Source organism: Sarcophilus harrisii, chromosome 1, assembly GCF_902635505.1.
Source record: "Sarcophilus harrisii chromosome 1, mSarHar1.11, whole genome shotgun sequence".
NCBI lineage: Eukaryota > Metazoa > Chordata > Mammalia > Dasyuromorphia > Dasyuridae > Sarcophilus > Sarcophilus harrisii.
In genome coordinates this window covers 409,563,140-410,139,855 of record NC_045426.1, presented here as the reverse complement: position 1 = coordinate 410,139,855, position 576,716 = coordinate 409,563,140, and the positions used below count along the sequence as shown (strand labels likewise).

General features: G+C 32.2%; 1 protein-coding gene across 1 annotated transcript; it reads left to right on the top strand.

Annotated features, from left to right (window-relative positions):
• Window positions 1–112,880: 112,880 nt before the first annotated feature.
• Window positions 112,881–538,000, top strand: CDH18 (cadherin 18). Its single transcript, XM_003759639.2, has 11 exons — window positions 112,881–113,871; window positions 211,173–211,467; window positions 252,607–252,726; window positions 362,788–362,955; window positions 386,085–386,272; window positions 396,981–397,234; window positions 424,060–424,196; window positions 434,687–434,808; window positions 448,983–449,100; window positions 517,133–517,384; window positions 537,237–538,000. The coding sequence occupies exons 1-11, from the start codon at window positions 113,644–113,646 to the stop codon at window positions 537,725–537,727; spliced, it is 2,373 nt and encodes a 790-aa protein (XP_003759687.1). The 5' UTR covers window positions 112,881–113,643; the 3' UTR covers window positions 537,728–538,000.
• The last annotated feature ends 38,716 nt before the right edge of the window (window positions 538,001–576,716 follow it).

The window sequence follows — 576,716 nt, the reverse complement described above, 5'->3', positions numbered from 1 at the left end:
TATCTTATATATATATATGTGTGTGTGTTTACATATTTGATCAAAACAGGTTTTGACTCTAAATCCTGTGATCTACAAACTTTCTATGAATTCTAACAATCTAACATAAACATTTATCATAATTGTTAGTATGATAATTGTTTTGCTATGTGTAAATCAGATTACTTGGAGGAGTACTTAAACAATTTCAGGTACCAGTCACTATGGCTACTGCAGGTACATTTAATGTCCTATTGATAAGCTACTTGCTTGTACAACTTTGCCTTTCTTTAGACCCTCTAGAGGTTAAGGTTTTGCTTTTCTAAGCCTTTCCAAATAAAATAATTTCATCTCTTCCTACCCCTACAATGCATTACTTCCAGTTTCCTGATTTTTTTCTTTAACAAAAAAGGAATTTTGAGAAAGTAGAGATATCAGATATTTTGGCAATTTAATTTATAAGATCTAGCATATGATGACTCTCTCTTCAGCAGCTCCAATACCAAGACTAACTTTATTAGGAAAATATGTCTTTCATGATGAAAGGAGAAAAATTTTTCTTTTTTTCCCCTTCATCACTATCTTACACTAAGTAATATATCATAGCTTGGAATTTTTGTCAGTCATCAGCAATATTATTAATTTGTAATGACATAAAGAGAAAGTTAATATTTGAGAAAAGAACCAAGCTTTTAAAGCTTAACTACTTTACAAATAGCTAATCAGGGTCAAATGGAAGTAGGGAGTCAGAAGGGGAAAGTGATTAATAGACATGGCTTCTTCCTGGTGAAGAAAAATGGGGGAGAGAATAGATAGCACTACTGAATCAGGTTGGATTAGTAGGAAAGATTCAGAATGACCCATAAGTCCTGATTAAAACATCTTCATTGTCTGATGGCCAGAATCATGGTGCAATTTCTTCATTAGTTTTGATGACTCCTATTAAGTACAAATTCATGATGGTTTCTGATGCCTTCTATTTCTATCTTTTCTTCCCAAAAGACTTTTACAGATGGAAGTCAAGCACAAATTTTGGAAACATTGCATAAATCAGTTTCCCTACCACAGAGTATTCCCCTCCCCCAAAACTTCAGTGACTAAACCCCGTTGATAAATTCAGAGATTACGTCAATAAAAATACTATTTAAAATGAACTATTAATTAAGTCAGAGGTAAGTGAAATAATGTCCACATTAAATCTGCTCCAGAAATAGTTTCTTAATATATAAGTAGAAAAATATAAATAAATACTTATTGGAAAAAATAGAATTGCAAACTAATAGTAACCATATAAAAGACTATTTCAAATCAGTAAATGAGAAATTCACATCAAAATCATCTTATACTTAATCAATGTCTTTCAAAATATACATTGTTTGTATATATGCATATATTTACACAGTTATACATGATGCATAATGAAACATGCCACCAAACTCTTGACAGAGATGATTTATTCAATGTGCAGAATGAGTATAGTATAAAGATAGAGACAGATGTAGTGAGGCATGATCAGTATGGGAATTTGTTTTGTACAGGTATTTTGTTTTTGCTTTGGAAGTATGGGGAGGGAAAAGAGAGGGAAGTTCAAATGGAGAGGATTTTCATGAAAAGGAAATAATGTTGGATTTAAAGAAAAACACATTTCAAAAAGACTTGGTGTTAGAAGTCATTGAAAGTTGAACACACTAATATATTGGAGGTAGAACTTTGAAATATTTCAACTATTAAGGAAAGAAGTTTGGAATTATGTTAAATAAGTTATTAAAGTACCCATATCTTTTGACACAGATTCCATCACTCTGCATATAGGCCAATGTCAATCAATGATTTAAAAAAATGAAAGAAAGGTTTCTTCTATATAAGCATATTATGTAAAAACAGCTTTTGTAACAGCAAAGAAATGGAAACAAAGCAGTTGCCTATCAATTGTAGGATGGCTGAGTATGTGTGTGTGTTTGTGTGTGTGTGTGTGTGTGAATAAATATATATATGAAAAAATATGAACTGATGAAAAGTGAAGTAAGCAGAACCAGCAAAACAATATATGCAAAGAAAATAAGTTTAATTGGGAAGAACAGTAGAATCTATACATTGTAAAATTATAAAGCTTTAACTTGATCTTGAAGAAGAGTTATATAAGGTGATTCCTCTCATACATTTTTTTGTTGTTGTTGCAGAACTGAGTGTGGAACATGTAATATATTATCAATTTTTTTATACTTTGATAGTTTTATAATTTCCTCCCTTTATTATTTATAATACAAACAGCTTTATGGAAAGGAGTTGGAAAGTAGAAAAATAAGAAATGTAAATAATGTAAAAACAATATATGAATAAGATTATATTTAAAAATTTTTAAGTTAAATCTGGTCTTGGGTTTTTCTCTTTCTCTCTGGTGTCTATATATTAATTATTTTAAAAGATCTTCATTGTCTGCATACCCCTGCCAACTCCCTTACCAAAAAAGACAATTCAACACAGCAAATACTTATTAAGTATCCACTATATAGAAAGCATTACATCCCTAATAAAGGTAATCTAATACAAGGTAAATTGAAGTACTACCATGATTAGAAAAGATGGCAGGAAAAAGTAAAAGTATGTCAGTTATTCTCAATGCAGCTTTTCTGTCACATCTTATGTTCAGTTATGTATATGTGTTCTACTTTGTTTAGTTTTTCTTTATAATGTATCTTGTAAATCAGTAAGAGCTGAAATCTGCTCTACATTTAGAGTTAGATACAAGAAAATACCATTTAGAGTGAAACACAAGTATTCCCATAATCTCAGAGAAGGTATGGGTTAAAAAGACATTTAACTTAAAGAGAAGAGAGGGCATAGTTCAAAGCAAGAGTGTTTAGGGAGTCCCTGGGGTGATGCTTTCTATTATCACTATATGTTAGAGACTACAAAAAGTTGAGAAGCAACTGGGGTTAAAAAAACAATTTACCATTTCATATAAAAGATGTCCTTTACAACCTTGCTTTGTTATTTTATTTCACGTACAGCACATCCTTGGAACATTCAGAATGAATACTGCATCATTGCAAATAATGCTTTAAAAATAAATTTCTACCTTCTATTAATACCATTGTTTGCTTCTATAAGTGAGAATAATCTCTGTGACTTGGAAAACTATTGCACACCAATAACCAATTGGATAAATGGAAAAGATTTTGACTATATGCCAAATTGTCACTAATATAGGGAACTAAGACTAGGCATTTGTGTTCAAAATAGTTTTGGGGATCCCTCCCTAAAATCTGTTCCTGAGTTGATAACTTATGTTTTATTACTTTTAAGTGTTACTAAATATAGTGGCAAAACAGTTAGTACTGAATGGGGATTAGGGGATGACAGGTGGGTTAGAATGATGAATAGTGACTGGGGTAGATCAAGATTTCAGTATTTCTTCAACTGAAAAGTATATGTAAGATCATGAGTACCTCTGGTCTTCTATAAATGGAAGGGGAAAAGGAAAAATATATTATGGTATTTTAAATATATGCATTTGCAACCTGACACTGTTAATGTAGGCAAGGCTTTAGTAATAAGTTATGTTTAATCCATAATAATTATTTTAAATAGTAAATTGTCCATTTGCAACCCTGGTGTGGTTGTAAATCCCAAGGAATACTTACTACTAGGTTATACTTGGCTAAAACTTATTGTGCTTGATTAGAAAAAAATAATAAGTAGTGTCCATTAGGATTTGGATTTAAAAATACAGAGAAATATAGCTGAAGAAGGAATGGAAATAATACATTCTGAAGCAACATTTGAAAGCCAGGGTAAAAAAAAAAAAAAGGTTAATAAAAGGGTCTTTATTGCAGAAGAAATAATATCATTATCATGAAATAAGCCAGTCAAGAAATAGTGCAGTATTTATTACATCAGCTAAGAATTAAGAAAAGATAGAGGTGATGGAGCCAGTGTCCAGAGGTAAAGAGTAGATTTTTCCAAAGAAGAGGAATAGAATAATATGCAAGCCCTGAGACCCAAAATGGGGAGGTCATTGTTGGGACTTTGATAAAGAAGTGGGTGGAGACAGAGGAATCTATATCAACAACATCAGGTCTTGGGGAAGTCATCCAAGAAAATGTCTAGAAGGATTTTAGACAGATGCCCATCTATGACTATCTATGACAATTATTTTTTTCCATGGGAGGATTGAGTCTGAAATAAAGTCTGAGACAACAGAATTTCTAGACAAACACAACAAAACAGCAAAAACTTAAATAAAAGCCAGCATAAAACCTGACAAGAGTTAAAAGTAAATCTAATTCCCTAAGTTTAAACAATATGTCTACAATTGATCTTTATGAAACATTGCAATTCAAAATTTTATATCCTGTTTAAAAACAAAAACAATATTTAAACTTATTTTATCTTCTGTGACTAAAAAAATCCCCTTTTTAAACATCTAAGAGATCATTAGACAATTTATCAGGGTTCTGGGAGGGAGGGAAAAAAAAAAAAAAAACTTTGTTCTCTGCTTGGACCCTTGAGAATAGATGAATACAGTGGCAGATAGAAGCTAGTAAATACTACTGCTAGTAATCCAGGTGCCAAATTGACTTGCCAAAAATAAAGGAATAACAAAATAAGGAGATGAAAGGTGTAAGTGAGGCGGGAAGGAAGCAAAGAGTGAACTGGGGATTAAGAGAACAGGAGATCTGGTCATAGAGCTTTACTTTTAAGACTTTATCCTAAGAACACTGGGTGATAAGATCCTTAGCATTGCTGCTAGAAATGAAATCCTAATATTCTAGCTGTTACCAAAAACAGCTGATTTCAAACTTGAATAAAAGCTTTTAAAACAGCAAATAAGACAAATTTGATTTTAATATATTCTTTGTGATTTAATAAGATTGTTATAGTTTCTATGATTGCTTTGTGTCCTTTATATTCCTTACTTGCTTTGTAGAAACAAAAGAAGAAAGAAAAATTCAGTTTTGTTTATACAACGGTTAAAAAAAAAAACATGGAGTAGGGAAATTGTTGGAGTATTGGCAATTTCCTTTTTCTTCATAAATATAATGATATTTATATCTCTGTTTTTGTTCTGTAGTACATTCTAGGAATAAAGAACAATGAGTTTAAATTTCTAATATTAAATACTGGGGAAAGAGATAGTTTCATTTTAAATATTTTTAAATAAGTTATTTTAAATAACTTTTCATCATGTTTTTAATTTGTCAAGTGAGAGAGGTGGTGATTTTTATTTTCCTTTTCATTTGTTTTTATCCTGCTAAATAAAAAGGTTTTAAGTATACTCTAAATGCACAACTGCCAAAATCATCAAAGCTTTAGTGAAAACAATTTTGTTAATAGTCTTTTCTATCAAGAGATGGTCTAAAGCAGGTGACCCTGCTAGGAATTTATTTTAAGACTTTTCAGTAGGATGGAAGATCAGACTGTAGCTATAATTTTACTTTGCATTGACTGTCAGTTGGAAATATATAGGAAAAGATGTTCTATTCACAGAATTCTCCATAAAAGGCCTAAAAATTACATATTTCAACATATTCAACTGACAACCCATGCTTTATTTCACATAAAAATGGTGCACTGAAGAGAAATAAACTATGAAACTCATTTTATAGAGAACAATTTTTTAAACCAGGATATAATTCATAGTGATAAAGTGGAAAATAAAAATATGATTTAAATAATTACTTAATGATTGCATATGATAATGAGATGTTATAATAATAAATAACAGAATGAGTTTTAATTAGTTAAGTGTATTTCAGTAAACTGCTTTGCCCTTGTTTTAATGTACTTCCTGTTCAGAAAGTTCTTTTCTATCTAGAAATAGAACTGAGATAAATTATATAGTAAATGTGTGTACCCTACCTATTTTTCCTCAGAATGTACACATATATTAAATGTTAAGAAGCTATGTTAAAATTTTCTCACACTTGGTTTATTTTAACATCTACATCCTATCTGTACTATGTTCTTTGGCAAAATGTGTATTGAGGATTTTTTTATTTTTGTTTTGGTTTGGTTTGTAATAGTACTTTGCTATCTAGGGTGTAATGAGAATAGAATGAAATATTATTTGAAAAATGCTTAACAAAGTGTTTAGTAGAGTAGGCACATAGTCAACATTTTTTCCCTTCCTTCATTCCTTCTGATGTTTGGAAAATATGCTTCCAACAGAATATCACTGTGATGGTTACCCACTTTGCCTCATTCATTATATAGCCTTAATCATTGAATGAGCAATTCCTTCAGTAAAAATGAGAGTTGTTAAATACCTTAGCTTGAAAGAGGCAGGTTTTACCACTGCATTGAGGGCCATCTCTAGTTGTATTGATCTTCCTTCCTTCCCTCCTTCCTTCCTTCCTTCCTTCCTTCCTTTTTTGCTTTCTTTTTTCCTATCTTGGGGTCTACAGGCTATATTCTTTCCTTAAGGATTATACAAAGCACTCTGACTTTCATTGATTGGCCAATAGAAGTCCCTAGGCCAAGCACACTTGGTCTTTGTTTTGGCCCTGATTGCCTCAGAGTTAATGTCAACAGAAGTTGTTTTGGCCAGAAATTTCCCTTTCAACTTGATACCCCATCTTGCAGAGCCCTCCCTCCCTCAAATCTTTTTTTTTTTTTTTTTTTTTATTTAATAGCCTTTTATTTACAGGTTATATGCATGGGTAACTTTACACCATTAACAAGTGCCAAACCACTTGTTCCAATTTTTCACCTCTTACCCCCCACCCCCTCCCCTAGATGTCAGGATGACCAGTAGATGTTAAATACATTAAAATATAAATTAGATACAAAATAAGTATACATGACCAAAACATTATTTTGCTGTACAAAAAGAATCAGACTGAAATATTGTACAATTAGCTTGTGAAGGAAATAAAAAATGCAGGTGAGCATAAATAGGGATTAAATTCAATGCAATGGTTTTAGTCATCTCCCAGAGTTCTTTCTATGGGTATAGCTGGTTCAGTTCATTACTGCTCCATTGGAAATGATTTGGTTGATCTCGTTGTGAGGATGACCAGGTCCATCGAACTGGTCATCTATAGTATTTTGTTGAAGTATATAATGATCTCCTGGTCCTGCTCATTTCACTCAGCATCAGTTCATGAAGTCTCTCAGGCCTTTCTGAAATCATCCTGTTCGTCATTTCTTACAGAAGAGTAATATTCCATAATATTCATATAACAAATTTATTCACCATTCTCCAACTGATGGACATCCATTCGTTTCAGTTTCTACCACTACAAAACCCACAAACATTCGTGCACAACAGGTCCTTTCCTTCTTAAATCTCTTTGGGATATAAGCCCAGTAGTAACACTGCTAGATCAAAGGGTATGCACAGTGTGATTCTTTTTTAGCACAACCCAAACATTGAAAATGGTTCTTCGTTCCCTCCACCAACAATCATCAATGTCCCAGTTTTCCTGCATCCCTCAACAATCATCATTATTTTTTTCCGCATTTAGAATCGACAGGTGTTTAGTTAAATCTTAGAGTTGTCTTAATTTGCATTTCTTTGATTAATAATGACTTGGAGCATCTTTTCATATGACTAGAAATGTTTAATTTCTTCATCTGAGAATTGTCTTTCATATCCTTTGACCATTTTCCAATTGGAGAATGGCTTTTTTTATAAATTAGAGTTAATTCTTATATATTTTGGAAATAGGCCTTTATCAGAACCTTTGACTGTAAAAAAATATTTCCCAGTTTATTGCTTCCTTCTAATCTTGTCTGCATTTTTTTTTTACAAAAACTTTTCAGTTTGGTAATTTAAATTTTCTATTTTTGATCAAATATCCTGTTCTCTTTGGTCATAAAGTCCTTCCCCTTCCCGGTCTGGGAGGTAAACTATCCGTTCCTCTATTATTAAAATTTCTTCTTTATCCTGGTCGAAACCCATTTTGACCTTATCTTTGTATGGTGTTGGGATGGATCAACCCTAGTTTCTGCCATATTAGTTTCAATTTCCCAAAATTTTTATCAAACAGTAAGTTCTTATCCCAAAAGTGGGGGTCTTTTTTGTCAAAGACAGGTTACTATATTTGTTTGATTTTTTATCCCTTGAACCTAACCTATTCTAATGATCAACTAATCTATTCTTTGAATCCAAATGGTTTTGGTAACTGCTGCTCTATAATATAGTTTTAGATCTGGTACAATGAGGCTACCTTCATTTGATTTTTTTTTTCATTAATTCCTTGAAATTTTGACCTTTTGTTTTCAATGAATTTTGTTGTTATTTTTCTAGGTCATTAAAATAGTTTTTGGGAATCTGATTGGATAGCGCAAATAAATGATGGTGTAGGTAATATTTTATCTTTATTATTTTGGTCGCCATCCAAGAGCATTTTATATTTTTCAATTGGTTTGATAACCGTGTGAAAAGTGGTCTGAATTTTGCTCATAAAAGTTTCATTTTCCCTTGGCGATAGATTCCTAAATATTTTATATTATCAGTAGTTACTTTAAATGAAATTTCTTTTGAACTCTATTTGGATTTTTTTAGTGAATATAAGAATGTGATGACTTATGTGGGTTTCTTTTTATAACCAGCAACTTTGTAAAGTTGTGGATTACTATAACTTTTGGCAGAATCTCTGGGGGTTCTCTAATTATACCATCATGTTCGGGCGTGATAATTTGTTTCCTCATTGCCTATTCTTATTCCTTTAATCTCTTTCTCAGCTCTTATTGCCAAATAGCATTTCTAATAAATATTAAATTAAGGGTGATGGGAACCTTGTTTCCCCAGGTCTTATAAATGGTTTTTTTCCATTACATATATCACTGATGGTTTTAAATAATGCTGCTGATTATTTTAAGGAAAATCCATTTATTCCTTACTCTCTTTTTTTTTTTTTTTTTAAATTTAATATTTTTATTTACAGGATATATACATGGGTAACTTTAAGCATTAACAATTCCAAACCTCTTGTTCAATTTTTCACCTCTTACCCCCCTCCCAAATGGCAGGATGCCGTAGATTAAATATATTAAAAATAACTTGATACATAATAAGTATAATGCCAAAACATTATTTTGTGTACAAAAGAATCCTCTGTTTTGTACAATTCGTGACGGAAATCAAAATGCGGTGTATAAATAAGGGTTAGAAATTCAATGTAATGGTTTTTATCTCCCAGGTTCTTTTTCTGGGTATGCTGATTCAGTTCATTACTGCTCCATTAGAAATGATTTGGTTGATCTTTTGTGAGGATGGTCTGATCCATCAGAACGGTCCCATCTATATTGTTGTTGAAGATATAATGATCTCCTGGTCCTCTCATTTCCCCAAAATCAGTTCTGTAAGTCTCCAGGCCTTTCTGAAATCATCCTGTTGGTCATTTACAAACAGTAATATTCCATAATTTTTCATATACCACAAATTCAGCCATTCTCCAAATGATGGACATCCATTCGTTTCCAGTTTCAGCACTACAAAAGGGCTGCCAAAACTTTCGTGCAATACATCCCTTTCCTTCTTTTAATCTCTTTGGGATATAACCAGTAGTAACACTTGGGATCAAAGGGTAGACAGTTTGTCTTTTAATGTTCCAACTCTCTCCAAAATGGTTGGATTTTCACAACTCCACCAACAATGAATCAATGCCCAGTTTTCCCCCCCTCCAAAACATCATTATTTTTCCTGTCATCTTAGCCAATCAAGGGGTGTTACTTTTAAGTTGTCTTAATTTGCATTTCTCGATTAATAATGACTTGGGTCTTTTCATATGACTAGAAATAGTTTCAATTTCTTCATCTGAGGTTGTCTGTTCATATCCGACCATTTTCCAATTGGAGAATGGCTTGATTTTTATAAATTAATTAATTTTTATATTTTGGAAATGGGCCTTTATCAGAACCTTTGACTGTAAAATTTTCCCTAGTTTATTCTTCCCTTCTAATCTTTGTCTACATTGTCTTGTTTGTACAAAAAACTTTTCAGTTTGGGATAATCAAAATTTTCTTTTTTGTGATCAAAATATCCCTAGTTCTGCTTGGTCAAAGACCTTCCCCTTCCAAGGTCTGAGATGCATCCTATGTTCCTCTAATTTTTAAGTTTCCCTTTTCCGGTCATGAACCCATTTTACCTATTTGGTGTAAGCGTTAAGTATGGATCAATGCCTGTTTCTTCTAATGTTTCAATTTTCCCAAATTTTTATCAAACGTAAGTTCTTATCCCAAAAGCGGGTCTTTGGGTTTGTCAAAAGACTAGGTTGCTATTTTGTTGACTGTTTACCCCCAACCTCTCATTCCATGATCAACTAATTATTCTTTACCAATACCAAATAGTTTTGGTAATCTGCTCTATAATAAATTTTAGATCTGGTCATCCACCATATTTATTTTTTTTTAATTCCCTTGAAATTCTTGACCTTTTTTTTCCATATGAACTTTGTTTTTTTTTTCTAGGTCATTAAAATAGTTTTTGAATCTGATTGGTATTAAATAAATAGATTGTTTGGTAATATTGTCATCTTTATTATATTTTCCCCATCCAAGGCATTTAATATTTTTTCAATTGGTTAGATCAGACTTAATTTGTGGAAAAGGGTTTAATTTTGCTCATAAAGTTTCTGATTTTCCCTTGGCGAAGGTTTAAATTTTTATATTATCAGTGGTTACTGGAATTTCTTTGTAAATTGACTGTTGGTTTTGTTAGTGATATATAAGAATCTTGACATTGGGTTTTTTTATAACCAAACTTTCTAAATTGTGGATTATTTCAAAACTTTTGGCAAATCTCTGGGGGTTCTCTAATTATACCTTCATTCGTCGGAAGAATGATAATTTGGTTTCCTCATTGCCTATTCTTATTCCAATCTCTTTCTCGCCTTTGAAATGCATTTCTAATAAATATTAAATGTAACGGTGTTATGGGCAACCTTGTTTCCCCAGATCTTATTGGGAATGGTTGGGGTTTGTCTCCATTACATATGATGCTTACAGGTTTTAAATGGCGTATTATTTTAAGGAAAAGTCATTTATTCCTATACTCTCAAGTGTTTTTAATAGGAATGGATGTTGGATTTTTATCAAAGTTTTCTGCATCTATTGAGATGATATATGGTTTTTTAATTTGGTTATTAACATGGCCAATTATTTGATAGTTTTCCTAATTTGAACCACCCTATTCCTGGTATAAAATCCACTTGATTATAGTGTATTATCCTGGAATGATTTTCTGTAGTCTTTTGCAATATCTTATTTAAGTTTGCATCAATATTTTAAGGAGATTGGTCTATAATTTTCTTTTCTGTTTTAAACCCACCTGGTTTAGGTATCATAATGTCGTTATGAAGGAATTTGGTGGACTCTTCATTCCCATTTTATCAAATAATTTATAGGATTGGGGCCAATTGTTCTTTAAATGTTTTTTAAATTAACATTAAACCATCTGGTCCTGGGGTTTTTTTCTTGGGATTGTTTAATTGTCTGTTCTATTTCTTTTCTGAAATGGGACTATTCAACAATTTACTTCCTCCTTGTTAATCTGGGAAGTCTATATTTTTGGGGTATCATCCATTTCCTTAGGTTATCAAATTTATTGGCATAAAGTTGACAAAATAACTCCTTTATTATTTCTCTAATTTCCTCTTCATTGGTGGAAAGTTCTCCTTTTCAATTTTAAGACTACTAATTTCATTTTTCCTCCCTCCTTTTTTCTAATCAGATTTACCAAAGGCTTATCATTTTATTGGCTTTTCATAGAACCAACCTTATTTTATTAATCAGTTCAATAGTTTTTTTTTTTACTTTCAATATTTTTAATTTTAAATTTCAAATTTTTTATTGGGGGTTTAAATTTGGTCTTTTTTAGTTTTTTATTACCCAATTCTTAATCTTTTTTTCTCTGTTTTATTCAATAACCTCTAAGGATATAAAATTCCCTCTTATTACCCTTTGGTATCCCAAATTTTGGTATGACATTCATTTTCATTATGTTGGGTGAAATTATTAATTGTATCTATAATTTTTTTAAAAACATTCTTTAAGATAGTTTTTAGTTTCAATTATTTTTTGGTATTTTAACTTTTTGGAATTATTTTTATTGCATATGTTCGAAAAGAAAGATTTATATTTCCTTTCTTCATTAATTTTTAGATCTTTATTTCCCAATATTTGGTAATTTTTGAATTTCCATGTGTGGGAAAATTATTCCTTTCTATTCCATTAATTTCCCAAACTATACCCATTTTTTTAATATTTCTTTTACTTCTTTAATTTCTTTTCTTATTTTTTTTGTGGTTTGATTGTTAATTTGAGATCAAGGTTTTCCTATTACAGTTTTTTGTTGTTCATTTTTCTGAACTTTAACTTTCCTTTAAGGAATTATCCTTTCCCTTGGTCAAATATTTAATTTGATTTGTTCGTTGTTTATTACCCTTTGGGGAGTTTCCCCATTCTTTTATTGATCAATTTTTGTTTTACTTGATCTAGAGGAATTTACCCTCTTTTTTATCCCTAACATAATAATGTTCCCACTTTACCTTTATTTAGATCTCCTTCTTTTGGGTTTTCTTTAAACCATATTTTTCTTTTTCCTTCTTCTCCCCCTTTTTATGGGGGAGTTCTTACATTCAATTTACTTGGGAATTATAAATCTGTATTTCTCCTCCTAATCCCCAATTATGTTTTTTTTTCTTGTCCCCCCAACCCTCTTTTCCCCTTTTTAAAAATAATTCCCCATTTATTCCTCCCCCTTTTTATAATCCCTCCCTTCCCCTTTGATCTTTTTTTTCCACCCTTTATTATTTTTCTTTTCCTTTCCTTCCCCGTTTTTAAGACAGGAAATTTTTTCCTAAAACAAATGAATTATTTTTCTTTAGCCAACTCTTGGAGAAAATTCACAAGATTCTCCCCCAAATTCCCTCAAATATGATAAGTTTTTCCCCTTGGGAGGGGCCCTTTTTTATCCCTCTTTTATTTTTATATTTTTCCTTTATTTTTTTATTTATATCTAAAATCAAATTTCTGTTTTTTTGTTTCCCAAAAGAAATCTTTCAAGGTTATTTTTCGTTTTTTCTGCTCTCTTTGAGTTTTTAATAAATTTGTTTTACCTTTTTTTTTCCAGAAACAATAAAATCATTTGTTTCATTAAAGTCCTTTTTTCCCGGAAGAAAATGTCATTTTCTGGGTAGTTTATTCTTGGCTTTGATCCCAAGTTCTTTTTGCTTTTGAATTAATTCCAGGCCCTTTTCTCCTTTGATAGGCAAGATTTTGATTTTTTGTGGATTATTTAAATTTTTTTTTTTTTTTTTTTTTCTTAAAATTTTTTCCTTAATCTTGTTTAATTTCCACAAATTCCTTTTTTTTTTTTATTTTTCAAAATTCAAATCCTTTCAATGAATTCCTTTATTCATTACATCTCTTTCCTTTGATTTTCTTTAAAATTACATTTTTTTCATCTGTTTTCAAAATCCATAATTTGATTTACTTCCCTGAAATTTTTTCAATTGTTGTTTTGAAGAGATAATTATGGTTTTTAGTTTGTATTTTTGTTTTTTGCTTGGATTCTTTCGTCTAATAATGGGTTATTTGTTAGTTCTAATTTTTAAAAGAATTATTTTTTCATTTGTTTTTTTATTTTTCCCTGAATGTCAAAATTTTTAAATAGTTTGGTCTGTGGAATTTTTTTCCATTTCATAATTTTTTTTAGGAATTACTTTTAATTAAGATTACTTGAAGTTCTTTTGTTTTTCCAATTACAACACTTTTTTGGATTCTTTTTCTTTCCACCACAAATTAAGTAATTCTTTATTTTTCCAAAACTTATTTCCTAGATTTTCATTTTTTCCAATTAAAAATTTTGGCATTTGGCCCCTCAAAATCAACTTTTGATCCTTCCTATTATTTGATTTAAGAAGAAAGGAAAAAAAATTTTGTTTAAGATGAGAAACCGGGCTTTTTAATGCTGGATCTTTTCAGTCTTGAAAGCCTTCAAACATGGACCCAGTTATTTAATTAGAACTCTGGGCTGAATCAAATAAGAAGAATGTGAGGGGGGGAATGTAAAACTTTATACTTAGATCAAATCAGAGATTTTAAGTAAAGACTGAAGGCACCTGATCAAAAATAAATAAATAAATAGTACATATGGAAAAAAATACCAGTTTGGTGGAATGAATGCCCAATATGAAACAAAGAATGAAAAGTCTAAAGGTAATACCATAAAGGAATACATTATTAAATAAAGTATATTATCCTGGAAAGTATATGCCTTGTTATACTCTGCCCATATCAAACAACACTGTAATTATTAGGATCATTTCTTAGTGCCATACTTGAACAATGATAAAGATAAATTCAAGAATATCTGCAGAAAGGAGACTGATCCTAAAGGGTGTTAAGAACATGCTAGATGAGGATCAATTGGAAAAATTAGGAGCATTTGGCAGGAGAAAGTCAAGACTTTATAGTCCTTCTCTTAAAATATTTGAAGTCTTCTAGAGGAGGGAATTAATTTGTTTTGTTTGAACTTGAAGGGCAGCAACTTGACATCATAAATGGAAGTTGCAGAGGATCACAAAATGGTCAGAGTACCTGGAAAACAACGAACCAAACAAAACTTTATGGCATACTTATTGAGAAGTAGAATAATCTACTTGTTTAAAAGTAATGAATCATTAATTCTTCACTGAGACATTGGATGAGCACTTGAGAGCTATGTTTTAGAGGACATTTTTTTTCAAGTATGAGTAAGTCTAGATTGTGATCTTAAGGTCCCTTTAACGTTAGAACATCCTGTGATCGTTCTACCATAAGTCTAAATTCAAGGAAAAATTAATTACTTTAAAGTTGGTTATGAGGTAATGAGATGATACCTATATATTTTTTTTATTTCCATTATTTTTTATTATAGCTTTTTTATTTACAAGATATATGCATGGGTAATTTTTCAGCATTTTCAGCTTAAGTTAAATACAATATATGTATACATGTCCAAACAGTTATTTTGTACAAAAAGAATCAAACTTTGAAATAATGTACAATTAGACTGTGAAGGAAATCAAAAATGCAGGCAGACAAAAATAGAGGGATTGGGAATTCTATGTAGTGGTTCTTAGTCATCTCCCAGAATTCTTTTGCTGGGTGTAGCTGGTTCAATTCATTACTGCTCTGTTGGAACTGATTTGGTTCATCTCGTTGCTGAAGAGGGCCACATCCATTAGAATTGATCATCATATAGTATTATTGTTGAAGTATATAATGATCTCCTGGATACCTGTATTTTTTAATGGTTGCATATTTTTTCATAAAACAATACTCCAGTAATTGCTTTACCTTATTATCTCCATTCTTTCCTATGCTTTGCTCTACAAAGGTTTTTTTATACTGCCACCTAATTAATACATATTTTTATTTACTAATGATATTCAAAAAATGGTATTTTAATTTTCTGTGGGGTGGGGATGGGATAGAAAATAAAATTTTGATAGAAAAATGCATGAAACTGAATGCCTTAAGAAGATAAGACTATTTCTTCTCTAGTGAATTCTTGGAACTTTTAAGGTAGGAAAGATGTCTAAGGATTAGAGTGGTATTTCTGGGTGGTATCCAAACCATTTAGTTACAGTTATCAACTTTTACATTTACAAGGAAAGATCTGTCTATATGGGTTGTATTTTAATTACACTATTAAGTTAATTCAAGAAAGCAATCCCCAAAGCTAGAATGGTGGACCAGAACTTCTGGATCACTCTTCCAAGACACCAATAGCAAGAAAACTTTGATAGAATTTATATGATATCACTTCTTTTTTACCTGGTCATATTCTAAAATCCCTTCAGTATCCTGGGGCTATCATCCAGCTTAATTACATCCCACTATATTATGTTTTATCTATTTAAGTGTCAAGTAGCTGAGGTAATTTCCAACTCAGGTAGGTCCTTCTAACTCCAGGGCCTGTGCTTTATCCATTATACTACATTCCTGCCCCAGTGCCCAGAATTCTTTCCACATAACTGCATTGTCTTTCTATAATGGGAATAGTGCTGTGTTATCATTAAATCTGAATTCTAAACCTGGTTCCATTAGTTTTACTCTCTGGGCCTTCTTATTTCTTTTCTTAAAATAAGGGCTTTTACATGCTGGTAAATAAGTTCCTCTCTAGCTAAATATCTTAAGAGTCTATTCTTTTTAAAAGCTGCATATATGCCACAGTAGGTAGGTCATCCAACTATACCAGTCTATAAATGAAAGTTTCATATCAATGATGAAGAGTATCTCTTATAAGGGATGAAGCCTGAGCGGGTCTGAGAGCACTAGCCTGAGAAAATGTGGTGGAACTACAAAAAAGTTTCAAGGACTTCCTTTGAAAGGAAAAGTGCAAGGAAATGGGAAGCTGGGGTTGCTAAAGAGATTGTAATTGAGAATTTTAGCATCTGTGGTCCAGGACTGGCATCCACAAGCTGTCGTCAAACTAGAAATCTACTGTGCTTATTAGGAATTAGATGTCAGTGTAAAACAGACCAAATACAGAAATCTTAAAGGAAAAAGCTGTGTGATATGACAATGATTTCTTTTTTAAAACAGTATTTTATTTTCACAATTACATGTAAAGATAGTTTCCAACATTCAGTTTGGTAAGATTTTCTGTTATAATGGTTTCTTCCTTCATATCTCAGCCCCTGATTTAAAAAGAAAATACCTTCACTCTATTAAGTAAATATTTCCTGAATCACTTTTTTTTTCATATGATTGGAATGCAAGAGCACAGTTTATATATTGACATAAAAGTGGTGATTATAGTCAGAGATTTTGGCATTTTAAAAATTTTAGACACAATATAGAGAAACAAGAAAAACAGAGATCAAATTAAAGATTATATGCATATTTCCTTTGTCCTTGAAGTCAGGCTTAGTTTCTTCTCTCCCTTTGTGAGATCACGACTAAGCAGACTACCAAGCAGAATTAAATTGTTGTCAGTTATGTTTGACTCTCTATGATGCCATTTTGGATTTTCTTGAAAGAGGTTACTAGAGTAGTTTGCTATTTCCTTTTCTCCTTCATTTTACAAGGTTAAGTGCCCAGGGTCATATAGCTAGAAAGTATCTGAGATCAGATTTGAACAGTGGAAAAGAAGTCTTCCTGATTCCAGACATATTGTACTACCTACTGTGCCACCTAGTTGCTCTCAAACCCTACAGCAGGTTCTTAATAATTGTTTGTGAATGGATCTATCTATATATATCTATATCTATAGGTAGATAGATAGATCCATTCCCAAACAATATATATGTGTGTGTGTTACACACATTTGTGTATGTGTATGTAGAAACATATATATAAATCTATATATACACATATGTATGTGACAAGAAGCTATAAATAATAAAAAATATTATAGAAACAAATTAATCTGATCTAATGGGAGGGAAAATTGAGTCAAACTGTCAACTTCTTGTATAGACAAAATATTAAAGTACTAATAAAATGTTTAAAATGAGGCAATTTTAGTACTTTTTAATATTTACTATGCACGCCTAAACATTTAACTTATTAGAGTGGGTTAAATGCTACAGGGGCATGGAATCATAGGTTCCTTGCTAGAAGGAACTTCAGTGGAAATTACTAATCCTGGAGTTAGCAAAAAACAGGTTCAAATCCTATATCTTAAATTAATTACTTTTCTTCCCTCAGATAAGTTGCTTAACCTCTTTAGCCCAAGTATCTTCATCTATAAAAATGAATTGCAGAGGCAATTAACAGAGTAGAATTTCTAACCATGGTCTTTCTCTCTCTGTCTCTGTCTTTGTGTGTGTGTCTCTCTCTCTTTCTTCTTCTTCTTCTTCTTCTTCTTCTTCTTCTTCTTCTTCTTCTTCTCTCTCTCTCTCTCTTTCTCTCTCTCTCACACACACACACAAAGTATCACCAATCTAGTCCAACTTGTTACATCCATTCAAATGATATTTTTTCCTTTCTAAATCAGATTTTTGAAAGTGAAGATCAAAGCTATTATTCTTTATTTTTACTTTTTGATTTTCAAAATATATACACAGATGTTTTTCAACATTCACACTTGTAAAATCTCTTATTCCAAAATTTCCCCCTTCTACCCCCTCTCCTTGATCACAAATAATCCAATATATGTTAAACATATTCTGTTCTTCCATACATATTTCCACAATTATCATCCTGCACAAGAAAAATCAGGAATCAAAAAGGGAAAAATGAGAAAGAAAACAAAAAGCAAGCAAACAAATACAAAAAAGGTGAAAACATTATGTTGTGAACCACATTCAATCTCCACAGTTCTCCTGCTGTATGCAGATGTCTCCCTCTATCACAAGTCTATTGGAATTGACCTGAATCATCTACCTTATTGTTGAAAACAACCATGTCCATCAGAAGTGATCATTGCATAATCTTCTTATTGATGGGTACCATGTTCTCTTAGCATCAGTTCATGTAAGTCTCTCCAGGCTTTTCTGAAATCATCCTGCTGATCCTTTTTTATAGAACAATAATATTCCATAACATTCATATATCATGATTTTTTTAGCCATTTTCCAACTGATGGGCATTCACTCAGTTTCTAGTTTCTTGCCACTATAAAAAGGGCTGATAAAAACATTTTTGCTCATGTAGGTCTTTTCCCCTCCTTTATGATCTCTTTGGGATATAGGCCCAGTACAGACTCTGTTAGATCAAAGAGTATTAACGGTTTGATAACCCTTTGGGTACAGTTCTATATGTATTGTGTCCCAGTTTTCCTACATCCTCTCCCACTTTAATCAATATCTTTTCCCATCATCTTAGACAATCTGAGAGATATGTGATAGTACCTCAGAGCTGTCTTTATTTGCATTTCTCTAAACAATAGTGATATAGAGCATATTTTCATATGATTAGAAATTGTTTTTAATATCTTCATCTGAAAATTGTCTCTTCATATCATTTGACCATTTATCAATTGGAGAATCGCCTATATTCTTATAAATTTGAATCAAATCTCTCTATTTTAGAAATGAGGGCTTTATCAGAACCCTTGGATATGAAAATGTTCTCTTAAAACTTTCTGCTTCCCTTCTAATCTTGTATGCATTGGTTTTGTTTATACAAACCCTTTTTAACTTAATATAATCAAAATTATCCATTTTGAATTTCATAATATACTCTAGTTGTTTGGCCACAAATTCCTTCTTCACAGATCTGAGAAGTAGACTATCTTTTGTTCTTCTAATTTTCTTTTGACTTCACTCTTTATGTCTAAATCATGAACGCATTTTGACCTAATCTTGGTATTGGGTGTTAGTTGTTGTTCAGCGTCTAGTTACTGCCATACCATTTTCCAATATTCCCAGAAATTTTTGTCAAATAGTGAGAAAATTCCAGAAGTTGGGGTCTTTGGATTTATCAAATACTGGATCACTATAGTTATTGACTATTGTGTCTTGTGAACCTAACCTATTCCATTAATCAACTATTCTATTTCTTAGCTAATACCAGATGGTTTTGATGACTACTGTAAAGCTATTATTCTTTTAAAAAATCTAAGGATAAAATTATGGTATTTAAAAGACTTATTATTTTAATCTTTGATAATAGTTTACAGTGCTAATGATTTCAGGATACAAGTATGCCAAAAGTTTCAAAAGTGTGATCTTACCATAATCAGAGAAAAATGTAGAAAGAACTAGCAATGCTAAATATTTCAACTAAATATTTCAATGAGATTTTGATGGATTTATGATCTAATTCATGACATTGCTGCCTCAAATATATGTATTATAACCTAATTCTTTCCTTCCTGAAGTACAATTGCACATTTCCAATGGCAAATTTTCCACAATGAGTCTCTGATAAATATGTTCATTTTCTTGATAATGTGTAAATAATATATGTCTACTGCCCGTAAGTTGTGCCTCACTGTCAATATACAATAAACATTTCTTCTTTTCTAGTTATATGGGTCTTTAATGATAATATTATTACCAAATCACTCACATAATTCCTAGCTGTTAATATATTGTATCCTACTTTGGGCCACCTAATACTTCCCTATTGCCATTTGGTGACACTGAACTTTATTATTTGGAGACACTAATACAGAATGGAAACATTTTCCATTCTGTAAACTATATCTATACAATACTTAGCTTAGACACTGTGCTAAATAGTGTACATACAGAAAAAAATATTAAATCATATTCTGCCCTTAATGAGCTTAAAATTGAATGAACGAAACATTATAACATATATACAGAACTGGTAAAAGGTGAGCAAAGAGGAAAAAGTTCTAGCAGCCGAGGAGATGAAGGAAGACCATCTGGAGAAAGTGTCATTTAAATGAGTCTTGGAAGAAATCAGTAATTCTAAAAAGAGATAAAGGAAAAAAAAATAAGGTATAGGGAATAGCCAGTAGGCATGGTAATGGTGGCAGATGGAGTATAATATGAGAGGAAAATCAAAGAAGCCAAAATAACTGGATTATATAATGTATGAAGGCAATAAAGTATAAGAAGACTGGAAAGGTAGGAAGGGATCATGACATGATGAACCTTACATGCCAAATAAAAGACTTTATTTTTGATTCTGGAGCTAAAAGTTAACAACTAAAAGATTTTTTTTCCCCATTTAGCATATCTAAGATATATATGCTATTGGATTCACTAGGCTGTCACACATCCAACTGTGAATCATAACTTGGACACTATATTATTATGAACTTTATAGATATAAAATAATCTCTTCCGTATGTGAAGAATAAAAGAAGATAGAAAATTGAATAGACAAAAATCACAAATCTCCCTTTTGTATAGCTTTTCAAATACCAGATGATAATTTTCACATGGTAATTTAATACTGTCCAGCTTTTATAAATGTATTTCTGACTTTCCTTCTACTTTCTTTTTTATAGTGCTTGTTTCTAAATTTTTTTTCACTTTTGATCTTATTGTCCATTCCCCCTTCACCAAAAAGCAAAACCAAAAAAGAAAGGCCTCATGTATAACAAATAAATACAATCGTACTTGACATTTTAGAAAAAAAGACCTGTGTGATCTCCCTCCCAAACAGACATTTCTACAGTTCTCACTGTCTTAGAAATAATAATAATAATGTCAACAACAATTATCAGCAAATTATAACAAATATGACAGTTGTTCTCAGATATAAATTAAAATTAAGATTATAACAATAAAAATGCTTTAAAGTTGGTAGCATACATACTTGAGCAATGAGGTAAGGCATATTTAATATAAAAACAAAATGAAATGTGTGTAATATTTAAACTTCAAGAAAAAAAGTCATTTTTTTAATTGCACATGAGATTACTAATTATAATTAGTTGATGTTTTTGTAGAGTATGGAGCTGGAAAGCTAGTATCTGATCATTTGTGCTCTCTTCTATTTGCTTTTTAGAAGCTGGTCTGAAGTGAATCCCTTTTGGGGGAAAGGAGCAGTTTAGAATGTGATCTTTTCTTTTTGTTTCTTTTTAAATTAATATTAATTTTCTTTTTAATCCACATTTTTAGTTTTTCTCTCCTTCCCCGATAATGTCTGTTGAACAAAAAGAGAAAAAAAATAAAATTCTCATAACAAATATGCAAAGCAAATCCACATAATATTCATGCCCCAAACTATATGCCTAATTCTGCATTTTCATTTGGTTTTCTCTGTCAAGCAATAAGTAGCCTGCTTCATCTTTCTTTGTCCAAAATTATCATTTCATTGAACAAAATTCCCAAGTAATTAAAGATTTTTTCATTATAATGTTATTGATACTGTTGTTCTGCTTACTCAGTTCTATCAGTTCATCCACATCTTACCAGTTTTCCCTGAAATTTTCCATTTTATCATTTCTTTATAATGCTGTCAAATCTCATCAAGCTATATATGTTTATATATACCTTTAACTACTGCCTAAATAGTTGCTGCTCCTTGATTTTCAGGCTTCCTTCCTTCTTCCCTCCCTCCCTCCTTTCTTCCCTCTCTCAAACCCCCCTCTGCCTCTCCCACTCCCTTTCCCTCTCTCTTTTCCTCTCCCTCTGTTTCTCCCTCTGCTTCTCCTTCCCTTCCCTCCTTCCCTCCCCCCCCCTCTCTTTCTCTCTCTTTCTCCTACCATGAAAAAACTTCAATATTTTTAGGGAGAGGGAGTAAAAATGGGTCCTTGCACACATACACACAGTTTGTTTAATATTTTTTACCTTTTGTTAATTTGAGTTCCAAATTCTCTTCCTCCCTCTTGTTCCTCTACCACCCATTGGAAGGACATTTTTTTTACATGTAAAATTATATAAAACATATTTCCATGTTAGCCATGTGGTAGAAAATAATTACAAAAATCAAGAAACAAAGAGAAAAAAAGTATACTTCATTATGCATTGGGAGCTCATCAGTTGTCTCTCTAGAGGTAGGTAGTCTAATTCATTATGAGTTCTTTGGAACTGTCTTGAATTGTTCAGAGTATCTGAGTCCTACACAATTCATCATCATTATAATATTGCTGTTACTTTGTATCATTTTTCCCTCTAGTTCTTCTAACTTTTATTTGAATCAGTTCATATAAGTCTTCCAGCTATTTCCTGAAAACATCCTATTTGTCATTTCTTATAGTATAATAATATCCTATCACATTTTTATTCTATAGCTTGTACAAGTACTCACCAATTGATAGGCATCCCTTCAGTTTCAAATTATTTGCCAACAAAACGAACTCTGCTATGAAGATATTTTTTTCACATAGGTCTTTTCCTCCCCTTTCTTTGTTCTCCTGAGGATGGCAAACCGAAAAATAAAATATGTTCTTTTTAAAAGTTACTAATGACTTTTGTGTCTTAGAGTACAACAATTTAAAAACATTAATGGCATCTACTTTAAATTCTGTGATTTTAACACATTTAAAAATTAGTGAAACAGTACTCATTCTAATATACTGATGCTATATCATTAGCATTCCATTCCATTAAGGCATTGATTTGAGATGTCATTTTTGATTTTGTATTTATTTTTTTCGTTTTTAGTAGCGAAGTGATGCTAATGCATTCTATTTCTCTTTGGAAATGTAATTCCATATCTGAGTTTGCATTTTGAACAATGCCACTTATATAGTAATAAATTGTATTAAAATTAATGTGGTTTATCATAAATTGTTTTTAAAATTAATCTGCTTCTTGTAACAGCCATCTTCTACTGAGTTAATTGAGAACAAATCCTTAAATATATATATATTAAAAAAAAAACTCTCCCTACATAACTTCATAGACCAGCACAGTTCCATGCTACTTATATCCAAAAGTATATTTCTTTAGGTATTTTAAGGGCACCATCTCTTCACTTAATCAGTGAGTGATATGCTTCATCTTTATTATTTTGATTTGTGAATTGTTGTGTTGATCAGAGTTTAAAAGTCTTATATAGTTATTTTTCTCTAGAATTCTATTATCATGATATAAATTGGTCTCTCAATTTTCCTCGCTTTGTTCTACATCACTTAAGAGATGGCATATTTCATTATTTCTTATGTCACAATAATATTTGCTTACTTTATATGCCACAATTAGTTCAGTTACTTGCCAATAGGAAGAGGCTTCCTCCATTTTCAATTTTCTAATTCATAATTTCCACTGTCCATGAAAAGAACTATTATAAATGTTTTTGTAATTAGAGGTTTTTTTCTTCTTTATTTGAATTTTTTTGGTGGTATAGACCAAAACTTCTTAAACTATTCATTTCAGGGCCATATAGGGTCACAACTGAATTTGGTGGGCCATGAAAATGTTTTATTATCAGATTTGTTTATATACATATTTTATATATCTATATACCCAGGGTCACATAAAAGTTTTTTGAATAAAAGGTGGTCAAGAGTCAGAGTTTAAGAAACTCTCATGTAGTCTCAGGAGAAGACATATAACATCAACGTATATATTTTGTAAAATCACTTTTAAGCATATGCAAAATGAGAAAAGAAAAATAAAACATTGTCATGTGTACAACAGAACCTGAGAAGATTCAATATAAAACAATAGATTTCCCTTTCCAGGAGACTTATTTAGTAATTTCTATACATTGTTTTCAAATTTTTGTGGCTTTTCTTTGCTTTTTTGTAGGTTTTCTTTTGTTTTCTGCTGTGCCCTTTTTGTTTTATTTTCCCCTCCCTCAACCAATTCCATGCTACAATAAAGCACACAAACACCACATGCATGTATATATACATATATAAACATATTATAATACACATTTACACACATATATGTAAGGCCATACTATGCTTATTTCTATTTGTCATCTGCTTCTCAGAAGGTAGATAGTATTTTCCTTTGTAAATTCAAGTCTTTCCATGTTTTTTTCTAAATCAAGAAGCTCATCAAAATGTATACATGCTTTAATAATTTTCTGGGCAGAGTTCCAAATTGTTTGTAGACTCTAGAGTAATTTACAGTTCCACCTACAGTGAATTAATATGTCTGTTTTCCTCCAATCCCTTCAATATTTGTCACATTATTTTTTTTTGGGGGGGGGTGGGAAGGGGAAGATAAAACGGGGATTATCTTTCACAAATTATCTTTGCCAATCTAGCAAGGTTGAAGTAGAACTTCTGAATAAATTTTAATTTCTCTTACTATGAGTAATTGGAGAATTTAAACATTTTGATTATTGAAAATTTGCATTTCTTCCTTTTAAAACTGTTTTTAAAAATATTCTTTAATTGACTCTAATTTATAAGAAATCAAGCCATTCTCCAATTGATAAATGGTCAAAAAATATGAACAGACAATTCTCAGATGAAGAAGTTGAAACTATTTCTAGCCATAGGAAAAGATGCTCCAAGTCATTATTAATCAGAGAAATGCAAATTAAGACAACTCTGAGATATCACTGCACACCTGTCAGATTGGCTAGAATGACAGGGAAAGTTAATGTGCAATGTTGGAGGGGATGTGGGAAAGCATGGACACTAATACATTGTTGGTGGAATTGTGAATACATCCAGCCATTCTGGAGAGCAATTTGGAACTATGTCCAAAATGTTATCAAACTGCATGCTCTTTGATCCAGCAGTGTTTCTACTGGGTTTATATCCTAAAGTAATCTTAAAGAAGCGAAAGGAACCTGTATGTGCATGAATGTTTCTGGCAAGTCTCTTTGTAGTGGCCAGAAACTGGAAACTGAGTGGATGCCCATCAATTGGAGAATGGCTGAATAAATTGTGGTATATGAATATTATGGAATATTATTGTTCACTAAGAAATAACCAGCAGGAGGAGTTCAGAAAGGCCTGGAGAGAGTTACATGAACTGATGCTGAGTGAAATGAGCAGGACCAGAAGATCATTATATACTTCAACAACAATACTATATGATGATCAATTCTGATGGATGTGGCCATCTTCAGTAATGAGATGAACCAAATCATTTCCAATAGGGCAGTAATGAACTGAACCAGCTACACCCAGTGAAAACCGGGAGTATGACTGTGAACCATTACATAGAATTCCCAATCCCTCTATTTTTGTCCACCTGCATTTTTGATTTCCTTCACAGACTAATAGTACACCATTTCAAACGCCAATTCTTTTTGTACAGCAAAATAACTGTTAGGACATATATGCTTTAATATACTTAACATGTATTGGTCAACCTGCCATCGGGGGGAGGGGATAGGGGAAAGGAGGGGAAAAATTGGAACAAAAGGTTTGGCAATTGTCAATGCTGTAAAATTATGCATGCATATAACTTGTAAATAAAAAGCTATAATTAAAAAATATTTTTTAATCTGATATGTCTTGGGAAATGGCTCTTATTCCTATAAATTTGAATTAGTCCCCTGAATATCTTATATATATATAATCTCTATTAGAAAACCTATGCAAAGCATTTTCCCCTTTACTAATTCAAATTATATTTTTGTGAGAACTATTTTTTTAATTTTATGGAATCAAGATTTTTTTTTACATCTTCTGTTATCTCTTTCACAGCCATGAAATCTTCCCTTATGTATAAATAAGAAAATTAATTTCTTCTATAGACTTTTTAGTGAATTATGATGTTATCTTTTTATTTATAAATCATATTTATTTGTAGTTTACACTACTTGATGTACATGATGTCCATAATATGATTTCTGCCTAATTGTATTTCAATTTACCCAGCAGATTTTGTCAAATAACAGTAATTGTTTTTCTCTCTCTCTTCCCTATTACATTTCTTTTCTGGAGATATAATCATCATTACCAATTTAAAATAATTGGTTTGCTTTTTTAGATTAGCTCCCCCCTCCCCATGAGGAATCTTCCTGACACTCATACAAAGGATTGGTTCTTTACTCTAATTTAAATATTTTTATTAACTCTACCTAACTTGGAGCCTCTTCAATAAAGTTTATGACATTTTAAATGAGTCATATAAGGTAAAAGAAGCTATCAAAGTATATTTAGGTAATTGTTACTGGACAGAAATGGTAAAGAAAAGTAAAGGAAAGGTAGATTTGTTTTGGAACTTCTTTGATTCTTTAAACAGGTAAGTTCAAGAAGTTTCATTAGAGAATCTTCTGTTCTAGTTAATTCATAAGTGCCCAAATTCCCCCAGTCTCTCTTTTCTCTGAACAACCTCCCTTCTTTTTAATTTTCTTAAAGATCATCTTTCTATTTCTTTTCTTTCTTTCTTTTGTTTTTTTTTAAACCTTTAATCCTGTGATGTCTGTTCTTTCCAGGAAAAAAAAAAAGTTTGCTAAGTTTTAGGCAAAATGGTAGACACTCTTTTACTCAAAAATGGTGATAGCCCCAAATTGCTTTGAGGGCCAAGTGGGAAGATATCTCCCACTAAATCAAAAGATCCAAGATAAGAGGTACTCTATTACATTTATGATTTAGAACATCATTTTTCATTTGGCTACTGATAATTTGGATTCTTACTTTTAAGAAAGACAACAGTCATTCTTCATTTATTTGGTTTTTTTCCCAATGTTAGTAAAGCAGGTTGTTGCAAAAGGATGCACCATCCTGGCAACTGAAGCAATCAGAACAATACTATCTGAAAAAGACAAGAGTTATTATCTCCCAGGAGTCTTTCTTCCATTAATGCTCTTTGTCAGCTTCTTCCATAGCAACATAAAACAATTTTGGTGACCATGTATCGACTCGGTTTATTCTTCATTTGAGAAGAATGAAATTGTCTTTGTATTATATCTTTTATAAACATTTTATTTTACCAAGCACAATGGCACTTTATTATTAGGGAATTCTTATTGTGGCATTTTTGCTTGACTGAATCCAATGCATTCTGATAGGCAACTAGTATTAAGCATGGTAGCATTTCACGTTCTTTATGCTTTTCTTCATTCAAGTGTGTTCAGATAAATATGCAGTTTGTGGAATATCATTTGTGGAAGATTACCTATTGCTATGTCATATCTTTATCATATAAACTTTAAAGGTAGAAAATTGACTAATGAAGGAGAATAGTTTTTAAAATATATATAACCTAATATTAAATCATACATAAGATGCCTGAAAGGAAAATCCATAAAATGTTCATATCAATTTTTAAAAATTTTATTATCATTTCTTTAGCAATATTTTCATAAAATACTTTTCTTTTTGAATTGATACAAAAGGTTACCTTGTAATAACTTATTATTCTGATTAATCATCTGAGGATGCAAATAACCCTCAGTTCTCAATCCTTTACCAGAATAATATAACATTAGCAAGTCTTAACCGGATGGAAAAAAATTTATATCCAGACCTGGCTACAAACTATTTTTCATCCAAGTACCAGCCTACCTTAGTTTGTAGGGACTCATCACCAGAACACTGCCAACTATGTGTTTTGTTTTTTATTGTTTGGTTTTTGCTTGCTTTGTTTTTTTAACCGTCGCAACTTGTAAGCATTAACAAGTATACTTTTTAAAAGGATACAATATGCTAAATGAAAGGAGCTTACACATTGATAAAATCTTACAAACTTGAAGTCTAAAATAAAAATATAAATAGGTTACATTGTTTTTCTTCTTTATAATTATTGCAAAGTTTAAGGTACTAAGATAAAATATTATCAAGTATAGTAAGATGGCTCCATACTACCAACAAAATTCCAATGGAATTCAGCTCTTTGATAATTCAGGAGTGTCTTTCTTCAATGCTTTATGTCTAACTTTTAGCTTCATCTACAGATGCATCACTAAAAGACTTATTGAGATCATTATATGCATATAACAAGAGTCAGAATGTGTCTCTAAGTATATGTTGAAGTATGTGACTTGTTTCTATATTTAAATGAAATCCAATGGAGCAAATTAAGCATACACAAAACCAAGCTGATGAATTAAGCCACATCATGCTGCTTTTTCAAGTTACAATGGGGAGCAAATAAATAAATATTTAAATATAAAAAAATGTAAAAGAAATGCTAATTTTATAATCATTTTCAATAAGTTATACATTTTTATGGTGCATGTCCTTAATTAAAAAGCCAGAATCAAAGGTAGCAAGATCTTTAGAGTGCCAGACAAGGGGGAAAAATGATATTCACAATAGATGATCATCCTGAAAGAACTTAGGGAAAAGGTTTAGCTAAAGTCTCAATAAGAACTACTGACTTCATAGTTTAGTCACTAACTGGAACAAGGATTTATCAAGTTTTAAAATGAGTTTTCATTTTTCTACAATACATTTAAAATCAAAATCCTAAATGTTCTTTTTAAACAATTAGATTTTGAGAGCATGCTTTCTGAATTTATCTGAATAGATAGATAGATAAGTAGATAGGTAGTGATAGAGATATATTTCTTCAAACTTCTTTTTCCTTCTCTATTGTTAATATGCAAAATGCTTCATTATTTATGTGAGATATGTATCAAAAGGGGTCAATATATAAAGTGAATTTTCATTTCTCTCAGAGTGTTTATCTAAAATGTGCATTTGAATTAACCAATCTGATTACCAGGACTGTCTATCAAATTCTTATACTTATTTTAAAATATATTTGGCAGTATTTTATATATGTTTCTGAAATGGAGTGTTTATTAATTGTGCCTTCTCATAACTTACATATTCATGCATAATTGTTAAACATCTAATATTTATATTATCCCACTTAAAAAAAAAAGTATCCCTGCAATATTCACTCCCCAAATCCCACCCTAACTTCCTTCCTTTATGCTCTACCCTACCTACAGGTGGAGCATATGGTAAAGATTTTCCTTCAGTTGATTGAGGCATAGCTATTTTTCATTCTTCATTTTTGAAGAAGACCCATACTATCACTGGTGATGTCTTGTGAAGTGGATTTAAGTGAGGCAGAATTGCACAAAATTATTAGCCTCGCTCTTCCAGAGTCATCAAAATCCAATGGCAGGACATAAGTCAGTATAGTTGGTTATGTCCCAGGATGCATTTCTAACCCTCCATAGGGATCCATATTTCAGATGGTCATGAAACTAATTGTTCTCATCCTCGCTGTCCAACAATGGAAATCTTCATATAACTCAACAGGTGGAAGGCACTAGCATATAGATATAGTAATATTACCACCTCCTTAAAATGAAGAAGCTGAGCTCAAGAGAGATTTAAAGCTGGAAATCTATTCAAGATATTTTTACATGATATGAAAAATTAACTAAATATTTAAGTTGACAAGAGTAATACTATATCAAAGGCTATCATCATAAATCATATTCCCACTTCAGACATAGAATTCTATTACTATAGTTTGGAATAGGCTTGAGAGCTCATTATGCAGGTGAATAACTAGACTCTGTAGGTAAGATGATTGATATACATGTTTATTTTCTTGGGCACATGCCAATTTAAAAATGTTTTTAATGTCTTTATGCCTAGTGTTTCTAGAAATGAATAAATGAAAGGATAATACATATGGCTACAATTAGATCATCAAATTGATTCAATAGGATAAAAAATTGAAAAGTCAAATGCTCTATAATTTATATTCTAAGAATGATAAGCATCATTTTTGTACTGTAAAGATAGCACACTATTAATGTGTCATACAAAGAATTGTGAATATATTGGTTCTTATTCCAACTCTGTTACTTCCTAACTGTGTGTATATGGATAAACAATTAAATTTCTTGATCTTCAGCTTAAGCATCTTATTTAAAAAGTTTTAATGATATTCACAGTATATATCTTACATGATAATTGTGAGTAGGGCATCATAAATAATAAAATACAATATAAATGTGAACTGTTACTACTATAATTATTTCCCAAGATATTCCTAAGCTAATACTGATAATGAAAGTGCTTACTATGTGTGAAGTACTTTGATAAGTGTTTTATAATTATCTTATAAATATTTTTACATTCTACAGATAGGAAAACTGATGCAAACAGAGGTAAACTGATTTGTCCAGAATCACACATTTAGTAAGTATCCAAGTTCAGATTTGAATTCAAATCTTCCTGACTCCAAATGCTTCAACAAAATGGAGAAGTTTCTGATATGCTAATATTTAATCATTTAATAAGCATTTATTAAGCATATAATATGCTAATAAGTGTCTGAAGACAAGGAAGGTGAGTCATCCTTACCCCAAGCCTGGCACTCTATCTACTCTGTTACCTAGATGTCCAAGAAAGTATTCACACAAATATAATCATTTTATATGTATATGTTTATATTTACATATATTTATATATGTAGGGGGTTGGAGATGTAGATGTATATGCAAATAATATGACATCTAGGTATCCCCATGTATATGTATTTATCCCTCTTTATTAATCTATTTTTTTTTCATATTAATACAGGGGGTTATATAGCATACTCAGATGCCATTGTGGCTTTATAGATGTGTGGCGATTTTCAAGTCCCTTTGGATCTTTTGAAATCATGTAGTCTTTGTTAGATTGCCAGTGGTGATTCTCTACTTAATCAGATGGCATTATTCTTTAGAGATGATATACAGCAGTGGCATTTGGGGGATGCTTTACATGATTTGAAATGTTTTCTTTCTTTCTGATAAGCCTTTTCTGGATACTACTAATTAGACATTAATTCTTCCTGATATACCATACTGTGAAATTTTCTCCTATCACTTTTTATGATTTATGAAAAATTCTGAACCATTATATTCCAATTCTTTCTAATGCTTAACACTTTTAAATCCTATAGTCATTAATTTTATATATTTTGTATAATGTATGTGTTACATATATAATTATATATACATATACACACATACAATATTTTCTTGAATTTATTTGTTTATTCTTTCTTCCTTTTATAGATTTTTTAATTGTTAAAATTTGAATGTGATTTAGACATTATTTAAATCAATACTTTTTTTTTTTTTTTTAATAAATGAAGTAACTAAAGCCCAGTGGTGGTGATTAGCCCAATGCCATGAGAGTGCACAGAGATCCTGATAGCAGAGAAAATATACTTTCTATCATACTTCCTGATTAATTCATCCATCCATTCATTTAGCAAATGTTCAGAAGTGTGATAGATGCTTGAATTAGCAAGGTAAATCCCTCTAATGAATTTACAATCTTATGTGGGAAATAAGAAAAGGGCCCAAATAGGAATAATATAAATTAAAGTGCTATAAGTGCATGGAAGAGGAAAACAACTTTTAAAAGGACTCTGGGTAGTTCCAGAAGAGAAAAATCTCTTTTAGCTTGCATGAGAATGCAAATTTGAAAGATAAGTAGGATTTTAATAGGTGGGAATGCATTCTAGTCTAGTCATGAACTTGTGTGAATGAAATTGCAGAAGTGAGATAAATTGTGATAAAAATGGGAAATGGAAAGTAATCCAGTTTAATGTGAATGTGTTATTATTCACATGTAGAAAGTACTGAAAGATAAAGTTGGAAAAGTAGGTTAGAGCTAGATTATAGGGAGCCTGGAATATCAGGATCACCAAGTGTGAATTTTATACAGTAGGCCTAGGGAGATAATTGAAGGATTTGACACAGGGAAGTGATGTAAATAAAACTTTGTTAGAAAGATTACTCTGATAAAATTATGTAAAAGGTACTGAAACTAAGAGAAACCAAAGATACAAAAACCAGTTAGAAAGTTAGTTCAATGGATCATTTAAGTCAGTACATGAGAAGAGCTACAGTTTGTAGCCTAAACGTTCAGTCATTGGTAGACTTGCTTGTAGCAGATTCTCATTAGTAACCAAAGTCACTAATAAGATAACTATCTCAGGCCAATTCATTTGATGCCTTGAACTCCAAGTTCTCCTGCTAGTTTGGGTCTTAAAGATCCTAATTAGTAAAAATACCTGTTTCTTAAGAGTACCTGATCTTCCAACAAGAAAAAGATATAACCCTATCTTTCTTGAAACAGCACCTAAGGTTCTCACATTCTCACAGGTGAAGCAGTTGAGATAAAATACAGTCATTGCAGATGTGGTAATTAATAATAATAATAATAGTAAACAGTAACATTTATATGGCTTTCTAAGGTTTGTAAAGTGTTTATGTGTTATTTCATTTGAGCCTCATAACAACCCTAGGAGATAGATAGGGGATATTATTTTTCCCATTTTAAAGATGAGGAAAGTGAGGCAAAAAAAGTCAAATAACTTGCCAAAGGTCAAACAAGTAGTAAGTAAGTAGGACAGGTTTTGAACATATCTTCTGAGTCCAGAACTCTATGCATTGTTCCATTTAGCTCCCTGCTAAAATACAGAGTCCTGACAGAGTCAATGTAGTAAAATGAATTTTACTAAACCAAATTATATATTCAAAGCTATCTGAATTAAATCATCAAACATATTTATCAGTATTGGAAAAAAATAATAGTAATTCATTTGAAAGAACAAAAATTCAGGAATATAAAAGGAAATAATAAAAAAGAAAAGGAAAGGAAAGAGGTTTAGCAGTACCAGATCACAATCTGGACCTGGATCAAAGAGGTGTTTTAAAAAGTCAGACATTCATTTCACTCTCAGAAAGTGATTGTCATGCTATTCACATTTTGTATTGGAAAAGATGCACTGTAGTCATGAGCTCTCTTTCCTATTTCCCTCTGTGTTTCTTTTGTGTAGTTCTCGCTACTAAGTTTATATAATGTATTTATTTCCCACCAGTATCTGCATGTGGTCCACAATTGGGCCTTTTATTGCTTTGGAACTGTGGCAGAGAAAGGCAAATATGAATATATCTAAGTCCTGATGAAATATTCTGAAGATTTGGCTTAAGGCTCACATATCTGATCATCCGTGACGGATCTCAGTTTCCTGTCATCTGGAAAGATTGTCCACTGGATGACATTTTAGAGAAAGGAGTTTCTGAAGCATCTTTCTATGGGTCTCTTAACTAAAGTGGTAGCAGTGAGAATCAGCAGAAAGTAATTAGGTATAAAATATAATGAAGAAAATAAATTTACAGAATGTGGCATGATATATTCTTTGTCCCCGACTAACATGTGACATTTAAACTTCTTGGCTTCCTTTTATATAGCTCAAAAATGCCTTTTTTTTCACAAGATTTCCTTGTATGTTCTGATGTGTGTGTCTGTGTGTGTGTGTGTACACAGACATATACATATATACACATACATATATACACATAAATACATATACATATATATGTCTTCCTGATTAAAATCTGAACTCCCTCAGACAGGGATTGTATTGTTATTCTTATTGAAATTGTTATCGTTGAAATATCAACCCAATTCTGAGATAGTTTTGAGAAGGTACAGCCCTGTGTTGTGACTATATAGCAGCTAAGGGAAAATACTTTGAATTGGCCAAAAGATATGAGCATAATAGGGGATACTGATACGAAAGATATAATTAAGTTTGTTGTAGAAATATAAGGGAAGAGAGAAAGAGAGACAGAAACAGAAAAACAGAGAGAGAAAGAGAGAAAGGGAGAGAAAGACAAAGACAAAGTTAGAGATACAAAGACAAAAAATTACAGAAAGATTGGAGACTAAAAATCATACTCCTAGAGCAAATATATCTGAGGGATGTCAGATGAATACAACTCTATTTCTTTCGGAGACAGGAGAGACTGTCTATGGTCTCCAATGGTCCTAGATCACTTTCCCTTCTCTTACTCTTCCTCTTCCCCTCCATCTAAGCTAAAGCTGCTGCCAGTGCACACGTAAATCCTGTTCCTAATTTCTGCAAAAAAAAAAAAAAAAAAATGAGGTACATTTCAGATTTTATCATGCATGAAACCCACAAGTCATAAAATGTATTAAGATAGCACATATATATGTACATACTTACACTTTCAATCCACACTGTAACAGTGCTTGATACACAGTATGAGCTAATTAATTGCTTACTGATTAATTGACATATATCTTCTTGAACAATTGGAATGAAGCACTGGCTGTATGTTTTGTTTTTGCCTAATTTAATGACTATACACATAGTAAACACTTAATAAATGTTTGTTGAATTAAATTGTGGCATAATACCGAGGAAAGATCAATGAATTTGGAATCCAAACACTTGTGTTCAAATTCTACCTGCACAAACATGTGAGTCTGGACAATTCCCTTAAGTTTCCTTATTGTAAAATAAAGTATCTGCAAAATAAAGTCCTTACAACTCTTAAATCTTTGATCCTCTCATTGATTCCAGCCATATATTATAATTCTGCCCATCAAGGATCAAGAACTCACCTCAATTAGATTACTTAGTCCTCTCAATACACCCTCTTCATTTCTACCTTTCTTATATTTCCCTGTATGACTGGGATTTTCTCACCACTGACCTCATAAATTCCTAACCTTTCTTCTAAATTTTATGCCAACTAGCATCTCAAAAAAAGGTCTTTTATTTGCCTGTCAGCTTTTCCCTTTTGCCTTCACACTGCATTAGGTTTGAACTTCTGAAATATAATTATTACATTTTGTTTTGTTTTATAGTTATCTAAGTATTGTATTATGAGGGATGGACTAGACTATGCATTATCAAAATTTTGTCTATCTCTGGGTACTTTGAATGAATTAGCCATTGAATAAGCAATGATTCCTTAAACCCTTTCCATCCCCCAAGCATTATTCTAGGATGTGAGATATGGAATGTTGCTAAGAAGTAAATTTTAAAAAATATCTTGGAGCATAAATTGTAGTGGAACCAATCATTATAACTTAGCAAGATTCTCTAGCAGCATTGAACAGTTACAGAGTACAAGTCAAAAAATCAAATCATCAGGGTCACCCAGGGCTGGGGATTAGTAGAATAAGGACAGTAGAACAGGAAGAGAATAAAAAAGGACCAGGAATTTAATCCTAATCTTGCTATGTGATGCTTATGTTTTCCTGAAGATCTCTTGGGTCTTATTTCTACATCTTTAAAAGAAGTTGTTTAAAAGCAAGCAAACAAATAAAATGATAACAAAAATCCACACACATGGACCTTAATGAGACGTTCTCTAAAATTCTTTTTGACTATAAAATCTATTATTTATATAACCTAGAAAATAGAAGGGATTCCTCATAGGGTGTTAATTCTCCATAACAGGAATGAAAGACACTTTCCTCATAAAATAAAGAGATGATAGGATAGGAAAAAAATATTTAATGGAAAATGCAGTAAAATCAATTAAAATTCCCAGGATGTTTTGATTAAAGTTTTACTTTTTACTAAACTCAACTCTCCCAAGTGATTTCCCCACCACCTTTTATGACTCACCATTATTGTTGTTTTTCTTTGGTATAATGATATCTTAGGACTTCTACCTAATAAATATTTTATATTTGTATATATATATATATATATATATATATATATATATATATATATATATTTCTATTTATATATACATATTTATTTATATTTGTATATATAGTTTATATTTGTTCAAATCAGCAAATGTTCTTCTAGTCAAGTCATACTCCTGCCAGAGTTGATCTTGTATTCCAAGACTTTTGTTTCACTTCTATTTCTAATGAATGTTTTGGGCCCCTCAGATCCTGTTTTGAATTTTGAGCTCACCAAAATGGACTCACTTACCTGCTCATATACATGTCAAATGGTCTTTCTCTATAAACTGTTTACTTCCTAACATACAGGTATCCTTATGCTCTCTATAAAACATAACTCTACATAACATAATTTCACACAGACTTGTGTGAAATTTCTTCTTTCTGCTTCACTCTCTATCAAATATTCTAATACATTTCTTTCTAAAACATCTTCATATTTCAGGATTGTTATCACAACCAACACCTCTGAGGCCCTTTCTAGTTCTGAATCAATCATTCCATTAGCAAGAATCTATTGAACATATGAGGACATCATGTGCAGTGTCTTAAATTGAATATATTGTTTGTGATTCCTCTTCTATCTAAATCAATTGACTATTTTTCTGAATCCTCATCCTCCTTCACCTCTATGTAGTCTTTGACACTATTGATCACTCTCTCTTCTTTTGTAATGTCTTCTCTAGATTTTTGGGACACCAATCTTTCCTGATGCCCCCTCCCTTCCTATGTGACCATTCTTTGTCTATTTCCTTTGTTGGGTCCTCTTCCAAATCATGTCCTCAAATTGTGGATGTACCTCAGAGTTCTCTCTCAATATCCTTCTTCAGTTGGTGATCTTATCAACTCCCTTAAATGTAATTATCATGATTATGCTAATGATTCTCAAATCTACCCTCATACCCCAATACTTTGGCTGATCTCTCATGTCCAACTGTCTTTCCAACATTTCAAAATGTACATTCAGTTGACATCTTAAACTCCTTATGTCCAAAATAGAACTCATCTTTTTCTTTAGTTCCATTCCCACTTTTCCCTTTACTGTACAGAATAAAACCATCAGTGAGTGAGTCCAGAATCCCTCAGGCTCACAACCTGGGAGTCATCTTGGATTTCTCAGTCTATTCTACCTTCTGCGTCCAAGCTGTATCACCTTTGTTTCTTTCCTTATCCTCTCCTCTGACACTATCACTACCTCTCTCCTGCCAGTGGGTTTGCCTGCTTTAAGTCTCTCCTCACTCCATTCCATCCTCCATTCAGCCATGAAAGTGATTTTCCTAAATCTCAAATACAGTCATGTCACACACACCTACTCAACAAGATTCAATGGGTTCCTATTGTCTCCAGAAAATAATAAAAATTTCTCTGACATTCAAGCTTTATATAAATTAGTCCCCACATAGCATTCCAATCTGCTTATATCTTACTTCTTGATCCATTCTTTTCAAGTAGTGACAATTTTCAATGAAGTAGATATTTCATTTCTACTCTAGGCATTTTCTCTGCCACCTCCATGGCTAGAACATTCCCTACCATGCCTCTTCCCCATCCGCTATTCTCTGCACTCATATTGTTTAACTCCCAATTAAAAACTAAAAATCCTATCTTCTACATGTATCTATATAGCTTTCTTTGTGTGTGTGTGTGTGTGTGTGTGTGTGTGTGTATAAAATGATATAATGATAATAATGATATAATAATAATGATATAAGACTCTTAACAGCAGAGATCTTAAGGACATTTAAAAAACACTATTATTATTTAATTTAATCTCTTCAATATTGTTAAATGTACTCTACACATAAAAATATGTACTTTTTAAAAATTTTACCCCGAAATTATAGCTGTGATATTGTATATGACCTTTGATTCCAAAAAATTTTTTGCATGACATTATCATATGTTTAGAATTAATGAGACAAGACAATTCAGGAATCTCAGATTTCTACAAAGGATTGTTTTCTAAGTATCTATTTGTTAAATCAGTTATTTTCAACCTGAAATGTATGTTTCCAGAGGAACAAAGATATGTATCATGATCAGATTTGTGGTTCAGTGTCCAAAAGATCATAGGATACATGTCATTGTTCTTCTGTCATGTCTGACTCTTTGTGATGTCATATGAGATTTTACTGAAAATGATACTGAAGTGGTTTGTGATTTCCTTCTCCTGTGGATTAAGGTAAACAGAGGTTATGTGACTTCCCCATCATTACATAACTAGTGAGAATGTGAGATGTTAAGAAAAGACCCCTTAGGCTAAAGGGATCCTTAATAAAATAAGGACTGATCACATATTACAAAGCATTCATTGTCTGAGAAGAGGCTTATAGGAAAAAGAAGATTTTATAAGAGAACAGAGAAATAGAGAATTCTCAGCTGCTAAAAAGAGTGGAAAAGGAATTAGATAATATCATTTCTAGAGGCTTTAAGTCAAAGAGCAGTGGTTACAGTGTGAAAGATGTCTGTAGACAGAATAAGCAGGATATTTAGAAAGCCCCAAGAAAGGTTTTGAATTTACAGATGATGCTCAAGGTTGCCTTTGGGCTGTTTGGTTTCTGTCAGTCTTATGCACCTCCAAATTCATGTGGTATCTACTCACTGGTATACCAAACATCTCTAAGTCCTAGAAATCCTTCTAATTCATTGGTTGTTACATAACTTCATTGTCCTGCTCTCCTGTAAAGAAGGAAAGTTGTACATATAGGATAGTCTTTATAGAGTCCATGTTCAGAGACCAGATTAGAACTAAGGTCTTTCTGACTCCAGTCCTAGCACTCTATTTCCTGAACAGCCCAACTGCCCAGTGTGATGTGCATAGTAGGTCTTTAATATTTTGGTAAATTAAACTGAATTGAATTGTATACTTAAAATATTGATTAGTAGAATCTTAGGTTTTTAGAGATGGATAAAGCCTTAGAGATTAGTTTATCTCATTCATTTTACATAGAGTAAAGCTGAAACTCAGAGGCAAAATAACATTAATTCTCATTAGTAGCAGAGTTAGGGCTCTATCACTCTGTCTTCATAACAATCTTAGAAAACATAATGATTATATGTAGGTAGGCAGATAGATAGATAGAGATGGATAGATAGATAGATGATATTTCTATGTGGAAGATGTATTCAGTGATTTAATTTAAAAAAACAAACTAGGAAATGGGTTCCTCCTAAAGAAAAGAAAGAAAAGATTGCCTCAACTCTGATCCATTAGGGATAAGTACTCAAGCAGGTGCAACTATTGTGGTGATAGTAGTAGAAGAAAACAAAAGGATGCTGCAGGGGAGAGAAAAGATTTCATTTAGTGAAACTTATTTGGTGCAAACTTATTTGGGGCAAAGTTCCTCACATTGATTTAAGGAAATATAGAGTAACTTGTTGGACCTAGGCCAATTCCTTAGTAGTGAGTTGGAAGGGATGATATGTAGTTGAATCCTTGACTTATATATGATCCATCTCTAGTATGGTCAACATTTGTTCATTTTGCCTTCCAGTTGTCTTGAACTGAACTACAGCACAATCTTGTTTTGAAACTTTGTAAGGATATTTTACTGCTAGAAAGAATGAGGCATGAAGTAAAAATTGCAGCTAAAAGGAAAGTTGTAAAATTCTAACTCTCAAAATCCACTCAGTAGAAATTGTCTTTAGTGTTAACTGAAAGGTAAAGAAATATTGCTCAAGCAGCTTATCTTTAGCTTTTTTGTTCTTGTTTGTATCTTTATTTGAAAGTCCCACCTAACTTTCTTTTTCCTTCTAGGAAGGAAATTTTGAAATTGGTCCTGAGCTTCTATTGTTTTTGTTAAGAGAGCCTCCATCTTTGTCTTCCCCAATCCCCATACCATCTTGGTAGACTGAGAGGATCAGAGTATATTTTTGGATAAACAAAGTCAAATTAATCTATACTTTTAAAGGAAGACACAAGGACCTTTCTTTCACTAGGCTTTTCTGGATAATTTTCAAGGGGATTAAAGAAAAGGCACTGGGTTAAGAAACAAGGTAAGAACCCTTGAGCTGAGACCTTGAGAAAGAATCTGGAAAATGCTACTGAGTATTGTGAAAGAGTGAAGGGAGAAGAGTAACTAAAATGCAATTTATTTACGTTCTCTTTTTCCTAACTCTTTCACTCATCAACACCCATCCAAGGGAAATATTCCACTGGATTTCAGAGAGAAAGCTGAGTGCTAGCTTAAGGATAAACAGCATTTGCTATGTTAAAATGAAAAGGAGAAGGGGAAAGGCAAGAAATTTCAAGAATTTACATAAGAAAGAAGAAAAAGGGAATTAGTCACTAGACAGTTTTTTTTTTTTTTTTAATAAAGAACTTGTGCATTTCAAAGGGTATTTTAAAGTCAGAACTGCCTGTGTGAACAAATATGTTATGCTTTGTCCTTTCTAAAACTTAAACAAGATTCTAATCTTTATGTACTCTCAAATATTTCATTTAGAAAATGAAAATGAAACTAATTAAAATAGAATTAGACTAAAAATCATGAAAACCCAGAAGAAACAAGAGACTTTACTTTTAAAAAATTTCCTCATGACTACATGCAATTGTTTCTATTTCCTCTTCTATTTTCAGGTTTGGAAAATGAGTTGAGTCAGATTTTTTTATGCTTTGTACTTGGGGAAAAATGAATTCTAAAAATGATAGGTGAAACACTTTTTTTTTCTCTTCTTCTAAGCAAGTTCATTTCACCTTAATCCATAAAGTATTCCTTTGTTCTTTGTCAAAATTTATGGGGGTAGATACTCTGTGCTTGGCTGTATCTATGCAAATAAGCATCTAGTTTGCATGGAAATTTCAACAAAGCAAATTTATAAATGAAAGTAAATTATGTGTGTTTGGGGCAATTGCACCTACCCAAACTGACTACTTAGGAGTAACTCCAAATGATGTACAGAAAGAATTTACTAGAATCTCAAGAAGTGGGCTGTCTTGGTCTGTGGGCCCAAAAGGATAGCAAGGATACTGACAGGAGGAGAGTCATTCACTTGAAAATGCTTACAACTTTTATATATTTCAGATAAAGAACCCCCCCAAATCCCACCCTCTATAGGTTGTGATTGGTTACATAAACCTTTATCTCCCTATTTGGTCAGTGGAATGCAGTGGAAAAGGTGATATACAGCTTCGGCCACTTAATTCCTTCTTTGGACAATGGAATGCAGTCCAGGTCTCATCTAAAATCATGTGACTGGGGCCTATAGGCCTGATCTACTTTAGTTAACAGTCTCTAATCAATATGTGCTTAATCTGTAAGTTCTTCACCTTTCCACACATGTGGCTTGTTTAATATTGTACAAGTTAAGACTGAAGACTACCTGTTGGTGAATTTTTCAGTAGTTAGCCATTTCCCTTTCCACATTATTTTACAAATGAGGAAACTAAATCACACAGGACAAAAGTGACTTGCACAGTGTCACACAGGTAATAAATACATAAGATGAGATTTGAACTCAGGTCTTCTTGACTCCAGGTCCAAAACATTATCCTTGGTGTCATCCAGCCACAAATGTATATGTGTATATGCATTTGTTTATATCTTATTTGTAGATAGTTGTTTTTATGTGATTTTTCCCATTAAATTCTGAGTTTCTTTCAAGAGTAGGAATTATTCTTTGACTTTATTTATATTTCTAGAACTTAGCATTATGCCAGGCACATAATGCACAGTTAATAAATATTTGTTGACTTGACTTGACTTAAGATACAGTTTGAACTAAATGGGTTCTGTTCCAGCTCCAAAATGCTTGGGACTCTGGATATTTCTTGAATAATACAATAACTTATATTATATCATTTTTAAATTAAATTTTCTGGGGATAAATGGAACTTGTTTCCCCCATGACTTTCAAGTTGGGAGAGTAGATAATGCATGCCATATATAAAATGTGTGTATGATCCATTTTTTAACACAATAAAATTTAATTTAGCAGGTTTCTAAACTGATAAACTCACATACTTAAAGGAAAACAGTTAAAATAATGATATGGTTAAGTAACATTACAATTATGAAAAAACATGTCTTTGGAGTGCAATGTGTTGGGTTATGGAGGAAAAAAAAACACTTGTAATCAGAATATTGTGTTTTACTTATTGACCATCTATCAACTTTTTTTTCAGATTTAAATTGAATACACAAAGATTTTCTGCACACAACATTCTTTAGCTATCTTCAAATCAACAAATGTACCCAAAACAAAACTTGCACCTTTCTAGACTAGCTTCCTTATTAGGAAAGATTACATTGCATTATTCTTTTTAAATGCTTCCAAATTGTTATTGTTTAGTTATATACTCTTAGCAACCTAAAAAATTAACAAAGAAAAAAATGATAACTCTAAACCAAAAGTGTACTTCAAAAAGGTGATTCTGCTACTAATACACATTCTTCCTTAGCAAATTAATACATTTCTTTTTATTTCACTTTAATTATTTACTTTGCAAGTGACAATTTGTGAATTTACTGGTAAAAGGAATGCCTATGGAGGGAACACTTTCCCTTAATCTAGATAAATACTTTTTCTGCAATCTAGATTATGAATTTGTTGTGGTACAGAAAGGTCCTATAACTTTCTCATCTTCAGAAAACAAACTGAATATCAGAAGCAGTATAAGATTACAGTTTTTTTATTTGTTGGTTGGTTTTCTGAATTCCAAATCAGAAGCTCTAACCACTGAGCCATGTTGCTTCTTTTTTAAAATACTGAATTATGAAAATTAGCACAAGCTCTGGCATGTATCCTACTTCCTATATAATTTTGATAGTAAAGTCAAGAATTTTAAATGTCTTAATAATTTAGACAAGGTTCTCACAGACATTAATTCTTTATTTTCCTTTTTTAAAAAATAATTTCTTTGTGAAGAGATTTATTATTATCATTATTATTATCATAGTATTTATTGGTTTTCATTCAGTCTCCATAGTTCTTTCTCTGGATGCTCATGGCATTTTCTGTCCAAAGTCTATTGCGATGGCTTTGAATTACTGAACTACTGTTCTTGCTGTTATTGTTTACAGTATATATCTAGTTTTGCTTGTTTTGCTCAGCATCAGTTCATGAAAATTTTTCCAGGCAGGCCTTTGTAAAATCAACTTGTTCATCATTTTTATAGAAGAATAATATTTCATTATCTTTAGTACCACAACTTAATCAACCATTCCCCAATGGATGGGCATCTATTCGTTTTTCATTGTAAACAAGAGTTCAAGAAGGTTGAGTCAGTTGTTCAAGATCACAATTGTTATAAGAGACAAAGATGGGACTTGAGTTGATGGTCCCTTTTTTTGCAAATAACTTTATTCTTGAATAACTATATAATTTCATTAATTCTTGGTTTATAGACTATAGAACTCATAGACTGAAATATCTAGTTTTCTTCTAGAATAGAAATATGTTCTGAGTTTTCTTGGGACATATATTTCAAATAGTGAAAGTTCTTCAAAATCAGTAAATTACAAAACTGATTTTTCCTTTGTTATTTAGTCTCAGGCCCCAACCTTATCATTTGTTTATTTAATTGATTGGTTATTTTCTTACTAGGTGACATTAGTGCATGATAATGATCTTGAAGCTTGGCATTTATCTATTACTTTCTTCAACAAACATTTGTAAAGGAATTAAAATATCTATGGTTCTTAGCTAAGATCTTTGAGAGTTACAAGGATGATTACTAATGATTACTCATCTGTATATCACTTTTAAATTTTACAAACTCAAACTAGCTGCTTGAAATTTTAGGATAGCAGAAAGTATAACAGACTTTTGAATCAGGAAGATTTGAATTCAAATCTCTCCTTCCTAACATTTATGACAATGGACATATCCTTTAACCTCTTATTCTTCAGATTTTTCATGGATATAATGAAGGATTGGAATTTCATGGCCTCTAAGATCTCTTTCAGGTTTAGCACTTTAAAGGCAGGTAGTAGATGAATATTCTTATTCCCACTGTAATATGCAATCTCTCTCCTCAAGGAGCTTTTAAACTAGTTAGAAAAGCAAGGACATACAAAACATCATAATTTGACAGTTATATAAAAAAAAAACCTCCTTTGATTTTCTATAATTTTGTTAATATATGTCTGGCTTTTGTTATTTCCATGGAGTTCTTTTTATATATGTGTTAGCATTCCTTATAAAATCACAAAAGTAGTATGTTATTTAGCAAAGCTTTTTTCTTTGTTTTGTTATACTTAAGGCTTTCATCTGAGTAAAATAGAATAGGGAAAAAAGTAAGAGTAAAGTTATAATGGCAGATTGTTGTAATATGGTGATATTCCAATAATTGAAGAAAAACAATGATATTGTTTTACTATTGAATATAAAAAACAAGACATGGATATCTTCAGAGTTTTTTTTTCCAGGTTTAATGGTCATTTTGTATTCTTTTCTTTGAGTACTGATTAAGCTAAAGCTTATCCTTTGTTTAAAAAAAAACAAACTAAAAATGGATAAATTCCTGATTCCAGCAATACAACATTGAAAAATTATGGAAGGAAGATTATGTATACCTATATATTTTTGAAAAAGAAAGGGTGAAAGGAACACTTTGCATTTCCTCTGTGTAATGATTCATTTTGTTATAGCTATTTTTCTATGCCAGAAACTCAGTTTTATCTTTTACAACACAAAGGGAAAAAATATCTTAAAAATTACCTTTATTTTTCATGACTGGTTTGAATCATGCAGCTTTCTTAAGTGATTTATTTCTATCTAGGCTCTGCTTAATACCCTCTCTAGCTTACAAAACTTGAAATGTGGAATAACAAAATACCCTTTTTGGATAATAACACAATAATAATAGTATTAATAACAATAACAAGAATATATTTAGTTAGCATTTAAGGCTTAAGAAATCTTCTTCCTCTCACCTTCTCAAAGATTTCTCCCCCAACAATCATAAGAAATAATGCAATTATATTTATCCCAATTTTACAGATGAGAAAACTTAAGTAAGATTGATTTATCTAAAGTCAATATAACTAATAAGTGCAAAGAATAAGTGATTCAAACTAGATTTTCTGAATCCAGTATACTTTCCACAGTCCCATTTGTCTATTGATTTTGTTTTGTTTAGTCATTCAAACATGTCTGACTCTTCATGACCTCATTTGGGATTTTCTTGGCAGAGATACTAGAAGTTGTTTTTGATTTTCTTCTCCAGTTCATTTTACAGATGAGGAAGAAGCAAACAGGGTTAAGTGACTTGCGTGGTTCACACATCTAATAAGAATCTGAGGCTGAATTTGAGCTCAGGAAGATCAGTCTTTACTCCCTTTACTATGCTGCCCAGTCTATTCATTTACTGCAAGGCAAGTAATACAAAATCCATTAATAGAAAAGAAATGATTCTACTAGTAATGTAATACATTTCCTCTTTCATATTTAATTTCCTAGGATAGCATAAGAACATTAGCTACATAAAGGGATGATCCTATTTTTTTTTCTTTTTGTATATACTATTAGAGAGATAGGTTATCCAAGATATTTCTAATATTTCTTCTTTTTTTTAAGACAAAAAAACAACAATACATTTTGTTATATCTTATTTTCTATATTGTACAGTGATTAATAAATTGAGATACCGTGATCTGTTTAGCCATTCCTCACTAAATGAGTAACTTGCTTCTAGTTCTTTTTTTTTTTCCTTACTAAAAGTGCTGCTATGAATGCATTGCCATATGGGAAGCAAAATCATGGAATTATAGAATGTGAGAGTTAGAATGGATTTTAGAAATCATCTAGAAAACCCCCAAATTAAAGGATTCTCCATGACAATACATGGTACAATTGTTTGTTCAATTGTAAAGGAGTGATCTTAAGGTGACATGTACCTAATGTGGGGTCTCTAGGTCATAGGATATGGATATTTTAGTCAGTTTCTTAGTATAATTCCAAACTGCTTTTCCAAGTGGTCAATATATTCAGTGCTTCCTACATGCTAGATACTGTGATGCACTTAGTATACAAAAACAAAAAGGAAATATTTCCTTCTCTCAAGAACCTTATATTCTATTGGGAGAAATATTAAGTATATATATAACAATATATGAACAAGTAAAAGAGACATTCTAGGTCAAATAACTAATACTATTAATTAGAACTTTTCATTGATCTTCATGAACTCTCAAACCTCTAAAATAATTATTAATTATAAGAGATAAAACAATTTCTTATGTCTCCATGGTTCGGGACATAAAAGAGCCCAAACAAGGGTAAAATCTCAGTGAATTAACAGCACAAAAGATTAAACTATGGCCCCTAAATTGAGCTCACTCAGTAACCACTTCTTCACCACCATTAGATTCCTAGCAACAGGGTTACATAAGCCAGATAACCCACTTATAACAGAATGTAACTCAATGCCCCAGCTCCTCTACTTTTTCCCTCTTCACAGACCCAAGGGGCAGAAATTTGTTCAAGTTGCAATAGCTGCCACAAGAACACTTAGACAGAAAGTGAAAGAAACAAAGGGAACTGGGGCAGGGCATGTATTTATGTGGCATTCTACTAAGACTGAGAGAAGAGTCCAGCTTTCAGCTGAGGGCAGTTCTGCCCTACCAGAAATCATTTGGGACAGGGATTAAGGCAGAGAAACAATGAATTGCCCAATATAGGAGTAAATGAGATGGTTTGAAATCTAACTTCCAGAAAAACCATCATCAAAGGGGAAGAAACAATTTAGAAAAATAATTAATGAAGCCTAAAGTTAGCAGGGATCTCAGGGAGAAAAAACTCAGCTAAAGACCTTAAGCATTTGCATAAACTAACATAGAAGATATTAAAAGCCAAAAGGAAATGGCTTTCAGGTAAGGCAAAAGAATTCTAGCATATATGAATAAGTATTTCAAAAGAAAATAAATCAACTTGATAAGGCAGAGGATAATATGTGTTCTCAAGAAATCATGGGAATACAGCTGGTTATCCTTGAATGATTTATAAGAGAAATTTGAAAGATAAAAGCAGGCTATATAGATATACATGTGAAACACAAATAGCAAGCAACAATGTTGATTCAAAATAGCAAGTCTCATCCAAAGAAACAAAAGATAAGATAATTCTCCAGGAATATAAATATATGTCAGGGAATAACAAGCTTGAAGAAAATATTTTTAAAAAATAAATGATAGAAATAATGATGTCCATGCTAGCAAAACATATTAATTTTGAAGAAAGGATGTGTAGATTCTACTTTCTTACCAGTCTAGTCAAACTGGTCCTTTTGATTTATTTCAAATGTGACTCTCCAAATCTCATGGTAAAGGGAGTGATGGTTGGTAAAATTGTTGTGAACCAGGTGGCAAATGTCCTTAAAACCAAAGAAAAGAGTTTATATATGATTCTAGAAATAATGAAACTACTTGAGTATGTCGAGTGAAAAAATGACATGATCATAGCTTTGCTTTAAGAAAACTGGTTATATTTTTTATTTTGTTGTTTTATTTTTTCATGTTGTACATGTATATTAACTTTTTAAATACATACTTCTTTTTTTGTTAAACCTTTTTATTTACAAAACACATGTATGGGTAATTTTTCAACAATGACTCTCGTGAAACTTTGTGTTCCAAATTTTTCCCTACTTTCCTCCATTCCTTCTGATGGTAATCCAATACATGTTGAATATGTTAAAATATATGTTAAACTAATGTTAAACTATATATATATATATATATATATATATATATATACATACATACATACACACGCATTTATACAGTTATCTTGCTTCACAAGAAAAATTGGATCAAGAAGGAAAAAAAAAACTGAGAAAGAAAACAAAATGCAAGCAAACAACTGAAAGAGTCCGAATGCTGTGTTGTGTTCCACACTCAGTTCCCACAGCCTCTTTCTGGGTGTAGATGGCTCTCTTCATCACAAGATTATTGGAACTGATCTGAATCATCTCACTACTGGAAAGAGCCACATCCATCAGAATAATCTATCATATAATCGTGTTGTTGCAATGTACAATAATCTCCTGGTTCTGCTCCTATCACTTAGCATCAGTTTATGTAAGTCACTTCAGGACTCTCTAAAATCATCCTGCTAATCATTTCTCATAGAACAATAACATTGCTAACATTCGTATACCATAACTTATTCAGCCATTCTCCTGTTGATGGGCATCCACTCAGTTTACAGTTTCTTGTCACTACAAAAAGCACTGCCACAAATCTTTTTGCACATGTATCCCTTTCTCTCTATTAAGATCTCTCTGGAATATAAACCCAATAGAAACACTGCTGGAATAAAAGGGTTTGCACAATTTGATAACTTTTTTGAGTATAGTTCTAAAGTGCTCTCCAGAATGGCTGGATCCATTAACAATTCCAACAATGAAATACACATTTTTACTGATGTCTTTTGTGTTGATTGTCACAAAATATTGCTGTTATGATGTACAATATATTTCTGGTTCTTCTTGTTTTGCTCATTATCAGTTCGTAAATATTAGCTTCTTCATCATTTTTTATAGAACAATATTTTATTACCTTCATAAACCACAACTTATTCAGTCATCCCCCAACTGATCAACATTTACTCATTTTCTACTTCTTTATTACCACAAAAAGAGCTTCTATAAATATTTTTACACATGTGGGTTTTTTCCCCTCTTTTTTTTTTATTTTATTATTTATTTATTTATTTTTTTAGGAAGATTTTTTTTTTTTATTTAATAGCCTTTTATTTACAGGATATATACATGGGTAACTTTACAGCATTAACAATTGCCAAACCTCTTGTTCCAATTTTTCACCTCTTATCCCCCCACCCTCTACCCTAGATGGCAGAATGACCAGTAGATGTTAAATATATTAAAATATCAATTAGATACACAATAAGTATACATGACCAAAACGTTATTTTGCTGTACAAAAAGAATCAGACTCTGAAATATTGTACAATTAGCTTGTGAAGGAAATAAAAAATGCAGGTGGGCATAAATATAGGGATTGGGAATTCAGTGTAATGGTTTTTAGTCATCTCCCAGAGTTCTTTTTCTGGGCATAGCTAGTTCAGTTCATTACTGCTCCATTAGAAATGATTTGGTTGATCTCGTTGCTGAGGATGGCCAGGTCCATCAGAACTGGTCATCATATAGTATTGTTGTTGAAGTATATAATGATCTCCTGGTCCTACTCATTTCACTCAGCATCAGTTCGTGTAAGTCTCTCCAGACCTTTCTGAAATTATCCTGTTGGTCATTTCTTACAGAACAGTAATATTCCATAATATTCATATACCACAATTTATTCAGCCATTCTCCAACTGATGGACATCCATTCAGTTTCCAGTTTTTAGCCACTACAAAAAGGGCTGCCACAAACATTCGTGCACATACAGGTCCCTTTCCCTTCTTTATAATCTCTTTGGGATATAATCCCAGCAGTAACACTGCTGGATCAAAGGGTATGCATAGTTTGATAACTTTTTGAGCATAGTTCCAAACTACTCTCCAAAATGGTTGGATTCGTTCACAACTCCACCAACAATGCATCAATGTCCCAGTTTTCCCGCATCCCCTCCAACAATCATCATTATTTTTTCCTGTCATCTTAGCCAATCTGACAGGTGTGTAGTGGTATCTTAGAGTTGTCTTAATTTGCATTTCTCTGATTAATAATGACTTGGAGCATCTTTTCATATGACTAGAAATAGTTTCAATTTCTTCATCTGAGAATTGTCTGTTCATATCCTTTGACCATTTTTCAATTGGAGAATGGCTTGATTTTTCCCCTCTTTTAACATTTCCTTGGTATACAGACCCATTAATGGCACTACTGGGTCAGAAGGTATACACAGTTTTGTAGTGACAAAGGTCATCTTTGTTTCATCCCTGATCTTATTGTCAATGTGTATGGCTTCTCTCCATTACAAGTAACACTTGCCATTGGTTTTAGATACATACTGCTTATTATTTTAACGAAAACTCATTTTATCCCTATGCATTCTGGTTTTTTTTTTTAATAGGAACAGATGCTGTATTCTGTTAAAAGCTTTCTCAGTCTTTATTGAGATTATCATAATATTTCAGTGGGTTTAGTTGTTGATATGGCCAATTATGGCAATAGTGCTACTATTCCAGGGATAAATCTTACTCGATTATAGTGTATTCATGACCAAGCTGATAAGATGCTGTAACATCCTTGCTAATATTTTATTTAAATTTTTTGCATCAATATTCATTAGGGAGATTGGTCTGTACTTTCCTTCTCTATTTTGCCTCTTTATAGTTTAAGTATCAGTACCATATTTGCATCATAAAAGGAATTTGGCAGAATACTTTCTTTAGGTATTTTCTCCAATAGTTTACATGGTATTGGAATTAATTGTTGTTGTTGTTGTTTTTTTTTTGTTTTGTTTTTTTTGTTTTTTTAATGTGTGGTAGAATTAACTTGTAAATCCATCTGGCCCTGGACATTTTTTTTTTTTAGGAAGTTCATTGATAGCCTGTTCAATTTCTTTTTTCTAAAATGGATCTATTTAAGTAATTCATTTTCTCTTCTGTTAATCTAGGGGATTTTTATTCCTGTAAATATTTACCCATTTTAGTTAGATTGTCAGACTTACTGGCATACAGTTGGGCAAAATAGCTCCTAATTACTGGTTTTTTTTTTTTTTTTTAATTTGTGCTAAGGTCACCTTTTTTCATTTCTGATGCTGGTGTTTTTTTTTCTGTCCTTTTTCTAATCATATTAACCAATGACTTATCATTTTTTTTTCCCATAAAGCCAACTCTTAGTTTTAATACTTAGTTCAATAGTTTTCTTAATTTCAATTATATTAACTTCTTCTTTGAGTTTCAGAATTTCTAATTTAGTATTCAATTGGGGTTTTTTAATTTGTTCTTTTTCTAGCTTTTGACATTGCTTGCCTAATTCATTGATCTCCTTTTTCCTCGATTTTATTCATCTTACTATTTAGAGATATAAAATTTCCCCTAAGAACTGCTTTTGGCTGCATCCCACAGGTTTTGGTGTATTGTCTCCTTGTCATTCTCTTGGACAAACATATGGATAGTTTCTGTGATTTCTTGTTTGACCCACTTTAGAAACAGATTATTTAATTTCCAGTTGGTTTTTAGTCTATCTTTCTCTGTTCCTTTATTGAATATGATTTTTTATTACATTGTGATCTGAAAAGCAAGCATTTACTATTTCTACCTTTTTGCATTTGATTGTGAGGAATTTTTTGCCTTCATGATCAAATATTTGTAGGTGTTGTGCATCGATGGCATATTTCTTTCTGTCCCTATTCAATTTTATCCAGATATCTTTCTTATTTAGATTTTCAAGAATTCTATTAGCCTCCCTAGTTCCTTTCTTGTTTATTTTGTGCTTGATTTTTCTTATTCTAACAGGGAAAGGTTGAATTCCCCCCTTAATACAGCTTTAGTTTCTATTTCTTTTTGTAACTGGCTTAATATCTTCTCTAAAAATTTTCATGTTCTACCATGTAGTACATATACATTTACTATGACTCTTGCTTTATTGTTTATGATAGCCTTTAACAAGATGTACTTTCCTGCCTTAATTTTTAAAATTCTCTTTTTAATTTTGCTTTATCTGAGATTAGCATAGCTATCCCTGTTTTATTTTATTTTTTTACTTCATCTGAAGCATAATATATTCTGCTCCAGCTTTTTATTTTTACTCTGTATACATCTCTCTGTTTCAATTATATTTCTTGTAAAAAACATATTGTAGGATTCTGTTTTTTAATCCATTCTGCTATTTTCCTCTTTTTTCTGGGAGAGTTCATCTCATTCACATTCACGGTTATTATTACCAGCTTTGTATTTCCCCCATCTTATATTCTGTCTTTCCAGACAGAGTTCCTGTCTTTCCTATCCCTTTTTAGTGATGTTTTGTTTTTGACCCACACTACCCACTACCTGTCCACCTTCTATCATCCCTTTCCCCCTTCACTTATCCCTTTCTCCTAGTGTTTCTGTTTTCCCTTCTATCCAGCCCTTTCCTTTCCTTTTCTTTTTTTTTCCTACTTTTTTATGAAATAAGATAAATTTCTATGCCCAATTGAATGATTAAGTTACTCCCTCTTTGAACCAAAATTGATGTTTAAGCTTCAGACAATGTTCAACCCCCTCCTTTCTTCCCTTTATTGTAATAGATCTTTTGTGCCTCTTCATGTGATCTAATTTATGCCATTATGCCTCCCCTTTCCTCTTCATTTATTGCAGTTTTTTTTTTGTCTTTTACACCCTTACACCAAAGACACCTTATTTTCTTTTTTGATACCATCTTATCAGAGTCCCTTCACAACCTCCATCCATGTGATACCCCCTTTAACTGCCTCAATAACAGATACAATTCTCAAGAATTACATATATCATTTTTCCATGTAGGGGTGTAAACAGTTTAGCTTTTAAATAATATATATTTTCTCCTGTTTACCTTTCTATGGTTCTCTTGAGTCCTGTATTTGAAGGCCAAATTTTCTGTTTAAAACCAGAAAATTATTTTTTTTTTCAACATAAATGATTGAAAGTCTCTTACTTCATTGAAGATCCATCTTCTCTCATGAAAGATAATGCTCAATCTTGTTGCATAGTTCATTCTTGGTTGTAATCCCAGGGCCTTTTCCTTCAGAAATAGGGCATTCCAAGTCCTCCACTCCGTTATGGTAAACATATGTAATCCTGTGTTATTCTGACTGTTACACCTTAATATTTTTTTTTTTTCCTGGCAGTTTATATATTTTTTTCCTTGAGATAATAGATCTAGAGTTTTGCAACAGTGTTGCTTAGGGTTTTCCTCATGGTTTCTCTTTCTGGAGTTGATCATTGAATTCATTTTTTTTTCCTTTTTTAAGCTGAATTTTATTTTGATTTCTTTTTTTTTCTTTTGTTAAAGCTTTTTATTTTTTTAAAACATATGTGTTGACAATTATTCAACATTAGCCCTTGCAAAACTTTGTGTTCCAATTACCCCCCCACTTCCTCTACTCCTCCCCTAGATGGCAAGTAGTCTAATATGTCTTGAACATGGTAGAAATATGTTTATTCCAATATATTCATACATATTTATACAATTATTGTGGCACAAAAAAATCAAATTAATCAGAAAAAGAAATGAGAAGCAAAATAAAATGCAAGCAAACAACAACAAAAAAGAGTGAAAATGCTATGTTGTGAGCCAAACTCTGTTCCCACAGTCCTCTCTTTGGATGTATATGGTGCTTTTCATCACTAAACAATTAGAACTAGTTCATCAATGAATTTTTTAGATGAGTATTTCCCACTCTGGTTGTACTATATCTTGGTGATTTTCCTTGATGATCTTTTGAAGAATGCTATCCAGCTTCTTCTTCTTCTTCTTCTTCTTCTTCTTCTTCTTCTTCTTCTTCTTCTTCTTCTTCTTCTTCTTCTTCTTCTTTTTTTTTTTTTCAGGACCTTCGGGTAAATCAATAATTTTAAAATTATTTTTCCTGGATCTATTTTCTAGCTTTTCTGATTCTTAATGTCTCATAGACTCATTATCGTCTATTTGCCCCATTTTGGTTTATAATGTGTGATTTTCTTCAATTAGTTTTTGTATCTCTTTTTCCATTTGCTTAATTCTTCTTTTGAAGGTATTGTTTCTTCAGTGGATTTTTTTTTAATTTGGTCAATTGTATTTTTAAAAGAATTGCCTTTCTTTTCCAAGCTATTGACTCTCTTTTGCATACTTCTCATTTTTTTTCTCATTTTTTTCTTCTACCATTCTTATTTGCCTTTTTAAAGTCTTTTATAAGTACTTCCAAGTAGGCTTTTTTGGCTTGAAATTAATTCATATCACTCTTTGAGATTTACTCTTTGGACATTTTGAATTGGTGTTTTGATTATTCCTGTCCCCATTTCTTTGTTCAAGGTTCTTTTCTGTTTCTTGCTCATTTTTTGCCTTTTCTTTCTCTCTCTCTCTCTCTCTCTCTCTCTCTCTCTTTACTTTTATGGTTGAGCTCTGCTCCTCGGATAAAGGAGACAACTTTCATATGGAGCTTTGAGCTTTGGCTGTGAGCACAGGGGTCCCTTGTGTTTGGTCTTTTGCTCCCAGCAGGGGACATATTTACCTGCTTTTTTTTCCAGGAAATTATCATGTTTCTCAAAATTTGCTTTCTGAGCTGATGCTGTCGGCTGGCCCATTGGTTTGCTTCACTACCAAGCCAAGACTGAAATTCTTAGTTACTGATCTGCTGTATTTAAGACCCTCTCACTGGCTTTCCAGACTCCGTGTGAGCTGGGCTGAATATTTCTTTCACTTCAGTGAGACTTTTTTGAAGTCCTTTCCATCTGTCTTGAGCTGGAGAATAGTTTCATTCCATCAGATTATTCTGAGGCTTGCTTTTATGTGATTTTGGGGGGAAACTGGGAGAACTTGAGCAGCTTCCTGGTTTCACTCCACCATTTTGGCTCCTCCTCCAGAAGTCAGGAAAATAATTTTTAGCAGATGTGTGGATATTGACTTGAATCAATAGAGACTGCTAAGACTATGAAGCCACATTAAAAAAAAAAATATTTCAGTGATCCAGGCAAGAGATGAATATGACCTGAATTTGAATGCTAGGTGTGTGAATAGACACATAATGGCAAAATATACGTCAAAATGATAAAATATGAAAGGATTAAATCCTGGAAAAACTCTAATGGGTTCTCTTTTGGATGTGTTGAGTTTGAGATCACTGTGTGTAACCTCAATAGTGTTTTACTATAATCCTTCAAGCAATGGCTTTTTTTTCTATTTTTTTTTTTTGGTATGAAGTAAAATTGCTGATTGATTTGTATTTGAATGATCATTAATAAATTAGAGCAATCTTTCATATGATTTTTCATTTATTTATTTTTAACACATTTTTTAAAATTTTGAGTTCCAATTATTTTCCTTTTCTATGCATGACTCTTCATTGAGAAGATAAGCAATTTGATATACATTATATGTATGCAATTATGCAAAATATATTTCCATGTTGTTGTTGTCATTGGTCCTTTGGTTTTCATTATGTGAATAGATTGAGCTATTATTGTTAGCTCTTTTTTTTTTCTTGAAATAATTGGGGTTAAGTGACTTGCCCAGGGTCACTTGTTAATGTCTGAGATCAAATTTGAACTCAGGTCCTCCTGACTTCAGGGCTGGTGCTCTATCCACTGTGCCACCTAGTTGTCCCAACTTGTATAGATTTTGAAGTATATTCAAATCCTCCCCCACTGTTGTGCTGGAATTATCTAGTCTTACTGCCCCCATTTTGTACTTAACAAAGCTTTGTTGTTGTTGTTCTTGATATTGTTGTTTTAAACAAGAATAGAAGTTTGTGTTCATCTTTATTAAATTTCATCTCATCAGTTTTGGCCCAACTTTTTTAATCTAAAAATATGTGTGTATGTATGTATGTATATAACTTCTGTCCTTTACATTTCTACATTTTATAATTTTGATATGTGTGCCAGTTCTTCCCTCATCTAAATCTTTGATAAACATGTTGAAGAGGCAATATGCAACATGCAAGAGGCAATTCCTTAGTAACCTCATACCACATTTATAGAATATTCCATAGAGTAATAATAGTCTTTTCAATCAGTTCTTAACTCACCTAAGTATAGTACTACCCATCTAGTTTATGTCTCTTCATATTTTTGACAAGGATAGCAGAACATTTTGCTCAATTTTTTTTTTGAAATGAAGGTAAATTAAATGAACAACTTTTCCATGCAATTTCAATCTATATATCCTGTCAAAAATCAAAATGGAATTAGTCTGTTTGACTAAGTCATGCTTATGTGTTTGTGATTAGGGATCCTATTTCTAAATATTCCCAAAGCATCCTTTCATAAAAATATTCCATAATATTTTTGGGAAATAAAACTAAACATTGTTCAATAGTATATAGACTGTAGTCTGTATGTTTTTGAAAATATGGATTTATAAAAATAATCTTACATAAATTTTATCCATCAAAATCTTTCAAAGATAACCAACAGTGATAACTAGTTATTCTTAGCTTAACTGTTTGAACTCATTGTGAGCCACTATGTGTTCTTTTAATACATTCATTTTTTCCCTTAGGTAATTGCTATTCATGATATTCATGGAATGAAAAATAAAGTATAACTTCAGTAACCTGTACTTGGAATAACAAGATCCAGTACTATTAGAAAATAAAAATTGAAGAGGGATATATTTGTATGTATAATATACATATATGTGCACTTATACACATTCCATACATAGGTGTGTGATATAGAGACACATAAATCTACAAATAGATAATATGTGCACACATTATACATGTACATGCATATATGTATATATTCACATATATGAATGAATATACATATCTCTCTTCATTACATATGCAATATAAAAAATCATGAATGTAATATAAATATAAACATGCATATGCATAGTAACATGCACATGTTTTAATATATGAATTATCTAAAATCATAGACTTTATCTTTCAAGAAAATTACTTTAAATACTAAAAGTAGAATCATTTAATGGTATTTTAAATCATCCTTCTCTTTCAATAGTTTTGGCTAAGGTACATATGTAGAACCAACTGCTTTGAAATGAAAGTGCTCAGAAAAATGTCAAGAGATCAATTTGATGTAATCAGAACTCTGGACGTAAGCATTGTAGAACGATGAACAGTAAATTATTGAAGTGCCTCAATTTGAAGAGTACATTAAATAGCATTTAATTATATCTGTGCAAAACATAAAAAAATGTAAATCATCATCGAAAACATCTAAAATTAGAATGAACAAGATGAGAGAAAAATTTCTAAATTCACAGAGATATACTTAGAAGCTTAAAACTATGAAAATAAAGTATATATCAAGTCTTGATTATCAGAAGACAGGTTATTTTTATTGTGATATGTCCATAACAAATCTGAATCTCACATTATTTTAAACACCTACTCTTAATCTTGATATGTCAAATAAGACTAGCTTACTCTAGTTTTGTATGAATTATATAGCCTAGTAGAGAAAAAAATCAAATACTAGAACATTTTATTATCATTGCTTCTCTGGAAAGACATTTTGAGAAAGAAAGGGATTAGATGCATCCTTTTTGTCATTCTGCAAACTGATGCTATTTATCAAAGTGAATAGGAAAAGAAATAAAGGAAAGGAACTTTGAATCATTAAGCAAGAAAAGTCAGACTCACTATTTGTGAATTAATTACAAGTTAATATAATAGAATCCATTCGTGAAGTATAGTGCCAAAGTAAAGATAGTGACAAATCTTGCTGTGTTCTAGTCTTTGGTAGAGTCTGCCTAGAGTGTGTTATATATATCTTACCATCTCATTTAAGGAAGAAAGTTGATAACTTGGACAATGCTCAGGATACTATGACAATTAGAGTTTGTGCCATTAAATGATCAGTTAAAGAAGTGAGGGTATCTAACTGACTACAGAGAATATGCATATATGCATGTATATGTGTATCTACATTTATAATATAAACTGAGGAGGGGAATAAGTATTTATATGACTTCTACAATATTACACTTATGTGCCAGGCACTGTTGTAACTACTTCCCAAATATCATCTCTATTGATCCCAAATGTAAACCTATGAAGTAGATGCTATTATTATTCCCATTTTATAGTTGAGAAAATTAAGGGAACGGGGTTAAATTACTTGCCCAGATTTATACAGGTAGTGTATTTGAACTCATCCTCCTCATTCTAATGCCCACTGCTCTATCCACTGCAAGGTGGAAATAAACATCTAAATAATTAGAATTCTCTCAAAGAGGCTAGAGGTATGTTCAAAGTAATGAGATACTTATCCTTTGATGTCTCCAGGCAAAGAATGGATACCTCATTGAGGAACATGCTTTAAGGACTGTTTTGTTTGGATCTCTGTAAAGTGACTCTCTCTAGTCCTTTCCAACTCTGAGACACTGATTCTGTGAAAATAGAAACACAATTTAATGAACCAAATTTTCCTAGTACATATATTTTCATTTATAAGCTGTATAAACTATTTTGGGACACTATACTTATGTTTTGCTCATTTAATGTACTGACAGGCACATTTGCAAACTTGAAAAGAAGGCATGCAGTCTTCATAAGTGATTAACATCTACCCTGGGAATGCAGTGTACACAAAATTAATCCAGCCATGGAATATAGTTTTTAAAACATTGGTGCTGATTGTTCAAATGGAAATTTTAATGTGAAACAACTATGATGAACAAAAATGTGTTTTTGAAACCCTGGATACTTGAATCATTTTATTAAATTAATATGTTTTTTAAAATGATGCAATTTAAATGTTATGCCTATTTGTTTGTTATTCACATTAATTTGTATCTGGAGAGCAATTTGGAAGTATGCCCAAAGGGCTATAAAACTGCAAACTCTTTGATCAAGCAGTATTTCTACTGACTCTATATCCCAAAGAGACCATAAAAGAAGGGAAAGGACCCACAGGTGCAAAAATGTTTGTTAGAGCCCTTTTTTGTATTAAAAAAATAGGAGGAAATTGAATGTATGTCCGTCAGTTGGGGAATGCTGAATAAATTATGGTATATGAATGTAATGGAATATTATTGTTCTATATGGAATGATGAACAGGCTGATTTCAGAAAAGCTTGCAGAAAGACTTATATGAACTAATGCTTAGTGAAGTGAGCAGAATCACAAGAAAATTATACACCATAATAACATCATTATGCAATGGTCAACTTTGATTCAAGGCAATTCTGATAAATTTGTGATGAAAAATGCTATCCACAATGCAGAGAAGGAATTATGGAGATTCAATATGGATCAAAGCATAGTATATTAACCTTTTCTTGTTTGTTTGCTTATTATTTTTTGCTTTCTCCTCTTTTTTTTCTCTTTTGATCTGATTTTTTGTGAGTAGCATTACTAATATGGAATTAACTTTAGAAAAGTTGCAAAAAATATCAGATTGCTTTCTGTCTTGGGAAGGGAAAATGAGAAGTCTTGAGGAGGAAAGGGAGAAAAATTTGGAACACAAGGTTTTGCAAAAAGGTAATTGTTAAAAACTATCCTTGCATGTATTTGGAAAAATAAATTACTGTTAAAATGCAGGGGGAAAGGGAGAAGAAAGTACAAAACTTAGAAAATACTGTTTTTTAAAATTCAGTTCAAAAGTTATCTTGGCACTATATAAACAGATTATCTAGCCAAACATCAACCAGAAATTTGTAGACATGAGAGAAAATGGCATAGTCTTTAATGTGAAGATAAGAACAAAGAAACCAAATACCAAATGTAAGAAAATAGAATTGTATAGATTTGCTAGTCTTTTTAAAGAGAGTTGTTGTTCAGTGGTTTCATTCATACCTGACCTTTTGTGATCCCCTTTGGAGTTTTCTCGGCAAGTATGTTATAGTGGTTTGTCATTTTCTCCCCCCATTATTTTATAGATAAGGAAACTGAGACAACCAGATTAATTGAATTGCCCAGGTCATCCAACTAGTAAGTGTCTATAGCTGAATTGGTTGAGATATTCCTGACTCTGGGTTACAACTGTATTCATTGTGCCACCCAGCAGCCACTCTAAAAGCCTAATCATATTTATAACCACATACCAACATTATTTTTTGTAATTATAACTAACTCTACTTTCCATTTTTAAAGTGATCATCTTCAGTCAGGGTTAATCTAGATCAAAGAATGAAGAGAATTCTGCTTTCCCTTCCCAAATTCCATCCCTCTCAACCAGAACCCTCCCCGAATATCCTAAAAATCTTAAATTATTTCTGATGTTTAAGACATCATGACATAATGGCTAAAGTATCTCTGGTTTGGTCCTGCCTCTTGCTTTTATCCATGAGGTGTCCCAAATAAAACTATTTATAGATAGCTAGTAGGTATTGGTCTATGTTAGTAGAAATTTCCACAGTTAGAACTCCCTGTACCAATAGAGAAAGAATAAACAGAGGAAAAGATAGGTGCCTTCTAAGGTACTCATTCTCCTGATATAATTTTATGGAAATTTGCTTGATTTACTTTATGAATATAGTCCAAATATATATAATCTTAGTTATAATAAATATATCTTCTAATTTCAAACAAATGAAAGTATATCAAAGAAACTGAAAATTTTTTGGAGAGTCAACAAAATTTACATAAAGTGAATGAAAAATCACAGTAGTAAAGACTGAAGAAAGTTGATAGCTGGTTCAACACTGTGTATGTATATTATTTTAGAATAATTAAAATATAATGGGATTTTATAATCTTTCAGTTCTCTAAAGTTCTTTACAATTATTTTTAATATTTCCATTTATCTAGGTTAGATGTTTTCAACAATACTAAAGCTAGAAATTCCTCAGGATTGGTTATTCTATTCTAAAACTATTTCTATATTTTTTATACACTAAGAGATCTAAAAAGTCTAAAATATAAATATTAAAACAAATAACTAGTTATTAACTTCTCATCCTCATATTTTGGGTACCCTTCAAAATGATACTACCAAGAGTTTAAGAAAGAAGGAAAATTTTCTTATTTATCTGATTTTGATGTTTTGTTCCTTCATTTTGATTTTTGCACCATAGTCATTTCCAATAATTCTACCTCATCAATGATTCTGTCAATAAACATTTATTAAATTTATTATGTGCAAAGCACAAAGTTAAGCACTGATGAAACAAAGCATATGATAACCATTTAACATAATTTTTATTCATTTATACAAAGAATGGCAAAAACAAACAAAAACAATTGGCTCCTCTTAAGTAGCTCACAATTGAATGAAAAAAGTAACATAAACACACCTAAGTGTATAGAAAATGTTTGTAAAATATAAAAAGGAGAGGAGGTCCTAGGCTCTAGGGAAACTGCTAAACTCTCCTGTTTAAAAGGTGGTATCTGAGTTGAGTTTTTAAAGAAACAAGGAAACTAAGAAAAGTTTAGAAGGCAAAGTATTTCAAACATAATGCATATTCTGTGTAAAGGCATGTAGAAAGGAAATAAAGTATCATTTTGCAGGAAATACAAGTAGGTCAGTGTTGTTGGATTGCAGTGTGAATAAAAATGTAAAGAAGACTTGGGTCATAAAAAATTTTTAAATGATAATCAGCTTGTATTTATTAAGTACCTTCTATGTCAAGCACTTTGCTAAGTTTTAGAAATATAAATAAAAAGGGGGGAAGCAAACAAGAAAATTATTCTTGCTTTTCACCAGTTTGATGTACAATGGAGAGACAATGCAGTTATAACTATATACAAGCAAGATAAACACAGGGCAAAGTAAAAAAAATCCAAGAGGGAAGTCACTAAAGTCAAGAAGTCTGGAAAAGATTTTATTTAGAAAGTGAAACTTGAAGGAAACCAAGAAAGCTAAGAGAAGAAAATGAGGAAGGAGAGAATTTCAGGTGTGTATGTGTGGAACAGTCAATAAAAATGCTGTCATAAAATGGAGTGTTTTTGTGAGGAACAGTTTAGGAGACTAATCAATAATGCATGGTCAATAATACATGAAAATGACTAAGGTATAAGAAAATAGAAATCTAGGAAAGAATAATTAGATTCTGAAGGTCTTTAAAGCCAAAATAGAGAGTTTTGCACTCCTAGAGGTAATAAAGAGCCAGTGGAGCTTATTGAAGCTCATTGGCCATGTTAAAATTGTCATTTTAAGAACATCGATTTGATGCCTGAATGGAAGGTGAATGGGACTGGGGAGAGACTTGAGTCAGTGAGACCAAATAGTAGGTTATGGAAATAGTCCAAGGTTGAGGTAATGAGGGGCGGAGCCAAGATGGCAGAGAAGGCACACGAAACTTTCTAAGCTCTTCTCTTACCCTCTTTATCAATATTATATCGAACGTCAAAAATAGTCTTGACTGCTACAATTCGTAAAGATAAGAAGTAGAACAACTCACCAGCCGAAGAAAATCTGCAGTCTCGCCAAAAAAGGTTGGTTCTGGGGCCAGGGGGGAGATCAGCACAGAATGGGAGAGAAATTAGGTTCCGAGGAGAGCCTCAAATGGAAAGTGAAAGCACAGATCTCAGCACAAGCTCGCAGCCCCAACCCCCAGTACAGGGCTTTTCCTTGGGGCAGCTGTGATCCTGCACGGCAGGAGGACACAGCCCGGGTTAGCTTCCAATCTGCGCAGTGGGGGGCTCGGCTTGGGGCCATAGAGCTTTCCCAGGGCCAATGTGCATCAGGAAGAGATGGTGGGCAGAGTTTGTGGTGGTCTGCGGTCTGCGGTCAGCTGCTAATACTCACAGTCCCACAAGAGGCTCCGGCCTGGGGCAGTGACACTTTCACCCCTTAGTCTCTAGCCTAGGGCAATCGCTAACCCACACAGCCCAACTGGGCACTTCTATAGCTCAGCCAGTGCTGAATCCACTTCCTGTTGGGGGAAGGGAAAACTCTCACTCAGAGCACTCCCATATCTTGGAGCCAGAAACCGGTTTAGATCTCTCCTGTTCTGCAAAGGAAGCTGGTAACGCCCTTGCCTAGGAGATATACCCTAAAGGCTTTAAAACATGAATAAAAAGATGAAAAGAAGGATCGACAGCTTCTATGCAGAAAAAGAGCAGGTCAGCAAACCTGAAGAGACCTCAAATAGCAAAAATGCATCAGACTATCCTCCTTTACATGATGCTCTCATAGAAGAGACCATTAAAAGTCTCAAAAGAGAATTAGAAGATAAATGGGGAAAGGAAAGAGAAGCCTTAAGAGAGCAACAACTTCCTGAAATACAAATTGCAAAAAGTAAAAAAATCTCAGGAAAGTAAGAATTGTGAAATGGAAAAAATAAAGAATTCACTAGAAAGTAGGATTTGTGAATTGGAAAAGACAAAGAACTCGCAAGAAAGTAGGACCTGTGAATTGGAAAAGACAAAGACCCCTCAAGAAAGTAGGATCTGTGAATTGGAAAAAGAAAATAATTCACTAAAAAAAAAAAAAAAAAATTAGTGAAATGGAAAAAAATTCCACAGACCAAAACAATAATTTAAAAACTCAATTGGAATATAATAAAGAAATAAAAAATAATAAGAAAAAATTTTTTAAAAAATTAGAATTAACAAATAGAAACAATGTTCATTGAAAAAGAATCAGTCAAGCAAAACAAAAAAATGACAAATGAAAACCAAATACATTAAAAAAGACAGACTTGGAAAATAGATCTGGAGAGATAATCTGAGGATTATTGGTCTTCTGAAAACTATAAATGAAAAAAAAGAGCCTAGATACTATTTTGCAAGAAATCACAAAGAGAACTGCCCAGATGTAATAGAATCAGAAGGTAAAAGATTAAAAAAATTCACGAAATTTCTGAAAAAACCCTAAAAAAAAAAACCGGAATATTTCCAAATTTCGAACTATCAGATTAAGGAAAAAATTTTACAACAGCCAAAAAAAAAAAAAAAAACCAATTTAAATTTGAGGTGCCACAATAAGGATTACCCAAGATCAGGCTGCTCCTTAAAACCCAAGGGCCTGGAATCTGATATTCCAAAAGGCAAAAGAACTTGATGAACCAAGAATAAATCCCAGCTTTGAGATTTTCTTCCAGGAAGAAGATGGAATTTAATGAATCAAATGAACATTTGTTTTAGAAAACCAAACTAAAACAAAATCTGATTCCAACCATAGAACCCAAGAGATGAAAAGGTAAAATAACCTTTGAGAATTGTATTTCTTTGTGAATATAAAAACAATACATGATAATTTGATTTTAATATAAATAAAAAAGGGAAGGAGATTGGAAAAGGATGATAGAAAAGGTGGGAAGGAGGGAAAAAAGAGGGAAACCACATCCCAGAAGAGGCAAAGGAAACTTATCATATATGAGGGAATTTGGGGGGGGAAATTGTGTGAATCTTCCTCCACGAGTTCCAAAAAAAAATAATTGACATTTGTTTTTAGAAAAAATTCTCTGCCCATTAAAAAAACGGGGAGAGGAAAAGGGAAAAGAAAAGGAATGGGAAGGAAGGGGAAAAGACTAAAGGGGGAGGAGATTATAAAGAGGGTAAGCATCATGATACAAGAGGGGTCATGTTTAAAAGGGGAAAGAGGTTTGGGGAGGCAAGAATAAGTAAACAAATCTGGGGTTTTAGGATGGCAGGAAATACAGATTTAGTAATTTTAACCAAATGGAATGGGATGAACCCCCATAAAGAGGGGAAGGATAGCAGACTGGATCAAAAAGTCAAACCCTCAATAGTTGTTTAAAGAAACACAAAAAGCAGAGAGATAAATAGAGAAAGGTAAAAGGCGAGCAAAACTATTATGCTTCAGGTGAAGCAAAAAAGGGTAGTCCTTATCTCAAATCAAGAAAGCAAAAATTGATCTGATAAAAGAGATAAGAAGGAAATACATCCTGCTAAAGGGTAGCATAAAAAGAAGTGATATCAATATTAAACAATATGACCAAGTAGTATGGATCCAACTTCCTAAAGGAAAGTTAAGAGGCAAGAAGAAAAGACAACAAACAATAGGGGAGATCTCAACTTTTCCTTGAATTAGAAAACAAACCACAAAACAAATAAAAAGAAATTAAAGAAGAAATAGAATATTGAAAATTAGTATGTTAGATCTTGAGAAAATTGAATGGAGATAGAAAGGAATATATTTCTTCTCAGAGCATGGAACCAATTCAAAATTGACCATATTTAGACATAAAGACCTCAAAATTAAATGCAAGAAAGCAGAAATAATAAATGTTTTTTTCAGATCATAAAATAAAACTACATTCTACAAAAAGTTAGGGGAAAAGACCAAAAAGTAATTGAAACTAAAAATTCATCTTAAAGAATGATTGGGTGAAGAGAAATTATAGATAAATTAATAATTTACCCAAGATAATGAAATGATGAGACGTCATACCAAAATTTGTGGATGCACAAAGTGGTAATAAGAGGGAATTTTATATCCTCAGAGGTTATTGAATAAAAACAGAGAAAGAAAAGATTAATGAATTGGGGTAACCAAAAACTAAAAAAGACCAAATTTAAAACCCTAATCAAATATTAAATTGGAAATTTAAAATTAAAAGGAGAAATTAAAAATTGAAAGTAAAACTATTGAACTAATTAATAAAACAAGAGTTGGTTCATGAAAAGCCAATAAAAAGGTGTTTTGGTAAATCTGATTAAAAAAGGAGGGAGGAAAATGAAATTATAGTCTTAAAAATGAAAAAGGAAACTTTCCACCAATGAAGAGGAAATTAGAGAAATAATAAGGAGTTATTTTGTAAATTAACAATAAATTTGATAACCAATGAAATGGATGCCTACCTCCAAAAATATAGACTTCCCAGATAAAGAAGGAAGTAAATTGTTTGAATAGTCCCATTTCAGAAAAAGAAATAGAAAGGAAAAACAACCCCAAGAAAAAAATCCCCAGACCAGATGGATTTATTGAATTTACCAAACATTTAAAGAAAACCCCAATGCTATATAAATTATTTGAAAAATAGGAATGAAGGATCCCATTAAAGTCCTTCTATGAAACAGACATGGTATGATACCTAAACCAGGTAGGTTGGAAAACAAGAAAGAAAATTATAGACCAATTTCTCTAATGAAATTGATGCTAAAACTTAAATAAGATATTAGCAAAAGACTAGAAAATCATCTCCAGGATAATACACTATGATCAAGTAGGTTTTTATACCAGGAATGCAGGGTGGTCAATATTAGAAAAACTATCAATTAATTGGCAATGTTAATAACCAAATTAACTAAAACCATATGATCATCTAATAGATGAAAAAGATTTGATAAAATCCAACATCCATTCCTATTAAAAAACACTTGAGAGTAGAGGAAAAATGGACTTTTCCTTAAAATAATCAGCAGCATCTATTTAAAACCATCAGTAAGCATCATATGTAATGGAAAACAAACTGCAACCATTCCCAATAAGATCTGAGGAAAAAGGGCCCACTATCCCGTTACTATTTAATATTGTATTAGAAACGCAGCTTTGGAAAAGAGTGAGAAAGAGATTGGGGGAATAAGAAAGGCAATGAGGAAACCAAATTATCACCTTTGCCAACACATGATGGTATATTTAGAGAACCCCAGAGATTCTATAAAAAAGTTATTAGAAATAATCCACAATTTAGAAAGTTGTTTTAAAATAAACCCCACATAAGTCATCAGCATTCTTATATATCACTAACAAAAATCCAACAGTCAGAGTTACAAAGAGAAATTTCTTTAAAGTAACTATGATAATATAAAATATTTAGGAATCTATTTCCAAGGAAAACAGAAACTTTATGAGCAAAATTACAACCACTTTTTCCAAAATTAAGTCGATCTAACCAATTGAAAATATTTGCCTTGATAGGGCAAAATATAATAAAAATGACAATATTATTTAAACTAATCATTTATTTAGGGCATACCAATCAGATCCCAAAAACTATTTTAATGACCTAGAAAAAATAAAAAAAAATTATATGGAAAACAAAAGATCAAGAATTTCAAGGGAATTAATGAAAAAAAAAATCAAATGAAGGTTTACTGTACCAGATCTAAAAATTATATTATAGAGCAGCAGTTACCAAAACATTTGGATTGGCTAAGGGAATAGATTAGATGATCATGGAATAGGTTAGGTTCAGGGATAAAACAGTAACAAATATAGCAACCTAGTCTTTGATAAACCCGACCCCCAGCTTTTGGGATAAGAACTTACTGTTTGATAAAATTTTGGGGAACATTGAAACTAATAGGCAGAAGCTAGGCATTGATCCAACTTAACAGACACCAAGATAAGGTCAAATGGGTTCAGACCAAGATAAAGAATGAAATTAAAAAATTAGAGGAACACAGGATAGTTTTTCAGAACTGTGGAAGAGGAATCTTATGACCAAAGAGAACTAAGACTTACTGATCACAAAATAGAAAATTTTATTATACCAAACTGGTTTTTGTACAAACAAAACAATGCAGACAAGATTAGAAGGGAAGTAAACTGGGAAAATATTTTACAGTCAAAGGTTCTGATAAAGGCCTATTTCCAAAATATATAAGAATTAACTTTAATTTATAAAAATCGCCATTTCCAATTGAAAATGGGTCGGATATGGAGACACCGATGAAGAAATTGAAACATTTCTAGTCATAAGAAAAGAGTCCAATTCAATATTAATAAGAGAAATGCAAATTAAAAACTCTAAGATACCACTACACACCGTCAATTCTAAGATGAGAGGAAAAATAATGATGATTGTTGGAGGGGATGGGAAAACTGGGACATTGACGCATTGTTGGTGGAGGGAAGGAATCCAACCATTTTGGAGAGGTTTGGAACTATGCTCAAAAAGTTATCAAACTGTGTATACCCTTGATCCAGCAGTGTTACTACAGGATCATATCCCAAAAGATTATAAAGAAGGGAAAGGGACTTATTGACGTGTTTGTAGCCCTTTGTAGTAGAGAAAGGGAAACTGAATGGATTCCATATTGGGAAATCTGAATAAATTGTGGTATATGAATATTATGGAATATTACTGTTCTGTAAGAAATGACCAACACCATGATTTCAGAAAGGCCTGGGAGACTTAAAAACTGATTCTAGGAAATGAGCAGGACCAGGAGATCATTATATACTTAACAACAATATATATGATGAGAGTTCTGATGGACCAAGGATCCTCAGCAACGAGATCAACCAAACATTTCCAATGGAGCAGAATGAACTGAACTATATCCCAGAAAAGAACCTGGAGATGACTAAAGATTGCATTGAATTCCCAATCCCAAAGCCCCACCCGCTTTTTATTTCCTTCCCGCCAATTGTACAATATTTCAGAGTCTGATTCTTTTTGTACTGCAAAATAACGTTTTGGTCCTGTGTACTTATTGTGTATCTAATTTATATTTTAATGTACTTAACATCTACTGGTCATCCTGCCATCTAGGGGAGAGGGTGGGGGGTAAGAGGTGAAAAATTGGAACAAGAGGTTTGGCAATTGTTAATGCTGTAAAGTTACCCATGCATATATCCAGTACATAAAAGGCTATTAAATAAAAAAAAAATTGAAAAAAAATGGTTGAGGTAATGAGTGCCTGCACAAGAGTGATGGTCCTATCAAAGGAGAGAAATGGGTATATTTTGAAAAGTTATGAAGTTAGAAATGTCAAGGTTTGTCATTGATTATATGTAGGAAGTCAAAGATGGTGAATAGTTGAAGATGACTCTTAGGTAGGATGCCTACGTGACAGGCAGGATGGTGGTACCTTTCAACAGGAATAAAAAGGAAGAAGAAATGATTTTTTTGGTGGGAAAAGATGATTGAGAGTCAGATTCTATGAAATAACTCCTTCAAGATATCTGAAGGCAATTGGAGATGCAAGACTGAAATTCAATAAGGAAGATAGGGCTGGAGAAGGATATATGAGAATCATTAATATAGATGATAACAATATACAGGAGTTGATGCCATTACCACTTGAAATAATATAGCAGAAGAGTCCAATGGAACCCCAATGTTAGCAAGTTTGGCCCTAGATACATGAACAGCAGATGAACCTATAAAAGGTCAATAAGATTGAGAGGTAGAAAGAAAAACAGGCAATGTTTTATAGAAAAGGAGAAGAGAGTGATTTATAGTTTCAAAGGAGGCAAAGTAGTCATGGAAGAGGAAGTTTAAGACAGATATGATAATAAAGAGAAATCTTATAGAGTGTTATTTCAGTTAAATAAGTCCTAAAACTTGACTGAAAGGTTTCAAAGAGAGTGATAAGTGAAGATAGTCATAACAGCATGCTATTTCAAGGAGTTGAATGAAAAGTTAGAAATATATGAGAAGATACATAGAGGGGATGGATCAAATTAAGAGTTTGAAGATTAAAGAGAACACACAATTTTCATTGATAGAGTATATCTCGTCTATGTACACTTGCTCTGATTAACTACCTCTTCTATTCTCTTTATTACTTTATCTTCTGTATATACTCATTTAGTACTGTTATGATTATCATATGTGGCAGCTCTTCAATTCTTAATGGTAAAAAATTATTTTTAGGAAAAATTTCAAATCACTTGTAGTTTTCCTTCTGTGGTCATTTGGATGTCTTGGCTTAATAAAGTCATCCACTAAACTTTTAGTACTGTGGCTTTCTTTTATAGTACATCTCTGATTCATACTTCTTCATCTTTTTTCTAACTATGTGGGCTGTTTTAATCTGCTACGATGATGCATTTAAATTATTTTTTAAACTTATACATGAAATTTATTATTATAATTAATGTTGGCATCTTTTGCTGCAACTTTTCTTTTTAACTTTTTGTTCATCTCACAATCCTTTAATATCATTCTCTAGTTACCCATATATTATTATCTATTATCACTTCTTCTGATTCAGGCCGAACCTCTAGAAGTATTTTTAATCTCCCCTAATCGTTTTATTCAGATAGTCCAGAAAGCATTCCATTTTTCTTGATAACTTTCAATGTTTCACTTTCCCTTGGGCCATTATAGGGTGCTTAGAAATACTCCTAAGTTTCCCTTATTTAAAACAAATCAAAGACAAAACAACATTAACAACAACAGCAAAAAATTATCATCACCACCCCTCAAACTGTGATCTTACTATTTTTTAAAAAATTATAATTACTCTTCTCATTCATTAACATTGTGTAGTCTAGCTTTGGGATATTATCATTCCACTGCTGCCAGCACTGTGCTCTTAACTGTAAAATATAATGGTGTTTTCTCAGTTATCAAATTGTTTATTTCTTTATACCACTTAATACTACTTAGTACCTCTTCTGAGGTATTCTTTCCTCTATGTTTTCAGGAAAACCTAATTATTTTGGTAATACCATCAATCCTCCCTAGCACTCTCCCCCCCAAAAATATCATGTTTTGTTTTGTTTTTCATGAAGTACTCTAAAAACTTAATATATTTATAATAGTGTCATTTTCCTCCCAGATTTAACAACCAAATAATCAAACTCAAAATAATTCTCCAAGGACTTAAAAAAGTTATCTCACATTCGTTAAAAAAGAACATATATTATTAGGAATAGACAACATAATTAGAACTAAATATTTGATTTTTTTCAAATCAAACTAAAGAATTCATAGATTTTCTACTAGGTCTGTTAGCACTAAATTAGGTACTTTGTGGGACACCAAAAAACTTTAGATGACTTGATTGTTTGATAGGGAGATTGTCAAGGAGATAGCAATATCAGCAGTTGCCTGCTAAGGTCCATTTCAAACTCTTAAGCTTCTATGATCCTACCATAGGACAAGTCTTAGGACTTGTTACAGCAAGAAAAAAAAGGATCAAACCAATATACCTTTTATTTCTAGCAATTATAACTCTTTATTGAATATAGATCAGTGGGAAATTGAATGAGTAACATGAAAAGATGTGAAAGCAAGTATGATTAGCATGTTGGTTTACCTGTCAGAAGCATGAAGGATGTGGAGAAGAGAGGAGGATTTTCTGGAAGATCAAAATAAGTCTCTCTCAAAGGAATCAGTTGCACTGAGCTGAATGAAAAAAAAATGGGGCTTTTCTTTATACTAACTGGTGGGCTAGGTTCATAGATTTGCATGAAGACTCCTGGCATGAAAAAAAAAGAAAGCCCTCGAACTAAAGGAAACACTCAAATTTGCTTATTATTTAAAAGTTATTTAATATTTTCCCCTTACATTCAAAACATTTTTTTTCCATTTCTTTTTAATATTTTTGAGTTCTGGGTTTTTACTCATCCCTAATCACAATTAAGAAATCATTTTGTGAAATGATTAAAAAACATTTGTGTAAAAGTCGAATTGTGAAAGAAAATATAGATCTCCCACACTAATGAAAATAAAAAGCCTCGAGAAAAAATAAGGTAAAAAATAAAGAGATAGAGTAATAAAAATGTTTTGATCTATATTCAGATTTTATTAGTTCTTTCTCTGGATATGGATAGGATTTTTCATCATAACTCTTTCAGAGTAGGTGTGGATGATTGTACTACTGACAATAATAAAATCATTTACAGTTGGTCATCCCAGAACATTGCTATTACTTTTTAAATTTTTTATTATTATACCTTTTTATTTACAAAACATATGCATGGGTAATTTTTCAACAATGACCTTTGCAAAACCTCCTGTTCCAACTTATCCCCTCCTTCCCTGCACCCCCTCCCCTAAATGGCAGATAGGCTAATACATGTTAAATATGTTAAAGTATATGTTAAATCCAATATGTGTATATATATACTACTATATATATATATATACTACATATACTATATAAATATGTATATATATATATATATATATATATATATATATATATATATTTGTGTAGTTATCTTGAAGCATAAGAAAAATCGAATCTAGAAAGAAAGAAAAAAAACCTGAGAAGGAAAACAAAAATGCAAACAAATAACAGAAATAGTGGAAATGCTATATTGTGATCCACACTCATTTCCCATAGTTCTTTCTCTGGGTGTAGTTGATTCTCTTCTTTACTGAACAATTGGAACTGGTTTGAATCATCTCATTGTTGAAGAGATCCATGTCCATCAGAGTTGATCATTGTATAATCTTGTTGTTGCCATGTATAATGATCTCCTGGTTCTGATTATTTCATTTAGCATCAATGTAAGTCTCCCCAAGCCTCTGTGAAATCATCCTGCTGTTCATTTCTTACAGCACAATATTATTCCATGACATTCATATACCATAATTTATTCAGCCATTCTCCAATTGATGAGCATCAATTCAATTTCCAGTTTCTAGCCACTACAAAAAGGACTGCAACAAATATTTTTGCACATGTGGGTCCCTTTCCCTTCTTTAAAATCTCTTTGGGATATAAGCCCAGTAATAATACTGCTAGATCAAAGGTTTGATGACTTTTTAAGCATAGTTCCAAATTGCTCTTCAGTTTCAAATTGCTGGATCTGTTCACAATTCCACCAACAGTGTATCAGTGTCCCACTTTTCCCACAAAATCTCCAACATTCATCATTAACTTTTCCTGTTATCTTAGCCAATCTGAGAGGTATGTAGTGGTATCTCAAAGTTATCTTAATTTGCATTTCTCTGATCAATAATGATTTGGAGCACCTTTTCATATGATTAGAACTAGTTTCAATTTCCTTATCTGAAAATTGTCTGTTCATATTCTTTGACCATTTATCATTTGGAGAATGTAATGGGCCAGATCTCTGAAGAAATGTACTTCAAACAAGGATTCTTACAGCAAGGTATTAAGTCAGTGTAATTGATAATACTGTGGTTGTCTAGTTTAGCATGATGATTAATAGTTCTCTAGTTTAGTATGATTGATTTAATCTTACAACAAATAATGGTTCCCTATTGGTATAATGATTCGTTTAAACTCAGTATACTGCATATAAACATACAAACTGGGACAAAGTCAACCAGAAACAGACTTGGAAAGAGCTTGGAAACAGATTCAGAGAAGACAGAGGGCTGGGGACTGGAGCACAAGCTCTCACACTGAGAAAGACTTCAAAACAGAGAACACTATGGTGGTCCTCCTGCCTCCCACACAGAAACCAACACATTCTGGAGGATCTACAGAAAGCTAGCCTGGACCCCAGGCCAGGAGAAAAAACTGTGAAGGAGACAATAAAAATTTCTGGACTTTATCTCTGGCTATTCTTTTGGTGATTACTCTGTTGAAATGAAGGCTAGTCCAGACACCTCCAGAAACCAACCAGAACACTACAGGAGAATGATGTAATTTCTTATAAATTTGAGTAAATTCTCTATATATTTTGGAAATGAGGTCTTTATCAGAATCTTTGAATTTAAAAATGTTTTTCCAGTTTATTGCTTCCCTTCTAATCTTGTCTGCATTAGTTTGGTTTGTACAAAATCTTTTTAACTTAATATAATCAAAATTTTCTATTTTGTGATCAATAATGATTTCTAGTTCTTTTTTGGTCACAAATCCTTCCTTCTCCATAGGTATGAGAGGTAAACTATGCCATGTTCTTAAAATTTATTTATAATCTCTTTCTTTATGTCTGGATCATGAACCCATTTTAGCCTTATCTTGGTATATTGAGTTACGTATAAGTCAAAGTCTAGCTTCTGCCATACTATTTTCCAATTTTCCCAGCAGTTTTTGTCAAATAGTGAATTTTTATCCCAAAAGCTGGGGTCTTTGGGTGTGTCAGACATGAGATTGCTAAAGTGATTGACTGTTTCGTCCTGTGAACCTAACCTATTCCACTGATTAGTTAGTCTATTTCTTAACCAGTAATAAATGGTTTTGATGACTGCTGCTTTATAATATAGTTTTAGATGTGGTACAGCTAGGCCACCTTCATTTGATTTTTTTTCATTAGTTCCCTTGAAATTCTTGACTTTTTTCTTCCAGATGAATTTTGTTGTTATCTTTTCTAGGTCAGTAAAATAGGTTCTTGGGAATTTGATTGGTATAGCACAAAATAAATTAGTATAGGTAGTATTATCATCTTTATTATATTTGCTTGATGCACCTAAGAGCATTTCATATTTTTTTCTAGTTGTTTAGATCTGACTTTATTTGTCTGGAAAATGTTTTGTAGTTTTGTTCATAAAGTTCCTGACTTTCCTTTGGCAGATAGATTCCCAAATATTTTCTACTATCAACAGTTATTTTAAATGGAATTTCTCTTTATATCTCTTGTTGAATTTTGTTCGTGATGTATAAAAATGCTGATGATTTTTTGTGGATTTATTTTGTATCCTGCAACTTTGCTAAAGTTGTAGATTATTTCTAATAGATTTTTAATAGATTTTCTGGGATTCTTTAGGTATACCATCATATCATCTGCAAAGAGTGATAATTTGGTTTCCTCATTACCTACTCTAAATCGTTTAATCTGTTTTTTATCTCTTATTGCTAAAGCTAGCATTTCTAATACAATATTGAATAGTTAATGGTGATAATGGGCAATTTTGTTTCACTCTTCATCTTGCTGGGAATGGTTCCAGTTTATCCCGATAACATGTGATGCTTACTGCTGGTTTTAAATAGATGCTACTGACTGTTTTAAGAAAAGTCCATTTATTCCTATACTCTCTAGTGTTTTTAATAGGAATGGCTGTTGGATTTTTCAAATGCTTTTATGAAATCCATTGAGATGACCATATGATTTTTGTTATTTTGGTCATTGATATAGTCAATTATGCTAATAGTTTTTCCAATATTGAACCACCCTGGATTCCTAGTATAAATCCTACTTTGTCATGGTGTATTATCCTAGGGATAATTTTCTGTAATCGCTTTGCTAATATTTTATTTATGATTTTTGTATCAATATTCATTAAGGAGATTGGTCTATAATTTTCTATCTCTGTTTTCAACCTACTTGGTTTAGGTATCAGTACCATGTCTGTGTCATAAAAGGAATTTGGAAGAATTCCTTCATTCCATATTTTTTCAAATAATTCATATATTATTATATATAATAGTATACACATATCATATATGTATTATAGATAGTATTGGACTTAATTGTTCTTTAAATGTTTGGTAGAATTTACATGCAAGTCCATCTGATCCTGGGTTTTTTTTTTCTTAGGGAGTTGATTAATATCTTGTGTCCCATCTAAAATGGGACTATGTAAGCATGTTACTTCCTCCTCTGTTAATCTGGGCAACTTATATTTTGTAGATATTCATCTATTTCACTTAGATTATCAAATTTATTGGCATAAAGTTGGGCAAAATAACTCTTAATTAATGCTCTAATTTCCTCTTCATTAGTGGAAAGTTCTCCCTTTTCACGTTTAAGATTAACAATTTGATTTTCCTGTTTCTTTTTTTAATCAAATTTACTAAAAGTTTATTTACTTTGTTGGTTTTTGTCATAGAACCAACTCTTAGTTTTATTTATTAATTCATTAGTTTTTTTTTTTTACTTTCAGTTTTATTACTCTATACATTTTGTTTTTAGAATTTCAAGTTTAGTATTTGATTGTCATTCTCTTGGATGAAATTATTAATTGTGTCTATGATTTGCTGTTTCACCCATTCTTTCTTTAGGATGCAATTATTTAGTTTTGTATGACTTTTTGATCTATTTTCCCCTGGCTTTTTATTGAATGTAGTTTTTATTATATTGCAATCTGAAAAAAATGCATTTTCTATTTCTGCTTTTTTTGCATTTAATTTTGAGGTCTTTATGTCCTAATGCATGGTCAATTTTTGTTTAGCTTCCATGAACTGCTGAGAAGAAAATGTACTCCTTTTTGTCTCCATTCAGTTTTCTCCAAATATCTATCATACCTAACTTTTCTAGTGTTAACTTCTTTCTTATTTATTTTGTGATTTGATTTATCTAGTTCTGAGAGTGCAAGGTTGAGATCTTCCACTTATAGTTTTCCTATCTATTTATTCTTGCAGCTCTCTTAACTTCTCCTTTAAGAATTTACATGCTATACCACTTGGTGCATATATGTTTAGTATTGATAATGCTTCATTATCTATGGTACCCTTTAGCAAGATATAATTTCCTTCCCCATCTCTTTTAATTAGATCAAATTTTGCTTTTGCTTGATCTGAGATCAGGATAGATACCCATACTTTTTTTTTTACTTCAGCCTTTTACTTTCACTTTGTATGTATCATTATGCTTTAAATGTGTTTCTTGTAAATAACATATTGTAGGATTCTGGCTTTTATACCCACTATGCTATCCACCTCTACTTTATGGAAGAGTTCACTCCATTCATATTTATGGTTAAAACTACTAAGTCTGTATTTCCTGCCATCTTATCCCCAAATTACACTTTTCTCTTTCCTTTCCCTTTTATCCCCCTCCCCAGTATTTAACTTAGAATCACCACTTACCTCAAGCAGCCCTTGCCCTTTAGAATTCCTCTCCTTTAGAGTCCCTCCCCCTTTCATATACCTTTCTTCTACTATTTTTGTATTCCCTTCTATTTGGCTTACTCTTTCCCTTTTGCTTTTTCCCTCCCATTTTTCAATGAGATGAGAGAAGTTTCTCTGTAAACCAGACCAGATTTTTGAGCCAAATCTAATGAGAATAAGATTCATACAGTGTTCATCCCCCTCTCTTCTTTCCCTCAGATACAATAGATTTCCTTTGCCTTTTCGTGAGATATAATTTCCTTCTTTTTACCTTCACTTTTCCCTTTTTCTCTAGTTTCTTTTTTATATTATGATAGTAAAATCAAATTATAATTTACTCTCTCTGTATAGCCATAACAAAAATACCATTCTCAAGAGTTCTTTTTACCTTTTTATGCTTCTCTTGAGTCTTATATTTGGAGGTCAAACTTTTTGTTTAGCTCTGGTCTTTTCATCAGAAGTAAATGGAATTCATCTGTTTCTTCCCTGGAAGAAAATGCTCAGTTTAGATGGGTAGTTTATTATTGGCTGCATTCCAAGTTCCTTTGCCTTTCAGAATATTAGATTCCAGACCCTTCTTCAATCCTTTAATGTGGAAGCTGCTAGATCCTGAGTGATCCTTATTGTGGCACCTTGGTATTTGAATTTTTTTTTATTCTGGCTGCTTGTAATATTTGTTCCTTGTTCTGATAGTTCTGAAATTTAGCCACAATATTCCTTGGAGTTTTAATTTTGAGGTCTCTTTCAGGAGGTGACCAATGAGTTTTTTCAATGGCAATTTACTTTCTGAATCTATGACATCTGGGCAATTCTCGTTGATGACCTCCTGAAAAATAGTGTCTAGGCTCTTTTTTCTTTTTTCATCATGATTTTCAGGGAGTCTAATAATCCTTAGATTATCTCTCCCAGCTCTATTTTCCAGGTCTGTTGTTTTCCCAAGTAGATATTTAACATTTTTTCCCCATTTTTTCATTTTTTTTTGTTTTGTTTTGTTTGTTCCCTCTTTCTATATATACTCCTTCTAACACCACAATAATGAGAAGATTCTAATGAGTTTAAAATATCATCTTCCCATATAGGAATATGAACAGATAAACCTTTTATTTATCACTTTCCTGATTACTTCCTTATGCTTTTCCAGAGTCCTATATTTGAAAATCAGATTTGCCATTCAGCTATGATTTTTCATCATGAATGCTTGAAAATCCTATGTTTCATTGAATGACCATCTTTCCTTTCAAGGATTATGCTCAATTTTCCTGGGTAGCTTAGTTCTATTTATAATAATACCTCCACTGCTCTTCAGAATATCAGATTCCAGGTCCTTCAATCCTTTAATGTGGAAGTTGCTAGATCCTAAGTAATTCTTATTGTGTCTCCTCGGTATTTGAACTATTTTTTTCTGGCTACTTGTAATATTTTTTCCTTCTTCTGATAGTTCTGAAATTTAGCCATGATATTCCTTGGAGTTTTTATTTGGGAATCTCTTTCAGGAGGTGATTGGTGTATTCTTTCAATTTCTATTTTACCTTCTGATTCCAAAATGTTAGGGTGGTTTGATAATTTCTTGAAAGATGATGTCCAGTGTCTTTTTTTGATAATGATTTCCAGAGCAATAATTTTTAAAATATCTCACATGAATGTATTCTCCATGTTAGTTTTTTTTTTCCAATAAGATACATCATATCTTTTCTATTTTTTCATTTTTTGGTTTTGTTTCATTGTATCTTGATTTCTCATAGTCATTACTTCTATTTGCTCAGTTCTATTTTTAAATGAATTATTTTCCTCAGTGAGCTTTTGTACCTCCCTTTTTAAATGGCCAATTTTGCTTTTTAAGATATTCTTCTCATTAGTTTTTGCATTTCCTTTTGCAACTCTCTGAATTTTTGGTCTATTAAATTTATTTATTTTTTTAATATACATTGCTTTATAAATCATGTTAGGACAGAAAAATCAGAGCAAAAGAGAAAGACCATGGGAGAGAAGAAAAAAGAAGTGAACATAGCATATACTGATTTACATTTAATCTCCTTAGTTCTTTTTCTGGATGTAGATAGTATTTTTTGTACAAAGTCTATGGGGATTGCTTTGGATCATTGAACCACTAAGAATTACCAATTCTTTCATAGTTGATCATCACACATTCTTGCTGTTGTTGTTGGCAATGTACTCCTGGTTCAGTTTGCTTTGCTCAGAATCAATTTATATAAATCTTTCCAGGCCTTGCTAAAATCAGATTGTTCATAATTTTTAATAGAACAATAGCATTCCATTACTTTTACATACAACAATTTGTTCAGCAGTTCTTCAACTGATGGGCATCTACACATTTTCCAATTCTTTGCTACCACAAAAAGAGCTGCTACAAACATTTTTTGCACATGTGAGTCCTTTTATCTCTGTTATGATTTCCTTGGGATATAGATCAAGCAATGGCACTGCTAAGTCAAAAGGTATGCACAGTTCTATAGCCTTTGGGGCATAGTTCCAAATTGCTCTCCAGAATGGTTATATCATTTCAGAACTCCAACAACGGTATATTAGTATCCCAGTTTTCCCACATTCTTTTCAACATTTATCATTATCTTTTTTCCTATCTGAGAGGTATGAGATGGTACTCAGAGTTGTTTTAATTTGTATTTCTTTAATTAATAGTAATTTGAGCATTTTTTTCATATAATTAAGGATGACTTTAATTTTGTCATCTGAAAAATGTTCATATCCTTTGACCATTTAGCAAATGAAGAATGAATTGTATTCTTATATATTTGACATGGTTCTTTACATATTTTAGAAATGAGATCTTTATCAGAAACATTGGATATAAACATATTTTCCCAATTTTGTACTTGTCTTTTAATCTTGGTTCTGTTGGTTTTGTTTGTGCAAATGCTTTGTAATTTAATTTGATCAAAGTTGTCTATTTTGCCCTTGTAATGTTATCTTTTTTGATCATAAATTTTTTCCTTCTCCAAAGATCAGATATGTAAATTATCCCTTGTTCTCCTAATTTGCGTACAGTGGCTTCTTTTAGGCCCAAATCTTGTAACTTATCCCTTGTTCTCCTAATTTGTATACAGTGGCTTCTTTTAGGCCCAAATCTTGTACCAATTTTGACCTTATTTTTGGTATGGAGTGTGAGATGTAAGTCTATGCCAAGTTTCTGACACGCTGTTTTCCAGTTTGTCCAGCAATTTCTGCCAAAAAGTGAGTTCTTATTCCAGAATCTGGAGTTTGGAAGATTATCAAATATTGGATTTATATAGACCTTGATTATTGTGTTTTGTGTATCAAACGTATTCCACTGATTCACCACTCTTTCTTAGCCAGTACCAAATGATTTTATATATATACATATATATATATATATATATATATATATATATATATATTATATATATAAAATAGGTTTAGGTTTGGTACTGGTAATCCATTATTTTTTGTATTTTTAAAAAATTAATTCCCTTGCTATTCTTGACCTTTTGTTCTTCCAGATAAATTTTGTTATTATTTTATCTAGTTCCATAAAATACATTTTTGGCAGTTTTGTATAGCACTGAAAAAGTAGAACAATTAAGGCAGAATTGTCATTTTTATCATATTACCTTGGCATACCCATTGAGCAACTGATATTTTTCTAATTGTTTAGGTCTGACTTTACTTGTATAAGAAGTATTTTGTAATTGTTTTTATATAGTTTGGGGATTTTTCCTAGCAGGTAGACCCCCAGTATCTTATTTTGTCTACAGTAATTTTAAATGGAATTTCTGTTTCTGTTGCTTGTTGATGGGCTTTGTCAGTAATATACAAAAGTGCTTATTTGTGTGGGTTTATTTTATATCCTGCAACTTTGCTAACGTTGTGAATAGTTTCTAGTAAGTTTTTGGATGATTTTCCAGGATTCTTTAAGTATATCATTATATCATTTGCAAAGAGTAATAGTATAATTTTCTTATTGCCTTTTCTAATTCCTTTAATTATTTTTTTTTCTGATTGCTAAAGCCAACATTTCTAGTACAGTGCTGAATAACAGTGGTGATAATGAGCATCCTTGTTTCACCCCTGATCTTATTGGAAGTTCATGCAGTTTTTCTCCATTATAAATAATGATGGCTGTAGGTTTTAGACTGATTCTGCTTATTATTTCAAGGAAAGCTCCCTTTATCCTTATGCTATCTACTGCTTTTTAAAATAGAAATGGATGCTGTATTTTGTCAAAAGCTTTTCTGCATCTATTAACATTATTACATAATTTATGTTGGTTTCATTGTTTATATAGTCTAAATGGTAATAGTTTTCCTGATATTGAGCCAACCCTGCATTCCTGCTATAAATCTCACTTGATCACAATGTGTTATCCTGAGGATAAGCTACTATAATTTCTTTGCTAATGTTATTTAAAATTTTTTGCATCAATATTCATTGAGGAGATTGATATGTAATTTTCTTTCTCTATTTTGACCCTTCTTGGTTTAGGTATCTATGCTGTATTTGTGTTATAGAAGGTATTTGACATTAGTCTTTCTTTACATATTTTTGCAAATAGTTTACATGGTATTGGAATTAATTGTTTTTGGGCCTTTAATGAATAGCATTTTATTGCATCATGATATGAAAAGGAAGCATTTGTTATTTCTGCCTTTCTGCATTTGATCATGAGGTTTTTATGTCCCAATACGTGGCCAATTTTTGTGTAGGTGCAGTGTATTGCTGAGAAAATGGTGTATTCATTTCTGTCCCTATTCAATTTTCTTCAGAGATCTTTCATATCTACATTTTCTAGGATTCTATTAATCTCCCTAGATCCTTTCTTGTTTATTTTGTAGTCAAATTATGTTATTGTTAGAGGGGAAAGTTAAGATCACCCAATAGTATAGTTTTGCTGTCTATTCCTTCCTTTGACTTGCTCAAAATCGTCTTCACCAATTTGGTGCTCTAACACTTGTTGAATACATGTTTGGTATCTTTGCTACTTTATTGCTTTCAGTACCCTTTATCAAGGGTACTTATCTTTCTTTCTTATATCTTTTAATAAGTTCTCTTTTTACTCTTGCTTTATCTGGTATGAGAATTGCTACCCCCAATTATTTTTTTTTTATTTCATCTGAAGCATAATAAATTCTTTTCCAGTCTTTTATCTTTACTTTATATATATCTATTTGTGTCAAATGTGTTACTTATAAACAACATATTGTAGAATTCTGTTTTTTAATCCACTCTGATGTACACTTCGGTTTTATGGAAGTGTTCATCCATTAACATTCAAAGTTATGATTATCAACTCTGTATTTCCCTCCATCCTATTTTCTTCCCTCCATATACTTTTGTTCTCTTTTCTACTCTGTCCTTAGTTGTTTTCATTTTTTATCCTTCCCACCCACTATCTTATGTCATATCACTTCTCCCACTTTGTCAGTTTTTTTTAAACCAGTCATCACACTGCCTTATCTTCTATCACCCCTTTTCCCTATCTCTTGCCTTTTATCCTTAGTGTTCTACCCTTCATTCTGTTCTGTCACTTCCTTTTTTCTCTCTCTTTATCCTCCTATTTCTTTATAGGGCTGGGCAAATTTCTATACCCAGCTGAATGATTAAGTTATTCCCTCTTAGAGCCAAAAGAGATGAGATCAAGCTTCAGACAATGTTCATCCAACTCCTTTGTTTCCTTCCATTATAATAGGTCAGTTGGGTTTCTTCATTTGAAATAATCATTCAATTATACCTCCTCTTTCTCTTTTTCCAATACAGACTTTTATTCACTCCTTAATGTCCTTTTGTTTGATATCACTATATCAGAGTCCATTCACAACCATGCCCCCAGTACATGTGATGACTCCCTCTGTCTGCCCCAGTAACAGACACAGTTCTCAAGAGTTACAAATATCATTTTCCTATCAATGGATGTACACAATTTAACTGTTAAATAATATATATTTCCCCCATTTACCTTTACTTCTCTTTTGTCCTGTGTTTGTAGATTAAATTTTTTATTTAGTTCTCAATTAGTTATCAATAGAAATGATTGAAGGTCTCTTACTTCATTTCTGTTCCATTCCCATACCGGAAATATGATGCAAAGTCTTGTTGGATTGTTAATTCTTGATTATAATCCTAGATTCTTTGCTTTCTACAATATGGTATTCTAGACTCTACTACACTTTATTGTATAGGTTGCAAGATTCTGAGTATTCCTGACTGATGCTCCCTGATATTTGAATTATTTTTGTCTGGCAGCTTACAGTATTTTTTCCCCTTAAGATTATAGTTTTGGAGTTTTGCAATGATGTTCCTTGATGTTTTCTTTGTTGGATCTCTTTCTGAAGGTGATTGATGGATTCTTTCAATGAGTATTTCCCCCTCTGTTTCTACAATATTGGGGCTGTTTTTCTTAATGATCTCTTGAAGAATGCTATCCAGGCTTTTTTGTTTTGTTGTCTTCAGGTAAGGTAATAATTTTTAAATTGTCTCATCTGGATCTATTTTCCAAGTTGGCTGTTTTTCCAATGAGGTATTTCACATTTTCTTCCATTTTTCATTCGTTTTGGTTTGTTTGATTGATTCTTGCTGTCTAACAGAGTAATTAGTTTCCATTTACCCTGTTCTAGTTTTTAATGTTATTTTCTTCAGTTAGCTTTTGTAAATTTTCCATTTGTTTAATTCTATTTTTTATGTAATTATTTTCTCATGCACACCTCTCATTTCCTTTCTCATTTTTTTTTCCTTCTACCTCTCTTTTTTTTGCCTTTTAAAATCTTTCATGAGTATTTCCAACAAACTCTTTGGACTTGAGAACAATAAACCCTCAAATTTGTTGACAGGAATCTTTTAATTTTCTTTTTTCTAGTTGGATCTTGATTAATTTTGGAGTAATGTTTTTCATTTGACCAATTCTAAAGAAGTGAGAGTATCCCCAGGGGCAAAGTAGACATAGTAATCATGGGAATCATTCTTAGTCTTTCTTCTTTGTCTAAAGAAGATCCTAATTCAAGTGCTAATATTGTTCTTCAGCCCCAAAATCCCAGAACCCTTCTTACTATAATCCAAACATCCCCTATGAGAACCTTCTGATTGAGTAAGAATTTCATCAAACTCTGCCTTATATTCACCAGAAGCTATAGTAGAAGTTAAAGTTGACAAAACTTGTGGAATTTCATCTTCAGTTTTCATAAAATAAAACAAACAACAAACAGTTAAAAAACAAAACAAAACAAAACAAAAAAAAAACTTACACTTAATCTTTCCAGATCTCACTGATGCTATCTCCTCCCTGAAATTTATGTTTAACTTAAATACTCTTATACATGTACAATCTCCTTAGATAGAACATAAAATCTTTCTATTATGTGTTGATTAATTTTGGATTATTATGTAATTTGAATTAATTATGTAGGAACAGGTAATTTTTGCCTTTACATTTCCAGTGCTTTGTAAATGGTATGTACTTGCAAAATTCTTGATTAATAGGCTGAGCACCTTCATTATGATAGCAGAAGAGAGTAAGGAACAAATAAATTATATTTCATAGCACTAATAAGCAAAACATGATTTGAAACTGAGTGAATATAGGGATAAAAAATGTAATAATCAAAGTCAATACTGAGGGTTATTGGAACAATGATAGTATTGTAGTAAAGTCAGGAACTTGGGAAGGAGGAGATTATGTGAAATAGTTTAGGAAAGTGAGAATAATTTTATGTATTTATGTTGTAGATTGAAAAAACATTTTTAATATTCTTCTCCATGGATAAAAATGAGGTAATTAGTATAAATTGCTTTAACTTTTGAGATTCTATGTACCTTTCTATGAATCTTTATGGTCAGGACATTTTTTCCTAGATTGTGTGACCTTAGGCAATTCAGTTAACCCTCTGGAGCCTACAATGGAGATGAGAGGAGTAAACTAAATAATCTCTATCATCTTTTGCAACTCCGAAATTCTATTATTATATAATATTTTGAATAAAAAAAATTAAAGGAAAGGATAAAATTCATGCACAATGAAATAAAGAGAAATGAGAAATCAACATACACAATGACATTAATGGAAATGAAATAAAACACGATTAAATGTTGTCTAATTCTGATTATTATGGTAAGCCATAGGAAAGGATTGTAAAAAATTATTGTTCTTCCCTTCATAGGAGGCTCTGAATTTGAAATATTGAATACACTGCCATATATAGTAGATGTGCTCATTGTTTTTGCTGAACTACTCATCCTTAATCTTTGATAAATGGAGAGTTCTTAACATTAATATAAATTAAGAAAAAATAAAGCACATAGAATTTCTAAAGAATTGTAATTGTTCTCCCTGCACCCCTTGTATGAAGGTTTTACCATACTTTGTTTATTTATTCAATATTTCAATATTTAAAAGTATCTGAACTCACTGATTATAGGTACTTTTCCTAATGTTACAAATTGTGACATAACTTTGTCTTCTAATTTTGAGACAGTGTATTTGTTTCCCTGTTGTTCTTTTTTTCACTCTCAAAGAGGACCAATGACATCACAATGTCTTGACTTGCACATGAATTGGATATAAGTAAAAAAAAAATTAGAGCAGAACTGCACAAATGTGTCAGTCTCACTCTTTCTTCCAGAGTTTTTTGTTCTATCTTATCCTGAAAGGGGAAGGGGCACATCTAATCAATGAGCTGGTAAACATCCTCTGGGATCATTAATGTCTTAATTAGTATGGAACTGGTATCATCTAATTGTTATTCCTCATGTTCTTTACATGATCATCCTAGATCTTTTTGGTGTATATAACTTGTAAAAGTCCAATTGTTATTTAAGCACTAGTAAGTTTCTATTATCTTTTATATGATGAGGAAAACTAACTCTTTTTTTTAAAGATTATGATAATGACAGTCAAATATTCAGCAAGCACATATTTTGTGCCAGGCATTATGCTAGCACTTGATTAAAAGTTATTGTTATAAATTATAAAACAAAGGGAAAAAAACATCCCTTAAAGAGCTTGCATCTTAATAAAGGAGTTAACAACAAATAGCCAAACACATATATGATTCATAGAGAATAAAAGGAAAGTATCCTTTAAGAGAAAGATTCAAGTATCTGAGGGGAAAAATAAGTTTTACAGAGATTGAGCTGAGTCTTGATAAAAGTTTGGGATGGCAAGAAGCAAAGGTAGGAGAGACAGCCTTCCAGGCATGAAGAATGGAATGTAAGCCAATATTGATTGACTCAATAATGCATCAGAGGAAATCAAGTGTGAAGAATGAAAAAGTAGGAAGAAGCCAGATTGCAAAGAGTCTTAAACACCAAAGGCTTTCATTGATTCAGTTTCATCTAGTGCTTTACATCAGTATTTTGGGATGACACAACTTTTGTTTTGTTTTGTTTTGATTTGGATGCTTTTTTGTTTTGTTTGAGTTATCAACATGTGATTCAATAATCAAAGTGTTAATTTTTGGTTAATACAAAATATTTATGAAGTGATACCTAAAATAGGTAATGGCATTTTTAAGTGTCACCATTTCAGGTAAGTCATTTACTCACAGGGAATATCTGACATTGTTCATGGCAAATTATTTTTTGAGTGTGTAGCTGATAGCTCTTTCCTGGGTTCTGTTCTTTTCTGACCTCTCTCTCCTCTCTCCTCTCTTTTTCTTTTCTCCTCCTCCTCCTTTTTTTCCTCCTCCTCCTCTTTTTTTTTTGTCCTCCTCCTCTTCCTCCTTCTTGTCCTCTTTCTCCTCTTCTTCCTCCTTCTTCTTTCTCTCCCCCTCTGTTCTGTTAATTTAAGAACAGGTTCGGAATGATCCTTTGAATAACCTTTTTTAACTCAATTAAAGTGAAAATAAAATTATAACTCAGTTAAAGTGGACATAAAGTTTAATTACACAATACACGGAATAGATTGCCTACAATAACAACCAATACAGCAAATAATGCTTAAAAGACAAAGAATAAGGAAAACTATAGCTAAGATAGGAGAGAGAGAGAGAGAGAGAGAGAGAGAGAGAGAGAGAGAGAGAGAGTGTACATCACTGATCTAGGAGCATGGCTGGGGGCCCTGTTGCAGCTCGATTGGGAGAAGTGTTAGTCCCAGGCGGAATAATCTCCCCATGGGTGAAGCCCAAATGAGGAATAAACCCGGACTGATTTTATAGGAAAAAAGGGCTTACCCGCTTATCTATAGAAATGCAAGTATAGGAGAGGAAAATGCCAGATGGGCTTCCAAGATATGACTTGATAAATGTAGATGTCAGGGAGGGGGCCAACCCTCCCGGACACCTATTGTGTCCCAAAGAGTGGCTAGTTCCTGGGATTGTAGAGGTGAAGCTAAACACATGTGGCATATTCCTGGTCTTATAGGGTTAAGGAAAGGCTAAGTTCTCATGGAGAGTCACGTTCTTGAAATGATTTGAAATGAACTTAATAATAAGAAGGCATTTCTTATTCACCCTCTCTCCTCAGAAGTTCACTGATGTAATGATCATCTCTATGCTCATGACTCTCACATCTATATATTCAACCCTGATCTTCCTCCTGCATTCAAGTTCCATATTACCAGATGCCTATTGGATATTTTAATTAAATATTCTATAAATCCCCCAAATTCAAGGTAGTCAAAATAAATTTATTTGTCTTTTTCACAAAATTCAACTGTATTCCTAATGTTCTGATTTTGTTGAGCACATCTACATTTTAATAGCCACATAAGTTTAAACGTTGGTGTCACACTTAACTCTTTGTTCTTACTCCAAACACCTCCAGTCCCATAACTAATTAGATTGTTGATTCTACCTGTATAACACCTTCATTCTCTCTCCATTTTTTCTCTTTGCACAGTCACAGTCCTATTTTTACCATCATATTTTCTTTTACCTATACTATTGAAACAAACTTCTAATAAATCCTCTGCCTCTAGTCTCTCTTCTTTTAAACATATTCTTCATTGGGGTAAGTTGATGGTACAGAAGATAGAGGTCCAGGCCAAGTCAGGAAACTTTTTTCAAATCCAACCTCAGGTACCTTTAGTAGCTGTGTGAGACCCTGGGATAGTCACTTAGCCCCGTTTATCTTAGTTTCCTTATCTAAAAATGAGTTTAAGAAGAAAATGACAACCAGTAACTCTGCCAAGAAAGCCCCAAATAATATAATGAAAAGTTGTTCAACAAGATTACAGTACATGAATGGTTTTCAAAATGACATCTCTTCATAAAAAGGGAAAAGGACTTATGTGTGCAGAAAATGTTTGTAGCAGCCCTTCTTGCAGTAGCAAGAAGCTAGAAAGTGAGTGGCTCTCCATCAGTTGGGGAATGGCTGAATAAGTTAAGATATATCAATGTTATGGAATATTATTGTTCTGTAAGAAATGATCAGCAAGATGATTTCAGAAAGCCTTGGAGAAACTTACAGGGATAGATGCTGAATGAAGTGAGTAAAACGAGGAGACCATTGTACATGGCAACAACAAGATTATACAATGACCAATTTTGACAGACGTAGTTGTTTTCAACAGCAAGGTGATTCAGTCCATTTACAATGGTGTTGTGATGAAGAGAGCCATCTGCATCCAGAGAGAGGACTATGAGAGCTTAGGGTGGATCACAACATAGCATTTTCACTTTTTTTTTGTTGTTGTTGTCGGTTTGCATTTTGTTTTCTTTCTCGTTTTTTTCCTTTTCGATCTGATTTTTCTTGTGCAGCATAATTGTAGAAATACATTTTGAAGAACTGCACATGTTTAGTATATTGGTTTACTTGCTGAAGGAAAAAACTTGGAACACGAGATTTTGCAGAGGTGAATGTTGAAAATTATTTATGCATATGTTTTGAAAATAAATGGTATTAATAAAAAAGAAAACAAAGTGAAGATGCATTGTAACATTAAAATTAATACTTTAAAACATGGGTATGAAATTGGCACTACCACCTCCAAAAGATAGTGTCTTCTAATTGCCCTTAAAATAAAACACATATTCTTTCTCTTTAGAACTTAAATGTTTTTACCTCATCTCTAATCTATTCTAGAGCACATTTAATCTTCAAGCAATGACATTCTAGCCTTGTTGATAGTTTTATTTCATATACAAGATTGTCCATGTCCCATGACTGTATGTTTACAGAGCTGTTCTTTAAACCTGAAATATATCATCTTCCTTGATCTTCTTAGAATCCTTTGCTTTCTCAATAATGAAATTGTTCTATATTTCCTTGGAGTATATTTTTTACTTTTTATATGTCTAGTTGTATATCAAATTTGCTCCTTTGGAGCAAATAAGTAAAACAATAATAACAACCATCACTACAACCACAAAAACAACATCAAAAAGTATGTTGTATCTTTCACCCCTTATAAAACTAAGACAAAAACTGTAGTACCAGAGATTTTATTTTTTTAAGAATTTTCAGGAAAATCTTAAAGATATTTTTGGAAATTTTTAATTAGCAGAGATGTTTTTCTTGCTAAGTTGTATTTGTCAATCAAATATATCAATTTTTGCATCAATGTTTATAATGAGAAAAGCATCATTTTGTTAGAACTGTGGTTTGCCTTTAAAATACTTATTTTAAGCTAAGATGCCTTTTTGAAATCTTTCATGATTAATGTTCACCAAAAATATTCAACTCATTAAAAGTACTGCTAATGAAGGGAACTAAAGTGAATCTGTATTTTTATAAATATTCTTTCTTCTTCTATATTAATTACATTACTATTGCCTAGATTCTCAAGTAGTTCTAAGTCAGGAATGTTGTTTTTCTTACTTATTACAAATGTTTGAACTTAAAACTACGGAAGTAATTCAAGCATTGTGAAAATCATATCTATAAGAATTATTTGAGTAAAGATATTTTCCATTTTCCAGTTTCCCATGAAACAGGAATTTTGAAACATTCATTTTCAAAAGAAGACTCAATATATTAAGAAGCTTAAGGTATAAATGAACCCAAATCTCATGTCTATGCCAGCCTTTATAAAATTGTAAAGTTAAGAATCAACTTACTGTCTGGAAAATAGTAAAATAAATTTCTTTTCTTGTATTGGTTGTTGGTAGCTAAAGAGGGAAGGAGTATGAAGAGTGAATGCTTTTAATATCAGTGATATAATAGAAGGTAGCTATGGCTATCAGTCTTATAAATTTGCATAAAAGTCATGCTTGAAATTTAGTTTATTAATAAATTATTCCCTACTGTTATCAACATGATTCATTATTATAAACATCTTACTTGTTTGATAGATTGAAAAATAAAAGGCATTCTATTCATTGTTTGAAAATTTAATGTATTATTCACTTGTTATAATACAGCTTATATTGTATTTTCTAGCATATGACAATAAGAGAATGAAGTAGGTATAATGTAGTTTTTACATAATTTCATAATTCATTTGAAATAATAAAATAAGATACATGTACTTGACCCTGATCCTGTTTCTTGGGTAGGCTGCAGTTAGCTCTTATAAACTATCTAAGTATAAATCATCATATCATCTGCAAAAGAGTGATAGTTTTCTTTCCTCATTGTCTATTCTAATTCCTTTAATTTTTCTTACTATTTATTGTTAAAACCAACATTTGTAGTACAATGTTGAACAATAGTGATGATAATGGGCATCCATGCTTCACCTCTGATCTTTTGGGGAATGCATCCAGATTGACTCCATTTCAAATAACATCTGCTCTTGGTTTTAGAGGGATACTGCTTATTATTTTAAGGAAATCACCCTTTAACTCTTTATTCTCTAGTGTTTTTTATAGGAATGGGTACTGAATTTTGAAAAGAATACTTTTTCCGCATCTATTGAGATTATCATATGATTTCTGTTGGCATTATTATTTATATGGACAATTATGCTAATAGTTTTCCTGATACTGAATCAGCCCTGCATTCCTAGTATAAATCCTACCTGGTTGTAGTGTATTATCCTGCTGTTAAGGATCTCTTTGTTAATATTTTATTTAAATTTTTTTGCATCAAGATTGCCCACTATCACCATTATTATTCAAAATTGTATTAGAAAGCTAGCCTCAGCAATGAGTCAATAAAAAGATTAAAGGAATTAGAGTAGGTAATGAGGAAACCAAACTATCACTCTTTGCAGATGATATGATGCTATACTTAGAAAACCCCAAAGATTCTACTAAAAAGCTATCAGAAATAATTCATAACTTTAGCAAAGTTGCAGGATACAAAATAAATCCCCATAAATCCTCAGCATTTTTATACATCACCAACAAAATCCAACAGCAAGAGATACAAAGAGAAATTCCATTCAAAATAACTGTTGGTAGCATAAAATATTTGCGAATCTAACTACCAAAGGAAAGTCAGGAATTATATGAGCAAAATTACAAAAAACTCTCCACACAAATAAAGTCTGATTTAAATAATTAGAAAAATATTAAGTGCTCTTGGATAGGCTGAGCAAATATAATAAAGATGATAATTCTCCCTAAACTAATCTATTTATTTAGTGCTATACCAATCAGACTCCCAAGAAAATATTTTAATGATCTAGAAAAAATAACAACAAAATTCATATGGAAGAATAAAAGGTCAAAAATCTCAAGGGAATTAATGAAAAAAAAATCAAATGAAGGGGGCCTAGTTGTACCTGATCTAAAACTATATTATAAAGTAGCAGTCACCAAAACCATAGAAAATTTTGATTATATCAAATTAAAAAAACCTTTGTATAAACAAAACTAAAACAAACAAGATTAGAAGGAAGCAGCAAACTGGGAAAACATTTTCACAGCTAAAGATTCTGATAAAGGCCTCATTTCCAAAATATATAGAGAATTGACTCTAATTTATAAGAAATCAAACCATTATCCAATTGATAAATGGTCAAAGGATATGAACAGACAATTTTCAGATGATGAAATTGAAACTATTTCCACTCATTTGAAAGAGTGTTCCAAATCACTATTGATCAGCGAAATGCAAATTAAGACAACTCTGAGATACTACTACACACCTGTCAGATTGGCTAAGATGACAGGAAAAAATAATGACGAATGTTGGAGGGGATGTGGGAAAACTGGGACACTGATGCATTGTTGGTGGAGTTGTGAATGAATCTAACCATTCTGGAGAACAATGTGGAATTATGCCCAAAAAGTTATCAAACTGTGCATACCTTTTGATCCAGCAGTGATACTACTGGGCTTATAACCCAAAGAGATACTAAAGAAGGGAAAGGGACTTGTATGTGCCAAAATGTTTGCGGCAGCCCTCTTTGTCGTGGCTAGAAACTCAAAAATGAATGGATGTCCATAAATTGGAGAATGGTTGGATAAATTGTGGTATATGAATGTTATGGAATATTATTGTTCTTTAAAAATGACCAGCAGGATGAATACAGAGAAGCTTGGAGAGACTTACATGAACTGCTGCTAAGTGAAATGAGCAGAACCAGGAGATCATTATATACTTCAACAACAATACTGTATGAGGATATATTCTGACAGAAGTGGATTTCTTTGATAAAGAGAAGATCTAATTTGGTTTCAATTGATCAATGATAGACAGAAGCAGTTACACCCAAAGAAAGGACACTAGGAAATGAATGTAAACTGTTTGCATTTTTGTTTTTCTTCCTGGGTTATTTTGACTTTCTGAATCCAATTCTTTCTGTGCAACAAGTAAACTGTTCTGTTCTGCACACACATATTGTATCTAGGATATACTGTGACATATTTAACATGTATAGGACTGCTTGCCATCTGGGGAAGGGGGTGGAGGGAAGGAGGGATAAAGTTGAAACAGAAGTGAGTACAAGGGATAATGTTGTAAAGAAATTTTTTTTCAAAATAAAAAACACACAAAAAGAAAAAAAAAGAAAATTTTTGCATCAGTATTTATTAGGGAGATTGTTCTGTAATTTCCTTTCTCTGTGTTTGCTCTTCCTGGGTAAGGTGTCAATAATACATTTGTATCTTAGAAGGATTCTGGCAATGCTCCTTCTTTACCTATTTTTCCAAATAGTTTGCATACATATTGGATTTATTTTTTCTTTAAATATTTGGTAGAATTCACTTGTGAATCCATCTGTCCCTGGAAAATTTTTTGTTAGGGAATTCATCATTCACTTATTCAATTTTTTTCTAAAATGGGATTATTTTTAAAATGTTATTTTCTTCTCCCTTTAATCTGGACAATTATATATTTCTAAATATTCATCCATTTCAGTTAGATTGTTAGACATGCTGCCATAGAGTTGGGCAAAATAGCTCCTAATTTTTGCTTTAATTCTTTTTCATTGGTGGTAAGTTCATCCTTTTCATTTTTGATCCTGTTGATTTTTTTTTCTAATCAAATTACCCAAATGTTTATCAGTTTTATTTTTATTCATGAAACAAGCTCTTAATTTTATTTATTAGTTCAATAGTTTGCTTAATTTTAGTTGCATTAATTTCTCCTTTAAGTTTCAGAATTTCTAATTTGGTATTTAATTGGGGGTTTTAATTTGTCCTTTTTCTAGTGTTTTTATTGCATGCTCAATTCATTTATGTCCTTTTTCTCTATTTTATTGGTGGAGCTATTTAGATATATAAAATTTCCTCTAAGAATTGCTTTGGCTGCATCCCATAGATTTTGGTATGTTTTCTTATTATTGTCATTCTCTTAGATGACATTGTGGATTGTTTCTGTGATTTATTGTTTGACCCACTCATTTTATAGTATTAGATTATTTAATTGCCAATTAGGTTTTAGTCTATATTTCCCTGGCCCTTTTTTGAATATAATTTTTATTGCATTGTCATCAAAAAAGGAATTTTATATCCTAAAATATGATCAATTTTTTGTAGGTGTCATGTACTGCTGAGAAAATGATATATTCTTTTCTTCCCAATTCAGTTTTCTCCAGAAGTCTGTCATCTCTAGATTTTCTAGGATTCTATTAACCTCCCTAGTTTCCTTCTTGTTTATTTTGTAGTTAGATTTTTCTGACTCTGAGAGATGAAGGTTGAGGTCCCTCACTAATATAGTTTTGCTGTGTTTTTCTTCCTTTAATTGGCTTACACACTTCTCTATAAATTTTCCTACTCTACCACTTAGTGCATACACATTTAGTATCTTTAATAATTGATTTTTATGGTACTGTTTATCAAGATACACTTTCCTTCCTTATCTCTTTTAATGAGATTTCTTTTCACTTTTGCTTTCTCAGAATTACTAATTCTACTTTTTTTTTTCACTTCAGCTGAAGCAAAATTAAATCATTTCCAGTCTTTTACTCTGTATATGTCTTTCTGTGTCAAATGTGTTTCTTGTAAATAACATATTAAGAATTGTCTTTCTTAATCCACTGTGCTAGTTGCTTCTGTTTTATGGGAAAATCCATCCCGTTAACTTTCACAGTTATGATTATCAACTCTGTATTTCCCTTCAACCTATTTTCTCCCCTCTATATATTTTTGTTCTCTTTCTACCCTTTCCTCAGTGCTGTTTTTTTTTTCTCACCCAAAAAGCTACCTTATCTTCTATTACCCCTCCCCACAATCTCAGTACTGTTATTTCCCACCCACTAACTTTTCTCCTATCACTTCTCCCCCCTTACCTCAGTAGTGATTTTTAATACACTAATCCCACTATCTTAGCTTCTATCACCCCTTCTACCCTTCTCTAACTTTTCCCCCTAGTTTTTCTGCTCTACCTGCTCTCTGCCCTTCCATTTTTTTTACTTTCTCCTCCTGCTTTTTCATAGGGTTAGTTAAATTTCTATACCCAACTAAATGATTATCATTCCCTCTTAGAGTCAAAACTGATGAGATCAAGCTTCAGACAATGCTCATCTCCCTCCTTATTTTCCCTTATTGTAATAGGTCCTTTGAGCTGAAGCTTCATGTGAAGTAATTGTCCCACTATATCTTCCCTTTCCTCTTTGTTCCAGTTCAGACCTTTTTCTCTTCTTATTGTCTTTTTCTTTGAAGTCATCATATCAGAGGCCATTCACAACCACACTCTTAGTCCATGATGCCCCCCTCTGTCTCTCCCAGTGTCAGTTACAGCTTACAAGTGTTACAGATATTATTTCCCTATCTAGGGATATAAACAGTTTAACCTTTAAACAATATATATTTTCCCAGCCTGTTTTCCCAGAGTTTGCCTTCTAAGCTGGGACTGAAAGCTGCCTCAATGATTTGTTCCTCTACTGAGCCAGGACTGAGGATCTTAGTTGCTGATTTGCTGAATACCCTTTTCACCACAGTGAGACTGATTTTTCTTGAAGTTTTTCCAGCCTATATTGAGCAAGAACATGGTTTCATTCTATCAGACTCATTCAGAGGCTTGGTTCCTTGTGCTTTTCTAGGAAAACTCAGCATAGCTTACTTTAACAAGATAAAGGATTAGCTGGTGGGTTTAGTTTGAGGAAGATCTGAATTCACCTTCCCTCTACTTTTGATCTATGCTGGCTATGCAACTTTAACAAGTCACTCAATCTTTTATTAATCCAGGCAACCCTCTTTAAGTTTATAAATGACAGAAAGGCGGTAGATCTACATATTCAGAAATTTAAGCTCCCTAAGCAAGTAGTTTCACAGATCCATATCAAAATATTCAAGGCATGGATAATGCCTACACACATAATGCATAGTTTCAGACTTTATAGAAAGCATAGAGAAAGTAGAGTCAAAAACACCAGAATTAAATTATTGCCTTAGATATTTACTAGTGGGTGAGCCCAGACAAATTATTTAACCACTTTCAACCTCAGTTTCCTGATCTGTAGAATGGAAATAGAAATAATACCTAATGTGCAGGATGATAGCATTAAATGAGATAACTTTTATAAAACACTTTGCAAACTTTAAAATACCATATGAGTACTAGGTATCATTACTATTATTTTTATTATTATTGCTGTTATTAATGAAGTTTCTAGAACAGCATAATATCATGTGAAGATGATTGGATTCAAAGTCCAAATTCTGAATTCTAATTCTGTTTCTTGACACTAGCTATGTGACTATCCTTTTAAGCAAGTTTGTTGACTTCCCTGAGCCTTAGTTTCTTCATCATGAAAATAAAGAAAATAATATTTATATTATTTACTTAATATATTTCACATGAAGCACTATATATGTGTGTGTGTATGTGTGTAATTATTACAATTTACAAGGCAAATATTTAACATTTTATTTATTTTTCAGCTAATTTATGATTCTATTGATGTAGGTTCAGTAGTGCTTGGTACTATGATCCATTTAGGTATATACTCTCATAAATCAAACATAGGGAAAGAACAAACTATACTGGGTAGGATGTCTATGATTTGGATTAATGATGAAAGGCATTTTGGAGGGAATCAGTTTTAAGATAAGCATTTCCAGGAGAATTTCCTTTACTGTGTGAGTCATTTCCAAATTAACTCTCTATATAGACAGAACACAGGCTTGTTAAGGAAAAAAAGTAAAAGCTAATCAATAAGCAAGAATGTATTAAACATTTATGATGTGCAAGGTCCTATGCTAAACCCTGGGAATGCTGAGAAAAGAGAAAAGCAATAACTGATTGATTGGTCGATTTGTATGAGATACCTGCAAAGATGATGAAAAGTAACCTTAGAAACAAATGTGCTAGCAATTGGAAGGGATCAGAAAAGAAAGTGAAACTGGAGCTAAGGCTTGAAGTAAATCAAGGATTCAAAGAGAATGAGGAAAGGGGAGGAAGAACAATGAAAAGAAAAAATGTTATGCAATTAAAAACTCTTCCTACCTGGTTTATTAAATGAAATTGTTGCTGCTGAAAAATAAAGACCCTAAATGGACACCAAAACTAATTTAAACCATTTAAAAATACTATGATAAAGTAGAACTCTAAAGAGCAGAGAAAATATATGAAGTAACAAATGACAATCAGAGAGAGGTGGTAACCAAAAGTACCACCAATTTAGAAAAGCAATTTGTTAATAAGATCATAAGTTGAAGAATGGTGGAAAATTGTTATCATTGTTACTTTATAAACCAATGAAAAACAGTAAGGGAAAATGATTTTAAGGAAAGGTTGGTAAAACTTGCAATGAAGCAAAATAATGGAGGGAATTTAAGGATGAAAATGGTGAAGACAAGAAGAGAAATAAAAAGTGGAAAATATCTATTAATATTTTTATTACAAACTAATTTTCTTATTATTGAAAATAGAAATTACAAAATAGAGTCAGCACATTGGAACTCTAACACTAGAGATCCAAATGAATAAAGATGTGGAAATAGCAATATCTAAGAAAAAGGGATTGAACTAAGGATTTTTTTAAGTGCTTATTATGTGCTTGACACTATATTGAGATCTTTTATACAAATTATCTCATTTGACCTTCAAAAACAGTTTTGTAAAGTATGTACAATTAAAACTCACCATTTTGCAATTGAGAAAATTGAAGCAGAGTTTAAGTGACTTACCAGGCTAGTAAATTCCAGAGGTCAGATTTTAACTCAAGTGTTTTCTGATCACAGGATCAGAACACTGTCTTTTGTAATATTTCATTGCTTCTTACAAGAGAAAGCCATTGAGAATACTAAGTGATTAATTCTCAGGTATTTGAAAGAAGGAAGATGTCCAAGACAAGAAGGACAGATTGAGATAATTATGAAGATGAAGATCAGTCAGTATCTATCCACATTCCTCCTTTCCCATCTGCATGAAGTTTGTATAAGAATAATCTATATAACTATCAATCAAGGTATAAAACAAGAAAGGAGGGACTGTTGAACAGAATATAATAGAAGAGAATAAATATTTCTTATTATACAGTTGAGTAAAATATATAGGGGAATCCAAACTCCCAAACTTATTGTTTATTTACTACAAAATAATTGTTGATTTGATTATAGCAAATGGCTACCTTAAATCTTTTACCCCAAAATAAAAATTATTCTCATGGTTATGCAAAAATTATTGATGATTCCTTTAAACAATAAATAAATTCATTTTTGATTCAATAAGATTTTAAACTAGATCAAAATATGCTCTTGAGCTTAATCACAGGAGATTTCTAGCCCAGATAAACATGCTAAGTTTCTCTATAAAGTTGTTTGCATTGGACATAAAGTATACAATCAGTGGACATAGAGGAATTTGGTAGAGGGAAGTTTTTGCTGAGTAAATATAAAGTGCAGTTTTTGAAGATTTAAAGTCTAAAATGTCTCTGAAGCATCCCATTTAATATGTTCAGTTGATAGTTTTTATGTAGAGTAGACTTCGTGTGACTCAGGGTAAATTTATATTTAAGTCATCTGCCTAGAGGTAACAATTGAACTCATGCCAACTGATGAGATGATCCTAAGACAAAGTGTAGGGAAAAAGTAGTGTCAAGGGTAAATGTTTGGGGTATGCACAGAATAAAGAGGAAGTTCAATAAGTTTGCCTAGATCTTTAGATATGCATATTTAGGTAAACAGATGTGTTTAAAAAATTTTCTTTAAATAGATGACATGTGCTTATTTTAAGGAGTGGAGGGAGTCAATTTCATCCAAAGTGTTATGTTTTTAAATATAGGAATGGAGGGGAAGGAAGAACATTCTTTCATCTTTTCCTTATTCCACTAGATTTTATGCATTGCCATGTGCATAGTAGAACATATAAGAGGAATAAAAATATGTAACAATAAATTTTCATTTCAAGAAAAAAAAATAAAACTACATTTTGTTGTCCATTGCTTTTTTTAATGGGCAACTTACTATAAATACAAAGGACACTTCTGTTTTCTGTATATATGACAGTGTCCCTATAAAGATGTGTTAAACCTTAGAATACCATTTTAAAGAGCTATGATTTTCCTTATATTTTCACCAAGAATGCTGTCGATTTTTCTTTCCTAATATATCTCATATATGTCTCCTTTTCTCTACTACAACAAACACTACCCTAGTTCATCACCACTAGAAGTAAACTATTAAAATATTAAATAATAAATATTAAAAATCTTTTTTTTTTATTTTCTTTGCCTCTGCCTTCTCCAATCATGTTCCAAGTAATTCTCAATTTGATATTCCAAAATCCAGGATTTGATCATGTTCTCATCCTGCTCAAGAAAACCCAATTACTCCTTCTCCCTAGAGGTAAAATTCCTGAATTTTGAAGATTTGCATTTTAAAATCAGATCAACTTCCACCTGTTTTCAAGGCTTATTTCATGTCATTTCCTTTCATGTGCTTTACTTTCTACCAACTTGAGCTTCTTGCTGTTCTGCAGCTTTTTTTTTTTTTTATATTTGCTTAGGTTTTTCCTACAAATAGAATTCATTCTAACCCACCTTTTCCTCACAGAAACAACATTACAAATATAAATCTAGAGGAAAACTTAGAGACTATTTATTTAGTCCAACCATCTCCCCTTCTCCCTAATTTCCTTCTGAGATCTGGTCAAGTTTTACTTCCTCCAGTTGACCTATGCAACTGATGATATTCTTTTCTAAATTATTGCTTTATATATTTTATACTTAAATGTGTATTTACCCATTGTCTTCAACAACAGAAAATAGACACCTTAAAGGTAGGACTTTTTCAGTTTTTGCCTTCTATCCACAGCACCTGGCACAGAGTAGGTACCTGTTAGAAACCTGTTAGACACTAGTAACTAGGAGTTACTAGAATAGATTATTCCAATAGTAATATTCAAGAGATGAAAAAGTGGGCAATGTATTGATCAATGACTATTGATATTTTCTTATTCACCAATTTTCATAATACTACTCATGATAATTGATAATGTTCAGACTAATCCTGTCTTTCATATAAGATGAAAGTAAAACCTTTAAAGTTAAGCTCTTTCCAAGATATGTGATGAATAGTGAGTTCTAACCCTAATAGTTTGAATTTTTGGGTTTGTCAAACACAAGTTTACTGTGATGATTTATTTCTGAATATTGTGTGCCACTGAGCAATCACTCTATTTTTTAGCTAGTACCACAATGTTTTGGTGTGTGTGCTTTTTAGTAAGTTTGGGGTTTGGTACTTTGCTTTCTTCCTTCACTTTAAAGAATGATCTCTTTGATATTCTTGATTTTGTTTCTCCAGAAGAATCTTATTATTTTCTTTTAGCTCTATAAAATAGTTTTTGCATATATTTTGAGAACAAAAAGCTATTATTTTTAAAAAGCAATAGTTTTTAGGATCTTTATTAGTTTGACATCAATAAGTAAATTAATTTAAGTAGTTATGTGATTTAGAAATTATTTTTATTTATTATTAAAGTAGTCTTGTTATTTACTATATTAGTTTAACCTATCCATGGCTAATTATTTTCTCCATTTGTTTAGATATTTTTTTGAAAACTAATTTATAATTATGTTCATATATTTACCATGTGTATATTAGCAATGGGTATGCACTTATGTAACTGTATCTATTTTTAGTAACAAATTTGCTCTGACTTTCAAAATGAGGTTTAAATAAAAAAAATAGCTATCTTTTTTTTTTTATTTTAGGAAGAACCTTCATACATTATCATGTAATACTTCCACTGATATTAGAACATACATATTGACTTTTTTATTGTACAAGTAGCAAAGAATTTGGGTGACAATATTCCCATTCAGTTGCTATTCACACACCTCATTATGAGGCATATGATTGGACTTAAACTTAGTTCATTTAATTCAACAATCATTTACACAGTTCATACTGTGTATACATTATCATATTAGTTTGAGAATGGGCAGTGACACGAAGCTTATAGGAAATCTAGTTTTTCCCCATAGAATTTGTACTGTATTAGAATAAAGTAATTCAAACTATTTTAGACAGTGTTAGTCACTCTATGATTATTTTCTCACAAAAGCTAATCTTATAAAAAAACCTCCTGGTTTATGCTTTTAAAACACAGAAAGCACAAAATGTATTTAAATTCCTAAATATTAGAGTTCAGCATTATTGCCATTTATTCTGTTTGTCACCTTTATTGTCTCTTCATTTTCCTGTGCCTTATTTTCCTGAACTATAAAATTGGGATAATAGATTATGGCTTCTATACCTAACAAGGCAGTTGTGCGTATCAAGTAAGATAGACATAAATGAGGTCCTATGGATATCCTGAAATATTCAGGTAATACAAGCAATATATTGATTTTGACTCTGACCTTGATTTTGATCTCAAGGAACTTTAAATCTAGACTAGGATAGAAGATCTGAGATATTTAAATAACAAAATCTAAGTTGTGGAATAAATGTCATTTGTATTGGATGTACTTATATATAGTATACAATTGCAATGAATGTAATAAAAACATACATATTAGGTTTACTTAGATTTTTCAATTAAAAAACTTCCTTTCCTACCCTCTCTACCCTGTCACATACTCTTATCATTATTGTGTCCCTCCCTATACCTTCTTTACTTAAACTATAAAATACAAGATTATGTTAAGTAATTAATTTTCCTTTCATCTATTTTGCATAGCACATTATGCAATGATCATGTCACAATTTCATTTACAATATAGTTGCAAATGATCATTGTGAAATCTGAAACCAGGCAGAATTTTATCATTTCTTCTTAATAATCTCTATGGTAACTGAGTTTATTTTTCCTCTGCTTTTTTTTTTAATATAAAAAATTAAATCTATATTTTCCAACAGGCCTTCTGAAACAAAGGGAATAAAAGCAAACATAGCTCCTTGAATACTTTAAGAAATATAAACTTATATCAATTAATCAGGCTGCCACAGTAAATATAGTAATGAGATATATTATTTAATCCCATAGTTTTAGTTTCTATTTTGGTTTTCTAAATTGATGTTAATTTGCTGAATTATTTCCTGATCCTAAATTTAATGAATGAAATGCATTGATTGAATAGTTATGATATGCCAAATATCATGCTAGGAACTGGGGATTAAAAATAGAAAAAGGAATAGAATTATATGCTTATGGACCTCATAGTTTAGTCAATATATAGATGAACATTCAGCTGCAAGCCTGGTAGAAAGGCCTAGAATACCAAGCATTCAGCAAAAGATCAGAAAGCAAGGTCCTTGGATTATGGAAACAGTAAGTCAAATGAATGTCCTCAGATTTTGCAGTGCTGTAAGTGTAACAGCAGGTCATATGGTAAGTCCCCAAATTCCTCCATTTTATGGGAAGAAATCAAAATTGAGAACTCTGGCACAATACCTCATTCGTAGGAGACACTTAATAAATGTTTGGTGATTTATTAGTTGATTGCTTAACATCAATATCATGGTACCATTTGAGCAGGTAAGAAGTTTAGAAGTAAAACCTGGTAGGGTAAAGGATTAAACAGGTAATCAAGGAGAAGAGTATACCCCTAATAAGAGGTCTTCCTATATTGTACCCTTAAGGAATATAATGAATTATGGCAGTCAGATTGTATATGTCTTAGTCAATTCCAAATACACAGTTGGTGTTATAAAGATTGGAACTGGCCATGTGAAGATGAAAAGGGACTCTGGGATTCTGATTAGTCATTGGAGATTTTGAAAGAAATCAAGTGTGAAGCACAACTGAAATGCACTTCACACTTTTTTCAAATTTATATATTTTCAGGAGTAACTTCTCCCTTCTTATATAAATAAAATTCATAAGAATATGTAATTTTGGATTAATAGCATATTGGAATAAAACCAAACTTTATATGGTGCTGGTGCTGCATAGCAACAATATCAAAAGAGTCAATTTCTAGAAACCTAAGTACAGTTGCCAATGTGAAAGGTTTCAGGTTCTTTTCCCAATGTAGTTGTTGTCAGCCTACACAATGCAAATATTCATAAAATTATTTAACAGGTTTTTGTACCATATATAGCTAAGTGAGAAAGCACATTCTCTTTGTCATTAGAAACTTCATTGCTAATGAATACTTGGGTTCAACAGTTGAATAGCACCCTTCATTTCCTTTGAAAACCAAAGAAAATCTTAACTGATAACATGATTTTTCTGACAAATTGTAACTTTACTTGTTGCTCAACCCTTTTGCTATTGTTTTCAGCCTGACAAGCTTTTAAGAGAAAAGCAAGAAATCCTATTAGTAGGACTTCACACCATAATTGCAAGTTCCCCCCTCAGAAAATCTTTATAATTAATATTACAGAAAGAAAAGGAATTTTAAAGAGTAATAATGATATGTTTATACATAAGTATAATAGTGTAATGGTTTTAGTACTAGGTGAGTCAAAAAAATTTTCAAGTTTATCATCAAATGATCCTCCCTCTTAGCAGAGAACTTCATGTAGTATTTACTTGGGGAAAAAAAGGCAACTTGTGAAAAGGTTGATCTCAGTTTCTTAATTCAAAACTTCTCAACATCATTCCTTCTCTTTTCCTCTTCTTTTTTCCAGGCTCAGAAGATAAAGTGATCCTTCTTACCAAATCTGATCCTTCTTCTTTTGCACTTGAGCCTCTCTGCTCATAACCATTATTAATTGATCTTTCAAACATCCTTTCCTTAGTCCTAATTTTCAACTATTATTTTTCTGTTGCCTTCAAACATATCAAAATATTTCCTGTTCTTAAAAACAAAGCAAAACAAAAGCTTTCATTTGACTCTCATCTTTGATGTACCCTATATTGTATACGCTTTCCTTTATTAATGATGGTCTTATATTTCTTCTCTCATCTGCAGATAAACTACTGGAAAAAAATTTTGTTAAACATATATATATATATATATATATATATATATGAACACATATGTATGCAAATTTTATATTGTTGTTTAGTGATTTTCAGTCATTTCTGACTCTTTATGGCACCAACTGAGATTTTCTTAGCAAGGATGCTGGAGTGGTTTACCATTTCCTTCTACATCTGATGTAGATGAGGAAACTGAGGTAAACAGGTTTAAATGACTTGCCCTAGATTATACAAGTAGAAAGTTAGTAAGATTTAAACAGGAAAATGAGTCTCCCCAATTCTAGGTTGGGTTCTCTATCCACTTCAATACCTAGCTGCCCTTTCTCATCTTTAAAATGCAAATAATTATAGCACTTACATCACAAGGTTGTTGTGTGGAACAAATGAGTTAAGATGTGCAAAGTGTTTGCAAACCTTAAATACTTATATAAATGTTAGGTGTTTTGTTATTGTAAACAGTTTCTCATTTCACACTATTGGAAAAAAAAAAAAAGTATTACTACTAATACTGTTTCTGCCCTGTGGGCTCAAGTTAGCCACAAACGATTTTATTTTATTTTAACATTATTCTTTATTCAAACCATATTTGAGAGACAGACAGGCAGACAGATAGATCTAAAATTCATTCACATTAAACTATAAATGAATAATAATGATAAATTATTCAGGTGCATTTTAGTCATCAAAATTTTGTAATAGGTCTTTCCAATGTCCTGGAAATCACATTACATAGGATGTCATTCAGGCATAAAAGAACTATTCAGGTATATTGATAAGGGGAACAATGTCCTTTGACTCATTCCCCTAACAGGGTAGCTAGAATAAATAGTAATCATAATAAAAAATAATATTTATATAGTAGTTACTATGAACTAATCACTGTCTTAAATGTTTTACAGATTTTGTCTGACTTGATCCTACCAACAATATTGGAATGTACTATTATTATTCTCATTTTATAGTTGAAAAAAAATTGAGACAGAGATTAAGTGACTTGCATATGTAGCTGTTAGCAAATGACTAATTCCAAATTTGAATCCAGATCTTCCTTATTGCAGTCCAAATATTCTATATCTACTATGCCACCCAGTTGCCAAAGTTAAAATTAATAAATAAACTTCTTTCATGGTTCTAACTGTGAAGTGTAATATGAATTTATTTTTGAGGATGGATTCAATTTGATTATGATAATTTCTTAAGGATTATAATAAAATAAGAAAATTGTGAAGACCGCGTATTTTTAAATCAGCAGGAGTCAGGAATTCAGGTTAGGGGAAAATCGTCAGTCTTTATTCTCAGTGAAGAAGGATCGGAGGTGGAAGAGAATTGGCGATAGCAATGTGTGCAGCTGAGTCAAGAAGCTAGCTAGACCAGCAGCTAGGAGAATCGAACCCAGGCCCAATCTCTCCCAGCTTCTCTTCCTGTCTCTCTCTGCCTCCACCCACCAAAATCATCATTTCCTATACAACACATCAGGACTTGCACAGAGAATGGGCGGGGGCCATTCTTTATCCTATCATGTATATTAATAGAGTATAGTCCAATTACTACTTAGCCTCATGTACTTGGGACCTCAGTGCATCAACTCAAACCTCAGCCCATTACAGAAAATTATATTAAATGATGTTTTGCTATTATTGTTAGTGCTTTTTCAGTCATTCCACTGCCAATAAAAACTTAATAAAATTATTAGGGAAATAATATAGTAAAATAAAGATAAATCATATTTAATTTCACATTTTGTGAATTTTACAATCTCTGAAGGCCAAATACATGTAAAAATGAGAGACATAGAATCCATAGCTATAGGGAGAACTGAGATAAGCATTTAATAATAAAATCTTCAGGTATCAGTTCTTTCTTTTTGGAGGATGGTGAGAAAATGATCTTTCCCTGTGTCCTAAAGATTAGGGCTTCTAAAGCCAGTTTAATATTATAAAGTTATTTTAATTCCATGATATTCTTTGGATGCAGTTCATTGCTCTGAATTTTGTGGGCTAGAAGAGTGATGGAGTTGTTGACAGAAATTGAACCACTGAGGAGACCTGTGTCACAAATGAGAAAATAAACACATTTTATTTTGAGTCAGTAGTCATGATTGTTGAAATAGAAATATAGTATGTGAGCAAAGGTAAAAGATCAGAATTAAAAATAATAACATTGTATACTTAAAGCTAAATAGAAACACAAGATGTCATGTGATCCAATGTCCTCATTTTCCAGATAATGAACCTGAAGCCCACAAGGGTTAAATGATTTGCCCTACTTAAAACAAAATAGAATTTGAATGTATGTCCCTCATTCCAAATGTACCAGTGTTTTTAATTCATGAATATTTGAAAATGATTAATATAGAGGAATCATTCAATTGACATCTACAGGACTTGATGTATTGATATTAACAATTTTATGCAATTATATAGACATGAAGTGATAAGAGCTTACAATAGGGGATGTTGTTGACTATTTGGGTAGAAGGAAGGTATATCTAGAAGAGATGTGACAAGACTTGTAAGTAGGAAAGATAAGTCATTCTCTGACATAGGTGGCTGAAGACAAAAGCAAGTGAACACCTGCAGATAGGAGCAAAGCAATAGGAATCCACAATTTATAGAGCTCTCATTCTTGAGAATGGAAAGCAAAATTCAGTTTGTAACTAGAAGTTATATTTTGTGCCATAGAAAGACCATCAGTATTGGAAGACCAGAGAAACTCACTGGCTAATCAATGTATGAAACAAAGCATAACCAGTCAAATTTATCCATTAACATCAAAACATTTCATTCTTATCTTGCAACTATATATTCATTAAAATAATGTGTTGGCATGAATACAGCTTACCATCCAAAATTCTTTACAAGAGATCTCTCTGTAAAAGAAAATGTGGTGATTCTTATTTGTATAATGCAACATTAAGGAAGAGAATGGAAGATTTCTGGCACTGAAATCTAAAGATTTTCTCTCTTGATTTGGAATGATGGCAACAGATGTGATCAGTGGAAAATATCTGCAAGGATATTTCCTATTGTGTTATCATTAAGGGAATGACTTGTAGAGATAGAAAATTGGAAGGATCACAACTAAATTAAATGTTGTAACATAGAGACACATAAAAAGAAAGAGAAGACATCAGGAGGTTTGAAAACAAACTCGGATCATGCAAGCTTGAGAGAAAATCTCTCTCTCTCTCTCTCTCTCTCTCTCTCTCACACACACACACACACACACACACACACACACACATTCTCTCTTCTCTTTCTCTCATCTATCTACCTACTTATCTATCTATATCTAAATCCAAAACGAAGTATGGAAACTAAGATCAAATGTACTATACATAAAAATAATTCATGTTCTTAAATTAAGAGTTTCTATTCCCTTTCCCTTTCCATTTTCATTAGGATCATAAATAGCATAAAGAATTTTAAGATTTACAAAACACTTATCCTAGTTAGTGCTTTACTCATGTATAACTTTAAATTTGATATAATCCTTTATATATATTTGTTGCTGAGTCTGATTCTTTGTGAATTTATTTGGAGTTTTCTCGATAGAAATACTGGAATAGTTTGCAATTTGTTTTTTTATTTTGTATTGCAAATGATAAAACTTAGAGTAACAAGGTTAAGTAACTTTCCCAATATTGCACAACTAGTAAGTGCCTGAGGCCAGATTTGAACTCAGGAAGATGAGTCTTTCAGCTAGCCCCTGAATTTTATTCATTTCATTCCCTAGTTGCCCATGACCATTAGTGACATAAAATAAGGCTTGCACAACACTAATCCTAGTTGGTATTTACTCATATAGTAATTTAGCTTGTCATAATTTTTACACATATGGTACAGTAATCCTCTGAGTTAGATGCTGTTATGAGCTTCATTTTATAGATGAAGAAATTGAAGTTGACAGAGGTGATACGACACATTCACTTAGTTCCAAAATCACACAGCCACAAGTATCGCAAACAGTATTTGCACTCAAATCTTCTTGACTCCACATCCAATATTATTCACTATGCCATCTAGCTGGATTTTGTTGTTTTTTTGTATGTATAATTTCACTAGATCCCCATAACAATCTATTCAATCATATATGAAAGTTCAGGATAATGCTTGACTTTTCCTTTTAGTACCATTAATTGTATTTAAGGGATATCAGAATTGAAGCACAGAGAAGTGTCTTGACCTCATAAACTCACTCTGTCTCTCTTTCTCTGACTCTCTTTCTCTCTGTCTGTCTGTCTGTCTGTCTCTTTCTTTCTGTCTTTGTCTCTGTCTCTGTCTATCTGTCTGTCTGTCTGTCTCTCTCTCACACACACATACACACACACACACACATATACACACACACACACACACACACACACCTCAATTAATTAATGGTAGGATCCTTTTACAGGTCTTCCTGACTCCAGGCTTAAGTAGTTTTCCCAGCCTTCATACCACAAAACTCATGCATTTTTTCCTGACTTTCACTCTGAAAATGATTATTGCAAATGGGTGTGTTTGCTAAGAACAAAACATTTCTCTAAGAATTCCCTTCAACTCCTGTTCATTTCTTTAGTAATAATTTCTAAAAAATAAAAACCAGTAAAGTTTATACATTTGAATTCAATTCTACCATATCCCAAGAGATTGTTGTTGTTTAGGATTATATGATTTAACATTAGTATCACCTGGTATGCAATGTTTTGTATATTTTATTATATGTCCTTCCATAGAGCAAAATTTACAACTCATCAAAATGTGTGAGAACAGGGATTCTGTATTCATAAACAAATATATGTAGAGAAGAATAACTTTACTGGGTCCTGAGAGACCATACAAGGACATCATTATGGAGGAAAATAAACTTGTTACTCTTTACTGTAGTCAAGATGTCATTTTCTTCACTTCCTTCTCATAAATAATTCTTTGTTAAACATCTTAATCTAAAGGGCAAGGATGTTAACTTTATTCAAAAATCACACCCAAGTGGGTGAAAGTCTTAGGATAACAACACCTTTTATATATTAGGTGACACTGTTTATATAAAACAAGACAAATAAAGAAAGTCTTGGAAATCAGCATATTAATATATTGTTGGCTATCATATGACAGATATGCCAGAGTTGCATGCTTTTAAGAACATCGCTAGTTATTCAAATTATTAAGAAAAATGAGTGTAGTACTTTATAGAGTAAACTGAAAATAACTTTTAAAACCATCTAGTCTATTTTTTTTTATGGTATAGATAAGGAAAGTAAGGCCCAGTAAGCATAAAGTCACACAGTTAAATAATGGTAAGACCAGAGTAAGAGACACTAAACCCAATTATTTTTTCTATTATAAAATTTAATTAAATGTGTTTGACCTTCAAGAAAAGAAATATGTCAAAAATATCTATGCTTTACTAAGAAAGTTTGTTCATGTTTATTTTTGTCTACCTCTTCCTCAGAGCATTTGGCTATGACTTTTATAAACTTACTAGTCACTAAAGAATTCTGCTATTACTAAAAATAATTGTTAATAAGTGCTGACCTCTCTCCATGAATACGGTGAAAATCTTTCAGTATTGTTTTTTTCCTATGTGAGAAATAATCAAGAATATTTTCTTATCATTATTTCAGAGTTGGGATTAAAATCTGGGGAAGGTAGAACATTAACAAGATTGTGGAGAATGGAGTGAGGAGGAAAATCTGTCTTCCTGCATTATTCACTGTTTTCCTTGTCCCAGTCTAAGTATCACAGGAGCTGGACAGAAAATCTTAGGATAAATGCAGAGAAAATGTGTTTTTAATTCTCAAAAACACTTAAGGGCTCATTTTATCTACAATATGGTAATGTGAACTTCCTCATTCTGGCATTTCAGACAGTAGTATAACTAGATTATAATTATTATATAGATAATTAATGGAAAACTAAATATTTGTTTTGTACTAGAACCATATGATTTTCGATACAGAATGGGGAGACTTCTTAACACCTTTAGATTTGCTGTAGGTATGCCTCTTTGGCTGAAATGCCTGGAAATGAGTCAACTTTTATAGTGTGATAAAGTAGCAACACATGGCATGTAAAACAATATACATATGCGCATCTAGGCAAGAATTTCCATTTGCTTGCCAGTTGTCTTCACCTGAATGTCTCAGTAGCATCACAATTTAACATTTCCACATGTGATTCACAATCACTTTTTTCTCTAATCTTCTCTTTTATCTGAATTTCTTATTTCATTATCCTCCCAGTCAACTGTACTTCTAAACTCAGGGTAATCCTTGATTCTTCCATCTGCTTACTTCCTCCCCCAACTCCTATGTCCAAATACTTGCCAAATCCTGTTCTTTCTGTCTTCACAGAATCTCTTATATATTCCTCTTCTCTTTAATTTAATTACTTGCCATATGCTTCAAAAAGTTCAGTTCTCATCCCATCTCCCCATGACCATTTTCTGTCCTTACACTGTTGTTCCACTCCTTCCTCCCCTCTCTCCCCCAAACCCCAATCAAGATCTCCAGAGACTAGGTGTCACTCATAATACAGAGTCAAAGTTGCTCTTTCTTAACTGCCACTTTCAGCATATTGTTTTCACCATCTATTAGAATATAAGATTCCTGAGGACATTTGTTTTATTTTTGTATTTATATTTGCAAACACTTAGTACTGGTCTTGACTAGTACTTAAAACTTAAGAAAGGATTTTTCATTTGTTCATGTTGTAATGACCTAATAATTGTTCCCCTTGTTTCTAAATTGATCTAGCTTCTATTTAGTTTCCCAAAAAAATATATTCCTAAATAACAAATATGGTCACTTCATTTTTCTATTAAAAACCTTTGAGATCTCCCTATATCTGTGATAACAGACACTTTCCTCATTTCTAATTTTTCTTTCTTTTAGAATACTTATGCCCTTTTAAGTCTTAGCTCCTAAATCATACCTTCAATGAAATTTTCCCTTATCATCATATGTTTTATCACTCTTTTCCTCCTCAAATTGTATTTATCTGTAAACATGTTTACTCTGATTTTCCAGCTACAGAAAATAAGCTCTTAAGGTTTAGGATTTATTTTTGTTTTTTATTCTTCTCAATGACCCCATGTACTTTCTTTAATATGGTAATATAGCTAATGCATATTGTAATTTGAGTTGTTTTTAAACATTGAAAGGGTTTGCAAGGAAAATTAACTCAATGAGCATTTATTAATCACCTACTATATGCCAAGATTGCACTAAACACTGGGAATATATCTATGTTTGTATGTGTGCGTATATCCCACAATCCCTGCTCTCAAAGATTAAGGGGAGAGAACATGCAAACAATTATGCACAAACAGTTCAAATGAAGATTTGAAATAGCTCAAATTTATTAAACACTTTATAATTAGCAAATAATTTCTTTCTAACAAGTCTGTGAAGTAGATAGGATATAAATATTATTATATTTTACCCCATTTCTCAAAAAAAGAAAGAAGAAGAAACAAAATCAAAGATATTAAGTTATGTGCAAATCATATTTTTAGTCAGTGACATTGTTCAGACACATCTTGGTTTACAGATTTTAGGTTCAGTGCTTTTTAAAAACTACATTAGATTTCCTTTTCTGCCCCTTTCCTGTACTTTCCTTCTAGTCAACACCTTATCCTCCTTCCTGCATTAAAACAATGATTCACATATATATGTATTTCAAGGTTTACAATTTTTTTTCCTTAAAAAGCAATTCTGTGAGATAAGTAACACAAATGTAATTTCTCCTCAAATTATTCCTATTTTTGGAAATGAAGAAATTGAGGCTTAGGTTGTCACATGACTATGGTCACAAATCTAGTAAATATTATAGATAACATTGGAAATCAGAACTTTTGATTCCAAAGCCATGTCTCTTTCCACTATATCATACTACTCTTGTCAGATATACTTGACAGTACAAAATATGGAAATTGTGAAAAATTAACTTTTGGTCAAAATATATTATTTGAGAGCCAAATACTCCTGTGGCATCTTAGACTAATTTTCTGACATTTACATTTCAGTTCCATTTGATTTATTTATTTATGTATTTATTTATTTTTTGTGGAATAACATAAGACATCCATTATTTCAATAATCACCTTTCTTTAGTCTGCCAGTCTTCATAAATGTATACATATACATGTATATGTGAAACACAATGTTGCAAAGAATATTGCTAATTATTATCAAATTGTATCCCTTTACATATGATAAAATGATGATTCACAATAAAAGTAAAAAAGGGGAATGCTTTTCATGATTAAAAAAGCTTATATATAATTTACACTTACCTCAAATAACAAATCCATAAAATAAGCAAAATTTTAAGCAGTAACTATGATCAACATGCATTTCTATATTGTTATTTAATTACACTACATAGTAATTAAAGTCCTAGGATTTTTGAAATACCCTCTTAAGTTATCTCTTTCACATTTTTACTTTCTCCATCACCATTTTCATATATTGAGTGTTGGTATAATAATTTAAAGGGGAATTTTGGGGAATTTTGCAAAAGTCATAGACAAGATGTAAAAAACAACACATGACACAGAAAAAGCTTAGTATTCAAAAGTACATAAGATACATGGAAAGTATTATACAATCTCAACATATTTTATCATTTAATACTATAATAATTGAGACTTCTCTGATACAACAGGAAGGCCAAACATTTTTTATGTGGATTTTTCCGTATCACTAACCCCATGATGTAGAATATAGAATGATATTTATTTTTGCTTTGACACATCCATAAGTATATGAATTGGCTGCATAAATGCTACTAAAATGATAACCTTGGGGAGTAAAATAAAGCAAAACATTTTCCCTGCCTCAAGGAGTTCATGGTATAATGGAAGAGACAATACATGAAATACATCCAAACTAGGATAAATACAGGATAGACAGAATAGGTACTGGAATTAAAAACAAAGTTTTTTTGGTAGAAGTTTAGATTTTAATTAGTCTTGAAAGGACTTAGGGAGGCAAGGTGATGGAGATGGTGGAGAGAATTTCAGATCTGGATGACAGTGAAAATTTTTAGATTTGAGAGTTGGAGTATCTTGTGTAAAGAACTGCAAGGAGACTTAGTGTTACTAGATCGCAGTCCTATATCTATATCTATCTATCTATCTATGTTGTTGTGGAGGTGACAGATTAAAATATAAGAAGTATGGGCACATAGTAGAGGGGCAGGATATGTAGAGCTTTAAATGCCAAAGAGAACTTTTTTTTTCATTTTTAAAGCTTTTTATTTGCAAAACATATGCATAGTTTACAACATTTACTATTGCAAAATGTTGTGTTCCATTTTTTTTTTTCTGTCTCCTTTCCCCTTACTCTCTGTCCTAGATGGCAATTAATGCAATATATGTTAAAGTGCAATTCTTCTATACATATTTTCATAATTATCATGCTGAACAAGAAAAATCAGATCAAAAAGGGAAAAAATGAGAAAGAAAACAAAATGCAAGTTAACAATAACAAAAAATAAAAACATTTTATTGTGATCCACATTCAGTCCCCACAGTCCTATTTCTAGGTGCATATGGACCTCTCTATCACAAAATCATTGGAATTGGCCTGAATCACCTAACTGTTGAAAACTGCTATGTCCATCAGAATTGATCATTGTGTAATCTTCTTTTTGCTATATATAACATTCTCTTGGTTCTATTCACTTCACTTAGCATCAAGAACAATTTATTTTTCATTCTGATTTTTCTTAAATCTTAACAAGTTAGAGCAAAGACTTAATGTTTCTTGTTTTCAATTATTATTTTAATCACAATAGACCTAGGAACTTTTTTCCCGGTACACTTGAATATAATCATTATCTATTCATTTCAGCTTTCAGTATTGTTTTATTTTATTTACCCATCTACAATTAAGATAAAATTGGAATTCTGTAGTCTTTTCTAGCTAAAGTCTACTGACTCAGGCACATAAGGACAGCTACTTTGTTTTTATTTTTCATGTCCAGAAAAGTAAAAAAATCAGTGATGAAGGAAGAGTTTCAAGATGAATGGATTACTTCAGTCCCAGAATTCAATGATACTCAATCTGAGATGTAAAATTGGTTTGAAGGAGTCGATGCCATCTGCACACAAACAGCAGCTTTCTACTGAACATTGAAGTAGTTAGCCTGCTATTGAAGAATAGGATCATATCTCTAACTGCTCAGACTACTGAATGGATAACAACTAACTGATTGGTATTAAGTTTTGCCCTAAGGGCTTATGAAATATACTGATGTGATAAATTCATAAAATATACTGAAGAAAAATGTTTATTGCTACCATCACCTCCAGCAACAAACACATACACTCATGAAGAGCATTTAATTGGTAGTTGGTGTGTCTAGTCTACATCAAACACATGTTGAGAATTTTGAGTGTGAATTATTTCAATCAGTTAATATAACCAAGAACTTTTCTTTGTACATATAAAAGATTTTAGATGATTTAGAGATTAAGGAATTTTAAAGACCTTTTTCAAGTGATAGTTTATGGATTAGCACAGACAAAAATATAGCAAAGAAATGAAATGACATCAATGATATGGTCTTTAAAAATAAACAAACAGACCTAAACTATCCAACCAAACAATAAACACAAATGAAAACAAAACTATTTTTTGGTGTTAAAATTTTGGCAGATAAATTCTTGTAGATCAAGCCATATGTCTAATTGTATCTTTATTTGTATAGATATAGCATCTGATTTTTTTCCCCTTCCCTTACATTTGATTTTATAAACTTCAATTGATGTGAGAAAAATTTTGATGATCAGGGAAGATATTAATAATGAATGGTAGACTTGTCAGGGAATAAGATTTTATTAAGTAGTACTTAATCACTTTAAGTGATTCACATAAGTGAAACACATTAAGTAGTGCTTATCACAAAAGATAACCTTCAACTTTTGTTAACATACATGTAAATGCCTGCATATGTGCAGATAGTTTATTCTTAATTATTTGTTGGTTGATATAGTTAACTTAAACAGTGTTAATATATAACATAAGGAATGTCTGAATACATGGAAAATTATGTTTATGATATGTATATATAAAGGCCTAGAGAAAACAATAGTTTTATTTTACAACTATATATACTTTTAACACCATCAACATTATGTCCATATATTAAAATATTCCCTATACTGGTATTATCTTATTTCAATTATACAAGTCAAAGGTAACTGGATTCACTGCTGACCCATATACATGCATGCACAGAAGTGATTAACCTTCCAAAAGGATTGAAATAATATTTGGATAAGAAAAGAACACAATCTGTGTTTAGGCCAGTAACTTAAATGATCTTTTTAATGATGTAAATAACTTTTCTTTCTCTTTTTTTATTAGGTAGAAAATGGTCAAATGTGGATATCCACTGTGAAGACTTGGAATCAGACACATAACTTCATTTAAAAATATATCAATTCAGGATGTAAATATGGTTTGACTTTTCCCCAATGGGTAGTTAAACCATGGACAAGCTAAAAAAACTCATTTTGGACTGTTTTTCCAAACGAGTCTTTGCCTTCCTTCTTCAGTGCCCAGTAAGGGATTATAGTTGTTAAAGGAAAGAAAGAAAATCCTTGAACTGGAAAGTTATCCTACAATGAGAATTACGAGTACATCTTGCATCTGTCCAGTCCTAGTTTGTCTCTGTTTTGTGCAGAGGTGTTATGGAGCTGCTCACCACAACTCCATTAAGGTGACCAGGAATCAAACCAAACACATAGAAGGTGAAACAGAAGTCCACCATCGCCCCAAACGTGGATGGGTATGGAACCAATTCTTCGTTTTAGAAGAACATATGGGACCAGATCCTCAATATGTGGGAAAAGTAAGTCGCTGAAGCTTTAGGTGGGCAAAAAAATGGCTGTGATGAGGGGAGTGGGTAAAGGAAAATGAATTAAGAGACGTATTTTTTGGATACATAATGCTGCCAAGTCAGTAGGGGAAAAGACTAGACACAATGGGTCATTGTTCATAACATCTTATCCTGACAAAAACTGTCTTATGAAATATTTCTTGTTTTTTTTTTTTTTTGTTGTTGTTGTTCTTCCCTATATAAACCAATAGATGTGTTTTTGAACTCATAATTTTATGATTACAGGAATAATACTCAGATTTATATTTTATTAGAGGAACTTTCTATTTTTACATAAATTATACTTGTTTATTACATTTTTCCCTTCCTAAATCACTCACTAGCTACCAATAGTTATCTAATATATTTAATAATATTTGAAATTAGACTTATTTAGAGCTAGCAAATCTGAATTCATAAGAAAAGGGAATTATATATTTTTTAGTATTTTATGTTTCTGCAGAGAGTATTCTATGATTGTACTTGTGTGTACTATCCCAGTGATAGGGTGGTATTTAAAATCCTAATGCATTATGTATTTTAAAATAATGAAGTTGTGGAAGAACAAACTTCAGATTTTGTTTTGCCGTCTCAAAGGAATACAATTCAATAATTAGGTAATTTTCCTTTCTTTAAAGCAGTGTTTACTTTTAGTACAAAGTAAGTAGAGTATAGTAATACATAAAAAGAGATACTTGAAATGGAGACATAAATTCTGGTACAGTAGAAAAAAATTAATTATCATCAGGAGATCTGTGTTGGTAGTCAGTCTCTAAATAATAGGAAAACAAAACAACAAACCCTTGTGATTTATATGAAATAATTTAATCTCTACCTGTGAACTGTGCACTCTAATCCTTCCCCAATTCCCCCCCACCAGTTATGAAAAAAGGTATCAGGTGTTTTGTAAAAGTATAAAATGTTTTCATTATTATTTTGGAATTTACACATTTGATACTTTAGGACCCCCAAACAGCATCAGGACTATGTTTTTCAGTACAAAGATGCATACGTGTGGAACAGGAAGGATACTGAATGGGGAAGGTTATCTCAGCATCATTCCTATATCTTTATTCACTTAGTATTCCAAGTATTTCCCAGAAAAAAAAAATTCTAGGATTAGAGTTATAATTGGCAATGTTTACACTTAGGAGATAATCACTTGAGAAGAGACTAACCCTCTGAGGGTGGCAGATTCACCACAATACTTCTAGGCCACTGTTGGAAAGGCATATTGAGGTGGAAAAGAACAGGATGAAGCAGCTGCATAAATGTTGAACGGACATATGAACCTTGATATAAAGGTAGGGGAAAAAACATATCAACTCCCCCTTTAATTTATTATTCTTACTGTTATTGAATACTAGATCATGATAAAGTCATCAATTTATGAAATTCTTTCCCAATCCCTAACTCTAATGATTTCTAAATTTTAATTAGTTATCAATCCTATACATATATATGCATATATATGTAACTTGATTTTCCTTTTTTTTTTCTTTTTTGCTTCCCCTAATCATATTGTGAAATTCTTGAGAACAAAAATTGTCTTTTGCCTTTCTTATTATCATCAGCACTTAGCATAGTTCCTGACACATAGTAGGTATACTAAATAAATATTTATTAATTTATGGATTAAAGCTGGAAAAGACTTTAAAGACCATCTAGTATGCAATGTTCTCATTTTACAGTTGAGGAAATTGAGAACCAGAGATGCTAAATGGTCTCCTCAAGGAAGATATTGTGATTCTAAATCAAGTATTCTGAGCTCAGGTGTATCTGTATTAGAAAAAGACATCAAGTGCCTCTAGCTCCCATCTGACTTTCAGTGCCCTGGAATAATACTGATATGATCTTTCCCTGGTTATTCTGACTGGGATTTCGGTGAAGCTATATTCATTATTGCATAGTGTGTGAAAATAAAAACTAAAATGATAACTTATGCAATCATAAAATCTTGGAATTTTAAGGAGCTTCTGAAATCATAAATGGTTGATATGTATTTAAGCAACAGCTAGCATTTATACAAGGCTTTAAAGTTTCCCAAATGTCTAGTAAACAATATTTCATTTAGTCTTCACAATAAGTCTTGGAAGTTAATGATGTTATCCCCATTTTACATTTGTGAAAACTGAAACAGACTGAAATTGAATGACTTGCCTAGGATCACATAGTGTTTAAGGCTAGATTTCAACTCAGGTCTTCCTGGCCACTGGTGCAGCATTCTATCCACTCTACTAGTTATCTCCTCCTATGTCTTAGACAGCTTCAAAAACTAACTGTCTTTTCTAGAAAACATCCAGTAATAGGGAAGTCACTAATTTGTTGGAAACCTTACAAAGTGTTAAGTCATTAGAATTGATAGACAATAATTATCTAATTTAGCATGGTTCAGTATGATTGATTTGATCCTATGAGGAGATGTTATGGGTCAGAACTTGAAACAAGGTACTAAGTGGAATTGATGGAAGCAATGCTTGTGTGCTTGGATTTGCACCTTTAAGAGTTTACACATTAGAGGTCACACATTGGAGTTCACAAGTATGGTAGATACACAAAGTTAACTTTGTAACTTTGTGAATTCACACCTCCCAAATTCCTACTCTCGGAGGAAGAGTCAACCTTTTATACCGAGCATAAATAGAGCTTCAGTAAGTGAGGCAGTTCAAAAGAAGCCACGAGTCAAGAGTTGAGCTAGAGCCATAAGTCACTTTGGAAGATTGACAGAGTGAGAGTCAGTTCGGAAGATTGCTAGGAGTTGGAGTTGAGCCTGAGGTGACAAAGGACAAGCTGCAAAAGCTCTTGGAACCAAGCAGAAAGATAGGCCTCTAAGAAAGCTATCTGTGCCCAAGGAAAGAGATAAGACTTGGAAGGAGAAAATAAATGTTTGCATTTTATCAGCTGGCTGTATTTGGGATGATTATTACTCTGACCTGAAACTAAGGCTGCCTCCAGAAAGCCTCCCCAAGAAACCTGCTCCCAGAGTGAACCATCATATAGAAAAAAGAACACCACACTAATTTACAAGTCAAAGTAAATTGGCCTTATCTCTATTTAATAGAAAGTGTTCTCCTATGCTTTGTCAAAATCTCTCTGAAACTTAGTTCTTCCCACTGGGCCCAAGCATTACAAATCTGATCCTTACCTTCCATTATTACATTCTTTGAATTATTTGAAAATGGCTATTGTGTCACCATCTAAGTACTTTATATTCTAAGCTCAGCTTCCCCACTTCTTTCAGATAGACTTCAAAAGACATGTTCTTGAATTCCTTCAACCATCCTATTAACCTTCCTCTAGATTTACCACAATCTTTCAGTCTTTCTAACTTAAGTGTGATATTTATAAATGAAGATAATAATCCAGATGAGGTCTGACCAAGGCAGAATGCAAAATGATTGTTGCATCACTTGCCTTCTACACTGTTTTCTACTTAATGTAGTTTAATTGCACTCTTTACCTTTAAGATTTTGATTCATATTACTCATACAGAAATTTCCAAGTTTGTGACCTGTTTATTCCTTTCTTTGTTTATCACATAGACTATTTATTGCCTGGCTCTGTTGCTTGCTTTCAGTATGTTGAGCTACTGAGATTTTGAACCCAGAACCATAAGTTGTCATTGTTCTTTATTAAATTTCAACTTTGTTTTATGAGTTATTTTCATTCCAGAAGTGAATCAAAAAAATTACATTGCATTTGAGGTAGCCCATTAGGCTAACCTGTCAAGATTCTTGGATATTCATTTAATCACTTCACCTCTTAAATATGTTTCCTTTCCAATGTTCTATTCACACTAACCCTCTTTAGGTAAGTGTTCCATCTATGTTGCACAGTTGTAAGAAATAGATTTTATTTGGAAAACAAGGGCTTTAAAGAAAATCCTGGTACATACTATCTATATATGCATCGGGGCCCATTTTTCTTATCTGTTAAAAATTGGAGGTGAGATGTCTCTCCTACTTTTGAATCCTACAATCATCCAAGAAAATAATGAATAGGTGAAAAACCCTTGTTTATTTTATTATAATAAATATCTTCCATATTGACATCAAACCATTAAACAGAGTAATAACTACAATAATAACAGAATAATAGCCATTAGGTTACTCAAATTCTTTTCTTTTCTTTTTTTTTTTTTCATGGATTTTTGTGTTCCAAAGTAGAGACATCTAAATCTAATGTCCTTATCTTAAATCTAAATTTTAAAATCTAAAGTTTTATCAAAAAGACTTCTCAATAACATGCCAACAAGTGAACCAGAATAGAAACACCATGTTTTCTCTCAGTTCCATCTTAAATAGACCCCTTAGATAATATTCAAAAAGGCATGGGAGAAAAGATATATGTTCTTTTAAAAGATATCAGATTAAAGTAGGAAAGGATTCTAGAGACCATTTAGGCCAGCACATCCATTTTACAAATAAGAAAACTGAGGAAGAGAGAACTAAATTGAATTGTTTAAGGTTGCACAGGTATTAAGCAGGCATAACCAGGAATTGAATTTAAGTTATACTTTGGGATATATTCCCTGTGCTAATCTTTTCTCACACTGAAATAATTTACAAACAATATAACAATGTTCAACATTACTGTTTCATATCAAAGTATGAATAATGGAGTAAAAAAAAAGGGAAAATGAAAAAAATTTGATTTTCCTTCTCCATTTATGTTTATATAGGTGTTTGAAATTCTCAAAAATATTTAATCTTCAAGAAAGTATCTTTTTCCCCACTAAAAAGCTTATCATGAAGACAATGGCAATTGAATAATAATTCATAATAATTTTATAGTTTACTAAAAAAGAGTGAAGTACTGTCCTCTATAGCAGATTATTAAATATAATGACAAATACATCATTGAAGAACTCCTTCATTTGAAATAAAATATTTTAAGTAAGTGACTACCTATAATAATTTTGAGAACTTTATCATTTTCTAAGTCCTCAATTAGAAATTTACATACTATATGATTACATTTGCCTGAACTATTGATTAAAGTCTTAAGCTTTGATATTCTATATAGGTGACAATCTCTTTTTCTGCCTTTACTATTTTTCTTGACCTTCTACTAGTTAGCAGCTGACTTTATGATTAGAGAGTTTGTTTTGTTGATATTGGTCAATAGATTTTGTCATTACAAAGTTGAGTATGCATCCCTGCAGTTAGGATATTAAGTATATTTTATAAATACAAAGATAAGTAAAATGATGAGCAGCCAATAGATTATTTTCAAAACTTGGCAGCCAAATCTGATCAAATATGCAGTCTAGCACACAGGGATATCATGGATTTGTAGCACTGCTGGAAGACTTTGCAAATAATTGAGGGATTAGAACAAAGAAAAAAATGAGAGCACAGTTGCCAGATGACCATAAAGATTTCCTTTGTTTTCAAAGGACATAGCCATATTCAAAATTCAATAAGCAATTAACATTTTACCTTAAATAGAATTTTAACTAATTGGTCTTATATAATTTAAAATTTAAATTATATATAACACATTATTAGCATGAACGCTAGTGCAGCATAGCTAACATATTATTAATAATAATCTAGACAAAAATCCATTAGTGTGCTATAAATATCCCTTTATAATTTTCATTTGAGGAATCACTTGCCATCCTTACACAAATATAGTACATCTGTGCCACTGGACTCTTTGATCACACTCTCTTTAGAATTCCTCCATCTTCTTCTCCATCCCAAAAGATTGTTTTTAAAACTCTACCCATTCTTTAAATTTAAAGGCCACCTCTTTCAAGAAAGGTTCCACTATGACAAATCCACTTGGAAATATCTCTTCTCTCTCCATAAAACAGAAGTGAATAGCAGAGTGGATTTTAAAATTAGAATATTACAATATGTTGTTTACAAGAAACACATTTGACACAGAGAGCATACAGAATCAAGGTAAAAGGCTAGAAAAGAATTTATTATCCTTCAGCTGAAGTAAAAAAGCAGGGGTGGCGATTCTGATCTCAGATGAATAAAGTAAAAATAGATCTAATTAAAAGTGATAAGGAAGGAAAGTACATGTTGATAAAGGGTACTGTAAACAATGAAGTAGCAATGATATTAAATATATATGCACCAAATGCACACAAATTCCTAGAGAATATATTAAGCCAATTACAGGAAGAAATAGACAGCAAAACTACATTAGTGGGGGACTCAACCTTTTCATCTCAGAATCAAACAGATCTAACCAGAAAATAAACACAAAACCAACAAAGGAGGTTAATAGGCTCCTTGATAGCCTAGATATGGTAAACTTCAGGAGAAAACTGAACAGAGACAGAAAAGAACACATCTTTTTTCTCAACTGTACACGGGTTCCACATAAAAATTGACCATATATTAAGGCATAAAACCTCATAATCAAATACAGAAAGCTTTCTTTTCAGATTACAATGCAATAAAATTATATTCAATAAAGAGGCAGGAAAATTTAGACTAACAACCAATTGGAAATTAAGTAATCTAATTCTAAAAAACTTAGTAGGACAAACAACAAATTACAGAAACAATACATAATTTTATCCAAGAAAATGACAACAATGAGAAACATACCAAAACTTATGGGATGAAGCCAAAACCCCAATTAAATAGCAAATTAGAAATTCTGAAACTCAAAGGAGAGATTAAAATTGAAACTAAGAAAACTAGTGAACTAATTAATAAAACTCAGAATTGGTTTTATAAAACAACGACAACAACAACAACAACAAGTAGACAAACATTTGGCTGATTTGATTAGAAAAAGGAAATAAAAAAAAAAAAAGCACCAGCATCAAAAATGAAAAAAAAAAGGTGAACTTACTACCAATGAAAAAGAAATTAAAGCAAAACTTAGGAGTTATTTTACCCAACTGTATGGCAGGAAATTTGACAATATAACTGAAAATGTCTCCCCTTTCTACTAATTTTGCTTCTTGTGTTTATTTTATAATCCTGCCTTACCTTGTTTTATACTGGTTTAGGAAAACTTTTTTTTGGTCAGCTGATTTGTACTTTTATTTATCCAATGGTGTGTGATTTATGACTACCAAAATGCTTCCTAAAATTATTCCATTATTTATATTAAGACTGATTTATGAAATAAAATGAAATTATTAACAAAGTAATAATGTATTCTTTTAATATATATGTATGGCATAACATACACATAAATTCTCAATTTTGAAATTGATTTATTTCTCATAAATTTGAATATTCTCTTCAGTGGCATATATTATAATCTATACATGTCTACTGGTGTTGATGTTTTTCTATAAGATCACTATTCAACATCCTTGAGGCCTTCCTTGATTTCTCTTATCTTTTTAATGTCATCTTTTTAATCCAATTCTTCAGAAGGTCTCCCCATTGGTTATATATTTCTCTCAATACCCACCATGTACCATCCCATTGCTTTCTGTGTGAATACATATATCTGTTTTTTATTCTTCATCAACTATCATAATGTAACAACATCAGTAGAATGTGGGGCCTTAAAGTAAGGATATTTCTTTTTTCAGGAGGGTTATGTTTATTAAAGGAATTTTTCTATTTTCTGAAGAAAATAAGATTCACTTTCTTCCATGTAACTGTGGATCCAGCTCAAATTCTAACAGAAAAAAAAATATTGTTTGTTATAGGAGACATATATATCTGTGAGGAAGAAGAAGAATATTAGAGATAATTGTGATGTTTTAAAGATATTAGGGATAATTGTGATTTTGTATAAACAGATGACATCAATAAAAATTTATATTTTGTACAAATAAATTCCCCCCCCAAAAATTTAAAAGCTTCCAATAGAGAGTTCAGGACTCAGAGTCCTGGTAACATGTAGTTGAACATGTTTGCTTTCTATGTATCCCTACAGGAAAGTAAACTTATAGGCCCCTGGAAGACCAATGTCTTCCAGACTGCCAAATCTGTCTCCTATTACTGACCAAGTCCCCATAGCTGTCTAAGCCTAAGCCACTCTTGTAAATATGTGACCTATTAATGATGCTACCCCTTCCTCCTCAGCTACACCTAACAAAGACTCAGAAATGAAAATCTTTGTCTTCAAAATCCTTGTCACTGTCAAATGCTTCAACCTGAGAAATAGTTATGATTTTATTGGCATTGGTAATATGATTATGATATCAAATGACACTAAAGAAGGTGTACTATCCAGGACCTTTCCATCTTACTAGGACCTGAAATCTCTACGAGTTATATTCCCCTATTTGAATGTTAGTTGCTTGATAGCAAGGACCTTCTTGTTGCTGCAGTTGTTAGTGTTTTTAGTTTTGGTGTTGTGTTTCCCCAGCACTTAAAACAACAACAACAACAAAATCTTTGCACATAGTAAATACGTATTCATCCATGTCTTCAGTCAATCAGTTAATAAACATATATTTAGCACTTATTATGTGTCAAGCTCTGTGCTAAATGCTGATCATACAAAAAGTCTTCAAGGAACTTAAATGCTTTTTGGCTTTTTTTGTTTGTTTGTTTTTATTTATTTATTTTTTATTTAATAGCCTTTTATTTACAGGTTATATGTATGGGTAACTTTACAGCATTAACAATTGCCAAACCTCTTGTTCCAATTTTTCCCCTCCTACCCCCTACCCCCTCCCCCAGATGGCAGGATGATCAGTAGATGTTAAATATATTAAAATATAAATTAGATACACAATAAGTATATATGACCAAACCATTATTTTGCTGTACAAAAAGAATCAGACTCTGAAATATTGTACAATTAGCCTGTGAAGGAAATCAAAAATGCAGGTAGGCAAAAATATAGGGATTGGGAATTCAATGTATTGGTTTTTAGTCATCTCCCAGAATTCATTCGCTGGGTATAGCTGGTTCAGTTCATTACTGCTCCATTGGAACTGATTTGGTTGATCTCATTGCTGAGGATGGCCAGGTCCATCGGAATTGGTCATCATATAGTATTGTTGTTGAAGTATATAATGATCTCTTGGCCCTGCTCATTTCACACAGCATCAGTTTGTGTCTCTCCAGGCCTTTCTGAAATCATCCTATTGGTCATTTCTTACAGGACAATAATATTCCATAATATTCATATACCACAATTTATTCAGCCATTCTCCAATTGATGGACATCCACTCAGTTTCCAGTTTCTGGCCATTACAAAGAGGGCTGCCACAAACATTCATGCACATACAGGTCCCTTTCCCTTCTTTATGATCTCTTTCGGATATAAGCTGAGTTGTAACACTGCTGGATCAAAGGGTATTCACAGTTTGATAACTTTTGGGGCATAGTTCCAAATTGCTCTCCAGAATGGTTGGATGTATTCACAGTTCCACCAACAATGTATTAGTGTCCCTGTTTTGCCACATCCCTTCCAACATTCCATATTATATTTTCCCTGTCATTCTAGCCAGTCTGACAGGTGTGTAGTGGTATCTCAGAGTTGTCTTAATTTGCATTTCTCTGATTAATAATGACTTGGAGCATCTTTTCATATGGTTAGAAATAGTTTCAATTTCTTCATCTAAGAATTGTCTATTCATATCCTTTGACCATTTATCAATTGGAGAATGGTTTGATTTCTTATAAATTAGAGTCAATTCTCTACATATTTTGGAAATGAGGCCTTTATCAGAACCTTTCACTGTAAAAATATTTTCCCAGTTTATTGCTTACCTTCTAATCTTGTCTACATTAGTTTTGTTTGTACAAAAACTTTTCAGTTTGGTATAGTCAAAATTTTCTGTTTGTGATCAGTAATGATCTCTAGTTCTTCTTTGGTCATAAATTCCTTCCTCTTCCACAGGTCTGAGACATAAACTATCCTATGGAACTTAAATGTTTAATGAGTAAACAAAACCCAAAAATGGAAACTGGGGGTTGAGAGAGACAGTACTAAAATATAGAAGGGGAATTAATTGAGAGTTCCAAAGAACTCTAAAAGTAGGACATTCTTTGATTCATTCATTGATTCATTCATTCATTCTCCTCTTCTCACTTGTACTCATCCAATATATCCAATAAGCTGCCAAACTTTATCATTTCTACATCCACAACATTTCTCATATATGTCATTCTCTCTTCACTGATGCATCTGATGAGGTGCAAATGATGAGGTTAGTGGTTGAGAATTGGAGTGGGAATCCCCTCTGGTAGGCGCAGGTCCTATGTGAAAGAATTCACAAACCCAAAAAGTCTAAGTGGCAAAAGAGATTTATTGTTGTCATTGAGAAGCCAGCTTTGCTAAGAAGACAGACTTCTTAGTAGGTATGGTCCTGTCAGGGAAATAACAAAGGTTATCTCCACAGTGGGCAAGAGTCCTGGCAGGCAGCTTTGCCAAGAAGAGAGCTTCCTTGGCAAACATAATCCTGTTTCGGACTTCTGAAAAAATTTGGGGTTCAGAGTTGTCTTTTATTAGCCTTCTGAGGCTTGGAGCTTCAATGTTGTCAATGTCCAGGGCTTAGATATCTAATAGAAAAGAGATCACTTATCTTAGGAGTTTGAGCTATTGGGAATGGTTCCACACAAATTTTCAACTCAATAGAGGGTGCAACTAGTCCCCTGCCAAGATTTCAAACTAAATGAAACCACTTAATTGGAGTTGTCTGGGAAAGGGGGATAGCTTGAGATCCTAAATCACCCTTCTTTTACAGATTAAAGGGGTCAAAGTCTCAGGGTTCACCCCATCACATCCATCATACTAATTTAGGTTCTTTACACCTCTAGCTTATTAAAGCTCAGTCTCTCTAATTATTCTTCACATAATGGACAAAATGATTTTTCTAAAGAGCAGGTCTGATTATGTCCACCCTTACTCAATAAAAGCCTTTGACTGGCTACTAAATTTAGAATCAAATATAAATTCCTTTATTTTACATTTAAAGCTCTTTAAAACTTGATTCCGTTTTGTCTTTTCAGTCTTCTTACACATTACTTCCTTCTTCATATTCTACTTTCTAGCCATAGTGGCCTGCTAGCTGTTCCTCACATACTGTGCTCTATTTCATGTCTCTGCACTTTTTCTAATAACTGTCACAAATATCTGAACAGCTTTCTCTGCTCTCTTCTGCTCCCTAAGAAATGGCTTCCTTCAGTGTGTTTTCCTTGTTTACATTTCATTGTAAGGATGCTGGTTCAAAAAGAATGAATTTACCTTAGTTTACATTATAATGGCCAGGTATAAGGAATAATAATAGTAAAGTGAAGTGTTCAACATAATAAGCCATAAAACTAGCTTCTCAGTGATATCTTGGAACTAATGAGTTACAGTGGTGAAATTCCTAAACAGCCACCTGGTTTTCTCTCACATTTCACATCACAACTTCCTCCGCCCACACACACCTCTTTTTTGTTAACTCCCTTTTGGTACTTAGCCTGCTATTAAAAACATCACAAAAATAAAATCTTTGCCTCTTGATTTATAGATGGGTTTGAGGCTACAAATTATTGTGAAATATCTTGTGACATATACCTGGAATGCCAATATTATGGGGAATCATCCCCTGCACCCCATTAGGACTTAGTGTTTTGCTCATTATTTAGATTTAATAATATTATGGAGAATTTTTTTCAAATGGAGAGTAAATTGAAAAGCATACACATAGGTATTTATACATGAGGGTATTGTATGTGTATATAAACACATGTATATTAGTATTATATGTATGCATGTAATAAATGTATACACATACATGTGTAAATATATACATATACATAGTATGTATACATATATATGTGTAGTACACTATATAGATATAGACAGATAGCTCTAGCTCAATTTCTATTTCAAGATGGACAGCCAATTATTTAACATTAACCAGCACACTCCTGGGTATAAAACAGAGTTCTATATGAGATCTGAAGGAGATAATTATTCACTTTGGAAAGTAAAGGAGAGGGACACAGCTTTTACAAAATTATCACATTTGATCTTCACAAAAATAAGTGCTATTGTGGTCATGATTCTTCATTCAACTAGACAGAGGAAAATAGACATTATGTGACTTCCACAGAATCATCCAATAAGTAAGTGCCTGAGGACAGATTTAAACTTAGGTCTTCTACACTCCAGGCAGGAACTCTAGGGAAAATTATATTGAAGAACTGTACAAGAGCAGGAATGAAATGAAATATTTTGGAAGTAGGGAACAACAAAACACTACACTTAGATGCAGGAAATCTTCCACTATACACAAGTAGAGTTGGAAAAAAGTATAATTTAACTGAAGTAGAGAATGTGTAGAAAAGAAAGTGAGAATTTTAATATCAGGTCCCACAAAATCATGATTGACTTTGCATGCTAAAAAAAGGAGATTATTCCTTACTTGGGAAGTAATAAGTAGCCATTGTAAATTTTAGGGGAGACTGTTGGCATGAATAGATCTATGCAAAGAAACATTTTAAATATTTTAAATCTATTGCAATTTGACTAATGATGAGTAGACTAACCAAAGTACATCTTCATTACAGATAATTGTGAGAAGTTTAGTGCTTGAGAAGCTTATTTCAATTATTTTGAATTAGAGAACAACAATTGAACTAGTTTCTACTGTAGTGGAGATTTATTTATTTTTTTATTCACAAGATCTTAGAATTTAGATTTGGAAGAGGTCTTAGAGAATGCTTAGTCTACTCTCTATCTCTCAGCAAAAGAGGAAAACTCCGAATGAAAAGTATTAATGATTTTGTATGGTCCTGAGTAGTGCTCTGAATTTTAACTTTCTTTTCTGCCAATTGGTAGGTTTTGCAAATATGATATCCTTGGTTTGTTCTATACAACTAGTGAAATGTGAAGGAATTATCTTTCCAAGAAAGTAAAACTGTGAAGATTTAACAGATAATATTAAGACAGAATCAATGATTCTGACAAAATTTATCTAAAGGATTTATTTTTAATATAAGAAAAAAATATTGGTATACAAATGTAAACATTATGAAGATTATTGACATCGAAATTCTGAATTATATCTACCCATCTTTATAAACAACTGTGAGACTGTGAATTTATAATTTCAGCAATAAATCCTGATAATTTTAAATGTATATAAAGAGGTTTGCTAAATAGTTTAAATTCATTTTTGTGGTGGACTTAATCTCTTCCCCTGTCAGGAAGAAGCCCAAAGGGCTATTATCAGACATCACCAATTCTTAGACTATCCTGTTTGTATAAAGTGATTGTGAGGAAAAAAAAAAAAAAAACTCTTTATTAACCTCCATTGTCCATCCCCCAACCTCCAAATCTTTAACAATCTTTTGGGATATTTATTAGCACATCTTCAGACAGATCTGCAATTTGATCTGTTTGCTATTCCACCTGGGTCCTCTTTAATCATACCTCTGAACACTTCCTTTCCTTCTTGATCCCTGCCTCTGAGCTCCTACCTTTACTTCTCTGGTTTCCTGTGAGAAATTCCCAAGGATGTATTTCCCCCATAAAAGAACTGCTTTTATGATGATTTTTGCCAAGTTCTTTTCAGTACTAAGGCCACTATGAGGTGTTATCTTTCTCTGCCTCATTAATGGCACCTGTTATTCTTATTTATACTAGCTAGCTCTGATTAGTCTGCTAAATTTCTGCATGGCTCTAACCTGCCAGTTAATGGAGTACTCCCACTTCATGGAGTATTTCCTTTCTCCTGGTTAACCTTTTTTCCTAAATAAACCTGTCTTTTGCCAAAGAGAATTGCATTGTGAATTTGCCACATGTTTATTTTGAAGTAGGAATTGCTACACCCACATCATCATCTCATTTGACCTTTACAACAACCATTTGGTGGAAGATTTTACCAACATTATTATTTCTATTTTACGGTAGAAGAAACTAAGTGTCAGGGGCATTTAGTGACCTCCTGCACGCCCACATAATTGTTTTAAATTAGTTTGTATCAGAATAAGAACCCAGTATTTCTCCTGACAACAGGGACTATGTGGTTTCGTTTGTTTGTTTTTCACATATGAACTACCACTGCCTTCTTCTCTCTCTTTTTCTTTTCCTAATTTGTCATTTTTCTTAGAATAATATTGCTTAGAATTTATTATTGCATGGAATAATACAGACTGATTAATTTAAACTATATTTTAAAATTATATTCAATTTTTAGGAAAAAACAACATCCTCAGTGGAATTTGGATTTCATATTGTATATTCTGGATATATCAGTAAAGAATCTATTTAAATCTACAGATAAAATATGTGCTTAATGCTTAGGCTACACTTTAAAGTTATTTTGATGTTAAGTGATTTTATGTTGAGAATATTTAAATATATGTAATTGGTTATAATTAAAATAAAGAGATACATTTAAAATAATGAGCTATTAAAAGCAAAGCATCTGGAAATATATTTTATATGCATTTCAAGTTATAATTACTTGTTATTACATAGATCTTGCTTTCTATAATAATAATTTTAAAAGCCTGTAAGAGAACTATACCTTTTCTCCTGGATTATTTTACTGTCCAATTCCACATTTTGTTTAGGAGGTGAAATCAATGTGTTGGATGAGGTCTAGTTGGGGTTCAATTGGTTATTTATGTCTGAATCTCACTACAAAATGGATTTTAGTGTTAATCTAATTGAGCAGAGTCTTGCCCATATGGTTCTACTTTGCCTTTTGGTTTTGATTTCTTATAATAGCATGAAATAGGAAGGTTCTTTTCATTGAGATACCTTCATCTCCTTTATTTCTCAATGTGGTGTTCTCTGTTTTGTGTTCTCTGGCTCAGCAATTGTCTGCCAGGAAAAGATTTGCAAGTGATTTGAAAACTTAATCATAGATTTGCAAATTTGATATTATTTGTATATCCACGCCATTTCATTTCTTTTTGTCACAGCAATATGAGCCTTCATTATAACATATAGACTTTCAAATTACACAGATGAGTTAAAGAGAGGGGAAAAAAATAGTAATTCATTTCTATTGAAATGTTAATTTAAAATTTTAAAAATGTCAATTCTGTGAGTTTTTCTTTCCCATAATGATTTTAGGTAGTAGATTTTAACTTGTTTACAATATTACTTTTTTTTTTTTTGAGGTGGTTAGTATATTTCTGAGTTAAGGTGGGGGAGAACTTGAAAGTTAACTGGTCCAATTTTATAGAAGAGGAAATTTAGGCTCAGTGAAATGAAATAACTTATCCAAGATCAGAAACCTGGTTTGTAGCAGAGCCGGATTTAAAACCCAGGTCTTTTAACTACTGGTCTAGTGAATTTTTAATTAAATATTGCCTATAAAATATTTTATTTTCAGAATGTGAACTATTTCAATTTTTGAGTGTTTTCTCATTATTTTAGATTCAGGCCAGAATAGAGTATTTTGAGACTTATTTTTATTTGAAGAATGATATTTTCAAATCAAATAAATATCTGCAATTTTAAGGCGGTATTGAGTTGTAGGGAAAAAAAGAAGGGGAAGGGCCATGCTTTGCAGAAAAAAAAAAATATGACAGTTCTGGTATCAACATGAGATGATGAACTAAAAATTAGATGCACAGCTAAAAAAGGTCCCAGCTGTCATCTTATATTTTCAAGATGAAAATTCTTTGAACTTTCTATCTTAGTCTCTTTAAAAAATGAAGACTGTGTATATCACACTTGACATCTGTGTTTGTGAAAGTAACAATGTGATGACAGGATGCCATGTACCATTAAAACTGACATGTAGCCATGTTGATTTAGCAATTTCTAAATAATAATCAGGGAACTAAATTTTTCTAAAAAATATGTTAAACTTTCTTCTTCCCTTTAAATTCAAGAAATGGGTACTCCTATTCATTGATTAACGGAAAAGTTAATTTTTTATTATCTGATACTGTCAATCAATTCTCCATGGAGTTGTCTTTTAAAATCAAGTATGTTGATTTTTAGCTATGCTTTCTGACCACACATTGCTCAGGTCCAGGTGGACCTATGAATATTTCTAATGATCTTAATAGAATCTAATAAGTTTAGAAAGAGTCAACATATGTTGATATTGATGGAATTCAAATGACTACTTGATTGTTCAGAGATCAACTACATCTAAACTGCTTAACACACATTTGCAGCTTTGTTTATATAACATTTACAGTCATTCTCCCACAACTGTACATTTATACACTTCTGTGCTCTGTCTCATGTTTATAAAAGTTCCTTGTATTTTCTTCCTCACATTAATTAATGACAGAATAACTCATGTTCTGAAACAAAAAAATTACCTCTGTTTAGCTTAGAGACTGACACTGTTGGAAATCAAGGGAAGCTTCTCAACACCACAGAACTCTTTATAAAATAAGTAACTTTGAAAAAAAAAGAGTCCAAAAATTGTCCTATAGTTTCTTAATTACATTTTATATGAGAATTATTTGGGGCAGCATTCTCAGAGGAATTGATTCACATTGCATAACCTTGACACTTTTTTTTTTTCCATTTTATATTCTAAAAGCTACTCTTAGTAGTAAGGGGTAAACTTGTGACCTCTATTGTCCTAAGACGTGCAAAAATCTGACTGAATCATAGCTCTCTGATGACCTTTAATAATCTAGACTCCTTATACAGTCTTCTCCAATCTTTTACAATTTATTATCACTCCTCCTGTCTTATTCAATGACACTGGCTTCTTTGTTCTTTTTCAAACATTTTACTCCATCAATCAACTCCAGACATTTTCATTGACTGTCTCTGATGAATGTAATGTTTTCTCTCCTTATTTCCATCTCTTGCTCTCCTGACTTTTTTTTTTTAAATCCCAAATAAAACTTCACCTTTTATTAGAAGTATTTCTTAACACTCTGTTAATTATTTTCCTATTTATCCTGTTTGGACTTTATTTGTATATAATTATATGTTGTCTCTCCCATTAGATAATGCTCTTGAGGTCAGTCACAGCCTTTGTCTTTCTTTGAATTTCCAACATTAAGCACAGTGACCAGCATATCATACATGCTTCATAAGTGTTTATTGAATGATTGATGGGTCAATTATTTCCTACTTAACACTATAAATAAACATTAAAATTATGGTGATCTCTGGAGAAAAGGCTCATTCTCCATTGCAAATTACAAATAAATGATAATGGAAAATGAATGATGACCAAGTAGAAACAACTAAAGGAAAAAGATCAATTAATTCTATGATACTGGGCATGTTATTTAATTCTTTGACATTTGGTTTACTTACACAAAAAGTATATAACTTGATTAACCAGTGTTCCTTTCAGCTCCAAATATCTCCTTTTCTTTGCTTTGACTATGAGCCAAAAACAGATAGCAAAATCAAAATCTTAACAACTTGGAAAATAGTTTTTTTTCCCTAAAAAGCTAGGATTTAGTGACTAGATTTGTCTCTTTGTTTTGGTTTTGTTTTGATTTGTTTGCTTTTTTTGAAGTATACTCATCCTATAGAAAAGAATACTTAAGAGAAAACTTGAATTATTCTCTCTTTTTTTGAATTATTGCTTTTCATCCAATATATAGGGTGACTTAATTGGACCACACCTGACATACGGAGTAGAACATTTAATTTGAAAATATTTCCTAGAGTACATTGAAATATTTTCAATGATTACTTAGATATTTTTTCCAAATAGGAAATATAAAGAAAGAAAAATTATTATATATCTTACCCAATGAAATATTATTCGAATCTCTTTTCCTCTTTTTCTGAATGTCTTTTTTTCCTGTTAATCACCTCTTATGTTCCCTAGAAAGCCCAACAGTAACATATTTTTTAAATATTTTGAAAATATCTTTAAATTTTTGCCTTTAGTTCAAATTGAAATTAATTTTTAAAAAAAATCTGCTGAATCTCATGTTTAGGAAAGTACCTAGTTAGACTTATTTAATAAATCAAACTCCTTCCTGGCTAAAGGAAAAGAAAGACTGATCAAAAATTTCAGCCACAGCCCTCTTTGTAGTGGCTAGAAACTGGAAACTGAGTGGATGCCCATCAGTTGGAGAATAGCTGAATAAATTGTGGTATATGAATATTATGGAATATTATTGTTCTGTAAGAAATGACCAGCAGGATTCAGAAACGCCTGGAGAGACTTACACGAACTGATGCTGAGTGAAACGAGCAGGACTAGGAAATCATTATATACTTCAACAACAATACTATATGATGACCGGTTCTGATGGACCTGGCCATCCTCAGCAAGGAGATCAACCAAATCATTTCCAATGGAGCAGTAATGAACTGAACCAGCTATGCCCAGAGAAAGAACTCTGGGAGATGACTAAAAACCATTACAGTGAATTCCCAATCCCTATATTCATGCCCACCTGCATTTTTGATTTCCTTCACAAGCTAATTGTACAGCAAAATAACAGTTTGGTCATGTATACTTATTGTGTATCTAATTTATATATTAATATATTTAACATCTACTGGTCATCCTGCCATCTTGGGGAGGGGGTGCAGGGTAAGAGGTGAAAAATTGGAACAAGAGGTCTGGCAATTGTTAATGCTATAAAGTTACCCATACATATAACCTGTAAGTAAAAAGTTATTAAATAAAAAAAGAGAGAGAGAGAAATCTGATAGCATAACCAAAAAAACAAACAAACAAACAAACAAACAAAAACATATTTCAGCCACGAACTAGATGTTACAAATCCTTCTAAATCTATGTCTGGTCACTGGGTTCAGGGTTCCTTTCAGATTTCTCCATTCTATTTAATTAATATAAAAAAAATTACTATCATAACCATTCAAATTGTGATTTATCTTGTGTTCTTCAGTGCCTAGGCAAATGCCTGGCACACACTATATGATTATGAAATAAAATTGAACTGAATGACTTTAATCTCTTTCACTGTACACAATTCTTCTCTCTTGTCAGGTCTCTGAAGCAGACAGCATCAGCATAATTATCTCCATTTAGCAGAAGAAGGGTGGGATAACTGAGACTTAGAAAATGGGAAATCACTTTTCTAATAAAATGAAATATCCAACCAAACCAAAATATTGAATCTGGATTTTGACTTGGTTGAAATAAAAATGTTAATTTTATCATGTTTTAGGCATAAGTTCATAGCTACATACATATATATATGCAATTTACTATTATTATAAATCTAAACATATCTACTTTAGAGCATTGTCCATATTGATAGTTTCCATTCTTCCTATTAGAAATGGATAAATTTGTGTTAGATAATTTGAAGTAATATTTATAGAAATTTCTAACAATAAAAAAGTCATTTTATATTAAAATATATTTTGGTAATAAACATGCTATTCCATACAGTAGAAAAATAGTTATTTATCTCCTAAATCTACTTGTTTCCTTCCTCATATACTCTCCACAATGACTGAAAGGGTTTGCTTACAATTATTCATTTTATAATCCTTTCTGCAGAAAAAAGAAGATGCTTCACTCAGGTGGGTCATAAGTTCAATTACTTCAGAAATAGGAAGGAAATGATGCTTCACAAAGGACACTTTCCTATATATTTTTTTTAAATTAAGAAGCACTTATTGTTTTTCTCCTTCCTTTGTCCTCTTACCATCAAAGAGAAAAACAAATCTTTATAACAAACATAGAAAGTGAAACAAAACAAGTTCCTTATAGGCTGTATACAAATCTATGTATTTTTTTTTTTTTTTTTTTTTTTTTTTTATGAGCACTTCCAAGAAGCCTCTTTGGGCATGAGATCAATTTATATCACTCTAGAAGACTTTTTCTGTGGACATACTATTGTTGTCTGAGTAGAATTACCAGAAGAATGACCATCAGGAGATGAATTTTTTGGCTATGGTAGTAATGAAAAACACTCATATATGATCCTTACTTTTGAGTAATCATCTTCCATGTCAGCAATTATAGTTGTGCAATAACAGAAAGGGATTGAATGGTTGGTAAAAATCATGCAGTTCCTAGATGGCTGCAAATGTTAATTTAATTGCTTGAACTCAATATATAATCTTTGTTTATGGAATGTGTGTGTGTATGTGTATGTATGTGTGTGTGCATGTGTGCATATGTGAGAGTTTGTGTGTGAGAGAAAGAGACAGAGAGAGAGAGACAGACAGACAGAAAGAGAGAGAGAGGCAGAGGGAGAAGGACAAGGAGTGAGAGGGAGGAGGAGAGAGGGAGAGGAAGGAAGAGAGAAAGAGATATGGTCATACCTGTTCTTTAGGAAAATAGCTGAGTAGCTAATTTTGATAGCTGAGTGGACAATGGAGTGGAATAGGAAAGGACATGTGGCAGGGAAATCAAGCAGCAGATAATTTGTTTTAGCTTTTTTTTTTTCAAAATACATGCACAGACAGTTTTCAACATTTACCACTGCAAAACCCCGTCTTCCAGTTTTTTTCTTCTTCTTTTCCTTCTCTTCTTCCTTAGACAGCAAGTACTTCAATATTTGATATGTGAATGTTTTCTATGTTTCCGCAATTATTATGTTGCACAAGAAAAATCAGATCAAAAGGGGGGAAAAGGAGAAAGAAAATAAAAAGCAAACAACAACACAAAAGGTGAAAATACTATGTTGTGATAAACGTTCAGTCCCCGCAGTCTCCTTTCTGGATGAAGATGGCTCTCTCAATCACAAGATTATTGGAGCTGCCCTCAGTCACCTCATTGTTGAAAAGAACCATGTGTATTAGAATTTATCATAGAGTAATTTTGTTGTTTCTATGTACAATATTTTCTTGGTTCTACTCACTTTACTTGGCAACTGTTCATATTTGTCTCTCCAGACCTTTCTGAAATCATCCTGCTGATCATTTCTTATGGAACAATAACATTCCATAACATTCCTATCTCATAACTTATTCAGCCACTTTCCAAACTGATCCACTCAGTTTCCAGTACCTTGTCAGTACAAAAAGGGCTGTTACAAACAATTTTGAACATATGGGTCCTTTTCTTTTTTTTTAATGATCTTTTTGGGATATAGACCCAGTAGAGACTGCTGGATCAAAGACTATGCATAGTCTGATGATCCTTTGGGTATAGTTCCACATTGTTTTCCACAATGGTTGGATCAGTTCACAACTCCACCAACAGCATTAGTGTCGAAATTTCCCCACATCTCTTCTAACATTTATCATTATCTTTTCTTATCATCTTAGCCAAATTGAGAGATTTATAGTGGTACCTATTGCTTTGATTTTCATTTCTGTTATCAATACTGATTTTTTTTATATGATTAGATATGGTCTCAATTTCTTCATCTGAAAATGATCTTTGCATATCCTTTGACCATTTATCAGTTGGAGAATGGCTTGTATTCTTATAAATTTGAGTCAATTCTATATATGTTTTAGAAATTAGGCCTTTATTAGAATCATTGAATGTAAATTTCCTCCCCCCTACTTATCTACTTCCCTTCTAACATTGTCTGCAATGGTTTTGTTTGTCCAAAAACTACTTAATTTAATGTAATCAGAATTATCCATTTTAAATTTCAAATTTTACTCTAGTTCTTTGGTGACAAATTCCATCCTTCACAGATCTGAGAGTTAGAAAATCCTTTGTTCCTCTAATTTGCTTATAATATCACTTAATGTCCAAATCATGAACACATTTTGACCTTATCTTGATAGAGGGTTTTAAGTAGTGGTCAATGCCTAATTTCTCCTGTATTATTTTCTTATTTTCCCAACAATTTTTTTGTCAAATAGTGAGTTCTTAACCCAGAAGTAAGAGTTTTTAGCTATATAAAACACTAGACTACTATAGTCATCCACTATTGTGGCTTCTGAACCTAACCAATTCTACTGATTCACTACTGTATTTCTTAGTACCACAAAGTTTTGATGACTACTGCTTAATAATATAGTTTTAGGTCTTGTATACCTAGGCCACCTCATTCTCATTTTTTTCATTAATTCTTTCCAAATTCTTGAGGTTTTGGTTTTTCAAGTGAACTTTATTCTTTTTTAATAGCTTAATAAAGTAATTTCTTGGTAGTTTCACTGAATGGCAATGAATAAGTAGATTAATTTAGGAAGAATTTTCATTTTTATTATATTAGATCCACTTATCTATGAGCACTTGATATTCTTCCAATTGTTTGGATCTGACTTTGTGTAGAAAGTGTTTTCCTATTTCTTTTTTATTTTTTCTGAAATGGGACTGTTTAAGTAATTTATTTCCTCCTCCATTAATCTGGGAAATCTATATTTTTGTAAGTGTTCATTCATTTCACTTAAATTATTAGATTTATTGGCATACAGTCATAAAAAAATAGCTCATAATTATTGCTCTACTTCATTGGTGGAAAGTTCACTCTTTTTATTTTTGATTTTAACAATTTGATTTTCTTCTTTCCTTTTTTAAATCAAATTGACTAAAGTTTATTTATTTTGTTGATTTTTTTTCATAGAACCAATTCTTAGTTTTGTTTCTTAGTTCAATACTTTTGTTACTTTCAATTTTATTAATCTCTCCTGTTATTTTCAGAATTTCAAATTTGGCATTTAATTGGCAATTTTAAATTTATTCTTATTCTAGATTTTTTAGTTGCATGCCCAATTCTTTCCTCTATTTTATTCAAGTAAACATCTAAAGATATAAAGTTTCCCCTAAGAACTGCATTCCATAAATTTTCATGTATTGTCCCAACATTGTCCTTCTCTTAGATAAAATTATCAATAGTGTCTATGATTTTTTTGTTTTATTCACTCATTGTTTAGGATTAGATTAATTTCCAATTAATTTAAGGTATATTTTCCTCTTGCTCTTTATTATATGTAATTTCTATTGCATTGTCATCTGAACAAGATGCATTTACTATTTCTGCCTTTCTACATTTGATTTTGAAGTATTTATGCCCTACTACATCATCAATTTTTGTGTAGGTTTCATGTTACTGCAGAGAAAAATAATACATTCCTTTCTATCCCCATTCACTTTTCTCCAAAGATCTATTGTGCCTTTTTTAAAAGTCAATTTAATTCCTGAATGTCTATCTTATTTATTTTATGGTTTGATTATCTGGTTCTGAGAGACCAAGATTGAGATTCCCCACTAATATAGTTATGCTGTCTATTTCTTCTTTCAGCTCTCTTAACTCGAAGTTTAAATGCTATACCACTTATGTTTGTATTGATATTACTTCATTATCTATGATACCCTTTAGCAAGATGTAATTTCCTACTTTATCTCTTTTAATTAAATCTAATTTTGCTTTTGCTTGATCTGAGATCAGGAGTGTTATCCCTGTTTTTTGTTTTGTTTTGTTTTGTTTTACTTCAGCTGAAGCACAATAGATTCTGCTCCAGCACAATGTTTGTTTACTCTGTATGTATCACTCTGCTTTAAATGTGCTTCTTGTACAAAGCATATTGTAGGTTCTGGCTTTTTATCCCATCTGCTATCCACTTCTGTATTATGGGAGATTTCATCTCATTCACATCCATAATTAAAATTACTAACTCTGTATTTTCCATCATCTTAATTTTCCAATTTATACTTTTCTCTTCCCTTTCCCCCTTTCCTCCTTTCCTTCCTTCTCTGTGTTTTACTTCTGATTACCACCTCAAACAGCCCCTCCCCTACTTTCCTATAGGGTGTTTATATATCAAACAAATATGTCTGATAGTTTCTCTTTTAGCTACATCAGATGAAATAAAGTTTATATAATACTTATCCTAATCCCTTCTTTCCCTGAATTGTAATGAATCCCTTAACCTCTTCATGTGATGAAATCTACCCCATTTTACCTTCCCTTTCCTCTTTTGCAGTACAATTCCTCTTCTCCCTCTATTTTCTTTTGTGTATCTTCAGAATAAAGTCAAATTATACCTACATCCTCTAAGTATACTTCTAATAAAGATATAGTTCTCAAGAGTTAAATATATCATCCATTCATATAGGTAAAAATTTTAACCTTTAATAAATATAGCTTTTTTTCTTCCTTTTTATCTTTTCATGCTTCTCCTAACTTATGTATTTGAAGATCAAATTTTATTTTTATATCTGGTCTTTTTATCAAAAATAAATGAAAATCCTCTATTTCATTGAATATCCATCTTTCCCCTTAAAGCTTAATTTTTCTGGATAGTTTTTTCTTGGCTGCAGTCCAAACTCCTTTTCACTCTGGAATATTTTATTCCAGGTCCTTTGATCCTTTAAAATGTAAGTTCCTAGGTCCTGAGTAATCCTGAAAGTGGTTCTTTGGTATTTGAATTCTTTCTTTCTGGCTGCTTGCAATATTTTCTCTTCAACCTGATAATTCTGAAATTTACCTACAATATTCCTTGGAGTTTTTTCAATTAGTATTTTCCCCTTGGTTCTAGGACATCTGGGCAGTTTTCCTTGATTTCTGAAAAATGATATCTATGTTCTTTTTTTCATTATGGTTTTCTGGTAGGCCAATGATTTTTAGATTGTCTCTTCTGGATCTATATTCCAGGCCATTTGTTTTTCCAATGAGGTATTTTACATTTTGTTCTATTTTTTTCTTTCTTTTCTTTTCTTTTCTTTTTTTTTTTTTTTTTGGTTTTGTTTGATTGATTCTTGAAGTCTCATTGAGTCATTCATGTCATTCACTTCCATTTGTTCAATTCTAATTTTTAGTGAATTATCTTTTTCAGTTAGCTTTCTTACTTCTTTTTACATTTGGCCAACTAAACTTTTGAATTGTTTTTTTTTAATTGGGAATTTTTTTTTCCATTTCACCAATTCTACTTTTAGGAAGTTGTTTTCTTTTTTCCATTTTGTCAATTCTGTTTTTCAAGAAGTTGTTTTTTTTTTTTTTTTAACATTTCTCCAAATATATTTTTTAAAAGTTTTCTTCAGATATTTTTTGTTTCCTTTATTAAACTCTCCTGCAAAGCTCTTAGATTCTTTCCTCATTTTTCTTGCAACTCTCTTTTAAGATTCATTTTTAATTCTTTCAAGAGAACCTTTTTATCAGCCTTTGAAGCTTCATTTGGAGATATTTTCTTTTAATATCCTAAGAGAATGAGGTCTGTTCTTCCTTGTCTTCATAATGGTTATCTATGGTAAGAGCTCTTTTTGCTTCTTTGTTCATTTTTTAAAAAGTTGAGGTATGCTCTTAGGGCAAAGGATAGATTGTCTCAAGCTTCCTCTGTATTTGAGAATGACTTTCCTAACAGCTCTGGGGCTGTTGCTGCTGGCTTCCTTGCCATGGTGGGTGGGTGTGGCTAGGTCCTTCAGTATGCTGAGATTTGAGGGGCTCCTGTTTTCTTTCTGTAGATACTTTAGAGTCTCACAGCGAGTCTGCTGATTCACTGGTTTCTGAACCAGGACAGAGTAGCCTAATAAAGGACCTTCCAGTAGATTCCTCTGGTGCCTGGAGGCCTCTCCACCCTGAGTCCCTGCACTAAGTTGTCTTTTTCTACCAGAAGCCTTTTCCAATTTCCTCTTAATTCTGGTATCTTCATTTTGTTGGTTATGTTCTGCTTATCCCGTATATAGCTTGTATTTACATGTGTTCTCCACCATAACAGTGTGGACTCCTCAAGGGCTAGAACTGTATTTTACTTCAATATGTTCAAAGATTAGCACAGTGTTTGGTTCATAACAAGTAACTAAAAATATTTATTGACTGATAGTGTCAATGAATAGATGAGAAAGGTGTATATGTGAGAGATATTAAAAAGGTAAAATCAAAAGCCCTTGACAACACCTTCTACAAGGGAGATGAGAAAGATTAAGAAATCAAAGATGACATCTAAGATGTGAACCTAGTGTCTAAGAAAATGATATTTTCCTCTATAGTGATAGGGAAGTTAGAAAGATAAGTGTGTTTTGGAGGAAAAAAAAGTTTTGGACATTTTTAATACACATTGCTTTATATTTCATGTTGAGAGAGAAAAATCAAAAAAGAAGAAAAAACCATTGGAGAGGGAAAGAAAACAAACGAACAGAAAGAAGTGAGCATAGCATGTATAGATTTACATTCAATCTCCATAGTTCCTTTACTGGAAGCATATGGCATTTTCTACCCAAAATTTATTGGATTGCTTTGGATAATTGAATCATTGAGAGGAACCAAGTCTTTCAAAGCTGATCAACACATTCTCACTGTTAGTTTGTACAATGTGTTCCTGGTTCTGCTTGTTTCATTCCGTATCAAATCATATAGATCTTTCCAGGCCTTTCTAAAATCATCTTTTTGATCATTTTTATAGAACAATAATATTCTATTACCTCAACATACCACAACTTGTTCAGCCATTACCCAGTTGAAGGGAATCTTCTCATTTTTCAATTTTTTGTTATCAGAAACAGAGCTGCTATAAGCAGTTTTGCACATGCAGATTATTTTACATCTTTTATGATTTCTGGGCATACATAATCTAGTAGTGATACCCATTGGGTATTCACAGTTTTGTTAGCCCTTTGGGCATGCTTCCAGATTGCTCTCTAGAATAGCTGTATCATTTCACATTTCCACCAACAATGCATTAATGTCCTAGTTTTCACATGTGCTATCCAACATTTATCATTATCTTTTCCTGTCATCTTAATCAATCTGAGAGGTGTGAGGTAATACCTCAGATTTGTTTTAATATGCAGTTCTATAATCAACAGTGATTTAGAGCATTTTTATTTGACTACAGATAGCTTCAATTTTCGTCTAAAATTTTCTATTCATATCCTTTGAACATTTGAATTTGACACATTTCTTTATATATTTTAAAATGAGACCTTTATCAGAAGCACTGTCAAAATTTTTCCCAGCTTTGTGCTTCCATTTTAATCTTATTTGTATTGGTTTTGTTATTGTAAAACCTTTTTAATTTATTATAATCAAAAGTTGTTCATTTTACTTTCTATAACTAATGTTCTCTAGTTGTTCTTTGGTTATAAATTCCTCAATTTTCCAAAGATCTGATAGACAAATTGCACCTTGCTCTCCTAATTTGCTTATGATTTCATTCATAAAACCTAAATCATGTAACCTATTTTGATCTTATTTTGGTATGAGATGTGAGGATATAGATTTATGCTTAGTTTCTGAAATATTATTTTCCAGTTTTCTCAACAATTTTTCTTGTTCCAGAAACTGTAGTTTAGGCATTTGTTAAATATTAGATTACTATAGGCCTTGATTATTGTCATGAGTATCTAATCTATTCCATTGATCTACCACTCTATCTTTTTCTTAGTACCAAATGTTTTTGATGACTGCTTCTTTATTATATAGTTTTAAATCTAGTACTACTAAGCCATAAAATTTTGCATTATTTTTCATTAATTCCCCTGATATTCTTGTCCTTTTGTTTTTCCAGATGGATTTTGTTATTATTTAGATATTTTTCTTGGATTTTCTAAATCATATCTTCTGAAAAAGTGATAGTTTTATTTGCTCACTGCCTATTCTAATCCCTTATTTTTTTTTCTGTTCTTATTGCTAAAGCCAGCAGTTGCAGTTAAATTTTGAATAAAAATGTTGATAATGGGCACCCTTGTTGCACCCTTGACCTTACTGAGCCAGCTTCTCTCCATTACAAATAAGTCTTGCTGTTGCTTTTAGATACTGCTTAGTATTTTATGGAAAGCACCATTTATCCCAGTGTTCTTTAAAGTTTTTTTTAATAGGAATGGATACTATATTTTATCAAATGCTTTTTCTGCATCTATTAAGATTATTAAAATGTGATTTCTGTTGATTTTTATTATGGATATGGTTAATGATGATAATAGTTTTCCTGATATTGAACTATCCCTTCATTCCTGTGAAGTGAGAGGAAAACAACTAGAGGCACTTATTATTAGTGACTTTCTCATGGAGTTTGACTGAAATAGAGAAAAAGAGATTTGGGATGAAAACCAGTTAGGATAGATAGTTTTTTTTTGTTTTTTTTTTTTAATAATGAAACAGTCAGCAGACAAGAAAAGATAAGTCAGAAAATGAGGTTGATAAGAGAATTAACTTGCCAGTAAAGTTGGATAGAATGGATCACTTGTATAGTTGGTGAGAAGTGATATCTCATTATGTGAACCAAATGTGAATGAAAATAAAATGGCAGAATGCATGTAGGCAACATGATATGGGAGATGAAGAAAAGAGGGATTTCTCATAAGGTTTACTATCTTTCCAGAGAAATATAAGTTAATGCTCTCTGCTAAAATACTGGTTCCTAGATTACCTACTGACTAAAAGTAAAGAATCCTTAAATAACTAATTTAAAACTATTAAAAAGGAGTGATTGTTGCATGCTAAATTTTGAGTCATCTATAGAGGATAGAGAAATGGTCTTAGTGAAGAAAAATTATGTTCAATTTTCTCCTCTGATCTTGTGTAATTTGGAGCCAATTTATTTAACTTCTCAGAAACCCACGTAATTCTATGCTAGAAATTTGTTTATTTAATCTTATTGTTGGTTTTTATTTGTTTGCTTTTTTGATAATTACTACTTCTCCATTAAGCTTTCTTGTTATCAAGTATAAGTAAAACAATTAATTCAGAGACTGCATTTGAAACTTCATCCCACATTGCTCATCCATGTTATTCCATTTTTAAAGTTTTTTTTTAAATTTTCTTAAAGTCTATTTTCTGTTCCAAACCGTCACTAAAAATACAGAAAAGTAAAACAATGTTTTTTGTCTTTATCTATGTATATGTATATAGGTTTGTATATGTGTGTGTTTGTGTGTGTGTGTATATATATATACATATATATATATAATTACATACATACTATGTATGTATATTTGATGTGCATATAAATGATGGATACACATACAAATACACATACTTACACACACACATCTTAAGTCCATCATTTCTCTTTCTCAAATTGCTATTGTTTCTCTAGAATCAAGGATGGTAACTGTCCTTATAGTGTTATAATGGTGTAAATTGTTCTCTTGCTCATTTCAGATCTCATCAGGTTTTATAAGTCTTCAGATTTGTCCTTTTCTTTAATAACATTGATGTTATTATATAAATTGCCCCTTTGGATTTGTTTGTTCCACTCTGAATCAGTTAATAAAATCTATTTCTGATAGCCCAATAGTATTCCATAATATTGAAAAATTCAAATGTATTTAACCATTCCTCAAATACTGGGTATCCTTTCAGTTTCCAATATTTGCTACTGTTTAAAAGAGCTGTTTTAAGTATTTTGTGCATGTTGCACATATTTGTACTTTCAAGATTTCTTTTTTTTTTTATTTTTTTTTTTGGTCATTAGCCCAATTGTTAGTAAAATTGGGTCAATGGACATAAACTTTTTATTAATTTTAGTAAAGTTATGATTCCCAAATAAAGATATGTATACTCCTCCCTATGTCCATTCAATAATTGACAGAAATATATTATATCTAAATTCATCAAATGTTATTCAAGTCCTTAATTATGTGTTCTGTTGTTGTAATTATTCTTGGATTTATCTAAGATTAATAGGACTAGAAGTTTCAGAAGAGTTGTCTATCTGCATAAGTTGAGGGAATTTCCTTATCTGATTATCCCTACACAGTTGAAATCAGAAAACTGATCTCTTCAACACTTTCATAGCCTTATTCAGAAAGAGAATAATAAAGAAAGGAAGGAAGGAAGAAGAAAGAAGGAGGGAAGGAAGGGAAGAGTAAGGAAAAGGAGGAGGGAAGGAAGGAGAGAGAGGGATTCCATTTTATAGAAACAATATGGTAAAGTGAATACAAGTCTGACCCTGGAGTCAGAAAGTCCTGTGTCACTAGAGGCAAGTCACCTATCTTCTTAGTGACTTAGACAATTCATAGATGGACTTAGTTTCATCACATCAGTTAAAGGAATTCTGTGTTGGAAATTTCCCACATCAATGTAATTCTACAAACCAAAGAAAAATTTAAAAATTGATTAATTTTATCCAAAAATGTATTTCTACTTTGATATCTACTTACAATATTTATTTATATGACCACCGTTAAGATTATTAAATTATTGGGTTGCCTATATTCCCCCAAGGCTTCCTTTTAGCTTGTTGGTGACATAGATTACATGGTAGCTGATTCTAATAAACTGGAAATAATTTGAATATAGATCTGGTGAGAGATGATGGGTCAAAAACACCAACCCTACTAAATTTGTGCTTATTCCAGATTAGCCACAGAATGATACGTCAGTTACTAAGGAGTAAAAGAGGTGCAGTCTTCTTTGAAAGAAGGGGTTTGCACAAAAGGGAATCACATATATTCTGAAGTAAGATCCTGAATATTCAGTGAATTTCATTATCCTCTAAAAATGATTTTATTCAGCAATGGCCAAATTGTCTTTATTCTGGGGGTTGAGAATTACAAAGTTAAATTTTTCTGCTCTCTATATCCTGTTTTATGTAGAATTTACCATTTATGCACATGGAAATATATTCAGTTTTGACTGGTATACCATACAGTGAGTAACTAGGTATGTTATTTCCTATTTAAAATGCAACTATGAACAAAATAAATTATAGAGAAGCAATAATATACAGCAATCAAATTTTAAAACAAATAAACATAAACCAGCAAGTAGCATTGTTTTCTGTTCTATCCTGTGAAATGCTGATAGTCTCGTCTAAAGGATAAAGAAATAATTTCATTTGTTTCTCTTCTGTTTTCAGGAAAATCCATTGTTAGTGGTTGATTCTACACATAGTATAGGTTTAAGACATTTCCTCTTTGTTTATGTGCAATGACATTTCACGCAAATTTTTTTCTACGTTTTTATTTTATTTCAGTTTCTCCTTTTACTTTCCCCTGAGGCAAGCAACCCATTTTAAAGTTAAGATCATAGAGATTCAGAATGAGAACCAGAGTTATAATGAGAATTCCTCAAGTAACTAGGTCACTTTCTTTCCTTTATGAACACACACATAGCTCAGAAAAGGGTGAGACTGTTATTTATCATCTTGTAGAAAACAAAAAGGATTGATTCATGAGCTTGTTCTGGAACATCTTGTCTTTTCTGTAATTGCTTGTTCAGTTCATTAGATACATTGCACGCATGATTTCTTTCAATTGTTATATCAAAATGATGTGAAGAACTAAGAAGTGTATCCACTGTATTCAAGACTATATAAGCCATTTTAAATTGCTATAAGAAAAAGCCAAATAGGTTAAAAAAAAAAAAAAGATATAAACGTGGCAGTAAAATTTCATTTGAAAATGCATTTCCTCCTTACATGAATGTAACTTGAAAAGATTATAATAGAATTCTAGGGATGTGGTTGTCATTACCATCAATGGCTACTAGGCTTATCAATGCCTTTCTAAACAATTAGTTATGAAAGAACCAAGTAATCTCTAATCACAACAGCAATTATTAGCCTTAACAACATGAAGCAAATATTTATATTCTTTCATGTGTGGGGGGAAGTTGGCTAGGGCATCAATATTTAATTGCAGCTATGGGGAACTGTAAAGATTTCTGATGAGTAGTTAAATTGTACATAAATTGTTTTCATCTGTAATCTTGACAATAGCTGATTCTCAGTGTCTATCATAAACATTTAAAAGTTTTTGGGGAAATTATTTTTCTTCTTTTGCACAAATATCTAAAAATGCTTAAAGATTTGTGTTAATATTTAAAATATTTAAGGAAAATACCTAAAGAAAACTAACATAAATCAATGAAATGAGCATTACATAGGTTTGTCAGATTCAGTTAAAATCACCACACTCTAATAGTAGCAATAATGTATTATTAAATATTCTTATAACTGATGCTTAATAATTAATATCATATACCTTCTAAAATAGTTAGCATTTATCATGTAATAAGCCCTAGGCTTATGCAATGGACCTTTACTAGATTTGCATGGCCTTGGAGAGAATTAAGTAATTAATTAATTAATTCAAAATTAGTGGTGACTAAAATTTCTTAATGAAAGAATTTTCACTGATAGCTTATTTCATTCATTTATATTGATTACTTTTTATTGTTGTTGTTATTGTTGTTGAACTTATTAAATTTTGATCCATTTCTCCAAAACAGAATGAAATGGATTATTTGTGAATTGTAAAGTACTTATAAAATAATAATTATTTCTTTTTATTTTTAAATAGCTTTTTATTTTCAAAATATATTCAAAAATAGTTTTCAACTTTCATTGCTGCAAAACCCTGTATTCCAATTTTTCTCCCTCCCTTCCTTCACTCTTCCCATGCTGCACAAGAAAAATCAGATGAAAAAGAAAAAAATGAGAAAGAAAACAAAAAGTAAACAGACAACAACAAAAAAAGTTGCCATCCACATTTAATCCCTACAGAGCTCCTTCTGAATGCAGATGCCTCTTTCCATCACAAGTCTATTGGAACTGGCTTGAATCATCTCTTTGTTGAAAAGAGTCATATCCATCAGAATTAACTATTGCATAATCTTGATGTTGTTGTGTACAGTGTTCTCTTGGCTGTACTCAATTCATTTAGCATCAGTTTATATGAGTCTCTCCATGCTTTTTTGAAATTATCCTGTTGATCTTTTTTCCTAAAACAATATTTCATAACAGACTGATTATTTCACTAAATAATCAATAAATATTTATTAATTTTCTTTTACTATATTACAAGTACTCTACTAGACTCTGGAGATACAGGTTCAAAGAATGAAGCAGAGATTTACTTGAAGCAGAGAAGTAGAGATTTACTTGAACAGTTTACATTGTATGTGGAAGATGACAAGTACATATTAAATATATAAAACATAAATATTAAATGAATAAATACAATCACGTGCAAAATAGTTAAATTCAAGCAATTCTGCAGGAAGAATGCTAGTAATTGGGGCATCAGGAAAGATTTCATTTCAATTTACATAAGATCATACTTGAATAGCATCTTAAAGGAAAATAATAATTTTATGTGATTGGGCTAAGGAAGGCATACATTCTAGGCAGGTGAGACAATCAAGACAAAAACATATACTAACATGTGTGAAGACCTGTCAATCTAAGCCATTGCACCAGTTAACAAAATGCCTAGAATCAACATCTATAAAGGATGGAAAGATAAACTGGGGATAGATAGCAAGATTTTATAAATTAAACAGAGTTTTTTATCTTGGAAGAAATGGGAAGCCCCTGGAATTTATTGAATAGGAAATTACATGATCAGATTTTTATTTTAGGGAGTTTGCTTTGGTTACATAATGTAGGATAGAATGGTGAGGTAAGAAACTTGAGACACTTAAACTATTTAGGTGTTGTTCAGAAACTGGACATCTGACTCTGTGATCCCATTTTGGGTTCTCTTGTCAGAAATATTGAAGGGGTTTGTTATTTTCTTCTCCAGTTCATTTTATACATGAGGAAACTGAGGCAAATGAGATTAAGTAATTTGCCTATGGTCACAGATTTGAATTCAGAAAGATGAATCACCTTAACTCCACACTCAGCATTGTACCTACTGTACACATAGTGGCCCTGACCAGTTAGAAGGTTCTTGAAATAATTTAATTGGATGGTGGTGAATTTAGAATGGGAACAGTCAGTGGAAAAAAAGGGACTATGTACAAGTTGTAGAAGCATAAATGACAAGATGTATCAACGGACTGAATATGTGTAGTGAGAGAGTGAAGAGCCCGGGGAAAATGACAAGAATATGAATTAGAAGGATAATCGTGCCTAAAAGAAATAGGGAAGCTTAGAAGAAAAGGAAGATTTAAAGAGAAAGGGGGAGGTATGAGTTCAGACTGAGACATGTTAACTTTGAGGTGTCCTGGGACATTCAGCTGAAGATATTTTACCAATATAAAACTGGTAAATACAGAACTAAGGTTAAAAAATTGAAAGACTAGAGCTGAATAGAAATATCTATAAATCATCCATATGGAGATGATAATTAAAATTATGATATAGTTACCAGAAAGTGACTATGGAAGATGAGGAGAAGAGCCTGGGATGGAAGGGTTTGGAATACCTCTTGCTGAGAGTATGATATGGATGATAAATTGACAAAAGAGAAGAGAAGAGAGATTGTTAAAAAAAAAAAAAATCCAGAAAGGATTATCCAGAAGGAGAGAGGTCATTGAGAGTGAAAAATGAGGCAGAGAAATCAGAACAATGAAGGCAAAGAAAAGATCCATGGATTTGGCAATTAAGAGATTCATGGTAATTTTGAAGAGGGCAGCTGAGGGATGAGATAAGAAGCCAGATTATGACTGACTAAGCATTTTAGCTGAGAATGTGGAAAATCTTTATACCTTATGTTTTCATAACATCAAAGTCAACAAATAATTTAGTGGTTTAGAAAAGTAATAAAGCACATTGTTTCTCTTGCATTAAACATAATGGTAGGGTAAATGTAATTTGCTACTCCCTGTGGTGCATATGGAGCAAGTAAATTACTGTAATATGTTTTGCTTTTTCAATTGGTAAAGAGAAGTTGCATGCTACACGTATTCTAGAGCAATTCTATATTCACATTTCTGCTGTGTCTCTGTAGTTATTTATCACATGCAGTTGTTGTATATAGTAATACTTTCATGTCGATTTACTTTGCATATGTCATAAGAAATTAACAAGATTTTTATCCATTATTTTATAAGAAAGAAATGACAAATAAAATTTCAGATTAAAAGATTTTGATATTTGGAATCTTAAGGTTTATTTTTAGGGAAAATTGAAGAGTTTCTGAAAGAATCCATAAAAATTCAATAGCCAATCATCCACATGGAATAACTTACCTAATAATTATTCTATTAAAGTTATGGGCATGCACTGTATGACCATTTAAGGTTTCTTCCAGATCCATGAGCCAATGATTCTATAATTCTCACATCATGTTAACATACAATGGAATATGATTCACCATAAAATTTTACCATATATACTTAAATAATAATTTCTGATGGGGGGAATTTGGGAGTATTAGTGGTTGATACTCAAAAAGAATATTTAATAGTAAAAATGTGAGGGGTGGATGTTCAGTCTTCAAAATTAATCATAAAAAAAACTAATAGCTTTCATACTTAGTCTGACATTGAATTATCCTATTTACTGATTTAAATAACTCATTGTTCAATTCGTCATTCTCCTGGATTTATTCCAATTTAATTCATGTGCAGTCTTAAAAGAAACATCTCACTGACTTTATTGAATGTTTATCTTTATGTCCATTGACTAATTGCATGGTATGTGCACAATATAACATAAAATTTAATTTTAGGAGTTTAGAGCTAGGAGAAGCCTTAGAAATAACTAACTGCAACTTGCTCATTTTACTCATTTTACCAATTTCCTAAATAAATATTAGGGTAAGGTGGCATTAAATTAAGGTTATATATCCATAAATTTTTTAGATTTCGTGCAAAATGAAATTTTATCTCCTTATCCTTTCTGACTAGAATTTCCTTTTCAACTGTGTGGGGTCCAAATGACTGGGCAGCCGCAATGACAACCTGATGATACTTTATCTTTCAGGATTGCTCTGAAGCAACAAATGTTCAATCCTCCGGAAGTCTAAAAAGTAACCTGCAAGTAAATCCAATAGTCTCCTTATATGTTTTTGCCTGCAGCAAAAGATATGCTTATAATCTTCCTTAACTTCAGTCTGACTTTGAAAGCTGAAAGACCAAACCTACTTGGGAGGGAACCATGCTTTAATAAAAGTAAAAATATTATCATCATTTGGAACTTAAGAAAACAAAGCAAAATAGCATTTTACTACCACTAATAAACTCTAATCCTTTTCTCCAACTCTGGATATACTGTCACTTTGCTTTAAAGGAGAGTCAGTAAAAAGGGAGAAGAAAAATCATAACATTAATAAATTTTAAATTAAAATCAAGAACTTCTTCTAGAATAAAGAGAAGAGAATAACATAAGTAAAATACTAGGAAATTGATTTAGAAGAGTTTGATGAAGGGTAGAAGGAATTGACCACTTTGAGTTTGCAGCTCATTTTCAGAATTTAGGAAGTAGCCTGGTAGCCTCCAAAGGGAGGGAAATACTTTATATATAAAGCATTTATTTAGATAAATGTAAAGTAATAATTAATGAAGAATCCAGTTAAAAATATCAAGGTCCAGTCTTTGGCAAATGGGAAAGGAAAGAACACGCGTATTCAATTCCATTTCTGGAAGCTCAGGCATGTACCAAGGGTGTTAGGTGATGAGGTCTATCTAAAAAAAATTAGGAACCTTGATATTAGTGTCTGACCATCTGAATGTGAGAAAGGTCATGAAAGTCTATTCTGTAAACTTGTAACCTCCTTTTTATGACAAAAGCCAAACCCTAGATGCTTTAATATTTTTGTCTAAGGAATTTCTACTAAGAAACTTTGATGTCTGGATAAGTTACTGTATTATTTACTTTTCTATTTCAGTAAGTCTCATTCACGCTTCACTTCACTCTCTATTTCCAGATAATTTTCTCTATAGCTTTCTCAAAAATTTCCCTTAAGGGGATCTTTCCCCCAAACAATCATGGAATCTTATTCAAGTCATTTCTGCTGTATTTCTTGAAATGGGTCAGTCTGTCTAATATCAAGTGTTCCACCATCACAGCGAGTTTTACAAGAATGTTTCAGTCACCAATATTGAAGTATTTCCATCTGTTAGAAAATAAACTGCTTGAGGTCAAAGATGATTTTTTTTTTTTTTTTTTTTTTTTTGTATTTCAAATGCCAGGTAATAACATAAAACTTTGCACATATAAAAACTTTTAAATATTAACTTTCTTCATTTTAGGGATTTTATGTTTTGCAAGATATATATGTCTTGATATCTATGTGATTAAAACAAGACTTCAAAGCACTTTAAACATGAAATAAATGTGTTTTAGGGAGGTTTCATATAAGAATGTTGTAGTTGGATGAAACATTAGAAATCATGATGAGTACTCTCATTTTTAAAGCCATCCTTTCCCCCCTATTGTAAGATCTGAGTTAGCTCCCTGGAGGCCTCAGACTCAGCCGGAGTCAGGATAAGCAAAAATCCTTAGTCTTTAAGGGGTGAAATGAAGGAGATGGACAAAACTGTCACAAACTCTCTACAATCTCCCTTCTCATTGTCCTCCTCCAAAGTGATTCTGGCTCATTTCACTCTACCCCCTAATCCCTCCTTACAATTCTCTTAACTGCAAGCATTGAGCTAGCATTAACTGTGAGAAGAGAAATTCCAAACATGCTGATAAAGTTATTGTCCAATAGGTAATTAACTTCAAGTACTTGGTTGTCTGATTCAAGTGCACCTATTCAGAGTTTCAGCCCTTTACATCCTATGATTGTATGCATTTTTTTCTTCCCTGAAAACAACATTCATTTATGTTATCTTACAAGTCTTCGCAGAATTGCAATCTATTTCCATTCCATTTCCATAACTTCCTTCTTTCACCAAAAACAAAAGTAATTTTCACAACCTTTATATTTTCTTAATCTGCCCTTTAATTAAGCATCCTATAGAATAATGATTTTTATTGGATTCCCTAGTTAGTCTTTAAGCTTTTTAAGAGCATATCTTGTGTTGTACCTGCCTTTGTATACTAGACTTACATTAAGTAACGTTATTTATATAATTTTCTGAATGATAAGATAGACAAGTCATGTTTCCTTACCCACCCCCATAACACCCTTAGCATATTGGACTTGGTATGTAGCTAAAGATGATGATGATGACAAATGTAAAAATATAAATGCTGTAGAACCCCATTTGGACTTAAATGAAGAAGGAAGGAAGGGAAAAAGGGAGGGAGGAAGAAAGGGAGAGAGGCAGGGAAGAAGGAATAAAAGGAGGGAGGAAGGAAGGAAGAAATGAAGGAAGAGAAGGAGAGAAGGCAAGGAAGGGAGGACTATAGCATATCTGGTAAAAACAAATACTCAAGAAAATTCAGATTTAAGAAAAAATAAAGATCTAAGTCAAAGCTTCTAGAAACCCCTAGAATCCACTTTTTCTCTACTCGGTAAACTATAGTGGCTCTCTGTCACCTCCAAAATCAAGTATAAAACCTGTATTTGTTATTCAAAGCCCTTCATAGTTTAGTCCCCTCTACATTTGTAGCTTCTTAAACATTAGTCCCTGCCCCACAGTTTTTTAGCCACTGACTTGTTCTGGGAAACCATCACTCCTTTAACTTTCTTTGGCTGTCCTCATCCCTGGAATTTTTATGCCTCTTATATTGTACCTACTGACTTTCCTAACTTTCTTCAAATCCCATCTAATGATCTAAAGGATTCTACAAGAAGTCTTTCCTAACTTCTTTTCTCTTAATTATTTACTCCTCTTTTAATTATTTTTTTTCTTTTTTTAGATTTTTCCTAATTAATATTACTAGCACTTAGCACAGAGTAGACACTTCATAAATGTTTATTGACTGACTAAAAGAGTGAAGAACAAGAGCCCAGGAGAACACATTAGAGATTAGTCCAGTTCATCAGAGCCCAGGGCAGGGAGGGCAACAGCACAAATTTGTAGCCAGTTTAATCAGTTTACCTAACATTTTTCCATATGCAAAAGAGAGCTCAGGGTCACAGCAGAAGTTTTCCTGAGAGAAGGTTGTGATTGTTTTGGATTTCTTTGGTGAAATTAAAAAGAGAAAGGCTTTCTCCTCTCAAAGATGAAAGTGTGACTGTTAGTATCTTCATGAGATCATAGGATCACTCTCACAAATTCTGATGATTATTCAACTAATTTCCAAAGGACAGCTTGAAGGCATTAACCTATTTACATCTCTTTATCTGGGCAGGAGTGGTAGCTTTCTATTAGTACTTCCTCAAGACTTGTAGAATCACCTTATATATTGCCAGTGCCACCATTGAAATCACTGTTTTCAAATGGCCTGAGTTGAAATTTGTAAAAATCCTTCTAGATGACATATTCTACTCTCGTTTTGTATTATGTCTTAATATTATGGCTTACAATATCTACAATGTGAGCCAAAGAACATGTTGGCCCAGGGAAACTGCTCTTCTACTCTCTGGACTTGCTTATCAGATGGAATGACAAAAATATATATTTGTTGGGGCTTACAATTGAGTCAAAGCCCAGAACACTGGAATTAGGCCAAAGGTAAGCTTCTGGGGACAGTTAATGGACCATGAGCTGTAACTTGTTTGAAAATCAACCATTAAAATAATATAAACAATTTATGATATTTTTCCAGATGTTTATGTGAGTCTCAAAACAATGTTTTCCTAAAGAATTGAAGGTCTGTATTATATGTTCAATCAAGTGTTACCAGCCTCTGCCACACGCAGTCTACACCCTTTCTAAAGAATTTTCTAAGGATTCACTTTAGTTTCTCTCTCAAGTATTTTTTTTTAACAACTGTTAAAGATATTTGATTCATTTTAAAAAGGGGGAGAAGTTCAAGCAGAGAATGATGGGAGAAATGGCATAGGGCATAAGTAGGGACATTTTTTAAAGTAACCTGTTTAAAATAGTTTATAGAAATCATTGTTGTTGTTGAGTCTTTTTCTTCATTTGTATCTGACTTTCCATAACGGGGTTTTCTTGGTAAAGACACTGAAATAGCTTATAATTTCCTTCTTCTGTTCATTTATACATGAGGAAACTGAGGCAAATAGTTTTAAATACTGTACCTAGGATGGCACAGATAGTAAGTATCTGAGATCAGATTTTAATTCTAGAAAATGAGTTTCCGGACTCCAGTTCTAGCATTCTATCAATGGTCATAAAAGTCTTTCTCAAATTTTTAATAATTTTAGACAGTTTTCAGTTTAAATTTGAAAGTTAAACTATTCAAAGTAACAATCAGTCCTTTAGTTATTTAATAAAAGTTAACAATTAAAAAAAAAGTTTAAAAATTTTATGCAGAACTCTAATCTTTTTTTTTAATTTATGATTTAGTCAACCTGAAATTCCAATACCTTTTTTTAATGGTAATATTAATGAAATCTCTTATAAAAATTATATTGGTATTACTAGTATGTTTCATAATTATATTAAAATATTTTAGTAAAATTGTAATCTTGTTTTAAAAATATCTAATGGAGCTTTTAAAGTCATTTTTTTTAGCATATGTAGCTATTCTTTGCCTGCTCTAGAGTTTAGCACAGGGAAATGAGATGTGCATGGGAATATTTTGTTTTCAGTCTTCTAAGGTTTTTTAAAATTAATAAAAACAGTAGCAACAACAACAAATTTGCTCCTCAACTTATTTCTATTTTCCAGTCTGTCATTCATTAGCCAATTGGGAAGAAAGTACTATACTGTTATGAAAGAACATAAGGAAGATGTGAAATAATCAAAGTTTTTTTTTTTTTTTTTTTTTTTTTTTTTTTTTAACAGTGAAATCATCTATTTAGAGAAAAATACATTTGGAGCATTTGAATAATTCCAAAAATTACTAATTCTATTGTTCTGTTGTTATTGTTATTTTAATCTATAATATTTGTATGCTATCATTATAATGAGGCTGTTTCCTTGCTTCATTTTTTCCTTGCTGATTTTTCAATATAGAAAAATAAATTTCATATACCATCTAACTCTAAGATATAAAATTTGACAGTATTGCAATTAAAATCTATAATCTTAACAAGAAAAGACATAATACCAGGGGCTGTCTGACTGTTGATGACTTTTTTGTTGTTTGTATTGGAAATGGAAGATACTGAGAGATGATTGTGAATTTATAAATTTATTTATAAATGATTACAAATTTATAACCTCATCAAGTAAAGGTTTAGTCAGTTCTTAATCAAATCGAAATATGATGGGAAAGACCAGAATCAGAAAATATCACTTTTTTTTTCAAAGCCATATACTTAACTAATTGGAATGCTTATAAAGAAGAGTCCATTTAAACATTTGCAGAGAGATTTGTTTACTATAGAAAATGTCCATATTATATAAAAGATGAATCCACATTATTAGTTTAGATGTAGCGAGTATTCTAAAATGTGTATAGTAGGAGTGTACTCTTATGAGTTTGAATTCACAGTCAAAAGCAAGAGACAGACACAAAGAGATAGAGAAAAAGACAGAAAGAGAGACAGAGAAAACCGTGTGTGTGTGTGTGTGTGTGTGTGTGTGTGTGTGTGAGAGAGAGAGAGAGAGAAAGAGAGAGAAAGAGAAAGAGAGAGACAGAGACAGAGACAGAGACAGAGACAGAGACAGAGAGACAGAGACAGAAAAGAACAATGAAGATGATGCAGGACAATTTTATAGAATGTTTTAAAAAGTGTAGAAAAAGACTAGTTAGAGGAAGTTATTGGATTGGGAAATGTAATGTTGAGTCAAGAGGAGATAAGAGAACAAGTAGAAAGACATAAAGAAAAGGACACATTTTAGGAAATGTAGCCTAAAGATGACATATGTAACAAAATTACTAAATAAGCAGAATTTCAAAAAGCACACTGACATTAGTGTTGCAATTATATTTATGCATATGCATATGATTAGAATGGAGGGAAAGAAAATGGGAGAAGAAAAAAACAATTAAGAAATAAATATTGAAATAAAATGGCCTCAACTGTAGAAATTAGAGTGTATACTGCTGGAAGCTAGGTGGTACAGTGCATTGAGTCCTGAACCTGGAGTCAGTAAGAATCATTTTTCTGTATTCAAAATTGGCGTCAGATACTTACAACCTCTTTTTCTCAGTTTCCTCACCTATAAAATGAACTGAAGAAGGAAATGACTAACCACTCTAATATTTTTGCCAAGACGACCCCAATAGGATCACAAAGAGTTGGACACAACTAAACAACAATGATTAGGGCAATGTCTTTGAGAACAGTGATTCATGGAATATGTAAGAAATATTTATGTTTAGAAGCAATAGAATTTTATAAAGGTTTGAAAAGAAAAAAAAAAAGAAAAGACAAAACCAAAAGTAACACAGATTTAATGTCATTAGATTAGGTGAATACTTTTGCCACAGATGTAAATGGAGTTCATTCATGATAAAATATATCCTGGGACTAACTATAATATCATAAGCCCTGAGGACTGCAGTGACCATGCAAGTAATAGTGGTAACAATTATAATAATAATAATAGTAAGAGGAATAATTTTAAAAGAATGTTACAAAATCAATCTTAAAATACTGAGTCCACAAAATTAAGTTTAATTCAAGTTTATCTAACAATTTTTCACCTATAACAATCCATTTACTTCACAATGTGAAGTGTAATACATAAGTGTGGGGATATTTTATTTTCTCATATTTATATTGTTCAAAGAGAATAAAAAATTAAATTATTTAAAATAATTTAATCCTTATTAATAGTTTAAAAATGTATTTAAAGATGATGTTACTAATCCACTATCAGGAGGATTGATTTTTTTTTAAAGATAAAAATGGGTGCATAATTTATTTTCTTAAATTTATTTATTCATTAATATTTCCCAGTTACATTCAACATTTTAAAACATTTGTTAACATTTGTTTTTAACATTTTTGCATTTTAAGTTTTCTCTCTTATCCCCACCCACAGTTAAGAAACCGCACGAGATGTTATACAAAACATTTCCATAAAAGTCAAGTTGTGAAAGAAAACATAAATCTTTCACGCTAATGAAAATAATCCTCAAGAAAAATTAATTTAAAAAGAAAGAGAAAGAAATAAAGAATATTTCAACCTGTATTCAGACACAATCAGTTCATTATGGTATGTATAGGATTTTTCATCAGAGTAATGGTGGATGATTGTACTACTGAAAATAACAGTCTGTAATAGCTGGTCATACCAGAACATTGCTTATACTTTGCACATAGTATATTTCACTTTGTTCATGTAGGACTTTCCAAGTGTTTTTTTTTTCTTTTTTTTTTTTTCCTGAGGACATTCTGCTCTATCACAAACACACATCACAATTTACTAAGCCATCTCCCAATTGCTGGGCATCCCCTCCATTTCTAATTTTTTTTTTGTCCTGGGAAGAGAGTTGCTATAAATATTTTTTATACATTTAGGTCATTTACCAATAAAGATTTGGAAAATCTCTTTTGGTATTGGTGCCTAGTAATAGTGTTGGTAGGTCAAAGGTTATGCATGAATTTGCAGCCCTTTGGGCACAGATCATATCTTTTAACCATTTTTCAGTTATAGGAAGGCTCTTTTTTTTTTATACATTTGACTCAGTTCTATGTTTGAGAAATGAGGCCTTATTAGAGAAACTTGTTTCAATTTTTTTTTTTACAATTAATCGTGTTAATTGTATTTAACCCATTTATTCTCTCACCTTTCAACCTGTCCTTTCTCAAAAGTATTTTGCTACTGAGCACTCCCTCCTCCAAAATGTTCTTTCTTTTATCAATTCCCCACTTCCCATATTCCATTCTCCTTCTATTTTCCTTCAGGGTAGAATATATATTTTTATACCCCAATTGAGCATGTATGTTATTTCCTGTTTGACCCATTTCTGTTAAGAGTAAGGTACTCTCAAACACCCTCTCCTTCTCCTCTATTCTTTCACTCTAAAAGCTTCTCTTTTTCATGTGGCAGATAATTTGCACCATTCCACATCTCCCTTTCCCTTTCTCTCTGTACAGTCTTCTCTCATCCTTTAATTTCATTATTTAAAAAATAGATATTATCCCATATACAACTGATTGATTCCCCTCTCTCTCCTGGGAAGAAGATTTTTGTGAGTAATAGCATGCATTTGAAAAAGGGTAGGCTGGAATTACAGGTGTGGTATCTGGTCAGTGAATAGATCAAGGCTAAGTGGCCAACAGAGAACCTGAGATCCCTGTGAGAGCCTCATTAGTGCTGTGTTCTAACCCAAATGAGCTGACCAAAAATTTATACTTTTACATAAGTCAACTTGCTATAAAGATTGTAGAATTAGCCCTGTCCTTACTTCCCTAAATCTAAATGAAATGGAAAACAATGTCTTAAATAGCATTGTATTTTCTTTGTGAAATAAAATGTTCAGTCTACATTTGCATTCTGATCTCATGTTCCTAGCCAGGTTGCTGCACAGATAAATGGCTCATGTGGATTTAAGGACAGTATTAAATTCACATAAGGCTGATGCTTCTTGGCTCTCTGGTTAGTCTGATACAATTATAACAAATCCTTCTTTTCAATGCTTTTCTTCAGATCTCCTCTTTTTGGATAGATAAGATAGTTTATATTTGGCAGTTGGACTATAGAAAATTAAGAAGTGTTCTAAAGAAAAGTTGTGTTGATTTGTTTGTTTCAATGTGAAAAACAAAGTTATTTTAAGCTTTTTTAAAGAATGTTCTTCTGCTAAATTCACCCTAATTGCTGATACTTCTGTGAGAACATATTTGTGCACATTTTTAACAAATGTGACTAGTAATTCATATCATCTTAAAATGGCATTTTTTGTTCAGTTTTTTTTTCTAAACCCCACAGCCATTTCCCACAACCGTGATATCCACTGAACTCTCCTCTATAAAAAAGTAAAACATCAAAATGTGGACAAAATAACAATGTCTGAAAACATATGTAATATTCTATCCTGAGGGTGTTCCCATTGCTATCAAGAAGAGTAAAGAAGAATAAATTTTGTCATTATATGTTGACTAGAATAAAGAGTACTTCACTCCATATGAAGTTACTAAATAATTATCAAAGTTTTTTTTGTTTAAATTTAAGACATTGCAATGTGAATCATTAGAAATCACAGGACTTAAGATTTATATTTTAAAAATTGGACTCTCTTTTCCCAAATGTCCATTAAGTTTTTTTGTACCTAGACTCTGCAGCAAATATAGGTAAAATGATTGAGGAGGTGAATGTAGTCTCCTGGGTTCTAACCAAAATCTAGTACATTATTCATTTACAACATTTGAAATATTAATAAATAATAAAGTAAATGCTAATTTCCTGACCTTGATCATGTACTCTACATTTCTTTCATGTAGCAGGTACTAACTGTGAAATCAGAATCAACTTTATTATACTTGCTGTGTTAACTATGTGTGTGTGTGTGTGTGTGTGTGTATTATACCATATGACCAGTATTTCTCCTTAATATATGGTTTGCTCAAGATAAATAATCAGAACACTAATCAACAGAAATATATCTTACCATTTCATGCAAAGACTCTTTCATAAATTTAGAACATATTGGAGATATCTATTTGTTCTCCTAATTCAATTTTTATAATTAAAAAATTTCAGAGAAGAATCTTATATTTTTAATACCTTTCTATTAGTTATGTAATGATAAAGATGTGGTCAACCATAAAATATTATTTGTGAAAAAATTATGATAACCAATGCCAAAAATGATTAAAATATATGCTCATTTACAAAAAGGAGAAATGTAGGTGAAATATTATAAAGAGTATCACTTCATTAGTAAAAAGAAATTGCAAAGGCAAAGCAAATCTCTAGTAAGTTTGATGAAATATTCAGTAGAATTCAAGAGAATTTAAATGTGACACTGAGAAGTCCATAAAAAAGCAAAAAATAAAAACAATAAATATTTTTGAAACTATTTTTTCTAATAGCAACAATGGCATTATTATATTTCTACTCCAAAATTAATGTTCCTGATATAACAAATAATGAGAAAGAAATGGCACTATGTAAAATAAAATTGAGAAGATACTGGAAGGATGAAATGTAGATAGGAATGCTATGCTGGAACCAGTTGTTTTAAGAGACTTCAAGAGACCTGAAATGTTTGAGGAAAAATAAAATCAGTGAGCCTTATATATTTAAATTTGTTAAAATAATAAAAATATTTACTTAAGAATGTGTGTACTTGCTCTGGTAGGGACAAATCATAAAGCAAAAGTGCAATCAATTAAGCTGGAACACAGAGTTACAAATGAACTAATAACTGAACTCTTTGTCTTAATGATGAAGCTGGGAGTCATTGGTTAAGTACTGGACTGGTACAATAGAGAAATCATTGAAATGAATGAAGAGACTTATATGCCAGGCCCTAATGCTGCCACTTGATGGCTGTGTAACTATGAAAAAAATTGTTTAAACTCCCTGGGTTTCATTTCTTTGTGGCTAACTTCAGGGGATTGGATTAATTTTCTTAAATATTCCTCTCATATTTAAAATGTCTAGGATATGTTTTTTTTTAAGCTTTGAAATAGAAAATAACTATGTAAATACAGCAATTAGATCATATGTTTCATTTTGTTGGCAAAAGGAACACCCAAATGAATAAATCCCATGTGATATTGATACTATAATCTTCAGAGAATGTTCTAGGATATAGGGAGGTTAAATCATTTGTCCAACAAATATTATGAATCAGAGGCAGAATGTGAACCCAGGCCAATTTTCTATACACAAAGTCATGTTGTCTTTTACTCAAAGTTTGTTTTAATTACCAATTACTAAAGATAAGAAAAATGTTATGGAAAGACAATTGAATTAAAGGTTTTGAGACCTGAGTTGCAGTCATATTACTAGTGGTAATTTATACATTTATATAATTATTAACAAGTTGTTTAATCTTTGAGGGCCATATTTTTCTTATATGTAAACTAAGGAGAAAAAGAATATGATCTCCAATGATTCTTCCAACTCTGTAGTTCTATTTGAACTTGAGAAATCTTTTTCTCATCCTCATATGTGGGTGGTTTGAGAGAGGGGAAAGTAAATACTGAAAATTCTGTCTAAGCATAATTTTATTTTTTCATTTAGGAAAACATGTTTTTCTACCTTATATCTCAATTAAGACCCCCTAGAAAACGATAAATAAAAAAAATTAAACAGATATTTATAATCTAGCAAAAGAATATATAAAATATGTATAATAATAAATGTTTTTTTTATTTTAATCAGCCTGCCCTTCATTTCTTATAGAACAAAAATATTTCATTACATCAATATGATCATAACTTATTCATGCATTCCTCAGCTGATGGATATCTATTGAATTTCCAGTTGCCACTACAAAATGTTGCTACAAATATTTTTGCACATGTAGATCCTTTTCTCTCTTTTATGATCTCTTTGGGACGGAGATCTGCACTTCCAAATTGGTTTCGGGAATGATTCGATCATTTCAAAACTCAAACAATGCATTGGTGTCCCATTTCCCCATATTCACACATTGTACTTGCTAACAAGAATATTATGTGATGATTTAGTATGATGGACTTGGCTCTTCTCAACAATTTGGTGATTCAAGGCAGCCAATGAACATGGGATGAAAAATGTCATCTGCACTCAGAGAAATAACTTTGAAGACTTGGAGGGAGAGGGATTCTGAGTTATCTCCCAGAGTGCTCTCTGGCCCTAAGGGAGGTGTGAATTTGGATATCTCTTTCTAAACTCTGAACTCTCCCAAACGTGTGAACTCCATTGAGTACTTAGATACTTATGAGCTCTCTAAAGGAGTGAACACAAGCATCGTTTCTATCAGTTGTACTTAGTACCTTGTTCCAAGTTCTGGCCCAAAATATCTCCTTCTAAGATCAAATCAATCATATTGAACCATGCTAAATTAGATAATTATTGTTTCTATCAACTCTAATAGCTTAACAGTTTACAAAGATTCCAACAAAGACTGAATGTGGATCAAAACATAGGATTTTCACCTTTTTTTTTCTTTTTCATATTTTTTTCTCTTTTGGTCTGATTTATCTTGCATATGACAAATATGGAAATACATTTAATAGAATTACACACATTTAGTCTATATCAGATTGCTTGTTGTAGAGATGGAGAAAAATTTGGAACACAAAATCTTATGAAAATATGTGTTTAAAACTATCTTTAAAAGTATTTGGGAAAAAAAATACTACTGATTTTTTAATTAGCATATTTCTAAACAAATAGAGCATATTTCTTAATAGATTTGGCTTTACATTTAGTCATAAAGGAAGCTAGGTGATCCTGTAGAAAGAACACTGAGCCTGGAATCAGAAATACATGAGTTGAAATTCAGCATCAGACATTTATTAAATATTTGACCCTGGACAGGCCTTTTAATCTCTCTCTGTCTTAGATTACATAACTTTAAAATATCGGTAATAACATCTGACTCCCAAAGATGTTATGAGACTCAAATGAAGTGATATTTGTAAAGTACTTAGTACAGTGCTGATATATGATAGGTCCTTAATAACTACTTCATTTAAGTTACTAATTTAATTACTGAAAATTCAGACTATTGGAACTCATGCTAATTTTCTAACATTTTATTGATAATGAACAAATTGATAACCAAATTTTCAGAAATAGTCTATAGTTTTGTTTAAAAATAGAAACATTAGAATTTGAAGTTACTTAAGTTTAAACCTTTTGTATATAAAACAATGTACAATGTTCAATCTATCTATATGAATTGGGCCATTTGGTGGGGAGAATTTTCCAAGAAATAAGATAGTAAATAAAAAGCTGGTGATTGATATGGCTAAGACACCAACATTTTTCAATTAACAAACCAAATAAAGTTTTCAATGAACTGAATTACTTTGATATTTTATTGTTTTCTTAAAAAAAAAATGCCCATGGTTCAAAGGAAAATGACTTAAAAGCCTAAATATTTTCTCAAGCATTGAATATAATTTTCCAAATAATCATTGGTCAAATAAAAATAATTATTAATAAGCTATTATTCAAACACTAGCTTCAGTGATTATAGAGCATGCTAATGACCTCAAGATTTTATGGGAATATCATCATCCTTGGAAATCTGAAAATGGTGTAATTTATCTGTATTACTATATGTAACTATTCTTTCCTCAATACTATTTTATTTATCCAAATACATGTAAAGATAGTTTTCAAAATACATTTTTTAAGGTTTTGTGTGACAAATTTTTTCTCTCTCCCTTACCTTCACCCTCCTAATACGTCAAGTAATATCATGTAATTTAAACATGTGTGATCCTTTTAAATATATTTCTAAGTTTGTCATGTTTTGTACGAAAATGCAGAAAAAATGGGGGGAAATTTTTAAAAAATTTATTAGAAAAAAAAGCAAACAAAAAAATTAAAATACTATGATTCAATCTCATAGTTTTCTCTGGATAAGGATGGCATTTTCCATCCCAAGTCTGCAGGAATTGTTTTGGATCACTACATTGCTGAAAAGAGATAAATCTATCAGTTGGTTGTCACATAATCTTGCTGTGACGGTGTACAATGTTCTTCTGGTATTGCTCACTGAACTCAATATTAATTCATGTAAGTCTTTCCTGAAATCAGCCTACTCATCATTTTTTTTTAAGAACAGTAATATTCCATTATATCCATATACTGTAACTTATTCAGCCATTCCCCAACTGATGGTCAATGAATGAATTTTCAGATCCAATCATTTTTGCAATGTGAGTCCTATTACTCTTGTGTAGGTAGATAAATAGTTCAATAGATTGGTGGATTGGTAGATATAGATATATATTTATACAAATAGATATCTCTATGTAGATAAATTAGATAAATAGATCCTTCTATTTGAATAAATTTCTTTTGCCATGAGATCCATCTAATCTCAGTATTCCAATTGGAAGAATTATGTTTCAAGTAGAAAAAATTATAAAGCTGAAAAATATTCCTCACCATTTGCTTCCTCTCTGCTTTACTCTCATAGAAATAAAAACAATAATAATGCTTTATATTGCACTTAAATGTTTTGAAACATTTTCAATTCTATCATTTTTAAAGATCATCTTTTTTTCTTTCATGCAACTTTAGCTTCTCAATTTCTAATGGCTTCTTTCCATCTGGCAGAAAACACGTTCAACTTTCCAAAATGTTATAGTACCTGAAAATGCCTTTCCTTATACAATCAACCCCAGCAGAAGTAAGCTTTTTTCACTGATAATCTTAATTAAGAAGACAGATTATTTGCCTCTACTTCCTCACAATTATTATATTATAATGCTATTATAATATTGCTATTAAAGCAAAACAGTATGATCAAAATTGTCAGATTCAGTGGTTGCTACTTTGTCTTCACCTTTTTTGAACAAGTTTATAGAATCTAACACTATGGAACACTTTACTATATGTTCTCTCTATTCTTAGCTTAACAAATGTTTCATTGCATTCTCCCAATTGCCCTCCCAATTCTCTCTTTTTTATCCTTTTATAAAATCCCTTAAAGCTTCCTTTTCTTCCTAACCCTTCCTAACATGATTATCTCCAAAGTTTTGTCCTTGAGCCTTCTTTCTGCTCTCTAGCAGTTTAGTAATAATTAAATTCCTAGAGCATTCAAAGAACTTGGGAAGGGTGGGAGGATAAAAAATTTAAATTATTATTTGCCTTCATGCAACCTAATAGAAAACAATATCTTATAAATTACGTGATCTTGTTTAATAAGTACATTAGATATTTGGAAAATAGGTTACTGTTTGAAATGTGATTCTTTATGAAGGGAAGCCTTTTTGTCATTAAAAAAAAAACCCTTCAGAATATTGTTTTCATGTTTTTCTGTATAGCTCTTCTGATATTTCATGCTGAATGGTCTCATTCAGTTTCTGCTAAACTGCAAAGGCTACAAATATGCAGTAACAATGTGCAACTATTTCCTTAAAGCAAAATTAAATAAATTACTGCTGAGAGGCTGGCTCATCAGAAATAGATTGTCTCCAGCTAATCGATTTCTTGGACAAAATAATGTATAAACCTGTCTCCTAGAGTATACTGGTTGTAGAATCTGCACTGCTACTATTATTGTGATTATGAGAGAACAGACCCCCAAATCTGAAAGAGTTTAAAAAGAAATTGATTAATTACTTTGATGGAGAGAATGAGTTAAAAATGACATTTAGCTCCCTTTCATTCGAACTTTACATGATTTATTTTAGATAGGATTTTGACAAGAGATTACATATGAACACACAGTTAAGCAATCTTGCTGGAAGGGCAACTTGAAAACAAGGTAGATTGAGATTGACCTACAACATTCAATAAAATTTGGGCAAAGTCAAAACATAAGGGAGACCCAAAGCACATGTGTAGATAGACCCCCTCAAAAAAAAAAAAAGGAATGTGGAGACCCCAAACAAGAATCCTGTGGATTGATTTAGGACCTGGGAAAACCCAAAATTCCTTGTAGCTATCTTCAATATTTCTGGAAAGTGCTGAAATCAAGGGAACATTCTGGGTTCAAACAATCTTTAGTTGTTTTTTATAAAGCATATAATTAACTAATTAATTATAATTTATAAAGCATTTTCATCATCATCATCACTTCTAGCATTTATATAATGCTTTCAAATTTGTGAAAGATGTACATATACTACGTCACTTTTATCATTATAACTAATATTTGAAGTGTATAAGATAATTATCTCCATTTTATAGATGTGAAAACTAAAATACAGACACATAACTTGTTCTTTTCAGAGTTACACAGCTAATAAATGTTTGAGGCTGGTTTTGAACTGAGCTCTTTCTATCTCTAGGATTAGTATTCTGTCCACTTTAGTATCTAGCATCATGAGGAAAACTTCTCTGGCAGTTTTACAATACCAATATATTTTTTTAAATGTTAGTATTCTGTAAATTCATTCAGTTGACATTTATAGAATCCCCACTTTTTGTCAAATTATGACTCATTCTGTGATAAATATTGATATTCTGTTTCATTATGAACTGTGAACTGTGTTATAACTTTTAGGGCCATAAACTTCTCTGTTTCTTAGTGTATCATCTTCACTGCATAATACATAGAAATTTTTGGGTTCAGGATACAATAGTCATTTTGAGACATATGAAGTTACCCTCCTTCCCCAAATATAAAAAGATGAAGTTGTGGCAATTATTTACCTTGCCGATAAAATATTGCCTCTCCAATGCTGTGTATATGTTACTTGTCTCATTAAATGAGATGTAGTTTAGAAACTGTTCTGTTTAATGGTGAAATAGCTCTGCTATTATTACAAAAATAATTTTTCTATGACTTAGAATTGTGCTTAAAATGCCTGAAAGTCTAAAATACTTTGAAATTTGCTTAGATGAATTTAATTTTACAAAAGGCACCATAAAATACTTACACAGAAGATGTGATCAATGTAAATTTAACAGGTTAGGTAGGAAAGGGGAAAAAATGCATGCAGATTTATTAATAGAAGGAAATGTTTCCTTCCCACTGTTACCTTTCTGTTGTATTCTCAATCTTTCTTTGTCTTCTATTTATCATATACACATCATATATATCCACAGCATGAAATAAAATGTTTGTGTATTAAAACAGAAAAGAATATAACTTATCTTCTGTCTACATATTAGTACTAATAACTAAAGGTCCTATTTTAACAAAAGAGAATAAATTCACATGAAATCAGCTGAAGTAATCCCCAAGCTGATAATCCTATACAGAAGCATACAAAATACCTAAACTATGCTAGAAGAATAGGTTCCTTTATTATATTTCAGTATAGAACTTTGTTCCTAGGACACCTGGTTCTCCTTAGTATAAAAGCTGAACAGCCAAGTGGCACTGATTCATTTTTGCCATTGTTGAAGTGTAAAATAGATGAAGACAACTTTTCTTCCAGCAGTCACAACAACAACAACAACAAATGACAGCTCTAATTTTAGTTTATAGGAATCAAAAACTAGATAGATATCTATATCTCTCTCTAAATCTACATTTCTTTTCCTGACCTCCATTCCCAAATTCCACACTGCATTTGCAATTGCCTCTGGGCCATTCTCACTTAATTGTCCCACTGCTACTTTAAAATAATCATTTATAGAACCAAATACATTATCATTTTCTCAAATGAATTCAATTTTTCTATCTCCATTAATAAACAATAATAAAATACATAAATTAAGTTCTTACATTATATAAAACATTTTGCTACGCAATGATGATACATGTAGAGTATAAAGACAATTCCAATTCCAATTCTTGAGGACTTCCCATCCAATAATCCAATAAGGGAGTGACAAACACATAAGGAGTTTCAGCTATTAAGCATAAAGACGTACAGAACTTCAGAGCAAGGCTTCTTAAACTTTTTCCATTTATGACCCATTTTTATCTTAGAACTGTTTATGTGACCCCCCGGTATATAGGTATATAAAATAGATATGCAATTCAAACATTTACTAATAGCAAAAATCATAGTTTCATGACCCCAATATCGTTATGAGATCAAATGTGGTCACAAACCACAGCTTAAAAAGCTTTTCCTTTAAGTATAGCATCAAAGAAGAATATAATGTATGTTTTACATTATTTCCATTGATCAAACCACATCTTTTTAGAATATTGAACTGTGTGACAAAACTAAGGACTTTGGTGGTTAGAAATTCCTTTTCCTGATCTTCATCAATTTTAGCTACTAAGGCTGCTACATTGTCAGAGGAAGGAGATAAGTGCCATCTCTGTAAGGATAATTGTTCTCTATGTGTACCATTAGTGTCCAGATGAAACTAGGCTTGATGACTTTAGGGATGCTGAAATTCCTATGGCTCTTGGTTCCAAATTCTTGGACTGTGTCAGAATCTGGAAAAAAAAAAAAATTGTTGTCAAAGTAATGGCAAAGGTGTGACTTAAAGTTTCTTAAAATTTTTATCGGTGACTTAAATAAAAACTTGAAATAAATAGTATCCTTGTCAGACTTAACATCAACAAATCAGGAGCTGTCTTTTTAGATCGTTTAATTAATCTATTAACAACTAGAATTCTTATCAAAAGACTAGTTACTCCATAAAATTTTATTTGATAGAATTGATCCATTGATACTGTTCTTTTCTGGTTAATCTGAATTTTACTTAATTTCAAGAACCAGGTTGTCTCATTATCATCATGCATTCACTTTTAACATGAACCTCAGTTTTCTCATCTTTAAAACAAGCAGATTGGGCTATTTTATTTCCATTATTGTAATGTCCAGGCTAGTTCTCTGGAGGACCTCAGGATCAGTCAGAATCAGGATCAGTCAAAGTCCTTGGTCTTTAGGAGGAGAAGCCATATGGCTCCTCAAAGATGAATCCTGGATGCTGGAGTCTAGAGCCTAAAATCTTCCCTGCTAAGCATGCTGTGGCAGAGAGACTCTGACTTCCTCAGCCCTCCAATCCTTCCCATTACCTCACCACAACACATTCAGCAGGCGCCAATTATGAGGAGAGCCATCACATCACCATATCATCTAAATATATGTTTATAGAACCATTATCTCACATTGAGTATGTACTTAGTCTTATGTACTCTGCTGTCTCTGTAATCCTTCCAGCCCTCTACACATGATGGTTTTGGGGACTGAAATCTTTAAAAGAAAACTGCTCTGAATTCCATTGTGTCTTTATCTCTATCACCTATTGATACCTAATCATATAATAATTTGCATAATTATTTAAGCACTGTTTCCTGGTCTTAAAATACAAATCACTGTAACTTCTTAAAGGAATACATTGCACAGACCTAGTACAAAAAATCAATTAAATTAATAAATACTTAGTAAAGAAATAAATGAATAAATAAAAATGGGATTATTTTAGTGGTATAGTGAAAAGAGAACCTGAGTTGAAATCCAGTCTCAGATATTTACCATGTATGTGACATTGTCACTTGCCATTCTGCGCTTCAGTTTCCTCATTTGTAAAATGAGGATAATAATAGGGCCTATCTCCTAGGATTATTTTGATAATAAAATAAAATAATCCAACTAAAATATTTTTCAAACTTTGAAGCAGTATCTAAATGCTAACTATTATTGTTCATTTGCATTTGAGCAAAGAATTTGAAACTGTGGTAGAAAATTTCATTTGTTTTCCTCCTCTAGACACTAATTTTTTTTTTCATTTGAAATCATAAATGAGTTATTATAAAGTTACAGTTATTACTTTGGAAAATCTGCATGTTACAACTGCAGCTAGAATGGTGAACTTGGGTTCAGGAAAACTTGGCCTTGATTTCCAATTTAATACTAAATGTGACCATGAGTCATCAATTAACTTCTGAATTCTCAGTTTTCTCTTCTATAAAAGGGATATAGATGACTACTTTTCTTCATGGGTTAATTATGACAATCAAATGAGATGATAGACATATTTTTGTTGTTGTTTAATTGTCAGTTGTGGATGAATTTTCTCAACCCTGTGGACCATAGCATGCCAATACTGGCCAAGGGGATTTTCTTTCAAAGATGCTGAGTGATTTCCATTTTTTTTTTTCCTCCAGTGGATTACTGCAAATAGAAGTTAGGTGATTTACCCACACATTGATTGAGCCTCTGAGACCTGATATGAGTTTAGTTATTTGTGATTCTAGGTTCAACATTCTATTCACTGAGCCCTCTGTTTTCAAAGTGCTTTATAAATCTCTTGTGCTGTAAAACATAAATTATTGTTGTTGTTGTTGTTATTGTTGTTGTGGTTGCCTCATAGTCATATACTCTTTTCTATTATACTTTAGCACACTATTGTCATTTCCCAATCTTCTCCAAAGCATAGGAGGGAGGAAAAGTGGACTTTAAATGACTGCATTTTACAGAAACAGCTGTTGTTCCTACACTTCATTCTAAATACCATTTCTATTGTGAGCTCCTAGTTGATTACGATCCAATTATTTCTTCTATCTAGGAAAGCTTGAACACCAGATGGGGACAGTTTTAGTTGATAGTGTTGCTCTCCACTCCTCCACACACAAATTTATGTGAGAATATTTTTTCTCTTTCATTCTTTTGAACCTGTTGCCAGAATCACAGACTTATCACATAACATAATGATTATCTTGGGGCATTTATTACAAAAATCTTGACATTCATCACAGGAACTGTTGTACTTGAATTTCATAACAAAAAGAAAAGATTTACTAGGTGAACTGGATGATCTTTGAAGGTCTTAGATTATAACATACATCTTAAGGGATGCTACAGAGGTTTTGTTATAAACACTGAGACTCATTTGAGAAGAGTTTCTGGAAGCTATTTCTCTTTTAAACAAAAGAAGTGCATACAAAAGTAGAATGAATTAGAAACTATATATTACAATAGAATTTCTCGATAAGTCTTTCAAAATCTTCACTGTATAGATTGTTGACTTATCTGTTACCAAATTAAAAATGTTGATAATGATATTATCTGACTCAAACACTAATAAAGCAAAAAAAAAAAAAAAGGAAGAAAAGGAAGAAAAGGAAAAAAAAAAATCAAGTACCAGAAATATACCTTATATATTCTATTCCTGATTAATTGAATAAAAGAAGCACTTATTTGGAGCCAAGAAGACCTGAATTCTAATCTTGTATCAAACTTACTGAACTGTGTGATCAACTTCTTTCAGCCCATGTCCTCTTTAAAACAAAGATAATAAAAGCAGAATCTATATTACAGGATTGTTAAGAAATTTATTTATTTATTTATAATTATATATATATATATATATTTATAATATAATTATTTATAATTATTTATTTATTTTAATAGTTATTTATTTATAATTATTTATATTATATATTTATAATATTTTTATTTATAATTATTTTTTATAATTATTTATAATTATAATTAATTATAGGATTATATGTTGTTTATAATTAAATCAGAAATGATTTATATAAAGCACTTAAAAATCTTTGTATAACTAAACCAATAATGATTGTAAGATTACAACAACAAAATTGGTTAAAATCAAGATGAATAATAATTCATGATAATATTAATATCATGAGTTTTTAATGCAATATTTGGGTGAAAATATGGTAGCTCGAGATTTCTACAATGCAACATTGTTTCTCTCTGCAGGATAGATTTATGCCACAGGGTTTGAATTCATCTAGAAGTAGTCCTGAATTTAGGAGAATAGCCAAAAAATGGCTTGTGCTTATGCTACCAGTTGGAGAGCAGAACTCTGACAAAGGACTGACATTCCTAGCCCTGGACTAGAAAAGATCCTTTTCTCCTAAGTGGCTCCCATTGAGACCTTATGGCATAAAAAAGGGATACGAAGCCAATAAATATACTAGGTGACCACAGGTGTTGATGAGAAATAATAAATGCATTCTTTATATAAATAAATTTAAGAAAACATGAGGGAGGTTGTGGTAGCTGCATGAGGCCTAGCCATTGTTCTTTTGACAGCTTACTTTTCTCCTAGCTTCTGCTTTTACAAGAGCCAAAAAGAACCTGAAATAAAACACACGTAGTCATAGACACTCCATAGCTTGCTCATTCAAATGGACATCATCTGTCATATGCACTTACTGAAAGGAATTGAAGATGCAATATATAGCAGTGGTTGTTTGGGCTTGATACCTTTTCAATTTATTCCTTCTGGAAATGCCCTTCCATTCCCCCCAAAACCATAATTAAGAAACAATAACAAAACCAAAGCTCTTCTTTCTCTTTTCCTCTCTGCCTTCCTTTTACCCTGCTTCCTTCATAGGCTATAAAATTGGGGATTATTCACATTCCATTCCCACTACTGATTATCCCAGAGTTTTAGACTCTTTGAATTCCTTTATCTAGGCTCTCTTTAAACAACCTGGTGTTCACACACACACACACACACACACACACACACACTCACCATATGGACAGTCAATTTCTGCAATTCACAATAGCTTGGAATTACAGAATTCAAGAGATCCATTAGCTTTAGCCTTCTAATTATCTGAGATTATAGGTCTGTAATACCATGCCCAGCCATGGTATCAGATTTCAAGGAATCACAAAATTTCAGAATTAGAGGGTTCCTTTTAGCCATTTTCATTTAACTTATACCTGAAAAGTATTCCCTTCACAACAGCAAATATAACTGGTTATTCAAATTCTGTTTAAATAGTCTCAATGAGAGGGTCTTTCCATGACTCTTTTAGGTAGCAGCATTCCACTTTTGCACAAATGCAATTGTTAAAATAAAGGAAGTGAGAAAGACATAATCAAAAGTGGAAGAACTTCACTGAAAAGTAAGAGGGAAAGCTTTTCATATACAGAAAATGAAATAAATAATCTAATTGTTTATAGAAAGATCACTTAGAAAATGAATGCAGTCATAGATTGTCTATAGTTACTCATTTATGTTATATTCTCAAAGGAAAAAGGAGGTAGAAAAAAGTTAAATTGAATATAATAAGCCTGAGTTAATGAGTGGGAAAAAAGGAGGGATTTTTGAATAACAAAGAATTTCTTCAAAAGCTTAAAGGTTTTGTCTTGGATGAAAGAGCTAAAGAAAGCTCTATACCTACCCTCTGTCCTACCTTCAACTCCGTCTAGCCAGTGACTGAAGGTGGGAAAAAAATACTTCGAGGATATCCAGGGAAGACTGAGCTCAGAAGACAAGCAAATAAGACTGACCTGTAAAGTCCATTCTATGAATATACAGTACAATTGACTCGTCTAGCCAGGAAGCAACTACCCAATAAGAGTATCCCACCTAGTCCAATCTAGAATCAGCAGATCTTTTATCTCCTCAACCTGAATCAGCCACACTATTTAAAAGGAGCAATCTAGTACAGGGATACTGTGCCTTATAAAATGCAGCTAGGAATTCTCTTATGGCATTAATCTAGAGTCTTTTATTTTATTATAGAACTTACAAATTAGTATTTCAAATTTCCATTATGTTCAAGATAATTCCTTAGTGGCACAAAATGGGGCTAATGATTTCAAAGATAGACTTATTTTTGGGGGGAAAAAATAAACAACAATAGCAACAAAATCAATTTTTTTCTAGCTATGTTCTAGTATGAAGATTTTAAAGTTCCATTGGGGCATATTTCAAAACACATACACATGTACATATATATGTATATATGTTTAATATGTATATATGAATATGCTCTGTATATATGTGTATATGAATTATGTTAACTATAATATATAAATGCATAATGAAAATGTATGAGTATAATATAGTACACATATGTATCAAGGGAGTACTTCTCTCCCAGAACTCAGCTACCTACATTTGCCCATCAGGGCTCCAGAATACTCCCAGAATACCAAAAAATAGAAGTTAATTTTTTTTCACTACTTTCATTAATATTATCATTTCTAAGCTGTGCTGTTTTGGTTCCTGCCATCACAAGAAGCATGTGACTAGGAACGTTTTTTAATATAATCACTTCACATTAACTTCAATCAGTTTTAACAGTTATTTTACTCAAGAATAGAAAAACAAAATGTATAACTTCCCCCCCCTCCTCCCCACCAAATCTCTGGGTCTACTCTTCTTTTTTTTTTTTTTTTTTTTTTTTTTTTTTTTTTTTTTTTAATTACCTCCACCTCTGGACATAGCAAGAAAGACTTGAATTCTTATCTAGACACTTAATAGAGGTGTGAATCAGGGCAAGTCATTTAATCTCTGTTAGCCTTAGTTTCCTTATCTGTTAAATAAAATAATAATATCTATATCTTAAGTTTGTTTTAAGGATAGATAATAGCAGATAGTATGAAAAGTACTTTAGAAGCCTTGAAAAGTTTAATGTAGCTATTATTGTTAAGTTTAGATACTATCATCCTCTCAGTCAACCAGACTCCAAAACTAAGTCTTATCCTTGATTTTTCATTCTCATCACCCATATCCAATCTTTTGCCAAGACCTCATGATTTCATGTTTTTAGCATCTCTCAAATTTATTCAATTTTCTCTGATAATACCACTACTCTGGTTACAAATATTCAACACCACATTTCTGGACTATGGTCTACCTGATAAAAGTCCTCTCTGCTTATCTGTCAAAAGAATTGTCCTAAAGTAGAATCTGATCATGTCACTTACCAACTCAATAAACTTTGGTGACTCCTTATATGTGGTAAATTCAGACTGATGAAACTCAGTATGAGTAGAACCAGGAAAACATTGTACACAGTAAGAGCAACTTTGTATAAGGATCAATTATTGAAGAATGAATTTAGGTAGATGCCCATAAGATTTGGTCCTAGGAAGTTCTCTCTGGCTTTGGGTGGTTCAAACCAGGAAACAAGTGCTGGGAGTTGAAAGAATGGTATAATTTGCCTTTTCTCAAGGCAAAAAATCTATGCTGGAAATCTGATTAAATAACATTATTCCTCTTGCCTGAAAAGGGGTAGTAAACTGCTTTTAATGAAATAGTATTTCTTTTCTTCCAAAATAGTAGGAGACAAAGTAGGAGCCCTGGTATATCTCTACTGGCTATAAACACGACATCACCCTCACCTTCATTTGATATATCCACCTTATTAAATATTGATTGATACCTCTCCAGTTTTTCATTACAAATTTTCTTGCATGGCTTTCATTTCTTTCCCCAATTTCCCTTCTATCTCTCCTACTTGATTTGTAAAACACTTTTTTGATTTCTTCTTCTTCTGGGGCTTGAGACCATTTCATATTTTTAGCTCACACTTCAAAGGTTTTTTTTTTTTTTTTTGATATTGTCTTCTTTTGATTTATACATACACACACACACACACACACACACACACACACACTTTTTTTTTTTATTTGTTTGTTTCCTGTTGCCATAGTATCTTTATCTGCTTAGGGCTTTTTTTTTTCACTCATTTTTTAAAAGATAACCTCTGCTTCTGAAATACAGGATCCACTGTCTCTAGCTCCTTGCATGGGAGTCCTGGGATCTGATCACTGTCCTTCAGTGCTGGAACCTCTAAGGCTGGAAATTGCCCATTACCCTGTGGTTGCCTGGATTTGTTACATCTGTTATGCCCTAGGTTCTGAGGCTGGCACTTTGCTAATGCTCTGTGGCTGCAGATCTAACAATGGCTCTACTAAGCTGGGACTGTAGAGTCTTGGTTACTGATATGTACTGTGGTTAATAGTCTCACATTGTCTTGCCTAATTATTGCTTGCTCTATACTGAGTGCCCCTTTTACCCAAGTGAGACATAACTTTCCTGAAGTCTTCCTAAGTTATATGAGGCTGTAAAACCAACATTGTCGACTGAATGATCTTGGAAGATAGGAATGAATTCAAAGGTTCTAACCTAAGCTAATCTTCTTCCCACTATACTAACTTTTTATAAAGCATTTTAAAGTTCCTGAATCACTGATAATATTAGTCAAACAAATAATATTTCTTGATTTGATATGTTTGTTTTAGTGAAGATGAAAGAAAAGATTATAATAATGAGGAAGTAAGAATAATGACCTCTGGAAGTGAAGGGATAATATTCTTTTATTTAAAAAATAAAACCTAAACATGAAAATAAGATAAAAGTTATAATAAAATTATAAATTTTGTCAAACTGTGATCTTTTCTTCCTATGATAAAGAAAAGATTTTTTTTTATTTCCCCTCCCCTAACTTTTTGTCTTCTCTTTTCACATCTACCATTCAATGGGGACTGAGTCTCATTAGAATAATTAATTGGTATATTATACACTAAAGTATTTCAGGAAAAAAAAATTTAAATTGAGAAAATATTGTCTTTAATCAACACTTTCCAGCTATAAGCTAAATTATCTTATTTAAAAATCAGTAGAATCTAACCTAATGTAAAACTGAAAAACAACTAATCAAAGCAGTGAATTGAAATTTATTCAACAAACACTTTGATTTATAGTATTTATTTTTAGAGAAGCCACATGCTATTTAAAAGATATTATTTTTATCCATTTATTCAATAAAGATTCTAAGGTGTTTCTTTTCAACATTATATAACTAATTCTCATGAATTAAAGACAGTTCTGTGTACTTTTGTTATATATAATTTATCTGCTAAATAATTGGAGTATTAGAAAACTTATCTGGTTCAAATAAGATGAACCTATTTATATTGAGATTACATGTGCCAAAGCCAAGTAAAAACAAAAAGAAACAAAGAGCAAGTAACAACAACAATAAAAATAACTTAAGTTTAGCAGTTTGTCTGTTTCAGAAGGAAAATGAGGGAAATAGAAATGTTACTATAGGATTGGTGAGCCAGTTGAGGTTAAAAAAATTCAGTCATTCTCTTAATTAAAAAGTAGTTAAAAATTATTATTATATACTATGCTATGGTATGCACATAGCATACCATATAAATGATTTTTAAAATTCTATTAATCATGAATATTTGGTGAGTGTATATCACTTTATAATATTAATTCATCTATAGCCTTAATATGATTATGATTATGATATGCTATGAGTCTTTGGGAGACTTAGTAATTTTAGAATATTCATTTTTAATGAAAAAATGGTTCTATTTAACTGTACTTTTATGTCATTCACTCAGGTGGTTACTCAGGACACCAAACCGTGAGATAGTATTTATAATTACAGTTTATTTTTTTTTTTTTCCCTCTGAGGCAATTGAGGTTAAGTGACTTGCCCAGGGACCACAGCTGGAAGTGTTAAGTGTTTGAGGTCAGATTTGAACTCAGGTCCTCCTACTTCAGGGCTGGTATTCTATTCACTGTGCCACCTAGCTGCCCCTATAATTACATTATTTTAAAGAATGATCATACTAAAATACGATAATTATTTTTGTTTCCAATAGCATTTCTCCTAACCAAATAATTGTACATTAATACACTCTATGGATACTAAATATAAACTATTTTAAAATTATAGTGAAATTATAAAATATAATTAAGGATACAAAAGCAAGTACAAAATTGAAGAAAAACATGTTTAAAAAAAAAAAAAAAAAGAGAGGAGGCAGAGCCAAGATGGTTAAGTAAAGTGATATACTCACCAGAGCTCTTCCCTCAAAGCCTCCAAAGCCTCTAAGAAAAACAAAAATTGTCCTCAAGCCATGGAAGAACTGAAAAGGGATTTCGAAAATCAAGTAAGAGACACAGAGAAAACTTGAGAAGAGAAATGAAAGTGTGCAAAAGAAAGTACAAGAAACCAATGAGAAGAATGACTTAAGAAAAATTGGTCAAATGGAAAAGGAGATACAAAACCTCACTGAGGAAAACGATTTCTTAAAAATTAGAATTGAACAAATGGATGCTAATGACTTTAACAAAACCAAAAGGAAGAAAAATAGAAAGCAATGCAAAATATCTCATTGGAAAAACAAGTGACCAGGAAAATAGATCCAGGAGAGATGATTTTAAAATTATTGGTTTACTTGAAAACTAAGATTTTTTAAAAGATCCTAGACATTGTTTTTCAAGAATTTGTTAAGAAAAACTATCCTGATATTTTAGAACAAGTGGATAAATTAGGAATTGAAAGGATTCACCAATCACCTCATGAAAGAGATTCCAAGATGAAAACTCCCAAGAACATGACAATCAAGTCCAGAACTCTCCAGTCAGGGTGAAAAGTGAAGGAATATGGCAGGGGGGAGAAAAAAAAAAAAAAAAAACAATTGAAATATAGTGGAGCCATAGTCAAGATAACACTGGATTTAGCAGGTTCTACATTAAAGAAAGGAACAAGGTGAACTTACCACCAATGAAAAAATATTAAACAATAATTAGGAGCTATTTTGCCCAACTTTATGGTAGCAAATCTGACATCTAACTGGAATGGATGAATATTTACAAAATGTAAATTCCCAAATTAACAGGAGAGGAAATAAACTACTTAAATAGTCCCATTATAGAAAAAGACATTGAACAAGCCATTAGTGAACTTCCTAAGAATAAATTACAGGGCCAGATGAATTCACAAGTGAATTCTACCAAACATTTAAAGAACAATTAATTTCAATATTATATAAACTATTTGCAAACATAGGTAAAGAAGTCCTGCCAAATTTCTTCTATGACACAAATATGGTACTGATACCTAAAGCAGAAAGAGCCAAGAGAGAGAAAGAAAATTACAGACCAATCTCCCTAATGAATATTGATACACAAATTTCAAATAAACTATTAGCAAAGAGATTACAGCAGTTTATCAGCACTATAGTACATTATAACTAAGTGGGATTTATACTGGTAATGTAGGGCTGATTCAGCATCAGGAAAATGATTGACATAATCATATCAACAACAAAACCGACAGGAATCATATGATTATCTCAATAAATAAAGGAAAAGCTTTTGACAAAATACAGCAACCATTCCTGTTAAAAAAAAAAATACTAGAAAGCAAAGAAATAAAGGATCTTCCCTTCAAATAACATTAGCAGTATCTATCTAAAACCAACAGTAAGCATTATTTGTAATGGAGAGAAGCTGGAAGCATTTCCACTAAGATCAGAGGTGAAACAGGATGCCCATTATTGCCACTAGTATTCAATATTGTACTATAAATGTTGGCTTAGCAATAAGAAAAGGAATAAAAAAGAAATTAAAGGAATTAGAATAGGCAATGAGGAGATAAAATTATTACTCTTTGCATTTCATATACTTAGAGAATCCTAGAAAATCATCCTAAATGCTACTCAAAACAAGGGTTTCAACAAAGTTGCAAGATATAAAATAAACCAATGAAAACCATCAGCATTTCTATATATTACTGACAAAGTCCATCAGAAAGAAATAGAAAGAAAAATTCCATTTAAAATAACTGCAGATAAAATAAAATACTTAAGTGCCTACCTCCCAAGAGAAACCCAGGAAATATATGAACACAATTACAAAACACTTCTCACACAAATAAAGTCAGATCCAAAAATTTGGGAAAATATCATTTGTCCATGGGGAGACCAAGCTAACATAATAAAAATGACAATTTTGCATAAAATGGTCTACTTGTTTAGTGCCATATCAATCAAACTGCCAAAATATTTTATTGCAAGAACAAAAAGTCAAGAATAACAAGAGAATTAATTTAAAAAATATGAAGGATGGTAGCTTAGCAGTACCAGATTTAAAATATGTTATAAAACAGCAGTCATCAAAACCATTTGGTACTGGCTAAGAAAGAGAGTGATGGATCAGTGTAATAGGTTAGATATACACAACACAATAATCAAGGCCTATAGTAACCTTGTATTTGATAAACCCCCAAACTCCATCTTCAGGGTTAAGAATTCACTATTTGACAAAAATTGCTGGGAAAACTGGAAAATAGCATTTCAGAAATTCTGCATAAATGTACATACCAAAATAAGCTCAAAATGTATACACAATTTGTACATAAATAGTGATATCATAAACAAAGGAGAGCAAAAGATAATTTACCTATAAGATCTTTGGAGAAGGAAGGAATTTATGACCAAAGAAGGAGAACTAGAGAACATTATGAAAGGCAAAATGAACAACTCTGATTACATTAAATTTAAAAAGTTTTTGCACAAAATCAATAGAAACAAGATTAAAAGATGTGCAAAGCTAGAAAAAAATCAGTCATTGTTTTTGATACAGCTTTCATTTCTAAAATACATAAAGAACTATTTCAAATTTATAAGAATATAAATAATTCCCAAACTAATAAAAGGACAGAGGTTATGAATAAATAATTTCCAGATGATGAAATTAAAGCCATCTATAGTCAGATTAAAAAATATTCTAAGTCACGATTGATTAGAGAAATGCAAATTCAAACAACTCTGAGGTACCAACTCACATCTCTCAGATTGGTTAAGAAAACAGAAGATAATGATAAATGTTGGAGGGAATATGGGAAAACTGGGACACTCATGAGTTGTGAAATGATTCGGCCATTCTGGAGAACAATTTGGAACTATGCCTGAAGGGCTATAACACTGTGCATGCCCTTTGATCCAGCAGTACCACTACTGGGTCTGTATCCCAAGGAAATTATAAAGGCGGGAAAAGGATTCACATGTGTAAAAATGTTTGTAGCAGCTTTTTTGTGTGTTTACAAAGAATTGGAAAATGAATAGATGCCCATCAATTGTGGAATGGCTGAACAATTGTGGTCTATTAAGATAATGAAATATCATTGTTCTATAAAAAGAAAAAGACAAACAAGCTGATTTTAGAAAGGCCTGAAAAGATTTATACCAACTGATAATGAGTGAAATAGCAAATCCAGAAATATGTTGTACACAATAACAGCAAGAATGTGCAATCATCAACTATGAAATACTTGGTTCTCTATGAAAGAGTGGTTCAGTGATCCAACACAATCCCAATAGATTTTGGATAGAAAATGTTATCTGCATCCAGAAACAAACTATGAAAACTGAATGTAAATCAACACATATTATGTTCACTTCTTTTTTTCTGTTTTTTTCTCTCCCCCATAATTTTTTTTTCTTTTGTTCTGATTTTTCTTTCCCAAAATGATTCATAAGGCAATGTGTACTTAAAATTAGCTAATTAATTTTTTAAAATAAAAATTTCCTTTTTATATCTTTTGACTATTTATCCATTGGGAATGACTTGTATTCTTGTAAGTTTGAGTCAGCTCTCTCTATATTTTAGAAATGAAGCCTTTATTAGAAACACTGGCTATAAAAATTGTTTTGCAAACCTGCTTCCCTCTAATCTTGGTTGTGTTGTTGTTGTTTGTGCAAAAACTTTTTTTAATTGAATGCAATAAAATTTATTCATTTTGCAAGGAAAATAAAATCATGAGGAACTTAAAGTTTATATGTTTACATGTCTACATGGGAAGATATTATTTGTAACTCATGAAATTTTTCATTGTTAGGATACTTAACATATAAATAGAAGACAGACTATGATTTGAATATAAAGAAATAATATGTAAAAATTAAAATTAAAGGATGAGAGAGGAATGTATTGGGAGAAAGGGGTAAGGACACATAGAATGATACAAATTACTTACCATAAAAGAGGCAAGAAAAAGCTCTCAAAATAGAGGGGAACAAAGAAAGGAGAGGAAGTGACTAAATCTTACTCTCCTCAGAAATGTCTCAAAAAGAAATAACTTATTACTCAATAAGGGTATCAAAATTTACCATATTCTGCAGGGAAGTAGGAGGTGAAGTGAGTACAAGAGGTGGGAAGAGTGATGATAGAAGAGAGGACCTGTTGAGGGAAGAGGTGCTCATATGCAAAACACCATTGAGGAGAAACAGGATGAAAGAAGAGAGAGAATAAAATAAACAGGGGAGAATATAGCTAGCAATAGTAATTATAAAAAGAATTTTGAAGCAAGGCCTCTTTTTTTCAAATATATAAGTAACTGAGCAAAAATTATAATAAAGAAGGGCTATTATCCAATCAATAAATGATCAAAATACATGAACTATGCCCAAAGGGCTATAAAAGAATATATATCCTTTGACCTAAAATATCACTAGTAGGTATGAATCTCAAAAGAGATCAAAAAAAAAAAAAAGAAAGAAAAGAAAAGAAAAAGTACCTATATGTACAAAAATATTGACAGCAATTTTTTTCTCAGGACAAAGAATTGGAAGTTGAGGGGATGCCCATCAATTGAAGAATGACTGATTAAACGATGGTATGAAATTATGATGAGATATTATTGGAAATTAGAACAAGAGTCTCTCAGAAAATCCTGGAAAGTTCTCCTAAACTCAAGAAAAGTGAAATATATGGTGTAGAAAGTAATAGCAATGTTGTGAGATGATTGATCATAAGTGACTTTGCTATTCTCAGATACAATGATATTCTGAAGAACTTATGATGGAAAATGCTATCTATATCCAGAGAAAGAACTGCTTGTATCTGAGTACAGACAGAAGCATACTTTTTTTCTTTATTTTTCTTGAGGGTTATTTTATTGAGGTGAGAGGAAATCTATGTTTTCTTCCAGAATAAGAGTTTTATGGAAATTTTTGCATAATTTCATATAGACCTTCTCATTGGGGGTGGGAGTAAAAGAGAATCTAAAACTCAAAGTTTTACAAACAAATAAAAAATGTTTCAATTGTAATTGGGGAAAATAAGAATATTAAAGATAAAAAGATATAATAAAAAAAGAAAAAGAAGGAATGATTTGATGAATTTCCATTTATAAGCAAAAGATCATGGAAAGTTATTGCTAACTTTCAAATAAATGATGAACTTTGTAGGGGAGGGGATGAGTAGACACAGGGAACTAAGCTGTAATATTTTCTTATGTTTTTTATCAGATTTGTTATCCAAGAGATATAAGTGCTTAAGACATATAGTATTAAGTGAGTCAGTCTAATTTGGGAAATTCAAAATAAGCTTTAGGTGGAAAGGGGACCTGCGGGGACACAAACCAAAAACTAGGTGGAATATAAGAATTAATCTCAACTGAGACCTCCTTTTTACATGGTAACCATTCTATTGATCATTAATCTATTCTTTTTGATAATATCATTTTCCACGTAATAATCCTGATTGTCAAAGGGATCATGTTTCACTGAAAATATTGGGGACATTCCCTAAGGTTTCTCCATTTTCCTCACTTTACATTATCATACTTCTCCCTATTACTATTACGAATACTACTACCCCTTCATTCTAGTCTCAAATGAGAAGATGGCCCTTCACCTGATCAAAGTCAACCTCTCTATGTACACTATTGATCCTAATTATTTTCCCATGTATCATTCTGAATGATCCCCATTCTTTTTCTGATTTTCATTTAACTCCCATTCTAGTCTTTGCATTCTGACTTCTACACCATTCAGTGGAAAGATCCCCCTTCCCAAGTTAATAATAATCCCTTTATATTTACTTATTTCCTCTCTATTAAAATGTAAATATTATATTAATAGTAAGTTCTTTCTAATTCCTCAAATACACTTACTTTTACAGATTTTTCTTAGTTCTTACATTGATGTTTTGAAGTACCTATTTAGTTTTTCCTCAGAAATGCCTGAAAGTCCTTTATTATATTAAAGACCATTGTGTCCACTTGTTAGAGTATGGTCAGCTTTATAGCACATTATTCTTGGTTTTATGTCTATGTTTTTTTATTTGGATTTTTGTTTTAAAGGATCTTTTTGTTTGGGTCAAGCTGATCTTGACTATAGTTTCTTGGTATTGAATTAGTTTCTGAACACATGTAGTATTTTTCCTTTGATTTGGGATTTCTGGATTTTGGCCAAAACATTCCTGGGATGTTCCCTTTGTGATTTCTTTTAGAAATTGATACATGGATTCTTTCTATTTGCAATTTGCCCTATTCTTAAAATAGTTATTAGGTCTTTATGTATTTTTGAAGTTATGGTTTTTATGTAGATCAATGATTCTGAAATTGTGATTACTTGGTCTATTTTTCCCCAGACAGTTGTTTTTGATATTAAATATATTACATTTTACTTTTTCCCAAAAATTTTATTTTTTCCAATATTTTTTCTAGTGAAACCATTATCTTTGGTTTATTTTAGTTTTTAGGCAATACATTTCATGACATTTATCACATTTAAAGTTTATTAGAATTTTTAATGAAATGTAACATATTGGAAAGAACAATGGAAGGAAAAAAAAAGGCAGTTTGACCAATTCTTTGTCACTCCCTTATTGAAAAATATACTGAGATGATTTGCCTTATCCTTCTTTATCTTATCTTAGAGATGAGGAAACTGGGGAATTAAGGGTTAAATCTTCCTGATTCCAGCTCTAGCATTCTATCTGCAGCATTACTTAGGTGTCTCAGAATGAAAAGAGACCTGAGTTCAAAACATTTACTTTTCTGTGACTCAGTTTTCTCATCTATAAAGTAGAAAAATGAAAAATTTTACTACTCTTCCTGCTGAGGTGTGGTATACAGTGCTTTATAGAATATTTGAGGGCCACTTACCAACCATTTGTAGTAATCATTTGTTTTCTAGTAATCAATTTAACCAAATGACCTCAAATCATTTCTAACTTTTTCTATTTGTAATTTCTTTGGGTCTACCATTAGACTATGAGATGCTTGATGACAAGAACTCTATTCTGCACTTTCTTTATATCCTCATTATTTAGCATAGCTCCTAATATATAGAAATAACTTATTAAATACTTGCTATTGTTGTTGTTATTGATAATGATGATAATCCTGTTGAAATATACAGATATAGATCTAAATATGCAGAGAGCAGTGCACTGGATGGTGTAGATATTAAAACCTATAAAACATTATTTGATTTTTATTGAAATGGCACAGAATTGGTTAACTTGGATATCTAAATTCATCTCTTTATTATTTTAACTAGGTTCCTTAAATTTGTATATGCAAATTTTAACTTAGTGAAGCTATGCATTCAAACTAACATTTGCAGCACAACTCATTCAGAAGTTGGAAACTGAAAGCAAATTAATTATTTAACTAACTATTTTATTGGATTCATAGAGTAAAATGTTTCATATCACAGCATAAGAAAGACATTTTACTTTTTACTTCCTCTACATGTTATATATTTAATAAACATTATAGATAGAAAATACATTATCATCATCATGAAGGCAAACTGTTACTAAAATGTCAAAATTGAAGCCAGTTGAATCAATCAATAAAGATGCCATTTTAGATGTACCATTTTGATATTGTTTCAGGGATGGTATTTTTAATGGTCTAAGTGTAGATTTTTGTAAATAACTTCATCTATAAATATTTATCCAAATTGAAATAAATGAAAGAAAGTAAATTTATTTTTTTTGTAGGTAAGGACAAGTTTTAATAAATTAGACCATGCCATTCATCTTAAACTAAAAATAAGAAAATCAAGACTTCCAAGTCATGTTACATAATCCTTTGTTCCTTTCTATATTTACAAATCTTTATAAAGAAAATAGTGATAGTAAATACATTAGTAACAAAGTGCTTAAATACATACATGTAATATATGTGTACATATATGTAGATACATATGTGTATTTTTTTGAGATCACTGCCCAAAACAATCTTTTCCTGTTTACATCATCATTTCCTAAGTGGTGAAAAAGGGAAAAAAGGAACAAAGTCAGATGTTCATGGACAACTATATTTAACCATATATTATATTTCTATGAATCAATTGTTTTCCAAATCTAATGCATTATTTGGCCTCAAATTATTCATCTTGTTTTATCCCATTGTCCTGCATGTTTCATATTAATTAGAGGATCCAGTTTTAAATTTCACCTCTGACACCTGTGAGAACTACTGCTAGATATATAATTTATCTAGGTCTTGGTTACCGTATCTACACTTATACTTCCAGCTATGAATGTATGACTCCATAATTCTATATTGCATTTAACAGGCAAGCAGAAGCCTTTAATAGGTGCCTGTCCAAGAGGTATTATATTAATATAGCCACTAAGAAAACATATATATATATATATATATATATATATATATATATATGTATAATAGATGATGGCATCTTTTCCATTTAATAAAATTTTAACCGTTTACTTTTATTTTAAAATTAAATTTTATTTTATTTTTATTTTCAAGTTCTCTCCCAGGAATTTCCTTTCTTAACCAATCAGAAAACAAGAGAAATAAAACTCATTACAAATATGTAGATGAAGTCAAACAAAGAATATTCTTATATTAAACATATTTGAATCTTCAAACCTAAATATTTAGGGCAGAATTAATATTTTTTCCAAAACCAGTCTTTTGCATTCACCCATTTCTATGCATATCCTCTCATTCTCCCATATAGTAACCTTGGATCCATTTTTTACTCTTTCTTCTGCCTTGGCCTCTATATAAGGTTTAGGGTGTGATCAAATAAGACTAGAACTTCTGCTGTGAGGGCTGCTGAGGAATTTTCAGGATTGCTTTGTGACTCCAAATTACTCCAAGAAACTGTAGCACAGTGTCCACCAGTAAACTATTTAAGCAGGCTAAACTGGAGTGGAGGGTAATTTAAGGGTCTTTCAGTTAGTTAAAGGAGTGTCTATCCCAAGCTTCTGAAGACTTTCCCTGAGGATTGGGTAGATGAGAACAGCTTGTTCCAATGACCATTATCACAGCTGAAACAGACACTGTGGAACACTTAGAGATTGTTTAGACATTAAATATGCCATGATCATTCTCTGCATCTTGAGCCATCACTAGTCATCTTTATTTTGTCCTACTACTGGACTGTGATGACTCTAGAAGAGAGAGTGAGGTCAATGACTTTGTGCATCTGTACTTCACTTAAGTACAATTTGTGCAGAAATCAAAAGACACCACCCTTGCTGTTTTACCATTTTTACCTATTTTGTGATGACAGGCAAGTGAGAAAGCACTAGGTGCTCATATACAGGAATCTGTAGTCACAAACCTGAATACAGAAGGCAGACCCCACAAAAGTTTGTCTTTTCTCTGGAAGTAGCGGTGGGATTTGACAGCCCCTGAGTTCCTGAGCAACCATTTAATGACTGCACTATGCACTTCCTGGTGTGAGAAAAGGGCTAGAAGTGATGCCCTAAAAATTTTCTATTTATTCAGTCCTGGCCTGAATAACAGAAGGTGAGAATCTTATGTGGTCAACACACACACACACACACACACACACACACACAAATTTCTGTAAAGATAATTCTATTCATACCATTGGTAAATGAAATGTGCGCATACTTGTTGAAAGCACAAAATTTAGTGGATCTGAAAGATTAGCAGCTCTTGTAAGAAGAAAACTCAACAAGTATTACATCCATATAGCAGCCCTGAGTGAAATAAAGAAGGCAAATGAAGACTAGCTCATTAAAGTTGAAGTTGAATACAAGTTTTTTTTTTTTTTTTTGTTGTTGTTGTTTTGTTTTGTTTTGTTTTTCTGGAATGGCACCTTTGAAGGGAAAGCTGGTGTAAATTTTTTACAGTCAAAAGTAATCTAGTCAGCAAGTTTGTATGCCTATCAAAAGGAATGAATGATAGGTCATGACAATGAGAATGCTACTTGCAAGAAAACACCATTCCACCATCATCAGTGTCTATGTGCCCAGAAAAAAAAAAAAGAATGATCTCTGATGAGGTGAAAGAAAAATTTTATGAAGACACAGAAATCTTTGCCATAAATGGGCCCAAAGAGGACAAGTATAAAATTATTTAATGCTAGAAGATTCTCAGATTACTAGGCCTGAGGTGAGTCCTTGGGAGAAATGGAGTTGGAAACAGTAATAGCAATAGTCACTTACTAATGAAGATTTGTGCATGTCATGACTTTCTTGTCATCAATATTGGCTTCCATGTATCTAAAAGCAATAAAACTTCATGGATATATCCTAGCAGTAAACACTGATATTTAAAAGATTATGTGATTGTAAGGAGAAGAACAAGAAATGAGAGTGACAAAGGTAATGTGGGATATAGGATACTGGACTGATCATAGACTTATTATCTCAATGATAAACATATAAATTCAATAAAAGTGATGGCTCCCAAAAAATAACCTCCAGAAGAATTATTATCAGCAGATCAGAGAATTGGAATGGGAACAGTTTGTTGCTAATTTGAAAGGAGAGTTTAGCCAACACAGCTGACAAAGTTGAAGGGAAAATTGAACCAATATTTATCTGGCAATAATGGAAAAGAACAGGAGTAGGCAACTTTAAGACATTTAGTATGTAGCACAACATTTGCTCATCTGGTTCAGAGTACTTGCAAACATCAAAGCTGGTTTACAAAATGATGGAGAAATTCGGGACTTGCTAGTCTAAAAAAGAAGAAACTCACAGGGCTGCAGGATTATTGGTTCATTAAAAAGATAGGTGAAAACCAGTTTTATGCTGAGAGTAACAATCCAAAATACTTTTACCATGCCCTGAAGCTTATTAATGAGCCAAAGTGCTATGGTGCATCTCAACTGCTCAGTGCCAATGAAGTCATTGATCAGTAATATGAACGTGATCCTAGCAATATGTACTAAACACTTCCATAACATTTTCAATAGACAATTTTCAATAGAAATTATTTTCAATAATTTAATTAATTCTGTAGCCATTGATTGAAATTTTCCAGATTATATGTAAGGAGATAATTGCCCCACAAGTTTTCAAGGATGATTTTCATTGTTGATCTCCCTAAAGGTAAAGGAAATTGATTGTCTTGTGATATTCACAGGTAGTCTCTTTCTTATTCATTGCTGATAAGATTGTAGCCAAAGTTCTCATTAAAAGAATCATCTTTCACTTGGTAAGTTTGGCTTCAGAAAAGAGAAAGAACAGTCAATTTGGTGTTTGCTGCTGTACAACTCCAGGAGAAATTTCAGAAGCCCAAATAGAGGGCTTTATGCAATGCTAGTAAATCTGACCAAGACTTCTATCGGTTGTTAGGTCTTATGGAGAATTACATCAAAATTTGGTGGCAATGTTGTTCAAGTGCCAAATATATACTTGCCAAAAAGACTATGTTATGGGGAACTCAGCATAGGGCAAGTGCTCATATAGTAGTCAGAAAAAGTGATACAAGAACACTCTCAAGGTCTCTTTTATTTAAAAAATATATTTTAATAATATATATTATTTTCTAATTACATGTAAAGATGGTTTTTAACATCCATTTTTGTAACATTTTGAGTTCCAAATCTCCTTCCTTTCCTTACCTTCTCTCTCTTCAAGGCAGCAAGCAATATGATAAAGGTTATAGATGTATAATCATGATTTTAATATATTTTTATTGAATTATGCTGGGAAAGATAAATCAGAACAAAATAAGAAAACCATGAGAGAAAAAAAAAAAAAAGGTAAAATGTATGTTTCAATTCAAATACAGTCTCCATAGATTTTTCTCTGCGTGCAGATGTTGAAATTTGAACAGTCTATTGAAATTTTGGACAATGTATTGCTGATAAGAATTAGGTCTATCATAATTTATCATCACATAATTTTGCTGTTACTGTGTATAATGTTTTGTTCACTTTATTCATCATCAGTTCATGTAAGTCTTTCCAGGGTTTTCTGAAATCAGATGGTTCATCATTTTTTATAGAAAAATAAAATTCCTTTACATCAATATGCCATAACTTATTTATCCATTCCCCAATTGATTGGCTTCCACTCATTTTCAAATTCTTTGCTACCACAAAAAGAACTGCTATAAACACTTTTGCAAATGTGAAACTTTTCCTCTTTCATGATATTTTTTGGGAAACAGATTCAGTAGTGGCACTCCTAGATCAAAAGGTATACACAGTTTTATAGCTTTTTATGCATAGTTCCAAATTGCACTACAAACTGGCTGGATCTGTGGATCAGTTCATAATTCATTAACTATGCATTAAGTGTCCCTGTTTTAAGTCTTCCTGACTCCAGGCCTATTGTCTATCTAGTATAGTACCTAGTTTGCTTATGTTATATTATTAGTCCCCCTATCTTATGAGGGAAGAGACATTGCAAGAAATTAATTGAAATACTAAATCATGTTAACCAGAAAATTGGAAAGGCAGGATTTGGTTTTGAAGAAAAGAAGGAAGGAAAGGAGAGAGAGAAGGAGGGAGGGAACGTGGAAGGGAGAAAGAAAAATACATGGTTTTAAACTTACAATGTTATTGTAATCCCTTTGATAAAACTTCCCTTTCCTCTTATTGAGAAGGAAAAGATTTAAGTTCAGTAACTGAATCTATAATATAATTAATTTACCCTATTCTTTTTTTTTTCTTGGAAGAAATTATTCATTTTTCTCCTTCACAAATGCAAATATACAGAATGTCTTGATGTTTCTTAATGTTATTTATAAATAAAACAATAAGTACAGAAAAGTCCTAAAATTTTGCTTCCTATTGATTTTTTAAAAAATAACAATTATTTTAACCTTTTTTTCCCTACTAGAGTTCCATTTATTTGTCAATTTATTGTAACCTTATTTTGTGGTTGAATAAAGAGACATATCAATAGTGCTTTAAAAAAAAAACCACTTCTGAGATATTAGCAGCAGAACAATTAGAAATAATAGTTAACACAAAAGTTCTTTTATATATAGTGAGAAACTAAAAATCGGACCCATTTTTGCTTTTTCATGTTTAGAGAACAGAATACCTGTTGAATCAAGTTTAGCTAATCATTTTACAGTGAATGAAAAGGCGTTCTGGAAAATGGGCTTTTTGAGTTTAATATATGGGACCACATTGAGCATTCCTATCATTCTGTCTCTGACAGACTGGGAAATATTTCTTATTAAACTGCATTTTTAGAGTATAGGTTGTAGGGAAACATGGGCAGCAAGGACACCATAACATATATGTTTTTATTTTTGATTTCACTGAAACATTTGTGAATTTCAGTTTCCTATATAAAAAACAGATATCTAAATTTATAGATTGATTTAGAGCAGTTATGAGGCACTATCCAAAGAGTAAGAATATCAATGTTTTCTATTGCCACAGTGTCTGCTGCTACTGTTATTTAGAGCTAACCAGAACTTCTTGACCAAAATCAGATTTTAAAAAAGTATTTCCCTACCATCATTTCCTGGTTTTAACCATCTTGAAAAAATAGAATATTAACCTCAGAAAGTGGTGCACCATAGAATGAAAACACTAAATTTATATAGATTTACTCATGTTTTCTCATGTAGTTTGAGGTTTCTGGTGTGAACTCGTGAGGCAAATTGACTTTCCTATAGCAATAGGTTTTCACTTAATTCTGTTGAAGAAAGAGTTGATCAAGGAATGCTAAATAAGAGGGTTTTGGGTTTTTTTTGTTATACATATGTGATGATTACATTTTCTGTTTTCTCTTCTCCTTTTTTCTCCTCTTTTCTCTCTCTCTCTCTCTCTCTTTTTTTTTTTTTTTTTTTTTTTTTTGCCTTTATTTAGTCAGATAACTTAACTTGGCAGCATTATAGGATCAAATACATCAGAATTTTTTTTCCGGGATGGTTTAAGACATAAGGATATCTTCCCTTCAGCACCACACACACACATACAGACATGAACACATACATACACATCCTTAAAATATTTTAAAAGATAATATGAAAGGCTACGAATGAGATCAGGCTTGTTTTGCTTCATTTGTAGTTGGCCTTGGTGCAGGGTTTGAGAACAAGACACATAACAACAGATGGGTATTTATAGAGAGGTGGATTTTAATTTAAAAGAAGAAATGCCTTTAAAAGAAAGTAGAAAAGTCTGCATTAGGAGGCACTGAATTCCCTCATCTTATGAGTTCTTCAATTAAACAGTTTAATGAACTATTTCTAAACTATTAAAGAGGGAATTCCTCATTCAAGTATGGATTAGATTACTTGAAATTCAGCACTGGAAAGAGCAACTGGATTTGAAATCAAAGGAAAAGAAGTTTAAATCACAGTACTTTCACTTAATAAATGTGAAAAAAATTAGCCACACTGAGCTTTAGTTTCCTTGGTTTACAGAAAAATAAAATTTTAGAAATTAGACTAGATGACTTGCTAAGATCTGTCTAGCTCTCTAGATCAGTGATTCTAACATCTTTGATGTATTTCAGGTATAAAATTCAATGCTCTATGATTTTTGTTGTTGTTGTTGTTTCTATCTCCTCCCAAAGATTTCTTCCCATTAGGTTTTTACCATGCTTCCTTATTCCACAATATCATAAATCACTTTAAAAAACTTTGTCAAGATGTTTGTTTTATAGTGCAAAGATAAACACAAATATCTGAGGTGAAATTACATTTATTTTATGTACAATATATGATTAACCACTTTCTTAGTTTGTGAGGTATGAATAATTTGTGAGGTATAAAAGGACAGGAATTTGTGCCTAAGACAGATATGGATAGCTAATACAGTAACCTAATATCATTACTTTACTTGTGATAATCAATATTCCTATGTTTACATTAGTATTATTGCTTTTTGCTGCGTACCTCAATGTTTTTTAGATGACAAGATAATGCATTCAACAAATATGTATCACTGCCCTTAAGAATATAATTTCATTTAGAAAATAACATATATACCAAAATATAGTCAATATAAATGTAAATCAATAATATAAGATAGTACTAGAATATATTCACTTGGTAGTCACTGTAATCAAAGAAAAGATAGCCCAAATTAACTATATCAAAATAAGTAGGCATAATGATCAATGGGAGGTAGTTAGGTAGAACAACAGGCCCAGAGTTAAGAAGATCTGAATTCAAGTTCAGTCTTATACTGAGTAGTTCTGTGACTCTAGACAAGTCACTTAAATTCTTCCTTATCTATAAAATGGGATAACAATTGTGCCTACTTTCCAGGGTTGTAGCACAAATCAAATAATGTGACATTATAAAAGTACTTTGCAAACTTCAAAGTGCCTAAATGCTAAATTTACTAGGACAAGATTGTTCTCTAACTGTGTTGATTAGTTTGTAGATCATTGTAATTGATTGACCCTTCTGTACTGTTATTATTGTACTACAATATAGGCCTTAAAAGGATAAGAATCATGGATTTAGAATCTGGTCTTTTTAACAACAATAGCAGCTTACTCCATAGCTTGCACACACACACACACACACACACACACACACATACACACAAAAGTTACTTAGTTGACTGCTGTATAAAAGTGCCATTCTGACTCTGTATTTTTAAAAATTCATTTATTATTTTATTTTTGCCTAGTCACATATACAAACAAATTTTAACATTAATTTTAAAACTTTGATTTCCAGAAAAATTTTTCCCTCCCTCTCCACAGTTCCTCAGTGAGAAAGAAAGCAATTCAATATAGTTCATATATATGTAGTGATGCAAAATATTTCCATAATATTCATTGTGTGAAAGAAAACAAAGACCAAAAAAAAAAAAAATGCCCAATAACAATAAGGCAAATACAAAAACTCAAAATAAATAAATAAATAAAAATAAATAAACTTCAATCTGCATTCAGACACCATCAGTTCTTTCTCTGAGTATGGATAGTATTTTTTATCATAAATTCTTCAGAATTATTTTGGATGACTGTATTGTTGAGAAAAGTTATGACATTTACAATTGATCATCTTAAAATGTTGCTGTTTCTTTGTACATGATATATTTCACTTCATATCAGCACATGAATATCTTTCCTGGATCTTTCTGAGAGCATTCTACTCATCATTTCTTACAGCATAATAGTATTCCATCATAATTACTTATTAGTGATTCTCTAATTGATAGGCATCCCCTTATTCTCCAATCATTACCACTAGAACAGAACTGCTTTTTTAAAGCATATAAGTCCTTTTCCTTTAAAAAAAAAAATTCTTTGGAGATACAGACCTAGTACTGGAGATGCTACTTCAAAGGGTATGTATGGTTTTATAACACTTTGATGATACTTTCAAATTGCTCAAAAGAAAGTCGAATCAGTTCACAATATCTTAATGTTTCATTTTCTCCACATTCTCTCCAATATTTGTTATTTTTATTTCCTGTTCTATAAATCAAACTAATAGGCATGAAGTAGTATGTCAGAATTGTTTAAACTGCATTTCTCCAAACAATAGTGAGTTAGAGTACTTTTTCATATATAGAAAACTGATAAATCATCTGTTAAATGTCACATCGTTTGATCACTTATCAATTGAGGAATGACTCTTATTTTCATAAATAAAATTCAATTCTCTATATGGTTCATAAAGAAAATCTTTATCAAAGAAAGTTTCTTAATTTTTTTTTTACTCTTGTGAACTGTATTCTGCTCTGTTTATTCTATTCTCTCTTTCTTTTTACCCTGTACTTCCTCAAGAGTCTTTTACTTTTGGCTAATTCCCTCCCCTTCTTTTTAAAATTTATTTTTAATACACATAACTTAATGAATCATAATGGGAGAGAAAAATCAGAGAAAAAAGGAAAAAAAAAACATGGAAGAGATTAAAAAAAAAGAAAGAAGTGAACATAGCATGTCTTGATTTACGTTCAATCTTCATAGTACTTTTTCTGCCTGAAGGTGGCATTTTCTCTCCAAGTCTATTGAGATTGCTGTAGATCACTGAGAAGAACAAAGTCCTTCATAGTTTATCATCACACATTCTTGTTGTTATTGTGTACAATGCATCCCTAGGTTCTGCTTGTTTCCCTCAGCATCAATTTGTGTAAATCTTTCCAGGGCTTTCTAAAATCATCTTACTTATAATTTTTATAAAACAATAATATCCCATTATCTTGATATACCATGACTTGTTCAGCCATTCCCCAATTGATGGGCATCATTTCATCTTCCAATTATTTGCTACCACAAAAAGAGCTGCAACAAACCATGTGGGTCCTATTCCCTCTTTCATGATTTCCTTGGGATAAAGGTGTGATGACTGCTTTAGCACCCTGGATACTTTAAAATCACCCGGAATCAGGATAAGCAAAAGTCCTTGATTTTTATTCTTCTTGATTTATATCGAAGGGAGAGGAGAGAATGTGGACACAGGAATCTCCTCTTTCTTCTACCCCAGGAGTCACCCCCGCTTGTCCTACTCCATTCTTTTTCCCTCCTCCCAATCTCTTTATACACCAACAGATCAAGCCAGCACAGAATGGTGGGGTGGGCCATTTTCCAAGCAAATGCTAATAGAGTATTATCCAATTGGTAATTAGCTTTAAGTGCTTCCTTGTCCAAACCTCAGTTCATGAACTCAAGAGTTTCAGCCCTTTACATAAAGGTACAATAATGGCACTGCTGAGTCAAATGGTATGCACAGTTTTATAGCTTTTTGTATATAGTTCCAAATTATTCTCCAAAATGGTTGAGTCAATTCACAATTCCACCAACATTGGAACATTAGTGTCCCAATTTTCCCACATCTTCTCCAATACTGATCATTATTTTATTCTGTCATCTTAGCCAATATGAGAGGTATGAGGTATTACCTCTGAATTGTTTAATTTGCATTTCTCTATTCAATAGTGATTTATAGCATTTTTTATACTATAGATGGCTTTAATTTTATCATCTGAAAACTTCATACTCTTGGGCCATTTATCAATTGGGAAATGAGTTGTATCCTTATAAATTTGATGCAGTACTTAGTGTATTGTAAAAATGAGATTTAATCATAAATACTGACTGTAATGATTTATTCCCAGCTTTGTACATTCATTTTATTCTTGGTTTTGTTGGTTTGTTTGTTAAAAAAAAACTTTAATTTAATATAATCAAAGTTATCTATAATATTCTCTAGTTCTTCTTTGTTCAGAGATTCCTCCCTTCTCCAAAGGTCTGATAGATCAATTATTTCTTGCTCTCCTAATTGGTTTATAGTATTATCTTTTATACGCAAATCATATGCCATTTTAACCTTATTTTGTTATGGTTATATATATATATATATATATATATATATATATATATATAAGATACAGGTCTATGCCAAGTTTCCAGCATAGTATTTTAAAGTTTTCTCAGCAATATTTGTCAAAAAGTGAATTCTTATTCCAAAGTTGAAGTTTGGGGGGTTATCAAATAATTGATTACTATAGGCCATGATTATTATGTCATGTGTATCAATCTATACCACTGATTCACCACGTTCTTTCTTAGCCCATAGCAAATGACTGCTTTTTCATAGTTTTAGGTTTGGCACTGCTAAACCACCATCTTTTGTATTTTTTTTTTCATTAATTCCCTTGATATTCTTGATATTCTTGAACTTTTGTCCTTGAAGATGAATTTTTTATCATTTTTTGTAACTGTATAAAATAATTTTTTGGCAGTTTGATTGGTATGACACTGAATACTGAGACTAATTTAGGCAAAACTGTCATTTTTATTATGTTAGCTCTGCCTACCCATGAACAATTGATATTTTTTCCAATTGTTTAGATCTGACTTAATTTATGTGAGAAATGTTTTTTAATTGTGTTTATGTAGTTCTTAGGTTTGTCTTGGCAGGTAGACTCCCAAATATTTTATTGTGTCTAAAGTAATTTTAAATGGAATTTCTCTTTCTATTGCTTGCTGATGGGCTTTATATAGAAATATGTAGAAATGCTGATGATTTGTGGAGGTTTATTTTATATCCTGAAACTTTGCTAAAGCTTTTAATTGCTTTGAGTAGGTTTGGGATGATTTTCTAGGATTCTTTAAGTACATCTCTGTATCATCTACAAAGAGTTATAGTTTTATTTTCTCATTGCCTATTGTAATTCCTTTTTTTTTTCTTTTCTATTCCTAAAGTCAATATTTCTAGTACAATGCTGAACAATAGTGTAATAATAGACATCCTTGTTTCACCCCTGATCTTACTGGAAATGTGCCCAGCTTCTTTCTATTATAAATAATATTTGCTGTTGGTTTTAGATAGATTCTGCTTATTATTTCATAGGAAATTCCTTTTATCCCTATGCTCTTTGGTTATTTTAGTAGGAATAAGTGCTATATTTTTCAAAAGCTTTTTCTGCATCTGTTGAGATTATCATATGATTTCCATTGATTTTATTATTGATATGGTCAATTATAATAACATCAGTTTCCTGATATTGAACCAGCCCTGCATTCTTGGAATAAGGTGTGGGTTATTTCTGTTTTTTAGTTGATTCTCTAGAGTTCTCTAAGTATATCATCATATCATCTGCAAAGAGGGATAATTTGGTTTCCTCATTACCTGCTCTAATTCCTTTAATCTCTTTTTCTTCTCTAATTGTCAAAACTAGCATTTCTAATACAATATTAAATAGTAATGATGATAGTGGGCAACCTTGTTCACTCCGATTTTGCTGGGAATGGTTCCAGTTTATCTCCATTATATATGATGTTTGCTGATGGTTTAAATAGATGCTACTTACTGTTTTAAGGAAAAGTTCATTTATTCCTATACTCTCTAGTGTTTTCATTAGGAATGGGTATTGGATTTTATCAATTGTTTTTTCTGCATCTATTTAGATAATCATGTTTTTTGTTAATTTGGTTATTGATATAGTCAATTATACTAATAGGTTTCCTAATATTGAACCAGCCCTGAATTTCTGGTATAAATCCTACTTGATCGTGGTGTATTATTCTGGGATGATTTTCTGTAATCTCTTTGTTAATATTTTATTTAAGATTTTTATATCAATATTCATTAGGGAGATTTGTCTATAATTTTCTTTATCTGTTTTCATTCTATCTGCTTTAGGTATCAGTACCATGTCTGTGTCATAAAAATAATTTGGTAGGACTCCTCCATTCCCTTTTTTTTCAAACAGTTTATATAGTATTGGAGTTAATTGTTCTTTAAATGTTTCGTAGAATTAAGATGTAAATCCATCATGTCCTGGGGATTTTTTCTTAGGAAGTTGATTAATAGCTTGTTCTGTTTATTTTTCTAAATTGGAACTTTTTAAGTAATTTATTTCCTCTTCTGTTAATCTGTGAAATATATAGTTTTGTAGGCATTCATCCATTTCACTTTGGTTTTCAAATTTATTGGCATAAAGTTGGGCAAAGTAACGCCTAATAATTTCCTCTTCATTGTTGGATAGTTCTCCCTTTTCATTTTTGAGGCTCACAATTTGATTTTCCTCTTTCTTTCTTCTAATCAAATTAACTAAAAGTTTGTCTATTTTTTTGGGGTTTTTCCATAAAACCAATTCTTAGTTTTATTTATTAATTCAATAGCTTTTTTTTAGTTTCAATTTTATTTCTCTCCTTTTACTTTTAGAATTTCAAGTTTGGTATTTGATTGGAGGTTTCTAATTTGTTCTTCCTTTAGCTTTTTTAGGTGTAAGCCCTTTTTAGGTGTAAGCTCTTTTTCTATTTTATGCAAGTAGGCATCTAAAGACATAGTTTCCTCCTATTCCCACTTTGGTTGCATCCCACAGATTTTGGTATGTTATATCATTATTGTCAGTCTCTTGGATGTAATTATTGATTGTTTCCATGATTTGCTGTTTCACTCATTCATTCTTTAGGATGAGATGATTTAGTTTCCAATTTCTTTTTGGTCTATTTTCCCCTGTCCTTTTACTGAATGTAATTTTAATTGCATCATGATCTGAAAAAAAATGCATTTACTATTTCTATAATTCTGCATTTGATTTTGAGGTTTTTATGTCCTAATATATGGTCAATTTTTGTATAGGGTCCATGAATTGCCATTCAAATTTCTCCAAAGATCTATCATATGTAGCTTTTCTAGTATTCTATTTACCTCTTTAACTTCATTCTTATTTATTTTGTATTTTGATTTATCTAGTTCTGAGAACAAGGTGATCTTCCACTATTTTAGTTTTGCTGTCTATTTCTTCTTGGAACTCTCTTAACTTCTCCTTTAGGAATTTAGATGCTATACCACTTGGTGCATAAATGTTTAATATTGCTATTGCTTCATTATCTATGGTATCCTTTAGCAAGATATAGTTTTCTTCCTTATCTCTTTTAATTAGATCAATTTCTGCATTTGCTTGATCTGAGATCAAGATGGCTACTCCTGTTTTCTTACTTCACCTGAAGCATAATAAATTCTGCTCCAGTCTTTACCTTTACTCTGTATATATTGCTCTGCTTTAAATTTATTTCTTGTAAACAACATATTGTAGTATCCTGGCTTTTAATCTAGTCTGCTATCCACTTATGTTTTATGGGAGAGTTCACCCCATTCACATTTACAGTTAAAACTACTAATTCTTTGCTTCCTGCCATTTTATTAATCCCATATTATACTTTTCTGTTTCCTTTTCCTCTTCCCCTTTTCCCCAGTATTTTACTTATGAGCACTACTTGCCTCAAGCAGTCATTCCCCTTTAGAGACCTTCCCCTTTTCTTATATCGTTTCCCTACTATTTTTGTTTTCCCTTCTATTTATCCTACCTCTTCCCTTTTTGCCTTTCCTCTCCCACTTTTCTATATAGTGAGCTATGTTTCTCAGTGCAATCAAATATGTCTAATATTCTTTCTTTGAGCCAAATCTGATGAGAGTAAGGTTCACACAATATTCATCAGCTTCTCTTCTTTTCCTCAGTTATAATAAGTTTTCCTTGCCTCTTCCCAAGATGTAATTTCCCTCATTTAACTTCTACTTTCCCCTTTTTTTTCTTTACAGTCCCCTTTCTATCTCTAGTTTCTTTTTTATATTATAACAGTAAAATCAGGTTATACATGTATTCTCTATGTATACCCATAACAAAAATAGTTCTCAAGAGTTTTATTTTCCTTTTTACCTTCTTATGCTTCTCTTGAGTTCTGTATTTGGAGTCATATTTTTTGTTTAGTTCTGGTCTTTTCATGAAAAACAAATGGAATTCACCAATTTCATTGAATGTCCATCTTTTCCCCTGAAAGAAAATGTTCAGTTTATCAGGGTAATTTATTCTTGGTTGCATTCCAAGTTCCTTCTCCTTTCATAATATCAGATTCTAGGCCCTTTGATTCTTTAAAGTGTAAGCTGCTAGGTCCTGAGTAATTCTTATTCTGGCTCCTCAATATTTGAATTGTTTCTTTTTGGCTGCTTGTAATATTTTTTTTTCTTCATCTGATAGTTCTGAAATACCCATGAATAGCTCTCTTTCAGGAGGTGTTCAGTAAATTCTTCCACTGGTCATTTTACCTTTTGATTCTAACATATCTGGGCAGTTCTCTTTGATTATTTCCTGAAAAATAGTGTCTAGGCTCTTTTTTTCATCATGGATTTCAGGGAGTCCAATAATCCTCAGATTGTCTCTCCTAGATCTTTTTTCCATGTCATTTTTTTTCCCAGTTAGGTATTTTACATTTTTTTTTTTTGGTTTTGCTTGACTCATTCTTATTGTCTCATTGAGTCATTCATTTCCATTTTTTCAGTTCTTAGTTTAGTGAATTTTTTTCATTTATTTTTTTACTTATTTTTGTATTTGTCCAATTGGATTTTTAAATGAGTTGTTTTGTTCTATGGAATTTTTTTTTCCATTTTACAAATTCTGTTTCTTAAGGAGTTATTTTCTTTTTCTGTTTCACAAATTCTGTTTTTCTGGGAGTTCATTTCTTTTTCCATTTTATCAAATTTATCTTTTAATGAGTTATCTGCCTTTTCCAAACCCTCTTGCAAAGTTTCCATTTCCTTTCCCATTTTTCTACTAGCCCTCTTTTAAGATACTTTAAAATTCCTTCTAGGAAAGCCTTGTGTGATGAGGATCTGGTTATATCACCTTCTGGGGCTTCATCTGGAGACAATTTGCCTTTAGTCTCCTCAGGCTTTGAAATCTGTTCTTCTCTTTCATCATAAAAGCTTTCTATCATCAGAGTTCCCTTTACTTTTTTACCCATTTTTTTTTAAGTTAAGATCTGCTTTTAGGGCATGGAAGGTTTTCCAAGCTTCCCCTACAAGCAATGGCTTCCTCTATAAGCAATCCTGGCTGCACTGAGTCAGTGCTGACTCATTCTTGATGTTGGGTGTGTGTGGCCAGATCCAGTGAGATTCTGGCGTTTTGTGTTTACTATTGATACTGTTTGTCTTAGATGTTTTCTAACTTCTCTGCTACTCTACTGCCTTGTAACCAAGGCAGAGTGGCCAATATTGCTGTAGGTTCCTCCACATTGCCGTGGGAATATGAGTTGTCTGTACTGGTATTTGTATTTACCTTCTTGTTCTTGCCTGCTTCCCTCTTGTTTCCAATTGAAACAGACCTTTTCTGGCAATCTTCAAAATTCTCTTCTGCTGGTAATTTCTTGCACTCCCAATATTCTTGCTTTTGCTGGTCCAAAGCTAATTCAGAAGTTGGATTTACTAATTAGTCTGAGGGTTATGGGAGAAAGTCAGAAAGAAATGTATCTAGTCTCTGCCATCTTGGTTTTGCCCCCAGAAGAGTTTTGTGTTTTTATACACACCACACCTGACCCTGTATTTTTTAAGGAAATTCCAGTGGATAACAACTTCTTAAAAATCCTATCAAGGTAGAAAGCCTTGTGAGCACTGACTAGGTCACTAACTCTGAGCCACTATGTACACTAAGTACTATGATGATCAGAAAAAACAGATTAACCAAATAATTGTTTTACTTATGCAACTCAAGGAACAGAAATACAAAATGATTTCAGTTCTCTGTGGCTTGCTCTTCAACTTTTGTAATAACTGTGCAAATATTGTGGGGAAAGTTTGACAGTGTTACTTAGAACTTTTTAAAAATCTACCTATAGACTATTGGTGCTTCAAATGTGATATCTTTTTCCAGTGACTAATGATTTAATACACTAAAGCAGAAACTTAATCCATATACACAATCATGAGCAATCTCATTATCAAAGAAGCTGGAATGTTGAAAGAATAGGAAGATAAAGGAAGTGTAAGCCAGTAAAATGGGAGATGGTCTAGTCATGTAGTGACAGACAGCAAGGGAGAACCTTCTTATTGTATTGGTGACTTCAGTATTCTGGCAGATATGAAGGCCTTCTAGAGGAATCCAACGTCTGTGGAATATTAACGGAAAGAGAAGGACATAAATCACACAGCATGGATGGATGTCAAACTCCATTTTTGGAAGAAATGTTTATATCAAGGGAATACATGTAAATGTTTTTTACATTAAGTCCATAATTTACCTTAAAAATTCCTTGAATTGATTTGTTCTTCTTGCTTTATCTATTTCTTCAAATAAATGCAGATAACATCACTTTTCTTTTAAAATGCTATTTTTTTTGGTCTCTCCCTTCCTCCAATACCTAAAATTTTAGGAAAGGTTTTTTTGAGGATATGGATTAGTGAGAGATTATTTAAAGTATATCTTGAAAAATAACTATTTCTGATCAACTTTTTCATTTATAATTCTCTGAATCCATTAAAAAAAATCTACTCTACTTTACTACTGTTGATTTTCTCCTGCTCCTTGTAAGCAGAGATAAATATTAATAGGGTTGCTCACACTGCCTATTTAACCCTACTTCTGATTGATAGGTCAAATAATCTTCTGGCCACTCAAGTCAGAATTTGCAAATGTTTCTTCTAAAGTTTAAGTAGCATGTTCTAAACTCCGAGTTGGTCAATGAAAAAGTTAGAAGAGAGGCCAGTGACTTACAGAGGGTTTTTGAAAAATTGCTTACTCTCTTTTACTTTGGTGTTATCAGTCACCAAAAGAAAAGCAGCTACACAATTCAAAAACCCCATTGAAGATGATATATTTTTTAAAAGTTCCCTTTATTTAATTTGCTTGGTTCCTTCTCATTTAAACAGTTACAATGCAGTGAAAGTATAAGACATTCAAAAATATATTTTCAAGGTTTGTTAACACAATCTGGTCCATTTTCTCTATGCTTTCAATACTAAGGCAACTATTTACTTCCACTCAAGCAATAGCTACTTCACTAATTTACAACTAACATTTATCAGACCTTGCTATTTGTTTATCCTAAAATGGGTTATTCCTATCAGAATTTCATGAATATTGCAACTTGTTTTTATCATTCTGCTGGTGAAAACTGAAGAAAAAAAATCACAATTAAAGTTGATTTCTACTCCATAAAATTATTTATTTCTCATTTTATGTTTTTTTTCTGTTCTCAAGTATCTTTTAAAATATATGAATTTCAGAATAAATTTTAAAAACTCTCTTTCCCTAATGAGAAATTTATTTGATATATTCATCATTTAAAAAAAGTCAATGTCTAGCAAATGGACATGTCTTTCTGCTCTTTCTGGAAAACAGTCTGTTCTCTTAGAATTTGAGGTGGGACAGAGAACTATCCTTCTGGTTTGTTCTGCTACTGAGCCAGGAGAGAAGTTATTAGTTGCTCTTCTGCTGTGATTAAGACCCTCTTACTGGCTTCCCAGACTGTCTGAACTGGACTGAAAATCCCTTTTGCCCCAGTGAGACTGACCTTTTTTAAGTTTTTCCAATCTATCTTGATGGAGAGTGATTTCATTCCAAAATTCTCTGTACAGAATCTTAAATCTAAGTGATTTCTTAAGTGAAATTAAGTGATCTTAAGTGATTTTTAAAAATCTTAAATATAAATACATACCATGAGCCAAAAAGATAAAAATAAAATGTGACATGTTGAAGTAAATCCTTAAGTGAGAAGGGTAAAGAAAGTTGGATAATGTTTTGATTCACTTAATCAATTTATGTTCTTAGCCTCACACCAATTCAATTGAAGTAGTCTGTATCTATTCAGACACAATCAAATTATAAAATTGTTTTATTTATCATTTATCCATTGGTACATAGATGGATATTAATTTTAAAGACAGGGGAATATTTGTTTGGAAATGTTTTTTTTTTTTTTAATCTCTCATTCCATCACATTATTGTGAAGAATTCCTAAATTGTAGAAATTAAAATTTCTAAACATAGGCAAGTTGTAAATTGTCTATTATTTATAGTCTTTTTTTTAAATAGCCTTTTATTTACAGGTTATATGTATGGGTAAGTTTGCAGCATTGACAATTGCCAAACCTCTTGTTCCAATTTTTCCCCTCCTTTCTCCCACTCCCACCCCCAGATGGCAGGATGACCAGTAGATGTTAAATATGTTAAAATATAAATTAGGTACACAATAAGTATACATGACAACCGTTATTTTGCTGTACAAAAAGAATTGGACTCTGAAATATTGTATAATTAGCCTGTGAAGGAAATCAAAAATGCAGGTGGGCAAAAATATAGGAATTGGGAATTCAATGTAATGGTTTTTAGTCATCTCCCAGAATTCTTTCACTGAGCGTAGCTGGTTCAGTTCATTACTGCTCCATTGGAAATGATTTGGTTGATCTCATTGCTGAGGATGGCCAGATCCATCAGAATTGGTCATCATATAGTATTGTTGTTGAAGTATATAATGATCTCTTGGCCCTGCTCATTTCACTCAGCATCAGTTCGTGTAAGCGTCTCCAGGCCTTTCTGAAATCATCCTGTTGGTCATTTCTTGCAGAACAATAATATTCCATAATATTCATATACCACAATTTATTCATCCATTCTGCAATTGATGGGCATCCACTCAGTTTCCAGTTTCTGGCCACTATAAAGAGGTTTGCCACAAACATTCGTGCACACACAGGTTCCTTTCCCTTCTTTATGATCTCTTTGGGATAAAACCCAGTAGTAACACTGCTGGATCAAAGGGTATGTACAGTTTGATAACTTTTTGAGCATAGTTCCAAATTGCTCTCCAGAATGGTTGGATGTATTCACAGTTCCAGCAACAATGTATTATTAGTGTCCCTGTTTCCCCACATCCCTTCCAACATTCCGTATTATCTTTCCCTGTCATTCTAGCCAGTCTGGCAGGTGTGTAGTGATATCTCAGAGTTATCTTAATTTGCATTTCTCTGATTAATAATGACTTGGAGCATCTTTTCATATGGCTATTAATAGTCTCAATTTCTTCATCTGAGAATTGTCTGTTCATATCCTTTGACCATTTATCAATTGGAGAATGGCTTGATTTCTTATAAATTAGAGTCAATTCTCTATATATTTTGGAAATGAGGCCTTGATCAGAAGCTTTGACTAAAAATATTTTCCCAGTTTATTTCTTCCCTTCTAATCTTGTCTGCATTAGTTTAGTTTAGACAAAAACTTTTCAGTTCAGTATAGTTAAAATTTTCTATTTTGTGATCAATAATGATCTCTAGTTCTTCTTTGGTCATAAATTCCTTCCTCTTCCAAAGGTCTAAGAGGTAAACTATCCTGTGTTCCTCTAATTTACTGATAATCTCATTCTTTATGCCTAGGTCATGAACCCATTTTGACCTTATCTTAGTGTATGGTATTAAGTGTGGATCAATGCCTATTTCCTGCCATATTAGTTTCCAATTTTCCCAGCAATTTTTGTCAAACATAAATTCTTATCCCAAAACTGGGGTCTTTGGGTTTTCAAAGACTGGGTTGCTAAGGGACTGTTTTGTCCCTTGAACCAACCTATTCCACTGATCAACTAATCTATTCCTTAGCCAATACCAAATGGTTTGGTAACTGTGCCATAATATAATTTTGATCTGGTACAGCTTAAACCTTCATTTGATTTTTTTTTCATTAATTCCCCTTGAAATTCTTGACCTTTTGTTTTTTCCATATGAATTTTGGTTATTTTTTAGTTCTTAAAAATATTTTTTTAGCTATTGGTATAGCCTTAAATGATTAGTTTAGGTATTTTCATCTTTATTATTTTGTCACCCTATCCAAGAGCATTTAATATTTTCAATTGGTTAGATCAGATTTAATTTGTGTGGTTTGTAATTTTGCTCATGTTTCTGATTTTCCTTGGATAGATTCCTGTATTTTGTACTATCAGTAGTAACTTTAAATAAATTTATTTGTAATCCGACTGTCCTTTTTGTTAGTGATATAAGAATGTGATATTTTGTGGGTTTTTTTGCCTAACTTTGTAAAGTTTGGATTATTTTAATATTTTTTATAGAACTTGGGGTTCTCTAAGTATACCATATCATCAGCAAGGTGATAATTTGGTTTCCTCATTGCCTACTCTCTTCCTTTAACTCCTTCCATTTTTATTGCCAAAGCTAGCATTTCTAATATAATATTGAATAGTAGCAGGATAAAGGGGAGTCTTTTTCCCTCCTGATCTTATTGGAATGGTTGCAGTTTGTCTCATTATATATGCTTACTGATGGTTTTAAATAGTGCTGGTTATTTTAGGAAAATCCATTTTTCCTTGAAGTGTTTTAATAGAATGGATTTGGTTTATCAAATGTTTCATCTAAGGATGATCATATGGTTTTTTTAATTTGGTTTTAATGGGATTATATTGATATTTTCCTAATATTGAACCACCCCTATTTGTATAAATCCTATTTGATCATAATGTATTACCTGGGTGATTTTCTGTAGTCTTTTGCTAATATTTTATTTAAGATTTTAGCATCAATATTCATTAGGCAGTTGGTCTTAATTTTCTTTTGTTTTCAACCTACCTGGTTTAGTATCATACCGTCTTGTCATAAAAAGGAATTTGGTAGGACTCCTTCATTCCCTATTTTATCAAAAATTTTATAGCATTAGGGCCAATTGTTTTAAGTGTTTGCGGAATTCCATGTAAATCCATCTGGTCCGGGGTTTTTTTGGAATTGATTAATAGCTTTTCTATTTCTTTTTCTGAAATGGGACTATTCAAGCAATTACTTCCTCCTCTGTTAATCTGGGAAGTCTTATTTTGGAGGTAGGCATCCATTTCATTAGGTTATCAAATTTATTGGCAAAAGTTGGGCAAAATAACTCCTTATTATTTCTCTAATTTCCCTTCATTGGTGGAAAGTTTCCCTTTTCATTTTAAAATTTTTTCATTTTCCTCCCTCCTTTTTCTAATCGGTTTACCAAAGGCTTATCTATTTATTGGCTTTTCATGAACCAACTTTTGTTTATTAATTGTTAATAGTTTTTTATCAATATTATTCATTTCTCCTTTTAATTTTAAATTTCAAATTTAGTATTTGATTGGGGGTTTTTAATTTGGTCTTTTTTTAGTTTTTTTTGTTTAAAGCCCAATTTTAATCTTCTTTTTTTTTGTTTTATTACTGTCTCTAAGGATATAAAATTCCCTCTTATTATTTGGCTGATCCCACAAATTTTTTTGATGTCTCATCATTGTCATTATCTTGGTGAAATAATTAATTGTATCTATAATTTGTGTTTCACCTCATTCTTTAAGATGGATTGTTTGTTTCCAATTACTTTTGGTCTTTTACCCTAACTTTTTTTGAATTAGTTTTTTATTGCCGTGATCTGAAAAAAGCATTTCCATTTCTGCCTTCTTGCATTTAATTTTGGGTCTTTGTGTTAATTTTTCAATTTTTAGGTTTAAAGGGGAAGAAAGTATATTCCTTTCTTTCCTTCAAATTTTCCCAGATTTAAATTACCTAATTTTTCATTTTTTTACCCTTTAATTTCCTTATTTGTTTTGTGGTTTGTTTGTCAATTTAAGTGCAAGGTTTGGATCTCCCATATTACAGTTTTGTTGTTTTTTTCTTTAACTCTCTTTCTTTCCTTTAGGAAGTTGGTTCTATACCATTAGTGCATATTTTAGTATTGATTTGCTTCGTTGTCTCCACCCTTTAGGGTGTTTTTCCTTATCTCTTTTAATTGGATCAATTTTTTTTTTGTTTGATCTGAGACAGGGATGGCTACCCCTTTTTGACTTACCGAAGCATTAGATTCTCCCAGCCTTTTTCTTTCCTATAAGTTTCCCTCTTTTTGTTTTTTAAACAACATATTGGGGGTTCGACTTTTGATCCAGTCTGCCTGCCTCCTCTTTTAGGGGTTCATCCCATTCACATTTGTTAAATTACTAATTCTGTTTCCTGCCATCCTAATATCCCCAGATTTGGGCACTTTTCTTAACACCCCTTTTTAAACTTATTCCCCAAAAGCGTCACCCTCTTTAGAATCCTTTCCAACCTTTCCCCCTTTCTTGTCCCTTCCTTTACCTTTTTTCTTTTCCTTTTCCTCTTTTTTAATGAGACGGGAGAAAATTTTTCTAAAAAAAGTATGTCAATTTTTTTCTTTTGAGAACCTGATGAGGTAAGATTCACACAATGTTCCTCCCCTCTCTAAATTCCCCTCAGATAGTCTTTCCTTTCCTTTCCCATGGAATGTTGTTTCCTTCTTTTTATCCCCCCTTCCCATCTTTTCTGCCATCATCCTTTTCCATATCTACTTCCTTTTTTTTATATCAGTAAAATCAAATTATACATGTAGTTTTTTTTTTTTTTTTTTTTTTTGTATATCCACAACAGAAATACAATTCTCAAGAATTCCTTTTACTTTTTCTGCATCTCTTGAGTCCTATGGTTGGAGATCAAATTTTTTGTTTAGTTCTGGTTTTTTCCTTAGAAACAAATGGAATTCATTTGTTTCATTAAATGTCCATCTTCTTCCCTAGAAGAAAATGCTCAGCTTAGCTGGGTAGTTTATTCTTGGCTGCATTCCAACTTCTTTTGCCTTTTGGAATATCAGATTCCAGGCCCTTCAGTCCTTTAATGTGGAGGCAGCCAGATCTTGGGTGAGCCTTATTGTGGCACCTCGGTATTTAAATTGTTTTTTTCTGGATGCTTGTAAAATTTTTTCCTTAATCTGACAGTTCTGAAATTTGGCCACAATATTTCTTGGGGTTTTTATTTCAGGGTCTTTTTCAGAAGGTGTTTGATAAATTCTTTCAATGCCTATTTTACCTTCTGATTCTATTACATCTGGGCAGTTCTCTTTGATGATTTCTTGTAAAATAGTATCTAGGCTCTTTTTTTCATCATAATTTTTGGAAAGTCCAATAATCGTCAGATTATCTCTCCTAGATCTATTTTCCAAGTCTATTGTTTTTGCAAGTAGATAATTCATGGTTTTTCCAGTTTGTCATTTTTTTGGTTTTGTTTGAGCTGCCTCAATGAATCATTAGTTTCTAATTTGTTCAGTTCTGATTTTTAATGAATTATTTTCTTCATTAGCTTTTTTTTACTTTTTTCTGTGTATGTCCAATTGAGTTTTTAAATGAATTGATTTGCTCTATGGAATTTTTTTCCATTTCACTATTTTTTTTTTTAGTGAATTATTTTATTTTTCCAGTTCACAGATCCTACTTTCTTGCAAGTTCTTTGTCTTTTCCAGTTCACAAGTCTTACGTTCCAGAGATTTTTTTTATTTTTTCCAATTCACAAATTTTGTTTCCCTGCACTTCCTGGGAATTTTTTATCTTTTCCAATTCATATTTCACAAAGTTGTTGCTCTCTTGTAAAGCTTCTCTTTCCTTTCTCCATTTTTCTTTTAACTCTCTTTTGAGATTTTTAATGGTCTCTTCTATGAGAGCATTATGTAAAAGGGGGCAGTAACATTCCCCTTCAGGGTATTGTCTGGTGCCTGTTTGCTATTAGTCTCTTCAGGTTTGCAGACCTGCTCTTTTTCTCTATAGAAGCTGTCTATAATTCTTTTCATTGTTTTATTCATTTTTTAAAGCCTTCAGGGTATGCCTTCTAGGCAAGGGGGTTACCTGCTTCCCCTGCAGATCAGGGAGAGATGTAAACCAGCTTCTGGCTCGGAGGTATGGGAGTGCTCTGAGTGAGAGTTTCCCCTTTCCCCAACTGGAGGTGGATTTAGCACTGGCTGAGCTATTGAAGTGCCCAGTTGAGCTGTGTGCTTTAGCAACTGCCCTAAGGCTATAGACTAAGCAGTGAAAGTGTCACTGCCCCAGATGAGAGCCCCTTGTGGGGCTATGGGTATTAGCAGCTGACCAGCAGATAGCCCAGGTCTACGGGAAGTCTCTGCCCAGACTCAAATAGCCCTGCAAAAGCTCTATTGCCTCAAGCTGACCCTCCCTCCTGTGCAGATTAAAGGCTAACCTGGGCTGTGCCCTCCTGCCTTGCAGATTTGCAACTGCCCCAAGGAAAAGCCCCGTAATGAGGGTTGGGGCTGGGAGCTTGTGCTGAGATCTGTGCTCTCACTTCCTGTTTGGGACTCTGCTAGAGCCTTAGTTGTCTCCCTGCTTGTGCTGATCTCCCCTCCCCTCCCCCCAGCCCCAAGGTCAAACCTTTTTTTGGTGAGACTTCAAATTTTCTTTAACTGGTGAGTTGTTATACTTCTAATCTTTATGAATTGTAGCAGTCAAGAATATTTTTGAGGCTCGATATAATATTGATAAAGAGGGTAAGAGAAGAGCTTAGAAAGTTGCGTGTGCTTTCTCTGCCATCTTGCCTCTGCCAATTTATAGCCTTGAAAGGTTCCTTTGGATGCCATAATAAGCAGTGCCTTCTGATTTTTTTTTTTTTTTTTTTAACAATTAACATATATTTGAAATAGAAGGAATAGATAGAAGCCAGAAATAAAAGTCTTCCAAAATAAAAGCATTTTTGAATGCTTCTTTCTGATCAGGAACAGAAATTAAATAATGCTAGAAATACAACACAAGCAAAGAGAAAGATCAAAGAGCTTGTTTTCCACTGGGATAAAATGGATCTTAAAAGTGGAGCAGCAGCATATGGGAAGATCAAAAAAAAAAAAATTCTCTCCAGAGACTTTCTTTTAGTAGTTTTTTAGAACTCCAAGGATTACCCTGTATCTACTATAATATTCTGTCTTTCTAAGGATATATACAAAAACACAAAACATTTCTAATGAAAATATATCTTTAATTGAAAATCGATCGATTTATTTTGATTGCATATGATTGCAAATTCTTTCAATGCCTATTTTACCTTCTGATTCTATTACATCTGGGCAGTTCTCTTTGATGATTTCTTGTAAAATAGTATCTAGGCTCTTTTTTTCATCATAATTTTCGGAAAGTCCAATAATCCTCAAATTATCTCTCTTAGATCTATTTTCCAAATCTATTGTCTTTGCAAGTAGATAATTCATGGTTTTTTCCAGTTTGTCATTTTTTTTGGTTTTGCTTGAGTTGTCTCGATGAATCATTAGTTTCTAATTTGTTCAGTTCTGATTTTTAATGAATTATTTTCTTCATTAGCTTTTTTTACTTCTTTCTGTATATGTCCAATTTAGATTTTAAATGAATTGTTTTGCTCTATGGAATTTTTTTCCATTTCACTATTTTTTTTTAATGAATTATTTTATTTTTCCAATTCACATATCCTACTTTCTTGCAAGTTCTTTGTCTTTTCCAATTCACAAGTCTCACTTGCCAGAGATTTTTTTTTATTTTTTCCAATTCACAAATTTTGTTTCCCTGCACTTCCTGGGAATTTTTTATCTTTTCCAATTCATATTTCACAAAGTTGTTGCTCTCTTGTAAAGCTTCTCTTTCCTTTCTCCATTTTTCTTTTAACTCTCTTTTGAGATTTTTAATGGTCTCTTCTATTTAAATTCTGATTGCATTCCTTTCCTCTCTCTACCACCAGACATGGGGCTTATTTCTTATCTGTTTTGTTTTCTGTTTTCTGCCAGGACATATACGACCTTATGAAAAAATGATAGACAATTTAGCTGCTGCTGGATTCATCTTAAAGAATATGGTCTTACCCCAAAAGCAAGTTGAACTCTAAATTGAATGCTCAGGGACTTTTCCTGCCTTTGTCTTCATCCACTTTACCTTAGATATTTAACTCAAGTTATATCTGCTGATTTAGAAGTAATAGGACTTTTGCTTAGACCAAGGATGGCAAACACTTGACAATCCACTCAAATAATCTATGCCCAATTTTTATAAACTGACAAAATTTTCAAGATTTTTTTAAGATTAAAAAAAAATTCCAGTTTTTCATCTGTAAGGAATGAGTCTTGGCTATGTCCCATGTATAACTTTTTTCTGAGAACATGAGAATGCACTTGCAGTTATCTAATGGAATGTCAGGAAGCATGAGAAGGGAAGGTCACTCTTCCTGTACATTGATTAAGGTTGCATTTATTGCTGACCTGTGTTTGCCTTGAAAATCTGGCTAGGTCTCTTACTAAAATATAATGATCATAAGTAATGAATGAATATTCTTCTTGGTGGGTACCTTGAGATGGTGCATCCTGCACCAGAAAGGCAGCTTTCATTTCAAGAGTCACATATCAAATCAGAATACTTTGTGCCTATGAAAATCCCTTAGAGTGTCTGGACCTGTTGAATGTGAATTCTGAACCTAAATTAACCTTATACTTTTTAAGAACATCATTGGAGAAAACCAGAACTTTTGCAGCTATTGATAATAAGAGAAAAGTTTGTAGTTATTAAAGTTCTATTTTGTGTTATGTTTTTTCCTGATTGTAAGGTTGAAATAGTTTGGAGATATAGCAGAATCACAAAAATGTAGTATATTATGTCTCCAAGAAAGGAATTACATAGTGTAATACTAGCTCAATTGTGTGGTTAATTTCTGGTCTTGAAACTTTATATTGCAAGGATACATTTTTTAAATAAATTAATAATAATATATTGATCTCATAAACATATACTGAGTATAAAATTATTTGACCAAATAATCTGTGAAATAAAAAATTTAAAGGGTCTATTCACCACTGAATTTCTTAAACAATAACTGAGTTTCTTGCAAAATTATATCACAAATCAGCTTTACCAAAGTCATGGCACCATGGAAAATCAAAATTGAAGCATTTTCGCAACGAAGCATTTTCGCAACAAAGTAATAAAATTATAATCTATATATAAATATTGTAATATAAGAATATAATGATATCAATACATATTACATTGTATCCTATCTTTTGCAGCTACACTCCAATTCTGACAAAGGTGATGGATCAGTCAAATATATTCTTACTGGAGAAGGAGCTGGGACAATATTTATCATTGATGACACCACAGGAGACATTCATTCAACCAAAAGTCTAGATCGAGAGCAGAAGACCCATTATGTTCTACATGCCCAAGCTATTGATAGATGGACAAATAAACCTCTTGAACCTGAATCTGAATTTATTATCAAAGTACAAGACATCAATGACAATGCACCCAAATTTACTGATGGACCATATATTGTAACTGTGCCAGAAATGTCTGATATGGGTAAGAAAAATAATTTTGTATTTCTTTATTAACACATCCAGTAAAACCTACTTAAGACCACAAATGTTGTTTTTTTTTTTTTTTAATTGGAATACAGGGTTATAAGGAAACAATCATTTATGTTAGAAGTAAAAACTCAAATTCATTTTTAAAATGTACACCTGAATCTTTCTAAGAAGTATTATGAGCAATAGTACATCAAGTGTACTGACAGGATACTTTCTAAATGAACTCCAGAGTCTTCATGAGTAAATAGAAATTTTGTTGCAGAAAAATTGTCTCAAATTTTCTATTACCTACATAGTTAAATGTCTGAATGTGTGAATCATGTGTGTAAAATGTAGAGAACACAGTATAAGAAGAAGAAAAATGTTTCCTTTTATTATTTTTAATAAGCTGATAGTGTAAAAAAGAGAAATCTACCTAACTGAAACTTACATATTAATCATTTATTATTTATGTTTTTATTTGACTGTTAATAGAGTGATATTATAGTTTAAGATAAAAGTCTCTTGAGAGAAATAGTAACTAAGGTTATATTGAAATGTTAGAATACTAGCAATATTCTACTAAAATAGGTTTTGAGCAAATCTAGCCCAGATTCTGTAGCCAAACAAAAGTCCATATTAATAATAATTCATATTTGCCTAGAAATTTAAGGTTTATCAAGTATTTTTCTTACAAAAACTATATGATTTAGATAATAGAAATTTTCACACTGCAAATACTAAGAGGTTAGGCTTCTTGTCTTTAGTCTTGTGATTTTAGTATATGTTTGAGATGGGATTCATAAATACAAGTTCAAGCCTCTATTCATTGTACAAAGATAAATATGTTTTTTTGTTGTTGTTTTTGTTTTTGTTTTTCAATCAATTTCCAATTGTCTCTGACTCTTCATTACCCCATCTGAAGCTTTCTTGACCAAGATACAGAAATAATTTATCATTTCATTCCAGATCATTTTATAGTTGGTAAAACTGAAACAAACAAGGGTAAATGTCTTGTCCAAAGTCACAAAGCTAGAGTCTGAAGCCAGATTTGAAATCAGGAAAATGAGCTTTCCTGAAGCCAGACTTGGCAGTTGTTCCACCTAAATGCCCATTATCTATGGAGGTGAACACCAAAGAGATCTATGGATTAGCATAAAAATCCCATTCTTCACTGAAAATAATGAAGATGCATGGAAAAAAATAAGATATTGTTCTAGTCCTAGAGGAAAATGACTAATGGTCTAGGAGCAAATCACTCAATCAATAACTATTTATTATATCTTTACTATATATCAGGCACTACACTTTGCTATATAAAGACAAGGAATGAAATATTCCTTGTTGGCAAAGATTTTACATTCTATGGGGATAGTATCTATGTGTGAATGTACAGAAACACATATAATTACAAGATATTGGTATAAAGGGCCAATTCTAACAGCTGAAAAGATCTAAAAAAATCTAAAAAAAACAAACAAACAAACAAACAAAAAACACTTTATATAGAAGAAAACACCAGGATTCAGGAATAGGAAGGTAAAATAGAGTCTTAACAAATGGAACATAAGATAGGTAATATAGAAACACTGTAGTAGCGACTCCATACCATGCCTTAAACCAAAACTACTCTGATTCTCATTGATTATTCCCTAATGTGTTCAGGTCAAGCCCCATTTTGTCATTGTTGGGGTCCTGAATAACCCAGATTGAATGTAAATAGTAATCATTTCTGCTTTGGCCAGAAACCCTGAGGGTCTTTCCCTCCTAGATTTATTTATTTAATTAGTTTTTTTTTTTTTTTTTTTGGACTAGGTGAAAGAGGAGATTCTTTGCCTCAGTTACTATCTACCTTTAATTACTGAATAGGTGCAGCCTCAATCAAACTAGTTTCAAAAGATCAAGGTCATCCTTTGCTTTCAGGACCATCTCCTGATCTATTCCTGGACACGGACTCAAAGTGTATCTGGAGGGGAAAGTGAGGCAGATGACTTTGCATAGACCTTCCTCACTTAAATTCATTTCCTTTACATGCCATGGCATAATCACTGTGGTGTCATGGTCTTCCTGAAGACATGAAGGATAAACAAGAAAAACTCCCCTTATTTATTTCTTTAAATACAGGAATTCTCATCCTAAACCAATTTCTTCATTCTTGAACAGTCAGTTGTCCAACTGTTAGCAATTTGTCCTGCTGAAGCAGGTTGGGCTCCCTTTAAGAAACTGTATTCCCTTTTAATCTGTGATCCCTTTCAGATTCTCAGTCTCTCCTGGGGAAGGCATATCCTCCCCAGATCTTTCCAGGATGCCAGAGCCTTTGATTCAATTAGAAAGCCTGGTCAAAGAGTACCCCTTTCAAGTGTTGTCAATTCCAATAGAAGATTCAGGCTGTCCCAGCCCCTACCTGGTCTGACCAGCTAAGGTTATCCCAACTCACCACCTAGTCTGATCTGCTCCTATTGTCCTCGCCCCACCAAGATAACCAAAATAACAGCTTCCCTCAAACAAGGTCTTTGCAGATGGACTAAGCAATTTGCTAGGACCATTCTGCCCACTGAGAAAGCATTCTCAGTGCCAAAACTCCATTTCCCACTAGCCTGCCACTGCAGAAGTCAGTCTCTTGGTAAACTGATTTGTATCCAACAATAAGCTTTCATTGTGCAGCTAATAATTCAGGAATGAGTGAATTTTTTCACTGTAAATCTGCAGCCGATTTAAAGGGGATTCATAAGAACTCTTATTACTACTAACCTCTTGACCACCAGGAATTGAGACCACTCAAACAGCATCACTACTAACTGATATTTATAGGTTCAGTGATTAACCACCTTGTCAACTTTTGTTTGTTATTATAGTAAATATAATCAAAGTAAAATAGGGCAAAATCCATGACAAATCTGATTTGATGATGAAATGTTTCATAGGTCTGTGAGAGGCAAAATAGCGCAGTGAATTTGGAATCATGTAATTTTATTTCAAATTTAGCTGATCTCTAATGCTTATTAACTACATGATTAACACTGGACATTTTTTCTCTTACAACCTCAGTTTCTTCATTTGTAAAAATAGTCATAATAATAGCATCTACTTCCCAGGGTGATTGGGAGGATAAAATGAAATAATATTTTCAAAGCTTAAAACATTATATGAATGTTATATATTATTACTTTAATTACATTTCCTTTGCAGATAAGTAGGATCAGTACTATAATCTAGATCAGACTTAAATAGACCCAAGTTAGGGTTATTTAAAACCCTATCTAAACTTGTAAGTATATATAGCCTCCTTTGTAAAGACTGTATGATCCAAAGGGGCAGAGAGCCAAACAGAACATTAGAGTAACTTCTTTAGAGCTGAACAGTCTAGGTTTCTCAAATTTTTACTTAATTTAATAAAGAGTTTAATAATGAATTTATATAATCACATTTCCTTTCCTGTTAATGAATCATTCATATAGGAAATCCTTTTGTTTTCAAGCTGAACATAAAGATTTAAAGCCATATTTAGTTCTGACATTTTGTTGAACAGATCAACTTCTGTTTAAAATTAAGTAATAATTTTGCAAAGATTTGCTTTAACAAGGTATTTACAGAATATTTGGCAATATATATTTTTTTCCAAATGGTTATATCAGAGATTTTTCCTGTGACAGAAAAGTGAACTTTATTATGTTTCTCTTTAAAGCAATAAGTTTACATAAGATATAGTTTTAAAATAATAAACAATTTACTTTGTTATGGTAACAAATGTGAATTCATTTATCTGTTTATTATCTGCATCCATATCTTTCTTGATATTAAATAATGGCTCTTTAGCTTAGAACCAAAATTATCTTTACCTAAGGTTTGAGTGTAAGGATTCATCAGGATTTTGATTACTTTCTTATCATTTTTAAAAGATCACTTTGTCTATAGTTCTCAGTCTTAAATATAAAGCCTCTTAGATTTAAATTCTATTTGCTTACATAAAGAAAAGAATGGAACTAATAATGATTCTATATTTCTTAACTTTCATCTTATAATTCCCCTGCCTCCTTTAAGTGTCAGTTCACATTCCACTTTCTGTATGAGGCCTTTCTTGTTTTTCCCAGTTGCTAATACATTCCCCTCTTGATTAAATTAAATCAATGACTAGCATTTACATAGCATTTACACTATGCTCCTCACTTTACAGGCATGATTTAATTTGATCCTCACAACAATTTTGGGAAGTGAGTGCTTTTAGCACCCCCATTTTATAGTTTAGGTAACTAAATCAAACAAGTTAAGTAACTTGCCTCCAGGGACACTTAGCCAAAGTTTTTGAGGCTGGATTTAAACTAAGGTCTTCTTGAATTTAGACCAAACATTCAATCCACTGAGCCACAAGCTGCCTAAATTAGCTTTTACAAATTTAACCGAAATTTATTAAGTCCCTACCATTTATCAGAAATGGTATTTATTTCACCTTATTCACCTTTATTATTTCACCTTATTCTCCAGACATTCTTGGGAGTTAGGTGCAAAGTAAAGCAGACATTAGTCAAGTGACTTACAGGGTTACAGTGTAGCTAGTTAATGTTTGAGGAGACATTTGACACCACCTGTAACCTATGCACCTCTAGTTTAATCTTTCTTTTCTTCCTTCCTTCCTTCCTTCCTTCCTTCCTTCCTTCCTTCCTTCCTTCCTTCCTTCCTTCCTTCCTTCCTTCCTTCTTTCCTTCCTTCCTTTTTTCTTTCTTTTTCTTTCTTTTCTCTTTTTTGCTTCTTTTCTATCTGCATACAAATAATGTAACTATACATATATTCATGTATATGTATACATTTGTGTGTGTATATATATCTATATCTATATCTATAAGAAATTTAATTCATTGACATTTATACCCCTCACACAATGAAAAATTAAAATGTGAACTCTTTGAAGACTGGAGCTGGGTTTTTTTAATCTTTTTATTTTTATTTTATTTGTATCTCTAGTACTTATCGTGATGTCTGGCCTATAGAAAGCACAAAATAAAGGCTTATTAACTGACTGACTGTTCAGTACAGAATGTTTACGATCTTTTAAGGTACATGAGAGTAGAAAAGGAAAGCAAAAACAGAAAAGTGAATTTATTAAACATACTTTTTAAATGTGATTATTTTTCATATATTTAATTGAGACAATTCCATTTTATATATCATCCATAGGAAATTGTTTTGTATTCTTATGGGGAATAAGTCAATCAAAATGAGAAAGAACATGAGTAATTTATTCTAATAGATCTTTAAAGTAGAATGAATAATAAAAAAATATACTGTTCAAATTATTTCAGGGACTCCAAATTAGTATCTGGTAGAAGTTCTTTAGACTAAAGTGGCTAAACTCCCAGGTCTGCCAACTGCACAGCTAAAAAGTGCAGCCTGAATCAGATTATAATATAATTGGGAAGTATTTAACAAAATATAGAAAAATATTAAAAAAAAAGCCATAAAATAGTATTACCTTAAAAAAATAAATAGATATGTTAATACAGGAATCCAACTGTAAATTGCATTTGAAACCACTGCTTTAACCATATCTATAAGATGTAATAAGTGCCAAACTAATCATTCAAAAAATCTCTACCATTCATGCCACTGTGAAGTTTATAGATTCCTTTGGCAAGAGGCTTTTTTTTTTAATAAAATGATAGGGCAGCATTTGTTTGACTTAATAACTTAATCTTCCCTAGACAAAGAAGCTTGATCTGTATGACTTCGTTAAAATAAAGTTTTAGAGGCAGAGCCAACCTGAAAGAGAAAAGGGAAGGTCTCTCTAAGTTCTCCACTGAACCCTTCCCAATTCCTCCATAGAATGCTTCACAAGTTCTCTAGTGACAGAACCACAAAAGGACAGAATGAAACAATTTTCTAGTGAAAGATAACAGAAATTCAGTAGGAATTGATTATGGTACCATGGTAATAGTGGAACACAATACAGCACAGTCTGCACCAATATAGAACAGACCCAGAAAACCAGGAGCAGGTCTTAGAAACAACTGTCAGTTGCATTAGTGACAGTTTCTGTACCTCTCAGTACACAGATAGTAAGGAGATGTAGCAAGTGATCAGAAAGAGATTGTAAAGATCTTTTATCGGTACCAGTTGCAGGATTCTGTTGCATTGTCTACACTTGAATCTAGTTCTCAGTATTATGCAAGAAAAAGCACCAGGACATCAAAGTTTGTGATCACGGGGAATTTGGATTTCTGGTCACAGTTCCAAGGTAGTAAAGAGCTATTGTGGTCACCCACAGGCTAGGACAGTAATAAACAAATCTCTTCCTAGATCATACCATCTCAGAAGATCTGAAACCTTACAGGTATAAAAATACTTTGAAAAATAGTTACACAAAACCCTGAAACTTGAGAAGAAACCCTCTTCAATACAGAAGCTCAATTTAATGTAGAGTTAAAAGACAAGAAGTAGGCTGGAAAAGAGCAAAACTGAATGGGGAAAAGATTATTACTATATAATTTTACAGTGATGATAGGGAAGATAAAAACACAAACTTCTAAGTCAAAACTCCTATATCCAAAGCCTTAAAGAAGAAAATAATTCCTTAACAGTTAGAATTGGACAAATGCCAGCTAATGACTTTAAGATACATGAAGAAATAATTAAAAAGTGAAAGAATGGGAAAAAGTAGAAGACTCTATATAGATATATTTTTTTGTAAAGTAGCTCACCTGGAAAATAGATCTAGGAAAGAGGATTTAAGAATTGGACTGCCTGAAATCTATCATGATAAAAGAAAGGAAGAAAGAAAAAAAAAAGGAGAAAAAAAGAAAAAGGACATAAACATCATCTTTAAAACACTTTCAAGGGAAACTCACCAAGCAGCAAAAATAAGCAATTCAAATATAATATAACTACATTCAGGATAATACAAGATTTAACAGTTTCTAAATTAAAAAGATTGTAAGTTTTGAAATATAATATTTTGAAGGGTATTCTGGAGGGCAACAGAGCTAGGATTAAAACTAAGATTCAACTACCTAGCAAAATTTGATACAATCTTTCAAAGGGGAAAATAAATATTCAATGAAATAGAGGACTTTCAAACTATCTTGATGAAAATCCAGCGTTGAATAGAAACTTTGACTTTCAAAATACAAACAAATAAAATAAAATAAAAAGGTAAACAGGCAAGAGAAATCATATGCAATTTAATAAGGTTAAACTGTTTTCATTCCTATTGGAAAAATGATATTTGTAAAATACACTGTGAGAAGGGCAAAGAGAAACACAATGTGTAATAAATTATTGTATATAAAAGAGGCCCCAAAGAGATTTTACACAGAGGGGAAGATGGGACAAAGATGGAGAGGGGTAGGGGAAAGAGCATGTGAACCTTACTCTCAATGGAATCATCTCTAAGAAGGATTTGAAAAATAAGAAAGGAAGAAGATAAAATGAGGATGGAGGGGGATAAGATGGGAGGCTGATAGAAGGAAGGGCAGATTGGGGAATATAAAAGTTAGAAGCAAACCCTTTTTGATAATGGTCAGGGTAAAAGTAAAGTGAGCTTAGGATAAATGGGGAAAATAAAATGTAGGAAATATATATTTGGCAATCATTACTGGGGGAAATTTACAGCGAGTTTCTCTGATAAAGACCTTATTTCTCAAAAGAGAGTCAAATTGATCACAATAAGAGCCATTCTTAATTAATAAATGGTCAATGGACATGAACAGGCAGTTTTCAGACAAAGTAATAAATTGATAATCATAAAAGAATACTCTAAGTCACTACTGATGAGAGAAATACAAATTAAAACAACTGAACTACTACCACACACGTATCAGATTAGCTAATATGACAGAAAAGAAGAAAGATGACAATTATTTGAGAAGATGTGGGGAAAATTAAAATAACTAATGTATTGTTGATGAAGATGTATACTGATTCAACCATTATGGAGAGAAAATTTGAAATATGCCTAAAGATTATAAAAACTATTGGTACTCTTTCAGCAAGCTATACCACTACCAGATCTGTATTTTAAAAGACATATTTTTAAAAAGGCAAAGAACCTATATGCACAAAAATATTTTTGCAACTAGTTTTAGTGGCAACAAATATTTGGAAATTGAGAGGCTGTCCATTAACTAAGAAATGGCTGTCTATATTATTTTATATATATATGGTTGTGATAAAATACTATTGTGCTATAAGAATTGATGAGCAGAATGCTCTCAGAAAAAGAAAAAAAAACAAACAAACCTGGAAAGACTTACATGAATCTATACCAAGTGAAATGAACATAAACAGGAGCACATTGTAAACAGTAATTGCAATACTGAATAGTCATTGACTGTGAATAACAGCTATTCTTGACAATACAATGATCCAACACAATTCTAGAAGATTTATGTTGAAACGTGCTATCTATCTCTGCAGAAAGAACTTAGGGAGCCTGAATGCAGATCAATACTTTTTTAAAAAATTTTTCTTACCTTTTATCTGTATTTTCTTTCACAGAATGAGTTACATAGAAATGCATTTCACGTGACTACACATGGATAACTTATGTCAAACTTCTTGCCTTCTCAGTGGGGAAAGGGGAAACAGGGAGAATTTAGAATTAAATTTAAAAAAATAAAGTTGTTCTATTAATTGGGGAAAATAAAATGTTAAATTCAAAATAAAATTAGGTTTTTTTATGTTCTTTTAACATTTATTTTTTTAAATGATATCTAGTTTTATATCACTTTTATTTCTGAGTCTCTCTCCCCATCCCTACAGAGTTAACTATCCTTTTTGTTAAGTTTTAAAAGGTAAGAGAAAAATGAGGAAAATTAATGAATATACAAACTACATCTTCATTAAATGCAATGTCCCACCTATAATATCTTGTTTTTTAGAGAAACAAAATATAAAAATAAGAAAGAGAAGTATATTTTCTTATTTTTAGGGGCTGTTTTGCCATTACAATTATGATATTCAATATTGTTCTATCTTTGTATTCTTCTGTCTTTAATCTTCATTGCTTCTTATGATATAGAAAGATTCCATTGCATTCAGGGGCATAGTTTGATTAGCTATCCCAAAATTGATGAGTTTCTCCTTTGTTTCCAGGTCTTTGTTACCACAAAAATGTTGCTATGAATATTTTGTTGCATATGAGAAATTTTTAAAATTTTTTATTAGGTTTAATTTAACTTTAGGATTCAATGATTATTATTTTAGTAAATTCATTTGAAAGAAATGACCCAAATACTGAGTTTGAAATATAATCTCATCAATATGAGAATTCCCTCTGTAGATTCAGATTGTAACCCATCTATGTCTGATCATGCTATATGATTTTGTCCATGTTCTTCTAAAAGTTCATCTTAAGGGATTGAATCAACAAAATTCCTCACTTTCTATTGATAAAATGTGATTGTCCATTGTTCTTTTGAAATCTTAAAAATAAAAATTAAAAAAAAAACTATAGTATTCTATGACTTTTAGTGATACATTAGTAAAATGTTAATATAAAATGATAGGTCCTTCCTTCATAGAAATATTTGGGTTAGTTTAAAATGTTTTGTAATTTCCTGTAATCTTTCCATCCAATTTTCCAGCTCCTGTTTATATACTAGTGTAGGAAAACAACAGTATTTTATCAGTCTTTGTCCTTGCTGACCTCTTTGCAACCTTTTAAAACACAGATTCTTTTCTTCTCTTAAATACTCTTTTTTTTTTTCAAGGTTTTCTTGACACCAATTATTCCTGATTCTTTTGCCAATCTGACCACACCTTGGTTCAGTCTTTGGTGGATATTTGCCAGATCATACTCACTAACCATGAATATTTCACATAGATCATCCCTAGGCCCTGGTTTCTTTTGCTCTGTACTACTCTACTTGGTGATTTTAACAGTTACCATGTATTCCATTATTGTCTTTATGTTCATGATTTTTTAATCTACTTATCTAGCTCTAAACCCTTCAGTGATCTGGTCATACATTTCCAACTGCTTATCAGCCATTTCAAAGTGGATGTCTTTAATTCAGTGTGTCCAAATTGAATTGCCCATAATCAGTGCTGTCAAGCTTTCTTTTTTAATAACTGTGTAATATGCTTTCTTCTCTCTCTTGACACTGCTACTACATGATACAGGCTCTCATCACCTCACATCTATATTATCAGCACAGTCAACTGTTTGGTCTCGTGGTCACAAGTCTCTCTATTCTCTACTGCATCCTCAACTTAGCTATCAAAGTAATCTTCCTAAAGTGCAGGTCTGATCTACCATGTCACTTCCTTAATCAATAAACTTGAGTGGCTTTGAATTATGACCAGGATCAAATAGAAAATTATTTATTTGGCTCAAATTTGCTGTCTTCTTCCTTATTTTTGATCTCCTTACACCTTATACTTCCTCCCCCAAAATATTCTATGATGTTTTGAAATTGCCTTTCTTGCTATTTGTCAAACAAGATAGTCCATATCCATATACTGGACCTGTTTACTATTTCCTGGCTCATTCTGACTCTCTCTAACTCTCAATTTTTACCCCACCTTTTTTAGAATCCTTTCCTTGATTATTCTTAATTCTATTTCTTTCCTTTTGTTGATTATTGTTATTTTATCCAAAATGTACTATTTACATATAATTGTTTGCATTTTTCTCTTTTATTAGATTGCAAGCTCCTTCAGAGCAGAGATTATTACCTTTGTATATTCAGCACTTAGCAGAGTGCCTAGTACTTCTAGATACTTAATATATTTTTCTTATTGGCTACAGGTATAAATTCAACTTTATGATATAATCTTTAAACATTTTTCATGTACTTTATTTAATGCTATATAAATAATTAAAATTATTTTGAGTGACTATGGGTATCCCTTAGAAGACTCTAAATGCATGTGGGTTTAGTGTTTTGTTTTGTTGTGAATCCATGAGACAATGTCAAATTGTTTGAGAAACTACTACACACACACACACACACACACACACACACATACATATTCACATTGCTATTATATTCCTTCACTTGATAGAAATGGAGCAGAGTGCTCAAATATGATTGGAAAGAGAATGTACATGAATTAACATATATGTATAGTCATGTACATATATGTATATATGTGCATATATATTAAGCATAAGATATCTGAGCCTTTAATTCTACTCTTCCCTTTCTCCAGCACAACTGTATTGATTTTTTTTTATATTATTTTATTGGGGATATCATTAATTTCTTTAGTTACCATCCAAATTCTACCTGTCTAGATTGAAATTTTCATTTGTATCACGTAAAAAGTCTTAGTAGTTACTAAAGATGAGAGTATTTCTTAAAATCCCTTATTACATAATTTTACTAATTCTCTTTTGTTACTTGGTTGAAAATAAAACTCACTCTATTACTTATATCTCACATGAAACATTGTTCTATAAACAAAGCTCACAGATAATTCTATTTCATCTCATTTCAACAGGGACTATTAAGAATGTCATATCTACATTGTTCTTATATGCTTTTATTATTAAAAATGGATAAATATCTGAAATGTCTCTGAATGTAAGAGTAAATATTGATACATTTACATAATATTTATATTAAAAAGAAAAAAATAGAAACATTATTGGAGAGTTTCTGGAAAGATTTATATAAACATATATATATATATATATATATATATATAGTGCATCTATTTCTGTATTTGTATTGTGTTTCTATTTATATCTAGCATCTATCTACCTACCTACCTACCTATCTATCTATTTATCTATCTATCTATAATGCCCAATTGTTAGGTATGAATAGTTCCAAATGTTCTGGGAAAATGTATGGAATTATGTAAAAAAAGTCACAAAACTATTTAACTTTTACTTTGCCATCACACAACTAGAATAAACTCCATTAAGAGTGTGGCTAATAAAATAGTCAGAGCAGCATTTTCCTTGGTAACAAGAAAAAAAAAAAAAAAACACAACCAAGGAAGAAAAAAGTAAAGGGAGAGAGAGAGGGAGGAAGAAAGAAAGGGAGGGAAGAAAGAAGACAGGAAGGGAAGAAAGAAGGAAAACAGGAAGGCAGAAAATAAGTAAGGAAGGAGGAGGAAGGGAAAGAAAGGAAGGAAGGAAGGAAGAAAGGCAGGCAGGCAGACAGGAAGGGAGGGAGGCAAGAAGGAAGGAAAGGAGGGAGGGAGGCAGGAAGGAAGAAAGGGAGGGAGGGAAGAATGGAAGGAGGAAGGGAGGAAGGAAGGGAGGGAAGAAAAAAGGGAGGGAGGGAGGCAGGAAGACAGGGAGGAAGGAAGGAAGGGAGAGAGGGAGGCAGGAAGGCAGGCAGGAAGGAAGAAAGACAGGAAGGAAGGAAAGAAGGGAGAGCGGAAGGGAGGGAAGGAGGTAGGAAAGGAGTGAGGGAGGAAGAAAGGAAGAGAGGGAGGGAGAGAGGTAGGAAAGGAGGGAGGCAGGAAAAGAGGGAGGCAGGAAGGAAGGAAGGAAGAAAGGCAGGAAGGAAGGCAGGCAGGAAGGAAGGAAAGAGAGGAGGGAGAAAGGGATGGAGGGAGGAACAGACAGAGGGAGGGAGGGAGGGAGAGAGGGAAGAAAGGAAGAAGATAAATTATTGTTAAGATAAATTATTTGTCCACAATGATACAGCAAGTATTTGAGGCTGCATATGAATTTAAGTCTTCTTGACTCCAGGCTCAGTGCTTTATCTTTTGTGCCATCAAACTGCAACTTATCATGTTAGAAAAACAATAGAACTTAGTAGACAGAGTAGGCCTTGAAATTATTAACACGAGTTCCAGTCTTAACTTTTACTTATCATCATTGTGTGACCCTGGACAAATAACTAAATCCACTACCATAATTTAAGTAATTTTTTTAAGATTATAAATTGCAGAAAATGTGCAGACCTATATTAGTAAAGGGAGTTTCTTTACATGAGACTTTCCTAAACCAGTGAAATATCAGGTCACTTTCTTTAACATTTATGTAAATGAAAACCATATGAATATTCTGCTGAATTTAGAGTGTTTACAAAGACCTATCTTGGTTCTAGAATATATAAACACATTTCCCTTCACTTGGTATAGTAGTAGGGGACCATTCTTGCAGAATATTATATAAGCTATAAGATGTGGTCATTTTGTCAGTTGGGGTATGCTCAACCCTTTTTTCATTACATGGTAAGATCTTAAATGGGAGAGGGAGTGAAATTTTTAAATGATGGTTCTATTATTATAGATATATTGCATGATAACAATAAAACTTAGAAAAAAACTAAAAATAGAATAGAAAATAGAAACTGGCAATGATACAGCATATATTTTAGAATTTAACAGGTCTGTTGTTTTTAAATTAGTATAGTCATTGATTTTCCTTCCTAAATATAGGCTTTGTATTTAGTCTACATTGCCCCTAGACTTGGTGACTTCTGATAGGAACCACATTGCAGTTTTCTCTCTTCTATCCATGAAAAGAGAAGCTAGAAACAAATACTGTTTTTAAAATATTATTTTTAAATCATAGGATATAATCTAGTTCTGTTTTGATCTTCTCATGAGCTTTCCATGTATCCTTTTTTTCTGGAAAACTACCATATGAAAATATATGATAAGTAAGCTTTCTTATTATTTCAATTTAAGTAACGATAGAATAATATACAAAATATCATGTTAATAACCTACTAGTTCCAAAGCATTTATGTGCTCTGAAAGAGTAAATGATTTATTTTTTCATATATACATTCATATATAGTTCATATATATTTACAAATGTGAAATTAAATAGAAGTTTAAAAGAAATTTTATTGGAGGATAAAGTGAGTCAAGAACATTGTTTACTTGAATAAATACAATTAATTCTTTTAGCTTAATTTATTAAAATATTTGAGATTATTATCTAAAAAGCTACTCCAAAACAGAAATTGGTTTATTTATGCCAGCTGCTTCTTTCATTTCTCATAATTCCATAATAGTTTTTTTAAAATCATTCTCTTCTATAGCAAATATTACTTTCTATACTTTTTATTCACTACCTAGGCCTAGGAGAGATTATGTAATAATATATCTGCCCTCTTGAACTAAGCTTATTGCCCATAGTATGGAGAGGAAGGATAATTTTCAGACCTTTTATTATTTTAAATTAATTTTGTTATCTAAAATTTTAAGTAGAAATTCAATAAGTCCTCTGACCTTCTGTCTTTTATTTCTTATTCTTTGACATAATTCAGCTACTTAAGCTGCTTATAAGCCTAAATTTCTTTCCTTCCTTTTTATCATCATGGATGACATCCAATTGAATTGTCTAATTGCACTTAATATACAAATCTCTGACAAATTCCTTTAAGGACATGATTTCTTTCTGTCATTCTAAATTCACTCACCAACATTAAATTTATTTATCACATTTTAAAAAATGATACCTAAATAGGTTTCTTAAGTGTGTGAAGTACAATATAAAGAAATGATAGGAAGGTAACTAGCAATAAATGTGGGAGGATTCAAATGTCTTGTATATTTTGTAAATATTTTTAGTAGAAGATATGGTCAGATCTGTGTTTTAAGACATTTGACAATTAGTCTGAGGATGAACTAAGAAGAATCTCAAAGTAAGACAATCAAAACCAATGTGAAAGTCCAATAGATAGTTGATAAGCATTTGAACAAACTAGAAAAAATGATGTATGTGAGTTATTGATGTGATCATAAATTACTAAGATTTGTCAACTGACAAGATATTGGAAATTAGGCAAAGAATATAGTTAGACTTAAATTATCTAAGCTAGAATGTGCAGAGATAGTTGAGGAACAAAAAACAACAGTAGGATTCTTAGAACTCTCTATCCCACTTTTGCAACCATCACAAATACAGAAAAGATGGCTTCACAGAATAGAAGCTAATTTTATAACCTTTTTTGTGGATGGGTGGAGGTTCATGGTTTGACGTAGACAAATAATTCATGACATGATTGTAAAGCAGCTATTGATGTGCCTTTTTATTTCTATGATTAATTTAATTCAATTCCATTCCTAGAACCATTACTGAAATCTATCCCAGCTTGAAATAAACTGCTAGTGCTTATTCTCTACTGGCATAGACTCCATAATGATTTTTTTAAAAGACAAAGAAGAAAGGAAAAGCATCTAAAATTAGAGAGTAGAAGGAAGTTCTAAAGGGAACACAGAAAAGAAGGACATGTTATAGCTATTGTGTTAAATTTAATTTATATAAAAGTTTAATAGTTTTTGCATAAAATTCTTTTTCTGTTCTTTATATATGGATTTGTATGTTTTGTTGTTTTTTGTCAAATTTACTATAAAAGTAAATTTTAAAAATTATACATGCACATATGTATTCCTAAATGATCTATGGTAGTATGTTACTACCACTCAATTCTGTGTCCAGCTCATTTCATATTTTCCATTAAATCCATCCATCCATTTTTCTATGCATCTATCTATCTATCTTACTAGTAATAGAGGTTATATCTATGGTGCATATATGTGTGTATCTTTGGGTTTATGACTTTTAGTGACTTTTCCAAGATCACACAGGAAATATTTGAATATTTGCCATTCTGATTTTAAGGCCAATCTTCTAAAGTCTAGACTAATTATTTTATCTCTCATTTTACATGTATATATATTTGTACACATACACATATATACATACAGAAGAGAAAGAGAATGACCAACTTGAAAATCTGTCTGACCAGGTATTTGCTAGACTAACAATGGAATGTGGATGTGTGTGTATATAAACATTTTGATATTTAAAATCTTAGAGAAGTCCTTGGGGCACATATCAGGTGATTTGTCTATAACTATATGTCTAGTATGGGTCATCTGCAAGAAGACTTAAGATCACAACTCCCTGACTCTGTTTTTATTTTTTTACATATTATGGTCCACTGCCTCTCAAACTTTATTTACTTAAATGTACATTCTTCAAGTGTGATAGATGTACATAATGTATTGTCCCTGCAAAGTTGAATAGATTCCTCAGAAAATCAATAAGAAAAACTTATTTTTGATGCTTATTGTTAAAATTGGGCACTATACAGATTGTATTTTTCTTGAGAAATTGCAAATGTTGAAAAATCCAGACGTGATTAATTCATTTTAGGAGATTTGGTAAGAAAACTCATTCTACCTAGATATATCAACAACTCTTCTATAATGTAGAATCTTGAAGAGTTGTAAGCACTTAATGATTAAATGACTTGTTCAGGGTCATATAGTCAAATAAGAGGTTTAGGATTTGAACCTGACTTAGATTACCTTCAAATCAATTATCTATCATTCCATATTTAATATAATAAGAATAATACTTCAGATCTATGTGTATGAGATATTATGTGAAGCAATATAATCCTATCTCAAAGTCTGAAAATCCTTGTTCTAGCATAACATTTCTGCCTGCAGGACAGAATAGTGGAAAGAAGAAAATAATTGATTTGGTGTAACAAGTTATAAAAATAAAATTTGAGATTTGGTATTTATGTAACTTTGCCAAATCATTTCATCTCCCTAAGTGTTAGTGTTTCTTATGATCATCTGAAAATGGCCACTGATTTATATAAACTATGGATCTAAGTCATTCCTTAATCTCAGTATTGACATCTTATCTGTCAGCCAACAGGGTCATAAGGAAGACGACCCAGTACATAAAGAATAGACATGGATGTACAGGATCAGAACAGGCTATCTAGGGACAATCTAATAACAAGCAAAATAGTTTTTGAAGATAGGTACATGCTAATTCAACAAAGATTAAGTGCAAGTGACAAGTGAAGGCAATCAGTATTACTTAAAATATAGCAATTAAAATGTATAGCATATTTAAGAAAAAGTTTGTTAATTTTATATAGGATGAACCAGGTAGGAACACTACGGAGTTATGGGAATCACATGCAATAATAGTTTTAATGTGTGTATATATGCAAGAAATAAAGTGCTATTATCGTTGATAACCTATTTCAAAACAAGATAAAGGGTTGTAATTCAGAATAATTTGACTCTTGTTTGATTATCATTTTCCAAACTATAGTTGTGTAATAACTGACTGGATTTAATGAACATAAGCCAAATGGAAAGCTGTACTTATGTACTTTTAAATATTAAACAACTTACAAATTATTTAAATGTTAAACTACATGTGAGTACAATGATGTCCCCCATCATTCTTGGAGTGTTGTAGTATATAAGTGAAGAAAAAACTCACATTTTGCATCTTGATACTGTACAATCAAATACAAGTCTAGAGGATAGGTAGGTGGATTGCAGTCAAAATCTTAGTTCCCAGCAAAGAATCTCCCAGTGAAGATCAACTAGGAAAGGCTTCTCAGTGGTTCAGTGATCTAAAGCAATCTAATAGACTTTGGCCAGAAAATGCCATCTGCATCCTGAAAAAGAACTAAGCAAACTGAATGTAAATCAACACATGCTATGTTCATTTCTGTTTTCTGTTTTTTTTTTTTTTTAATTTCTCCCATGCTTTTTCCTTTTTTCTCTCCCAACATGATTAATAAATAATGTGTGTTAAAAATAAATAAATTTACTAAAGACAAGAAAAAGAAAAACTTAGTTCAATGTATAATGATCAACTGTGAACGACTTGGCTCTTCTCAGTGGTTCAATGATACAAGGTAATACCAATAGATTTTTGATAGAAAATGTCATCTGCATCAGAAAAAGAACTATGTAAATTGAATATAAAAGAAAACCTGAGTCCAAATTCTTCCTCAAACAATTATTAATTGTGTGACCTTGGGAAAGTCATTTAAACTTTTTTCTAAATCAGTTTTCTCTTCTATAAAATGGGCAAAATGATAGCACCCACCTCCCAAGGTTGATGTGATATAAAATGAGATATGTGTAAGGTACTTTGAAAACTTCAAAGAAATATGTAAAGTCTACCTATTTATTTTTATTTTCCAGTGCATAAAACCAAAGAGAGTCATTTCAGTTTAATTTTCAAAACACTAGCATTAAGTTTTACCAGGCTTTTTATAAGTCTATAAAACAAACTGTTTGGGGATAGTTGAGAAATAATAAAACTCACCTATGACAAAATTCTATGATTAGAAAGTTGTTCATAGTAGTCAAACTAGGCTAAACTTTAAACATGATGTGTTGGGTACAAAATAGTGATAATTGAGGTGAGATGATATATCTAATATTACAGCTGAATTAATATTATGTAGCACTTAGTAAAACCATAGCATAGTATTGAGAAAAAACATATCAATATGCCATGTATGTGTAATCTTATAGCTTGTGATTCTTAAAAAAATATTGTGAATTTCATAGACAGGTATAGTTCAGTTTTCTCCATATTCTTTGGCCTATCTTCTATAATAATGGTACTTTACATTTTTCAAGTTAATAGTGTTGTATAAACATAATCTCATTACAATGCTAAGGCTCCAAAGGTTGACCTAATTTATGTTGTGAGGATATACACACTAAACCATTGATATGTATTATTTTTGTTTGAGTATTATCACTATCAGTTTTTTTAAGTATATATATATATATATATATATATATATATATAAACACATGTACACAACAAACATGGAGCTGGGAGGGTATGGTGGCACATATCTTTAATTCCTGTTATTTGAGAATTTTAGGTTGGTGAATCACTTGGGTTTGGGATTAAGTTGCAGTGTGATAAACCAAATAGGTGTCTACAGTAAATCTGGCACTAATGTAACTAAGTTCCCTGAGAGTTTGGAATATCAGGCTGCCCAAATATATATAGTTGGGAAATGATAGAGATAAAATTTACAATGCCAGTTAGAACTGAGACCAGACTTATGGATGGGCTATCACACTTACAACATGAATAAGAGAGGGAGAGAGTTAAAAAAGAAAAGAGAAAAAAAACATAGGGGAGGAGAGGAAAGGGCAAGAGAGAAAAGGAGAGGAGACAAGAGAAAATGAAAAAAAAATGAAATTACTGTCAGTATAATGAATTTAACAAAAATTGTAATATCTATATTATGTAACATAATGTTTATATTTATTTATAAAGAAATTATTTTAAATAATGATGGGACTATGGAAAGATGGCAGAAAACTCTAAACTCTCCAGATTTCCCACACAAACAAAACAAAATTAAGCCTCAGGGATAACTTAGACAATGAAAAACAAGTAAGACTTGGGGCATGATAAGGAATCCTTCAGTGAAAACCAGAGAAGACCAGAAGAAAGACCCCAGGCAGGAGGATTAACTAGTGTGAAGTGTAAACACTTCCAATTTAGCTCTCCTGAAAAGTCCAGCAGGGAGCCCTGGGGCTACCTGGATTCCAAGGAAGCCTCACTGCAAACCACAAGAACCTTTTACTTATCAGAAAATCTGGGGAGACTGGTGTCTGAGCCCATCTATGACACTGATTTCCCACCCTAGGTAAGACATAGCACAGCCAGTGAGTGCAGAAGCTCTGGGGCAGGGATGCTGCTGGCGGCTGGCTGCTGGCACTTGCAGGAGGCTGGAATTCTTGCTTTTGAGATCAAGGTCAGAAGGTTGAACTGAAATGATGCCAAATAGTATTATATTACATAATGGGGTCCCATACTAATACCAGAGGTGATTATACTATTAAGGTTTTATTTTAAAATACATGATCAGGAAAAGGAGAAAGAATCCAACAAGAGAAAGTTACTATGAAAATAAGGAAAATCATGCTTCACTTTCAGAGGAGGAGAGTGATTTAAAATCAAACAAATAAACAATAAAACAAACAACAAAATCTTCCCCAAAAGAATTTATAGGACTCAAAAAAGACTTTAAAAATCAAATTATGTAAACTAAGGAAAAACCAAAATAAAAAAATGAACAATCCAAGGAAAACAAGAAGATTATGAAAAGAAAGTCAACCAATTAGAAAAGGTGATCAAAAATTTTTAAAGCAGAAGAATACTCTTTAAAATTAATATTAGCATCAGCCCTGAAGTCAGTAGGACTTAAGTTCAAATTTGGTCTCAGACACTTAACACTTCCTAGTTGTAGGACCCTGGACAAGTCACTTAACCCCAATTGCCTCAGCAAAAATTAATAAATAAATAATGAAATTAATATTGGGGAAGGAAAAGCCAAGGAAGTTACAAGAGACCAAGAAACAATAAAACACAATATAAATAATGGGAAGAAAAAAGAGAATGGGAAACATCTTATTTAAAAAATATAAAAACAACACAACAGATCAAAATGAGAAAAAATAAGAATAATGGTACTACCTGAAAGATATTACAACAAAAAATCATCTTGTCACAATAATACAAGAAATAAAACTGAAAGTGATAAAACAAAAGGAAAAAGAAAAAAAAAATCCACCAATCACCACCAGAAAGACATAGTATGAGGAAAACATAATGAAATATCAATGCTAAATTTTGAAGCTCCTAGATCAAAGAGAAAATTTTGTCAGCAATGACAGCAACAACAACCAAAAATAATCAAATATTAGGAACTACAATTTATCAACAGCTACAATAAAAGACTGTAGGTCCTTCAATAGCATATATAAACAAAAAGAAATAGGATTAAGGGCAAAATTGTTATATTCAGCAAAATTAATATTGTGTTGAATAGGGGGAAAATGGGCATTCAAGTGTCAGATTTTCACAATTTTGTTGCATACCCACCTGAACTCAATAGAAAACATATGAAGCAATTTCAAAGACTAATTTCAAGGACTCAGTAAGGACAAACTGTTTATGTTTTATACATGCAAATGTAAACCATATGTCTATAATTGACATTAGTAACTGATCAGTCTAAAAGAAGGGTTGGGATAGAACTGGGTATATGTGATGTTAAAAAGTAAAACCATTTATGAAAAGGCAATAATTGTAATTATATTATACAATTGGATGCAAGAGCAAGAACCAACACAGAGGAATTAGATGGAAGAGGAGAGTTGGTAGTTCTGAAAACCTACTTGCATTGGGCATGGGTTGAAGAGGGAATAAACATATATCCATGTATATATTAATATGTGATTTGTAACCTGTTTATATATGTATCCATATAGATATATATGATACATATATGCACACATATATACATACACATATTTGTATGTGTGTTTGTGTAAATCAATATTAGTAGGATAAAGTATATAGAATAATGGAAAAGGGATAAAGAAAGAGAGAAAGGGTAGGAAGAGAAGATAAAGTAGTGGAGGTTAAGTAATTGCAAGTTAAGTTAACAGGTGGAAATAAAGTAGAAGTGTTAGGATAAGGAGGAGAATTTTTTTTTTAAAGCAGGGGTAGTAATCATCAATCTTAGACAAAGAAACTTAAAAAAAGATTCAATCAAGAGAGAAATCTACATTATATGTCAGTGATATCAAAAAATAATAGTAAAAGCATATGAATATTAAAGTATGAGTTTATATTTCAAGAAGTTTTGTCTAATTAAACCTAGATAAAAGAATAAGAAAAAAAGATTTCTAAAAAGATGAAAGAAAAATTTTTTTTAAAAAAGAAAAAAATTTGCTTCATTCTTAAACATCACCACATTGTCACATTATCAAGCCTTTGTTTTTGTTTTTGTTTTGTTTTATATTAATTTTGGTCTTTGCTTTCTTTTTATTTTTATTTTATTTTATTTTATTTTTTTATTTAATGGCCTTTTATTTACAGGTTATATATACGGGTAATTTTACAGCATTAACAATTGCCAAACCTCTTGTTCCAATTTTTCACTTCTTACCCCTCACCCCTTCCCCCAGATGGCAGGATGACCAGTAGATGTTAAATATATTAAAATATAAATTAGATACACAATAAGTATACATTGGTCTTTGCTTTCAAGGTTAATAGTTTAACTATATAGAGACAACTAATTTAGGAATTATTTCTACTCACATTATTATATATGCTATATACATATCTACATATATATATTAATGAATGACATCTTTTGTCTTAAATTGTACTAAAGTTATTTTATTTGTGTTTTTTTTTAATGCTTGTCATATTCAACATATCCTGATTGCTTTCTCAAAGAATTTATAAGCTATAGGCATGAAGCTTCTCTATAATCTCTGAGTCTTTGACATCTTCCATTCCATGTTCTAGTTCATGTTAGTCAATATATATCTTGCTACTTTTAACCTTTCCTATCTTCACCAAGAATAAAAATTTATTTTATTTAATTCACAATGTCTTATCCTGTTCTTTAAATATTTTCTCTACTTCTCCAGATGCCATAGTAGATGTTGACATATAAATTACAGTTATTTGAATGGTGGTATTTTTGCTAATGCCTACCTTAAGTATTATAATGCAAATCTCATGAGATGATGTTTCTTGTTGCTTTTGTGACCATGATAAAACCAACACTTATTTTATTTGCTACTCTGAGAAGCAACTATAAGCTATGCCTTTATTTTGCTATAACCTCCTTCTGCCTCCCAGCTTAGTTTATCACAAGAATTTCAATATAATATTTCAAAAATTAAAGGTTACAAAGTATAGCAGTCACAACAATCCTGTTAATTAAGAATATAGATATACATATATACATACATACTTTTACTTGAAAAGAGAAACACAAATAATTATTGCAAAAGCTGTGTTTATGCAAATAAGTATGTATACAATTTTCATTCATATGTATTTACCTATATATAAACATATAGACAACGCATGTATATACACAACTATGAACAAAATACATACATATATACACAAAGCTAGATATACACACATACATACACAGATAATAATTTCATTGGCATCTATATTTATATATTTAATATTTACCTGCAAATAATTTGATAATTTATTGACATTCTATTTCATATTCTATCCTCTGCCACCATTACTGCAGAAATATTAGGGAACAGAGAATTGGAGTTCATTCTACATTTATCTGTCTTTATATATTTATATTTAATTACATATATGTTATATTTAAGTAGAAATATACTTATATTTGGTTCTCTATTTCATGGATTGTCATAATTTAAACAACAATAACAACAACAAAACAATATTTTCACTGACAGGCTACTGGTGATATTTTCCTTTGTTGAACTGTTCTTCAGAAAGTATTAAGAACTTTGAATTTTCTTCAAGCCTTTGAAATAGAGACTCACACATGGAGATAACACTATAGTCACACCCTTAGTATGTATCAGAGTTGGGGCTTGAGCTCAGATCTTTTGATTTCAAGTCCAACATCCTTAATCATATTGCTGGAAATATTTTAAATTCAATATTATAGAAGAAAAAATGCTAGTGGTATTAAGTATTGCTCCCTGGGAATGATAGACTCAAGAATTTCAACAGGCACATGAATTTTCTAATACTAAAAACTGTCCAGAGTTGAAAAATGGTCCTCAAGATACTCTTTATCCTTTTGACTTGTCAGAGATAAAAGAAGACAATAGAGAATCTGTTTCTCAGGAAGATTTAACCTATGCTGCTGTGCTGAATAATTAAAGGTTGCTGAATGAAAAGCAGCTCCACATTCTCATAAAACTAATTTCTTGTCCCAATGTAACACAGGGATTCTATCCTTTTAGATTTAGTAGAATGTTAGTTGCCTGTCGCCATTTCCTCTCTCTTTTCTTGCCTACTACAACCTTATTATCAAATGAAAAAATATCCTAAAAACACTTAATACAATAAAGCCTGGACCATAGTAGGTGCTTAATACATGCGAAGTTTTCTTGTGGTTCCCCTTATAATTGGCTTGATTGCTAGTTCCCTAGTCAAGATAGTACTGTTATTATTCAGCTCAATTATCATGGATTAAATGACCCAGCATTGTACACTAAAACAGCTTTCTTTGCCAATGGCCAGATCATCACAGCTATGCACTCAGCTCCACAGCACTTATTTTTGGTAGTGTAAGTTTGGTAATTACTTCTATGCAATGGAGATAGGAGTCTGTCTTACCTGTCAGTATTATAGATGTGCCAAAGTTATCCTTCTCACTGAGATCACTCAATAGTCCATTTAATATTTTCACCAAAACATGTGGGTCATCTGTCACAACTGTGAAAAGAAACTATTATATTTGTTTAATCATTCCCCCTTCCCTTGTATTTAGATGAGAATCAAATGGTAAGAAAAAATAAATACAATATACTTTCACTTGGGGAATAGTATGAAGGCAGCAATAGGAATAAACAACACACAAGATAAAAATTAGTTTAAGTTAAAAGTTATACTTTATAAAATAAGCTTTTTTGAACTCTTCTTGAAAAAAGCATAGTAAAATTAAATCTTTTGAGTATTACTGTAGTATAGATTCAAAAACTTTATCAAATTATATAGCAACTAGAGCCCAGGTATTATTGCTTGTGTATAAAATTAGTGAACTCCAGTGCAGGATGAAATTAAAGTTATATCTTGTTGGTGATTGCTTCTTCACAGTCTTAGAAATCTTTTGAAATTAAGCCCCAAGGATATCAGATAGGTAAATAGCCTCAGCCTCTATTAATATTCAACCCTTTTTCTACTAATGTTCTTGTTCAACATTGATTTATTTGAGATTTTAACAATGCATACATCCAGACTCATAATCTCTATGGGTTGTTTGCTTTGTATTAAATTATCTCATTAAATATCTCAAATTTGTTTTTACAGACTACTACAAAAATCCATTATTTTTGCTTTTCAGTGATATAATTTTACAAAATTTGAGGTGTTAAGACAATGAAAATCACCAGTCTTTTTTCTCCCTCCCTCCTTTACTTCCCTCTTCCTTCATACAGTAAAGAAACAGATACAGCTCATATATGTACAATCAATTTTTAACATATTTCCATGAGTCATGTTGGGAAAGAAAAATTAGAACAAAAAGGAAAACACACAACAACATCAACAACAACAAAAATGTGGAAAATAGTATGCTTTGATCCACATTCATTTTCTATGGCTTCTCCCCTGGATCACAATGGTACCTTTCAGCCATCTATTGAAAGTATTTTGGATTATTGTATTGCTAAGAAGAGCTAAGTCAATTATAGTTGATCATCATATACAGTCTTGATGTTACTGTGTACAATGTTTCCCTGGTTCTGCTCACTTCACTCAAAATCAGTTCATGTAAATCTTTTCATGCTTTTCTGAAATCTGACTGTTCATCATTTATTATAGAACAATAGCATTCCATTGTATCCATATACCATAACATATTCAATCATTTCCCAATTGATGGGATCCACTCCATTTTGAATTTTTGCCACCACAAAGAAGTGCTATAATTTTTTTGCACATGCGAGTTCTTATCCATCTTTATGATCTCTTTGGGATATAGACTTTGTAGTAAAAAAATTATATAACCCTTTGGGCATATCTCCGAAATTATCTCCAGAATGACTGGATCAATTCACAATTCCACCAACAGTGCATTAATGTTCCCATTTCCCCACATACCCTATTTATCATTAACTTTTCCTGTCATCTTAGCCAATCTGATAGATGTAAAATTGTATCTCAGAGGAGTTTTAATTTGCATTTCCTTACCAATAATAATTTAAAGCATTCGTTTTCACATAATTGTAGATGGCTTTAATTTCTTCATCTGAAAAGTATCTGTTTATATCCTTTAACCATTTATGAGTTGGAAAATGACATATTCTGGGGCAGCTAGGTGGCACAGTGGATAGAGCATCAGCCCTGAAGTTGGACAGACCTGAGTTCAAAGCTGGTCTCAGAGATTTAACACTTCCTAGCTGTGTGACCCTGGGCAAGTCACTTTAACCCCAATTGCCTCAGGGGGAAAAATAAAAAAATGACATATTCTTATAAATTTTTCTCAGTTCTCTAGATATTTTAGAAATAAGGCCTTTATCAGAAACACTTATAAAAGTGCTTTCTACTTCCCTTTTAATCTTGCCTCTATTAGTTTTATTTTTGAAAAAATCTTTTAACAATGTGATCAAAATTATTTTGCATTTTATAATGCTGTCTAGTACGTGTTTGGTCATATATTGCTTCCTTCTCCAAAAATCTAACAGGCACATTATCCTTTTCTCATCTAATTTGCTTATAGTATTACCTTTTTATGTATAAATTATGAATTCATTTTGATCTCATCTTGGTATAAGGCATGAAATATTGTTTTGTGGCTAGTTTCTGCCACACTATTTTCTAATTTTCCTAACCATATTTGTCAAATACTGAGTTCTTATCCTAGCAACTAGAATCTAATACTAAATTACTATTAGTCATTGACTATTGTATCTTGTGGACCTAAAATTTTCCATTGATCCACCAATTCTCTTAGCCAGTACAAAATAAGTTTGATGACTGCCACTTTATAATTCAGTTTTAAATCTGGTAGAGCCAAGTTGCTGTCCTTTACATCCCCCCCTCAATTATTTCCTTTGATAATATTAACATTTAGTTTTTTCCAGATAAATACTGGTTATTATTTTTTCTAGTTCTATAAAATAATTTTTGGCAGTTTGATTGATATGGCACTGAATAAGTAGATTGATTTAAACAGAATTGTTATTTTTATTATATTAGGTTGGCCTACCCATGAGCAATTGATGTTTTTTCCAATTGTTTAGATCTGACTTTTTGTGCTAAAAGCATTTGCAATAGTGTTTGTATGGTTCTTGGATTTCTTAAACAAAAAAAAAAACTTTATAATATTAAAATTATAAAGGTAAAATATCAGAATTATTTTTATACATTTTTTAAAAGTTTTCTTTAACAAGCTTACAATTAAATACAAGAAGATGATTAAAATTTCCTTTTGGACACTTGGACTTAAATACATATAATTATCCCTAGAGAAATTATAGTCCTTTTAAAATAATAGTTTTTTTATTTTCAAAATAAATGCAAAAATAGTTTTCAATATCCACCCTTGCAAAACTTTATGTTCCAAACTTTTTTCCCTCTCTTCTTTCTACCTCTCTCCCCTAGATAGCAAGTAATCCAATATAAATTAAACATGTGCAGAAATTATAGTCTTCATTTAAATATTGTTCCTTTTAAAGAGTATAATTTTCTTTCAGGTTAGAGATTTGCAAAACTAATCCATTAGACAATGATTCTTTTCTCTATTATTCTATACTGAAACAATTAACTGCCTCTTCAAAGGTGAGGATACTATAGGATAAGTTTGTATAAGCTAACAAAATAGCCTTTCCTTAGCCATTAATAGTATAAAGGGCATAATTATTTTGTTTTCCCAAAGGAATACAAACATATGCACATATGCCCACCATACATGCATACACATGAATATGTGTTTGTGTAAACTCTGCTTACTTAGCATATTATTTTTTGAACTATAAAATTTAGATCACGGTTTAAAGAAACACAAACATCTAGATATATTACTACTTTTATTCTAAATATCAAGACTTATAAATCACTGCTTAATCCATTTTTAATTTTACTTTAAGAAATACCTTTAAATTTACTTCCTTGTCATCTTTATGCAATAGGAAAAAAAGCAAACAAACAAGCAAATAATTTTCTTCTTTGGTCTCTGCAGAGTTTCCTGAGGATGTGATATTTGGATTATAGAGTAACTTTAATATTTAACTATTCACTTGAAATTTATTTGAATAGAGGTGTCAATTCCACCTCTCTCTTAGAATTCTTACTTATATCTGGAATTTTTTGCTTGAAGTTTTTTGTTGTTATTACTTAATCTGATTGTTTTTTATGAAGGGTAGCTGACTTTATGATGATATGAGAGGGCCTTAAGTCAATCGGTCTTCTTTGTATTTATTGTCCCATTATCTCTTCCTTTACAGATGTAAAATAGAAAAGAAATGAAAGATCAGACTATGAAATTTTTAACATTCTTTATAAAACCTTATCATGGTCTCTTTCTAATAATGAAAAGGTTTCCTTGGCAACAGTGCTTGTGCTTGTGATTCACTGAATTCCCATACTTGTTCATGGTGGATACCTAATTTGTGTTGAAAAGAACATAAATTTGGTCTTGCCATTTACAGTCTGTTCCCTGAAAGAGATCTATTATTAATTTTAAAAGATATTTTCACCCCTCACTCTGAACATTTTCAAACATATATGGAATAGTTGTTGTTTGTTAAAAAATTTTGCAGGCTTACAGTATATGATTAAAACATTCTGGGCATATACAGTCAGACTATACTAGATTAAGGTATGCATAGACTTTTCCCATAGAAAGGAAAGAAAACATTCTTTAGCTTACTACATTTCCTTTGGAAGTATATTCTGGGCAGCTATTATGACCAATAGAATAGATAGATTCCATGTTTTCCAAAATTTGCATTAGACTATATAGGCTTGAACATTTTTTTATTTGTTGTCTAAATTATTAGAATTGCAAGTTCAATGCAGTTAATGACTACTTTTTGCAAAACCTGAATTTAATTAACACAATTAAATATTACAAAATTTTATTTAGTTCAAATTATAAAATAATACCAGTTTATCCTTTCTACAAATCAAAATTTAATTAATATGATGCGAGTTACCTGAGAGTTTTAACATAAAACCACATTGTCAGCTGATACTTCCCTCTCATTGCATAAAGATGTAATATGCATGTAGATGTAATAATATCCTACCATTTTACTAATAGTTATGTTATATTTTAAAAGCCTTTAAGCAAAGAGGCAGAAAGGAAGAGTATTTAAGATGGAAAAAAAACTTTGAATTCAGAAAAGAAAAGGCTTTTCTAATTTTATTGTTCAATTCCAATATTTAGGAATTAGAGGATTAGATCTACCTTTATTTCTCCAAATCTCTCATAAGAAAGGATTTTTAAAAGAAAAGATAGAGATAAAGGAAGTAAAACTTTAATGTAGGCATTAAAATTTGATACTTACATAAAATTTTTACAGTTTGGGGATTCTAAAAGGGTGTAAACAAAAGAGCCTTTTCTCCTGAGATATAAATGTGTTATTAATAATTTTACAATATTGAGTTTTAATGTGAGTTTTAAAAATGCCTTCTTTTATTTATCTTCTTGTAATCATTGTGTAGATTATTTTCTTGCTTCTGACTATTTCTCTTTATATTGATTTGTATGACTTTTTTGTGTGTTTTTCTGTATTAATAATATTTGTCATTACTTGTTTCCATTCATATACCACAAGGTGTTTTTGCTGTTATTGTTGTCATTCTTCAATTAATGAACATCTTTGTTTCAAAGGCCTTAAAAAGCATAAAACATACTGTGAAAAATACACTATTCTCTCTGCTGCCTTTCTTTTTCTCACCATCCTTCTTGAGATTATATGCCTAACACTAGAATCTCTGTGTCACAGAGTATGTATATTTTAATTATTTTATGTATACATTTCAAATATGGGTCCAGAATAGTTACAACAATGTTCAGCTCAATCCACAATCCATTAGTATACCCATATTTTCACCACCCATCCAATATTCATTATCCCCAATCTTTGTCATTCCCTCCCTCTTTTGTTGGATAATAGATGAAATCTAAAAGCTATTGCTGTCATTGTTGAATTTATATTTCTCTTATTGTTAGTGACTTAGGACATTTTTTAAATGTTCTAAACTTAGTATGCCTGTCTTCAATAAGAATATCAAGAATATAATTTCGCTTTTTTTGGATAACTCCAAATTATCATTATTAATATCATTGATTTGATCCAGTTGCATATAATCAATATTTATTATTTCTGCAAAGCTATATAATCATAGTTTTAACTGTCACTATTTTTGAATTAAATAATTTCTAAAGAGGTATAAAATAATGTTTCTCACTTATTAAATTTCAGAAAGAATGGAATTTTGTCAAAGGCCTACTGGCAGAAATAATTATTATATACCCATGATTTTTAAAAAATAGTACCTTAATTTTTCTATGTGTCTAAAGAGTTATTCTACCACACTGTCAGTCATTTGTCCCTGATCTAGCATTATTTCTGGGACAACTTTGAAAACTGTATTGTGTTCGAAAACCTAAGTTTATCAGTCCTCTAAGATCTTGATTTCATCTTGACAAAAAATAAGTATCAACTGATACAAAGATACTATGTATGAAATTTTTAGTAAAATAATTTTGTACTTAGGTAGCCAGCATACATGAACTAATAGGGTAAAAGAGTTTCTATGTATGTGACAAAATCCTAAAAAAGCATTGGTATCTATCTAATAATGCAGAAGTATTGATTTCATGAAACTACTAAAACTGAAGCTAAGGACTTCTATCATTGATAGAATTCTAAAGTCACAATTGAAGTGTACTTTAATTGAATAGATCTCCTAATTCTCAAGAGTATTTGTCTGTTAAATTTGAGTATTCCATTAATCAAAATTGGTCAAAAATTCACAATGGTGTTATAATTTTGTACTTTTACATGAATAATGATAATTAAATATGATTTTGGACTTTTTATTACTATTTATATTGTTTTAAAAGTTTTGCTTTATCACTATTGTCAAAAATGATCTCCACAAGTCACAAAAATATGAACAAACCTTGTCTAATTTTTGTTCAAAATGAATCAGGTGTTCTAAAAATCATAATTCTAGAATCATAGTGATGAAAGACATATCAATGATTTCATCTTCTATTAAAAACTCCTGCCTGGATATGGATGTCTTTTAAAGCATCCTGGACAACTCATCATTATACTTGTAATGTGAAGAACCTTCTCCTTCCTTAGGCCACTCATTCTACTTATGAGTAGTCCTAATTATTATAAAGTTTTCCATCCAATAATTTCAGTATCTATCTCTCTGAATCTCTATGCTTTGTTTTTAGTTATGCCCCCTAGTTTTAAATGGAATGAATTTAATCATTTTTAAAAACAATTATTAATCACTTTCATTTTGAAATTACATTAATTTCTCCCTCTATTTCTCTTCTCAGAAGGCTATTTCATGCAACAGAATATTTTTGATGAAAAATTAGAAGAATAAGAGGGGTAATCAATATATGCAATCATTTTAAACATATTTCCATCTTAGTCATGTTGTAAAAGAAAAATCACAATAAAAGGGACAAACCATGAGAAAGAAAAATAAAAACAACAAAAGTGAAAAACAGTATATTTGATTTGCATTCAGTCTCTACATTTTTTTCCTTTGAATGTAGAAGTAATTTTCCATCATAAGTCTGTTGGAATTATCTTGAATCACTGTTTTACTAAAAAGAATTAAGTCTATCATAACTGATCATCACACAATTTTGCTGTTACCATGTATAGTGTTCTCCTAGTTCTGCTTATTTGACTCAGCATCAGTTCATTTGCCTGCATATTATTTCTTGTAGAACAATAGTATTCCATTACACCACAATTTATTAACCTTTCCCCAACTGATGGACATTAGGGAAAAAAAAAACAATAACAAATATAACATTAAGTAATGAAATTTGGTGAGGAATAGGCACTTGAATGGGGAAGAGCTTTGGAAAGAATCTGAGAAGTGAACAGTGCAGATGAACTAAAACTACGGAGTCTAAAATAAGAGAAAAATAGAAAATGCAAAACAATGAAATGGAAGAAAACAGAAACCTTACAAACATTTACTTCAAATATGAATAGATTAAACTCCTCAGTAAAGTAAATTGGAGGGAAAAACTGGATAAGGGGAAAAAACTCAACAGTTTGCTATGCACAAGATTAAAAATGAAGTAGAAATTCTGCCACTTTATGTGAAACTTTTTAGTGATACTATTCAAATGCTGGCTATGTCAAACTTTGGATCATATATATATATATATATATATATATATATATATATGGCATAACTAAAATATATATATATATTTATTCCTCTGGATGCCAAAGGTAGGGGGATTGGAGTCCTGGCAATGTTTGTTTCTCCTTTCTTTTTCTTGAATGGATCTCATTTCCCAGGGCACTCAGGGCCCTAGTTCCACTTTCCCTTTGAAATAATGTCTTACTTCTCATTAATTCTAAACCAGATTACTCCAACAATTTATTGGATGGATAGGGCCACTCTTGCTGCTTGGAAGAACAACAAGTCAAGTCACTGGAACCATTACAGTAAGGGAGAAGACAACCAGACTTTCCCATAGTCTGTTAGTACTCTTGCTAGCTAAGTATTTACCATTCGCTTTGCTTCCCCATCTGTGCAACTACCAGGCACTGCCATTTAAACTCCCACAATGAGAATGTGAGCCACTTGAAAACCTTTTGTATATGTCTCCTCAGTACTTAGTTTAGTGCTAGCATATAGCAAGTACTTTGTTAATGATTTTTTTTATTTATTTATTCACCAATTCACCCAAAACCAGAAAATGTTAATCAGTCTATGATTTTTAGAGAACTGCTACTTATTAAAGTAAAGATATTTATAGATGGATTTTGAATGAGGACTATTTTTGTGAGTTAAAGGAGTTTAAAATGAGACCTGATACTTCTCCCAGAAACTTACATTCCTACATTTGCAGTAATAGCCTTTCCATATGAATGATTATGGATGAAATTAGCATAGATTTAATTTGGTCCTTCCTGCATCTTTTCCTAAAAAAAACTCTTATCTTCCTAAGGATATTTATGCCCCAAAGTCAAATTTCTTCCCCAAACAATAGATTGTTAACTTCCTCCCTCATTCTACTATTGGAGGAAAACTCAAACCATCATGTTTTGATTCCCCTGATCCTCTGTGACCAACTCTTCCTTACCAATTAATTGCCTTACCTGGAAGCTTGTAACCTCTCCCTTACCTCCTCCCATTTCTGGAACCATAATCTTTGATCAGGTCAGCTCTATCATTGAGTGTCCCCATTCACTGTCATAGTAATTTTCTGTATTAAAATATCCTACTATATTAAAGAATCATCAGACTATATATGTGCTATTTTCCCTCTGTGGAGAATTGGGACAACATTTGCTTTTGTATTTGAGTCTTCAGCTTTCTCAGCACATATTATTAAGAAAGTTCTTAATAAGTTATTTTTAATTCAGTCTTTCACCATAGAGTGGGAAAAAGAGAAAGTATTTGCAAGACTTATGGGTTCAAAAATAAGTTGGTGGGTGATGGAAAGGACAGAACCCTGGGTCTAAAGTTAGGAAAACTTGAATTCAAATCCAGCCTCAGAAACATTTACTACTTGTGTGATCCTGGGGAAGTCACTTAACTTTTTTTTTTTTTTCAGTTTCCTCAACCATAAAATAGTGTTAACAATAAAATCTACTTCATAGGGTTTGTGTGAGGAACAATTGAGATAATATGCTTGGCATATAGGAAGTACTTAATAAGTGCCCTCCTTTTTTTTTTTTTTTTTTTTTTTTTACTTACAAATCAAATTCATTTAATATCATTTATAGCTAGCAAAAGATGAGAGAGATGTTTTGGTCCTACAAATTTGTGTTCAGATTGACATGTTAATCCCTAAGATATCTCCCAAACTTCCTTTTTTTCTTTAGGCAGTCTTATTTCTGACATGGCTTAGGGATACTTCCTTGCTTTGCAGTAATTGATGGGGGGAGGAGGAGAATATTATTTATTGTCTTTCCTAACCTAAGTTATTGAGATCTCTGAATATTTATAACTAGTTTAATATAATGGAAAGCCTTATCTATGATCCCCAAGCTTGCTACTTTTTGACTCAGTTTGATAATTATTCATGATGTTACAATTATGGAGGCAAAAGTCTTGCCTTATTTTAGGAAAGTAAGCCTGAAGATATTATATTAGGGCATGGTTAGTGCTAAGAAATTTTCTCTAATTTTTTTCACTCTTATCAGATAGAGGATGATGGAATATTTTTGTAAATCCTTTAGATAACAGTTTTTATAGCTTCTCCCCCCCCTCCTTGGAATTCTACATATACATGTTAACATATTATATTAAAAAGGAAGGGAAAAGTATCAGTATAAAAAGACTTTGCCTTGGAAAAAAAGGCCTCAGTTATTAGTATAGCCATGCATCAATGTGTGTGTATCCATTCTTTAGAATGCAATATTAATTCATTTATATTTATAAAGGCAAGTTACAAATTGCAATAATAACACAAACCTATCCTTATATTTCTCATTAGAAGGGTCATAGCAACCATAAACCATATGGTCACTATCATGGTTGTGATATTTTAATGGATCAAAAAACATTTTATTCTCTAATTCTTGCAGTCAGTACATAGCAGATATTTGCCTAGTAAATCTAAGAAAACATGATTAATGGGGATCTATTTCATTAGAGCCAAGGCATAAGTGTCCTACTCACTGGGAAAACTAGGATGTCTCCAACAGTCTGCAGTGTTACAGTAAAGTCTAAATAAATGAAGATGTCATAAGCATGTGTGAGTATAGGCTCCTGATACTATGCTACTTTTCCATTTATCATTCAGTATTTTTAGTATTTTAGTATTTCTCTGACTGCTTCCTGGAATGGCTGCTTATTGGCTAAGTTGATTAGGAATTTCATTGCTTATTTTCTGCTTTATCATCCCTACCCCAATTTTAGATTTTAGGTCAATCCAGGGTTAGTTAGAATGCCCTCTAATCACTGTTTTTTCTTTCAGTCTTGATCCTGTGTTTTTCTTATGAATCCTAGGAATTTCCATACTCATTTAGGTTTTTGTCATTATTGTCTTCACTCAGGTCATCTGATCTTTGATTATTTATTTCTTCTGGCTTGAACATTATAGGTAGCATTCATATATGACAGAAGAATCTCAAGTTATTAAAGAGCATATAGATATGCCACTATACATAAGAAATACAGGTAAAAATAAAGTCATATGACAAATGAAAGTGATGGTCTGGAATGAAATGAATTTTGCTTCTGTAATTTCAAAAAAAAAAGTACATGTGCAAAGATGATTTCTGGTAAGTGTTGAAATAAATTAGTAAACGTAAGTACTATTAAGTCACAATAGACAATGGATTACATAGATATGCAACAAATGGCATAAATGTAGTTAAATGAAATGAATTACAAGAAGGCACATTAAGTAATACAACTGTAGGAGACATATTTCTTTCTCAGAGCTAGTCAAATATGACAGTAAAAAGTTTAGTTTCATTTATTTTTTTAAGGAAATCATAATGTTGGACACTTAGAAAAAAGTTGTTCTTGAAAGACTTATGGAATCTTCTTGACAAAACTACTATAGAACATGCATATTTATTAGCATCAAATGGATCTTTAGAAAATTTAATGAATTAGAAAACAATAAATTAAGCTAAATATAGCATAAATCAATAAAAATAATAATTCTAAGATACACAAATAAGATATATACCTAAATATAAAACATTATTTAGAATTACATTAAGCATTGTACTTTTGAATCTGTAAGTATTGTTAAATCATGTCATCCTGGGCAAACCATTTTTTTAAATATAACTTTTTATTGACAGTACACATGCATGGGTAATTTTTTTTACAGCATTATCCCTTTCACTCACTTCTGTTCCATTTTTTCCTTTCCTGCCCTCCACTCACTCCCCTAGATGTCAGGTAGTCTTATACATGTTAAATGTGTTATAGTATATCCTAGATACAATATGTGTGTGCAGAACTGAATAGTTCTTTTGTTGCACCGGAAGAATTGGATTTAGAAGGTAAAAATAACCTGGGAAGAAAAACAAAAATGCAAACAGTTTACACTTGTTTCCCAGTGTTCCTTCTCTGGTTGTAGCTGATTCTGTCCATCATTGATCAATTTGAACTGAATTAGATCTTCTCTTTGTTGAAGAAATCCACTTCCATCAGAATACATCCTCATGCAGTATCGTTGTTGAAGTATATTATATAATGATCTCCAGGTTCTGCTCATTTCACTCAGCATCAGTTCATGTAAGTCTTTCCAAGCCTCTCTGTAATCATCCTGCTGGTCATTTCTTACAGAACAATAATATTCCATAACATTCATATATCACAATTTACCCAACCATTCCAGTTTCTAGGCACTAAAAAAAGGGCTGCCACAAACATTTTGGCACATGCAGGTCCCTTTCCCTTCTTTAATATCTCTTTGGGATATAAGTCCAGTAGTAACACTGATGGATCAAAGGGTATGCACAGTTTGATAACTTTTGGACATAATTCCAGATTGCTCTCCAGAATGTTTGTATTCATTCACAACTCCACCAACAATGCATCAGTGTCCCAGTTTTCTCGCATCCCCTCCAACATTCCTCATTATTTTTTTCCTGTCATCTTAGCCAATCTGACAGGTGTGTAGTGGTATCTCAGAGTTGTCTTAATTTTCATTTCTCTGATCAATAGTGATTTGGAACACTCTTTCATATGAGTGGAAATAGTTTCAATTTCATCATCTGAAAATTGTCTGTTCATATCCTTTGATCATTTATCAATTGGAGAATGGCTTAATTTCTTATAAATTAGAGTCAATTCTCTATTTATTTTGGAAATGAGGCCTTTATCAGAACTTTTAACTATAAAAATGGTTTCCAAGTTTGTTGCTTCCCTTCTAATATTGTTTACATTAGTTTTGTTTGTACGAAGGCTTTTTAATTTGATGTAATCAAAATTTTCTATTTTGTGATCAATAATGATCTCTAGTTCATCTTTGGTCACAAATTCTTTCCTCCTCCACAAGTCTGAGAGGTAAACTATCCTATGTTCCTCTAATTTATTTATGATCTCATTCTTTATGCCTAAATCATGGACCCATTTTGATCCTATCTTAGTATATGGTATTAAGTGTAGGTCTATGCCTAATTTCTGCCATACTAATTTCCAGTTATGCCAGCAGTTTTTGTCAAATAATGAATTCTTATCCAAAAATCGGGCTCTTTGGGTTTGTCAAACACTAGATTGCTATGGTTATTGACTATTTTGTCCTGTGAAGCTAATCTATTCCACTGACCAACTAATCTATTTCTTAGCCAATACCAAATGGTTTTGGTGACTGCTGCTTTATAATATAGTTTTAGATCAGGTACAGCTAGGCCACCTTCATTTGCTTTTTTTCATTGTTCCCTTGAAAGTCTTGACCTTTTGTTCTTCGATATGAATTTTGCTGTTATTTTTTCTAAGTCATTAAAGTAGTTTCTTGCGAGTCTGATTGGTATAGCACTAAATAAATAGATTAGTTTAGGGAGTATTGTCATCTTTATTATATTTGCTCGGCCTATCCAAGAGCACTTAAAATAACTTCCTCTGTTAATCTGAACAAGCTATATGTTTGAAGGTATTCTTCCATTTCATTTAAGTTATCTAATTATTGGCATAAAGTTGGGCAAAGTAACTCCTAATTATTGTTCTAATTTCGTCTTCATTAATGGAGAGTTCTTACTTTTCATTTTTAAGACTAACAATTTGATTTTCCTCTTTCCTTTTTTAAATTAGTTTTACCAAGGATTTGTCTATTTTGTTGTTTTTTTTTTTCATAGAACCAACTCTTAGTTTTATTAATTAATTCAATAGTTTTTTTTTTACTTTCAATTTTATTAATCTCTCCTTTTATTTTTAGAATTTCAAGTTTAGTGTTTGACTGGGGGGTTTTAATTTGTTCCTTTTCAAGCTTTTTTAGTTACAACTGGGCAAATCATTTTAATACTCTAAGTCAGGTTATCTCAGAGGGTATCTAAATTTCCTCCACGTTCTAAATTTATGATCCTTTATATGGTCCCTTCAGATTTTCTCAAAAAAAAAAATTTAAGGTTATTTATGTCAAGTAAATTAGTCAATTAACAAGTAGCTGTAGTGTGCAAGATGATAGGGTTATACAGAAACATAAAAACAAATAGTCCTTGAAATCAAAGAGATTATCTTCCAGTAATAGAGACAATATATAAATATACTGAAGATGCATGCACTTAAAACACACAGACACAAAACTAGGCAGGCTGCTTGAAGGAGAAAGACACTATTTAAACTGGTAGAGAGGGAGGGAATATTTTTTAAAAATTAAAAGTCTCAGGCAGAATGTGGCATTTTTTGAATTGAGTCTTAAGAGAAGATGAGGGGAAAAAGTTTATTCCAATCATTAAATAGAGTCAATGAAAAATCATAGAGATGCCACATTTATAGAATATCAGAAATGCCACTTTGATTAGACAAAAGAGTATGTGAAGGGAAATGAGATGCAATAAAGTAGAAAATATAAGATAGATACAAGAAATATTGGAGTAGTATAGTTTGTAAGGTTTAAATGAAGAACAAAGAATTTTTTATTTGATCTTAAAGGTAAAACAATAATACAAGAATTTACAAAGTAATAGAGAAATATGGTTCAACATAAGAAACTCACTTTGGCAACTGTGTGGAAGGAATATGGATTTGAGGGACAGGAGATTCTTGAATCAGGGACGCCAATTAGGATGCTATCATGATATTCTATACAAAAGATAATGGTGCTATGTGAGTGAAGTAAAGGAATATCATTCAAGAAATAATATGCAAATAGGAATAACAATATTTTGCTATTGATTGGAAATGTAAGATGTAAACAAGGAGTCAAGAAATTACAGAATCAAACCTTTGCACTAGAAACATCTAAGTTCCCTTGAATGAAATACAAAAATTTAGAAAACAGTATGTTTAGGGGAAAATAATAAATTCTGGTTTGGACACAATAAGATTGAATTATCTATGATAAACCTAGCTTAACAATATTCAGCAAGCAGTTGATGATGCTGATTTTAAGCTCAAAAGAGAACCTAAAACTGAATATAGATATCTGGTGTTGGGATGGGAATCATCTGCATAAAGATTAAAATTAAATCCATGGAGAATTAAGATGTAAAAAACTTATTATTGAGTTTAAGTCTAAGTTTGTCTAAGTTTAATGTATTTAATGTGTTTTCCTATAATAAAATGGAGAATTGCAAATAAGCTAAATTTATTTCATACTAAACAATTCAGAACTTGATTTGGGTTAAGCATAAGACCAATGTTTCAGATTCTGCCAATCTTTCCCCTACAACTCTTAACTCTCACAACAGAGTTGAGTTTTTAAATCAAAAGCTATTAGTGAAAGATCTGCGTTAAATATCTCATAGAAAATTTTATTTTCTACTCTGAAGCTATAGTTGTCTTCCATGACACACAAAAGACATCAAAGATGGTGACATAGACAAATAGATAGTCAGTTGATATGGAGGTGATATTGAAGCAAAGGAAGTAAATGAATGAATGAGAGATGTGCATTATTCATTGGCCTTACATACATATATCTCTTATTTGCTAATTCCTTGACTTTGATAATTCTACTTTTTTTTCTCTTGGAATGTTCTCTTCTTTGCCCTGCTTTTATTTCCTGTTAAATTCTCTCTCTCTCTCTCTCTCTCTCTCTCTCTCTCTCTCTCTCTCTCTCTCTCTCTCTATCTCTATCTCTTTCTCTCTTTCTCTTTTTAAAGCATGGACCAAACAAATGCTACTTATTCTAGGAAGATTTTTTCTGAATATTCCCCATCCTATTTCTCCAATCCACTTAATAAGTTGATAATTCTTTTCTACCTTTAAAATGCATGCAGGATCTTATATCTCTTAAATGATGTGTTAAATACTATTCTGTAATGTCATTATTTGTGCTTCAGTCATTATTGGCCCCAACCAACTGAGTTTTAGATTTTAAATTCCAGGAATATGTCTTTTATAAATTTTTTTGTCAATGTTAGCATAGTGCTCTGGACAACTTAGGGGGAAAAAATGTTTGTTTAATTGAATGGATTCCCTGAGACAAATGAAATTCTTTTTTTTTTTTTTTTTAAACTCATCTGTCATCTTTTATTATCCACATTTCATTTTCTCTCTGTATTTTTATACAATTATGGATCATCAAATCTTGACTATAATAGTATCATATGCTACTTAACTGAGAATCTTTCCCCCTCCACCCCTTCTTTTGCCTTAAAAGTATTTGGAATAAATATCATTATGAAATCATATTTTAGGTGAGAAAAATTTGGCCTATCATCTCTTTAGTATGAGATGATCCACTCTTTCAATCTCTAGTAATTCTATAATTTTATTTTATTATTGAAAATATTGCAACTAATGAAATGATAATAATGTGGCATTATGGATTCTCAGGATCAGAAAGACATGTTCAAATCCCATTTTTTTACACATATTGTGTCTGTGATGCTTGGCATACCACTGGCCTTCTCAATACCCCAAGTGAATTCTCTGTGATTTTTAAAGAACAAATGTCAATTGATTGAGAATTTCCTCACCAGGAAGGAGTTCCCTAATCTAATGAAATCTCATATTGTATTCCTGAGCCTTCCTAGCTGACAAGAAAAAAAAAAAAAATAAAGAATGTATTACTTGTAGCTGTGTCTTATATATAATCCCCAAGCAATTGTTTTTTAGATTAGGACAATTGAGAGACTGATAGAATTTCAGAATTAGAAAGACCTTAAGGTCATTGAATCCATTCTGTACCTGAACAGGAATCCCTATAAAAACATCCCTGGCAATTGATTGTCTGCCTTCTAGTCATTCAGGCTTTCACATTCTAGTTATGGAAAACCCATTACTTATAGAAATAGCCTATTCTATTTTTGATGGCTCTAATTGTTAGAAATTTTTTCTTAAATAAAACCAAGATATGTTGTTGTTTAATAAATAAATCTTGTAATTTAGGCATTATAACATTTTTTTCTATCATATTGATGCTTCTTTACTAAAGTTATCTAATTCTCTTGGCAGCTAGTGAGAAAAGAAAAATAATAAATGACCAGATATCATCATCTTTTGAAGTATTATTATTTTTTAAAGTATTGAATCATAATGCTGACAGATGTTTCATTTTCTTTATTAGTTGATGAAATGCACACCCAAGTTAGTATATAGAAAGAATTTGACCTTCAATATAAATAAACTTTATTATTGATTGCTTTTAATAATTAGTTTTAATATGATTAAAAGAAATTACAAATGCTAAAGAAAATAAAAATAGACTGTGCTTGGACAGAATTCCCTTTGACTTTTCATTCTGAATACTATGGTGGCTCTCTTTTAAGTTTTAAAGTTTAATAAGTTTGACAATTATGCCTAAATGTTCTTCAGTTGTTTGAATTATATAACTGGACTAATTTTAGGTAACTCATAGATTTTTCGTTAGCCATGGGATTATGCCTAACGGGGCATATTCTAAAAGGAAAAAAGCTTTTGAGAAAAACATGTATGTGTTTCTTAGTATTTAATTATGACTCTCTAGAGATAACATGTATTTGTAGAAAGAGATTGTAACACATCTTATATAGATGCATATGATATATATTTATTTTTTTAAAATATTCTATTTCATACTATTGTCAACTAAACTTTATTTTCTTGAATTTCCAGGTACTTCTGTTCTACAGGTGACAGCTACAGATGCAGATGACCCAACCTATGGAAATAGTGCTAGGGTGGTGTATAGTATTCTTCAAGGACAGCCATATTTCTCTGTTGATCCCAAAACAGGTTAGTCCTCTATCTTCATTATATCCTTTGATTTGGATTAGAAAGAAATGCATTTCTCTTCTTTGAAACCTTCTCCTCTATTGAGCATAATAAGCTGAGCATCTTGTTTTTAGACATCCATCAAAAAATAATGTTTCATTTTACCATGATTTTGATTACTTAAGACACTCAACTCCGTAGTAAACTTTATTTTCAGCACTAATATGTTTATTCCTAGATAAATTTATTTATCTATCCTAAGGCCAGAGAAAATCAAAATGCCACAAAATACTACTGGCATGATTTTAAATGAGTTTTCTGTGTTACAAAATGAATTTTAACTATGATATGAATCTTTAAATTGAACAGGAATTTTTTCCATATTTAATATCAGGTTATTACTACCAAAGAAGATGGAGATTTTGTTAGATGCATCATTGCTAATAAGGTTTCAGTTATGAGAAAAGTCAAATTTTCATATGTGTATACATGTATATATGTATATAATCTGAATATATGTATAAACATATACATGTATGTACACGATATAGCTATGTCAATGTTTATATAGAAGCTCAAATCACTTAAGTGAGAACTTAGTTGTTAATAATAATTTAATTTCTCCAATAAAATAGTTTTTACATATATATTTCATGGTTAAAACAAATTGACTTTACTGAATAAATGGGGAGGGGGAGGTAATCTCATAAAGTAAAGATGAGGTTAGTGAATCAAAAGCAGGAAGCTATCCATAAATTTATTACAGAAGATAGGATTCTCTATAACTTCTTTCCCATCTTGCCCCAGTCAATAAATCAATATTACTAATAATTCTTCCTTACATTTGCATAGTATTTTGTGGTTTTAAAAAACACACATAATCCCATTTTATAAAATTGTAGAAATCTGTGACTGAGAAGGATCTTAGTCAACTAGTCTAATCCTCTCATTTAATAGTTCATTAAACTAAAGCTCAATGAGGATAAATCTATTGCCCAATATAAAATGTTGTTGTAGTGGAGATAGGATGAGAAGCCACAGCTCATAATTATCAATCCAGTTGTTTGTTTGTTTGTTTGCTTTAGATAGCATTAGAGCAACTGTGAAATAAGAAAAAAAAAGATATTACTACCTTTACACTTTTATGAAAATAAATTTAGGGAGATTATAACTTCTTAAGGATATATAACCAGTAATAACAATGTGGTATATATTCCAGGAATTCTAACTATTTTAAGACTGTAAACTGGGTATGGAGAACAACTTGTTTACTTATATAAACAAAAATGAAAATAAGTAAATTAAATGTAATATAAACTCTTTTTTTCCTCCAAATGTCCTTTAAAAATAATATGAGAAATAGTTTCTCATCAGCATCAACCAAAAATAAAATGAGATTAAGGGAAGCTAGGAAGCTTCCCCCTCCCCCTTTTTGCAAGGACAGTGTGTTATAAGCTGTTGTTTATTCCAAGCACCTGGGACATTTCCTCATATAATTCATGTTTCATATATGCATACAATTATTGTTGCAGTCAAGGAAATTTCAAAGAGGAAAATGCTTCTTAAAAATTATATCATGCCAAATGTAAGTTGTGATCTAACTTTTAGATTTATAATAGCTTTTAAAAAGAGATAGCTATTAATGATTAATATATTTTAACTTGTTTTATGAATAGCAGCTATGATTTAGACAATCTAGGAAATATGATGGAGTAGGACAGAAAACCCTAAACTCTCCATATTCTTCCACAAACAAAACAAAATTGCACCACAGGGCCAACATGAACAGCTTAAAATAAAATACAACACAGTAGAACAAGGGTCCTCCTGGGACTATTGGAAAAGACTTGAAGAAAAACCGCCAGGACTGAGCTTTGATGTGTATGAAGTGTGAACATCTCCAGGTTATCTCTGCAGACACAGAAAGTAAGGAGCACTTGCTGTGTACTGAAGTTACCTCAGCTAAACAATAGGAACTTTTGCCTCCAGCACAGTGTAGGGAATTGAAGACTGACTATCTGATGACTGAGGGAACATCTACTAATTAGGAATATCAGGCCCAGTTGTGCTTCTTGGATGTGACTCTGGGTAAGTAGGAACCATCACATAGGAAGTGCAGAATCAGTAGAGCAGAGAGGCTTCTGGCTGCAGGCACTTACAGGATAGTAGAGTTTGGAGTTCCAGGAGAGAGGAGAGAACTGAAATGAAGGTAGAGGTACCATTCTCCTCACCCCAGGATAGAGGTAGTTATATTAATCAATTCTTATTTTTAAAATAAGCAGACAAAGGAGAAAGTACTCAACCATAAAAAGTTACTATGGGAATATGGCAGACCATGGTTCATCTTCAGAGGAGGACATCAAAGTTAAAAAATGTCACTCCTATGCCAAAAACAACATTAAATAACTATCTGCACAGAAATAATTTATAAAAAAAACTCATAAAAAACTTTAAAAACCAAATAGAAGAGAATGTGGAAAAAAAAAGATGAAGAAGAAAAAACACAAGAATAATTGGACTACTTGAAAAAGAACCTTGATACAATAATAAGAGAAAAAAAAAATCAAAGAAAATTGTCCTGAAGTGATAGCATATAAGGGAAAAGAAAAATAGGAAAAATCCACCAATAACCACCTCAAAGAGATCCTACAAAAGGAAAATACATAGGAACATTACTGCTAAATTTCAAAATCCCCAGATCAAAGAGAAAATTTTACAATAACAAATAAAAATGCAAATATGCTTATGCTACAATAAGAATTGTGCAGGATTTATCAGCAGCTACAATAAAAGACTGCAAGGCCTGGAACATCATATATCAACAATCAAAAGAACTAGGTCTGCAGACAAGAATATCATATCAGAATAAAGTGGGAGGGAACATGTGAGAAGAGAAGATATGAATGGGGGGGGGCTGAAGTAATAGTAAAGCAAGTTACAGAGTAGAATTAAATGAAGAGTTAGGAGGGATAGAAAATAAGAGACATACACAAACACATAACAAGGTTAAGGGGTAGAATTTATTAGAAAATAAAAGTAGAATTAGTGATCATTGATCTCAGAAAAAGTCTAACTTAAAAATTAAATCATGACAGAAATATACATTATATGTCAGCCATATTAATATTGCTTTATATTGATGTCATTATTAAAATTTATATATATATATATATATGTATGTATGTGTATACACATATATTGTGTATATATGTGGGGGGGTATTTATGTGTATATGTATGTATGTGTACATAAGTATGTCCTTGTTTATCTGTGGTCTGCTTGACATTCCAAGGCAGGGATGTGAAAAGTTCACAACAAAGAATAAAAGAATACAAGGAAGCAAAGAAAAGAAGGGTCATGAATATAAAATATCTTCTTTTTTTATATGTGCTTTTTTTAAAACAGAAATTTATTGTTACATATTTTGAAACTTCCTTGATGTTCTGTTGGGCACATGACAATCTTGTGTATTTTGTTTTTCCTTTTTCTGTTTTTCTTTTTCTATTTTTTATTAGTTTGTAATTAATTTTAAATAAATACAAATCAAAAGAAATGAAAACTTAGCAAAGGAGAAAACAAAACAAAACTTCAAGCAGCAATAATAGAGGCTTCACCTGGTCTGCAATAAATCTCTTTAAGCAAGCATATATGTACCAGAGGCTTAAAATACAATAAAAATTGAAATATGGACATGGTCTACTTCCTTGAATATTAAGAGAAACATACACAAATTTAATCTTTGATTTTCTTTATGCAAAGGACAATTTCAAAGTCAATATTTTATATAAATACATTTTTCTTCAATTATAATGTATTAAAAGACCCAGACTTAACATTCTGCATCATGCATGCACATGCAAGCATACACAAGCATATATACATACACATACACACACAATCACAACCTTTTTTTTTTTAACTAAGAGAACTGAAGCATCTCTATTGGTAATTATACAATATCAATAAAAAAAGTAGGCTAGTCTCAGATCAATCCATAGCAGGGGGTCTACTAAATACACATAAGTAAGGAAATTTTATACAATGCACTGAGATGTATTGGCACTAATATGATCTTTATAGCATTAAGCATTTCAACTGTAGAGATTTTTTTTTTTTAAGACAAGTTAGCCTCTGTTCAAATTCTATCCACTAACTATATCCATGTCTCTCCTGAAAAAAAAAAAAAAAAAAAAAAAAAAAACAGAACAAAACCAAAAATAAACAATAAACATTAAGAGCTACTTTAATGAAAGCCATGCTGATTTTCTTGATATGCTGTTATTTTAAAGCAGTAATGTTTTCATATTATTGAAATAAAAAAAGCAGAAGGCATATGATTATTGGTGTATATCTTATGATATTTGTTGATATGGAAGGTTTGTTTTTTTTGTTTTTTTAACTAAGGATATGGGGCTGTGAACTTTTTTTTATTTATATCTTGTTAACTGTTTTTTTAATGTGACTATTTACTTTTGAATTTCCATGTATTTAAAAATGTTATTCTATAGAATATTACTTTGTTCAGATTTAGACATCTTTTTTTAAGTCAGTTGGACAATATTCCTATTAAATCTGTGTTTAAAATAAATGCATTAAAAGAACAGAATCGAAAAGGCTGAAGAACAGAAAGTAAAACCAGATTTTTATAACCTAATTCCAAGGCACAGTGCAGGGCTGATTGAGAAAATTGCTTGAAACTAAATGAGTAATTCCAGTTTGAGAAGCAATTGAAGGTTTATGATTTTGTACCAAGCAAGGAGTAGGTTCAAAAGCAAACAATAGCTATGTGTCTGTTACCTCAAAAATGATGTGGTTCCTTTTTTTGCCTCCAGCCCAATCTGTAGCCTGCAGTAGAATAACTGGCATAGAAATCCCAATCTAAATGTGAACCTATAATTCTTTTGCTCTGAACTAATAAACTTTGCAGATTGTTTATACTTATTGAGTCCAGCCAAAGTCTATTAGACTTTCCAACTAGGTACAAGCTCATAAGATTTTTGTGTGGACCCCAAATTCCATAACAGACAGCTTAAATCTAGTGGGCAAAAATCAGACAACATTATTAATTAAATCACTTTGTAATGACTGAAATGTTTCAAATACCCATCTTAAGTTATCCTTGAGATCCTAGAGTAAAACAGTACTCAGTACTCCAGAAAGTAGTAGGATCAGCCTAGACATTCCTTCCTGGAATTTGGAGAGTCCAACCCCAAAATAAAGCATAAAATGAGGAAATATGCTGGAAGCAAACAACAAAAATTATCCAACATGAAAAGTTATTATTGAAAGGACTATGTAGATGTTAGGAGTAAAAGGGAAGCAATGTGGCTGAGCTCCTACCCACAATACTTTCTGACAAATCTAAATTCATCAGACTGAATAGTTATAAAGAGATTTAAAAATAAAAGTTATGGCAGTCCAGGTTGACATGAAAAACCAGATAAACAAGTAGAAAATAGGAACACAATTTTAGTAAAACCTTATGGTGCATGCATTTCAGGGCCCAGGGAAGATATGTACACCAGTATAAAAGGAGATCCTCCATTGGTCCTGAGATACCTCCAGACCCCAATGGAGCACTGGGATGGGTGTAATGCCAACTTGTCCATTATCCAGCCCCAAGCCTCAGATCCAGTAAAAAATGAGAATAGGATTTGGTCACAGCATAGAGAGACTCTGGACAGTGTAATTAAGAAAGGAAGAAATTAAGAAACCAGAAACAATATCAACTGTATACCTTTCTTCATTCATCTAATCCAGCCTGTAGAGAAATGATGAACTGATAGGTCCACCAAGAATGAATCATTAAGCTGTGCTTTCCTACATATATCAAGCAAATGTTTTGTATTTTTGTTTGTTTTGTTTCTTTTTTTTTTATCACTTTTGCTGATCTGATTGGTGATGTGCAACAACAGGTTGTTTTAACCTTTATTGATCTTATTTTGATATGTAAAGGACCACATTCTAGAATTGTTGTTACTTTTTTTTTTATTCCTTAAATATATATTCATATCTTTTGACTACTTATTGTTTAGGAAATGGCTCTTGTTCTTACATATTCATTAATTATTTATTGTTCAGACATGGATTTTACTGCATTGTCATTTCTAAGTTTGAGATTCTATACTTTCTCTATGCTTGACAAAAATTTTGTAGTACTCAAGGGCTGTGAAACTAAGAGGATATGGTTTTATCTTTCATTAGGTTAATAAAGAGTTAGTTGAATTACTTCAACAACTTAATAGAAATATGAATCTGATTGAAAATTCCCTCACCATGACAACCGACAAGTCTTGTCATAATTGCAATAGATGAACATTTATTTATATGTTATTTATATTATAGCTGGTATATAATACAATTATTAATGATTTTTAGATATAAATGAGTCAGTCAACACATTGTGTTTATTTTTTCAGATTATATGTCTTAATTTTGCATAAAACATTTTGTTCACTTTGTCTATTTTCATCTAATAATTATATTTTATTTTATAATTATTTTATTTATTTATTGCTGAGGCAATTGGGGTTAAGTGACTTGCCCAGGATCACACAGCTAGGAAGTGTTAAGTCTCTGAGGCCAGATTTAAACTCAGATCCTCCTGACTTAAGTGCTCTCTATCCACTCTACCACCTAGCTACCCCCAATAATCATATTTTAAAAGCAACTTTGATAAATCTTAAAAATTAATTAATTAAATTAATTAAAAATTAATCAATGTATAGAAATGATTTCTGTGTAATGTACAGTCTTTGAGAGTTTCTTATACATTGTGAATTAATTGTTCAAGCCTACAAAATCAGTGCATGATTGAGGCTGAACTTGAACCCATTTCCTTCCATCTCTTTCCTTTAGATATACTTTATTGCTTCATATATAACCATTTGTGTGTTCATATGTTTCTTTTTCTGTACATATTAGTTTTACTTACATGTAATGCAACTAATTTGAATATTTATGTAGAACATATGTCTTTGGATTTTGCGGTATGTAAAAAGGAAGGGCCTTGGTTTTATGGAATTGATTTTAGTAATTAAAAGACCTAGACAATTTCCAAAAGAAAAAAAGAAATAACTTTTTCCTTTTATTCAATATTTGTATCCAGTAGTAACATTGATTCAACATATAAAATGTGTGGATTTTTGTGAAAATGTCAACAGATAAGCAGCACAGCCACTTGTGACTCTTAATGAAGGTAGGAAGGATTAAAATATAAAAACAAGTGATTAGAGCTAATAACAACAACAACAACTTATGGTTAGATCAAAGAAGGTTGAAGAAAGTTGAGAGAATTCAGCAAATTGGTCTGATTCCTCAGAATTCAGATGTTCAGAATGTGCCAAGGATACCAAGAAAGTCTAAGGATAACAAAAAGGATTTTGATTTCTTTTGTTTGTCATTATGTCTGTTGTTGCAATTGTCTTTAGATTTATTGCAGGAATACCCTTTGATCCAGCAGTGTTACTACTGGGATTATATCCCAAAGAGATTATAAAGAAGGGAAAGGGACCTGTATGTGCACGAATGTTTGTGGCAGCCCTTTTTGTAGTGGCTAAAAACTGGAAACTGAATGGATGTCCATCAGTTGGAGAATGGTTGAATAAATTGTGGTATATGAAAATTATGGAATATTACTGTTCTGTAAGAAATGACCAACAGGATAATTTCAGAAAGGCCTGGAGAGACTTACATGAACTGATGCTGAGTGAAATGAGCAGGACCAGGAGATCATTATATACTTCAACAACAATATTATATGATGACCTTCTGATGGATCAGGCCATCCTCAGCAATGAGATCAACCAAATCATTTCTAATGGAGCAGTAATGAACTGAACTAGCTATGCCTAGAAAAAGAACTCTGGGAGATGACTAAAAACCATTACATTGAATTCCCAATCCCTATATTTATGCACACCTGCATTTTTGATTTCCTTCACAAGCTAATTGTACAATATTTCAGAGTCTGATTCTTTTTCTACAGCAAAATAACGTTTTGGTCATGTATACTTATTGTGTATCTAATTTATATTTTAATATATTTAACATCTACTGGTCATCCTGCCATCTAGGGGAGGGGGTGAGGGGGGTTAAGAGGTGAAATATTGGAACAAGAGGTTTGGCAATTGTTAATCCTGTAAAGTTACCCATGTATATATCCTGTAAATAAAAGGCTATTAAATAAAAAAAAATAAAATTAAAAAAAAAGATTTATTGCAGGAAAGAGTAGGAAAAAAAGAATAGGATTGATGGACATAAATCTGTCAAAAAGATGATTACTTTCAACAGAGAGTTTTGAAAGGAGACAGGGAACACACTGGGAAGAGGGATGAGATTACTAAAGTCAAACTCCACTTATATCACAATGTTTCCTAAGAGTATTTGTGCACTGAGGAGAAAAGAGAAGGCATTTTTTAACCTGCAAAAGAGTTCCCCAGTGGCTCTTTTCTCTATTCTTTAGTGTAAGGAGGCCCAGTGGAGATCAATCTGATAAATAAACTTTGATTTTACTTCATTTATATTATGGAATGGGAACTTGTAGAAAGAATAGTCAAACTTTCACTTAAAGTATTTTTGAAAAAGCATGTCCCTAATTTGTACAATAGATTTCTTATCTTTATTTTGTTCAATTTTTGTGATGACTTTAGCTAGTGATTTTCTGGTAAGAAAATGTTTTTTTTTTGAAGGAATAAAATTTCTACTATTGTAAATTATGATTGAAATCTATTCATAGTATTTTTTCCTTCCATTCCTTTATCATGCATCACAAACTGCCCAATTATAGAAGCATTGAAGGTATTGTGAGGTAACGCATTTACACATTTTAGAAATTGTATATTGCTTTTGGTAGGTTTTAATATGGCAGGAAATCTTTATATCTGTCAGTATATGTTTGTAAACATGTATAATTACATATTAAAATAATACGTAGTTATATATATATATTTTAATTCACTTAGAATGGGAGCTAATATATTGTAACTAATTAGTAATACAAAGTGTTAAACTCCTTTTTCCTTGTGAACTACATAATGTCCGTCATTGCATAAGAAATGCTTAAGTACTTAGTATGCTTCAAGCATTTTTTTAAAAATAATAGAAAAAATAAGAAAAATGTAGCCCCAAATCAACCTCTCCCCAAAAACACAAATTTCTTTTTAATTTTTTTATTAAAGCTTTTTATTTTCAAAACATATGCATATGGATATGCATATCCATGCATATGGATAATTTTCAACATTCACCCTTACAAAACCTTGTGTTCCAAATTTTTTCACTCCTTTTCTTCCACTGCCTCCCCTAGATGGCAGTTCTTCTATACATATTTCCACAATTATGTTGCAACAAGAAAAATCAAATCCAAAAGGGGAAAAAAATGATAAAGAAAACAAAATGCAAGCAAAAAGAATGAAAATACTATGTTGTGATAGACACACAGTCCCCACAGTCCTCTCTCTGGGTGCAGATGATTCTCTTTATCAAAATCTATTGGAATTGACCTGAATCATCTCATTTTTGAAAAGAATCACATCCATCAGATGGTAAATATACCATCATATCATCTACAAAGAGTCATGATTTGGTTTCCTCATTACCTACTGCAATTCCTTTAATTACTTTTTTCTTCTCTTACTAAAACTAACATTTATAACATTATTGCCATGTACAGTAACCTCCTGGTTCTGTTCATTTCATTTAGCATCAGTTCATGTAAGTCTCTCCGGTCCTCACTTAAATCATTCTGCTAATTCTTTCTTACAGAACAATAACATTCTATAACATTCATATGCCATAATTTATTCAGCCATTCTCCAAATGATAGACACTCATTAAGTTTCCAGTTTTTTGCCACTACAAAATGGGCTGCCACAAACATTTTTGCACATATGGGTGGGTCCCCTTTCCCTCCTTTAAGGTCTCTTTGGGATACAAGCCCAGTAGAAACACAGCTGGATCAAAGGGTATGCACAGTTAGATAGGTCTTTAGGAACAATTTGAAATTGCTATCCAGATGGTCTAATCTATTCACAACTATACCAACAATGTATTAATGCCCCAGATTTCCCATATTCCCTATAACATTTGTCATTATCTTTTCCTGTCATCTTAGCCAATCTGAGAGGTATGTAGTGATACCTCAGAGTTGTCTTAATTTTTATTTCTTTGATCAATAGTAATTTGGAGCATTTTTTCCTATGGCTAGAAATAGTTTCAAATTCTTCATCTAAAAATTGTCTATTTTCACTTGAAACAAAAATTCACTGTATCACTTGTGGAATGGTTTGAATTCTTATAAAATTTAGTCAGTATTCTATATTTTAGAAATTAGGCCTTTATCAGAACCCTTGAATGAAAGAATTTTCCCCCCAGTGTATTGCTTCTCTTCTAATCTTTTCTGTATTGGTTTTGTTTGTTACAAAACCTTTTTAATTTAATATAATCAAAATGATCTATTTTGCATTCAATAATATACTCCAGTTCTTCTTTGGCCACAAATTCCTCCCTTCTCTATAGATCTGAGAGTTAAACTATTCTTTGTTCTTCAAATTTCCTCATAATATCATTCTTTATGTCTAAATCATGAACCCATTATCTTGGTATAGGATGTTAGGTATGTGCTAATGCCTAATTTCTGCTAGTTTTCACTTTTTCCAGCAGTTTGTGTCAAATAGTGAGTTCTTATCCCCAAACCCAGGGTCTTTGGTTTTTTAAACACTAGATTACTATAGTCACTGATTATTTTTTTCCTGTGAACTGAACCTATTCTACTGATCAACTACTCTTTCTTAGCCAGTACCAAATGGTTTTGATGATTGCTGCTTTATAATATAGTTTTAAGTCTGGCACAGCTAGGCCACCTTCATTTTCATTTTTTTTTTCATTAATTCCCTTGTGAATCTTGATTTTTTTCTCTTTCAAATAAATTTTGTTACTATTTTTTTCTAGTTCTATGATATAATTTCTTTGGAGTTTGATTGGTATGGCACTGAATAGGTAGATTAATTTAGGGAGCATTATCATTTTTGTTATATTAGCTGGGACTACCCATCAATGCTTGATATTTTTTCCAATTGATTAGATCTGAATATTTGTGTGGAAAGTGTTTTGTAATTGTATTCATATAGTTACTTAGTTTGCATTGTCAGATAGACTTCCAAATATTTTATATTATCTATAGTTATTTTAAATAGAATTTTTCTTTGTATCTCTTGCTGCTGGAATTTGTTGGTAATTTATAAAAATACTAATGATTTATGTTGATTTATTTTGTATCCTGCAAGTTTGCTAATGTTGTGAATTGTTTCTAGTAGTGTTGTAGTTGATTCTCTAGGATTCTCTAAATATACCATCATATCATCTACAAAGAGTGATGATTTAGTTTCCTCATTGCCTACTGCAATTCCTTTAATTTCTTTTTCTTTTCTTACTAAAACTAACATTTATAGTCCAATATTAATCGTAATGGTGATAGTGCGCAGCCTTGTTTCACCCCTGATCTTAATGAGAATGGTTCTAGTTTGTCCCCATTTTATATGATACTTGCTGATGGTTTTAAATAGATGCTACTGATCATTTTAAGGAAAACTTCATTTATTTTTATACTCTTTAGTGTTTTTAACATGAATGGGTTTTGGATTTTGTCCAATGCAAATTTTGTCTGCATTTATTGAGATAATAATATGATTTTTATTAATTTGGTTATTGAAATGGTCAATTATGCTAATAGTTTTTCTAATATTGAACCAGCCTATTTGATCATGGTGTATTATCCTGCGGATAACATACTGCTATCTTTTTTCCTAATATTTTATTTAAGATTTTTGTATCAATATTTATTAGGGAAATCAGTCTATAATTTTCTTTCTCTGTTTTGACCCTGCCTAGTTTAGGCATCACTACTATGCCTTAAAAACACAAATTTTTTTGTAATTTTCTCAGTAATTCATTATACAGTTTCTTTCTTGAACAGTCCCAAAAGCTAGAATTTATTTCTTTACAAGCAGATGATTCTACTTTTTTATTAAAAATTGAAAATATTCGGCTCCTTCCTCATATTGTGCCAAAATCTGCCTCCCTGCAACTTTGAGCCATTGTTCTTTTGTATTTAATAGCATCTTAAATAATTTAATACCAGGATGTTTCCATTATCTTCTTATTCTATCTACTCAAATATTTTAAAAAACCAATCAACTAATATTTATTAAGCATGTGTCAGGCAGTGAGTTTCATGGACAAAACTTTAACATCACAAAACAATATTCACTCTCAAAGATGTTACATTTTTGTTTAATTATGTCTCAGCTAATTGTGATTTAAGCACCCTTTCCTGACTATCCTTTTCTGGATACACTGCGTTTATTAGTGCCCACCATGAAATTTAATTCAATATTTTAGATGTGTTCTTACAGGACTAAAGATAGTTAGAGCTGTTACCTCTACACATATTATTTCAGTTAGTGCAAATAAGATTATTTTGCTTCTTTGGTTCATGCATTACACTAAGTTCTTTCAGTTTTATTTTATTTTTTATTTGAACTATTTTCTAACTACCTTCTTCCCAGTCTTTTTATTTGGAATTTAATGATCTTTTTTTAATTTGAAATTAAGATTTTAAAATTATCTTTCATAAATTTCATCCCATTAAATTCCATTCATCTCTTCAGGCTTTCTTAGATCTTTCTGGTTTCTTACTGAGTTTCAAATAGATTCATAAATCAGATGTTAGTTATATGCTTTTGAGGAATATCATTCCACTGATTTTAAAAGACTCTTCACTGCTAACATTTTTTCCCATTTTTCTTTATAGTGATTTAAATTTTTTTTTTAAGTTAAGAATTAAAATTATTTTCAGCACATCTGTAGAATAAATGAGATTTTCAACTTTAGAATTATCAAACATGGGATACAGAGCTGGAGTAAACTTTAGAGGTTATTTATACCAATATCCTGTTTTACGTATGTGGAAACTGAAGCAGAGAAGCTAAATGATTTCTCCAAATTTCCACACAAAAGAAGTTGTAGTCAGATTTGAACTCAGGTTCTCTGCTCAGAAATTTAATGTTCTTTTTAATATTGTTCAAATTTTGATTTACTTGTACTAGAAAGACTCAATACAAAATAACAAAAGGCATACACACAAAAATCAATAAAATAATAGCAAAAAATAATACATACTATATATGGAATATTCTTTCAGCATATAAGCAAAAGGACTGTAGGAATGCCAAAAGCATAAAGAATTAAGATTTTAGAAACACTGATTAGTTATGAGTTCAAGACTAAGACTAAAACATTAGTTAATGAGAGATGGAATTTGCAGAGAGAGGGAAAAAAAATCTTACCCTTAGGCACGGGACCCTTAAGCAGTCTGGGAATTACAGATAAGAGAGAGCTATAAATAGAGGGAAAATGTCTTCATTTGATATTTTGAGAAAGGTCACAGGAACTCCTTCTGACAGTTTTGCTTGGATTCAGGAATTTAGTTTTAAACTATGTTCCTTAAGTTTCATATCAAGGAACTTCCCTGAATTTACTTCACCCTGAATGGTTTACCCTTAAAGGAACATAATCAGATTTACTACTGGAAGAACACTTGATTTAATGTGTTTACATGGCATTATTTTTCTTTAAATACTAAAACATAAAAGAGGTGCACATATTTTGTAGTAAAATTGTTGACTGCTGATTTCTAGGGGTATAAAAGCAATATATAGAAAGCCTAGGTAGTGCGGTATTAGCAGCTAGAGGACTAATCTTTCACTTAGGAAAGTGTATCATCATAAGTCAGTTATTTCACCTGTCATTGAACCAGACAACTCTCTAACACTGTAAATTATCAATACCAACGGATATTAATGACTTTCTTACAACAGAAGCACCAGGAAGTCACATAAGCTTGCTCCAAGCAGTTAAATGGTGTAAACTCAATTATGTGGCAGTTATAGAAAGAGGAATTATGTGAGCTGAGAGGAATTCCTGGATTCCAGCTTCTTGGAGGACTATTGAGAGCTCCTTAACCTTTGCTTAGCTAAGTAGCTGGAGATTAAAGCAATATTACTGATGTGGGAAAGATTCCAATCTTTGATTCCCAACCCCCACTAGTTAATGTAAATTACCCTTTGACTCACAAATCCTGGTCCCTTTGAATTCCAATAGAAGATCGGGACCTGTCCCAGCCCCACCCAGATCTGAGCCAACTTTGGGGCTACACCCCAAAGCCCCTAGAGCTAAGTCTCTGACTTAAAAGGGCCACACTGGGAACCCCTCTTTGCAGAAATTCCAAACATGGCAGCCATGTGAAGACCCTCTGTCCACTGGACCCTCTGTCCAGTGCCCTCATTATCTCTACCTTCACCTATCTCCTACTTCTAAACTCAGTAATAAACCTCTTTTATTAATCTAGCTCTCTGAGTCAATAAATGCTTTTATTGGGAATTCCACGCCGCTACTAGACCTCATTTACCACCGTATCCTTGCGCCAAATCCAAGGGGGTTGCAGGGGAACTCTGTTTGACTCCCTGTACCCCAAACCTGCCACTAGACCTAACTAAACCTTGATTTCATTTAGGTACCCCAAATCTAGACCTCAACATGTGGTCTACACCTCAACATTATTATTATTATTATTATTATTATTTTAAGAAAAGGAATCTAGATTTTGCTTTCTACTACTACTTTGGAAAGTGAGGGTAAATTGGAAAAAGGCCTATTTAGCTGTTTCAATTGCAATTGCTTTTTTGGAGAATTCTAAGTCTGTGTGTGTGTGTGTGTGAGAGAGAGAGAGAGAGAGAGAGAGAGAGAGAGAGAGAGAGAGAGAGAGAGAGAGAGAGAGAGAGAGAGAGAGATAGAGACAGAGTCAGAGAGACAGAGTCAGAGACAGAGATTGGAGACAGAAGAAGAGAGATGTGATTTTGTTAGGTCTTTGTTAGCTAGATGAGTGTTGACTGGAGAGAGCCTGAATCCAAGCTACTAACTGAGGCAAGAAGGGAGGGGCACTGATAGAATTATCTCTTTAAGTGGGTGTTTTGTTTTTTAGTAGGCTTTTTTAAATTTTTATTTATTTATTTATCTTGCACTGACAAACTCCAGGATTACTGAATTCAGAGGTCCAGGTTATGATGTCAACCCCCAGTTATTTTTCTCCTATAAAAAAATTTATTGGTAGCTTAATCCCCAGCTAAACTCTTATTTTTAAAGGAATTTATTCCCCTGAGGATTCATTTGAAACAACCCGACTTTATGGCAACAACTTCATTAAGAATTGCTCAAACTCCCTTTGGATAAAGTATAAGCCTATAAATTCATTTGAGACTTCTCATGACACTAGCCTAAAACCCCATACAAACTCCATCTATTCCATCATTTGGTCTATATGGAGGAAGTCTTGAAACTTTTATATAGATATTTATATCAATATCTATATAAAGACAGAGACAGAAAGATAGAGAAACAGAGACAGAGAGAGACAGAGTCCATCTACATTGGATATATAGAAAGTCAAGGAAGGAAGGAAGGAAGGAAAAAAGAGAGGGAGTGGAGTAAATTAAGAGAAGTTCCTTGATATAAAACTTAAGAGTGAAAGGTGACTTACTGGAATGTTGGACTACTTAGTATCCAGTAGTAAGTTTGTTTTCCTAGGGGTGAAGGGAATCAAGAGAATTTTAGTGTTCTAACATTTAGAATTAATGCTTCAAACTTATTTTCCACATGATTAGATCCAAAATACAGAGTGATATTATGAGTCTGGAGAACTAGAGAACTATCGGGGAAAATATAATTTATTAGAAAAGGAAGAGAATGTGTGGGTTATTTGGGGAAGGTTTTAATGTATTTTTTTCCCTGTGCTCCTATGATTTGAATTTCCTGTATCTTCTGTGGAATGAAATAAAGGTTACTCTGTGTCCAATATATGCAGTTACTTTAAATGCTTGTTTAGGTTCTAGGGGAAGCTTTTAGCCATATTTATAGAATATAATTTTTAGCTCTTATAGCTTCATCTTTTTTTTTTTTTCTCTCACCAGTATCATTTGTGTGCATGATTATCCCATTTTTCTTGGGCTGAATTTATATATGTCTCAGGACCTCTTTATCCTTTTTATGATTTGAAATTCTAGAACACTTGTTAGATCATGCTGATTATTTATCACAAAATTCTTGTTCTTTTCTGTTATGATGAAATAGACCAGAATGAAACAGTATTGCCTTAAGGTTGTGCCCCTTCTAATTCAACAATAATATCCTACTTATTAGTCAAAACTAAATCTAGAAGAGTAGCTTTTTTAAAAAAAAATCTTTTGAATAATAACAACTTTTAACAATTCTTATGTTTATACTGCTTTTAGTTTTACAAAGCATTTCCCTTTCAATAATTATCTGTGAAGATATAAATATTATTTTTCTCTCAAATACATAAAAAATTGAGGTTGAGTACTTAAGTAATTTGTCTCTGGTGATACAATTAAGTGTTAGAACTGGTAAATGAAGTTGTCTCCTGACTTCAGATTTGCTTTACTATAACTATATCACTGACTTGTAAATGATAATAAGGTAAGAGGCACCTAAAAAAGATCAGGATCTTTTAGTCAGGATGAATATTAACCAATCAAGGCACAAAAAATGTTGAAGTTATGGAATAATAGATTACTTAAAACCTATGGAAACATTTAAGTTTTGGTGCCTGGGTGGAAGATTCTAGTTCCAGCTTCCATGAAATTAAATTTGGCTAAATATCCATCCACCAAATGTCATATTATTGTTTAAAAAAATGTGTTTTTAAGTAATAAGGAAGGCTCAAATAGACATTTATCTTTCAAATTCCCATTACTTTATTGTTGTTCATTGTTTTTCCAATACTGTCTAATTCTTTGTAAACTCATATTTCATTTTCTCGGCAAAGAAGGGGTTTGCCATTTCCTTCTGAAGCTCATTTTATCAAAGAGGCAAACAGGAATAAATGACCTGCCTGGGGTAACACAGCTAGTAAGTATCTGAAGCTAGATTTGAACTTGGGAAACAGAATCTTCCCAGACTCTAGGTTTATTACTTTATTCACTATGCCCCATTTTCTTAAACTATGGTTGGGGCCCCATATGGGATCTCATAATTGAAGGTGGGGATTGAGAAATTATAATTTATTGTTAGTAAATGTTTAATTAGTATACCTATTTTATATACCTGGAATCATATGAAAATTTCTTGGGTGAAAAGGTTAGAACTGAAAAAACTTTAATAAGCCCTATAGTATGTCATTTAACTGTTCTCCCCTTACTATAAGAGGTGGATATTGACCCAAAGGATGTTTTAAAATAGACACGTAAGTATTCACTCTTACCAATAATATCACAGAAATCAAAATCTGTATTCTTGGAATAAGGAGGTACTTGCACTGATAAGACCACATACTATTCTCTGAGAACCTCTTTTTGCCTTTTGCATTTGACAGCACCTACTCTAATTCCCTTTCAACATATGTTATTTCACATTCTTCAAAATCTAAATTCCCCTCTCACAGAGCTATTTTTGCTTTCAAAAAAAGTGACTATATTCTAAGTTGGCCAAATTTGTATTATTTTATTGGCTTTACTTAATGATTTTCTGATATAAAAGAATTTCATAGGCAATATTGTAAATACCTCCTGTTTTACTCTCCTTATACTTGATTAACTTCTGTGAAAAAAAATTCAAATTGATTCTTACATACTAACCAAAATAAATAGTAGTGCAACAATTTTTAAACATTAGTGATTTTTTTTTTTGTTTCATTTTGTGAAAAGAAAAAATGAAGCTGGTAAAATATTTCAGGGAGAGTCACAACAACATACTCCCAATCTATAGTAATTAAAAATATATAATTATTTCCATCAAATTAAATTTAAATGGAAATCAAAGACTAACAGTAAAAAATTCACATTCCTATGTAATTTCCTCCCAGAGATTACAAAGACTCCTTTTTAGGAAGCTTATTATTAGTTAGTAAACATACATTAACATTTTTAGGCAAAATATTTTTAAAATAAATTTTATTAATTTTTATATTACATAAACTTCTTACCTCTTCCCACTCCCACTTTCACCCAAAATGCCTTATAAGGAACTTTTTTTTTTTTTTAAGGAGAGAAAATATAAGCATCTCAGCAAAAGAAATCATATTAATCAAGTTCAACAATATATGCAGTATTCCATTTCAAAAAAAAAACTGAAAAAGGTTAGAATTTTAATTTTAATTTTATTTTAATAGTATATTATTATTAGGATTACAGATAAAGATGGTTTTCATTGTTCATTTTTGTAAGATTTTAATTCCTTTTTTCCCCCTCCCTCTCTTACTTCCCTCCTCCCCATGCAAGCAAGCAATTTGATGTAGGCTGTATGTACACATTCTTTTCCAATTCATTTCCATATGAGTCATGTAGGGAAAGAAAAATTAGAACAAAAGAAAAAAAATTATAAGAAAGAAAAGAAAAAGAATAAAAATAATATACTTTGATCCACATTCAGTCTCTATAGTTCTCTTATTGGATACAGATGGCATTTTCTATCCAAAGTTTATTGGAATTACCTTGATTCACTGAATTGCTGAGAAGTGGCAAGTCTATCATAGTTGATCATCACATAATCTTGCTGTTGCTATATACAAAGTTTTCTTGGTTCTGCTTCCTTCACTTAGCATCAATTCATACAATTTTTTCAGGCTTTTCTGAAATCAGCATGTTCATCATTTCTTATATAATAATAGTATTCCATTCCTTTTATATTCCATAACTTATTTATATTTATTATGCCCACAATAATGGGCATCCACTCATTTTCCAACTCTTTACCATCACAAAAAGAGCTGTTACACACAACTTTACACATGTGTATCCTTTTCCCTCTTTTATGACCTCTTTGCATGCAGAGCCAAGAGTGACAATGCTGGATTAAAGGGTATGCCCACTTTGGGCATAATTCCAAATTGCTCTCCTAAATGGCTGGATCAGTTCACTATTCCACTGATAATTCATTAGTGTCCCAGTTTTCTCACATCCTCTCAAGAATTTTATTTTTGATTCAGTAGAGGAGAGAAACAGAAAAAAGGTGTGGCTTTAAAGTTTCTCTAATATTGGAAGCAGTTCAGACTACAGCATGAAGTTGACTGGCAAGAATATAGACAATTAGACACTTTACACAAAAAGGGAATTTTTCAGGGAAGCTTGGTTGAGATGTGTAGCAGCAGGGAAGTACAAACATTTAAGAAAATATAAGCAGAATCAAAACATATGTTATTAAGTAATTTTGAATGAATCCCAAATGAGAACGGGGTGAGGTCTAAACATTCTCTTTAAAAAACAAAGAAACAAACCTTTAATACAAAATAGGAAAAAAGAAACAAAATGTAAAAAGAAAAATAAAAGGGGGGGAGGGGGAATAAAACAACCTTGTCATGTACACACCAAAATATGAGAGGATTCAACAAATGTAACAATAAATTTCCATTTCAAGAAGGTATATGTAATGATAGAACACAGTCAGAACTGTCCATCTTTTTTTTTTTTTGTTTCCTTGCAGGTTTTCTTTTGTTCTCTTCTGCGTACTTTTTATGTTATTCTTTTTTTCCCCCCTTTTATTCTATTTTTCTGTCATTCATGAATTAATGATTTTTTCATTTATTTTAACTCCTTTAATTTTCTTGCTGAGGAAAAATAAAATTCTAGCATCTATACACGGTAACTCTAGGGTCAAGATACACACTTTACATTGGTCTTTAGACTTCATTTATGTTGTTTCCATTACTACTTCTGAGTTTGAGGGTGGGAAGTTTATATCATTTATTACTTTTCCTCCAAATGTAAAGTTCTCCATAACTTTAGGTGAATCAATTACTTATCTACTACAATAAGCTTTAAGGGGGGAGGAGGAGAGGGAAAGGTCATTCTCATGAGCTCTAGTAAAGATTTTCTTCTTTTTTTTTTTTTTTTGAAAATTAGGTCCTTTCATTATCTCTCTATTGAAATGGTTCATTTGAATTCATCATTAGACACATTTTAGCCAAAAACAAACAAAAAATCTTCTGTAGAATTTTTTTTTTATTTCTCAGGATGAAATTATCCATAATGATCAAAGAATTTATTTCAGGGAATATAATTCCTTTGCACTTTATTCCCCATATTGTCATAAAAATAAAGTTTAGCTGCATAGCTTTTTTTTTTATTCAAGTGATTCATGAGTAGAATTCTTAATTAAGACAGATGATATAAAAATTCAAGAACATCTTTAGTATCAATTAGATGTATAAAATAGATTTGTTCCAATCTAAAAATGTATTCTATTAGAAAAAAACTAGAAAAAAAAATGAAATGATCACTTTATATAAATTAAACATGTCTCTAGCAAATAAACATTGGATAATTTCTAAAGAATTTCTTTTTAATTTATAAAAAATAATACTGACCCAAATTCTTCACTAAGCTAGTTAGTAATGTAAGCACAAATAAAATTCCAATCAATTAATCACACAGATACACACACAAATCTTCTTATCACATTGTTGAAAGACAATCTAAATGACAAAATAGAAATATGCAAGTTTTATTTCTACCCTCCCCCATCCCTGAAATGTTTAAATCCTTTGAAAACAATAATGAGACAGGCAGTCAAGTAGCACATTTATTACATGACAGAAATTGTGTCACTAGCTTCAACCAGTTGTGGCATCAGTAATTTTAAGCTGGTATTTCTGTAATATTTCTGATTTGGTGTTTTTAAGGTTATTTTAGTTATTATAAATTTCTTGAAATCTGCCTATTTAAGAATATTCTATTTCTTGGAATTTTAAAAAAATGGTTGTTGAAATTTCCTCACTTGATTTTGAATGAGTCAAATCAAATAGGAAGATTCATCTTCATTTCTTGGCATCTTATATTAGGGAAAACTTCATTAATTTGAGCACATCCAAGAAAACATGACCCAACTAAGAAGGGTTCTCAATATTTTTATTGTAAACCACTTGAAGGAAAAAGCAAGATTCAACCTGGAGAAGAAAGACTTAGTAGGTCTTTGAGAATAGGATCATTATCTTTAAAACAGAGAAGAGAAGAATCAGACAGGTAAGAATAGCACCTATTTCTCACCTTTTCCTATTGGGGAAATCAAATAAGAAAACATTTGCAAAGTACATAACCCAATAACTGCCAAATAGTAAGCTAAATAAATACCTATTTTTCCTTCTCTCTCCTTTTATCCCTACCTCTTTTTTTCATCCCCTCCCTTCCTCCATCCATTCTTCCCTACTGTCCTTCTTTCCTTCCTTCCACTCTTAAATCCACATTTTCTCTAATGAAGTGATTCTTGTCTCTTTCATAGGACTAGCACAAGATACTCCATATACAAATTAAAGCATTTTCACTTGCTGTCCCAACATGCCAAAAATGTTCTTTCTCTTTCTGGCTCTTTTGATTTTCTTTAAGTCTTACTTAAAATCTCATCTTTTCACAGAAACTTTTTCTAATTTTGCTTAATTTTAGTATATTTCCTGTATTGAATGTTTTTAATTTACCTCCATATAGTTTGTATATAGTTGTTTGGATTTTTTTTCCCCATTGGATTGTAAACCCCTGGAAATGGTGGAGTGGGTTTATCTTCTCATGTAATCCTGGCATCAATCATAGTACCTTGTATTTAGTAGACTTTAATAAATGTTCATTGATCTACAGATTAAATTACAGTGAAGAGGGAAAAATCAAAAGTAAGTGAGATTGTAATGCCAAAAGAAACTGAGCAAGACAGAGATTAGAGACTAATTCAATAATTTATTAGATGGAGAGAAATACTGGGACCAATGGATCCCAGGGCTAGACGAGACTATCATCTCAAAGAGTCTAGCCCTGAGTATCGGGACAGCAAGCCTTTTATGACATAATGCAGAGACCTAGGTGGAGATAGCCTCATAGATGGAGGTTACTGATAATCTAATGACAATAAGGAATGTCTATAACACCTTTATCTCAACCATTAAGAGGGGATGGTCATAACCTTAAGGCAGAATACGAAATAGGACAAATGAAGGAACTGGTCACCCCATTAAAAGTGACCTTTGGCATTACATTCCCTCCTTTTTCTCTTGGAACTATTCAAATCTTTGAATTACCTTCCTCTAGAAGGCCTTAGCACTATAATTTGAACAACTCTATGTGAAGTAAATCAAAATAAAGCTAGACCAATGCAAGGACAAGTCTCCCCCTGATAACCCCAGAATTAATCAGCAATACACAAAGTTCCTTATTTCAATTATTTCTGACAATCAATTGTCAGATCCTCTGCAGTTGGGGAGCATATGGACAGCTGTGGTCATTTGTGCATGACTCGGCCTCTGCTTATGGAGAACAGCAGGCTCAAGGCAGTTGTGTTGCCCATTCAGAGGGCCGGCTCCAGGAGAGAAGGGAGAGGCTTGGAGTAGTCCCACCTGTCCCGCCCAGAGGAACAAACTGGGCTGCTAGTAGAATGCAGATTTCTGAGCAGATTATGCAGTTAGACCAAGGCAGGCAACCCCAAACTTTTTAGAGGCCTCAATATCAACAAGGTCCTGTTAAGTATGCTGAACTACTAATTAAGGATCTGGGGTAACAGGAGTGGAGAAACAGCTCAGAGAGACTGCTAGTTCCAAGATAGGTATCCAATTTCTGGTTGTTTCTAAAAAATAATCCCAAAAACTGAGTCTGCCAGAGCAATTCCAACAGAATAAAGGATTTCCAAGTTAAAGCACAACCAGCAAATCGTAGTCTAGTAAATTTAAGCAAGGAGTAAAGGATTTCCAATTAAATCTGAACTAGCAAGATACCTTTCCCAACTTCCAATTAAATCTGAACTAGCAAGGTACTAGTTTTCCCAATTTCCTATTTCTTCTCCTCCCCCCCTTTTTTTTTGGGGGGGAAAGGAATTATCAAATGACCATCCCACATACAAATCATACACATATGCATATACATTACAGACTAAAAGTCCCTCAAACATAATAGCAATAGTTACGCAAGTTTAACAATTTCCATTCCAAATCTTAAACACACAATAATACAGTGAAAATTTTAACAACTCAACCACTTCCCCACTCCCCCCCAACAGTCCAAATTACATCAGGAAAAGTGGGCATGGCCAATGGCTGTCATTTGCTTCTTCAAGCTGGACAGGGACCATGCTAAAGATGATGCTCAGTCCACGAGGGGGATGGGTCTATAGTATGGCAAGCTGACAAACAAAGGTTTGATCTAGGTCCCAGAAGCAAGTCAATATATCTGCAATTTGACCAGATCTAGAAATAAAAACAAATCTAACAAAGAAAAGTTAGAACAGTCTGACATAGAAAGACCAGTCCACAAGGACTGCTACAAGATGTGGCTTCTCATTAGTTAAAAATCTTAAAAAAACTTGAATATCCAGACACAATATCTGGTAACCAATAGATGACCAGACTAAATACTTATTTGCTCAAGTATTTAGGATATAGTGATTACACATAACCAGATTGGAAACAGCAAGATATGACATAATTGAATTAACAATTTCTTATTGACCATTATAGAAATCAGTTACAGGAGGAAAAAATGCAGTGACATATTACAAACCCAAGATATTTTACAAAACAGATATTTACCATAACCTTATCAGTTTGCTGCTTTTAAAATGTCTGGAACAGTTTAGAGGAAGGGGGGAGAATAGAATTCCATGTGACTACCCTTCCCCCAACTCCACAAGGGTGGGGAGCGAAATGACTCCAGGCTAACTAAATGGCTCCTATAGCTGAAGTAGCAGTAGTGGGGGGCGAGTTTAAATCTTTTACAAAAGATCCCTACCCCACCCAACATGTAAAGTAGCAGAAATCAGTGGGTGGGTGGGGGAATCCCATAAAACCTACATGTCCAGCAGAGCTGGATTTAAAGCGTATAATCCATTTCTATCTCATTTCAAATAATAAAATAGAGTTTCTCTCCTTCTGGCCCCATGTGGCCATTATTCCCAATGGACTTCTCCTAAGCCCAGCTTGGCCAGGGATGAAGCTTTTAGATAAGTCCTTGTTACATACTTAAGGTAAAATTAGAAGCACATGACCTCTTTCAGGCAGGTTAACAGAACTTCTTTAACAAGCTATTGTTCCTTTAAGATCTTATACTTAAGGAAAACCAATTCATTTCCCAAATTTAGAATAATCTTTAAATTCCTAATCAAATATTTTCACCAGCTGGAGGTCAGTATTGAAATAACAAATTCCCAAATTTGATCGTTGTTCTTAAATTTAACAGAGCTCTTAAATTACCGAAACAAACAAACAAATTACAAACAATTTCACAAAAATCACATAGAACACAGAGCACAACTAGACTGTCTAATAACATACAAGACATACAGAATACTGATCACACTTAGACCGCACAATTACAACATTCAGTAGGACACTAATATTAAAGCCAAACCAAATGGCGTTTTTAAAACCCCCAGTCTTTGTAGATAGCCCCCCTGAGCATGCAAAAGCGGGAGGGGCCGGCATTATTCTAACTAACACAGGATGACCCAAACAGGGAAACTGAGTCCCATTTTCAAATGTATATACTTCCCACTCGATGGAAGAAGTGGGAGGACCTCTCTTAGAAATGCAAAGGACGGGCTATATATTTTATAGTCTCTGGAAAAGAATTGGACAGAAAGAGTTTCCTCAAGCAAAGCATCTGCTCCAGGAAAAGAGTTTTGAGGTGGTGGAGTGTCTAGATTGCAGACAAGTAAAAACTTAGTTTTCCCAACCTTTGCAGCCTTTTTTAGAGCCGCAGCAATTCCTAAAGAATTGTGCCAGAGCTCCCAAGAGCTCCAAACAATGACTGCAGTCTTGATGACTGCAGTGTCCACCACAAGATATGGAAAGAAAAAGTCTTTTACCTTGTCCAAAATTCCATCACACTCTAGTAGCGACCCCCTGCGTCCAGTAGGCCACTCATCAACCAAGCAAAAGGCACTCCCAAAAAGGGCACCTCAAGTGACCCCACGTCCGGTTATTCACTAATCAACCAAACCAATCGGTACCCCAAGAAAAGGGCACCCCAAAAGTGAACCCGGTGAATCCGGTTATTCATCAACAAAACCAAGCAAACAAAACCACATGGTACCCCAAAAGGTACCCAGACAAACTTACTCTCCTGTGGCCGAAATGGGGTTGTCTACCATCAGGCTATTGTGGCTTGAAAACTGCTCTCTTTCCCAGAGGCTCTGGAAAGAAAACCAGAAGGCCCGACCTCTCCAGACCAAGAGTTCAGATTCACAGCCACCATGCCCAAAGCAAAGAACTGAAAGTCTCTTATCTCTAATCCTGCTCATTTTCTAATTATCTCGGTGGGACCTCCAAATGTAATGCCAAAAGAAACTGAGCAAGACAGAGATTAGAGAACAATTCAATAGTTTATTAAATGGAGAGAAATACTGGGACCATGGATCCAGGGCTAGAGGAGACTATCATCTCAAAGAGTCTAGCCCCGAGTTTTGGGACAGCAAGCCTTTTATAGAATAATAAGAACAATGACATAATGCAGAGACCTAGGTGGGGATAGCCTCATAGATGGAGGTTACCAATATTCTAATGACATTAAGGAATGTCTATAACACCTTTATCTTTAACCATTAAGATGGGACGGTCATAACCTTAAGGCAGAATATGAAATAGGACAAATGGAGGAACTGGTCACTCCATTAAAAGTGACCTTTGGCATTACAGAATTAATTGGCTAAAGAGGAGTCAGTTCATGATAATTTAAGAGTTGGAAGCACATATAGTCTATATTTCTAGATGATGTCAGTATTCTATTTCTTGGGTTTTTATGTTTTGTTTTTCCCAACAGAAATATGACATAGCCTCTGGGCTTGCTCACCTAAACTTTACTCCCATGGTAGCTGCAACTAATTTCAGGGTTTTAGTGGCAAACATTTTGGTGTCAATTTCTACAACATCGCATTTTGAGCCTCTACCAATATGTTTCCCTTTACTTTTCAGTCATTAGGCTCATTTCTTTAAAAAAACAAACAAACAAAAAATGAACTTATAGAACAATTAGATGGCACAATGGATAAAGGAACAGCCCTGGAGTCAGGAGAACCCAAGTTCAAATCAGACCTCAGGAATTTAACACTTTCTAGTTGTGTGACCCTGGGCAAATCACTTAATCTCATTTGACTCTGGGGGGGGGGGAGGGGGGGGAAATGAACTTATTACAATGACACTATGAGGACAAAAGTTATATTACATTACATTTTCCCCAACATCAGGGGAAAACTTTACCAAAAATGCAGAATTCATGAAATGTGAGTAGGGATAGGTATCAACATAAATATGATATTCTGAAATAAATGTTGAGAACACATGATCAAGATAACTTATAACTCTGTAATTGCAGCAACTTGATGACCTTTATATATCTAGAAGGTTTTTATAGTGTTCTTTACAGTGCCATGGGTGCTCGGTGAGTTTCTCTATTTCTCAGCTACTTTTATCCCTCATAAAGCATGATATATTGATAGGATGGACAAATCTGCTTCTACATGAAAGAGGTCATTCAGTGATTGTGTTTGTTTCAAAATAGGTTTCGATGTTGCTATACTAGATTGAAAACTTATTCTGCCATTAGGTAGAACATATCAAAAAGTCCAGGATGGAAAACTTTGCTCCTAGGAATCTACTGCAAGAAAGTGTTAGGCAGACCACTACTTCTGGGCTGCAACTGCTATTCTGGAATAGACAGATTCTTTGGATTTCTAAGAGCACAGTGTCTCTTTTGAATGAATAATTCTGAATGAATCACTTTTTGAAGGTCACTTAATATTTTTCTTTATTTTCAAACATTGGCTTATTAAGGGTTATTGCTTAAGCTGGGTGCATTATTGCATTCTTTTCAGTTTGACTTCTATAGTGCTTATTCAAATAGGAAAATAACCCTTCATTTAGAATGGGCAGAAGTCTTTGAGTTCATTAGAGTCTTAGCTCCAAGATACTTTGACTTTTCCAGACAAGAGATCAAGATATGGGAAAGATCTTGTTTCTCCTGACTCACAATTTTTCTTGTCTCAAAAAACCTCTGCTCAGAAAGTCATTCCACATTGTTTTAAGGTTTTGTTGTTCTTTTGGGGATTAGAGGATTAGTCATGTCTGACTCTGCATGACTCCAATTGAAGTTTTCTTAGCAAAGATACCAGAATGATTTGCAAGTTTCTTCTCCAGCCCATTTTATAGATGAAGAAACTGATAAATGAGGTTGTGACTTGCTCAGAGGTCATACAGCTACCGTCTGAGGTCAGATTTGCACTCAGGTCTTCCTGACTCCAGGTCTGGTAATCTATCCACTGTCTCACCTAGTGGCCCTATTCTTTTAGAATGATCACTTCTAATTCAGCCAATTTTACATTATACACTATTTTAGGGATTTTCTGTAGATGAATGGCTAGGCACAAAATAATATTCTAACCTAATCTTTAGGGGCAATTTCATTGATTTGATTGACTTCATGCAGAATTGAGTTATTAAAGCTTTATGTTTTTTCTAGGGATGGGGAATGTCTTTTCTATTTTGTGGTCTTATCCTTCATTTCCCCCCCCCCCCAGAATTTATTATTATTATTATTATTGTTATTTTTAGAGACTTCAGATCTTCAGCTTTGGCTTTATTACTTCTAGCCAATTTAGAAATTCTTATAGCAGAGGTTTTTAACTTGGATCCCAAAACTTGTGTGTCCATTGATTTATATGTGTATATTCATATACTACATATAAATATTTATTATGTGTTGTTAATGATTTTATATGTATAGTCTTACATACATATAAGAAAAAGGTGATTGAATTCTAATAAGGTAAACTCTTATATGAAGTTTAATATGAATAAATATAAATGCAAATTCTAATATGTGGATGAAAATAAAATCTATAAAATTGAAGGGGTAGTATGATCAGATAACAATTTAACAAAAAAAAAAGATCTGGAAGTTTTAGTTGACTAAAAATTCAACACCCATATATGTGTGAATATATATATATGTATATATATTTATGTTTATATATATGTATATGATATGCATATATATGTATGTATTTTTATGTGTATATACATAATAATTGCATGCTAATATAATTAGTTTTATTTATATTTTTGTTGTATTTTATGAATTAATAATATGATTCTGAGAAGAGGTGCAAAAGGATCCATGACACATAAACAAATTAATAGCTCTAGTCCCAAAGCATTTTTGTCTTGAAGTCCCATCTTTCCCTAATTCTTAAAAGCTGAAAAAGCTTCTAGAGAACTACTGTGTTTAGTAGAATCTAAAGCTATAAGAAGTTATTTCACTACAGGATTATCTAATCACTCATACCCAACTGTTTTTCACTGGATAAAGTATTTTTGTTTGTTTGTTTTCCAGAATGGGATTTAAATGCTTTTGGCTTCTGGAATTATAATTTAGAAAACATTTTTTTTTTAATTTTGTGAAAATGTTATAAATAATAATTGGACAAAATTGAAATGATAACATTAGTACTATGCTTCAAGTATTTTGTATGATAGATTTGTAGTCTGTCCTAAAGATCTACTCTAGCTACTATTTAAAGTTTTGCGTATAAAATAAAATACTTTACATTCCATACTTGATTCAAGTAAGGTTTTAGGATATAATCAATTCAGAAATTGAATACTATATAATTATTATCATATAATTATCATAGTATATATGAAAATACATTTAAAAATTTAAAAGTGCCTTACACACATTATTTCATTTTATTCTCATAATTGCTTTAAGTAGTTTTATCCTGATTTTAAAGGTGGAGAAACTGAAACCTCAATAAAGACCAGATATAAAGCCTCATTATGTGTTGAAGTAACATTTCTTTTTTGAAGAATGTGCAAGCAGAGTCCTATATTTTCCAGTAAAGCTTGCTTTTTCAATTGCTTATCAGTTGTTTTTGGCACTGACATACTTAAGTTTAAAGAAGCTTTTCATTTAGTTGAGAGCAGGGTAATTATTTTTTAGTCCAAACAGCTCTGGAAGACCATCCATTAAGGCTTTTAAATTTATTAGAAGCAATAAAACCCACAAAAACAAAAATCACAGATCCTTGAAGAATAATGATAATCTCATAAAATGTTAGAGCTGAAAAGGATATTTTTTAATAACAGAAAAATATATTCCTATAAATATAAACATATGAATTATATTGAAATTATAATTTATCAACAAAATAACCAGTTTCTAGTTAGTGCAAAAGATGAATTTTCAAATGTTCAACTTTTTAAAATTTTAACTGAATATTTCTAATGATTTAAGACAAGTTACTATGTTTTATATCATTTTAATTTTAAAAAGTATGAATTAGAATTCATTTAACCATGTAATTTCTTAAGGAAATCCATTGTTCACTAATATTGTTGTAATATACATATGCATGTCTGTGTTTAAATATGTGTACTTTGTAATTTTTGATATTAGGAGACAAAGAAACAATTATTTACACCATCCAAATCTCCAATTCAAGAGAGGATTTTTTAAAAATTAGTTTGTGTTTCCATTTGAAAATTTGTTTTAGAATTGGTTTTCTACAATTCATTCTTTTTTCCTACAAAGACCACATTGTATCTATTTGGATGTGTACATGCATGAGTAAGTACATGGAAAAGAAAGAGCATTGGTTCTGTAGAATATCCATATTCCATGACTGCTAGCTAGTGGTAGTTTATGCTAGCTTTATAATCTTAGACAGACATCTGGTCTTTAATTTCCATATGTGTAAAATGAAAGTTTCAGACTAGATGATTTCTGATGTCACTTGTACCTCTCAATATATGATGCTGTGATCAAAGAGATCCAGGATTACAATAATGCCATGTCCAATATACTTTTTAATCATTTTGTTTTTAAATATACTTGCTCATAGCAGTTACACTTTTCAATTCTGTGCCCCTAGACTGTAGAACCATGTATCCTATTCTTTCTTATTCTCTTTTCAGAGAAGCAGCAAATATGTCATATTTATTTTGTTAGATTTGCCATCTCTTCATTTGATGAAGGATTGTTTACATTTTGATATGCTTAATTTTCTCCCTTTTCCTTTCTATAAATAAAATATATCATAAAGAAAAATTAACAAAAATGTTTCAGTGAAATAACTCATGAAAAATTGTTTTATTGATTTATTGTTTTTTTCCCAACTTCTTCATTTGACATTGAATAGATAACTAGCTCAGTCAGTCTTGAAATTATAAAAAAAGCCTGGAAAAGGATCAGAACCATAACATTTCTAAATCATAAGCATCTGGGCCTATAGTTAAGCTCAGGCTTTTCCCCTCACATCTTCCAGAATTGCTATAACAAACAGATCACAAAAAAGTGAATAGCTCTATTGAGAAACTAGGATGGCTATTTAATATTTCACAAAGTTATGGACTTTTATTCATTAGCAAATAATTAACTTTGTAATCACATTTAACCTAGCTTGCTCTCCAGTTTTCATTTCCCAAGAGTTCTTGGCAGTCTAATGGGTAGGTTAAATAAACCAAAAATAGGAAACAGATGGAAAGGAGAACTAAACTAGATTATCACATAGCTCTTTGATGACTTGAATTGGATTTCCTTTAAGAAAAAAAAAAAGACAGAAAAGAAAAGAAAGAGGGAAAGAAAGAAAAAGAAAAAACAAAAGAAAAATAAATGAAAAAATCATTGCTGATTGGGAATAAATTGTTACTTGTGTCTGCTTGAATTGGAATTGCAGATGGGCATTACTGAAGAAAATTATTACTTTAATTACATTCAAAAGAATGTGTGTTTTGAGGAAAATCATTTATGAAAATGTTGAATTCTTGTTATTGTTTATAATAATAGATCCCTCACTCCAAATGCCCACATGTATAAACAAAACCTGCCCAGCAGATGAAGAACAAATGTGGCCATTAAATCTTACTGCCAATCCTGGAGTCTATTTTTTAATCTCATTTCTGTTATTTATTTGAATGGTGCACATCCTTTGAAAGAAAAATCATTTTGTATCATTTTTTTTATGTTTGTAATACTTTTCCACTTAGATATATTTTCTTAAGAAACTGTCTTCCAAACCTAAGTAATTCTTAAAGCTCATTATTCTCAGCTAGCCATATGCTTCTTCCCATCTCCCCCAACACCACCTTTCTCAGAACTCTAATGGATGTGTTCTGAGTAGGGCTTCCCTACTTAATTCAAAGGGATCTGTGAATAGATCATCCCTACCAACCACAGAGTATGGAGGGTGTTAAACCAAATAAAAATGGCACCCACTGATTGTGTGTCCAGTCCTCATTAGTAAATTGAGAGTCTGAATCTCTAACATGAAATCTAATCTAACATGAAAACATAAATAATGAGAACAGAGAAAAGAAATTGATAAGATGAGATTTTTAGAAAAGAAGGATTTACCTTTTGTATTAAGTCCAAAAAGTATTGAAATGGTATTTGAAAATATGAAGAGAATTACAGAACACTGAGCATTTTATATCAATGTAGGTATATGAATTATTATTATGTCTTTTCAGTTTTCCTTTTGAATTGGCAAGTATGAAAAGTCTTTGCACACTCTGCTTACCCCTTATCTCCCCCTCCCCTGACCCAAAACTCTTCTCAAATTCTTGTCTCTGGTGAATTCATGTAAACTTTAAACAATGGCTCAAGCTGTTAACCAGCTACATGATTTTCTAGGATAGTTAAAAAATTGATAAAAATGTGTGACATGGTAACAAACTCAGTTACACTAAGCAATAGTGTTCAGGAGGGCTTTCTGCTCAGTATATATTCCAGAGAACATTCCAGCCTTGTTTAATTAAATTCTATATTAATGTTATAGAATGCTATTCTCCCTATCTAGAGGTCTCTGAATTGGTCTTTGTTGAGATTTTAGTATTCTATCTTTATTCTTTTATAATAGATTCTGCAGTTCAAAATGGCTCATCTACTAATAATGACTCGTCTTATAGGAAATTATATCTTTTGAAGACATTCATCTTTTTCTCAAATACTTGTGATTATATAATTTCATTCTCTATCAAAGTAAAACCTTGAAAATTTCATAATTCTACAGATGTGTCACCTTTTTACTATTTGTATTAAACTGACATAAGATGTGTATATATTAATGAATCAACTGTTATTTATTCAGTCAATGTTTTGTTGAGTTGAAACCATATCCAGGTAACAATAATTTATACAACAAAAAGGAAAATCACACATGAAATATGCCTTGTGCAACTTTATAAATAAATTAATAAATATATTTTACAGATATACTATGTTCCAGGCACTAATAACTAACACTTATATAGGGCTTTCAATATGTTAGTTATTTCAATTGATCTGCACAACAACCCTATTAGATAGATACTTTTATTGTACATTTCTATTTTATTGATGAGAAGATGAAAAATGAAAGATGTTTATGGCCTACTCTGAATTCACACAACTAATGAAAGTTTGAGGTTACATGATTCCAAGTCCAACTTTCTAATTTTTTTTTTCCATCTCAAATGTCTAGTACTAGGAATATAAAGCCAAAAATAAAAAGAAAAAAAGAAAATTAATTATATCTGGTCATAATAAACATTCAATAAAAGGAAAGTTTATGTATATATAAATATAATTAAATATAGATCAAGGGAAATACGAGGTAATAGGGTAGAGCAGACATTGAGACTGAAGGGATAAGGAAAGTTTACTTATAAAAGGTGAAAAGTGAGAAGTATACTAAAGTTAATTCTGTAGATTATTTCAATTTTTTAAAAAATTTATGAAATAAAACAAGAATTTTCATAACATAGTAAAATAAAAAAAGATAATTACAATAAAAAAGATGATTGCACATGGAATTGCAAATATACTCTGCTCAACTTGCTGTTATTTTCAAATATAAATCAAAAGTAAAACTTTTTTCTTCCTTCTCTTCCTCCTATCCTAGAGATAGCCATCTTATACACACACACATACACACCATATATATATATATATATATATATATATATATATACACACATATATATAGATACATATATTTATATACCTACATATACATACATACACGTATATAATGTTATTATTAGTATCCTTTAAATGCTTGTATTTATCAGTTCTTTTTTTCTAAATGCAGATAGTATATTTCTTCATATTTATTTTATACTTAATTTGGGTATTTATAATCAAAATAACTTATTCATTTAAAGCTGCTTTAAAAAAATATTCCTGTTACCATATATAATATTCTCTTGGCTCTGCTCCTTTTGTTCATTATTTCATGAAAATTTTCCAATCTTTTTCCTAAAATCATTGAGCTCAGTATATCAGTATAGCACAGTAGTATTTCTTCACAATCTTATAATTAGTTCAGTCATTTCCCAATTCATAAACATCACAACAATTTCCAATTTTTTGCCACAATAACATTTTAGAGCATAAAAGTTCTGTTCCTCTTTCCCTAATTATTTTTTGGAAATAGACTAAGAACTGATATTTCTGAGTCAAAGGGTACAGGCAGTTTAATATATTTTGGGACAAACCTCCAGGGTACTCTCCAAAATAGTTGGATTAGTTCACAAAATTTCATCAAGAATAAATTAGTGTCTTAATTTTTCCACATCTCCTCTAATATTTTGCATTTCCCTTCTATCATTTTAGCCTGTCTGGTAGGTACAAGACTATATCTCAAGGTTATTTTAATTTGGATTTCTCTAATCAATAATGATTTAAAGCATTTTTCATGTGATTATATTGTTCTGATTTCTGAATTGGAAAACTTCTTCATACTCTTTGACCATTTATTGAATGGATAATGATGCATATTTTTATAGAATTGACAAAATTCTTTATATATTTTAAATATGACACCTTTATCTTATAAATTGTTTATATCCCCCCCACCCAACCAAATTTTCGGTTTTCCTTCTTCTGATCTTGGCTATATTTGTTTTATTTGTACAAAAACTTCAAAATTTAATGTAATCAAAATTATTCATTTTATATCTAACTTTGTTCTCTAGCTCTTGATTATTAATAAAATTGCCCACCTATCTATACATCTGATAAGCAATATTCTCAATGTTCTTCTGATTTTCTTGGTGAAATATCTATTTATGTATAGGCCATATAGGTATTTTAACATTATCTTGGTAAATGCTTTAAGATATTATCTAATTCCATTTTCTGCCATACTACTTTCTCTTTAACCCAGATGAGAGTTAAGTTCCAATATTACCATTTATCCATCATCACCTGTCCATCTTTACTAGTTCTTCCTTTCTATATCTCATTTTCTTGAAATAATTTCTTTTTAAAATCTTTTCCTAATAAGTTTTTTTTAATAATCCCCTGATCATATAATAAAGGTGAAAATAAGAAGGAAGTATCTTCTAGACATGGTGTACAGTCTGGACAAAGGTCCATAAACAGGTGATAGAATGTCATATATAAAGAACTGTCACAACTTTTTTTTTAATTCACTGTAGCAGGAGCTAATGTCTTTTGCATCATTATTTTTCTTTCTTCCATTCTTATTGCATCTGAATATTCCTCTTTGTATATTTGTAAGTGTATAAGTTTTTTATTCATTTCTAAACTGTAAATACTGATAAAAAGTAATATTTTATTATTTTTCCATGCTTGATTCATAACAGGTAATCTTGTACTAGTAAGTATTCAATAAATATTAATTGAATGGAAAACTGAATCTATGGAAGTATACAGAGTAATTGTTCTTTTTAATAAATGTAAGTTAATATCTTTTTCTTTTTTATTCATATATTTGTAGCATTCAAAAAATTGTAATAGTTTTCCCCAATTATAATTTTAAATAATAGATTTTATTTTAAAAACTTTTGCAATGACAGTTTTCAAACCTTGTATTTGAAAATTTTCTCCCTCCCTTCTCCACACTTCCTCCCCTAAACAGCAAGTAATACAATATATATATATTAAGCAAGTGCAATTTCTACTATATATATTTCCACATTTATCATGCTGCAAAGGAAAAAAAGATCAAAAAAGAAAAAAATGAGAAAAAAAAGCAAGCAAACAACAACAAAAAAATTGGTGAAAATACTATGTATGTTGTGATTCACATTCAATCCCCAGAGTCCTCTTTTTGGATATAGATGGCTCTCTCTATCACAAGTCTATTGGAATTGACCTATATTACCTTGTTGTTGAAAACAGCTATGTCCATCAGAGTTGGTCATCACATTATCTTCTTGTTGCTTTTATAATGTTCTCTTGGTTCTATTCACTTCACTTAGCATCAGTTTATGTAATTCTCTCCAGACCTCTCTGAAATCATCCTGCTGATCATTTCTTATAAAACAATTTCTTATTACATTCATATACCATAACCTATTTGGCCATTCCACAACTTATGAGCATCAACTCAATTTCCAGTTTCTTGCCACTACAAAAAGGGGTGCTACAAACATTTTGCACATTTTTCCCTTTTTTATGATCTCTTTGGAATACAGACTCAGTAGAGACACTGCTGGGTCAAAGGGTAAGCAGAGTTTGATAGTGCTTTGAACATATTTCCAAATTACTTCAGAATGATTGAATCCGCTCACAATTTCACCAACAATGCATTAGTGTCCTACTTTTCCCACATGCCCTCCAACATTTATCTAGAAATGGTTTTAATTTCTTCATTTGAAAATTGTCTGCTCATATCCTTCGACCATTTATCAATTGAAGAATGGATTGAATTCTTATAAACTTGAGTTAATTTTCTAGAAAGTAATCTTTGATACTGACAGTAATGATGTCAGTAAAAGGATGTGAAAACATTGTTATGAGAGAAGAGTTTTCTAAGCATTAGGATTATCCTAAGCCTCTCTAGATTTAAAACTCTGCTATAAGCATAAGTCTACACAGTCACAAATCTTTTAGCCTATGAATAATGTCTCTGACTAAATTTGGATTTCCGTGAATAAATTACAGCAGGAAGTACAGCTGGCAATGATGTCTCCTTCCTGCCTAAATGTACTTGTTCATATTATGGAGGCCAGACTCGTCAAGTAACTACATATAAAAAGCATTATCAGCAGCAGCAGCAGCAGCAGCAGCAGCATCTTCATAAATACAAGAAGAGAAAAGACTGAATAGACAGCAGTTATTCTGAAAGGGATTTTGGAATTTTCTTATATTAAAAGCTTAATATGAGTAAGCTAATATTATCTTGGACTTCATTAAGAATAACATAGTTTTTTTGGGGAATAGAGAAGTGATGTTTCTGCTTTACTTTCCTCTTAGATGTCATCTGGAATATTTTTGTTCAGTTCTGGGTATCACATTATAGGGAAGACATTTAATAAGCAGCTGAGCATCTAGAAAAGGGCAACAAGAATGAAGGATCCTAGAGTTCATAACAAATGAGGATAATTTGAAGAAACTTAAAAAAAGAAGAGTAAGGGGGTGGAGAGGGGAGAAAGGATGTCATTTATATCTTCAATTATTTGAAAAGATGTCTTGTAGAAAAGGAATTGAAATTGTTCCTTTTGGTCTTGAAGGGCAGAAAATGGAGACGAACAGAGCAATTACCCAGAAATAAATTTAGGTTTTATGCTATTAACAACTGAGGTTACTAAAAGCAGAATGAACTGCTTTGAGAGGTGGAGAGTTCCCATTCATAGGAAGTGTTCTAGCTGAGACTAAATGAACATGTACTCTTTCTAATAATGATTCCTTTATATATGGGTAGATTAGATGGCTGGGCTGCTGAATATCCACCCGAGGAATCAGTGGGTGGTAAGAAAATGGAGGTAGTGATAAATAGTTCCCTTACAATTATCACATTCTGTGATTCTAACCTATAAAAACTTGCATTTCAAAAGGAATTTTAAACCTGTAGTCTATGAACTTCATATATCTGTCTTTCTATCTACACACACATACATTTAAGATTTTAAAATGATTGTTTTTCTTTGTGATCTTATGTATTTTGTTTTAATTGTTTAAAAATATTATTCTGGTAAAGGGTCCAGAGGTTTCAGTAGAATGCCAAAAGAGCCTGTGACGTTAAAAATGAAAAAGACAGAGAGAAAGATATAGAGGGGGTAGAGAGAGAGATAGAGATAGAGAAAGAAGGAAGGAAGGAAGGAAGGAAGGAAGGAAGGAAGGAAGGAAGGAAGGAAGGAAGGAAGGAAGGAAGGAAAGAAAGATCTGTTCTCTTAAGAAAAACCTCAGATATACCTGAGTGTGGGGAAAGGCTGGAACCTAGTAACCCTATTCTACCTTAAAAAAAACACCTTTTGAAATTTATAATGAATCTATTGATATCTAGCTAGGGTTTTTTCAGCTGCTTCCTGAAGCTTTCTTTAACTCAAAATGTAACTGAAACTCAGCACAAATTCAAAGTGACATATTCAAGTGGTTGCTAAACCTCTGACAGCATCCAGAGTGCAGTTGAACTCACACTTCACCTTTTCGAAGTACTTTTAGCAATCTCCCTTGGGCCAGCTATATTATGAGAAATGTCATTACAAAGGCCACTGGCCTAATCCAGTAACAGTGTAAAAGATTGCTCTGTCATAAAGATAGTAACAAAATGCTTCTATGATCAACAGGTGTCAGCTTAGTTGGCACTGAAAAGCAGAAGTATTTTTATGCTAATAAGTACTGCTTTATTTTACTGCTAGATAGACTGTATGAGTATAATTATTTGGAAAGATAATGAAAAGTTTTCAAGACAGTATGGCTGCTATTTAGTAATCCAAGCTCATTCTATAAAGAGCCTCACTAATGACTATATTGTAAGAACATAAGAATTAGCATTTTAAGCATTTATCTTCCTTAATTTGTAATACCAAGGAAGTAATTATAAGAAGAGGAATCTATCTTTTCTAACATCAGTTTCAAGTTTGACCTCGAAAAAAGTATTTAAATTCTGCCTAACCTACATGTGGTGTTTTGTTGTTATTGTTGCTACTGTTGTTTAATTGTTCAGTTCTATTCAACTCTTTGTGACCATATGAACCACAGTGTACAAGATGTTTTATTGGCAAAGATATAGGAAATGCAAAAGATATAGGATATAGTGTCTTGGTCAATGAACAGCCAGGATGTCAGCATCATTGAATTGAAGGGAATAAAGCATAAGAAGACTAGAAAGGTAGATTTGTGCTAGATTATTAAAGGATTTGAATGCTTAACAGAGTATATTATAATTGCTTCCTAGAAGCAAAAGGAAGCCTCTGAAGGTTGATGAGTAGAAGTGTAATATGAGGAGATCTACATGTTGGGAAATTAATTTTATTGGATGAATGGGAATTGTTGTGGAGAGAGATGAAGCAGGAAGACTCACAAGCTGTCATATCTATCTATATAAAATTTACTTTATTTTTTAATTTATACATCTACATTTTAACATGTTATTTCCATATGTCATGCTGGAAGAAAAAAATCAGAACAAAAGGGGAAAATCAGAAGAAAATACAGAAGAAAAAAAAAGCAAAAATAGTATGCTGTGATGTGTATTCAGTCTCTATAATTCTCTTTCTGGATTCAGATGGCATTTTCCATCCAAAGTTTATTGGAATTTCCTTGGATCACTGAATACTGAGAAGAGCCAAGTCTATCATAGTTGAACATCACCCAATCCTGTTGTTGCTGTGTACAATGTTTTCCTGATTCTGCTTGTTTCACCCCACAAACTGTCTTATTGCAAAAATCCAAGTATGAGGAAATAAAGACCTGCACTAAAATGGTTGACTGTGTCATAGGAGAGGAGGGGGTTTATTTGAAACATCTTGCAAACGTAAAATCAATAAGCCCTAGCAAAAGATAGATAGAGGGTGAGGGAATAGTGACAGATAGTGAAGAATACAGGATAACTCCTAGGTTGTGAGCCTGAGAAGGTAGGATGTGGGGACGATTTCAGAGAAAAGGCAGAAAAAAAAATGTTGATTTTTGTTTTGGACGTATTTAAATTAAGAACATTCAGTTCAAGATGTCTGAAAGGTAGTTGAAGATGCAAAACTAGTAATTTTAGTAAAAATTTAGTAAAAATTTGCTATTTAATATAGGCTAAGGTGTTGATGTTAAATATTCCACACTGCTTCCCAAGTTTTGCAGTAGTTTTCTTTATCAAATAATTAGTTATTTCACAAGTAATTTATTTCTCTACTTTATAAAACACTAGATTATCAAGTCTATCATTTTCCATTGATCTGCTTATTTGTTGTTTTTGTTAAAAATACCAAATGTTTCTGATGTCTTTTGTTTCATAATATATTTTGAGGTCTAGAAGTATTATTCAGCCATTATTTCCTTTGATATTCTAGATATCTGATTTTTCTAGATGAATTATCTTATTAATTTTATTGAGTCCTTTTATTTAAGCATCAAAAATGTAAATTGATTTTGTTATGGTCAGTTTGCTTCTATTGCCAGGGACCAAACATGACCACTGTATATTTCTCTAGTTATTTTAATTGCATGTATTCTGGGGCTAACTTTAAACTTTCCAATGGGTCATTACTCAGGGGAAAAAAAGGAAAAAATCCAGAAAACTTGTAACTAATAGGACATTATATGAATGTATTCCTCAATCCTAGGACCTTTTGTTATGCATATGATTTATAAAAATCTCCCTTATTTTTCTCAGGGAAACATGGAAAATCATTTCAATCCTCATTTAACTTTATCTGCCCCTAAAATTAATTATAATTTAGCATGTTTTAGAAAACTAGGATTCAAATCTTATTCTTATAATATACTAGTCTATGATAATGAATGAGTCATGGAAACTCTCAATATCTCAGACAAGTTTGCAATACTCAAAACCATAGATTTATAGAAGTGGAGAAAGTTTCCACACTTAAGAATTTTCTGCATTAATGAAGCCAAACTATCTTTATCATTTATATGCTTTCAAAATTACAAAGAGGCCAATGGAAAATAAAAAGTCAAATTATAGTTGCTGGGAGAAAAAAGGAGCCATTTTCTCATGAAAGCTTATTTTCTTTGGTTATAATGTGTCATTATTTAAAAGGTTCCAAATATGCTTATTAGCAATACCAGGGGAAATATTTTTTGAAAGCATTAATTTTGTAAGCATTAATGCATTGAGTACATCATTATAATATCAAAAATCTACTAAAAAACCTGAACTTTAGAATAATTGCTAATTTCTCTGGGATTTAGAAGACTTTTTGTATTCTAGTATTCAACTGTTTTGAAAAAAAAAAAACTGAGATATTTGATTCCATTATTATTCATTTCCTTTTCCTAATCTATTTCTTATAATTTTAATCTCCCTTCTTAAACCAACAGTAACATTTTATGACTTATTTCACCAGTTATTTTGCCCTTTACTATATTTTAGGTGCAATAGAATTTATATACTTTCCTGGAGATTTTAATTTACCTCATTTTTCTGACAGTCCCCTCAACCCCCATCTCCCCACATAGACTTCATCAGATGGTTTCCTTATACCATTCTGGCCTAAGAAGAGAAAATATAGCTTATTATTTATTAATGTATGGCAGAAAGATGAACAAAAAGAGGAAATAATATGGCCATGTGGTTTACCACTCAGCAGTTTTATGCATTACTTAGGAAAAGTAGTATGGATTGCTAAAGAAAGGTAATAAAAATGACATTTCAGCTATTTAGCTAAACAGGATGTGGAGTCCTAGGTTACTAAGTCTACCTCCACCCCCCCCCAAAAAAAAGATAATTTAGATTATATGCTTATGACTGTATTGCCAGTAATTTTTCTATTTTTGAAAGAAAAGTATGAATGCCAGAAGCACCATTCTTTTTGGTGATATTTTCCTGCATTATGCATAGTAAAAAGCAATTCTTTATTAATAGGCTCAAAATACATGCATTACTTCATTAATGATACTAATCACATGGACAGCATATGCTGCCTTATAATAAATATTAGTCCTCTTAATTTCAATGATGTATATTTGCCTGTTAAGATCCAAACTAGTCACAGCTTCCAGTTTTCATAAATACATGGAACTGTATTTTACTGCATAGTTTTATTTATCAATGTTCCAAGAACTTTGCTAGGTACTAGGGATATAAATACGAAAAATAAATAAATGAACAAAGATATGAGATGATCTCTGCTCTTGAAGAGCTATTAATTAGTCTATGGGCAGTGGTCAGTGGCATGTGGTTGAATAACATATATAAAAAATGGAGAATGAATGGAAAATGAATACAAGAAATATAGGAAGATACTGGACATTTGATGGATCTGGAGAGACTTTAGGATGAAAATACTCAAATTATGTCTTAGATAAAGAATTTAATTTTATTAAGCAAGGATAAGAATGGTGATATTTCCACACTGGCTATTCTGATTCCTTTAATTTCTTTTTTTCTTCTTTTCTTGTTGCTATAGTGAACATCTACAGTATAATATTAGATTATGGTAGTAGCAATTTGCATTCTTATTTTACCCCTGAACTTAACTAGGAATGAATGCAGTTTAATCATGTTAGAAATAATGTTTGTTGTTAGATACTCCTTATAATTTTAAGGAAAACTCGATTTATTTCAATGTTCTCTGTTATTTCTATTTTCATATGAATGCGTGCTTTTCTAGCATGTATTAAGATAATGAAATGACTTCTGTTGGTTTAGCTATTGATATGGTCAATTACATTGATAGTTTCCCCAATATTTAACGAACACTACCTGTATAAATCCCCAACTATTCATAGTATATAAATGTTGTGATAGAGTCCTGTAATTGCTTTTGTATTGTTTTGTTCAAAATTTTGAATCAATATTCATGAAAGAAATTGCCTATTATTTACTTTTTCTGCTCTTCCTACTTTAGGCATCAGAGTCATATCAGTATCATAAAAGAAGTTGAGTTAGACTCCTCCTTTGGCTTTTTCCAAATAGTTTACATAGTATTGGAATTAACTGTTCTTTAAAGGTTTGGAAAATTCACTTGTGAACCCATCTGGCCCTCGAGATATTTTCAGAGGCAGTCCATTAATAGCTTTTTCAGTTTCTTTTTCTAAACTAAAATTATTAAGCATTTTATTTCCTGATCTGTTAATCTAGGAATTTCATAGTTATATAAATATTCAATTATTTCCCTCAGACTTTCAGACTTATTAGCAAATAACTGAACAAAAGATCTCCAATTGACTCCTTTAATGTCTCCATTGGATATGATTTCACCTTTTATATTTGACAATACATATCAAATTAATCAGTGACTGATCCATTTACTTAAGAAATAATTTTGATTCTTAATTTGTTCATTTTCAATTGTTTTTTTTGCTGCATAAACAATTTATTAATTTGCTCTTTTGACCCCCATTTTGTTAATGTAAGAAGAAGAATAAATTTTACCTCTATGTATTGCTTTGATTGCATCCTATAAATTTTAAGGAGTTGTCTTATGGTTGTTATTTTCTTTAATGAAATTATCCATTTTTTTCTATTATTTCTTTTTGACGCACTTCTTTAGAATTAAATTATTTAGTTTCCAATTATTTTTAATCTATTTTCCCACTAGCATTTGTTGGATGTAATTTATTTTGTAGTATAATGCAAATGATTACATGTAATATTTCTGCCTTTCTACATTTGATTTTGAGAATTTTATGCCTCAATAACTACTCAAGTTTTTCATATAGGTACCATGTGCTGCTGAAAAAAGGTATATTTCTTTCTATTCTCATGAAGCTTCATCCAAAGCTATGTCACATCTAAATTTTTAAACATCTTATTTAACTCCTTAGTTCTTGTTGGGTTTTTTTTTTTTTGTTGTTTGTTTGTTTATTTTTGGTTGGATTTATCTAGTTCTGAGAAGGGACAGTTGAGGTTCCCTCACTAGTACATTAGTATAACTTTGCTATTTCTTAATACACTTAACTTTATAGTCCTTTAGTTATAGTTCCAAATTCCTCTACAGAATGATTGAATCAGTTCACAACTCCAATAACAATGCATTAATATATTATTTTTGCCATGTTCCTTCTGCTATTTGTCATTTTCCTTTTTCTGTCAAACTAGTCAATCCAATAGATACAAAGTAGAATTATTTAATTTGCATATTTGTAAATAATAGTGAGTTGGAGCATTCTTTTTCTGTACTGCTATAGCTAGCTTTGATTATGGTATACACACACATACATAAATACATACACACACATATATAAATTTAACACAATCTTTTTATATGTTTGAGAAATGAAGTCTTTGTTAGAGAAACTTCACTCAAAATATTTTCAGTTACTTTTGCAATGGTTTCTTCTATCCTATCCTGCCCTCATTTATTTTATTTTCTCTCTTTTCACTATTTCCCTTCTCTAAAGTATTTTGCTTTTGACCACCCCTCTTCCAAAATTCCCTCCCTTCTATTACTTCACCATTCCTTTTTTTTTTTTTTAATCCCCTTTATGATCTACTTTTCTTTTGGATAAGATGATACATTTCTGTACCCAATTGAATTAAATGTCTATCTTTGTACTAATTCTGAAAAAAAAAAGTAAGATTCACTCACTCTTGTTTATCTCCTTTCTCTTTTCCTCCATTGTAAAAACTTTTTCATTTCTCTTTTAGGCATAATTTACCCCATTCTACTTCTCACTTTCTCTTTCCTCTAGCACATTCTTCTCTTATTCCTTAATTTTATTGTTTTAGATATTATACTTTCATATTCAACTCACACCTGTGCCCTGTCTAAATATTCTCCTTCTAATTTCCCTAATAATTAGAAAGTCAATTTTTTTCACCCCTGTTTTTTTCATCAAGCATGCCTGATAGTTTTCTGTTCATTGAATAGCTACTTTTCCTCCTGAAAAATTATACTCATTTTTGCTAGGCAGGTGATTTTTTTATTGCAATCTAAGCTCCTTTGCCCTCTTGAATATTATATCTGAAACTCTCTGATCTCTACATATAGAAGTTATTAAATCTTGTGTTATTCTAACTGTGGTTCCATGATACTTGAAGTGTTTCTTTCTGATGGCTTATAATATTTTCTTCTTGATCTGGGAGTTTCAGAATTTGTCTATAATATTACTAGAACTTTTAAATTTGTAGATCCCTTTCAAAAGGTGGATTATTTCCATTTTTATTTTATCCTCTATTTCTCCAGAATTTGACTATAATATTCCAGGGACTTTTTATTTGTAAATCCATTTAGAAGGTGATTATGTATTCTGAACTCTTTTAGGTAGTCCAATAAATTTTAAATCATCACTCCTGCATCTATTTTCCATATTATTTGTTTTTCTAAGGAAATATTTTACACTTTCACTATTTTCATATTTGTTTTTGTATTATTGTTTTTTAGTTTCTCATAAAATCATTGGCTTCCATTTATTCAATTATAATTTTTAAGGATTTTTTTTCACTGAACTTTTGTATATCCTTTTTAAATTTGGCCAATTCTACTTTTTTATGTAGTCTTTTTTTTTTCCTTCAGTGAATTTTTGTGCCTCTCTTTCCATTTCCCAATTCTGCCTTGCAAAACAGAATTTTTTTGGTACCCCTTTTATGCTTTTGCCTAGTTTGTTTTTGATATTATTTTTTCAGTGTGTATATATACATGTGTGTCTGTGTTTTCCTTACCAAATCATTGACTCCTTTTTTTGATGATTTTCTTGCATCAATATCATTTCTATTCCTAATTTGTCCTCCACTTTTCTTGAATTTCACAATAATTTCAGCTCTCCATTGGCTTTAAACCAATTCATATTTTTCTTGAAGGCTTTGTAGAATGTAGGATCTTAGACTCTATTTTTTTCTCTCTGTATATTTTGATCTTCCACTGTCATCATAGTATCTTTTTATAGTCAATCAATTTTTTTCTGTTTTTTTTTCCTCATTTTCACAGTGTATTACTTGTCTTTTAAATCATTTTTATAGAAGGACTCTACTTCCAGAGTAAAGGGTCCACTGTTTCAAATTTGAGGGATTTTCTGCAGCTATTTTCAGAGTTACTTCTGTCAGTTTTTAGCTCTTCCAAGGTGGTATGCCCTAAGGAGAAGTGTTAATTATTCTCCTGGCTTGTGCTCTGGTCTCTGAGAGACTATATGCACTCCTTTCTATCATTGAAGTATACGAAGAGTTCTTCTTGTACTGTGCCCCAAGATCTGATGTGTTAGTGCTCTTCTTTACATCTATGGACTAAGGACTCTGAAAGCAGCCACTGCTGTGACTGAATTAATAGATCCCAAGGTCTGTTCCTGGTTTGCTGGGGCTGGGGCTGTGCTGATGAAGTGTTTGGTGGACTGTGCTCCACTCTCACCCAAGTGTGACAGATCTTTCTTGCTTATCTTCTAAATTTTCTCTGGATCTGTGGTCTGAGAGGTCTGGAATCTCCCTCTGTTGACACTGATTGAGCTGCTTTAAGGCTTATTCCTGGTCTGTGCTGGTCTGGCCTAAGTTGGATTTACTCCACTCTCATCTTGGTACAATAGAAATTTCCTGCCAACCTTTTAAGTTGTCTTGAGTCAGAAAATTGTTTCACTCCCTGTGTGAGTTCTACCATGATAGAACTTGTTTAGCATCATTGTTTCAATGCATTTGGATTCTGTTGGATTATTTCAATACCTAGTTTGCTCTTGGGTTCCAAGTTATCATGGCACTTTTTCTTTTTTTTTCTTTTCTTTTTTTATTATAGTTTTTTATTTACAAGATATATGCGTGGGTAATTTTCATCACTGACAATTGCAAAACCTTTTGTTCCAAATTTTCCCCTTCTTCCCTCTACTCTTTCCCCCAGATGGCAGGTAGACCAATACATGTTAAATATGTTAAAGTATGTGTTAAATACAATATATGTATGCATGTCCATACAGTTATTTTGCTGTATAAAAAGAATTGGACTGTGAAATAGTGTACAATTAACCTATGAAGGAAATAAAAAATGCAGGCAGACAAAAATAGAGGGATTGGGACTTCTATATAGTGGTTCATACTCATTTCCCAGAGTTCTTTTGCTGGGTGTAGTTGGTTCAATTCATTACTCCTCTATTGGAACTGATTTGGTTCATCTTATTGTTGAAGAGTGCCACGTCCATCAGAATTGATCATCATATCATATTGTTGTTGAAGTATATAATAATCTCCTGGTCCTGCTCATTTCACTCAGCATCAGTTCATGTAAGTCTCTCCAGGCCTTTCTGAAATCATCTTGCTGGTCATTTCTTACAGAACAATAATATTCTATAATATTCATATACCACAATTTATTCAGCCATTCTCCAACTGATGGGCATCCACTCAGTTTCCAGTTTCTGGCCACTACAAAGAGGGCTGCATGACAGTTTTTCTTGATAATTTCTTGACAGATACTGTCCAGCTTCTCCTTTTGATTATGGCTTTTACATAATCTAATAATTCTGATTTTTCTCTACTGGATCTATTTTCTTAGATGAGGGGCTTTTCAAATGAACTTTTTTGTTTTATATTTTCTTTTTTTTTTCATTTTTTAAATTTGCTTGATTGGTTTTTGATATTTCAATTTGTAGTCATTAACTTTCACTTTCCCAATTTTCACTTTTAAGGAGTTATTTTTCTAACTTCCTAAGCTTTTCTATTTGACTGACTGTTCTTTAAAAGGAGTTTTCTTCAGTGGATTTTTGTATCTCCTTTTCTATTTGGTCAAATCTATTTTTTTAATCAGTTATTTTCTTTTTCCAAGCTGTGGATTCTTTTTTCATAACTCTCTTGTATCTCTTTCATTTTGATTCTCATTTTTTTCTTCTATCTCTTCTATATAATTGTTAAGCTCCTTTATGAGCTCTTCCATGAGTTCTATCTGGTACTGAGATTACTTCCCACTTTTCTTAAGGACTTTAGGACCAAAACCCATTAGTGTTTTGATGTTATTGTCTTCTGAGTTTGTATCTTTATTTTCCTTGCCATCATAATAATGTTCAATGGTCAGATTTCATTTTTGTGGCTGTTGGTTTTTTTCCTCATCTGTTTTGGACTTTTTCCTTTCTTTTAAATTTGAACTTTGTTCCGGGGGTGGAAGGGACACTATTTCAGGATTCTTGTGCCAGGTCTTGCAGCCCTGATGGTTCATCTGGTGCTGTACTGATAGTGCCATGAGGCCCAAGTGGGACCGTCAATTGTGATGCTGCACTTAGGAGGTTTGGAGGATGACTGGTGCTATTGGAGGCTCTAAGAATATGGAAGCTTGCTTTTTGCTGAGCCAGGGCCTGAAGTTCATGTCTGGCATGTTCTGAGGCTGATGGGATATTTCTACATTTCCTCAGGGACACCCTGAAGTACAAAGTGACCTGATCATTGGAGGTTATTTGCTTTTTCAGGACCAAGCTGAAGTACATGAAAGTACTCTGAGCTGGATTCTGACTGTTTCTTTGGAGATGCTGAGGCACATGTGGAAGCATAGTGACATTTGCCTGCTCCACTACATTAGGTCTCAGGATCCTCAATGGATTTGTTGAGGTGAGACTTGCTGCTGGTTTGCTGGGATGCTTCCTGTCCTGGACTGCACTACTTTTTTACTTAAATAAGAAAGAACTTTCCTGATAATTTTCCAATTTTCTTGGTCTAAAAGATTGTTTCAACCCATTTTTTGCTGTTTTTGGTATTCCAGGATTTATTTTGAAAGCACTATTTTATGCTTCTTTGCATATGAATATGGGAGAGGTATAGAGATTCACTGCTTTCTTTGCCATTTTGGCTGCCAGAAGTCTCCTACATACATACACACATGAATATGTGTACATGTATGCATACATATACCCATATATATATTTATGTAAAATCTTTATTTTCTTACCTAATAGGAGATAACTGGATTCGCCTGTCTACTTTTGAATTTTTTCTACCATGATTTTGCTTTTTTTGAAGCATATGAAGAAAATTCAATTTATTTTTAAATTTAGAGAAAATTTTAATTAAGCAAATGATGTTTTACTAATTTAAAAAGCTTGACTTTATGCATACCTTTATATGGAACACATTTTGAGAAATTCAGGTTTAAATAATTTAAACTTACTATAAAAATCTAGGTAAATTACAAATTAATAGTATTTTAATAGAAAGTGGGAGAGGTAAGGATGGGACAAAGGGAATTTCACAGAGCATTGTGGCTTTCAACCTATGTCTAAATCTGAAGGCATTGTTTTATTTACCATTTAATAACATTTTTAATTTTTTGCCATGAAATGTTGTGATTTTAGTTTTTCCACTGAATATTACACTTTACCTTTCTTCATTTTCTTCTTGTTACTATTCTATTCCATTGCCTTCCATATCGACTTCATTTTCCACTACTCTATATCATGCTCTACCTGCTTTCTATATTATCAGTCTTGTATAAGTCCTTAATGCATAATTCCCACCCCTACATTTTTCTTCCTTTCTTTAAGTATTATTTCCTTTATATACATCTATTCAAATCCTATTCATCTTCAAATTTCACACAATGGCCTCAAATCCTCATTGTATGAAGCCTTACTATTCTACTGCATCCCTTTTTAATTGAACTTTCCTGAATACTCATTACATTTATGATCAGTAATAATTGCCTAGCATTACTATGTATTGATAATAACCATTTTATATGTGTTAGTTTTATTTTCCTAATTAGGTTGTAAATGTTTTAAAGTCAGACCAGCCATTGTTTTTGTAAACATTACTATGTCTGCAGTAATGCTGAACACAAAATAGATGCTCCATAAACGCTTGTGAATTGATAGATTAGAAAAACAACCCCTTTTTGCCAAATTTATGATGACATTATAGATAATATGATTGCATTTCCTGGCATGTATATAGTCTTCCTGCAAAAGAAATCCTAGAAATATTTACATTTGAAATAGAATATTATTTTAAGTGGCTTCAGAATCTTCATAGATGTTCAAAATCACTGCATTTTAAGTTATTGCTCTTTTAAAAAAGAACAGGGTTCAAATCTTTCCTTTTCCAAACATAAACTGTGTGATCTTTAGGAAGTTTCTTAAACTTTCAGTGCTCTATTGATGGAGGAAGTTTCCCCACCACAAAGAAATCATAAATTAGAGTCCCTAATATCACTTCTCACTAAATTATGTATTTTTAGTTGTACGAACACTTTAAGACAAATGGGAAATAAAAGGATAATATTTTTGTGTTATTATTTCATTGCTTCTTAGTGTGCAGGTTTTTTTGTGATGTCACAGTACCATGGAATAGCCTGGATTTTCATCTAATTAAGCAATTAAGTGAATAAATAAATAGATATCAAAAGATCAAATAATATAGATTAATTTGAATTTCTATAATTTAGAAATTTAATAATTGGAATTTCTATAAAGAAAGGATTATTAGGAAAATATACATTATGAATTAAAGGACAATTGCAGGATTAAAAGTGCTAGAGAAACCAAGTTAATTTCAAGTAGCATCAAATAATTTAAAACTAATATTCTTATATACATAAAGCAATTGATACACTATTTAAAGATCATAATTATTCATTTGTTAAAATCCTTAAAATATGTACTTTGCAGTATATGTTATATGTTATGTCATTTATTTTGTGAGTTTAAAGTCAATTGAATCATATTTCTTCCTAAATAGTTTATTTAATTCTGATAAATCTTGGTAAATATTCTGAAGTGGTAAGCTTTAGATGTGCCATTTTCTAATTGGTACCCAGTGAGTATTGCTCTATGAAGCAATAGTAACAGACACATCATATAGTGCTGAGTTTTCTGCCAAGTTGTCATCCTGTGAGTTGTTGGAATTACTAGTTTTTTTTTTCCATGATCAGCATTTCCATTTTTGGAAGAATACATTTGATAGGAGGGTAAATACCATCAAATTTGCTTAATATTTGTTTTCCAGAGTTGATGGAGAAATGAAAAGTTTTTTTTTTTTGTATTCTTCTATAAAGATCAAAATTAAGTTATACACCCACGATTTTAAAATTGTACTATGTTTGTTGCTATGATTATTTCCTGAGTTTTTCCCATTTCCTTTGACATGACCAGGATACAGTTTAGTTGACATAGAGGAAATAATTTCTATACTGCCCCTAGGGGGGCAGAGTTTGAAAGAGGAGAATAACAGAGGGGTTTCAAATACAGATTATAAGTCTATGAGATACATGAATAGTTACTGAAAATCAAGAACTTAAATAGCTGATCAAAATATTTGAACCAAGAAAATAGTAGCACATTAGCTCCAAAAAAAGTCACAACAATCCTTCAAGCTTAGCAATTCTGTAAATTGAAGAAATTTATTCAAATAGTCAATTCTCAGAGTAAATTATCCAAGCAGAAAGCATTTTCAATATTCCAGCTCATTGGATCTCTTGGGAGAGCTATAACTGTGAATTTTGTACAAGCATAAGGATGAAGAGCTTTTGGTTCACTGCCCCACATGCTGGCACATTGCTCCAGAGAGGAGCTAGAGAATTTTCCTTTAAAGATTAAAGCAGGCACATAACTTTATGAAAACTATTTCTTTCTTTGATCTGGGAAGATGAGTTCTCCAAGGTGAAGGGAACCCACACTGATGATTTTAAAGTTGTTTTGTGTACTAGTCCAGTTATGGAATAATGATCTCTTTGAAATCTATAATTGTGTGTGTGTGTGTGTGTGTGTGTGTGCATGTGCATATGCATGCATTTGTGTGATAAGATTAAGTATATCATTTTAAAGAATAATATCAGTGTCCTTATCTATCACCCCAAAATATTCTCTGGGACATTGATTTCCAAGTCCTACGCCTTTTGTAAATCATAGGATGTTTTTTTCTTTTAACTCACATAACATCAGCACCAAATAAATAATCTAAAGGCATGTGTTAAACCTTGAGATTCATTGCATATAAACTGAAAGCCTAGATTATAATCTATCTTTGAAACAAAACAAAATATGGGCCTTTTTATACCTATTTTAATTATTCAGAGACTTTTATTTTCCCTCAGCTATATTTTAGTTGAAAGTTACTGGGTAAACAATTCAAGTGTTTAAAACATTTTACTGTTTATTAATGCTACCTTTGAACCAATTATTTGGTTCGATATTATTTACCAACCTCTAGATCACTCTGTATTCATGATAATCTTCTAACACTCCAACACATTTGCAATGACTTGTACTCTACCCCACAGGACAAAACCCAGTATGGTCACAACTTAAGCCTTGATGAAAATGGATACTACTTCTCAAATAGCTTTGTCTAGAAGATAAACTTATTATCATGAAGAGTCTCAAATAAAATTAGAAAGATGGGGAAGCTAGATGGCATAATAGCTAGAATATCTAAGGTAGAGTCAGGAAGGCTAATTTTCTTGAGTTCACATCTGGTCTCAGACAGCTATTATCTCTGAGATTGGGCAGGACATTTACTTTTATTTGCCTCAGTTTCACCATAAATTGGGGATGGAAATGTCAAACCTCTCTAGTATCTTTGCCAAGAGAACTCCAAACTGAATCACAAAGAGTCACACATGAATGAAAAAGTCACTGAAAAACAGCAAAAACTGGAAAGGTAGCTGGGATCCAGATTATGTGGAGATCTTGAATGCCAGACTAAGTAGTTTTATTTATTCTACAAGCATCAGGAAACCTCTAACAGTTTTGGAGCAGAAGAGAATTAAGGCAAATGCTATTGTTATATATCATGACAGAGTTGAAAGAGTGCTAGATTTGTATTAAAAGAATGTAGATCTACATCACTTCTCTGGCATTTAATAATGTGCAATATAGGACAGTTAATCAATAAACTTTTATTAAGTACTTTCTGTGTACCAGGCACTGTGCTACTTTTGGAAGTAGGAAGAACAAAATAAAAATGTCCTTAATGGCAAGGGGTTGACATTTTATTCTAGATTCACTTAGCCTTTCAATTCAATTCAATTTCCTCATTTGTAAAATGCAGGTACTGGTCCAAATGATAAGCATGCACCTTTCACTTCTAAATCCATAGCCTATGTTCTTTCTCCTACAAGATTAACCAATCCTTCTCAGTCTTGTTGTTGTTGTTGTTGTTGTTTCATCTTAATCCCTGTTATATCTGCTAAATAGATATTACCACCATTTCTTCTTTGCCTATGTTATTTCCTGTTTGGTGAACTCATCAGCTCCAAAAGATTCAATTATCATTTCTATGCTGATGATTCTCAAATCTATATTTATTTAGTTCTAAACCCATCTCAATCTCACATTGAACATTGAACATCTCAAATAGAATGTTTTAATCTCAAAACACCCAAAATTTATTTATTTTTCCTCTAAAACTCTTCATAGCCCAAATTCTCCAATTACTATTACTAATACTCCAATTACTCAATCATCCTATTTACTCTGTCCCAATATCTAGGTGTCTCATTCCCTCTTATCTTTCTCATTATTCAGTCCATTGGATATACAGTTAAGTATTGTCAATTTTACCTTCAAAACATTTCTTATATATTTTTATTTCTCTCTTTTTTTTAAATGTTTTTACATAAATTTGCTCTTTCTCCAATTATATGTAAAACAATTTTAACATTCATTTTAAAAATTGAATACCAAATTTTCTCCCTCCCTCCCCTTTCCATTTCTTTTTCTTTTAAATTGTTTTATTTTTCAGGTTATACATATATATTACTTTTTTTGAATACACATTTCTTTATGAATCATTTTGGGAGAGCAAAATCAAAACAAAAGGTAAAAACTACAGGAGAGGAAAAAACAAACAAACAAAAAGAAATAAATCACCATCTCTAAACATTTCATTGAATGGACTACATAAAATTTATTTTTTTTTCTGATTATTTTATGTAAGATATATGTTTGCACAAACCAAAGGTGAGTAGGGAATTTTGAACCCAGTTTGTAGAGGACTTCTAAATAATCATAGAATTAAAAAATAATAAAATAAGCTTTTATTCTACTGTAATTCCATTATAGTCATGTAGACGTTTTCTGGGTATTGAAGATTTTAAATCATATCTATTGTTTGATATTTGGAGAAAATTGTATAAGTAATTTTCTGAGAGTTTGGTCAATTAAATTTCTTCATTTGGTAAATATGGACTAGCATAAATCTGCTCAAAATTAAGATTATCATTGGCTTATGGAAACCATAGAAAATATTTTGAGCTAAATATTCTGATAGTAATTATAGCTTAATTATATCAATTGTCTTTAGTAAAGAGAGACCCTGTCTTTACTTAATCTACTTTTAGAATATTACATCCTAAATTTAAAATCTAAGTACATTGCTTCCTTGCATCTATGTGGAGCAACTTTTGTAGAAATTGCTTGTGAGTATATTTCATACCTAGAATTTTAATAACTGGCTACCTTATCCTAGGGAGACATTTAAAATCAGATTTGGTATATTCTTATAATAAAGAATATCCCTTCCCTTGAGTTCTGTATCATATACAGAAACAATCACTTTTCTTCCAACATATCTAAGTGGAGGTAGCAATTGCCTTTTGGGATACCCTGTATAATATATTTCAAACAACATGTTAGCACTTTCTAAAGATGACAGAATGCATGAATTGATTTTGCTATTCAGTGACACCAGGATAAGTGATTCTCTCAATCACATAGTGTAGCTCTGGGACTTGTTTTCACTTTCATCTGCACTTTGAAAGGTTTATATCAAATGTGTATGAGGTTATCTTAGGCAAAATCTCCCTTGTGACACATGATTAGCTAATGAATTCAGTTGCCTCTATCTTAATGTAATTAACTCACTGAATTGTAAAGTAGAAACAAGGAATGTAAAACCAAAAAAAAAAAAAAAAAAAAAAGGACAATTAAAATTTTAAAAGTAGGATTCAAGAATGAACAAAAATGCAAATATTTTAATATACACAGAGAAATCATTTTATTCTTTCATCCACCCATTTAATAAATGTCCATTGAGCTTAGTTTATGTTTAAAATAGTATGCTAGTTACAATGGTGGATATCATGATATGGTTTTTGCCCTCAATAGATTTATAGTCTATTTAGAGAAAATTCACATAAAAATAAATACAATAGAGTATGTCAGTACTTTATTCTATTGATGCTATAACAGAATTATGAGGCCTGAGAGTCTTTTTTAACTATATCACTGCCTTCAGGGAAGACCATATCTAAAGTATCTCTGAGAAATAATACATGTGATAATAAAAATATTCAAGATTTTTTGATTAACAATGTTCTTTGACATTTAATATGATGTTTTAGCCTCATAAATTAACACACAAACACACAAACACAAACACAAATGGTGACAAGGGAAGGGACCTTTACTCCAGAAAATTATAAATGTGGTGACTGGGATTATGCAAAAAGACAGTGACAAAACTCATTTAGAAAATTGGGAGACTTGATTTTATCATGGCTCATGATTGTAGAAGTGGAGGGTAGTGATGAAGAGAGTAAATGGACAAGAAAGATTTTAAAGCAGTGAAAAAGGTGGTGATTAAAAAGGTTTTGAGATGAATAGTGTCTGAGTAATTTAGTCATTTTAATTGTAAGGCCTGCAAGGGCTTAAAAAAAAATGACCATTTAGCTATCTGTATTATACTAAAGATAACCACAGCTATGGGCTCATAGTTTATATACCTTTCAAAGAGTCTTTGTTCCAGAGGTACATCAGTCAACTCTGGATACAATGGGAGGCTAGCTATATTAAAATGAGGGACCAAAAATGACATGACATCTTTAGCCATACTACTAGTCTTGGGCTATTTAGAAAAAAGGATTTGTTTCCACAGAAACTTAACTGAATAGAATTCACTTGAGATTAGAGATTCCTTGTAGAGTTGGATTGGGTCAGATAGCTGAGAAGTTAATTCAAACTCATTGTCAATAATGATTTTCAAGAGATTGAATTTCTTACTTTTTAATGTCAGGACTTTAAAGGAATCAGAAAACTCTGCATCTTCTCAGATTATTAGTTATTAATAGTCATTTCTGTCAAGAAGATGATGAGAGAATAGAGAATAAAGGAAAGAAAGTTTATGATTTTCGTGAAGGAATATTTTGGGAAAAGCAGCAATCAACCAATTAGGAACTAAGAAGGCTCTGTGGAAATTCTTCTAAAGCAGTTGTGTCAAAATCAAATGGAATGGTGCCAATGGGTGTAATATTCTCTGTTGAGGTTTTCTTGGGGTTTCTGGAGGAAACCTTCGTTTCAGTTGAGTAATCACCACAAGTGCAGCCAGGAGTTAAAGTCCAAATCCTTTATTGTCTCTTTCCAAGTCTTATTTCCTTCACTTGGGGCTTGGCTAGTTTTTTCTGGAGGCCTTCCCCATCTTGGTTTCAGTGGAGAAAGGAAGGACAGCCTGCCACTACTTCTCTGGTCTTTGCTCATTCTGATTCTGGCTGAGCTTGTCTGAGCTTATGTGGTCTCTTATCACAGGTGTGAATCTTGTAGAACTATAGTAAGTACTAAGTACATGTACTGAACTAGAGAATTATTAAGCACCATGCTAAATAACCATTGTCTCTATCAATTCCACTTACTTGGCACCTTGTTTTAAGTTCTGGTCCATAACAAGGGAGCACATATTTTATTTCAATTTTATTTTAATTTGGTTTGCTTTACCCTCAGAAGTGTTGGAGACATTGTTTTGACATTTCTAAGTGATATTCTTTAATTTGAGGGATAAGTAGTTGTAAAATTTATATAATATTATAAGCTTTTCAAAGTGTTGTATATTAACTCATTTTATTCTCACAATAATCCTGTGAATTACCTGTTATTATAAGCCACATTTTTCATGAGGAAAAATAAACAAGAACAGATGGGGGCTTGTGCAGGATCACATATCTAATAAATATCTGAGGCAGAATTCTAACTCATCTTCTTAGATACAAGTTCAGTATTCCTCCACAAATATGTCTAAGGATGGGTCTTTACTCAGGAGGATCTAAAAAAGTCTATATCATCAAATGAGTGTATCTAAACTATTAAAAAATGTGTACTACTCTGTGTGTCAGGTTATAAATACATTCAGTAAAAATGTAATAATATGAAACTATAAAAGATTGAAATGATTTTCCTTCTAAAGAAGCAAGTTTGGTAAGATAGAATTGTGAACATATTTCCTTCTGTTATTCATTATAACTAGACTGAAAAGAAATGGAATATAAAATTTGAGAATTTATACTAAGAATGTTTTAATAAAACTCAGTTCATATATGAAATTAAATATATGAATTCCTAACATAATGTTGTTATCATTTTTTAATGACCTAGATAAACTGACATGACTATAACCACTTCAAAGATCAGAAAGAAGGAAAAAACAATTAAAATTTCCATATCTTCAGTCTTTAATTTCTTTTTTTTTTTTACATGACCAAACTGTTATTTTGCTGTACAAAAAGAATCGGACTCTGAAATATTGTACAATTAGCCTGTGAAGGAAATAAAAAAAATGCAGATGGGCAAAAATATAGGGATTGGGAATTCAATGTAATGGTTTTTAGTCATTTCCCAGAATTCTTTCACTGGGCATAGCTGGTTCAGTTCATTACTGCTCCATTGGAACTGATTTGGTTGATCTCATTGCTGAGGATGGCCAGGTCCATCAGAATTGGTCATCATATAGTATTATTGTTGAAGTATATAATGATCTCTTGGCCCTGATCGTTTCACTCAGCATCAGTTGATGTAAGTCTCTCCAGGCCTTTCTGAAATCATCCTGTTGGTCATTTCTTACAGAAAATAATATTCCATAATATTCATATGCCACAATTTATTCAGCCATTCTCCAATTGATGGGCATCCACTTAGTTTCCAGTTTCTGGCCACTACAAAGAGAGTTGCCACAAACATTCGTGCACATACAGGTCCCTTTTCCTTCTTTATGATGTCTTTGGGATATAATCAATCTCTAATTTCTTTACATTTTCAGTTCCCCTGGGTTTAGTTATCTCTATGCAAGATGAATTAGATCAATGTATCTAAGACTAGCATCTCTTCTAGGCTATAGGTGATATCACCTATTGGCTATTGGCCATTTAAAGAGAATATTCTGGAGACATCTCAAACTCAGTATGTTTAAATCTCTCTTTTGTCTCTCCCTCTTCTACTTTCCCTATTTCTTTCAAAAGCATCATTTTCCAGTCTTCCAAGTTTTAGTATTATCTTTGACAATTCATTCTCCTTAATGTATGATATTCAAACAAATGCCACATCATTCCATTTCTACCTCCACATTACCTCTCATATCCAAAACCTCTCTCCATATATACAGTTACTACATTAGCTCAGATCTTGATCATTTATTGTTTCATTATTACATTTCCCATTTAATTGGTCTTCTATTTCTTTTCTCTCCCCATCAAATCCATCCTACATAATGTTACCAAAGTGATCTTCCTTAAGTGTGCATCTATCATGCCCCTTCCTTACTCAATAAACTCCATTTACCTTCACATTGCATCTTAACTAAGATATAAATGCCTCTTTTATTTTTAAATCTCTTTGTACTAGAATTCCAACCTGACTTTTCAGCCTTATTAATTATCATTCCCTTTCCTCACGACTCATATTTTGTTTTGTTCTATATTTTTCTTATGTGACACTCCATCTTCTATTGCTATATATTTGGACTAGCTTTTTACCATGATAAGACTGTGCTTTTTCCTTATTTTCACCTAATAAAATTTCTATCTTCTTTCAATATGCAATTCAATAATTGTTTCAATCCCTAAAGGCATATACTGTCAGAAAATATTGCCATGCATTTTTCCATGAAGACTTTAGTGATCTTTACAACTGTCAGTGTCTCCCTTCCCAAACTACCTTATGTTTAACTATTTTTTTATTTTAATCAATTCTTTTTACATTTATTCCAAATATACTTAAGATAGTCATATTTGTATTTGTTTCCCCAATTAGAATATATGTTTCTTATCCCTGATGTCTATCACAGTACCTGGTACATAGTAATTGCTGTCACATGTTTGTGGGTTTATTGATAAGCATCATCACCACCATCAACAATCAATCATCATTTTTGTACTCACGTTTACAATCAATGGAGCTCAGAGAGAAAACTACCTTGAGACTCATTAATATTCTTCTTTTATTTTATTTTTTAATGGAATGCTATACAGGTGTATTGAGTAACACTATCAGGATTTAAGAATGTCCCCTGTATATTCATTGAAAGTGTCTTTGTAGCAACATAGTGACCTACAGTACCATGGGGATGATATATACTTTATCCTTTTCCCTTTTGATTTCTTCCACTTGCTTTCTAAATGAAAAGGTTTATTTTTGCTTATATTGTGTTTTGTTTTCTTATGCTTGTTGTGTTTGTTTCATATAGCTTGGAAATTATGAGTATTTGTTTTATTTAATTCTTTCTCAATTTTTAAAAATGGAACTTGTCTTCTCTGGGTGATACTGAGCAATAGGCTTGTCTATCATAATTTTCCAATTCCAGAAGAGATTTCTTTGTTGAATTCTCAAGGACAAATTGGGGAATATATTTGAAATAAAGGAATTTGTTATTTCAACCTTCTATGATTTACACAATCTTCGTTGTTCAATATATTCAGAATCTTTTAAGATAAACTTTTTGTAATTTTTGGTAGCAATGATCTGGTACTGAATACTCTAAAAACTCTCCATATTTATTTATTTATTTGTTTGTTTATTAATTCTTTTGCTAAAACAATCTATAGGATTCAGTTTTTATTCAGTACTTCAGTTCAGCTCAAGTTTTTGCAAAGACAGTTTAGGGGTGATGAGTAGTTTATGTGTGTAGAACATTGAATATATATATATATACATATATATATATGTATGTGTGTGTGTGTGTGTGTGATATATACATGAACATATGTACTAAGATATTTTCCATTGTATTCACTAGTTTTGCTATCACCTTAACTTGTATATAGAAATTACAGTGATATAACTGCCCTTTACAAATTATATTTTTTTATGCTATCTTAAGATTCTGAAGGTTCATGTGTTATTGCTCATGTGAGGGGGGAAAAAACACTTTCTGGGAAAATTTTTTCCTCTAATATTTCATAAATGAATTTTGCAGCATTGTTGATTAAAAAGCCCATCATATTTTATTAATGAAATGGATTATATTATTCAAACATTTTCATTCATGACAAAGCATAATGTTTTTGAAATATATTTACATTTCAAATTATGAAGCACCACAAGGAGAAATGATGCATTTTAGCATGAAATTGGCATAAAAGACTAAGAAATACAACTTGAGAACACATAAATTTGTTTCTTTTAAACTTTGCCACTGTCTAATGCAGAATAATATTTGTGCTGCAAATAAGTTTAAAATATCATAATAGCAAATAAATGAACATTTTAGTATCCATTATGTTCCAGATCTTGTGTTAAGCATGAGAAATACAAAGAAAGGTGAAAGATATTTTTTTCCTTCTAGAAAACCTTATTTTTTGTTGATTATAAACATTTTTTACCACCAAAGAAAATGAACTTTATCCCTATATTTCTATTATTTTCTGGTTCTGGACAGACCAGAGAAAAATGCATTAGTGCAATGGCTAATGGATTATTTTATTCTCTCCAAAACTGTTTCTTAGTAATAGCTTATTTTCTTCAAGCCTTGGAATTATAGATTTATGCTTATATTTATAACTTAATTATGTTTGTTATGAATTTTAATTAATAATAAAATTGCTTTCAAATATCTAAATGCCCTTGATCAAATATCATATGTTGAGGAAGCTTTCATGTAACCAGATTTTGTAGGATCATAGTTTTAGAGTTAGAAGGAATTTCAGAAATTATGTATTCCAAACTTATTGTTTTACTCAATGAGGAAACTGATCTCCAAAGAACTTAAGTTACTTTTTTCAAGTTCACTTAGGTGACAAGAAGTAGAGAAAAAATTGGGGCCTTAGTCCTCTAGCTTGTGTTCTTCTCTGTATTCTGATTGTCAGCATCTATATCAGTAAACAATTTTCCACTGATTTAAATACGGAATTCATTCCTTAACTCTAGCCTGAAGCCCCAGTCTTGGCCATCACTGAGATATTTGTCAAATTCATCCTAGCATGACCATGTAAAATAAGACAACTTGCTCACCATTATCCATTACCATTCCAGTTCTACTACTATATTTAGCTCGACAGGAATGCAGTAGAGATTTAAAGCTAGGAAAAGGAAAACAAAATAGCAATAATGAAATTTATTTTATTCTTTATTTACAGTTGACTCAAGGTCAGTTTTGAGAGAATGAACCTAATTTGAGGATTCAAAATTATCCATATGTGTGTGTGTGTGTGTGTGTGTGTGTGTATTAATGATAAGCAGAAATAAGGTATAATGGACATAGAGCTGTTTGTGGAGTTCTGGAAGCTGATGTGCATTCTCTTCCTACCCCTGACATGTACTGGCAGTGTGATCTTAATCTTGAAAACGATGAGTTGAAGAATTCAGTAAAGAGAGGTTTCTCTTAGGGATATTCTCTGCTCCAATGAAATCACAAAGTCTGGACCAAAATAGACAAACAAAACTGTAATATAATTTTAACAAATTATTCAGTTCCATAGGAACTTTGAATGATTTATTTCAATTTTAATTCCAGAATAAAGCAAGTTAGGAAGTGATATAATATTTGTCCTATCTGGTTCTCTATATGACACTTTGACTATTCTGATTTCTTATAAAGACATCTTGATTGCTCAGTTTAATGAATATTTTTAGGTTCATGTTTTGTTCAGGGCATCATTTTTTTTTTTTTTTTTTTTTTTTTTTTTTTTTTGCTGAGGCAATTGGGGTTAAGTGACTTGCCCAGGGTCACACAGCTAAGAAGTGTTAAGTGTCTGAAGCCAAATTTGAACTCAGTTTCTCCTGACTTCAGTCAGGGAATAGATTTTTAAGAAGAAAAAAATAAAAGACCAGACAATGAAAAAGGAAATGAAAGGGAAAGGGAAATGAAAAAAGGGAAGAGGAAGATTGAGAAAGTGGACAGACTAGGGAATGGAAGGGAACCAGAAGGGATAGGAGGGGAGGAAGGGAAATGGAAGGAACAAACAAGTTGAAATATTGTCTTGCCCAGCATTTCCTAGAATTGATATAGAAACTAGTGTAATCCTAAAGGTCAGGAAAACATTAGGGAGAAGTTGCATGGGTATAACACATAGGAGACAGCATGCTCAAATTCAGAGTGGAGAAATGAACATGGTGATGAAAGGATTAAAAAGTGAAAAAAGATTCATGCTACCTAGTGTCACAACAAGTTGAAGAAGAAATCTTCATGATGCACACTATCATGCTTTTGTGGTTACATAACTTTTAATTATTCCGAGTTTTCTCTTTCCTTCCTCCCCCATCCACCTGCTGCGTAAATATATGCATTGAGCAATAGATTTATGCTTTCCTAGGCACTTAAAGAGAGCAATGCTAGAAATAATTTTTGTTGAGCTTCCTATGGTGCTTACTTTTACTTTAAAAAGAAAGCATGTGGAAAGTGAGCTCATTTTATATGTATTTTCCATAGATTTATAGAAAATCTGTTCGCATATTGGAGACAGGAAGCCTCCTTCTTTATTTATAGGTCAAGACAAGTGAGTTGAAGATAGCCATGCAGGATTCTGTTTCATATTGCTTTTCAAGCAACATCTATATTTGAAGATTTAAGGAATTATCTAGGGGGTAAGAAGTAATTCACTATGAGGCTTGATTTAGCCTTTATAGAATAAAAGCTACCTGTGCTAGCAGAATAATGACCACAACTCCACCACCCAAGAACCATAGAACTTTACACAAAAGAATGTACCCCTTCTTAGCAAGCTTGAAATGATATATTGAAACCATCTATAATTTTCCATCTGAAATAGAAAATAAAACATTTTTTTTAAAAACTTCACTCTCTTTTCTCCCACTACCCCTTGTCAAATAGAAGGAGAATTAGCATAAAGGAAAGCTAGGCAGTGATTAGTAGAAATGACATTTCTGTTTTATTTTATTCATTATTTACATGACTTCTTTAAAAAAGATAGATACCAAGAATAAAAATGTTGTTTAGAATGGTATTAGGTTCTGAGTTCTGAGAAGTCAGTGAATGTAGAAGCAAACATGTGAAAATAGACAGATGCTTGACAGAATATAGACTTTAACAAAGATATTGAGCCTGGAGGAAATATGGTGCCTTAGAAAAGTAAAAATTAAATTATTTTTAATTCAACTAATCTAATTTCTTCAAAACTGACTTCTGGAGACCCCAAACAATTTGCTTGAAGGCACATAACTAGTTTTAGACAAAGCTAGGATCATCACTCCAAAGATCCTTGCACTGTTTATAGTTGTGTCTTTAGTTATCTGTGTGTCTCAGTGCTTCTATATCTCTCATCAATGGCCCATATCTTTTCAGGTTCAGCACTTTTTAGACATTCCTGCAAGGGATCTCTGCAAGGTTCACTGTTTATGTAAAAGCATGGTTATACTAGCCGGTACAGATTGAGGTTGTTGGAGCTAGTAGTTTTAATTAGAAAAAAATTTTTAAAAAAATCATATCAAATGCAGCCTCAGGTACTTTTTCTTAAATTACTTTTCTGGCTTTACCTCCCAAGACCTCGAAGTGATTACACATACACACACACACACACACACACACACACACACACACACATATTCAGATTTTTGTTATTAATAAAAATAAAGCCCTCTGAGGCAAACATTTATTTTTTCTTTTACTAAAAGTAGGACTACAGCAAATAGTAGTCTTTTGCCAACTCTACCAAAACTCCCATCTACTTCTTTACTTCAGTTAGCTTTTGTCTGGACTGGGGAAATGCAAAATTATAATGATCATGGAATTTACATTTGCTTTGAAAATCTGCCACCCCCTATTGTAGTCCAACTCTTTTGGAATTCCAACTCCAGCCCTCATCTTAGTCACATTGTTATAACTAGTTCCTATTTATCAGTGTCAAATAGTGTTATCAATTATATTTTTTAATAAATAATCCAAATCTAACAACCATCTCTCAGGCTGAAACCAGGTTCAGCTGACCTCAGAAATAGCCTGAGTTAGTAGACTGACTCTGCTGATAACTGATAACTGAAGATGGTCCTGTTCAGAGGCCTCTGCACCAAAGGACCAGTTTCACTAATTATAATCTGGTTTAAGCATCATTTTACAGAGAATAGAACTGCAACAGAGAGTATAATGTGCAAGACCTTGCTTTTCACATTAGTTTTATATTTAACATTTTTGTGTGACATTATAGAAATTATTTGGCTTCTATGACCTCAGCTTTATGGACCTCAGCTTTTTCCTCTCTAAAATGAGGAGATTTAACTAAAAGATCACCAAGGTCTTTTTCAGCTCTGAAATTCTACCTTTCTGTGCCTTCCTTGATAAGAATATAAGGTTTGACCTTTTATAGAATATTTATATATTAATTTGAAATTTGTAAAGACATTAAAAAAGGCTTTAGCACTATAATGAATAAAATATAATAATAAAATGACAGAAATTGGATTTGCTATTTAAACATAAGTAGTTTTGCCAGGTCTCTTTCAAACTATGTAGTATGCAGCCTGTTTACTATGGAAGCATTAACTTGAAGTTCTTATAGAGGAACATTAGAAATTTCAGCTTTTATAAGCTTTCTATTCACATTAAAGAAACAGAGCCAAGATGGTGGAGTAATAAAGACAGTGATTTAAAGGAACTTCCAAACTCCTTTAAAATTTTTATTTTAATACATTTTAAATAATGACTCTAAATAAATTATAGAGCAGCAGAACTCACCAAAAAATGAAGTGAATCAATTTTCCAGCCCAAGACAACTTTGAAGGTCAGCAGAAAAGGTCTTTTACACCAGGGTGAGGGTGGAGTACAGTCCTGTTCAGTTCATGTTAACTCATACTAGGCCCTAGCAAACCAAGAACAGACCTTGGGAAAACTGAATCAGTAGCAGCAATGACAATTTCCATGCACAGAAACAAAAATGAACTTAGAGGGTCAGCAGGAAAGTTCTGACATAGCTGGGTGAGACTGGACAACAGTCCAGCAGAGACTGCAGCAGCACAACCCGAGCCCCAGCTAACCAGGATCAGGCTTTGTGATATACTGATTCAGCCACAGCAGCTGCTTTTAGAACTCAGCCTACAGATGGTAAGGAGGTTGAACAACTACTCAGAAATAGATTACAAGGTCTTTTTGCTAGCATTAAGGAAGAACTCTATTGCTTGGGTCCCAATCCAAGTGTTAGATGGCAGTTCCAGGGTGAGGAGAAGCTCTAGTACACTGGAGCTTGGGCCACAGTAAAGGCAGGACTGTTCTCCCAGTTCCAAGTCAAAAAAAGAGTACTTGTGATCACTCACAGATCAGAGCAGAAGCCAGGAAAGTAGATAACACTTCTTAGATCACACAAGGTTTTAGGAATTGAAAATTTACTTGAAGTATCTCTGAAAAAAATTGCACAAAATCCCTGAAGTTTGAGACAGTGGACTCTTCCTGGAAGGAGAAAAAGAGTTTAGCAATGATTTAAAACTTAAGTAGTAGGCTGGGGAAATTATCAAACAGAAAAAAAATTAATTCTGGACATGGAAAGTTACTATAATGATAAGGAAGATCAAAACACAAACTCAAGAAATTAACAAAGATAAAATTTATATTTCCAAAATCTCCAGGAAAAATATGATTTGATTTCTGGCAATGAAAGAGTTCAAAAATGACTTTAAAAATCAAGTAAGAGGGCAAGAGAAGAAAATTGGGATGAGAAATGAGAGTGATGAAAGAAAATCATGAAAAAATAGAGTGAACATCTTGGTGAAGGAGATACATACACACAGACAAACACACACACACACACAAAATACTGAAGAAAATAAGGCAAAACACAGTCTAGGCAAAATGGTAAAGGAAGTACAAAAAAAATAAGGAAAAGAGTGTCTTGAAAAGCAGAATTGGTCAAATGGAAAGAGAGATACACATATTCAGTGCAGGAGGGAAAAAATAGTCTTTAAAAAGTAGAAGTGAATATAACACTATTGTGCTGTAAGAAATAAAGAAACATGGGAAAGTTTAAAAAAAATAAAATAAAAATAAAAAGTAGAAGTGGACAAAAGGAAAAGGAAGTACCAAAGCTCATCAAGGAAAATAATTTCTTGAAAATTAGAATACAGTGCATGAATGTTTGTGGCAGCCCTCTTTGTAGTGGCTAGAAACTGGAAACTGAGTGGATGCCCATCAATTGGAGAATGGCTGAATAAATTGTGGTATATGAATATTATGGAATATTATTGTTCTGTAAGAAATGACCAACAGGATGATTTCAGAAAGGCCTGGAGAGACTTACATCAACTGATGCTGAGTGAAACGATCAGGGCCAAGAGATCATTATATACTTCAACAATAATACTATATGATGACCAATTCTGATGGACCTGGCCATCCTCAGCAATGAGATCAACCAAATCAGTTCCAATGGAGCAGTAATGAACTGAACCAGCTACGCCCAGAGAAAGAACTCTGGAAGATGACTAAAAACCATTATATTGAATTCCCAATCCCTATATTTTTGTCCACCTGCATTTTTTATTTCCTTCACAGGCTAATTGTACAATATTTCAGAGTCCAGTTCTTTTTGTACAGCAAAATAACTGGCCATGTATACTTATTGTGTATCTAATTTATATTTTAATATATTTAACATCTACTGGTCATCCTGCCATCTGGGGGAGAGGGTAGGGGGAAAAAGGGGAAAAATTGGAACAAGAGGTTTGGAAGTTGTCAATGCTGTAAAGTTACCAATACATATAACCTATAAATAAAAGGATATTAAATAAATTAAAAAAAGAAATAATAAAAAAAAGAAAATTAGAATACAGCAAATGGAAAGTAATGACTCTATAAGAAATATAATGGGACAATTAGTTCCCATGAAGAGGTACAAAAGTTCTATTACTATCCAGGGAAAGAAGGGAGGGAATTGAGTATTGTCTGAAGCTTGATCCCATCAGTTTTGGATGTAAGAGGGAATAACTTAATCATTCAGTTAGGGATATAAATTTTCCTAACACTATAAAAAAGTAGGAGGAGAAAGAGAAAAGAAAAGGGAGGGACAGGATAGAAGGAAAAACACAAACACTAGAGGAAAAGGTAAGAGAAGGGGGAGAAGGATTGATATAAAATAAGGTACTGAGTGGAGTGGATTAACAAGACACTACTAAGAAAAGGAGGAGGAGTGATAGGAGATAAGGCAGTGGGTAGGGTGGATAATAAAAATGCATGACTAAGGACAGGGTGGAAAGAGAGAACAGAAGAATATAAAGGGGAAAAAATAGAATGCAAGGAAATATAGAGCTGGTAATCATAACTGTGAATGTGAACGGGATGAATTCTCCCATAAAAGGGAAGGAAACCACAGAGTAGAATAAAAACAGAATCCTACACTATGTTGTTTATAAGAAACACATCTGACACACAGAGATGCATACAGAGTAAAGGTAAAAGGCTGGAATATAATTTGTTATGCTTCAACTAAAGTAAGAAAAAAAAAAGCAGGGGTAGCAATTCTGATCTCAGATGAAGGAAAAGTAAATAATAATATTATTAAAATTAAAATAATATTAAAAGAGATAAAGGGTACCATAAATAATAAAGTCAGCAATGACACTGAGTGTGCATGTAGCAAGTGATAGAGCAGACAAACTCCTAGAGAAGATTTTAAGCCAGTTACAGGAAGATATAGCAAAACTATTCTAGTGGGGGATTTCAGCCTTCCCTTCCCATAATCAGACAACTCTAACCAAACAATAAACAAGAAAGAAACTAGGGAGGTTAATAGGATCCTAGAAAACCTAGATATGATAGACCTCTGGAGAAAACTGAATAGAGACTAAAAGGAAAACACCTTTTTTCATGGGAATACATAGCACCTACAAAAAAATTCACCATATATTATATCAGGGTATAAAATCCTCAGAATACAATGCAGAAACCAAAAATAGTCAATGTTTCCTTCAGACAACAATGGAATAAAAATCATATTCAATAAATGGCCAAGGAAAGATAGACTAAAAGCCTATTGAAATTAAATAATCTTATTCTAATGAATGAGGTGGGTCAAACAACAAATCATAGAAACAATCCATAATTTCATGGAAGAGAATGACAATAATGAGACAACATACCAAAATTCATGAGATGCAGCCAAAGCAGATTTTAGGGCAAGGTATGTGAATAAAATAAAAAAAGAAATTAATAAATTAGTTTTACAATTAAAAAAGTTGAAAAAAAAAACAAATTAAATACCCAATTAAATATCCAATTAGAAATTAGATTTAAAAAATAGAAAAAATAAAACTGTTGAACTGCTAAATAAAACTGAGTTAACTTTATGAAAAAAAACAACAAAATAGAAAAACCTTTGGTTAATCTGATCAGAAAAAGAAAAAAAAACAAATCAACATAATCAAAACCAAAAAAAGATGAACTTAACACTAATGAAAAAGAAATTAATGCAATAATTAGGAGATATTTTGCCTAACTGTATGACAGTAAATCTGACAATTTAAGTGAAATGGATGAATATTTACAAATATATGAATTGCCTATGTTAACAGAAGAGGAAATAACTTCCTTAAATAGTCCCATTTTAGAAAAATAAATTGGAAAAGTCATTAATAAACTTCCTAAGAAAAAAATCTTCAGGACCAGATGGATTTAAAAGTGAATTCTACAAAACATTTAAAGAACAATTAATTTCAATATTATGTAAATTATTTGCAAAAATAGGTAAAGAAGAATTATTGCTAAATTTCTTCTATGACACCAAATATGGCACAGATTCTTAAATCAGGAAGAGCCAAAACAGAAAGACAATTACAGATCAATCATCCTGATGAATATTGATGCAAACATTTTAAATAAAATATTGGCAAAGAGATTACTGCAATTTATCAGCAGGATAATACACTATGACCAAGTGGCATTCATAACAGAAATGCACGGTTGGTTCAGTATCAGGAAAACTATTACCATAATTGACCATATCAATAAGAAAACCAAGAGAAATCATATGATAATCTCAATAGATACAGAAAAAGCTTTTGACAAAATATAGCACCCAATTTCTATTAAAAAATATTAGAGAACAGAGGTATGAATGGAACTTTCCTTAAAATAATAAGCAGTATATATCTAAACCCTACAGCAAATATTATTTTTAATGGAGAGAAGCTGGATGCATTCCCAATAAGATCATTGATGAAACAAGGGTATCCATTATTAGCAGTATTATTCAGTATTGTACTGGAAATGTTGGCTTTAGCAAAAAGAAAGGAAAAAGAAATTAAAGGATTTAGAACAGGCAATAAGGAAGGAAACTATGACTCTTTGCAGATTATGTGATGATAGAGAATCCTAGAAAGTTATCCAAAAACCTACTGGAAACAATTCACAGCTTTATTTGCAAGATATAAATTAAATTCACACAAATCATCAGCATGTCTATATATTACTGACAAAACTCAGCAAGAAATAGAAAAAGAAATTACATTTAAAATTGATGTACACAAAATAAAATATTTGAGGATCTGCCTGCCAAGACAAAACCAAGAAGTATAAGAATACAATTACAAACATTTCTCACACAAATTGTTTCATGTAAACAATTGGGAAAATATCAGTTGTTCCTCTGTAGGCCAAGTTAATATAATAAAAATGACAATTCTGACTAAATTGGTCTATTTCTTTAGTGTCATGCCAAAGAAACTGCCAAAAAATTTTTAAAACACTAGAAAAAATAATAACAAAATTCATCTGAAAGACTAAAAGGTCAAAAATATATTTTTTAAATTTTATTTTATTTTTTAAAAATAATTATAACTTTTTATTGACAAAACCCATGCCTGGGTAATTTTTTACAACATTATCCCTTTCACTCACTTCTGTTCCAACTTTTCCCCTCCATCCTTCCACCCCCTTCCCCAGATGGCAAGCAGTCCTATACATGTTAAATATGTCACAGTATATCCTAGATACAATATATGTGTGCAGAACAGAACAGTTCTCTTGTTGCACAAGGGGAATTGGATTCAAAAGGTTAAAATAACTCGGGAAGAAAAACAAAAATGCAAATAGTTTACATTCATTTCCCAATGTTCTTTCTTTGAGTGTAGCTATTTCTGTCCATCATTGATCAATTGGAACTGAACTGGATATTCTCGTTTTTGAAGAAATTCACTTCCATCAGAATACATCCTCATACATTATCATTGTTGAAGTATATAATTCTCTCCTGCTTCTGCTCATTTCACTTAGCATCAGTTCATGTCAGTCTCTCCAAGCCTCTCTTTATTCATCTTGCTGGTCATCTTACAGAACAATAATATTCTATAACATTCATATACCACAATTTATCTAACCATTCTCCAATTGATGGGCATCCATTCATTTTCCAATTTCTAGGCACTACAAAAAGGGCTGCCACAAACATTTTGGCACATACAGGTCCCTTTCCCTTCTTTAGTATCTCTTTGGGGTATACGCCCAGTAGTAACACTGCTGGATCAAAGGGTATACAAAGTTTGATAACTTTTGGGGCATAATTCCAGATTGTTCTCCAGAATCGTTGGATTCGTTCACAATTCCACCAACAATGCATCAGTGTCCCAGTTTTCTTGCATCCCCTCCAACATTCGTCATTATTTTTTTCCTGTCATCTTAGCCAATCTGACAGGTGTGTAGTGGTATCTCAGAGTTGTCTTAATTTGCATTTCTCTGATCAATAGTGATTTGGAACACCCTTTCATATGAGTGGAAATAGTTTCAATTTCATTATCTGAAAATTGCCTGTTCATATCCTTTGATCATTTATCAATTGGAGAATGACTTGATTTCTTATAAATTAGAGTCAACTCTCTATATATTTTGGAAATGAGGCCTTTATCAGAACCTTTAACTGTGAAAATGTTTTCCCAATTTGTTGCTTCCCTTCTAATCTTGTTTGCATTAGTTTTGTTTGTACAAAGGCTTTTTAATTTGATATAATCAAAATTTTCTATTTTGTGATCAATAATGATCTCTAGTTCATCTTTGGTCACAAATTTCTTCCTCCTCCACAAGTCTGAGAGGTAAATTATCCTATGTTCCTCTAATTTATTTATAATCTCCTTCTTTATGCCTAAATCATGAACCCATTTTGATCTTATCTTGGTATACAGTGTTAAGTGTGGGTCCATGCCTATTTTCTGCCATACTAATTTCCAGTTTTCCCAGCAGTTTTTGTCCAATAATGAATTCTTATCCCAAAAGTTAGGTTCTTTGGGTTTGTCAAACACTAGATTGCTATAGTTGACTATTTTGTCTTGTGAACCTAACCTATTCCACTGATCAACTAATCTATTTCTTAGCCAATACCAAATGTTTTTGGTGACTGCTGCTTTATAATATAGTTTTAGATCAGGTACAGCTAGGCCACCTTCATTTCATTTTTTTTTTTTTTTATTAATTCCCTTGAGATTCTCGATCTTTTGTTCTTCCATATGAATTTTGTTGTCATTTTTTCTACATCATTAAAATATTTTCTTGGGAGTCTGATTGGTATAGCACTAAATAAATAGATTAGTTTAGGGAGTATTGTCATCTTTATTATATTCACTCAGCCTATCCAAGAGCACTTAATATTTTTCCAATTATTTAAATCTGACTTTATTTGCGTGGAAAGTGTTTTGTAATTTTGCTCATATAATTCCTGACTTTTCTTTGGTAGATAAATTCCCAAATATTTTATGCTATCGACAGTTATTTTGAATGGAATTTCTCTTTGTATCACTTGCTGTTGGATTTTGTTGGTGATGTATAAAAATGCTGAGGATTTATGGGGATTTATTTTGTATCCTGCAATTTTGCTAAAGTTATGAATTATTTCTAATAGCTTTTTAGTAGAGCCTCTGGGTTTCTCTAAGTATACCATCATATCATCTGCAAAGAGGGATAGTTTGGTTTCCTCATTATCTAATTTAATGCCTTTAATCTCTTTCTTAGCTCTTATTGCCGAGGCTAGCATTTCTAATGCAATATTGAATAATAATGGTGATAGTAGGCAACCTTGCTTCATTCCAGATCTTACTGGGAAAGGTTCCAGTTTTTCCCCATTGCATATGATGTTTACTGATTATTTTAAATATGTGCTCCTGACTGTATTAAGAAAAGTAAAGGTCAAAAATATTAAGGAAATTAATGAAAAATACAAATAAATATGATTTAGCAGTACAGAACCTAAAACTGTATTGTAAAGTAGATGTCATCAAAACCATTTGGCTAAGAAAAAGAGTGGTGAATCAGCTGAATAGATAAGATGCATACAACGCAATAATGAAGACTTATAGCAATCCAATATTTGATAAAACCCCAAACTCCAGTTTCTGTGTAGTTTGACAAAAATTGTTCTGAAAACTGTAAAATATGTCTGAAACTTGTCATAGATAGATATCTCATGTCACATACCAAAATAGGGTCATAATGGAATCATGATTTGGGCATATAGGATGACACCATAAAGATATTAGGAAAACAAGGGATAATTTTTCTATCAGATCTTTAGAGAAGAGAGGAATTTATGATCAAAGAAGACCTAGAGAACATTATGAAAGGTAAAATGGACAACTTTGATTAGATTAAATTAAAAAGATTTTGTACAAACAAAACTAACAGCAACAAGATTAAAAAGAAAATGCTAAGCTGAGAAAGAATTTTCATAGCTAGTATTTCTGGTAAAGTGTCATTTTTAAAATATATAAAACATTGTGTCAGATTTTTAAGAATAGAGGTCATTACCCAATTGATAAATGATCAAAGCATATGAATTTTCATACGAGAATTTTCAGATGAGAAAATTAAAGCCATTTATAATTATATTTAAAAATGCACTAAATCACTATTGATTAGAGAAATGTAAATTAAAACAACTCTGAGATACCCCCTCATACCTCTCATATTGGCTAAGATGACAGGAAAATATAATGATAAATGTTGGAGAGGATGTGGGAAAATTGGAACTCTTAAGGTATTGTGTGGAGCTGTGAAATGATGCAAACATTCTGGAGAGCAATCTGGAAGTATGCTCAATGGGCTATCAAACTGCATACCCTTTGACTCAGCAGTGCCCTTAACGGATCTGTATCCCAAGGAAATCATAAAGGAGGGGAAAAGACTCACATGTGCAAAAAAGTTTTTAGCAGTGCTTTTTTTGGTAGCAAAGAATTTGAACATGAGTAGATGCCCATCCACTAGGGTATGTCTGAATAAGTTGTATCATATGAAGTTAATGGAATAATATTATTCTATAAAAATGATGAACAAGCTTATTTTAGAATGGCTTGGAAAGATATACATGTATTGATGCTGAGCAAAACAAGCAGAACCAAGAATGTATTGTATACAGTAATTGCAAAGTTGTGCAATAATCAACTATGAAATATTTGGTCCTTCTCAGTGATTCTGTGATTCAAAGCAGTCTTTATAAACTTTGGATAGAAAATGCCATCTGCATCCAGAAAAATAAATATGGAGACTGAATATAATTCAACACATGCTATGTTCACTTCTTTTATTCTGTTTTTTTTTTTAATCTCTCCCATGGATTTTCCCTTTTGCTCTGATTTTTCTCTCCCAACCTGAGTCATAAAAATTGTACTAAACAACTACTAATTGAAGAAATACAAATTAAAAGAATTCTGAAGTAGTACCAAGTAGGACATAAAAGAAAATTGACAAAAAAATGGGGAAAACAAGACATTACTGCATTTTTGATGGAGTTGTGAACTGATTTCACAGTGAAACTTAGAACTATGCTCAAAGTGCTATAGAGGCAAATATGCCCTTTGATCTAGCAATTCTATTGCTAGCTCTATATTTCAAAAAAAGTTATTTTTTAAAAGAAAAAAAAGGATATATATTTAGAAAAATATTTATAGCAGCTCTTTTAGTGAGACAAGGGATTGTAAATTGAGGGGAGGATTCTCTTCAATTTGGAAATGGTTGAACAAATTGTTGTAATTATAATGGAATATTATTATGCTATAAGAAATGATAGGCAGGGTGTTCTCAGAGAAACTTGTAAATTTTTCTACGTGTTGATGCAAAGTGAAATAACTTCTATACAAAGTAAGATGATCAGTTATAGATGGTTTATCTATTCTCAGCAATAAAATGATCAAAGACAATTCTGAAGATCTCATAAAAATGCTATCGGTAACCACAGAAAACTGATAATAAGTATTGTTTGAAGCTTATTTTTTTTAACTTTATTTTGTCTTGAAGTTTTTGTATTTGTATTTGTTTTGTTTTGTTTTTGTTTGCTTTGGGGGCATTACTACATATCTATAAGCTGAGTCAAATTGTTTGCCTTCTCATGGGTAGAAAGGGAGAGAATTCTGAACTCAACATTTTAAAATCAACATAAATATTTTTTTACATATAACTGAAGAATAATAAAATACAAAAGACAAAAATACCAAAAAAAGAAGCTTTATATTAGTAAAGTTTCAGATATAGCATTTTCTATTACAAGTTTCCGTAGTTAAATTTGATTTTATTAGTAATAACCTCCCTGTCACCAAAAAAATAACAACAAAAGACAAAAAAAAAAAAACCCAATCCTAAACATGATTTCATTTATTTCAGTGGATTTTAATACTACTTTCCATAAATACTCTCCACAGAATGAAAGACCAAATTAGATTCCATGTCTGAAAAGACTTCTCTTATATCAGTGGCTCAATAGGACTTGTTCTACAGATCCCCCAACTTTTTGTTAAATGAATGAATGAATGGGGAGAATATTTATTAATAGCTTTTTCTTTCACCAAACACTGATGTTATAGCTGTCAAAAGCAACATAGTCACTACTTAAAAGAAACTTACACCTTAATTCAGTAAGCTATAAGGCAAATGTCAAGACCCAGTAACCCTTAGGTTACATAAGCATTTCAAATATCAAGGGGTTTCAGGGCCTTGATCAAAATCAAGAATGTTCCATTTTGCCTGGAGAAATAAGAAATAAGGACTCCCACCTCATTCATCCAAGCTTTTTGAGCAATTAAATCTCCCAATGGGTTTTAGAATGGTCTGGAATGGGGAAAAACAACACAGAGAGAAAACTGGAAAAGAGGAAGAGCTAAAACATATATATATATATATATATATATATATATATATGTATATGGAGCTCAAGATTCTCCAGCATATACATTATGGTTTTAGTGAATTCACTGCAGAGGTGGGGATAGCTAGATACTGTAACGGATAAAGTGCTTGGTTTGAATAAGAAGACATCTTTCTGAGTTCCTAGCCTTAGATACTTACTAGCTGGGTTACCTTGATGAAGTCACTTAATCCAGTTTACCTTAGTTTCTCAAGTGTAAAATAAAGTGGAGAATATAATGGCAAACCAATTTAGTATCTTTGTCCAGAAAACCCCAAGAGAGTTTAAAAAAAAAAAAAAAAAGTATTGGACAGGAGTGAGATTCCTGAAGAGCAACAAAAAGTACAAAAGGAGATTTAGGGTAGAATGTGGGAAAAGATGTTACTGGTTTATAAAATACACAGAATCATGTCTAAATAGAAGAAATGAATCATTGTGTCTAAATAGAAAAAAAATCATTTTTGTATTTGTTTATTTCAGGAAGAAAGTTCAGAGACACTTGACAGAGCAAGTATCAAATACAAACTCAAAAAGTGACATTGATATTTAAATAAAAGCAATTTTACACATCTGACTTGGCTTGGGGACTAGTAACACAAAGAGTATATTAATGATAAAAATCCATGCCAAACTAGAAGAAAGTAATAAAGGCAGGCAGTTTTTATCAGTACCAATCAACATACTTATATGATTATACACATGGAAACTATATTATTTTAATATTCTATATTGTTTATACAACTTATTTTTCTATTATGTTTTGACTCTTTCCAGAGCTTTAATTCACTTTCAGAGGAAATGATGATGGTTTGGCTGTAAATACTACTTGACAATTGGCACTGAGAGTAAGCACAAAAACTTCTCATTTTGATAAGATTAGCACTGGTTTGTAAATATACTCTCAGAGTTTCAGTTTTACAAATCAGTCTCATTATCTTATAGTCAAACATGATTTGCCCATCTTTCCAAAATTATTTCAAAGAAAAAATGAGAAGAATTGGAAACTGACCTTGAGTCAACATTGTAGATAGATATGGTTCAATGGCACCTTTGATATGTATGATAGAATTTTCAGTCTGGGGGAGAAGAGGCTTCAGCATATGAATATTAACTTAATCTGATATTAAAATACATTAACTTCTGATATTAAAATACATTAACATATCTGCCACATTATTTAGTGACATTTTCAGAAAAAGCTATCTGGGACAGCTAGATGATGCAGTAGATAGAGCACTGGCCCTGAAGTCAGAAGGACTTGAGTTCAAATCTGGCCTTAGACATTTAACACTTAACTAAATGTGTGACCCTGGGAAAATCACTTTACCCTAATTGTCTTGTAAAAAATAAATCAACAGAATATGATATCCCATCATTATAAATGACATTTTACATTGCCAAAAAATCAAGGTGAAAAGTTTCCTTTCATTTTAATTCCTGAGTATACTGCTGAATTGGTTTTAGGGACAAGAAATTCCTCCTGACTCCAGTTACCTACAATTATTTAATGGTTGAATGCTTGATTGCCCATTTTTCCAAAGTATAGAAAAAAGTTAGGAGCAAAGTGTAAAAAGCCCTTGATTTTTCTTTTTCAACCAGGTTTGAGCTCTGAAGGGTCTGAAATACATTTTGATGGTATAAAATGAAATCTTGGGAAAATTAGTGTATTCTTTTCTCTCCCTTTGACTTATCTAAAGTTTAACTCTATAGCATTTACAGCAATGTAAGTTTGTTAGATCCAAGCTTTGGAGCCTGGTAAATGATAATGCACCCTGATTCTTTTAATTTAGTTCAGTGAATTCTAAGGGTTTTTTGTTGCTGTTGTTGTTGTTTCTATTTTTGTTTGTTTTGTTTTCTTTTTCAGTTGTTGACCATTTTCCCAGATATCCTTTCTATTAAGTTGTACAAGCAAATTAAGAGTAAAAGAAGTTGTATCTCCTCTGTGGACACACAGAGAGGAGTTATTAAAACTTGTTTGATCACCATATAATCGAGAGATATATACAAGATATTGATAATTGGGTACAACCTACTCTACTTCAGTAAATAACATAGACATCATGGGGCCCTAGGACATATAAGGGCTTTATTACCTTTTTTCATATACAGTAGGGAGCTCTTGTGGGTAATGACGGCAGCATAAATGACTGTATTGTGCATTTTCCCCTGCTTATCATGCTGTACTGTATACTCTATCCCATCAGGCTGCCTTGGCAGTCAACAACCATCTGTGCTCAATCCCTGCTGACTACTGTAAAAGGCAAGACTATAATCACCTTGAAATATATAGTAGTGTGCTGGGATTCCATACTGGCACTGAGCATCATATACCCAATGCCCAGGATAGATTATGACTTAGTTAGCTACTCTATCCAGAGGAGTGTGCTCACCTATATAGAAAACTAGGAATTAATAAAATATAATTTGTTGATTAATTGATTGACATATGATTACTGCCTATCAGTATAGAGATAGGAACTATAGATGAAGAATTTAATATACATAATAAGTTAATATGAGTTGATTTTATTTTTTTTCCTTTGTTTTAAGAAAGGATTTGATAATAAATGATGAGTGAGTTAAGGGAAATGACTATTGACTATGCTGTTAAAAAAAGGCAACAGTAAAAAAGTTTTTAAATAAAAAAATCATAAGATTAAAATACTAAAGTGGAAAAGAGGAAAGATTAAGAGAGAGACAAAAAAGGGAAATTGAATAATAGAAAAGACTCAAAATAAAAAAGAAAATGAGAGTTCTCCAGAGTAGGATTGCTTCAAAGATGTTCTCTTTAGATTCTCTGTGAAAAACAAAGTAGAGAAAGTTAGACATGCATTCTGATTGTAATTGTTGACAATCAAAGCATCTACTAAAGTTACAGATGGAAGTACTGCTGATTCTAGTGGAAACGAAACAAATAGCTTACTATTTTAAATTCATTGAGCTACTAACAACAGATAAGGGAGAGTTAAGAAATCACTAGAGAATTTTCATTGGTCTACTCACTAAAGATATCAGAGAAAAAAACACACATGAACAAACACAGACATATACTCACATATATATCTTACCATCTTTTAACCCCTTGAGCTTACTATATTAATAATTTCCTCTTGACTTAACAAAACAAAACAAAACAAAAAGCTCTCCCTTCAACTTTGAATTCTCTGACACAGCTACAGATACATAGATTACAGCTTTGTTTCATTTGCAGGACCTATATCTATGTCAGAAAGAAGGAAGTAAAGACTTTTTTTTTTTTTTTAACAAAGTAGTAGTCACAAATACAGCCCAAGGGAAAAATGCAAGATGTCTTTCAATAGAGGAAACCAAATGGGATAAATTCAGAGAAAAGTGCTAACTCCACGGTGAAAGAAACAGTTAGCTATTCAAAGTAGAAAATAGGAATAAGATTTATGGTTTTTAGGTTGATTAAAAGTACAGATTGTAACACTGCTTTATGGCAGGTGGTACTACTGCTGAGTGTGGATTTTAAAATTGCAATCATTGCACATATAACCAATTCCATTTTCAAGCTAACACCAAAGATGAATCAGTATTGTGTCAACTACTTGGGGCAAACAACCTAAAACATACCCTTAAATAAAAATTTAAGGACAAATTCAGTGACCACAATGTTAAAGACTTGGGCTCTGGGTGTAACATCAGGAGTCCTCTATGTGGTAAAAGACATAAATAATTTAAGACCAGGAATGAAAGAAAGAATTCATCTGGGGATGGCCACCAAGATTTAGGAAAGCAGAGAGAGAAACATCTTATAGTTTCTTATTTTGATTAATTATTCTTGCTTACTAGGAAATATGTTAATTTGTTTTTATACTCCTGAAGAACTATAAAACATATCAGAACCTTCCAAATTTCAGCACCTAGAAATAGGTTTGATTGCCCTACCTCTGTTGTTATACTGTGTTTAAGGAATTATTTTTGTTCATTTGTTTGTAATTAAAGGTAGAGACTTTTACTTGGCCATTGCTTATCTAGTATGACATGTAATTGGAAAAAAAAATTCTTCATAAATGGTATTAAATTGAACCAGTAAAATACCTAGTTAAAGAAAAATTACAATTAAATATACTTGGATTTTTAATTTAATTTAATTTAATTTTTTTGCTGAGGCAATTAGGGTTAAGTGACTTGTCCAGAGTCACACAGGAAGTGTTGTATCTGAGATCAGATTTGAACTCATATCCTAAATTCAGGGCTGGTGCTTATGCACTGTGCCACCTAGCTGCCCCTATATTTGGAATTTTGATAGAATTCCTTAATCTGAGATATGACTTAAAACTGGCCTAATATTCTGAGATGTTATGGTATACTATGTAGCATGCAATGTCAAGACCTTTTTTTCTTTACAAAAATTACAAAGAGTGAAAAATGTAAGTCTCAATTTGAAAGGTTTATGGATTCTATAATCTTTAACAAACTAATAACAAAACAGGCATTTATATGATGCTTTAATGTTTACATACTGTGTTATCTCTACATTATCTCATTTGATTCTCGCAACAATCCTCTAAGGTAAATTCTATTAATCTGAATTTTATAAATGAGCTTTAGAAAGATTAAAGGACCAGTTCTGTCTCACAGATGTCCAAATAAGAATTTGAACACAGGACTTCCTAACTCCACATCCATTACTCTACCAGCTGCACTGTAGTGTATCCCTCATACTCTTTAATTTGACATACCTCAATACTGTAGAAAACTGGCAATGTAAAAATCTGCTTGAATATCAAATAATTTAAAGGGAGAAAAAACAAAACAAACAAACAGATGTGTGGTTATGTAGAAGACATTCTGGCAACTATGTTTTTCAGGGATTGCTGTATTTTTTTTTCCTTATTTGAAACCTTTTGACCCTTTTTTGTAAAATGTCCATACACATGAAATATTTAGGGTTTAAAATGTTCATAATCTCATATGTGTATATTCTCTTTTCAGCTAGAATTCCCTCTGTAAAGAAAAACATTCCAGAGCAAATTGTCTAAGCTTCTGAATTTCAAATACCATGTAGTATCATTGATAGATGGCAGCCTTATATACTGGGAGACATTTATAGGCACTCTGGAACTCTATGAGGAAATTGGGCTTTAAAATAAGCAATGAAAGGTACTAAATCAACAGAAGTGATACTATGATTTCTGGTTTCTTATTAATAGAAAAGGATCTAAAGTACTGACTAATACCTTATTTAATCCAAAGGAATTTACTATACTTTGCTCACTGTTCTTTGGATTTTCCATTGTAGTCCTGACTGACCTCAGATATTCATAGGATTAAAAGAACCATATACTGAGCACTCTCATTCTACTCCCCCTTCTTGATCTTTCTGTTAGAGTTTCTGCTTATTCTATTTTTTTTTCCTATTTTCCTTTTTCATGGACTACAAAATACACACTTTTCAAACCAACTTTTTTTCTGTCTTCACCTCTTTTCTAGTTAACACCACTGGAAATATTGACTAACTACCTGCCTGTAGTTAGTCCTGAGACAGAAAAAAGTGAAATAAAATTTCATCAACTAAAATTATTGGGAAGAGAGAAAAATTGTCAAAGTCCTGTATCAAAAATCATTCACTTGTGTTCAATTTTGTCTATAACCAAGACATGCTGGTCAGTAGTCAGTCAATAAACATTAAGTCAATAAGTTTTGATTGTTCCAGGCACCGTGTAACTGTTGACAAGGCACTTAGCTCTCTGGGGCTATGCTCTTAGGTACTTTCCAATCAACCAGTCTACAAGCATTGATTGAACATCTGCTAATGTGTAGAGCTATGATAATCACTGTGGAAACAAGGAAGAAATAGACAGTCCTTGACTAAAGAAATTTGTATTCTCTCTCTGAGTACAGATAACACCTGAAATGATGTGACTGTTTGTCAATGTTTAAGGTTGAATGGTATGTATAGAAAGAAACACACATAAAGAGGAATGGAAATATTTCAAGTTTTATGATATCTAAATTTGTTGCAGATCCTGGTACATAGTTGGGACTTAAAGATAGGTTACTAATTGATTGGAAACCATCTAACAGAAGTAGCACAATGTAGCCCAAAACTGAATGGAAGTTAAAGTCAGGCTAAACCTGAGGTGAAATCTGAGCTGAGACACTTCATAATTGTGACATTTGGCAGTCACTGAACTTCTTTGAGGTTCCCTTTCGTTGTCTGGTCTAATGACATTTGGACTGTATTTCTTATGGGTGTGTGTGTGTGTGTGTGTCTGTGTCTGTGTCTCTGTCTGTGTATGTGTGTGTAGCTGTAAACCTTAACATTCTATAGAAGTGACTTATTACAATGATCTCCTGGTTCTACTCATTTCACTTAGCATCAGCTCATGTAAGTCTCTCCAGATGTCTCTAATATCATCTTCCTGATTGTTTCTTACAGAATAATATTCCATGGCATTCATATACCATAATTTATTCAGCCATTCTCCAATTGATGGGCATCCATTCAATTTTCAGTTTCTTGCCACTACAAAAAGGGCTGCCAAAATTTTTTGGCACATATAGGTCCCTTTTCCTTCTTTAGGATCTCTTTGGGATATAATCACAGTAGAAACACTGTTTGATGACTTTTTGAACATAGTTCCAAATTGCTCTCCAGAAAGGCTGGTTCTTCACAATTCCACCAAAAATGTATCAGTGTCCTAGTTTTCCCACATCCCCCCCAACATTTGTCATTATCTTTTCCTCTCATCTTAGCCAATCTGAGAGATGTGTAATGATATCTTAGAATTGTCTTAATTTGCATTTTTTTGATCAATAGTGATTTAGAGCAACTTTTCATATGACTAGAAATATTTTCAGTTTCTTTATCTGAAAATTTTCTTTTCATATCTTTTGACCATTTATCAATTGGGGAATGGCATGAATTTTTATAAATTTATGTCAATGCTCTATATATTTTAAGTGAGGCCTTTATCAGAATCTTTAACTGTAAAAATGTTTTCCCAGGTTATTGCTTCCCTTCAAATCTTGTCTGCCTTAGCTTTGTTTGTACAAAAACTGTTTAACTTAATGTAATCAATTATCAATTTTGTGATTAGTAATGATCTCCAGGTCTTCTTTGGTCACAATTTCCTTCTTCCTCCACAGGTCTGAGAGGTAAACTATTCTATGTTTTTCTAATTTGCTTATCTAATATCACTCTTTATGTCTAGATCATGAGCCCATTTTGACCTTATCTTGGTATATGGTATTAGATGAGGGTCTATGCCTAGTTTCTGCCACACTAGTTTCCAACTTTCTCAGCAATTTTTGTTAAATAGTAAGTTCTCATCCCAAAATCTAGGTCTTTGGGTTTTTCAAATACTAAATGACTATAATCATTGATGATGTTGTCCTATGGACCTAACCTATTCCACTGATCGACTACTGTATTTCTTAGCCAGTACCAAATGGTTTTGATGACCACTACTTTGTAATATAGTTTTAGAGCTGACAAAGCTAGACCACCTTCATTTATTTTTTTTTTCATTAATTCCCTTGAAATTCTTGACCTTTTGTTCTTCCAGATGAATTTTGTTGCTATTTTTTTTTCTAGATCTGTAAAATAATTTCTTGGATATTTGATTGGTAGAGCACTAAATAATTAGATTAATGTAGGTAGCATTGCCCTTTTTATCATATCTCCTAGGCCTACCCAAGAACACTTGATAATTTTCCAATTATTTAGATATAACTTTTTTTTTTTTTTGTAGAAAGTGTTTTGTAGTTGTTTTCATACAATTCTTGACTTTGCCTTAGCAGATGGATCCCAAATATTTTATATTATCAACAGTTATTTTAAATGGAATTTCTGTATCTCTTCCTGCTGGACTTTGTTGGTAATATATAAAAATGCTAATAATTTATGAGGATTTATTTTGTATCCTGCAACTTTGCTAAAGTGATGGATTGTTTCTAATAGTTTTTTAAACTGATTCTCTAGGGCATATCATCATATCATCTGCAAAGAGTGATAGTTTGGTTACCTCATTATCTACTCTAATGCCTTTAATCTCATTTTCTTCTCTTTCATCCTGGAGCTTATTGAAAATGATTCATTTGTCCCCAATAGAAATGACGTTTGATGATAGTTTTAAATAGATACTACTGATCATTTTCAGTAAAAATTCATTTATTCATATACTCTTTAGTGTTTTTAATAGGAATAAGTGTTGGATTTTATCAAATGCTTTTTCTGCATCTATTGAGATAATGATTTGTCTTTTGTTAGTCTGGCTATTGATATAGTCAGTTTTGCTAATAGTTTTCCTAATATTGAACCAGTCTTGCATTCCTATTATAAATCTTACTTGGTCATGGTGTATGATCTTGGGGATGACTTTCTGTAATTTCTTTGCTAATATTTTATTGAATATTTTTTGCATCAATATTCATTAGGGAAATTGATCTATAATTTCCTTTCTCCGTTTTCATCTTACATATTGTTAAGGGATATCCATACTGTGTCATAAAAGGAATTTGGTAGGGGTTCTTCTTTCTCTATTTTTTCAAATAGTTTGTATGGTATTGGTGTTAATTGTTCTTTAAATATTTGGTAGAATTCACAAATCCATCTGGCCATGGAGATTTTTTTCGTAGGGAGTTAATTAATAGTTTGTTCTATTTCTTTTTCTAAAATGGGAGCATTTATTTATTAATTTTTCCTTTTAACCTTTAATATTTAATAAAACTTTAATCTTAAATAAAAAGATATATATATATTATATGCATGGGTAATTTTACAGCATTGACAATTTCCAAAACTTTTGTTCCAATTTTTCCCCTCCTTCCTCCCATCCCCTCCCCCAGATGGCAGGTTGACCAATACATGTTAAATATGTTAAAATATAAATTAAATATGATATTAATATACATATCCAAAGAGTTATTTTGCTGTACAAAAAGAATCAGACTTTGAAATAGTGTACAATTAGCCTGTGAGAGAAATAAAAAATGCAGGCGGACAAAAATAGAGGGATTGGGAATTCTATGTACTGGTTCATAGTCATCTCCCAGAGTTCTTTCGCTGAGTGTAGCTGGTTCATTTCATTACTATTCTATTGGAAGTGATTTGGTTCATCTCATTGCTGGAGATGGCCACATCCATCAGAATTGCTCATCATATAGTATTGTTGTTGAAGTATATAATGATCTCCTGGTCCTGTCACTCAGCATCAGTTCATGTAAGTCTCTCCAGGCCTTTCTGAAATCATGCTGCTGGTCATTTCTTACAGAATAATAATATTCCATAACATTCTTATACAACTTATTCACCCATTCTCCAATTGATGAGCATCTATTCAGTTTTCAGTTTCTGACCACTACAAATAGACTTGCCATAAACATTCGTGCACTTACAGGTCCCTTTCCCTTCTTTAAGATTTCTTTGGCATATAAGCCCAGCAGAAACACTGCTGGATCAAAGGGTATGCACAGTTTGATAAATTTTTGATCATAGTTCCAAATTGCTCTTCAGAATGGCTGGATGTATTCACAATTCCACCAACAATGTATCAGTGTCCTTAGTTTCCCACATCCCCTCCAACATTTCACATTATCTTTCCCTGTCATTCTAGCCAATCTGACAGGTGTGTAATGGTATCACAGAGTCGTCTTAATTTGCATTTTTCTGATTAATAATGACTTGGAGCATCTTTTCATATGGCTAGAAATAGTTTCAATTTCTTCCACTGAGAATTGCCTGTTCATATCCTTTGACCATTTATCAATTGGAGAATGGCTTGATTTCTTGTAAATTAGAGTCAATTCTCTATATATTTTGGAAATGAGGCCTTTATCAGAACCTTTGACTGTAAAAATGTTTTCCCAGTTTATTGCTTCCCTTCTAATCTTGTCTGCATTGGTTTTGTTTGTACAAAAACTTTTCAATTTGATATAATCAAAATTTTCTATTTTGTGATCAGTAATGATCTCTAGTTCTTCTTTGGTCATAAATTTCTTCCTCTTCCACAGGTCTGAGAAGTAAACTATCCTATGTTCTTCTAATTTGTTCATAATCTCATTCCTTATGCCTAGGTCATGAATCTGTTTTGACCTTATCTTGGTGTATGGTATTAAGTGTGGGTCATTGCCTAGTTTCTGCCATATTAATTTCAAACTTTCCCAGCAATTTTTGTGAAACAGTGAGTTCTTATCCCAAAAGCTGGGGTCTTTGGGTTTGTCAAGCACTGATTATTAAAGTTATTGACTGCTTTGTCCTTTGAACCCAATTTATTCCACTGATCAACTAGTCTATTTCTTAGCCAATACCTGACTCCTGCTTTACAATATAATTTTAGATCTGGTACAGCTAAGCCACCCTCATTTGATTTTTTTTCATTAATTCCCTTGAAATTCTTGAAAAATGGGACTATTTAAATAATTTATTTTCTATTCTGTTAATCTGGGCAATCTATATTTTTGTAATTATTCCTCCATTCCACTTTGATTGTGGTTAGGCATGATTGACATGATGATTTAGAAAAGAACATTGAAAAGTAATAATCATGTAGAAAAAATACAAAGAACATTATCATAAAAACCTAGAGAAAAGCAAGTATCAAGAAGGATTTGATTGACATTGTCAGAGAATTTAGAGAAATTTACTAGAATAAGGACTGGGGAAAGATCATTACCTTCATCAATTAAGAGATCATTGTAACTGAAAATCTTAGTTTTGCTTGATTGATAAGGTCATAACTTATATTTTTAAGAATTAAGAGGAGAAAGAAAGGAGATAAAGTATAAGTAATTATAATAGATGTCCCTCTCAAAGAATTTAGCTGCAAAAAGCATGATAAATATAGGATGATAGTGGGAATAGAGGGATCAATTTATGATTTTTGAATATTAAGAGACATAGACATGTGTGTAGCTAGGCCTTTATCAGAACCTTTGACGGTAAAAATGTTTTTCCAGTTTATTGCTTCCCTTCTAATCTTGTCGACATTGGTTGTGTTTGTACAAAAACTTTTCAATTTGATATAATCAAAATTTTCTATTTTGTGATCAATATTGCTGGGTGAATACATACTCATGGTTTAGTATCTTTTGTGCATTGTTCTAAATTTCTTTACAGAATGGCTAAACTTTTAGTTTCCAATTTTCCCAGCAATTTTTATCAAACAGTAAGTTCTTATCCCAAAAGCTGGGATCTTTGGGTTTGTCAAAGACTAGGTTGCTATATTTGTTGACTGTTTTATCCCTTGAACCTAATCTATTCCACTGATCAACTAATCTATTCCTTAGCCAACACCAAATAGTTTTGGTAACTGCTGCTCTATAGTATAGTTTTAGATCTGGTACAGCTAAGCCACCATCATTTGATTTTTTTTTTATTAATTCCCTTGAAATTCTTGACCTTTTGTTTTTCCATATGAACTTTGTTGTTATTTTTTCTAGGTCATTAAAATAGTTTTTGGGAATCTGATTGGTATGGCGCTAAATAAATAGATTAGTTTAGGATAATATTGTCATCTTTATTATATTTGCTCGCCCTATCCAAGAGCATTTAATATTTTTCCAATTGGTTAGATCAGACTTAATTTGTGTGAAAAGTGGTCTGTAATTTTGCTCATAAAGTTTCTGATTTTCCCTTGGCAGATAGATTCCTAAATATTTTATATTATCAGTAGTTACTTTAAATGGAATTTCTCTTTGTAACTCTGACTGTTGGATTTTGTTAGTGATATATAAGAATGCTGATGACTTATGTGGGTTTATTTTATAACCAGCAACTTTGCTAAAGTTGTGGATTATTTCTAATAACTTTTTAGCAGAATCTCTGGGGTTCTCTAAGTATACCATCATGTCATCGGCAAGAGTGATAATTTAGCTTCCTCATTGCCTATTCTTATTCCTTTAATCTCTTTCTCAGCTCTTATTGCTATAGCTAGCGTTTCTAATACAATATTAAATAGTAACGGTGATAGTGGGCAACCTTGTTTCCTCAGATCTTATTGAGGAATGGTTGCAGTTTGTCTCCATTACATATGATGCTTACTGATGGTTTAAATAGATGCTGCTGATTATTTTAAGGAAAAGTCCATTTATTCCTATACTCTCAAATGTTTTTAATAGGAATGGATGTTGGATTTTATCAAATGCTTTTCTGCATCTATTGAGATGATCATATGGTTTTATTAATTTGGTTATTGACATGGCCAATTATATTGATAGTTTTCCTAATATTGAACCAACCCTGCATTCCTGGTATAAATCCTACTTGATCATAGTGTATTATCTTGGAGATGATTTTCTGTAGTCTTTTGCTAATATCTTATTTAAGATTTTAGCATCAATATTCATTAGGGAGATTGGTCTATAATTTTTCTTTCTCTGTTTTCAGCCTACCTGGTTTAGGGTATCAGTACCATGTCTGTGTCATAGAAGAATTTGGTAGGACTCCTTCATTCCCTATTTTATCAAATAATTTATATAGCATTAGGGAATTGTTCTTTAAATGTTTGGTAAAATTCACATATAAATCCATCTGGTCCTGGGGATTTTTCTTAGGGGAGTTGTTTAATTGCCTGTTCTATTTCTTTTTCTGAAATGGGACTATTCAAACAATTTACTTCTTCCTCTATTAGTCTGGGAAGTCTGTATTTTTGGAGGTAGTCATCCATTTCACTTAGGTTATCAAATTTATTGGCATAAGTTGAGCAAAATAACTCCTTATTATTTCTCTAATTTCCTCTTCATTGGTGGAAAGTTCTCCCTTTTCATTTTAAGACTACTAATTTCATTTTCCTCCCTCCTTTTTCTAATCAGATTTACTAAAGGCTTATCTATTTTATTGGCTTTTTTCATAGAACCAACTCTTAGTTTTATTAATTAGTTCAATAGTTTTTTTACTTTCAATATTTTTAATTTCTCCTTTTAATTTTAAATTTCCAATTTAGTATTTGATTGGGGGTTTTAATTTGGTCTTTTTAGTTTTTTAGTTGCAAGCCAATTCATTAATCTTTTCTTTCTCTGTTTTATTCAAGTAAGCCTCTAAGGATATAAAATTCCCTCTTATTACCGCTTTGGCTGCATCCCACAAATTTTGGTATGATGTCTCATCATTGTCATTATCTTGAGTGAAATTATTAATTGTATCTATATTTGCTGCTTCACCCAATCATTCTTTAAGATGAGATTGTTTAGTTTCCAATTACTTTTTGGTCTATTTCCCCCTAACTTTTTGTTGAATGTAGTTTTTTATTGCATCATGATCTGAAAAGAAAGCATTTACTATTTCTGCTTTCTTGCATTTAATTTTGAGGTCTTTATGTCCTAATATATGGTCAATTTTTGAATAGGTTCCATGAACTGCTGAGAAGAAAGTATATTCTCTTCTATCTCCATTCAATTTTCTCCAAAGATCCAACATACCTAATTTTCTAATATTATATTTACTTCTTTAATTTCTTTCTTATTTGTTTTGTGGTTTGATTTGTCTAATTCTGAGAGTGCAAGGTTGAGATCTCCTACTATTACAGTTTTTTGTCTATTTCTTCTTGCAACTCTCTTAACTTCTCCTTTAGGAAGCTGGAGTGCCATACCACTTGGTGCATATATGTTTTAATATTGATATTGCTTCGTTGTTTTATGCTACCCTTTAGCAGGATGTAGTTTCCTTCCTTATCTCTTTTAATTAGATCAATTTTTACTTTTGCTTGATCTGAGATAAGGATGGCTACCCTACTTTTTGACTCACCTGAAGCATAATAGATTTTGCTCCAGCCTTTTACCTTTACTCTATATGTATCCCCCTGCTTTAAATGTGTTTCTTGTAAACAACATATTGTAGGGTTCTGACTTTTGATCCAGTCTGCTATCTGCCTCCTCTTTATGGGGAGTTCATCCCATTCACATTTACAGTTAGAATTACTAAATCTGTATTTCCTGCCATCTAATAACCCCAGATTGTGCTTTACTTATTCTTGCCTCCCCTACCCTCTTTCCCCTTTTAAACTTATGTACCCCTCTTGTATCCACGATACTTATCCTCTTTATAATCCCTCCCTCCCCCTTTGAGTCTTTCCCCCTTACTTCCCTTATTGCTCTTTTTCTTTTCCTTTTCCTCTCCCCCTTTTTTAATGAGGCAGCGAGAGAATTTTCTCTAAAACAAATGTCAATTATTTTTCCTTTGAGCCAACTCTGATGAGAGTAAGATTCACACAATGTTCCTCCCCCTCTCTAAATTCCCTCAGATATGATAAGTTTCCTTAGCCTCTTTGTGGGATGTGGTTTCCCTCTTTTTATCCCTCCTTCCCACCTTATTCTGCCATCATCCCTTTTCCATATCTACTTCCCTTTTTTATGTTATATCAGTACTATCAAATTTTACATGTATTTTTTTTGTATATCCACAACAGAAATACAATTCTCAAGAGTTATTTTTACCTTTTTCTGCATCTCTTGAGTTCTATTCTTGGAGATCAAATTTTTATTTAGTTCTGGTTTTTCTTCAGAAACAAATGGAATTCATTTGTTTCATTAAACATCCATCTTCTTCCTGGAAGAAAATGCTCAGCTTAGCTGGGTAGTTTATTCTTGGCTGCATCCCAAGTTCTTGTGCCTTTCAGGAATATCATATTCCAGGCCCTTCTTTCCTTTAATGTAAGGCAGCAGATCTTGGGTGATCCTTATTGTTGGCACCTCAGTATTTAAATGGTTTTTGGCTGCTTGTAAAATTTTTCCTTAATCTGATAGTTCTGAAATTTTGCCACAATATTCCTTGGGGTTTTATTTTAGGGTTTTCTTTCAGAAGGTGTTCGATGAATTCTTTCAATGCCTATTTTACCTTCTGATTCTATTACATCTGGGCAGTTCTCTTTGATGATTTGTTGTAAAAATAGTATCTAGGCTCTTTTTTCATCATAGTTTTCAGAAGAGTCCAATAATCCTCAGATTATCTCTCCTAGATCTATTTTTCCAAGTCTGTCATTTTTAAAGTAGATAATTCATGGTTTTTCCGTTTGTCATTTTTTGGTTTTGCTTGACTGATTCTTGCTGTCTCAATGCATCATTAGTTTCAATTTGTTCAGTTCTAATTTTTAAAGAATTATTTTCTTCATTAGCTTTTTTTACTTCTTTCTGTATATGTCAATTGAGTTTTGAATGTATTGTTTTTGGTCGGTGGAATTTTTTTCCATTTCACTAATTTTTTTTTTAGTGAATTATTTTCTTTTTCAATTCACAGATCCTACTTTCTAGTGAATTCTTTATTTTTTCCAATTCACAATTCTTACTTTCCTGAGATTTTTTTATTTTTCCAATTCACCAATTTGCACTTCCTAGAGGAATTTTTAACTTTTCAATTCGTATTTCAGGAAGTTGTTGCTCTCTTGTAAGGCTTCTCTTTCCTTTCCCCATTTATCTTCTAACTCTCTTTTGAGACTTTTAATGGTCTCTTCTATGAGGAAGCATTATGTAAGGAGGACAGTCTGATGCATTTTGCTGTTTGAGGTCTCTTCAGGTTTGCTGACCTGCTCTTTTTCTGCATAGAAGCTGTCGATTGTTCTTTTCATCTTTTATTCATGTTTTAAAGCCTTTAGGGTGGGTCTCCCTAGGCAAAGGGGTTACCAGCTTCCTCTGCAGAGCAGGAAAGATGTAAACCGATTTCCGCTCTGAGGTATGGGAGTGCTCTGGTGAGAGTCTTCCCTTCCCCAACAGGAAGTGGATTCAGCACTGGCCGAGCTATCAAACTGCTTAGTAGGGCTGAGTGGATTATCACTTGCCCTAGGCTGAGAGACTAAGTGGTGAAAGTGTCACCCTGGGCCGGAGCCTCTTGTGGGACTGTGAGTATTAGCAGCTGGCGCAGGACTGCAGAACGCAGACAGCCACAAACTCTGCCCAGTGTCTCTGCCTGATGCAAATCAGCCCTGGAAAACTCTATGGCCCCAAGCCGGCTCCCCACTACGCAGATTGGAGGCTAACCCGGGCTGCGTCCTCCTGCTGTGCAGGATCAACTGCCCAAGGGAAAAGCCCCTTACTGCGGGTTGGGGCTTGCGCTTGTGCTGAGATCTGTGCCTTCACCCTGGGTTTGAGACTCTCCTCGGACCTAATTTCTCTCCCAGTCTGCTTGATCTCCCCCCTGGCCCCAGGAACCAACCTTTTTGGCGAGGACTGCAGATTTTCTTCGGCGGTGGGTTGTTCTGCTTCTTATCTTTACGAATTGTAGCAGTCAAGACTATTTTTGAGGCTCGATATAATATTGATAAAGAGGGTAAGAGAAGAGCTTAGAAAGACGCGTGTGTCTTCTCCGCCATCTTGGCTCCGCCCCCAGAATGGCTAAACTTATTCAGAGCTCCAAAAATGCAAGAATATGCCCATGTGCCCGTATTACCACTAACATTTTTCATTTTTCTCTTTTTGCCATCTTCCCCAATCTTATGGATATAAAGTATAATCTCAGTTACTTAAATGTGTATTTCTCTAATGGTAATTTGAAGGGGGTTTTTATAATGCTTATTAATGGCTTGGATTTCTTTTTTAGAAACTGCCTTTTCATATTCTTTCACCATTTATCTTTTAAGGAGTAGATTTTATTTTTGTGAATTCAAATAATTTCCTTATATGTTTTGGATATGCGGTTTTTAGAAAAGGAAATGTCTTTTCCTTTTGTACCCACAGCACTTAGAAGTTCCTTACAAATAGTGGATGCTTAAAATTTGTTTATTGAATAATTGATTTTATTGGAATTATTTGCTACAAAGATTCTTTCTTCCTTCTAATTTTAACTACATTGGTTTTCTTCCTGCAAAATGTCATTTTATACAATTAAAATTGTCCATTTTATCTTCTGTGATCCTCTTTCTCCTTTATTGGGTAAGAAACCTTTTTTATTCTGTCTATATATTGGAAAGATAAGGCTATCCTCTACTCCCTAATTTTCTGTGATGTAAGTTTTTGAGTTTGTCATGTATCCATTTGGAGTCTATCTCACTAATAAAAGTTTTACATACATGTGTAATTACTATAGGAGATATTTGGACTAGAAAGTCCAGGAGAAGTGAAAATTTTGTTGGAGCTTTCTAGTGATAAGTTACACAGAGCTGACCAAGGCTAGATGACTATCTTATTTTCCAATTAGTCTGTTATTTTCCTACCTCTTTGGAATTTCTTCTTTCTTAATAATGTTTGTTAGTCATATTTCCATTAAGAGTATCTCTCCTTGCACACACACACATACACACACGCACACACACACACATACAATGATAGACATTCAGAAAATACTTGCTGGATTGAGTGGTTATTTGAATGTAAGGAAAAGAGATACACTAACTTTGCAATCTTGTCAGTTTTGTGTTTCTTAGCTTTTTTTTTTTTTTTGTAATTCTATGGTTATTATAAATGGTAATTTAAAAAAGTATTTAGTGTATATTTTGTAACAGTTAAGATATAATGGGATATTTACCCAATTGAATGTTAATGGTTAGGAAAAAAATGTGTAAATATATTAGAATCCTGCCAACCAGGATACATTCTTATAGTTGTACTACTTACAGTGGTGTCTTGGAGCCAGCTCAGAGCAGTTCACAAGCTTTAATTGTTAAATTTTCAATATGAGAATTTACAATTTAGAAATTAATAAGTGCTATACATTGGAACTTGATTTAACTTTTTTTTTGTTGATTGTCTACAGTTGTGATGAAAAAAGAATTATTAATAATTATACAAATTAAGCTTAAAGTAGGTCCTATGTACATTTTTTTCAGAGATCTGCTTATTAAATATTTACCAGCATATTCTTGGTGTATGGAGCTTGTATTATCTGTGAAGTTGTCTGATTTAATTCCAGCAAAATATTAAAGATCAATACCAAACCTTAAAATCATTCACTCTTTTGTTTCCAAAATGTTGATTAGTGCAAATATATAAAAACAGTGATTTTCATGTTAAACTGACTACTCCTGTATGGTCCAATTAACCAAATATTAGGGTTAATACCCTGTATTGTCTATTTTCAAAGCATATTACGAATACTGAATACAAAATGATCATTTAAAGATGAAATTGCCCTCAGTTGTATAACCAGGAATATACATAGAAAAATTCTAAATGCACTGTTGGTCAAAAAGATATTATAATAACTATTATTTCTAACAATAATAGTGCAAAGATTAAACATATACAATAATAATAGTACTAGAATATGATAATATCTTAGTGCCCAAAGACACTCAAAATATGTGCTCAGTGAGGTCAAAGGAACAAAGACTTAGGAAGAGTAGTTCAGAGAAGGTGATAATTAAAGCAATTTTTAATTTTTATTTTTTTAAAAGATTTTTATTTTCAAACCTTAAATAAATGATTTTCAACATTCACCCATGCAAAACCCTGAGTTTTAAATATTTTTCTCCCTCTCTTCCTCCCACTCCCTCCCCTACATAATCCAATATATATTAAATATTTGCTGTTCTTCTATATGTATTTCCACATTTATTATGCTGCACAAGAAAAATCAGATTGAGAAGAAAAAAAAAGAGAGAGAAAACAAAATGCAAGCCACCAACAACAAAAAAAGATGAAAATACAAAGTTGTGATCCACACTCAGTCTCCACAGTCCTCTCTCCGAGTATAGATGATTCCCTCTATCTCCAGACCTTTGGAAGTGACCTGAATCACCTCACTGTTGAAGAGTCACATCAATTAGAATTGATCATAGTATAATTTTCTTGTTATTAAGTACAATGTTCTCTTGCTTCTGCTCACTTACTTTAGCATCAGTTCATTTAAGTCTCTCCAGGTCAATCTGAAATCATCTTACTGATTGTTTCTTATAGAACAAAAATATTTCCATAACATTGATATATCATAACTAATTCAATCATTCCCTAGCTGATAAGCTCAGTTTCCAGTTACTTGCTACTACAAAAAGGGCTGCTATATACATCTTTGCACATGTGGGTACTTTTCTTTTTTTATGATCTCTTTGAGATACAGGCTCAGTAGAGACACTGCTGGATCAAAGGATACACACAGTTTGAGAGCCCCTTGGGAATGGTTGAAATTGCTCTCCAGAATGATTGGGTCAGTTCACAACTTCACTAACAATGCATTAGTGTCCCAGTTTTCCCCACATTCCCTCCAACATTCATCATTATCTTTTCCTGTTATTTTAGCCAATCTGAAAGATGTGTAGTAGTAACTCAGAGTTGTTTTAATTTGCATTTCTGTGATCAATAGTGATTTAGAGCATTTTTTTCATATGACTAGAAATGGTTTTTATTTCTTCACCTGAAAATTGTCTATTGATATCCTTTGACCATTTGTAAATTAGAGAATGGCTTGAATTTTTATAAATTTGAATGAATTCTCTATACATTTTAGAAATGAGGTCTTTATTAGAATCTTGGATATAAAGTTTTTCCCCAGTTTATTGCTTCCCTTCTAATCTTGTCTGCATTGGTTTTGTTTGTACAAAAACTTTTTCACTTAATATAATTAATCTGTTTTATGATCAATAATGATCTCTAGTTCTTCTTTGTCCACAAATTCCTTCCTTCTCCACAAATCTGAGAAGTAGATTGCCTTTTGCTCTTCTAATTTGCTTATAGTATCACTCTTTATGTCTAGATCATGAGCCCATATCAACCCTATTTTGATATAGGGTATTGGGTGTGGATTCATGCCTAGTTTCTCACAGCAGCAATTTTCCCAGCAATTTTGTCAAATAGTGAGTTCTTATCCCAGAAACTAGGGTCTTTGTGTTTATCAAACACTAGATACCTATAGTCATACAAGATTACTAACCTATTCTATTGATCGATTGCTCTATTTCTTAGCTAATACAAAATGATTTTGATGATGGTTGCTTTTTAATATAGTTTAGCTCTGGCACAGCTAAACTGATTCTTAAATTTTAAAATTTAGAGACAAGTATGGGGGGTAAATTTACTCCAGATATAGGAAACAAGATGAACAGAAAGGCATGGACTTGGAAAAATTTAGATCATCCAGCTCTCATCTGAGATTTTAAGTGCCAGGGCCAGTAATCTTGCAGCAGAAGGGTTAATCCAGATTAAGAGTAAACTGAAGAGCCTAAAACCCACTAATGAGCTATGAGGGTGTCCACACCAAGTATTCCCATGGCAGAAAGGACAGATGATAATAACTGGTTCAAATGGGCCATGAAGGCTATTGAAGCAAATTCTGTGAAATGCTCCAGCATGCTTAGACATCAAAGACCCAAGGTCATCCATTGCTTCTGAGCCATCACCAATCAATTTGACTTTTTTTTTTTGCCTCTGGAAGAGATATTGCGTGTGACAGCTTTGCACAGCCCTATTTCCCTTAAATCCAAATTATGCTTGAGTCAAAATATATTAACCATACCATTTTACCATTCTTACCTACCTCAGTGTCCAGTGGTGATAGGCAGATGGTAAATCAGCAGGTGAGGATACACTGGGAACTGTTGTCATAAGACTCCATAAGGATATAAGGTTGTCTTCTTATTGAACTGAAGCATCAGTGGGATTTGGTAGCCACCTGCAGGTCTGAGAAGCTTTTTTTTTTTAATTGTACTTTTTACCACCTCGTGTGAGGAAAGGGTTAGAAATGATGTCCTAAAAATTGTTTGCTACACATAATCTAACCCTGGCTTACTTACTGTGGCAAGCAAAAATCATATTTTGAGGTCAAAACACAAAGAAAAATGTACTAGTTTTTGTTTTTGTAAAGATAATTCCATTCTCCATTGGAAAATTGAATGTATGTACACATATGGACAACACAAGATTCAATATGAATTTGAAATATGAACAATTCTAGTTATGAGAGAATATAACAAACATCACATCCAAATTGTAGCCCTTACTGAAACAAGGTTGGGAAATTAAGCCTAGCTTAATAGATGCAGAACTGGAAACATTCTACTTTGAAGTGGCTGCAGTTATAGAAGATGGAGAGACTGGGATGCAGACTGTGCAATTAGCAAAAGTTTCATGATCAAAACTAATCAAATTTGTGTGTTTCCCAAAAGAAGTTAATGACATATTGATGAGGATGCCATTGCCATTTTCAGGAAAGTATTATACTATTTGTGGACATGCTCTCACCATGATGAACTTGATGAGGTCAAAGAAAAACTTATGAAGAACTGGGAACACTCATCATCAATGTGTCAAAAGAAGACAAGTCTGTAATTCTGGATGATATTAATACCAGAGTAGTTATACATTATCAGACATAGCAGAGAATTTGAAGGAGAAGTGAAGTTGGACACATCAATAGCAATGGTCATTTACTATTTAGACATATGTTTGTCTAAATGACCTTGTCATCACCAGCACAATTCTCCATTTACCTAAATAGAATAAAACTTTGTGAATATACTCTCAAAGCAAACATTGGCATTTAATAAATTATGTCACTGTAAGGAGAAGAGACAGACAGGATATAAGTATGACAAAGGCAATATGTAACATAGTACTGGACCAAATATAGACTTATCCTCTCCAAGTTAAATATTCCTATTCAACAAAAACAGCAATCCCCAAGGCAAGATCACTACCAGAAGATTTAATGATAACAGATTACAACAATCCTCCATACATGAAAATTTTGTCCCTAACTTGGGGGAAAATCTGAATCAAGTCATAGTTGACAACAGTGGAGCAGAAAAGGAGTAGACAGTTTTCAGAGACTTGATGTATGGTATTTCATTACTCATCTGGGCAAAAACACTCACAGATGTCAAGTCTGGTTTGAGTAAAATGATAGATAATTTCAGAAGCAGCTAAACAAAAAATGAGAATTTTATAGGGTTTATCAGTAAGATAATTTGTCTATAAAGAGACTGTATAACTCCATTAAAAATAAAATGTAAGCAAAGCTTAGAGAAATGTAAGATTCTTGGCTCAGACAGAAGGCAAGTAAAATTCAGTTTTATACTGCTAATAATAATTCAAAGTTATTTTTATGATGTCCTGAAAGCTATTTATAGGGCAAAAGTTGCATTTCAACTATTCAGTGATTATGGAGTCTCAGGGATTATTGACAGGAAAATAATTCCAGAGAGATGTGCTAACCATTTCCAGTGTCCTCAACAGACCATCATCAATCAATGCTGCTCCTTTACCTCAGGTTGAAGTCAATATCTCTCTAGCTGAACTTCCATTTGAAAAAGAGGTTTTTGAATGTCGTTGGATCCTCTTATTTGACAAAACATCTGATGCTTATTATTCTAGCTGATATTTACAAAGCAAGGGGTCTGCTGCTCATGCTAAAATTGACTAAAATATTGTGAGTTATATAGCAAGGGGAAATTATCTTGCCAAGAATTCAAGGATACCTTTATTGTTCCACCCTATAAAAGAACAGGAAATAGGTTGTTCTGTGACATTCATAGAAGAATATCTCCCTTAGTCATTACTGTCAAGATTCTTGCCAGAATCTTCCTTAATAACTGATCTTTCATGTGGAAAATTATCATTTACATGAGAGCCAGTATGGCTACAAAAAAAGGGGCAAGAACAGTCAATCTGCTTGCCAACAACCCCCAAGAAAAATGCCAGGTTCTGAACAGAGGTCTATACCTGTTTGTGGATTTGAACAAAGCCTTTCATATGCTCAGTCATTATAGATGATCATGGAAAAATTTGGTTGCCTGGAGAGTTCATCAGTATTGTACTCCAGTTCTAAGATGGCATACTTGCATGGATTCTGTATAATGGATAATGCTCTTGCATTTTCCCAGTCACCAGAGGAGGGCAGCAGGGATACAGACTTATTCCCATGCTTTTAGGTATGATGTTTTCAGCAATGTTATTTAAAGCTTTTAATGATGGCAGTAAAGTTAGCTAACACAACCATGGTAAAGTTTTTAAATTGAAAAGGTTACAAGCCAAGAGTAAAATGGAGTGAGAGTTGGTGCATGATGCTTTGTTCGCAGATGACTCACTACAGCCACTAAAACTGAAATTCAACAGAGTACGAATTGATTCTTTACTGTTAGTGCTAATTTTGTTCTGATAGAACACCAAGAAAATAGAGATTCTTTACTAACCAATACCATATCATGTGTATGTGAAAATATCAATTACATTCTGTGGATAAGTTCACTTACTTTACCCTGTACTTTCCAGGGATATCTGCATAGGTGAATCGGTTGATACATGTATGGCCAAATCTAGCTCATTATTTGGAAGGCTCCATAGGAAAGTGTGGGAGAGAAAGGATATTAGGCTGCCTTCCAAACTGAAGGTCTTCAGAGCTGTTGTGTTGATCATTTTGATGTATGCCTGTGAAACCTGGCATACCAGAATTGTGCCAGGAAGCTAAATTCCTTCCATTTGAATTGTCTTAGGATGATTCTGAAGGTTATATGACAAGATAAAGCACTGAACACTAGGTCCTTTCTGGAACTGAACTGCCAAGAATTCAAATTTTGTTACAGAAAATACCACTCTGATGGGATGGTCATGTTGATCAAACTCCAAACTTACTTTTAGCCAATCAAATAGTTTTCAGAGCACTTAGATGAATCAAGTGCTCACACAGGAGAAGTGATACAAAGTCATTCTCAAGTTCTCTCTGAAGAACTTTGAAATTGATTGGGAAACATGGGAAACATTGTCATAGTATTGCCCTGACTGTTGTGCACACATAAAGAAGATGCTGTGCTCTAAGAGCAAAGCAGAAATGCAGTAGCTCAAAATAAATTAAGATACACAAATCTTCCACTGCAAATGTTCATATGATCTATTTTTCCTTGATCTGTGGTAGTCTTCTGAACTTATATTGGTTTGATCGGTCACAGTAAGATACACAATTGTCTCTGATTTGGTGATGTCATTTTGGTGGTCTTCAAACACAAAGGACAACAACCAACCACGTAGTTTTAATGATATTTGGCATCGAGGAGGGAATTATTGAAGTATTTTCAACAAAGGAGTTTTACAGATTTCTATGTGCATTGATCTGGGGTCTATGTAAAAATTGAATTGAAACAGGAAAGATCAGTTAGGAAGCTAATGAAATAAGTCCAGTGAATGTAAATAAGGGCTGACATTAGGGCAATGAAAGTGCCCATCATGAAAAAGAGTGAAAGATAAGAGAGACTGTTGAGATAGAAGCAGCATATAGAAATAACAAACAGTTAATTAACTGTGAAAGCTAGAAAAAAACTGAGGAAGAAAAATATGAGAAAATTTCAAAGTTTAAGTGACTTGATATAACACTGAGGAAAAGTGATAAGAAGGGAGAATCCATTTGGCACTTGCCTGCTAACCTTCCCTCCACTCCTATATATCCAAATATTATTTAAGCTCATCTCTTCCAAACCTGCCATGCTTCTTCTGTCTACAATTCCTCCATTCTCTGAATTCCTATATCACTTATATTCTTTCAGCTCATTTGAAACTTAAACTTAACCATATGCTTCTTTGTGCTATTATGTATTCTGCATATCTGTATTTATTGTGGGTTTTTTCAACTAAATTGTAAGATTCTTGAAAGTGTGCCTATAGGAATTAATGAAAAAAAAAATCACATGAAGGTGGCTTAGCTGTACCAGATCTAAAATTATATTATAGAGCAGCAGTTACCAAAACCATTTGGTATTGGCTAAGGAATAGATTAGTTGATCAGTGGAATAGGTTAGGATCAAGGGACAAAACAGTCAACAACTACAGCAACCTAGTCTTTGACAAACCCAAAGACCCCAGCTTTTGGGATAAGAACTTAGTGTTTGACAAAAATTGCTGGGAAAATTGGAAACTAATATGGCAGAAACTAGGCATTGATCCACACTTAACACCGTAAACCAAGATAAGGTCAAAATGGGTTCATGACCTAGGCATAAAGAATGAAATTATTAATAAATTAGAGGAACACAGGGTAGTTTACCTCTCAGACCTGTGGAAGGGGAAGGAATTTATGACCAAAGAAGAACTAGAGATCATTACTGATCACAAAATAAAAAATTTCGACTATACCAAACTGAAAAGTTTTTGTACAAACAAAACTAATACAGACAAGATTAGAAGGGAAGCAATAAACTGGGAAAATATTTTTACAGTCAAAGGTTCTGATAAAGGCCTCATTTCCAAAATATATAGAGAATTAACTCTAATTTATAAAAAATATAGCCATTCTCCAATTGAAAAATGGTCAAAGGATATGAACAGACAATTCTCAGATGAAGAAATTGAAACTATTTCTAGTCATATGAAAAGATGCTCCAAGTCATTATTAATCAGAGAAATGCAAATTAAGACAACTCTAAGATACCACTACACACCTGTCAGATTGGCTAAGATGACAGGAAAAAATAATGATGATTGTTGGAGGGGATGCGGGAAAACTGGGACATTGATGCATTGTTGGTGGAGTTGTGAACGAATCCAACCATTTTGGAGAGTAGTTTGGAACTATGCTCAAAAAGTTATCAAACTGTGCATACCCTTTGATCCAGCAGTGTTACTACTGGGATTATATCCCAAAGAGATTATAAAGAAGGGAAAGGGACCTGTATGTGCACGAATGTTTGTGGCAGCCCTTTTTGTAGTGGCTAGAAACTGGAAACTGAATGGATGTCCATCAGTTGGAGAATGGCTGAATAAATTGTGGTATATGAATATTATGGAATATTACTGTTCTGTAAGAAATGACCAACAGGATGATTTCAGAAAGGCCTGGAGAGACTTACACGAACTGATGCTGAGTGAAATGAGCAGGACCAGGAGATCATTATATACTTCAACAACAATACTATATGATGACCAGTTCTGATGGACCTGGCCATCCTCAGCAATGAGATCAACCAAATCATTTCCAATGGAGCAGTAATGAACTGAACCAGCTAAGCCCAGAGAAATAACTCTGGGAGATGACTAAAAACCATTACATTGAATTCCCAATCCCTATATTTATGCCCACCTACATTTTTGATTTCCTTCACAAGCTAATTGTACAATATTTCAGAGTCCAATTCTTTTTGTACAGCAAAATAATGGTTTGGTCATGTATACTTATTGTGTATCTAATTTATATTTAAATATATTTAACATCTACTGGTCATCCTGTCATCTGGGGGGAGGGGGTGGGAGGTAAGAGGTGAAAAATTGGAACAAGAGGTTTGGCAATTGTTAATGCTGTAAAGTTACCCATACATATAACCTGTAAATAAAAGGCTATTAAATAAAATGTAAAAATAAGATTCCCATTTGGAGACTGAAACTGAACATGAAAACAAACTTACCAGTCAGTTAGTGTACTTGAATACCTGGTTAAAGACTGCAAGATTTATTGAGTACAGATTTATTTTTTCTTCTGTACATATATTACCTGAATACTATTCCAAATTGACTTAATAGGTGCCAATCTTTCTATTTTTAAGAATAAATAAAAGAAATCATCAAAAAAAAATTTATGCCTATACATGAGCTTTCTTTGTGTATTGTTTGTGTTTGTGTGTGTGTATGTTGTATTTGTGTATGCTCTTTCTTGTGCTTACTATGGTGTTTTGCCCACAGAGGGTAAAGACATTTGCTGATATTTCAAGCTTATAGACTCTTGGCATAATCAGTTTCTTCCAATGACTAGAACATAAGCTTGATATAAAAATGTTTCTTGTGTTTACAAAAAGCATTTATCAATGACAATAACTCTGCTTCCTTAATAGGAGGCAATTCATTCCAGGAAACAATATTATTTAATAAATAATAAGACCCTTAATGATTTATGCTCACAAAATTAAGCAGCACATGAACGATCAAATCAATAACCAAATTTGCCATGTGTCTGCACTACTTCTTTTAGGAAATAGAGTTGTTTTTTTCTTTCATTCGAGAAGTATTTATTAAGGAACTACTATATTTCAGGACTTGTACTAGGCACGGGCGATGCAGAAATAAAAAGAAGATAGTCTCTCTTTTCATATAGCGCCTAATGAGGGAGTGTTGGGGGCAGAGAGGTTGAGGAAAGGAAGGAGAGATACCTATTAGTTAGGAACATATGTAAATAAACATAAATGATCATTTATACAAAGGATGTACAAATAATCTCAAGAGAGGATGACTAATGTGAGCTGAAACTTCAGTTAATTCTAGCTTCCCAAAATTAACAAACCTGTTCCAGGGAATAATTTAAGGTTATGAATACTCTGCTAATATTTATTGAAATACTGTTTTGTTTTGTTTTTTGCCTAGGATGTGAGATTGTTTTTTATTTTTCATTTGTTTATTTGTTTTGTTTTTCCTCAGTTTTGTCCTTGGGGATGAAAGGTTGATTTAAAATTTTTGAAAATACTATTAAAATTGGATTTAAACTATTGGATAAATTTCTATAGGTGTTTTTTTTTAAATAACTGATTGTGAAGAAGCATTTAATAAATAAAGCATATATATTTTATAGTCTTATCTTGAATACTACAAACAAATGTATGAAGCTTGTAGAATATATTGCCATATAAATATCATTAATCAGGAAGTAAAAACATATTGTAGGTCAGTGAGCCAGGCACAAAGAGCAATATTTATAACTACAAACACAGCCACAATGCTATGAACCTGTAATCAGCAGACAGTAAATCCCAGCAGCAACTCTCTACATATCAAGGTGATCGGGAGGCAGCTGTTGAAAAGCAATTTGCAGGCAATGGGGTACCTCCTGTAGTTGAGCAGGAAAAAAAAAATAGGCAAAAACAAACAAACAAACAAACAAAAAAAAACATAGTATTTGACTAATAGTACCCAGCTGATGGGAAATAGTACCCAGCATAATGGGAAAACAAGATAAAACCATTACTGTTAAAAATCTGAAAAAAAAAAAATTGAAACGGGAACATTTCTGACAAAGCTCCTCCAGTAGCGATAACCAATTGAAATGCAGGCAGTCAAACAAGCATCAATTATATTTCTAATAGGACAAGCCCAGAGGATGCTAATCCTATTATGATTTCTTTGTCAGTCTTTAACTTTTCCTCTTTTTTTATGCTGAATACCCTCAAATACAGGGTTACCAAGTTTACTTACCTATATATTATCTTAAGTTTTAGAGATTGAAGGAACATTAGACATTGTATCATTTTCAGATGCCATTAATAACTACTCAGAATAGACTCATTGACACATCTTTCTGAGTGCAAATCTGGCCTCAGACACTTAGTAGTTGTGTGATCCTAGAATTGTCTTTTTACATTTTTTGCCTCACTTCCTCACCTATTAAATGAGCTGGAGAAGGAAATGGCAAACTACTCCAGTATTTTGCCAAGAAAACTCCAAAATGAGGCCATAAAAAGTCAGATATAACTTAAATGACTAAACAACAAAAGAATATCTGAACATCATATATTTTTATTTTCACAGATGGTACTGATTTAGAACTTCAACTTTTGGCTGAATTGGGTACAACAGAAGTTATACTTCTATGAACAAAATTTCCAAATCTCATCAATTTAGGTACTTTAACTCTCCTTCTCCCACTATACTCCTGTTTGGAAGAGGCATTATACATATTTCATTTTACACATCTGGATAAATGGTATATTTGTATAAAGAGTATTATTCTATGGTTTTCTAGTTTATCATCAAAAGACATATAAAAGAAAAGTTATAGGCATTAACACTGATCAAGGTATTTACAATTCAATTAATTAAATGTCTACTATGTGTAAAACTATCCAAAATGCTTGCATTACAAATTAATTTTTTAAAAATAGTACCTTCATTGAAATAATAGCTATCTTTAGACAATGGTTACTATATGCTAGGCATAGTACTAAGTTCATTTCATTCTAAACAAATAAAAAAATAAACAAAAAAAAAAAACAAACAAACCTTTGAAAGGCTATTATTATTATATCCATTTTACAGATAGGAAAATATACACACAAAAATTATTAGACTATACCAGAGTCATAAAGTAAGCAACAGAAACAAGAACTAAACTCAGATCTTACTGACTTCAGGCACACCATTCTAACCACTGCTCTGCTTATAGTTTATTATCTACAGAGGGATGCTGAGTATTTATAAATATACAGAAAATAGAAAATAGAAAAATATTCTTATAAAATAATATGATGAAGAGGTACCAGCAGCTAGGAGAAGTAGAAAATACCACTTGAAGGAGGTTACATATGAACTGAACTTTGAAGAATTTGGATTTTCAAGAAACATTTTTATCATTATTAGGATATTTTAAATTTTTCTCTAAAAGTAAAGAGGAATGAAATCGAAGAGTAGGAAACAGTCTATTTAATAGCCACAGATGGAAGACATAGATTTTATGTATGGGTCTAGCATAGAAATGAAAAACTTCAAAGTTAAGGCCTGCTACAGTCCCTAATTTATAATCTAATCATATGATTACATATGAGATACAATGTCAAGGAAGCTAAACTCTTCTTAGCAGCTTGAACTTGAATTATGAACAATATCATATTCATTAGCTAATAACAGAGTCAATTTAGAAGATAGACCAGAGTAGAAGGGATAGACTGAGAGAATATCCACTGTCTAAAAGTCACTGTGAGGATTGAGAGAAGTTTTAGGAAGATCAAGCATACAGAAAAATGGAAGGAAAATTGATTTTGGTCAGAAAGCATATATGAGTATTCAGCATCATACTTCATAAAAATAGCTGTGAATCATATCTAAGATGTGATCATTATGAATGAAAGGAGAGTTGAGATAAATATCCATACAGTTGAGGAATTGGAAAAATAATTGGAATTCATCATCTATAAGGGATATCAATATGAATAATGTAGTTCTGAAAGATGATGATAAATTTCAAGAAAAAAAAATGGAGGTCAGATCCTCAATTCCTTAAAGAAAGAAAAATGTTCTGGAAACGTACAGGATTAAATTAAGAACCAGATCAGGATATCATAGAAAGCAGTGGACAACAAAAAAGATCGAGACAGAAGGATGATCTATCTGTTGGAAAAATGTAAAGTTCCTATAAAAAAAAAAAAGGCTTATTGTACCATTCAATATAAAAGAAAAAATGGCCAGAACTAGAATGGTAGCAGGTGGTTAGATAATTTCCATAACAATCTATTTCAATGAGAACCAGAAGATATGGAGAGTGTGAGAAGTTAATGTAGAATTAAAGAAAATTTATTAAGTATGTAGTAGTAATTCCAGAAGATACAGTGGGGAAAAAAAAGAGGCAGAATAGAATAGAGATTGGGGAGAGAAAACAGCTATAGAAAATTATTTTTCTTACTGAGAAAAAGTCCCCATTTAAAAAAAAAAAAACAATAACAACTACCCTTAAGGAAGAATGAAATGGAAGTTTTCTAGCCTTTGGTCTAAACAACTGCTTTTTGTTCAAAACATGCTGTTGATTGCAAGTTGTAGAGGGAAGAAGGTCAAAGATAATGACTGATCAAATGTTTTCTAAAAGAAGTCAAGTCACAAATATTATGTGGCATGAGCAGGGGAAGATATTTACTCTTTTATTCAGGTTAGTGTCTTTTTTTGAATGCATATAGTACCTTATACACAGATACAATTAATGAATTTTTTGGTTTTATTTCTTTTTTGTTTGTTTTGTTGGATTTGTTTTTGATGTTACACTGTCTGAAGGAATTGCTGCTTCAAATTGGGAGAAATATAGAGGAAAAGTTTTGTTTTGTTTTGTTTTGTTTTAAGAAAATATCTTCCTTGATTTTCTTCTCAATATAGGGATGTAGAAATATGTAACAGAATTAAAAGTATGAATGCCAAATGTCTACACATCTCTTTCTGTCTCTCTCTTTCTTTATTCCTCCCATCATCTCTCTCTTCTCTCTCTCTCTCTCTCTCTCTCTCTCTCTCTCTCTCTCTCTTTCTCTCTCTCTCTCTTTCCACCATCTCTCATTCTTCACCAAAAATTTAGAATCAGGAAACATGTACAATAACTGAAAACTTTCTAATACTCTTATCATTAGATATACTTTTATTATAGACTTTGAATTTGTAAAATAAGATGCTAACAAACTTTTTTTTTTTCACTTAAACTTAATAAGCTTTTCTGGACACAGAAAAGATGAAGTGAATGATATAAGATGATAGGAAAATATACTTAAGCTTTCTCCTTCATGAACATTTGAGTCATTTTAAACTGACTTCTTCAAAAATTGTGCTTAATGTTTTAAATTAGAATATGTTAGAAAATCACTTTAATTCTTTTTGAAGATCTGTCAGCAATGAAAAACATTACTGATAAAATTAAATCTTCTTCTCTTTTCTTCATCATTAGTGAAATAGTGGAGCATTTATTTTCCATAGTTTGTCTGTTTTTTGGAGGGGGGAATTTCTAGGAAGCAGAATTAGAGATGGTGAGAAGAGGCTGATGTGTTAAGTAGGAGAATGATAGAAACTGTGGAAATAATTGGGCTCTTTTTCCTCCAGAATCTGAAAGCATCCCTAGTCTGTGGGTGTGATCATGTGTCAATTCTATAAATTGCATTTCACAATGAAAATGCAATATTGAAAAATACTAATATATATGCATATATACATATATATTATACTATGTTAATAATGAAATAAATTACAAAAATAATTCATACTACTCCTCTAAAATCAGGCAATAGTTTATGCAGTGGCAATTTATATGCCTTTTAGGTGCTCAAAGAAGTCTATTATCTTTTTAAAATCAGTAAACCTCTTTTTTTTAGTCTAAAAGTCTTCTAAAACAGTTACTCTGTTCAGGACTACTTAGCTTACACATATCTGGGGCTGTGGACAGGTGGGGAATAGTGAAATTTGGGACCATGTTGCTATGGTAATATTGCCTTAGCATTCTTTAGATTCTGTGTGCCCCCAGGGAAAGTCATAACTAAACACATGCAACTAGGTCATTCTCCAGGGTGGACAGGGAGAAATGGACCTTAGACAATTCTTGGTGAAAAGTGTGTATGTGAGTATATGTATGTGTGGGTGTGTGGATGTGCATGTATGAGTGTGAGAGAGAGAGAAAGAGAAAGATACACAGTGATAAAGACAGATAGAAACAGAGACATACACAGAGACAGAGACAGAGCTTGTATATATGAGGAATAAAGCATGTATGGAAAGGTAATTTTTATCTGAGAGGATATTCACCTTTCAGGTATTGTCAAATTTTCTATAAGAGCAACTATCTTGTTAGAAAAGGGAGATAATGACTATGGTGGAATTTTTGATCTAACTACTAAAAATACTAATGAGAATTTATAGATTATATAGGGTTTTTCTTTAAATTATGAATATTTTTCATATTTCATGGAAAGCAGATTGCTTTATCCCTTTAACTTGCTGACTTTGAATTTATTGATTTCCCTTTATATATGTATATTCTGCAAAACATCCTTTCAATATGATGCATTTTACTTTTGTATGTCAATTTTTTATGCACATCGATAGCAGTGTTATATTATCTGGAAAGAAAGTCCAATTTACAATGTATTAAATTTTGAAAATTCATTTCTATTTTCTTTAAATTCTAAAAAAAAAAAGAAGTCCTTTTTAAGGGGGAATCCATGCTCATTCTCTTTCAATTAATTTTCTATTTAAGTTATTATCATATGTGATAAAACATTATTCTTTTTAGTAGAGTTCCTTGAGGCTTTTCCATATTCATGAATTAAATTAATCATTCATTATCATATTATTACAAGGTTCTTTGGAAAGCCTGATTTTAATTTCTATTTAGCCTCAGGAAAGCTGATGAACTTTTCCAATACTTGCACAGTTATATATTTACAATGTTCTATCACTGAGGATTCTAGTTGCTGGATACCCAAAGTTATATCTTCACAATAGCCAAATATCCAGACCATTTGGTGAAAATAACATTAATCCTTTAATGGCATAGAGACAAAATAATGGATTAATTTTTTCTATTTCCAAATGGTTGTTCTAATGATGTGGAGGAAGGGCCTAAGTAGCTCTCTGGCATCTACCAAATGGTACTCTCAGCTGTAGATTTGCTGAATTCACTGATTATTTCAAATTGGAATCAATTTTATGGATATTTGAGAGTGAACCAAATAGTTATTTGACTGAATTGAGTCTCTATCTCTATGGCATTCTGCCTTAAATGTTTATAACAAATAACAAACACACTACCCTTCTATTTGACAATAAACCAAAACCAAAACAAAATTCTTTTGTAACAAATTAATGGGAGTTTTGTTGTTGTTATTGGTGGTGGTGTTTTTTTTTTTTTTTTGAATGTATGTTTGTTTTTTAATGAGCAAATCATTCTGAAAGCTGAATATTGTGTAACTTAGTTGTCTTTCCAACAGACAAGTGTGCTAAGCATAAGGAAGCAGACTCAGGTGCTTGAGCTTAAAGCTACTATGTACATTTACATACATATATATATAATATATATATATATATGTTGCAGTTATTATATTGTTTTTGTCATGTCTGACTATTCATTACTTCATTAGCACTTTTCTTTGCAAAGATACTGGAATAGGCTGCCATTTCCTATTCCAGCTCATTTTTGAGGATGAGGAACTGAGTCAAAGGGATTAATTGCTCAGGACCACACAGTTATTAATTGTTGGAAGGCACAGTTTAACTCAAAAAGATGATTCTTCATGACTTCAGGCCCAACTTTTTATTACCATGTAGCTATATATATATATATATATGTGTGTGTGTGTGTGTGTGTGTGTGTATGTGTGTGTGTAGTTGTATACTCATTCATATATGTATTTATGTAGATACATAAACACCTGGATATATACATAACCATATAAATGTGCATACAAAGTGTATGTATGTACGTTGCTTCTTTATATCCAGTTAAAAACTTGGCTCTGATGAAGAAAAGACAAATTTGCAAATAGTATTACTCTCACTTGATAGGTGTTTTCCCCATTAGTTTTATTTTATTACTTTGTTTCTTCTTTTATATTTTTAATTAATTTATGTGTTTGTTCATTTATTTATTTATTTTCATCATATGGGATATGCTTAGAAATAAAGGTGACCTAAAAAACACACACATTACTAAGATTTTTAAAACAGATGTTTAAGAGTGGATAAATTTGTACATTATGTGTATAATAGGGGATTTGTGTTTGTCACTGTAATAAAATAAAAAAGAAAATATATTGAAAACTCTACTTGGTACTACACTTATTCAGTATTATTCAAAGATAAATATAAAATAAGGCAAACAAAAAGCATTTATTGCCCATTTGTTGTTCTCCAGGAACTGTACTGAGAATTAGGCATACAAAGTCAAAGATTATGTCCCTGCCATTAAAGAGATTACATTTTATCAGGTGAAATAGTCTGTAAAAGTAGAGATTCAGACCAAGAAAATATAATGACATTTTAGAGTTAAGCTGCCCCTTGTTACAAGTTCCCCATTTTGGTTAATAGCATCATCTTTCTCCCAGCTGTGTTGGAAATCTCAGAATTATCATTGAGACTTCTTTCTAATTTTCCCTTAATATCTAATTAGTTGTTGTAACATGTTTGTTCTGCTTCTTCCATCTGTCTCAAATGGTCTCATCATTTCCAATCTTAGAGCCACCACTTGAATTTAGATCCTCGTTAACTCTCATTTGGAATGTGTTTTCCCTTTAACGAGAGCAACCTTAAAGAGTCTTCCATGTTTGCCTTCAGCTGTAGTTTTTTGATATCCTCATTGGGCTAAGTGGTGCAGTAGATAGAATACTGGGTCTAAAGTTAGGAAGGTTTATTTTTCCGAATTCAAATATGATGTCAGACACTTATTAACTGTGAGACTTTGAGGAAGTCACCTAACCCTGTCTGCCTCACTTTTCTCATCTGCAAAATGAGCTCGATAAGGAAATGGTAAACCACTCTAGAGTCTTTGCTAAGAAAATGCTAAATTGTGACACTAAGGGTCAGGCATGACTATTTGACAAAACAAGAATTGCTATTCTCTTTCATTTGGACTACTGCAAGTGCTTCCTAACTAATTTTATTTCTTTTAACCTTTTCTTTCTCATATCTATCATATTAGACAAAGGAAGGAAGGAAGGAAGGAAGGAAGGAAGGAAGGTAGGAAGGAAGGAAGGAAGGAAGGAAAGAAGAAAGGAAGGTAGGAAGGAAGGAAGGAAGGAAGAGAAAAGACTAGTAAGATCTTATCATTGGACAATGACTATACTAAGCACTAGGGATATAAATATGAACAAGCAAGAAAGCCCCTGTTCTCAAGCAATTTAATTCATAGATAGATTAAACAGAATGAGAGAGGAAACTCCATGTGTAGAGTGACTGTATCTATGTCCATAGTTAGATCCATTCATCTATCTATCTATCTATTTCTCTATTTCTCTATCCATCTATATATTGATCTAGCCAAGGAGGTGGGTTTGGATCAGGGAAGTCAATAGAATGGCTTGTGATGTCAAAGGACATGTTCATTCTAAGAAAGAAAACATTGATTTGATTACTCACCTCAGAAACTGTTTTAAAATGGGGGGGGGTAAATATATGATGATAATACAACATGGAAATGATTAGTTGTGCAGTGTATCTGGATCTGGCAACAATCAGAGCCTTTGGCCACGAGAGGAAGTTTTGAGTGGAAATCGCCAATTTATGATGATGATGATGATGATGATGTTAAGTTCTCTGACTTCTTTAAGAATCTAGTGAAAGCAACAAACATTTGGGATACATCTTCACTTGCTGTTGGTGAATTTCCTTCTAAAAAGTGATTTAAAGCAAATTTTGTCATAGAATGTTTTGAAGAGCATATTTAGTTATTTGCATAAGAGACTTATTGGGACCAATGCTTATTGGTATCGTCTAAGTAGATTATATCAAAGGCATTTATTTTAGAGGACACCCATGTAAATGTTTAATTAATACTGATCTCTCTTTTTCCTCTTTCTGTCTTTCCCTTCGTCCCTCCCTCCTCCCATCTCTCTGTCTCTGTCTCTGTCTCTCTCCCTCCTTCTCTCTCTCCTTCCTTCTCTCTCTCTCTCTCTCTCTCTCTCTCTCTCTCTCTCTCTCTCTCTTTTTCTTATATATTACAGGTGTTATAAGGACAGCCCTGCATAATATGGACAGGGAAGCCAGAGAGCACTACTCTGTGGTCATTCAAGCCAAAGATATGGCTGGGCAAGTTGGAGGCCTTTCAGGATCCACCACCGTCAATATTACACTCTCAGATGTCAATGACAACCCACCTAGATTTCCACAGAGTATGTAAATTTTTTCATGATTTTCATTAAGCATCAATTTTTTTTTTATTTTTTTCCAGCAAGTTTCAAGGGAAAATTCATTTGATTAATGCAAAAAAAAAAATAAAGATTACCAAGTCATCACATAAGTATTTTCAGGAAATGGGATTATTTGGCTGTGAAGGGGGATCTTCCTCTGGAACATGGGATTAACAGGAAGACTTGAACTTTAAATACAAAAAAAAAAAAAAAAAACAAACAAAACAGCCAAACCAATCCAATTCTATTTCCCTATAGATGTATCCCCATATCTATATGTAAGAATGCAAAATACAGCTGGCTTTAAAACATCAGAATAAATGAACTAATTTTATAATAAAATTTGTTGTTATAGATAAATATTATTTAATGTAATTATACAGATACCATAGAGGGTATGTGATATCCCATACAAGTACACATAGGTAGGAAGAAAAAAGTTTGGGAATAAATAAATGAACAGAAATGCTTTGACCCTGTGTGTGAAAGGAAGCTTTACAATTTTTTTTTTTAATTTGTTTGCTTAAGCACTGTAGTACAATAGTAGAATTGTATTTGCCCTTAAGTGTTCACATAATTTGGAAATATTTTCACTAAATGGAACCCAATCTCCATTCTAGTAAATTGAAGTTCAGAATGAATGTGGATTTAGCATGGTATGATAACTCTTTGAACCTACTAAGAGTCACAACTAATAACTCTTTAAGCATGAAAATGAAGAAATGCTAAAAACTGCTTCCATACACTGTCCCTTAACAGTAGTAGGGAAAATTGGGTATTGTATACAAGAAAGCATATTACTGTACTATAGCAGGATCTTCTTTGTGATACTCCAGAATATTCTTGCTTATAGAGGTCTACATCTGGGATCGTTTGGGGCTATTTCAGAGCCTCAAGATTTGTAATGTTTTTGTTGCTATTAAGTCATTTCAGTTATATATGATGCTTCAAGACAGCATGTGGATTATCCCTGACAAAGGTAATGGAGTGGTTTGTCATTTCCTATTCCAGTTCACTTTACAGAAGTAGAAAATAATACAAATAGGGTTTAGTGACTTGCCCATTATTACATGACTACTAAGTGTATGAAGCCAGATTTGAATTCAGGAAGATGAGTCTTCCTGACTCCAGGCTCACCTGTCAATCCATTGTACCACCTAACTGTCCCATATGCTTTTGAACTGTGAAGGAAAGATTTATCAATATATTTGGTGCTCAACTTCATTTCTGTCTATCCTTATGCAAGTTTTCTGTTTGTGTGTGTGTTTAGTGTGTGTGTTTAGTGAGTGAGTGAGTATGAGGATGGAAGTTTTTAGGAAGAAAGGAAAGGTGAATGAATAAATATTAGATTATATGAGAAATATTTTTAATTTATGAAATAAAACAAGCATTTCCATAACAGTACAATAAAAATATAATTTATATGAATCTTTGAACTTCTATGTGCAACTTGCTATTTTCAAATGTAAAACAAAATTATTATGTAAATTTCTTCTTTTTCTTCCTTTCCTCCATCTTAGATGGCTAACATCAGACACAAATAAGTGTGTGTGTATGTGTGTGTGTGTGTGTGTGTGTGTGTGTGTGTGATTGAAGATTTTTTACAAATTTACACTTATCAGTTAATTCTCCAGATGCAGATAGTGTCTTTCTTCATATGTCTGTTATGCATAGTTTCTATTTTTCTTCAAATAGTCACAAAAGAACATTATGGATTTAATCATTGATAGGTGTGAACTCCTTTAGAAACATTAAGATAGTGTGCTGAGAAGTTGGAAATGAAGGAGCTATCTTCCAAGTTGTAAATTTTGACTTGTTTAAAAAACATTCCAGTGTCAGATTGTACTATACACTCTGTTGACTTCAGAATAATTCAGTGTGAGCATAAGAGAAATAGTTTATGGTAAGGTATTCTTTTATCTTTTAGAGAACATCATTACTTAAAACATAGTTGTATATGCTGGAAGATATATATTAATATATTTGGATAAAAATATTTAGGAAAAGGACTGTAATTCACAAAGTGTAGAATTTATAAATATATATGCAATAAAGATATAAAGTTCATAGACATTTATCAGTTTGACTAAGAGATCCAATGTATCAATTTCCTTATATCTGGGCATTATACACCTAGATATGTAAGAAGGTAGGAAAATAATGTATGTGGTTGGCAAGGGGTGGGAAAGAGGAAAAAAAAAGAAAGAGACAAAGAAAGAGATGCATGAGAGACAGAGACAAAGAGAGACACATACAGAGAGCGAGATATATATAGAGAGAAATGGATATTATACTTTGAAATTATTCTCCATATATTCAATAGAGTATTCAGAGTCACAGTCCCCTTCCAAACCATGTTGTCCAAACAGCTTAGTATGTTTCCCACAGAGTACACAACTCTCTGCTGGGCTATTATGTTTTCAAAAAGATTTTAGAAATACCCTACTGTAAGCTACTTCTTCCATGCTATCTTTCAGTCACTAACATCAGCAATTTATTTAGTGCAAAGCTAAATATATGTCTGTTTAGTGTCAATCTAACAAATATTTATTTGATGCCTGATATTTTATGATTTATAACTTTATAAGAATTTATACACACATATATACTTACATATATGTATCTATATCATTTATGAATTAATGACAACTTTATAAGTACACTAAGTAAGCTTTCATATATTTCCATAGGCATTCATTAATTGTCTATTCTGTGCTAGATTTTGGAGACAGATATAAAGAAATACTCTTTATCTCCAAAGCTCTTATCATTTAAACATAATTATATTTATAGTACTTTAATTGTACATACAGTTTAAATGGTTAAAAAGGTAGTGGATGTGTGGTAGTAATTGTAGTGTAGTTGTAGTAGTAGTAGTAGTAGTAGTAGCAGTAGTAGAATAGTGATAATAGTAGTAGCTGTTGTTTGTAAGGAGAGGGCAGTTTGGATCAAAGATTTCCTTAATATAAAGAAATCTTCTTGAAGGATCTTTCTCAACTAGTGAAAATCTATTACAACTTTAGATAATTATTTTGATATTCTGAGAGGTTAAATGACTTAATGAGGATCAAGCAATCAATATGTATTAGGCAAGACTTAAACTCAGGTTTTCCTGATGGTAGAGCTTTCTATCTATTGTTTTAACTAGTATAAGATAGGCAAGTGTACAAACACAGACATACATATACATTGGTGTTTATGCATATATATGCATATTTATGTATATATATTGTGTGTACAATTTTATTTCTTTTTTGCTGAGGCAATTGGGGTTAAGTGACTTGCCAAGGATCACACAGCCAGGAAGTGTTAAGTGTCTGAGGCCAGATTTGAACTCAGGTTCTTCTGATTTCAGGGTGGGTGCTCTATCTACTGCACCACTTAGCTGCACCTACAATTTTATTTCTAAAGTCATAAATACAAATATATTAAAGAAAAGTAAGAAAGCTATAAAAGCATAAATGTTACTATCTATGAAATAATTTATTTTAAAATTCATTGGGAATGAAGGAAGATACCAGGTATGGTGATACATGATGATAATCCTTAATGAAGAAATATAAAGCTAATGTATGCTTTGGGCTTAGGAGTTCTTAGGTGCAATACGCTTAGCTGTGTCCACACAAAACATTTTCATTAACATGGTGATTCCTACAGATATGGAAGTATCCACAAGGTTTCCTAAAGAGGATTCAATTGACTCATGTCAGAAATAGAGCAAAAAAAAGCTCCCATACCAATCAATAGTGAGCCTGGGCTTGGGAGTGATCACTTAATTTTCAAACTGGGAAGAAATATAGTTTCAAAAATTAAAAAAAATAAAGATAAAGAAGTTGATATTTAAAAAATAAAAAAAGCAGCGCCACAATAGAAAGCAAAACTGAACTAATGATTTCTTCCAATTTATTAATCAAAGGAATGGGATATAGGGTATGAAGGGCATGAAAGAGACATCTTACAATGAGATTAAGTGAAGGAGAATATTAATCTTTCTGGGATGATGCATTCACACATATACAATATTCATTTTAACCTCAAATTAGAAATTAAAATGTGTAAGGAGTTGGGTTCCTAAGACATACACATTATAAATTCATAAAGATCAGTTCTTTATTACATGAGAATCAGGGAGGGAATTTTGAGGCTTAATCTTTTTAAAAATCAAAACTTTAACAAAAACCACCATCAACACCTCACCAAATTGTTTTAAAATATTTTGAATGGAAGTCTTCCTAAAGTAAATTGTATATTTGCCACCTTAAGCATATTATCAGGAATAGAATTAAATATTTTATTAATTATTCAGAATCTTTATTATGAAATCTGTTACATTGTTGTAAAATAAAGTGATTTCTTAGCAGTTATTAGGAGTGTAATAATATTTATCTCTAATCACAGATAGCTCAGATTTTTTTTTTTCATTTTTGTGGTTACCATACACACACACACACACACACACACACATACACACACACACACATTTCTTTTCTCCTTTCTAACCCTTTGCAAATCAACATTTCAAACTATTTATTCAACTGAAGCTTCTTTCTCTAAAGTTACCAATATCTTCTTAATTTTCAGATCTAACACACTTCTCAATCCTCCTCCTCATCAAATAAAAATTTAATTCTGTGCCTCAAGGTCTGTTCTGGGCCCTTCATTTCTCCTTCGACTTTAAAGATTTCACTGGATGACTCATAGGCCTCATCAATGATCATTTCTATGCAGATGATTTCCAGATCTACATATCTAGCCCTAGTATCTCTCCTGACCTATAGTCCTGCTTCACTAACTAACTTTTGGACTTCTTAAACTGTATGTCTCTATATATATCTGAAACTCAATGTGCCCGCAAAAGAGCTCATTAACCTCCCTCATCCTTACCATCCACCCCCTCTCAACTTTAATACTATTATGCAAGGTACCAATATTTTCCCAGTCATTTATGATTGAAAAATCAATATCACCTTTACCCTGTACTAACCCTATTGTCAAGTTTTGTCATTTCAGCCTTCACAACATCATTCCCATATACACTTCTTTCTTTCCACTCATCCTGGTATAAGTCTTTATTACATTTTACCTGTATAATTGCAAAAGCTATTTGTTCTCTCCCAACTTGTTTAGCCCCAATTCAATCTATTTTTCACTTAATTGCCCAAGTGATTTTCCTAAAGTATAGGTCTGACTACACTGATTCTCCTAGTTGATAAATTCCAGCGGTTTCCTTTTACTGTCAGGAATGAATTATAAAAGTTTCTCATTAGGATTTAAGTTTCTTCACAACATGGCCTCTTTATTTATTTCTTACATTTTTCTTCCCTCCATGCACTCCACAACTAACTATTGGCAGTTCCTTAAGTATAATATTTAATCTATTGATTTCAGACCTTTTCACTGGTTGTCCTCCATTTGTGAAATGCTCTCTCATAAACTCTGCTTCCTGGCTTTCCTGACTTCTCTCAAACCTCAGTTTAAATTCTAGATACTGAAAGGAGACTTTTTGTGGTCTTTTATTTCAACACCCATTAGGGCCTTCTCTCTGAATATGACTTATATTTACACCAGATATAGCTTACACCGTTTTATTATTTGCATGTTCTCCCTCCCTTTATGTTGTTTCTTGAAGTTGAGAACCATGTTTTTGCCTTTTTTTTCCATTATTCATCAAAATGTCTGACATATAGTAAGAACTGAATAAGCTCTTGTTAGCTAAGTGACTGTCTTTTCTTGGACTTGGTAAGGTCCATTTCTCTAGTATTCTTTTCCAACCTTTAATTTGCTTCTTTTAACTTTTAAATTAAAAGAAACTAAGAGCTGGACAAAAGCCCCAAAGTTTCTTCCAAAATTAAAATACATGAATAAACTTTGTAATTTTTCTTTTGGCTATTTGGGGATCATTTTTATTTATTTTGTCATTTGTTCCTGCATTCTAAATGCTTAAAGTTGTCTTTGAATGGTGAAGATTTATTGTGTAAAGAATAATTTATCTTGCCTAGTCACTAAATAAATGCCTACTGAAAGGCAATATATAGCCCTTATTTGTATGACTTCATTAACCTAAATTTTCTTTAAAATGTTTTTATCAGGAATGGACTAGTACACTATCTTAACTATTACTTTCAAGTACTTATAACTTATCTTGGAGATTAAAATTGGGTAATGATAAATAAATTATTGGATATAAAAAAGGCAGCCTAGGAGAATCCCAAGAATCTGGCACTGCTCAGAACCAGGAAGTCAGCCAAAGAACCGTATATTCACTTATGTATAACATTGAGAAATTGAAATAGATCTCTAATAATGGCAAAAATCCTCAAGTCTAGGCAGTGTTCCCATTAAGCTATGTAAGCAATTTAACTACAAGTATTAAGTGATTCCTGGTGCTATAGGAATGCTTTTAATGATGCTAAAAAGAAGCAAGTTGAAATTATAAAGACACTGATGGTTGAAGTGAAGAAAAATAATATTGGTGATGTAGCTTTCACCTTTAATTCACTTATTAATTTTTAGAAATTCCACCCCAGAAATTAATTAGCTACATACTGAATGTTCTATCTTTAGGCAGAAAACTGTCTGATTGAAATAATTGATTCACAAAAACAAACTTATGTGTTTTCCTGAACTAGTAGCCTAATAATAATAATAATAATAACATAATTATAATTTATGATAATTATAATTAATGATGATTGATTGAGAATTAAAATAAGCTAAATTCTATCTGATAGATGACACATGAAACATGACACGTATCAGAAAGATTTTCTTTTTTAAAATCTAACTTTAATTGATGATATATTTAATTTTTATATTATTCTAATTTCCAAATGTTCCCCCATTCTCAACCTAAAGAGAAGAAAAATAATTTTTTTTTAAAGGAAAGGATAAAAGCCATTTGGCAAGCCCAACTAGCACATAGATTCTCATTAATAGTATATTTTTGGAAAGATTTCTATGGGAAAAAAAAAAAAAACCACATTAGAGATAATGTTCCAGGGATCTGAAACTAAACAGAGCTGCTAATGGAGAAAATGGAGAATAACCTTAAGGATAACTGCAGTAAACTGTTATTGAATTTACATAATTTTCACATTTGGCAGTGAAAGCTACTTCCAAAGTAACTTGTAGTATTAAGCCTGCAACTTCTACTCAGGTAATCTAAGCTTTTTCTAAGTTGTTTGTTTATTCAAAGTTCCTCTAATGTACTTCCTTAAAACTCAATTGTCCTTCAAACTGGCCAGAATGAGAAAGGCTTTTTTATTTATTTTGTTTTTGTTTGTTTAATTTTTTTTTCCTAAAAAAAGAATGTTAAATACTATAAGATTTACTCGTTCCAAATGAGAAGAATTTGTCCTACTAAGAATATTATTAGCAGGGCAAATCACCTAAACTGGCTCAAAGAAACCTATTGAAAGAGAAAGATCCTCTCTAAGGTGGAGGAATTATTTATAATGTAATTTTACACCATTGAATTTTGGTAGTTTAAAAGGATTTTTTTTTTTTTTGTCTTTTGACTTTACTGTAAGTTTTGTGTGTAAATGGTAAGTGAAAGAACTATTTGTTGTTGATGTATGTTTATTTGCTTTGTTTTAGAGAAACTGCTGAGTCATGCCCCAACAGATAAGTGGTCAAAGAATATAAATAAACAGTTCTCAAAAAGAATTGCAAAATATTCACAACCATATGAAATAATATTCCAAATCACTAACAATAAGAGAAATGCAAATAAAAAAAATCTCTGAAGTTCCATTTCGCACCTTGAAAATTGGCAAAAATGAGAAAAAATGTCAACAATGTTGCAGAGGTTGTAGACTACTAATGCATTGCTGATGCTAAAATAATTTTTGAAAGCAATTTCATATTATCACATAAAGTGACTAAATATACAATTATCATACATCATGATCAAGTAAAAAATGAGAGATTAAGATGACTAGTATGGGCTGGTACATTTATTTGTAATTTATAATATACTTTGGAATTTTATTTGAAAAACTCTGGTGATGAGTACATAGGAGACAGATCCAAGATGGCAGAGTATTGCAGAAAGTTAAAGCCCAGATCCTCCCAAATCATGTCTTCATAAGGATCTAGAATATGTACCAAGGGAAACAGAAGGAAAAAAAAAAACACAGTAAATAATTTTTCTAGGTAAGATTGTCATAGAAGACAGAAATTTCTGTGAACTCTAGGGGTCCATGTTTATGGCCAAGGCATGTAATATAGATCATTCCAGGGCATAATGCTGTCATGCACCAGGGCAAGAGAGTGATCCAGACTCATTTAGAGAGGTCCCATTATGTGCAGTCTGCAGAAGCAGATACAATACAAATACCAAAAATTTGGATCACAGAACACGGCAGACTAAGAAAGGAATTTCTGTGAATGTAGGGTATCCTATGGTGCAAAGTGATTAAGGATCTTGTGCTTTGTACTGAAAAAAGAAAAAATGCAGAAGAAAACATTTGCTGTGTGGTTTTGATCTCTGTAATCTACCAGGTGCTTATTTCTATCCTTTAGGCAAGTCTAAAGTTTGCAGCAAATAAATAAATAGGGCAGGAATCCCAGAACAAAATGGAAACTGAAATTGAATCACTTTGTACATGCAGAGCTTTTCCAACTTTTTGATAGTGGCTCAGTCTAGTAGCAAGCAGTCCACTGAAACTGTCAATTCCAGACAAGGCAAGCTGACAGGAGTATTGTGCATAGACAAATCAAGATTTAGAATCATTAAAACTTAGTGATGGGACTTTGCTCTGTATAAGACTACTTTGAGAGCACTGAAACCTTTCAGATCCTCAACTTGAGCTATTCCTAAAATAGGGTAAAATAAAAATATAATTTAAAAAAATGAATTAGGACTCAAAAAAAGAAAAAAAGATGCATTTGGACTGAGCCAAAAGCTCAGTTCAAATAATCTTATAAGAAGTGTATTGAGTGAAGCCTTAAATTTAAGTTCTAAGTTAGGATATAAACTGAAAGGAAAAACAAAACAAAACAAAACAAAACAACAAAAGAATATCACCATAAGGAGATATTGGGATGATGGGATTGTCTTAAAACACAAATTCAGAAGAATGAAAGACGCTAAAACATCTGCAAGTAAAGTCCCAGAGAAAGAGCAATCTTAAACTTAAAATTAGACTTAAAATTCCTGGAGGAGCTGAATCAAGAATGTTTTTTTAAAGAGTATTTTTTTTGTTATTCCTATTTTTTATTTAAAAAAAAAACAAAGTAAGAAAAACAGAAAATGAGAAAATGAATACAAAACAAAATAAAAAAGTACATCATTGTGTGCCTAGCAGAACATCAGGAAGGATTCAAATCATATAACAACAAATTACCAGATCAAGAAAGTGTGTATACATATACATATACATATATATATATATATATATATATATATATATATATATGAAGAAATTATATTCATGAATGTCCATTTTTCTTTACTTCCCTGTAAATTATTCTTTTGTTCTCTGCTGCACACATTATCTACTTTATTCTTTTTCCCCACACATTCCCCCATTTAGAAAAAATATATTTATGTATACTTTTATAGAAATAAACACACACATACACACACAACCCACATACACACATATCTTTCCTATTCCTGTTGGCTTTGCTTTAATTCTGCTCCTTAACTTGCCTTGCTATTATTTGACCTCTCAACATCCATGGATCCCTCCCTTGTCTCTTTCCACACCCTTTGCTTCACCATTCAGCAATCCTAGTCTCTTTATTTCTTTATAGATTTTGAAGAGTGCTATATCCTTCATGGTATGAATGTCATGTTGCTTTTTGTGGTATGAATGTCATGTTGCTTATTAACCCATTTGTTATGTGAGTAAGTTTATAGAACTATGAGCCCTCCTCCTCCTTTTAATGCCTCTGTGTCTATTCTTCACCTCTGCACCTCATTTGTATGTTATCATTACTATTTTTATCTTACCTCTGCCAGGCTTTCTTTTGAGTTGCCCTATTGTTAATGTCAATCTTCTTCATATGTTGTAGGTTTCCCTTTAAAAAAAAAACATAATTTCTCCATGTGAGTTCCTTGAAATTAATCTTTAATATTGGCTCTTATATGTTAATTTTTAATTAAATTTGAATTTGGCTGATAGTTTGTTGAATATCCAATTTTTCTTACTTAATATCAGGTATAATTTTGATGGATATGATATTTTTGATCACAGATCTAGTTCTTTTGATTGTCAGTAAGTGTGATTTCAGGATCAGCAGTCTTTTATTATAGCTGCTGCTGTTCTGAATAATTTTAATAGTAGCTCAAGTTTATTTGAATTGTTTCTTGCAAAATTTTCTCTTTGATCTGGGGGTTTCAAATCTGGCAATAATACTCATATGTGTTTTCCATAAATAATCTCATTGAGTTAGTGATTGATGGATTTTTTCCTATTTTGACTTTCCCATCATGACCCTCACTCCAGGACAATTTTCTTGTATTATTTCCTGCATTATTGCTCAAAGATCTTTTATTGTTCACAACTTTCAGGCAGTCTAATCATTCTTATAGTTTTTCTTCTTGATCTGTTCTCCAGATCTGTTATTTTTCTTAAAAGATGTTTCCCATTTTGTTCTATTTTCTGAGGGTAAACTCAGTTGTCCCTATTCCCATAGTTACTTAGTTCTCAATTGCTGAGGTAATTGGGGGTTTAGTGATTTGCCCAGGGTCACACAGCTAAGAAGTATTAAGTACCTGAGGTTATATTTGAACTCAAATCCTCCTGACTTCAGAGCTGGATTTCTATTCTGCTGTGTCATTTAGCTGCCATCTTGTAACTCTTTATTATCTGTTTTGTTATTTCTTAGTTTCTCATATCCCCTTGCCTAATTCTAATTTCAAAGAATTATTTTCATCTTTGAGACTGTTAACTCCTTTTCTAGTTGGTTAACTTTTATTTTCACAAACTTGTTTTTCTTGGATTTTTGTTTTTTTAGTTTTTCCTGAATGTCTCTCATTTGATTTTTTAAATTCTTTTATAAAACTTCTCTAAATGAGAGCCATTTCATGTTACTCTTTGGGTAAAAGTATTTTGTACTTCAGTGCCCTCCTCTGAAGATGAACCTTAGTCTTCCCTGTTCCCATAGTAGGTTTCTATGATTTTTGTTTGTTTTTTTTTGTTTTTTGCAGTGTATTTTTAATAAGAGGTATTAGTGTAAGAATCTCTAATCCTGGAGTAGGGGATGGTGCTTCAAGCTTCCCTTCAGCTCTCCACTCTGACCAGGAACCCTAAAAGAAGACCTCCACCCTTCTGCAAGTGCCCATAGCCAGCAGTGTGCTTCTGCATTCACCAGGTGCTGATTTCTTCTCATCCAGGGCTGCATCTCTGTAGCAGAGCTGGGTCTGGTGTTCTCAATAAGCTGAGATTCCCTCAGTTTTTTGAGACTCAGATCCAGACTCTCCAAAGAGTCTAGAAGGCAAAAGTCTCTGGTTTTCCTTCTGAGGATCTAGTCACACCTACTTCATCCCTGGACACTCCACTTTGTGTTACTCTGGAGCTAACCAGGAGGTGTTTGCACTCATCTGCGTTAATGTCAGCCTGGAGCCTTTTTTTCAGATTTTATTTGGTTATACTAGGAGGACCCCTGTTTTGCCCCAAATTTTCTTTATTTTTCACAATTCTGTGTTCAAGTCAAGGTACAAATTTGTTCTACTTGTGGGGAAAATTTGGAGAGATTGAAATTTACCAACCTACTCTGCCACCATCCCAGAATCCTCCTAAAATGTTTTTTTAAAAACTAAATAATAGTAATAATAGAAAAGCATGAGAGCTACAGATAACAAAAAGTTTTGGGAGAATTAACAGATAGGACATGAAGTACAACATTTTATTCTGGGAGAATGTAAATATAATTAAAATCTCCTTAAAAGGAGACTTGATCAAGAAGAAATAAATAATTTCAAGAGACCAAAAGAAATAGTAAAGTCAAAATACTAAACAAAAGGATAAAAAAATAAGATATAACCTACCCAAAAGCAAATCAAAACACAAAACTGATCTCTTAAAACCAAGGGGGTAATTAGAAACAATTCATTATTTACCTCTCACAGAAATTTCTAAATAAAAAATTTCTAAGAATATATGCCCCAAATTCAGAGTCAAAAAATAAATACTGGAAGCAACCAACAGGAAAGAATTCAATTATAAGAAGCCATAAAAAGAATTAAACAAGGTTGAATAGCTAGCATTATAAAGCTATGAAAAATTTGGTATATGAGATTTCTGATTATATTATATATAGATTTACAACAAAGAATAAACTATTCAGCAAAATTGAATATAGTTTCAGGTCCTGTGCACTGAGCTTACTACTCTCTCACCAATCTTCTTTATAATGAAGAGATGAGAAAAAGAGAAAGAAAAGAAATAGAGAATAGAGTGGAGGAAAATATGCAATTTAAATCACATTAGAAGAGGATAGAAGAAGGATTGGAAAGCAGAATCAAACAGTATGTCATTTATAATTTTAAAAATCACTTGAAAAAGAAGAATGCATATAAATTTCAAAGAATGAGTTGGAGCAAGATCTAATATGTTATAAAGTAAAAAAGGAGGCTGAACAGTCTTTATCTCACAACAATAGTTAAAATAAACTAAGCAGAGAAAAAGAGAAATACATTTTTCTAAAAGTACCACAGAGAGTGGATGAATATCAATATGAAATATATATATGTCTCAAATGACCTTGCACTCAGATAAACTTAAGGGAAAACTAAATGTGTTATAGGGAAAAAATAGTACACTTTAATTTTATTATTTAGGCCTAGATAAATCAATAAATGTAACCAAAAATAAGCAAAAGAGAGGTGAAGAACCTGAATAGAATTTTAGAAATTAGTTATGCTTGTAATGAGCTGAAACTGAGCAGATGCACTTGGACAGCTGAGCACTTAAGGCTAATTACTAATTGGACAATACTCTATTAGCATATGCTTTAAAAATGGCCAGTCACACTATCCTGTGCTGGCTAGATAATTGGTGTATACAGAGAACTGTAGGAGGGACTAGGAGGTGGAATAATACTAGCAAGGGTCACTTCTGGGGGGGAGATGAAAAAGGAAGGTTGAGGAAATTCTGCTTCCATTCAATTCAATCCTACCTCTAAAGACCAAGAATAAAGATCAAGGACTTTTGCTTATCCTGACTCCTTAGATCCTTAGAATCAGCAGATTCTAAGGTATCCAGGGTGCTAATGTGATCATCATACATGCTAGATCTCTGGGAATTATTAAAGATAAATAGAAAGGAATGTGCTTACTTTTTTACTATGTATGGCATCTTGACAAAAAAAAAAAAAAAAAAAAAAAAAGACCATGTATTGGGACACAAACATGAAGAAAGCAGAAATATTAAATATTTCTTTTACAGGTGATAATGTGATAAAGGGTTGTCCAATAAGTAAATTAGAGATTTTAAAATGTAATTTTGATGGATTAATTCAGAGAGCAAATGATAGGATAAATTAACAATTTCTTGGAAAATAATTATAGTAATGATACAACATATTAAAATTTTGTGTATGTATCCAATACACAACATAGGGAAAATTTTATATTTGTATACTTTTTCAGCAGTAAATAAAGAAATAGCAGATGAACTATTGAGACATGTAACTTAAAAAAAAAAAACCCTGGAAAATCAACAAATTAAAAAAATAACAGCTAATCATAAAAATAGAAATACTGAAGATAATGAAGGAGATTTTAAGAACTGAAAAAAATATTGAATTAAAAATGAAAATTATAAGCTGTTTAAACAAAACATAAAATAAATGAGCCATTAGCAAATGAATGTTTTTTAAAAAAAATTTCCAGTGTTAAAATTCATAATTATAAAGGAATAAATTGGGAACAATTTCAGCCAATTATATGCCAATAAAGCTGACAACATAAATGAAGTAGACAGACATATACAAGAACAGAAAATGTTTGGAATAAGTAAACAATAGGGAAAGTAAATAACCCAAGTTCTGAAAAAGAAATTGAACAAGCCATAAATGGCTTATCAAAGAAATAGCCTCAGGAACAGATTGATTTACAAGTGAATTCTGTCAAACTAATTTTAATGCACTAGACTAGTTTTTTTACATTGAAAAAATATTCCTTTTAAATTCATTTTATGACACAAATGTTATTTTGATATGTAAATCTCAGAGTAAAAACAGAGAAGGAAAACTAAAGAACAATTTCTCTAATAGATATTAATGTAAAAATAATAAAATGTTATCAGGGAATTCATAAGAATGAATCACAAAAATTTAACCTATAAATAAGTCAAATTTATAGCAAGAAATCAAGGTTTGTACAATATTAGTAAAAATATAAACATATCAAAGAGAAGAACAAAAATTTAATTATATCAATTGAAACATAAAAGAATTTTGGTAATAGGAAACAACATCTATTCCTGTTACAGACTGAAGAAAGCATGCACCCCCACACACACACAGAAATAGATAGATAGATAGATGTATATATATATATTCACATACAGCCAAATATTTATAAGTACATACACACACACACATATGTGTTTCTATTATCTTTCCCTAGAATGTAAGCAATATACCTCTAAAACTAAGAAGTAGCATTATTTATAATGGGAATAGGCTAGAAGTTGTTTAAATAAAATAAAAGATAAAACACAGATGACCAGTATCTTTTCTTGTGGAAGAATAGTATCCCATCATTATCACATAACAAAATTTCTTTAGCCGTTGCTGAATTGATGGACATCCTTTCAATTTCCAATACATTGCCTGAGAAAAGAGCTGCTAGAAATATTTGTATATGTCCTTTTCCTTTAAAAAAAATCTCTTGTAGGATACATGTTTAATAGTGATATTGATAGGTCAAAGAGTACACATATTTTATTACTCTTTGGAGTATAGTTCCAAATTGCTCTACAGAATAGTTTAATCAGTCCATAATTTCACCAATGACACATTAATGTTTTATAATAACCTAGCGTTTGATAAGCCCAAAGACTCCAGCTCTGGGGACAAGAATTCACTACTTGAAAAAACTTGATGGGAAAAGTATAAAACACTAGAACACAAAGTGGTTAGAAACAATAATCTCATACCATATATCAAGATAAGTCAAAATGGGTACATGATTTAAACATAAAAGATCACATCATAAGAAATTTACATTTATCTATCAGATCTTTGAAGAAGGGAGGAATTTATGACCAAAAAGGAACCAGAGGACATTATGAAATGCAAAATGAAAAATGACAACTTTGATTACATTAAATTAAAAAAGTTTTGCCCAAACAAAATCAATAAAAGCAACAAATGATAAGACTTGTAGGAAATGATGCAAAGAAAAATGAGCAGAAATAATGTGAAAATTAATATTGAAAATTGTCTTGACATGTATTTAAGAAAAAAGAAAATATTATTAAATAATATAAAATATAAATAATATTTCTCCAATCAATACTAATTTTCATCACATTTTTGATATGATTATACATAGCTTTGATTTCTTCTCCTGAAAACTTCATTTTGGATCATTTATAAATTGGGGAATGGTTCTTATTTTTTATAAATTTTATCCAGTTACCCAAATGTTTGAAAAATTAGCCTAACAGAAACTTATTTTAATACAAAAATACACATATATGTATTTATAAATATATTTTGATAGATGTAGGTCAATAGAAGTAATACACAGGCAGATTATATGTGTATATAACCTTTATCTATCTATAATTACATCTGTAACTATATCTGTATATATATATATATATATATATATACACATATATATCTTTATATTTCTAAAACTTCAATGGTACTTTAATCAAAAATGTAGTTTCCAATTTATCTTTTTTCCCTAATTAACTCCATCTTTATTTTGTCTTCTCTGACATCATTATTGTTAGCCCTTCCTTTTACTTCAGTGAAACCATAATACAATATACTCTAGCTTTTAATTTTAACTCTGTGTGTTTCTTTTTGTTGCAGGTATATCCTTTGTAAATAATAAATTGTAGGATTCTGTTTATAATCCATTCTGCTTTCCCCTTCCATTGTATGGGTGAGTTCATCCCATTCCCATTCACAGTTATGTTTATAGTATATTTCCCTTAACTATTTTCTCCTATTTTTTTCTTTTACTCTCTTTCTTCCTGAAAAGTCTGTTTTGCTTTTGAACATTGCTTCCATTAAACTGCCTCTATTTTATCACCCTTAACTCCTTTTTCATATGTCTTCACCTCCTATTTCTCTATCTGTGTGGGATTTCCTTTTTTGAATCAATTTAATTGAATTTGAGGTTGAAAGATTAACTCACTATTTCCTCTTTGCTCTTCATTATAAAATGTCTTTCTCAAGCATCTCTTTTATGCAATGTAATTCTCCCATTATACCTCAACCTTCCCTTCCTTCAATGAATCTCTTTCTCAACTCCTTTTTTTTTTTTTTTGGAGATTATCCCAGAATAATGTATTGTCATAAATCCATTACCTCTGCTTGTAGACTCCGTCTAACTGCCCTATAATGCTAAAGTTCCTAGGAATTCATAGAATGTCTTCCCATATATGGAAATAAACATTTTAATTTTAATATGCTCTGAATGATTTCTATATAACGGTTATTTTTTATGCTTTTCATGAATCTTGTGTTTAAAGAATATATTTTCTATTCAGTTTTGGTCAGCTTAAAAATGTTTTATTTAAGGTAATATCCATTTATATACTCACTTTTGATGAACAGTTTATTCTTGGTTGCAATCCTAGTTCCTTTAGCTTCTAGAATATTATATTCCAATCTCTCCATTGTTTTAACATGGAAATTGTTAGGTATTATTTGATCTTGATTGCAGTTCTGCAGTATTTGAATGTTTTCTTTAGCTGCTTAAATAGTTTCTCTTTGAACTGGGAACTATAGAATTTAACTATAATATTCATTGATATTTTCCTTTTAGGCTCTGTTCTTAATTGATGGATTCTTTTAATTTCTATTTTGCCTTCTGGATTTAAAATATTGAGGCAATTTTCCTTTATAATTTCTTGAATTATGATGTCTGGGCTCTTTATTTGGTCATAAATTTCCAATAGTCTAATAATTCTTAAATTATATTTCCTTAATTTATTTTCCATATTAGTTGGTTTTCCATTGAAATACTTCTTTTCTTCTATTTCATTTATTCTTTTGGTTTTATTTTATTATTTCTTGACATGTTATGGCTTCATTAACTTCCAATTGTTCAATTCTAATACATGTAATTACATGTAAAGTTAGTTTTTAACATTCACTGTAATAAAATTTTGATTTCTATTCCCTCCCTTCCCTTCTCCTCTCCAAGATGGCAAATATAATGATATGGGTTGTATATGTATAATCATTTTTAACATTTTTCCACTTTAATCATATTGTGAAAGAAGATTCAGCATAAAAAGAAAGAAAACGAGAAAAAAAACAGCAACAAAAAGTGAAAATAATTGGTTTCAATTTGTATTCAGACTCCATAGTTCTTTCTCTGGATGTGCATAGAATTTTCCATCATGAGTCTTTTGGAATTGTCTTAGATCATTGTACTACTCAGAAGAGCTAAAGCTATCAAAGTCAACTATTGCACAATATTGCTGTTACTGTGTACAATGTTACCCTATTTCAACTTACTTCACTCAGAATCATTATTTCTACTAATAGTATTCCATTACATTCATATACCACAGTTTGTTTAGTCATTTGCCAATTGGTGGGTATCCCTTCGATTTTCAATCCTTTGCCAACACAAAGAGCTTCTAGAAACATTTTTGTACATGTGGGTCCTTTTCTCATTTTTATAATCTCTTTGGGATAGACCTAATAGTGGAGTTGTAAGCTGGCTACACTCTAGAATTAATTTGGAATTATACCCAAATAATTATAAAGCTAGGTGTACCCTTTGATCCAGCAAAAATAATTCTAACTTTCAAGGATTTTTTTTTTTTTCAGAAAATTTAGTATCTCTTTTAAAATATGACCAATCTGTTTTAAAGGAGTTCTTTTCATCAGTGGATTTTTTTTCTCCTTCTTTTACCATTAGTCTATAGCTGTTTTTAACCTTTTATTTTCTTTATCATTTTTGCACTTCTACTAAGTTGTTAATTCTTTTTTCATAATTTTCTTGCATCACTCATTTTTGCCCTCGATTTTTTCTGTACCATTCATCTTTCTTAAACTATTCTAAGATTTCCTGTCGTATTTGAGTTCAGTTACTATGAATGAGCACAAAGGCTCCCCTCCATTCTTGAACTGTTATTTGAAATTGTGACCCAGAATTGTATATGAGCTATACTGTTGATTGCACAATGGTTTCACATCCTATAATTAGTGCCAGAAGTTCTTACAAATTGTACAAACTGCTATTCCCCATAATCTCCAAGGTTCATGCTGTTGTTGTCTCTGAGATAACCCCCACTCTGGTGTCACAGACCTTTCCTACAAATCCCTGAAATTGTCTTATGCTAGAAAATGTCTCACTCTGACTTTTTGTTGGCTCTGCCACTCCAGAATTCAATCTGAGGTATTATTCTGAAATTATTTTTAGAGGAATGTTGGGCAAGTTCAGATTAATTGCTGCTTCTACTCTGTCATCTTGACTCCTCCTAGGAGAATATTATAGTTTGTTGTGGAATAATTGTCCAATGAGAGAGGAATTTAGTCCATTTTCCTTGATCCAGAGTTATAATGGGCTATAAATGTAATTTTTTTTTCTTTTTCCAAATTTGAAGAAAACCACCCTTTATAAACATGATTGTAAGATTTTTTCAACTTAAAGTGAATAATATCTTATATCTAGTGGGATTTGATGCAAAGAAATAAAATCTAATAATATATTCATATCAAAATACTTAGCTCTTAAATTATTGACAAAAGATAAACTCTCGAGTAGAGGGTATGACTTGATGGAAATAATGCTTAAGAATACTGTCATGGTAGTTTAATTTGGGGTGAATTTGATTTCTGATAATTGTTGAGATGGGGGCTATTTTATCTTTGCCATTGTATCTTCAGTAATAAATATAGAGTTTTTTTTACATAATAGTCAAATATTCATTTAATGTTTATTGAATTGCACTGAATAAATTTCAGGTAGTACATAAATATTTCCCTTTACATTCATATATCTGCAAAGCAATATTGCCAGTAGAGTCATTTTTTTTTCACATAGGGCTGAAATGTACACAAATACTGGAATAAAGCTATGAAATTTCCTTTGAGAAAGAAATCATATTCAGTTAATTGGCTTCCTTAACTAGCTAAGTTGCCATGATATCTGTATAATATGTAAGGAGATAGAAGACAGATGGAAAGTCCCATTTGAATTACCATGTTTTCTTTGTATTTTCATTGGAAATATTATATCTCTCTATCCTTGGCCCTTTCTTGTCCTCAAAAGAAAATTCTCAAAGGAATTTTTTGGCAGTGCTAGAAATGCTGATTAGACTGCATTGTGAAATCATCTAAGATTAAATTCTTCCCCAGGAAATTGTTGTACATTAAAATATTATTGTTATATCAGATATTATTTTGTGTATAACACATTTAGTTATCTCAAACTCTTGTATCTTTTAACATGTGTATATAACAGAATTTAACAATACATTGTTTTTTTCCCTATAACTGATAGCTCTAATTATTTTCATTAATAAATATTAAATGTGAAATATAAATAGCTAAAAGTTTCTTTAAATGATGCATTCAGAAATTTTGTCCCACATTTTTGTGTAATCTCTGTAGAAAATATAAGTTATTTAAAACTGGAAATTAAATACAAGCAACCATATTCTTATTATAAGGAATTATCATCTTCCACAATCACTTAATGTTTAGATAATTGCATTTTCACAAATTCATTGATTTTTTTTTTCATGATTGGCATTTTCAGGTTTGTTTACAAAGTATCCTATTTTCCCTTTAAAGCCACCTTATTTTTGTTTTGCCTTCCCAGTGATACGCATAGTGCTCTTTTATTTAGTAGCTATTTAACAAGTTGAACAGCTAGAAGGTACAGTAGATAGAACACTGGGCCTGAAATCATGAAGACCTGATTTCAAATCAGACTTCAGCACTTACTAAGTATATGACTCTGGGCAATTTATTTAACATAGCTTGTTCCAGTTTCCTTACTGAAAAATGAACTAGAGAAGGAAATGAAAAATTGCTCCAGTATTATTGCCAAGAAAACCTCAGATGAAATCATAAAGAATTGGACATGGCTAGAGCAATTGAATAAAAACAATATTTGTTAAACTGAATGTAATTGAATGAAGTATATTTTTGTATTAGTTTAATTACCTTTCATAGGAAGAATCACATAAGAATAAAGAAGCTTTATAATATATTGTTTCATCTACAAATTAGATATATTACCTAACTCTAAAGGAGTTTCTGAGAATTAATAGAAGTATCACATGTTAAGCAGTTGATTGATTATAAAATGTTAAAAAAATGCTATCCATTCCTAACTGTCTTGGAGTCATCCATTCCTTGGAGCTAAGGCAATGTTGGCAAGAGTCCTGCTTCTGACCATATATAATTAGGAGCAAGCCAGAATCACAGATCTAAACTACTTCCTCCCCCCCCAAAAAAAATATTACTTTTATCATTAATATAGATGAATCATCATCCACTATTGAAGATCAAATGTAACTGCACGCTAAGAAGCTACCATATATATCATTTGTTATATATTGTGCCCTATTGATCATGTCAAAGCTACCATTTCCTCATTTATAAAATGAGGGAATTGAATTTGATAATTAAGTCCTGCTTTACTTCTATAGCTATAGTAATACAGTGATGTTAAAATTTTAAAGCTGTGTAACTAGTCTAAGCTCAGTGAAATCCATTATCCAGAAAACATCCTCATAACTTTCATTGTTTCCCTTGAGTTATTTTAGCTTTATACTAACTCACTTGCTGATGTTCTCAGTGATATATTTCTTCAGGATCCCACAAAGTTCACTGATCATTGTCATATTACCATTTATTTTCATCCGTCTCTTCTATTTTGATGTCTAAGATCCTTTAGGTAGAATATTTATCTGCATTTTTAACTTTTTGGTGTTTTGCCATTTTCATTCTCCACATTCCCTTCCATATGATATCTAATCATTTATTTTTCCCATTCCCTCACTTCAAAATATTCCTTTTGTCTCTTCCCTTTCTCTTTGCTTTTAACTCATAATAGGTACTCAGCATATTTTTTGTTTTTTAATTGCATATGCCTTTTTGTCCCCAAAGTGATCAATCCACTTTCATTCAATTATTATTTAACTATGTCTTTATTTTATATCATAGTTAGATGTCATTAAAATAGGTTCACTATGCACAACAAAATTAGTTCTGAAGGGGAATTCATGATTGTTTCACTACACTGAATCAAATTAACTTAAAATAATGCAGTTAAACTATAATTATCTTTCCAAATGCAGCACACACTGAACAGAAATTTTTAAAACTTCATATTTTTCATCCAAATATGAACTTTGTTACACAACAATGAACTTTTCTGTTCCAATAAAAACCTTTTAAGAGAAAAAAAAAATAAAGCAGAGATACAACTAGATAAGAGTGATTCCCTGCTTTATTCCAGGAAACCCCATCTTCTGAGGTGATATTTCATCCCTAGTCCATTTCTTCCCACTATTTGTCTAGAAATCACCATCCCCCTGTTTTTTGTATCTTAATCTTCTCAATGATGTAGGCTACATTATGAGGCAGAACCTTACTTTGTTACCTGGTCCCTGTGCTTTGCTATCTATGATATCCTTCTCACAAAGTCTCATTTTTTTCTAATTCTTGTGGGAAGATTGCCTAGACTTTCTGTAGGGTAGCCCATACTGTCATCAAAACAACCTGTATTCAAAATTGAAATTTTTCATCCGATATCACCTTCTCCTCATTCCTATTCCTTCTCAAAAACTTTTGCCCTAATTAAAAACAAAAACAAAATCTCTAATTTGGGTTTTGAAACAAAGAGCTGATATTAATTATAAAAAAGTTCAGACCACTTCACTCATAATCCAAATTGCTGGGTCAGTTATTGAAAGTCCATTGTTCTTTAGTTCTAGACTTCATTTTCACTGTACATTATTCCCTTTTACATGCTCTACCTTTAAGCCATTTGTTTATGATTCATTGGATTTATTGTTTTCTCTCCAAAACTTTGCAGAGCCTGGACTTAATGCAACCACTTAGTTTGGTCTTAGTTTGCCACAGTATATTAAACCTTTTAAACCATGATATATTCAACTTGGTATATGTATCCTTATAACTTATGATTATGTTAATTCATTTTCTGTAAAAATCTACCCTGTTATTTGACTTTATTCTGATAACATAGATAAATTTAATATCATCAAAAGTGCAAATACTCCAGAAATAATATTTATGTATACATTCACACATATATCAAATATTTTTGTTAAATACAAATTTATATATAATTTTATCAGTAACTATATTTATTTATGTTGATTTGCATTTGCATTTCTTTCATTATGTATCTCTTATGTAAAGATCTTGGTTCTGTACCATTTCCTTTTCATTCAATCATATTTCATGAATGATATACAAGTTGGAAAACTAAAGATAGACTAAATTTATCTTTTGACTACTTTACCTTTGCTCTAGATAGGAACAGTAGATGTAAAGAGAGGCAAGAAGATAAGAAGAAATTGTTTAATGTCCTCCACCATTTGTAGGAATTTTAACAAATGCTGAGACAGATTTTACTCAAAAGACATTTTATTATTCAATTATAAAATCAATGAAAAATGTAAAGTTATTTTTGCCTACATAATGAATGTACTATGATTTTTTTTTGCATCAGTGATAAATATGAAAACATTCTAAACTTGGAATTTAGGCTTATTCAATTTCATAATACAATTTTAGCATTATGAATTATGAAAACATTCAGACAACAAAATTATTTTGTTGTGGTGTGTTTGTGGTATGACAACCATACCAATTATTTTGTATTATTTATAAAATATTATCAATCTACTATTATAGGTTTGTTGTTTATATGTTTGTTTTGTTTTGTTTGTAATATTGATATGATTTCTTCTTCCCAGAACACTATCAATTGTATGTTCCTGAATCAGCTCAAGTTGGTTCAGCTGTAGGAAAAATCAAGGCAAATGATGCTGATACTGGAACAAATGCTGAAATGAAATATACAATCATCAATGGTGATGGCATTGGAGTATTCTCAATATCAACTGACAAAGAGACACGAGAAGGCATTCTTTCCTTGAAGAAGGTAAGAGAATATATATCCATTTTCAAATTGAAATGTGTTCTTAAGTATTTACATTAATGAATCAAAATATGGATATAGATATAATCTAAATGAATAATAACCTACCAACTATTTATTTGACTTAAATATATGTTTATCTTTATAAATGAATATTAATATCTCTGATGCTCTCAAAATCCAGTTTTAGTAATATGATGACACTACACCAGGAAAATTTGATTTGGAAGTAGCTAAGAATGTATTTGATTTTTTTGTCTTAATGTCATGTCCTATCCAGTAGCTGAAAACTTTTTGTGCTGAAAACTATTGCAAAATTCATTCTCCCTTAAACTTACCATCAAGAACTGTGGGTGATTAAGTGTTTGGGAGTCAAGAAGCCCTTGGATATAAAATAAACAGAAATAATTAAAATGTCAACATGTCCCTAATGAAATGGGTTCATGCTGGCAATAGTTGGACCTTTTGATAGTAGAACAATAGAAAATTAAATAGGATGGGGGTGGTGACTTTAAGTGAATTTGAAAGCATAAGTTGCTATCACTAATCACTAACAAATAATATTCCAATGTTAGGAAAGTAGATAGATAAGCATGCTTCAAAACACAGTTTCCAATTAGTTCAAACACTGAATGCTCTGAAATGGTCACAGTATTCAAATTTACTTTGCATATTTCCATTGGACTGGAACTAATTACCATATTTTACATATAAATATAATTTCAAATTTGCATATGTGCAACCACTTCAGGAAATTCATTATGCACACTAATCGGGACCTAGCTAAATTCATTGTTGTATTCTTCCCTAACCTAAAAATAATTTTATACATAAAAATAAATTTTGGGAAGGAATTTCTAGCATAAAGCTTAGTTTTAAAGTATGGAATAAAGAAGAGACTTATGAAGGCTAAGTTAACAATTGTGGAAAATAAATCAGCTCTTCTATATTTATTGAATGGTAGTCATTTCTCATAGATATTCGAGGTGGAATTACATTCAAAGATGAATATATGACAATTTTATCTCAAACATCCTTGCTGGATCCTCAGTAGACATCATAAATAAAATGAAACTAATTATCTTTCCCTCTAACATCTGTCCCTCACCACCCTCCTTATACTGCAGAGGACAAAAGTATTTTTCCACTTTCTCAAGCTGGAAACTTGGGTGCCGTCTTTGACTCCTCACCATTTCTCACCCCTCTCTCTTATATGCAATCTGTTTCCAAGACTTTTTTATTTTACCTTTGTAACATCTCTCAAATGTGCTCATTTTTCTACTCAAACATTAAAACCACTTCAGCCCATGCCCTCATCATCTCCTGCCTCTATTGTCCCAATAGCCTGATTATGGATCTATTTGTACTAATCCTTGAATGGAGAATCAGTCACTTAACTGATTTTCCTAAAGTCCAGGTCTAAACATGTCACAAACTCCCTACTGCTTCTTAGAATCAAATACAAAATGTGTTTAGTATTCAAATCTATTCATAACCTTTATAATCTTTGTCTTCATTACTCTTGGATATATACTCTTCCATCAAGTGACATTAGCCTCCTTGCTGTTTCATCAGCAAGACACTCTATCTCTCAGCCCCAGGTATATTTTCTGGTTTGCACCCTATCTCTTAAATGCTCTTCCTCTTCATTAGCACCTACTGATTTCCTTTAAGTCCCAATTAAAATCCTATCTTCAACAAGAAGCCTTCACCAACCTAGTGCATCCCCATTTTAAATTATTTTCTATTTGTTCTTTATGTAGCTTGCTATTTAGTTTATTGTTTCCCTTATCAAATTGTGAACTCCTTAAAGGCAGGAGCTATCTTTTGCCTCTTTGTCTCCTCAACATCTAGTACAGATCCTGGCACATAGCAGGTGCTTAATGTAATGTTTGTTTTGTTTTGTTTTCTAACTGATGTTAAACTTTTTGGCTTTTTTAATTCCTTTATTGTAGCTCTTCTCTCTGCAGCAAGAATATGTTCCTTCATAAACAGCAATAAATAATTATTAACAATTATTACAATAATTATTAACAATTATTACAATTGTAATTACAATAATTACAAGCTACTGTTTAACTATTTGGGTTTTCCTATTCTCTTTCTCCCCTTGCCAATACCCAAATCAATTAATCTTCCTATTTTTCCTTTTTCTTTCAAACATTCATGAAACACAGTTCTGATATTTTCAGAGTCAACTCCTGAATCCAAATTACAATAATTACAATACTATTGGTAAAAAAAAAAAGTTTAAATGTTCTAAGGATATCTGTGTAATGGATACATTTTTAAGAATATTGCATTTTTCAAAGAAAACAAACAGAAGTTTATTTTACCCACAAAATTATTAATCAAGAAAAAATTTTGTGAATGTTCTTGTCCATTAGACCCCCAAAGTTTCCCTTGCAAACTTTTTTTTTCTTGGCCCTTTTTTCTCTTTTTACTGTAGAAGCAATGGATGCTACCTGGGAATTACTTCTCATCATACTACTAGTTTGCCCTTATCAATCTGCCTTATATATAATAATAAAAATTCATTACTTAATTTAGATTTTGAACTATTAAAGGCATTTTAAAATTTCCATAAGAATTTATTCAACATCTTTATTCAACATTCAACAGACTATTATACATATTAAAAGCTATATATTTAATTGGAAAAATAAAATACTGTTGAGAAAAAAAGAAAGAAAAAGAAAAGAACATTATAAACTATTATAGTAACTTACAAAATTACCTTCCCAACATGAATCTCTCCCCTCTCCAATCTTTCATTTTTATGGCTGCCAAACCAACATTATTATTGCTCTATTAGTTAGGATAGAACTTGTCTCCTACAATCTCAATTTGGGACTTTTAGAACTTTTACCCCTTGATATTTGAACTCTCTGCTGACATCGAAGATTCTAAAGGATGTAAATTCCTTAGTGCAAGCCTTCAAGTATGTTTATATTCCTGAGGCTTAATATCTCTTCCATTTTGAAAAAAAAAATAAAAATTACATTTCATTTACTCACACTCTCATCACTAGGTCCTTAAGGTCTAGACTGAATCAAACTTGAGTTCTGGCTTCATCTCCAGGGAGCAAACTATGAAGAATATTCAGAACATGCTCCATACAAGAAACAAGCTACTGTTTAACTATTTGGGTTTTCCTATTCTCTTTCTCTCCTTGCCAATACCCAAATCAATTAATCTTCCTATCTTCCCTTTTTCTTTCAAACATTCATGAAACACAGTTCTGATATTTTCAGAGTCAACTCCTGAATCCAAATCTGGTTTCAGACATATACTAGCTGGGTAAATCACTTAACCCTATATGCTTCAGTTTCCTCATCTGTAAAAAGGAGTTGGAGAAGAAAAAGGCAAATCCCTCCAGTATCTTTGCCATGAAAAACTCTAATGGGGTCACCCAAGAATTGGACACAACTGAATAAGAAAATTTTGTCCATGGTGAAATATAGATGAAGCTGATGGACATTTGCAGTCCTTCTAAGCTCAATTCCCGTTTGCTTTTCTAGGTATAAATTACTCTTTTTAAAAAATCAAATGGAATTTTTCTAATTAACAATATTATATCTTTTTCCCATCCATTCTCAATGAGAAAAAAGGAAAAACAAAACAAAATAAAACTCTTTGTGTGTGTGTGTCCAAATATACTCATATAAATCAAATCCCCTCTTTTGACATGCCTCCCAAATTGATATTTAAATCTGTTCTCTGAGTCCAACACATATCTTTCCAGAAATGGATAGCATGTTTCATAATGAATGCTTTATAATATTTTTGTATATTGCATTGATAAAGTTGTCTTTCAAAATTTTTTTAGAATATTATTGTTACTGTATAAATTGTTGTAAATAAAATGCTCTCATAAGTTTATATTGGTGCAGAAATTTTTTTTTTACAAATATCTTTAAAGCTATTCCTTCTCTCATTTCTACTAGAGCAATAGTGTATGGACAAATTCAAATACCAGAACTTGTGCAATTTTTTTTCTCAGTTATTACTTCTCATCACAAAAATTTTTGTGAATATTTTATAAAATGTTTGAGAGACAAAGTTTCTGAGTAATTAATCATTTTATTAATCATGCTATCAATAACTAGTAAAAAAGAGTCAGTGGCATTCTTGAATGCTAAGGACCTCCCCTCCCCATAGAATGAACTCAATGCTCACATGCCCTTGGAAAAATGGAACTTTCCACAGGCTGGTAATCAGATTTGATTGGCTGACAATTAATGAGAGTATTAATATTATAATGAGAGGGGGGGCTTATTCGAATAAAGGTCTTAGATACATAACCCTGATCATTCAATCTTGTTCAAAGAGATTAATATATACCTATATCTATCTATCTAGGCTAATTCAGAAAGACAAGAAATTGGAGTATTCATTTTTCCCAAACCTGTCTGAGTAAAACACAAAGGCCACAATCCATCAATTCACCTAAACTAAAATTTCTCTACTTTTAGAACAAATTTGAGTTTTCCACTTCAAAATCTACCTGATATCTAAGGGAGGAGAAAGAGGGAAAAACTTTGGTCTTAATTCAATAATTGTTTATTAATATAAAAGAGAAATAATCATTTCTTTCATGCGTGAATACATACATAAAATATTGTATATAAAACATACACAATATATATTCTAAAGTATGGCATATGAAATGTGTGTGGATATGCATGTATGCGTGCATGTGTATGTGTGAGTGTGTCCTTTTCCTTTTTCAGTGTTTTTCTTTGGGTTATAGATATAGTAATGGTATTTCTAAGTTAAAGGATATGTGTGGTTTAATAATTTTGGAGGAGTGGGGGATAGTTCCAAATTGCTTTTTAAAATGGCTAGTCCAATTCACACCTCCCTAGACAATATACTGATATGCTTGTTTTCAAATAGCCTCCACATAATTTACATGTTTCCTTTTCTTTTCTTTCTTTTTTTTTTTTTTTTTTTTTTTTTTTGTGGCAACTCTTTTAATCTTAAAGGTATGAGATAGGACCTCAGAATTGTTTTAATTTGTCTCTTTCTAGTTAGAGATTTAAAGCAATTGTTCTCCATAAATCTTTTGAAGGCTTGATTTTTCTCTCTTTGGAAAACTGCCTGCTCATATCCTTTGACCATTTATTAATTTGGGAACACATTATTCCTCTTCACTTATTTTATGCTCAAATCGAACTTACTATTACCTGCATATGTCATGACTTTTCATCTCTTACCCCTTAAAGAACAGACAATGTCTATTCCCCATGCCTAAGTTTCACTTTCCCCTCCCCTCTTCATTTTCAGAGCTCTCTTTGGTAATGCCAAGATTCATCATGAAAGCTACCTTCCAATTTCTTGATTCCTTCCTAGCCACTATTAAATTACCCTTCAAAAATACCTGCATCTATTTTGTAGATACCTATATATGTACCTATTATTCTCCTTTCTTAGTCAAGATACTTCTTGAAATCATGAATTATTTCCCTTTTATTCTTGCATACTCAGTACCAAATACAATGGATGGATCTTATTTGACATTTAAAATATTTTCTAATTGATACTTCAATTTAGGAATAAGTGTAGCACAAAATTTAAATGTGAATTTGAATTACACAACGTTTTTAGGCACTGCATTTTATAGGTTTTTGGTTTTCTTCTGCTTTGAAAAATCACATTGTTGGAATCTTTACAAAGTGTTAAGACATTGGAGTTGATTTGATCTTAGAAGAAGATATTTTGGGCCAGAACTTGAAATAAGGTACTCAGTGGAACTGATTGAACAATGCTTGTGTTCCCACCTCTAGAGAGCTCATAAGTATCTAAGTACTCAATGGAGTTCACAATTTGGGAGATTCAGGGTCTAGAAAGAGATATCTGAATTCACACCTTCCTTACGGCCAGAGAGCATGCTGGGAGATATTCCACAATCCCACTCTCAGAGAAGTAGCATAAATAGAGCACTCTGGGAGATACAGGAGGGTACTTGCCTCAGTTGGAGATTGAGAAGCCACAAGTTGGAGTTAAGTTGGAGGCTGAAGAAAGCAGAGGCAGAAGCCAAGGACAAAGCTGCAAGAGCTCAAGCAGCGAGTTAGGCCTCAACTAACCAGGCTATTTTGGAAGGAGAAATAAACGTTTGCATTTTTACCAGCTGGCTACGATTTTGGAGTAATTATTTATTTCAATAAGGCTGCCTCCAGAAAACCACCACATCACATAGAAAACAGTTTTTCTAGAAGTTGAGCTGAGAATACAGTAAATTTTAAGAAAGAGTGTGAGATGAAGGAGAAAGAAAGGTATTGATATTTTTTCTCCTCCATGATTCCAGAAGTATCCTAGTAATGTGTGTTATTTAAACATGATGCTTGCTAGTTTTAACACTGTTGAGAATAGAAATAATGATGACATTCTTAGTAGCTTCCATGGTAATGTTATAATTAAAAATTCTTGTTTCTGGATGACCTGAAATTGAGCACCTCACTTTTCAATTGGAATCGCTTAACCTACACATTTTGGATTTCCCCTGAGATATAATGATAACTTTCATGGATTCATGCTTTCCTTTAAAGCTGCCCGGTGATGTTTTATTAAGGTTTGCTTGTGACTATAAATCCTATACATAATTACTGCATTTTCACTGATGTAAATTAATATGACTTAAAATGTATACTATACTTCAGAGAATTTTAACCTTCATGTAATACTGATTTAGGGGACAAGAAGAGAATGAGATAGTCTTTTGAAATCCTGCTCAGTATTTAATCTCTGTTGCAGCTCCCTTTACCCAGCAAGGCAGAACAGCTTATCTCCCTGAAAATCAGAATCATTGCTGTTCTATAAACCAGATAGCAAGAATTTCTCTAAATACCTGTTCCTATCATTCCCTTATTAGAAAATTGTCAAATCTGAACTCACTAATTCCCAGCATGGAATATTCCAACTGTACCTTGATAATACAAAATTTTGTTGGGAGTATATGACTATTCAATAATAAATATATAAGATAAACATGCATAGATATGTCCCTTCCTTAATCAAAAACATAAGTCAAATCAATTCAACAAGCTTTTTTTCCCCGTGCATTTACAATGTACCAAACCTTGTGCTAAGTAATGGGACTACAAGGAAAAGTAGAAATAATCCTCCAAGAAGCTCACATGCAAATAAATGAGGGAGACAAAATAAAAAATACAATAAGCAAATAAATATAACATAACTAAGTATTATACTGTTCCTATTGCAAACTCCAGAAAAGAGCTCTTTTAAGAGAGAATTTGGTGTGCAAGAGAAAGATTATGGAAATAACTGGAATGAATTTACTTTCACCTCTAAATATCCTCCCAGTACTTGTTGGTTTTTTGGAGGTTAGGAAGCTTCCCATACTTTCCTTTAAACTATGGGCTAGTTCTCAATAATAAGATTAATAATAATAAAGCAATAATAACAAATTATATTCAGATAGTACATTAATTTTTACAAGTCACTTTCCCATAGCTCCATGAAATGTCATATAAATGTTATTATTTACATTTTGTGAATGAGGAAGCTTGAGAGATTTAAATGACTTGCCTGAAATCACACAATTAATAAGCATTGTCTCCAGAACTCCAGTACTCCTAACTCTAGGTCTACAACTTTGACTACAAAACCACATCAAGATTGAGATAAATTTTTTTCTTTAGAAAAATCTATCTCTCACTCTATTATTAATAACCCTTTGTCAGATAATATCTACCAAGAAAGACATGTTCTTACTGCTCATCAATTTACAGAGGCATGAGTCTGGGATGAGAGATCATTTCTGGCTATCTTAAATATTTAATTAACCATTTTGAAGAAACACATACCTTTAATACAGCAAAGCATGCCAATTTGAAACTAATGATCTTATGAAACATTTCACTGAGTTAAGCCATTAAGACATAATTATCCACTTCTATGGGCAACTGTGTCTTTTTTTTTCTTCCAAAAGTATATTTTGCTATTATGGGGATTAAATATTTATTGAAATACATTTTGGGTGAACATTATTAAGATTTTTTTTCTGAATGCAAAAATAGGAAGGTTAATTGGGAGCTTAATGTGTATATATATATATATATATATATATATATATAAGATTCAGTGAACTGATAACTTCAAAAAAAATAGATGTGCAACTCAAAGCATCTTATTCTTACCTGTAAATTAACTAATTTTTAAAACATCTATTATGTGCCTGACAGTTTGGTAGAATAAAAAAAAGAAAAATTTCTGATTTCAAAGAAATAAGAAAGTTTGTAGTAGGTGACATTAGAGTTTAAGGAAATGATGAAATCTAAGAGGTAGAAGTGAAAAGAGAACTCCTTCCATGCACTGGAATACAGTCAGAGATATGTTTCTGAAATGGGAGATGGAAGGTCATAGATATAACAATTATTTTTTAAATGTCCACTTTAAAATTCAGCACACACAAAATCTCAATCTTCTATGTACATGGGTTTCATAACAGTTTTAAGACTTCAAAGAACTCAAATTATTTTAGTCAAGGGGACTACAGTGAAACAAGGAATGAATGAAATTTAATTGGAGAGCCCATTGTGAAGAGGAATGGCAAGCTAATCATCATATTCAATTTTCTATGGATGAACAAAAAAATATTTCTTAAACAGAAAAGGATTAAAATACAAAGGTCAATCTTTATAGTTATAATGCACATATGCAAAACGTATAAATTCCATTTTCCTAACTAAAGCACATTCTTTGTTTAATTTTCATACATGGTGTTCTGCTACAAAATTTCACCAGTTTCAAAGGGCCAAAGACACATAGTTTGAGCAAAACAAAACAAAACAATAGCCACAATGTTAGAAAGTCTTTGGGACCAAATTGAAATAAAGAAACAGGATTTTTATTTCATATAATATTTTTAATATCTAGTTCTACACCTGACCAATATAAAGATTAAAAGGACTGCAGTATAATTATTGGAATATAAGAAATGATTTATGAGAAACAATTAAAAACTACACATATCTATAGCTGGCTGAGTAATGACTGATGGAAAAGATGATAACATCTTCAGATATTTGAAAGGTATAGATATTTAGGAGAGAAATTTTATTTTTAAGTTAAAAAGAGCAATGGTATATAAAATTAATTATTAAGAGTAATAGGCAGAAATTAAGGAACAGACAATGCAAGTAAAATAGAAATTAATTCTGTGAGTCAGCTGCGTTAGGCCACTGAATGGTATCCAAAGAAAAATTGGGAAACTTCATTGCTTGGGAAACTTAAAATTATATTCAAAGAAAGAATTCTATCAGAGTGAGATGAGTTTAAAGTATATGAGTCTATGGAGCCAAATGAATTAAGAAGAAACTACTAAACTATAAACTAAAACTAATGAAAGCTTCCATTCAGTTATATAGCATATCATATTTGCATTTTTTATTATCCAACAGAGGGAGGACATATGAATATTGTGATATTCAAGATAATTCTAATTACTTAGGTATTAATAATGGAGATTTATTGTATACTATAAAGTTTGTAACATATTCTCCAAATATTATTTAAAATTATTTACCTACAAATTGTGATATAGGTGTTTTTTCTTCACTTTCATCATTCCTCAGATGTGATAAGCACTGTGATAGATAAATGACTCTAAAGAGTCACAAAACTAATAAATATTTGAAATCATATTTGAACTTAATTCTTTCTGACTCCAGGTCAATCACTATTCATTGAAGCATGTAGCTGCCTAATAGTAACATTAATTTTTTTCATCATAACATCAAAAATTATCTCAAAAATAACATCAAATTTTAAAATATTTTTACTTTTAAAAGGCACACCATAAATGTGTGTGTGTGTATATATATATATATATATATATATATATGATACAAAAATGTATAAAAAGTTAATTTTGCTCACATTGTTATTATTAGTGCTAAATGTACAAATTGGCTTTTATTTTCTATTAATATCTAAAAAGACTAAGCAAACCATGAAAAAAAGGGAAAAAATCAATTTATAAGACAAGTGTCTTTCTGATCCATTATGTAAAGTACCAATTTTTTTATTTATTTGTTTATTTTAATGAAATATAAATTTTAATGTCACAACTTCCCAGATGAACAAGAGTGAATAGACACCAAATTTAAAGTGCCTCTTTGCATCTCTATACTTTTTCCAGTATTCTAAAAATTTAGAAAATCCTATCTGACAAAATTCATGATTTCAGTAGAAAATAGTGTCTCTATAAGGAGTTTCCTATTGCAGTATGACTGGAGGTAGGAGCAGATAAGAGAAATATGGTGGTTGATCTGTTTCATTCCCTTTCTTCATTTTCACCTCCATAATAGAGAGAAAACACTTCAGCTGAGTAGTACTGACAATCTATCACCACTACCTGCTGCATCAATAAGCTAGTGATCTATGTATCTTAATTGTGAAAATTCCATATTTGATTTGTGTCACATTTTTCAAACATTATTGAGGAAAAAGCTTTAAAACTCTTCTGAAGTCTAAAGCTGCAAATTAATTGTTATGCTATTTTTCTGCAATTTAGCTACAATATTCCTTATAGTTTTGATTTTGGGATTCCTTTAAGGAGGAGATTGATGGATTCTTTCAATGCCTGTTCTTCTCTAGTTTATGCTTTGTAACAGAAGGAAAATGTCTATTTGGAAAGTTAATTAAAGTCACTAGGGAAAGCTGAAATTTTATTTTGTTTCCACAGCCACTGAACTATGAGAAGAAGAAGTCATACACTCTCAACATAGAAGGAGCAAATACACATCTTGATTTCCGATTTTCTCATCTGGGCCCATTTAAAGATGTTACTATGCTGAAAATCATTGTGGGAGATGTTGATGAACCACCACTCTTTTCGATGCCTTCTTATGTTATGGATGTCCATGAAAATGAGAAGATTGGAACAGTGGTTGGCACAGTAGCTGCTCAAGATCCAGACAGTGCCAATAGTTTAGTAAGGTACAGTCAAAGACAATGGATTTTAATTATTTAAATGTAGATTAGACACCTACAAAATGGTGGCTTCCTCTACTTTATTTCCATTAAATATGATTGCTGTAATAGCATTTAAGTAGGCTTACTTTGTGATTTATGTAGGAAGGTATCCAAAAAATAAAAAATAAATAATTATGCCTGTGATGTTGGATTTGAAGAAGAAAAATAGGCTTCTATATATACATATATGTATATGTAGATGTATCTATGTATATTTGCATATATATATGTATGGATCGAGGAGAATAATTGAATAATTTGCCCTTTACTAAAAGGGCTGATAAGAAAGGAGAGGGGAAAATCATCATGAAGTTACATTTTCATTATGAAATGTATCCAAAACTTCAATCTGATAAGAGGAGAGAGAAGCACAACAAAGACACCTAGGCCTTTTCACTTAGACATGATAAGTAAACTATAGATATTTTAAAACCTAAGTAACATTTCCATAGCTAGCATATATATGTTGTTTCCAATAGATAATCCTGAAGAACCCCTCTGATGAATTATTATATACAAAAAAGTTAAATTATGATACTTTTCTGAAGTGCCCTTGTCCAACCTACAAATTTTATTCCTGGAACCATATATTATTATTAAGAAATGAATATAAGTATAATTATCCTAGCTATGTTTCCAAAATCACACTATCAAACTATCATCAAAAATAATGGCCTCTAAAAAAATGAATTTGATAGACTAGGACCAAGTCTTTTTTTAAGAAAAGGAAGTTGTTACGCTTTTGTTTGTTGTATTTGTTTGTTTCCAAGAGATAAAAGATTTTATAAAATGTTATACATTTGCTAGAAATTTTCCCTTCTAAGGAAAGAAATCATTGTTGTTTCTGAAGTTACATTATTATTTCAATAACTGATAAATAGAGAAGTTTTTTTTCAATCAATAAATTTATAAATTTTAGTGAATACTTTTGTGCTCAGCACTTTGGAGAATACAGAATTAGAAAAAGAGTTCTATAAGGTTACAGAAATATATCATATACAAAACATATATAAAACAATATACAATATAAAATAGTATAATCAATGGAGACAACTAGTCAGCACAGTGGATAGAGTGTCAAACTTAGAAAGAGGATGTTAAAATATAGCTTTAGTCACTTTTTATTTGTGTGATTTTGGACAAGTCACTTAACTCTGTTTCAGTTTTCTGTTCTGTAAAATGAGCTAGAAATGACAAAGCACTCCAATATCTCTAAGAAGAAAACTCCAAATGGAGTCACAGAAAATCAAACATGACTAAAACAACTGAACAACAACAACAATAATATAATTATTACCTAGATTTCATAAAGCAGACTATCAGGGTTGCAAGATTTCAAAAATTATTAAAAGACAGAATAGTCATAAAAGAGTTCTTGGAGAATATATGATGTGATCTAACCTCTAAAGGATAAATAGGATTTTGATGCACAGAAAAAATAAGGAGATGCTATTCCAGATGTGGAATCATGAACAGAGAAGCAAGAAAATAAATTAATAAGGTATATAAAGAAGCCCAGTTACTGGCTATAAACTGAGTAGTAAAATGAATAGAACAGGATAGGGTCAAATTATTGAATGCTGGGAAAGTCAAGGACTTATTAGAGTAGGAAATAGGAAACCATTGAAGGATTGTATGTAGATCAGGCACATAGTAAGACTAATTTTCCAGAAAGATTGATTTGGCAGCAATATGCAGAATGGATAAAAGTTAGGGAGAAATATAAGACAGAGAAGTCAATAAGGAAGCCATTATAGTTTTCCAAGTAAAAGTATTTAGGGTCAAGGTTTAAAGGAAATAGAAAATAATAAAGGGAATTGAGGTGCATTTTAAAAGAAAAATCAATAGACCTTGGGAACTAATTTTATATGAATTATACCTGTTAAGAACAATAGAATTTTACAGCTAAGCAAATTGAGAAAGGACAAGAGACCTAGTCAAGTCCTTTTCGCTCAAGTGCCAGAACTCAGCTAAAGCCCATATTCCCTGATGGAGAAAATTGCTTTTCTTGTCACAAGCAATGATGAAGAATAGAAATGAGGTAAAGCTGTCTAAGAACTACATCTGTCACAGTTGGACAGTTTGTCTTCCAAAGAGTTACCACAGTAAACTTTGTTCAAAAAAATGTGATTGACTAAAATTCTATATCAATTAAAATTAAGATCACCAAAATCCTTTATAATGTCATTTTGATTGTAAACAAAATCCTTCCTCAAATTATTGAATGAATCTAATATTATGGTCCACAAAAATAAGTGGGAGACCAAAAACCTTAAAGGTAAAAAGGAATAAAAATATCAAACCAATTCAAAAAAATGTTATTTTATATCTATATAAAAGTATCTTTATGTATTTCTTAAAACTATATGTTGGTATTCTTTGTATTTATGATAAAGCCATAATTTTCAGAAAAGGTAAAAGGAGATAGAAGTCAGTCTTGCATTAAGAGAGAAACTTATCTCACTTAAGTGAACCAACTCAAAATAATTTAATGAAACATTTTTCCTCTCAAAACTCTTTCAATTATTTCATCAAATTTTGTTGCTACTGCTCATTACTGGGCAGACACAGGCATTATCAAAATTCAAGCAGATCTAGGCAAAATAGAGCAGTTTTTAAGAGTTGGCTTCTACACCATGTCAGGTCGACTACCTTTGTCTATAAAGTGAGAATATTGTCCCATCTGATCTCTAAAGTCATTTATAGTTGTAAGTCTATGCTCTTGTTATATACTATGAATTCTTTTCTACGTCAGACTGTAGCACAGTAGAACTCTGGAATCATCCCATAGAACTGCTTCTCCTACAAGATCTCAAATGTTCAAAATCTGCTCTGGAATTCAGTATTTCTCTCCACCTCTCTCAATTTTACTCATTATACTTGGCTTTTTGATCTTATAGTGGGTTTGCATCTATTAATTTTTTCCTGTTGTGCTTCTAAACATAATTTCTATCCCACCATCTAATTTAATTGTATTTACAATAGCTAGACTCTTATCAATCTTTCCTTGTTAATTCCCAAACATGAGAAATACCTTTTATCTGATTCTACATTCATACGCTACCTAATATTGTTAGAAAAATCTATGACACTATATTTGCTGGTTATATTTAAAAATTACTTCTGCACAATAAATTATTTTATTCACTTTTGCTATAATGATCATTCAATAATTTTCTAAACATATTGTTCTGCTAATATTATCTCTGCCTATATTTTTTATTGACAGAAAAAAAATTCAACTGCTATTTCACTATGAAGATGGCAACCAACCCAAATTTAACTCTAAAACTTTCCACTTCTTTATCTCAGAATTTCTTTTTTTTTACTTACCCTATTTTTATTTCCTCCCATTAATGAATACTTGACCCATGATTTTTCTTTTGAAATTATTTATTTTTATAGTGTTCCAAATTACCCCTCTCTGTCTCAAGCCCTCTACCATCATTGAAAAGACAAACAATATTACAGAAATTATACATGTAGAATCATGCCAAACATATTTCCATTTTAGTTATACATAAAAAGGCTAGAAAAATAAAGAGAGAAAGTTATACCTCAATTGGTACTCAGAGTCCATCAGTTTTCTCTCTGGAGATAGATAGCATTTTTCATCATGAGTCCTTTGAAATTGTCTTAGATGATCATATTGATCAGAGTAGTTAAATCCTTTACAATTAATCATTAGTATGACATTGTTGTAATTGTGCAGATCTCCCAGTTCTTCTCATTTAATATTTCATTAGGTTTTATAAGTCTTACTATGTTTATGTTTGTCCCCCTCGAAAAAAAAAAATCTTTATCATTTTTAGAGCATTATAGTACTGCATCACAATCATAGATCATATGCTGTTCAGCCTATGCCTAATTGATTGTAAAACAATCAAATAACAGCCCCTCTATTTTAAATTATTTCCCATAACAAAGAACTAAGTGCTTTTACTTTAACTGAGTACATGATTACTATCTCTGCCAATTTTATTTCAAATGAATGGTAGCTTTTTCTTCAGTCCTTTAATTCTGTGCATGCATTTGTATTTCAACTGTGTCTCTTATAAACAACATATTACTTGATTCTGATTTGTAATCATTCTGCTCTCTGCGTCCATTTTATGGATAAGCTCATTTCATTCATATTAACAGTGATGATTCCTAAATGTGTATTTCACTAAATCCCAATATTATCTGTTTCTTCCTGTTTCTCTTTCTGTCACTGTTCAAAAGTATATTTTGCTTGTAATCAATGATTTCTTTAATCCTTTATTTGTGTTCAAATATTTGGAATATTTGTGCTTAACCTGTAGTAAACTAGCCTTTCAATCTCTTAATGGTCTGATCAGCAAGAGTAAGACACATTGTACCTTATGCTGACATAATGATGTCATTTTGGTCCTCTTCAAATATAAAGTACAATCATTTTACTCTCTAAATCTAAAATATAATAGTAGAGTTCCTTTATAATTTTTTTGAAAGGTATGTCTAGTATCATTATCTGTTCATAGTTTTTGGATAGTCTAATAATTTTTAATTTTTTTCATATCATTTTTTTATTGAGATATTACATTTTATTCAATATTATTTTTATTTTTGTCTTTGTTTTATTGTTTCTTGATGTGTTTTAGAATCATTACTTTTCCCTTCCCCAATTCTAATTTTTAAGTTATTTTCTTCAGTGATATTTTTTAATTTTTTTCCCATTTAGCCAAATCTGTTTTTTCTTTCTTTTTTGTACATTCTTCTTTTTAAATTTTATTTAATTATTTTAATATGTTTGGTTTTTAATAAGTTCTTTTCTTTGGTAAAAATTTTGTCCCTCCTTTACCATTTTGTCAATTCTATTTTTTTTTTTTTGAGAGGTTAATTTCTTCAGTATTTTTTCTTTTTTTGCCTCTTTTACCAAGGTCTTAAAATTTTTTTGCATCACTCTCATTTTTTTTTTTCATTCATATATCACTTTTTTAACTCTTCCAGGGATTTTTATTGAGCTTAGGTCTAATTATGCTTCTTTTAGATTTTGTCAGTTTTCACATTTTTATTTTCAATTTATGTCTTCGTTTTCTCTGCTATGCTAATAGCTTTTTTATGGTCAAATGTGTTTTTATTGTTTGCTCATTTTTCTAGTCTATTTTTTGATTTAAATTTATGTTAAAGTTGAAGTTTGTTCCCCCTAAGATTTGGGGGCATTTTCATGTTACTGTTTTAAGAAGTAGTTCTGAGGTTCTTTGAATTTTCAGTCTTTCCAAGGTAGTATGATCCTGGTTACTACTACCATGTCTACTATTACTACCACTCCACAGGTCTCTTACATCTGCATAGATTGGGCTTTAGTATTTTGACCAGAGCCCTCGTTCCTTTGTGACCAATCCCAGAACTCTTTCCACACTAAAACTACAATCCAAAACTACATATAAATAATAGAGCTGTCAATCAGTTTCAGCTATACCCAGCATCATTATGGGTCTTCTGTAATTGTTTTCTGAGCAATTAGGTAACCCTTATTATTTAGGCTCCAAAGATGTTGCTGCTTCTGCCCTGAGAATATGTGTGGGCTCCAGACAGATTTCTAACCTAGTTCCACAGATCTATGGTGACCTTTTAAGTTTCCTTAGGCTAGAAAAATATCTTGTCATCTACTTTTTGTTGGCTCTGATGGTCTAAAGTTTTATTTATTTTTATAGTTGCTTGGAGAGCAATGTTCACAGAGTTCAGTTGGGTAGCTATCCAAAATCCATCATTTTAGCTCTGCCTAACCCAGTACTGAGAGAAGCCATCCACCTCTACCTTTGATTCCATGTCTCCTACTTTCTCTACTACCTTATTTATATATTATTTTATTTCCTGTTATATCTGGAATTGGATATAATAATGTCTATATCAGGGCTTCTTAAACATTTTTCTCTCACAACCCTTTTCACCTAAATTTTTTATGTGACCCCCAGATTTATAGGAATATGAAATAGATATTCAAATCAATTGATTTTTTTAACAGTCCATAAGCTTGTGATTGCACATTCAGTTACATAATCCTATTTGGGGTTGTGGCCCACAGTTTAAGAAGTTTTGATCTAAATCATAAGAAATCACTTTAACACACACACACACACACACACACACACACACACACACATCTCTCTTTCTGAATCCTCATCACTCCTAGCCAAAATAGCTTAGAGAGCAACATTATGGACCGAGGTTATACTTTCAGTTAGATTGAAGATTTTCTGTCTGCAACCTGATTCCAACTTATCTTTCCAGTCTTCTAACTAAGCACCTCTCTATATTTATGCTATACTCTTGCCAAAATGAGCTATTTATTTTTTTGCTGAATAGTCCTAATGTTTTAGGCTTTCAGGTTTCCTTGTTTATCGTATTTTTTCTGCTTGGAATATGCCTCACCCTTCTTTCCCCATATGTACCTGCTGAAATTCCTCAAGATCTTGCTTAATGTCACCTCTTTCATGAAACTTTCCATCATATCCCAAATTGGCAATCATCTTTTTCTTCTCTTAACCTCCAAGAATTTATTTTGCTTTTGATGTATAACATATTTTATTATAATTACTTTAAATATAACCATTTCCCCTATTAAGATCTAAGTTAATGGTGATACTGTATATTACCCTCATATCCATGATTTCAATTTTTTGGCTTAGCAAATAGTAATTGCTAATTAGAACACTTCAGAATGAATTTCATTTCCCTCCTTTTGCCTCCTAATGAGTTTCTACCTGCCTCCATCCTCTTAACCCTATTGTAATCATCATGCTGCTTCCTAGCTGTCCATTGATATGGTTAAACAGGTTTTCCCTCTGATAGTACCTCTCACCTCTTGTCTTTTTTTCATCAAAACCTATCTGTTCCTGCCTTACTCTTTTAGAGCTTTACTAATTCCCTAACTCATTTAACATTAAAAATATATACAGCAAAATTATTAACAACTAATAACAGAGTTGTTAAATAAATTCTAGGTATAAGATCAAATAATTTAACTCAAAAGAACTTATTTCTTTTAATGGATATTCCAGGCACTGTCACTAGCAGGTGGGTTAGATAAATGGTACAGAATATTGCCCTTCAAATTATACTTAATGCTATATATTACTATATAATAATAATATATATATATCACTATAATGTTAAATCCAAAGATAAAGGAAAAAAAGCTTATGACAATGGGTCATTGGGGGACATTTATTTCTAAAACAATTGAATCTTAGTGCTATTTTTTAAAATGAAGGAATATTCTATCAGGTTGATTTTAGCTACTGCCTCATAAAACCATTATTTACCTCAAAAATAATTGACACTATAAAAGAAGAGTAAATGTGCATTGTTATTCTTTAGTTCCTAAAAAAACAACAACAACAACAACAACAACAACAACAACAAAAAACAAAAAACAAATAAAGACTATCCAAGTATGCTAAATTCTATAGGGACCTTATTCAAGTAGAATGAATCTATAGGTATCTTTTCATCATAATTATATACAATATTTATTCTTACTTTTAATATCAATGTGTCTTTCCTGCAGAAGAGCCCTATCTATCTATCTGTCTATCTATCATCTATCTATCTATCTATCTATCTATCTATTTACCTACCTATCTATCAAACAAAAACAAACCCAGAATTTAAAACAAAACAAACAAACAAACAAACAAACAAAGCAAGTTTTACACTTCTGCCTTTCTAGGGAGAAAGTATTTGTACTAATTAAGGAAGATTTTGTTGGAAAGATAATAGCTTTCGATGCACCCTGAAATGTAATTAAGTCTAGATTTGTAGAATTGATAGAGTTTTAAATCTTTGAAGCATTTGTAGAAAATTCCCTGACTCCAGACTTTTGTAAATCAGTTCTGGAAACTATTAACTGGAATGTCCAGTCTGCAAAGAGGATACTCAAGCAAAGATTATTATTTTTTTTTTACCAGTTCAAATAGCAAATCTGAATTTGATTGATATGGCACTGAATAAGTAGATCAATTTAGTCAGAATTGTCATTTTTATTACATTAGCTTGACCTAGATGTGAACAATTGATATTTTCCTATTGTTTAAATCTAACTTTATTTGTGTGACCAGTGTTTTATCATTGTGTTCATATAGTTCTTAGGTTTGCCTTGGCAGGTAGACTCCCAAGAATTTAATTTTGTCTAAATTAATTTTAAATGGAATTTCTCTTTCTGTCTCTTGCTGATAAGTTTTGTCAGAAATATGTAGAAATACTGATGATTTGTGTGAGTTTAATATCCTGCAACATTCTAAAACTATAAATTGTTTCCAGTAGGTTTTTAAATGATTTTCTAGGATACTCTATCATCATATCATCTACAAAGAGTGGTCATTTTATTTTCTCATTGCCTATTCTAATTATTCTAATTTCTTTTTCTTTTATTATTGCTAAAGACAACATTTCTAGTACAATGTTGAATAATGGTGTGATAATGAACATCCTTGTTCACCCTGATCATATTGGGAATGCATCCAGTCTTTCTCTATGACAAATAATGCTTACTGTTGGTTTTCGATACATAGAGAAAGCTCTAGTGTTTTTAATAGGAATGGATGCTAATTTTGTCAAAAGCTTTTTCTGCATCTATTAAGATTATCATAAAATTTCTGTTAGTTTTGTTATAGATATGGTCAATTATGGTAATCTTTTTTTTAATATTGAACCAATCCTTCATTCTTGGTATAAATCCCATTTAGTTATAGTGTATTATCTTGTAGTAATCTCTTTGATAATATTTTATCTAAAAATTTTATGTCATTATTCATTGGGGAGATTGATCTATAATTTTTTCTCTGTTTTGGCTGTTCCTGCTTTAGGTATCAGTACCATATTTATGTCACAGAAGGACTTTGGCAGTGCTCCTTCTTTATCTATTTTCCCAAATACTTTACATATTACTGTAATTAATTGTTCTTTAAATTTTTCATAGAATTCACTTGTGAATTCATCAGGCCCATGAGATATTTTCTTAGCGAGGTCATTAATGATTTGTTCAATTTATTTTTTTTCTAAAAGGGGAATATTAAAGTAATTTATTTCCTCTTCTGTTAATCTAGGAAATGTATATATAATCGTTCAGGGAGGGAATGAGCATTTACTACAGTAGAGGGTATTCAAGCATTTTTAATAGAAAAAAACAGAGCTGAATAGAAAATTTTCATATACAAGACTCGAGAAGCATAGAAAGGTAAAAAGGAAAGGGAAATCATATAGGACTCAGCGAGATTGAACTTTATATTTCTACATGGGAAAATGATACTTTATAATATTTAAAACTTTCATCTTATTAGGGCTTTTAGAAGTGTATGTAGATAGAGAACACACATATAAGTTGAATATGAGGGGATGATATCTAAAAATATAATAAAATTAAGAAGTGAGAAAAGGGAATATACCTGAAGAAAAGGAAAGTGAGGGGTAAATTGGGATAATTTATCTCACATAAAAAATGCATATATAGCAGAGGGGAAATTGAGGGAATTGGGGTGGGGGTTGTTGAACCTTACTTCATCAGAATTGGCTAAAGAGAAATTAGTATACAAAATTTGGTATAGACATCTATGGCACTTTATAGGAAAATAGGATGTTAAAGGAATAAGAAAAGGGGGAAAGTGATAGAAAAGAGGGCAGATTGGGGGAAAGTTAATCAGAAGCAAAACACTTTTAAAGAGAGTTAGGGTAAAAGGAGGGAGAAAATAAAATTCACAGTGTAGGACTAGAATGAAGAGGAATACATTTAACAATCATAACTGTGGAAGTAAAATAAGGCAAGTTTCTTTGATAAAGGCCTTATTTCTCAAATATATATATATAGAAAACGGAGTCAAATTTACAAAAAGTAGGATCATCAATTGATGAATAAGAAGTTTTTAGATGAAGTAATTAAATAGCCATGAAATGTTTTAAATTGCTATTGATTGAAATAATTCTGAGGTATTATATCATCCTTTCTAGATTGTCTAAAAGGACATAAAAGAAGAATATAGTATAGTTAACTCAGTTAATTTGAATATTTATAATAATCAACATGATAATATAATCCTTTAATTTAAAATACTATTCATGAATTTTTTAGTATCTTCTTAACACTTTGAAGGGCTTCCATAGAGAAATTAAAGATTAGGTAACACAATCTTTGCCATTATATAGCTTATTTTATTTATTTATTTATTTTGCTGGGGCAATTGGAGTCAAGTGACTTGCTTAGGGTCCCATAACTTAGAAGTGTTAAGTGTCTAAGATCAGATTGGAACTCAGGTCCCCCTGACTTCAGGGCTGGTGCTCTATCCACTGCACCACCTAGCAGCCCTTACAAGTTACTTTATTGAGAAGATGGGATATACCAAAAGTGGAAATTGTACAGGGAAGTTCTGTGTAAAGACAGACAGGTGTTCCAAATTTAAAATTACATTTAAGTTAAAATAGATCATATGACTATATACACGGAATATATATGAAGTTAGGCTGAAAGTGAATGGTGATGTCAGAATGTGAATAGATGAAGAACCATGACCTCTATTTGGTGGTTTATTAATTACATCTAAAGTTTTTTGAAATGAAATTATATGGTTAGATCAGATGACTCCATTAAAAAAATGCCAGAGATTTCTCAGGACATCTAGGAAGAAATTCTCAATTCAAGAAGAGAAATCCCATATAGTGGGAGGAGGAGGTATTGAATCCAAAGAAAGAGAGGATGTTTATAGGCATCAAATATAGTCTGTTCTTTCTTAGAATTTTATCACAATGGGAAAAAAAAATGTGTTGCCTGACTAGTTGGCAAGATAAAGGGAAGATTCTCTTATCATCTAAACTGTTATAAATTCTCCCAAATGGTTTTTCTGTCTTCAGTTGACTCTTTTATATCTATCCATATTTTTTTCACTATCTATCTATGAACTATTATGATTGGGTCACTCCTTCCATCAAATACCTCAAAAATTGTCAAAGTTTAAAATTCTGCCACAATCTGATTGCAATCTAGTTTTTCTCTCACTATTGTATTCCATATGGTTTTATATTCTACTTAAAAAGTATTATTTTTCATTCTTCTTTTCATTATAGCCTTTCCAATCTTCATATTCTTCTCACACCGTATGCCATGCTTGAACTAAATGTCCCTGGTACTCAATGTCAATCTTTTGAATTTTTTCTCTGACTTTGAGGGTCAATGCAGTTTTTGCCTCACCTATGCAATACATGGGTGAAAAATATCTGTCCTCATGCAAAGTATTCATAGATTTTTACATAGTTTTCCATTTTATTTATTACATTGTATTATATCTTACTTATTTTTGTACATCTTTGTGATGACCGCGTATTTTAAAATCAGCTGGAGTCAGGAATTCAGTTTAGGGGAAAATTGTCAATCTTTATTCTCAATGAAGAAAGATCAGAGGTGGAAGAGAATGGGCAATAGCAATGTGTGCAGCTGAGTAAAGAAGCTAGTTAGACCAGAAGCCACACAACCAGCAGGTACCAGCATAGAACCCAGGCCCAATCTTTCCCAGCTTCTCTTCCTGTCTCTCTGCCTCACCAAAATCGTCATTTCCTATACAACACATCAGGACTTGCACAGAGAGTGGGCAGGGGCCATTCTTTATCCAAGCATATTTATCCAAGCATAATATACAAGCAAGTATATTAATAGAGTATTTACTCTATTAATAATAGAGTCCAATTACTATTTAGCCTCACGTGCTTGGGACCTCAATGCATCGACTCAAGCCTCAGCCCATTACATCTCCCACTTTCTTTTGTTTTAGAACACAGGTGGTCATGCCATCCCTGACTCCTCAGGGAGGTCAGAGCCCCCAAGGAGAGGTGATCACACCCTCCCTGACTTCTCAGGGAAGGAGATGAAAGCACCAAAAAGGAGGTGATCATGACCCCCCTGACTTCTCAGGAAGGGAGGTGAAAGCACTAGAAAGGAGATGATCACGCCCTCCCTGACATCTCAGGAATGGAAATGAAAAGCACCAAAGGGAAGTGGGGGTTGCTAGCGGGTTTCTGGGCTGAAGGGTCTTATTATGCACAAACCCATCAGCATGGGAGGTATTACACAAGCACATAGCAATGACGCAGAGGCTATTAGGGATGACCTGACCCTCAGTCAGTGCAGGCTTGATATGGTGTAACAAACATGAATTGTACATGCAAGTAGCAGAATAGCAAACAATATAAATCAACATGATGTTGTAAAAGACTGGCAGAAGTCCTAGAAGGAGGGTATGTAAACAACAGTCACACATACACCTTCTTCAGCAGCCAAGAGATAATCCAAAACCAATCTATTGTCCATTGCTTCACATGTCAGGGAATCCAATGATCCCCCTGAGTTTTTGAAGTCCTGCAAAAGTCTTTTTATGTGTTAGAGAATCTCTCAGAGAATCCAATGATTCCTGAGACATCTTTATCCCTATACCTATACCATTGGGACCTCAATACATCAACTCAAGCCTCAGCCCATTACATCTCCCGCTTTCTTTTGTTTTAGAACACAGGTGGTCATACTTTCCTGTATAAAAAAAAAAGTATTTTTTATACTTTTGAGTATAAACATCTTTAACGTCAGGGACCATGTTATTTTTCATCATTCATAGCATATTGTTTTGTCTATCACAGACACTTAAGTAAGTTGGCATTTAGCTCAAAGAGAATACTGGAAGTTTATTTTAGGGAAAATAGTTAGAGACATCTTCTTAATAGGATCTACAAAGCCTCTTTTAAACTGTAGCTTTAAAATATTTTTCCATTATTATAATCTTTTGAATGGTTATGTAAATATATAATCACAAAATGTCAAAGGAGAAAGGAAATTTGAATAAAGACCCTAGTTCAACCATTTTATTTTGCATGAGGAAACATAGGCCCAGAAAAGTTAAATAATTTGCTAAGGTCACAAATATTTGTCAGGAATTGGGACAAGAATCAATTCTAATGTTTCAAAAAGAGATTCCTGGAAGAACCCACAAGTGCACAAATGTTTGCATTAGCTCTTTTTGTAGTAGCAAAGAACTGGAAAATGAGTAGATGTCCATCACTTGGAGAATACATGAACAAAGTGTGGTATATGAAAATAATAGAACATTATTGTTCTATAAAAAATCATGAACAAGCTGATTATAGAAATAGCTGGAAGGATTTACATGAACTGAGTGAAACAAGCAGAACCAGTAATACAATGTATTCAATAACAGCAAGAATGTGCAAGGATCAACTATGAAAGACTTGGTTTTCACTGTTCATGATTCAAAAAATTCTAATAAACTATGGACAGAAAATTCCATCTGCATTCAGAAAAAGATCTAAGAAAACTAAATATAAATCAACACATGCTATGTTCACTTATTTTTTCTGTTTTTTTCTCTTCCGTGGTTTTTTTTTTTTTTTTTTTGCTTTTGCTCTGATTTTCTGCTCCCAAAAGTTTAAAATGTGTTTATTTTTAATACACATTACTTTAGTAATTAGTAGTAATTACTAAAGTAATGTGTATTAAAAATAAACACATTTTAAAAAAGAGATTCCCATACCCCAAACCCCAAACAAAGAAAATAACCCCAGTATATTGCTATTGTTCCTAAGCATTTTAGTTTTTCCCTACTTAGGAATACACTTTTGCAATAGTGTAATATCTCTGATTACAATCATAAAATCTGTTCCTTCTCCATCAGGCAGTGCTGTTTCAATATATATGGACGAAGGGGAGAATTTCAGAGCTAGAAGTGACTTGAGAGATTGTATAGTTCAATCACCTTATTTTGCAGATAAGTAAATTGAGATATTGATAGATTATATGACCTATATTAGGTCTAATCTCTGGAATGAAGTAGACCTTGAATCTCCCCTTTCCAAGTCTAAATCATTCTTAGTCCTAAATGTAGTCTAAATCAGCATCAGACCGTCATAAATAAGCACCTAATAAAATTCTTTTAAAAGCATTTGAAGTTTTTTATGGAAAATTGGCCACATTATAATCATTTTAGAACTGTGAAAAAAGAGCTAAAACTGTGAAAGAAAGGAGGAGAAATACTTCCATGTCTTTGCTGAAATTCAGGATCTTTTGGTTTTTATGCCATCTCATTTTTGAGAAGGATAAATTATTTGAAGCTTCAATTACAATTGCTTGTGTAGAGGATTGGTTTTTCTCTCTGAGAGATAGTAAATTATTAAAAAGGTGTAAATGATTTCCATCACTACAGGTGCAAATGCACCTGCTCATTTCATTAAACATAATATACGGAAGACCAAGCAGAGAAATGACTCTTATTGTTTGTGTTTTTAAAGTGACACTTTCAAAGGCATTTTTTGGAATAAATTACATCCCCAAAGTCAACTGAGAGAACCTTAAAACTTTTAATGAATCTTAGATGGATTGCATTTATGTGACTCTTTGTTAGTTAAAGGATAACCCAAGCTGCTACAGGATCCCAAGGGTTTGTATTGATTAAGCTTTCTCCTAGCTATTGATCATAGTCAGTAAAACTCACAAAAATAACTTTTATTGTGAGCAGTGTTTCAAGGAAAATCTATGACACCATTTATATGTAAATCTAGTGTACCAAGAAAGGAAAGGCTTTATGACTTTTCCTTTACCTAAAATTATCCAAGGAAATTGTTAGGAAAAAATTTTAAGTAGATACATAATTGTATTAAATCTCATAAACAGCTAGGATTGTTTATAGTGACATGAACTAAAATTGTTGCATTATATATACTACAATACAAATTTGTTCAAAAAAAATAACTTTGGGAAACCCCAATGATTTTTTGGATATAATTGAATCTCTTTTGATATAGACAATGGGAAGTATTAAATTGATTATCTGGATAATGCAGTCAAATTATCCACTGAGTACTAAAGTTTCTCGAGCATTTTGAGTTATCCAGTCTATCTACTACTATCTAATGTTTCAGCTTTTGCTTAACTCTACCTGAGTAGACAAACCCTAGAAAGCATTAATTTAAGTAAATGATATTGCATATCATCCCAAGATACATTGTTTCCTTTTTGTGTTATTGCTTGTTCACATGCTTGTAAGAAATTAAATATATATAAAGTTTTGACCAGAAAACCTGAGGGTCTCTCCTCTCAGATTAAATACTGATTAGGCATTGCTTCAGTCAAACTGAAACCAATTAAAGATGCTAGTTTAAAAAGGTCAAGGTCTCCCACGTCATCCAGGGCAATCTCCAACTAACCTAATCTATATCTTGCCACTGGACCAGATGTTACTGGAGAAGAAAGTGAGAAAGTGAAGCTGGTGACTTTGGAGAGACCTTCCTCAATTAAATAAAATTCATCAGCAAGACATCATCACCTTAATGTCATGGCCCTTTTTGAGAATGAAAGACAAACACCTTAAATCACTTGCCAGACTTAGCTTCCTTGGCAGCTTCCTTGACCCCTTGGTTCAGCTCTTCTGTATACATTTATATATCATCTTCCCTCATTTGAATATAAATTTCTTGTGCAGAGACAGACTTACTTGTATTTACATCCCTAGCACTTAGTACAAGTGCAGCATGTTTTAAGCTCTTGATAAACTCTCTCTCTTCCTTCTTCAATCTCTCAGTCCACAAGCAGTTAGGTGGACAGAGTGGATAAATGAAGAGCCTAAAATCAGTTCCTCAGTTCAAACTTGACCTCAGACATTTCCTAGCTGTGCCACCATGGAAAAATCAGTTAGCCTTCAGTTAAGCCTTAGTTTCCTCATCTATAAAGTGAGCTAGAAAAGGAAACTACTTTTCCTTTCCTACTACTTCAGTATCTTTGCCAGGAATATGCCAAAAGGGGTCACACAGTATCACAAATGAGTGACACAACTGAACATCTATCTATCTATCTATCTATCTATCTATCTATCTATTTGCCTATCTATTGTGTGATCTTGGAAAATCAATTCCTCTCTATGGATCTCAACTTTCTCCTCTATAAATGACGGGATTGTACTATCTGGTTCCTGAGATCTCTTTAAACTTTCAATCCATGTTTCAATCCATCCTCTGTGTTTGCTGATTATGAGTAAACAAACAAACAAACAAACAAACAAAAAACACAGGATTGACTAAGGAAATGTACTGCTTAACCTTTTGTCTATTACCATGTACCCCAACTTACTTTTGTTATTCCTTGATGACTTTACCATTTTCCACTGCCCTCAATCTTGCTGCATTATTTTATAATTGTAATAATAGGAACAACAAAAGGAAGTGACAGGAACTGATTCAACCTGAGGATTAAAAAATCATACTATTAACCTCATGAATGAAACAAATATAGGCCAGATTTATGCAAATATGTATTACAGTAGAGAAACAAATAGGCCTAGAGTCAGGAAAATGAGTTCAAATTCAGCCTTCGAATTTACTAGTTGTATGAAAGGGAAACTCTCAGTTTCCTCATTTATAAAATGGGGATGATAATAACAACTATTAGGAGATACCACAAAGGACAAATGAGATAAGTAAAGCACTTAGCACAATACCTTGCAATTAGTGTTACATAAATGCTAGTTATTACTGTGTTTTTTTTTTTTTTCCTCTAAGGCTCATGGAGTGTTTCATCCCTACTGTTATGTCAAGTGTCGATCTGCTATGTTTCTTCTAATTGTGGGAAGGCAGTGTCTATTGTCCCATATCCATGTGTGTTCATGTATGTGTACATGCACACACACACACCATACACACATGCACACCTTTTAAAATTGACAGTTTCTTTTTAACTGTCCATAGATATTTGTGGTTAGGTAGATGGATAGATAGAACAATGATAGATAGATATACTTTATTTCTTTCAAAATTTGTAACATTGAATTATTATTTATTGGATTTATGGGAAATATGGGAAAAGAAATGTGGGAATAATATTAGTAATTATAAAAATGTTATGAACAATATGGTAAACTATAATGGGAATAATTAGGTGGGACAGTGGTTATAGAGTCAGGAATGCCAGTCAAACACTAAGTAGCTATATGATCATGGGCAAGCCACGTTATCACCTTTTGGCTCAGTTTCCTCATTTCAAAAATGAGGAAAATAATAACCCATTGCTACATAGCAGATACTATGTGTTAGCTGTTGACATTATTATTATAAAGTCCCTTTTTTGATTATTCACCAGGTACTAGAGTAAACATTAAGATCTTCAAGCATATTGTCCAAATTAATACAAAAGTTGATTTTCAGTAACATGTATGGGATTCATTTTTTTTTTTTTTAAATAATGCTGACTCCTAATAGATTCGTTGCTTGGTCTCTCATCTTTCCTATCCATGCTTCTCAAACCTGCCAAAATGCTATTCCCAAAGCATAATTCTAAGCATGTCTTTCCCCTGGGTAATAAACTGGTATACTATTAGCCCTCAGAACAAATTCAGATTCTTTCTTCATTCCAATTTAGCCTTTAAAGACCATCACACAGCATCTGTACCATCTTTCTATATTTATTATACATCATTTCCTTAATATAATCTTGTTATTCTTTACATATAACATTCTGTCTATCTACTATCTCCCATCATTGTGATTTTCATATGTCAGTCTCCATTTCTACAATTCACTTCTTTCTTATCTCTGTCCCTTAGTATGCCTAGGGTTCTTTTTTCTCATTGTTGTTTTTTTTGTTTTTTTTTTCCAAAACTAGTTATAAATGTCCTTTTATAAGAATGCTGGTGATTCCTTCAGCTTCCTAATATCTTCCAAAATCTAAATCACATTTTATTTACTTTGTATATATAAAAACAAAGGAGACAAATTGAAAATCAACCTCAAACACTACTTTTGATCCATTGTGATTTTGTGATCCTGTAAAATTGACTTAGCTTTTCAGTGCCCAAAGCAACTCTACATTTTTAAGGTCCAGACAGAAGGTGCAAATATCCATTGTAGAAGGAGTTTCCTCACAAACTTTTATTCATCATTGTTTCTCTGATTTCAGGAACATATAGAGAACAGAACTTGGGAAAGGAGTCCAGGAGAACTAAAAAAATTCTATGTTCAAACTCTACTTCTCGTGTTTATTAGCTTTGTGTCTATAGGCAAGATAATTAAACTCTATGAATTTGTTTTCTTATCTACAAAATAACATCTTTAATCTTATCTCAAAGGTTTTATTATGAGAATAAAATGAGATGAGAGTTAAAAAATATTTTATAAAGCATAAATTGCTATGTAAATTTCAGGCGTTAATATTACTTTCTCTAATGGTGATTATATTCTACCGTTTCTCATTGTCTGTGATTCTTGTTCCTGAACTCCCATTAATCTTCCTTACATGATCTAATTATTATACTTGAGACCTTCCTCTAAATATGTTAATATTTATTTTGCAAAAGTTTAGTAACTTGTATATCCATTTATGAACTTTTACATTGCAAAACTAATTCCAATTTTTATCATGTGTTTTCTAAATAACATATTTTACAATATATCTTACATATGTCATCACTGATAGCACATTATTATATTTGCCGTGGATCTATACATTACTATTTAGGTCACTTGCAATTTTGATTGCAGTGTTCCATAATTCACAGCCTATAGTTAATGCTGAAAAACTAGGTTTCTAGGTAGGGATATAAAGACAGAGAGACACAGAGATGAGAGAGTGAGACAGAGAGAAAGAAAAAATCAGAGGAACAGAGGCAGAGATAGAGACACTGAAAGAGACCCAGAATTACAGAAATAGAGAGGAGACAGAAATCATTTGTTGGTATTATTGAAACATCATGCAATTTACCAAAGGCAATAGAGCCAGATTTTTTTTCCTTTTCAATTATAGACTCAATTCATTAGCTATATGAAGTCCCTTTCCTATCATGGTCTGTCAAAGAGCATCTTCTTCCATTTATTTTGGGATTTTGTGTTTATTTTGCTTTATGTAGTCGTTTTTATTTATTTACTGTGTGGATGGTTGGGTTTATTTCATTGGAATTGCTTTAGATCTCATGGATGAAACCATGTAGTATATTGTATTGCATAGAATATGCTCAGTGATATTTGCAAACAGGAGTACCTGAAGATAATTCTGAAGTGTCTCACAAATTTGAAAGCATTCTTTTATTTGGCTGGATAAAAGACATCCTTCTAAGAAGTAGCAAACTTTTTTTTTTTTTTTTTTAATGAACATACATTTAACTTTTTTAGTTTTAACTTATTGATAACAGAAGTGGATAAAGAAAAGTTATACTTGTTTCCGGTTATCTTCTTGAATATTGACAGGATATTGACAGGATAGATATGAGGTTTCTTTATAATCTATAACCTTCACCACTTTTATTACTTAATCCTGAATTATATATTTTGTCTTTTTCTTTGCCCAATTTCTTATTGAATTCTTTGTATTAATAACAGATAATTACAGTAACAGATGAATAATATATTGATATAGTCTCAATTATTCATAGAAATATCTTATTTCATCTTCTAAAAGAAACATTGGTGAATAAGTTGTGATTATGTTCATGATGATCATTTTGGTTCAGTTCACCATGAGAGTTTCAGGGAGCAAAGGGCATGTATCCCATACATACTCTTATGACAAAAGAACAAATTCTACCAAATTTTTCACTTGTATCTGCAAGGAGAACCTATGAGGTCTCCACTCATTTTGTCAAACCTGCCTTTTGTCTTCTGATTTCATTTATATCAAGAGATTGCCAATATTGGATTGACTCCTTTCTTTTTGGTGGATATCAATTTATTTTTCATAACACATGGACCTCAAATTTAGAATAACATTAAAAAATTTAGTTAATCATCTAAAAATATTATCTTCAATGATTTTTGCTCTTTTCTAGCCCTTTGTTGCCTTTGCAAAGAAAGGAAAAGGGGGCCATTTAATAATGAAAAACATTTTGTGCCTCAGCCCACAAGGCAGAGTGTGTGGACCCTGGAAGAAGAGAGACAAGAGCAAGAGACAGGGGATACGCAGAAGGAGGCAAGACAAAACAATCTGATCAAGCCTTGTTTTAATGAGTGCAATAGTACAGGTATATATAGCAATAGGAAAGGAAGCAGGGTTGCACAAACTTAGTACAGGGTGGGGGTCCTAAACAAAGGATTGGTTTCCCACCCAAGGATGAGCTGATCAGGTGTCTTTGGTCATAGGAAGCTCCAGGATGTGATTAGGAGATGCATATCTGCCTATTCAAGGTTAAGGTAGTATTAGGAATTTAGCCTTATCATTTGTATAGCCATATCACCTGTAAATTAGTGCTAGCTCCCCACAATTTTGTATTTTGTTAATGGAAAAAAAAATATTTTAAAAGTAGCTCCTAGCAAAGAGTTCTTTCAATTTATCATATGGAAATTTGGAAGCAATTCTTGTGAAGTAAACAATTCAATGCAATTGTGTAACTTCTTATTTATAAGTCATTATATTTGGACACATCCCACTTGAACCAGTACTAAATTTGAATCCCTCCTTGTTTCTCAGATATCACTTTATAGGTCCTTGTTTTCATTCTTAGGTAGAAATCCAAGAAATAAAGACAATTAAGGAAAACTATTTGATTTTTCTTTTTATGTTTATTTATTTTTAACACATTTATTTATGAAACATATTGGGAGAGAAAAATCAGAGCAAAATGAAAAAAAAAAAAACAATGGGAGAGATTTTTAAAAAATGAAGTGAATGAAGCATGTGTTGATTTACATTCAGTCTCTTTAAATCTTTTTTTCTGGATGCAGATGGCATTTTCTGTCCAAAATCTATTAGGATTGCTGTGAATCACTGAACCAATGAAAGAAGCAAGTGTTTCATAATTGATCATCACACATTCTTGCTATTATTGTGTTCAATGTATTTCTGGTTCTGTTTGATTCACTCAGCATCATTTCATGTAAATATTTCCAGGAATTTATAAAATCACCTTGTTCATCATTTTATAGAAAAATAATATTCCATTATTTCCATGTGCTACGTCTTGTTCAGCCATTCCTCAATTGATGGGCATCTATTCATTTTCCAATTCTTTGCTACCACAAAAAGAGCTGCTGCAAACATTTTTTGCACACATGGGTCTTTTCTCCTTTTTTATGATTTCTTTGGGATACAGATCCAATAGTGGCACTATTGGGTCAAAAATACATATAGTTTGATAGCCCTTTGGGAATAGTTCCAGATTGCTCTATAGAATGGTTAGATCATTTCACAACCCCACCAGCAATACATTAGGGTCACAGTTTTCCCACACCCCCAGTGATATTCATCATTATCTTTTTCTCTTATCTTAGCCAATCTGAGAGGTGTGAGGTGGTACCTCAGGGTTGTTTTAATTTGCATTTGGCTAGTCAATAGTGATTTAGAACATTTTGTCATATAAATTTAAATGGCTTTAATTTCATCATCTGAAAATTATCTGTTATATCCTTTGATCATTTATCAATTGGGGAATGACTTGTATTCTTATAAATTTGAAACAATTCTTTATGTATTTTAGAAATGAGACCCTTATAAGACACATTGATTGTAAAGTTTTTCCCAGCTTTGTATTTCGCTTTTAATCTTGTTTCTTTTTAATTCAATGTAATCCAAGTTGTCCATTTTGCCATTCATAATGTTCTCTAGTTCTTTTTTGTTCATAAATTCCTCCCTTCTCCAAAGATCTGATAGGTAAATTATCCCTTATTCTTCTAATTTGTTTATGGTATCATCCTTTATGTCCAAATCATGCATCCAGTTTGACCTTATTTTGGTATGGAATGTGAGATGTAGTTTTATGCTGAGTTTCTGACATTATTTTACACTTTTCTCAGCAATTTTTGTCAAATAGTGAGTTCTTATTCTAGAAGCTAGAGTTTAGGGGTTTATCTAATACTGGATTGCTATAGGCCTTAATTATTGTGTCATATGTATCTAATCTATCCCACTGATCTACCACTCTCTTTCTTAGCCAGTAGCAAGTAGTTTTGATGACTGCTGCTTTTATAATATTTTTCATTGATTCCCTTGATATTCTTGATCTTTTGTTCTTCCAGATGAATTTTGTTCTTCTTTTTTTCTAATTTTATAAAATAATATTTTGTCAGTTTGGTATGGCACTGGAAAAGTAGATCAATTTAGACAGAATTGTCATTTTTATTTTATTACCTTGGCCTGGGCATGAACAATTGATATTTTCCCAAATGTTTTAGATATGATTTTATTTGTGTGAGAAGTATTTTGTAATTGTGTTCATATAGTTCTTGAGTTTGTCTGGCACCCAAGTATTTCATTTTGTATACATTAATTTCAAATGGATTTTCTCTTTCTAACTCTTGTTGATGGGCTTTGTCAGTAACATATAGAAATGTTGTTGATTTGTACAGGTTTATTTTATATCCTGCAATATTGCTGGATATAACTGAATTATATATCTGAATATAACTGAAAGCTGTGAAGTTTTTCCATTAGGTTTTTGGATGATTTTCTAGGATTCTCTAAGTGTATCATCATATCATTTGCAGAGTGATAGCTTTGTTTCCTCATTGCCTATTCTAATTTCTTTAATTTCTTTTTATTGATAAAGCCAACATTTGTAATACAATGTTGAATAATAGTGGTGATAATAGGCATTCTTTTTTTACCCAGATCTTTTTGGGAATGCTTCCAGCTTCTCACCTTTACAAATAAAGGTTTCTGTAGGTTTTAGAGAGATAATGCTTTTTTTTTTTTTTTAAGTAAAGCTCCCTTCATCCCAATAATCTCTAGTATTTTTAATAATAATGAGTACTGTATTTTGTCAAAAGCTTTTTCTGTATCTACTGGGATTATCATGTGATTTTTGTTGGTTTATTATTATGGTCGATTATGGTAATAGTTTTCCTGATATTGAATCAGTCCTGTATTTCTGGTAAAATTTCTACTTGGTCATAGATTATCCTGTTGATAAATTGCAATAATCTCTTTGCTAATATTTTTGTTTAAATTTTTTTGCATCAATAATCATTAGCGATATTGGTCTGTAATTTTCTTTCTCTATTTTGGCTCTTCCTCATTTTTTGCCTTTTGAAGTCTTTTATGAACACTTCCAAGAAGCCTCTTTAGGCTTGAGACCAATTTATATCACTTTTTGAGATTTCTTCTGTGGACATTCTGTCATCCTCTGAGTTTGATTTTGGTCTGCCCAGACACCATAGTAGCTTTCTGTGGTCAAAGTTTTTTTTTTTTTTCTTTTTTCCTGTTTTTTGCTCATTTTCTTTTGATATATCCACTTGGGGTAAAAGCCCCAAGCTTCCTATGCAGCTCTGAACCTTGGCTTTGAGCACAGGGCTCTTGTGTTTGAAGGAGGTAGCTTTGTGTCCTTTCTTCATAAAACAGCCTGTTTTCCCAGAATTTTCCTTCTGAACTGAGACTGGAAGCTGCCCCACTGATTGGCTCCTCTATTGAGCCAGGACTGAAGGTGTTAATTGCTGATTTGCTGTGATTAAGACCCTCTCACATGCTTTCCCAGAATTTATTTGATCTGTGCTAAACACCCTTTTCACCCTAAAGAGAATAACCTTTCTTAAAGATTTTTTCAGTCTATCTGAAACTGGAGAGTGTTTTCATTCCATGACTCTGTTCAGAGGCTTAGTTTCATGTGGTTTTGAAATTGGAATAGCTCATGCATCTTTCTGACTTCACTCAGCCATCTTGGTTCCACCCCTGGAAGAACCCACCATCTACTTAATTTTACTTAAAATAAAAATTAAACTGCAACTCCATAAATCTGCTCCTGAAACCAATATTCTGAATGAAAAAAGTTTATATTGTAGAATTGATGATGCACATCTCCAGATGCATATGTCTTCCAAAAAAAAGAAAGGGGAAATCAAGGTTCATTTAGGTATATATAATTATTTTTTCAGATTTTACTATCATTTTTTCCACGATTAAAATGGAAAGAACACTTCATTCTTAAATATCATCATTGACACCTAGATTGGCAGGTTTAAAGTGCATTTAAACTTTAAATGCAGAGCCTCAAAAAGAAATAGAAATAAAATAAGACGTCTGGGAGAGAAAAAGAATATCCATAATTTTCATTGCATTCTTCATGTTTACCTCCTGGCAATCCCGATTTCTTTTAAAGTACCATCTAAATTTGCATTTTCTGTCAAAAAGTTTCTTAAGCTGTGGGTCATGACCTCATATGGGGTTGCATAACTGAGTGTGAGGTTTACAAAAAATTTGGCAAGAGTAAAATGTATACTGTATTCTACCAAGATTTGATTCTTTATACAAAATTAAACAAGTACATCATATTATAATTCATTTTTCATCTTTAATAAATGGTAAAATTGTATGTTTACCAAAGAATTGTTTTAAAATAAATTTCTTTTATTATTTTTATTTTATTTATTTTTTATTTTATTATTATAATATATTTTAATGTTTGATTTTTATATCCACATACCTAGGGTCACATAAAAATTTCTCAGATGAAAAGGGGTTTTGAATGGTAAAAGTTTAAGCAGCACTAATCTATTGGGCTATATTTTTTTCTATAGTATTTTTTTTTCTTTTTCACCCAATCATATTTAATTATAGTGCCTTTCTTGATTATTTCCACTTATCATGTATATAAGAGCTTGTTTGTACACACTTATTTGTATGTTGTCTCCCCTGTTAGAAGTTGAATTTCTTGACTGCAAGGACTATCTTTTTTACCTTTCTTTTTATTTAGTATAGTGATTAGAACACATTAGATACTTAATAAATATTTGTTCACTGACTGATTCAAAAGCTGTCTTCTTCCTGGATCAGAAATTCATAAGGATTTTATTATATTGACTCTGCCTACCTCTGAACAATTAATATTTCTCAAATCATTTAAGTCTAATTTTATATTTTCTACTGGTAGTCATTTCTGCAGGGAGGTGAAGGAGAAAAGAAAAAAAGAAAAAAATGAAATTTATATGATAAATGTATTATAAATTTAAAAGTAATAGCAAGTGGTACATAATAAATTTTCAGTTTTATTTGCAATCACATTTTTATTATACTATGCTATGGAAATGGTTGTTTTATTGCATAAAATTAAACTTTAAAAATCCAAGGTGAGACTAATTTAGTCTTTAAGTACCTTAAGTCCCTAGAAAGGGACTCAAAAACTCCTGTCTTTGCAAATATATATATCTGGTACCATATGATGTGGTAACATTGCTTGGTATGTGAGTCAGTCTCTGATCTGTACTCTCTTGGAAATCTGTTGAAAATAAAGTCTTCCTTTTGAATATATTGATAAATGTGGTATTAATTTTAGTGGGGAAAAATAAAAATATAATTGAGGAAATGCATAATTAAAAAGGGAGAGTGGTTGATCACTCAGTGAGAAAGTGTTGGCAATTTAACAGGTACATTATCATCTTCAAAATACTAAAAAACAAGATAAATATCTCCACACACTGGAGTAATTACATAATATTATGGAGGGCTAGGATTGTGTAGTGGTTCAGAGTGCTGAACTTCAAGTCAAGAATACCTTAGTTCATATTCTTCTAATGCCATTTGATCATGAATGTGCCTTTTAACCTCAGTGAACTTTAGACAACTATTAACAAGTAATAATTAAGTTTTAAAAGAAATAATTTAAAAAGGAAAAAGGGAAGGAGCAGGTAACCTAATATGTATTGATCTATTTATATAAAACATAAGCAAGAATTACCTAAGCAAGATTAAATAAACAGCTGTTGAAATGTGGATTTGGTGGTAGAAAGAATTCCTGCATTAATGAAACCACAGACCATTCCATGAAACAAAGTGCTGAACTGGCAAATAATGTATGGATGCTTATTTCTCTTTTATAGTTTCATACCAAATAATTTCTGCTTTTTACTTCGCCTGAGATAAACTCCACTTCCCTCTCTGTCTCCCTTATTTCCTCTCTCCCTATCTCCCTTCCCTCCGCTCTGTCTCCTCTCTCTTTTTCTGACTCTCATTTCAAGATAAACCTCTTCCATGATATTTCTAAAATTTTCTATGATATTTGCCTTCTAGAATTCATAGTTGAAGATTTATATGCAGCATTATGCTAGTACTAGCTATATATATGCACATTTTCTTTATTTGCAATAAAATTGGTAAACTATGGGAAATAATCTTAAAGTTGTCCAGAAAACTAGTGTTTGGAATATTTGTTTTTGCTCACTGCTGGAGATCCCCAATAGCCAGTGATTAACACACTTGAAAAGAAAGATATGTAGTCCAAGTAAATGAATGAGAAGTACTTTTGAGGCCAAATATCAGAAATTTAAAAAAGATAGGCATCCAAGGACTGGGTTTAGGTCTATAATCTACTTCTAGGAACAAGAGTCCAAAGCTGGAGCAGGGACTGCTTAGGGAACTGGATTTAGACCATTCAGAATAAGAGATGTAGGAAATAGGATCTTTCTTAGACAAGAATGAATCAAAGATGTTTCAGAAATCCTCTCCATTCGAAGAACAGCAAAGGAAGAGTTAAATTAAACAGTAGCAACCTAATAAATAATTTTATACTATTGTACTATTATAGATCATATATTCTTCATTAATATAGGAACTCCATTATCTGAAGAAAAAGTTTCATTTATATAAAACCGTGTCCCCCCAAAAAATCATACCATGTAAATCAAAAAGTAAATATTTTAAAATGTGACTTTAGGAAAGTTAAATCTAAAGTAACTAGAATCCTAATTTATTTTTAAACAATTGAATATGTATTTTCAGATATATTGAATTTTTTTAATATAACCCATTTTTCATAAGATAATTTACTTTTGTTATATAAGTTATTAATCTTAATGAATGCTTTTAAATTTCTCTTTAGATATTTCATTGACTACAGCAGTGAGGATGATAGATATTTCAACATTGATGCTAACACTGGAACTATTAAGACTGCAAAAGTCCTTGACAGAGAGGAAACACCATGGTACAACATCACAGTTGCTGCTTCAGAAAAGGGTAAATAGTTTCTGTGTCAATTTTAATTTTAAAAAATTCATTCTATATATCAACTTCCATTCTCCTGTCTGTTTATATGATTGTTCCTCCAAATTCCAATTCCTGCTCCTAGAACCCTACCTTTGACCCCAAAGTAGACTGACCCAATATCACTGAAAGGCCAGTGCTTAGTTTGGAGTATAGAAGATTTATACATCTCACAAACATAAATGCTGTTTTGGAGTGTGATACATGACCTGTGATTACCTCATTCTTCATGAAGCCCCCCAAAAATCATGAAATTTAATGGAGTAAAACAGAGCCACCAATTATATCTGCTTGATCATTCAATAGGTCAAAGACAACACTTTGTAAAGCTCTTCTGATGGGCTACTGCTATGTAGCTTTAAAATAGTTCTTTATCCTGATCCTTGACTCACAGACCATGGAGTGAAATTGTGACTGTTAGGACTTTATTGATCATTCAATAACCTAATGAAATATAATAACAGGATGAAAAACCTAAGGAAGACAATCCAACCCTTAGGGAATATGTTGCAAATCCTCTTCTGTGCTCAAAGTAAAAACTCAATTCCAAGGATTTTCTCAAAATGTATTTAAAAAGTCATGGCAAATAATTAATTATAGGATGAACAAGAATATAGTAGATAATAGGATTTAGAACTGGGAGGGAATTTGGAATCATTCCTTCCAACTTCTATTTCTAAAAATAGAGGAAAAATGCTAAAAACTACTAAAACAAAATTGACCTTTGTGATGATTCTGTGAAGTAATTTATGACAAAAAGAAGGAACTAATAATATACACAAAACTGAGAGAGTACAAGTTGTTCATCATTACCAAGCACATGAGAATATCAGTACTCACCTTCAAATTAAGAAGGATTTAAATTAATTCTGGAATGAAGCAGTAAATCTATAGATCATTAAAGCATAATTAAAGAATTCCTACCTTAGAGAGTGCTAACATGGATAGTTATGGCCACATACTCCCTTAAGGCTTTTATTAGATACAAAGCACAGGACTGAGGGAGTGATTTTTCTGACTAAATATTCCATTTCTCCCATTCCCAAGCATGTGATTATGAAGAATTAACGTAAGCTATATTTAATATAAATATCTGAATCTACTATTTTAAACAGATAAATTTTTTGTTTGTTTTTCATTCTTAATAACAATTTATCAATGTGCATGATCATACAGTCAATACAATTTGTCAACTTGTCAGAATAATTGAATTATATACATCATCCTAGGTATTAAATCATAAATAGGAATCTTGCTTGCTTTAAGAGAGGCAAAAAGGGAATGCAGTATACCTAACCTGAATTTCATTATAAGAGTTTTTGGTATATAATTTCAGCTAAAGTTGAGGAGAGACATAGCTTCTGAAATGAGGCTTTTTAGATTTTAGATTTTGAGCTCTAATGTTTTGAGGCTATATGACATCTAACTATCATTGTATGGCTTGATACCAAATTGTTTCTTGTTTTCTTCCTTAGAACAAATAATATAAGGTGATTAGAAAATATTTGCTTAATTTAGAACTTCATTTGTAAATACATACACATATACATATATAGATGCCTATTTATGTATATATCACACACATATTTTCATATATTTGCTGAAACCTAAAACATTCTATATATTTACAATCTATTGAAAGATAAAAGTAAAAATATATGGACAAATATATTTTGAATATATGGTCTTGGCAAATATACTAGAAGGAAAGATAATTGATTTTGATTTTTATGCAATATCTATTTGGGGAATTAAGCTAATATATATCCACTAAGTAAAATGGTATAGTAAAATCTTATTTTTTATAGCCTATAATAAAAATACTCAGATATCACCACCTCAGGGTCGTTTACAGTATCTATGCATAATATCATTTCAATGTAACATGCACTAAAACATAATTTAGTCATAATCACAAACAGGTGCAGAGAAAGAATGAGCATTAACTAAGATTTTAAAGCCACATTGGGAGAATATATAGAGAAATATATATAAGAAGGAAGTGTGTCTTCAGGGTATTGAGAGAAGTCTTCTAATTGTAATTGTTTTGAAACAACTAAACATCAATAGTATTTATCTTCAATGTGGCTTTTTTAAACATTATCTGAAATTGTCTTTTAGCAATGCAGTTGATAACTTTTTCTAGAATAAGAGTAGTGTTTATTTTCATTATTGTAAACTTTAATGAAAATCCATTTGGAGCATACTATTTCATTAAGATCTTAATGCCTGCTAGCAGCATTCAAGATAACAATGTTTGCTTCAGTCTGGTTTTTGTGGGATACTTGTTGATTAATTGTGCGGCCATTCCATTAATCAGACTTATGTTTTATTGATCAGAGCTATAATAACCAAAAAAAAAAGTACTTTGTAGTGCCATGATGTGGTGTTTGTGTGTGTGTGTGTGTGTGTGTGTGTGTGTTGTTGTACATGTGTGTGCATGTGTGTGTTTGTGTTTTGTATGTTCTTACTTCTAAAATGTGGACTAACTATATGTTGGGAGAAAATGCTGGGAAAGGGATGAATTAAGAGGGGAAAAAAAAGGGAATTAAATATAAATACTTCCTGTTGCTATCTGTTCAATGTGAGAGACATCCATCACTCAACTTAATCACAACCAACAATATAGATTGCTCTGAGAATTGACTCTCAGGGGATCTGGAATTATTCAGTCACTTTAGTACCTACCTCAATACTTCTGTATATATTAGGTACTGAATAAATATTTGGTGAAATTTTTGAGTTTCAATTTTCCATCCCTTTATGCTTGTTTAACCATGTTACTCTTTTCAACTTCTCTCACCACCCCCATCTAAATGTCATAATTTTTTACAGCCAGCTTCCTAAAATGAATCCCAATACATCTCCTATTTCACTTCCTTTTTTTTCCCCCAAAGGAGTAGGGAAGGGATAGGGAATAGGAGACTCCCTTAGCTCTTGATTCCTTCATACAAATGAATCCAAAACAAGTTTATTTCACTGGAAAAAATGTAATTAAAAGAACACAAATTGTATGTCAGGTGCTTTGATGGAAAAAAAGTTACTCTGTTTTCCACATTATTTTGTGTGATTCAACAAGAGTAAAAGTTTGAAGCTTTCCTTAAATTGTTCCCTGTTGCCCTGTAATCAGAAAATTAGTTTTTTTGTTAGCACCTGCATATAACAAAGTAAATATCCATTTGCACAGAGTGGGTGGCTTTAAGTCTCTCTAGTGACTAGGAATTAGTTTTATTATTGTCAATGAGTTTATTTTGATCCATTTAATTTGACTTCCAGAAAGCATGTTGAAATTCCTGATTCTTCGTTATTTCATGGAGGGACTTCAATAGACATATCACAATTCCATTGTTTATTTTATATTTCAAGCTCATGCAGAAGATGACAATTATTTCAAACAATTTTAATAATATGATTTTTTTTCTGTGAACATTGTGCTCTAAAGTATGATGGTCCTTTTAATCAAGAAGCCTTATACAAAGTCCAATCATCAAATTTTAGATTTGAAAAAGGGATTTGGAATTATATAATTCTAATAATCTCTCTGTGTAGATGAGGAAGTTAAAACCAAGAGAAGATAACGAAACTATTTAATAACACACATCTTTTGAGCCTGGACTAAAATCCAAATTTTTCAAAGCTCTGTTTTGGACACTTCCATTATTCATACAGTTTATATGCTATTGCTCCTGATAAAACACTGGTTCTCTTTGTATGAAGTATCTAATGAGTAAAGCCCAAAGATTTGAGAAAATATAATTGATTTTACTTGAATAGTATTATTTTTTGTATACTTTGAGCTCATGTAATAAGGCTACATCCTAGCTCCCACTTCCCCTAATGAACCAAGTGACTAAAGAAGGACTATTAAAATCCTCAGTAATACAGAAGTAGCCTTTAGGAATTAGGGAATTGTTTAGTAGCAGCTATCTCAGAGACCCTCAACTTGTGTGTTTCCCATCATAATTATTAATTTATATTATTTAGTAAATCAGACTAAATAAGCTTTTACGAATGGATGATTTACTATAGTTATAGAGATGGTATTGTTGGAGCAAACATTCCTTCCCAAAATTCTGTGACTTTTTCACACAAAAAAATGCTAGAGTTAAGGGGAAATTGAACTTGAATTTAGCATCAATGGGCAAAGTTAACCCATAAATTCTGATTATTAAAAGTATTTTTTTTACATTTTGTAAGTGTATCTAATTACTTCTTCACAGACATATTGTATCTTCTTTGTTGGGTTCCATGTGGAGTTATGAATCTTCATTACTTTTTTCCTCTAGTTCTGCAGCAGACTTTGACACCATATATTCTAGTAACACAGCTAGAATACTGATAAAAAGATAGGAAGCTTTAAGTTTTCAGACCTTTGAAATTCACAGTTCACAATTTCTTTTTTTATCCAAGGTGGGAGGAGAAGTGATAGGGGACAAGGACAAATTCTAAACTTACATCCATTCCCAATCACAGATGCAATTCTCTTTTTCCTCTACCATCAGATACTCTTTCAATTTTTATCTCCATCAGGTCAAATTTACTTTATATTTTATAGACAGCACTTAGATTTTTCCCACTATTCCAACTTAAATTTTGACAAACAAGTGAATCTAAGAGAATTTAATTATAGAAAATGGGTATCTTTTTTTTTCTTTTCACATAAAATAACTTCTTTGACTGAATTCTTTATTTTTTATCCAATTGTTCTGCTTTGAGTCTACAAAGCCATAATGATTATAATGTTCTTTTACAATGAAATCTATCCCAAACCAAATGATTTTTTACATTGTATATTAGGTAATTTGTAGAAGAAAACATGTGAACCTTCTTAATTCTGAATCATATTTGCAAGGACCATCTAAAATTAAAATTTTTGAGTCTTTCTTAATTTAGAACCACTTCTACATGACATAATAGCTCTGAACACATCCCCTTTTGGAGAATACTTCTATATCATGGCTTCAAATTATAAAATGTAACAAGTGTAAGACAGTATATTTTTGAAAATTGCAAATTTTTTTTGCCTAGAATTCTGCATTTATTACAACAAAAACTACCTGGTTTGGGGAAAACATTGTGATCAAATCAAATCCTAACTAATTACCTAATACACATAGATATTGAATTAGTAGGATTATAACATTTCATATGTAAAAAAGACTCTGAGATAATTTTCTTCAATTTCCTCAATTTATAGCAGATGAAAGAGAAATTTAATTACTAACCTAAGGTCACACAAATTACAAATGTTAGAATTGCAACTTGAATTCAGATTTCCTAGTCCTCAGACATATCACCATTCCCTATTTTAATAAAAAGGTCTGATGTTGAAAATAACCTTGAAAAGTTCATACATAGATTACAAGATATTCCAAGGATTTATTTTCCTGGGATACTGATTTTTTCTTCCTTACTTCGCATCATTCTACATTTTCCCTAGGTCTCTTTTACATTAAACTCCAAACAGTTTAAGACATATTGATAGATTTTTAAATGTAGTTCTATCTATAAATATGCCATCCACATCCTTAACACATTTTATTGATGTAAATAAAATTGTGACAGCACAAAAATACAGATGCTGAGCAGTAATATTAATTCCCAAAACATTGTGGGCAATAGAAGATATAGAAAACCTATATCTGGGACCTCCAGTCCCAGAAGTGGAGATTAAAATAGTCAGAAATAAATGAAAAACATATTTTAAACATCAGAATGAGGATTTTCTCCTTAGAAGCCTTCTAAAAATGCAGTTATGTGATGAAATTGTTCACCGATAAAGGAAAGAATATACAGGATCATGATCCTTGCTATTAGAAATGCTTCTGGTAGTATCAAAAGGGATTTAAAGGAAATAAGTTCAAAGAAAATTATAGCATCAGATGGCAGATATGACTTCTGGGGCACCTGCAGTGAATGAAGTTGCAAGTGTTCACAGTGACTTAGAAAGAATAGGTAACAAGGACACATAAATGTAAAGAAAAAAAAATACCCAAATCCTTTAATCTCTCTCTCTCTCTCTCTCTTTCTTTCTCTCTCTCTCTCCCTCCCTCCTTCCCTCCCTCTCTCTCTCTCTTTCTTCCTCTCTCTCTCTCTTTCTTCCTCTTTCTCTCTCTCCTCTCTCTCTCTCTCTCTCTCTCTTTCTCTCTCTCTCTCTCTCACACACACACACACACACACACACACACACATGCATCCTTCCATTGGGAAATGATTCACTCAGATATTATATATGTCAAGTATTATGCTATAAGAGAGGGCAGCAAGAAAATATGTTTTACATTGGTATTCAATGATAAAACATGAACTTGTACCAATGTAATTCACTTCAGAAACAGGTGAAGTGCTTTCAACTTTTATGGTTCTAATTTACAGATCAAAGTCAGTTTTACATTCCTAAGATCAAAGGCACAGCTTAACCTTTTGAAGCTCCCAACCTGTGTTAAACTTAGGAAATAATTATTGAGAGTATCTAAGTATTTCTGGAGTAATTCTGGAGGAAATAATGGCCTGACGTTTATTGAAAATCATTATTCTGGCCAATCTTTATGCTAAGAGGAATGTGAGAAGCCAAGGCCTTGACTGCTTATTATGAGGGAAGATGGAAAAAAAGAAGTCACAAATGTATAGATTGATTTGCGGATAAAGAAGTTATAGTATTTAAGCAAAAAAAAAAATTCTGTAGCAGCTTCCAGTACACAATCATGCTATTTTAACTATATCTTAGAAATAGCAATTTAAAGTACAAAATAAATTGGTTTTTTAACTAATTAGCATTTTTCATGCTAAAAATCCCAAATTGTACTTTTACTCACCTATTTGATCTCTAAAAGAGAGATTAAGGGATCAAATTTCTAAGATTAATTTTTGTGCCTTTATATTTTGTCTTATCTTTGATTAAAATGTATAATTGATATTAACAAATTTAATAATTTTGAAGTTATACATGTGGAAACAATAGAAATGTATTTGTTGTTGATCAGTTATTTCAGTCATGTCTGACTGTGATCTCATTTGGGTTTTTCTTGGCAAAAATAATGGAATGGCTTGCCATTTCCTTCTCCAGTTCATTTGTACAGATGGGGAAACTGAAACAGAGTTCAGTGACTTTCTTAAGGTCACATGACTAGGATGTATCTGAGACCAGATTTGAACTCAGAAAGATGAGTCTTCCTAATACTGTGCCAGGCACTCTACCCACTCTATCACCTAGCTGCTCTAAAATGATATGAGAGAAGCCATGATGAATGATGGAAAGTAATATTGATTTAAGAAAGAAGACCTGGGTTCCTATCCTGGTTCTGTTTATTTGGATAATTTGTTTCTCTAATTTGACTTTTTATTTTGTTAACAAAATGAGGGCTTTAAATTATATCATCTCTAAGAATACTATCTAAAACTGAAAGTCTTTTCCTAAAGGTGCACTTAAGAGTTAAGGAGTTTGTAGGTGCAAATGTATTTGGAATACTTCCTTTAACTGTTTAACACAGGGATGACAAGGAAAGCAATTTGTTAAATTAAGGTGCCACAAAAATGTGCTATTATCATAAAGATTTTGATTTTACTAGTTCTTATTTCAAATTAATCATGCTTTTCAGGTTTAAGATTTTGGAGAGGAATTGATTATTTAAAATTCTCCTTTAAAGCTAACCTAATTATTATGCAATGAAGTTTAAGATTTCATCTTTTACTTAGGTAAAATTTTAAGCATGTTCAATAACTAGTATTGTTAATTTAAAAAATATATTTTAATAGTCCAAAAGGAACTATTCCAGAGAGTTCATTTTCCTTTAACTATTGCAAGTATATGGCACAAAATGACATGTAATGAAATTCATTCATAGACACTGGAATGATCAAAAAATCAAGTGACTCAAAATAAGTCCTATGACAGAACCAAAACAACACAGCTTCCAGGGAATTAGTCATGATTTTTAAAAAATATTTAAACAGCACAAATTGATTGACTTTTTAAATTAATATTTAACATAATTCATATTTCAGAGATAGCCAAGCTTTTTATTTTGTGTGAATTTTTGAAAATTCAAGAAATGAAATTCCCATAAACAAGGAAAAGAAACCTGGGGTCCTCAGTGTTATGTCAATTTCACTCCTGTGTTCCAAATATCATTTTGAAGTACAGGGCATGATTTATATTCAGTGTTCCTCTTGTGTTTTGGCAGATGATCCATCACTCTTCAAGTGTTGATTTCACTACTTCCTACTGCAAATTAAGCGTACTTTTCAGGTTTAAGATTTTGGAGAAGAATTAATTATTTAGACTCCTTTAAAGCTAACCTAATTATGTATGCAACAAAATTTGGGATTTCAAACCTTAAATTACATAAATTCTAGCTATTCTAATAATATAAATATGTGCTTAGATAATTTCTAAAGTCCTTTCCTGTTATGGGCCAGGAACTCTGAACTTGAAACAAAGAATTCTTACAAGGTACTAAGTCAGTGGAATTGATAGAGATAATAGTTACCTAATTTAGCATGGTTCAGTATGATTGATTTAATACTACAAGGAGATGTTATGGGCTAGAACTTGAAACAAGGTACTAAGTGGAATTGAGGAGACAATGGTTAAATCTAGTTTAGCATTGATTTAATCCTACAACACATATAATGGTTTCCTAGAGATATAAGATTGGTGTATACTCATTGTAGGGCACATAAGCAAGAAGCTCTCAAGGCCCGGAAGGACAAGAACACTAGAAGTTCTTGGAACCAGGATTCAGTTGGGAAGATTCAGAAGCCAGAGAAGGCAGACAGGAACTCAAGCTCTTGGAACCAAGGCCAGCCCGGAAGGCCTCCAGAAAAACTAGCCAAGCCCCAAGTGAAGAAGACAAGACTTTGAAAGAGACAATAAAGGATTTGGACTTTAACCCCTGGCTGTACTCATATGGTGATTGCTGAACTGAAAGGAAGGCTGCTCCCAGAGACCTCCAAAGAAAAAGAAACAGAGAACATTACGTTTTAGAGAGAATAATACACCTTCCAACGCTAATATTTTCAGTTGTTGTGAAGATAATATGAGTAAAGAGCTTGGCAAATCTTAAAACCATTACTCTTCAAGTGTTATTAAGAGTCATAAAATAAATATAACATATATAGTAAAAGTGCAGGAGAAACAAAGATCTTCATTTTTAAAAGTTTCAGTCTTAACTAAAACTATTTTCCACACCTAATCAGTAGTTTTTCAATTGATATTGGCTGAGTTCATGTAAAGGAAACAACACTAGCCTTAGTGTCAAAAACAAAACAAAAACAAAAACAAAACAACAACAACAACAAATCAATTCCCCAAAGAAATGTCGTTTTGAAACCTTCGCTGTAATATTTTTAGATGTCAAAGGTTTTCCCTTGCATCAAATATTCTTAAGTTTCCTCACCAATAAATGTAATCATTCTCATTCTTGGACTGTATGAAGCTCTCTTTCTCTGTCACTCTGTCTCACAATTTCATAAAAATAAAGCATTTCCTTAAGTGAAGAAACTTGGCTAATCAACATATTTTTTGGTAACTTAGAGTATTGGGTTAGGATCTCAGAGGTTATTAAAAGGAACCTAAAAGGTCACCTACCTTGAACTTCATTTTAAGGATGAGGAAAGTCTTAGGTACCTTGGCCAAGTTCAAGTAACCTTGTGTGTAAGTGTAAGCAGAGCCAAAATTTGAATCCATGTATTCTTATATCAAACTCATCAGTATATCATGGTTTCTTTCTTTAAATGCCATGCCTTGAGATTATGAATAGTCATGATCAAGATGTGTCAGAAGCAACACTTGAATACAGGTCTTCTTGACTCTTATACAGCTTTCTCTCCATTATTTCATTCTAATTTGCTGAAAGGAAAGATAAGAAAAGAGAAAAAGGGATAGGAAGGGTAAAAAATAATCATAAATAGCATAATTTATCTTATGAGTATTCTGAGGGGAATACTTTATGAATTAAATATATAAATATGAGCTATTATTATAAAGCACTTTTAAAAATTGAAGCATATTTTCTTTATTTTCTTAAAATATATTTAGCATTGCATTTTAAAGTCATTAAACATTTTTTAAAGATTAATGGCAATGTTTTTGTTTTTGTTATTCAAGTATCACACTACTTTTTGTAGAATAATGATCAAATCAATTGTTCCTCTTTCAAATTATGATAGCATACAAAGATATCTGACAATTTTCTCTCCATTGCATTTCCTGAATAACAAGTAATTTCTTGATATGACAAAATATCATTTTAGCATTCCTGTTATGCCTTAGTGTTTTTTTTTTCTTTTTTTAGCTTGTGCCAGTAAGTCTCAGCAAAGACTGGTTCCATAAAATTGTCTTTTCCCAGCATTGTGTTTTAGCTCCTGGAATAGGTAACAAGTTCCAGAGTTAATACACGTTTTAATAAGAAATTAAGATATGTATATCAGAATCACTGAATACTTCTTTGTATGTTTTACAGATAATCCTAGCCTGCTAAGCCACGTTGTAGTAGGCATTCGAGTTCTGGATGTCAATGACAATCCACCAGAGCTTGCCAAGGAATATGATATTGTTGTTTGTGAAAATTCTAAGCCTGGCCAGGTAAGTCATTAGTTTGATACTTGTTGTATCTCTCTTTTTCTAAAAAAGAAAAAAGGCAAAAAACGATCAGCTTCCTTTTTATAAATGATATTTTTTACATATTGAGGATTCTACAGATGGAACTCATGCTCTTGATAGATGTTGAAATCCTTCTAAATTTAAGATGATGAATTATAATAAAAATTACTTAATACATAGTTAGATTATAATTTCAACACTTAGCTAACAAAGTTATTTAAAATCTTACCCTTTCTATGTATTTATTAGAGTATTCTTCCCCAGAATCACAAATGACATGAACTGATCAATTGAATTCAACATTCATTTCATACTCACTAGAAGCAAAACAGCATTTGTTATCATGAGGATATAGGAAAATAATAAATTTGAACTAATAGAAGAAGAGCATAGAATTCTAAGTTCCAAAATGCAAATTTGTAAACCTTCCCCAGATATCTTGATTTAACTAATTACCTGGACCTTAAGGTCTTCTGTAGAGTAAGGAAAAAAAAAAAAAAGATCTAGTTAGACAGATGATATAAGTTAAACAGTTAATAATAGTGGAAATTTGACCTCAGTATCAACTAGGACCAAGATATTAATGTTTCTTTGAAACTTACTTCAAATAGCATTTTCTCTCAATGTTAGTATGTGAATACTTGTAATCAATATTTAATTAGTGCTCACATTTAATTTTTATAAGCACATTTTCCTGCTTAATAATGACATGTCCCTTGAGCAAATTCATAATAGTCATTTACTGAAGCCATAGATTAGCCATGATATGCATTAATGCAAGGAGTTCTGACAGTAGGAGAACCTCTACATTAGAAAGCTTTCATGCATTCATAAGTTTAAAAATATTTAGATAGTAATCTTTATGATCTGTTTTGTGTTTTGCTCTTCCACAGGAGGTCCTAATAAAAATTTATCAATTGATGGATTAATTGATTATTCAGAATATTGAATTTCATATGCTTTGCTGGATTCTTTATAGAAAGACTAGAATAACTAATTGTGACATTAATCCTCTCTGTGGCTTTTTCTAGTTGTATTATTAATCCCCTTACAGAGTTTATGAAATAATATGAAACTGATAAGAGCTGTTTCACTCTGAGTGAGATAGGATTCCAGTTTGGTGGTTTTGGAAATGAACTTTCACAGCTTTTAAAGGTGTGGTGCTTCCATTGTTTACACTCAAAATTGCTGGTCTGATTTACAGAGATTTTTCTTTATACCTAGTGCTTTCCAGTGACTGTACAGTGTTTTAGCCAGAGTAAAAATGAAAAAAAAAATCCTTAGAAGTTGATTTTCTGGAACTCATTTGTCTTGCAGAGCTTTATATAGTTCAATGAAGAATCGATTGCTTTCAGAGTCCCCAATGTCTTCCTTTTTTATGAATACCTTGCATCTAAATGTAAATATATGTGGCCTTGGCAAGATGGAGCTTTTTGGAAGCAAGGATTTAAACTTCAGATAATAGAGCTCAAGATAATTTAGGTATCAGTATGAAGAATGACAAAACATTCCTCTGTTTATGTATTTTTTTTTCATCCAGGAAACAAATTTAAACTGTACTGAGGTAAAAGAAATATTAATAAGAAACTCATTCACGTATGAAACGTGAAGTCATTTTCTAAGGCAGAACCTTGTTCAAAAGCCATAAAAGCTATCTTCCTATGCTGGAAACTTTATAAAAGAGACATTGCATTTTGTATTCCCACTTGCTCTTTTTTCCTCTTTTCCTTCCCTCAGAACCAAATTTTACAGCAAATTAAAAATAAAAGTTGGAGGGATGGAAAGCAGGCAGCAGATTCTGTTCCTCCTTCATAACCTCACCTTATTGTTACTCCCAAAAGTAGAGTTTGGATAGACTCATTAAATCTGATTGCTAGGGAGTATATCAAATTTAGCCTGTGTCCACGCCATCTTTCAAGCTTGGGTTAATGACTAGAAACAGACAGATACTATTAGTTAAATCACTAATTGGAAATATTATTTGTAAGTTGAAAGATAATTTATTAGTTGAGATAAGAACCTGTGTCTTCTGAAAAAAATAATAAAAAAGATTAGACTAGGAAAATGTTAACTAAGAACCAGCCTTTGGTAGAAAAGGCAACAGTTTTACAGTTTGTAAGGTTTTTAAAATTCAGTGACAGAAAATAAAATCAATAATAAATTTAGGAGAAACGGCTAGAAACAGTGGATCATTTCAATTGTCAAAAGCTATAGAAATGATCCTAGCTAATGAATTAAAAAAAAAAAAAAACTTATTACTGTTCTAGCTCAATTATGTCTTATTTAAGTTCTCAGAGAAAGCACTATTGTCACAAACCCCTTTGATTGACTTTCCCCACTATTAATAAAGGGAGCTCCCAGTAAGTAAAATCTGTTTATCAATGAAGATAGGAAACAATAGCTTCTTATACAATACTGTTACAATTTATTCTTAATCTTTTCTTGGGAGCACTGACAGGGTAAGTCACTTGTCCAGGTTCACATAGCCAGGACTTAGACCCATTTTTTAACAAAACCTGCTTTCTATCCATTAAGTGATGCTTTCTTTTTTTGACTGATGTCTAGGATCAATTTAGTTGTGTTTTATGTATTTTAAAGGAAAATAGATCAAATTAATTAGTCAAACTAAGTTTGAGACTGTATTGATCTGACAATTATTTTGACAACATTTACACAGACAATCCTCTAATAATAATGATAATAGTTGATATTTATGTAGTACTTTACATATATTGTGTCATTTGAAGGCTGATCTAGAATTTGATTTTGGCTTTTGTTTTATTTTTGTGGGGGAAGGGGGAAGATTTGGATCTTCAGTTTCATTGGCTTAGGAAGTTCCCTGCAAATAAACTGCCTCTGCTGCAGCAGATTGATAAGCTTTCTAAATTATGTAGTTTTAGTGAACTGCTTGGGGCACTGAGAAGTTATATGATTGCTTATACACCAATAATAGCCAATTAATAAGGTATAATTGTCCATATTGTAAAGATATGGAATTTCAGACGCGGTGATTGATTGATTAAAAACTTAATAATCTCATGAGAATAGCTAATAAATGTCAGAGTGAAGATCTGAAGTCAGAATTTCTTAAGCACCTTAAACCACAATCGAATGAATCTGGCTTAGTATTTTGTCTTTTCACATATCTTGTTCATACTTTATTCACCTTGTAGCAATACCACAAGAATATATGACTCATTAATGACTAAATTTTTTAGCCTAGCATTTCAGGTCCTTCACAATCTGGTTCCCAAAAACTTTTTCAATAGTTCTTGCCTATATTAATTCAAATAAAGCATTTGTTGCATGCAATTTTTTAAAACATATTGCCATCATAAGATTGTTCCTTTACTCAGTTTTGTACTATTCACAATGGCCTTCCTCATCCTTTTCATTTTTCTAAATTTTAACTGTCCTTCAATGGCCAGTTTGAGTCCCATCTCCACCATGAAAATTGATGTGTTAAATCAATTATGATAAAACCACAAGGGCTCTGCTCTCTCAAGTACAGGTATAGTTTAAACATCAAATCTCTTGTTAAAGCTTTACTTTTATGAGATAAAAACTGGATCCTCATAAAGCAAACAATTGCCAAGGATCTAATAAATGTTTTTGTGCCTTGATTTATATAAAGTAGTGACAGAAACTTGAAGATAAATTAAAAAAAAAAAAAAAACAAAGAGCTCATTGCAGCTGGATTTAATTGAAAGTTAAGACTGTTACTAAGGTTAAAAGAGTGTTAAAAAAAATTTAAGTTCTATTTCCTAACATTAGAGATTTAGCTATTTTACTGAGAAAATACATATACTTGACTTCCTTTTTTATTATTTTATTCAAATTTATCCATTTATTTAACAAAACAGCAGAATAACAATACAGAATTTCAGATTAGGATATCAAATAGTTTATAACATAAAAGACACTTTAAAAATAGGAATGAATATAAAATACTTTTATATTTTGGACTTTTGGACTACATGAGAATTTTCATGTATACTGTAAGGCATGAGCTAGTAGTTCAAGAGTGTTTTGTTTTGTTTTTTTTTTTTTAACTTTACTGTGTTGTAAAATAGGATCATAGAATTTAGGCCAGGAAAAGAATTGAGATATCATCTAGTCTAACTACCTAATTTTACAAATGAAAAAACAGAGCCACAGAACTTTTTTTTTTTTTTAATTGTTGTTGTTTTTTTGTATATATGTCTTACTTCTCCAGATTATAATCCCTTTGAGTTGGGAAGGTCTATTTCACATTTTTTTTTCATATCTTCTTCACTATCTGTCACAGTACCTTGTTCTCAGAAATGTTCAGTGATTAATTATCCTGTCTAGTATTTGTCATCTTAAAAATCTTAACCAACTCATTACCTTTCCATTAAGGTATTTTCAAACTTTGGAGAGAGGTGTTCCTCCAAGTATCTTGTACAACTTTAGACAAGTCATTTTCTATTTTTGTACTTAGTTTTCTCATTTGTAAAATAAGAGTATTGGACTGGATAGTATGTAAAGTGTCTTCCATATATCTAAATTCTAAGAATCTTCTAAGTATTAGAGCTTATATCTGTTAAATTTTCTGTTGTTATATTTAGCTGAATTCTAATTCTGTGTATATCTCTTTAGAACCCTGTGTACCAAAGTATCCCAATACTATCCTTTGAATTTTCTTCACAAAAATACTGGAGAAGTTTGCCATTTCCCTTTTGAATGGATAAAGGGAAACAAGAGGTTATTTAAGGGGCTAATTGGTGATTATCAAATAATATAATTTGTGCTTTTTGTTGATGCAGTAGGAGACTTTGGTCTTTTTAAAGTAAAGACTTTTACAGGTCTCAGTTTGCCAGAGGAAACATCCATTCGATGATTAAAAGCTAGGTAAAAATTGGGTCCCCCAAAATAGCTCAATTTGACTTCTCAGAAGAATTATTTTGAGCAGGGTAGACTCTCAGAGTTTTTGACCAGAACAAAGATCATGGCTATTTACACCCACTCTGAGACAGCAAAACTCTAAGAAACAGCAAGTGAAGTTGGGGCTGGGACCTATTATTTACCAATCAATAATGATAGCCAATATGATTTGGGTTTAAATACATAGTTAAGTAAATTTATTTGAATCCCAGTGAGTTTTATCAAAGTCCGATTTTCAGAGGTATATTTCAAGAAATCATGAATGAAAACTAATGAGACAAAAAAGTAAATTGTCCTAATTTAAAATGATAGAATAATTAAATATGAAAGAAAAAAAGTTTCCCCCAAAATCCAAGACATCTTGTGAAGTATACAGGAAGAAGACATTAACACCTGGGCAGACAAGATATAATAAAAATATTACTTTATTTGAAGAGAAATTTTTAAAAGATGGAGATAATAAGGAACTTAATCTAGGCATGTGGAATATATTATACAAATGTTTGGAAAATGAATAGGAAATGTAGAACTCAAAAAGTAGCTAGTAATTTGGCTGAGATATTCAGTACTTGAAAGGAAGTAATATGATTCAAGAAATGTTTGGAAAGATAAGTCAAAAAGTAGAGGGTCTTAAATTTCAGGCTAAAGGTCTTATATTTTTCCTAGAAACAATAGGAACCACTCAAAGATTTTCAGTAGAAAACTGAGATGGCAAGATCAGTGTTTCAGGAAGTTCCTTCAGGGAAGGGAGACTGGAAGCTAGAAGAAGAATAAGGAACTGTTAGGACAGTCTAATAGAAGAGTGAAGAGAGTGTAACATAGGGTAGTATTCACCTTAAATAGAGAGAAGGGAATACACATAGCTAGAATTGACAAGGACTAGAGAAACATCAAGAAAGACTCAGAAATTGCAAACCTGTTGCTCTAGTTTAGAAGTAGCTTTGATGAGAGTTTATGGAAGGTATGATTTTTAAAGAGAAAGGTGAAGTTAAATATTGATGATTTATTCAGGTAATAGAAGCCTATTGCTAACACAGGATATGCAGCTTAAAAGAAGATTAGTTGACATTTCTGCTTCTAATATCTCTCTACCTGCACACAACTACAAATTTGATAATTCTAAAATCCCAGCCTGACTATATGTCTCCTTTACTCCAAAATCCCTAGTGATTTTTAGTACATCTAGAGTAAAATGTAAAAATCTTTAGATAGGCATTTATAAACTTCCACAGTTCCACAGATTTCACATGCCTAATTTTTTTCCTTTCCTCCACAAATTTTCTGATGTGGTTGAAGAGAAGATTTGCTGGTTACCAAATGATGAAATTGGTATAGACACTAAAAGTTGGAGTTTGGTCAAGTGAAAAATTCAAGGGATTTTTAACAATTTATAATAGAAAAGAGAAGCTTCCTGGTAAAATCCACAAAACCAGGAGAAAGGATTGGAGCATGCACTTAACTGGTAGGCTAAAGCCATAGAGGAGCTTAGTACCTTAAATGAGTTAATTAACTAAAAGGAAAAAGACACCATGAGCCATGGTGGGAGATGAGGGGTTTGTTGGGGAAATTAGAGGAGAAATACCATGTGTCATGAGTCAGGAGTGAGAGGAAAGACAGCAAAAGTTAGAGCACCATGGTGGGCTAGAATCACAAGAGGGATTCAGTACTGATAAAATCATCTTGGGCATGAGCAGATATTTTCTTTAATTGGTCTTTATTACAACCCCAACTCAGGTGGAGGTCTCTGGTAAAATTTTTAACAAAATACTTAACATTGACAAAATCATCATAACCTCCAATTCTATTGTATCCAATCAGAAAGCCAAGCTATGATTTCAACCCACTGAAAAATAAAAGAACCTAATCATATCTCACTACCTCTTTTTTAGAGTTAGCCCACCAGCCAGTGAGATGAACTCACCTTCTGGAGTCTTTCCCCTTAATGGTATCTTTTCCTTGGTTAATTAACTAAGAATCCTTTTTCTTTGTTAAAAGCCCTTGTGGATTTAGCCTGTTGTTAGTAGTATAATAAAATCTTTACCCCTCAATTTGGAGCATGTCAAACCCCACAAATTCTTTGAGACAACCTGCGACACCAGCCCATAGCCCTGTACCTAATCATTTTGTTAAGTACCCCAACATTTGGTGGTCTGGTAAAGGGATAATCTGACTATAGCCCATAAACTCAATACAGGCAAACTAGCCTGCTAGCTGTTCTCTGTCTATGCCATCCTAAATTGCCACATGGCTAATCAAAGTTGTCTTTCCTTGGTTCCATCTTGTAAAATCCCTCACTTCTTTCAAATAATAGCTCTGATGCTTAATCTAAATGAAACTTTTCTTGATCCCACTTAGTTTTCAATGTTCTCTTCCCTCTTTCTACTTTCCCTTTTCCTTTCATTTTCTTCCTTCCCACTTCTATCTTTCCATATGCTCTTCCTGATTTCCCTTTCTACTTTTTTTTTTCTCTCACCACCATTTTCCCATCAGTACTCCTTTAGGGTACTAAGCTCCTCTATGGATTTAGCCTGCCAGTGTCCCATCAGAGTCAGAAGTAGAGACTTAAAAGGAACAAGCAGAACAAAGGAACTGAAATTCTGGTGTAATGAAGTCCATGAGAAGTAAAAATATATAGGATAAATGTAAGTTTTCAATATTCAAAGCAGTTGAAAGAATAAGGAGGTTGAGAACAAGGAAAGGGTAACTGGATTTATTTAGTTTTTATTTTGTCATTCTTTTCACTTTATTTTTAAAAATGTCTTTTAAGCTTTCCCCACCTTGGTTTTCCTTTTTTATGATAGATTTTTGTTTATCATTGCCAAATCTTGTGTTCCAAAATTTTCACCCTCTCTCCCCACCTCCTCCATCCTCTAGACAGCTAGTAATCCAAAATAGGTTAAACATGTGCAATTCTTCTAAACGCATTTCCACATTTATCATGTGACACAAGTAAAATCAGATCAAAAAAGAGAAAAAAAAATGAGAAAGAAAAAACAAGCAAGAAAACAACAACAACAACAAAGGTGAAAACATAATGTTGTGAACTACATTCAGTCCCCACAGTGCTCTCTCTGGGTGCAGATGGCTCTCTCCATCACAAATCTATTAGAATTGGCTTGACTCATCTCAGTGTTTTAAAGAGCCAAATCCATCACAGTTGATCTTCCTATAACCTTGTTGTTTCTGTGTACTATGTTCTCTTGATTCTCCTCACTTAGCATCAGTTCATGTAAACCTCCAGTTTTTGTAAAATCATCCTTCCAATCATTTCTTATAGAACAATAATGTTCCTTTACATTCATTTACCATAACTTATTTAACCATTTCCCTATTGATGGATATCCATTCAATTTCCTTGTCACTTCAAAAAAGGCTGATACAAACATCTTTGCACATGTGGGTACTTTTTACTTTTTTATGATCTCTTTGGGATATAGATCCAGTATATACAATGATGGATCAAAGGGTACACACAGTTTGAGAGCCCCTTGGGAATAGTTCCAAATTGCTCTCGAGAATGGTTGAATCAGTTCACAACTCCACCAACATTGTATTAGTGTTCCATTTTTCATTATCTCTTCCTGTCATTTTAGCCAATCTGAGATATGTGAAGTGGTACCTCAAAGTTGTCTTAATTTGCCTTTCTTTAATCAATAATGATTTAGAGCATTTTTCCATATGACTATAAATGGCTTTAATTTCTTCATCTAAAAATTGTCTATTCATATTCTTTGTTCGTATCAATTGGAGAATAACTTGAATTCTTATAAATCTGAGTCATTTCCCTATATATTTCAGAAACGAGGACCTTATCAGAATCTTTGGATGTAAGACTGTTTTCTCATTTTTCTGCTTCCCTTAAAAAAATCTTGGGTGCATTGCTTTTGTTTGCACAAATCCTTTTAATTTAATATAAGCAAAATTATCCATTTTGCATTTCATAATATTCTCTAGTTCTTCTTTGACCATAAATTCCTTTCTTCTTCACAGACCTGAGAAGTAGATCATTCCTTGTTCTCCTAATTTTCTTAAATTGTCTATCCTTTATGTCTAAATCATGAAGCCATTTTAACCTTATGTTGGTATGGGGTGTTAGGTGTTGTTCAGTGCCTAGTTTCTGCCATATTATTCTCCATATTTCTCAGAAAACTTTGTTGAGTAGTGACTTCCTATTCTAGAAGTTGGAGTCTCTGGGTTAATAAACACTAGATTATTATAGTCACTGATTATTTTGTCTTGTGAACCTAATCTATTTCACTCATCCAATATTCTATTTCTTAGGCAGTATCAAATGGTCTTCATAATTGCTGCTTTATAATATAGTACTAGGTCTGGTATAGGTAGGCTACCTTTCTTTGCACTTTTTCACTATCCCTTTAAAATATGGATGTTTTGTTCTTTCAGATGAATTTTGCCATTATCTTATCTAGTTCTATGAAATAATTTCTTGGCAGTTTGATTTCTATGTTATTGAATAAATGTATTAATTTAGGTATTATTGTCATTTTCATTACGTTAGCTTGGCCTAACCATGAAGCCTTGATATTCTTCCAGTGGTTTAGATCTAACTACTTGTGTGAAAAGTATCTTGTCACTGTGTTCATACAATGCCTGACTTTATCTTGGCAAGTAGACTCCCAAATATTTTATATTATCTACTATTATTTAAAATGGGATTTCCCTTTCTATCTCTTGGTGCTGGACTTTGTTGGTAACATAAAATGCCTATGATTAACATGGATTTATTTTATACCCTGCAACCTTGTTAAAGTTAATTGTTTCTAGTAGTTTTTCAAAAGATTGTCTAATTATATCATTATATCATCTACAAAGAGTGATGGTTTTGGTTCCTCAATATCTACTCTAATTCCTTCAATTTCTTTTTATTCTTTTATTGCTAAAGTTAACATTTTAATACAATATTGAATAGTAATGGTGTTAGTGGGCCACCTGGTTTCACCTTGATGTTATTGGGAATGCTTCTCATTTATCCCCATTACATATGATGCTTGCTGATGGTTTTAGAGAGATGCTTTTTATCATTTTAAGGAAAATTCCATTTATTCTGATGCTTTCTATAGTTTTTTTTAATATGAATTGATGTATTTTGTCGTTTTTTTTCTGTATCTATTGAGATAATCATGATTTTTGTTAGTTTGGTTTGAGATAATCAAGATTTCTGTTAGTTTGTTTTTTGATACAATTGATAATGTTAATAATTTTTCTGATATTGAATCAGCTCTGCTTCTCTATTCTAAATCTTGCTTGATCATAATGTATTATTCTGGTGATAAATTGCTTTAATCTCTTTGTTAATATTATATTTGAAGATTTTGCATCAATATTCATTAGGGAAATGAATATTTCTTTCTTTTCTTTCTTTCTTTGCTTTGACTCTTACTGGTCAAATACCGTACATATTTATGTCATAAAAGGGTGTTTTAAGCTTAAATAAAGAATAGGAAAAGAAAGGGAGAAAAAGTTTGCTATGTTTCTTGCAGAACATAAGAGAGGACTGAAAATATAAAACAATAAATTTTCATTTCAAGAAAATCTGTATAATAAATGCAACATATTGTGTTCTGAGCTGCCCATCTTTTCTTTCCTTTCCTATACTTTTATTTTGTTCTCTGCTGTGCAGTTTCTGCTTTATTCTGTTTTCCCCACCAGAAGGCTACAATTAAGTACACACATACACACATGGGCATATATATAGACAAAGATACCTACAAACACATACATATATACAAATATATACACAAATATACATAGATATCTATAACTCTACACCTATAAACACACATATTTTATCCACATCTACTTAACACAATATCATGCTTGTTTGTCCTCTATTTCTCTGAATTTGAATAATATTTTCCTTCATAAGAACAAGTCTTTTTATGTTTCTAACTCCACCAAATTATCATCTCATATACAACAGCAATATTCAAACTTTATACTTTCTAGATATTTTAAATAGTCTAACACAATATTGATTAATATGGCTGACATATAGAAATCAATGCATTTTGCAGGTAAAAGACCATTAGGAACCATTTGCAATTCATCTTCTTCTTCTTCCACTCCCCACTTCCCCAAATCCTGTCCTTGTCAAAATATTTAGATACTACAACTTAAATAGATATGCAAGCCCATTGCTCTATGACATTTTATACCATGCCTATAACTTATCTGACCAAAATCTCCTTCTTTGGCTACCATTACACTAGATGTATTTTTTCCTTAATTAGAATGTAATTTATTTGCATATCCAGCTATCTTATTTTGTTTTTTTCTTTATTTTGTTTTTTCTTCTCTTTGCATGTTCAGGATTTACCACAGCACTTAATCCATAGTAAGAACTTAAATAATATTTTCATTTATCCAAATCCAGGAGAGATATAAGTTGCTACTTTTACAGAGGTTTCAAAGTGAAAAGCTGCTTGCTTCTTCTTCTTCTTGTTAGTTTTGTTGTTGTTGTTGTTGTTGTTGTGTGTGTGTGTATGTTTAGTTAGGATTAAAGAGATAGGAATATGTCTGTAGTCTGCAGGATGAAAAGTTAAAATGTTTATATAATTTTTTGGGTGAAGGTAGAGAAGACTTGAAGCCTTGTAGTTTGTTCATGTGATAAAAATAGATTGTATTACCTTTTGATCTGTCAGGAAGTTTTGATCTGTTAATTCAAACACAAATCCTTTGTTTCTAAATATTTGTGAAATTTAAAAGGATTGAAAGCAGTAAGGAATTGGAAAAAAAGATGACTGTGATAAGGGATGGACATAATCCTGATTAATTATATCAAATTGAAAAAAAAAAAAAAAACCTGTCCTCTTCTACTATAAACAATGATTAATAAAGTGTCCTGTGAAGAAGGCATGATTTAGTGAGAAATCAATATATCTAATCTGAACTGAGTCCTCATGTGATTGTTTTCTCTTTAGAATTATGACATGGCACAAGTCCCTTATTTCTTGTAGATCTCTCTTTTTCATTTCTAAAATGAAGTTGGACTTCCTCAACAAAGTGTTGTTGGCAGATAAATTGCTTTTTCTTTTCCATGGTAATGTATGAAAGTACATTAAGAGAATAAGTAACAGAAACTTTCCTGAGAAAATTCCCAGCTGTGTTGCCATTAGAACCTCAGTTTCCATATTTTTTAAATGAGCATAATGATATCTATAGGAAGTAGAGAAATGAATGAAAAGGTTTCAAAAAGACCATTCTTTCCAATTTTTAAAATTTGGAAAAGAAGAAATGAGAGTTAAAACTGGATATTTGAGAAAACCTAATGCATCCATAGCTACATATATTATTTGATTTCAACAAACAACAGCATGTATTAAGCAATTTTTATTTGCAAGATATTGTGGCAGATCCTAGGAAAGCAAAAACAAACAAAACCATTTGTAGTATGGAGAGTTGATGTTCTACTGAAGGAATGAACACATATACACAAAAGAAAGAACATAATATTAAGAGAAACAGAACATTAAAAATCTGAGAGATATTGGGGGAGGTTTCATAAAGGAAGAGACATCTGTTCTAACCTTTGAAGAAAGGCGAGTTATTCTGAGAGTCAGTGAAGTGTGAGTACCTTCCAGACACAATATAGAGATGGGAAGCTGAATGTCAACTTAGAGAACAGTTGTAGTCCAGTTTGACTGAAATATAGTGGAGCAATAGGGGGTAAGATCTAAAAGATAGGTTTAAGTGAGGGGGTGAAGACCTTAAACCAGTCTGAAGGGTTATATTTTATCCTGAAGACTACTTGAAGTTGCTGAAAGCTACAAAGCAAGAGTGTTACATTAGGAGACAGACACAAAACTAAGGCCATTATTTTGTCAGCTCTTTGGAAGATAGCTTACACAGGGAGAAGACTATGAACCTGAAGACCTTTTAGAGGGGCCTTGTATTTGTCCAGCTGAGAGGTAATGAATGTCTGAACTAAAATAGCATACAAGTTAGTAGAGATAAGATGAAAAGGATGTTATAAAGGAGGTACTATCACATTTTCTAATATCACATTCTACTCCTACTTCATTTTTCTGGTATTTTTGCTTTAAAATAAGGAGCAGTTGGAGGGGAAGTGAATTATGTAAGCCAGTTTTATGTGCTAACAACAGTGGGCCTGGATTCCCATCTGCAGCAGCTTAAGAGCTGTGTGCAGAAACACTATTACTGGCAGCTGGGGTTGCTTTCTAAAGGCTGCCTTGGAAGCAGAAAGATAGGAAAAACTAGATGAGGAATTAAATCAAAATAAGCCCATATTTTTTGTTGTTCTTGATGTTGTTCTTGTCCATTTGTTTGCTTAACCTATCCTATAATTTTTCCACATTCCATTTGAGACACTCTCTGTAGGTACTGTTTTTCTAAACAATAGCTGAAGGTCACTGGCTTGAAAGTGGGACACACAATTCCAAATTGGGTACAAAAAAGGTTTTTTTTTCCTACTTTTTAAGAGGTGAGATGCTATGGAATTATTTTGGTCACTTGCTTTTTTTTTTTTTTTTTTTTTTTTTCTCTGCTTTCAGGCAATCTGGTATTCAATTCTGTTTAAGGATTTCTAGTTAGTTTTGGTCCAAAATGTCTGTCAGTTCTGAATTTTAACAAGTCTTCTATCTTAGCAATGTAAGAGTGGAAGGATGGTAAAAAGAAGCAGCACTGAAAATAATGCTGGGCTAGGGGTCAGAAGACCTGCCTCTTTCTTTCTGATTATGCTGCTAACTAGCTGTGTGGCTTTTGGCAATTTAACCTGGCCTGTCTGGGGTTCAAATTAGATGACCTCTGCACTCCCTACTAGTAAATTTTATGATTCACTTTTGTTGGCATTTATTGACTGAAACCAGCTCTTATTGCTTAGAATATTTTACATCAACACTGGGGCATTTATACTTGTTTGAGCCATATTTCATGTCTCCCCAAACAGGTGTTTATATAGAATTTTATATCTAAGAAGCCCCAAGGTACATCCTGTGATAAAGAAATCTTAGAATAAACATGGTTGAGTCACAGAAGAAAATAATAAAGCATGGATGGTTATAACTTATTCCACAATGTTGTTCCAAAAATATTTATGCTAGGAAAAATAAGGCAATGGGTACTTTTTAATAAGGAGAATTTGTGGACTTCCGAAAGTGGGGGTTAATTTGAGAATTTTCTAGTTTTGAATCATTTGGGTTTTTTTAAATAAAATATAATGGAAATTAAGTGATATCTGGGCTAATTTCAATATATTATTTTTCCCATTTCAGGTTATACATACAATCAGTGCCACTGATAAAGATGATTTTGCAAATGGACCAAGATTCCACTTCTTTCTGGATGAAGGTCTGGCTCTGAACCCCAACTTTACACTGAAGGACAATGAGGGTAAATGAAAGTGCTCTTCTAAGTATTTCTGAAGTTTCTTTTGCTATAATCTTCTATGGGTGACTAGAACAATTTTCCTCTTTTTTTCTGAACAGCTTGCAAAGTCAGCCATCAGTTTGATGCTAAATGTGTTATAATCTCTGAATAGCTTGTATTTAAAATTGAACCATATGTAGAAATAACTTTTATTGGATTTATTCTGAAGCTAGCAATGAAACAAGAAATTTATATGTCATTTGCTTGTGGGCAAAATTTTAGATGAATTCTAGCTGACAACCATGTTCACTATATAAGCATGCATATCGAAGTCTAGCATGGAGATTGTGCTGACTTAATATTAGAAATGGTTTTCTACAGAAGGCTGGAAAATACATTTTTAAAAAGCATATTGTTAGAGAATTATGGGAAAAAGATTGAATTGCCTGTCCCTTGGCTTCTTGTATATTGTAGGAAACCAGAATATTCTGTTTCAGCTTCTATAGCAGATTTGTAATAATTCTAAACTGGTGACCAGTTTTTTAGGCATTTGCATCAACCATATTTTACCTAAAGACAACCATATAAAACACAGATATATAGAATTCTGTTGGTTTTCACCTTTCATCCTACTGACTTAATATATTTTGGTTAAGTTGTTGCCATATGCTCCTAGTGATATTCTGAACCTATATGATTTGAATAAAATACTCAGTTCCTTCTTTCTCTTGACTTACTGCACACACTTTTATCAGAAGTCAGAAATGGAACTCTGGGCAGATGGTAAAGCCTACAAAATCATACTATTCTCTATACGTTTACAAGCTTATTGGAAAAATAGGAGTTACATACATATAAATAAAATTGAAAACAGAAACCTTTTTTCTAAAAATAGAAAACCTTTTTTAGAATGATGAAATATGGGAACAGTGAGAGTTAAATGAGAACATTTCATTCAAGCCATTCATTTTATAGGTGAAAAAGTTGAAATTTAGTAAAAGATTTTCTATAAAAGGGAGATGGAAGAGTGATGTCAGAAAAAGAAATGCCTGTGGCTTGATGTGTATATAGAGTCCTGAGCTGAGGCAAAATTAAGTGATACCCCACTTACCAGAGCTTTCAGTTCCAGGGCAGGGTCCAAGGTTAAGGTGGGAAAAGGATGAGGATGATGACTAGAGTGTAAATGTTACAGCATGGAGATAACTAGGAAGAACAAAAAGCAGATATGTTGACTTATATTCTTATGTAAAATAAATAATATACTATGTTCTATATAAATGTAGAAGACAAAGATCATTGCATACTGGCTGGGCAGAGAAAATTTTTCAAAGAATGTAACATTTTGAGAGATGAGGTAGCATTCAAATTTATAGTGCACAAAGTAGAGGATATTTTTTGTTGGAGAGAGTGGAACAATATGAGCAAAGGTAGGGGTAAAAATTTATGTATTATATTCAGGAAACAATTAATGAATCAGTGCAGCTGAAGATATATTTGTACAGAAATGTATTTGAAAACAAGGGCAGAAGAGTAGATTAAAGCAGATTTTAATATATTGTATACTGTCTTGAGAACTTTGGATCTGATCTGATTGTATGGAGAGGTGGAGAAATAGGACATTGACATCAACTACATATTTTTGATTGAGACTAATGAAATAGAATCTATTATCTTTTCAAGGGTTTCTTTTTTCCTATTTATTCTAGAACTTGGTATGAGGAAAATATGGAAGTTATGTGTAACATTAATATAGGAAAATACTTTCTTTTGTTTTGTAGTTCTGGTCCTATGAGGCTAATATAAATAATATAGTTTCATTTAAAAGTACAGCACGCTTTTTAAAGATATCTATGATTGTGAAGTTTTTTTTTTTTTTTTTTGCTTTTTTTTTCTGTTTCAAGAAACTTCATTTGGGTAAGTCCTTTTTATTATGAGAATTTTTTTCCTTAAGAATTTCATGAGAATTTGCTTTCAGTGCTATGACACTTTCTCTTTCCATCAGAGATTTACAAATTAAATCACATTTTTATATATTTAATCATCACTCCATTATTTGAATTTTAAATTATTAGTTTCCCCAGTGATCATTAACATTAATATCATATCGCTTTATATATTGATACATCTAAAAATTAACAGCATAGGGGTATGTGTGTATGTGTGTGTGTGTGTGTGTGTGAGAGAGAGAGAGAGAGAAAGAGAGAGAGAGAGAGAGAGAGAGAGAGAGAGAGAGAGAAACTTTTGGGGAAATTGTAGAAATGTTACCTAATCTCCCAATTTAAAGTCATTATTAGACTACCAGAATAAGTGTGTTCTGTCTTATGATCTTCAGTTTCTCTCTAAAGGGACTAGGCTTTATGTGATGAAAAAGGATTTGCAAGCTTAATTCCTACTTTTAATTCTAAATGTAAGGTGCCTGTATAAATCTTATAGGCATCAGTGAGAGAACAGATTTTCTAATAAATATGTGTTCACACATTTATTACTAGTCATCTGTTTGGATTTTTAAATACATACTTTCATCTACTTTCTTACTTTAGAAAATGATTGTTGTACTCAGAGTTATACATCATTCTACACATAAATTAGCCCAGTTTCTCTAGTAACTCTTCTTTTAAGAAGATAGCTTTCCTCCCTCAGTTATGTATGAAATACTCCCTTCTTCAAAGAGAAATGATGACCCTGACCCTTATTTAAAAATAAAATCCTAGAATTGTATTGAAAATAATTCATTATATATCATCAAAGTCTAGGATTTTCTATAAATTATCTGGCATTATTGTTTAAAGAAATTGAAAAAATAAGGAGCAAATATAAATGCCTGTATCCTGGAATCTCTGCTGATGGCATGGTTAGATGAGAATTTGCACAGCAAATCTAAAAAAAAAAATTTATTCTGATTTTGGATGAGGAGAAATTAATAAACATACAAAATGACCTTTCCTTTACTCTGGAGAGTAAAGAAATAGAGCTTCACCAAGAAGGCAGAACCAGCTTTTTGAGCAATTAAGTAGAAGAGAGGATGAAGAAAGGAATTCAGACCTAAAGTCCAGAAAACCTGAGTTCAAATTTGATGTCAAAAACTAACTGCAGAATTCCAGGCTAGAAACTTAACCTCTGACAACCATAGTTTCTTCATCCATAAAGCAGAGATAGAATAATATCCTCTACTTCTCAGGGTGTTTTTGAGGATAAAATAAAATAATATTTTAAAATCCCTTGCAAACCTTAAAGCACTATATAAATGCTAGGTGATGATGATTCTAATGTCCAAATTGTGAATTTGTTTCAAAAAGAGTATTCAAGAAAAGAGTGATACAAAATAGGCCTCCCAAGGACCTAAAATTATTGATATCTCCAGAGAAAGCAAAATAGTTTGGGAGTATTCCAAATACTGATGCCAAGGTTAGGACTCAGAAAGGGACTGATAATATTTGAAATCATCAAAGAAAATGAGCAAATAGCTTGTGAGATCCTTAAGGAATGATCAGAAATTCATGAACCCAATTTTTAAGGGCAACCAAGTGGAATAGTGGATAGAGTGCTGGATCTGGAGTAAAGAACATTCATCTCTCTGACTTCAAATCTGACCTCAGACATACTAGCTATGTGAACATAGGGAAGCCACTTAATCCTGTTTGATTCAATTTTATTAGCTATAAAATGAGCTAAAAAAAGAAAATGCCTTCCTTCACTGTCTGCCAAGAAAACCCCAAATAGGGTCATGAATAGTTATGCATAACCAAACAACTAAAGGAAAGTTTTTCCTCAAGTATGTTGTTTTCCATAGGGTAGAACAAAATACTTAGAAGATTGTAAAGGAGTAACAGAATCTAACTCAATTTTATCTAGACAAGAAATCTAGGAGTTTAATATATATAAAATAAATCCAAGGTAATTTGGAAAGTATGGGATCACTAGCACCTGGGGACTTGGGTCCAAAAAGGGCTTTATATAGAAGATGTTTTATGAACAAAATTTTGGAGGAAACAAAGATTGTTGGATTTTTTTGGTTTATTTTTGTTTTGGGGGAGAGAAGGAAATTGGGAGTGTATTCACTGGTAAGAAGAAGCAGATGGGAAAATAAAGAGATGTGACCATGATTACTAAGTCAGTGGAAGAATTATTTCCCATCCTTTGCAATTCAATATGAATTCTTCCCTGATGTCTCCTTTCAGTGATGATTTACTGTACCATATACCTCATTTTACTCATGTATTTATACATCATTTTATCTTGTTATTGTTCTCATATTATATATATTTATGAAATTATGTTCTCTGCATAAGGGTAGAGACTGTGTTATTTAAATTTTGTAAAACTCCTAACTCTAGTTTAATTTAATAAATGTATTTTTGTTTCATAAATATTCATGTAAAATAGAATTGTTATTGTAGAGAAAGAATCCCCCCTTCAACCTCCTTATCTGGATTCATGAAGACTTACTCTCTTGCACTACCATATGAAATAAAATGATGAATAAAGTGATGAAATAAAAACTTTATCACTAAAAAGACATTTCTCCATGATACAATTTTCAAACCCTCAGTGCTCAATTTTTTAAATGTCATCCAAAATATCTTTATGATTTTTTAAAATTAAAAAATGTAGCATTGCATCCATTGCAAGTTTCTGTTTGAAAAACATAAAATTCATTATATTTTTTAGTCTTTACTTTGTGTTTGAGGTAAAAATAGACTATTTCAACAATATCCTTTATTTAATTTTTTTAATAAGTGATTTGAAACTATTCTTTCAAATGGTACACTCCAAATGTGTTGTGGGTGGTCCATATATTTTGATTATTGTGATTGTATGTGCTTATGTGAGTATATTGTGTTGATTTCCACAGAATTTTAGTTTTTAACTTGTCCTTTAGAGTTGTAGTTAAGTTTATCTTTTACATTTTATAAAACTTGTGCAGTGTTTATAATTGTTTTAAACACTAAAAGAGGGAATTTTGGGTTGTCAATTAGGAATGAAAGCTGCAGAGTCTGGATACATTATTGACTGTCAAGTCATTTAATTTTTCTTATCCTCATTTTCAATTTCCCCATCTATAAAATGAGAATGCATTATCTAACTTTAAAGATTATTAGAAATTACTATATAAATTGTAAAATATTAACAGGGTGTCCTTGAAGTTATGAAAGCTTAAAATGGCACTGAAACTTTGGGGTTGGATATATAAATGAGTGATAATTGTTCTGTGAAAATACTGCACAATTACAATAGTGACAGAGATTAAAAAAAAAAAAAAAAGACTTAGGGCACAGTGCATAAATGAAATTGGGAATAAGTCAATCCTATTTTCAAAAAGCTCCAGATAAATCTTAGGAACTAATACAATTTCTTAATTTCTTTAGCTTTGTTGAATAGGTGGAGGTAGGAGGTAGACTTTTTTTTTTGCCACCCTCTGCTCTTTCATTTCTAGACCTTCCTTCATCACCATCTTTAGCAATGACATTTTTCATACTCTAATGTGATCCAAGTTTTTGACCAAAGTTGAACTAAATATTCTTTATAAAAGTTTCCCGTTCAAAGGGAAAACAGCAAAATATGTCTGTTGGCAGTGATTTTATTTCTCATCCTCCCTCTCTTTTTTTTGGCTGTAATATAATTATCTCATTGCTTTTACCTGGTGATTTTAAACTCTTTTTTGGGATTTCCTCCCCCTAAACTTTTCTCTAAGATCTGACAATATATACCTTTTCTCATTTTCCTATCCTCCTACTCAAAATAACAACAAAAGAAAAGCTGACTCATATTTAAAAAAAAAATAGAAGCAGGGAAAGAAAAGTAAGGATGGTACATAATTTCCAAGTTGTCCTGTTCTGTTTTGATTTGTCTTTTTGAAATTTTTCCAAGATATCTTTATCTTTTTTCTTACTTTCTTTTTTCTTTTTCTTTTTTCTTCTTTAGTTCTTCTATAATTTTAAAATCTTAGAACTATTAAACAAAAATATGAAGAGATTTGAAACCTTCTAAAATGACCATTTCCCCCAATTTCTTCTTTTTAAGTAACTCAGTACATATATAGTTATTTTTTTTCTCTTTTTTAAAGAAAAAATTCCAAGATTGGAGGTTTTTCTACATTTCTAATCAATCTAACCAAATATATGACCATTTCCCCCAATCTCTTCTTTTTAAGTAACTCAGTATATATATAGTTATTTTTTTCTCTTTTTTAAAGAAAAAATTCCAAGATTGGAGGTTTTTCAACATTTCTAATCAATCTATCCAAATATTTCATAATTCTGACATAGAATTATTGATTCAAATTTGGATGTGATCTTAGAAGTCAAATAAAATAACATTCTAATTTTACAAATGAGGTAACTATTTTTTCTTAATCACAATTTATCTTGCTTTTGTATGTCTTGAAGTCATTGTTCAGGAACAAGATTGGCTATAATTACCTTTTAGGGCTTTAGGGAACCAAACAATTTAAAGTATTTCTCCATAATGCTATTGGCATGAGCACTATTCCTATGTAAACTACTTCACAGTGTTAGCCATCAGTCAATAGTACCCAGTTCCAGTTAAGCAATTAATATCATCAAATTCGTTTTTATAATGACATATTACTGAAAACATAGAGCAAGAACAAAAGTAACAACATTATCCCCATCACCTAAATTTCTCCCCCCAAATCTCTCCAATCCTTCAAGAGAACAGGCTCAAGCATATATCTTTTTCCCACATAGAATTTATTCCATCAAGTTCACTCTGAAAGTGTCATAATCACTAGGTGGCTATGAGTTGAGATCAGTTGGATTCTCAGTTACTGTTGGGTTAGATCATATAGGTACCCAGTACTTTGATTTTTTTACTGTTTGATTTCTGTCAAATCTCAGCATAGACATCAATCCCAGAAAGAATTCTCATCCCAGACTTCTGACCCCATGACTTGTAAATGATAACAACATGTCCATCACCTAAAAGAGAAAAAAATAAACACAAAGAGACAAATAATAGAGGTTTACATTCCTGGGCTGCAAAGTTATCAGGGCCTCCCCTCTTACAGGATTCCATCTCTCCCCCCAAAGTGAAATCAGAGATAAAAATTGTCAGCCTAAAGACAAGGGTCTAGTATACTGGTGCCTTTTGAATGTATTCCAGTTCTGGATATAAAATCAAACAGCAAATTCTTCATCACATTGTTAGTAAACCAGAGTTAACAGCAGAATATTTGCACATATTCCATATCAAGGAGCATATTAGTTCCATTATATATGATCAGAGTCTTATACATAGGCTCCTCCACATGGAAGAATATTATATCTATAAAGTAAAGGCTCCTCCACATGGAAGAATCTTATATCTATAAAGTAATACATCTTAAAAGAACAAAAGTTGGGGCAGCTAGATGACGCAGTGGATAGAGCACCAGCCCTGAAGTCAGGAGGATCTGAGTTCAAATCTAGCCTTAGATACTTAACACTTCCTAACTGTGTGTCTCTAGGCAAGGCACTTAACCTCAATTGCCTCAGGAAAAAGAACAAAAGTTGGAGAAGCTGAATTATACTTTAGATAGAGTACCAGCTCTGGAATTTGGAGGACCTAAATTTGAATCCAGCCTTAGACACTTAACACTTTTTAGTCATGTGACACTGGGCAAGTCAATTAACCCCTATTGCATCTACAAGAAATAAAAATAATGCTATTCTTTTAACTTTTTTTCTAGTCTCTGGTCTCTCATTCAGTATTATAACTCATTTCTACATCACAATTTTATAGCTATCACTGTGAACTTATTCTACATTTCTTTCTTTCCTTTTTCTTTTTCCTCTAGGGTCATATAGCTAGAAAGTATCTGAGGCTGGATTTAAACTCAGGTCTTCTTGACTCCACAGAGATATATTAGTACTATTTTTTTCTTGCACTAGGGTACATCATTCCAAATTTTCTACTTTATTACACCACCTCCAAAACTAATATTTTACATTTGCATATATACTATCTTTAAACTTTATCACATCTCATCTTTATGAAAGACCCATACTCATATGCTAATATCTTCCCCTACTAAGGGGATAAGATAATATTCATCTTAATATTCAGAACAGTGTTGACATATTATGAGATAATAAATGATGATAGTTGAATTTTTTAGTGGATGAATGAATGAACTAGTGTAGTCACAAAGACAGACATGGAATATTCTTTTTGGGACAAGTTTTAGGACACAAGGGTAAAAATAAATAGCTTGTCACCCTCTTCCTCTAAGGTTTTAAATAGACTAGTAAAGTTAAGACAATTTATTAAAAGTGATAACAAGTATTCATTTCCAGATATACCAGCAACATATCTCTTGACAGTTTTCATCCTTTGCCAGTTAATTTTAAAGGTGTTGAAGATAAAGGAAAATGCTGAAGAAAGACCTTCATAGCATTTTTACAATGGAACTCATTACCTTAAGTAAGACATCTTTATTGGTTGTCTTAAAACTTCAAAAACTGTGGAGATGTATTGGTTGATTATTAAAACTCTGCCATATTTTTTCTAATATCCCCTGAAATTGGTACAAAATATCACAGTCTATGTTAGTAGAAAAAGTTTTGTTCTATCCCTGGAGTAACTCTTATAATAGCCCTTTTTTTCATTGCAACTGCCAACACACTAGGTCAAATCTTTATTACCTTTCACTGGGACTATCATAATAGCCTCTTAAGAAGACTTGCTGCTTAAAGGTCAGTTTCTTGCCCCTCTAATCCATTCTTCACAAAATGATCTTCCTAGAGTAAAGCATAGCTCTAATAATATCACCCCATTCCACTTTAATGACTTTTTGTTTCTCAAAGAATAACATTCATAGTCTGGGATTTGAAGCTCTTCCTAATTTATCTTCAATATCCTTTTTTACCCTTGTTTTCTACCCATCTTCCTCCCAAATGTCATGTAAGACTAATTGCTATTTTCTCATTGCAAAAACTGATTTCCCCCAGCCAGATATGAATTGTTGTTGCTGTTGTTTTTAATCTCCTATGAACTCTGTAACTTTTTTTTTTTTATACCTCTTGTATAGTAACAAAACACATTCAAGAGATGACTAGGTGGCTCAATGAATACAGTGAATAGATCCTGGAATCAGGAAGACTCATTTTTATTAGTTCAAATCTGGCCTCAGACTTTTGCTATCTGTGTGACCCTGGGAAAGTCATTAATTCTGTTTGCCTCAGTTTTCTCACCTGTAAAATGACCCAGAGAAGGAAATGACAAATAACTTCCAGTTATATTTTTTGAGAAAACCTCAAATGGGGTCATGAAAAATTGTACATGAGTGAAAAATGGCACAAACTCATTCAAGTTGTCAGATTAATAGGAATAATGAATCTTCCTGTCTTCAGAATGTCTTCATTGGTTGAAAATAATTGCCATATTTCACCTAATGGTAATTTTAAATAGTAAAAATTCAAATAAATGCAGCCACTTCAGAGCATTCATCATTCTCACTAATTTGGACTATTCTTTCTGTTTACAGGCTTTTTGGGACTAAGGACCATGTCTAATTATTCTTTGTATACAGTGGAGGGGTTAACATAATACTTGAATGTAGTTGGTACAATCCAATCCATTCTAGTTCAATAATAAACAGAGTAGCAATTATTAAAATACCATGATGATAGATATTGTGGATCAATAAAAATAAATAATTTGCTCTAAAATAAGTTTTTAATCTGATGAGATAATGTAACATTTAAATAGAAACATATAACATTGTATTCAATATGTTTTCTTAAATGAATGAATAAATGAAACTTGCATAAATGAATTATATGAAAAAAGCTATTATATAAATCCAGATAAAATGAAAAATGTAAAACTAGACTCTTTCTAGCATACCTTTTTCTATTTTGACTTCTACTTGACCTTAAACCATCATTTTAATATTTTATTTCTGGGGTTATACTTTCATTTGTGCATTTATTATATGCATTATTATATATTCATTTCATGTAGTGGACTGATAGGCTTCCTGGAAGAGTTAACCAAAAGCTCTTTTGGGTATAAGCCTGAGTATAAACAGAAGCATATATAGGTTAAAGGTAGCTTCATTCTAGCAATCTTATTTTCAAAAAGCCAGGAAATAAATCAATCAAAATTACATTTAAAAATAAACATATAAATTTTAATAAATATTAACATATGTATATATACATATATGCATACATGTACACACATTATATATATATATGCATATAAGCTATAAAGCTTTAAGAAGTTTCTCTCCTCCCACTCCATCCCCCAACTCTGAAGTATTGTGATAAATAACATTTTACATGTATTTCCTCCAAAAGTAGATCCCCTTTAATTTTTTTTTTTATTTTTAGATCTGTGATTCACTTTCCTTGTAAACTCTTAAGGAGCTAAAGGAATATTTGGAGATAGTGCTCTGACATGCTGATGAACTGAAACAGATTTACTTTTATTATTAACCACTTTGGACTTTTTTTGTATTCCTAATGCCTACCACAGTGTTTGATACACAGTATACACTTAGTAAATTATTATTGGATTGAATTAAAGATGAGGACAAAATAAGAGTAACTGAGTTTATAATTATATTACATAGATTCACAGACTATTAGGGCAAGGAAGAATCTGACTCTCTAGATTGATTCCTTGATTTTACTCATGAGGAAGTTGATAAAGCTCTAGGAAGATTAAGGGATTTGTCCAGGATCACACATAAGCCAGATTTTGTATTCTTTCACTGAATCACAAGCTGTCATACTTTATGCATAGATTTTCTGTTATAGAGACTCATTTATGAATAGGCCTAAGTGCCATCAAAAAGACTTCAATGAGGGTTGGGGAGAGAGACAAATCTTAAAGCAATGGATTGTTCTTACTAAAATTTTGGTTGAAGATGCTCTCTCTAAAACAAAATCTGGCCAATTAAAGTCCCAGATCTATAGCTTATTAAGGATTTTAGAGTCATGATAAATTTGGCAATGTGATTTTAATAGGCCATCAGGATATGTCTAGAATTTTCAGTTCAGTATTTCAAATATCCTGCTGCCTGCATTATCAAGCTAAGAATGGGAAAACAGCTGAAATTGCAAGGGACATATGGAAGCTAATTATTCAACATTTTCTAAACAAAACACAATTTTAGCAGTTCCAAAGACACTTGGTATCTTTGGGCTCCAATATGAGATTTTGTTTTGCCCGTAGGATTTATTTTTAAAACCCAGTCCTATTTTTGTTTAAGCTGAATCATGTTTTTCTAAGAAGCACTGAGATTAAAACCTGCCCAGCAAGATCCTGCAAAGCATTGGACAGTAACTAGACATATATGAATAGCTCAATAAAACATTGTTGCTAGAGCCACAGGCCCTTTATAATTCTTTGTCATATCACCAATATAAAAGAGTAAGGATTATTATCCCAATTGAAGAAATCCAAGAGCAAGCTAGAAAAAGAAGCTAAGGAATTTAGGTCTGAGTTGATCCAGTTATGAGGGAAACTATGTTTGCCAGCTACATTAGAAGAGTTTGATCCAGAACTATGACAAGTATAACCAATCCTTTGCACAAAGAAGAGAATAGAATTCTATCAATCCTCCAAATTCTTGGGTTTGAAAGACAAAGAAAACATGGTATGGTTGAAAGAATAATGTATTTTGAGACAAAATCTGAGTTTGAAGCTCTGCCATGTCTTACCTATGTGACATTAGGCAATTTTTTTTATTGTTCTGGACCATTTGAATACTTACAAAATGAGGGATTACAGTTCTTGATTTCTAGGGTCCCTGCTATCTTTATATCTGAAAAAAATTAGAGGCAGGATATGTTGCTGCCTACCAGTCCAGCTACCTATCAAAGAGTGTGAGTATGCTATTATGCTCCTTCAGTACCTTTTAGTGCCATTTATTCTTCTTAGTAGCAATAATTTTTTCCAAGTGGCCACCCTCTAGTTCAGGGGTTCTTGATGTGTGACTTAAGAGGTTTATTTTCAAAAACACAACTTTTTAATATAACTGTAATAATATCAAACATTTATATAGATCTTTTAGATTTATAGAGAATTTTACTCAAATCATTTCATCCTTACAACAATCCTGGGAAGGTGATATTATACCTATTTCACCTATAAAGATTGTGTGACAAAAATAGATCAAATGAGTTGGCCAGGATCACACAGCTCAGATCTGGCTCCAGGTCCACTACATCACCCTATTGCTTCATTTGTAATCCTAGGTGTTACACTTCCTATATGTAAAAACATTCTGAGATGTCCATAGACTTCAAAAGACTGCCAAATGTGCTTGCCATGACCTCATGGCCTGCCATGCCTCAGCTCTTGCCAGTCACTTTTTACTTTGCCAACTTCAGCAGATTCTGCACCTTGTTTTGTCTTCATGTGCCAAATTTCATCATCTCAGCTCTTAGCTTTCTAATTTCTTAAAGGTCTTGGATTTTGGGTCTTTTGATTGGCACATTCTTTGGCTCTCTTCTTTACTTTGGCTTCTTCATTCAATCCTCCATGAAATTGGTGTGAAAGAGACTGAATGGCTTCCAATTGCTTTTAGAAAAGAGTGAACTTACTGGACATGTCAGGGACAGAGGAATCATACTTGTTTACCCTGAAAGTTTTTAAAATAAAATCCCTTATTTACTTAGATTCTCCCTAAGGAAAAGTAACTTTGCTGACTCATAATCTTTTTGATATTTCCATAGGAAATAATATTATTAACTTTTGGAAAAAGTTTAGTTATTGTCTAAGCTAAACTACTCATTATGCAGATATAGAGCCTTAAGAAGAAGTAATCAAGGGTTGTGGACAAAGGTATATAGGGAATAAAAGGAGGAACTAGAATTTGAGCTCTGGAACTATAACACCAATTCCTATTTCTTTTCTCTTCCCAAAGAGAAATTTATATTCAAAGTGCCAGAGATTATGACAAAGCCTTGGAATTGCTGATTCAGCACTGGCCTCTATCAAAAGCACACTTCTTTCCACTTCTATATGTCCAACCTTTTCCCCAAAATGCTAAATATCCATGCATCATCATACTAATTCAACATTTTTATTTTAATTTCTTTCTCTGTTAAAAGTTAGGGGGTGGAGCCAAGATGGCAGAGAAGGCACAAATGACTTTCTAAGCTCTTCTCTTACCCTCTTTATCAATATTATATCAAGCCTCAAAAATAGTCTTGACTGCTAGAATTCATAAAGATAAAAAGTATAACAACTCACCAGCCGAAGAAAATCTGCAGTCTCGCCAAAAAAGGTTTGTTCCAGGGCCAGGGGGGAGATCAGTGTAGACTGGGAGAGAAATTAGTTTCTGAGAAGAACCTCAAACCAAAAGTGAGAGCACAGATCTCAGCACAAGCTAGCAGCCCCAACCCACAGTACGGGACTTTTCCTTGGGGCAGTTGCGAACCTGCACGGTAGGAGGGCACAGCCCAGGTTAGCCTCTAATCTGTGCAGTAGGGGGCTTGGTTTGGGGCCAGAGAGCTTTCACAGGGCCGATTTGCATGGGGCAGAGACTTGGGGCTGAGACGGCAGGCAGACTTCTGGTAGAATCGGAGGGTTTGCAGTCAGCTGTTAATACCCACAGCCCCATAAGAGGCTCTGTCCTGGGACAGTGACACTTTCACCCCTTAGTATCTAGCCTAGGGCAATCGCTAACCTACATAGCCCAACTGGGCACATTGATAGCTCAGCCAGTGCTGAATCCACCTCCTGTTGGGGGAAGGGAAAACTCTCACTCAGAGCACTCCCATACCTCGGAGTCGGAAACCGGTTTACATTTCTCCTGTTCTGCAGAAGAAACTGGTAACCCCCTTGCCTAGGAGACATACCCTAAAGACTTTAAAACATGAATAAAAAGATGAAAAGAATTATCGACAGCTTCTATGCAGAAAAAGAGCAGGTTAGCAAACCTGAAAAGACTAATAGCAAACATGCACCAGACAATACCCCAAAGGGGAATGTTACCTGTCCCCTTTTGCATGATGCTCTCATAGAAAAGACCATTAAAAGTCTCAAAAGAGAGTTAGAAGATAAATGGGGAAAGGAAAGAGAAGCCTTACAAGAGAGCAGCAACTTCCTGAAATTCAAATTGAAAAAGATAAAAAATTCCCAGGAAGTGCAGGGAAACAAAATTTGTGAATTGGAAAAAGTAAAAAAATCTCAGGAAAGTAAGAATTGTGAATTGGAAAAAATAAAGAATTCACTAGAAAGTAGGATTTGTGAATTGGAAAAGACAAAGAACTCGCAAGAAAGTAGGATCTGTAAATTGGAAAAAGAAAATAATTCACTAAAAAAAAAAAATTAGTGAAATGGAAAAAAATTCCACAGAGGAAAACAATACATTTAAAAACTCAATTGGATATATACAGAAAGAAGTAAAAAAAAAAAGCTAATGAAGAAAATAATTCTTTAAAAATTAGAACTGAACAAATAGAATCTAATGATTCATTGAGATAGCAAGAATCAGTCAAGCAAAAAATGAAAACTGGAAAAAAAAAACCATGAATTATCTACTTGCAAAAATGACAGACTTGGAAAATAGATCTAGGAGAGATAATCTGAGGATTATTGGACTTTCTGAAAATTATGATGAAAAAAAAGAGCCTAGATACTATTTTACAAGAAATCATCAAAGAGAACTGCCCAGATGTAATAGAATCAGAAGGTAAAATAGTCATTGAAAGAATTCGTCGAACACCTTCTGAAAGAGACTCTAAAATAAAAACCCCAAGGAATATTGTGGCCAAATTTCAGAACTATCAGATTAAGGAAAAAATTTTACAAGCAGCCAAAAAAAAAAAAAAAAAAAAAAAAACAATTTAAATACCAAGGTGCCACAATAAGAATCACCCAAGATCTGGCTGCCTCAACATTAAAGGATCGAAGGGCCTGGAATATGATATTCCAAAGGGCAAAAGAACTTGGAATGCAGCCAAGAATAAACTAGCCAGCTAAGCTAAGCATTTTCTCCCAGGGAAGAAGATGGACATTTAATGAAACAAATGAATTCCATTTGTTTCTAAGGAAAAAACCAGAAGTAAACAAAAAATTTGATCTCTGTTAAAAGTTAAAATAGATTTGGTGAATTATTTTTGAGATTCTTTGCTCAAGATTACAATCTCTCTGAAATATTTTATTTTAGATGAAATAACCACCCCTAAATATTCAGGAATATGCGAGAATATCCTAAAGATAATTTGTAAACTTAGTCCATTAAATTTTTTTTCACTTTAATGTTATCTCAGTACAAAAATAGTTTTTTTATAATGATAGATTTTTATTTTTTTAAGATACATGCAAAGATAATTTTCAGCATTCACCTTTACAAAACCTTGTGTTTTTATTTTTCTCACTTCCTCTTCTCTAACCCTCTCCCCTAGACAGCAAATAATTCTACATAGGTTAAACAAGTGCAATTATTCTAAACACATTTCCACATTTATCATGTTGCACAAGAAAAATAAGATTTAAAGGGGAAAAATATGAAAAAGAAAAAACAAGCAAGTAAACAATAACATAAAAAAGTGAAAGTACTATGTTGTGATCCACATTTAGTCGCCATAACCCTCTCACTGAATGCAGATAGCTCTCTCCATCACAAATCTAGTGGAATTGGCCTGAATCATCTTATTGATGAAAAGTCACAGGTGACCATTACATAAACAAGATTATCTAATCTTGTTGTTGCTAGGTACAATGTTCTCCTGGTTCTACTCACTTCACTTAGAATCGGTTCTTGTTAAGTCTCTCCAGGCCTTTCTGATATCATTCTGCTGATTATTTCTCATAAACAATAATATTCCATTATATTCATATACCATAACTTACTCAGTCTTTCCCCAATTGATGGACATCCATTCATTTCCACTTCCTTGCCACAACAAAAAGGCTGGCTACCACATCTGGATCCTTTTCCCTTTTTGACAATCTCTTTGAGATACAGATCCAGATCAAAGAGTAAGTCCAGTTTTATAGTCTCTGGACACAGTTCCATATTGCTTTCAAGTATAATTGGAGGAATTCATAACTCTATGAACAATGGAGTAGTGTCCCATTTTTCCTATATCCTCTCCAACTTTATCATTATATTTTCCTATCATCTTAGTATTTGCGAAAGGTGAATAGTGGTACCTCTGAGTTCTTTTAATTTACATTTCTCAAAGAATTAAATGAAGATGGCAGAGAGCAGACATGTCTCTATGTGACCTTCTATGACATTCTCTCAAACCAACAGCAGATTAAGCCTCTGAACTGGTTTTGGAGTGACAGAATCCAAAAATATTTCTAAAACAACAAATTTTGAGAAAAAAAATACTTTGGAGGAACTTCAGAAAAGGTCAGTTTCAATCAAGCAGGGGGAGAGGCTGCTGATCACAGACACAACACAGAGAGCCTGGGGTAAGGAGCTGAGCAGGGACCCAGGGTTTTGTCTTGTTCATGCACAGGAGAATCCACTGTGAGGCTCTTAGGCTACTCTGTCATGGTTACAAGCCAGTGGTCCAGCAGATTTGCTGTGAGACACACAAAGTAAATACTAAATGAAAATAGTAAGCCATTGAACTGCAGAATAATATGAGACCTCGCCATGTCTATCCAACATTGGAAGTCAGTCAGCAGCACTGGCCCCAGGAAAAATTAAAGCAGCTGTTACCTCTTTGACTTCAGAGCAAATCTCAACCTTTAAAAAAATGATCAAAAAAGCAAAAAAAAAAAAAAAAAAAACCCAAAAACCCAAAAACAAAAACAAAAACAAAAACTCTAAGCATAGATAGCTTTTATGGAGAAAAAGAACAGGCAAATCAACTCCAGATGAAGCACCAAAGGGTGATATGAATTGGTCCCCATTCTACAAACCTCTTTTAGAAGAATTCAAAAAGGATCTTAAGAGTTAAGAGAAAAATGGGGAAAGGAAATGAGATCTCTGCAAGAAAATATGGAAATGGAAAAAGAGAAATTATTTGAAGAAAATGCCTTAAAAATAGAATGGATGAAATTGGAAAAGTATATAACTCCTTACAAAACATATTTGATGAAATGGAAAAAGCATATAACTCCTTACAAAATAGATATGAAAAATAAACCAATTCCCTGAAAAACAATTTGTGAAATGAAAAAAAAAAAAAAATGTAATGTACAAAGCACCTCATTTAGAAGTTTGGTTGGCTAAATGCAAAAAGGAGATAAAAAAATCTAACTGAAGAAAATAATTCATTGAAAATTAGAATTGAAGAAATGGAAATGAATTAAGTCAATGAGACAATATAAGAATTATTGGACTTCTTGAAAACCATGATTAGAAAAAGAGCCTAAAAATCATCTTTCAAGAAATAATCAAGGAAATTGTCCTAATGTCCTAGAACCAGAGAGTAAAATAGCCATTGAAAGAATTTGCTTATCCCCTCCTGAAAGAGACACCAAAATAAAAACTCCAAGGAACATAGTAGCTAAATTTCAGAATTGTCAAATCAAGGGGAAAAAATTGCAAGCAGCTAGAAGGAAACAATTTAAATATCAAGGAGCCACAATCAGGATTACCCAGGACCTATCAGCTTCCACTTTAAAAGATCAAAGCACATGGAATCTGGTATTCTATAAAGCAGTGAAACTTGGATTGAAGCAAAGAATCAACTATCCAGCAAAATTGAGCATCATTTTTCAGGGAAAAAGATGGATATTCAATGAAAAGGTGAATTTCATCAATTTCTAATAAAAAGACCAGAGCTGAATAGAAAATTTGATTTTGAAATCAAGAACTCAAGAGAAGCATAAAAAAGGTAAAAAGAAAAGAAAAAAATAAATTTCTCTTAAAACTTAAAAAGTTTATATCCCTATATGGGAAGATGATATGTTCAATTCTTGATGTCTATATCTCTATTATGGCCATATTTGAAGCATACAGATATAATTTGATTTTATTGTGATGGTTTAAAATAAAAACTAGAGGAAGAAAGGTGATTCTACTGGAAGAGGAAAGTGGAGTTAAAATGGGGTAAATTATATCTCATGAGTAGGCAAAAAAGACCTTTTGCAATTGAGGAAAAGAGGGGAGGGAGATGAACATTGTATGAAGCTTACTCTCATCAGATTTGGCTCAAAGAGACACATTTAGCTTCATAGAAAAGCTGGCTTCACCTTGTAGGGAAGAAAGAGGGGAAAGGGAAAAAGAAAAGTGGAAGGATAATAGAAATAAGAAAAGAAGGGGAAAGGTTTAAGAAAGGGGGAGGAGCTGCAAAAGGGGGTATCTATTTGAGGAAGAGGGTAATTAGGGACAAAATACTGGGTGGGAAGGGAAAGGGAGAAAGGGAAAAGAAATGTATAACTGGGGGTAAACAAGGTAGCAGGAAATACTGAATTAATACTTTTATCTGTGAATATGAATGTGATGAATTTTATCATGAAATGGAAGGGAATAGCAGACTGAATTAAAAACCAGAATCCTACAATTTCTTACTTACAAGAAATGCACTTAAAGCAAAATGATACATTCAGAATGAAGATAAAAGACTGGCGCAGAATGTATTCAATTAATGTAAAAAAAAAAAAAAATAAGCCATCATTCCTGATCTCAGATCAAGCAAAAGCAAAAATAGGTTTAGTTAAAAGAGATAAGGAAGGAAACTACATCCTACTTGAAGGTACTATAGATAATGAAGGTAATAAAATTCTAAATATATATGCACCAAGTGGTATAATATCCAAATTTCTAGAGAAGTTAAGCGTGCTGCAAGAAAAAATTAGACAGCAAACTATATTAGCAAGGGATCTCAATGTTGCTCTCTCAGAACTAGATAAATAGAACAACAAAATAAATAAGAAAGAAAATAAGGAGGTAAATAGAATCCTAGAAAATTCTAGGAAAATATGATAGACTTTTGGAGAAAAATATATGGAGACAGAAAGGAATACACTTTTTTCTCAGCAGTCCATGGAAACTAAACAAAAATTGACCAAGTATTAGGTCATAAAAACCTCAAAATCAAAAGCAGAAAAGGAGAAATTGTAAATGCATTTTTTCCAGATCATAATGCAATAAAAATTAAATATAAATAAAAGGCCAGGGAAAAATAGGTAAAAAATTAATTAGAAACTAAATAATCTAATTCTAAAGAATTAACAACAAATCATAGAGACAATCAATAATTTCATCCAAGAGAATGGCAATGAGACAACATACCAAACTTTCTGGAATGCAACCAAAGTAGTTATTAGGGGAAATTGTATCTCTCTAGATGCTTACTTGCATAAAATAGAGAATGAGAAGATCAATGAATTGAGCTTGCTACTAAAAAAGCTAGAAAAAGAACAAATTAAAAACCCCCAATTAATTATCAAATTTGAAATTCTGAAAATAAAAGGAGAGATTAATAAAATTTAAAGTAAATTAATGAATTAATAAATAAAATTAAGCATTGGTTTTATGAAAAAAAAACCCCAACAAAATAGATAAACCTTTAATTAATTTAAATAGAAAAAGAAAAGAAGAAAATCAAATTGTTAGTCTAATACTCAAATATTTAGAAAATGGAGATCTTTCCACCAATGAAAAGGAAATTAGTGCAATAATTAGGAGTTATTTTGCCTTACTATATGTCAATAAAATTGATAATTTAAGTGAATTGCAGGATTACCTATACAAATATAGATTGCCCAGATTAATAGAAGAGGAAATAAATTATCTAAATAGTCCTATTTTAGAAAAAGAAATAGAGCAAGTTATTAATCAAGTCCCAAAGAAAAAATCTTCAGGTCCAGATGTGAATTCTACCAAACATTTAAAGAAAAATTAATTCCAATACTATGCAAACTATTTAAAACTAGGGAAAGAAGGAGTCCTACCACCTTTTTATGACAGAAATATGGTGCTGATAACTAAACCAGGCAGGGTGAAAAAGAGAAAGAAAATTATAGACCAATTTCTCTAATTAATATTGATGGAAAAATATTAAATAAAATATTGCAAAGAGATTACAGAAAGTCATCCCCAGGATAATACACTATTACCAAATAGGATTTATACCACAAATTCATGGCTGGTTCAATATTAGGAAAATTATTAGCATAATTGACTATATCAATAACCAAACTAACAAAAATCATATCATTATCTCAATAGATGAATAAAAAAGTATTTGATAAAATCCAATAATCATTCCTATTAAAAACACTAGAGAGTATAGGAATTAATGAAGTTTTCCTTAAAACAATCATTAGCAACTATTCAAAACCATGAACAAGCATCATATGTAATGGGGACAAACTAGAACTATTACCAGGAGTGAAACAAGATTGCCCACTCAAAATTATTCTTCAATACTGTATTAGCTTTGACAATAAGAGAAGAAAAAAACATTAAAGGAATTAGAGTAGGTAATGAGGAAACCGAATTATCACTCTTTGCAGATGATATGATAACATACTTAGAGAACCCTAGAGAATCAACTAAAATACTAATAGAAACAATCCATAACTTTAGAGAAGTTGCAGGATACAAAATAAATCCACATAAATCATCAGTATATTTATATATTACCAACAAAGTCCAACAGCAAGAGATGCAAAGAGGCATTCCATTTAAAATAACTGTATATTATATAAAATACTTTGAAGTCTATCTGTCAAGGGAAAAGACCTAAAATACTTTTCACCCAAATAAAGTCAGATCTAAGCAATTAAAAAAATATCAAGTGCTCATGGATAGGCTGAGCAAATATAATAAAAATGACAATACTATCTAAATTAATCTACTTATTCAGTGCCCTACCTATCTTGGATGAACATAGAATAATTTACCTCTCAGATCTGTGGAGAAGGAAGGAATTTGTGATCAATGTTGGAGGATATGTGGGAAAACTGGGACACTAATACATTGTTAGTGTGTAATGGGCTAAAGATGAGCAGATGCACTGAGGTCCAGTCTGAGCACTTATGGCTAATTACCAATTGCACAATACTCTATTAATATATGCTTGGAGAAAAAATGGCCCCTCCCACTGTCTGTGCAAGTTTGATGTGTTGTATAAGAGATTGGGTGGAGGATTTGGTGGGTGGAGTGTGAGAGCCAGAGGCACTGCTGGCCAGATTCATGTTGTGATTGCTCTCACTTGGTATCACCATTCCCATTCACCTTCACAAAGAATAAAGATCAAGGACTTTTGTTTATCCTGACTCTGGCTGATTTTAAAATACCCTGGGTCCTAAATACATTCATCACATTAGTGGAGTTGTGAATAGATCCAACCATTCTGGAGAGAAATTTGAAACTATGACCAAAGGGCTATCAAACTATGTATATACCCTTTGAATCAGAAGTGTTTCTACTGGGTTTATATACCAAAGAAATCTTAATGAAAGAAAATGGATCCATATGTGCAAAAATGTTTGTGGCAGTTCTTTTTGTAAAGGCAAGAATCTGGAAATTTAGTGGATGTTCATTAATTGGAGAATGGCTGACTGAGTTATGATATATTAATATTAATGGAATATTATTGTTCTGTAAGAAACGAGTAGCAGAATTATTTCAGAGAGGCCTGGAGAAACTTGCATGAACTGATGCTAAGTGAAATAGGCAGGACACCAGGAGATCATTGTATAGTCATCAATATTATTATATGATGATTGATTCTGATTTATGTAGATCTTTTCAACAATGAGATGATTTAGATCGGTTAAGTTAGCCATCTGCACCCAGAAAAGAGTACTGTGCAAATTGAGTATGGAACACAACTTTCACTCTGAAAATTGTTAATATCCTTTGACCATTTTCATTTGAGTTAATTATCTACAACAAAAAATGAACCCTTTACCAGTATCCTTGCTTGTAAAAATGTTTTTCCAGTTTTCTGCTTCCCTTCTAATCTTGGCAGCATTGGTTTTGCTTGTATGATTTACGATTTAATGCAATCAGAATTATCCATTTTGCATTTTATAATGCTCTCTAATTCTTTGGTCATAAATTCCTTCCTTCTCCACAGATATGAGAGGTAGACTATTCCTTGTTCTCCTAATTTTCTTATACTATTTATCCTTTATGGCTAAATCATGAAACCTTTTTGACCTTATGTTTGTATAAGGTGTTAGGTGTTGGTCAATGCCTAGTTCTATCATACTGTTTTCCATATTTCCCAGAAATTTTTGTAAAATAGTGACTTCTAAATAGAGAAACTGGAGTCTTTGGGTTTATCAGACACTTACATAGTCATTGATTATTGTGTCTTCTGGAGCTAACTTATTCTACTGATACATTATTCTTCTAATAATAATACATTGTTATTTTCAAAACCAAATATTTTTGATGATTGCTGTTTTATATTATAGATTTTGGTGTGGTACATCTAGGCTGCTTTTGTTTGCATTTCTTCCAATTAATTCCCTTAAAATTCTTGATCTTTTTTCTTCAAGATCAATTTTGTTATTATTTTTTCTAGCTTTATAAAGAAGTAATTCTTTATAAATGAGGTGATTCAGGCCATTTCTCATGGCCTTGTGATGGAGAGAGTCAGAGAGAGAACTGTGGGGATTAACTGTGGATCACAACATAGTGTTTTCATTTTTGTGGTTATTGTTGTTTGCTTGATTTTTGTTTTCTTTCTCATTTTTTCCCTTTTTGATCTAGTTTTTCTTGTGCAGCATGAGTGGGTAAATATGTATAGAAGAATTGCACATATTAACATTGATTATTACTTGCTGTCTAAATAAGAGGGTGAGGGAAAAGAAAGGGAGAAAAAAATCTGAAACACAAACTTTTACAAACATGAATATTGAAAACTATGCATATATTTTGAATATAAAAAGCTTTAATTTTTTTAATTATAAAAAGAAGTAATTCTTTTCAATGATTTGTGATTACCTATTGATTCTGATGAACATTTTTTAGAGGATAAGATGTCTATTCTTCTATCTTAACTCCTTTTTTGTCTCAGTGGTAACCTACATGTTTCCAATGGTAGCATTCAATTGCTCTTATCTTATAGACCTATAAACATTAGTACCTGCATACACTTAATTTTTATTTTTCCAATTTTATGTAAAAACTACTTTGAGTTCCAAATTTCTCCCATTTTGAGAAGGCAAACAATTTGTTTTGGGTTAGGCATATGTCATCATTTTCTTATTATTTATAGTGTAAAAGAAAACACAAATAGCAGAAACAACAAAAAAAGACACAAAAATTTTATTTTAAGTATGCTTTAATCTTCATTTAAATTCCATAGTTTCTTTTTTTCTGAAAGTAGATAACATTTTTAGCATATAATCTTCAGAATTATCTTGCATAATTCTATTGATGAGAATAACTCAATTATTCACAACTGATCATTGTACAATACTGTTATTCCTGTATACAATGTTCTCCTTATTCTTTTTATTTCACTTTGCATTTCTTCATGTAAATTTTCCAACATTTTCTAAGAGGATTCTATCATGATCAAATACCATAATTTATTCTGCCATTCCCCAGTGGATAGACATCCTCTAATTTTCCAATTCTTTCCAACCATTAAAAGAACTGCCAGCAACTATTTGTTGACATATAGGTGCTTTTAAAAAAAAAATGTCTTTGGGATACAGACCTACTAGTAGTTGTGCATAGTTTTATAGCCCATTGGGCATAATTCCAAATCTCTTTCCAGAACGACTGAAACAGTTCACAGCTCCATCAATACTGCATTAGTTTTACAATTTTCTGAAATTCCCTTCAACATTTATCATTTTCCTTTCCTGTTATATCAAGCAGTATAAAAAATAGGGGTCATTACCCTAGAATTGTTTTAATTTGCATTTTTCTAATCAATTGTGACTTAAAGCTTTTTTTTCCTCCATATGTTTATAGATAGCTTATAGTTGCTTCATCTAAAAACTGCCTGTTCATATCCTTTGAACATTTGTCAACTGGAGAATGACTTTCATCCTTATGTTTGATGTGATTCCCTGTATATTTGAGAAATGAGGTCTTTATTAGAGAAATTTACTGTATTTTTTCAGTTATGATTCCCAACTATGTTTTTCTTTCTATTCTATTTTTCTCTCTATTTATCCTATTCTCTCTTTCCTTTCAAATGTTTTGCTTCTGTCACTTAGTCCAAACTATTCTCCCTTTCATCAGCATCATCTTATTCCCAAACTCCCTCTACTTATCCCATTTTCCTTCTATTTTCTCAATTAAATATGTATTTTCTTCCTTCTTTGAGCTAATTCTAATGAAAATCGGGTTTATTCCCCCTTCACAATTCCTGATCTTCTTGTCCACTTTCCATCTCTTTTATATTGGACAATTTACCACATTCTGTCTCTCCCTCCCCATTTTCTCAGCCCATTCTTCTTTTTCATCCCTTAATTTCATATTTTTAGTTATTATACTATCTCTTTACTCTTTACCTTTTTATGCTTCTCTTGAATCTTGTATTTACAAATCAAAGTTTCTATTCAGTGCTAGTCTGTTCATAAGTAATGTTTAAAAGTGTTCTATTTCATTGAATATTTATTTTTTCCATGAACAACTATGCTCTATTTTGTTAGGTAAGTGATTCAACCTTAAAATCTCAATTCTTTTGCCCTCTAAAGCAAGCAGATACTCTAAGAACTCTAATCCTTTAATATAGTAGCAATTAAATTTTATGGCATCTTGACCTTGGCTCTACAAAACTTGAATTGTTTCTTTCTAACCACTTGTCATATTTTCTCTTTGAAACAGCAGCTCTGGAATTGCTATATAATTCCTGGAAGTTTTCAAGCGGGATCTCTTTCAGGAGGTGATCAGTAGATTTTTTCAGAAAAAATTTAACCTCTGGATATAGCACATCAAGGCAGTTTTCAATGAAAATTTCTTGAAAGAGGATGTTTTGGTTCTTTTTTGTTGATTATGGCTTTTAGGTAGTCCCATAATTCTTAAATTATGTCTCTTAAATCTTTTCTTCCAGTTAGAAGCTGTTTGTCAAATGGGCTAGTTCACATTTTCTTCTATTATTTCATTTTTTTTTAATTTTGTTTAATTGTTTCTTGATGCCTCATAGAGTCATTAGTTGACACTTTCCCAGTTCTACTTTCTAAGAAGTTATCTTCTTCAGTGAATTTTTGTACCTCTTTTACTTGTAGTCCATTCTGCTTTTAAGGAGTTCTTCAATGAATTTTATGTCTTTTTTAACCTTGACCAATTCTGTTTTTTAAAGTGTTATATTGTTCAGTCTTTTGTGTATCTATATGTATGCCTCATTTACATGAGGACTAACACTTTTTTTCCTGATTCAGTTGCATCCCTTTCATTTATTTACCCAATTTTTCCTCAGCCTTTTTTTTGTTTGATTTTTAAAATTTTTGAGTTCTTCTAAGAATACTTTTTTGGGTCTCAGACCAATACCCATTTTTTTTTTTTTTTTTGATATTTTGGATATAGCGATTTGGATTTTGTTGTCTTCTGAGGTTGTGTTTTGAGCTTCTCTGTTATGAAAGTAACTTTCTACAGTCAAGTTTTTTTATGTCTTTTCTCACTTTTCCAACATATTTTTGATTATTTATTTTATGCAAAAGTTGGAATCTACTCCAAGGGTTGAGGAAGAATTTTCCTATGCTTCTGAGTTTTTGTGCAACTATTTTTAGGATTAATTCTGGGGTTCTATAAGATTTGAATCCTTCAAACATGGCATAATCTAAGGAAAGATACGTTCATTACTACTCTGATAAACAAATGCACTCTTCCTCCCATAAAATTGTGACCAAGTTACCTTCCCACCCCAAGCTCTAACATGGGAGTGTTCCTTCTTGCCATGGGAATGTGACCCAAGATTTCACTTCCGATTTGCATATGTGCCATGCAAAACAGTTTTGCATTTTCTGTGAATAACAAAGACCCTTTTTAATCTTTATCTAACCAGTTGCCTCTACCCCTTACCATCTGTGCACCGAATGTTTCAGAAATCTCTCCTGCTGATTTATTTGTCCCTGAGGCCCACTGTTGCCCATGCTTGAATGTTACAGAGCTGGATTTAACTTCACTTTCACCCCAGTGCAATGGATCTTTCTTGCTGATCTTCTAGGTTGTCTTGGATTGGAAAAGGACTTCATCCAGTCTTTTTGTGGATTTTTTCTGCTTCAGAATTCGTTTTGAAGTGATATTTTACAGTTTTTAGGAGGGGAATTTAGGAGACCTCAGGTGAGTCCCTCCATTCTCCAAAATATGCCCAGTGCCATATTTTGTTAAGAGCAGATAATCACTGTAAGTTCACATAAACATGATAAAGTCTTTTGATAGGTTCTTTTGTTTGTTTTGTGTGTGTGTTTTTTTTTTTTTTGTATAACCAGTTTTTTTTTTAAGGTCTCTATATAACCATTATCAAACTGTCTGTAGGTGATAGATTTGTGACTGCAACATTTTTTTAGTAAACAAGCGTTTATGAAACACCTACTAAACTTTACTCAGTTGAATATAGATACCTTTCTTATCTGACAGGAAAGTGGAAGGGAAGGAGATTAAGCAAAGGTGGAATGAGGGGGCAGAGACTGATTGAAGGGAGGGCAAATGGGAGAATGCAATAGACAGAAGGGAAATGTTGTCAAATAGAAAAATGGTGAAAAGAGAGAAAGACCAGAAGGGAAAATGAGATGAAAGGAAATATAGAGTTAATAATCATAATTTCCATAATAAATGGAAATGGGATTTATTCTCTCATAAAATTGCAACAGATAGCAAAATAAATAGATCAAAAACAAGAATCCTACAGCATGTCATTTACAAGAAGCATGGGTGGAGCAGAGAGACATCTACTGCATAAAGGTAAGGGGCTGATGCAAATCTATTATGCTTCAGTTAAAGTTGAAAAGAAATAAAAAGCTTTGGTAGAAATTCTGATCTCAGACAAAGCAAAAACAAAAATATGCATAATTAAAAGGATTAAGAAAAGAAATTACATCTTGCTAAAAGATATGATAGGCAAAGTAGCAATATCAATAACAATATTAAACTTCAATGCACTGTGTAATAGCATTCAGATTCTTAAAACAGAAGTTAAGTGAGTTACAGGAAGAAATAGACAGTAGCAGTATGTGACCATAGGAACCTAGTGTCTGATAAACTCAAAGACTCTAGCTTTTGTAATAAGAACTCACTATTTGACAAAACCTACCAGGAAAACTAGAAAATAACTGGACACAAATTAGCTACAGACTAACATCTCACACCATCTATTAAGATAAGATCAAAATAGATATATTATTTTTTAAAAAAGAATGACAGCAAAAGTGAATTCAAACAGCAAGAAATATTCTGCTTCTGAGATCTATGAAGAAAGGAAGAACTCATGACTGATCAAGAGGCAGAGAACATTACAAAAATGTAAAATAGATATTTTTGATTATATTAAATTAAAAAGTTTTTTTCACAAGCAAAACCAACATAATCAGGATCAGAAAGAAAACTGAGAAACAATATTTATAGCAAGTTTCCTTTCTCAAATATATAGAGAACAGAGTCAAACTTAAAAGGGTATGTCATTCCCTACTGGATGAAAGGTCCAAGAATATGAAGGGGTAGTTTTCAGATGAAGAAATCCAAGTTATTTATAGGTATATGAAGATGTATTCTAAATCATTTTTAATTAGAGAAACACAAATTAAAACAACTGACACCTATCAGGTTGACTAATATGACAAAAAACAAAGGAAGATGACACATGTTGTAAAGGATGTGGGAAAACCAGGACACTAATGCACTATTGGAAAAGTTGTGAACTGATCCAATCATTTTGGAGAATAATTTGCCCAAAGGGCAACTAAACTGGGCATATCTTTTGATCCAGCTATACCACTAATAGATCTGTATCCCAAAGAGATCAAGAGGAAAAAAAAAAATGGAAAAAGGACATACATGTGCAAAAGTGCTCTTTTTTATATAAGCTTTTTTTATCTTTTTTTTTTTTATAAGCTCTTTTTTATAAGAGCTCTTTTTGTGATGGCAAAATATTAGACATTGAGGGAATGCCTATCAACTGGGAAATAACTGAACAAGTTGTAGTATATTAATATAATGGAATATTTTAATGCAATAAAAATTAACAACAGACAGATGCAGAAAAACTTGTATAAACTAATGCAAAGTGAAATGGGCAGAACCAGGAAAACATCTTACACAATTATCAGCAATGTTGTCCAATGATCAACTATGAATGATTCGGCTCTTCTCAGCAACATAATGATCCAAGACAAAGACAGAGGATTCATGAAGGAAAATGCTATATCCTGATAAAGAATTGTTTAATCATTAATACAAATCATAGTTTTTCATGTTTTTTTTCTTTTGAGCTGTTTGTTGTTTCTCAAGTATAACTGATATGGAAATATATTTTGCAAGATAATATAATCTTTATCAAATTGTCTGTTATTTTAAGAAGAGGGGAGGTGACAGAGCAAATGAGAAATGAAGAACATTTTGGAAATCTAGATCTTTCAAAAGGGAATGCTAAAAATTGTTTTGACATATAATTAGGAAAAAATAGTATTAAATAATATGTCTTCAAAATTTAATATTATTTCTTATAAACAGATATGGCTGAAAATGACTTTCTATTGCTGATTGTCCCTTTGCTATATAAGAGCACAATAGGAGTCACACAGAGGAAAATTATCTTTCTTGGCATGAGGAAACTCAACCCCCAGCCTCTAACTGGGCCATAAGCAGTTGCTTTTTTATAATCAGTCTTCTAATTACAGTATTATTATGAAGTAGTGTCATATTATATAAATCTACTCAGTCACAAGCAAAACAGAAAAAAGGGAAAATAATGCTAATATTAATAATATTTATAAAATAATGACAGTGTCTGATCTCAAGGAGTTCACAGTTTAATAGAAGAGATGAAATAGAAGAATATGGAATTAGGTATTGTTTTGAATTATATTTTGAAATGTATGCTATAATTATAGGTGGGTTAACCAATAAATGATTTGTAAGTTCTTTCTCTGTTCTTTCAAAATTACTAACCTTAATAGACCATAAAGCTTATCTCTTCCAACCTCAAACACACTGCAGAAAATTCCTCAGAATAACTTTCAAAGAGTTATCTAGCCTGGGGCTGAATATCTCCAGTGATAGAAAACTTACTGCTTTCTCATGCAATCCATTCCATCTTTGAACAGTTCTACTCATTAGCTTCCTCCTTTTCTCCCTTATTTTTAGCTAAAATCTACCTCTCTGTATCTTTAGTTCTTTCCTCTACATTTACCTGAAATAAAAAGTCTATTCTTTCATCACCATGATAACCTTTCAAATCTTTGCAGACAGCAATTGGGTTTCTCCTCAATCTTTTCTAGGTCAAACAAATTCTTTCCATTATGATTCATGAGATATGGCTTATAGACCTTTTTTTTTTTTTTTTTAACCAACCTAGTTATAATTCTGTGGACTTTGTGAATGTCTCTTAAAATGGGGGCCTAGAACTCAATATAGTACTGTAGATATGACCTAATTAGGCATTTGTAAATTTCACCTCATTAACTTCAGTCTGTCATTTTGTAGTTTTGAAAGTCAGAGAAAGGAGATAATAAAGTCATGTGACACATCACTATGGAACTTCCATCAGTTTAAAAAAAAAATCTTAACTTCATTATTCTTTAGTTCTTCTTTCAGCCAGTAATCATTTATTAAGCTCCTACTATAGGCCAGTGCTTTATTTGGCCTCACAGCTCATATTAAAAAAAAAAAAAAAAAAGTGGGTTCCGGATTTCTATAATGTTGGTACTCAGGACAGTTATATAATCATCGAGCTTTATTGTTATATAGTAAAAGTAGGAAAACAAAACCTATACAAACACTATGACAATAAAAATGAACAGAGATTAGTCTTACTTGCAAAAAATTCTCAGACTGAGAGGTAAAGAGACATATTGAGGAGGGAACATACTCCAAGCTGAACTTCAGCTAGCAAGATTATATATTCTAAGAATGGACTTTGTGGGAACAGGTAATTTGTATAAGATTGGCACTAAAATCTATAGTAGCATTAACCACTCATTATCCAGCAGCATCATATACCATACTTTCTTTGGATATATATATATATATATATATATATATATATATATATATATAAAGTATATTTCTCGTCAATTAGTTTAGAGGAATTTACTACATGCTTAGTATTTTCCAGACACTTTGATAATCACTAAGAAGAATATAAAAAAGTGTGGGGAAAGGGTCTGCCATCAAGAAACTTACATTCTATTAGGGTGGGAATGGAAATGGGAACAGCATATAAATAAATAGTTTAAAACAAGATATATACAGGATAAATGGAAGGTATTCAATGCAGAATCAGCCATACATATTGCCTCTTTCTAGACTTGAAAATGATGCTGGGCTTCCACACTTAGAAATTTTTCCCTTGCTAAAGACATTCAATTTTTTGGTTCTCAGCCCTCTTGACATTTTTGTGACATATTACATAATTGGATATGCTTTCCTCCTAGTTAGTCTCTCCAATTTGGGTTTTTGGGACACTGCTTTCTCCATGCTCTCCTCCAACCTGCTTATGCAATTCCCAGTCTCTTTTGCTGATTCACCATCTGTGATATTATGCCTTCTTTATTTAAGTGTGTCCCGGACTGAGTTCTCTTCTCTTCAACACTCTTAATGGTCTGTTCAGATCTCATAAATTCAATTATTTTCTCTATTTAGATGACTCAAGTCTCTATAACTAACCCTATTATCAAATTGTCAATTTTATGACCATAACATCTCTCTCAGTCATTCTCTTCTCTACAATTTCATGACCACCACCCTATCTCAGGCCTTTGTCACTTTTTGCCTGGCCTGAAGCAGAGATATATTCCTTATTGGTGTTTCTTCTTCTAGTCTCTGAGCTTGAATCCATGTTTCACATAGCTGCAAATGTCAATCATCTATCCAAGAATATTCTGTGGTCTTCCTTTCCTTCACCACAAGACTCAGAAATACATTTATATATTAATTTCATGTTAAATCTCCTCATTTTCCTCTTACAACACATACACATACACACACACACACACACTCACAGGACAAAGTCTGCAAAATTAGTCCACTTGCTTTCCTCATAATGATCTTTTTGAATCTTTTTATATATTGTTCCCTTTCCTGAAATGTATTTTTCTCCCCTTATCTCTGCCACTTGTAAAGTGTAAAATCATAGATTTAGATCTAGATAGGAAATCAGAGGCCATTAAGTCCAATCACCTCATTTGAACTGGAGTCAAGAGAAGCTATGGAAGTTATATCAGATCATGCATGTACTTAGTGTCAGGGGTAGGATTGAGTTCGAGTTCTCTGGGTCCAAATCCATTCCTCCTTGCACTTTACCACTGCCTTTATCACCCTTGGTTCCCTTCGTAATTCATCCATACTAGCACCTATATGAGGTCTTTCCTGTACTCCTTAGTCATCAATTATTTCCCTCTCCATAATTATTTTGAAAATACTTTTCTATTGATTTCTTTCTATATATGTCATTTCTCCTTGCATAATATAACCTTCCTTTGAGCAGAGAATTTTTTTTTCATTTTTGTCTTTTCATTCCCAATGCTTAGCAGAATGACTAGCATATAATAGAAACTGAATAAATGTTTCTAATGAACTTGAGCTCAATGGGCAATAAATAAATAAAATAAATAGGGGAAAGGAATACATCTTTTTCTTGCCAGTACATGGCACCCACATAAAAATTGACCAAGTATTAGAGCACAAAAACTTTATAATAATAAGCAGAAATAGAAAATGGTTCCTTTTCAGACCATAATGGTATGTTAATACCATTCACATTTGTGTCAATATATTCATCTCACTCATTAAATAATCTGTCTCAAAAACACTATTTTAGGTGTCACAACCTACTGGATTACCTACTAGTTATATTTTTTGACAGTTACATGATTGTTATAATGCAAATGAAATTTACTCACAATCGTGCACTGAGAAGAAAAATCAATAATCTTGGTTAATTTCTGCTGAATGCAAATTACTCTATATATCCCATTTTATTTAGCTAGTCCCATAACACTCTTAATTTTCATATCACTCCTGTCATCTAACTAAGTGCTTGCCTCTGACACATAGTTCATCTTCTCACCACTTGTTTAATCAAATCTAGAATTTCCTTGTTTCCAAAGAAGACAAGATAGTTAACTGCCCTGTGAACCTTGTGATTCCTAATGCTCCCTTTTAAGGAATGTTTATAGAAGTGTATAAAGGGAGGAAGAGTAATAGAAGATAGGGTAGTGAGAGGGGCAGATTTAAAAAAAAACACTATTAAGGACAGGGTAGAAAAAGGGAACTAAAGTATACAGATGGGGAGAAAATAGGATGTAGGGAAATAGAAACCTGGCAATCATAACTGAATGTGAATGGGATGAACCTTCCCATAAAACAGAAGTGAAGAGCAGAGTGGATTAAAAAACTTACAATATGTTGTTTAGAAGAAACACATGGCACAGAGAGACACTTACAGAATAAAGGTAAAAAACTGGAATAGAATTTATTATGCTTCAGCTGAAGTGTAAAAAAAAAAAAAAAATGCAAGGATAACAATTCTGATCTCCATTAAAGCAAAAGTAAAATACAACTAATTAAAAGAGATAAGCAAGAAAAGTACATCTTGATAAAGGGTACCATAAACAAAGAAGCAGTAATGATATTAAATGTGTATTTACCAAGTTTTAGAGCATACAAATTCCTAGAGAAGATATTAAGCTAGTTTCAGGAAGAAATAAACAGCAAAACAATACTAGTAGAGGACCTCAACCTTTCCCTCTCAGAATGAGATAAATCTAACCACAAAATAAACAAGAAAGTAGGAAGGTTAATAGAATTCTAGAAAACCTATATATAATACACCTCTGAAAAAACTAAATAGGGAAAAGGAATACATCTTTTTCTTGCCAGTACATGGCACCCACATAAAAATTGACCAAGTATTAGAGCACAAAAACTTTATAATAATAAGCAGAAATAGAAAACGGTTCCTTTTCAGACCATAATACAATAAAATTATATTCAAAAAAGGGCAAGGAAAAGATAGATTAAAAACCAATTGGAAAGTAAATAATTTAACTCTAAAGAATGAATTGAAAATCATTGAAACAATCCATAATTTTATCCAACAGGATGACAATAATGAGACAACATATGAAAACCTACAGGATGGAGCCAAAGCAGTTCTTAGGGGAAATTTTTTTCTTTTTTTATCTCTAAATAGCTGCATGAATACAATAGGAAAGAAAAGATTTGTGAACTGGAAATGTAACTAAAAAAGCTAGAAAAAGAACAAATTTAAAACTCAATTAAATACACAATTAAAAATTCTAAATTTCAAATGAGAGATTAATAAAATTGAAACTAAGAAAACTATTGAACTAATTAATAAAAACAGAGAGTTGGCTTTATGAAAAAACAACAAAATAAATAAACCTTTGCTTAATTTGATTAGAAAAAGGAAAGAAAAAAAAACAAATCACTAGTATTAAAAATGAAAATGGTGAACTTGTCATCAGTGACAAAAAATTGAAGCAAAAATTAAGAGTTATTTTTCCCAACTGTATGGCAGTATGTATGACAATCTAAGGAAATTGGATAAATATTTACAAAAATATAAATTGCCCTGATTAATAGGAGGAAATAAATTACTTAAATAGCTCCATGTTAGAAAAAAGAAATTGAACAAGGTATTAATGAACTTTTTAAGAAAAAATATCTAGGGCCAGATGGATTTACAAGTGAATTCTACCAAATATTTATAGAAAAATTAATTACAATACTATGTAAATTATTTGGAAAAAAAATTGGTAAAGAAGGAGTCCTGTCAAATTTCTTTTATAACATAAATATGATACTAATAGCTAAAACAAGAAAAGCCAAAACAGAGAAAGAAAATTAAAGGCCAATCGCTCTAATAAATATTGATGCAAAAATTTTAAATCAAATATTAACCAAGAGATTACAACAATTTATTAGCAGAATAATACATTATGAAGAAGTGAGATTTATACCAGAAATGCAGGGCTGGTTCAATATCAGGAAAACTATTACTATAATATATCATAACAAAACCAACAGAAATATCATATTCTTTTCTAATATGACCATTTCAATGGATGCAGAAAAAGCTTTTGACAAAATATAACACTCATTCATATTAAAAAATAATTAAAAAAAAAAAAAAACTAGAGAGCATAGGGATCAAGGGAGCTTTCCTTAAAATAACAAGCAATATCTGTCTAAAATCAACAGCAAGCATTATTTGTAATGGAAAAAAGCTGGATTCTTTCCCAATAAGATCAATATTTAAACAAGAATGCGCATTATAACTATTATTCATCATTATCCTAGAAATATTTGCTTTAGAAATAAGAAAAGAAAAAGAAATTAAAAGAATTAGAATAGGCAATGAAGAAATAAAGCCATCGCTATCTATAGATGATTTACTTAGAGAACCTTAGAAAATCATCCAAAGACAACTGAAAATAGTTAACAGCTTTAGCAAAGTTGCAGTATATAAAGTAGACCTATACAGATCATCAGCCTTTCTATATATTACTGACAGAGCCCAGCAGTGAGATAGAAAAAAAAATTTTATTTAAAATATTTGTGTGTCTGTGCCAAATCTGAATACAATTACAAATACATTTCTCACACAAAGAAAGTTAGATCTAAATAATTTGAAAAATATCAACTGTTCATGGGTAGACTGAACTAACATAATACAAATGACAATTCTGCCTAAATTGGTCTACTTGTTCGGTGCCATAGAAATGCCAAAAATTTATTTTATACACATTTAAAAAATAATGACAAAATTTATTTGGAAGAATAAAAGGTCAATAATATCAAAAGAATTAATAAAAAATTACACAGGATTATGACTTAACAGTACTAGACTTGAAACTATATTTAAAGTAGCAATCATCAAAACCATTTGGTATTGGCTAATAAATAGTATCTTGGATCTGTGTAATAGATTAGATGCATATGACATAATAATCAAAGACTATAGATACTATTTGATAAATCACTAAACTCCAAGTTCTGGGATAAGAACTCAACTATTTGACAAAAGTTGCTGGGGAATTTGGAAAATAATAGAAAATAAAAAAAAAATAGAGAAATAGTAAATCATCATAGACCTACATCTCAACCCCATACTAAATTAATGTTGAAATGGATATATGATTTGGGCATAAAGAGTAATACCATGAGCAAATTAGGAGAGTAAGGGATAATTTATTTATCAAATCTTTGGAGAAGGAAGGAATCTATGACCAAAGAAATGGAGAACATTATCAAAGGCAAAATGGACAACTTTGATTACATTAATTAAAAAATTCTTGCACAAACACAAACAACAGAAACAAGATTAAAAGGACAGTGCAAAGCTAGGGAAAAAAATTACAGACAGTGATGTTAAATTTATAAGAATAAAAATAATTTCCCAATTAATAAATGACCAAGGATATAAACAATTTTCAGATGATTAAAGTAAACTATGGCCATATGAAAAAATCCTCTAAATTACTATTATTTAGAGAAATGCAAATTAAAACAACTCTGAGGCCCCACCTTGTGCCTCTCTGATTAGCTAAAATGACAAAAAAAAAGATAATGATAAATGTTGGAGGAAATATGGGAAAACTGGAACACTAATATATTATTATAGGAGTTTTGAAATGATCCAACCATTCTGGTGAGAAATTTGGAACTATGTCAAATTGCTAACAAACTGCGCATACTCTTTAACCCAGCAGTGCCACTACTGGGTCTATATCCTAAGGAAATCATAAAGAAGGGGAAATGATCCTAATGTTCAAAAATATTTGTTGCAGATCTTTTTGTGGTAGCAAAGAATTGGAAAAGGAGTATAAACCCATCAGTTGGGGAATAACTGATTAAGCTGTGGTATATATGAAAGTAAAGGACTATTATTGTTCTATTTAAAATTGATGAACAAGCTGATTTTAGAAAGGCCTGGAAAGATATACACAAATCTTTCTTTACTCAAAGCTGAGTGAAATAAGCAAAACCAAAAATACATTGTTTACAATAACAGCAAGAATGTTCAATGGTCTATATCAAATTGGATCTTCTCAGTCATTCAGTGACCCAAGGCATTCCCAATAGACTTTGGAGAGAGAATGTCATCTGCATCCAGAAAAAGAACTAACTATAGTGATTGAATGTAAATCAATGCATACTATGTTCACTTCTATTTCGTTTCTGGTTTTTTTTCTCTCTTCCATAGTTTTTTGTCTTTTGTTGTTATTTTTCTCTCCCAACATGATTCATAAAGCAATGTGTATTAAAAATAAATTTATTGATTAATTTAAAACAAAAAAAAATGTTCAAATATTTTGATTTTCTGTTGGGAATAGCATGCGTTCTTTAACATTTGAATCAGCTTTCTCTGCTTTTTACAAATGTGGCCTCTATCAGAAAAGAAAAAAAACTGCTTATAAAAATTGTTTCAGCTCTCTGCCTCCCTTCTAACTTTGGTTGCATTGATTTTGTTTGTGGAAAAAAAAACTTTTTTTCAATTCAATGTAATCAAAATTATTCATTTTTCAAAGAAAGGAAAATCATAAGGGATCTGATAAAGTTTATCTATTTTTATACCTACAATGGAAAATGCTACTTATAACTCATTTGATATTTTTCATTGTTAATAGACAGTTAGAATATTTATATAACTAGAATGCACAATATGATTTGAATATAAAGGAATAACATTGAAAAATTAAAATTGGGGGCAGAGCCAAGATGGCAGAGAAGACACATGTGACTTTCTAAGCTCTTCTCTTACCCTATTTATCAATATTATATCGAGCCTCAAAAATAGTCTTGACTGCTACAATTCATAAAGATAAGAAGTAGAACAACTCACCAGCCAAAGGAAATCTGCAGTCTCGCCAAAAAAGGTTGGTTCCGGGGCCAGGGGGGAGATCAGCACAGACGGGGAGAGAAATTAGGTTCCGAGGAGAGCCTCAAACCGAAAGTGAAAGCACAGATCCCAGCACAAGCATGCAGCCCAAACCCGCAGTACGGGGCTTTTCCTTGGAGCAGTTGTGATCCTGCATGGCAGGAGGACACCGCCCGGGTTAGCCTCCAATCTGCACAGTGGGGAGCTCGGCTTGGGGCCATAGAGCTTTTCCAGGGCCGATTTGCATCAGGCAGAGACGCTGGGCAGAGTTTGCGGCAGTCTGCGGTCTGCAGTCTGCGGTCTGCAGTCTGCGGTCTGTAGTCTGCGGTCAGCTGCTAATACTCACAGTCCCACAAGAGGCTCCCGCCTGAGGCAGTGACACTTTCACCCCTTAGTCTCTAGCCGAGAGCAATCACTAACCCACTCAGCCCTACTAAGCAGTTTGATAGCTCGGCCAGTGCTGAATCCACTTCCTGTTGGGGGAAGGGAAGACTCTCACTCAGAGCACTCCCATACCTCAGAGCCGGAAATCGGTTTACATCTTTCCCTGCTCTGCAGAGGAAGCTGGTAACCCCCTTGCCTAGGAGACCTACCCTAAAGGTTTTAAAACATGAATAAAAAGATGAAAAGAATGATCGACAGCTTCTATGCAGAAAAAGAGCAGGTCAGCAAACCTGAAGAGACCTCAAACAGCAAAAATGCAACAGACTGTCCTCCTTTACATGATGCACTCATAGAAGAGACCATTAAAAGTCTCAAAAGAGAGTTAGAAGATAAATGGGGAAAGGAAAGAGAAGCCTTACATGAGAGCAACAACTTCCTGAAATACGAATTGGAAAAAGTAAAAAAATCTCAGGAAAGTAAGAATTATAAATTGGAAACAATAAAGAATTCACTAGAAAGTAGGATCTGTGAATTGGAAAAGACAAAGAACACTCAAGAAAGTAGGATCTGTGAATTGGAAAAGACAAAGAACACTCAAGAAAGTAGGATCTGTGAATTGGAAAAAGAAAATAATTCACTAAAAAAAAAAAATTAGTGAAATGGAAAAAAATTCCACAGACCAAAACAATACATTTAAAACTCAATTGGACATATACAGAAAGAAGTAAAAAAAGCTAATGAAGAAAATAATTCTTTAAAAATTAGAACTGAACAAATAGAAACTAATGATTCATTGAGACAGCAAGAATCAGTCAAGCAAAACCAAAAAATTGACAAACTGGAAAAAACCATGAATTATCTACTTGCAAAAACGACGGACTTGGAAAATAGATCTAGGAGATAATCTGAGTTATTGACTTTCTGAAAACTACGATGAAAAAAGAGCCTAGATACTATTTTACAGAAATCATCAAAGAGAACTGCCCAGATGTAATAGAATCAGAAGGTAAAATAGGCATTGAAGAATTCATCCAACACCTTCGAAAGAAACCTAAAATAAAAACCCCAAGGAATATTGTGGCAAAATTTCAAAACTATCAGATTAAGGAAAAAATTTTACAAGCAGCAAAAAAAAAACATTTAAATAATGAGGTGCCACAATAAGGATCACCCAAGATCTGGTTGCCTCTACATTAAAGGAAAGAAGGGCCTGGAATATGATATTCCGAAAGTCACAAGAACCTGGGGTGCAGCTAAGAATAAACTATCCAGCTAAGCTGAGCATTTTCTTCAGGAAGAAGATGGACATTTAATGAAACAAATGAATTCATTTGTTTCTGAAGAAAAGACCAGAACTAAACAAAAAATTTGATCTCCAACCATAAAACTCAAGAGATACAGAAAAGGTAAAAATAACTCTTGAGAATTGTATTTCTGTTGTGGATATACAAAAAGAATACATGTATAATTTGATTGTACTGATATAACATAAAAAAGGGAAGTAGATATGGAAAAGGGATGATGGCAGAATAAGTGGGAAGGAGGGATAAAAGAGGGCCACATCTCACAAAGAGCAAAGGAAACTTATATCTGAGGAATTTAGAGGGGGAGGAACATTGTGTGAATCTTACTCTCATCAGAGTTGGCTCAAAGAAAAATAATTGACATTTGTTTTAGAGAAAATTCTCTCTCGCCTCATTAAAACAGGGAAGAGGAAAAGGAAAAGAAATGGAAGGAAGGAGGAAAAGACTCAAAGGGAGGGAGGGATGATAACGAGGGTAAGCATCGTGTTACAAGAGGGGTACATAAGTTTAAAAGGGGGAAAGAGGGTTGGGGGAGGCAAGAATAAGTAAAGCACAATCTGGGGTTATTAGGATGGTAGGAAATACAGATTTAGTAATTCTAACCGTAAATGTGAATGGGATGAATTCCTCCATAAGAGGAGGCAGATAGCAGACTGGATCAAAGTCAGAACCTACAATATGTTGTTTACAAGAAACACATTTAAAGCAGGGAGATACATATAGAGTAAAGGTAAAGGCTGAGCAAAATCTATTATGCTTCAGGTGAAGTCAAAAAAGCAGGGGTAGCCATCCTTATCTCAGATCAAGCAAAAGTAAAAATTGATCTAATTAAAAGAGATAAGGAAGGAAACTACATCCTGCAAAAGGGTAGCATAAACAACGAAGTAATATCAATATTAAACATATATGCACCAAGTGGTATGGCATCCAACTTCCTAAAGGAGAAGTTAAGACAGTTGCAAGAAGAAATAGACAACAAAACTGTAATAGTAGGAGATCTCAACCTTGCACTCTCAGAATTAGACAAATCAAACCACAAAACAAATAAGAAAGAAATTAAAGAAGTAAATAGAATATTAGAAAATTAGGTATGTTGGATCTTTGGAGAAAATTGAATGGAGATAGAAAAGAATATACTTTCTTCTCAGCAGTTCATGGAACCTATTTAAAATTGACCATATATTAGGACATAAAGACCTCAAAATTAAATGCAAGAAAGCAGAAATAGTAAATGCTTTCTTTTCAGATCATGATGCAATAAAAACTACATTCAACAAAAAGTTAGGGGTAAATAGATGAAAAAGTAATTGGAAACTAAACAATCTCATCTTCAAGAATGATTGGGTGAAGCAGCAAATTATAGATACAAAGAATAATTTCACTCAAGATAATGACAATGATGTGACGTCATACCAAAATTTGTGGGATGCAGCCAAAGCGGTAATAAGGGAATTTATATCCTTAGAGTCTTACTTGAATAAAACAGAAAAGAAAAGATTAACGAATTGGGCTTGCAACTAAAAACTAAAAAGACCAAATTAAAACCCCAATCAAATAATAAATTGAAATTCTAAAATTAAAGGAGAAATTAAAATATTGAAGTAAAAACTATTGAACTAATTAATAAAACTAAGAGTTGGTTCTATGAAAAGCCAATAAAATAGATAAGCCTTTTGCAATCTAATTAGAAAAAGGAGGGAGGAAAATGAAATTAGTAGTCTTAAAATGAAAAGGAGAACTTTCCACCAGGAAGAGTAAATTAGAGAAATAAAGGAGTTATTTTGCTCAACTTTATGCCAATAAATTTGATAACCTAAGTGAAATGGATGACTACCTCCAAAATATATGACTTCCCAGACTAACAGAGGGAAGTAAATTGCTTGAATAGTCCCATTTCAGAAAAAGAAATAGAACAGGCAATTAAACAACTCCTTAAGAAAAAATCCCAGGACCAGATGGTTTACATGTAATTTTACCAAACATTTAAAGAACAATTGGCCCCAATGCAATATAAATTATTTGATAAAATAGGGAATGAAGGAGTCCTACAAATTCCTTCTATGACACAGACATGGTACTGATACCTAAACCAGGTAGGCTGAAAACAGAGAAAGAAAATTATAGACCAATCTCCCTAATGAATATTGATGCTAAAATCTTAAATAAGATATTAGCAAAAAGACTACAGAAAATCATCTCTAAGATAATACACTATGATCAAGTAGGATTTATACCAGGAATGCAGGGCTGGTTCAATATTAGGAAAACTATCAATATAATTGGCCATGTTAATAACCAAATTAACAAAAACCATATGATCATCTCAATAGATGCAGAAAAAGCATTTGATAAAATCCAACATCCATTCCTATTAAAAACACTTGAGAGTATAGGAATAAATGGACTTTTCCTTAAAATAATCAGCAGCATCTATTTAAAACCATCAGTAAGCATCATATGTAATGGAGACAAACTGCAACCTTTCCCAATAAGATCTGGAGTGAAACAAGGTTGCCCACTATCACCGTTACTATTTAATATTGTATTAGAAACGCTAGCTATAGCAATAAGAGCTGAGAAAGAGATTAAAGGAATAAGAATAGGCAATGAGGAAACCAAATTATCACTCTTTGCCGATGACATGATGGTATACTTAGAGAACCCCAGAGATTCTGCTAAAAAATTATTAGAAATAGTCCACAACTTTAGCAAAGTTGCTGGTTATAAAATAAACCCACATAAGTCATCAGCATTCTTATATATCACTAACAAAATCCAACAGTCAGAGTTACAAAGAGAAATTCCATTTAAAGTAACTACTGATAATATAAAATATTTAGGAATCTATCTGCCAAGGGAAAATCAGAAACTTTATGAGCAAAATTACAGACACACAAATTAAGTCTGATCTAACCAATTGGAAAAATATGAAATGCTCTTGGATAGGGCGAGCAAATATAATAAAGATGACAATATTACCTAAACTAATCTATTTATTTAGCGCTATACCAATCAGACTCCCAAAAAACTATTTTAATGACCTAGAAAAATAACAACAAAGTTCATATGGAAAACAAAAGGTCCAAAATTTCAGGAATTAATGAAAAAAAATCAAATGAAGGTGGCTTAGCTGTACCAGATCTAAAACTATATTATAGAGCAGCAGTTACCAAAACTATTTGGTATTGGCTAAGGAATAGATTAGTTGATCAGTGGAATAGATTAGGTTCAAGGGATACAACAGTCAACAAATATAGCAACCTAGTCTTTGACAAACCCAAAGATCCCAGCTTTTGGGATAAGAACTTACTGTTTGATAAAAATTGCTGGGAAAATTGGAAACTATTATGGCAGAAACTAGGAATTGATCCATACTTAACACCGTACATCAAGATAAGGTCAAAATGGGTTCATGACCTAGGCATAAAGAATGAAATTATTAATAAATTAGAGGAACACAGGATAGTTTACCTCTCAGACCTGTGGAAGGGGAAGGTCTTTATGACCAAAGCAGAACTAGAGATCATGACTGATCACAAAATAGAAAATTTCGATTATACCAAACTGAAAAGTTTTTGTACAAACAAAACTAATGCAGACAAGATTAGAAGGGAAGCAATAAACTGGGAAAATATTTTTACAGTCAAAGGTTCTGATAAAGGCCTTATTTCCAAAATATATAGAGAATTAACTCTAATTTATAAAAATCAAAGCATTCTCCAATTGAAAAATGGTCAAAGGATATGAACAGACAATTCTCAGATGAAGAAATTGAAACTATTTCTAGTCATATGAAAAGATGCTCCAAGTCATTATTAATCAGAGAAATGCAAATGAAGACAACTCTAAGATACCACTACACACCTGTCAGATTGGCTAAGATGACAGGAAAAAATAATCATGATTGTTGGAGGGGATGTGGGAAAACTGGGACATTGATGCATTGTTGGTGGAGTTGTGAACGAATCCAACCATTTTGGAGAGTAGTTTGGAACTATGCTCAAAAGTTATCAAACTGTGCATACCTTTGATCCAGCAGTGTTACTACTGGGATTATATCCCAAAGAGATTATAAAGAAGGAAGGACCTGTATGTGCAGGAATGTTTGTGGCAGCCCTTTCGTAGTGGCTAAAAACTGGAAACTGAATGGATGTCCATCAGTTGGAGAATGGCTGAATAAATTGTGGTTTATGACTATTATGGAATATTACTGTTCTGTAAGAAATGACCAACAGGATAATTTTAGAAAGGCCTGGAGAGACTTACACGAACTGATGCTGAGTGAAATGAGCAGGACCAGGAGATCATTATACTTTCAACAACAATACTAGATGATGACCAGTTCTGATGGATCAGGCCATCCTCAGCAACGAGATCAACCAAATCATTTCTAATGGAGCAGTAATGAACTGAACTAGCTATGCCCAGAAAAAGAACTCTGGGAGATGACTAAAAACCATTACATTGAATTCCCAATCCCTATATTTATGCACACCTGCATTTTTGATTTCCTTCACAAGCTAATTGTACAATATTTCAGAGTCTGATTCTTTTTCTACAGCAAAATAACGTTTTGGTCAGGTATACTTATTTTGTGTATCTAATTTATATTTTAATATATTTAACATCTACTGGTCATCCTGCCATCTAGGGGAGGGGGTGGGGGGGTAAGAGGTGAAAAATTGGAACAAAAGGTTTGGTAATTGTTAATGCTGTAAAGTTACCCATGTATATATCCTGTAAATAAAAGGCTATTAAATAAAAAAATTTAAAAAAAATAATAAAAATAATAAAAAAAAAGAAAAATTAAAATTAAGACATGAGAGAGAAATCTATTGGGAGAAAGGGAAAGGGAGACAATGGAATGATATAAATTACCTGTATAAAAGCAGTAAGAAAAAGCTCTTACAGTGGAGGGGAACAGCAATAGGAGAAGGAGTGACTAAACCTTACTCTCATCAGAAGTGGCTCAAAGAGAAATAGCATACATACTCAATAAGAGTATAGAAATCTATCTTACCCTCTAGGTAAATAGGAAGTAAATTAGGTACAAAAAGAGTATAGAATGATAGAACACAGGACATATTCAGGAAGGAAGTTGCCAGAAGCAAAATACTTTTGAGAAGGTACAGAGTGAAAAAAGAGAAAGAATAGGATAAATAGGGGAGAAATATAGTTAGCAATAGTGATTGTGAAATGAATCGTGAAACAAGTTTCTCTTTAAAAATCTCTTTTGTCTTCTTTTATTGTGTATAATCCAATGATTTTTCTAATCCTTTCCTTGATCTTCTTCTATCCCCCAAATACCTCAGAACCACTTCATTTTTCTTTGTATTCACCAGAACTCTTTAGTTTACTCTGTTCTTTTTTTTTTTTTTTTTTGCATTTTTGACACTGCCCTCATCAAACTGCTCCACACTTTTTTATTCATCATTTTGTACCTGAATTTTTAAAACTTTAGTGGGTTCCTGAATGACCTGTTTATTCCATAGCAGTCACTTAAGGCATTCCGCATTCTCTTTTTTTGATGAAATCATGTATATGTGTGTGTGTCACAGTAATTTTGTCCTTAAGAACATCTTTTCTTTCTTTAACTGACATTCCCTATAGAAACTCACTCCTAGGGGAACTATGTATATTTGAAATGCATTATCTCATAATTTATTGTACATGACAGCCTATATATAACTTTGTTTCCTTAGTTATCATCATTCTTGTTAATTTGTTTCTAGTCCTCCATGGTATATCAAAATTCTTGATTTTTCATTATCCAAAATTCCCCAAATCTATGTGTACTCTTTGTTTTCTGCAGTAAAAATCACTGGACACATTTTAAATATCTTCCTTTAGATAACACAGTGTCACAAATTCATTAAATCTCAAATCTGTAAGAGAATTCAGTGATTAGTTCATATCAAACCATAACTGTATATCAATCTACTCTATAGCATCCTTGACAATAACCATCTGTCATCAGTAGGAAGACCTCCAATCACAGGAAAATTCTGATTTTCTGATGTGATTGATTTTAATTTTGGAAAATGCCACTTATGAAAAAAAATTTCTTATGATACTGCAAAATCTACATCTTTTAATTTTCTACCCATTATTATTAAGTCTATCTTCTGTGGCCAAATAGTTTAAATCTCATGACCCTTCTTCATTATAGTTCTTGCAAGATGATTATTTTTCCCTCATCTTTTGTCTAGCTTAAACACGTTATTTCTTCAACTGGTATGATATGGCATGGTATACAATCCAATCAAAATCTAGATCTCTCAGAAAGAACTCTAATTTTTCAGGCATCCAAAATTTAATCTAATATTTAGATATGGTTTCACTATAATAGCATCAACAATATTATCATTCTCCATATTCTTGACATTAGACATTATGTTTCTATTAACAGCCTTTAAAATGCACTTTTTTAAACTATCATCTAATAGTATTGACTAATGTGAAGCTTGAATTCACTCAGTCTTCTAGATAATTTTCACTCAGATTATTGTGTTGCCAACACTTCCTTAACTTATACTTAAGTATTTGATTTGTTTTTCTAATGCTGAATATACTATTGATTCATATTTAACTTTAAATTCTCTAAATGTCTACATCATTTTCACTTAAACTATAGTCTAGTTGATCCTTTCTTATGTTACACTTGACCATTTTGATTTTTGAAATCCTATATTTAAGATTCTATTTTAACTATTAAATGTCATTGAGTAGATGTTAGATATTGTATAAGCTATCCCCAGTCTCTATCCTTACTTCCAATCCAATAATGAAATGGGATTCTGTGGGAAACAGTGACTTCACTACTGTTATCAATGTTCAACAAAAGATGGTAGAAATATTTCTTACACATTTTATATAATAAGTTGTTGTTCTTATGTTTATTAGCTATTTTCTTCCATATTTGTTTATGTATCTTTAAAGATCTAACATGATGAATTTCTTGAAACACACCTATACTCTTTGGTCAACTCTTCTTATCGTGCATCTTAACAATAATATTGCACCTTATTTTATTTTTTCCTTTAAGTGAACAAATGACAAAACTTTCCCTGCCAACACAGATCAATACCTGCTCCTCAAATTCTAGTTTTCTATCGGTGCCTAGGATTATATGTGAAAGGTAAGGCTTGAAGTTGGAACTTTGTGATTCCACGGCTGTCTTTTAGTGCATTTCTCAAATCACTACATAATATTTCCTTTTTTTTGTTTGTTTCATTACCATTATTAAAACTAAATTTTAAAGGTCTTTCCTCACATATAGTGTTTTCTCCATTTTCATCACATTAATATGAAGTTAACACATTTCTGTTATTATTTTCCATCTTAATTCAATTTCTGTTTTTTTACAACCTATGTCCAAAGTTTTCCAAATTCATGTATTTATTGAATCCTTTCATTATTTTCCTATTTAAAAAAAAATCTTTAATAGAACCCAGTTGCTTTGATTATATTTTTCCAGAAATATATATCAAAAAAGTTATCTTATCTAGCTACCATTTCTTATGTTTATTTACATCTTTTATTATTCTTTTAGTACACAAATATCTGTCTCTTTTCACTGTGTAAGAGTCATTTTGGTTGTTACACTCACAGGATTTCTCTTCAGAGAAATTTCTGATTTATAATAATGTTAGCATTTTATCCATTCCAGAGAATTCACTTGTATATAAATTCTCTGACACTTGTCAAGGAGAGAATCCTGTATAAAAGTATTTTTCTTTATTTCTTAAAAAAAAAAAAAAAAAAAAAAAAAAAAAAAAAAAGGTATATTGAATCCACTCTTAACAGTCACAGCAACATCTAGCTGAAATGAAAGGTCTGTTTATTCTTCCCTGGTACTGTCCTGAAGTGTGATTTTCCAGGTAAAGATCCATTTGCTTTTTATAGCAGAGTAAGCTTAGGAATTATGTGGGGAGGAACTATCATTCTTTAGTTGTCCCAGCTGGCCAGAGGAACAGGACTTTTCCATGTAGAACTGTGTTCCAAATCTGCCACAGATCAAGATAATGATGATGATGATGATGATGATGATGATGATGATGATGTTTGGGGGGTGAGCAATATGTTTAATAAAACAAAATAACAATTTAACAAATTTACCATGTTTGTCATCCATTATAGTATATTTTCCTCTATCACTTTTCTTAGTGTTTTGTCTCCAATACAGCAAAAATAAATAAATAAATAAAAAATGTAATGTTCCATATAATTTACTAAAAGCTTCAAGTTCAATAAGCTATCCTATTTTTGACAATCTTAGAGTATCATGATTCTTTTATATTTGTCCTCAGGTACTTTCTCTTGCTTTCATTTCTATTATATGCGCTTTTTAAAATCGGAAGTCTTAGCAATTTAGATGCCTTTCTCATTTCTCCATCAGCAGAATAATTTTATGTGATTTTCAGAATTCAATTGTCAAGATCTTTAATCCCTTTATCTTTTAGAATATCAGGTTATGAGACTACTTATGATGGTGAGTAATTTAAATCTACTCTTTCTAGAAGATTGAAGGAATTCAAGCTCAATATTAATCAATAGTATTACATGGTATTTTTAAAAATCTACTAAATATAGTCGTCTATTGTGGTGTTTTTGTTCTTTAAAGTAATAATCAAATGATTCTCTCTGGGAGCAGGTTTCTTGGGGAGGTTTTCTGGAGGCAGCCTTAGTTTCAGTTACAAGTAAATAATCACCCAAAATGCATCCAGTTGATAAAATGCAAACGTTTATTTTCTCCTTCCAAGCCTTGTCTCTTTCTTTGGGCCCGGTTACTATCTCTCTGCTTGGTTCCAAGAGCTCTTGCAGATTGTCCCTTTCTTCTACCTCTGCTCTCTCTCCTTAGTTCTAAGGGCTCTTTCAGCTCTGTCCTTTGCCTCTGCTTTCTTCAGCCTCCAGATGGAATGAATCTCTCTTGACTCTGAGAGAGGACTTGTGGCTCTCAATCTCCCAGAGTGCTGAATCTGGCTGTGCCTCCAAGAGAGTGCTTCTCCACTGAGCTGACGCTTCCTTCTCCAATCTTTTTTTTTTATCCTAGATACAATATATGTGTGCAGATCCAAACAGTTTTCTTGTTGCACAGAGAGAATTGGATTCAGAAGTTAAAAATAACCCGGGAAGAAAAACAAAAATGCAAACAGTTTACATTCATTTCCCAGTGTTTTTAGTTTGGGTATAGCTGCTTCTGTCCATCATTGATCAACTGAAACTGAATTAGGTCTCTTTTTCAAAGAAATCCATTTCCATCAGATTACATCTTCATACAGTATCGTTGTTGAAGCGTATAATGATCTCTTGGTTCTGCTCATTTCACTTAGCATCAGTTCAAGTAATTCTCTCCAAGCCTCTCTGTATTCATCCTGATGGTCATTTCTTACAGAACAATAATATTCCATAACATTCATATACCACAATTTACCCAACCATTCTTCAATTGACGGGCATCCACTCAGTTTCCAGATTCTAGCCACTACAAACAGGGCTGACACAAACATTTTGGCACATATTGGTCCCTTTCCCTTCTTTAGTATCTCCTTGGGGTATAAGCCCAGTAAAAACACTGCTGGATCAAGGGTATGCCGTTTGATAACTTTTGGGCATAACTCAGATTGCTCTCCAGAATGGTTGGATTCGTTCACAGCTCCACCAACAATGTATCAGTGTCCCAGTTTTCCCTTTCCAACAATCATCATTATTTTTATCCTGTCATCTTAGCCAATCGCAGGTGTGTGTGGATCTCCGAATTGTCTTAATTTGCATTTCTCTGATTAATAATGATTTGGAACACTCTTTCATATGAGTGGTAATAATTTCAATTTTGTCATCTGAAAATTGTCTGTTCATAACCTTTGACCATTTATCAATTGGAGAATGGCTTGGTTTCTTATAAATTAGAGTCAATTCTCTATATATTTTGGAAATGAGGCCTTTATCAGAACCTTTAACTGTGAAGATGTTTTCCCAGTTTGTTGCTTCCCTTCTTCTTGTTTAATTAGTTTTGTTTGTAAGGCTTTTTTAATTTGTGAATCAAAATTTTTCTATTTTGTGATCAATAATGGTCTCTGTTCGTCTTTATCACAAATTTCTTCCTCTTCCCCTTGAGAGATAAACTATCCTATGTCCCTCCAATTTGTTTATAATCCTCTTTATGTCTAAATCATGGACCCTTTGTCTTATCTTGGTATACGGTGTTATGTGGGATGCCTAATTTCCCATACTAATTTCCAGTTATCCCAGGTTTTTGTCAAATAATGAATTCTTATCCCAAAAGGTAGGATCTTTGGGTTTGTCAAACTAAATTGCTATAGTTGACTATTCTGTCTTTGAACCTAACCTGTTCCACTGATCAATAATCTTTTCTTAGCCCATACCAAACGGTTTTGGTGACTGCTGCTTTATAATATGTTTTTAGATCATGTACAGCTAGGCCACCTTCATTTGATTTTTTCATTAATTCTTTTGGATTCTTGACCTTTTATTATTCCAATGAATTTTTTGTTATTTTTTCTAGATCATTAAAATATTTTTTGGAAGTCTAATTGGTATAGCAATAAATAAATGTTAGTTTAGGGGTTTCATCTTTATTATATTCGCTCGACCTATCCGGAGCATTAATATTTTTCCAATTGTTTTAAGTCGACTTTATTTGTATGGAAAGTTTTTTAATTTTTCATATAATTCCTGACTTTCCTTTGGTAGATAGATTCCCAAAATTTTTATGCTGTCGACAGTTATTCGAATGGAATTTCTCTTTGTAGCTTGCTGTTGGATTTTGTTGGTGATTTAAAAATGCTGGGGACTTATGGGATTTTTTTATAACCTGCAACCAAAGTTATGGATTATTTCTAATAGCTTTTTCTAAATCTCTAGGGTTCTCTAAGTATCCATCATATCATCTGCAAAAGGTGATGGTTTGGTTTTCGTATTCGTTCCTTTAATCTCTTTAACTCTTTTGCCGAGGGCTAGTGTTTCTAATACAATTTAAAATAATGGTGACGTGGGCACCTTGCTTACTCAGATCTTACTGGGAAAGATTCCAGTTTTTTCCCTATTGAATATGATGCTTACTGTGGTTTTAAATATCTCCCTGACTATTTTAAGAAAAAATATTTTATTCTATACTCTCAAGTGTTTTATTAGGAATGGATGTTGGATTTTATCAAATCTTTTCCATCTATTGAGATGATCATATGGTTTTTAGTTTGGTTATTGATATAGTCAATTATGCTAATGTTTCCTAATATTAAAACCCCTCCTTCCTGGTATAAATCCTACTTGGTCTGTGTATTATCCTAGGAATGTTTTCTGTAATCTTTTTTGCTAATATTTTATTTAAGATTTTACATATTTAGGGAGATTAGTTTATAATTTTTTTTCTCTGTTTCATACCTGGTTTAGGTATCATACCATGTCTGTGTTGTAAAAGGAGTTTGGTGGACTCCTTCATCCCTATTTTTCAAATAGTTTTAAATAGCATTGGGGTTTTGTTCTTTTTGTTTGGTAGAATTCACATTAAATCCATCTGGTCCTGAGGATTTTTTTCAGGGGTTGGTTAATAGCTTGTTCTATTTCTTTTTCTAAGATGTGACTGTTTAGGATATTTACTTCTTCCTCTGTTAATCTGGGAAATATATTTTTTGAAGGTATTCTTCCATTTCATTTAAGCTGTCAATTTATTGCCATAAAAGTTGGGCAAAGTAATTCCTAATTATTCTCTAATTTCCTCTTCATTAGTGGCGAGTTCTCCCTTTTCATTTTTAAGACTAACAATTTGATTTTCTTCTTTCCTTTTTTTAATCAGATTTACTAAGGGTTTGTCTATTTTGTTGGTTTTTTCATAGAACCAACTCTTAGTTTTATTAATAAATTCAATAGTTTTTTTGCTTTCAATTTTATTGATCTCTCCTTTTATTTTTAGAATTTCAAGTTTAGTGTTTGACTGGAGGTTTTTAATTTGTTCCTTTTCTAGCATTTTTAGTTGCAAGCCCAATTCATTGACCTTTTCTTTCTTTATTTTATGCAAGTAAGCCTCTAGAGATATGAAATTTCCCCTTATTACTGTTTGGCTGCATCCCACACATTTTGGTATGATGTCTCATTATTGTCATTTTCTTGGGTGAAGTTATTAATTATGTCTATGATTTGCTGTTTCACCCAATCATTCTTTAGTATGAGATTATTTAGTTTCCAATTATTTTTGGTCTACTTTCCCTTGGCTTTTTGTTGAGTGTAATTTTTATTGCATTGTGGTCTGAAAAGGATGCATTTACTATTTCTGTCTTACTGCATTTGAGTTTGAGGTTTTTATGTCCTAATATATGATCTCTTTTTGTATAGGTTCCATGAACTGCTGAAAAGAAAGTGTACTCCTTTCTGTCTCCATTTCGTTTTCTACAGAGGTCTATCATATCTAACTTTTCTAGTATTCTATTTACCTCTTTGACTTCTTTCTTATTTATTTTGTGGTTTGATTTATCTAATTCTGTGAGTGCAAGGTTGAGATCTCCCACTATTATAGTTTTGCTGTCTATTTTTTCTTGCAGCTCTCTTAATTTCTCTTTTAAGAATTTAGATGCTACACCACTTGGTGCATATATGTTTAATATTGATATTGCTTCATTATTTATGCTACCCTTTAGCAAGATATAGTGTCCTTCCTTATCTCTTTTAATTAGATCAATTTTTGTTTTTTCTTGATCTGAGATCAGAATGGCTATCCCTGCTTTTTTGACTTCACCTGAAGCATAGTAGATTTTTCTCCATCCTTTTACCTTTATTCTGCATGTAACTCTCTGCTTCAGGTGTGTTTCCTGTAAACAACATATTGTAGGATTCTGGCTTTTAATCCATTCTGCTAATCACATCCTCTTTATGGGGGGTTTACCCCATTCACATTTATGGTTAAAATTACCAATTCTGTATTACTTGCCATCTTGTTAACCCCTAATTATGCTTTTCTCCCTTCTCTTCCCCTTGCCCCCATTCTCAGTATTAAACTTGTGAGCACCACTTGCTTTTCACAGCCCTCCCTTTTTAGTATCCCTCCTCCCCACCTTAGAGTTCCTCCCCCAACTTACTCCTTTCCCTCACAATTTCTGTATTCCCTTCTGTTTATCTTATTCCTTCCCTTTTCACTTTTCCCTTCTCACTTTTCAATGAGATGGGAGAAGTTTCACCATATATTGAATATGTCTAAAATTTTTTCTCTTAAAGTCAATTCTTATGGCAGTAAAATACCCACTATATTCATCCCCCTCCATTCTTTTTCTCAGATATAATAGGTTTCCTTTGCCTCTTTTTGAGATATAGTACCCCCACTTTACCCTTTTTCTGATAAAATGTCCTTTCTACCTCTATTTTCTAGAACAAGATATACATGTATTTTTTATACATCTTTACAGCAGAAATATAGTTCCCAAGATTTCTTTTTACCTTTTTAGGTTTTTCTTGAGTTCTGTATTTGCAGATCAAACTTCTTGTTAAGTTCTGTTTTTTTCACCAAAAATAGGTGAAATTCACTTATTTCATTGAATGAACATCTTCTTCCCTGGAAAAAGATGCTCATTCTGGCTGGGTAAGTTATTTTTGGTTGCATACCGAGTTCCTTAGCCTTTCGGAATATCATATTCCAGGCCCTTCGATCTTTTAATGTGGATGCTGCTAGATCTTGGGTGATCCTTATTGTGGCTCCTCTATATTTGAATTGGGTTTTTCTAGCCACTTGGAGTATTTTTCCTTTGTTTGAGGGTTCTGGCATTTGGCCACTATATTTCTTGGTGTTTTGATTTTAGGATCCCTTTCAGTGGGTGATCGATGAATCCTTTCAATGTCTACTTTACCCTCTGTTTCTATGACTTCTGGGCAGTTCTCTTTGATAATTTCCTGGAAAATAGTGTCCAGGCTCTTTTTTTCATCGTATTTTTCTGGGAGTCCAATAATTCTCAGATTGTCTCTCCTAGACCTGTTTTCCAGGTCTGTTGTTTTTCCCAGAAGGTATTTCACATTTTTCTCCATTGTTTGGTTTTTTTGGTTTTGCTTGACTGATTCTTCTTGTCTCCTTGAGTCATTCAATTCCATTTGTTTTATTCTGATTTTCAATGAAGTGTTTTCTTCACTCACTTTTTTTATATCTTTTTCTAATTTTCCAATTTGTTCTATGGAATGTTTTCCCATTTCACCAATTTTATTCTTTAGTGAGCTATTTTCTGTTTCCAGTTCACTAATCCTATTTTTCAAGGATTTGTTTTCTTTATCCACTCTGTCTTTAAATGAGTGGAATGACTTCTCCAGTCTCTCTTGCCAAGCCTCCCTCTCCTTTTCCCATTTTTCTTCTAGCTCTCTTGTGAGAGCCTTTTTAATTTCTTCTATGAGATTCATCTGTGCTGAGGAACAGATGATCTCCTCCTGTGGGGATTCACTTGAAGATAAAATCTGTTTTTAGTCTCCTCAGGGTTTAGAGTCTGCTCTCTGTCCGTTTAAAAGCTGTCTATCGTTAAGGTCCTTTTCATCTTTTTGCTCATTTTGTCAAAGAAGAATCAGAGACAAACTAGCAAAGAAAAAAAAGGAAAAAAACCCAAATGGAATCTGCTTTTTTGGGGGAGGGGCTGGGTGGCGTTACCGAGCTTCCTCTACAGACTGCGGGGGCAGCAGCGAGGCACTAGCAGGACTGTGCTGCGCCTGCGCTCTGAGACTCTGAGAGCGTGCTGAGACGCTGTGGGGGAGGGGTGGCCGATCCCAAGGAACTCCAGTGGTTTGGGGTTGTATTCTTCACCCCCCAAATTGTTCCCCAGGATGGCTGGATGTATTCACAATTCCACCAACAATGTATCAGTGTCCCTATTTTCCCACATCCCCTCCAACATTCTGTGTTATCTTTCCCTGTCATTCTAGCCAATCTGACAGGTGTGTAGTGGTATCTAAATTTGCATTTTTCTGATCAATAGTGGAAATCCTACAATTTTCAAACCAGACCTTCAAAATGACAAGGAATATTCTTTAGGTTCCCCTCTCCACCCTTTATTTTGATAACATTTGTTCTCAGGTAAATCAACAGAAATGGGAAATGGTTTTAGAACTAACAGCATTGCAGATATGTCTCAGATATTTATCCCAAGAAGATAGCTAGTATATTTCCTAGTTAGTCTTGTAATGTATCTATGTACTGACATCTCTCTCTCTCTCTCCTCTGTCTCTCTGTCTCTCTCTCTCTCTCTCTCTCTCTCTCTCTCTCTCTCTCTTCCTCTCTCATTTTCTCTCTTCCTCAATCCTAAGCAGAGAGATTGTCCCAAATAAGACAAGGTTCTTCCTCTGCAGAAAAGGTTTCCTCATTCTTTTAATATCTGAGATTCTATCATATTTTATGGATATGGGAAACTGCTTATTCTTCTAAACTAATAGTTTATTCTTTATAAGAAAATACTAATATTTGCAAAGCATTCCTTCCAGGGCAACTTTCACTAACAATGAGAGTCAAATACCAGAATGTAGCTAATTACTATTAACCTCAGGATCCTAGGGATAATAATGATGGACTGGATTTCGAGTACTATTATTCACAAATTTTCACTGCCATTGATTATCAGACAGTAGCATCACTTGGATTTTGACAAAGATATTTATTAAAATCATATCGTAAGAACTTGTTGGTAGTAAAACATTTTTCCCAAAGGATGCACTCTTCTCTTAAACATGAAGTCCTGGGGGAGAGTAAACTAAAAGTGAAAATACAGTGATAATGAAGTCCATGTGTTAATGAGTATATTTACAAGTCCTGGTTACTGAAAGTCCTATGTTGAGCCCATCACCAACATTCTTTCCCTATAAGGATTTAAAGTTCCCAAAGTTCCTTGCTGGCTATATCTTTCTGTAACTGTGTCTGTATGGGTCTGTATTTGCCATTACTACTTCATCAGGATGCATTGCCTCCTACAGGTAAGTTTCTAATAGCACTGTCAATAAGTGATATACTCTCATCCTCACATCCTACCCAGCCTACTCTGCCCTCTTATACAAGCCATAGGCACAGCCTCCTCAAGTCACTTATTAACTATTTCACTAAATTGAATAATTGTTAAAATTTTGCAGGTTAACTAAATATTAACTATATTTATTATATTATATTATATATAATACATATATTAACTATATATACTAGAAGTTATTTTGTTTGATCAGTACTTACCTGTTTCTTGACACAGTTAAAGAGCAGTTCATTGCTGATAAAAAAGATAGAATATTAACATTATTTGCACATCTTTAAAATCTAATCATTCCTGGTGATAAATTGCTTTCTTGTCATCTTATGTTTTTTTTTTCTTCCATCAATTCTTTCTTTTAAGTAAATAATAAGGAAAGCCTTAACAAGACATTTACAAATAGATGCTATTAAGTGCCACCAGGGCCATTTCACATCATAGACAGATTTCCAGAAGGATAAAAATGTAGGTAGCTGTTACTACCCACAGACACACGAGATAAAATAGACCTCCTGCCCCAAGGTCCCTGGTTACAACAGCATGATTGACAAACAAATTCTCTAGCTTCTGAAGTCTAAGAAAATAAATTCTAAGAAATTACAACTATTCATAGGAAGAAATGAGGAAAAATGTTTTCCCCCCACTTCCAAATCAGAGCTATGTCACGATCACTTGGGTATCTGAATTTCCTGACTGTTATTCTCAATGTGGCATAATCTGCTTGTCCTGGCTTCTCCAGAACTAAATGGGTCAGACCCAGTATTAATGCTGCCTTAAATAGCCCAGCTACTGATGAGCATCATGGGGAATAATTAGGAATGGCTGCCTCCCAGGGGCTGGCTGACTGCTGTTATATCTAATAACTTGCCATTCAAAGTTTCTCTCTGCATAAGGCATGTGACAGTTTCCCTCTTGTGCTACAACACCAGGGATGTTGCCATTTTCCTTGACATGAGTCAGTGGAAAGAGCATTGTATCTGGAGTCAGATATAAGTCCTAGCTCTGACCAACACTCATCAATTCACTTAATCTCCCTGAGCTAAACATTTTTTTTTTCTATAAGATAATGGGATTGAGCTACAAAATGATCTTTGCCAATCATTTTTATTGATTACAATAGATTTGTTAAAGCACTTTTAGAGTAAATTTCTTTAAATGTCCTTTCAAGTACTAAACTTGTAATCCTCTTATCAAACAGTAGAATGGATACCTCTAAAATATAAACTTCCCCAAATCATCTGCTTTCTTAACTCTTCCCCTTCTGCCTTCACTTGTGTATATCCTGCCCCATGGTTTCACCTTCTATGCCCTCTTTTTTTTTTCCTTTCCACATTGGTAAATTATTTCTTTTTCTATTATGTTACACTGAAGCAACCTCCTAATTCTCCCCTCTATCTGTACCTCCACCTTCACTGACCTGCTATAGTTTCTATGTCACTAACAATCATAAACCAATGCTTGGAGTTGCATTTTATTCTGCCTTATATTTCAACACTTTCTCAAACAGAGAATCCAAATTGTATATGTGGTTAGTGAATGCTTCTATAAAGAAGAAAAATATTGCACAAATCAAAGCAGCAGGTCATTTTACCCATTACCCCTGTTTCCATCTTTTCTGGGTCTAAAATAAAACTATTTTGCAGTTCCCTTGAAAATTCTTATAATTATTTCTGGAAACAGGCAGTTTGACCTATACCTATTTTCCAAGCCTCTGTACCGATGAAATAGTTCCCTAAGTTCTTTTGCTCACTTTCTTCTGGCTCTTTGCTGCTTCTGTTTTACTCAAGTATTAGAAATTGGCTATGAATTTGCCTAGCTGGGCAGCATCCCACCCTTCTTGATCAATAGACACAGACTTTTTTTTTTAATAATAGCTATTTATTTTTTAAATACATGCAAAGATAGTGTTCAGCATTCACCCCTGCAAAACCCTGTGTTCTATATTTTTCTCCTTCCCTTTCCCCCTCCCTTAGACAGTAAGTAATCCAATATATGTTAAACATGTGCAATTCTTCTAAATATATTTGCACATTTATCATGCTGCACAAGAAAAATCAGATCTAAAAGGAAAAAAAATGAGAAAGAAAAAAAACATAAACAAGCAAACAACAACAAAAAAGATGAAAATACTATTTTGTAATCCATATTCTGTTCTCTTTGTGGATACAGATAGCTCTCTCCATCACGAGTCTATTGGAATTGGCTTGAATCATTTCTTTGTTGAAAAGAGCCAAGCATCAGTTAATTTAAGCCTCTCCAGATATTTCTGAAATCATCCTGCTGATCTGTCCTCACAGAATAGTAATATTCCATAAAATTCATATACCACAAATTATTAAACCATTTCCCAATTGAGCAGCTACAAATACTTTTGTACACGTAAGATCCCTTTCCCTTTTTATGGTCTCTTTGGAATACAGGCACACTAGAAGCACTGCTGGATCAAAGGGTATTCACAGTTTGATAACCCCTTAGGCATAGTTCCAAATTGTTCTACAGAATGGTTGGATGAGTTCACAACTCCATCAACAATGTATCAGTATCCCAGTTTTCTCACATCCCCTCCAATATTCATCATCATTTTTTTTTTCCTGTCATCTTAGCCAATCTGAGAGGTGTGTAGTAGTACCTCAGAGTCATTTTAATTTTCATTTCTCTGATCAGTAGTGAGTTAGAGCATTTTTTTATATGACTAGAAATGGCTTTAATTTCTTCATCTAAAAACTGTCTGTGTATATTCTTTGACCATTTTCAATTGGAGAATGACTTGTTTTCTTATAAATTTGAATCAATTCTCTACATATTTAGAGTTGAAGCCTTTATCAGACCCTTGGATGTAATTTTTTCCCCCCACAGTTTTCTGCTTCTCTTCTAATCTTAGCTGCATTGCTTTTGTTTGTATAAAAACTTTGTGATTTAATGTAATCAAAATTATCCATTTTGCATTTCATAATGTTCTCTAGTTCTTCTTTGGCCATAAATTTCTTCCTTTTTCATAGATCTGAGAGGTAGACTCTCCCTTGTTCTCCTAATTTGCATATAGTTTCACCTTTTATGTCTAAATTATGAACCCATTTTGACTTTCTCTTGTTAGGAAATAGGCAGTTGATCAACGCCTAGTTTCTACCATAGTATTTTCTATTTTCCCCAGATATTTTTGTCAAATAGTGAGTTATCCCAGCAGCTACAGTCTTTGAGTTTATCAAAAACTAGGTTACTATAGTCATTGACTATTGAGAATTGTGTGACTAACTTATTCCACTACTCTATGTCTTTACCAGTACCAAATGATTTTGATCACCACTGTTCTATAATAAAGTTTTAGGTCTGGTACAACTAGGCCACTGTCATTTGCATTTTATTTCATTAATTCCCTGGAAGTTCTTGACTTTTTGTCTTTCTAGATGAATTTGTGATTATTTTTTCTAGCTATTTAAAGTAATTTCTTGACAGTTTGATTTGTATGGCACTGAATCAGAAGATTAATTTAGGTAAAATGTTAGCTCAGTCTGTCTATGAGCACTTGATATTTTTCAAGTTATTTAGATGGAACTTTATTTGTATGGAAAGTATGTTGTGATTGTGCTCATACAATTCCTGACTATGTCTTGGCAGGTAGACTCCCAAATATTTTATATAATTTGCAGTTATTTTAAATTAAATTTCTCTTTGTATTTCTTGCTACTGTAATTTGTGGTAACAAATAGAGATGCTGATATTTTTTTGGATTTATTTTGTACATTGAAACTTTGCTAAAGTTGTGAAGTGTTTTCAGTAGTTATCAGTTAATTCACTAGAGAATCAGTAGAGAATCAGGTAATTGATTCTCTAGGATTCTCTAAGTATAACATCTTATCATTTTCAGAGATAATTTGGTTTTCTCATTACCTATTCTAATTCCTTTAATTTCTTATTTTTTTTAAATTGCTAAAACTAACATTTCTGATACAATATTGAGTAGTAGTAATGATGATAGTGCATAACCTTGTTTTATCCAGGATTTTATTGGGAATGCGTTGGGCTTATCTCCATTATAAATGTGCTTACTGATGGGTTTAGCTACTGATAATTTTAAGGAAAATGCCATTTATTCCTATGTTCTCTCATGTTTTTGATATGAATGTGTGCTGAATTTTGTTATTTTTTTCTGTCTCTAGTGAGATAATCATATGATTTCTGCTAGTTTAGTTATTGATATAATCAAATATACTAATAGTTTTCTTAATGTTGAACCAGCTCTAAATTCCTGGTATAAAATCCTACTTTGTCATAATATATTATATTGTGATAACTTGCTGTAATCTCTTTGCTAATAATTTATTTAAGATTTTTCCTCAATATTCATTAAGGAAATTGGTCTATAATTTTTTTTTTTTGTTTTGTTTTGTTTTGACATCCTACCTGGTTTAAGTATCAGCACCAAATCTTATTTTAGCTGTAATTTGGTAGGACTCCTTTTCCTATTTTTCCAATTTTTTTATGGCATTGGAAGTAATTTTTCTTTAAATTTAATGGAATTATTAAACAGAAGCAGACTACCTTGTTTTTTGGATATTCACAAGAATCACCATAATGGGCCTAGGGAATAATGTTTCAATTATACTTTAACAAGACAGAGGAGGCAAAGGCAAGTGGCATAAAGCATATAGAGATAAATAATAACAGAAACAGAGAAAGATAGGAAGTTTGGGGAAGAGTATGGGAAAGGAGCAAATCACTTAAATAGCAATGGTTAAGATTTGGAAGCACTTAAATAGCATGGATTATTAGGAGACAGAAAAGTGCTAGGGGAGCAGAAGTTTGAAATCTCATGTTTTTAGAAGATTTTCATGGAAAATTAGATTTTCTTTTCTCCATGACTCTTTGGGGTTATTTCATTAACATATCCACATCATCTTATACTTATCATCACTTTCTGGTATTCTATAGCAGTGTCTGGAGGTCATTTGAAGTTTACAATTCATAAGACCAAAAGACACTTGTGAAGATCGTGTATTTTTAAATCAGCAGGAGTCAAGAATTCAGGTTAGGGGAAAATAGTCAGTCTTTATTCTCAGTGAAGAAGGAGCGGAGGTAGAAGAGAATCAGTGATAGCAATGTGTGCAGCTGAGTCAAGAAGCTAGCTCGACCAGCAGCCACACAACCAGCAGCTCAGAGTCTTGAACCCAGGCCCAATCTCCCCCAGCTTTTCTTCCTGTCTCTCTCTCTGCCTCCACCCACCAAAATCGTCATTTCCTGTACAACACATCAAGACTTGCACAGAGAGTGGGCAGGGACCATTCTTTGTCCAATCATGTATATTAATAGAGTATAGTCCAATTACTATTTAGCCTCATGTACTTGGGACCTCAGCCCATTACATCTCCCACTTTCTTTTATTTTAGAACACAAGTGGTCATACCATCCCTGACTCCTCAGGGAGGTCAGAGCCCCAAGGGGAGGTGATCACAGCCTCCCTAACTTCTCAGGGAAGGAGGTGAAAGCACCAAAAAGGAGATGATCACGCCCTCCCTGACATCTCAGGAAGGGAGATGAAAAGCACCAAAGGGAAGTGGGGGTTGCTAGCAGGTTTCTGGGATGAAGGGTCTTATTATGCACAAACCCATCAGCATGGGAGGTATTACACAAGCACATAGCAATAACGCAGAGGCTATTAGTGATGACTCTCCCCACAATCAGTGCAGGCTCGATGTGGTGTAACAAACATGAATTGTACACACAAGTAGCGGAATAGCAAACAATATAAATCAACATGGTGTTGGAAAAGATCACCAGAAGTCCTAGAAGGAGGGTATGTAAACAACAGTCACACATACACCTTCTTCAGCAGCCAAGAGATAGTCCAAAACCAATCTATTGTCCATTGCTTCACATGTCAGGGAATCCAATGATCCCCCTGAGTTTTTGAAGTACTGCAAAAGTCTTTTTATGTGTTAGGGAATCCAATGATTCCAGCAGATTTTGAAGTCCTGTAACAGTCTTTTCATTTCTCAGAGAATCCAATGATTCCTAAGAGTTTTCAAGTCCTATGTCTCAGAGAATCCAATGATTCCTGAGGATTTTCAAGTCCTATGTCTCAAAGAATCCAGTGATTCCTGAGGGTTTTCGAGTCCTATGGCTCAGAGAATCCAATGATTCCTGAGGGTTTTGAAGTTCAACAATCTTTGATGTCCATGAGTCAAACGCCCTAATTGCCATGCTCTTTCAATGGTGAGCACAATCAGCAACAGAACCACCCGATATTTCTTGGGTCTTCTTTGTTTCACGGGTCTGCTCCGTCTCTCTGCAATGGACAAGGTGAATATGGCTCGTTGGCACCCATCTGATTCCTTCTCCACCTGTAGAGATACAAGCAAACCCTCTCCCCAAAGCAGTTAGCCTATCTGGTCCTTTCCATTCACCACTTTCTGGGTCTCTCCACATCACCTGGAGATTATCTAAAGATAGTGGTGCTGCTCACACTGGACACTGACCTTCCGGTGAGTTATAAAACCTGTCTGCCGGAGCCAGTGCATCTTTGTCAAAAATCAAGAAGTTAATAGTATAAAGAGCTAGATTTAGAAGTTCTCTAGGGTTACCTGTGGCTCCCTCTTTCTTTTGTTTTTGGAGGAGCGTCTTAATATCTCTGTTTCTCCTCTCCACTATTGCCTGTCCTTGAGGATTAAAAGGTATGCCCGTGGTGTGTAAAATCTTATACTGTGCACAAAAGTGTGCAAAATGTTTTGAAGTATAAGCAGGACCATTGTCTGTTTTTATTGCTTGTGGCACACCCATAATGGCAAATGCTTGTATGAGGAATTCAGTGACCACTCGGGCTGTCTCTTTTGCTGCTGGCATTGCAAAAGTGAATCCCAAAAGGTGTCTACACAACATGGATGAAAGACAGATGACCAAAAGATTTATAATGGGTCACATCCATTTGCCAGATTTCATTGGGTCTCAAACCACGAGGGTTCTTCCCTGGAGGCAGTGTAGGAGTGTGGAAAGGAAGGCAAGCCGTACAGGCTTTTACTATGCTCCTAGCTATCTCTCTTGTTGAGCAGCCTGATGATATTTGGAATGAGATGCCTGAGCTTCTTGGAACAAAGGGGTATTGACCAGCATAGTTAGAAGGCTATCTGCCTTTGAATTGCCATCAAATATGGGACCTGGAAGTCCACTATGAGAATGGACATGTAATATATAGATCTTACCTGGATGCTTTCTCACTTGCTCTTGAGTTTCTTAAAGAGCTGATATATATTTAGAGCCGGCAAATTTTATTTGGGCTGTGGCAATTCTTTGTACCACACCTACTGAATAGGCCGAATCAGATATTATATTTATGTCTCCTGGATAATAAGTAAGAGCTAGAATGATCGCGTACAATTCATTCTGCTGAGTGGACAGAAAAGGAGTTCTGACTACTCTCTTTATAGTTAGATCATGAGTACAAGCACAAATATTATGTTTGGATGCATCTGTGAAGATAGTTGGTGCTTGAAGAGGAACTTTAGAAACTTTTCTTCAAGAATCCATCGCCAATTATGTAATAGTCTAGTTATCTTTAATGGAACCCATGTATAAAATTTGGAGCCATGCTAATAAAATTTGCCACTCTGGGATGGTCTCACAACACATTAATTTGTGTATTGGTATAAAGGTGTATATCTTTGTCAGGTCTTGTCCCAGATAATTGTACTGCTTGCTTAGTGGCCTTTAATAAAATTCTAGCCACAAGCACTGGGTAGTGTAAGGCTTTGTTCTGGTTGTGCCGGAGGTTTCACTCACTCTATCACACTGTGTCCTTGATGAAGGACTGCTGTGGTGCCTCTTGTGTGGCAAAAACTGATATCTCAAAGGTTTTTGGTGACTCTTTCAACCACATTGGATAAAAGCCAGTTCAACTTCTCTCAAAGCCTCTTGAGCTTCTTTTGTAAGCTGGCATGAGTGAATTTAAAGCTACTGTCTCCCCTTAAAATGTCATATAACGGTTGTAACTGATAGGTAGTCAAACCTAACACTGGTCGCATCCATTGGATATCTCCTATCAATTTCTGAAAATCATTCAATGTGTTTAGCTTTTCTGTTCTTAAGGAGAATTTTTGAACTGTAAGCACTTTAGGGTATACTTCATATCCTAAATATTGAAAAGGAGCATGTCTTTGAATTTTTTCTGGTGCTATGTATAATTTGTAATTCCTTAGTGTTTCTATGGTCTTTTGTAGACATGCCTCTAACATTTGTTCCTCAGGTGCACATCCCAAAATGTAATCCATGTAATGTAATAGTATAACTTTTGGGAATGCTTTTCTTACTGGAGCAAGAGCAGCAGCAACATACATTTGATACATAGTAGGGCTGTTTTTCATTCCCTCTGGCAAAACTGTCCATTCATATCTTTTATAAGGCTCAGTTAAGTTAACGCTGGGCACTGAAAAGGCAAATCTTTTCATATCCTTCTTATCCAGAGGGATAGAATAGAAACATTCCTTGATATCTATGACCCAAAAAGGCCATTCTCTAGGCAACTGAGTAGGAGATGGAAGTCCAGCCTGAAGAGTTCCCATGGTTTCCATCTGTTCATTCACTTTTTTTAAATGCGTTAACATACTCCATTTCCCAGATTTCTTTTTCACAACAAACACTGGGGAATTCCAAGGACTTAGAGAAGGTTTTAAGTGTCCTTGGTCAAGTTGCTCCTGTACTATATCTAATAAGGCCTGAATTTTAGCGTTACTTAAGAGCCACTGTTCTATCCACACTGGTGTATCAGTTTTCCATTGGATAGGAACAGGTGAAAGTGTTGGCAGGCCTTCAACAGCATCCCTGCTTAAAAAACCAAAGTACTCATTTTTTAACCCTAATTGCTGTAAAACGTCTCTTCCCCACAGATTGATGGGGATTTTTTCAACTATAAAAGGAGTAAAAACTCCTGGTTTGCCTTCAAAAGTCCATCTCATAGGGACAGCACTAACTTCAGCTGCTATTGATCCTCCTACGCCAGACATGTAGGTGTCTGCTTTAATCTTTGACCAGTGACTGGGCCAGCTGGCACCTCTAATGACCGTCTGATCTGCACCAGTGTCTACCAATCCTTCCAATGGAAGGCCATTTATATAGATTGTGAGCATAGGTCGGTCAGTTGTTACAGCTGCTGTCCAGTAAATTGCTGGATTTTGTGATCTGGAATCAGAATCTGGGTGACTATCACCAGGCTGCTTATTAGGATTCTGTATGAGTAAACCTGATGCTACTTATTTTCTCCTGGGTGATAAATCACACATTGTCTGCCTGTATTGGTGACTGGGATATTATCTACACATTCCCCAGTTTCCCACATCAGTATGTGGATGGACACTATTTTGTACGTACTCTCAGGAGGTAAAATGGTCAAGCCTACTGTGCCTGGAGGCAAGGGATCCATAGGCTGGAGAGGAACAGATTTCACCTCTCCAGGGGGTATCTCAGTTGTCTCAGCTGCATACAACTCTATTCTCCCTAATTGTGATCCCTTTCTCCCATCAGGTTGCTTCCTGGCTGATTGATTGTGTAATCCCTTTCTGCCATCATATGGCTTCCTGGATGATTGGTCATATTGGGGTATTGGCCGTCCTAGGCACTGTCTGGGTGCACCATTGGCTGCCATCATGCCCCAAGTGTTTTTTGCCTGGGGCCCTGGGGCTGGGTCCCTCATCCCATTTCCCTGAACCTGTCTACATTCTGAGGCCCAATGGAAGCCTCTGTTGCATTTTAGACATAGGGTGCTGGGTCTTGTTCTCCCACCCTGTCCTCTCACTCTGCCTCTATACCAACATTGAGCTTTCAGATGCCCTACTTTACCACACTGAAAGCATTGACGTGTCTCTAGAAGTCCCTTGCCGGAAGGGACCCTGTCTACCCATGTTGGGATCTTGGGAAGTCTGCATCATAGTCTGGCTATAAAAGGCATTTGTACCCACCGTGGCACAGTGTCTTATGAACTCCTCTAAAGGAGCATCCTTGCGCAGCCCTAGTATAATCCTTCTGCACACCTCATTAGCATTTTCCTTAGCAAGTTGCCTTATTAAAACATCTGTTGATAGATTTTCCCCATTAGTTCTTGTGATAGCAGTCTGCAAATGTCCCACAAAGTCAGCAAAGGGCTCATCTGGCCCTTGCATTATTTTTGTGAAGGCCTCACCTTTATCATTTTTTATTGTGAATCGAAGCCCACGCTTTGATAGCATTAGCAGCAATTTGCTCATATGCTGCTACTGAATAATTAATCTGTGCTGTGACGTCTGCATATGGACCTATACCTTGTAGTAGGTCATAGGTGATCGCAGCATGAACAGCATTTTGACTATTTTGTTGGGCTTGTATCCTACAGAACTCACTATATTCAGAAAGCCACATGTATTTTGTCCAGGTTCTAGGCATACCCTTGCTATAGATTTCCAGTCATCAGGAGTCAAGATTTCAAAAGCCAAATTCTGTAATAGCATCTTAACATAAGCTGATGTAGCCCCATAAAGAGTGCAAGCCTTTTTAAGATCTTTAATGATTTCTACGTTAAAAGGGGCGTATCTTCGACTTTGTTGACCAGAGGCATTAAACTGGGAAATTACAGGAAAGATAAGTGGCTGGAGCTCCCGGATGTCCACGCCCTTTTCTTTGGCCTTCATTAAGCCCTCTTGCAGTCTGCTCAAATTTGGTGCTGGTGCTGTCACTCCCCCCGCCCCCCCACTGCCCCTCCTCCCTCCATCCCGGAGGGTGGAGTTGGTGGAGGAGAGTCAATCACTTGCTCCTGAGGTGGAGCTGAAGCTGCCTCCTGAGGTGGAAAGTCACCACACCCTTGCTCACTTAAGTCTCCATGCCCAGTGGGGATATGGTCATTAATTTCTTCATTGTCTTCCTCCTTAATATCATGGCTACTTTGAGAAGGAGTAGAAGGAGCCATGGGTTTTTTTCTTTCTTCTAGGGATAGGGTTTCTTAGTGCTAACTGAATTATATTGTATAAATAAAATGCCTCGATGGGAATTGAATGAGGACCATTTTGTCTGAAATACGTGGACAACTGTTGTCCAACCAGGAACCAGTTATCTCGAGAGATCTGCTCCTCCTCTACGAACCAAGGGGAGATGCAGTTTAATGTACCCACAAGTCTAGCTACCTGTTCCCAAGTTATAAGTAACCCATGTCTTTCTATCAGCTTAAGCATGCTTTCTATAGCACCACTCTTGGGTGGGGTTGGGGGCGGGGATGGAGAGTCTTTAGCTAGCATTTGTCCCATTTTAGCCAAAAAAAGATTACTGGTTTAGTTTTTAAGAAAATAAGTTCCTTATTTGTCTATTAACAATACTCACCCAAGTTCCTGGTCACCGGAGACTTCTTCAGTCCTTGGTTCCCACCGTTGGGCGCCAAATGTGAAGATCGTGTATTTTTAAATCAGCAGGAGTCAGGAATTCAGGTTAGGGGAAAATCGTCAGTCTTTATTCTCAGTGAAGAAGGATCGGAGGTGGAAGAGAATCGGTGATTGCAATGTGTGCAGCTGAGTCAAGAAGCTAGCTCGACCAGCAGCCACACAACCAGCAGCTGGGAGTCTCGAACCCAGGTCCAATCTCTCCCAGCTTCTCTTCCTGTCTCTCTCTGCCTCCACCCACCAAAATCGTCATTTCCTATACAACACATCAGGGCTTGCACAGAGAGTGGGCAGGGACCATTCTTTATCCAATCATGTATATTAATAGAGTATAGTCCAATTACTATTTAGCCTCAAGTACTTGGGACCTCAGTGCATCAACTCAAACCTCAGCCCATTACAGACACTGACCAAAAAGGCTAAATAGCTTTCTGATTTAGCAGATAGATACAATATTATTTTTAGTTAATATGTGATATTGTTTGCAAATAATGCTCCTTTGATCATTGGGACAGTTTAAAGTAGCTTCTAGATTTCCTTTTGCAATCTTACCATTATTGTGATTTCATATTACTTATTTATAACTTTACTATTCTAACTAGAAGGAAGGTCAAGAGGACCAAAAAAAAAGATACAATTTTAACACAACTAGTAAATAAATCAAGTACCTACTGAAAAGAAACAAAAACTTATTGATACCATTTCATTAATGTACAAACATATAGGCCGCCTAGTCTAATTCTATACTTGTGACTATAATATAGTTTTCCTTAATTAATATATACTTTTAGAATTACGTTTGTTAGTTTGGGGTTTTTTTTGTTGTTTTGTTTTGTTCTGGTTTTAAACTCTGGCTTAAAATTTTACTCACTAAAGTAAAGCCGACGGTTTCTAAGAAAAAGTTGTGCCAAAATGTCATGATATTGAGCTGGCCTGTCCATTAGGATATTTTAGTCCAGAACCATATGTATCAGTATATTTCTTGGGAGCAAGAGAGTCCAGTGGACAGAGGGTCATACATATATTCAAAATAACAACAATAAATAACATTTATGTAATGCTTACTATGTCCCAGGCACTGTAATAAATGTTTTACAGTTATTATTTTATTTGAACCTCATAACATACTTGGGAAGTGGGTGCTACTATTTTTATAGAAGACATGAACTGAATTGTTCAGAGTCACACAGCTAGTAAGTATCTGAGGCCATATTTGAACACAAATGTTCTTTACTCTAGATCTAGCATTAAATTCTGCCATCCAACTAAGCATCCATTTACAAATTATTTAACCTATTTCAGTATTAAAACAGATAATAATTGAGGCAGCTAGGTGGCATAGTGGATAAAGCACCAACCCTGAAGTCAGGAGGACCTGAGTTCAAATCTGGTCTTAAGACACTTAATGTTTCCTAGCTGTGTGACTCTGGGCAAGTCACTTAACCCCAATTGCCTTGGGAGGGGCGGGGGGGGGAACTAGATAGATAGACAGAAAGATAGATAAATAATACTTATATTTATCCCACAGGATTATTGTGAGTCATGATTTATATAAAGAGCTTTGCCAATCTAAAAATATTATATTATTTTCATTTGTCATTATTTCCTTTTAGCAAACTGAGAAACTGAGTTGAAGTATTCATAAAATAATGATGGCTTTATCTCTCTGTAACTAGATTTAAGATGATTTTATCATTTGGGATTATGCAATAATTGATTCCTTTTGGAACAGAATTGAATTTCAATGGTATGAGAAATTCCCAGTATGAAAATCCCTCTCTATTTCTAAATTTTAGCACCTGTTTTTCTTTTTATAGTCTTAGACAGGAAGCAAATGACAGGTTGCACATTTCCCACTGATCCATAGTGAGTAATGGTCAGAAATAGGACAAGTCAGTACTATTTACTCAGTAAAATTGACTCACCATCAGAATTACTCCTCTATCACCTTGTCTGATTTCAATAAAATTCAAACAGGACTTTCACTGAAGTGTGTATATGTGTGTATTTTTTTTTTTCCACTAAAGGGAATGTTTATCAACTACCATGGTTTTACTAAATGAACTTTATTTTGATTTTGTCTGTCTTAGACAACACGGCCAGCATTCTGACAAGAAGGCGGAGATTTAGTCGAACTATTCAGGATGTGTATTATCTACCTATTATGATCTCTGATGGGGGAATCCCCTCTCTTAGCAGCAGCAGCACCCTCACCATCAGAGTATGTGCATGTGAGAGAGATGGGCGTGTGCGAACTTGCCATGCTGAAGCCTTCCTGTCCTCTGCAGGCTTAAGTACAGGAGCCTTAATTGCTATTCTTCTCTGTGTCCTCATTCTCTTGGGTAAGTCATTGAAATGTAATGCCATTGTGTTTCATTTTTTGTTCTACTTTGAAATATCCCAGAAATGACTGGTATATGATGAAAGTGTGACTTCTCAAAAGTGACAAAAATCCAAAGTCTTTGGTAGTGGGCCACAAAAAAAGTTAACAAAAATGGTTGCAAAATCAAAGTCATAAAAGGCCACTATGTTCTGGAATTCCTGGTCTTCATATGCCAATGGGTAACTAGCACTACAAAATCATCAAAAGCAATTTGGAAATTATTTTGATTCAAATATGTGAAAGAGTTTGAAAGAGGAAAAATCCAGTGGAAAGCCATTGGGGGATAAAAGAAATGACATAATATAGATAGAAATATGTTACTTTTAAATTTTTTATGTAGACATAGTCTAATAATCTCTCTGGGAGGAACTTATATTCATTTAAAGAGAGTCTGAAACTTATAAAAGAGAAGGGAAATGACTTTGGAGAGAAATTCTTCAATCAGCATTTCAATGTCCCAAACCCTTTAGCTAATACTCTAATAATAATTTAACAACATTATAAAATGCTATATATAAAACTGTCTTTGAATTGGAAGATAAATTGTACTTTATCTTTTAATAGAGCCTGATTTCAAGTCTTTATCCATCCCCTTTATAAAATGGATCAATGCAGTTTGGAGGACTCTCAAGTAGTAAAGAAAAAAATAATCAAATTTATATTTTATGGGAAATGATGATTGATTAAAATTGAGATAGTAATTCTCCCTTCTATTGCTGATATAAGAAAACATTCTGACATCAGTAATTGAGTATGCTATTAACATACATTTCCTAAGAATATTATTTTCCTTAAATGCTATTTTAACTGTTTTTAACCTTTTTATACTTCTTCAAGCTCTCTACCTTTCACTGCTATAGTTGAACTAGCAGTTTTCATCCCAAAACATAGAATTCCATGTTTTTAATCTTCTCCTCCTGAGAATATAGCTGAAAGAAAGTCAGCCTCAAGATACACTATTATTGACATATTTGAGAGGGAAAGGGTAAGTGGCAGGAAGGTGCTGATAAATATTTAATAGTATCTCTACAACAAACCTTTAAGTATAATTAGTATTATTAAGATTTTCATTTTGTCTTTAAATCTAGAAAATAAATACATAAAGCTCAGATTTATATCATTTGCTGATTTGTGGAGTGTACATGTTCAAGCTGAAATTTTAATAATGATTTTTTTGAGATCCTGTTGGAGATGGCTCTAGCACATTCCTTTTACTCACTTTTTTTTTCTACAAAGTATATATTATAACTCGTTATTTTTAAAGAAATATGCTCAGAGGATAATTAGATCACTATAATATAAGCAGATATTGCCAGCATGTGGTGGAAAATTATTCCTTCTCAGAGGATTTTCTTCTATTTGCTGGGTCAAGACACATGTTGCCCAAAGGAAGAACAACCAGATATGATATTGGCATAGACTGAGTAGACTAGATAGAGCTGGATACTTATCCACTAGACCTGAAATCAGAAAGACATTTCAGCTCTAGTCTCAGATACTTATTAACTATAATCCTGGGCCAATCACTTAATGTCTGTCTGCCTCAGCTTTCTTATCTCTAAATTGGGGGCAATTATAATGTTGAGATTGGGAAGGGGACCTCAAAAGTTTGGAATTATAGACTGGCATTGTGAGGTGTTTCAAAAGAATGTGAATCCTTGAACCATTTCCTGGTCAAGGAGCAAAGTTTTATTGTAATTATAATGCCATAACAAGCAGTCTAAGTTCCAAAAATAAAAAAATAACAAGGAAACAGAAGCAAAGAGATACATTTGTCCAGCTTTCTATCACTGACATGCTAATTTTATAGCCCATAAGTAGAGCCAGGGAGTAGTCTCTGGAATTTGTTTCTCAATGACCAGATTATCACTGAGTAGATTATCAATCAGCAATGAACTGAAGAATGTTCTATTCAAAATCAGACAAATTCTTGTTTTTGTATTGGGAGTGGGGGAAGTCCCTGAGGAAGACTCCAAAACCAGAAGATTTAGGATTAAAACAGAAGCCCCCTAAAATCAGGGGAACACAAAATTATTGCTATATTACATCAATAACATCTACTTTTCAGGGTTCTTGTGAGGATAAAATGAAATATTTGTAAAGTGGTTTATGAATCTTAAAGCCATATATAAATGCTATTTATAATAGTAATTGTTATACTTGTGATTATTATTATATATTTTTAAGTATTCAATTTTCCTTTTCTCATGGAGTTTCTTACATAGACACAAGAGTTTTGTTTTATCAAACATACATATGTGATAGGTTCACACAATAAGGTGAGAATGTGAGAGAAATTTGTTTCTACCTCATGTCATAAAAATATAAGGTTCCTAATTAAATTTGTAACTGATACTGAGCATTCAAATCGACTCTTTCCTTGATATTTAGCAAGATTGGGAGACAGAATGTTGCAAAGTAAAGAAACCTGGAGTTGAAGTCTGAAACTCTGAATTTCAATCCTGCCTGTTACCACCTACATGAATTTGGACAGACATTTTGCTTCCTCATTAATAAAATAAGAGATCTGGATTAGATGATTTCCAAGGTATTTTCCATCTCTTGTGCCATGACTTATTTTTCTATGTTCTCTGAATATCCCCAATTCAGTTTCGTTCAGTTCTTTCATAAAGATTAAAACAAAATCCAATCTGCTAGTGATTTTTGGGGATGGTTACAAGACTTTATCCTATAAAGAAAGACAGAAAGAAACAAGCATTTATTAAGCACCTATGTCAGTGTACTAAGCACTGGACAATTTTTGGTCACATTCCTTTTGACTTGCCCTTCTATTATTCAATTTCCACCTACCTTAGGTATTTACCCTGAGGTTGTCAAGGTCTGGGTAATATCATTTGAATTAGAGAGGAGAGTTTATTTATCCTTGTTTTGTTGTTGTTGTTGTTGTTGTTGTTGTTGTTGTTTTATTTTGTTTTTTCCCATGTCACAATCAGGAAAATAAGAGAAATTTAACATAAATTTCAATTATTTTCATATGTTTGTAGATTTGTGATCTATTTTGATTCATTATGTGAAAATATTAAATTTGCTCTTTTGGAAAAGAAAATATAAATACAACATTTCTGAATTTTATTTTCTTATCTTCTAAAATCATTTTCAGTCTTCTTTTTTGGTGAAATAATGTTTTGTCAGTTGATTAAAAATTTAAAAGTCAGTTCTTGAATGGAGGAAAAGTAGATGTAAATATCAAGCAATTTAAAATTCTTGCATATAAATATTTTGTACATATGTGCTTTACTACTATTATGGTCTAAGTTTAAACTTACTCCTCTCATGGAGGCTGTGTGTATTTCTGGGAAGGAGTAAAACAGGTTCTTAGAAGATTTTATATTTGCTGACTTTACTATGTAATTTCAGAATAAGACCTGCTCTCTGAGGACTCAACCAGCCACTAACAACAGAAATTGGAAAATTTTGCTCTTATTGTTGTTATACTTCTTTCTTGTTCTTATACTTGTTCTTTTTGCTGTTTTCTCCTTTTTCCTTCTCCTTTTTATTATTGTTTTTTTACAAAAGCTGGTTCAATTTACTTTTGTCCTGTGCATTTTTCATTTTGATTTCTTTAAATATAACTCTGAATATCATAGTCTGTAATGCCAGAGAAACTGAGGCAAGATAGATATTAGAGAATTTGAATATTTTATTTGAAAGGGAGAGATTGTGCTGGAGGCATGCTGCCCCCAGGGCTGATGTCCAAACCATCCAGCAGCTAATAGTGCTTCCCATGAAGTACACACACACACACACACACACACACACACACCTCCAAGCTATGAGAGGGATAGACCAAGGCAGGGGTGGAGTCAGAACACTGAGATTGGGAACAGACTCTGGTTCTGACAGGGTTGGGGGAGGCACCAGACATTCTGATAAGTTGGAAGGGGGAGAGGCACTGAACATTCTAATGATGTCTAAGATAGAAGTTCTTTCTCCTTATCTGGATCATCATGATTAGGAGGGAGAGGTACTGTTGCAGGATTGAATAGAACAATTAGGAACTGAGGCAGAACAATTCAGGGAAACCCAGGCAGGACTATTTAGGGAAACTGGGTCAGGACAATTAGGTAACTGTGGCACAACAGCCAAATTCCAAAAACTCCAGTTCAAGAGAAAATGTTAAAAACACCAAAACAAACGAACAAACAAACAAAAAAACCAAATAAATAAATCCAACTATGCCACAATTAGAACCTCCCCAGATCTAGCAGTGGCTACATTAAAAGACTATAGGTCTTAAAACATTATATATATATATATATATATATATATATATATATTTAAATTTTTAATTTTTAAATTTTTTTAAATTATAACTTTTTATTGACAGAACCCGTGCGTGGGCAATTTTTTACATGGCAAACAGTCCTATACATGTTAAATATGTCACACTATATCTTAGGCACAATATATGTGTGCAGAATTGAACAGTTCTCTTGTTGCACAGGAACAATTGGATTTAGAAGGTAAAAATAACCCGGGAAGAAACACAAAAATGCAAACAGTTTACATTCATTTCCCAGGGTTCTTTCTTTGGGTGTAGCTACTTCTGTTCTTCATTGATCAATTGAAACTGAGTTAGATCTTCTCTTTTTCAAAGAAATCGACTTCTATCAGAATACATCCTCATACAGTATCATTGTTGAAGTATATAATGATCTCCTAGTTCTGCTCATTTCACTTAGCATCAGTTCATGTAAGTCTCGCCAGTCCTCTCTGTATTCATCCTGCTGGTCATTTCTTACAGAACAATAATATTCTATAACATTCATATACCACAATTTACCCAACCATTCTCCAATTGATGGGCATCCATTCAGTTTCCAGTTTCTAGCCACTACAAACAGGGCTGCCACAAACATTTTGGCACATACAGGTCTCTTTCCCTTCTTTAGTATTTCTTTGGGATATAAGCCCAGTAGTAGCACTGCTGAATCAAAGGGTATGCACAGTTTGATAACTTTTTGGGCATAATTCCAAATTGCTCTCCAGAATGGTTGGATTCGTTCACAGCTCCACCAGCAATGCATCAGTATCCCAGTATTCTTGCATCCCCTCCAACATTCATCATTATTTTTTCCTGTCATCTTCATCAATCTGACAGGTGTGTAGTGGTATCTCAGAGTTGTCTTAATTTGCATTTCTCTGATCAATAGAGATTCTCTGATCAAAGAGTGGAACACTCTTTCATATAAGTGGAAATAGTTTCAATTTCATCATCTGAAAATTGTCTATTCATATCCTTTGACCATTTATCAATTGGAGAATGGCTTGATTTCTTATAAATTAGAGTCAATTCTCTATATATTTTCTAAATGAGGCCTTTACCAAAACCTTTAACTGTGAAAATGCTTTCCCATTTTTTTTTTGCTTCCCTTCTAATCTTATTTGCATTAGTTTTGTTTATAGAAAGGCCTTTTAATTTGATATAATCAAAATTTTCTATTTTGTGATCAATAATGATCTCTAGTTCATCTTTGGTCACAAATTCCCTTCTCCTCCAGAAATCTGAGAGGTAAACTATCCTATGTTCCTCTAATTTATGTATAATCTTGTTCTTTATGCCTAAATCATGGACCCATTTTGATCTTATCTTGGTATATGGTATTAAGTGTGGGTCCATGCCTAATTTCTGCCATAATAATTTCCAGTTTTCCCAGCAGTTTTTGTCAAATAATGAATTTTTATCCCAAAAGTTAGGATCATTGGGTTTGTCAAACACTAAATTTCTATAGTTGACTATTTTGTCTTGTGAACCTAACCTATTCCACTGATCAGCTAATCTATTTCTTAGCCAATACCCAATGGTTTGGTGACTGCTGATTTATAATACAGTTTTAGATCAGGTACAGCTAGGCCACCTTCATTTGATTTTTTTTTTCATTAATTCCCTTGAGATTCTCAACCTTTTGTTCTTCCATGTGAATTTTGTTATTATTTTTTCTAGGTAAAACATTATGTTTTGAAGAGCAAAAAAAAAAAAGCAAAACTGGTTTTGCAGACAAATATACCATACCAGGCAAGTTAAGCATAATCCTGAATTGGGGGTGGAGATGGGGGGTATAGCTGTTGTATAGCTCCTAATATAACTGCACTAACATATACTAACAGATCGTTATCTGACAGTCAGCATTGTTTGTTGCACTCTCAAGACTAGGTAGCTTTAGAGTTATTACTAAATCCTCTCTAGGATTTATACCACATCATATCCACTGGATCTGGAGTCAGGAAGATTTGAATTCAAATCTAGTCTCAGAATAATATTAAATTTTAAACAATACAAAACAATACCAAGACATAAACAGAAAACTTGGGTTCTCCCCCACATCTACAACTTGGAACAATGATTTAAAATTATTTGAAAATATAATTATAGTGGAACTCAAAGATTATCAAATCTTAGTCATAATCACATTTGAATGTACTCTTTGATATCTTCTTTCAGTGCTATTTAACTTCTTAAAGATTTTTTTAATGATTTAGTCCTTAAAAGAAGGTACTAGGATGCTTTAACTAATTTTAATAAAGATTTTGTTGTTCTTATATTAAGCCCAAATATAACACTACAACTTCCACCCATTCCTAGTTCCTAGACTTGTTCCCTAGATCCAAACAAAACAGGTTTACTTATTTCAGTCTGGTAAATTCTTAGAGAAAGCTACAAGTACTCTCTACCCACAGCTCACCCATTCTTCACTATAAATACTACCTATTTATTTAATCTTTCTATAGTAAGATTTAGAATACCTTGTGATTTTGTATTCCCCTGACCTTGGGGGCTTCTGTTCTAATGGGTCTTTTAAGACATCTCACCACACCAATCTGGGACTTTTGAAGCCCCCCCTTTCCTAACTTCAACACCATCACTATCCTGACATCTATTTATGGATATAACTTGCCAGTGCCTTTTTATAAAATGGCAATATGAAAAATGGAGCAAGGAATATAGAAAAAATGTAATTTTCCTCATTATGGATACTGTCCTTTCATTAAAGTATTATCCTTTCTGGGACTGATTTGTTGATCTCTTGGTACCTTCCAGCTCTAAAATTCTCCAAGAATTTTATTTTTGGATATTACATTTTCATGGATTTTTAATGCTGTATTTATAAAATAGAAGAATTTAAAAGAAAAACAAATGGAGGGGATGTGATTTTTTTTAGTCATTTTATAAACAAAGAAAAATTATTTGATTCTGCAAATAAATGCTTTAACATCAAAAATATAATGCTTGAGTCTTCTAATCACATGAAAATTCCAAGAAAACTATTCTAATTTTTAATTAATTAGTAAATTAATATCCAGTTAAAATATTATGATTCCCATCCAATTTGTCATTTTTCTTTTTTTCTAGACCAAGAGGAAGTCAAACTATTTCAAAACAAACAAACAAAAAAATTTTGTCATATAGTTTGCTATTGTATGGGACAGGTTGGGTTCAAGACCCTCTTCCCAATTAATTAATCAGAGACTTCATCAGGTACAAAGAGAAAGCATTTATTTAATCCCTGAAGGGAGAGGTCCAGACATACCTGGGAGACATCCCAACTCTGCCATGGGCTCCTGGAACCTGTACAGCTTCCGGTTTGTCCAGAATTTAAAAGCAAAAGACCAGAGCCATCTTATTAGATAGACTAAAAGGATTTAACCATCTTTGACCCAGGGTCCTAGTTCTGGGAACAGGGATCATGTGACTCAATACTGAGAAATACTTTATCCAATCAGTCCCATTCAGTGCCCCTTCTTTTTCATCAGTTTGAAGATTTCTGACCCCAATCCTGATATATTTTGGACTGCAGCCCTGTGGAGGCCTGAGAGCCTCAGAGCCATTGTCACATCATTTCCACCTCAAGCAGTCCAGACCCAGACTCATTTGAGACAAAAGGACTAAGGTCTCATCTTATGGAGCTGCTTCAGGCTGACAAGGGGTGTCAAGCTGGCCCTACCCAGTGGGGTCCATACTGAAAAAAGGGTTCAAGTGACTTGAAGGCAGCCACAGCAGTGTCTGGTGCTGTGTGTTCAGAATCAGGTCTCAGGTGATTTTTAGATTGGCCAAGTGTTGGAATTTCATGGCTGGGAGTCTGGAAGAAGCAACTCTCTCTCACAAGTATATCAAAATGCAAGAATTAAATATAAGTAAAAGAGAAAGAATAAACAAAAGTAGAGTTAATAAAGAGATTACTAGGAACAGGAACCAGGAAATCCACCCAGAATAAAGCTGGGGGGGAGATGAGGTTATCATAGATGCCTCTCATCCAACTTTCCTAGGACAGATACCAAAGAATGAATGTTTTTCCCAAATTCTTGCTTTCCTTTCCTCAAAGGAGAAGGTGCAATGGGTAGAACATGTGCCCTTCAGTGAATATGATCTCTCTCACAAAAACTCTAGAGCCCTACAAGGGAAAGTTTTTACTAAAGTTTTTCACAGATGTTAACAAAACCAAGCAGTTTGAAGTCCCTGCTAGGGGCACATGTGCAGGCCCTTTTCAGAATTTATTTGCCTGAGAGCTATGAGGGAATGCAAGAGTCAGGGAAGTGAAGTTGCCATGGTCAGGGGCAAAACATCAGCAACATGGGCAGCTGATCTGTAAGCCTGAATTCCTCTTCATTTAAAAACAACAGAAACCACTCTAGGTCCATGCATAGCTGACAGTAATCATTTTCTCTGCATACTTCATGGGGAATTGTTTGGGTGTCAAAAATTCTCTTTCCATATAGCACTCCATGATCATGCAAAACATGAAAAACACATTTGAAGTCAGTATAGATCTCTGATAAATAAGTTAGGGCTCTAGGACTGGGGTTCCAGAGACCCCAAGGACCTAACCCCACCTTCTATCAACATATAGTAAAAGACTCTAGGCAGATTAGTTTAACTTTTAGGGTCCTTAAAAAACAAAAACAAACAAAAAAAAAAAACCTTAGCCTAAACCGGGCATGCCTGCTTTCTCTCAATGAACAAAAGGCAAAGTGGGAGTGGCCCCCAAGTACTTGGGCAAAGTAAGCCTTTAGATAAAGGAACTAGCCCCAGGAAGTAAAAACAGTTAAAAAATATAATAGCAGCAACCAGAAAGTCCTCCAGGGTTGAGTTGTAAATTAAAATATCTATCTACTTGTATTGTGTTTTATATCTTCCACTGACCACTTATTCTGATTGCATACATTTGCTGTAAGAGGAAAAAAATCAGGTGACTTTCCAAAGTTTTTTTTAAACCATTCCACCTTAAGCCAGACTCAGGAATAATCAGGTGGGTTCTCATTCAAAAGAATGGCACTGGGAAATTGAGTCAGAAGGATCCTATCTTCAGCAGAAACCAAGATTGTCCTTCTAATTAGTTCCCCAATATTACCTTCCACCTGTAACAGCTTCTTCAGAGTAGCTTGTGGCATATTCCTTTCAGATGGTGGAACACTGCTTTGATAATCTATCCAGAGAGTCATACCTGAATTTGAAACTCCAAATAAATATCAGCTGCAGTCCCAAAAGATTTTATCTCCTATAACAATTATCATTAATCAAAACTTCAGATGAATCTAGCTCTCAAGGATCACAGTAAGATATTCATCATAAAAAGTTCACAGCTTATACAGCTTATCTTTCATATCTAAGTAGATAGTTCTAAGTTCAACATTACACAGATCATTTTGCTTTTAAAATACCCAATACAGAGAAAAATTCTAAATTGCATATTATCCATTTTGTTTCCACATAAAAGAAACTTGCATTTTAAACATTAATATTCTCTTTATTCTTAAAAAAAATTAAACTTTTGGAAATAACTCTAAAATTATCAGATCAGATCAGATTAAAATTCTGCTCTAGTTTTTTTTTTTTTTTTTTTTTATCATATTCCTTAAAGAGACCATTATGTACTTAAATAAAATTAAATAATTTGCTGAAGACAGATGGGATATCTTAGTAGAAATAAATTGTTTTCAGAAAACTAATGGTTCCAACAAACCTCTTAGAGCAGCTATAGAGTTGAAAAAAAAAATCATTCAGTTACTAACACCATGTAAATGTAGGCTATTCCTTTAAACAGTAGAAGCAATAAATGTTTGAACCAGCAAGGAGCTGCAGTTTGTTAAAAAGCAGCCTCATTTAATGGGGGGAGAGGGATTTGATTGTCACCTGACAAGGCCCTTTCCATGTGGCCCCCCTTCTCCCACTCCACCATCTTTCCCAACCCCACTTTCTCACAGCTAATCTTTTTAGGGTGCCAATTTCGCCAGGATCTAATCTGCCAACTAAAGACAGGCCCCAACCTCATGGGGTATCTCCTTTCCCATGGCAAATGGCAAATTCACTAAGAGTTTGCACCTTTTTGTCGCTTATTTCTAGCAAGCCATTTTCTTCTCTCTTCTTTCTTTCACACTATCTCTTCCAGTCCAAATCCTCTCTCTCCTCCCAATGCCTACTTGTTCAAACCTATTCCTACATACTTTAAACATTCCCAAATCAATAACTCTTCTAATTAGATGCTCCATTTAAAATATTAATTGCTTTTGCAAATCAATCTTTCTTGTCCCTTGCCTTTAAATCACTTTTTTTTAAACTTTAAACTTCAAAATGCACAATAACTTTGAACCAAATTTCATAAAACTTATATAAATACCCAACAGAGCTGACAAATTTTTAAGGCATAACTCATAGTTTACAAATTACCCAGTACTTCTAGAAAGCAACATACCATCAAAGTAGGGAAATACAAACACGATGTCCCCTGAGGTAAGCTACTGGCATTTTGTTTTAATAATCTATATTTTAACTTAAAAATCCAATCAAATACAGCTTTAAATTCCCAATAATATAAAACTGCTTTTACTATCATATTTCAAATAATGAATTTCACTAAACAGCATAGTTTCTTTCTTTCCCTTGGGTCCCACATGACCCTGCTGAGGTCGAGGAACAAGGAAGGAAAAGAAAGAAACTATCATCTTCACTCTATGCACAATCCTCCCCAATTTAATTGAATTGCTTTGGAATTTTGAAATGACCAGTTGCCAAATTCCCGACCATTATTCCCAATGGAATTTTCCTAAAGCTCCAATTTTAGCCAGAGTTGGAGCCTACAGAAAAGTCAAACCTTTCTAATAAATTCTATCTCACAGAACAAACATGACAATGGTATTCTGCACAAACACAGACAAAAATTACATGGAAAGAGACCAACCCTTCCCCACATACAACAGAAATACCCAAGTGCTTTTTTTTTTTTCCTTTTTGTTTTGAAGATTTGAGGTGGACTGCCCCCTCTTAGAGCATGCACTCTCACTCCCCTGGTCTCTAGCAAATGCACAACTGACCCCTCCCCCCCCCCCCCCCCCCCCCCAGGATGGCTTGGCAGACCAGGATCAGAAGGAGTTACCTACCTTCCTAGCCAGCTATAGAGCACCCCCATCCTGTGCCATTAATAGAACTCCTTAATCTGTCCCTCACCCCTTAATCTGGATCACCCAAGACTTGATGATCCCAGGGCCCACAAGGATAGTTCAAGGGCACATTCACAGATAGTGCCTCTAGGATCACACATACATAAGTTACCTGACTCTCTCTTCCCTGGGTTTCATCTTCAATGACTTGTATGCCTTCTGTTTGCATCTGAGTGTCTCTTCTGTCCTAGGTCCATTCTTCACAGAGAGAAAGGCTGCGAGTCTGATCTCAAGGTCGGTTGGAGAACTCAAGCTGGCACCTACCTTGAATCAGGACCCCAGCCATCTCTCTGGGAAGCCACATATCCCGGACGAGCCCCATAAACTGTGTGGGACAGGTCGGGTAAAAGACCCCGTTCCCAATTAACTAATCAGAGACATCATCAGGTACAAAGAGAAAGCCTTTATTTAATCCCTGCAGGGAGAGGCCCAGACACATTTGGGAACCATCCCAACTCTGCTCCTGGAACCTGGTCAGCTTCCGGCTTGTCCAGGGTTTCAAAGCAAAAGACCCAAGTCTTCTCATTGGATAGACTAAAAGGACTTAACTATCCTTCATCAATGGTCACTTCCTTCAACTTTCTGTATTCCAGGGTTTAAAGTTCATCCCTCCAGAGATCATGACCTCTCCAGGATGGGGACAGGGATCATGTGGCTCAATACTGAGAAATACTTCCAACATCCCCTTCATTATCCTATATGTACCCCATATATACTTCTATGACACTAATAGGTATGGGACACATTTGTGGTCAAGAAACAACTGTGAAAGGACACAACTATAATGGACATGTATACTCAAAAAACATATATGAAGGGATAATCATGGAAGGGACCATTGTAATCAGACATACATGGTCAGGGGCAATTTGCACTTGAAAGCTATTTTACAATGTCATATTACTCTTTATAGGGTACTTTTACTCTGTATGGCATTTAGCTAATTACTGCTTGCTACTTCTATTTTCTGGTTTTCAGTTGTAATATATTTAATTTCAGAGTTTCTCTGGTGTCTCTGCCTGTCAGGTCTGGAAAGATCAAAACTTCAGGCTATTTTAGCTCTTTTGCAATTTAGAATGCAACTGACTACAACCAATCAAGTAGTTAGAGGAAATCCTTCAGAATGTGTTTGCTTTTTTGTGATGCTGATACTACTGAACTTGTCCCCTCTCATAGCTAATTTATTTCTTTCAAATAATGTTGGTCTTTCCATGGGTCTAGTGGTCCTCAATATGATTTTACCAGCCACTAAATGAACTCCATCCTTCATTAGGGTCCTGTTATTTATCTTAAACCAAAGCACAGATAGCCAAATACCATTCTCTGACAACATCTTCTTGGCCATCTTTCCTAATTTTTTTTTTTTTTCAGAAGACCCTGACTTCAAATAACAGTAGTAATGAAAACAATATTAAATTCCCTAAAATCTTCATTTTCTTTTTTTAAAAAAATATATGTTGTTTAGAAATATTTTCTAAGTTTCCTTTGGCAGTATTATTTATTCCCATGTAAATCACCATAAGTGGATAATGGCCCACTAGTCTGACAGATTTGGGAAGGTTCTCTGCTCCATACTCAATCAGTGACCTGAGAAAACTACAAATATTTCATTGTTATCAGATTAATGAATAGTTACTTCCTTTCCCCTTATCTTAGGGAGTCACCAAAAACACCTATTTGTCTTTACTTCTTGTAACCTTTAGGGGATGATACTCTGTAGAGGACAGACAACTGCTTCTTTCTCTATGAAAATAGCCTCATATCTCTTATTTACCTCAATTGCTCTTGTGATTCTTTTTATTCCTTTTTTTTTTCTTCTTTGTCACATCATATTCTTCTCTCCAACCCCCTGACATAGACCATGATTCCCCTCTACTCCTTCAAATCTTTTTTTCCCCTTATTATCACAAAAAAGTCTCTTTTTGTTTTTCTACTTTTCTTTTTCTTTTTTTTTTTTAACTTGTAAATAAGACTTCAATCTCCCATTCAGATAAATGTTTAGATGAAAAGGATATTCTCCTCCTTTCCCCCAACATTTGTTATGTTTTGTTTATTTGCTTTATAATGGGAGAATGAGTTGAAGTCTATGATTTCATTAATGCAGAAAATTACTGAGGAAGAAGCCAGTAATGCAGCAAATATTCTTCAGCCATTGCAATAGGTGGTTAAGTGACTTGTTCATAGTTTCATAGACAGAATGCAGGAGAGGTGGAATATGAAACCAGTTGCCTATCTGCTACAAACAGCACACTACTTCCCTAACCTATAATCCATATGCCAAGATCATCTGTAATACATTTGTGTTTTATGCTGATAGCCCATTGGGCACCTATGCTGAGTTCACAGGAAAATATAATAATACAATCCTTACAACTTGCTTATTAGTTGCTTCCACTTGAGTTGGAAAGAAATCTCTGATATCTTTGATATATTATCTTTAACAGTTAACAATAATCAACTAGCTACAGTTATGAATTTATCTTTTAAAATTTGCTTTTATTGAATTATATTGCCCAACTGGCCTACTTACTATTTCCCATAAAGGACATTCATTTCCTTCTTTTTTATTTCTTCTGGCAATTCCTCATATTTAGAATTTCTACCCCCTCTTGCCTCTTGTCTTCGAATCTTAGATTCTGTAAATCCCTTTCCTGGGCTCCTCTCACTCTCACTATCACTATCCTCTTATCACATTCTCAAATAAGTTTGGATTTCAACTGTGTGTATGTGTATATATATATACATATATATATATATATAATATTTTACAATAACTTTTATTTTACAGTAACTTATCTGTGTCCATTTTGCATAATCCTGATACAATAAATACTGGAAAACAGGGGCTACTTTATTTCACTCTTTGTATTCCTCTGTACTGCATAGTGCCTTATATAGTTAATAAATGTTTGTAGAAGAAATTTAATGAAAAGAATTACAGAGACCTGGATTCAAATTCGACTTCTGATACTCACAATCTATGTAATCATGAATGCGTGCTCTTAACATCTTTGAACCTGATCTGCAAAATAGAGAAAAATAAACCTGGTTACTATCTCAAAGAATTTTTATACTGTTCAAGTAAGATAGTGTATATAAAATCACTTGTAGAAATAAAACATTATATGTAAGTCAGTTAATGCTGTCATCATTATCATTATTATTAGGTTTCTTTTATCTGGATGTGTAATTTTTTTGAAAAATGTAATCAAACATCTTATTTGTCTTCAAGAATTTTACCTTTTTTTTTTTTTTTTTTTTGAGGGAGAAAGGGTTTAATTAATATTTCCTTGCTCTCTACTTTGATATTTAGATTCCATAAGTACTCTTCTCTGGGATGCAGATGACAACCTAATTTTTTTCACCTCTCAAACACATATATCTTTTTTTGGAGAGACAAAGCAGTTCATAAAATCAGTTTCATCAAGCTCTCAAAGTCAACAAGAAAGTTAGTATCATGGGTCACATCAAGTTTCATGCTCCCAATGAAAAATAAGAAAAAAAAAAAAAAGCAAAATAGAAATAGTTGTTGATCAACATGAATTGCAGTTAACCATCTTAAATGCTTTTTGGGGGAAAGGAGAAAAAAACAGCTAAGCATCATAATAAAAATTAAAACAATATATTTTTAAATAGCATTTTTATTTTCAAAATATATGCAAAGATAGTTTTCAACGTTCACCTTTGCATAACCTTGTATTCCATAATTATTCTTTCTTCCTTCCTCCCATTCCCTTCCTCAGACATCAAGTAATCCAATATATGTTAAATATGTACAATTCTTTTATACATATTTCTATAATTATCATACGGCACAAGAAAAATCAGATTAAAAGGAAAAAAAATGAGAAATAAAAAACAATGAAACAACAATAACAATAGGTGAAATAATATGTTGTGATCCACATTCAGTCCACACAGTTCTCTTTCTGAATTTAGATGGCTCTCTCCATCCCAGTTGGCCTGAATCACCTCACTATTGAAAAGAGCCAAGTTTGTCACAGTTGGTTATCACATAATCATGTTACTGTATGCAGTGTTGTCTTGGATCTACTTATTTTACTTATCATCAGCTAATGTAAGTTTCTGCAGTTCTTTCTGAGATCATCCTGCTGATTGTTATAAGAAACAATATTTTTTAATATTCATAGGTCATAATTATTCAGCCATTCTCCAACTGATGGGTATCCACTCAGTTTCTAGTTCCTTTCCACTATGAAAAGGCCTGCCACAAACATTTTTTTGCATCTGTGGATGCATTTCCCTTTTTTATGATCTCTTTGGGATACAGGCACAGTAGAGGCATTGCTGGATCAAAGGATATGCACAGTCTGGTAGCTCTTTGGGCAGAATTAGTTCCAAATTGTTGTCCAGAATGGTTTGCTCAATTCACAACTCCACCAACAATGTACTAGTGTCCTGGTTTTCTCATATCCCCTCCAGCATTCATCATTATCTTTTCCTGTCATCTTAGCCAATTTGAGAGGTGAGCAGTAGTATCTCAGAGTTGTTTTAATTTGAATTTCTCTGATCAAGAGTGATTTACAGTATTTTTTCATATGACTAGAAATGGCTTTCATTTTTCAAATGAAAACTGTCTGTTCATATCCTTTGACCCTTTTTAATTGGAGAATAACTTGTATTCCAATAAATTTGAGTCAATTTTCTGTATATTTTAGAAATGAGGCCTTTATCAGAATCTTTGATGTAAAGATTTTTTTTTTTCTAGTTTTCTGCTTTCCTCCTAATCTTGGCTGCATTGGCTTTGTTTGTACAAAAACATTTTTAATTTAATATAATAAAAATTATCCATTTTGTATTTCATAATGTTCTCTAATTCTTCTTTGGCCATATCTCTGATACTGTTTCCTTGTTTGTAAGATGTTGATGAGTACTCAATTTGGTATTTTGTTGGCAAATATACTGGAGTGGTTTCCCATTTCCTTTTCCAACTCACTTTATAGATTAGGTACTGAGGTAAACAGGATTAAGTGATATGCCCAGAGCCATAGGACCAGTAAGTGTATGAGATTGAATTTGAGCTCAGGATTTCTTGTCTCCAGGACCAGACCCTACTGCACCATCTATCTTCTCTTTTAAAATCAAGAGTAAAACTCATCCCTTCTAAGTTCCTTTCCAGTTCTACAGTAAATCTATGATGTTATGATTCTCTAATTACAAAACACACACACACACACAAAAATACAAAAAGAAACAAAAACAAAGATGACTGGACATCAATAACTCCTATCCCATATGCTGTTTTTCATCTCTGAAAAAAAGATTTATGAAGAAATATAATCATATTTATAATGTCCTTGATATCAATGGAAAATAACCAAGCCTTTTTAAATTGGTTCATCTTTCACAATTTAAAGGAAGCTGTCCAGAAAATATGATAGGAGTATTTATTACATGCTTTACATAAATACACATATTTTATTTTCAGTCTCTTGAAGGAACAAAAAGTGTGAGCAAGTCAAAGGACAATTCAAGATATATGTGTGATCTGGTTAGACTACAGATTACTACCAAAACTTCTGTGAAAAAAAGTTATGTAAAATATATTATTTAGGACATGGATAATTAGAAAAGCCTTATTATGCAAAAAAAGCAAGTTATCATAGATGGATAAAACAGTGACTGAACTGATTGACAAGGAATCTGAAAAGATCTAGAAGGAAATATTCAAATAAATTTTATAGGTACTTGATTGAGGAATGATTGAAAGAACATAGACTAATCCAAGATGAGAAGGTATGAGTGAGTTCTAACATACAATTTGAGAGACAATACTTATGTAGATGAGATCATGGATCTAAAGAAGTATTGGAGTATTTTAGGTGATTCAGGTCTCAACTCATTTGTACTATTTTATTCTCTAATTTCCTGGAAATTATTTATTAGATAATTTCATGTTTTAAAATTTTTCTATAATTGTGGGTTTATCTAATAATAACTTTACATCTAAAATTAAATTCTTTATTCTTTACTATTGAACTAGTTTCACATTTTAAACAATATTGGATATTGTCTTAGTCATTTTAGCTTCTTGTTGAGTAATTTTTATTTCTATTTTTCTTCTCTCTGTTTTTTTGTTAATTTGTTTATGTATGCAAATATATATTTAAATTAACCCAAATTATATATGCATATATATTTCACTATTCTACTATCTTAATGTTACATAAGTATGAATAATAGTTAAACGTGTCAAAATTATACAAAAAATCTGAAAAGATTGCCATTTTTTTATATTTACTCAACTAAGCCATCTACAATAATTACTCAAAATCATTTAACTTTTGTTTTTATATTTGTTTTTTGACAAGTTAAAGCCAAAATACCTAGTTTTTTTGTTAAAAATGATATATTTTTATTGATTATTGATTGTAGATTGTAGATAATCATCTAAATTATCTAAATGTAGATGATTTTTTTACTTGTCTCTCATATTGATACCTTTATAAAGCCATCTATTTCTTCAATTAAGTTTCATATATATATATATATATATATATATATATATGTATGTGTGTATTTATATATGTGTGTGTATATATATGCATATGCAAAAGGAGATATTTTAAATCTTAGTACAGTTGATACTTATCCACTTGGTATGTCATAAATTTTTTTGGACTAGCTACTAATATTTCTAAAACAATGTAAAATAGAAAAAATGATAGTGGACTACCTTGTTTTATGCCTGTGTTCACTGGGAATATCTCTAAATTTCATCTATTTTTAATAGAATTCTAAGTCTTAATTTCAGTTGGAGATTATAGCATAATAAAAATGTTTCTCATTCTATATATGAGTACTAAATGTGCTCTTAATATAAATTGACCATTTTATGAAAGGATTCATTTATAGCTATTGGCATGCTCTTCTAATCTGTTTTTGTGTATTAAATCTTAATTTCCATTAAGTATATCTTCTCACCTGCAAAATATATGAAAAGCCCAGTCTAAATCCTATGACTAGGTGATCACTAGCATAATTTATAATGTTACATACTGTGGATATCAAGTCTAGTGCCAGCAAACCTTCATGATTGACATTAAATTAGCTCCATACCCTTTAAAATTCCACTGACCCCATTTACTTCTCTGTGTACTCCCATAACTCTACTTGACATTAACCACCAACCATCTCTTCTCTGTAGGAAGTGGCTGATTTATTGAACGAAGGAAAAATGTTGTACTACAATAAATTAAATGGTCAGCAGAAATAGGTGTTGCAATCTAGAACAGCCTCCTCATTTAATCATAACTGTGACCTGAGAAATATAGTAGGTGATAAATCTAAATCAGCAGAAAGAATGAAATGAGTTGGCTGCAGGATACTATTTGAGCTTTTGAATTATATTGCTTTTTAACTAAAATGTAAATGTCAGGGCTTCTGCTACCTGACCATCCCCTAAGTTATACCATTAAGTACACAATTATTATCTATTTCAGATGACACTTTGTAACAGAAATACTATTTTCAGGAGAATATTTTAGTCATATCATAAGTACAGAGGTAGATTCCAAAGTTCTTTTCTCTACATTAAGTTTTCTCTTTCTAATGCTTTTGAGAGGCATAGATAAGAGAAACTAAAAAGAGTAAGTATTTATATAGCACCTAGTGTCAAGCACAGTGTTAAGCATTTTACTAATACTGTCTCATTTGATCTTCACAATAACCTTTAGAGTTAGATATATTACTATTCCCATTTTATAGTTAAATAGGAAAATAGAGATTAAGTGATTTGTCCAGGCTCACACCGCTAGTAAATATCTGAAGATGAATTAAGTCTTCCTAGGAATGTTAGGTCTTCCTAACACAAGGCCCTGTATCCCCATGCACTTCTAGCTACCCAAAACATCTAACACTTGAGAGAGTAAAATTTCCACTTTTTTGTCCATGTTAATAAAGCAGTTCAGAATTCAACTCCATCTCCCTGATTTCAAGTCCAGACTTCTCTCCACTTGCTACCTAGATGTTACCAGGCTCAATGAGAAAAGTTAAAAGAGATGGAGAAACAGAGTCAGAAACACACACACACACACACACACACACACACACATCGAGAGACAGAGAGACAGACAGAAAGACAGAGACATGAAGAGAGAACTATTTTAACCAGAGAAACAAGAAAAAAAAGGAAGGTTTTTTTTTTTCTTTTTTTTTTCCTCCTTTGGGATTGTCCATTTAAGTAAGGCCTATTAAAAAATAATGAAGCAAAAATCTAACTCAACTAACTAACAAAAACTAACTAAAAACCAAGAACTCTTGTTCCTAGACTATATGTGTAAACTTTAGCCATTTACTTTTCCTAATTATGAAATTTTCTTTCAATTTCTTCTCAGCAATTGTGGTTCTCTTCATCACTCTCAGACGCAGCAAGAAAGAACCCCTGATCATTTCAGAGGAGGATGTGAGGGAAAATGTTGTCACTTATGATGATGAAGGGGGTGGAGAGGAAGACACAGAAGCCTTCGACATCACAGCCCTGAGAAACCCATCAGCTGCTGAGGAGCTGAAATACAGAAGAGATGTTCGACCTGAAGTGATGCTTACACCCAGACACCAGCCTTCGTCCACTCTCGAGAGTATAGATGTTCAGGAATTTATTAAACAAAGACTGGCAGAGGCCGATCTTGACCCGAGTGTCCCTCCCTATGACTCTCTACAGACATACGCATATGAGGGTCATAGATCTGAAGCTGGGTCCATCAGTTCCCTGGATTCAGCAACTACACACTCAGACCAAGATTATAATTATCTTGGTGACTGGGGGCCGGAATTTAAAAAGTTAGCTGAACTCTATGGAGAATTAGAATCGGAAAGAACAAGTTAGGGATAAGCATACTTGGAATTGATTCCTGGGCAAATAGATATATAAGCGCAAATAATGGCAATGTTAATTGATGGCAATAGTGCTGGGAACTGAGCAAACCTGTGCACAGTCACTGTAGAAACAAGTGCTCTTTTCATGTGTGCAACTGGGTTCTTTGATTGGAAGTAAGTCAAATTTTGAAAATACAGAGAAAAAAAAAAAGCTATTATTCCTTGTGTATATTTTTTAAATGCTCAATAAAGTCTGTGGTATCATTTCGTTAATAATACCCTAAATAAGCCAAAAGATGACATTTTATTGCAATGTGTGTGTTTTTTTTTTCTCCCTCCTAAATCTTATTTGAAGGAAAATGAATACAAATGCTCCCAGTATCTAATGTGTTATATTTGTAGAGAGGGTGTCATGGAGTGTTCATCTAAATGGAGGTGAGCTTTGTATTTCCAATTCTCTTGGGAAGTCTAATTGAAATTTTAGTCAGCACCCTGCTGAAATGGCAGACCTCTATTCTCGTCCCATTTGGGGTTTAAATTAAATTGAATGAAATCTTTCTGAAACACCAGGAATTCCTTATGTAAAGGTGTATGCCGAGTTCCTTTTTGCCCTCCCCTCTTCTTCTCTCCATAAGAAAATGATGGAGCATGGGGATTTGCTGCCTGTACTATGTATGCAACTTCTGAGCACCAAATGTGCACTGTTGCAGAGGGTGGAGACTGTTGTCTCTGTTGCCTTTTGTCTTCTTTCTTTTTACCTTTTATTTTTCACTGGAATTTCTTTCTTCCCCTCCCCCCCCCAAATAGAATGAATGATTTAAAGTTATTGTATACTCAGCGAAGTTGAGGAGGTATGGGCAGAATGAAGGAAAAACCACAATAGAAGGAAATATTAACTTCTGCAAGTGTTTCAGTAACTCTTCCTGGATTTAGTGAGTAGTAACCAATTCTATGCTGCACACTACACTAAAAATCAAACATCATAAAAAAGTTACTATTTCAGATTAATAATTTTACTCATGAGGAAAATCAGTATAGAGAATATTGGTTTTATGTCTCATGTTCCTTAACTAGTTAGCATTTTTTTTTTTAAAGAAAACACGAATTTCTGCAATAAAGAGGAAAACATTTTAAACCGCAAAGTTAATTTTAGTTAGATCCAACTCTAATTGGTAGTCACTCATATTTTTGTTGGTGTTGTACTCTCTTCATCCCTGTGGTGCCTTCTCATATTTCAATTCCTTTCCTGTCTTTCCTTTCCAGTTTTATTTTTTCTTTTCCTTTTTGAAATATCATAAATTTAGTAAAACCAAGAAGAGGAAATAAACCTAGAAAGGTGTTTTATCTTTGTGGATTATGCAAAGACCATTCAAATTCATATAAGTGATTAAGTTACTCCATATAAAACAAAGATATTTAATGAGATAAGTGACATTTGGTCTTCATAATATTTACTAATTAGTTGTCAGAGCTTCCTGAAGTTGTAAGGGACCTGAAGGATACCAACTAAATAACTCTCAATTCCTTTCCAACTATATAGGGTGGGGGTCTGTTCAAAAGGGGTAATGATCAATAATACCAAAGCTTCTCCCGTACTCTTGATCTATAAAATAATTTATATTCCACACAAGTTTGTTAAGACAAATAAATGTAGGATTGGATTGATTTTTTTTTTTTTTTTTTTTTTTTTTTTTTTTTGGTGCAGGGAAGAGGGAGGAAAAGAAGAGATTTAAGTAATAGTGATGTAAATATTATGAGATTAAAACAACAAAAGTATAGTTTAAGTTTGAAACTTGCTGACTTCTAAGATCTTTTTCAGATCCAGAAGATTCTGATTTTTAATATTTCAAGAGTATAAAATTGGATTTCTTTATCATATTCTATCAAGTCTATCCCATATTCTATCATTTATCTGATCAGATTATGCCCTGTCCTATATTCTCCTGCTTCCCATTAAACATTTAGATATGAAAAACCATAAGTATGACAAAGATACGAAATACATAGCAACAATATATAACACCTAGAATATAATGAGATAACGAATATGTTTTCTTATGGCTGTCACATATTAGAAGCTCCTCATTGGAGTTATTGAAATATTGTGCTAACAAAATATTTTGATTAATTATTCAAGTTCTACAAAATCTCCCTGGCAAATTCTACATACATGTACACACACACCCCCAACCCCCCCTTCCCCACTATCCCAAACTACCCACCCCAATCTATAAGCAAACTTGTATTATGTTGGAAAGGGCCTTGGTCTTGGAGTTAAAAGATCTGGGCTCAGTGCTCTTTTATTAATGTCATGTGGCCTTGGGCAAGCCTCAGTTTCCTCAGTTTGAGCCTCAGTTTCCTCATCTGCAAAATGGGGATAATAATACCTATTCTGCCTACCTCACAGGGTTGTTGTGAGGATGAAATAATATACAAAAGTGCTTGGAATTGTAAAGCACTATTAAAATATGAGGTATTATTATGTTTATATTTGGTCAGAGCAGTTGTCTACTTCTGATTGGTCCATGATGCTTCCACATACTCACACAAACTCATGCACACATATATATGCGTATATATGTGTATATATATATACTCATATATGTGATTATATTTTTAACATAAAATATATATTCGTGGGACAACATCATGAAACAATCAGGAGTGGGGAGTTGTTGTTAACTAAAAATATATATTAAATCATTACATGTAAGCCTTCTCCTACCTAAGGTGACTTCTTTTGAACTCCTTGTGTTTTCTTCAAATTGTTTCAAAGCCTAGTTGGCATGGTCTGTCAGTATATATTCTTTGGCAATGGGGAAAGGTAAGCATTTCAAAATAGTGGGAGAAACTTTTGTAAATCCACCAAATAAGCATAAGCTATAAAGGAAGTATTTTTCCCCCTTGGCTATTTTTATGGATTACAATCAAGTATCCCAATAAAACAATACATATTGATCAGCTTTCTGATTCTACCCTTGTGCAAACTCTTGGACTTAGCATTTTTTTTAACTGCCCTATGCTATTATATATTAAAATTTTGAAGTTTGGAACAAGGTATACAATTGAATAATTCTTGATTTATGTTTCAAGACTGAGGAATAAAATGTAATTTAGTTTTTTGCACTGTCTTAGGTTTCCAGGTGTTGCTTTATCATTGTGTTTTACTGTGTAAAGTTCACTCAAACAAGAAATACAATTACTTTGGGGAATAGTCTAATGGTGCACATGCTCCGATTATGCTAATGTTGCTTTTTACACACACCTTGATAAGAAGACTTCCCCTTTGGGAATGACTCTATGTATTCATGTTATAATCCTTCACATATGTCCTGATACCAGAGTGCCAAGTTTTGAAAACTATGTGGAAGAAAGATCATTCAGAGTTTTGTTTTGTTTTGTTTTTCACAAGTCACATTTTCAAATATTGTGAATTTTGAGTCAAGAAGTAACATAAATGCTCTGTCTACAAACATTAATATATTTCATTCTTTCTGACAAATAACTAGAACACTCTAATGGTTTCATAGGCCAAACAAATATTTCTAGTATGATCTTCTACTTCCATTTTGTTTTAAGAAAATTTTATAATGACTAATCGTTTTTGAGCCCCAGACATTACAAAAGATATTTAGAGAGGAAATGAACTTTCCATTGTCATGAACTATTATAATCTGTTAATTACATTAATGGAAATATTAAAAATAATACAGTTGTTATCAATGAATCCCTTTACCCAAGACATTTCTTAAGAATTTCTTAATACCCCGACATTTTTTATTATTTCTTGTCCATTAGGAAAATTCTAATATTCCTTATTCTTCAGAGAATTCTGATATATGTCCACAAGATGATAATTAACTGATATAAATTTTTCTTAGTTGCTCATGGTAAAAAGCCAGCAAAAGGATTAATGAAACATATTTTCATATGACCCATGTACACAAACATTATGTTTTAGGCATAGATTGGCACTTATGTGAATTCATCTAACCACTGTCCCTATGCTTCAGTTTGACTTTGTGGGTCTAAATGAAATATTTGTTGGATTGATCTACTTTTATACTAAACATAAAGTCTAATCTGACTATGTAATAAAACTATTACATATGTGAAGTACTGCTGAAGACAGAATCTTTTGAATCAGAAAAAAAAAATCTTACCTAAGGTGCTGCTTATGGAATTTTGTTTAATACAAAATGTTTTTATTTCCTATAACAATTTAAATTAAATCAGGCAGATTATTTAAAAAAATACTAGAGAAAAGAGTTCAGGCCTTGTGCTTCACTACTTACCTTGATATGTTTAAAGGATAGATCATTACCTAATAGGGTGCCATTTCCAGAATTGAATTAGAGTTCCTCCAGGTTAGTAATATAGCCTTTGTAAAGTAAATTGTACATTATTATACAATGATGCTGTCATTAAAAGTGAAGAAATATGTTTAATTAGTATTTTAATGGTTTAAGATAAAAGTAAAAAATTAAATCACATAAATATAACCAATTTATTTAACATCATCAAGTTAGCATACAGCATAAAAGAGATAGTACCTTTTTATTTAGCATTTTTTGACATTCTATCCTTGGACCTTTTATCTCTTTGTCCTATTTACCTTAATAAGATTCTACAACACCTCTATAAAGCTGACCTCCAAATAGTCTTTAGCTCTGACCTTTTTTCTGATCTAAAGAACTAAATCTCCAGATGTCATAGGATATTTGCTCATGGCTATTCCATGGGTTGAACAAACTTCATAAATCTAAATCCATACTTATTATTCTTACTCTGAAACTTGATGCTCCTTCTGACTTTTGTGTCTACTTGTGGTCATTTTCCATCTCTACCTTTTTAAAAAGTTGGAAGAGGAAAAAAAAACAACTAATTAAGCACCTTCTTTGCTTTATCAATATTATGTCTCTTGATCCTTATAACAAGCCTCAAAGTTAGTTATTATACTATGATGCCATTTTTGCAGATGAGAAAATTGAGGCAGATAATGGTTAAGTGACATTGCCTAGTAACACAGCCTGAGAAGATTATGAACTCACGGGGAAAGAACTCTATTCTGTTATCTTTGACTCTTTTCTTTACTTCTCATGTCCAAACAGTTACCAAGTTTGATAAATAGTACCTCAGCAATATTTTTGCCTCTATTCCATTTTTACTAATCCAGTGGTTTTTAATCAAGGGTCCACATACAACTTTGGGGTTCAATGAGAGATTTTAAAGTGGTGTGGTAAAGATATGAATTTATAAAAAAAAAGAATGACTTTTATTATAATTGTTTTCCTTTGAAATCTTAAGAATTTTTATGCATTTGAAGTATTTTCAAAAGGGATTCATGATATAAAAAAAGATTAAGAGCCTATAGTATCATTTGTGCTATTTTAGTATAGACCTTCATTAATAGCTACCTAAAAAACAAACAAATACAAATTCCCTAGTTGTTAGAGCTATTTAAAAGAGGAAAGAGCTGAACAAAGAGATTTTCTCTCAGCAGAAGTCTCCAAGGAAAGCCTGGTTGATGATTTGATGCATATTTTGTAAAGAGGATTTTGTCTAGGAATGGGTGGTTGTGGTTGATGACCTCTGATATCCCTTCCAACTATAATATTCTGTAATTTTGATTCATTCTTTCTTTTCCTCTCAATTGACTAGTGATGATGAATAGGGATGCCAATGCCAATGCTGTAGAACTTGAACACAATTTTTCTCCTTAAATATAATTGAACAATGTATGAGGAATGTGCATAAAGTGAATGCTAAGCATTTAGACTTAACCTCCCCAATGCTTTGAAAAGTTGTTCAGAGTCCAGGAAAACATTATAACTGAAATACTTCCAACACACAAAAGAGATTTCACACTATAAAATTTATTTGTTCTTGAAAATACCTTTCATGGTGGTTTTAGAAAGATTTCTCCAAATCCCTTGTCTAGAATCTAGCATTTGGTAGCTCCTTTTAGACACTAACTAAAAAAAAAAAAAAAATAGGAGAAATCTACTGAGGAATGGAAACATCTTAAACCTTTTACAGAGAAAACCATTTGGTCTATTTTTATAGGAAAAATCATAAATTTGGGACTGACTTTCATTGGTTCAACATATTTCTACTTCATTTAGTGAAGACACCCACCCAAGGTAGTCTTTAGCAGTTCAATAGAACAACCACTGGCTGGCCTGGAAACAGTGCCAAAGAAGCATCTATGTTCAAAGTTAAAATTAATATCAGGTGGAGATTGCTTTTAGACCCCTTAGTGGGTTGATAATATTTAGTTGAGTTACTTGGCTTTCATTTTCCAGGATATAGCAAATCTCAGAACAACCCCTTGGTGTAATAGGGTTTAAAACATAAGCTATTTTATATTCTTTAAGATTAAATGTAAACTAATAAGGAAGCATAAAATATAGGGGGAAAAAAATCTCCCATAGAAGTTAAATTCGTTCAAAATAGTTAAGACTTAGAACTTTATATATCCCACATTAAAAAATAATCCAATTCATATAGGATAAAAATTAAGATTGGACCTGAAAGAATAGAATTATTGTGCTGCATTCTGCTTTTCCCCCTATGCCTCCAAGTAGCTTTCCCCCCCCCAAAAGTTTTTAAAATGGTATTTTGTGATATGAAATAGGGGAGGCTCAGCTAATGTGGCAATATAACTATTTAATATTGCTAAATTTTACTTTAATAAATGCATAGGTCAGAAATAAAACACTTTTTAAATAATTATAATTTTTTATTGACAGAACATATGCATGAGTAATTTTTTACAGCATTATCCCTTGCACTCACTTCTGTTCCAACTTTTCTCTTTCCTCCCTCCATCCCCTCCCCCAGATGGCAAGCAGCCCTATACATGTTAAAAATGTCACAATATATCCTAGGTACAATATGTGTGTACAGAACCGAACAGTTCTCTTTTTGCACAGGAAGAATTGGATTCAGAAGGTAAAAATAACCCGGGAAGAAACACAAGATGCAAACAGTTTACATTCATTTCCCAATGTTCTTTCTTTGGGTGTAGCTGCTTCTGTTCTTCCTTGATCAATTGAAACTGAGTTAGATCTTCTCTTTGTCAAAGAAATCCACTTCCATCAGAAGACATCCTCATACAGTATTCTTGTTGAAGTATATAATGATCTCCTGGTTCTGCTCATTTCACTCAGCATCAGTTCATGTAAGTCTCTCCAAGCATCTCTGTATTCATCCTGCTGGTCAAGAAATAAAACACTTTTAATAGAAGTATTCTTTAAAAAAAAAAAAAAAAAAAAAAAAAAAAAAAAAAAAAAAAAAAAAAAAAAAAAAAAAAAGCAAACAAAAAGGAGTATTTCATTAGATGATGGGTTACTGTATTCATTCACTTGCCATGTTTACTAGTATAAAAAAACTTTACTGTATACACAAAAGAAACATCAGGCCCTATTATAGGACTTAAAAAAAAACTCACCTTCATAAAAGTAAGCTAAATATTGATATGCAAGAACTTTTGAAATTATCATATCCAGTGCATATATTGTTCTTTCTTGGTTTTGAAGTTTGGTAGGTAGGGATATCTCAACTGTCAAAGAAGATTTTATCTAGATATCAGTAATACCAGTCAGAAGGGAAGAGCTATGGTTATAGCAATTAATGTGAGTAGCTTGAACACAGTAACTTCAGCTTAACACAGAATTTATTTATTTTGTATATCACTTGCATCCTCTAGAATTGGCAAAGGGACATTAGGACTGCCTGGGTCATAGAAAGGAAATCTTTCTAAAAGATGAGCATTGGGAAATGTCATGGGAACAAGGCTGGCAAGAGGCTTATAAAGTAAGAGATATGTTTTTTACCAAGTTTTGAAATGTAGAAAAAAGAGTCAAAGTGGAGCTAAAAATTCAACTCTACTTGTTAGATTATAAGCATTTCATTTTTTCATCTATAAAGATTTAATTGTTAAATCTTGCAAAGAAATAGAACACAAGAGCCATAGCAAGGTAGATAAGCTTCAAGAATATGATTGCCAACAGTTAGCTCTATCTGTATCTTAATAAAATTTAATCTAAAACATCTACTAGGTACAAAAAGGAGGCACAAACATAAGGAACAAGCGCTTGTCCTCAGGGATCTTATATTCTCCTGGGATGAAAACCTTTCTACCTGGCTAGATTGATCACTGGAAGTAAATACAAATATATTCATAAGCACAAAATCTCTTAAACCAAAGCCTGGCAAGACAATCAGCTATTTTCTTTCCTACAATCTAGAAATATTGTACAATGTCAATTCAAAGACATTAGGATATCTATGTTAACAACTGTATAATATAATTTGTCCATTAGTGTTCATTAGGAAAATATTTTTAAATGAAGACTCATTTATTTCACAGCTGAATGAATAGGCCAACTCTGAAAAAATATTTGACTTCTTAAATCCCTGGGTTGTTAGAATTTTCCTGTTTCCCACAGTTGCTTTTTTCTCTCTTTTACCTTCCTTTCTTTCTCTTTCCTTTTGTCCCTTTCTAGCTCTCTTTCACTTACCCCACTTTGAAAATTTTAGAAAAGCACTTTGAAATTCCATGTAGTATGAATTCATCTATCTCATAGATTTTCAATCAAGAATGTCTTGACTTTCTGAAGCAGTAAGTAAGTGATTATCATGTTGTTTTTATGGTTTTGGTCTTCCACACATACTTTCCTTCTCTCAATTATCTCACTTTAACTGATCCTATTTTCTGGTCTTCTTTTTCAAAAGTAATGCAAGAAAAATTGCATTTAGAATTTTAAAAAAATGTGTTGTTTCATTTTACTCATGTAATTGGATCCCATATCTCTTTGAATATGCATAGGTATACATATACACAAACAGAAATATATATACATATATATATATATTTATAGATTCCTATCTTGAAACAGAAGTTGCATAATCATTTTTATTTTCTTATTTTCCAAATATAGTAAAAGAAAAAGGACTTTTAATATACACATAGCCTTAGTCCCAGCTTCAAAGAAAACAAACAGCCCTAATGATGAACTTGCAAATTGACTTTCTTTTGACTATAATCTTTAGTAAGGATTTACAAATTACAAAGTTGTTTTTTTTTTTCCCTTATGATATCTCTCCATTTAAAGCATACATCAGAAAGACCATTATAGGAAGATTGTTCTTAACCAATATTCTGTAAATTAGAAGCATTTTAGTTGTGTTATATTATTATGTTCTACACATATAGAGCAATGCTTATTGACCAAATGCTATTCTATTCATGCTCAGAAAGCATAGCACTAATAAACTTGCATCAATTAAAAGATCAAGTTAATGGTATTATTGAATTTACCTGATAATGCTCTAATCTTTTGTAGGTTGAGACATAATTTCTATCTGTTTCATCTTTGTAGACAGATAAAATTCCTGCCCCCAGTTAGTATTTTGTAATTTTTATTTTGTTTTGTTTTACATTTTCATTGGGGTGAAATAAAGTCTATCCTAAATCTATTCCATTGTGTTATCTTGATTGTTTAAATAGGCATTGTTTAAATTGTTTACATATGAGAATTATTTTTACTCATATTTTTGGCATCCTAAACAAGATTTACTTGAGATTTCCAGAGGCAACTTTAGGTAGGAGCAAATGAATAACATTGGCATTCCCAATGGTATATTGGGTGGAAGCAAAATGAGTCAAAGAAAATAATTTGGTAAAACATGTTGAATTGTCCCTATCTTAAATTCAATATTTATAAGACTAGAATTTGGAGATAGGGCCATAGATAAGAGCTAGGAAAAGACTTTGGATATTATCTCACATAAAGCTTTAAATTTACAAATGAAAAAGTGCAAGCAGAGTCCATACTGTTAGAGACAAGACTAGGAATAAAATTCTGCCCTCCTAACTCTGATTTCAGAATATTGAGCTAAAGAAGAGTCAGCAATAGATTGAGGGAACTAGCTCCTGGATGTGCCCATTCAATAACTTTTTCTCTCAGATTCCTCATCTGAAAAATTCATATCTTATCTTTCCTATTTATTATATATAGTTCTTAGGCAACCTGATAAGAGATACTTTGGTCTAGAAGTAATCTAGTATCATAGATTTAAAGCTAGAAAGCATTTAAAGTTCATTAAGTTCAACATCCTTAGTTTGTGGAGGAAAAAGTCAAGGTTCATTAATGCCAAATGATTTTCCAAAACTAGTAAGTACCTGAGTTAGTTAATGAACTTGAAACTTCCTGATTCCAAATTCAACATTCTTTCCACTATAACATCTAGTTGCCTAAAATCTTAAGTGAACTTTTGCTCACTATAGTTTAAAGAGAACTTAAATAGAAATGAGTGTCTAAATGCACTCATGTAGAGGTAAGATATCTATGGTCAGCTTTACATGAAGATATCAGTTGAAGAATAGTTTCTCTAACTTTAGATTAAAATAGCAATTTCTCTTCCAGTTAAGAAAATGTTCAGTGTAATATCCATCTAGGAGAATCAACAAATGACAAATTAATTATATGACCTTGAGAAATCCTTCATTGTATACCAGTTCTCATTTGGAAAATTAGGTTAATAACACTTAATTCCTGTTTACTTCAGTTTCCTCAAATATAAAGTGATGATATGGCATCTACCTTACAGGACTATGAGGAAGTGTTTAGCATGATAACTAACACAAAATAGCTATAAAAGTGCTTATTTGCTTTCTATTTGATCACTTGAACAGAAAACCTCCCTCAGAGGACTACTATAAGGGATATAAATTATAATGTATTATAAAAATGAATCATTAATATTTCAATTAAATAATCATTTATGTTCTTCATACTGAGAATCCAATTATTATCTATATTTGGAGGAATTTATCTCCTGCTGTGTTTTTTTTCCCCTTTAGTCAATACTGATAAGACTGAGCAAAATTGACAATTATCATAGATTCATTTAAAAGAAATCCAAACAATATTCCTAAGGTCAAAATGCTTTTAAAATATTTCAAGATCTTTTAAGAGAGCTTATATAAAATAAAACTTATCTAAGGATTCTACTCATTAGGAATTGTTTATTTAAAGGGCCTATGCCTGTATAGTTAGTTCAGAAGATAGATATCTGGGCCTGGAGTCAGGAAGAATCATTTTTGTGACTTTAAATCAGGTTTCAGACATTTACTAGCTGCATGGCCTTAAGGAAATCACATAAGTCTGTTTGCCTTGGTTTTCCCAACTGTAAATTGGATGTGTTGAAGAAAAAATGGCAAATCACTATAGTTTCTTTGTCAAAATCCCAAATATGTTACAAAGAGTCACACAAAAAAGAACAACAAATCCATCCATGCCATACCTATTGCTCAAAAGAAGAAGTAAGTAAATGTAGCCAACAACAGAATTGTTGATTACTGTTTCGGGTTTTGTCTTTTCACTTACAGCTCTTAGAATAGTGCCGTATCCATATTGGGTGCCTAATAAGTAAGTGATTACCAAATTGGATTATATTATATTGGAGTGGTTCCAGAACCTTACATTTAAGGCTTAAACAAAGGCTAATTCTCCATTTCTCCCAACTATCCAAGTATGTTTTGGACCCAGTTTCCTTCTCATCAGTCTGTAATTCTTATTCCTCAAATGGGAAATTTGATTCAATCAATCAATAAATATTGAACATCTTTTCCATGAAGAGAACTGCTAGTACTTGAGGACTTTTGTTAAGACTCATCCCCTGCCCTCTTGGAATTTACAGTTCAATAGGAGAATAAATACAAACAAAGGTATCTATAATATACACAAATACATGACAAATTCATTAGAGGGGCTCAAAAAGTTGGTTTTGAACTTAAAGGAGTGAGTTGCAGGGATATAATATGAGAAGGGAACAAAAATTTATATTTTCCTAAAATTTCTTCTTTATTCCAAGGCTTTCTATTCCTGTTTATGATTTTACTATGCTCTTAATCATCTAGACTTACAGTCTTGGTCTGGATTCTCCTATTGCATTCAGCCTCAGATATATACTGTGTGGCCCATTTCCACTTTCACAACATTGGTCATATACAATTCCTTTCTCTTCACTCAGTCACAAACCTTTTGCACGTTCCTATGAGCTCATGTATGGTCTTTTGTAATAGCTTTCTGGCTGTCTTTCCTGCTTTAAGCCCCTTCCTTCTTTAATATGTCTTCTAATCAACTTCCAAATTGATCTTCCTAAAGTAAAGATCTGGACAGTACTCTGCCCCACTCAATAAACTTCAGAGGCTCTCTATTACCCAGCATCAGACATCTTATCTTTTCTTTATATTTAAAAGTTTTGACAACTTGGTCCCTTTTTACCTTTCTAGTCTTCTTGTACTGTGCTCCTCTTGATATATTTTATACTTCAGCAACACCTATATTCTTGTTCCTCACACTTGACATTTCATCTCCTGATTCTTCATGGTTTCACATTCTTTTGATGATTTCCTTTGTATCTGGGATGTTCTTTTTCATCAACTCTATTCAATTTCTTCCCTAGATCCCTTAAAGAATAAGCTCAAATTTCACTTTCTTCAAGATATCTTTCCAGTCCTTCAAATATTTTCCTTCTTTGATTCACTACCATTTATAGCATAAATATCTTGTGTGTAATTGTCTACATGTTTTTGTACAGTTTAAATGAGAGTTACTTGAAGGAAGGTTCTTAGTTTTTGCTTTTTTGTAAACAACTAGCACTTTGCACAATGCTTGGCAAATAATAAGTTCATGATAATTGCTTGTTGATTAGCTGATTGACATTTGAATTTAGCATTAAAATACTGGGAGGAATTCCTCAGACAAAAAGGGAGGAAAGAAATCATGGCACAAAGAAGAGTGTACTTTTTTATGAAAGTCCGTTCATTGTAGACTCCAGACTGAACCTAAGCTGAGAGCCACAAGTTTGGGACAGGATAATTATGCTTTCATTAGAATCCAGGTCTTTTCCTTCCTAATGCAATTATCTTTCATAGATATAAAGGAAAATTGGATTCTAAAAGCATACATACAAAAAGAACTATTAGGATAGGGGGAAAAAAATCAATGTTCTATATTAACCCAGTCATTTTATTAAAAAGTGCTTCTGCATGAAACCATTGATGCTTTTTGATTTTTTGCTGCTGCCATTGTGATAGCTTCATTTTTTTTTTCTTTCAGGGCTTGTCATTAAAGACTCAAGTGACACTTGCACCATTGTTACTATCTAGAAGCATTTAAAAGAGCATTTAAAAACAAAAGGTCCACTGAATAGCAGTGCTATGCCAGTACTATATTCATTTTTTTCATGTTTGATCTTGAAGCTACTGCAGACAAAGGTTCAAAAGGGGATATCCCTGACATCTGTGAGGCTTCAAACTCTGCCTGTCATATGTCCAAATGCTTTTTAAAGCAAAGCAAGACTAATGGTATCTGAAACTCAATGTCTGGATTTTATTGAGTCAGCCGAGTGTGAGGCCTAATTCATTATTTTACCATTTCATGTACTTGACTAGATGGCATCCTCCCCCTAACAGATGCAGGCAGATGGAATTGAGGGTCAATAGCCTGTCTTGTCCTTAATGACGGATTAACACCACACATACATTGGTATCTCTCTAACACCTTGTATTCATTTAATGGCTTGTCTTAAACCTAACTTAGTATTCTTTTCATTTAAAGAAAGTGTCCTAGATTTGTATTTCAAAAACCTGGGCTTGGATTTGAGCTATACTATTAATGACCTTAGACAAATTATTTAATTTTAATATCTTTTTGGACACTTTATTCATCTCTATGTAGAATCTGGATTTCCAGAAAAGTTGAAGATATTCTAAATCTACATCGAAATTTATACCAATAGCACCAAAACCCAATTGATCTACTTTTTCTACATTTCTTTTTCCTAAAGTGTTTCTGGCAGGAAGCCTTAAAGCAAAGACATTTATTAAGATAAAAATATATAGCATAACAAAATCATAAGCATGACAAACATAGTAATGGAATATTCTCTTTATAAATCTGTAGAAGATCTCCCCTAAAAAGACACACCATTGGGCAGAAGAGAGACACATAAGGCTTTTACATTTAGGATTACATGTTCAGGGAACATTAGTGACCAGACCAGGGCACACTACAAGTCTGTTGATAATTTTCTGAGTATATCATTATATATCCCTGATGTGGATATTCATCACTGAGTCTGAAATTGCTTATGTTCTCCTTTGGCACAACTTTATAGCACAACTGCTGTAGCCTTCTAATGAATCAGGAGAGTTAAAGCTATAATGTGTTTTGCCTGTTTGTTTATCACTCAGAGGATAAACTTCAACCTTTTGAAAATATCCAATCTATTGTCAATCTCCTTGTCTTCTAGATTTCTAAGGAGCCTTCTTTCCTCCAACATTGTCCCAGGAACAAGCATATACTTATTACCTCACACCTTGACTATGGTAATAGCCTGCTAGTTGGTCTAGCCTCAATTCTGTCCCTTCTCCATTCCATCTTCTATTTACCTATTGCATTTAATTTCCTAGAATTCATTTCTTTTTTTTTTTTAATACACCCTTGCTTTTATTGTGTACAATGTATTTCTAGTTCTGTTTGTTTTACTCAACATCAGTTCATATAATTCTTTTTTTTTAATAATTATAACTTTTTATTGATAGAACCCATGCCTGTGTAATTTTTTACATTATCCCTTGTACTCACTTCTGTTCTGACTTTTCCCTTCCTTCCTTCCACCCCCTCCCCCAGATGGCAATCAGTCCTATACATGTTAAATATGTCACACTATATCCTAGATACAATATATGTGTGCAGAACCAAACAGTTCTCTTGTTGCACAGGAAGAATTGGATTCAGAAGGTAAAAATAACCCAGGAAGAAAAACAAAACTGCAAACAGTTTGCATTCATTTCCCAATGTTCTTTCTTTGGGTGTAGCTGCTTCTGTCATCACTGATCAATTGAAACTGAATTAGATCTTCTCTTTGTTGAAGAAACCCACTTCCATCAGAATACATCCCCTCATACAACAACATATCGTTATTGAAGTATATAATGATCTCTTGGTTCTGCTCATTTCACTTAGCATCAGTTCATGTAAGTCTCTCCAAGCCTCTTTGTATTCATCCTGCTGGTCATTTCTTACAGAACAATAATATTCCATAAATTCATATACCACAATTTACTCAGCCATTCTCCAATTGATGGGCATCCATTTATTTTCCAGTTTCTAGATACTACAAACAGGGCTGCCACAAACATTTTGGCACATACAGGTCCCTTTCCCTAGAATTCATTTCTCATAAAATTATTCATTCACTAAGGAAGGAAGGAAAGAAGGAAGGAAGGAAGGAAGGAAGGAAGGAAGGAAGGAAGGAAGGAAGGAAGGAAGGAAGGAAGGGGAGAAAGAGAGAGAGAGAGAAGGAGGGAGGGAGGGAGAAAGGAATTTATATTGTATATATCTCGTTTTTATGTAGTTGTACTTAACATCTGACACATATTAGATGAATGACTAACTACTCACCTGTCCAACTAAAAATAATGATCAACTGATTTCTCTCCACAATAACAAGTCTGTCAGTTCACAATTCTCTGACTCAAGTTTAGGACTTTTTCCCTCTTCCTAATTTATTTACAGTCAGTTCCTCATTGTTGACCTGCATTCCTCCCTCAAGCCATTTTTGGAGGTTATATTCCAAAAAAATGCAAAAGGCTGTGTCTGTCTGAGCCACCTCTATTCCCCTGTGTTCCCCAGTTTCTCTGGAACTACCCTACAAATAATGAGATTATAATGGCTAAGTAAAGATATAGAAAGCCTATTAGACTTCTCTAAACCTTTGTTCTAATTTCCTGACTTTGTCATGCAAATGTGGCCAGCAACAAATGCCCCAGGATTTAAGTGACTCTTCATGTAAAATGAGAGGTATAGATGATTTAAGACCTCTTTCAATCTTAAATCATGTAAAACCTTTATTGAGTGTTTAATATGAGTATACTATTCTCCTGGGCCATGAGAAGAATTTTAAAAAGCATTGAAGCTGCAATCTCTGCACAGGTGGAATTTATGATATTAATAGAGAGACAAGAAATATATACATTAAAAAGTTATGACACAAATAGTTATATAATTGAATAAGAAATTAATGGTAAGAGAGTAAATGCTATAGGTTTATCCAAGAGGAAAGATTCTCTGAAAACTGTAGTCATCAGGAAGGCTTGATGAAGCTAATATTTAAATAAGGAGGGGAAAATGGAAAAGGACATATAGATGGAAGAATTAACCACCACCACTGATGAGGTCTAGATTTGGACAGAGGCTCGTTGGCATGCCAGGCGTTAGACTGGCATGTTTGGAACCTCTGCAAAGAGAGGACTCCAGCTTGACTCTTTTATAATGAGAGATTCAACTAGAGGGGTGGGGACTGGGACAGCCCAAATTGGGTCAGAACCAGGTTGGGGGCTAGACAGGTCCGTATCTTGTATTGGAATTCAAAGGAATACTTTTGACCAGGATTTGTGAATCAAAGATCCTAGCTTCCTGAATTGATAAATCAATCTGAAAGGACTAGTTTCTTAAAGGGACTACAATCTGCATCAACCACAACAAAAAATAACCAAAAAAAAACCCCAAAACATAGAAGGGAATGAAAATGGTGCTTTCCAAAAATAAAAAGGGAACTCTCTTTTTTTCCCCCTCCCTCTCTCCCTCCTTTCTTACTTCCTTTCTTCCTTCCTTTTGAGTGAAATATATTGAAAGTCTCCTAGAAACAGTTTATTAAAATAATTAAAGTCTGAGAGCCCCAGTTTCCATTTCTCAGAAATAAAATTACTAATCCCTTTACAATAATGCTAATGTCAGACCTTGAAAAATGCTGTTGTGAGGACCATATTCTTGTAAGATCTTTGGGAAAGTACCTTGCAGGAAGGCCACAAACTTCCTTATTCCCTGAGCAAGACCTTGCAGGAAGTCCACAAGCTTCCTTATTCCCTACAGACAAAGACCTAGCCAATGAAATTAGAAGTCAATAGGAACAGAGTAAGTTAGGGAAGTACTGTGGTTTTTGATTATAAAAGATTGCTGACAGTGATTGATAGGCAGCCTCCTCACTGAGTTTCCCCTTTAGATTCAGTGCTGGACACCTGCTTATGGAGATTCTAAATAAAGAAACTTTCTGTTAGTACCTAGAGACGCCTCTGAGTAGTCAATTTGAGTGAGGGTTCTCGTCCCACATACTTCCTTCCTTCCTCACTTCCTCCCTCCTTCCTTCCCAAGAAAATGTACAAAATATTCGTGATAGAATAGCCGCTACACACAGTATATATTTAGTTTGTCTATAGCCACTAAAATTTTGAGTCAGAAAAATAATACTGTATGAAAGATTGTCAGATATAAACAGTGAGAGAAGGAAGGGAGAAAGGGAGAGAAAGAAGAGGGGAAGAAGGAAGAAAGATAAGAAAGGGGAAAGGGAATGAGAGGGAAGGAAGGAGAGAGGAAAAAAAGAAGGAATAAAAAGAGGAATACATTTAACATTGAATATATTGTCTTTTGCCTCCTCTCAGAAGATATCAATAGATAAATGTGATTTATATAAAAAGTTTTTGCTATTACTACTCTGTGAATCTGTTGGTTGTCAAAGACAACTTTGTTAGATGTTATAGAAATGGTTTTCTTATGGGAACTTTAGATATATATTGCTATTCTTGAAGAAGGCTTACAGAAAGATGTGGTGGGGAAATGAAAGAAAATCAGGTGAGCACAAAGTTCAATAAACCAGGATTAGAGAGAATATTTTAAATGTTTATGAGCAAAGTATCGAGGAAGGGATATAGAAAGACTTTGCTATATTTTATCCTGGCAGTATTATGAAAGAAATAAATACTAGCTAAAGGGCACAACAATATTCACAAGTTAAATGAAGTCCAGAAAAATACAATTATATTTAGGAGTTGAACTTGTGTATTTTCAGCAACAACAGCCACCTTTGTTGAGAGAAGGGAAAAAATATTTTTAAATAGGAAGGTGTGAAGGAAGTACATTGTAAGAGTAAAGAATGTCTTCTATACATGCAAAGAGAAGGTTAAAAAATGGATCTGCTAGATCCCAATTAATGCAAAATAAGGAATCCAATGAAGATGTTTAATGTATTTGAATTTGCATTGTTCAAAGTTATAATTATGCAAAATGTGGTAATTACTTCTAGTGTAATGGAAATATGAATTTGAATAACATAACCACTTTATAGATTTCATTATTTTCACTAACTGGGATCTAGCTTCATCAAGTTTGGAGCATGACTGGTAGTCCAATAGTCCAGTTTACCTGAAACATCGAGTTCATGGAATTTTACTCGTGTTTAGTGTTCCTATTGTTTGTTTTATTTTCATTTTTGTTTTTTTGTAAAACAAAACAACCAAACTCAACCAAACCAAATCAAAAAAACACAAAACACAAAACATTCAAACCTGTGTCTTGGGGAAAGTATTTTGGATAGAGAAGAAGTAAGTTAATGGCAGGGAGCCCAATTAGGAGGTTATCCTAGGATGGTTAAATAGACAAATCCAAGAGTTGGTTGGGTTTCTCACTCTAGTTCTTGGCTCTTTTTGATTCAGTTTTCTGACTTGAGACTCAAGAGACCTAAATTTTATGCTTTGTCTTGTCACTAAATTCCTTGAAAAGATACCTATATGCTTTTACTTCTTTCCTATAATGTTTTTTCTCTTTAATTTCTTAACTACTTAACTACTTTCTGAACTCATAAATTAATTAATGCTGGTCTTTTCAATATTACAAGTGAATGCTTCACTGGCAGAGCCAATGGTATTTTTTCTGATCTTCATCCTTCTTGACATTCTCTATCACCTTCTCATCTATTATGCTTTCCTCTTTCTAGATTTCTATGAAAATAGTTTATTTTGGTTCTCCTCTTATCCATCAAAGCATTTCTTCCCTTTATCTATTACTAGATCTTCAAAAATGTATTACTTACTAATGAAGAGTTAGCAGGGTTTTTGTCCTTACTTTTTCTATAATATTTTACTTTAGGAGTTTATAAGACCATAAAATTCAAATATGATCTTTTTACTTATGAGTCTCACATCTACTTATCCATTTCTCACTTTTCTGTAGATCCCTTGTCACATCTCCAACTGCTACTGGACATCACAGGTCCTGTTGACATCTTCAACTTAACATGTCCAGAGATGAATTCATTAGCCTTTCCCCAGACCATCCCCTCTTCCTAACATTTTAACTTTCCTTTTATTACTGAAAGTACCACCATCTTCTTAGTCACCTAGGGCAAAAACCCAAATACTATCCTTGACTTCTTACACTCTCTTATCTTCATATTCAATCTGTTGACAAGAACATTTCTCAAAAACATTCCTTCTTTCCTCTAATATTGCCATAATCTTAGTATGACAATTTTTTTTTGCAATAGTATATTGGTTGGTCTACCTGCCACAAATATAAAGATATTCATAAGTAAATTTCAGAACTATAGTCTAATATGCAGACAAAAAGGAAAGGGACTATCTTAAAAGAGAAAAAGTCTCAATTGCTGAAATAATTAGGAGAGTTGTATCAGCCTTTTTATTTAATATAGCAAATTCTGGTCTATTATCAGGGCCAGCCCAGTCTGTCAGTAATTAGGCATTAGTTAAACACTATTATATGTCAGAAAACATTCTAAGTACTTGAGATATAAAGAAAGGCAAACAGCAATCCTTTCTTTCAAAGAGATCAGAGTGCACTGAGGAGTTCAACATGGAAACAACTACATAGAAACATATACACACACTATACATTTACATATTTATGGCAAATTGAAGATAATTAACAAAGGGAAGGTATTAGTTTTGAAGGGAACTGAGAAAGCAAACTGTTGGATGCTAGTGCCTTCTCTTTGTAAATTATTATCTGTATCTAGGTCCATTACAAAGAGGGGAAAATAACAGTGGGAGCTTGAACCAAAGTTATAGAATAGAAACACCCTAACCCCTTGAGTTTCTGAGAACATTGAGGAGAATAGATGTAATAGGTCAAAACCTAAGAGAGCAAGACTAGAGGAATAAGCACTACTGATGAATCCATTACCTTAAATCTAACTTGCCTTTGCTGCATGTATTGGAGTATATCAGCCTGTCTTCCTAAATCCAAGGATTCTAGGGTAAAAGCAGTAACAGTGGCTAGTAGGAGCTTGCAATTATCAGTAGACACGAGGTAGGGCTAATTTGACTTCAGCTCTAGGCTCAAAGGCTCAAAGTCTACTAGTACAGAAATACATGGCAACATTTGGAATTTCTGATCATGTGTGTTTTGTCTTAGGGAATATAAATTTGAAGTATGACTATCTTTCGTGTATAGAGTTAGAATTAACCCATAGCCTCAAAGGTCATCCAGATGAAGAATGAACAAAGGAAAAGCAAGATCCTTATGTTCTCCCAATTAGGTGACTAGTTTTGTAGATTCTATGTCAGTATATGTCAATTAAGATAAAATAATTAAAACAAGACACATAGACATGTTATCCTTTCAAAGCATAAAAAGAATTCCAGATTTCTTGTTTAAAGTAGCAAGGAATATTGGAGAAGGTTCTGCCTTGATATCAGAATTAGTGTTGGAAATGTCATGAAGCAAAACATTGAACCTCCATTTTCCTATCTTTGCAATGGAGATAAAAGTATAGGGATGTTTTGTTAATAATCATTGTATAAATCTTTATTTTTTTATAATAAACAGTATTATTATCATAGTCTTCAGTAATTAAGTTTATCTTCAGTCCTTGAGATTAAAAATCATTTTTTAAAAGAAAGAAAAAAAATCCTACTTCTAGCTATTGTTTCAGATATAATCTATACATCATCATACAATCTTTGTAACTTGGCTTTTACATAATACAGGTTAGGCAGCTTGATGATTGTAAGTAGGTTAGAATCCTGGTGGTGACTATTGATTTGGAAGAGTTAAGTAATTCTCCCATTCAACAATGACATCTGTTTTGGGGGATGGAAAAAGAAATGCAAGAACATATATTTGAGACATGCCTGGGAGCAAGGTTCCTGGTATGTAATAATAGAATAAAAATTCCCTAACATTTTCACAGGTGATTTAAAATCAGCTTCACTAATACAGGATACGGAAGGCTAGAAGACAAGAAGGTTAGAAGGCAAAAAACCCCTAAAACATATGGTGGTTTTAGTGGACTGAACTCATTCAAATTTGGGCTACTATAAGAAAGAGATAGTATCTAGGATTAGAGAGGTGATTGTCTTCCATGTCACTGTCCTAGTTAGAACACATCTAAAGTATAATGTTCAGATTTGTTATTTTTATCTGTCTCTTGTCTCTTATCAGAAGAACTGGGGAAAATGGTTAAATATTCAAAAAAGTAAATTTAGACTTGTCAGGGAAAAAAATTCCTAATACCAACTCAAAAGAAGAATGAATGGACTGGCTCATAAGGGAAAGGACCTCTTCATCACAAAGAAGGATGACTACTTTCCTAATATGTTATAAAGAAAATACATTTTATCATACAGTTTCTGAGATCCTTTTTAGATTTAAGATTTTTTTGATTCTGTGATTAACTTACTGCATAATTTTGACAAATAATTTAGCCTAAGTCATAATTTCTTCATTTAGAAAATGACAAGGCTGAACTATCTAAAGTTTCTCTGAGCTTTAACATTCATATTCTCTGACCAAACTTCCCAGGAGACCTTATTAGCCAACCCCACACCCCAGTTCTATAGCTGCAGTGCTTGCATATAGCTGGTAGAAAAAAAGAGGGAGGCTTGTAGAGGTTAATATTTTCTTTAATGAACTCATAAGAGTTCCCCAATGAGCTCTCCTGAAACCAAAGTGGAGAATTAGTTTTTGTTATATGTATGGTTTTTGCCAAATATCATTGGGAATGGGGAAAGGGAATTGGCATCTGCTATTCATGAGATATGAGCCAGAAACACAGTTGTAATGCCAGGATGAATACAACCCAATGGAGGCAAGGAGGAGAGAGATTATCAAAGCTATTCTAGAGTCCAAATCCATTTTTAAAATGCCTCAATGAGAGGAAAGTAAACATAAATCATTGACTAAGGACAAACAAGATATGAACAAATAAAATGATATCATTGGGGATTGCTTATTGTTTATGCATGCACTTATATCTATCTTTATGATAATAAGTCCATCTATATACATATTTAAGAAAACAATATAATCAAGCCAAAGTCTTTGATATCTTTCTATTTATTAAAAGATGTTTCTCTCCATCAAGAAGGCTGTTGCATTAGGCTTCATGAGTTCAAGATTTGATTTAGTAAGACACAAAAAAAGAAAAAAAAAAGATTTTAACCAAGTGGATACTTCTAACATTTGAGAAGTTCAGATAAACACAGGAAATTCTTTATACAAAACAGAAAAGAGACCGTCATGTGAATAGCAGATATCATGATCAGAGTGTGATATATGGAAACAATAACCTAAATTTAATGAAGTATAAAAACATACTTGTACACTTGTCCAAACAATAAATACTAAATGAAAATATATAGTTCGCATTATTAGCCAGTAGAGGTCAATATAATAGGTTTCATATTGATCATTTTTTTTTTTAAGTTTGATATCTTTTCAGAAGGGATAAGTACACTTAATAGATATCATGATGAACTTTAAATCAGCTTTCATATAAAGTAAATAGCTATTATCAGGTTCCTTAAAATAATGACAGCCATAAATAATATTACTAAGAATTATATGGAGGCTAGGAATTTTTAGTGTATGCAAAATTGCTCTTTAGTCTCCTTATACATAAAATGAGGAAGGTGGGATGTAAATGATGTGATCTTTAAGGTACTTTGAACATTTAAGTCTATGACCCCTTCAACTTATGTGGGAGTGAAGTCTCTAAATGATGTTATGACCAACCATGATAAAGGAAGAGGAGAGAGAGTAATAGCAAAAAAGCTAAGACCCTAGATAAATTCTCAACTTAACTTCGACCTGAGACATTGAAAAAAGGAAAACTATCAATGTAGCATTATTTTTGAAAAATTAACACTTTTTCTGCCTAACTTTTGTCCTTCACCAACTTGAGACAGTGCCTGAAATTCTGCGAGGAGCTGACATGTAAAAAACATTAATCAGGGAGCTCTTGATCAATTTTATGAGCTTATGGAGTTAGAATCTTTGTGTTTTTCTTCCTCCTCCCCCTCTCCAATATGGACATGCAAAGAGGCATTTTGCCAAAATATAATTGTCAAGTTTTAATTGATTTCTTGGAACTCAGGATGTCCCTAAATATTTGGATAGCTAGGATTCAAGAGATTAGGAGAAAAGATTTTTGTTACAGTAAGCTATTCCTTTGTTCTGGCATATAAAGGATAACTACATACATATCTTTACTATTTTGATTTTTGGTATTTCCCCGTTCAAAGGACAATGCAAAAAATACTTGAACAGATCTATGTTTTTGAGGTGTGTGGAGGCAGCATGCATAGTTTCTTTCCCTTAGGAAGAGAAGCACATGGGAGTTAAATGTGCTCATTTGCAATTCTATGATTTTTGTCTGAATTACATACTGAATTTATTTTTTTAGAAAATGCTTTATTGATGCTTTTTTTAAAAAATAGAACATTCAATTCTAAATATATCTCTTCTTTCCCCTATTGATTAGGTTCTCACTTATAAAATATTTAAAAATACTATTCAAAGTTTCTCTTGGAATAATGCAATATTATACTCATCATTCCATATCCATAGGCATGCACCTACTGCCTAGAAAGAACTGGAATAGATATTAACTTTCTGAGAAAAAATGAGGCATTGTAAGTTTGATAATGGACATCCGTAGCCCAAAAGAATATAGCAATTGCAATATTGTTAGAATGCTTAAAGAAGCACGGGGCAGAAGTAGATATGTTCTGAGATGATGGTTCCTAGACAATGTTCTTTTAGTTCAACTTACTATATAGATGAGTTGAAATGTCATTCTTCTAGGCATGAACCCAGATATTAGATTTCTAGTTAGAGAGAATTTTTTTCCTAAGAATCATCATCCTTGGGAAGTGATGTGCAAGTAATCCTGAGTTCTAGAGTTTCCAAATTTCAGAATCATAAGCCTGATCTTATAGAGATATTTTTTCCTTTTCCTAAACTAAGAAAGTGATTATTCATGTGACCCTGGGAGAAAAGGAGCACCAGATGTGATCCAGGAAGTGATTCTGAGAATAGAAATCTAATGACAAGGAATGTGGCTTGTTCAAGTAACCACTAAAATATAATTTCTGTTCAGAGGAATTTATGAATCATTTTGAATGCTTTATTTCTTTTCTATATCCATTTATAGGATTCTGTGATGTCTTTTCCTCTTGTTTTCTGCAGATTGTTCTATCTCAAACATTTGTTACCTTGAGTTCTTCTGAAGGATTGCAGAAGGTATAATTTTGGGAGAATACTTAAGAGTAACTCCAGTGGGAGAGTACTGACTCAAAAGAAAATTACTCCTGGCACACACTCCCTTTTCTAATTGAAAGACTTTGTAGGGCATGATGCCATATGCTATGTTAGAACAAAAAAAGGTAAACAGGGATATTAAAAGGAATTGAGTGATCTAAAACTCTTAAGATGATAACAAAAAAGGATGGCTCATATCTTTCTGAATCCTATAATTTTCTTTGACAAATATTTCAAGAACACTCCCATTAATTAGAAAACACCAGGTCTTGTCAGTTTTCCTTATACCAAGGTGCCAGTGTGAAAGTTCATATTCTATGGGTAAGACACTGCTGATTACATATTAAGACTCTAGTCTTGTAAGTTTATAACAGTCATCAGGAGATAATCAAATAGATTCTCTGATCAACTTCTTCCCTATAATTCCCCTGATTACCTTTTCCTTTATATTTTTATAAATGCACGAATATTCAAGGTAGAATGAAACTTAGAAATAAGTAATCCGAACTCCCCATTTTAAAAATATATAATCGATAGAGATAAAAACTTTGCTCAACATTACAGAGCTAGTCAGTCACAAGACTAGAACTCAGATCTCCTGGCTGCCTGTTAAATGTCTTTTCATCTAAGTCATAATGATCATAATGATCCATTCTTAGTTAAGAAGGATACAGTTGAAATGCAAATATTTAAAAAAAAAGTTTTTACACCTGGGTGGAGGAGTACATTAACAAATTATTCATTCAATATTCTCTCATCTATCAATCAGAGGGAAATTAAGCATCTGTTATCAGTAATTTGACAACAGATGGGAGGTTTGACTACTACACTCTTTTCCCTCAGGGTCTCAAAGAACTAAAGGAAGGCCTCCAGCAGATTAAGAACTATGGCAGGTTAGTCTAACTGCAGAAAGACCTCAAGGTTCAGATCACAAAGCATAGGTTCATATTTTACCTCTGTTGCTGTTTATCTTTGTTCTTATTTAATCACTTTAAAAAAGGAAGATTTGATGCAGGATATTATCTAAGGTATTTTCTTCCTCTAAAAAAAGTTCTTCATTTGGAGAAAACATGGACAAGAATAAGATTCTTTTGGAGAATAAATGTTATCCATCTGACTCAGGATCAGATCTCAGGGGTTTTTATGGGCCATATTTGATCTTGGGCTTTCTCACAGACTTGATTTCTTTTGAGTCATATGCTGACTCTGGGAGCATAAGAATAGTGTATATGGTTAGGCCTCTAGAGAAAAGATAAAATGACTCTTGGCTCCCATGTAAGCACTCAGACTAACAGTACATCAAATTCAGTAAGGGATTTATTTTACCTGACAGATAATAAAAAACATAAAACACTTTCAGCCTATAAATAGACAAGACAATTCTCATTCTCTCTCCAGTGAGTCTCATTTACCCCCAAGGACCTATATCGTCTTCCTTACTAAGAGTACTACATGAAGTTTAAACCTCTTTGGAGAGTATGCAGGGAAGTCACATCCCAGGGAGGCTCTAGTCTGATCCCAAAGGAAGATGTGATCAACAATCTGAGTGTTCTAAAGACAGGACACTTCAATGGCCAATCATGGGGCTTGTCTCCACTCCAACTACAGCTACCTTTCATTTCCCAATACTTTCGCATTTGCATCTGCTGAGCAAACCCCAACCTTCCCTTTTCTCATCCCAGGGTTCCTCAGGGTGGCTATAATCTAAATTTGTCTTTCTCTATGCATAGCAGCTGGGCAAGTACCATTAGAAACATTTCAACCCATTCTTTAACTCCAAGATCACCACATGACTGGATATAAAATCCCTACCATTTCCTTTTTCATTTTGAGTGGAATAAAAAGAATCATATAAAGTTTATAACCAGGGGCAGCTAGGTAGTACAGTGAATAGAGCACCAGCCCTGGAGTCAGGAGGACCTGATTCCAAATCCAGCCTCAGACATGTAATACTTTCTAGCTGTGTGACCATGTCACTTAACCCCAATTGCCTCAGGAAAAAAAAAAAGAAAGTTTATATCCAGGATTATGACCTGGATCATAGATATCACTGCATCATTATCTTTCATCCAAAACCTATCTATTTTCCAAATTTCCCTATTACTTTGGAGAACATTCACTAATCCTTCCTGTCCTTCAGGTACTCATTATTTTATGTGATTTCATTTTACTTCATCACTGACCTATATCAACTGTCAAATATTCTTTGGCTTTACCACCACATCTCTCATTTAATATCTACCCTCATTTTTTTTCTCATGCTGTCACCACCTTAGGTAAAGCCTCATCACTTGCCTGGAGTATCAACAAGTCTCACTACCTTAGGTGTGTCCTATTTGGTGTCCTATTTCCAAATCATCCTACATACAGGTACTAATTTTTGCTAAAGTGTAAAATTAACCATACTCTCATACTTAAAAAACAAAATAGCTCTCTGTTTGCTCTAACATAAAACATAATCTTTTTATTTCATTCCTTTTAATTGGTTTTTGTGTTTTAAATATAAACATTTAATTATTACAGTCATACATATATATAATTTATGAATAACTAATTTTACAGACATCTATATACAAACAAATGCACAGTATATACAAAAAAGAGCTAAATTAAAAGTTCATAATGTAATGATGCAAATCTGATGTCACACATATTACTGAGCTTTGGAGGAATTGAGACCCAAGCAATATAATGTCTCTGGAGAATGTAGCTTATTCAAAAGGAACAGAAAAGATAAATTGGAATGTTCATAGGAGCACTGCTAAGTAAAAAGTTGCTCTCAGATGAAGAAATTTAGGAATTATCAGGGAGAAGCATGCAGAAGCACATTTGAATTAAAATCCATGAAGGCTGAATCAGAAGAAATGTTGTCACTGGAGTGACAACTCCAATTATTAGAGACTAGGGGTATGCAAGAACCAGCTGGAACAAGCTGTTAACAGTTAATTGTTAAATTTTCACCTGGGAAAACATCAAATTACAAATCAGTACTTGGTTTATATTTAGTTGATCACTTAGGTTTAGAAAAGTTCAATTAAATTCAATAAACATTTATTAAGCTTTAAGTGTATTCGAGATTTAGTGCTAAGCCCAGAGAATACAAATAAGGATATTAAAAAAAAATAGTCTCTGTCCTTAAGGAGCCTACACACTAATGGGGAAAGGGAGCACACAAGAGAAAGCTCTTAAGAGGACATGATAAAGAATACAGGGTGCAGTAAGGTGAGGGAGATGAGACTGAGAACAAGCAGAGCTGCAGGTAGAAAATAAAGTGATCAAGGGAAGAAAGTGATGGAGAAAATGTTAAGAACATAAATAAAAGTTTAAAAAAATTGTGTATACAATTTTCCTTCAGAGAGTTGGCTCTTAAACATTTTTTTTTAAATAGTTCAATTTTATTTTATTTTCAGTTTCAGATTCTGTCCCTTTCCTCAAACCTTTTCTGATTAACAAGAAACACAAAACCCATTACAAATAAGAAGTCATGGAAAATACATTTATTCACTTATCAATTTTTTATTTTTTATTTTTTGTTAATGAAAAAGAGAATAAAGCTATGCTTCAGGAATTGAGCCAAGATAGCAAAGTAAATGTAGCTCCCCCAAACCACCTTATTTTTAAATAATGACTCTAAACAAATTGTAGAGTAGTAGTACTCACAAAAAATATTTTTTTTTCCTACTCCCAAGATGTCTTGTAAAGCTAACAGGAAAGATCAGTTGCACCAGGGTGAAAGAGGGGCATGGTCCAGTACAGGCCATACCAGTGGAGAATGGGCTCTAGCAAACCAGGAATAAACCTCAGGGAAATTGGATTAGTAGCAGCACTTTCCAGATTTCTCAGTTCATAGATGGTAAGGTGATTGGACAACGGGTCAGAAAGAGATTTACAGGGGTACTTTGTTGGCACAAGGTACAGGACTAAGTTGCACTGCCTATACTTTAATTTGAGTCCCTGTTGTGAGTTTTAGTCCCAGTCAAAGGAGGAACACTAGCATAGCAACATTTATAGTATCAGGAGATCAGGACCCTGGTTCAGGGTTGAAAAGATTGATTCTTCAAAAATCAATGCACAGTACAGAGCAGTAGTATACACACTTCTCCCTAAATTGTACCATCTGCAAAAACTCAAAAACTTACATCAATTCAGAATTATCTCTGAAAACAGTTGCACAAAAACCCTTAAGTTTCAGACAGTGCACTCTCCACTTAGGAAGCATAATCCTATTTTTGTACAAAGTTCAAAGTTAAGAAAACAGCAGGAAACCGAGTTAAAAAAAGATAAAAATATCTCACCATGAAAAGTTAATATGAAACTTTTATTATTAGAAGAAGCAAAGCATACTCAGAAAACAAATTCCCTGCACACAAAATTCATGCATCCAAAAAACTCAACAAGCCTTGGAAGAGCTCAAAAAGGGTTTAAAATATAGAGTTACAGGAAAAATTGAGAGAAGTGTGATGCAAAAAAAAAAAAAAAAAAAAAACTTGGAAAAAAGTCAATAGATTAATAAAGTGGCACAAAATAAAATACTGAAGAAAGCAATACCTTAAAAAAACAATAAATCAAATGTAAAAGAGGCACAAAAATCCAGTAAAGAAAAGACTGCCTTGAAAAGCAGAATTGGCCAAATAGCAAAAAGATATGAAAAAATTCACTGAAGAGAACTCCTTAAAATAGAATTACAAATGGAAGAGAAGGTTAAAAAAAAATTCAGTGAAGAGAATATTTAAAAAAAAAATTAAAATTGGACAAGTGGCAACTAATAACTTCATGAGACATCAATAAATAATCAAACAAATGAAAAAATACATGTGAAATGTCTCATTGGGAAAACTGACCTGGAAAATAGATCCAGGAGACATAATTTAATAATTATTTGGCTACCTGAAAGCCATAATTAAAAAAAAAAATCTTGCACATTATCTTTTAAGATCAAGGAAAACTATCCTGATATTCTAGAACCAGAGGATAAAATAGAAATTGAAATAGTTCATTGATCATTTACTGAAATAAATCCCCAGTGAAGATTCCCTTTTATTCCATCCAGAGGAATTTTATTAATTTTACTTCTATAAAGAATATTTTTGATAATTTAATATGACAAAAAGTAAACTTTTATGGTTTATAATGATTTTTATTATAGTGACTTTCTACCACATGAGTAATTAATATTTTTACAACTAATATTTCAAGCTCTATTTTTATGTTGAATGTTTTGTAATTGTTTTCATATACTGCCTACAAGTGTATTGGCTAGTGAGTTCATGAGTATTTTATACTGTAGTCCTTGCAGTTAACTTTGGTTGATAATAGAGAAATGGTCTGAGTGTGTTCATTATATGTTCTACAACTTTTTTGAATTTTTACATTATTTTGTACAAATTTTCATTTGACATGTGAAGGTTTTCAATGAAAACCAACACTCGTGTTTATGGACATCTTTGTTTCACCCTTGATGTTACTGGAAAGACTGCTAGTTTATCTTCATTACAGATGATGAATATTCTTGATTTTAGATAAATACTTATTTTAATACAAACTCCATTTTCCTCTATTTTTCAGTGCTTTTAACAGGAACAGGTTTTGAATTTTGTGAAAGTATCATCTTCTTCTATTGAAATAATCATGATTTTTATTTACTTTGCTATTGATATTGTTGTACTTTTCATTTTCCTAATGTGGAATGTTTTCACTCTTTTTTTTGTTTGTTTGTTTGTTTCTCATTGCTTGTTCTAAACTATTTCTTTTTTAATTTTTTTTAAATTTTAATAGTCTTTTATTTACAGGTAATATATATGGGTAACTTTATAGCATTGACAATTGCCAAACCTCTTGTTCCAATGTTTCCCCTCCTTCTCCCCACCCCTTCCCCCAGATGTCAGGATGGTCAGTAGATGTTAAATATATTAAGGTATAAATTAGATACACAGTTAAGTATACATGACCAAATCGTTATTTTGTTGTACAAAAAGAATTGGATTCTGAAATATTGTACAATTAGCCTGTTTTCACTCATTTGTATTCCCCCCTGGTTTAGATAGTGAGATGGTATCTGTTATCATAGAAGAAATTGAGAAATATTAATTCTTTTGTTGTTCAGTCATTTCAGTCATGTTTTATTCTTTGTGACCCTGCTAGGGTTTTATTGGAAAAAATAGTGTAGTGATTCACCATTCCTTCTTCAGCTTATTTCTCCAGATGAAGAAACTGAAGCAAGAAGGTTAGGTGACTAATCCAGTGTCACACAGGGAGTATTAAGTCTCTGAGGCTGAATTTGACTCTGGTCATCTTGTCTTCTGGCATTCTATCCATAGTATCATCTAGTTATTCCATTCCTTCTTTACCTATTAAAAACAAACAAACATTTTAGGTAGCGTTGGGATTAATTATTCTTTCAATGTTTGATATACTTTGCTTCTAAATCCATTTGGTCATTTTTTTATGCACTAGTGAATTTATGACTTGTTCAATTTCTTTTGCTAAAATTGGGTTAAGTACTCTATATTTTCTTCTGTTAATCTGGGAAATTTTTATTTCTTTTTTCCCAAAAATTTATTTTATTTAAAGAAACAATAAGGAAAAAAAAAAAGAAAAAGGAATACAAAAATAAATTAAACAAAACAAAAGAGAACTTTATGTGCCTAGCAGAACATTAGGGAGGATTCAAAATATATAATAAATACCAGTTCAAGAATGTGTGTGTGTGTATCTATATCTACATATATATTCATAAATATTATATTCATTCATAAATATATACATTTTTTCTTCATTTCTTTATAAATTTTTCTTTGCTGCTGTACACTTTTTTTACTTTTATTTTTTCCCTCTTTCTTCCCCCCACCATATCCAAGCAGGTTAAGCAAGCATACACACACACACACACACACACACACACACACACACATACTCTGACACATAGACATACACATATCTTTTCTATCTTTGCTGACATTTTGCTTTAATTATATTTCTAACTTTTCTTGCTATTACTTAACATTTCCCTACCCATGGATCCATCCCTTGTCTTCCCTCACTCGTGCTTCCCTGTTTGTTCATCCTTCTTCCCTTATTTTTTTATAGATTTTGGAGGAAGCTATATCCTTCATAGTATATGTGTGTATCTTCTGCACCTCATTTGTATGACAAAACTTTTTATCTTAACTGTGCCCTGATCTTTCTTTTGCGCTGTTGTATTTTGCTGTTGTATTTCTGATGCCAATCAATGTGGAGTTCCGAGAAATTGATCTTATATGTTAAATTTTGTATTAAGTTTGGGTCTGGTTGATAGAAGGTCCTGAAAATCTGCAAAATCATTTAATGTCCACTTTTTTCTCATTTAATACTTTAGATAATTTTGCTGAATATGATATTTCTGGCCACAGAGCTAGTTTTTCCTATTATTGATATGATTCTAGGATCTATGGTGCTTTATTGTTACTGCTTCTAATTACAATTCTAATTGTAGTTCCAGTGTATTTGAATTGTTTATTATTTGTTCTCAATATTCTCTTTGATCTGGGAGCTTCAAAATTTGGCAATGATATTTCTATGTGTTTTCCACAAAAGATCTCGTTGGAGTGCTGATCAGTGGATTTTTTTTCTATATCTTCTTTCCCCTCATGTTCTATTCAGAAAAAAAATGAATTATTTCTTGCATTATTGTGTCAAAGTTCTTTTTTTGGTCACAATATTCAGGCAGTCCATTTTCTTATATTTTTACTTCTTGATCTGTTCTTTAGATCTGTCATTTTTCTTATGTTTTAGATTCTGTTCTATTTTTTCATTCTTTATAATCTGTTTTGCTATTTCTTGTTATCTCATAGCTTCACTCGCTTCCCCTTTCCCAATTCTAATTTTCAAAGGGTTGTTTTCATCTTTGAGATTCTGCACCTCCTTTTCTAATTAATTAATTTTTTCATAATCTTTTATTTCTTATATGACTTTTATTTTTATTTTTTTAGTTTTCTCCTAATGTCTCTCATTTGACTTCTAAATTCTTTTTTGATTCCCTAGATAAATTCTCTCTAGGCAGGGTACCATTTTATATTACTTTTTAGGGTAGAAGCTTTGTTTTTTACTTCACAGATCTCCTCTGAAGATGATCCTGTCTTCTCTTCTCCTATATATATTTTTATGGTGGGGTTATTTCTTCTTTGCTGAGTTATATATATATATATATATATATATATATATATGACTCTATAGTATATACTATATATATATATACTATAATGACTATATACTATATATATAGTATAAGTGTAAGCACCTCTAATCCTGGCTTAGGGTGAAGGGAATGATGTCTTTGGCTTCACTTTAGTTCTCTCTTCTCAAGAATCCCAAAGAGTTCCACTCCCCATCAAATGCCCACATCCAGAAGCATCTTTGCCCCACTGCCTCTGCATGCATGGGTGTGCTGATTCCTTCTTGGCCAGGGTGCCATATAAGTAGCACAGCTGGGCCTGGATTTCCTAATCAGTCTAGATTCCTTCAATCACCCCAGAATTAGTCCCTGATTTGATGAACAGTCTGGAAGGTGAAAGTTTCTGTGGTTCTAACTGAGGCTGGACCCACATCCAGCTTGCATTGGGGCCCTCCACTTGGTGTTTCTATGAAGCTTGCTTGGAGGTGTTTGCACTTTACATGGGTTAATCCAGGTCCCAAGTCTTTCTTTGGCTCTTCTCAGGTTATATCAGGTGGACCTCTGTTCTACCTCAATTCTTGTTGATTTTTCACAAGTCTATGTTCATCCTGAGGTGCAAATTTGTTTTATTTATGGGAGAAATCTTGAGAGCTTGAAATTTACCAATCTTATTCTGTCATCTTCCCAGAATCCTCCAATTTACATTTTAAGTAACTATTTATCAATTTCATTTAGATTATCAGTTTTATAGACATAATTAGGCAAAATTATTTCAAATAATTGACTATTTCAACATCAATGTTGTGAATTTATCCTTTTAAAATGATTAATACAAGTAATTTTTTCTTCTTTGATTTTTTAAATCAGATTATCCAATGGTTTATTTTTTTAATTAAAATAGCTCTTAGTTTTATTGATGAATTTAATGATATTTTTCTTTCACTTTTTTAATCACTTGTTTTTAGATTTCTCTTATTAGTGCTTAATTGAGGACTTTTCATTTGTTATTTTTCAGGTTTTTGTTGTTGTGATTTTGTTTGTTTTTTTAACACATTTCCAATTCATTGATATGTTCTTTCTTTCTTCTATATACTATTTTGTCTGAATCACACAAATTTTGGTATGATGTCTTTTTGGTATCATTATCTTCAATTAAACTGTTTCTTTGCTTTGTTATTTTATACACTCATTAAAAAGGATAGACTGCTTAAGTTCATAATTAATTTATAATCTGTCCCTCAAAAATTTTTTAATTTTTTATTAAATTTAAATTTTATTGCCTTGTGGTCAGGAAAATATACTTAATATTTTAATTTTCTTCATTTGTAGTTTTTATACTCTAGTACTTGGTCAGTTTTTGTGATGGTATCATTGGCAACTAAGTAATAGGTATATTCCTTTATTTCTGTTCAGTATTCTGCAGAGGTCTATCATATCTAACTTTTAAATTCTTTCCTGCTAATTTTATTCTTATATTTGTTTAGATTTGAAAGGAGTAAATTAAGATTTCTCCCATTATTGTTCTTTTATTTCCTCAAAAAAAACCATTTAACTTTTCCTCCAAGAATGTAAATATTATGCCATTTTCTACACATGTATTTAGCATGTATATTAATTCACTGTCCATATCACCTTTTAGCAAGATAATTTTCCTGATTATCTACTTTGATTAGGATTTTCTTTTTGTTTTATGTTTGCCTGAAATGCTAAATTGACTTTTTTTTTTTTTTAACAACTGAAGCACAATAAATGTTTTCCAGCCCTTTATTTTAGCTCTTTCTGTATCTTTTAGCTTCAAGTGTGTGGGTTTTTAATTCTTGTTTCTAATTCATTCTATTATTGGTTGAATTCATCTTGTCAACAGTCACAGTTATGATTTTTGTCTTTCCTTTTTCCTGTTTTCTTATCCTTATCTTTTATGTTTATTCTGTACCTTCCTTGAGAAGTTTTTTCTTTCTACTACTTCCCAATTTATCTTCCCTCCTACTTCCTTTCCCCTTTATCTTAATCATATTTACCTTCTCATTGTTTACTCCTGTTTACTCTTTTTTCCCCCTCATGTTTGAATGAAATTTTTTCTGTTTTTTTTTCTTTTAAGTATTACCTTTCTTTTCTTTACTTTCTTTACTTAATTTTTACTTAATTTACTTTAATTTCTTTACTTAATTTTAGCTCCTTTGCCTTCTAGAATATCACATTCCAATTCCTCTGTTTTTCTGTGCCCCTAAATCCTGTGTGAATTGTATTGTGGCTCTATGGTATTTGAATACTTCTTTCTGTTTTACTGCCATGTTTTCTCCTTTACCTGGGAATTTTGGGTCTTAGCTATAATAATCCTATAATGAATCAATCAAATAATGAACATTAAAATAAAACTAAATACTGTGTAATTTATTTAGCTATCTTTGTCCTAGAAATGAGGAAATGTACTATTGTCCTTTTGTTGATGAATTATTTCATATAATGGATATGGAATGGTGAGTACATAGTTAAATGTAGTAGCCTGCTAATAATTTTTACTCAACTTTTTCTTTGTTACAAGGGAAAAGTCTTTGGTAGTAGTCTGAAGTTGGGTAGTATATCTGGAAATAACATACATATTACTCAAATTCAGTAAAGAAAATCAGCATATATTAAACACTTAAAACAACTGTGGCCTTGCAGAAGAAGCAGGAATATTAGATACAGAGTTAGAAGGAAATTGACCTTTTAGATTTTTTAGCTGAAACTTTTCACTTTTTATGAAAGACATATTGATCCAGATTGTTCTCTGATCACCTTAAAAGCTTTTTTTGAAGGTGAGCCTTTCTTTAGAAATTTGATTATTCATATCCTCTTTTCCATAGTGTATGTAGGCATTCCATTTTGGCACTTTAAGATTACAAGAGGAAACTCCTCTTTAAACTTTAGTGACTGAGGCTATATACCATAGTACACTGATTAGTTAACAAATATCTTTTGGTGTTTCCTAGAGAAAGGTTCAATGATTTATATTGCCCTGCTTAAAAGATGAATGAGTTAACTTAGAATCTTGGGAGAATTTACTCTCTTAGGAGCAAGCCTCTTTTCTTATGCCCTATAAAAGTGAACTGATAGTGTAATGCTGGAGAAACTGAGGCAGGAGAGAGATTAGAGAGTTTTCAATAGTTTATTAATTGGAGAGTATAATTGACTGGACAGGACTCTTTTCTCAAATTATCCAGTCAGATAGAGATAAAGATATACTGGGACCAAGGAATCCATGTTGGTCCTAGGCTGTCATCTCAAAGAATGAAGCAGCCCCGAATAAGAGCGGCCTCTTCCTTTAAATAACCCTAGAGACAAAGACCTCCCCCCAAAAAAAGCGGGAAGGCTTCTGTCAGGTTGGGGGGAGACCATAACTCCTAAAAGCCCAGAGACAGGATGTCTGAATACCCAGAGATAAAGATGTCAGTGAAGTATCTTGGAATATTTTAGAGGGATATTGTAAATTCTTGAGGACAGGGGAGGGTCAGGAGTTCTGCTCTCTTGTTTATCTTGCTAGCAATATATAACCTTAGAGTAAACGGTCCCCAGTCTTAATGGACTAGAGTGGGTTTTTACGACTAAGGGGATTTAAAGAACAGCTAAGGAAACTGAGACAAAGGAAACTAGTTCAGGGGAAACCAAGTCAGAACAGTTAAAGAGAACTGTGGCATAACAATAGACCTGATCTGCCCTTTTGGTTTCTTTTCAACTTTTCTTTCTTCACCTTCTTTCTGAGTACACCAAGAGTCATTAATGGCTCAACTGGGAGTGGAAGCACTACCTGTGAATTACTGTGTAATTTGAGTGGAGAGCTTTTTACCTTATTTCTTTTCCAAGCACAGAGATCTGAGAATAAACTGGGAATCTGAGAATGCTCAGCACAGCTGAGGCAATATTGAAGAATCCCAGAGAGATGCCACATGGTTCCTTAGCAGAAGGGATTAATAGACCATATTAATCCTGAATCCTTGCTTCCTAATTAAAGGAGGCAATTGTAGCATGATCCTACAATCTTATATTTTAACAAGAGAATGGAAATTTTTTGGTCAAATCATCAACATTAAGGAAAGCCTTATGGATAACCCTCAGTTTGAAAATTCATAGATTGTGTTTTTAAAGAGAGAAGAGCAATTTTTTAAGCAAGGTTTATCTGAACAGAAAAGAGGCTTCTGATAAATCAAGGTGAGACAAAATTCTTCATTTATTTTCTTTACATCTTGGGTGACCTAGTTATTTATTTGTCATCTTCCCAATTAGACTTTAAGATAGAGACCATATTTTTGTCTTTTTTTGTGACCCTCATATTTAGCATAGTGTTTTGTATTTAATAAATTTTTAATGAAGATTGATTGACAGATTAACTTTACTCCTCACCAGTATTGGAAGTTAGGGATATGGAATAAAATATAGGGGTACTTAGTTTCTGTAGTCATGACCTTTGGTTTCCATATTGAAACTCAATCCACAAAGTGGAATATGCTGACTCAAATGTTCTTTACACATTTACCAATTTTGTGGGGTCCTGACACTATGTGAGTGGGATTTTTTGTGCTTCAGATAAGCAGAAATCTTGGTCTAGAGAAGGAAAAGTCCATCAGATGAAAGGGACACCGTTTATGAAAAACTAATCCTTGTTTTATTTCTAATGCCATAGATTGGAAGATCTTGGTAGCTTTTGATCATCTAATACATGTGTAGCAGCAGTGCCTAAATATGTGTGCCTTCTGGAGGGATTCTAAACAGCAAGACTTCCTTTTTTCTTGAGGGAATTCTTTAACATCTGGTAAGAAAGAAAAATTATCTAGAATACTAGGGCATTGTTCCACCACCAAGTCTAAATTCATACTATTGAATAGTGCTGCCATAAAAAAAAAAAAAAATTAGCACCATTTTAGGGAAAAAATAAGTTTTTCTTGAGAAGGAGATTTGTTTATGTGTTGTGACAATACCTTCTACTCCTTTTTCCTCTACATTTGGTTCATGAGCTCTTTTGAATCATTTTTGTCTTCTGCTGAACAAAATAAAGTCTATTTTATCTCTAGCATAAATCTCTTACCTTGAGATGTTTACTGTTGTTTGCTTTTCCTTTTTAGTTTTTCTTTTAACTTTTTATTACTCATATTTATGTAAAACCAGACATGAACTTTACATAAACTCTATCTAGCAGAATCCTGGGATAAATTCTAGTTGGGGGTATAATGAACCAAAGCTTAATATTGATCATTTGATTGAGCCCCAGGATTGAGCCTACTTTGTATAAATGCAGGAATTATAGGATCTTGAGCCTTGGGTTAAATAAAGATGTTGGTAGAATAGTAAATCAGATCAGATAGAGAAAAGAATAACCTGAATTGCAAACAACCAGAGAGATAATATAAGTATTCTAAATACTGAAGTTCAGATGTGAGGTGGGGGGGAGGGGAAAAGAGGGAGAGTGTGGGAGTATAGAAGGTGGGTCATATAATTCATATAATGTTTTTCTTTCCCCTGAAAGAAAGCAAAATGAGATTTTGTCAGTAAATCAGAGGTAAAAGCAAAAGAACCATAATCATTCTCAGACCACGCTTTAGACTCTCCAATCTTTAGGAAAGCAGCTTAGATATGTGTATAACGGGAGAAATAGAAAGAAGATTGAATTTGAAAGCTGTAACCTGCAAAATACTAACCTTCCCATTGGTCTGGAGGTTGCAAATCTCTATTTTGTAACTCTGAACAGTGAATTATTACATAACCAAATGCCAAGACACAAGAATTACAGCAATCCAACAGAAATGATTCACAGAATCTGACTATGAAAAGAATAAAAATTCAAGCCATTATTTTTTGGAACTATTAATCATTTCTATCTTAACTGACATTGGGGTGAAATCAACTAACAAATCTCTCAGCTGTTAGCTTAATACTATTACTTTAGCACCAGGATAGCCTCAATGTCTCTTTAATGGGATGCTTAGCCACATAACAATCTGTATTTAAATGTACAGAAGAATTAACTACCTTGAATATTCTAAGGAAGTTGTTAAAGCGGGACACTGTCAGGAAGATAAAGAAGTCAGAAGTGTGTAGTCAAAAGATTTGCTATGATCAGGGGTTAGACTTTTTAATTTTTTTTTTGCAGTTTTTTTTTTTTTTAACGTTTAGCTTCAACAACATAAGCACTATGTTCCATTTGCTCACAAAATAAAATTCTTATTTTGTTTTTGTTTTTGTCACCATCAGCAAGAGGTCATCCAAATAGCAACTGAAACAGCTTACTATAAAATTATTTTCCTAAGTGCAATATGCACATAGTTTGGTTCTATATGTCTTTTCATTTCTATTTTGTAGTACTTCATGGCATCTGAATGGCCTCAGCAATTCTCATTCCCAAGCTGGCTTCTGGATCTCACTTTCATTTTTTTTCCCTCTAGTTCCAGATCTCTGAGCTTGCA

Bases quoted from the DNA above. Each gene is read 5' to 3' on its own strand.
- CDH18 (XM_003759639.2), top strand. From the start codon at position 113,644: ATGAGAATTACGAGTACATCTTGCATCTGTCCAGTCCTAGTTTGTCTC. The intron at 211,468-252,606 runs GTAAGAAAAATA...TTGAATTTCCAG, and splicing joins GCCAGAAATGTCTGATATGG to GTACTTCTGTTCTACAGGTG. The intron at 386,273-396,980 runs GTAAGAGAATAT...TTGTTTCCACAG, and splicing joins GCATTCTTTCCTTGAAGAAG to CCACTGAACTATGAGAAGAA.